The sequence below is a fragment of the Bombus fervidus genome, chromosome 12 (assembly GCF_041682495.2).
Source record: "Bombus fervidus isolate BK054 chromosome 12, iyBomFerv1, whole genome shotgun sequence".
Taxonomy (NCBI): Eukaryota; Metazoa; Arthropoda; class Insecta; order Hymenoptera; family Apidae; genus Bombus; species Bombus fervidus.
The window spans coordinates 4,011,460-4,499,046 of record NC_091528.1 but is presented as its reverse complement, the minus strand read 5'-3'; the positions used below and the strand labels follow the sequence as shown (position 1 = coordinate 4,499,046).

At 34.4% G+C, this 487,587-nt stretch overlaps 26 protein-coding genes and 2 long non-coding RNA genes across 70 annotated transcripts in view; 8 read left to right on the top strand and 20 right to left on the bottom strand.

The window, feature by feature from the left end:
• The first annotated feature begins 504 nt into the window (after positions 1–504).
• On the top strand, positions 505–101,153 carry LOC139992879 (thyrotroph embryonic factor). Of its 8 annotated transcripts, none has more exons than XM_072014166.1 (7): positions 505–1,079; positions 13,256–13,285; positions 91,949–92,082; positions 93,009–93,246; positions 94,412–94,560; positions 95,191–95,328; positions 96,008–101,153. In XM_072014166.1, exons 1-7 carry the CDS (start codon positions 701–703, stop codon positions 96,092–96,094), a joined length of 1,155 nt encoding a protein of 384 aa, XP_071870267.1. In that variant the 5' UTR covers positions 505–700; the 3' UTR covers positions 96,095–101,153. The 8 variants fall into 8 exon arrangements, with proteins under 8 accessions (XP_071870267.1, XP_071870266.1, XP_071870268.1 ...); XM_072014165.1 differs by having other exon boundaries at positions 506–1,079; positions 91,949–92,094; XM_072014169.1 differs by having other exon boundaries at positions 686–1,079; positions 94,457–94,560.
• LOC139992888 (uncharacterized) lies at positions 48,522–49,416 on the bottom strand. The gene is made up of 2 exons (XR_011801233.1): positions 49,274–49,416; positions 48,522–48,681 (listed from the first exon to the last, which is right to left on the bottom strand). It is a non-coding gene; the product is annotated as an uncharacterized lncRNA (long non-coding RNA).
• LOC139992887 (uncharacterized) lies at positions 94,949–101,913 on the bottom strand. The gene is made up of 2 exons (XR_011801232.1): positions 101,692–101,913; positions 94,949–95,346 (listed from the first exon to the last, which is right to left on the bottom strand). It is a non-coding gene; the product is annotated as an uncharacterized lncRNA (long non-coding RNA).
• Positions 101,914–103,439: 1,526 nt separating this feature from the next.
• LOC139992876 (uncharacterized) lies at positions 103,440–106,091 on the top strand. Its single transcript, XM_072014149.1, has 3 exons — positions 103,440–103,721; positions 103,796–104,546; positions 104,645–106,091. Exons 1-3 carry the CDS (start codon positions 103,698–103,700, stop codon positions 105,847–105,849), a joined length of 1,980 nt encoding a protein of 659 aa, XP_071870250.1. The 5' UTR covers positions 103,440–103,697; the 3' UTR covers positions 105,850–106,091.
• Positions 106,092–106,753: 662 nt separating this feature from the next.
• Liprin-gamma (liprin protein kazrin) lies at positions 106,754–245,651 on the bottom strand. 11 transcript variants are annotated; one of them, XM_072014145.1, is made up of 20 exons: positions 245,261–245,651; positions 238,137–238,278; positions 194,420–194,508; positions 161,098–161,210; positions 139,990–140,410; positions 138,131–138,499; positions 136,872–137,260; positions 131,390–131,596; positions 129,386–129,746; positions 126,073–126,162; positions 124,119–124,335; positions 123,209–123,476; positions 122,327–122,674; positions 121,711–121,834; positions 121,336–121,480; positions 117,559–117,748; positions 115,321–115,347; positions 113,072–113,092; positions 110,507–110,722; positions 106,754–110,407 (listed from the first exon to the last, which is right to left on the bottom strand). In XM_072014145.1, the coding sequence occupies exons 4-20, from the start codon at positions 161,122–161,124 to the stop codon at positions 110,180–110,182; spliced, it is 3,648 nt and encodes a 1,215-aa protein (XP_071870246.1). In that variant the 5' UTR covers positions 161,125–161,210; positions 194,420–194,508; positions 238,137–238,278; positions 245,261–245,651; the 3' UTR covers positions 106,754–110,179. The 11 variants fall into 11 exon arrangements, with proteins under 11 accessions (XP_071870246.1, XP_071870241.1, XP_071870245.1 ...); XM_072014140.1 differs by lacking the exon at positions 194,420–194,508 and adding an exon at positions 166,532–166,680; XM_072014144.1 differs by lacking the exon at positions 194,420–194,508.
• Positions 245,652–247,216: 1,565 nt separating this feature from the next.
• On the bottom strand, positions 247,217–250,449 carry Gata (glutamyl-tRNA(Gln) amidotransferase subunit A, mitochondrial). 2 transcript variants are annotated; one of them, XM_072015039.1, is made up of 3 exons: positions 250,362–250,449; positions 248,881–249,415; positions 247,217–248,828 (listed from the first exon to the last, which is right to left on the bottom strand). In XM_072015039.1, exons 2-3 carry the CDS (start codon positions 249,407–249,409, stop codon positions 247,801–247,803), a joined length of 1,557 nt encoding a protein of 518 aa, XP_071871140.1. In that variant the 5' UTR covers positions 249,410–249,415; positions 250,362–250,449; the 3' UTR covers positions 247,217–247,800. The 2 variants fall into 2 exon arrangements, with proteins under 2 accessions (XP_071871140.1, XP_071871139.1); XM_072015038.1 differs by lacking the exon at positions 250,362–250,449 and adding an exon at positions 249,749–249,871.
• On the top strand, positions 250,429–253,775 carry Eif3b (eukaryotic translation initiation factor 3 subunit B). The gene is made up of 11 exons (XM_072015037.1): positions 250,429–250,565; positions 250,775–250,970; positions 251,056–251,368; positions 251,438–251,794; positions 251,877–252,019; positions 252,100–252,235; positions 252,308–252,503; positions 252,582–252,762; positions 252,856–253,096; positions 253,172–253,280; positions 253,355–253,775. Exons 1-11 carry the CDS (start codon positions 250,430–250,432, stop codon positions 253,453–253,455), a joined length of 2,109 nt encoding a protein of 702 aa, XP_071871138.1. The 5' UTR covers position 250,429; the 3' UTR covers positions 253,456–253,775.
• Pgs1 (Phosphatidylglycerophosphate synthase 1) lies at positions 251,519–256,571 on the bottom strand. The gene is made up of 8 exons (XM_072015041.1): positions 256,417–256,571; positions 255,809–256,004; positions 255,618–255,740; positions 255,272–255,549; positions 254,929–255,200; positions 254,610–254,846; positions 254,327–254,536; positions 251,519–254,266 (listed from the first exon to the last, which is right to left on the bottom strand). Exons 1-8 carry the CDS (start codon positions 256,446–256,448, stop codon positions 254,064–254,066), a joined length of 1,551 nt encoding a protein of 516 aa, XP_071871142.1. The 5' UTR covers positions 256,449–256,571; the 3' UTR covers positions 251,519–254,063.
• Positions 256,572–257,282: 711 nt separating this feature from the next.
• Positions 257,283–262,570, top strand: Endob (SH3 domain containing GRB2 like, endophilin-B). Of its 7 annotated transcripts, none has more exons than XM_072013677.1 (9): positions 257,283–257,444; positions 258,081–258,222; positions 258,298–258,426; positions 258,497–258,659; positions 258,727–258,790; positions 258,878–258,913; positions 259,274–259,464; positions 260,873–261,008; positions 262,038–262,570. In XM_072013677.1, the coding sequence occupies exons 1-9, from the start codon at positions 257,382–257,384 to the stop codon at positions 262,164–262,166; spliced, it is 1,053 nt and encodes a 350-aa protein (XP_071869778.1). In that variant the 5' UTR covers positions 257,283–257,381; the 3' UTR covers positions 262,167–262,570. The 7 variants fall into 7 exon arrangements, with proteins under 7 accessions (XP_071869778.1, XP_071869782.1, XP_071869784.1 ...); XM_072013681.1 differs by lacking the exon at positions 262,038–262,570 and adding an exon at positions 259,539–259,562 and having other exon boundaries at positions 260,873–261,009; XM_072013683.1 differs by lacking the exons at positions 260,873–261,008; positions 262,038–262,570 and adding exons at positions 259,539–259,562; positions 259,889–259,961.
• Positions 262,571–262,600: 30 nt separating this feature from the next.
• On the bottom strand, positions 262,601–263,481 carry Rps18 (ribosomal protein S18). Its single transcript, XM_072013685.1, has 3 exons — positions 263,266–263,481; positions 263,082–263,183; positions 262,601–262,809 (listed from the first exon to the last, which is right to left on the bottom strand). Exons 1-3 carry the CDS (start codon positions 263,458–263,460, stop codon positions 262,642–262,644), a joined length of 465 nt encoding a protein of 154 aa, XP_071869786.1. The 5' UTR covers positions 263,461–263,481; the 3' UTR covers positions 262,601–262,641.
• Positions 263,482–285,654: 22,173 nt separating this feature from the next.
• Eve (segmentation protein even-skipped) lies at positions 285,655–289,580 on the bottom strand. The gene is made up of 3 exons (XM_072014179.1): positions 289,424–289,580; positions 287,817–288,001; positions 285,655–286,389 (listed from the first exon to the last, which is right to left on the bottom strand). The coding sequence occupies exons 1-3, from the start codon at positions 289,566–289,568 to the stop codon at positions 285,733–285,735; spliced, it is 987 nt and encodes a 328-aa protein (XP_071870280.1). The 5' UTR covers positions 289,569–289,580; the 3' UTR covers positions 285,655–285,732.
• A 40,646-nt stretch (positions 289,581–330,226) lies between these two features.
• On the bottom strand, positions 330,227–331,820 carry Zetacop (COPI coat complex subunit zeta). 2 transcript variants are annotated; one of them, XM_072013801.1, is made up of 5 exons: positions 331,669–331,820; positions 330,991–331,236; positions 330,778–330,911; positions 330,618–330,708; positions 330,227–330,385 (listed from the first exon to the last, which is right to left on the bottom strand). In XM_072013801.1, exons 1-5 carry the CDS (start codon positions 331,684–331,686, stop codon positions 330,338–330,340), a joined length of 537 nt encoding a protein of 178 aa, XP_071869902.1. In that variant the 5' UTR covers positions 331,687–331,820; the 3' UTR covers positions 330,227–330,337. The 2 variants fall into 2 exon arrangements, with proteins under 2 accessions (XP_071869902.1, XP_071869901.1); XM_072013800.1 differs by lacking the exon at positions 331,669–331,820 and adding an exon at positions 331,473–331,649.
• A 260-nt stretch (positions 331,821–332,080) lies between these two features.
• Positions 332,081–334,544, bottom strand: Sqor (Sulfide quinone oxidoreductase). Its single transcript, XM_072013799.1, has 9 exons — positions 334,336–334,544; positions 333,989–334,094; positions 333,792–333,894; positions 333,458–333,682; positions 333,177–333,377; positions 332,902–333,111; positions 332,634–332,820; positions 332,325–332,571; positions 332,081–332,242 (listed from the first exon to the last, which is right to left on the bottom strand). The coding sequence occupies exons 2-9, from the start codon at positions 334,090–334,092 to the stop codon at positions 332,167–332,169; spliced, it is 1,353 nt and encodes a 450-aa protein (XP_071869900.1). The 5' UTR covers positions 334,093–334,094; positions 334,336–334,544; the 3' UTR covers positions 332,081–332,166.
• Positions 334,545–337,145: 2,601 nt separating this feature from the next.
• On the bottom strand, positions 337,146–355,581 carry LOC139993030 (uncharacterized). 3 transcript variants are annotated; one of them, XM_072014410.1, is made up of 8 exons: positions 354,098–355,382; positions 351,869–352,079; positions 351,662–351,785; positions 351,429–351,474; positions 349,832–349,922; positions 349,565–349,762; positions 346,505–349,432; positions 337,146–338,966 (listed from the first exon to the last, which is right to left on the bottom strand). In XM_072014410.1, the coding sequence occupies exons 1-8, from the start codon at positions 354,241–354,243 to the stop codon at positions 338,895–338,897; spliced, it is 3,816 nt and encodes a 1,271-aa protein (XP_071870511.1). In that variant the 5' UTR covers positions 354,244–355,382; the 3' UTR covers positions 337,146–338,894. The 3 variants fall into 3 exon arrangements, with proteins under 3 accessions (XP_071870511.1, XP_071870510.1, XP_071870512.1); XM_072014409.1 differs by lacking the exon at positions 337,146–338,966 and adding an exon at positions 355,442–355,581 and having other exon boundaries at positions 341,783–349,432; positions 354,098–355,374; XM_072014411.1 differs by lacking the exons at positions 337,146–338,966; positions 351,429–351,474; positions 351,662–351,785; positions 351,869–352,079; positions 354,098–355,382 and adding an exon at positions 350,959–351,422 and having other exon boundaries at positions 341,783–349,432.
• Positions 355,582–355,666: 85 nt separating this feature from the next.
• Positions 355,667–358,685, top strand: Dgt1 (KAT8 regulatory NSL complex subunit dim gamma-tubulin 1). 3 transcript variants are annotated; one of them, XM_072014416.1, is made up of 8 exons: positions 355,667–355,800; positions 356,309–356,560; positions 356,651–356,832; positions 356,923–357,091; positions 357,285–357,600; positions 357,693–357,815; positions 357,899–358,039; positions 358,119–358,685. In XM_072014416.1, exons 2-8 carry the CDS (start codon positions 356,316–356,318, stop codon positions 358,365–358,367), a joined length of 1,425 nt encoding a protein of 474 aa, XP_071870517.1. In that variant the 5' UTR covers positions 355,667–355,800; positions 356,309–356,315; the 3' UTR covers positions 358,368–358,685. The 3 variants fall into 3 exon arrangements, with proteins under 3 accessions (XP_071870517.1, XP_071870518.1, XP_071870516.1); XM_072014417.1 differs by having other exon boundaries at positions 355,677–355,813; positions 357,300–357,600; XM_072014415.1 differs by having other exon boundaries at positions 355,677–355,813.
• A 1,036-nt stretch (positions 358,686–359,721) lies between these two features.
• Positions 359,722–367,034, bottom strand: LOC139993031 (zinc transporter foi). 2 transcript variants are annotated; one of them, XM_072014413.1, is made up of 12 exons: positions 366,805–367,034; positions 365,258–365,372; positions 364,453–365,174; positions 363,545–363,609; positions 363,194–363,431; positions 362,943–363,112; positions 362,666–362,854; positions 362,418–362,544; positions 362,043–362,312; positions 361,795–361,971; positions 361,522–361,709; positions 359,722–361,456 (listed from the first exon to the last, which is right to left on the bottom strand). In XM_072014413.1, the coding sequence occupies exons 3-12, from the start codon at positions 365,162–365,164 to the stop codon at positions 361,310–361,312; spliced, it is 2,283 nt and encodes a 760-aa protein (XP_071870514.1). In that variant the 5' UTR covers positions 365,165–365,174; positions 365,258–365,372; positions 366,805–367,034; the 3' UTR covers positions 359,722–361,309. The 2 variants fall into 2 exon arrangements, with proteins under 2 accessions (XP_071870514.1, XP_071870513.1); XM_072014412.1 differs by lacking the exon at positions 365,258–365,372.
• A 654-nt stretch (positions 367,035–367,688) lies between these two features.
• Rps9 (ribosomal protein S9) lies at positions 367,689–369,486 on the bottom strand. The gene is made up of 4 exons (XM_072014421.1): positions 369,352–369,486; positions 368,826–369,064; positions 368,449–368,635; positions 367,689–367,916 (listed from the first exon to the last, which is right to left on the bottom strand). Exons 2-4 carry the CDS (start codon positions 369,046–369,048, stop codon positions 367,745–367,747), a joined length of 582 nt encoding a protein of 193 aa, XP_071870522.1. The 5' UTR covers positions 369,049–369,064; positions 369,352–369,486; the 3' UTR covers positions 367,689–367,744.
• Positions 369,487–370,414: 928 nt separating this feature from the next.
• Positions 370,415–373,648, top strand: LOC139993034 (mitochondrial glycine transporter). The gene is made up of 8 exons (XM_072014420.1): positions 370,415–370,563; positions 370,644–370,737; positions 372,041–372,159; positions 372,236–372,320; positions 372,389–372,568; positions 372,748–372,919; positions 372,996–373,255; positions 373,332–373,648. Exons 2-8 carry the CDS (start codon positions 370,684–370,686, stop codon positions 373,356–373,358), a joined length of 897 nt encoding a protein of 298 aa, XP_071870521.1. The 5' UTR covers positions 370,415–370,563; positions 370,644–370,683; the 3' UTR covers positions 373,359–373,648.
• On the bottom strand, positions 371,197–378,334 carry LOC139993033 (luc7-like protein 3). 5 transcript variants are annotated; one of them, XR_011801273.1, is made up of 9 exons: positions 377,682–378,333; positions 377,329–377,577; positions 377,042–377,248; positions 376,804–376,965; positions 376,538–376,719; positions 376,370–376,458; positions 375,633–376,309; positions 374,038–374,108; positions 371,197–371,451 (listed from the first exon to the last, which is right to left on the bottom strand). XR_011801273.1 is itself a non-coding variant. In XM_072014419.1 (8 exons), exons 1-7 carry the CDS (start codon positions 377,784–377,786, stop codon positions 376,236–376,238), a joined length of 1,068 nt encoding a protein of 355 aa, XP_071870520.1. In that variant the 5' UTR covers positions 377,787–378,334; the 3' UTR covers positions 373,723–376,153; positions 376,223–376,235. The 5 variants fall into 5 exon arrangements, 2 of the variants coding, with proteins under 2 accessions (XP_071870520.1, XP_071870519.1); XR_011801275.1 differs by having other exon boundaries at positions 376,199–376,309; XR_011801274.1 differs by lacking the exon at positions 371,197–371,451 and having other exon boundaries at positions 373,723–375,792; positions 375,888–376,309.
• Positions 378,335–378,436: 102 nt separating this feature from the next.
• Positions 378,437–385,160, bottom strand: LOC139993029 (uncharacterized). The gene is made up of 6 exons (XM_072014408.1): positions 385,001–385,160; positions 381,433–381,661; positions 380,682–380,786; positions 380,025–380,216; positions 379,314–379,550; positions 378,437–379,237 (listed from the first exon to the last, which is right to left on the bottom strand). The coding sequence occupies exons 1-6, from the start codon at positions 385,153–385,155 to the stop codon at positions 379,025–379,027; spliced, it is 1,131 nt and encodes a 376-aa protein (XP_071870509.1). The 5' UTR covers positions 385,156–385,160; the 3' UTR covers positions 378,437–379,024.
• A 3,747-nt stretch (positions 385,161–388,907) lies between these two features.
• Positions 388,908–392,340, bottom strand: Polr3e (RNA polymerase III subunit E). The gene is made up of 8 exons (XM_072015060.1): positions 392,134–392,340; positions 391,537–391,793; positions 391,263–391,456; positions 391,007–391,179; positions 390,733–390,931; positions 390,458–390,660; positions 390,218–390,381; positions 388,908–390,137 (listed from the first exon to the last, which is right to left on the bottom strand). Exons 1-8 carry the CDS (start codon positions 392,182–392,184, stop codon positions 389,870–389,872), a joined length of 1,509 nt encoding a protein of 502 aa, XP_071871161.1. The 5' UTR covers positions 392,185–392,340; the 3' UTR covers positions 388,908–389,869.
• Positions 392,341–392,636: 296 nt separating this feature from the next.
• Dor (vacuolar protein sorting-associated protein 18 dor) lies at positions 392,637–398,182 on the top strand. Of its 3 annotated transcripts, none has more exons than XM_072015057.1 (19): positions 392,637–392,789; positions 393,158–393,270; positions 393,532–393,715; positions 393,780–393,943; positions 394,076–394,252; positions 394,360–394,407; positions 394,651–394,840; positions 394,905–395,026; positions 395,102–395,317; positions 395,405–395,521; positions 395,590–395,814; positions 395,885–396,067; positions 396,142–396,459; positions 396,532–396,667; positions 396,746–396,967; positions 397,032–397,183; positions 397,439–397,536; positions 397,606–397,917; positions 398,004–398,182. In XM_072015057.1, the coding sequence occupies exons 2-19, from the start codon at positions 393,190–393,192 to the stop codon at positions 398,065–398,067; spliced, it is 3,009 nt and encodes a 1,002-aa protein (XP_071871158.1). In that variant the 5' UTR covers positions 392,637–392,789; positions 393,158–393,189; the 3' UTR covers positions 398,068–398,182. The 3 variants fall into 3 exon arrangements, with proteins under 3 accessions (XP_071871158.1, XP_071871160.1, XP_071871159.1); XM_072015058.1 differs by lacking the exon at positions 392,637–392,789 and adding an exon at positions 392,803–393,018; XM_072015059.1 differs by lacking the exon at positions 394,360–394,407.
• A 70-nt stretch (positions 398,183–398,252) lies between these two features.
• LOC139993382 (putative 3-methyladenine DNA glycosylase) lies at positions 398,253–400,516 on the bottom strand. 2 transcript variants are annotated; one of them, XM_072015062.1, is made up of 5 exons: positions 400,231–400,516; positions 399,900–400,050; positions 399,621–399,830; positions 399,319–399,528; positions 398,253–398,788 (listed from the first exon to the last, which is right to left on the bottom strand). In XM_072015062.1, the coding sequence occupies exons 1-5, from the start codon at positions 400,402–400,404 to the stop codon at positions 398,400–398,402; spliced, it is 1,134 nt and encodes a 377-aa protein (XP_071871163.1). In that variant the 5' UTR covers positions 400,405–400,516; the 3' UTR covers positions 398,253–398,399. The 2 variants fall into 2 exon arrangements, with proteins under 2 accessions (XP_071871163.1, XP_071871162.1); XM_072015061.1 differs by lacking the exon at positions 398,253–398,788 and adding an exon at positions 398,803–399,243.
• A 1,067-nt stretch (positions 400,517–401,583) lies between these two features.
• LOC139993384 (uncharacterized) lies at positions 401,584–402,894 on the bottom strand. The gene is made up of 3 exons (XM_072015063.1): positions 402,473–402,894; positions 402,072–402,378; positions 401,584–401,892 (listed from the first exon to the last, which is right to left on the bottom strand). The coding sequence occupies exons 1-3, from the start codon at positions 402,690–402,692 to the stop codon at positions 401,628–401,630; spliced, it is 792 nt and encodes a 263-aa protein (XP_071871164.1). The 5' UTR covers positions 402,693–402,894; the 3' UTR covers positions 401,584–401,627.
• A 1,685-nt stretch (positions 402,895–404,579) lies between these two features.
• On the bottom strand, positions 404,580–407,646 carry LOC139992808 (odorant receptor 13a-like). Its single transcript, XM_072014012.1, has 5 exons — positions 406,863–407,646; positions 406,462–406,768; positions 406,019–406,279; positions 405,514–405,877; positions 404,580–405,424 (listed from the first exon to the last, which is right to left on the bottom strand). The coding sequence occupies exons 1-5, from the start codon at positions 407,080–407,082 to the stop codon at positions 405,368–405,370; spliced, it is 1,209 nt and encodes a 402-aa protein (XP_071870113.1). The 5' UTR covers positions 407,083–407,646; the 3' UTR covers positions 404,580–405,367.
• Positions 407,647–407,794: 148 nt separating this feature from the next.
• Positions 407,795–410,006, bottom strand: LOC139992809 (odorant receptor 82a-like). Its single transcript, XM_072014013.1, has 5 exons — positions 409,459–410,006; positions 409,072–409,378; positions 408,635–408,895; positions 408,143–408,506; positions 407,795–407,993 (listed from the first exon to the last, which is right to left on the bottom strand). The coding sequence occupies exons 1-5, from the start codon at positions 409,673–409,675 to the stop codon at positions 407,937–407,939; spliced, it is 1,206 nt and encodes a 401-aa protein (XP_071870114.1). The 5' UTR covers positions 409,676–410,006; the 3' UTR covers positions 407,795–407,936.
• Positions 410,007–410,270: 264 nt separating this feature from the next.
• On the bottom strand, positions 410,271–413,399 carry LOC139992807 (facilitated trehalose transporter Tret1). The gene is made up of 5 exons (XM_072014011.1): positions 413,181–413,399; positions 412,736–412,915; positions 411,967–412,163; positions 411,413–411,719; positions 410,271–411,025 (listed from the first exon to the last, which is right to left on the bottom strand). Exons 1-5 carry the CDS (start codon positions 413,254–413,256, stop codon positions 410,400–410,402), a joined length of 1,386 nt encoding a protein of 461 aa, XP_071870112.1. The 5' UTR covers positions 413,257–413,399; the 3' UTR covers positions 410,271–410,399.
• A 2,558-nt stretch (positions 413,400–415,957) lies between these two features.
• Rho-5 (rhomboid-5) overlaps positions 415,958–487,587 on the top strand; it is a 290,319-nt gene continuing 218,689 nt past the window's right edge. For all 6 annotated transcript variants that reach the window (XM_072014674.1, XM_072014675.1, XM_072014673.1 and 3 more), the window contains exons 1-3: positions 415,958–417,470; positions 418,116–418,417; positions 445,706–445,942. The gene's annotated coding sequence lies outside the window, so the exon portion shown is untranslated. The remainder of the gene's footprint in view (positions 417,471–418,115; positions 418,418–445,705; positions 445,943–487,587) is intronic.

The following is a 487,587-nucleotide window of genomic DNA, read 5'->3' as shown; positions in this document are numbered from 1 at the left end:
TTTTATAACATTGGTTGATAAGAATAAAAATATTGTGATTCGTAGTGCAACGAATATCGTAGCCCGATAAATTAGTAAGAAGAGATAGTATATTATTTGAATTAGAGAAACTGAGAAACAACAAGTTAGCTCTGAAAAATAACTGTCTACGTACTGAACGTCGACGAGCATTAATGTCTCAGAACGTCGGCGAAAATTAAGCAAACAACATGCTTTCAAAATATGTTACGTAGAACCGTATTATTCGTTCGTATTAATCACTCGTTTACTGGTAGGAACGAGAACTAGCTTTTGATACTGTGCACCTTTCCCCATACATTGAACCCTTGTGCTCCGTTACACGGTTAATAATTCTTCCATAAAACACAGGAATACCATCGCCTCGGTATCCTCAACAAATTTCAGTGTCCTCCTCAAGCTGCAAATACCGAACACATAAAAATTTCATAGTGTATCTGCAAGTGTAAACATAAACCAGAGAAGGCGACCTCCTCGAGGACGAACCGTCTACGAACTATCGATAGACAGTTCTGAAGAATCCAACGAGAAATTGAGAGTTTGTCGAAACGCGTAAACAAAAGAGCAACAGAGAAAGAGGGGAACGCGTGTATTTAGTGAAAAATCGTGCGAGTGGAAAGAGAGATAGATGATCGGAGTGTTTTAAACTGGCATCGAGGAGAGATCGTTGGCCGTGGTCCGAATGGGAAGCGAAGAAGGCGATGGGATGGCGAGCGTGGATGCCGCCGCTTCCTGGCAGCAATATTACACCTGGTGTGGCCCTTACTCTCACCCGCATTCTCATTCACACCCTCACAGTCCAGCTACGGGCCAGCCACACACGCATTCCCATCCCCACTATCATCATCCTAATCATCTTAATCAGTATCAGACGCCAGGCCAGTATCAGCAACAATCGTTGGCAGCATCCACGGCGAACGCATCCGCCCACTATTCCACTCCTCAGCAGTATCATATGCAGTTACAACCCGCCCAGACGCCACCCTTACACCAACAGCATCAGTTTCACCCTGTTAAGGGACAAACCGCGCCGAGGAGAGCCGCTCCTTACGACCGAACAGGTATCCAATACTATTTCTTTATGGCTTCTCGTTACGGACCGTGCATTGTTAGGTATTTGCGTAGTTACTTACGTATGACAAGGATATTTATAGAGATACAGGTACTCACAAAAGTATTTCAACACCTGTTACGTCGCGTGAAGTATTTTTGTGAGCCGGTGCGTATGGGTATGAGTGTGAAGCTGTGGGTTGCTGGAAAGAAAATTAGCGTGCTATTACGCGTAGTTTCAGCGCACACTCATTCCTCAATTTATGCGGCCTAATCGCTCCACGTGGACTCGTTTTGAATGAAAATGTGAATGAAAATCGCTAGAATAAAGGCTGTCAGTAGGAAAGAGAAAAATATGTACACATACGATGACTACCGCAATGTAGTGTGCTTTTATTCTTATTTCGTATAGCACCGACGCGTTTTAACATCGCCGAATAAGCTACTGTATGCACTTGTTACTTTGAAAACTTGTAGCAAAATGTATTTTCTGGCCGCGTGAACTAAAAACCGCGCGTAAAGACCACCGCGTAAAATGTGTTGTAATTTAGCGCGTAAAAGAGAGACTCGCGTAAAAATAGTGGCGCGCAAATTTGAGGGACGGGTGTATATTTTATACGATTGATTATTTCGTATAGACTCGACACAGTCGTAAACGTAAGGAGGCGTATTGGCCGAACGAAACGCGCAAAGAAACGATACCGAAATAAAATCTGCTTTCCAGCAACGCACGGTACGTAGATTTGAGTAATTTTCGGATAATTGTTTCAACGAAGGTAATAGACGTGTGTATTTGGAAATAAGGGCGTGTATGAACAGGCGATTCTCAATGCACGGTCGTAAGGTTGTACGCAGAGTAGCGGACACACGACGTGGTCCGTGAAATGGCTGCGTAATGCGCGGATTTTTACCTGGGAAGCATCTGATTATTTAAATAGAGGTGTATACGTGCAAATAATTTTCATAACATTATTTTTCCACAAAGATTCTGTTTTTCGCAAAAATTTCACGTCGTTCATTTGCCAAGCGTGTGATTGTTTTTAATGATAATGGGAAGCCAGGAATAAGTATGTGAGAAATGTACGGTGTATCGATGCAAACCATACGCTTGCAGAAATTTGTATGTAGAATTGTTTTTTGTGTAACTTATTATCTTAAAGCTAATACCTTTTCAGTTTCTTATATTAATTTACATTATTATTTCTAACCAGAAGGTTTGAACATCGAAATCTCTTAATCGTGTGCTTTTATCGCAAATTTTCTTTACATTTTCTGGTCGATATTTTTGATTCAAATAGTAAACGAACCTCTGCAACTGATATTTTCTATGAAAATTTACCGATTGTTAAGAATTATTATTGAAAGATTTATTTTATCCTGAAAATTATCAAGAAATATTCGAAAGAAAAATTCGGCGAATTTTTTTCGCGATTCTTCGGATTCTACCGAATTTCGTCCTTGGCTTCCGTATAGTTATTATCTTGCTCGCAACCCTGGAGGATTCGCCGCGAAATTACATAAGCGACGGCGTGGTTGAACGTCACGCGACGTCAATCACCAAATGGCTCGATCTTTCTCAAGGAATTAATAACGTCGGACAGTTTAGCTTCTCTTTCGTGTATATCGTCCTGATTAAAATCCCATTCTCTGTTCCTGTACATTTTGGCCTGGTTATACCCCGGAGGATCGCGTTTCTTACAGGCTAAATCTCTTGGTAGCGTCGAATGAATGCGAACGAAGAACCGAACAGATCCATCGATTACAATAATCGATATCTAATATGTTCCTTATAAACATGGAGTGAACTATATCGCATAATTGGCGAGTTGTCTTGTTATACAGATTAAATCGAATTTTCTTTCTTTTTTTATTTTCATTCTTCCAAAGGACGAAACGTTATTCTCACATTAAATTTAAACGTTATATCTACATTGGTAAATTTATAACGAAATGTCTTTTTGAGTTCTCATAATCGGACTCTTCTTTGCTCATAATAAAAGGCTGTAATTTTTCTTGTAATCTTTTCTGTAATCTTTCTTTCTAACGTTACGTCGAATTTAGCTACTTTTAGCGACGGATATTTCAGGATAAAATGTACAAATAAAGAATAATTTCATTAAATACAAACATCAATTATTCTTACATGTAATAAATATTATATATTGTGTATTGGTATATTAAAAGTAATTTTTCGAGTTCTCGAATGTCTCCAAGAAGCTCCCGACAAAGTTTCCCTTTAAAAAATTCCAATCATTTATCAAATTTTATTACTTATCATTTACTTGTAATATTAATAGGTCGAAGGTCAAAGATCGCGTCAAAGAAATTCTCAACAGAATATTTCCCTAAAACCTGCTTATCAAAATATACTATTATTTATTTTTAACAACAACGATAGTCCCTCGAGTTCTGTAAAGTTCAAAGTCTACTGTACGAATCTTTCAGAATTTCCCCCTAATAACTTCAGTGAAACTTATCAAATTTTCCAGTCAACTCAGCATAATAGTGTCTACGTATGTGTAATAAAATTCCATCGCCAACCCTCTAATCAACGTTACACGCACGATTTTCATCGAAGCAAACCGTTTCTATCGGTTTTCCCTAAATAAATTCAAAGTACAAACGACAACGCAGGGGTGTCGAATAAAAGCAACAGATTTCCCATGAATAATTCAGCGTTCGTTTTCAGCGACGGTTGCGTCGAAACTTCTTCTTCTTCTTCTTCGTTCCTCGTGTTCATCCCTTCGTGACAGTCTACCAGACAGGGTGGATTTACTCGAGTCGATCGAGTCGTTTTCGTCGACATTTTTGTTTCTCGGCCCGTTGGATACGTAAGAGCCTGTAACCTCCATAGATTATGTGTATGTGCGTCGGTGGCTCTCGGTTACGCAAACGTTCCTCTCAGAAAACTCGCGTCTTTCGTGTCGCATCTCCGTCATGCTGACGCCTCCATGTGTCTAGCTCTGTCAAAATTGTTTCTTCGCTTCCTTTTCTTCCATTCTTTTCTTTTCTTTTCTCTCTCTCTTTTTTGATTTTGAATGTCGGTGTTCTTATTGTTATTTAGAGTCGCATCAACTGCAAGATTATTAGCGACTACTTTAGGTTAGATAACGCACATGTGTTATTAGGTGCTACTCTAAGGGTGCCCTTAGACTATCGATATATGTATATCGTCAATATTTCAAGCTTATTAAATAAAAGCATTGATGTATATTATAGAGGCAATATTATCGATAGAAGCTGCTATAAATATTTATTGCAAATACTTGTTGACGATATTGACGAAATTTGGTATAAATGTTTATTATAAGTATTTATTGATAACATTGTATTGATAATACATATTAATCCTTCTAGTTTAGAACTTTGAAATATCGACAATATACGATATATTGATAGTCTGAGGATATCATACTCTAAGGAGTGTAGGAAATACAAAGATCGAAAAAATCATGCTTATCGCTCTAAATCGCATTTATTCTGTTAATAAGTACATATACACAGTTAGGAACGTAAGTATTGGCGCGCTTTTTAAAACAGAATGACTTCTTTAATATTGGACCAATCAATTTGAATTCTTTCGACAAGTTAGAGAATTAGTTTACTAAATGATATGTAAAATAATGTTGGAAAAATTGCAGTTGATCGTAATCGCCAAGTAAACGTCATTAAACTTCATAAAACATACGCGACCGAAGGGTTAAAGAGTATCTTCAGGTTGAACAAAAGGTGCAAAAAGCCTTATCGATATGCATGATTTCGTATCTTAATCCTTTAAAATTAAACATCTTTCTAAAATGTTAGAAATCTTTTCTATCTGCTAAAGTAAGAAAAACAAGGTTGAACTATAAAAATTCGAGGATCGTGGTAGGGTTAAACTGTGTAACCCGCTTGCTTAACTTGGCTACTATGACCGAAGGAAGTGGCTCATTACAGGTTACGATGGTCATTTTCTGCAAGATTGCCTTCGATCATAATGATTATCGCGTGGCCGCCGGTGGGCTCGATTCTTTGATCTTATATCGATTTAATGCAATAGAGCTGCTAATTCGTTGTCGATTCTTTGCTAGATTTTATAGTTTCCATTAGAGATTGCAAATATCGAAGGTGATTTATTTATTAGTATTTACTATAATACTGTTGTATCTTTTGCATAAGTTTGTTTAATAAATTTATTTAACCCTCGTGTGTCAAATTGACGCGATGATAAAACATTAATAAAATATGAAGATAAACAATTAATTTTGTTCTTTGTCGTTCCTGTGCATTCACGTTAATTCTTCTTCAGAAGTATCGAATCTGCTTGGCACGCCAAACTCGACAAGTTGCAGAGAAATTGTTCTACAAAAGGCCGATTAATATAATCTCTCACCGAAAAATAGTGTGAAATTGAAATACAAAGAGGGACGAAGGTTCAGATGTTGGTGTAATAATAAATGAAGACATTGAGAACGTTGTATGGCGATGCTTTCGCTCCGCGAGACACGAAGGATGAAATTAAACGAATAACTACTAGCTACTTTTTAATGTTTTTAATTAATAATTCCAGCAACCTACCAACTTCCAAACCTTACCTTTTGCTCGTTCTTCCACTATCATCGTACGAACTTTTCTACATTTAAATGAACAACCATATGCGTAATGAGTGTAACGAGACACGATTGTCACGGTTATATTGGTAAAATTCAAAACCAATTAAAAAGTGCATATAGAAGATGCTTAAACGTTAGGTGCTTTATAAAATGTTAGTATAAAAATACGAATACTCATTGTGAATATATTTATGCTGAAGATGGCCCAACTAAGTATCAAGATAATTAATATGTTGTAAAAATTTCATTATACTAATACTATCTATGGTTAAAGCATGAATCTTGAAGAAAAATGAAACTTGAAAAAAAAAAAAAGAAATACATACAAAATTATATAACGCAAGAGAGAGAGAGAGAGAGAGAGAGAGAGAGAGAGAGAGAGAGAGAGAGAGAGAGAGAGAGACGAGGTCCTGCCTTCATATGTAGTTTACAAAAAGTTAATCAAGTTTCCAAGAAATGGGTCGTTGTAAAGCCACATAGACTCGTCTGCCAGTCCACATATAAAGCTATCGTTATTTTTCTGCATCTTCTCGTTCCACATTCTGGAATTATTCAGATCCGTGTACATTTTTCGACAGCGTCGTCGAAATAAACCGAAAGAACGAGTGTTTTCATAGCAGGAGACCGTTACGAATAACGTGGCAATGCATGCACGCGGTTATTTTTCTTCCATGGAAATTCACGATAATCCCGTCGGTGAAATAAACAGCAACGTCCATCATCCGGAGTGGCGGTACATGAAAACCGTATCTAATCGTTCGCCATTTCCATCAGCTGTACTGTCTTCTACTGGCCTGTCCTGTACTTTTATGCTATTCTTTTATTCAAATCGTATGGCCAGTATCCTCTAAGTGTACGCGAAAGTCCATCGATCTTTTTCTTTTATCTCTTTCCACGATCCAGGAATTTTTCTTGGAACTTTTCTCAAACTTTTCTCGTTTCTTAATTATATAATAGCATCTTGGGTCTGATATCTATTTCCTTGTGTTCGATAACAAACACGGTAGAATCTCGATTATTCGACCGTAATGTGGACACGAACCTAGGAATAATACGGAAGGGTGCATGGTTGTTATTAATTCGTGCAATAAAGTTATAAAAAAAAATATTGTACATGTATTTAGGTTCCATTACTCATTGGTCGAATTGACTACATTTAATTGATTGGAAATTTGATCAAGTGCTTTAAGGCTACATTGACTATTTACATATTCGTATTCTTTTATCGTACTCGTTTTAAACTTGCGAAAGAAGTGAAATGTATTATGGTAAAGTTCAAAGTGCTTCGAATAATACGGAATTTTGGTTAAACCGGACTTGAATAACCAAAGACTTCACTGTATATTCTTTCTTAGTATTCGTGATGATATATATTACATTTCTTATATAATACAATAGAAAATGTAAAATAAGTAGTAAACGAAAAGAATTTGTTTCGCTAAATATCAGAAATATAATTCTCAATTAGTATAGAAATCTTGTGGCTACACATAATTAAAAAGTTATAATGAAAACATGAAATCTGAAAGATGTGATAATAATAATTGTAGTGATTATAATAAGTAACAGTAATAATACAGTAATCAACAATAATTAATCTCCTGTGGGTTCGGGGGTGGAATAGGTCCAACGTAAATTCCTACGTGCCGTAAAATTACCATTTATTTAATCGTTATTTAATTATTCACTTTGCACTGGAATAAATATCAATATAAATCTCATAACATTGGAGAATTGACGAGTTACAGATTGTAAGTTGCTATTCACTCGATCGTTAATTTATTCACTTTGTACTGCGATAAATATCAGCAGCTCTGTTGCACAATAATTCATCAACTAATGATATTAAAGAATTAACGAGTTACAGATTGTAGGTTACAGAATACATTTTAATAATTGTCGAAGTCTGCGTCGAATAGAATAATAAGATAATTTGTAATTTGTATTATTTGATGCCGTGGAACAACATTTATTATCATTGGTAATTTTGTTTCGTGACTCGTAAAAATGTCACTAATGACATTAGTTCAGTTGCGCAGTTCTAACATTTATGACCGATACATATGTATATACCGATATATGGTTATTATCACTAAAACCAGCAATGACTAAAGCATAATACTCGAAGAAGAATAAAATAGTAAAAAGATCAGAATGAAAGACACTTACAAAATTACAAAAATCAAAGAGAAAGACAAGACTCGACTCTTATTATATTAGGTTGTCTCAAAAGTTTCTGTCGCTTCATAAGGAAACAATAGATTTTGTTTTATATTATTTACTTACATTATTATAATATAATTACACATTATTATATTATTAATATTATTCGTTCCAATAGAACAGAATGGACCATACATAATTCAATAAAATAATATAAAACAAAAAATATCGTGCATCTATTATTTCCTTATAAAACGAAAGGAACTTTGTGACAACCTAATACGTTACAGAAGAATTAATCAAGTTTCCAATTCGCGATATACGTATCGATAGATACGTGCATTTGCACAAAACTATCTCCGACTGGAAGGGTTAGACAGGGCTAAGATCAACCAAGATATCCGAGTGTAAATATCAAACTGGATACCGTCCCTGCTTGCAACCGTTCGAAAGTGAATACGAAGCTCGCTTTCCAACGAATCCTTGATCGCCAAGTAGGCGTTACACGAGGAAAAAAAATCGCGTCGTAGCTTAGAAAAGAGGTGGAAACGAATCGCGGAACGAATCGAATCGGGACAGAAAGAGACTCACTCGGTTTACCTCGTGTTAATCCGGCGGCGGGAAAGATTCACGATTGACAAAGTGGGAGAAACAGGAGGTGGAAATCGATTATTCGCGTATCCTGCGATTTCCCGCTTAGAAATCAACATCATCGAGACCGCGGAGTTATCCTGGAACGTTGCATTATCCTCGGCAACGAGACGGAACGCGCGCGTCCTTGATTACACAGTCCATTCGATTACACACGATGCACACCGAAGTAAAAGATCTGCAAAGGATCTACGAAAGATCTACGAAAGATTGTTCGCTGGATCTTCTTGTCCATTGAATAACCAAGGTGGAACTAATTGTCGCGACGTTCTCTGTAATCGTGTTGACATTCGGTAATTTCTACATACCTACACGCGCGGATTTGTCCTGTTGCTTGCGAAGTCCCCGAGGAGCAAATGACTTCCGCTGTTTATGGGGATTTTCCATTTTTTTTCCTTCCTCCGGATTGTTCAAGGCTTCGATACTACGCGACGCACGGCTCTTCTGTCTTCTTCTTTGGGTTTCAGATTTTCGTCGCTTCGCATCGAACACGATTGAACGTTAATCGCACTTATGTAACAGGGACATTAATTGCACAGTAGAACTCGGTTTATACGAACTTGTTGGGGGATAAGTTGATTCATGTAACCAGGTCGTTCATATAATAGAAGTCCATCTGTTTCTCTCCGCCATTTGTGATTCTTGGTTCAATTAATAGGAGTTCGTGTTCAGAAGAGAAGATTCCACGAAACATTTGCTATTAAATTATATATATAATAATGTTGCAAATTTGTATCGGCCGCGAAGCACAAGAATGTGTCACATAACGTCTACTGCGTGCATTGTTAGATGTTCATATATGAATGGATCGACGCTCGGTGATAGTTGAGATAATAAGAGCTCAGCTAAAATTCAGTTAATTAGCCACTGCTAAAATTTCGTTCATATAAACCAAGTTTCACTGTACTTGTGTAGTGAAATTGAGAAATTGAGAAGTCGACAAAAAGTGGAGTTGATCAGTTTGGCTTCATAGAATCTCACAGGGCGGCGAATATTTTGTAGCAAACATTTCTTACTATACTGGCAACAATCGTTTATTCTGTGGTACATATTATATTCATTCGTTGCTCCTATTAAATATAAATGCACTCTTTGAAATTATCCTGCCTTCTTCGACCTCTTATTTTATAAACTTCCTCCTGTTCCAGTTGTTCACCGTGTGCCATGAGCAGTCGGGATCTTTCTATGTAGGTAATTTCTTGAAGTATTATCAGTAACAAACATAAAAAGTAAAATAATATGAATAATATTAATACAAACTTGGATATAATGGAACTGACTTAGGAACATCTTCAAATTGTTAACTACCCTAGAAGTTGTAGTTAACAAGTATTTCGTCGGTTTCTAGAAAAATATAAGTTCTGGAGGAATGAACGCAACTAGGAAAGATAGATTTTTAGGACAGTAGATTCGAATCATGGGTCGTCGTTCGTGGAAAATCGCGGCTGTGATCCCCTGGCCGGGCTATGGCCCACGAAGCTGCATCAGTGCGTGCATCTGCTTGCAAATGCGAGCCATGAGCAGCGCGTGTGGGCCGATCTGATCTTCCGGTGGATTTCGCGCGATGACTCAGCCCGCGACTCGTTCCTTGAATCGTGTGACACTACGAAATATCGTGAAAGTCAAAGGAAACCTTCGATCGATTACAATCGTAAATCACAAATTATGTCATATCGTAGGGATGATGGGTCGAATCCAGATTTTCGCATATTAGTAATATATTTAACAACAAAATAGAAATAAAAGAATTTTTAACTTGAGCGTAAAGTGAATTTGATTGAATACAAGCTGAGTTTTTGTATTGAACTCTGATCCTGTCTCGTGTTCTCGAGGATTCACGTAGGAATCCCAATCACATTGTAGCAACGTTCGATTGATTTCAGGTTCTCACACATTAATATAAAATATTAATTATTTACAAAAGAATAATTATTTAATTTTGAAATGAATCTTATTGGATACGATTTTATTCTCTTAACTCTAATCCTTTCTCGAATCTTCAAGGATTTACTCAGGAATTTCAATCATATTGTAGGAACGTTCGGTTGAGTTCAGGTTTTCATTTATTAATATAAAGTGTTAATTATCCACAAATGAATAATAATTGAACTTTAAATTAGATTTCGGATACGATCCTATTCTCCAAATTACGATTCTTTCTCGACTCTTCGAGGGATTCGCTCAGGAATCTCTTGTTTATTTATGTTTTGTGTTTTATTACGTTGAGAGTGATATATTTACTGATCGTACGGAGTAAATTTAGTTGGCCAGATAATTCACTCAATTATATCACCTTCTCAAAGACCTCATGCGCGTAGCACACGTTTTTGTCACGTGCGAGCTTGGCTGCACGTGGCACCGAGCATCCTGAAATGTGTTTCATTTACCAAATTACAACGGCACGGAAGGCAGTAGACAGCACGCAAGATTTTATTTCACAATTCGCTATTTTATTTCCAATGGAAACGCGCCGATTATTCTCGAAAACGAAGGAACAAGAAAGGGATAATTGTTAAGGTAATTGTGAAATCTCGTGCGTTGACTACATTTACCATATCTTTCTCGCGTATCCAAGCATTGAAAGGAACAAGCACGGTCGTTTATTGGAACCTGGGTTCCAAGGGGGAAAACATACGATAACTCATATTCGCGATTAAAGCGAAACCTCGGCTAGTTAGCGTTGCTAGGCACCGGTGTAATTGCATCCTGACAGTGAATAGATTTACACTTCTACTCGCGGCTTCCAGCTTCTGCCAATATCATTCTCTCTAATCAAGCGTTTGCATACGTTATTCATTCATGGTGGCTGATGTCTGCTCACCGGTAGCTGTTTTCTTCTCCTTTTTTATTCTTATCGTGGCTAATACGCCGACTTTCCCGATAAATAATAATTTTCGTAGTTGGAAGATGAGAGGTTTTTAACGCGCTGAATATTTAACATTATTTTCAGGCAAATTGAGGCTTTCGGTTGGAACGAGAGGAAGGTATAATTTGCACCCGGTAATGATCGGTTGGCAAGAGTGATGACAAGCGCACGTTTTTGGAGGTTTATTTAACTCGGTTTGTAACAGGCGTCAGGATCGCTGCAGATTATTTTCCATTATGAATCATTACTTACGGACCGTGCGAGCTCTTATTCATAGAGCGAATTGTATTTTTAATTTGCAAATCTTTCAAACTTTTCAATTTCTCCAAACGTTTGAATCTTCGGGTCCAAACGCTTCTCCTAGCAATTTACTTTACCAATACCCTTGTCGCAATCCTGATCGATCTCACCTAGCCTTCTATACACTACGTTATCCTCGAACTTGCAAATTACTAAAATTCCCTTTTCTCCGAAATATCCCCTAACTTTGGTCAACTTTCTCTTAACCTTGGGAATTCCAAAACTAAGCTAAAAGAAATTTGTGTGCAACTGCTACGATACTCCGAATGAAAAAGCCATCAACCGCAGCACCGAAAGGGACACATCGTCATTTCCTTCTCGTGTCACGATACGTCGCAACGAATGGAGATATTTTTTTACAGCGAAAGGGGACGAGATGAGACAAAGCCTAATAAAGGGAATGAGGACGTACGTAGAGAGTGAAACGTGAAGAATGAGGCTGAACAAAGAAAGAGAAGAAGAAGAGGGGTCTGCTTTGCGAAGGTTGCCGTCGCGAAGACAGTTTGCTAAGCGCGTTCGTATACGAATACTCCCACTTGCGTATTATGCGAGAACAGAGATAGGGTATCTCTCGCGAGAGGAACATTTTCCCGTTCTTTTCTGCGGCAAACGCTGATCTCTGACCCCGAGTCCTCCGAGATCTCGGCCCAGAGACCCTCCCTGCTTCGCCGTGCTGGGCCCACGCGTCTCACGACACGATCCTGTGCGAGTACTCTCCCTCTCTTTCATCTTTTCGCCAACTGAAATGATATTCCGTCACGAACGATGGACGTAAATGTAAGATACGGAGATGTCCAACAGATACGAAAAGATCATCTCCGTTGCTTCTTTAGTTTCAGGTATATACAGGTGAGACATTTCATTTAGCGCGCGTACAGTGGTGCTACTAGAGAGTATTTGCACGCAACCTTATTCTCCAACGAAGCTTTTGGTCCGAGCGTTGCACACATTTCACCCTTAGAGTATCAGATTTTTCTGGTCGTGTGAAGATCGAATAATGAAAGACTATTAGTGTGTATATATATATTACTATGTTACCAATGTTATGACATATTATTATATTACCATATATCGAATACTATTGAACGATACGAAATTTAATATACTTTGGTTCTACATGGCCAAGTATTGTATGTAAATAAATACAATATCTAAATACAATAGTGTGCATATACTATTTTGTAGTCTCTATACGATATAAGTATTCGTTCGCGGTTTTTGTATTCTATATACGTGGCACCGATCGTTAGATACATTCATACAAGGTGCGACACGTGTATTTTGCAAAATTATCTTTTTCAGCAAACCATAATAAAAACGTGGATCTCGTCGCAATCGCGATCACCGTAGACGCGAGAAATTTCAACGTTCTGTCAACGATTAGATGTATACAGTAAGCTAAACAAGAAACAGATTAGCCAAAAGACACGTCTTCATCTTCTCTATTTCTTTGATCACTGTCTCTGCTCTCGATATAACTCGTATCGAGATTTATATCAAAGATCTCTTTTCTCCTCTTTTTTCATCCTGTCGCTCTTTTTATAATCTGTCTATTTATCTTTCTCATTATCATACATTGACGTTCACGCAAATACTGTACTTGTATCATTTTCAGGTGACCCCATGATAACATCCTCTCTGAAGGGTAAGTGACAAACGACAGCTCATACATTTCTTCTTTTTTTTCTCTTTCTTTCTTTCTTTTCTTTATATTCTTTTTATTTTCTTACGCGTTTTTGCATCTACAACCCCGGACGAACGATCCACGCAATGATCGTCGTTTACCACCATGAATCTTCTCTCCTAACTTTTCTGGAATGAGGACAATAGTGGGACGTGTTCTCTCATTTGCATGAGTTTTCTTTCTTTCCTCAGTTTTCCATTCACGCTTTTACTCTCTTTCACACACGTAGGCATTAGAAACGTGCATCGAAGGGTATCGAGAACTTGACGCGACGTTTGTAAGAACGCGCAATAATCCGCGTGCAGATTTTTTTTCGCGTGACGCAATAATGACATGTCCAGGATCTTTCGTTCCTTGGACTTTGTTTCGAAATTCTGGTATTTGAAAATTTCCAAGCTTGAAAATCTGCAACTTCGAAATTTTTCACATTTAATTTGATGCTAGAAAAATTTAAAAGTTTGGAAATTAGGAGCTTTGGAACGTTGGATATTCAAAAACTTCAAGCGTTAAAGTTTCTAAGTGAAAAATTTGAAACATTGAAAATTTGCAATTCAAAGATGTGAGATATTGAAGAATCTGTGATTGAAAACATTTGGAACATTGAAAAATGTGTAATTCGGGACAAAACATTCGAGACATGAATGTTTGAGAATTTCTAATTGAAAGATTCGCCACATTGAAAGATCTGTGATTTAAATATTTGAAACATTTTGAGCTTTGATACCGCGAATATTTGAAAATTTGGAGCTCCGAATATCACAAAATTTGAAAGTTTTCAAGTATAATGTTAGTTGTCCTACGAGTCCAAACTTTTAATTTCTGAAATACGGTTCTCAGAACGATATCGATGCACTTGCAAGCGATTAGGAAGCGTAGGTAGAAGCAGCTTAAGCACCCGTTTATTTTATGATAGTGAACCGATTAGGTGTAGAGAGAGACAAACGTAGTGTAGTGAACACGACGAGTAATTTCTCCAAACACGAAACAGGAAACATTCTACTCTGCTACAAATTCAGAAAATGACACGATAACTAAACGAGATCGACAAGAGCAGATGAGAAATCGTTTCATTTTACTTAACACCTTTTTACTAAAAATCTTTTGTTATGAGGATTTCTGCAATCAAAAATTGAAAAAATGATCTCTTGACGATTAATTCATAGAAATACTATAATTATAAAAAGTAACAGCTGTTTGAATGAATTAACCTGCGTGTTGTAAGCGATGTGTGATAAATCACGAAAAAAGCTAGAACTCGAGGAACGATACAGCCATGAACTAAAAAAGGAAATAAATAAATAAGGAAAACGCAAGAGAAAAATTAGTAAGAAAATATGATAACTAAATTAGTAAGAAAATAATTTTCAGTTCGAATAAGACTAGAGTTTCAAGTTGTACAGTCGGATATAAATGGGATTGGCTCGTGAACAAAAGCTGTTTAATATGTACATTAATTCAACGTGTTTCATCGTCAATAATTTATAAGTCGCGAAGCTATTAATTACGCATCTCAAATGTACGCACAAGTATGCGGAGAAGCCGTGGCGATTGGTTATGTGCCATTATAGCAACAGGGATCTGCATGGACCTCTTTTCTCTTTTCTTCATACATATTAGCTATCGGCGATTTTCAATTATTTTCATTATGTAAATCATGATAACTATCGACCGGTTGCTACGAAAACTTGTTGTTTATCTTATTAACGCATTATTAATACATTGATCGTCGCGGTGGTCGTCAGTGACCCACATTTATCCAATTTTTCAGAATAATTAAGGCGATATTAAATAAATTAAGACTGAAAAATTTTCGACGACACGAATGGCTTGGATCAATATTGGTTAAGAGCTGGTTAAATAATATAATATTTTGCAAGAATATCACGTTGCAGTGTATTTGAATCTATCGCGGGGAAAATTTATATAATTCACGTGGCAGTCGACGTGTTGATACGGCAATTTTCAATAGGTGTGCCGCAAGAATTTTTAAATCGTGCAATACCTGACTATCTATTCAAGAGCATTGAGTCTTTTTCTCTAGTTTTAGTTTGTCAAATGAAAATAATATTAGCCATCCGCTTGTAAATGCCCTGTCGTTTAATAATTTTGTATAATTTTCAATTTTAATTTTAGTAACTAGCTTACGCGTGTCATAAGATGAAAAAGATTAGACAAATCGCTGTGTTAATCTATCGAAAAGCAAGTTCGATACATCGTACGTAGCGAAGGATTTGAAGAGCATCCGAAAATTATATCCTGAAATTAAGTAGCATAAACATATTATGAGAAGGAGGCAGCTAATGCTCGTCGGAGTTAGCTCGACTCGAATAGCGTGGATTACGCGTTAAAAACGTCCTCGCAGGTCGTCACGTGGAACGATCGTTTTACGTGTTTCTCGGCTGTCGATCTATGCAGCATGTCTGCCGACATTCGACGAACAGATATTCTTGTTTCACCGACAGCACAACATCGCCGTGCTCTTACATTTTATCTCGCAAGATGTGGCAATGCCGTGTTATGGCCTAGCCACGGCTGACGTTATGGAAGGATAATCCCATGCGGTCGACGCTTGGGTCTCAGATTTCGCGCTGAGACCATAATCTGGTGTGCAGGGGAAACGGGAGGAAACCTGGACGCCAACCGGCTCACCCCGTGTAAACTCGGCTGCTTCCACAAAAAATTTGTATAACACGTCAGAAATTAAGCCGACCCCGCGTTAACGTATCTTATTATAGCGAGAGATGTTCTTCGTTTTGCTTTGGCTTAGCCGTGGATTAGGTTTAACGCGGTTAATAGGTTGGTCATTGTTACTGTATTGAGTAAAATACGGCGCGCAAAGTAATCCGCCGTGTTCTCGTAAGATTTGCCCTTCGATCTACCTACAATGATGAAATCGCGGCCAGCGAGAACCTACGTATTCTGCTAGGCAGATCTCGCTATAAAAGGGTTCGAAGAGGGAATTGTAGCGCGAAGTGAGACAGAGAATCAATCTTTCGAAGGAGATTTATTATGGCGATAGTGCGGAGATAGTGCAAGAAGAGTAACACGGAGAGTTCTAATAATAAAGGGGAGCGAACAAAGGAAAAGAAAACGAATCGCAGCAATAAACCAGAGAACTTACGGCATATACTTGCACGTTATCGTATTTATTATGGTATTTATACTAATTAATTAGATACGGAATCCGGATGAATAGGACGCGTAAAAGCGAGCACGACTAGATTTCTTCTAGTAAAATATGAAAATACAATACCATTTTTGTCATTCTCGGCTTAGTTTTCGAAAGTTATCGAGTTTGAAAATTTATCAAGTACGCTTGAATATGGATAATTCCGGACTGGATAAGACTGAGTAATAAACAGAAGGTTATCCTACGTGTAAAAACTAGAGTGTAGAATCAAATTTTTCCGTCCAGAGCTTCATTTTCAAGAAAATAGAGTTCAGCCGCTAGTGCACGCTCATGGTAAATTTTCAAATTTATTTCCCTCGGAAGCAAAGCGTCTTGCGAAGAAATTTTATTTCGCAACTTTGATTTATTTTCACGCTGTCGATTATCTAGTCCTATCCAGTCTCCAAGTTGCGAATGAAAACATGTTATTCTATATTTGTTCTCTTACTTTTCCACAAGGAATCATACCGCGACCGCTCTTACACGTTTTATTCGGCCGGACACTGTATGAAACTTCATAGGCTCGTTTAATTTTAGTGATTTAGTAATCACGTTTCACGTGACTAGAAAAATTTAATGATGTGCGAGTGAAACGCAGAAGCTGATAAAAACGGCAAATGCTTTTTTGTAGCCATTGGGCATAATTTTCACTTTGGGAGAACAGCAGCTTTTAGATGAAGACGCAAATGTATTCTACATACGTATGTAAGAAATAGACGATACGATGCGTTTATTGGAATTTAACGAGCAGTTTAGTCGCTGAAAACACGTCTCTTCACGCTGGCATCGCTTTATTCATCTCGCTTCACCCTGTTATTCAAATAGTTTTCCATCATTACCACAGGGCGGCTCGTTATGGACATGTATAATTACACTCGGTAATAATAACAGCGTATTGATACGTCGTGCGTATTCTCGTTTCGTATTGCGCTTGATCGTTTCATCAATCCTGTTTATCGTTACGTTAATACGCGCCCAAGGATACGAGCGTGTCAAGCTGGTTAGTTTTTCCCATTATTTATTATACTGTTAAAACTTCTTTCCCTGCGTGATCGACGCGTTGACTCCTAGACATTTCGATGGAAAATCTTTGATAATAGTTGCGTGAAGTTTCCATTAAAAATCTGTCTTTCTTCGATCTTCCATCGCGTTCGTGTTTTTTAAACGTAGACAATTTAACTTCGTTAGGTTCCATGTGATTAGGTTAAAATTAGAATCGAAAATCGAGGTCAAGGTAGAATTATGATTGACATTAAAAGAAAGTCAGAAAGTCTGTGGTAAAATATTAGGTCATCCTGTGAGTGACGCAGTCGTTGATTTTCACATACTTTCATGTACGGATTCAAATAAAAAGTTACCCATTGACAATCGATTTTTGTAATTCATTACTTTTCCTATTAAATTTTGGAAGTTTCTCCAATTTTCTGTTACTCTGATAGTAACAACTCTTATTATTTTAAATTGTTCCCATAAAAGAAGCGCATCGTGGGATGACTCGATGCATGCGGTTACAGGAAGATAACGATAAAATGGCAATTTTGATCTACTTTTATCTCGGTTAGCTGAAAGAAAATTTTTCTTCTCATCCGTATCGTGACTTACCAGAGTTTCGCAGGATATAAAACGGTTTAAGAATCTTCTAATTTCGAGAAAAATTGTTTCCATCGTATCGCTTAGAGATTTTTGAATATTCGTTAACGTCCATAGAAAATTTTCCAATTTTCCTCTCCTGTTATCTTCGATAAGAATTTGATAAGTTTCGTATTTAACAAGAGTCTAATAAACGAGAACTAGAAGAATTTCTCGAGAGTAAAGACGTGGCGTATCGACGTTGGAAATATGATTTCGAAGATAGAGGAATCAGACGAAAAGGGAAAAGCGTGCTTCGGAAAGCGAAAGGCACAAGGACTGACAGAATCCTCTGTACAGCTATATACACGAGTTTAAATCTCCTTTGTCAGCCAGAAGTCAAAGGTTGATCTCCGGAGAAATTCAAGGAAGAGCTGACTTCGAATTTACACCGATCCTCGGTATTCCAAGATAACAGAAATTTATCGACGTACGGAATATATAGGAAAAAGTTCAGCAACATAGTCTTTCATGGTTCTTCAGCATTTGTATCGTACGACATCTACGAACTTGAAACTGTTGCACGTACTAGAAATATGATTATTCGGCTTAAGGATACGACAAGCGTATTGTGCATAGTTTACGAAAAATTAAACTGTAAGGATGATTAAAATTAACATTAATTAGTTTAGCTTCTGGGCACATCAGGTTAGAATAACGAATCGAATTTTGTGGCAAATTTGTTGAATTTTCTATATTAATATCCTTCTATTTTAAATTAAGAGTTATGGTCGCGTTAACTATTATTAAAGTCATGGATGACTTGGCACAATTATATTTATCTTCGTTATAGTACATGCAGATTGGAAAATATATTTACCTGTCTGATTTTGTGTAGTACATGTAATGAAATTATACACATAATAACAAGTTATTCTATTTTGAAGATCGTTCGAACACTTTTCTCCTATCTCGCTTTTATAGTCGAGCATAAATTTTGATTTTTCTGAAGGATGCAATTACATTGTGACGTTAATATTTTCACGTGATTTCTTTTATAATGAAATTCGTTACGTTAATGTTCGATTTAGTGCAAAGTTCTTATTGGAAAGCTCGTCGTATAAATCTTATAACGCACCTAAAACATCATACTTTTGTAGGAGGTGCGAATGTGAATAGAATAGTAGGATTAACGAAACATTTGGTTTGGCTTTAATTCAAACGGGCGACTGGTACTATCTTAATTTCATTCATTAAACGAAAGACGTCACATCGGTTGCCAAGTGTTCGTCCCTGAGAAATGAACAGCCAATTCGGATAATGTGATTTATTCTTGGCAGAGTTTGGAGAATATTGAAATTAATCTTGATCTTGAATCGTTTGGTAAAGCGAAGAGGCACGTTAAGGACAAAATTTCTTTCTGACTATTGAAGATCCTTTCATGAACTGTATTAGATTCGGAAAGTTTAAGGTTTGTACAAACTACGAACCGCTACTACAAACTATGAAAGGTCAATTCTCAAGCATTTGTTTTATAATAACAATTTTTCCATTTTTATCATCAATTTTTCTACGCTTTCGATCTTCTGTGATTCAGGACCCGCGACTTTTGAAAATCCATTAATAAAATTAATGGGAAACATCTGGTAACCTCGACATAGATATCGTCACGTTACAAAATTCGATGGGTTGGATTTTCAAATTATTTCACAAGCGCCCTAATCTTTACTCTTAACTTTCCCGAACTTTCCGCTTACAACATTCCAACCCGAAGCACCTAAATTTCTTAGCATGACAAACCATGGAATTTCAAAGATTTCTCGACAAACTTCATCAAAGCGATCACCGAAAAACAACGTCAATTACCGAAATCTAAGTTTTCCAAGCTTTTCACTCCCAATATGTATGCATTCCAATTTAAAAAAAAAAAAAAAAAAAAAAAAAATGAAAAAGAGCGGAACAAGTAGAAAGGGTTGGAACGCACAACTTTACGTAACATCGGAGATTACGACGCGTCGCAATGGACACGACCGACTTTCGATAATTGATCCCCTCGATCCATCTGAATAATCACGATTGTACAAAGGAAAACCGCGTTATCATCTGCTCGAATCGCGTTCCCTTCTAACAAATCCCTCCCCCACTTTTCTCGATATCTCTAGCAATTACCATTTCTCGCTACTCTAACCGATTATATAATCGATCAAGGAGAACAGAACTATTTTCACGACAACCGGGGTTGAAACGCTTATATAATAAAATTACTATTCATCTTTGTCGTTCACACGATTTTTCCATTCTTTGCATTTGTTTCTCCTTTCCTTTTTTTTTCCCCATTCGTTGAACGGTGATTGATTATAATTATAAGCCTCTGTCTATGTACTCGAACGAGCTAACGAGCTTACCTCGGCAGTGCATAACGAGCCAGTCCCATCGCCATTATCGCGATTTACTCGGAAAAATTCATCGATTGTCCCGAACGCGTGTGTTTCGTTTAACGAACCGTTCTCGTTTTCTCGACCTTTGACCAGAACAGAAAAATCACGTTTCTCGCCTTCAACGGTTCTCCTTCTTCTGTCCTTCCGTTCGTTAGCTCTGATTAGGTTAAATATATAGAACGACAAGTATGCCAATTATACCACTAATGGACGATTCTTCCTTGTGGCTCTTCGTTATGCAGATGAGTCGGAGAGATTCGTTGGACGGGTGGATAGATGAAAATTTCAAGAATGGATAAGGGTCGAGGGATGCTGGACGACGAAGATCTGGTTGAGGATTGACAAGAAAATGGAATTAATCGGGTCCTGATGTGTAACATAGTTTCGATTTTTCAAATTGATAGCTTGGAAGATTTAAGGCAGGCGACGTATTTCTAACTATAATTTATTTTCATAGGAATAGATTTTTAATCACAGTATAGTTGAGATTTTCCGTAGTTGTAGAATCTATATGGGATAATAGCATAGAAGAAAACTCATGACGATTATTAACGCGCTGTACGAGGATCTGTTTTCGCTAATTACTCGCACGAGCCTCGCCAATTTGATGTAACACCTGAGGGTGTTCACGCTATTACTTATTATTATAGCGTTCTTCCTGTAAACGATAATTATGAGGAGAAAATGAAAGAGGAGAAAGACGAATGGTTCAGAGTGATTTTTTTTTAATGGAAACCTTCCTTTCTTCTTTGCATACATCGAATTCTCTCGTTGTTCTACGAGAAAAAACGTATTAGGATAATAGGGTTGAAAACTGATTACTAGTTTCAAAGATATTGTAACTTGAATTTTGCAAAATAATAAATTAATAAAAATTAAACTAATTACTTTTCGACCATGTTACTTTAATACTGTGGTATTATTTTTCGTAGAATGATGAGAGAATTCGATGCATGGGACAGGAAGGTTTCCATTAAAAAAAAAAGTGAAACTGCAAGAGATGATGTTATTCTATCATTTGTAGAAAGATCGATCCGAGACTTTGTGACTTTTATCTTTTCTGACATGGAACATATACATTTAGTATAGTTTAATGGCAAAACATGCGACAGAAAGGTAGGACAATGTTTGTTACATAAACGGCCAATTTAACATTATTCTTATCGAGTCTATTGATAGCTAGTATATCGCTTTGTAATTACGCCTGCACGATAATTATACATTCATTGTACTACTTCTTGAGAATGCAGCTAGACGTGTATAGCTTCGAGTATCAACATTTGGTGTGAATATGAAGAAGGGAGGAAGAGACGTTTGTGCCTTTTCTTCGTGCTTCTTCTCGCTGCGAGACAAAGCTGAGATCATCAAGATGGAAGCAATGCGAGGTCGAAAACGTGTGAATGAAATCCGTGAAGGAGAACTAACGCGAATGCGTGTGAACGACGAAGAGGAAAATGAATTATTTATCTCTTCATTTGTTCATATCGATCTTCTCATTGTGTCAATTCAATGCGCGAGAGACACGTTAAGTTGCGAAAATGAGCGACTGAGAATTAAAATACCTACACACGCGAACCAAATAAACATTCTGCGTTGTCATCCAATTTCGACTCACAACTGCCTTCCTTGTCAGTTCGCTTCTCTTGCGAATATTCGTAAGCTGTCTCTGTCTTTGATCAAGTATCGTTGAATTGATCGAAGTTGAATTAATCGAAGAACAATTTATTGATGATGATGGACGGTAATAGAATTAGTCGATGATGCTAAGACTCCAAACTAATAAAGAAACTGACCGAATAATTTACTTTTAATGTCACGCAAATCTTCTTCGTAAATGAATATAAAAAGTCACTACGAGAAAAGAACACGCTTAACGGCACATTACTGAAACGATCGTATTCACGCAAATGATAATTGCTCGCGGACGACGTTGTAATTAGTAGTTTAAAACTTCACCGCAGCATTACGGCACTTCTTTGCAAACATACGATCACGTTCCATACTAAGCACATGTTTCATATACTACCTTCATTCCTTCATCTTAAATGCAAAATATTAAACTTTGCTACTCGCTAGACCATAGTCTTCGAGAGAAAAATAGTCGAGACAACGTGTGGTTCCATTTATTATATATCATTCAAAGTGATTTCCCTATAAAGACAGTATATTTTCGAAATCTTTTTTCTACCTCTACCACATTTTTTGTAAATTCCACACGATTAAAATACGGTTATTCGAAACGTTCTTTGTCACATAGCCGCAAACGGCAGAAAACTAACGAGTCGAGTTACGTGGGACACTCTGTATACGCGATATGACCTTATTTTCGAGTTATAGCTTATTTTGTGTTGCAGCAATCTTTTGCATAGATAAGACCAAGAATTGGAATGTTGGTGTATACTGCTTTTGCTGCGTGGTTTGAGTGTCGTGCAAGCGCCGCGTTATGAATGGAGCAGTCAGTATAAGGCTGCGTGCACACAGGCGACCGTCCTTCTTTCTTTCTTTTCCTATCAAGAAGAAACAAAAACAGACATACAGATCACGGCGATATCGCACGGTAAAACGTCGCCCGTCGAGTACCCGTGTAAAAGACTCGCACGTCCGGTGCAGCAAGATTATTCCGAATTTATGGTAGTGGTGTCGTGAAAATGAGTTATTCCCAGAAATTGCGAAACGACTGACATGCGTCTTACGTATGGATTTGCTGAGCGTATTGCCGTAAGAACTAGGCATCGGTATAATATACGGTGAACGGTTTCTGAAATGCCATTTGCCCGAGAGGGGAATGTTTCGAAGAAACAACGCGAAAGAAGCTGCAATTCGAAAACCAAGTCGTATCTGTTGTACATTTATGCGAGTTTTTATCAACCCCGTACCTTCGATCCGCATAGTCTGAAACAGCCTGTATAATATATATCAGAAATTCTATAGATTTCAACAAAACTCGTAGCGAATGGAAAAAGCTTGCTCTGGCCGGTCATTTAAATGGAAGAAAAATTCATTTGAAAGATCGTGCGTGCAAGTAGATGATTCGTTTTCAAGGATACAAAGTAATTCCGAAGCTCCGCGATTTCTACCGCTTTTTACATCAGAAACGTGTGTAATTATCGGAGACGAGGAAAGAGTAATTACGCTCAACGTTCGCATTTAATTGGTTGACTTTGCGTTGGCGAAATAAGAGGCACGAACTTTGCCAACAAAAAGAAAAACGTGTCACTTTCAGAAACTAATTGGACCGAGGAAAGAAGTTTGCTGCTTTCTGAGAAAACTTGCGATATCTTTCAATATTAACTTGTAATTATCGCCAAGCTTCTGATTAGTAATAGGCTAAACAGGGGGAGATCATCTGTTCTTCTTCCATGTTATATTTAAAACAGTAGCATAGTTTGTGTCTTTAGCGACCGTTTTTAAGGCTAGATTTAAATAGAGCATTCTTAATAGAAATAATAAAGAAAAGGAACTCTGATATTTCTAATGTTACGTAATTAATTAACATAGATAATTAATATATAAAGCAATGACGTAAATTAAAATCATTTCAAGTTTCTCGCCTTGAGATGTATATAACAATCTTGAAATTTCGTAATTTTCTTCGAAATTTGTTTTCTCAATCCTCGAAAATCGAGGCTTCACGCACAGTGAAATACATTTTCATCCTGGTTCGATTCTTGGACACGATCTCAGCTCGCTGCTTCGTTAACGTGCATTCCGTGATCACAGCATATGCTCTGTACACGTCGTTTCTTTAATTGTCAGGTGTCGGTAAAACATACAGGCTCCACCGCGCAATTTATAACATAAACGCTTTATGACGGTAGCAACATCTGCTCGTCAGCTGTGAAGTTATCAATTCTCGAGTCTCTATGGTGAAGAAAAGTCGTAACCCCTTTGTCCATAGGATATAACGACTATAAGGAAAGAACACGATAAGTCACATTTGCTGTCTTTTTTCCGCAGAAACACCTTTGAAATTCAGTTTACTGTCAGTCGGCAATAAAAATGTTACCAAAATTGTTCTTTAATTTTAGAGATAAATATGTATGTATTTTTTCACCTTTCAAAGTGTTCAAAATTTTGCTGTTTAGTTTTCACGTTGCTTGCCTTAAATTATACATTTGGTTTTTACAAAAGTATACGTATTTTCACACTGTATGTATTTTTCCATTCCATTCTAAATTGTCAGTATATCCTAACAATTTATACGTTTCATTTAATTTGAATTCTAATTTAATACTGGTAATTATGTAAAACAGCGCGTTTTTCATTTCCTTTAAAATTGTCACCGTATTACTCTGTATTAATAATTATACACATGATATTTTCTCATTGCTTTAAAATATTGCTTAATAATTATATTTTCAGTTTCTACAAAACTTGTTCAATTTACCTCGTCATGTTCTTATCATGCGATCTTCTCAATAGATCTCATCTTCTCAAGCGTCGTTCTCAATAGATTTCGTTGATCAGCAGGCTTCGATAAGGTCAGTAAAGTGGCGTTAATGTATTTTAAAAGAAAAATAGAAACAAACAAGGGGAAATCTCGTTGGACGTTGCGAATATCGTTTAGTCACGAGCATTGTGATACTATTTTTAAGCGCATATCGAATGTTCCACTTTCGGACGAGCACATAATAAATTGCTTTCTCTTTTGTCCGCCACGATATTTTTGGACCTTGTCAATGCAATAGTGGGTTTTACCGATTAAATAAGTCGCGAAATGTCACTTTTCAAAACGAAATATAATTGCTCGATTCAATTCTTCGTTTTTCCCTTACTTCCTGTGTATGGCTCGATTATAAAAATTATTTATGATCGATCATTGTGCGTATAAAAATTGCAGATAATAAGGATTTTACGAGTTGATAATTTCTCTTCTTATTAAGTCATTAGCGTTTGGATTTTATATTTCTACGTTATCATGACTTTGCTATTTATCATTCTTACGTTAATATAATTATTGTAATAGCAATTTTCCGTATCTAAGACACGAATATTTAACGTTCTTGTTTCTATATGACTCGTATCGTAATTCTCTGTTTCTAACATACAACTTCGAGTATTTTAATTTTCTATACGCAGCCCCATATTTGTAAGCTACCAAAGCTTCCACTTTTAATTCTTAAATCCCTGGTATATAACAAATGAACAAAAAGAATATGAAATTGAATATATTGAAATATTAGATCAACTTTCATTATATAAATCATTTTTTAATATTAATAGCAACAAATATTATTCAATATTAATAGCAACGTTAGATCCATAATCAATTCAAATGTTACAAATGAATAAAAAAAAGACATTCACAACTTTGAAAAATTGGTTAAATTAACTTCAGTTATATGAATTATTTTTTAATATCAATAATAATAAACATTATTTAATAACATATTTAATAAACACCAAAATTAAATCCATAGACTGTTACAAACGAATAGGGAATGCATGGACAACTTTAAAAAAAATTATATAGTTCAATTTCAGCTATATGAATCATTTTTTAATATTAACAGCAATAAACAGTGATTCATATGAAACCTAAAGCTATTCAATTATTTTTACCATTGATTCAATTATATTCAACATATCTGACTGAAGCAAAACAAAAAACAAAAAAAAAAAAAAAAAGAAAAAGAAAAAGAGGAAACAAAAAAGGAATCAGAATCAAAGATTTTTACCTTAATTGTCCACGATTTCACGGGAGTAGAATTTCACATTTGTCAGAGTAGAGTTAACCTTGGAAGATCCAGGGGCCAGACATGTGAAAACGAGAACTTTCGGCAATGGACTTTCTCCTCCTAGTGAAATGTGCCTTGGCCGTTTCTCCTACCGCGGCTCCGGAATCGGTTCGCCACTCCATTCGCCCTCTTTCTTGTTTTTCTCACTTGGGAAGGGCCGTTCCCAAAATTTTGTCAGTAACTCGGCCACGAAAAGCAGCACGCTTGGCCGAAATGGGACCGCTTTCTTCCGAACACCCGTTAGACGAGTTCCACATTCTTATATTTTTTTTTTTGCGCTCACGTTAGCCACTCCCGGTGAGCAAATCTCGATTGAATAAAATCTGCTCGCATACTTTCTTCCCTATTATTTTAATCCTCTTTTTCGGATTCTTTCTCCCCTCTGATTTCTGTAAGAAACTTTTAAGGTGGTGCTTGTTTGAAAAACATGTGTCGATCAAATGTCGAATTTTGGAATTGTAGAGGATTGGATAAGATGTTGGGAGCTTTTAATTAATAAAGGATTTTTTGTAAGATGTAGTAACATAGTTTTAAAAAATTTTCTTTTGAAATTTTTGTTAGAAACTTATTGATAATCAAGGTGACTAGCTGGAAAATTTTTATAAATTGCTTGGTTTGTTATTGAAAGATAATTTTTAGAAATCGATTGTAAAATATTTACTCTGATTACTCTGATTTTTATGTAGTTTATCATATTAATTTCGACACTTTGCTGCAAAAAATTTTCTGAAATTACATAATCTACAAATTAAATATAATATCTAATACACACTAACATAAAACATCTCCATTTGCTTTAAATCTACTTTGAATTCTCCAACAAAGATCAAGGAAAGTGTTTAATACCTAGTTTCAAAGAATTATAGTAAATAAAGATCATAACAACGAAATTCCATCGGAAACCGAGAAATATCTCTAAAATCACGAAGCGTGACCAAAAATTCTAACAACACAATTTCTCTATCCATGATTTACAATCACAACAAGTGTTTGATCCATCGGTATAAATTGTTCTATTATCGCGGAATTGAAAAAAAGCTGGCCTAATTCACGAAGCATCCCTGATTGCCGGGTTGCTTACGAAATATAAAGAACGTGTTGCGGTAAATCAGTCGGAACGTCTCGCCTCTTTTCTCCTTCGCTCGTGATACACCAGGAGTGAAAGGAAGCGGCAGGATCAACAGGTTGTCTCGATTCCCATTTCGTGTAGCATCGTTAGACCGTAGCAACAGTTTAACCTTTAGCCGGGAAACGAAAGCGTCTTTGCCCGCATCGAGATCTCCGGCCTCGTTCGAAAAAACCAAACATCTTGTTATACTAGTTTTCATCGTTTCTGACGTCGTAGTATTGGCACAAAGTAGAGTACGAATTGATACAATAATGCTTAAAAGATTCATGTAGATACGTTTATATATTTCTTTTGATAAGAATAGAATCATAATTGAGATTATGATTGACGGAAGAAATATAGAGAGATTTTTTGAGTAAACTATTGTGAGTTAATATAACTAATACAGGTTTAACATAATAATAGCAAAAATGTATTAAGATTCAATATATTTGATATAAATTCAATATACTTGCTTCAGATAGATAGAGATAGAAACCATAGTTGATTTTTATAATTAATAGAAAAAATATAGGGAGATTTCTGGCTAAAGTGTTAATATTCAATGTGCTAGATATAAATTTAATATAATAATAGTGAAGTATTAAGATTCATTATAGTAATGGTAAAGTACTGAGATTCAATATATGTACTTTGATAGGGATAGAATTTTAAAATAAAGTATGGCATTGATATTAACTTATGCAATGCAATTTTATAATTTCATATTTTATAATATAGTCTAAACAAAATACCAAAACTGTGGTATACAGTTCGTCAATCCTAAATTAATGATTAGACTGTGGATTCTTCTGCAAATTTATATTTTTATAAATATAATTAGCATACTTGAATCTAAGTAGAAAATTGTTTTACCTACTAAATATTATAGAAAATACTATACTTTCGGTATTTTATATATTTTTGCATGTTACCTGCATCTTGCTCATTTTTGCAACTTTAAATTTCACATGAATGCACAAAAATCTGCAGTCTACACAAATAATACTTAGACTTGACATACACCGCATTTTTCTTTCTCTCTCTTTTAAAGCTCTTCGCTATCAATTCTCTATTGAGAATTCTAAGTAGGCTTGATAACGTCAATTAGCAGCGCTTAGACGCTTATTAGACTAGACTATTATCATAGTATATAGCTATTGTAGTATACATACATACACATGTACATATAATGTATGTAAATAATAGGCAAAATATAAGTAGTTATATCTGATAAACAGATTTCGGTAATTCGACTGGAATAGGCCTAAGGCTAGTACTTTAAACCTGATAAGATTTCTAATAAAAATTTCTACAAAAAATATTGAATAAAATTTGCGAATATCCTCGCAAATCTCCCTACTTATCTCCGACCTCCACGAGTAAACAAGGAAAGAAGACTAATATTTTCGGGATCCATTCATTGTGAAACACGTTACCTCACCTCGACACTCGCTCGTTCTCCCATTATCGTAATCCAATTAGGTCGATGACACAGCAGAAGTCGATTCATCGTGGCAAAACAAGCATTCCAACTAAAAAAGGTATATCATCTGTTGGCTGACAAAAGGGAGGATGTACAAAGAACAGGGAGGAGGATATACTTTTGTTGGTCGGAGAACACGAAGGCGACGGCGATGAAAATAAAAAAGGGGGAAGGAGAAGGATGAGTAGAAAGGATGAAAGAAGGAAGAATGGGCGAATATAAGGAGGAAGAGACGACAACGAAACGGAGGAGGAGAAAGGAATCCTTCCGTGACCCGTGCGAGGACTGCTGGCTCCTCGTGGTTTCCGCGTTCGCACAACAGGCATCGCGTTTTACGGGTACGGGACCGGTTCACCGGTGATTCAGAGCTTTATGCCGGTTCCAGCAGAATTAACGTCGGCATCTTCCCTCCACCGTTGCTTTTTTTCCCTTTCTCCAGCGAGGGAGCGACGAAGAGAAAGGTCGTCGATGCGAACGAAAACGAAATGGGAACTCTTCCAAGTTGTCCGGTGAAGTAAGAGCCATCGTTTTCTTCCAGCCGTATTCGACAACACCAAGATATTGCTCGTTTTCTTTGATTTTCTCATTTTTCTGTCGCAATGATGAAGCGTTTAATGGATAGTAGGCGTGGTAATAGCTTGTTTTAGGAATAGTTTACGATTTGATCGGTATCTACGTTCTTTTTTTCAAACTTGGATATACCGAAAAGGGTTATTTAGGAAGGTAAAATATTGTTTTAAAAAGTATTGCGAAAAATTCGAAGTATTTTTAATATCTACGGTAAAACTAAACTTGAAGGTAATCCACAGATAATGAAGCGACAGAAAGTAAATGGTAAACAGTTGAAAAAGAAGTTTAATTCAATGTCTATTGATAAGATATTCAAATAAGGAAAAAGGTTACGAAACTAGTAACTTTAAAAAAATTCAACTTGTGGTTTGGCTTTGGGTTACATTAAACTGTAGTAGACAAATCAGGAAATAAAAGCGACGAAATTTAATACGGTTTATGCCAGATTGAGGTTCGGATAATTTCTAAATTGAAATAAACGTATTTATCATTGTTTGAAAAAAGTCGAAGATATCGACTAAATTGTAAACTATTGCAGGTGTTGAATAATTGAAAGATCTTTTAGTCATTCATGCTCTATATTTGTTTTAGATACTCGAAGATTTTTCATACAAGGTATGTGTAATATATGCATAAATATCTTTTAAAATCAGCGTAGCATAAATACTTCGAGAACACCCGCTGTTTCGTTGGTTTTCTTTGATTTTTCTTGTTGAGATGGTAAATGGTGTATTCATTAGGAATAACAAAACACAGGAGTAACACATGTGTTGCGCATAAATATTTTGTATAATCAGTGTAGCATAATTGCACGTATAAAAGGTAAGAAGGAGTAGTAATACTTAGTAATATTAAAAAACTGAGCACCATCAGAATTCGAGGACATTTAAATATACCTGATTTGTGATTCTAATTCGTGATTCTGATTCGTGATCGTATCACTTAGACAGAAGTGATATTTTAAAGAATTCTCACATGTTCGTGGAAGATTCATTTGTAGATACGTGTAAATTCTTCTAATCAATGTGAGGGAATTCTACATTACGAGGATGAATGAAAAGATGCGATTTGCTAAGATAAGGGGGAATTCCCAAGTGACGTGATAAATTACAGAATTAGCTCCACATTAAATACGTTAATTGCATTGAATTATAATATATATGAATTATTATAATGTTCAGTTGGAAAATTCATAGACAGGAAAACGCAATTTTGAAAGTTTTTGAATCGATCATAAATCTTTTTTATCGGTCATAAATTCGGAAAATCGGAAATTATAAATCGAAATTAGGAATTGAGACTAAATATCGGAATTGGAAATTCAGAGTAGAAATTGAAATTAAACATTGCAATTAGAAATCGAAAATAGTTGCCGGTACTTGAGACGATCTAAGGAACATACGAATAGAAGGAGGCGACAGTGTTGTGCGTGGCCGTTAGAATCTTTCTTCGGCGAGGAAACTCTCTCTGTTCCCCACCTTGGAACCACCATGAAACGGGCCTGTCCCCTCTCGAACGCCACGGCGTCGTGGTATTTCGCCACTTTCGATTTTACACGGCGAGTACGGCCGCTCCGTTACTGTTAATTTCATGGATCGGTCACGATCGAAACCACGCACCAGGAAGTGGGTCGGGCCCGACATAGAAAACGGGGACAGCATCAACTATCCTCTTCGTCCGAAGCGTCGTTTGTTCCAGTTTTCCCTTTTTTTTTTTCTAACTCGTCACGCCATCGAAACGGAAAGTCATCTGTGGTGGCCTTCCGATAATTCTATGAGCCACGAATCTTGAAAAAAGCATTTACAATAGCTGAAGGAACGTTTATCATTTGAACGTTTATCAAAAAACTCTTTGATGCATATATCGTGTATGTATTATATTTAAAATATTTTGAAATTTCATTAGCGCCATGTCATGATTATATTGGTGAATTTTAAAAGCGTCTTAAAAATGTACAAAAATATATACACAGAAGTGTATTTGATAAAGAATTAAAGAATTAAGAATTATTAAACATATAATCAGCGCTAAATACGATATTTAGCCTGAATATCGAGTCTTATTAATTGTAGCTTTTATGTACATTTTTAGATTTGTTTTGAACTTCACCAATATAACGATGGCAATTGAATTTCAAAATCTGGAGGTATAATATGTTCATGGAAGGTTTATACAGGTGCTGGAATACTTTCTTGACTTATTACGTGTTGTAATCCTGATTTTCAAGCACGGATCTTGTTTGATCCTACCGCTGCGAGTTCTTACCAGTAGAAAGTTCCGAACTGTGGTCAGACACCTTCGGTAAGAAGCTAGGGGAATCAATCTGCAATTTTTTTTTCGATTGCAATGATTTTTGCGCTAGAATCAGCAGAACGACGAGTCTGAGATTTCTCATTGCTATTATTTCTGTTTTATAAATTTAACTTTATCCACTTTTACAATTATTTATATGCTGCGATTTTAACGTTTAAGATTTCTAGGTTTAGTAATATCCGCAACTGCTCAGCGATATTGCTTGGTAATATAACGAAATGTACATGGTTTAATCGAATAATTTTCGCGAAGAAATATCCGAAAATAATCGGATCCCGAAAAATAAACAAATCCATCTCTAACCTACCATTGTCGCAACATCAGAAACAGAAAAGTAGGAAACACAAAAGACTTCATCAACGTCATAACGGAATTCTGCTGGAAGACTTAGAAACTCCGAACCAACTCAACGTCGCTGTGCTCGCCACTCTAAAACACCCAGAGAGACCACCGCGGCCCGGGGTTTCGCCTCAGAACACGGAAGCCCCGTTTGCTTGGAAGCCCATTGGCTGTCGTTATTCTGCGAGAAAAACCGAGAAAACCACTGGCGGAGAACGCTCAAAGAAACAACCAGTCGTAGAACCTCCCTCGAAAGACCGCGACCTAACCTGCACCGTGCAAGAAACTACCCTTACAGGCTCTCTTATTCGCTTCACAAAACAATTCTCCTATAACCTAGCAAACTCTGCACGTATAAGAAAGAACAACGACGAAGAGGGACAAAGATGGATAGAGTAGGAAGTGGCAGAATCTTGCGCGTAACACTCGAGTAGGGAGAGAGAGAGAGAGTGAGAGAGAGAGAGAGAGTGTGGAGAGGGTGTATGGTGGGAGGTGAGGGCGGGTAAAAGCGGATGTTTGGTGAACGCGAAGAAGACGACGGGTACGAACGGGTTGTGGAGGAGGGTATGGACGTACGCGCGTGTGTGCTCGCGAGAGAGAAACGTCGCGTGGACTCTTGGTAGGGAAGCTTGTATGTATCGAGAGAGGGAGTGACACGGAGAGAAGGGAGAGAGAGAGAGAAAGAGAGAGATAAAGAGAGAAAGGAACACAGATAGCGCGGTGGAACGTAGGAACGTTGGCGAGTGGCAGTGTCTTTCCGGACGCCGCAGCTTCGAGTCACGCACGCACGGTTTCTCCCTCTCTTTCTCCCTCTCTTTTTCTCCTTTTCTCTCTCTTTCTTTTTTTTTATTCGTCCCTGTCTACCTGTCCGTCTATCTATCCACCTATCTGTCCCTCCCTGCCCCGTTCAACATTTTACCCCCTCTCCACCCCCTTTTGTATACATACATGCGCGTATCCTCTTTCTCCCTCTTGGTTAACGTTACCCTCTCCCTTCTTCCTGAGAAACTCTGTCCATCCCTCTTCACGGTCTCAGCGAGTCTGTCTTGCTCTCTCTGATTTCCCTTGATGGCTCCACTCTGCCCTTCCTCGTACTGTCTCTCCCGGTCGGAACTTCGCTTCTCAGGACGACGTCGAGGCGCGTGATCGTCTCTCCCCCACTGTTAGGAACGCGGCCAGCGAGCCAATCGGAGCTACGCTTCCGGCTACGGTGACGGCCCAATGGGCGAACACCGGCCACGGATAGACGCTGACGATCGCTGATTTTGACAGTCGACACACGACGACGATAGTAGTACACCGTGCCCGTGGCTGGCCGCTGCCTTCTCTCCTTCCCGGCCGAGAACCGAATCTGCTCTTGCTCCGGGAGGTCCTTTCGCGGCCCAACGGATCAGCGGTACGTTTCAGTTCTCCGACGAGGTTCCGTGTGTTCGAGGCGCGTACCTCGGGACTCGCGCGCTCTGCGTCTCGAATACCGGATCATCGGCGAGCGACAGAAATCCTCCCATCGGTGTGTTGATTTTGAACCAACGAACTGTTGATGTTGATCTTGGACGATGATCTTCCGCACATGAATTCGGTGAACGGTCGAGGACACCGTTGCAAGAGGGGAGAGATAGGAAGAAGGAAGAGTGTGGTCGAATCGAGATCACGTGGCCGAAGTTGAGATCCAAAGATCCCTGGGAAGTTGCAAGATTTCTGATAGCGAAAGATCGTTGTGGCCCTTTGACATCACCGGAGTTGCGATTTTTTTCGTAGTTCTCCTCGGTTCGTCCTCTCTCCGATTCTCTCCCTCTCTTGTCGACGATTCTCGGCCTGGTGACAAGTGTCCGTCCAGTGGCAGCGCAAAAAGACTGCGCGGATGACAGCGAGCGGATAAAATTACGCGCAGATGCTGAGACAAACAGAGACAGTGGCAACCGCGAAGCCTCGGTAGTGTGTCCCTAAGACGATCCTCGTCAAATCTGATAAGTGCTCTCTGCTTATTTTAAACGAATATTACTCTAAATCGAATCGAGCTAGCCGATAGAGGCGAGAAAATCAAATTGTCAAACTTTCTGCTTCGATCGTCAGATCGACCGAAGGAATCGAACTCTGTGAGTGAATTCGGTTGTCGTATAGTAAGAGGAAAAGACTAACTGAGTGACAAGGAAGAAAAAGTAAGGGATGATTTAAATGCTCGCGTGAAAGCAACCGAATGAGCTGCGTTATGGAGTACCAGCAATTGCCGCCACCGCCGGTACCAGGCGTGCTGCACCAGGCGCATCATCAGCAGCATCAGCAACAACCGGTGCAACCGCCCCATCCTCACATCGTGGTCGCGCCTGCGCACCAACAGCAACCCCAACAACCACCACCGCCACCGTTACCGCCCACCTCGCACGGCCATCAGGTGCACGCGCCACTTCCGCCCATCCACGAGGACAGCACCAGCTCGCGTTGGAGCCAGTACCAGCATTTATGGAGGCAACATCATGTATACGTAAATGGTACGAGGATTCTGTGTTTCGAGGGATTTGAACAGGTTTTGTTAGGTTTCAGGTTTGGTAGGAGGACGATTGCTACGATTGTTAGGATTACGAGGTTTCCAGTTTCAGCATTTGAACAGCACTTTTATGGTTACATGACGCGAATTTCTTGGTTTATGGACTTTCCGGATTTGTAAATTTTGATTTCCAGGATTGTAGAATCTTAGAATTACATGATGTTAGTGTCGTAAGCTTTCAGATTAGATATCCTCGAAAGTTGCTCTTTAAGATCGTTGAGTCTTACGAGGAGACAACGAGAACTGTGTAATGTGGAACGAGACGGCCGTTTCTGCACATTCGATATTTTATATTGAAGTTGATAGAACAACCTGAAATGAATTTGAGCGCGTGACTTTTGTTCTCCAGAAATTAATCGACGAATTATGTCTTTGATGAGGTAATTCCGTATTTGTTAACTGTTCTTATTGCGATTGCCAGATACAAAATTGAAAAATATGCGGGAGCACTATAATAAATAAAAATAATCGAGAATTTTTCAAATTAAATTACAAACATTTCAAAGAATATATAGTAAGAAGATAACAAAGTGCATAAGAAGATACAAAAAAATTTTATTAGTTTCTCAAAGTCGCGCACTTAAATCATTTTAGGACTGTTTTGCCATTAATTTAAATCATCGAATGCGCCTGCAGCCAACACATTCGAGAGTAATTCCTGCTAACTCCTTCTGGTTAGCTTTTCCTACTATATCAGAATTACAAGATTGTTGACAGGGTGATACAATTTCGAAATTTGTGTATTTAATCTTTCAAATTGTAAATATTTTTAGCGTTCGATTTTTAATATCGTGCAATCTTAGTTTGTTAGTTGTTGGAATTGTAAAACCGTCGATTTTTTAAATGTTTTTAGTGTAGCAGGATCTTACATTTTGACTTATAGGGTTGTAGGTCTTTCAATTCTCCGTATTTTAGTAATCTTGGTTCGTAGAGTCGTATGTTAGCAGAATCATAGATTCGCGATCTTTTCATCTATAGAATCGCCAGTGTAGCGGTTCTTAGAGTCGCAAAATCTTAATTTTCCACCTCGTACATTTATCTATCTTCCCGCGCAGTAGTTCCTAGTTAAACTCCCGTTAAGCAGTATATAAGATCAAGAATCTTCATAAATCTCTCTATAAACTCCTATAACAAGTCGTAAATCCATATCTTAAAAAATACTCCGCTGCAACGTGCTGATTCTACTGCTTTCCAACCAGTCGTATTTTTCTATCGTTAAGAGCATCACACCATCGATATATCGAATCAGTCTGATTTCCAATTCAGAAGAAACTTCGAAATACGAAATTATCCAGCAACGAGAATAATCTTTTTGTTCTTACATTTTAACTGATAATTTTTGGATCCTCTCGTAAAATATCGCTCATACGTTTAATATTAAAAACAGGACTAAAATAGTCCTTCTTAAACCATGAGATTATTCCATGAAATGGTAGGACGATTTTAGGCAATTTCCGTGATACGTCACATTTTTAACAAACCCATATCGATTCTTATTCTCGATTAAAGGCACATTTCTTTGTTTTTCGTTCTGGTGCACGTTTACGATGGAAATAACTTTATTTATATCGATAATAACTAGTTGATTAGATGTAGACTGTCTGGAACTGACATGTGCGGCTGCAGATCGCATTGTCGCTGTACGTGTGCGTTGAAAATGGCGATGCTCTGAACACCAGCTGAAAGAAAAGCAATAAAAAAGAAAAGGAAAAAAACAGACGCGAAGATGTAGAGATCGAGAGAGTCACGTAGGTTTCGACACGTGACAAACGTGGAACAGGTTTTCGTCGTTTTTCTCGGCCAACTCTGTTGCAGGAAGAGTCCGAGCGTCGCCTGTCGAATCACCTTTTGTAGCAAAAATTACTGCATCGTGTGTCTGTATTCGCGTTATTTCGCCATTAAACATGTAACTTAATAAGGTATGAATATTAAAAAGCCACGGTCGCCTTGTTCACGTATAAGAGTTGGCAACTTGTCTAAAAAAAGAAAAAAAAAGAAAGAAGAAAAAAAAAAGAAAAATTGCTATAAATCACAGACAAGGATTGACGACGTTCTATAAAAAAAAAAAAAAAAAAAAATGGCAAGGTTTTTTGAAACTAGAAAGAACTTGATTTCTCAACCTTTTATTCACATCACAGTTTCTTCCTGCTTTTTTTAAAATCTTTCTGTGACAGACAAAGCCGCGTTAAATTAGAACGTGAAAGATCACAGGATAATGATAAATGCAAAATGAAGTTTAATTTTGTTTAGTAGGCAAAACAAATCTATATTCAACCTCCATTTGTTGATTCACCAGGAATACGCGTAAACATATAATCGATTTGTACACGTGTTAAAATTATTCAACTTGTTTTACAACTGGTTTCGATATCGTAATAAAAGTTGGAAGGAGAGATCGATACACAACGATAGATTCGCCTAGAGGAGGCAGAGTGGACCATTTGGTTAATTCGAAAACATGAAGTTGATTAGAAAGTCGGAGAAGGATAACGCAAGTCCGTGATAAAAGGAGAGAGTAATCGCGGAATAGAAACGCCCACCTGTTGCTTACACCAGGTTGCCTACATTTTATTCACAATTATCACGACGTGATCTATCAGCTTATTTAGCTTAGATCATTCCTGTAGAGACTTTCTCCTTTACTCTTTTTCCTCAACTTCTTCATATCGCGAATCACGATCTCGCAATATAAATAATTCCGATGTTTTCTCCTCGACTGATATTTTTATCGACTTATCGTCCGAAAAACTACGTTTCCTACCGATCGAGATTGATAGCGTGATATGCGATGTTTAAAATCTTGGAATTTATTTCATTTTTAGTTTCGAAATTCGGTTGAGTTATATCGGCGTTTGGCATTGATAGCGGCGCAACTCATAAAACTTCAAATTTGCTTTTATCGAATAGAGGGTCTTACATTATGTTTCTATATTTATCATGTGAAACGGTATATTCATAATTCCATCAGTTTTGCGTCAGAGGGCAAAATTATTACTTGTGCCGCAATCAACCTGGCCTTAGCTTTGCAACAACACTGGCTCGTTTTCAGTTGTTTTGTGACGCTGCAAGTGGCGTATCTCGTGTCAACTCAGCCTTATTATGTCGTTCAAATGACTCACGAAGATTTCTTCGTACATTTTAAAAAGCCTCTCCTATAAAACGAACGTTTTTTTAAATTGTGTCACGAACGTTTTTTTAGCGTTGAAAGGCTGGAAGGAAACGCGATCACAAGGCTATCTAATTCTCATTTTCATAATTCCATAAAAACTGGGAAAATCAGAAGATTCCTTATTTTATCACACAGATATTTATAAAATTATATCAAAGTGTATTTCTGAGTGAGAGCTATTTCTGCAATCGAGATTAAAAACACGTCACGTACGTAAAGAACACGAGAAGGCGATAAAGAGTGTAATTTCGGACAACTTGTTGAATCTAGAATTGAAGAATCTAGAAATATAGAAGAAGAATACATATTTATTTCTACAAAGGATTAAAAGAACAATCTCGATATTGACTATCGGAATTTTAATTGCTTGCTGTGTGTTTGCCCGTGATCTTCATACGTAATATTGCACAGATGAATCTTTGTTGGATTCATTTTAAAAAGAGAAGATGCACTCGTAGCATTCTTTTTCAAAACCTTTTGCTTCATGAAATTCTCACGAGTAATAATGATTTGTCATGTTGCAGGTAGGAATTTGATCTCAGCCTTTTATTTTTTTCTCATACATGGTATTCTCGTATTTGTAGTTTGCACTTTGAGTTTGCGATGAATCTATTAGTACTGCGAAAGTTAGTTATTAACCAAGCGGAGGTCCGAGTTAACGGGTTCGAAGATGGAGCGTGAATGAATCATACGTGTCCACATGCGAACGTGTGAATTCACCTATGCACCTATCCTACTTGCGACGGAATCGACTCAAGGCTATTAACATTTGCATCCTCCCACGTTTCCCACTTGAGCCTCTCTGTTTTCTGCGCTCGTCTGTTTCCTCTTGGCGTTCGCTTGCTCGTACAAGCATGTAGAAACACGCTGGGAATTAAAGATCCTTTCATGTACCTTGGAAACTTAAAAGCTTCTGAAGCTTGCTTTTAAAAGTGGCGAAAATATCGAATATATCGAAATATTGAAATCTGTTCCTTCGTAGAAATTAGAGAATTATTCTTAAAAACAAAACTATTCGTTAATAAGGATTTATTTAAATTTACGTTTTAAATATCAGATAAATTTTATGAATAATTTCATAAACAATCTTATATCCATATTGGATTATTCGGGAAGATTTGTAGATTATAAGACATAGAAAAATCTGGAGGAATTAGCATTTCGTTGAACGACGCGTGTTTCTTTTCACAATTTTTTCCTATTTCCCGAATACCACCGTGACAACTTTGAAATTCTATTCGACCGTCTATAAGGAAAATTGCAATTATGACGAGCAACTGGCTGTTTTTCTTGGATTCGAAGTAGATTCAGCGACTAAGGTTGGAAGCTTTACGAGAATCTGGGAAATGAGTCGGAAAATCCAACCGCGTGAAAGGCGATGGACGCTGTGAAATGGCAATCGTGCAATTGGCAGCAACAGGCTGGAAGAACTTTTAGACCTCTGTTATTTTTAACACGTTAACTGCTTCAAGAAGCTAACGTGCGCATCTCGCTTGGCCGCGTTTAATAGGCCTCGAAATATGTCGTATTATCGCATGTTGGCAAGTTCAATACGATCTTCCTTTTGCTATTTTCCTCTATTGAAAAATATTACGCAAATGATCACAATTTTTCTTTTTGCTCTTAATAAGTTATTATTACGATGCAACATATGTTTATATTCTTCGTTTAATAATCAACGTAAGAACAGAACGAATTTATGTTACAACGCGATATATCTTCTCGAACTTTGTATTACAATTTTCAAAATACATTGAAATTTTCTAATCATATTATTATGACTTAGTAAAATATTGTAATTTATATGAAACAGTTTCTCGTAGATCGAAAATTCCGAATCACCGAATAGAAAGCTATGAAGAAACTATTTGCTGACATTATAAGTAAAATGTAAAATAAAATATATGGATGTTACTTGGAAAACATATGTGGTGTTGTAAATAATAGTAATTTTGATATCTTTTATCAAACATACCTTATCCATAGGGAATCCATCGTTTGAATAGCAAAATATTCATGTCTCTATCTAAAAACAGACAAATTATAATTCTAATTGCAATCCTCTTCGCAAGTACCACCTCTCCGAAATAACATCAAATCGCTTTATTAGTTTATTTGACTTAAAATTCTAACACTTTCGGATAGAATTAACGGCATAATCCATAATTAATAACCTGATAATTCACCAATCTCGATAATTTCTAAATTAATATATTTCCCACTAATTTCCTCAATTAATATTAATCTCCATCGCTGGAATGGTAAATATCCTTATCTCCATCTAAAAGCAGATAAAGATTAAAAACTGCAATTCTTTTCACCTCTAGTTCTTAAAGATCACAAATCATTGCATTACCTTATTCGATTAAAAATTCTGAAACTCTCACGACAAGAATCACACGCACGATCTCTAACCAATAAATGTTGATTTACTAATCTTAATAATCTATAAATTAACACCCCAAAAACAGTAAGAGATAACAATCGTAACCGCGATGCTCTTGGCAAATAAAAATTACAAATTCGTTGTTAAAGATTACAAATTACCGCGTTACCCTGTTAAACTTCAAATTAAAAAAAAACTCTCAAAGGTATGATCAAACACACGATCTGCGGCTTTTGACTTCATCGATCTTAATAATCTTATCTCCGTCTAACAACAAAGAAAGATTACAATTAGACCTGCGATCCTCTTAAAAATCACAAATCAGCCCGTTACCCTGTCTGACTTAAAATTCTAAAACTCTGAGACAGAATCAATCTAGACATGATCTATATCTAATAACTTGTTCGTCGATCGATCGAAGGGAGAGGAAAGAAAAAGGAAAGCGGTCTGGATTTGAATGTGAAGCGGCAGAAAAAGGAAACTTTGGTAGACGAACGCGTTGATCGATCGTTATTCGACGTCGTTTAACCGCTCGTTTAGACAGTACATGGTTGCGTCCATGGCGTGTGTGCAACACGCTCTTCTAAACACTAAACGACCTCGTGAGCTCATTGCAACGGCAGTGTGCCGGCGTTGTTGTCGGGTGTGTGCACGTCGAATTGTCGCCGGACACAATGGATCCCGAATGGGACTGCTTTCAGGGGCACAATGCCTAGGGATGGGCGGACCAGCCCGTCCTGCACTTTGACGTTCGTTCCAACATGACAATGACGAATCCGGGGATCGTGTCATTCCTCGAAATACACACTTTTTAATCTATTACAACATTAAACTGTCCTTACGTAATGCTTGTTCTATGCTATGTTTAATTAGAAATGTTTTTTTTTGGTCTAACGTCCAATAGATGAGGAACATTCATAAGAGAAAGTAAGGGAATATAATGGTTTATGTGAAAATTTGCCAGTTAGCAGCGAGTTATCGTTGTGTATCATCTTTGTATATTTTGTGTCTTTGGATTTTTTGTTTTCAGATTCTACAATTTATTTTGAATGATACTATTTCGACAGACTAACGAGGAATTTAGGTGAACTTCATAGTATGAACTAGAGTTTCCAAATACGAATTTCTGTTCGTCTTTTTCCTTTTGTTTAATTCATTGAAAAACTGATTAAAAGCAAAAGCATAGATTTAAACTAACGTTAAAAATTAATTGAAATAATTGTTAAACCGCGGATTTTTACGTATTTGTGAAAAATTTGAAGATGCGGAAATACACAGAATGCAATTAATTATACAACAATATATAAAAATATGCAAACTATAGTACCTGTTACAATGTATAGTAGGTAAAATAATTTTTTACTCATGTCCCAGTCTTTCCAATTATATTCGCAGAAATACGAATTCGTTTAAATATCCACTGTTTGATTATCATCAACGTGCGAGAATTTCATCAACATCAAAATCTATAGAATTACTTATATAAAAATTTTCCAGGCTGAGGTTGGAAATTTAAGAAAAAGGAGATTTCATTTCTGAGAAATATGTTCCTTTTTTTTTTAACATTAGCACTATCTCTACGAAGAACCAATTGATATTAAATAGAGGAACTTGGTATTCCAGTCTGGTGTGACTATTACAAATTCGATTGCATCATATTGCAAGTAAAGTAACGCTCAAGAAGCATAGCATACTAACAATAAGTCTCGCAGCGATGAGTTTTTAAGGAAACGTTCGCTCTGGCTTCTTTACTGATGGAATAGTATAGCGGTCTCACTTGTTTACTTAGATTTCTTTGTCTGCTCACATGCTGACATTGAACCATCTTTTCTTTCTGTAGTAAAGTGGAATTCTGTACTGCGTTTCAATTTTTTTCTAACGTGTTTTTTGAAATTCAAGATCACGAACTCTATTTTATTTATAATAAATTAGAATTTCATATTTCTCTTCAGTTTCTGCTGTGATCATCGTAGAATTCAGAATAACAAAACTTTGCTTCGTCTACGATATTATCGGCTTGCTTGGTAAAAAACGATCTAAGTATAAGAGTTATAACGTAATATAAGTGTCTCCGCGTCATAATCCTTGACTAATTAAAACGACTATAAAATTCTGCCAGTAAATGAAACGGTCAGTCAACATACGAGACAAGGCTCTAATATAATCGATAGTGCAAGTCGATAGAAATTAATATCGGGAACGTAGGCAGTTTCTCTGACGCAAAGTGTAGGCCGACCTGCGACCTCGATTTATGTAGCCGTTTACGTCGCTGATTTGACGACGAACTTTCCTAAAATCGTTTCTTAAATTAAATCCCCGTTGACGAGTCTTTGCGAAACGAAAATTATACTTTGCATACGTTCTAAAATTCAATTCTGTTCTCGTATGATTGATACGATTCCTAAGAAACCCCGTAAAAGGTATATAATGTATATAAAAAATATTGGTGATTGGTTTTAAGTATGAAAACTCGGTATAAGTCGCATTAAAGTATTTATTAAAATCTTCATTTGATTTTTCATATTATTCGTTCGAACATATATCATGTTCTGTAAATTTAAAAACCAAAATAATTATATATTTATTTGTAAAATGAATTATCACCTGTGAAGAAAATAAATAATATATCACTGATTGAAAAATACGAAGAAAAAAACAGACATGTGTGCTTATTAATTATGTTTTATTTCTTATTACTCTCTGACAGTAGATTTGGTCGTTCGCGCCAGACACTAGAACTACACTATGACTTGAAGCATAAAATAGAAATGCGAAAGGAAGCTTCTGAACGTAACAGAATATATTCTATACATTCCAAAAAAATCGTTCAAATATCAAAAATGCTTCCATAGAAAAAATTATTCAAATACCAAAAGTGTGTTTGTGAGAAATGACGAAATGGTGATTTTGACTATTATCGTAGGTGTAGCATTAAACGAGCGCGATCGATCGGCGAAGGGCCTGCTTTTCTAGAGCAAGTGTGTCCCACAACGAGTATGTCACAACGAGTTAGCTTTTTCCTGAAGACCGTGGCACATTGGCCGTCACCTGACCTTCCCGAAGGCCGCGCTTTAATCCTCGGCCTAAACGAAGCCGTAAGAAATCGCTTCGTATCTCTCTCGACCACGTCCACTCGCGTTACGTGCGTTCGTTTTCATGCACGTGTTACTCGTGTGCCTTCAGCAACGCGCGTGCACGCGTTGCTTTAAACTTTACACACTACGTTTCCCGATTTCACGTTTTAGGATCTTCACAATTTTTAGCCAAAATTAGCATATTTTATGCAATTTTTATTCTTTGTGTATGAATTGTTGACTATAGCTTATTAATTTGACGTGGAGAGAAGGAAGGGTTTGAAAATGCTATTTCCTGATAAATTGGTATAGTTTTGGTAATTGTTGAATTGGTAAAATTTGTTATTTAGCGATTTATGTATTGATAAATTTTGATGTTTAATAATTGATTGTATTTGATATCACTTTCGGTATTTGATAATTGGCTGGAAAATATTGTTTGATAAATTGGTATATCTTCGATAATTGTTAAATTGATAAAATTTGATAATTGGTAATACATGAATTGATAAGTGTTGGTATTTGATAATTTGGTAATATAATATTCAAGAAGCCATCCTCTAGGATAACGATCGATATTACATATTGAATTTGAGATTATTAAATTCCTTCTTTTCGATAAAATTGGCTCTGAAATATCTAGTTACATCATAAAAATGCAGCGTTTAAAGAGACACCCGAGAAGTGCGATTAGAATTTACATCCTCGCGCTGACTCTGCTGTTTACTGAATAGTCTATTAAATTTCTGAAAGCAGCAAACATTTTCAAAAGCTGTTCAATTTTCCGCTTAATTCCAATGAATGTTCTTCGAGACAAATTTGGAGATTGTAAGAATATATTGATAATAATAATCAAGCAAAGATCTTAATTGAGTCTGATAGTACTATAATACTACATATATATTACTTCAAAGTTTACGAAAGATAACAGAAGCTATGACGACTAGAGATTTGGACTCGTCTTGTGATACGGACTCAAGATCCATTTTATGCATAGCATGCAACTCGTGATGATAAGAGTAGGAGATTATGACGCCAGCATATGTTTGGAAAAGTTTATAAATCGAAATCGTAACAAAAAATTGCTTTGAAAAAGCTTCGTACGTAACTTCGCACAGTGTCTTTTTCTTCTAAATAAAAGTGTAGATAATTTTGTTTCATAGTCAGAGTGTATGGAATTTTACTTCAATCAACGATGAAAGATATTAAAGTTCATTGTCTAATAAATCATTTAATTAAAATTATTATAGAGACATTTTGACACAAGATAAAAGTATTATACTAAAAGAAAATATATATATATATATATATATATATATATATATTTATAAATTGTATTTTCTAATGAAATGTTCTTTATAATGATTTTCCTTTATAATAATTTCTAGTATCTGTATATACCATATATAAATATATATTATTGTACATATATGTAAAAATATATATTATATTCATATAGATACTGAAAATTCTTGTAAAAGGAAATCATTATAAAGAATGGCATTCCTTTAAAACGCAATTGAAATTCCCATACGTCTTAATAAATATTAATTTTCATGAAATCATTATCGTTGAAATCTCTCGTTAAGTACGAATTACCGAGTATTAAGTACGAATCGTTTGATCTACGATTAACAATGCTATATACATATTAACACGATTAGATCCATAAAAGGCAGTGGAACGAGAACTGTTCGCAGTCCGTGCATTTCGATTATTATCTGTGTTTCCTCTTACGTTCATTACGTCGGATTATTGAGTTTTACTGCATAACAAAGTCATGAACGTATGAGCAGAACCAATGACAATCATTTAGCTGTGCGTATGTGTCTGGACACGTGTAACATAAACCAACAATTATTGTAGAAAGGCAGGGAAAGGAGAGGGGATCAGGAAACAAACACACAACGATTTATTCTCCTGGTTTCATATAAACATCCGTACGCGGTTTTTTAGAAGCTCGGATGCGATGAACTTCATTAACGTCCTGCTATTTGCAGTTTAATATATTTCTTACTTTTTTTTAAATTTATATATATATACATATAGATTCAACATCGCATCAACTGCAAGGTTATCAGCGAACGAGAGGGATTTCATATAATTTTCTCTTCTATGTTGCAATATTTTAAGATCTTATGCAAGTTGATTATTCTCGTTTAGTTTGGCTGGTTGATAACGCAATTGTTAAAATTGCTATGCTTCTTCTTTCTTATTTGCATTTGAGTAGGAGAAACGAAATTTTTATGGAGAATATAGAAGGAAACAGAATTGTTGGATATAATTAGAAATTTTTCTTCTTTCAGCGCAACTTTTAATTTTTCCAAAGCTGGAACGGTTTTAGGAGAAAATACAAAACATTGGTCTTTCCGTGTTTTGGAACTTTATTGCGTTTAACGTCTCCAAATGAGGAAAAGTGAAAAATTTTGCACTGCTACGTTTACAAAATTAAAAATTCTTCGAAAGGATGTACCGATTCAAAAATTAATACCAGGAGAAATCCTTAAACATTTCCATGAACATTTGCGCTTCTATTGTATCTACTAAATTTCTAAACGTATAAACGGCAAACTTCTCAAACCAATCGCGCTCTTGATTTATAAAAAAAAAAAAATAAGAGCAGGAAGAAAAGGATGTATAACTACGAGAAAGTTTCTAAAATCCTCTGAAAAATTCAGATTTTCTCAAGTAAAGAAGGAATTACAGGATTACTTGCAAAATTCAGAAATGGCTTATGGCTAGGATTACGAAGAATCACGAATCTTCCTTACAGATCTATTCATAGAAAAGTCGTTAGACACGGTATTAGTAGAACTTTTGATTAACAATATGTTATTCCTCGAGTTGACGTTCGAAGAGAGAAAGAGAGAGAAAGAGAGAGGCGAAGAGAGAAAGAGAGGACTCTGTATATACACATAAACAACGTGCAGCACGCGTGCATCCACGTGCTCGCCCGTCCACGGAATCCGATCCGCGAAATTGGATTTTGCTTGAGAGCATCGATCGCTAGAAAACGATTACTCAGGAGATTTTGCGCTTTTTTTCGCGCTTCTCGCTTCTTTCATGGACGCTGTCTTAACGCTTCGCGTACGGATCTCGCCATCCGATCGTTTTCAAACTGGTGGATAATTACATTCTATCGAAATTAAAACGGAATTGAGCGTTATACGAATAGAACGCTGTTAAAAGATTTAGCGTTAGATCTTATTTTTAGGAAATTTTCGATATTATCTTCCTAAAATTATTATGCTTCTCGATACGGAAATTTATTCGTCGGAATATTTCGATTTGCTTAGGAATTAATGAAATGATTTTTCTTTCGAGATTTTATCTCTCTGGACGTTATATCTCTTTCCTTTTTCATGGATATTTTTTTGCTACTTAATATCGTTTATTGTATTTTGATTTTGTTAAATATTATATTTTCCCTGAGATATTATATTTTTACTTGGTAGATTTTTCTAATAATCAGAGCATAGTTCATGCTCTCAAGACATCACGATACGCGCGCGATATCAGTTTTTATAATAATACTTTATAATGTTTACACAGCAATGAACTTTATGTACAACTTTATGTTCTATAACATACGGATAGATTGTGCAGTAATACGTACAGTAGAAATTCGGTCAGCAGTGGACGCGTTAATAATCTCGTACAGCTTGTTTAAATATCTGCAATATACAATAGATAGATGAATATGAATAATCAAAGGATACAGGAAACATCAAATGGCAGAGGTATTTAGGTCAAAATTTTATCAATCATCTGCGTGGAATTGTAATTAACAAATCTTCTACGTAAAAGTGATTCTAATCTCAAACCGTAATTATCATTGTCCATTTCTGTCTTACAACCAGTCGGCTTTCTGCGATATTAATGAAGCAACGTATTATTTTTAATTCGATAAGGTACCTTAGAAAGAATAAAATAAACTGTACACGAGCACGATCGACGTAGAAGAAAAACTTCTGTCGGTTAACATCATACGATGGAATTACTATTAACAAGCTGTTATTAACTGCTCAAGCAGAAGGAAAATAAGAAAAAAGAAGATGCGTATTGATCGAATGCAAAAACAACGGAAAATAACGTTTCGCGAAGATAAACGGATAAATAAAAGTTAAACAATCGTTCTGATGCATACACAGGATGAGCCAATAAGAGGTACTATTTAAAATAACTAGCTACATATTGGTTTTATCGAAAAACGTCTTAAATGAATTACGTTGCATTTCAAGGTACTCGACGACTGGATGCAATTTTATTTTCTGATATTTTATATTTTCCGATATATCGAGGTGATCTTGGATTTCTTAAATGGCATCGTATATTTATTATAACATTAGTCGATCCAGTTGTGCATTCTCTACAAGAAAGTATTATCTTATTTATACCGAAGAATCATTCGTCTGGCGGATATTTTAACTTATATTTGTTAAATTTAACGTACAAAAGATAAAGACAACGTAATCATAAGAACACCGCCTGGCGTCGTTCTTTGACAAAAATAATGTTAAAATATCTGCCAAACTATTGGTTTTTCGGCACAAATAGAATATTCAGAATATTCAGTTGGATCGATTGATGTTATAAAAAATATACGGTACCGCTTAAAAATCTCAGGGTTATCTTGATATCTCAGAAAAAGCAAGATATTAGAAAATAAAATTGCACCCATCCGACGAATCGCTTGAAGTGCAAATTAATTTATTCTAATGCGTGTTTTGATAGAACCAATAGATAATGTGTTATTTTAGATAGTATTTCTTGTTGACTTACACTGTGTCGTATATGTTAATTAATCGGTAAAAAAATTCATTTCACTTGTGAATTCTCAGCTAAGCATTTTCAATAACGTCATTATAGGAACGTATTTTTTCCGCTAATAAATCTTTTTCTTCTTCGTACACCTTTCCTCTCCATGAATTATTCACGTGCTATTTTTTTTGTCTGTTTCTTTTTCAGGTAAGCTGCACACATAATGAAATAACCCCAGTCTTACTTACATGTAGAATCCTTCTGGTGTGCGTATGTAAGTAGATCTTTGCATTCTTTTCGGCCGCGGATTTTCCAACACTCTATTCTCTTCCATATCTTATTCTCTATTTCACGTTGAATTTTTATCGAATTGATTTTCTTCGAATTTACCTTTTTTATTCGCTTCGATATTTGTTGTTGTCCTGTGACGTTTATATTTCTTCCTTAAGAGAGCCGAAGATAGTTGTGCAAATTTTAGAGTCTAAGTGTGGTAAAACTTCATTTTGAATCTTACTCGGTGTTTTTTAATTAATGCATTTCCTATGAGAAGTCTGTAACGTTTGTTAATTGATATTTTACTCTTGTGGAAATTTGGATCCTATGTCCCTTCATATCGCTAATATTCGTTTCTTAAGATTAATTACTTTATTTATGTTAGAAGAACTATGGATAGATAGATAGATGCACATAATCTAAATGTGAAACAGTAATCGAATCTCACTCGAATCTTCGTACATTCTTAATCATGTTATTCATATAAAAGTCAAGGAATTTCTAGTAATAGCCTTTGCGTAATTGTTCGATTCAACTTGACGTGAGACATCTTCAATTCTAATAATTTGATCGTCAGCATTAATGAAATGTGTAATAATGAAAAGATGTGATCGCTACATCCTCAAATAAAAGAGCTAGAGGGAGAGTATACTTTAGCGATTATCGTGTCAGCTATCTCGTACAATATAAAACAAATATCCTCCCGATATCGTAAACTTAAGCAAGTTTTCTAAATTATTAAAGCAAACTTGGTAAAATAACTAACTTACTAAACTTACTTACTAAAATAAAGTTACTTAAGTAGACTTAGTAAAGTAACTAATTTACCAAACTTACTTATTAAAGTGAAGTTACTTAGGCAGACTTACTAAAGTAACTAACTTACTAAACTGACTTACTAAAATAAAATTACTTAAGTAGACTTAGTAAAGTAACTAACTTACTAAACTTACTTACTAAAGTGAAGTTACTTAGGCAAACTTAGTAAAGTAACTAATTAAATTTACTTACTAATATAAAGTTACTTAAGTGAACCAAAAATTTCGATTCTTTTGTATTCGCAACCTACGATACTTGAAATTGTTTGACACACACACACACACACATACACATATTTGGCATTGCAAAGAAAATGGGCGACGATGCACGTGGAATTGAACGTGTTAGAGGGCCAGTGTTTATAGATATACCGCGACTACATAAATAGGCAGTCAGTGTTATCGAACGAGACCCGGCTTTCACGATAACGTCGGCCTCCTCGTGAACCTCGACGATAAACTTTTCATTCGTTCACTACTGGTGGATGTGATCACTTCTACCCGAAGCTAATTAAAATTACACGTCGGAAGCAAACGGTTTCGTGGTCGTGTCCAACTTTCTTTATTCCTACGTCCCACGTTCGTTCTTTCAATGAAATTCGATGAATGAAAACGTACATTACTATCATCAAATCAGAGAAGATTTTCGTGTTAAGGATCGTGTCGAAGTGGATTTTCTGATCCAAGAAACCATCTCGTTTCGTTTCATTGACTTATCGATCGTCGAACGAGATTATGGCTTTCATTATTGAGGATGGTTTCTGCGTTCTTTGTTATTTTTCTTCTGGAAGGGATATCAAGGAAAAGACTCTCTTAAATATCTTTGGCTTTTATCTATTGTTCATGATAAAATTCATCTGCCAGAGGTTAATTATCTACCAACAAAAGTAAAATACTAATGGAGAATCTGTTAAATTTTGTTTTAGTTAAATCGGTATGAAGAAGGAGCCGGTTAATTAATATTAATTCGTTATGTCTTCCTTTGACAGATTATATTTAATGGAGAAATTTTGCTAAGAATATTTATCTGAAGAATTTCAAAAATTTTATGAATAAAGATTTCACTGAAAATTTATTATAATATAATTTCTTTATAATTATATATTTATATGTATATTATTTTTATATTAATTATATTAATATTAATATTAATATTTATATTAATTATATTATATTTATATTAATACGTTTAAATATTTTTGGTTTAATTTACTATATATTTCTCGTCATGAGAAAACTCTCTGGATTATTCAGAAATCTTCCCTATTTATCAATAAAATTGGAAATAATTATTCCTTTGAGGTTGGTCTAACAATGATTACTCTATGTCGTCACCCTGTCACGAAAGTTTAGGTTAAATTAATGTCAAGGTCACACTTATTACATAACCGTGTAACCCCTTGAACGCTGTAACGTCGATGATAAGGGCGTTCTTTTTTCGGAATTATCGGTACCAGCTAATAACTTCTAATCTCATATTTCTTCAAATGATTAAGCCGGTCATTCAAGCTAATATATAAACATTTCCTTTCTTTTATATCTATTAAAATTGGAAACAAAACTCGTCAGTTGGTCGAACGTTTGGAAAAATTCGAGGAAAGAAGCAACGTAGCTCAAGCGTTTTTGCAACGTTTAAGCTTATCAAACCAAAAAGGAAGGTTTATCGAAGACAATTGGCTCATTTTAACAACGATGACCCATTTCAATAACGTTATTAAAAAAATAGCGTGACTGACCATGAACGAAACATCATATATGTCACGAAAATATTTCAACATTTACTGAGAAAACTTTTTACAAATATATTACGTGTATTACACAGAATATTTTAAATTATAGAGTTTCACTAACACTGCAGTGACTTGTAAGAAATGTGACACCAGTGCAAGTCGTGTAAAAACTAGTAGATTGATGCTAGATTAAACTTCGATAGTTAGATACTTAGATAGTTTAAAATAAATTGGATTACGAGATAAATAATTTAGAAAAATTATAGGAATTCTATAATCGAAAATCCACTCTTCTAAGTTGTCTTGTTTTGTGACAATTTATTTGAAAAAAAGTTTGAAAAATAGTTATGCACGATCTTAATGATTGTTATTTACTTATTTAATTGTCTCAAATTTATGAAAATCATGGATCTTAGAATTAGAGAATTCTTCGAACGATATTTTTACAGTTTTTCTATTTCTCGATAAACGATCTTAACGACTATTATTTACTTATTTCATTGTCTTAAATTTATAAAAATCATGGATCTTAGAATTAGAGAATTTCTTCGAACGACATTTGTATAGTTTTCCTATTTCTCGGTACTCGTTATTCTCCATGTTCGTTAAGAGGATTGTATAAATCGTTTAACACACGCGGAACTCATTTGCCCATTTTCTTTACTTTTCCTGTTAGCAGATAGAATAACTTACTTTCATTCGAAACGCTGTTTCTCCAGCTGTTTGTCATGGATTGGCTTCAGTAATATTTCTTAAAACATTATTATCGATGGCATTTCCAGGTCTTTCTTTTGATTTCTTTTCTAATGTAAAATTACCAGAACCGACCAATGTATTTCACAAACCGATAATACACGTTTACGTAAGCTACTTCACGACACTAAATTGCAATTTTCAGCAACTTTTTGTCACACTTTTCCCGAGTTTACATTTACGTAAGAGATTGAAATATTTTATATTTTGAAAATCTTGTTACGTATGTATGTTACACGAAATTTTGTTTCTTCTACAATATGACGAATAGAACGAAGGTCAGGTGTTCTGGAATTATCATAAAAATATTGAAATACCAAATGCCAAAATATTTATCTGACAAATTCCCATATTATGCATATAATATCATCTTTATAAGAATAATTAGACTGCAGATGTTTATGTACATGTGAATTTTAAACATGCAAAAAATGCACACAACGCATGTAATAGCGAAAACATATAAAATCTCGAAACATACATGTTATAAATTAAAAAAATATACTCGTGACGTTTTGTTTGTTCGCTAAACGTAATTTTCATACGTCTCTATACAACCAACATACTCACATACACTCGTATGTGATCAAACAAACCTTCATCGAGGTTTTAAAAATTCTTTAAAAGCAATAAATAAAAGAATATGAGATTTTCGAGGTATAGCTATAATATATAGCTATAATATACCTTATTCTTCGCAATTGTCTTTTAAAAACGTTCTAAAAATATCTCTTCAGTGATCATTATTAGATATTATTGCAAATGTTAATATTTGCGTAAGTTGCTATTTTTACGAACACGTGTAAAGAAATTGAAAGCAATATGATATTTATTTAATTATTTCATTATTTCATTAATTAATATGATACTTATTTCAATTTCTTTAGCAGAGTTCATAAAAATAGAAATTTGCAGAAATACAAACATCCGCGATGATATTTAATAATAATCATTATAAAAAAATTGTTAGGACGTATTTTTGAGAAATAATTTACAAAGAATGGGCAAATGAATGAATGGCAGAAATGTTCGCGAACGAGGCTAGCTTTCGATAGCGGTTTTCCCGGGGATACCGTAACGCGAGTTACGTGTAAAAGTAAATTCCGAGTGCAATGTCCTCGGACAATTTCACTTTCCACGGGACGAAAGGAAAGAAACTGTACTTCTCATGCGCTCTCTCGCACGAACCGCAGTCCCAGTTGGCTGATCGTAAAAAACCTGAGCGCAACTAATGCGTGCGCCGTTCTGCATTCGCAATAGACGCTATTATTTTGCATTTTTAACGTTGCACCGTGATTTACATACGTTACTCGACGATATTTCATCGGCATTACGACCAACCACGTACGTGTAAGGAAATTTTTATCCACTGGAAGAAAGTTCGATCTTATCTTCTTCTCGCTAAAGAATGATTCTCAATTTTTTCACAATTTATTTGCCTCTTTCCTCTTTCTTATTCGAGATATTTTACGAAGCGATTATAGGAAGTTTGTGTGAAGTTGGCTGCAGATCTTCTGAATTTTGCATTTTTTGTTGCTATCAAAATCGATCATTTAAAAATCATTTTGGATCGTTTTAATCGTCGTAAACGTTGCTCGAAAATATTGCTTCATATTTAGTTCAGGAAACTCTTCATTTTGAATACGACAATATAGACAGTAAAAGATTCTTCTTTTGGAGCAATGTAGAACGAATGTAGGACAACTTGGAACAACAACATAAAATTCGAGATTTAAAAAATGAGGGTTCACTTCATACAGATTTATAGGAAGCGAGGACCAAGTCAAGTGTGAATTAGATTTTGTCTAATTAATAATAATATTTTATAAAGTGGAAGCTCGATCGTATCTTTTTTGTTGAAAAGAATAATCCTCAATTTTTTCATAATTTCTGCTTCCTTTCTTTCTTCTTTGCTAGTAATATTTCTACGAAGAAATAACAGCAAACAAAGCATAAATTAAGTTTGAATTAGATTAGGTTTAGGTCAGGTTCTTCTTTAATTAATAATATTTTATAGCAAGATTATAGGGAATATACTTAGCACCATTTGTATATTTTTTGCCACTTTTTATCTGCCCTCGTTTACTTTCATTAATTTACTTTCCGGAAAATTTCTTCATGTAGGAAAATTCCCCTATTGGTCAATTTCCTTGGCATACCTTCAGAAACTTTCTCTCGACAATTACTCATCTCTGGCAACGTAATTTCCAGAGCTGTCTATTAACGTTTCCTTATCTTTATTATTATACAATAATTGAGGCTCGATTCACTTATCGATTCCCTTATGTTTAACCGCTCGTATACACCTACAACTACCTTTTATCTATAATATAAGCAAATTGATTGCTTATAAGTGCTAATGCATTCTGACGACAAGCTAAGTGGCCGTTTTAATATATATATAAATTTCTCATAAGTACTATCAACGCAGAAACTCGGCTTCTGTTCACTTTTAATTATTTTCAACGGCTCCTTTTTTTGGGGGGGGGGCGAACTTGTTTTTGCTTGTTTAGATTTATCGTTATAATGCCGTGAAAGACGTGAATATAAATCATGTCCTGAACTTACAATGTTATATAATTTCTAATATATTCGCGCGGCATTCCATGATATTTTCCTCGTATTTCAATGTTCTATGAAAACTGGAAACTAGCGAAATACCTCGAATCGTATCGTAATATGAGTAGTTCAAGAGCTAACTTCGATTCACTTGAATTGAATCTATAATCGTAACGTTCGATTACCATAGGTACGCGAAAGAGATCGGGAGATCGTTTCATGATTCATCGGTGTAAAAGCTACGCGCTACGCGGCTTTCATATAAAACCACACGCGTTTCTCGATGGCGTTTCGATAAGCAGGAGGATATTACGAACGTTGTTATTAAGGAACAAAGATACCTCATTAACGTGGCATCGACGTAAGGAAAAATACGATCGTTTTCGAGGAATATCTAATTACTCGCTCGACCGCGACATTACGTGACGTTTTCATCCTTTTTGTATACGTATACAGGGTGTTACATACGCGTTAGTCATTGCATTGTCTTTTCAAGAGTGTTGAAAAATGCCAAACGTTTCTCGATTAATAATTATTAAAACCCTGAAATCAAATTTTTGACGAAAGCAGTCAGATATCTGTCTTTCTTCTTAGAAATACGTTAAACGTTCCAGCGTTCGCTAAGAAGAGCAAAGAATGTCTTGCTTTTGCCACTTAATGGTCAACCAAGTTGCTAAAAATTCAATGAAAAATAATGGATAAGACATTTTTTCCCATCGTGAACCTAAAGTAAGATTGCGTGCCACGTTAGCTTTTGTTTTCCTCGAGCTTTGTAACTGTGCAACCGTTTATGAGAACGTTAGTGTAATATCTTGGAATTTTCCTTGTATCGGATTCTTTTTCTTCTAACACCCTGTATAAAGAATTCACGTTGCCGATCGCGACACTAAGTAGAAGTTCTCTCATCGCAATGCCACGCATTCACGTTTCATGATCTAAATCCTAGCATTATTATGATTGTTAGCAGTAGATTGTTCGATAATTAAAGATTCCTTTTGCGATAATTGCGTGTATCCGTCGCGTGCATTTTTACTTCTGGACAATTAGCCTACATCGGCTGCTTTTGTTTTATCTCACGATGACTATCGAAATTTCGCGTTCATATTTTTCAGCGAATAGATATTTTTCACCGCGAATAGAATTTCACTACCAGACGACGGTCAGAAGAATAATGAAATTTCTTCCTTCATACACATATTTTTATCTCTATGTTCTGGACTAAGATGACAAGATCTTCTTCAATTTGAATTAATTTTCTCCAACATGGACTATTAATCGGAATAAAGAATCTACAAGTGAGAAAAATGTCTTTTTGTTAGGTTTCTGAATGTAAAGTTTCTTTTGTTAAGACGTGGATTTTTGAGGAGTAACACTAAACTTATGTTCGAATAAATGTGATGATTAATAATAATGTTAATCGTAGCATTAATATTAACAATAGGTACTAATAATAAATATACTTAGTCTGTTGAAATCTAATGAAAGGATTAAGACGCGTATTAGAGTAACAAATACATAAACTGCGTTGTCTATATTAATGTCGTATTTGGATTAAAATATGGATAGGATGTAATTAACGTAAATAACGGTGATTATTGCTGTATCAAGGTTACATATTGCACGCTAGTTAGGTCAACAAGGCCGCAACTTGGAAGACCCACTGACCCAATTTATATTTATTTTAAACGTTAGAACAACTGGTTCAAACTTGGAGTCAATCGATTTCAAATTCGAAACTAAAATCATAAATTTTAGACTTAAAATCAAACTTGTCCACACCATTCAAAACTCTAGTACATTTTGAATTCAGAATCAATCGATTCAAAACTCAAAATCATTAATCTCAGTCTTACAATCAAAGACATTTTCTTATAAATACACACGTTCAAACTCAGATTTAATTAATTAAGAAATTCAAACTAATGAAATCCCAAGCTTTAAATCGAAAAATATCAAACTGAGAAGCAATCGATGCTTTCTGAGTTTCCTCTCGATTGCAACGTGTACCAGTTCGATCGCGATCTCCGATTCCAGGAGGCCTCAGCTTCTGTACAATCTTTTTTCTCCTCTTCGTCGTCGTTATAATCACTTACGTATACACACACGCTTCAACGTGTCTGCCACGGTAAAACCGGTTACTGTTTCTTACGTTACAGGAAGTTTTGCCTGGCGCAATTTTTCCGATGCCCTGTTTCTTCTCCTTTTTTTCTCCCTCTCTCGCTGCCTCCCTCCACTTCCTCCTTCATTCTTTCTTTTTTGCCCGATTTCTTTTTTGCCCGATCTATTTCGCCCCGCGCTTTGTCGTTATTCGTTCCGCCAGGATCTGCGTCGTTTTCTGGAAAGCGAAGCGCACGATCGTGCGGCAAAACTGCTCGCTGATCGGAACTTTCTCGCGACACTCTCTTACATAAGCGACGCACAAGCCATCGAACATCGTAATTTGTAACGTTGCACGGTTCGTATGGCGATAAAAAAGTAGTTCTCTCGATAGAGATTATTTATTGGATAATTTAATATTGCATGGGAAATATCTGACCAATTGTCCAGATTACATATTTTATTATTATATGCTTAGAAATATATGTTTAGAAATATTCATTTACGATAACCGATCGTTTTATTGAGAATTATTCGTCGAATAATCTTATGGTAAATGTAAAGCGAAGAATCTTATGAATTGTCCAGATTCGAGATTTTACTATTACATGTTTTAAATGTTTAGACATATTCGCTTTATGATGGTCGATTGTTTTAATAGCAATTATTCATTGAATTATTCATATTTAAATGTAAAGTGAAGCAGCTTATGAATTTTCCAGATTCAAGACTTTATGGTTATATATTTTAAATGCTTAAAAATATTCATTTCTGATCTTATGATATGTCTACATTCGAGATTTCATAATTATACGTATGTACCTACATATTAAACGCTTGGAAATATTCGTGCGAAGGAAAGAAATGACAAAAACTGTTTTAGAAAATTGTAGAAATTACGCTATATTTTCTTGCGATATGAACGATAATTCTTAGTCCTGTAGTCTATAAATGTTTATAAACTTGCTAGTCTAAAAATCGTTTAAAAATGACGCTTTCATATTACGTATTCCTTTAACTATGCTTTTATTATGCTCTAACAAAAGTTTGCCATTATTTTAAACAATACACCGAGCTCGTTATTTTGCCCTTCAAAAATTAAAAAGAAAACTTGCGAGTAATTATACTTCCTAGAGGGAATAATAACTTTGTTAATTTTTGGATTAAAATATTAATCTCGTGACTGGAAGAAAAATTCATCCAGATTATTACGAGATTTTTTATCAGGAAAACTCGTTAGTTATTAAAGCAATAATGTTACTTTTAATGGCAATGATGAACCTGTATCATGACATTTAATCATGCAAGAGCCGTGTCTCATCTCGATCGGTATCGCTATCGTAAATAAAAATCCAGGTATTCGAGTCGCCTAATCAGAAACTAGTTTCCACGAGTCGGGCCATAAATCAACGATACATATTCTCGACGCGGCTAGTAATATTCGCACGCCAGGTTTAATGAGACGCACATACGTCGTTCATCATCGAAACCAACAATTTTCATTGTCATTGTCGTCGAAAACTGCCATCTTGTGCATTTACATTCGAAACTTAATATTTTATTCGTGACATAGGATACAAAAAAATTTTCTGGAACAAGAAGGGAATGAAAATCATTGGGTGTTATTCATGTTGATTCTTATTGCAAATCATTAGTCCTCCGCAGACGATATGGTTTTTCATTAACGTGGTCAGCGGTATGGGTATTTCAGTCCCTGACCTGATTCTGTTATTGTTTTGGGTTTAAAAAAAGTCTGAAAAATTCCGAGCTACTTATTACAGTCCCTAATTTATTACACAAGCGATACTAGAACTACCACACCAGCCAAATTGACTGGTCTTACAATTTTATAAATGTGTCAACCCTCGTTTAGGGATTCCAGATGGATCAATAATATCAAAAATGTACTACATAACATGAAATTTCTTCTGTGAGAAAGTAATAAAGCAATAAATATAAAAATATTCTATTATTAGGTATTTTTTAAAGACCAACCATTTTGACTGGTTTTGGTAGAAATAGCTTCGTGTTAATTATCGGTAGTTCTAGTGTTAAACCTTCTTGCAATAAAAATAAAAATTTGATGGAAAGTTACGAAAAGATTTGTTTGAAGGTACACACTTTTGTATAAAACAAATATTCAGAAGTATTATTGTGGGGTTTCACCCATAAGACTATGATTTTTCGAAAAAATACAAGGTGGAGCGGTAATCGTGGTACAATCGGGCAGGGGATGATCCTATGTGAAAAAATAAGAAAAAATTTTAATAGGATATTTTTCTCATCGTTTTCGAGAAAATCGACGTTGAAGATTTGACAAGTACAGTTAAATTTGGCGAATCCCTGACTGAACAAAAGGAATTAATTAACAGGAATATAAACTACATTTGAAAATAAGTCGAAAATGAAGAATACATTTTTTTTCTAAGATATTTTATTTTCAAGAAAAATAAATTTGAAAATGTATCATGCGCACATTCGTAAGCAACTCGTTTTTAATTAAACATGCTAAAACGTTACTTGTTTGAAAATGCAGCCTTACGCGGAAAGATTTTATTTTACATTTTTTATATATTTTTTTGCAATGAAAATAATTATGTATGTAACATAAATATAATTATGTAAAAAACTCATTTACTTAGCAAAAAACTAACGTAGACGGCAATATGTGTCGTTGAAAGCACAGTTCTCGTTTCACCTTCATGGTATTCAGAACTTAATTTAACGAAGTAAACAGTATTTGGACAGTCAAAGTTTTGTAGGTTTCTAAAATTTCTAAGTTCTTTTAGATGCGAGAACCACGATCTGATATCTTCGTTTCGAAAAAATGAAACAATGAAAAATTTCGTCTGGATCTCAACGACTCACATCATCTGTGAAGCGTCAAGATCGTTTTTGTCGACTCCTTGAGTTTTTTCTTTTCTACATCAGGTTGATTGACTTTTTGAAAATTTAACATGATTGTACTATATTCATACGTTAGATATCTTTTTTGAGATTGTATTATCTCGTTGTACTATATTGTACTACTTCATACGCGGTAGATATTGTGTATGCTTTAAATTATATTTTTATTACGAAGGATACGATGCTGATAATAATCATTGTAATAAATAATAATAATCTCCTGTGGTCTCGGAGGTAGAATAGGCTCAACGTAATCCCAGCGTGTCGTAAAAGACGACTAAAAGGGAAAACCCATGGAAATGGTGAAAAATGTCTAATGATTATCACGACGCTAAAAAAAATTCATATATATGTATTTATATGTTATATGTATATAATATATAAATATATAAGTATAATAATATGTATATATTATATGTATACGTATTTATTTAATATTCATGAAATACGAGTGCGGCGGAGTCTCCCTTATCCCAACAAATAGGGAAATGGTTTCATTGCGATAAAGTGCATGCGTGTTCGGATAGTGAAATTTTCAGGTAATAGAACAATCACTTTTTTCATATGAAATTTCATTTGTTCAAATACAGATTAATGATTAGTATTTTCTTCAAATATTTATGAGTGCCATACATTTCTGGCTGGCAAGTCACAGAATTTTTTCGACGTAAATAACCGCATAGAGTTGCATTCTTTTCGCGCTTCGAACCATCGAAGCCCTTTTTCGAATGCTACGAATACTTCAGCATGAGAAGCCACCTCATCACCACTTCTTTTTGTTGTTTTCATTTGTACAAAATCGTCACTTGTACTTGTACTATCATATTATCACAATGAAACATTATCACACTTCGTTGCATCAGTATAAGGCTTGCCTACCGTTGCCAGCATCCTGGCAATCTACGTGCTTTAGATTCTCTAAATTTATTGAAAATTATTTCGATATCATGTTTTTATCTTCTAATGTCTGCAGTCCCCGGCTTTCTCATCACTTACGTTTGCTAATTCTGTTGCACATACGTCATTTCCGAATATTTTCAACATATCATATTTTCTTTCGACAGTTGGAACGCCATTGGTTTCATACTAAATTCCTATAATCGAACGAAATAAAGAATATTATATAAAAGCATAAAAAATTATATTATAGAAAATTACAAATATTATATTATACAATTATACAAAAATTTCAAAACAAGCATAAACTCTGTTATCTTTCCATTATATCGGCTATCGTATATTTTACTGTATATTATACGCTATTTTATATTAACATTCTGCAAAAGTCACAGATAAATTTTAGAGAGCGTAGCGCTGTAAATTCGGCCAATTATCAAACCTTGTATTTTATCTGCGTACTCATAAAGAATTTATTAATGAACGAATATCACGCCATTCTTATGTACATCCAGAGTGTTTTAAGGTTTCGTGAGCGGCTCGAATAATTCGGGTCGCAGACGAATTTCTCTCGCCGAAAAAAAGTAAGAAAAAAAGAAAAACGAAGAATGGTGAGAGGAGAAGAAAGAAAAAGGGCCCCGAAAAAAGAAAGGGGGTCCAAGGGAAACGTGTTCGCGTACACCGACGAACATATACAAGCTTGGGAAGGATCATTTTTATATTTATCCCCGTGTAAAGGCGTATAAACGAACACGTACCTAAGGAATCGTCGTATGTGCGTCCTCGTTATTTCGGTGAAAGTGAAAGTTGCGTGGCGTGCAACTTCCCAGTATGATCGTGTATCTTTGTCGAAAGGGAAACGTACACATGTATAAAGCCCACAAATAATTCCGTTAAAAGCTTCTTCGAATTTATTTTCCGGTCCTCCAGATGAATTCACAATTTTTTCAATTTTATCATTTTTATTGCTATAAATATGATAACACACAGTAATAATTACGATCGAGTTTCGCAAAACGTAAGTGAAAATGATTCGTACGGACATTGTTTATATTGCAAATGTTACGAACAAAATGATACGCAGCGATTCCATTGCAATGTCACATTCTTTCTAGATATTTTTATTATCGTGTTATCCCGATACGATAATAAATACGAAGATTGTTTCATAATATTTAAAATAATATTTGAAATAATAAAAAATAACGTGAACAAGTCGATGATGAGCTTAAAAGTTTATTTCGGAAATGACCCTTTGATTTCGTTTGTCCAAAAATTTAAAAAGAACAGAATTTTGTGTAGTCTACTGTCCAAGTAGATAGATAACGAATCAAATATTTCATAACGTTTAATAAAGTAGATAATTAAAACGTTTACTGACACAGTGGTCATCGGTGACTCACGTAATCTTCTTGGAGCGATTAGAATGAAATAAAAAGTTCCATAAATACGATATATTTTGCAAATATTAAATATTCTAGTGTAGTATATTTTAATTTATTTCGTTGTTCACGGCGAAATACACAAAATTCGTGTGGCAGTGTGTGTGTTAAAAATAAAAAGGAGTCGTTTCAGAAAAAGTCCTTCGAAACTCTTTTATCGAAATATTTAGAAAGAACAAAATTCTTAAAGGAAACAATAGAAATGTTTATCGAAGCTTAAAAATTTGTTTGTCTAAAAATTAGCCAAGGTTTTATCTAGTCTGCGGATAGAAGAACGCTCGTCTTACGTAGCTTAATTCTACGTTTCGACCAGAAAACGATTCATTGTAGCCATTTGTCGAGCGCTATATTTAACGAGGATTTAACGCTCGTGCTATCTCGATTAAATGCACTCAATCACCGGACATGATAGCTCGTAAAAAGTCGATCAACAGAGCACAGGAAAGCAGAGTCCTCGAATAAAGGCGACGAAAAGAGAAGAAACGAAAACCCGGTCTCGCGTTCCGCGAAACAAAACCAGGTTTGATTTATTACCTGGCAGCGGAGGAATAAAACGAACACCGACTTCCTCAACGCAATTGGACTTCCTGCATAATATCAAGATCGAGTTTCTATTTTTTTATTACGATTCTTTTTCATTTCTTTTTCTTTTTCTTTTGGTTTTCGTACACTTGCTGTCTCTCGATATTTTCTTGACGTCGATTTATATACATATGTAGCTATAAACAGTTTTCGAGGTATTTAATTCTGTTTTATTTCATTTCTGATTATATCGTTTCGAGTTTCGAGTGTGAATTGCTTCAGATGCCGACAGAATTTTTCTGACGATGTTTCATTATAGAATATAAAATATGCTATTTTTCTCTATGAAAGAGTATATCCGATTATTTTTGGAACAGTCAGTTTTTAAACTTTCGTTTTCAATTTCTATTTGTAAAATCTTCTTAATTCTATAGAAATAAATCTCGAAAAAGAGTATTTAACACTTATAGCTTTTGTAAACTATGAATTATTCAACAGACGAATATTATTTTTCCAGGATAAATTTATAGAGCTACGAATGCATCAAGAATTAGAAAATTGCTCTCTTTGTTTCAGAATACCCTTCTAATCTCGTTATTTTTAATTAATTTTCAAATATTCTATTTACAATATTTCTTTCTCAGTTTTTATTCATAAAACCTTCTTAACCTAACGTAAAGACATTTTTCCTAAAAAGATTCGCTTTTTCCTCTCAAAGTTTATACGCTCTATTTAGCGTAAATTTTCACCCTCTTTTCTCTTAAATAATTGATAAAGTATGCAAAATGTAAACGTTACTGAATGATATCGATGGAACGAAGTATTTTCGTGAATGGCCGAAGGCGTATCGTGCGAGAAGCAGTTACCGATAATTATCTTTCAGCGACGATTCGACTCTTATCTGGCCTCGAGTTCAATCGGGTATATAATTTACTTGGACGGTAATTGACAATTACCGACACTTCCTTTCTACGTTCGCCGGACCAGCTTCCGAACAGCAGGCGATTTTAATTGATACGCTTCACTCTTCACGGGACACTTTTAATTGGACACGTCTTAGGGACGATAACGAAGATATGGCTATTATTTCTCGGTGTAGTCACGTCATTCGACTTGCCTCTCTTTTCTTTTCCTACAATAGTATTTTTTTCTTTAGCTCAATGTTTTTCCAATTTTTTTCTTTTTTTAGATCGAATTACAAGCGCAATAATTTCTTTTATTCACTTGGCCGTGTTTCGATTGTTTACACTTTCTAGTTGTCAAAACGTTCGGATGTTTATCATGGATGTTAATATTTTTTTCGTGAGAATTCTTAATAAAAAATTAAATAGGTGAATTTATAAGTTAGAATTAGAACGCTCTTATTAATTAAAAATTTTCGTTATTAATACTTACTCTGTTGGTCAAAGATTAGGAATTCGGCATGTGTTTTCTGGGAGCCAGAAATGAAAAATAAATAAACTTAAAAATCTGTGATTTCAGAAAGTTCTCCGGTAATCTTAAATTTATTGCGATCCGAAATTTTCGAAAACTACTAAGAGAATTCATCACTAGGGATATCACAGAACTCTAAATAATCACTAGAGAACTCTAGTAACTCTAAAAATTGCCTACAAAATTTACTTTCTATCGTCTTACATAAACTACACAGAAGCTGGGCAGATTCTTGTGATTGTTGACGCTCATTATCCTAACTTATTACTTTGACTCATATTACTCGGATACCTGTTTTTCAAGTCCATAAAATAACAAGCTTATCGTGGCTATTAATCGTTTTAATATCCTCGAAACTGCCTGGTATTTAATGTATTGACAAACAGCGAATTCTGCGCATTATACAGTACGGTCTCTGTTTACGTATATCAATTCCACATATTTTGACAACATTGTAATTAGTGGTGAATTAAATGAACTTTGAATCTACACGTGTATCTGAACGCGAAGATTTATTACGCATGATCGAAGGCTTTTATTATATGAATTTTAATTATACAAATGATTTGTCCTCTCACAAGTTCATATAAATGGAGTTCTACTCCTGTAGCTGCAGCGTACATGTGGTTAGGCGAGATGTGTCAGAACATCGCCATGCAGAACTGACATTTGGATGGCCTCCTTTCTCCGCGTGGCACGTGGGCACAGACTTTTCGGCGTGCAACGAGAAAGTTGTTAGATATACAGGGTGATCCTGAAGCAGCGAAATCGCTTGCACCATTTAAGTGCTGGCCAGACTTTATTTACAAGTGAAACGGGTTTCTCCCACTCAAGCGTCGTCGTCGTCTTGCTTTGAAATTTGTTTTGAAATCGAGATAAAAAGGAAAAGCGGGAAGCAATGTTAGATCTGTCGTAGACCTCCTTCTGAGCTCTGCTTTTCCTTTTTAATACCGATACCTTGGGTTAGGATGTTTCGCAACTTCATATTTTTGTAGAGAAATAGAACCTAAATAAATAGATATACAGTAACGTGAGTAATTGTAAATTCAACCCCGTTTTCTGATTTTTCACGTGAATGTTAAAAAGACGAAATTGACAAAATCCTTTGTATAATTATTATAATATAGAACAAATTGGGAGACACAGCAAACAGAGGTTTTCTTATTCTGAAGCGTGGAAGAAGTTAAATTTTATCTTAAAATTGTGTTTTGGCTGTGAAAAAATATAAACTCAATGTTAATTGTTACCTTTCCATTCAATATTTAGTATATTTTCATTCATTTTTGATTACTTCTGTTAATCCGTTAGCTACACTATCCTCTAATTTATTTAAAGTTTCGTTTTGATTATTTGCCCACGCAGATTTTGTTGCTTTTTCCTTTTTTTTTTTCTTTTTGTAATTTAATGATAATTTCCTCTGATTTCTCCTGATCGTAAACCTTTTTTGCTACAATTCCCCATAGATTCTCGATCAAATTCAGATCAGGACTCAATGCTGGTAATGGTAATACATGGTAGCGTGATAATCTATGACAATAATTCTATTCCGAAATCTTGAAATGTTTGTAACATCGGCTACATGAATAGAAACATTGTCTTGTTGAAAAATTGTTTTCTTGTCTCCTTTTTCAGTTGTGAAAGGCAATAATTTGCCATGTAACATCTTCTGATATCCTGTAGCGTTCAATTTAATCTTTACGAAAACAATTTCACCTAATGTTCCATAATCTCCAGACATGACCAGTGGTTTCATGGAAATATTCAGGAAATAATGCAAAAAATATGCTTGAGTCTGTAATTATTTACACCACTGTAATATGGTTTCATTCATTTTTTCACAAATTTGTAATTAATATATATATATTTATACAAATTCATATCTTCTTGTAAATAATTACAAAGAGTAAATTCTCGGTAAAGATTTGTTTCAGTTGTTAAATATTACAACAAATACTATGTATAGTATCTACTTTTGATGTTTTATATATTTTCGCCTATTACGATGCGTTTCACTAATTTTTCTATATTTCAATTTTTCATAAACAACCCCAATCTAATTATCACGAATACCATACTTTGAAACGCAGTCTAATTATATATAATGAATACTATACTTTGAACCGTGGTCTAACTACATATAGTGAATATTATACTTTGAACCGTATTCTAATTATAATGTATAATATTATATACATTATCTATTCATTTATAATGTATATAATGCATAATTTAGCATATTATTTGCATTATGTGCACTTCTATATATTCCACTTTCCTACGAGTGCATAAACATTATTCAACAAATTACACGTATAAACTTCTCCTAATTTACACGATTGCTAAGAAATTTGAAGAACCTTTGGTAGTTGATAAGAGAAGTAGAATTTAAAAAAATCCAAAAAATAACAAACAAATGAAATGAAACAAATGAAAGTTGTAAACAAATGAAATTTAATTTACAACTTTATTTGTTAGATCAGCATTGCGGATCGCTGAAATTTAAAATTTTTCAACTTTTTGTCCAATTATATGGTCAAAGGGTAGTTCTAGTGGAAAAATTTAATTCTATACTTGCGATTTATTTTTATGCGTAGAGCAACCTTCAATCGATTATTAGTCCAATCTGAAATTCAAGTATACTTAATAAATTTTCAAACTCGATTTTCTCGAAAACTCAGCTGAAAACGAAACAATTTCTTTGTATACCTTTTTCTTATTTTTAAGCAAGCAATCACGTCCCGCTTTTATGTGCCTTACTGGGTCGGACTCTGTATATGGTTGCTTGAGATAAGATCAGAGGCGAAAATTAGATTAAAGAACTTTGTTTCAAGTATATTCCACACATTTGCCATAATTTTCAAGTATCCAAACATTTATAAACGCTAGTGTACGTCTAAGATGGATGAAAGGGCGAGGAGAAAAACGAACCGGTCCCTAATCGTCGGGACTGGCAGAAAATGACGGCGGCCATCGCGGCGCTCATTGACTCGAATGAAGTTGACCTAGTGAGGCACCCACTGGTTGTTTAATCTAAAATTAATTCCTAACAGCTGCAGCCCGTTAGGCGACACGCTCGCCGCCGCTTCGTCCACACGCTTCTTCTTCTCCCTGTCTTTTATTATTCTTATGTCGTGTCAAGGCCGCATTCCAGTTTCATTTGAACTTTCAGAGGAATCGTATTGTCGTGATGCGGCTTGTGGGAGAGACGATGTGTCTCGAAAGGATCGCGAAAGTAAGCGAAAGGAGGAAGCCAGTCTTGGACCAGGTGTTAATCGATGCTATCGACGCCGTGATTATGTTAGTTATCGACGATAGCGTGGTAGTCTTTTTTACATAGATTTTTTTAAATATTTTACCGAGGAGTTTTTAGATCGATTGCAAATATTTCTTCTCCGAAGGATTTCGAAAAGTAGTATAGGAAGTTTTTGAATTTATATACTACGTGGAAACTTTGAGATAACAATACGTGCATGGAAATTTACGTATTTACACTCCCGTCCATTGGTATCCGGACAGTAGATATTTACAGATTTCGCTGATTCGATCATTATTTCGATAATTATCTTCCTTCAGTTTGTTTTATGAATTTATTATATAATCTAGATATTATTTTTTGACAATATTAAGCGATATTTGTTAACAAATGATATTGACAAAATTATTATAAGGGCCTCTCTTTTTTTTAACTGTGTAATCTATTTTATATGTTTATTTTTTGTAAAGTTTAAGCACCAACCATTCTAGATTGGTAAACATAAGAGAAGAGCCATGCAGATATTCAGATGATTTTTGATGATTTTCTGTCTATGCACGTTTTCACTTACCTATCTTTATGTAACCTATTTATATAACTTTATCAACATTATTTGTTAATAGATATTGGTAATTAATATCGAATTATTTCTGTATGTATTGTAGTATTGCATTATAAATATTAATTAATGATGTTATTATTAATTGACATTGTTCAAAAATAACATCAAGATCGAAGAGAACATAATAAATCAATAAAAAAAAAAACTGACATAAGGTAATTATGCGAAATTCGCAAATATGTAAGTTTATACTAAAGTTAAACTTATAGACTGGGGTGTAGGCGTGAGAAAATTTAAGTCTATAGGTCTTTTGGTATTCTTTTTATTGTCGAAACACATTGAGGATTTTTTCTGCTCGAAGAGAACTTAAAGAGTTGTGTAAACATTAAAGTGCGGAATTGTTTTGATTTAAGCACAATTGAAGATTTACGATACGTGTACATAGAAACTTAGAGATTAAAATGTGAGATGTCTTTGGATACACTGGCGCCATAAGGTATTTACGCACCATTGTATTTATTGTAGCGTTTTACATATTAATTAAATAACTTCAAGTATATTAAGTTTCAAGTATATTAAGTAAGTTACAGTAATATTTTCATATAACTATAAAAATTTGATACCATGAAAATGGTACGTAGAAGCTGATAAACAGAAGCTTTATTAAAAAACAATGGTACTTCTGTTAGCCACCCTATGAAAATTTTGGAATAGGAAAGTACTTCTATTATATCGCCTTCAAAGTGTGTCTGACAATGAACTACTCGTTCTACTTAACACTGTTCCTCCATGTATCCGCACGTTCCAACGAATTAATATAATTCCAAACAGTTATTTAGTTTTCTAATCAAAGTAATTTATGTGCAGTATCTTCTTTAATGTTGACGTTATTATTGTTATTACTTATCGGTTACACTCTTAATGATGTAACAGCTAATGATGACGCGTGCAGTTTTCCCGGGAGCAGATTAGTGTACCATTCAACGTTAACATAATGTAATACTCTGCTACCAATACCACGCCTGTTTACGGCACTCTACCGAATTACACAACTAACAAGACAATGAACGACTTGTTGATTGCAAAGTTGCAAGCATCGTTACAGAAATACCAGATCCTTTTCTAAGACAATTGGACATGAAATAAAGTTCGATTTAGTATTCGCTAAGAATGCTAATATAATATTTTTTTACAATAAACTGTCAATTAGCAATCAGAATTATTTTAGAAATTGCCCATTCTTAAAAAAATACTAAAATAAGAAGCTAAGTTCCAACGTCATGTTAATAATAACGACAGAACAGAAGGTATAGAGAGTACATCTTGCATCCACGTTACCCAATAAAAACATACGAAAATGTTAAAAATAGTACAAAAATACTTCACGAATATTTCCTGCAGAACAAACCAAAGTTTTCACTGTATTTTTATACGACGATTAAAACGTAAAGAAATACCAATGGTAAAACAAATATACATACGGGTATCTCCTATAGAACGATGCAAATAATTTCACTATCCTAGAACACGAAGAAATGTTTGCAAATATTTTTCAAATATTTTCTATATAACAATTTAAAAATTGTATGTACGTACCATATTTTTACTAGGTTTTCATGTATCCGATGAAAACGCCCAGAAATATCAAGTATAAGGCAAACATATTTCGTGAATATTTCTCAGAAAACTGTCAAAGAGGCAGTCAGTATATTTTTAAAACAGATTTTAAAAGAAATGTCAAAGATATTTCTCAGATATTTCCTACGAAACAATCCAAAAGTACTTTACTGCATTTTTACACGGACTTCGCGTGCAGGTTACCGAATAGGAACGAACAGTAAAGAAGCCACAGGTTGTCGCCGCCACGATAACGGTGACGATTGTACATAGTGAAAAGAGGGAGAGAGAAGAGTATAGGAAGACGATAAAAAGCATGAGAGAGATAGAGAGAAAGGCGAGGAGAAAAGGCCCGGGGAAAAGGCTTGGAATCGTCGTCGACACTTCCGCGATCTATGGCGATCTTAGGCGTTTCCCATTCGCGTGACCGATCTTTTCCACTCGTGTGGCCAACCAACTCGTTCTTCCCGTATCGCGTCTTACGTCATTGGTTTACTTTTGCGTCGCCGTCGATCGGTTTCGCCGAGAAAGTTCCCTGACTGCTTTCGCATCGTTTCCTTTGACATCGCCGCCATCCCGATTTCGTTTTCAAATTGCAAGCGGGTTTTCCGCAAACTTCACCTTCGTGTCACATTTCTTCCTTTCTCTCTTCCCTTTTCATTCCTTCTTCTTTGTTTTCGAAAAGTACTAACCAAAGAGCACTTGTAGAAAACACTGTAAGTTCGAAAATTGAAAAATTTTGACTTTTTATTGGAAAATATTCTACGTGCCAATGAGAATACCATAGCACAGAATTGAAGTAGGATTTCCCTTTCTAAACAGTTATTAATAATGCTAGAGGATGACGTCACAGCATCGCCTCTATAGCGAAAAATATAAGCACGAATAAACAATAGTTAATTGTTTCTTGGCTTTTGTCTATGCCATATATCTAAATGAATAGAACGTTGAGTTTTATCTACAACCAAGAGCTGCCACACGCATACATTCCTCTTTTTTGTGAATTTGAACTACATCAATGCACAAAATTTCCTTTCCTCCTGAAAAACTTGCCTCTTAGCACTTACAGCGTTTTCCACAGACATCTTTCGGTTGTAATAGAAAGTGGTTTATACGAAACATGTGATCATTGGTTCAGTTACTTACGCACGCTGTAAACATCACATTCCACTGGAAACAACAAAAGCACGGACAGAGTTTGCTATAACATCGCGATTGGTCGGTAGTAACAGGTTTCGAAAGGCACGTGTGTCCTTCGATATTCCCGTCTCGTCCTTGGCAATGGAACGTAGACGAGCTACGTCGGATCTACGTAATCACGGCAGTCCTTTTAGTTTTAAATCCTTAATCGTTACATTCTACGCGACTTCGATCATTCGCGCAATTATTTCCTGACATTCAGCCCTTTACGTAACAACACCGTGCAACATTTGCATGGTAACCCATCCTCTTCGTTGCTCCGTCTTCGTCCTTGAAATCCTAGATCCAATGGCATACCGATCAAATTGGCCAAATTGCTTACGAACTAGACGCTTCCTTGTTGCAAAACGGAGTGTTTATTGCGGTTAGAACAGGCTTTTCTTGAGTCTCAGTCAACTTTTGCCTGATCACAGAATTTTGATCTCGATTGCAAAATTTCTTCGCGTATACAGTTTGCTGATGCAACGTTCCTAACTTTTTTTTAACTATCAATTCTTCGTAGGAGAAGATTTCTTTCTCACTGCTTTTAGGCAAACTGCGTCGTTTAGGTTTGAGACTTAACTCTTTTAATACTCTAGATTTTACTGCTTTAAACTTGGCAAAATTCCGAAACAGTTGTTAAAATTTCTTTAGTGTGCGATTGTTCATTAAATCGAAGTTTAAATTGGAAACTTCTTTCTGATAAAAAGAAGAAATCCGTTTGAAGAGATTCGGGAACGAAATGTTGTTTATAGATGCTTTGTAAGATGTTCAGAGTGGTACGAAAGATTAGGAAATTGCAGAATTGATATAAAAATACCAGATTATCGATGAATACTTCATTGAAACTAACGAAATTAAGGAAACTTCCAAATAAAATTACGTCAAAGGTCATTGTGAAATATGATAAAGACTTGTGGCCAATAGCATATGTGAAAACAGCGGAGGTACTTTAGATTCTATTTTAACGTACACTATTTTTAACTTGTATGTTTAGTATGAAAGTGTTCGTACATCGACCGCACAGCAAGTTAAGGTAACAGCAATTTCCTTTCTGTTTCAGGTAAGTGACCATGAACGACAGCAGAAGCTACACCAGTACTTGTATAACTTCTTGTGGGTAATATTTACGAATTAATCTTTAACTCTCGAAGTTGTACTACTTTCGATAAATATTAATAATCCAACGAATGCTATTTATAACTATTCTTGCTATTTCTTTAGCAATTGGATATTATTGACTTCTTAAACTTTTCGGTTATTATTTTACCTCGCGGGTTATTCTATCGCGAATTTTTAACCATTCGAGCTATTATTGGCATTTGTTCTTTACGATTATTAAAATTAGCTTTGGAAACGTACCATCTAGAAAAAATTTGACGATTTTTCTGAAAACAAACTTAATTCGTGAATTTCAGTAGTACAACAATCAAACGTTCTTTTGTATATCTCGAAAATTGAAACAGGAAGAAATATTTCACTTAGAACAACACGAAATTTTTTAAAATATATCTACAAAATAACTAAGATGCAAGGAAGTATAACAAAGTGAAGTAAAGGTATTTCATAAATATTTCACATAAAACAGTCCAACAATTTTTATCAACTTTTTGTGAAGGTTAGTAGAGTGTAAAGAAATATGAAAATTAGTATAAGAATATTTTAAAAGTATTTCCTGCTAAAATAATTCGTCTACGAGCTTCGTAATAACACGCTAGCAACAACGGAAGTTACCCACGGAACAGTTGTTCGGCCAACGATAATTCGCAGTTTATCGTGTTTGTCGAAGCAATTACGCAAATCGATACGCGAAAGAGAAAGTGCACAGGGAGTCGCGTAAGTCAATCAAAAAGCAATCTAATCGCGACCACCACACACGGCTCGGTTAATTCTTTCGTACCTAGAATATTGTTATAAGATTATTAATCTCAGAAAAAGATTGTAATTAATTACTATTTGCCATTCTAAATTCTAAAGTTTGAAAAATATAAGAGCAAATTACAAATGGTGTTTAGGTGTGTAAAGAGCTGAAAGGGTAAATAATCTTTCGTGTCGTAGAATTATTTGTATTATATTAAACGTGGAATACATGACTTTATAATCAGTGCAAAATATATCAAAAAGAAGTCATCTCTACATCTAATGTATGCAGATAAGATGGAATGTATGTATTGTTATATTTGATATAAAAATAATATTAAGGACACGAATGCATAATTAATTGTGTTATACGTCTAGAAGAAAATTAAGAAGATACTTCCACAGTTACAGTGAATAAATAATATGTAAGAGTGCAACAATGTTGATTCCAATGAATAAGTAGCATAAGACACACAGAGTGTTGGTTGCATTAGATGAATAATATTCAATCTACACACACATATTGTTATCTACGATATATATGTACGATATATATTATGCAATAAAAAAAAAAGTGTGCACCACATGAGTTACATTAAATAAGTAATAGAAGAAAGTACACCAAATCAGTTACATTAAATAAATAATATAAAAGAATATACCATATAAATTACATTAGATAAATTATACGAAAAAGTGCAGTACGTCAGTTACATTAAATAAATCACACAAAAGGCTACACCACATCAGTTACACTAAATAACTAATGCAAAAAGGTATATCACTTCAGTTACATTAAATAAATAGTATAAAAGCATGTGATATTGGTTACATTAGAAATATGCACGATATAAGATGCATTAGGATACATCATTAATTTTTAATAAGTTAAAAGGACGACCCATGGAAAGAGCAACAATGTTCACGATTTACATAGGTCGTTTCATATACGCACGCGCAATTTCCCTGATTACAAAGTCTTGGTCGCGTCGAACTTTTCCGGTGGCGCATCGCGTGTACAGACGTTGAAATCCCTTCCGGTTCAGCGGGCCTCCTCTAAGATCACGCTCGAATTCCGCGTCAGAGATTTCTAGTTTTGATTTCCGTGTGCAAATTTCGCGAATGCACACCGTAATTACGGACTATACATTTGGTCAGACTTAATTCGATTCCTTGCTAATTCATAGCTATGATAATTACTCGTAGTTTTAGCAATTAAGTTCTACTTTCCAGGAAGTATTAAACTATCGAGTCCCCGGGTGTCTGAGATCACTTATATTTCCGAGATCATTGTTTTTCTTATTTTTCATGAAAGTTTCCTGCGAGGTTACAAACTTGTCAATTTTACTTTATAATCTGTAGTAGTAATTAGATTAGCGATAGTAAAGTAATTTGATCCATAATCTAATACAATGCTAACAATTCCACTGTCTTTTAATTAAGTTTCATTTCTCCGTAATTTAATAATTTACTTACCAGACAGATTTACTTATCTAGAACTTCATAAATTTTACTATTCATAACTTAATTTCACCATATAAAATTAAAAAAACCTCCTAATTAAAAATACGTAGCTGCTTATCTACAGTAAAATCTGGAATTTCCTGTGTCCAATCGATAAGGAAAAGAGTTGATCGGAAATAAATATTCAGTAATTTTCGAAAGTGAAGGATCCGGTAGTCCGAAAATTTCTAAACATTTTTCCATTTAAAAGGAATTTGGAAGAGGAAGAAGAAAATATACGTATATTGGGACACGCGATATAATGGCTCGAGAAAGTGCGATCTGTCGAGCGAACATGCGCGTAGAATTTATTGGTACGGGGGCAAGGTTTCGCGGAACGAAGATTTTTCGAGTAGATCGATTGATTCGGGGCGGTGGATCTCTGGCATTTGTGGCTGGATCGGAGCCCGGAAGTCGGCGGAGCGTTCGCTCGTTCGCCCGAGGGGAAAGTGGTTTGAGCAACTTTCACTTGCTGCCAGGCCAAGCCACGTCCTCTTCTCCTCGAGTCCTACTCGAGGCCTCGACGGTGTATTGTGCCTTGTTTCTTCGAGGAAACACCGTTATCGTCATTATGTCCTCTTAATTTCTTATTTGACACGTGAACAATCTTAGAAGAAAGGATTATTCTTTTTCGCACATAAACTTCGCAATTTTACCATGGTCTGGTAATCGTTACTTCTTTGTTTATCAAGAAAAACGTATTATCTTGTATCTTAAAAATATATTATTTTATATCTTAAATGTTATAAGAAGGGAATTGCTCGAAGTTGTGCTCTCACGATTTACTAATTTCTACCTTCACTTTTCTCGAAGAAAATGTATTATTTTTAGAAACGTTCTAGGAGGTTAAGGGAGTTCTGGATTTTACAATGGTTTATTAATTTTCGATCTTTATCAAAGAAGAAGAAATTATTTTAGCAACGTTAGTATTGGAATAGCGTAAAAGAATCTCGACATCTTTGCTTCTACGTGGAAATTGATAGCTGCACATTAATTTATTGTGTTAGTATCACTTTCTTCGCGTTTTGCAATAAGTATTACAAGAAGAAAATAAGGAGTTATTCATTATTTGTATTTTTCGTACGTGAGATTGCAAATGTTACATTGAGTTGGACAGGCAATTCGAATAATAATTGACCTAGCAGGATTTCTTGTTCGCCAGTAATTAGATTGATTCGTTAATCATTCTGTGTATTAATCAGTCGCTTTCTAATCGCTGTTGGTAATCACATATTTTAAACGACTGTTTTATGACTTTCTAGCTTTACTATATTTATTTAATAGTCATCCTTCCGATTTAATACGCAGTGTCGTTAAACATTATGCTATCATTGTCATCAATCTACCGTTAAAAGATAAAATTAACTTAAAAAATCGATAAACCATTCGGATTATCTCGAGATTCAACGTAAATTCTCTGTATTGCTTAATCCGTGTCGATCGCTGCTTAATTTATCTAGAAGTATCTAGATAATATATTAATATTAATTATAATTATTATCCACTCCTTTCTTTCATCCTCTATGAAGCTGTCTTCGAAAATTAGATATAATACCTAATTTATGGTAGAAAGAACTTATATTATCATATTTATAGGAACTTTCAGATGTTCAAGCGATTAAATCATTTTTTATGATGAAAAAATAATTCTACAATGGTAGAAACAGATTAAGTACTTGCATGAGTTATTTCACCTGCTATGCGCGTTTTATGTATTTTTACAGTTTTAAATATCCTACAAGAAACTTAACGTTAGCAATTTTATTCGATGAATAATCGATTTTATAGTTATTAAAGAAATCCTATAATAAGTTATTGAACAAATAGACTGCGGATTTTTATACATTTACGGAAAATTTAAAATTTTAATTTACAGAGACGCACAGAATTAGTATGGGAGTCAAAGAAAACGCGAAAACAAGGAAATATTACGTTATATTTCCTTGTCCTTCGTACGATAAATTTTACAATATTAAATTTTATAAATTATATAATAAAATAAATTTTTTAAATATCTTTCAAACGAATCACTCTTCGATTCAAATATCTTAATACCTTGAAAAAGAAACGCATCGAATGGTGCACAAAAAAATGTACTGTTCCGTTTGAAAAGTAGCAGTGGCCTTGATTTTTCATCAAGATAAAATCTTTTCTCAAGTTCTTAATATTTATTGCAATTTGTAGGCGATTAGAAGTCTAGTTAACTCATTAAAGCCTCTTTAACTCATTAAGCAACAACATTGCGCTAACGTAACATTCCATTTGCATGTTTCGATCAATTCACATCATCGAATTCTGTTATTTAACATCGTGGGAGTTTAAGAATTCGCTTAATACTATGAAATTTAAAGAAACTATCATTATTTATAATATTATGACGAATCATTGTTCTTTAATGGGTTAAAACTGATTGAAACATTCTATTATCATTATGACTGATCTTTAAACCATCCAGTATATAACATAAATTATAATGTGCAAGTATATAAAATATGCAGAGTTTTGCACCTACTATGATATTTATCAAGTAAAATCTCTGCTTATTTTCTATCCCTTCATTCGCCTATATAAAAATACGAATTTGCATAAATATCCGCAGCCTAATCGATTAATCAAATCATCCCTTAGTCTACGTGTTCCAACTCAGTATGTCCAGACCAAATCTAAATTCTATTTCCACCAAACATCGCTATCAAAATCATCCAACGTAATCCAACATTCTCATCATCCTCGTCATCGTGTCGAAGTAACAAACGAGTGCAATTCAAATACAGGAAGAACCGCGACTCGGTCGATCAACCGAGAGTGCAAATTAACTCGACGCAGTTCGCCAAGAAATCAGATTGCGAATGAAAGAGAAATCCGTGTCTGGAACGTGGTGGGGACTCGTGCACATGCTCCGTTATAATCGAAACAGGGGGTAAAAGCGGGGGAAGGGAGAGAAAAAGAAAGAAAGAAGGAAGCGGAGGTCCGTGGCAGGAAGAGAAGAAACGCGGCGGCGACCTTTCTTCTTTCCTCTTTTTCCACTTTCCTCCGCCTTCGTTTCTTCCATCCCCACTCCGTGCAACCCCTTTCCCTCCTTCCTCTTCTCACGGAAATGACTTCGTTATTGCGTGCCTGGAACCTATGCGCGTAACGCGTAAAATGCTTGTTCCAGCTTATCAGGAAGCGTGGAAAGCGACCGCCGACCAGTCGACACCCAATAAAAAGCCCAAAAGAATGAAATTTCTCTGCCGGTATATGTGTATACAGGGTGTGCTACAAATTCCATTTTGTTAATACCAGCAGTTTTGTCGGCAGTTTAATTCCATTTAAATTCCAATATTTGAAGTAATTTTGATAAGTACGTTGATTCAATTTTGATAAGTACTTACGTTATTTCCATTTCGTTAATATCAACAATTTAATTTCATTAAAATTTCGAAACTTGGAATCCATTTGTTAATTTCATGTTGTTAATGTTACCAATTTAATTCCATTTAAATTTCGAAATTTGAAATACCTTTGGTAATCTCATTTTGTCAATGCCACCACTTTTGACACCAATTTATTTTCATAAAAGTTGTTATAAGGGTTGAAATGTGATCAGGGGTTTGTATACGAGGGATTAAAAAAAGACGCGATTTATTGTTCTACAATGTTTGGACTTTAGAATGGTGAGTACTAAATTCTGATTGTAAAAGTACTACGATATATTGGTAACAGATTTACTTCATACTTATTCGAAAAGGAAAGTAAAAATTGATTGATCTCTTCTACGCGTATCTCGACTTGTGAAGAAATGTCGGCACTTTATTATGTATTTTTTTCAACTCTACACCATTCCATACTAACTTATCTTACTACTACTTATCTTACTTGCTGTATTTTTAGAAGAATTTCTGTGAAACAGTAAGACAGAAGTGAAACGTAATTTTTCGTCGAATCATAGCTACGGAAAACATTGTACTATAGTACTAAATATACTTCCCATTCTATCCTGTTCTAAATTATTTTATTTTGTCTATTCTGCTTTCTATTTTAAAAGAATCTGAAGTTAGAACAAAATGAAGAAACCAATCTAATTTACTAAAATCTAGTGTAACTTACACATAGCGTCTGTGAAATGAGAGCAAAGAAAATGAAGAGAGATTGGAAGGTAGTAAACAGTATAACTAATAGTGTTGTTTCAGAAAGCAACGATCTGGTATTTATCGTAGAAACAAATATAAAAGTATCTCCTGAACCGTTTCTTAAAACTCGCTGTGTGTCCAAGGAGAAACGTATCTTGTTTCTTTCGATTATCTTTATCAAAGAGAAATTGTTATCGATAAGGGAGCAGATGGGGAAAGCGCGTATATTGCAGACTAATTATCGAGGAAATTAATCATGTTTTTATTTCGAGAAAGTCGATTTTTCATCGGCGTTAGAAATTCTGGAAATATCGTTTCGTTCTCGCTTTCGTTATCCCAACTTTTGGCTTGCCGGCAATCGAGTTTTATCGCTTTCTATTTAAATATTCAGCGAAACACGCTTTCTTCTCCTCCTGTCGTTTCAAAATTTATTGAGGAAATTTCGTTTTGTACAGTAGTTAAGAAGCTTCGCGCAAAAATACAAAATCTTGCCTTCGTATGCTTTTGTCGGACCGGTCGATTCCTTCGCTAAATTAACTCCATGTTAACATCCATTGCTCGCTTTTATTTGTTAAATGTTTATACTGCCCCCTGGTATTTTGACGTAAATCGAAAAGAAAAAAATATCTCTGATATGGAGTTAAATTAAAATGTAAAGAAATATATAATGAAAAGATATGTATCTCCTATGCAGATCTAATAAAAAATACATATCTTTATTAAACTATTAAGTTAGCATTAGTAATAGATCACATCTAAATTACATCTGAATATTCAAAATATCGCGCACATTGTAGATTTAAATCAAGAACGCTATATGAAAAAGTATGTATACAAACAATTATACAATAAAATATACACTGCAGTAAAAACATCTTTCTAAATTAAAACTTCTATGAAAAATAAAATATTAGCAATTCTGATTACACTAATAACAAAATATGAATAATGTGATGTTAATATCATTTATAATTTGTACTTTTCTAGTATTGATACCAGTAACAAGCAACCGATCGATTATGAGAAAGTCACGAACATTTTGCTCGTTCTCAGTCACGAATAATACACGTATTCTCAATCGTACTTGAACAACTCGGTTCTGTTTCATTCGTACCGCTATTTGTTCTCGTTTCCGCGTGGATCGTGAACGTGTACTCTTTCGGTGTATCAGGAAATGCGTGTCCCCTTCTCCGCGCTCGCAAGGGAAAGTTTTCGTTCTTACCAAATTCTTTCTCCTCCTCTGTCCTGTTCCCCTTCTTGTTTTTATCCCTTCCCATATTCGAGACACTGAGAGAAACTCGAATCGCCCGGTTTTATAGCGCGTTTATTATTTCTGTCTAACCGGGTGGTTTTCGAAAAGAAACGGAAATTAAAATTCCAAAGAACCGGAGACGGTAATTCAGCGAATCAAGTATGATCATTCTATGGAAGATTGAAAAGATTTTAGGGAGAGAGTTATTTTGATCCGAGACATTGAAAGCTCAAACTGACCTATTCTACTTTTTAAAGAATTCGCAATTTTAGTACTGTGATAGACGATTAATGTTGAGTTTGTGTTAAAAGTCGAGTTGATCAGTTTCACGTGTGATACGATGTGATGAATTTTGATCTTTAGATCCTTGGAACTTTGAGTCTGAATTTTGTGATCTCGCAGTCTTTATATCTTTAGATCTTCGAATCTTTGGATCTTTCAATCTTTGAGTGTTTTGTTCTTAGAACTTTCAGATTTTTGAATCTCTGAATACTTAAATATTTAATTATGGGATACGTAATATTATAGAAAATAAATGTTTTATATATTTAAATAAATAACCACCATAAATAAGCAAATCGTTCTATGAACATTATCACTTGTCACACGAGTATTCCTCGAAGTATTACTAATGCAACGTGACGAGACGCCAAGTATCAAAAGAACGTTCACAAATTACAAAACTACGATGAAAATTCTATCTAATTAACAATTTCGAATCTTATTTCTTTTTTATCATCTTTTATGAAATGTCGAGTATACGATGTATACTATGTGTATACTATATAAGAGTGCATTGGCTGCGGTCGTTTCTTCGCGAATAATTTCTAGTCGACCGCGAGCGAGCGCTGTACAAGATAACGAAAGGGAAAGATAACCGTGGACAGGCGCGACCAGGCGTGAATTATTTCACGTAGACAGGTTTACGGTGCGAGAGACTCGGCTAAAAAAAAACCATCCTCGAAGAACAGGCCGCTTCTCCTTGACAGTCTCCTTCCGCAAGTGATTGACGAGCTACCGAGTCACTTTTCTGCATTCAACCTGTTAGTACCTTTGACGATCTTGAACCGATTTTATCTGTGGTTTAGAAAGCACTCGTGTTCCACTAATCACGAATTATTTAGTATTTATCAGTAATTCCAAATACTTTCTACGTTTCCTTCTAGTCAAGTAAGATGTTAAAGGGAAAAGACGGCGGTTCTTGCTGTGTTCAAAACTGGTAATCTTGTTTGAACTTTTAATGGTTTCCGTATGAAGAATATTTGTTTCTTCTGACGCATTTCCTAGTGAATGACTTGTAGTAAATTTTGCATGGGACTAATTTCTAAAAAGCATAGAAGTATTTCTTCTGGCATTTTTCATTTGTAAAGATCACCATTTTATATTGACACTTTTCTGGTGGTCGATTTTTTTTTTTTAAGTATCCATTTCCTTTGGTATATAACGTCTATACTTACCGTACTTCCTGTTATATTTTTTGATAGCGTTTGCAATTATGTTTGTATCAGAAAGATCGTAAAAGTGATACAAAGTTGCACTGCTACCAGTTATGGCATTTCTAAATACTGATTATTTATTCTTACACGTGGTATCAAAGTACAGAAGTAATAAAATAAAACTACGTTTGAAATCCTAACATTACATTTATTCTTAACCTGAGCCAAAAAAAATTTCGACATCAAGCAATCAACATTTATCAACAATCATTCTAGCTTTCAAATTGCACTAATAGGGACTTCAATCAATCATAATGGTAAACGAAACTGCAATTGTTAAACACTGAAAAGGAAACGGTCGTAGTTATGCCTTTCAATTCGTAATTTTCCAAAGTAATTCTATGCTTCCACCGAATAGAGTTCCAGGATCAACCAATCTATAGCATTTATCAATTCTTAATTTCCAAATTACATTAAAAGAAGCTACGATCAATCATGGTCTTCGAAAAAATTCCGATTATAGAACTTTAAAGAAAAAAAACGCTGTTTTTCCTTCCTATCCCTAAATTCTCGAAGTAACTATAGTTCCTGCGCAAAAGGATTCTGATATCAATCAATCTATAACAGTTGTCAGTTTCTAGCTTTCGAATTGCACTAGAGGAAACGACAATTAATCACCGTCTTGAACAAAATTCCAATTATAAGATGTTAAAAAGAGAAACCGATGCTCTTCACTTTCTATCCCTGAGGTTTCAAAGTGACTCTATGGTTCCCGCGGGATAGGGTCTCGGGAACGTTTCTATGTGGTTCGCTGCATAGTCGTGTGCATCGAGGCGATAGGAAACGATTCCCAGGAGGTCTGGAGGCTATCAGAGGAGCGGCCAAGGACGTCTTCGTGGCTCGTTGCGTTTCAACCCGTTATGCACGAGCTCGTAACTTACAATCGCTGTATTCCAGACAAGGCAGACACGGATTTCCCTATGTTTATTGTTCTCGCTTTACCCTATTTCTTTTAATGTCGACCCTCACAGTTTCGCTTACTAACATTAGTTTATCGTAAAATTAACGATTGTTGTTCATTAGCGTAGAAAGTAAAGGAAAAACTATTATTAGGAGGTTTATAAGAAAGTAATGCCATAGTTTTGTAACGTGAAGTATTTATTTATTTTCGTTGTAAATAGGGAGTAGATTTCGCTGAGCAGTTTTCATTGGAAGACGAAAAAGGTAGCGATTCTTCTAAACCGGAAACATTGATTGATCAAGAAAAATAGTCTTTCGCGAGGTTTCACCATGGATAGATGCATATCAAAGAATTGTACAGTTTGTATAATAGAGCATTTGTGGTTCCGTTGTTAAACGCTATCTTATTCCCGATTATTAATTATGTTCTGTTCTATGTTATTTGTTATTACTTGTCTAAGAATATTCTGTTTTTTAATGCTCCCTTCTATCAAAAGTAAATTATATCCTAGTTACATTTAGTGTAATTGAAACAAATCCAAGAAAAGTCGATATTTGTCTTTTTCTTCTATTATTTTTAAATTATAAATTATAATGTATATTCCAATTAAAATTAACAATTAAATAGAACATAAAATCTAGTATTTCATTTTCGATTTCTATTTGTTTGTTGTTATAGATCGTAGATTTGAAGATACTTTAAATCTAAATAGAAATCCATAAAAATGGTAGCAATAAGCAGAAATTAGGCAAGAAAGAATTTTTTATCTTTTCTAGTCACCAAACATTATTGTATTAACTAACACACGTTCGCGATATACCTAAACTAAACTGAACTCAAACCTAGCCTAATCTAAACGATATTAGCAATAAGGTCACTAAAAAGCAGAGATAGCATTCGCGTCAAAAACTCGTTGAAATATATAACATGCTAGAATTGTTTCTTGCTTCTCGCTGACATAGTTTCACGATAAATATGTACGTGAAAATATACGAGGCGACATTATTACCAATAAAACTTTGACTAATTCCTCTTGTACAATTTTTTAATTTAGCATAAAAAATATTTGCGAACAGTCTTCCTCATTTCAGTTATTTAAATATTGATTAAGTCGAAGCTTATCAGATTGTTATTCAGGAACATACTAATTTAACTTCCAGTTATACAAGAAAGATTAAGAAATAGGAAATTCTATGATTCGGTAATATCTCAAATAATATCCATTTAAATCACCAAACTAGGCTAACGATAAAAAGATAGATTAATAACTATTACTCTCGATAAAATAATTTCATCATTTATTTTCGAAAGTTCTTATTTTATACCTTCATTAAATTTTTCATTGAATTTTCACTTAATAAATCACTTCCTCTTAATAGATATTATTTTCGATAAAATCTTGAACGTCAAAAATCTCGTTAATAATTCGACAATTTCACGGGTTTCAGTATTAATTTAACATTTATTATTTCGAAAGTTCTCATTCATTTCTACATACAATTCTACTTTTCGTTTCTTGTAGCTTTCATCGAATTTCCACGTGGTTTCCTCTTAACATACGTAACATCGACGCGTAAATATAACTCCAAACAGGCGGTCTCGACTTGGTAATCGGTTTCCTCTTTCCCGTGTGCAATCACTTCGAGCAGTAAGCAGTGTCAGTAATTAGAGAAGACTGCACTAATTAGAGCGTACTCGAAAAGAGAAAGCATTTTAAGGAACACACACGCAGTCGTGCGCCTACTTCCGGCACTTTGAGAATCATGAAAGATCCTTGTTTTTCCCTCCTCGTCTTCGCGAGCTTTTTCATCAATATTACGTAAATCGTTATCGTATGCTATATCTCGCGAATTTTCGAATAGTAAAATTTTTTTACGTCGATTTTTCTATTTTCCGACCGTTAACCGCACAACCAACGAAAGCTTTTTTCATTATCATCTTTTCTTATTTTTTTTCTTTTCCTATTTATAGCTGTGGTTTTTCTGTCCGACTTGCTTTCCTAGTTTCCACAAATTTATGTTTAGTAACGTATGCTAATCTTAAATCCTTTTAATTAAGATTAAATTAAACTCTTAATTAAAAGCGTAAGTAATAAAGTTAGCGTGAAATATCGCGCTGCGTTTTAGTGAGTTTTTAAAGGTTTGAAGCAGAATTTGAGTGCTAGCGGAATATGAAAAAGATTTTTCAACTTAATAATTTTTCTGACTTTTCCGAATTTCAAATATCTGAATTTTTGAATCTTCGAAGCTTTGAAGAACTGAATCTTTGAAGCGCAGAATCTTTAAAGCTCTGAGGTTTTGAATCATTGATTTGAAGCATTAAATTTGTGAAGCATTGAATCTTTGAGGCACTGAATCTGTAAAGCATTAAATCCTTGAAGCATCAAATCTTTGAAACATTGAATCGTTGAAGCACTAAATTTTTGAAGCATCAAATCTCTGCAGTATTAAATCTTTGAAGCGTTGAAACTTTAAAGCACTGAATCTTTGTAGCGTTGAATCTTTGAAACATCGGATCTTTAAACCTTTGAATCTGTGATTTTTCGACTCTCCGCACCTTTGAATCTTTGAATTTCCGAAGTTTGAATCTGTCATGTTTTTGAATCCTTGAATTTTGAGGTTTACGAGTCATAATTTAAATAAAGAAAAATTTTAAATAAGGAAATCTCAGAGATAAACAACGATAAGAGGTACAACAAAACGTTGTAGAAAGTAAATTTATCCCACAAATGTTTAAATTGAATGGAAGTCCCGTATTTATGGTAATGTATTACGTAAACGCTGAACGGTTCACCGCAAGTGTCTAATATATTTAATGGAAATAGGTGTTTGTAGAATTTCGATTGTAAAACTGTATCCACTCGCCGGGCAGCCAGTGCAAATGCAATTATCGAGCGGCGAGGTTAATAGATTTTTAAGATAACGTGGTTTGCAGATAGTTTGTCAAGGAGGAAGACAGCGGCTTACCGCAAACATAAATTATCGGCACACGGACAACTGCGCGAGATTTACAGATCATAAGTCAGAGATTCTTTCTTCGCTCAGATTCAGTCGATTTCCTTCTTGGTCTTCAATTTTACATACAGTCGAACAAAAAAGGTAATAGTCATCTGAGTGTAGAGTTTGTATTAACATTGGCACCTGAGAATATTTCTATTATCAGCAACATACGATAACATTTTGGAAAAAAAATAAATTCATCACAGGATGATTTAGAAAAAATAATTGTGTGAAAATTCTGGTCTGTGAGAATTAGAAACTTTCTTATAGTGAAAAATTTGCACAGAATGTTACTGTAAAAATTAATATTTTACAATTTGGTCAGTATTTCCGGTCTTTTTCAAACTTCAATATGAAAAGGGCTATTTAAATAAGTAAGATATCACGAAAAAAGTGTCACAAATAATTATATTTATTAATTCTACTTTAAAACTACCTAAACCTAATTTCAATTTAAAGCGCATTTAAATTCTGTCAGTTTCATTTTGAAATTCGTCCATTAAAACTAAATCTAATCCTAAACCAAACCACATGTTGAATCTTTTTATTGTTATGTTATACTTTTTTATTTTTTTGCTATCTCACCATTTTATTAATGAACATTAAGTGGTGCTTATCTTTTAACTGTTTACTTTCTGCCACGTAATTTGCATTTATATAGTTAATTTTACGTTAGGTTTAGTTTTAGTTTTGATATAAAATTAAAATTACTTTGAGTTTTTAGAATGGTATGTTACTTTTTTAAAAAGCCCTTTTCGATATATTGAAATTAGCAAAAAATGGGAGATACCGATCATGTTATAAGGCATTATCCTATAAAATGTAAAGAATGTTGCTATAAATTTAGTCTGTGAATATTCTTTATATCGAAATTATTCTACATTGGTTTATTTTTCATGTCTAATTTAATTTCAACAATCATATTTGTTTCTTCGTACCATATCTTAGATCGTTTAAGTTTAGTATAGTTTAGATCTTCTAAGCCGATATAAAATCAATTATTTCTGTCGCTCTAGTTGCTTTAGATCTTGTACTAAATTGATAGAATTTAATATACATAGCATATCATAGCCATCTAGAATCGAACTAGGATTCAGTTGTTCTACAAGCGGCTCGGGGTTGAATTTATAAACTTGATCACGAGCTAGGCCTTGATCACGGATTTTAGTTTCACTTCGTATTCGATCTATCGTCCGAAATAGCCGAGTATCGGTGTACCAAGGCCACAGGAAATCATTTCCAAACAAATACGGTTGTTTATTCACTTGCCAACAGTGGCACGCCATCATTGTTGTCAATTATTCCTATTCCATATTTTTTTCAACATATTTTCATAAAAAGTAATAGTACGATTAGATTAGCAGAAATACGATTACTGTTATATGCATACATATTTGAATAATTTTACGACATTAATGGATATAAAAATTAAATTACTTTTATTAGAAAAATTCCTACAACGACCCGAACAAAGGAACTTACTAATAGGATTATGTTAGAATATTTCAGAATATGTCTGACAACGTACTGTCCGTTTTTCCTTATCCTCTCCATTTTCGTTCTCCATTATATGCACGTCATACATGTATAATACATATAGACAACAAGTTACAATTATTTTGTACGCTACAAAGATATAAAAACTATATAAAATACTGTAAATTGTAATTATTATCCTTCTATTTATTCCAATGTTATTTATTCTATAATTTCTAGTATCTTAATTTACATTTTATGTAAAATGTAAGATCTTAACTTAACTATATGTACGTAAATTATGTTCTATGGTCTCGTGGCTGAAAAGTGCAATTTTCATTGAAACACGCGAGTGACATGGCAAATTGAATCAAAGTATCAAGATTATGAAAGTGTAACGTTGTTGGGCCGTCTATGCCGTGAATGTAATTAAGTTATAACAAGAAACCGTGGCGGTTAATTGATATGTAACAAAGATAAGCCGCTAAAAGAGCGGAAATCATCGTTGTTCGTTAATAAAAGTGTTTTCAATTCCCTTTCACCGGCGTTTATCTGGAATCTCGCTAGATTTTCCATGGACGGACAATGGTTGGCTATACGCGAACGCAACTGCGTGAGACTTAATGGATATTTTATTCGGTTTCGCGAGTTATTGCCTATCAAGTTAATTTCACCGCCTGCTACCGCGTTCAATTAGAAACGGTGCTCGCGATTTCACGCAAATTTCTGTAAAATATTATTGCGAAAATAGAAAGAAATGACGCGAGTTGTTTTTGCAGTTTCAAGATTAAAATGACACTGATTAATGTAGAGTGGAAATTTTTAGAATTTTCGGCTACAAGATTAATTCTATTTTTTTTTTTTTTTTGTGCGCGAGGAAGAATCATTAATCTTGGTGCACAACCCGTTGACTATTTACATTTCGAATTTGACGTTTGTATTGTATTTTTATTAAATAAGAGTAAATGTCGCGAAATTTTGAAAAGGAATTTTCATAACAATTCATGTAAATTTCACATCGATGTAATGGTATGTTTCATATACAAAAATTAATATACATACAAAAATTCTTCTACGCTTAACACATTTAGTTTTCCTGTATGTTCTGTTTTCTGTATTAATATTCCATTAATAATCTTTATTATATAAAAAGTAAATAAAAAATATGAAATTAAATATCCTAAAATAAAGTAACCAACCTCTAAACCCAATAATAAATTTTCGATCGTTTATTATTACTGTTAATCGATTAATTCATAAAGAAACCTTTCTTTCAACATGGTCAGGCTTCATTCTACGTGTCTCGACGTTTCTACCGATCTTTACTATCTCAAAGACAACGAAGAATCGTTTCAATCTCTTCTTCTTTTTTTCTTATTTTTTACCGCCTCCCGAGACTTTTAAATCCAATAACAAAATTGTCAGTTGTTTATTATTACTACTAACCAAGGAATTAATAAAGAAAGCATTCTTTTTTTTTAATATGGCCTGACTTCATTCTGCGCGTCACCACGTTTCTACCGATCTTTATTACCTCAAAGACAACGAAGAATCGTTTCAATCTCTTCTTCTTCTTTTTATTATTTTTTGCCGCCTTCCAAGACCTTTAAATCCGATAACAAAATTGTCAGTCATTTATTATTACTACTAACCAAGGAATTAATAAAGAAAGCATTCTTTTTTTTTAACATGGCCTGACTTCATTCTACGCGTCACCACGTTTGTACCGATCTTTATTACCTCAAAGACAACGACGAATCGTTTCAATCTCCTCTCCTTTTTTTTCTTCTTCATTTTTTACCGCCTCCTGGGGCGTATACACATGACTCATTCCGTACTTGAGTCAGGTAAAACGCTCGCGTGTTGTCGATTACGTAAAGGAGTATCTTGCAGAGGAATCGGGATGACGGAGAACCGTGGAGGAGAGGAGACGAGAGGAGAGAAGACAGGGAACATAGTAATTAGAGGCACGCTCTTGGTATAACGAAGGAGCAGAGCGGAGAACTGGTTCTACCGTTAACAGAAATCGTTTCTGGTCAGATTCAGAGCCAGCTTCTTTCTCTGTCTCCGTGACAATTGGCCTTTACGGTATTTCCGCTTTTGTTACGTAGCCGCCCCGAACAGGAACTCGGTCAACTCGATTCGACAAACGCGTTCATTTTGCATTCCCGATCGCGAATTCCCTTTCAGGATCAGCGTAAACGTTCCCAGTTTCTACATCAATGTTTAGTTCATTATATTATATTTATATTTTGCTATTTGGTCACTGATCTTCGAACTGCCTTCGGGAAGGGTTTTCTGATATCTCGGACTTTTCTACAATCTGGGAAATTGGAATTCGAAATTTCTAATTTTTGGCTCGAAGACCATTGAAACTTATTTCTTATAGATTTATACGAATTATGGTACTTTGTTGTTCAAGAATTTATAGCTATACTCGATTATTGATTTTTAAATTGTCTTCGAAAAAGAATCTCGATACCTTATACTTTTTCCAAACTAAACATTTCAATTCTAAATTTCTTATTCTTAATTCTAAATTCGAAAACTTTTATATGTCGTAGGTCAGCAGGAATTGTTATGTGGTATTTTATCTTCGAAAGATTTATATCAATATTTATTTCATTAATTTACTACTTCATTTGTTTCGAATTATATCCATTTCCTAGGATTATTGGTGACTAGAGTTGTATACGATTATGATATCTCATTAGCTTATACAATATTATATTAGGCTATCACGCTATTGTTTGGTCATAAGTATGCACGATATTTACATTCGCATTAGTGGGAATATTATAGTAATATTTAATTACTGTTTCCGTTTGAAGCATTCGATATTCCATACAAAATTTCTTTTTTGATAGTTCCTAAATGAATAATTAATAGTCAAATCAAATACAACTTGTTCTCCTATCTTCTTTAAATGCTTTTAACCTCGTTTTCATCAGGATAATTAGATTCTCTTGGATCTCTCAGCTTACCTCGTAGCCATCACTCTCTGCCATTCTTCCATTTGGTTTCTTCTCGTGTTTCGCCGTCTCGTTGCTCTTCTTCACCTTCGTTCGTCACGACTCTCCCTCTCTTCTTCCCGTTTAGCCGGCTGTTGCTCGTGTTCTAGCCGCCACGCAACGCGAGATTAGTTCCGCAGAACTGGCGACGACCGACAGCCTTGAACCAAATTGCGAGCTGTCGTTGTTTAGTTGTTTAGCTCGCGTGCACGGAGAAACTCGGTGCACTTCGTACAGTTATTAGGCGTTTAACGCTGGAGCATTAGAATCATCGTAATGACCAGCTGATCATTTTTCATAGTAACTTTACGGATGTGTAATGCTACAAATTTTGAAAATTTGGTGGACTTTTAGCGTCACATTATAGTTCACTATCACTATAATCCACTGATTATAGCGACAGTGCAAAGAATATCGTAAAATGAAAAATATAAAGTAGATTTTAAAGAAAACATAAGCATAAACTTAATTTAAATAAAGATATTTGGTATTTTTATGTTAAATATTGAAAATAACCATGATCAAAGTCACTGATGTAAAATTTTTATTACAGGTAGCAATAATCTTCTGTCGTTTGTACATATGAGCTTATTTTCGAAGACCGAAACTTATGCTTATGCATCGTCTGATATAAGTTGAGTTTAAGGTGGTAGGAGATCGTCAATGCAAAAAAGAATTTGGTAAAATGAGGCATTATGTAAGGTTGTTAATCTGTTCCTATTCTAAGCTTCCTTAGGAATATACAATGATTCTAAACTTGTAACCATAATCTATCTTACACAAATGATAAACAATATAGAAATTCGAATTTTCTCCTGACAATTGATCCACTAGAAATTTTAACCAACTTTGACTTAAACTTAGTAAACTTTGATCGACTCTATCTTTTACAATTTTCCAAATTTCTATAACTAGATCATAGTGTCAGTGCATGACTTCTCATTCGAATATTATTGCATCTAAAAGGATCACTTTAAATCTTAAAAGTCTTAAAGCAACACTGACGAAGCAGTCTTTCTGTGTTTTGAAAAATCCTTCGATATTTTTCCACTCCGCGAATTCGTTAGAACGCTGCGATTATACTTTATAGATAATCGCCGGGTAATTCACAGTCATTGGAATTACAATCTGCGACAATCACAGACATAATTCAAAGATCGTTGATACTAGCGGGAGGGAACGACAGCTGAATATGAATATTAAAATCTTCGTTCGTTGAAATCTATCAGACTGTGGTGGCGGCACGACCTCGTCGACAGTCGGTGTACCATGATAATAATCATTGAATGCGGTTTTGTCGCGTTTGAACCGTACGCTCAGCCATTGGAAAAAAGAGAAGAAAAATAGAAAAACCGTTCTGTTCGTTGGTTTTGCCTGCATGGGGCCTCTAACCATGTCAATACAAATATTAACGATCTACGACGAATCTAGCGTTCATTTCTATCATTACCGTGTATATTTCGCCTTTGGAGAAAAATACAAAAATTGTTTCTACTAGAAAAATTAAGAATTTGATTATTTTATATCTTTTATGTGTTTTCATATTTGGAATATCGGAAGAATTGCAGTATTTGATCTGTAAATTTAGATCAGAAATGTAGAATCAAGATAAAATTCTTTATTTTATGCCAGGTTGTTCTCTTCTGAGAGAAACGTTGACTTCTTGTGGAATTTCTGGCATGCCGCTGATCGACCATTGTTACTTCAACCTCGCCGATCCAAGGCTACATTCACAATTGCGTAAAAATAATCTTTTAACCCTTTATAAAGCCGTGAAATTTGGAAATCTCCTCTTAAACTTTAATTCATTTATTCATTATTGTGTGTTCATCGTATTTTATCGACACATTTACACATGGAACTCGCGTATTTCTATTTATTTTGTAGAAGCTTCTGCGAAACTAATATTATATAAATTAAATTTTCAACCATGCATATGACAAAAATTCCTTAAAAATCAATTTTAAGTTTAATTTGCATCGTAGATAATTTAAAATTAATCTGAAAATTAAACTCGGCGAATAATTGTAAAACAATTGGAAATTCAAATTTTCGAATTTGACGATTTACGTCTTTGATAAAAGATATAAAAATATGACAAAGACGAAAAATGCGAAGAACGTGGCATATGAGAAACAATTAACACAGTCTTCGAAGGGGATAAGAAGAAACGCGGAAGAAACGCGGCGAACCGAGAAGAAGAAACAGACGAGAGAAGCTGTTTGGCCGGCTCACTATTTTTGGAGGAGCATCTCCAAGGCCGCCGACTGATTCGCATGCTCCTCTTTTTCTTTTCTTCTACGAAATAATTTCTGATGGCCGCGGCTTCCGACACCGTGCTGTTGCCGGGAAAAAAAGGTGCAAAGAGGACCGGTGGAACGGGGAGGATGTATGCCATCGCTTATTCTAAAAGGCCTGGCTTCTCTATCATACTCGAAAAAACGAAGGTGAAAGAGCTACCTGAATGGACGGAAACGAGAATTCTTTTTTAAGAAATATCAACTGAATAATGGAACTTCTTAATAGCTTGAGAGTTGGACACTTTGCGGATGTCGTGTTTGATAGAGGAATAGAATGATCTATCTTTATCCGATCACTGAGGAAATCCTTTGTCGTAAATTCTTCCTTTCTTCACGTGGACTTTCATTACATCGTCTTTTTTATCCATTCTACGATGTAGTCCGAGCTATAACATTCACATCTTAGATGTCATCGTACATAATACAAATATTAATGCCCATTTCTTACGAAAAGTTGAATGTATGTATCTTTTTGTATCTGCTGCTAGTAATGCAAGAAATTTTGTTAAATGCTAATTATTTCTTAAATCATTCAAAACCTGTCCTTTTCATAGCACCTCTCCTCTGTATGATAATTCAAGAATTCTTGTAAAAAACACTGTTAAGTGCCAAAATTAAAAATTTTTTACTTCTTTATTGAAAATCAATATATCAATAAGAATACTGTAGTATAGAATTTCAATGTAATTACCCTTTCTAAATAGTTATCAATAATGCCAGAATCTGGCGTCATAACGTTGCCTTTATAAAGAAAGAAATTGCGAATAAACATTAGTTAATTGTTTCTTGGTTTCTGTCTATGCCATCTATCTGAACAAATGGAAAAGAATGAAAGAGAAGCTTATTTCTTACTTTTCAATCTTTTATTGGAGAAAGTGAAAGAAACCAAGTTCAGATGATACAAGATACGAGATATTATGGAAAATACGTATAAGTAAAATTTAATTGTCTTTGATGAAGTGGCAGAGTTTGTAGTGAATAACGAAATGAAATTGGTGTCCTGTAGGAAAACAAGGCAAAGATGGACCGGAAGAGAAGAAGGACGCCGATGGAGAACTATGGGGCAACGTGGAAGCGCAGGCCGCCTTCCTCGGCCCAAACCTCTGGGACAAAACTCTGCCCTACGATGCCGACCTGAAGGTATTGAACCATGTATGTACAAAAACGCGATACGGTAAGCTCACAACTCGGCTGAATACGGATCCTCAATGTTTGGATCTGGAATTATTTTAAACAATCTGGATTTTTGCATTTCTTCTTTTTCCTTTTTTCTTACATCTTCCTTCCTCGTACTAATTGTGAATGGCAATTAATTGGACTTCATTCTTTCCCAGCGGTAGGAAAAATTATCCTTTGTAGTATCGTTTTGTGGAGTTTTACACAATTGTTACTAATACATGTAGCATTATAATAATGATAGATTAGTGGTAGGGGTTTGGATGAAATTCTATAATGCATGGTTCCCTAAAAAACATGTACGACTTAATCCCTATTTCCTCTTACTGATAGTTAAGAACATTATAAATTCGCCTTGTGTTTTATAGCTACCATTTTTGATAAGAAATAACACCGATATAGAGGCACACCACGATACAAAATCAATCTTGTTTTATTCTTTCTTTAACAGAAAAGCCAATTAACTAAAAATATCTTAATTAACCCATTAAGGATTATTCTTCAGTTAAACATGTTCATATTCTAACGACAATTTAACAGATCCCAGTAATATGAATTAATCGAAGAACAAGAAATGCAATGTTGGTCCTTAATGGATTAATTTTATTCCACGTAATAATCGACGTGTTAACCAATGATCTTTCAAAGAATGTAAGGCGAAAGTCAAAAAATCCACCGAGTTCACTAAAATCTTGCTTCTTAACAATTCAACAAAAAAGGCTTGCAATAGCTCGTTTATTTGTTTTTTCTTTTTCTCTTTTTCATCTTGATACCCATGGAATGCTCGTATTAAGTAAGAACGATTGCTCGTCTCGGCAACCGATGTACGGGCTCTATTTTTGTAGCCAAAACGAAACCAAAAAGATGATGGTCTTTACTTCGTGTTACAGTACGTCGATCTTGACGAGTTTCTCTCCGAGAACGGCATTCCTGTGGACGGCGTGGCCGGCGGCGGACAGGGCACGATGCAGAGCGGGCAACTGCACAAGATCAACAACACCGAAACGCCAGGACACCAAGGACCGGCCGGTCTTCACTTAGAACCGGTCACCAAACGCGAGAGATCACCCTCGCCGAGCGAATGTTGCTCCCCTGATACTATGAACCCACCCTCACCCGCGGACTCCAGTGAGTGAATTTCATCCCCTAATTCCTATCTTTTGCGACACACTTCACACGTCGATCTCGGTGTCGATCCTGAGCAATATTAGGATTTTATCGGTTTTATGCGACTTGACTTTCTCTCGTCGAAGGATAGCTGTCGTTTGGTAGAAGCGGATGAAGTATAACGATCTATTATTTTAGTTTCTGATTTCATTATTTTTAGAAATTTCTTACTTTTTAGTAGAAAACATTAATATAGAATTTTGTCAACATAGAATGTCAGGAACTTGGTCCTTAACATTTAATTCAGTTTTTTTAGCTTCATTATTTCTAGAAATGTCTTTTATGGTATAGAATTGTATTCTCAATTATATTTTTTTAACATAGAATTATTTGTATCTGCCTTTTGTATAGAATGTTAGAAACTTAATTTAGTTCGTGAGTTCCAATATTTGTTGGAATTTTATACCTTTCAATACAGAAAACTAGTGACTTTTGGGGGGAATATGCCACTGTGACGTGATTTTTAACACAATGTAATATCAGGTCACTCGTTACTCGTCCTAAATTTCCTATATTCCTTTCCCAGAATTAATTGTTCGATGCTTTAAATTGTTAATATCATACAACATAGCGTTTACTATACCGTCCGTCTCTTTTTATTCGAGTGCTGCTTTTACAAAATCTGATCCTTTAAAACGTCTTATAAGATACTCTTATATGTTTGATAATACTGTGCAATTGTTCGAACCGTATAGATACTTAAAGAATTGGAAATCAATGAAATCACTATATAGAATGAAACATGTTCATGAGTAATAAAACTCTCTGTCCTGTCCCTAATATTCATAATATTGAATCAAATCTTTGCTGTCAGATGGCACCTTAAGTTCTAAAAATCATTTTTCTCAGAACCACTTTTTGACCCGATACGTCTATTTGAATTAATACAGCAATATCCAGGATCAATAGAATTCGAGGTTTGAGGGAAGTTTGTAAAAGCTGACACGTAATTGTTCTTGTACGATTTATGGAAAGTAAGGCAACAATAGAATTACTACAGGATAATATATTTTAACGAAGTCTCAGGATCGACTCTTGCAACAGCGACGATATATCCGAGTTTCCGGACAGCGTATGAAACTAGACTAACGTCGACATTGTCGATTATTCCTTCTCCGCGCGACAGATTCCGAGGACTCATCACGAATACAATATGGCTTGTCTCTTGTAGCGCTCTCGATGGCCTCATCGGGGCGAGACTTCGATCCACGTACCCGGGCCTTCTCCGACGAGGAGCTCAAACCGCAGCCGATGATCAAGAAATCACGGAAGCAGGTCAGTTGATTGTCATATTCGAATTGAATATTTTTCATTCATTATTCGATAAATCTCCTTGTTCGAAGCATTGAATCAATAGGAAGAGCGATCCTTTATAACATCTTTTAGTTTTATTTTTGTTACCACTACTCTTTGTCTTTTCATTGTATTTTCTATCTCGTTTTCTATCCTTTTATTATTATTTTTTTTTTCTTCTCTATCAAATATGTCCTTATTCGATGCCGAACTTCTCATATTTAATTGAATTATTATTTGAGACATATAATTATTATTTGAAATATTTCTTACTTTAAAGCCAAAGTAATGGAATTTAGAGAACAGAAAAAGAAAGTATTTCATTAAGTATGGTTATTATAATATTCCTAAAATATAAAATAAACAGAGGTTCTACTGTACAACTAATTCTTTTATTTTTATCTCTTAGAACCATATAAATAATTTATTGAAATTCAATTTGTAAGATTTAACAGTCACTCTATGATCTTTAATAGGATTTTCAATATCCATTAAGAAATCAGAGTGGGTTTTAGTTTTTCTTTACAATTTCTCATTATAGTTTTAAAATACATCAATTTCTACGTTCGTTCTAATTTCCTGCTCTTTTCCATGCCCCGCTACCGGCTACAGTTCGTTCCGGATGACCTGAAGGATGACAAATACTGGGCGCGTCGTAGGAAGAATAATATGGCAGCGAAACGATCGCGGGATGCACGTCGCATGAAGGAGAACCAGATCGCTCTCAGGGCCGGCTTCCTCGAGAAAGAAGTAAATCTTCCCACGCCTCTAAAATTAAAGAATACACATTTAAACTAGGCTCTCAGTCTTTGCGTCGTATTGATGGAATTACGCCAATGTAATGGAAATCATGTCCTATGTAAAACAGAATCGTTTTTGTTATGGGACACATATGGGAACAGCAACATTCCTTTTCAAACATGCAGAAATATGTATCATAAAATGAAAGTCGTTTAATTGTTTTACAAATTTATCTTTGTTTCTATAAAAGAGAACCCTTTACTTTGCTGTACAAATACATTGAAACTATGTTTTATGTCAAACAAAATCTAATATCAAGCATGGAACAGTATGATTCTATCTCAACGAAAAGGAATATGTACAATGCACAGTCACTTATATGTTCTATAAATTTATCTTTGCTTCTATAAAAAAATCCCTTCACCTTGAAGTACAAGTACATTTTCAGTGATAAATATAGATTAACATTCGCCTATCTTAAAAACCAAGATGAATTTTTCTGTACAAATAAAACTTCTACTATACTGTATCAGTCTCCAATGGAAGAATCATCCTGTTCTGAGTTAAAACATCATTTACATGAAATGTTTTGTCCCTTGGGATAATATTTGTATTATCACAGTCGATAACTTACACTCTATTTTTAATTGAAAGAATAATTTCACAAAACAAAAATGCAAAATTTCAGAACATGGGCCTGCGGCAGGAACTGGACCGGTTAAAGAACGAAAACATGCTGCTGCGTGACAAGCTGAGCAAATACACGGACGTCTAACAGTACGCCGGGCAAGCAACAGCTCGTCGTGGTATTAAAAAAGATACAGACACGAGCGTTTGTTGTGCCAGCTCCTCCCACACACTATAGTCGCAGCACTTAGGTTTTTCGCCAGTTCGGATGAAAGAAGAATAATAGAAAAAAAGAAAAAAAAAACGAAAAAAAAGAAGAAGATGAAGAAGGAAAAGGAAGAAGCGCGCCGAATCGCAAGTCCATCTTCGATAAATTCGAACCAGCCCACCCTTAATCCCGAAGATATCCTTCGATGAGAATTTCTGCTAATTCATCTTTCTTCTCCTCTTTCCTTCGCTCTTCACATGCTCATATACATACACAAAATGTGTACACATACACACACATACACATGTAATTTCTTTTAACCCATTCCCTTTTGGTCCTTCCTGAACTCCTTTCTCCCTTACTCAGCCCCTGGAAGCCACCCTCTCAAAAAAAAGTGTACATAGTTATATGTATAGTTAGATTATATATGTATACATGCATACATACACGGCCGTGTGTATGTTTTGTCTGTAAGCGTGACTCTGTGCGCGCGTGTACACGCGCAACCGCATGCACACGTGTATGTATTTATACGCGTACATGTATATACCATGCAGGTGTATTAACCAGTCGGGTATATCAATTCGCTGCAACGCATTATCGAGCATTATATGTATACACATATATACAAGGAACGCGTACGTATATATCTATATACATAAAGAGACATACGCATACACGTATACACGCGGAACCGCAGACCGTGGAATCGGTAGTGTGCGTGCCAGATGCGAATGATGCATAAACGGCAGGACACTTTGAAACTTTTCCTTTTACGTCGGGCACGTTGATCAATCAATTAAACGCTTTCTATTGACTGTGTTGTAGGAAGATTCAATAGAATTTAATCTCAATTAATTCGTTCAGTAGAAGGCCCGTAGTATTTTTTGAAGCCTTAATTTTTTAAACATAATAATTTGTATACTTGGATATCTCTTCCATTTCAATGCACAGTAATATTTCAATTTCAATCAAAATGATTTTACAATTATTTTTAAATAAGATTTACGTTTGTAAACACTAAAGAAACTGATCCATCTGAAATTAATTCTGATCTAAGATACTTTTTCATTAATTACTTGATTAGAAAGTTCCTATTAATGATATAGTTGGAAGATTTGAATTTACTGAAGTAAAATTAAAGGAAAAGCGATCTATTGGAAGAATTATCTTAACTGTATTTACTAAACATCTGACACGCACACGGTAATCGCCACATAAACAGGGCTGGAGCTGATTAGAGTAATAAGTGAAAGATGTACGAATGTGTTAAACACAGATAGGCGCGCGTAGAAATGATCGATAGTTGGAAAATACGGCCGCAAGCGATCCTTAAGCGTCTATTTAATCACGCGCTGACTCTCGAGCTTCTGTTTGGTTCTTATACAATGCAGCCCCCAAATCTGATTATTGCGGATACATTCTTGATCTAACGTTTTTCTCGGTAGTCTAACTTCAAACGAGCCATGAAGCAGTGATTTTAAGGTTCTTGAATGACGTCTAAATTGACCAAATACAATAACTAACATTATTGTATTTCGATGTGGTTTTGTAACCTATCTGCATTATATTTTAAAAAACTATCCAGTGAATTTTATATTGGTTGTAACATTTTCTAATGGAACTTTTAATATTAGAGAAGAACGAGAAGCGAAAGAATATCCGTAATTGGTGATTTGTTAAGAAAAAGGAAAAAATGAGAAACAAAGAAAGGAAAAAGAGTTAATTACGAACGAAGGATACTTGGGAGAACGACGCTTTTCTGCGCACGGACTAGGTCCTAGTTCTCTAAGAAACGTTAATTACTGTAGCGTATCCCACAAGTGGTGATGGTACACACACAAGTGATTCTAGTTGTTTTTATCGTAAGATAGAGATCAAGTGCTTCTTTTTTTCATACATAACGTTTTAATCTCTCTTCTCTCTGTAGCGTTTCGTTTTTTCGGCGCTCGGTTGTATGCCAGTTGGATGAGTCGCTCGAAGAGCAACATACACTCTCTCGAGTGCGGGGAAAGCGTCGCGACGCATCTTTTATTATCGTTTTATCATGCTTCGACATAGTCGATGGCTGTCCGACAATGGATTCTCATTAGATGTTGTCTATGGTGCTCCTCCCTTTTATCTTTTACTTTTCTACTTCATCCTTCAATTTTATCAATATTCAGTATATATTTTATATACAGAGTTTAGGAAAGCAGTGGTCTAATAATTTGGAACTCCTTCCATCTTTCCTTTCTTATGCAATGGATATATTATTGGCAAATAATTTCTTCTTTCTAGCCTTTTTTTTTCTTTTTTTTTTTTTATCAATTCTACTACTCTTTCATTCGTTTGACCTGTTCTGTTATTTCTTCTATTAAATCTAGCTCTTCATTTCTTCATTCCTGTTTCTTTTCCTTTCAGTTTTTCATTATTTTATTGTTATTCTTCTGTTTCTATACTTATCTGTCTGCTGCTAATAATATATTTCTGTTATCTATCTATTTATCTCTTGATATCTATCTTCTTTATATTTCATTTGCCCATTGTTTCAATATGTTTCCACACAAGCACCATACAACTTGGATCTTTTTTAAATGTTTATTGTTATCTGTAAATATTTTTTACTAAGTACCACCGTACTATTAGTTTTTTCTTATGGCAAGATATAATTGCATAAATCAAAATTCTAGAGAATCGTATAATGATCATTCTTAAAAAGGAGATGAAGAGTACTTTTTTATTGAAAGAAAAAGCAATTGCATGTTCCATTGTTAATGACGCCACGGCAAGAGTTATACACATGATCATAGAAATAAATCGTGTATTAAAAGGGCTACCCTTCGGACAAGAATAAATAACGTATATCTCTGTTCGTAGTTGCTTCCTCTTGTCTGACAAAGAAAAGCAAAGAAATTCAAATGCGAAAAAGAAGAGTAATCATGAGCTAAGCCCACTCATGCGCCTTTCACGAATAATACACATGCGACTAATATTTTATGTACTGTTGATGCGCTAAATGATAAGGGATTCTGCTCGTTGCAACGCTCAGTGACAATAATCGAGTATAATTATTATATACACATGTTTTTTAGCACCTTCTGCGACGTGAAATCGGCATTAAGAGTATGTTCCCGGTGGAACTTTTTTTATATTGCGCCTGTTATTCATTTGTTACATTATTGATTTGTTATTTTATCATTTTTTATCTGTTCCTTTTGATCCTACACTACACGAATTCTCAAAGAGCTTATAACGTATAATGATATATATATGATACATCATAGATACTATCATATATACGTGTATATTTGTAGACATATACAAGATGAATTAATTTTATAGAAGGCTTTGCCAATGACAGATTCGCTTCGAAACCGCCAGTTTTTTATATGGCAATTACATTTTCTAGTTAATTAAAGTATACGTACTCTGTACATTTGTTTCTTTACTTTTGCGATCACGCGTTAAAACTTCATAGAATCGACTCTATTTTATAATTGTAAATTTTAGTTGGATACAGAGTCCATGTATAATTAATCGCGTCGACGATATGGAAAATTGTTTTACGTCTTGTTATCATATATATATATATATTTTTTTTTTCTTTTTTTCGCCGAGATTTTATGCACGTTGTATAGTATGAAATTTTTGTGTAGTTTATAGTATATACGCGGGTGAATCTCGTAACTACAAAAACGAAATTACACGCGAATTGCTTTTTCAGTTTAGACTCGTGATTCGGCTCCTAGTAAAATACGATTGGAAAAATTCGTTTAGACGTATCCCTTTACTTGAATGTGAAGAAGAAATGAAAGGCAAAAGTTAGACAACAAAAAAGCGATTTACGAATGTAACATTTAACATTTACAAATGCATTGCAAACTCCATGCGTGAGGAACGTGATAGAATGAGGTAATACAGATACCATTAGATTAAGAACATACAATGCAAGGAGCATCTCCGCACTCATTGTTCAATCAGATCACACATAAAACACGTCGCTTTTTTGGCATGCAGCCTGATTACCTGAAAGATAAACAGAACTCATTAGATTGTAACATCTGATGCATCGAAAGCTATTTAAATATGAATAATGAGAAAAATTGTCACACAATGCCTAACAAAACGTACTTTTTGTATCTTGTAACTGCGATTAGTAGCGTCTAGCAGCAAATTACAACAAAGTCAGGCATTTTTTGTTTCTTTTCCGATTGTTATAAATAGACTGTGGACTCTGTAAATTATATTCATAAAGATATGAATTTCCATGTATATCCGCGGTCTAATTATAAATAATCCCTGCGTCGACAGTCGCCCTGAAGATGTAAAAAAAGGAAGAAAAAAAAAGAAAGCAAAGAAAGTCAAGAATGAAAAAGAGACGCTCGTTCACGTTTCTCGAAGATCGATATTTGTATAAGTACCTTCTAGTACAAGTTGCTAATTAATTAAACTACTTCGTAGCTTTCTAAGTGACCGGTCTTGGATCTCGGCACAGTTTTCAAACAATGACAAAACGATGAAGCGCAATAGTGTTTGTTGGTTATGTAAAATGAAAACAAAGGAAATAGAAAAGGTAAACAATGTGACCACGTGCGTGCGCACGTGGCGTATGCGCGCGCGCTGAATACTGCAGTCAGAGGATAGCGAAGCAAAAAGAAAAAAAAATCTATAAAGAGAAAAAATGTCGTAAAGGAGAAATCGTAGAAAAAAAAATTAGAGAAAAACACGGTAGATGCAACTGACAGCTTTGCTCCAATTAGAATTTAACGACGACAGAACGGAAGAAAAAGTGAAAAAGCAAAAAAAAAAGCAGAAAAGAAAAGAGCAGAAATAAATGCAACATAATGGAAAGAGTTTTAGGTGACGTCGCCGCGTCCATTTAAATGACACGCCATCCGATCCATTTGAAACGAAAAAAGATGAGAAAACAGTACACGCGAGAATTAAAATACGACCACCAACGTCAAAGTGTATCACATTTCGAGAAATATATGTATTTGTTATTGTTTTCATTGAATTATATTGTTATACCTAATCCCGTATCCATTTGTTCGTTTAAACTTAATACTACGCTGGTAATATACGCTGAAATGCTTTAAATAGCCTGGAATATTTAATAATTCTGTCACTATTGATATGATCAAATTGTAAATAACGATAAGCGTTCGAGTAATCAGTTGCAGAAAGTAGTGGGAATAATCTATGATTATTTAAAGGACATTAGTATATTATTTCATGTGTGCTGTGTCTATATTTAATTGAAAGAATATATAGCGATCTTAATTTTAAAATAGCTGACAAAAGAAACGAGCAATGATTCATTACTTGCTTGCGAAACTATAGTGGCCTCGATATAGTACAAATATAAAGTGTGTTTCATGGTGGGTTTCTGAAAATTAATCACGCTGATATAATAGATTTCATAACCACGAAGTGGACTGGCTAGTACCAGTCGTACGATGATTCTTGAATGAAAACGGTACAAACGTTTCTTTACATTCAAAATAATGTTTGAGTGAACAAAATAATTGTAAGGAGAGTACGCACAAATGCACCGAAAGAATGTTGATTTATTTCTCTTACGATTCTTTGGACAATATCAGCAGCGTAAGGAACAGTTCACTAACAAATGTGCACAGTTTTGTACGTGCATCTCTGTCTCTGTCTCTGTTGAATACCGTGAATTCGCCATCGAATTGTTTGTCCTTAGAATTGTGTGTCGCACAATATTGCTCTCTCCTGCTGGCATTCGTATACTCTGTCCTTGTCACACACTATCGCCCTTTCTTTCTTTCTGGTGTTCGTATACTCTATCCTTGTCGCACAGTGTCGCCATCTCTTTCTACCATTGCTCATGTCTAACAATATTGTATCCTTAGTATTTTGATAAGCCCTGTGCTGCTATCTACTGCAAATAGAAAGAACAGTAAGTTCGGACATTTAAGGACAGGTGGCAGAACATGACTTATCCCAGTAATAAAATTTTCGTTTACGGATAAGTGATGTACTGCCATCTATCCTGAAATGCCTCAACCGGCTGTTTCTTCCATGTTTGACAGATGGCAGCACATGACTTATCGCAGTAATAAAGTTTTGTCTACGGATAGTACATGACTTATCCATAGACAAAATTTTATTACTGCGATAAGTCATGTGCTGCCATCTGTTAAACATGGAAAGAACAATAGGTTAGGACAGTTAAGGAAAGATGGCAGTACATGACTCGTCCGTAGAGTAGAATCGCAATATTGTGCGACAAGGACAGATAATCATGCGGCGATAGAAAGAGACGGCGATACTGTGCGACAAGGATAGACGATACAAGAATTGGTAGAAAGAGATGGCGTTACTATGCGACGAGGACAAACGACACGGACGGTGTTAAACAAAGAAAGCGATACAACCGTGATAAGAACAGATATATATATATTTTGTGCTAAACGAAGAGGGCGATAATATGCGAGAAGTGTAAACGATATGAAGAATGTTAGGGGGTAAGCGTCTGTGTGCAAATCGGCTAGTTCTCAATGTATATTTTCAAGTTAGTTTTTTTATTTACTTCATAAGAGGAATAACATAAAATATTGATATTATTAAATGGAAAAAAGTAATTAAAATTATTACTGAGGCGCCAAAATTATTTATTATACATATACGTAATGTAGGCGTAATATATCTAATTCCCATTAGTTAAAGGAAATTACAAAAACTGACAAAACAGTTCGAGAAAATTGGTAAATATTGGTAAGTATTAAAAAGATCGCCGTGGATACGTATATTCCTTCCACTAAATACTTCAGAGGACGAAACGCGAGTATAGTTCTGCCGTTGGCCGTTAGAAGTCCTTGTTCTTATCGCGCATCATTTTACTGACTTTGTTAATATTGCATGGATGATCTCCCTATTCACCCTGATATACTTACATACAAATGTATGTTGGTCACCTGGTTTCAACTATTTCTTCGGTTATGTTCTAGTGACAAAATAATGAAAATGACACTATTATTCATCTTTAATAATTACATTCTATTTTCAATGCAAAAAGGATATTCGCAATATTTTTCTATATAATGAAATAATCGTAAAATGTAGTGTTATATAGGGAGGTAAAACATATGTTACTAGAAAGGGGATTCCTCGTTGTACACAAAATTTCTGTTCTCCTTCATCTGTCTTTAATTTATTTATAGTTCTAATAAAAAATTTATTCGTCTTTTGAGAATATCCTGTTTGAATACTAACGTTTATACGAATAGAAATTTGCATACACGCTTAAGGTTATATATTATATATTAAGGTTATATATTGTGTTATACTTCTCTACAGCAAGCTGTTTCAAAGTAATATTTAACCATCGCTTATACGAGCAATAACTAAAATTATATTTGTTTGCAGTTAAACATAATTACGATCGTTAGATAATTGTGGGAAATCATATGTGTTAATCATATTATCTTATATTCAGTTATAAATACCCTTTTTGGTGTAATTATTCGAACTGGTGTATTTTAAGAAAGCTTAAAAAGTATTTTAAAAATTCTTATTATATTTAAAAACCGATATGGCTTGTTTAAACGACGAAAAAGTAAATTTATATGTCTTTATCATTAATTTTCAGCTATTTATTTAATGCTATACTTATAATTTGATGTATTTTAGACAGAAGCAATAAAACTTGCCAAAGAATATCAGCAATATTATTATGAACTGCTTCCTGATTGGTTTTTATATGATTCTGAAAATTATGAACTTATAAGACATAAGATCGGATATGCCTTGTTTGGTCTTCCTAAAGTTGATAAAGAGATAGAAATATCAGTTACCTGTGAAAGTAAAACATTAGGAAATAATCAGAAGAATGATATATTTAGTAAAATAGTGTACGATAAGAGGATGTGTAAAGCTATAGATACAATATATCAACAGATAATGAAGTTTGGAAGAGATAAAGTGGATAGTACTATTTATATTGGAATTATATTTAATGTAATACTTTTACAAGCAGATATAAAGCAATCCAATAAAAAAAATGATAAATCAGACAAGGAATCTAATAACATATGTAGCGTACCAATATTTAAGCTAAAAACAGAAACATATGGTATATCTTATATTGACAATGAAGGTAGAATGTATAAAACTTGGAATGATTATGTAACAAATAATACATTGCCTCAGTGTACTATGATTTTACCAAAGGGTGGTTTGTATCAGTATAATCCAAATTATAAAGTTACAGAATATATTTCAACTGCATGGGTTCAGATATTAGACTCACCTGCTTGTGCTGTTAAAACTAAAGTTCTTAAAGGTATCGATATAACTGCAAATACATTGTCTGTAGCTACTACTATAGGATTTGGAGCTGCTAGCTTGTTAACACCTATTGCACCTATTGTTTTTGCTGCAGGTATGATTGTATAATTGTTTCATTTATAGGGATACAAAAGTGATTCAATTTCCATTTCCCTTTCATCTCAATTAATTGAGTAAAATTATTATCATTAGGTCTTATTCAGAGTGGCGTGTGTGGAACATGGATTATTGCAAGAAATTCTCATAAATTAGTAGATCTTGCCAAGCACAAACAATCCATTATTCCTACAAATAAGAAAGCATTTTCTGCCTGGCTTGGAATAGGTAGTACAGCCTTATCGTTAGGAGCAAATGGAGGAACTATGCTCCTCTCTAAAGCTTTTGAAAAAAGCAGCACTGTGGGTGTTACAGCTAAAGCAGCTTACAATTCTCTGATATTAAGTAATTTATCAATGAATGCTGTTGGTATAGTTTATCAAGGATATTGTTTAATTGACAAATACAAAACAGAAAGAGATGTTGATTTTTTGGATATAGTTATATTCACTTCGCATGTTCTGTTCTTTAGCAATGCTCTATTAAGTACCAGACTGGCTGGTGAACTCATAGAGTCATCTAAAGGTACCATCTTTGAAAAATTTAAGGCTGCTTTGAGAATCAATCGTCTAAAGGAAGAGTTTGATAGAATGAATGCATACACTGGTAAAGGTACACAAAGTAGATCTGAAGGCATTGTGTACAAAATAAAGCAATTTACCAACAAAGAAGATTTCTTATATGGTTTGAATAAATTAAGTTGGGGAGAGAAATTTCCAATAAAATATCAGAATAATAACATTGTGATAAATAATAGAATATTCATAGATCCTGTTCAGTTCACAGGACATTTACTGACAATTGGCACATTCGCATTTAATTTAATAAATTCAGATTCGTCAATAGCGTCCAAAGAAAGGAATGATGTGATGATTAAGCTAAAACTTTTACTTAGACAATTATTAAAAGATTTTTACGTAGAATCGAACGATGAACAAATGCCTGATATTAATTATTTTAATGATATTTTGCAAGAAATGAAATACTTGGATAACGCGATGGATGGACTGACTAAGTGTTTTAAAATCGCTATGGTTATTGTAGAACATTGTAATGATCCCAAACAGTTTTTATGCGAAGCTATTTATTTCTCCTGGACGTATTGCAAAGCAAATTTAAAAGAATATGTTATAAATCTTAGCTCCGCTCCGAGAAATAGGATATTCCATGCATTAACGAAGATTGTTACATTTTTGTACGAATGTATCGAGGCGATAGGGAATGAATTATTCTCAGCTTTTTACGCGTACATGATGAATATAAAGCTAGCTATTGATAATCAGTATCACTCATCGCTGTAGTGCTGCCTTTAGTAAAATATCTTATTCCTATTTCATTATTTAGAATAACGGAATATTCAATTATTACTTTATATTGCTTTATTGATGATATTATTTTAAGTTAGAGAGAAGAATCTGATTGATAGAGTTAGTTATTTATTATATCGTTAATATTTGTACGTTTATAGGAACTAGATGTAACAACTTTAAAGTGGATAAATAAACGAGAAGGACGAGATGGAAATCTTACTTCTTCCACAGAAGTGAAGGCATTCGTTTATTTCGTTTCTCCCAAATATTTAGATACAATTCACACAAATATATACAGACGATACTGAGCACATTTACAATTGTTTCATCTGATCATTGGTCGCGTTATCGTTTAAGAGACATTTATAAAGCAAATGTTACAATTGTCGTCGATCTCGATTGATCGTGATTATTGTATGGGTGCGCGCATAATAAATTAAAAACCTAAGCTATAATTTATTCGAATAAATTACTTAGGTATACGACGACGAGTGAATAGATCACTCTTGGATTAGTATTGACCCATCGTTTATCGATCACTAAACGATGTTAATACTCGTCCGCGTATTAAATGAATTTACGGATATAAAATTTTCCAATTTAATCGTATAACTTAACACCGAGCATAAATACAATGAGAAATGCTAAGAATAAATATTAATTATTGAGATTTCTTTATCTACAAAATATATCGTCTTGTTACGCAAGCGTAATTAAGAATAATGGATTTTAACGTGCGATTCGATTTAATTCTGGCGGTTCTTTGGAACATGATCCAGAATATCCGACGTTTTCTCCTTTAATATTAATTATTATAAAGCGTGTTATAATAATTAATATCGTATACAGACGACTGTATAAATACATCGTGGACTATATTCGGTACATGCACGCGTTTTCATTTTTTTTTTTTTTTTGTTTAACAGTTATACAATTAATTACATCATAACACGTACTTTTTAAACGATGACCACCATTCGAACTCTGGTGTTTTAAACGTTTCCGTAAATGATATTATTTAATTCGCTTATTTAATCATTTGCAAACATCGTTTTCCTTATGTGCGTTGGAAGAAACAAAAAAAGGAAAAAGGATATTTTATTTCTCACATATCTGCACCACTTTTCGACTTCGTATCGTTTTATGTATGTATTTATATACAGTTATTACCAACGTAGAAAACGATAACGAAAGTGCAGAAAAAATAGGTTTCTTGGATATCGAGCAAGATTACGCACGATATGCAAAAATGCAGAATATATAATATCGTTCTGTCCATTTCTATCTTTCTCTTTATCTTTCTTCCTTTCTCTTTTCTTTAATTTTAGAACTGACTGTAGTTTGGTCGTCGATTTCTTCTTTTTCAGCTAACTATTCTACATCCGTTCTTCGATAAATAAAATAGGTTTTTACCTATCCTGTTTTGTGATTTTTGTTGAGAAACAGCCATTGGAATGTGTATATGGGTGTATAGTTTTACTGAACGTTTATTGAATGTGTTCGAATAGTTATGTAAAATTCGATGGAAGCCCCTGTACGCTTCTGCTTCTGCTTCTTCGATTCGGTATCTTTAAGTAGATACAGGCAAAAGATAATACATTCTGCTTGCAATTATTCTCAAGTTATTATTATCAATATTATCAATATTAAATAATATCAATATAAATATTTTATATTAATTTTATATTAATGTAAATATATTCTATAATTATTTATATCAGTAATATTAATAACATTGATAATATCGATAATCAAATTATTAACTACGATACACTTAGTATCCATTACTTAAAGAACTCTTCGTAATATTCTGTTCTCTCCACACGAGTTTGAAGGATAAGATTCCTTCCTTTTTTCTCAGAAGATCTTGAGCTTCCAAATTCGAACAGTCTTATAATTAATTCCAGAATTAAACGACGGCTAAGTAAATTCTTAAAATTACGTGAAACGATGATCGATATTGTGTGCATGAACGCGGCTGCTGATTATACGTACAAATGAAAATTTCGGACAACGACGAGTAACTCGGACTCGAAAAATCGCACGATCGATGTCCAAAATACGTATTCTTTTTCCTAATTGGTCGTATTCTTTCGTTGCGATTCCTGGATACGATAGAGTGAAGATGAGTCGTTTCGAAACCTCGCGTTTGGCAGCGCACTGCGGCTAATTATTGCTAGACTGCTGATATTTATGCATTTATAGGATATTTAAATGTGTAAAATATATGTTATATGTAAAGATACACAAATATCCAAAACAAAGTACTCGTTTTAATTTGTAGAATGTGAAACAAGTTCCTATTTAGTTGTTAAAAAAAAAAATATTAATTTGCATAAACATTCGCAGTCTAATTATAACGATTCATATAAATTGGTAACAGGATCCAATTTCTAGTCTGTACATTCGAACGATTAATTATCCACTGCACGGATAATTGCTAGAAGTTTCCATCTAGGTAACTTTAAACGCCCATATTTAAATACTGTTCGTCGTTTTCTTTCGTTAACTTGGGACGATTTGCTTCGGTTCAATAGTATGCTCAGCAAAGTCAATCGCGTTAGTATTAGTCGTAATTTAATTTACGGATAATACAATGTAACACATCCCTTGCCTACACATAATTACACGGTTGATGAAAATAAAATATTTATTATGCGAGGAAAAATGGTATTCAAAATTAATGTACCAAGTATTCGGAGCAAGTACCATTTTCTTTTTTATTAAAATATCTATAAGTATGCCTAAGCTCGATCTGTAAAAAATTAAAATTACACAGTGATTCGTAAATTATTTTGATAAATTTCATTATCATTTCCTTCTGCTGCTCATACTACTGATGCAAATTGCACCGATGACTTATTATTATTATATCCGTAATGTCCATTAACCTGTTAACTGGGTAGTTCCTTAACCAGAAGCTTTTTTTGGCACAGAATTAAAAATTGAAGAAGGTCTCGTATTAATTTTAAGTGATATAAAAATGCAACGTTGTATTAGAAATAGGAATATTCGAATAAATAAATTGCTAAATTCATGACACTTGCAAATTGAAGGACGAGTTAACTCGTCTTTCCCGGTTAACAGGTTATGCGCTATAAAACTGGTCCTGGATGTATCTGACTGCTGCATTGTTGCACTTCGGAGATGCATTCGATTACTGTACAGAATGGCTTGTCTTCGTGGGATTAAAACTGATCAATCGTTGTGGTAATCTTTCAAATCCTTTGAGAGTTTTAATACTAATACGACCAGACTAAGTTCAGGACTTGTTGTTAGAGTCTCTTTCGTACGATAGATCAAGCTCCTTTCTGACTATATCACATTTGCGAACGCTGAAATACGTGCTTTTCATTCTTATGTCCCCATATAGGCACATCAGGTTCTCTCATCCAAGTTTGTCGATCGCTACAGTATTATTTCGACCATATAATCTTCGATACCACTGAAATTCTTTAACCCTTTCACTCTTGTTTCTGTTAATTTTGATTATACTAATGGGTTATAGCAGCTGCATGTCATTTCATAAGTACTGCCCAATTATGGAAAGAAGTATAAAAACAAGCTTCTTTGTGTCTTCTTATTTTGATATCTTTCAATAATAGTGATCATTTTATATCTTCATTTAGTGGAAGATCGTACTAAAATATAATAGTGTACTAGAAAATAAATAATAAATTTAATATCTTTAGACAAAATGCAATAAACGTAGCGAGCTTTAAAAGTTTATGTCAGTTTGCTATAAACTGGCTATTCAACAGATATTACCTTCTTACATATTTGTGCAGTATAGCTGAGTAAAGATGATCCGGATAAATATTTTAGATAAGCGGAATGCTTGGTAAGGTTTTAATATGTTATTAAGTTGCGTGCAGTAACAGTAATTAAATGGTAGAGGGAATTTACGGACAATAATGTATATCATATATCCATGAAATAGTTCATAAGGTAAATAAATTAACATACCTTACCAATATCAAATTCCATAAATAAACAATTCTGTAACTTCACAATAATCCTGCGTTCTAAAAAAAACTCTCCGAGGTATATCATTTCAAGCACTCCTTCCAGAGGATACTTCAAATCCGACTCAAGCCATACTTCCTTATCTCTGCAGCGAAGCGCCAATTCATCAGTGAAAGGGTTAATAATCATTAATCCAACTCCGGCAAGCCCAGCTCTTCCACGTTAAATCACAGCTCTGTCCCCTTTGGCGACACTTTGGTTACCAAGCCTAATTAAAATAGTCATAACCAAACGAGGTGATTCGATTCGTCACAAATCGTCACCGTGATATCACCGTGGATATTTTCGAGACCAGCTAAGCTAGGTAAGTCCTGGAGTTCGTTTTGGGATTGCCAGAGTCGTCTTTCGTGGTGCACGACCAGGCCTCTTCCGCTAAGCTTCCGTATCTCTGAACCCCTGGAAATGGCGGCCCGGTGCTCTGTGGTGAGTAATAACCGCCCTTCAGCTGATAATAATTACTAGTCTGTTGGTACTGGTACTGATCGCCGTGCAGAACGTTGCTGTAGCCGGAATACGAGCCGTACTGCGAAGAAGAGTACGATGAAGAGTATCCTCGCTCGCTCAAGCTTCGATAAGGCCCCGGATGTTGGGGCCTACCCTCCTGTCAAACGGGCGTGCTTACTGCTGCGCTTGTTATATAGTCGATGTCACCTATACTCTTCACTCGGCGATGCCTCTTGTTGCCTGTGATGGGTCTAGGTGGCAGTTGCGGGGGTGGAGGAGAATTGCTGCGAGCGCTGCTCATATACTGGCTAGCCAAGCTTCCGGTATCCGACGATGAAGATGGAGAGGCCTTCTCGCTTCTGGGTCGGAGTCCAAAAGCTCTGCTTAACGATCCCTGTTGAAAAAGGTGTAATATTGAATTAATTGGACATTTGGTTGAGATAGTTTTGAGACCCATTTGTAATATGAGAAATACGGTAGGTCTCGTTCTTAACGTTTCACGTGGGGCAAATATTGAAATGTTTCCCATGGTGTAACATTGCGGAGAAAATATTCGTTTCTCTCGATATTACGGAAAAAATATTGGAATACCTTTTCTAGCGCAATATTGCAGGGATATTGGAATATTTTCCTTTGAAATATCGTGAAATTGACTGCAGCTATGGTGTAACGGTGGTAACAAATATTTTAAAGAGAAGGGAGGTTCCATTCGCGCGCAAATTTTTCTACGGTTGGCACCGTATAAACGAATTCTGTATGCTTATTCATTCATTATTTAATTTCGTTTGAGAAGTACGAGGTTTTAATTACTGTAAATAAAAAAATTTATTTTTTATTATTACTATACTATTATTAATATAACACTACAATGATCCCAGGGCTGAAAAAGTAGCAATTTGCAATCTGAGTGAAAAAGTTAAATTAGAATATTTAATTAAAACATAGAAAATATAGCAAAAAATATTTCTGTTTCGCAATTACAATGCACTACCAATAATTCACACAATATAGAACGTATACCAACCGCAGAAAAATTCGTTTCCATGTATTAAAAGATATATCTACTTTGTCGTTCTATTAATTAGATATTAATAAAATTTGTCAAACACGTCAATACGGAGACCTACAATATTTCGAAGGATCTGTGGATCTCGACTTCCTCGAGGGGACGATGCTACGAGCAAACGAGCTATCGGGGTATCTAAGATGACGGGTCTTGTGAAATTGCGTTTCAAAATGTTCGAAGAGAGATGGTTCTCTGTGGTTGAATTGGTTGAGTCTGCAGTATCGAAATGTTTCGAAACCGAGACTTCTTTGATAACGTTTCTCTACTTTTGAGAAGGCATTCGAATTCTTGTTAAACGAATTTCGAAACAGTTTCGTTGGAACAACATAAAAGGGAGAAGGTGAGGGATAATTGGATACTACAAGCTGGGGATGCACGTGCAGCGACATAAAGGAAAAAAGATTTCTAGGATCTAGATTTCACGAAATTACCCAAGTCGTTTCTGAATAATATGAGACACGATCTTGCAGGTTTGGAAGACTAATAATTCATCGCACTAAAGATTCACCTCAACGATTGGTTAGTCATTAGCACAGTCAAGAAAACTGAAGAAACGGTTTATTTTCTAAGAAACAGGGGAAAAGAAAAGAAGAGAATGTTTGAAGCTATAGAAATTAAAATGTTTTACGGTCAAGTTGAGAATCAATCGAAGATTGGCTAATAAGGAAATGTAATTATTTGGAAATTTATATTTATAAATATTTATTAAATTTATTAAATAATATCTTCTAAGACATAAGTATCCTTTTATTTATTCATGCAAATAAAATATTTTTCTTTGGTAACTAATCTGAGATTTTTACACATATATATGCATACTGATAGAAATTGAATGAAATGGGAATTTAACCTTTTTCGTTACGATTAAGTACACCTGATACTCGTTTTACACGGCACTTTAACGCGATCTAGTTACAGTTAAGCGATCTTTAATACGTTTCATTATTCCACTGTAAATAATACTAATCTCAAACGCTTTACACGATTTTAAAGGGATTTGAGATCTTGTATGGCTTGTTATAAAGGATTATTAAAATAAAAACCAAAACATACGTCATTTAAACTGATACAGAACAGTCAGGTGAAGGATATTTCGAGCGACGAAAATGATTTCTTCACAGTAATAAAAAAATGTTTCGTTGTAACAAAGAATAACAATGAATAAAATATCAATTTTTGAAGGAAATACTATTTTGATTTTCCCTAACACAAGTTTTATACTTTGTTGCAGATCAATTATTTCCCGACTTTTTTAAAGGGTTTTTTACATGGTAAAACTCATCCACCGTGTAAAAACAACTGTATGTAACTTACATTACAAAAATTTGCATTTGAAATATCATGGATTTGATCGAATTGCTATATCCATAGTACACAGTAAAAAAATTTAACATGTATAATTACAGCTATCCATAATAGCGAAAGGGTCAATAGGATTTTGATGACTTGTATCGTATTTGTTAAATCCTGATTAGCCAATTTCGACGTAATTACATCCTTCATCTAATATATGAAAGGGGCCCAACATAAAATTAGTAATGACGACTACGAAATAGTTCATAAGGTATTGTAAGAAAAATGAATATTAAAAGAAAAATGAATATTAAAAGAAAAATGAATATTAAAAGAAAAATGATTATCTATCATGATATACGCAAATAAGTTATAGCCGCATACCTGTGAGCTCTTCCACGACAACTAGTAAAGGACGAAACAAGGCGGATTAAGAACCCACATTGTGAATTCCACATTGAAATCATCAGTTTATATTTACACAATGGCTCGTCATTGTTATAATCAGTGTTTTAGATAGCTAAAAATCGAACGTCCGCACTTTCTGCCTTTCGTATCCTGTTTTTGTATTCTTTTCTCTCTTTTTTATGCGATTGTTCATTACAACTATCGTATTCTTAAAAACAGGACACTCTGGTTAACATACATGAAAAAGGAGAACGTGATAATCGATCGTTACTTCTTTATGTACAGTGTTTACAGTATGACGGCGATACAATCAGCCTTTCAAAGGAAATCTTCTAATATTCGAGAATAATTAGGAATCACGATATTTTATATCGTAAGTCATCGAGCTCTTTATAAAAAAAAAGAGGAACAAAAGTTATTACCCCGAAACAGGAAAAGAGATTAGAGATTAAAATTCAGAAAAACATTGTTTTAATTAACACTGATATTTTCAATATTTAGATTAGTAGAAATTGAAGATTTCTATGGGATATTTTCTAAAGTATATTTTAGAATTTTAAATCATAACTGATATCGTTGGATCTTAAGTGATCAAAAATTTAAGTTTTTGAGTTAAATTACTTGCAATTTCAAGTTACGTGTGATAAATCCCTTCGACGAAACATAGAATATAAAATAGAATTCAATAACCATATAAATAACCTACGGTCCAATAATACTAATCGAAACTTATAATAAATCACTAAAATCGTACTACTAATTTCCTAAGAAATAAGTGATCTAACACAAAGAAACGAGAAGTCAAAGAGAATTGGAAAAAAGAACGTTCCACTAATAAAACAGTAAAAACACGCAATATACTCACAGTTCGATGAATTACGATGGTAAAATATATTTGATCGGGTAATCAGCTAAATTTAATTACGTTAAGCTCATCGTTTGCGAACGTCGCGAATTCTCACGATCCTTATGAAACGTGATAATAAGTAATTCGCTGCGATCATACGGAGAGAATCGTCAACGAGGGTTTACAAGTTTTACAAGTAAATAACTAAGTACAGGGAGAGGACTGTTTGCGTAATTCCTACAGTTACAGGCGATACGATTTGCGCTCGTACCCTGAATCTCAGTCTTTTTCTTTCTTTTTTCAGGTTTTTTTTCCTAAGACAATGATAAATTCCAGGCGAATAATAATATCGTATTGAATCGGAAAGAAGAAACGAATTTCTGTTTCTCGGGCTCGTCGGACCGACGACGAAAATTTTCCATGAATTTCATTTAAAATTAATTTAACGTATGAGAAAATTATTGTACCAATGATTCTCTGATTATCGTATCAATGATCAATTCGTACTCATTTACCCGTATTTTCGAAGTCCGTGCGGTCGAGGTCGAGATCCATGAGAATCGTCTACATTTTAGCGGAGTGTTCGATAGTTGCTAGCGAAATAGATTCTTTAACTTGGTAAATTATAGAGACGTTTGTGAAGCACTTCGCTAAGATCTAGACATTTGAAATAAATAATTCACGAGGAGACATCCCGGGGAGAGTCTGAGCACCGCGAAGGATGCCTCGTCGTTCTGAAGGATGCTCTAAGATAATAATGAAATATCTACTACGTTTTCTAGAAAATTTGGAACCGTGTAAGGTTGCGATTGATTGCGTTGGTTCGTTACCGTTTCCGTGACAAATCTCAGATGGAAATAGTTTCTAATTCTTATCACAGAAGGTCGTTCGATGTATAAATGCAACGAGACATTAAAAACGAACGAACTATTCGGTTTTGTATGGAAAATTGGAGTTGATCTTTTAGATTAAACTAACAGAGCAATCATCGTTTCCTTTATGCATTCCTTCATAGATCTATTCTTTCGAAGCTTCCTCAAGAATACTTTAGAGTTGCGAACTTGATATCTCCTTCAAAAAAAAAAAAAAAAAAAAAAAGGAGACGACAAAAGTTAGAATTAGAATTAAAAAAGAATTTGTCCAGTTTTCTAAAATTTCTATCTTTCCAATTTATCATGACTCATAAGCGATCTATAGAGGAAACTTGAAAGGAGTTTACTCTGTAATAAACACAACCTCTCGATCAGATTTGAAAACTCATCATTGGGGAGCCCTATGACAATAGATCGATGTATACAGACGTAGCGAAAGAAACGATGAATTAATACAGATCTAGATACATATACGTATATAATAAATATATACATATATACCGAACCTTTTTCAAGTAAAGAAGACTGCAGGTCTGCGACGATCCACAGGATGCAGGGAGAATGATTAACGTTAGGTTAAGCACATAGCTCACAGCTTTTAACCCTTATCGCGTGAAAAGTTCCGTCACACTTGTAGCTATAGAATAGAAGTCTCTACTTTCTGCTTCCTTCATTTCGAAATCGTTAATCCTTGGTTCACGTGGAAGAACGACTAGAAATTTAACATTATACAACGATGTTTCTTTTCCTCGAAATTTACTGATGTTACGAGTTTCGTGATGTTTCGACAATAGTCGATAAAATGACTAAAGCTTGATGTTTGCGTGATGTTTAGCCGTTAACGATGATGTTCAAACATTGTTGCGTAGCTTCTTTGAAGTAACTAGTTTGAGATATTTCTTTGTGTCTATATCTACAAAGTGTACGCTACTTTCGATAAGGATTAAACTTATTAAAGAGGGTATATCAAGACTTAAGGTATAAGGGGCTTATTATCTGGTGGAAATGCTGCGCGAGCGTCCTTACCTAAGCGATGCCATGCAATCGTGCCAATGAGAAATTAAATGAATAAAGAACTCGATATATATATATGTATATACAAATGAAACGATGAGAAATTAACGTGATTTTAGAAATTTGAGTGAAAATTTTTAACCAGCAGTGGCTCGAATTATATTCGATAATAAATGAAGAGTAAACTTTTGTTTTAAATGATAAATGTGGTTGATAAAGTTAATTCGAGAAACCGCTGTAAATGATCATTAAATGCGTAACTATATAACACGATGTTAGTCAGTGATGGCTTTCTATATATATACTGTTTTAAAATAATTTGTTATTTAGGTATTGTAGTCTTGTTAATATGATTGAATGTGGAGGAAAGTCATCCATGACTAATGATTGTGACTACGATATCTTTCAAAGCAGATCGCTGTTAATTAAATTTTGTTATTAATCGCGGTTCTTTGGAGCTTCGAGATAAAGATTTTTGCAATTAGTAGTATCTATTATCTCTGTCAAATATTCATAACAGTTAACAACATCGTCAATAATAATATTACTCTAAAATATAACCAAAAACATTTAGCATTTATCTAAAAACATCTTCAAAAACACCAACGCGTATTGAAATTCTAAAGAATTTGGACGTTAAACAATAAAATTACTTTGCGCTTGTTAAATAAAATCAATAGAGTAAGGAACTAAAAATTTTAGCTTTTAAAATATGAGTACTTTCTGTTTCATTCTGTTTAGGCTTTCTATTTCTGAGATAACATTGTACGAAGAGAACTGCCTTTTTTGTTGGTTCGCTATCGCTATTTCAATCACGCAATCGGATTTCTCTCTTACATATGACATTGAATATCCCAAGTTTTAGTAGAACGTGATGGTCAGTTACAGACAACACCGAGTCAGCGGTTTCTACTATTACTACTAGACGTAAGTATTTCTAGGAGAAAGTATAGGTCACTGTGCCATTCGTCAGTTTTTATGTTTTCAATCTGTCTTTTAAAATTATGTACCTTGAGAATATATTGAATTATTGACTGGAAATAATATTTGCTACAAAGAGTACATTTCTACCTGTGTTCTAAATGATTTAATAGTTCCTGTAGATTCATAAAACTTATACTTAGTACTAATTACACTTTAAAAAGCTCCTCTTTATTTGTAACATAATCTATCATGAAAATATATTTCTGAAAATACGAAAATCATAAATCATATCTCAAAATTATCTGAAATATCGGCTCTCTTCTAAGATTAGAAATTCTTTGAAAATACGAATTCTATCTCCCGAATTTACTCTGAAGCTCTCCTATGATTATTTATGAAAAGTTAAAATTACGAAAGAGAAAAGTGGATTATCAATAATAAGCAGAAGAGAAGTTACTTAATTACATTAGTATGAACTATGAAACTGATGAGTGAAATGAATAAAATGAACTCTATCATAGTTCCATATCGTATGAAAATCTATAAGATAACTTTTCCTGCCACGGTGCGTTAAATATTTCTCTTTTGCTCATCCAAAGACATAAACCTGAAGGAATTCACTAACTTTCAATAGTCGAAAGTGATACGTAATAAAACATCACGACAAGCGATCTGCAAAGAACGAATCGTGTTCTGCACCAGCTCGAGGAAGAATATAAGGGCAAAGAAATTAGAAATACCACCGAGTTCCCGGTGCAGTAGTGAATGGACCAGGTGTGTCTTTTTGAATCTATACGGTACGTTACCCTGAGGCTGGATCTGCGTCTATCGACAGTGCCCGAGTGATTGGTCGTCATGTGCAGGGCGGACAGGGAGCTCTGATGATGCTGAAGATGTAGCGCCCTGCTTCCACGACCGAGGCTACCGCCCGCGCTCACTGTGCTCATCGGACGACCCCCGCTGGTGCTGTTCCTCGGGACCACCTCCAGCTGACTTCTACACACACGCACACCACGCTACATGCACGCCTTTCTGCGTACACGCATTCTGACCGCTTATATGCACACACCTTTGGCGACACCGCGGACACACACACGTTCGGCACGTTTTGCAGCGAACCTCTCTCCTCATTTTTTAATTTTATCTTTACATCTGTATCTCTTTCTTATTCTTTTTCTCTTTTAGTTTGATCATGCGAGAAAAGAGTGTGAAGCAAATTTCAGGTTTTCTATGGGAACGGATGTGTTTATGTGGTAGTTTAACACGTTCCGCGATTGTGGATTGTTTGTGATCTTTGATATCGTAGATGTAAAAAGATAGAGAGTTTTGTTAATAAATGGCAGAAATATTTTTTGATTAGAAAATCGTCTTTGCAGAATTTGATAATAGGAATCTATGGTCATTCCAAACAATCTTATTTTATTTTTGTAGAATTTAATATTAGATATCTAGTAATGACGGATTGAAATACGATTATTCATTCAATTTCAAAGTTTTTTTTTGAGGTCATCTTCGAGATGTAAAACGCGTTGGTAGTGAGAAACCATTATAATATTTCAAAAATAGGAACATTACGCTTTTGAAAAATTTGATAATAGAATTTGATTTATTTAAGAAATTCGGAAGCAATTTTTGCAATTTAAATCCTAAATCTTTCGCCACGTGGAACGTGTTAATAGTGCTAATCTAGTTATAAAAGTATTATCATCATCTAAAATCTAACAGTAGATATCAATCAACGTAAGTATTTTAAACAACGTGGAGCATCGTCTCGAAGATTCAATGGAGGAAAAATAACAAGTTTTGATACGTGTGAAAAATTCGTAGAAAATGTTTACGTCTGTGAAAATACATCTGATTGTGAAAGGGGAAACTTGGTATTGAAGAAAGTTGCTATTGACTTAAAGTTTACCAGGTCCAAAGTGGTTCCTTTCAAAGTGAGAATTTTACTGTGTGTGAACGGTGCGATGGAATACGAGAAAGGAGTTTTATTCAGGGTACAGATGAAGTTACTGAAAAACTGGTCTTGGCACACAAAATATATCGTGATCAACGTGGTAGATACTTGGCAATTGAACAGTGGCTCGCTGCAAGTGCTCGACAATAGAGAACGAGATATGTATCATAATGAATATCTAGTTACAACATAAATATACATACACAAGCATTTTGTGCACCATCGATATAGAAGAATGTATATATGTTTAAATGGACGCAAGAATACGCAGGGTCGTTCACGTAGGATCGACCGAGGCGCATCGAGCGTTGCTGGTCAGTCGATTGGATTAAACACCGAACAGTCAAAAATGTAAATATCAAAGTTGGCAAATTAGAAAAAGATGAAAGGAACCATAATGCATACTGATGTAATCCGTGACAATTTCGATCTTTTCACCCCTTTAAGTCCCTTCCTAAAAAAGTTACAAACTGAACTGGTTCTTTCATGAAAATATATTTATCGGATATACTTCAAGAATTTGTAAAATTCAATTAAAATTCAATTAAATGTGACAATTAGATAGAGAAAATGTATATATTGATAGAAAATTAAAATAAGCTCGACGAAAACTCGATGCCTTTAGAAGGAGTTTTCTAATTTTGTGATAGAATACTTTGGCCAGGGATTACACCAGAATTACTAATATTAACGTGTGCTGTACATAGCGCAGTGCAGTGCAGGCAGCAGCTGTGGGCTACGGCTCAGCTATGAGAGACATTACCGATGGATCCGCGATCGAGTGGACTGCAGACCCAGCGAATCGCTGCGGTGCCGAGTACAATGTTATATCAATAAGAAGAAATTCCATCGAGTATACTGCATATGTTTGTATATGTACATTATGTCGAGATTGTACTGTACTGTATATACGTGTGTGTATTCCCGATATATCCAAGTATGGCGTGTGTATTACGGATGAGTACTTACATACTAGGCACCAGTCGTAAGCGATCTCGACTCTGTCCATTTCAATAGGACCATTCTGCGGATGGGTCGAGATTGCCCAGACTAGCATGCACATCTACCTCTTTATATAGCTCTTTCCTCTCTCTCTCTCTCTCTCTCTCTCTCCCCCTCTCTCTCTCTCTCTTTTATCTTATCGTGTGTTCTTAGCATCGTAATGTCAGTGCATCGTCACCTATTTGAATTTCCTAAGGTATTTATGATATGTATGGCGTCCAAATATGTCAAATCTGTCGGAATGAACAATTATCTTATTCTAGGTTGTACAGGGTGATTCTAAAAATTGGAACAAGCCCTGATTTATTTCTAAGAAGATAAGATATAATGCTAAATTTTTAACTCGTTTTTAAATAGAAATAGTTATAACTATAATGATCATTGAGTTGTGAAAGCTATATAAGATTTATAGCTTGACCTAATTTTTAGAATATCTCTGTATATTTTTTTTAAGAAATTGAATTTTGCTCTATAAATATTCCAAATTAATAAAGTCCAAATTAATAAAGTCTTATCTTAATCCTAATTTTCTTGTGCACACCGCTGCGTTACTGCTACTGATTTGTAAATAATTCTTTGCTCAAACACTCGACTATTTACAATATCTCAATAATAGTATTCCGTTCTATTAAAAAATGCTTCGATGGAAGCGGAAACCTTGATACCGATTCTAATAATATCAATGCAAGTTACTCCATTAAGCTCGGCCATTATTATGTACAATCCTCGAGATCGGGAATATTGTATTGGCTAAACTACAATATCCGTCCGAACGTGATCAACGAATAGATTAAATTGGTAGAAACCCTGAAAAATGTGAGGCCTATCGAGTTCGACTTTCGTATATAATAACAACGTTTCTTTAAAGCTAACGTTACTTTGTAAAACACATATCTATCGCGCGAATTTCAATGATCAACGAACGTGTTCTCTCAACCATTGTAAAATCTGTCAAGACTAGAGAAATAACATACTCGCGTTTTGATCGTCTCTATGCATATAAACGTGTACGATTTCGTGTAGATAATTGACAATATTTCAGCGATAATTCCTAAAGTACGATTTTTTTTTTGTTTTTTTTTTCTTTTTAACTAGATCACGGTAGAAAACGATCCACAAAATTCTCTACTCTATCGTTCATTTTTACCACAAGCGAAATTTTGTTTAATTGATGCGTTGTAATTATCGCTACGAAGCGACTTTTCTCCTAAAATATACCGACAAGCTGTGATATTAAATTGTCGAAGCTGTCTGCTCGAAACGTTAGCTCGATTCCGAAAGAGAATATAAAAGAGCACCGCAGCAGCATCTCAAGAATTTCTAAAATCTTACATCTTATGTTTCTTGTTTTTTGAAATTACTTGATTAATATTCATTCACTGGCAAAATCGTCAGATTATTTGAATGGTGTGAGTGACGACGTGGTGTAATCTTTTTTTATTGTTAGCGTGATACTAATTCTAGAATACCCCCGTCGAGGAAAGAGTTAGTAAAAATGAAAGCTCGAAGAACGAGAATGAATCGTGTTAGCAACGTCGATCTCGTTTGTTGAACGAGGAACGACGTTTATGTCGATTAGTGAGCGTTGTCCAATGTGGCCTCTGGATGATAGTAGACTGAGTACCTTGCTGGAACGACGAGGGCTTCGAGCTCGGCGGTGAGGTGTCGTCTGATCATCTGTTTAGCTGGTGGTATACCCAAAGCTGTAGCCATGGTGTCGCCGGTGAAGGATGGTTCTAGCACAACCAGAGCGCCATGCACACCTGAATCTGCATTACAAATGATAACATTGTATCTCACTATCATTTGACATGAATGATTATTACAAGTACTTGAATTTGCATCACAAATTGAATATTACTGTGTTTTTAAGAAGAATTTTTTAGTTTTATAAATGAAGACTTTGTATGGTTTGGAATAAAAATGCAAATTCGATAAAAATATTGGAAATTGATGATTCTTTTGAATGTTTGCTTAAAGAACTAAATTTTCTAATTACCTTTTAAGTTCTCAGCATATTCAGTCAGATCGATATTCCTTGCCCACCGAATGAACCTCTGGTTTGTCCAAACTAGAGGATCTGTGTCCATTTGTTCGCATTGGTGTCTTCTAACTGCGAGTGCCTATTGTAAGAATACAATTAAGGGTGCAGTGTCCTCCTTATAGTATTTATTTAAGTGGACATTCTTAAATTAACAATAACAAATTAATAATCCTAACTCAATGCTATTTCTAACTCAATTTTATTTCTAAAATTAATGCAATGGTTTGCTGAGAATCACAGTGGTTTAGACCAGCCTACTACTATTTTTCATAAGATTTTGCGTATTATTATAAATTATTACAGAAAATTGTATTCTATATATTTTTTAACGTCAAATTATAATATAATTAATTATGAAATTAAATAAATGATATTTTCAAAGGTTCAAATTTATTATTAAACTCCTAAGATCTTCTTGAATTCTTCAGATGTTAAGAATACACCAATTTTTCATAAAATTGGAAAAGGAAAAAACGAGTTCCTGAAGTATTTTATAAAGTATAAAATTTTTCATAAGCCACCAAATATAGAACATTTCATAAAATATTATATATTTTTTTTATGTCATTACCTGACGATCGTAGTTCAACATTCGGAGTAGATGAATTCCGTGCACGATGCTGGCCTGATGAAACTTCCTGGTCACTCCAAGCAGCTTCTCGAGTTCCTTTTTGCTCAGATGATCGAGCATCCGTGCGTCCACCATGTTAGTTGCGAAACTTTCAGAATACTGAGCGAGTCCAAGGTCAGGCAACCATTCTGAACTGACCCACGTGTGACCTAATTGAGCAATACACGGATATCGAACGAGACTCGGGTGTCGATGCTCTTCGATAGCTAAACGGAGCTTCTTTCTATGAAGAGGATGGGCCACTCCTAACCCTGCTTCCAATTCTGCGTCACTTAGTTCCAGTAAAACCTGAACAAGTATTACGATCAAATAAGATCTCATTATTTGTTATACTTGGGAAGACAAATATAAATAATTAAAAGGCAGTCAACATGTAATTAATTTCTAAGTGTCATTATATTAATTTTCAGTTTCAACAAAGAATGTTTCATAGCTGGATTAAGTATCATTTTTAGTACTGAAGATAAAATACCATTAATATATTATTTTGCATATTTTTTTTATAGAAAGATTAAAAAGAAATTATATGAACTATAGTTATTGATATAGAAGATGTACAATGATATCCAAGGAAATAATCCAATGACTTAGAGTTAGTTCCTCCGTATTGGATGATTAATACAAAATTATGCAGAACTACTTTCTTAATTTTACAAAATGCTGTATAAAATATCCTATTTCAGATGATTCAATAAAAATCTGTATGAAATCATACGATGATTTAATAACAGCAAATATTAATATTTATAATATTATGATTTTATGGATTTTGATATAAATTATCAGCTAATATACCATCATTAAGTAATCTAAATGATGTACCTTTCCCGATTTAACGTTTTCAGCGCATCGTGGACCATATTGTGGCATACCAAGAGCAACTTCTAACCACGCTAAGACTGTAGGTGCCCTCCATCTCTCCATAGGTACGGATGCGGCTTCTCTGAGTAAACGTAGCTTTTCAGCATAACCTTCCTCCGTGAGAGGCGACCATGATCTAAAAGGATCGAAACTGTCGGAACCCTCGTTACTTCCGCTTCCACCGCTTGAGTTGTTCGCTGCCTTTCGATGTCGCGTACGGGCAAACACTCTGAAAATCGAGACGAAGAAACTGTTTTTGAGCTAAGAAGATGCTATACACTTCTGTGGAGGTACTAAGGTTCCAAATTAACACTTTATTGTTCGTTTCTTAGCGAATCGAAAATGACACGCAATTAAAGAACGGAAGAACATAAAGCAACGAAAAACATAAGCGTAACATTAATTTATTTTACTATAAAAATTGTGCATTTTCAAATTATCAAAATTATTCTGTGTACTTGTAAATTCGAGAATTAGGGAAAATCTTCCTTTATCATATAATGATTAAAAGCATAGACGATCTGGTACGTATATCTGCGAATGGTAAGCAATTTTTTCCCTAATTGCATTGATTAGTAATATTTCTTTGCGGTCGTTATATCATTATATGTGTCTTATTATATCTTGTTATATCTTATTTTATAATAGGAATCTTTGTAATATTTGTTTGTTCTAACACACCTGACTGTATTATATTTGACAGAATAATTTCCATATTAAATATAATGGTAGCATTAATCAACAGAAATTGCCACCTTCTGCAAGTTATTATTATTTTATGGAAATGCAAGAGTGACCCAAATAAGGTCAACGTGGCCGTCGTAATGTTAATCCTGTCGAATGGATTACGTATAATAAATTCAGTTCTCACCTAGAAATAGAACCCCAAGTGCCTCCACGAGTCGCAGAGGAGCGTGAATGCGCGGCAGGTGCCGCGACAGGTGTGCTTTGCTTGTTTCTTCTTGGTTCTGATTCTAACGGACTCGACAACTGTTCCACCGATCGCGATAACGAGGAATTGTCCATGGACCTGGAGAAGGCATTCAGAGGCGACAATGTCGGGCTGCAATCTTTCGGCGTGGTCGCTGCTGAAAAATATAATATCAATGAGAACATAAGACAAACTTAAAAGCTATGATTCATACAAACTTTTTATCCATCAATTTTCCTTTCTCAAATTTTTCTGACATACTTAGATAAATATAGAATATATCGTATCTTTTGCTTTGACAAGCAAATTTATCGTTTCCCTTCGACAGATCTCTTTCGATAGACGCATGTGCTTCACAACAATGATTGCAACATAAAGAACACACAGCTTACAATTTTCTGCACGTAAGCAGAGTCAAAGTTTCGTAGGCACTTGCTTGGTTTCGATTTATATCGTCGAGGTAGAGATGCAGAGTGTTTCAGAGCTTAGATGTTCGTCGAAGCAGAACGAAGGTCTGACAAGATTACAACGAACTTCGTGTCACGAGAAGTTTATAGAACGAAGTTTATAGAACGAAGTTGAGAAATGAAACTAAACTATAATCGAATTAATGAAAAATAATATTACACATAAATAAAGAACACGTATACTGCTGATAGTATATTTGGCGATGTATTAATTAAGAATTCTTATTCGTGTACGTAGGGCATTCTAATCTGGATACTATGAAATAGATTCTGACTGCTCCAACATGTGCATGCGCATGCATCGGCCATACAACATACAATTAGCCGATTGTTAGGGCAAAACCACGACATAATGGACCTTTAATATTAATTACCGTTTGTGCTCGAATGAATGGATAAATAAACGAATAAACCGTGACAGAGATGCAATTTCTACGATCAATGACGACCGATTACTCTCAAAAGCAGCCACCTGAATAAGGGATTATGCACACAAATATACATACCACGTACTGCGAAATTATTATGAATAATTGGATAAAAGAATATTGTTGTATATGGAGTTACTTTTGTAGAAGTTTGGTAGTACAAGGTCTATAAAAAGAAATTGAATAATTGTTTTTAATTATAAGCGATTTGATTCTGTAGTCTTTGTGAGTGAAACAGTTTTTAACATTTTTACTTATTGTAGAAATTATTCCATTCCGTCCTTTGATACAAAGTTTATTTATTGTCAGAACTTTTCAAAAGGGAAATTTTTTATTATGATATTACAAACTTTAAATTACGAATTAATTAAATTCTCGTGACGTCAAAATTATCGTGTAAACAATTTAATTTTGTCCCTATTATCTATATCCAGAATCTTACTGCAATATTACTAATATTAATAAAGAAATTAAATCATTTCCCTTAATAACAATACTCACCGTTATATTATCTCATTCTATACCTCATCACAAGTTTTATTTACTATAAATTTTCTTACTACGATATTATCAATTTTAGTAAACAAATTCACTAATTTCTATTAATTTCTATTTCCACCTAAATTACGTAGTTCCATCCCCTAACACGAACTTCGCCTATCTCTCACACTCAAGAAAACTTCGCAAACGACAAGCAACGATCGATTTCGAAGAACCAGCGAGAAGCAGGCATTCAATCGTAAAACAGAGCCGAATAAATAATCGAAAATAGAAAGAAACACAGTTGGCAGAGTAGTAATAGTAGAAATAGTAGACAGAGAAAGAGAGAAAGTCAAAGAAATACACAGAAGAAGAGAAGCATAGGAATCCTCCAGTCGAAAATAAAATAAATAAAAAAAAAAAAAAAAAGAAAATGGAAAAAGAGAAGAAAAAATAAAACGAAGGACGACGTTGAAGATACGGGAGACGACGATCAACGATTTATGTTTGGACACTTACACTGGTACATGTGGGATGGTGCAATGGAGGAAACCACGGAGATGCTGTCCATGTCGAGACCGCTTCCCTCGACCGTAATTGTCGGCGTGCCTGCGCGGAAATATATAAAGTAAAAAAAAAATTCTTCGTTGCGTTTGATACACCGAGATCGACGTCACTTCTCCGTATGTATTTATTCTCCCGGAATAAAATCAACGAGAAAAATAGACAGGAACGTTGTACGATTGGATTTAGACTTTCAATTTATTTTCATAGTTTCCTTCGTTCTTTTCTTTTTTTTTTTTTTTTTTTTTTTTGTGGAGTCAGGATGGAGATCGATTTGTCAACCGAAATTGAAATTCCTTCTATAATGAGTTTCGTTAAGGCTCATTGTACTGACAGCGGGAGTCAGAATTTGTATGGCTGGAAATAGTTTGGATAAACAGGGAAGTCTGCTCGTTATTGACACTGGTAAATTCGATTTACCAATTCTATGTCCAGTCTATTGGTTCGGGAAACAGGTTACGAATATTCGTACACGTTTAGAGTTATATAAGTTTACTATAGGATTTTGGGAATCATAACAGTCTCTTCGCTGTCTGTTTGTTCTTTATGTTGCACATGTCAACTGCATTTCATACTTACATTGGCCAGGGTGTTATTTTAGCAGACCTGAAGTTAAAGATTTTGGTAAACATATTATATTACATGAAAATTGATTGTTCACCCTAGCACGTTCAATTCAATTCAATTTCATAAAAAGACCGAAGACATAATTAAACTAATCGATATTTTTGAAATGTTCAAGAAGATAATTTTACATGTTTAATTTCGAAATCATATAAAAGCACAATTTTAGTGATAGGAGATTGGTTGACGACATTTTATAGTACAAAATTAGAAATTAAAATTTCTTAGTCATCCTAAGTGGACTTTACATTGAAAATATGACATTGTATTTTTTCTTTTTATCCTTCGTATAATAGAATCATTTTATTCCGACAAATTAAAAAATACTATATTTTTGCTCTAATTTGCCTATGAACAAGGATTTGCTAAGGATTGAACGCGCTTGGATATTTTGTGTAACGTTTAATTCAGAATTCGTGCACATGCATCGTGATCACAGCACGTACGTGGTGTTTGTCCTAAACCAAATCGATCAATCGGCTTTAATGCGCAGCCACGAGGATTGGCTGAATAATATACGAAGGAAATTCGCTCGATTAGCCTGCCACCTCCGATTAGCATTCGCGGTTGATGAAGCTTATCGTACGTTTATTCTTCCTTTCATTTTTCTTTATTTTTCCTTTTCTTTTTTTTTTTTTTTTTCTCACCGACGACCCGACGGATGCGCCGTAATGCACCTTAACTAGACGATTAATCTCGCCGCTCGTTGTACCTAAGCGTAAGAATCATCGCGTTCCAACCACTCGACACTCTGATGAATAATAATGGCGATTGTATTATACGCGAGATAGCTTCGCGACTGGAAAGCTACTTCATTACCGGGGAGGTAGATCACAATGCAGAGAGTCTTCCACGATCGCAATGAATAATGCAGAAAGTACCAAAAGTTACTTTTGATACAAAAATTATATTTCTCGTATTGTCGAGTATGTTACATACCTATGATTTTAACGAAATATGCGAATTAAGAGAGACGATTAATTTACGGGTATTTTTGTTTTAAAAAAAGGATTGTATTTTGGTTTTTCGATGGACTTGCTATACTTTGGAATTTAATGAACAAATTCTGCAAAATTTTGAGAGACATTTCTAAATTGAAACGTATTTTTATATAAAGAGTGATTTTCTAAATTATCTTCTCCATGTCTTAGTGCTAAATTACCATCAAACTTCAGATGATGTTCTCAAATCAATTTCTTAATCAAAGTTTAAATAGAAAGGAAATCCTACATAATACTAAAATTATAACTTTCCAAAGCTATGTAGGATTTCTTACATAATCATTTACCTCCTTCCAATATGTTGACGTATAAAACTATGGTGAGATTGACGCATAACACTAGGAAATATTTCCAGTTTCCTATTCCTCATTCACAAGCTTTTAACAAGAACAAAACAAGAAGTAATAAATGAGAATGCTCCAAAGTTTTGAAGCTTCTTAATAAATTCACAAAGGATCTCTTTCCATGCCTTAATTAATTAACTACAAAACCTCCAATTTCCTGAATTTCTACTTCACAATTAAAGTTCAATTTCGAATGAACCCACTCAATTTAAAAGATACTATAACTCTTCCAGTAACCTTCTTCTCTAACTTGCAAGAAAACAATCATCTAAATATCGCTCATTTGCTGCAATAACAACATAACTAAAAATTTCTGTGCTTTTGAGTTATTGGGGTAGGAAAAAATAGTTGTTTCTTGTACTTTTTACTGGTAGAGTCCTATAAGTGAATTAAAAAAATTTATCATGTGGAGACAGTTGTGTTACTACTGCCTCATTAACAAACTATTCAGAATATTCAAACTCGTTTCTACTAAAATCGTGATTTTTGAGTTATGTCATGCTTGCAGTAAATGAGCAGTATACGGTGTATCCAATTTTGATCTATAAATGCGAAATAGACTACCTGCTGTATAAAAAGATATGTTCAGGTAGGAATTTAATGGTTTTAAGATGGACATAATATGGTACAATTAGTTTTCTAGTGGACGGATAAATTTTATATGAAGGAAACGTACGTTTTTTCAAATGGGATCATATAATTTTTAATACAAAACCGATCAGTCTTGACATTCTCTATAAAAAATTATTAACCTATTCGCGTTGAAAAGTCATTAGTTTAGCAGACAAAAATATCTATTTAACTTTTATTTCGTATAATCTATCATATGAAACATAAGGAAGACGCAAGTCACAACTTTTGTATATGTTTCTCTTGTCCTTTTATACGATAAGTTTTACAAAGTAAAAATTGAAATATCTACCAAAGTAATACTTTTTCAACGTGAATAAGGATAATAACTTTTTATATAAAATGTTAAGACGAATTGGCAATCGTCAATGTATTGAAACTTATATGATTCTATTTAAGAAAACGTATGTTACCTCCATGTGACCTCTACGCGTCCATCTGTAGAAAATCCAATTACGCCTAGTTGTGTCCCCTTCGAAACCATTCAATCCCTATCTGAACATCTTTTTCGCACGACACATAGTTTATCAATAACTCGCATTTATACATTAAAATCGGACAAAGTGCATACGCAAACAAACAACAATAATAATAAAATAATGATAAAATAATAATAATAAAATAATACAACAATAATAGTAAGAGATCTAAAATACACGTATCTCTTACCGTCTGTAGTAGAATCTGAAAGATTTCCGCCCACGCTGGTTGCGCCACCGCTTTCCCTGTCGCTAGATCCTCGAACACCGCTGTCCGCGCTGCAACTTCCGCGATCGCCCGCCTGTCCACCGGAAGAGCCAGCACCTGCCGCATTGCCGACGTTCCCAACGGTCACTCCTAGCTCTGTGCTGCCTAATGGCGGTTGAGAATTCATATGAGGGATGATACCACAACCACCGCCACCGCTGCTACTTCCGGCGCCCGGTGTCGCGGCTCCATTCACGCTGCCTCTCGGGAACGAGACCAAGGATTCCTGGTCGCTCAAGCAGATACCACCGCTGCCACCTCTTTCCGCCAATTGACGCTGTAGCTGTACATACCAACGTTTCTCATTGTATTCGGGGAATTTCAATTTGAAATGGGTTCTGCAAATATTATGGGTATACTGGGAATTTGCATGGAATCTATGGAAATTTTGGAAAATTTTGAGGAGATGGAAATTTTGAAGAATCTCGAGCAAATAGGAATTTCTGTGGAAACATTGTATTACGTCTGATACAAGATTTGATTTTTTTAGTGTAATTGTTAAACGGAATGAAGATAGAATTATTTTGTTATAGAAAATGGCAATTCAGGCACATAGAAGCCAAAGAAAATTATAAACTTTTAGAAACTTTACATTTTAGTGTTGGGGTAATACTTGGTATTAGACTATTGGAAAATTTTTTACGTAAGGAAACTTCTAATTTCTTCTCTCAGTTTAAAGTGTCTAGTTATTATTTTTAACAGCCGGTACTTTAATAAAACTTTATAAAATTTAATATTTAAAAGATAAAAACTCTGAGAAACTTCATATACTGCGACATATCTTGAGAAATGAGAAAGTGATAAATAAAGCATCTTACGAACGATTTATCTCGATAAAATCGATCGGTTTGGCTTCTGTGGAACTCTGGTTGAATTTTCGGAGATTGTTAAACAGAGACTAGAAACGAAAATTTTGGGACGTGCGTGATTCTCGGCTGACATACGTATACCGAGGCAGCCCTCGAGCCATCAGTTTTAAACTCGTTAGCCGTCGGCCCGTTTATGCACAGCGTGGAGGACAATTTTAGGGCTCAAAGCGGAATCACCCTCCGCGTAATTGCATGTGCACGCAAAGTGCCGCTTCTTACCTAACTGCTCGTACTAATATTACGTCGATCGATAGATCAATTTTTCGCAGACCTCAGAGCGGACCCTAAAAATCCGTATTTCTCGCGCGTTTTCGGTAAAAGTAGAATCGTTAACTAGAATTTTAGACAAAGAAAATTCTAATTAAGAGCTTCATTAGCGAAAATTCTACAAGTAGGAAAGAATAAATTATTATAAACACTTATATGTACAGTGAAATTACAAGATACAATTATTAAAGTTATAAAATAATGACACAATAAAAGAGATGAATATATAAGAAAAATATCTTTGTCCAGAAACAAGTCATCGTTGTTTGAATCTATGAAATGTAAAGATTCTGAGGAATCGAGAATTATTATCTAAAAAATATATCTTTTCTATACCACCGATATTTCATTACCTTCAAATGCCAACTTTTCCACAATTAAGGAAACAAATATCGACTTCCAAAAAATCACACAGACACACCACACCATATTATTCTGAAAGCAGCCTAGATATCAAACTTAAACGACTACAGAGAGTTCTCCCAAAAGCTAAGTCAATGTTTCCAGCAAATAATCCAGAAAGTTAAGCAACAGTCATAGCGTAAACAGGAGAAAAATGTTGCTGCTGACTCGAGGGAACCAGCATTTTTTCGGAGCGTACTCTCTTTGCAAAACACTTCAACCACAGCCAGGCAGAGAGATTAAATTCATCAAGCTGACTCCCCGTCGTGCGTAATAATGCACGCGTTGAGGACAACAGGTCAGAGAAAGAAAGAAAGAACGTGGAGAAAAAAGAAGAGAAAAGAAAAAAAGAATGAAGGGAAACGAGAGAGAAGAAAAAGGGGCTCACCTCTTTTATAGTCGCGTGTGCGTGCGAAAGGGCGGCTTCTTTGTCGGCCAAACTAGCCGCAAGGCTGAGACTTCGATCGGCCTCGTCCCTTGCAGCCCTTAACAGGCTCCAACGTTCCCTTTCCCTTTCGCGTTCGCGTTCCTCCGAAGGCATACCGACTCCTTGCTGTTGAAGGCGTCCTAAAGTCGCTTCGTTCTCTCGCATCCGCTGTAATCAACGGTCAAAGAGACCCATATCCGGGCAGTAATTCCACCCGAGAACCACCACCGTTTAACAATGCATGCAGCACAAGCACAAAGTGTCAAAGAGCCCCTTTGAACACCCCGGCCATGAAACAACAGTGGGTACGCGATGTATGATTAAAAGTTGAGCCACCGACCGTAATTATACCGAGGCCTCCTACGATGAGGAGAATCGTTCTGCAATGCGTCTCAATTAATTGGTGAAATTTCGAGTGGAGCTTCCGATACGATAGGAGTTCGATTATTTAATTTTGGAGTTTACCCTTTGTACAAAGTTGTTTGCATTGTTGTGATTGATTGATCTTTTAGTTATTTAATGTCAAAATTAATCCTATGTATAACTCTAAAGTTGCTCGCGTTGCTGCGATTAATCGGAGAAAATTTGGTAGGAAATTTTGAAACTGAAAAGTTTAGTTGGATTTTTGATTATTTAATCTCAAAACTCATCCTTTGTAACTTTAATGCTACTTACATTGGTTACCAGAACTGTATAATATAACATAATATAACTCTAAAGTTACAACGTTTCAAGTTGACAGAAATTTACAAAAAAAAAAAATATGTCACAGTTGTTTTTATCGATGATCAAGTCTTATTAAAAAAGAATCTAATCACGTTCACGAAGAAACCTGAGAAAAATTCTTTAAGGGGTTAATAAAGGATGTGGTGTAGGTTGCAACCAGAGATTTTTCCCAGGCGTTTCCATTAGCTCTTATTTTTTACTCTTCTGTTGAAGAACCCCGTGGTCATTCGATCGACAATGTCGTAACTCGATACAGGTGCAACTTATCGCTTATTTACAGGTGTCATGTACCTTCACCTATTAGCCGCTAGGATACCAGCTACGGAGAACTTAATCCACTTATCTCTCCCTCGGGCGTAAGGAACTTCAACGTACGTATAACAGGTGTTGCAGGCTGGTTTATCGGCTAAACTTTGGGACAACGCGATTACTAACACTCCAACGGGTCGGTCAGGTGTTGCCCGTTGGCAGGTCAACATTTTAAAGTTAAAAACTATCGTTATATCGCTAGCCATACAGCTTTGCCGGCTGTCACGCGGAAAATCGGACGCGTGCATGTGTGAAGATATGGAGCGTTTCATCGTGTTTCGTTTTTGTCCAAAATCTCGTATTTTGCTATACTACTATACGATAAATGGAATATTTGTTACTCTCGATAATTAATAATGTAAATATTTAATAAATATATTCTGTATTTTTCAAAAATAAAATAAAATTCCAAGGGGAGGTCTAGATCTTGAATAAAAGAGATAGAAATAGATTCGAATTCTTTCTTATGGTTACTTTTCAAAGTATTGTAATACATTTGAGAAAACTTTATACTTTACTGTATCGATCTATAATTCGCAAAATTTCCAAAAAGAAATCATCAGTTTATATTAAATCATTGTACATAAAAAGAATTTTCTAACTTATTACATTTGAGAATTCACAAAGCAAAAAAAAATAATTCAGCCAACAATCACACTGAATCATGTGAGTATTATGTTCACTGAAGAAACCGAGAAGAATTCCTAACTTAAATCAAACCATTATTCTACATCTAAAGAATTTTCTATCCTTATTACATTTGAATGTTCAAAGAACATTGAAGAACAAAGAACAATCGTTCTGCTCACAGGCAATCGCACTGAATCATGGAAAAATTATTATCTTTGAAGAAACCAAGCGTAATTGAAAAAAGGTTTAACGTTTTAACCTTTTTATTTGGGAACACGAGATTTCATCTAGCTTAATCGTATTTCCTCGCGATCGAGTTAAATATCATCGACAAGAGCCGTAAGACGTTTTCCAATGTGTGTCCGTGCTCCTGCATAATGACAGATGAAAGAAAATGTTCGTTGCCTCGAGGTCTTAGGACAGATTCCCACCTCCGGGTTCTTCAATTTTCTCTTGTTTTACCCTCTTCCGTGTCTTGTCGCATCGCGCATAATCCACTTCATCAGCAACGAGTGTCGACGTAACACGGCTCTCCATGGGAAATCCTCGCGTCTCTCTGTTCTTTTATCCGGCAGTGATTTAACGTCCGCTTGTTCTCTCCCTTGTTTAACCAGAAAGGTGAAACACACAGATTGATATTGCGGGCTCGCAACGGTGATAAATATCCAGGAATTTGCATAGTAAACAAGATACGTGTTTTAAAGTGCTACGAGCTATGGTGATTAACGTCAAACCCTTGTACTTTCATATTAGAATATATTAGAATATATTTACGAGGCGTGAATTAATTTTTGGATGGAATATAAAATTGCGAACCTTAAAAAATTTTGTTTATTTTAATAATGATAATATAATATAATAGCATACGATGTTTTAATACAGTCGAATTTCTAAAAAAAAAAAAAAAAAAAATAGATTCGATTTCATTTTCAAAGTGAGATACGTAGTTTAATTTAGTCGTAAAAATATCGTTAGAAATGTTGTGAGATAACAAGATAAAAAGCTAAGCGTTATAATGAATGCAGCTAGGTGCATCCGGAACAAACAAATAATAATTAAAGAAACTGGTATTCTCTCCGTAAAAGAAGAAATTTCTCGACACTTGAAGAAGAAATTGACCATATAGACCATAAGTGACCATATATGTCTATTAGACACCTCAGAAGAACGTGAAAGATCGAAGATCATTCTCATCATTTTCTGCAACTATCATTCAGATTTAGCGATATCAGGTAAACAATATGTCACTGTGGTACACCGTTGGGTGTAGATATTCATATACAGGTCAACCTAAACCGCCATAATTAGTATTCATTATCACTAAATGATAGATTGTACATATGCAGATATTTAAAAGAAGAAGTAGAAATAATGTTATACTTTTATAATATAAGTACTCCGTCTTCTAATTTTCACAGAAATTTACTTGACATTTCATTTACTCCTTCATAGAAATATCGAAATATCTTTGTATAAGAAAATGACTCTTTTAAATGTTTCACAGTCTAGTATAAAAATCGTCTACTGTAGCATTACGTGGAAGCTTACTTCAAAACTTCAATGAATTTTTCTCTAAACTGAACTCGCATAATACAAAAAATAAAGTTACGATTCAAGAAATTAATCATAGAGTTTCACACAAATAAGAAGATTAAGAGCTTTACACTGTGAAAAGTTCCGATCTTCGTAAGAAATTCCTCCGAGGAGATTTATCAAATTCACCGGTGTATCGTTGGCTTTCGCAGTTTGTTTCAGAAACGGTGCTGCTATGTTCTTTTAGCTTAAAGGATATTTACGATCGTTAATATAGAACGTGCTGTTACTGGATATTAAAGTTTGCCTTTCTCCTTGCAAAGGATCCTGCAATGATGCATCGTCATGTCCTTATGAAAATCCTTTTTCTCTCCATCTATCCAGGGCAGACGCGTCGTTTTTCGCTCGAGCGCATTGATACGCTTTCTGGAGCTTTTTCCGGGAAACATTAAAGGTCGACCTCGCGAAACGTGCCGTTATTAATCTTCTCTCTTCCTTTTTGTACATAAGAGCTTGTTCAGAAGAAAAAATGAAGAAGATGCAAGACCCGAGGCTTTCAATTTTCCTACCAAATACTTTAAGCGGTCTTTTGTAGCGTTTTTCATTTTTTTCTTTCGCTGCCTCATCGTTCATTCCCTAACTCAGGCACGTCGTATGATATAATATAGTATGAAAGTTAGGCAACTTCTTAAATTTTCGACTGTAGAATCTTGGCTTTGAAAACATCTGTGGAGCTAACGGCTGGTTTGAAATATGTGTCTGTGCTTTTTGTGTTTCTGTCTTTAGGTAACAAATTTCTAGCTAGAAGATTGCAACTATGTGTGTGTGTGAAATAATATGAAATTACAGAGAGGGTCGTTGTAAAAACATTTTTCATTGAATGTCATTGAATTTTTAGCGATCTCGAGTTTTTATGAAACAGAGATATAGAAATATTTAATGCTGAACGTTACAAAAAATTCCAAAAAACGTTGGCTATTTCTTTGCAGAAATATTTCACTTCAAAACATCACGAAAGCAGTGACGTTATTTGTGAAGGAGATTATATATAGAAATGAAATATTCTATTTCAAATTCCATAAAATTTGTAAACGACCTTAAATCTTAAAAAAAAAAAAGAAAAAACTATGAAAATATCTAAACTCGGATATTAATAAGTTTCATTGACACTAAATATTTTTTAGAGAATAGACATCGGCGCCAAATATTTTGTAAGAGGTTACAGAAATATTCCACTCTAAATCTCGCAAAATTCGCAATGGTCCGAAACTTTAATCGTGGCGATGATAACCTAGCATGTTCTTCAAATATTGATAAAAACATGAATACCGGAAACGATGGCTCCGTTCCAGGCGATCCGTGTTTATTTACGACGGGAAATCGACGTGGGTTGTTCATTTGCCGGAATTGGAATGACCGATGTTGCGTTGGGTCGTCGCACCGTCGCCGTTGCAGCGATAACGGTGTCGAGGAAAATGAGAAATTCCAGCAAGTTTAATGAAAGTATTTAACAAGCAAAATTGCTGCCCCGCGTACATCGTGTTTCCGGCCTGCGAACCAGAGCCGACGTGAGCCACGAGAATATTGAAATGCGTTTTCTGCGGAGTATTCGTTAAATAAATTTTTTACAGTCTTTACAGTTATATTTTTCCTTCTCGACTAATAACGTGACAGCTTGACGTTAAGGCATTTCGACAATTACTTCGACCGTTAAATATCTTATTAGTTATACATTTAATTATACTCTTTCGGCATAATTAAGGCACGGTGGCCGCTTGGTCTCGTTTTTAATTTGGAGAGACGCTATTTCATTCAAAGTGTAAGTGAATGGGTACTGTAGAAAATACATATTTTTTAGCTTGCGTGATTTATGAAACAGATATCTCTGATTCGATCAATTTTGTTGAATTATAAAACTGATATATGATATTGTTATTACAAACATTTTTAAAAGTATCCTGTTACTAATAGATATTTTAAATTACGAATGTTTGGTATTGATATTTCAGTATGAATAAATATTTGCATAATTATTCATAAATAAAATGTGAAATAATATGATACGTAAATATCATTAAAAATCACTCACGTCACAAGAAGAGATAAGAAGAATTCTATCAAAAATAAACAAGGAAAAATTCTCTATTATCTCATTGAAATTCTCGATTACTTTTCTAACCACGAAGAAACAAAAATTTCTATCATACGTGCAGCAGCATTGGTATTTAATAAAGAAGAGTATTACCTGTTCGTAGTTCCTGATAAAGTCCCGTAATTCCCGTTCCTTGTCCTCGAGGGTGCCATAAAGTGCCTTCATTTGATTAAGAAGATCGAACTTTTCGGCCTTGAGCCTCTTGCGATCGGCTTTAAGTGCCTGGAGAGCTTCTTTGGCGTGTTGCAGTTCCATTTCAAGAGCAACAAATCGTGCTTCCTCCTCGAGTGCCGCATCCTCGGAGCCAACTTCGCCGCGTGCCGCTCCACTGAATAGCAATCTTCTCAATCTTGCTACCTCAGCCACCAGACGTTCATTCTCCAATCGAAGTCGCCTCGTGCTGGCTAGTTCCACCGAACCGGTGCTACCACCACCGCCATGAATGTTTGATAACCTCGATGCTACCAATGGATCACCGATTCCTGCAGGAACATCAATATATATGTATAAATACACTTTCTTACTCGTGAAAAATCCGAATTTCTCTACTCGCGAACTTTTGAGATAGCTCTCTTGGGAATAGAAATTTAACATGAATTCTTGCGGCGAGTAATTGACTCGTGAAGTGAAAATGTGAAAACTAAATGGGAAGATGGAGCATAATAACAAATAATAAACACCCGCCATAAATCATTTTATAATTCAAACACTTCCTCCAAGACAACATTTCAAAACAGAACTTCCAACCGGGGAGAAGTGTTTGCGAAGTGGGCGAGGACGAAAGCAAGCAAATTCTTAGAAAGCACGGAAGCTGTTTAACCGGCAAGAATGTTAAAACTCCTAAAAACTTCCAAGAAGAAGAATCTGTAACACACCCAAGATAAAGCCAACACATGCTTCCAATAAAAGAAGCAGAAGTCTATTTATCTTCAAAGAGAACCAGCCCTTTCCATTAAGAACACCTTATCACAATTATTTCAAACAGGTTAAAAATTCCAAACAAACCAAGAATTTTATCAAGCATCCTTGAACGTTTAAAGAGCTCCTCGATCAAGCTTCTCAATCAACCAACCACGGTGTATTATTGTTAACAATGCAGCAAGAATCCAACGACTGAAAAGCACCCTTTCTCTCTCTGTCTCTCTCTTTCTCTCTGTTCTCAGTCAGCCGTCACTCGTTTCCGCATTGAAGAAAACTCAGGGTAGAGCATTTATCTCAAGTTCAGCTCCGTTTAATTCCGGGGAATCGTCGGAAACGTAGCGCAGCCGTTGGTGGAACAATCACGAACAGTGAATGTACGGAACGAAGGCTGAAAGGGAAGGGTCTCCATAATTAAATGCTGGGTTACCCACCCAGGGAATTAGCTGGCGACGAGGGTCTGCTGCCTGGGGCTGGTCCAGGTGGTTCATTGTCCTCTTCGGCCCTCACATCACCGTCCACCAGATCTTTGTCTATATCTTTCTCCTGGTCGTTCATCTCCTTCGATGATCGCAAGGAATCGCGGTTGCTGGCCGATATTCGAAGTCTCTCGGCGCTCGATCGATCGCTAGCGCCACGATGGAAGAAAGTTCTGTTGCTGGATCCTCGGTCCGGACTGGCGCTTCCGGAACGAGAGTCCACGCTTCCGCCAGAACCGCCAAGTCGCGTCTTCTCCAACGCTGGAGCGTACGGTCGACGTGCTTTTTCGCTTGGACTGCGACTTGGCGAGCCATTTCGTTTTTCTGGAAATTTGTGGTTGTGGTTTCGTTAGTGATTTGTGGCTTGGAATTGAGTGGTTTGGTCAAATGTGGATTTTCCGAGCGATTGGTAGTGGTTTTATTGGAAATATTTGGTTCTTTTAGAATTGAGTGCTTGGAGTAACTGCATAAATGAGTATTTTGAATTTGTTGAAAGTGCTTAGAATGATTAGCAATAAATATTTTGGAGATATTTATTTGTTGTTGGAAATAGATATTTTTTAGAAGACGTTTTGAACTTACTCAACTTATTTGGAACTGGACATTTCGGAGTTTTTAGAATTATTATTTGGATTTTCTAGTAACTGATATATGGAACGATTGATATTGTCATTTCGTGTCTTCAACCAGCTGTTTTATCAATTTATCAAAAAATGATATTCTCCAAAAGCTTATTGAAACATATTATTTAATTAAAAATACAAAATTCTGAACATTACTCTTTCTGATTGAATAATGAAATTTTCGATAATAAATAAAATATACTTTTCATATCTTTTAAAATTTGACGTTCCATTACTGAAAAATGTGATATAACGGAAAGGTATTCATATGCGATATCGAAGTTTTTTTATAAATGTTGGTAACGCAGGTAATTCTTCGTTGAAAGTTGAAACGTATAAAACAAAAGTAGTGCCCATGCACAGTTCATGGTTAAAAACTTTATCTCGATTTCCGGAACATGTTGTACTTTGTAGTATATCTCATAGTTAGTTGATGTCACTTTTACGACTGTTCATGAGTCACCATTTTCCCTACAGCTTATAAAAGACTCGGAGAGTCTATCTGGACCACTTGTCATTTGTGACTAACGGAAGATCAAACTTCCTCAATACGCACATAATTTTCCCCTTAAACTTTCTACAGAACAAATTATATAGCGTATTTATCATTAGGTGAAGTCTACAAATTTTTTAGAGGGGACAAGACTCTGAAAACATTTATAATAAAATCAAAAATGTTGACACAACTCATGAAGAATTAATTTACTAACGGTTCCAAAATATTTATCATTAAATATTCCAAAATCAATATCTAAAGAACCATAATGATTTCAAAATATTTATCACCGATTGCCCTAGATATTTACACTTCCAGAAAGGGAAAATAATTCCTAAGTATCCATTCATAAATATTTCAAACAGCCACCTTCACAGCCACCATAGATTAAAATTAAGTAATTTCAAAATATAATTCGATTTTCAATTATATAAATTGGTACGTTTACGATAACTAAAGAAATAGAACCCAGGTAGAAAATTACCTATGTAGTGGTAAATACTATAACGAATACTACACTTAACTATACTTAACTATCACCTTATATTAACGTTGTTCTTAAAAACTACAGTATAAGCCATTCTATCAAACTCTCTCCAGAATGATTAAATAAACCACAATGGCACAAACGCATTCCAAACTTTCAAAGCCTCAAACCAAAATGCATAGAAATCCATAGAAATTCCAAGACGCACCTATAGGACTGGTTCGTCGATCGATAGGACTGGTTCTCTCCTTCCTGTCTACAGGACTGGTTCTCTTATCGATAGGACTAGCTGACTTGTCGCTGGCGGAGCTCCTCTTCTCGACAGGGCTACTCGCGGCGCTGAGTCTTTTCCCGTCCTCTTGCGGCTGTTGCTGCGGCTCGCCGCCCTCTTGTCCAGGGCTACCGCCATTATTCCCCGCGCTGGTTGTTCCGTTGTTGTTGCCGGTGTTCCCAGCCACCCCGTTGTTGTTCCCAGCGCCGTTGTTATTGTTCAACACCACCGGCAAAGCGCCACGAACATCCCTCAGCTCTCCGCGAAGCGTGGCACACTCGCCCCTGGCTCGTTCCAGCTCCCCGTCAAGCCGGGCGCCAGTCGCTGCGTTCTCCTCCACCATCACGCGAAATTTTGCCTGCAAACCAGAGACAATGGATATATGGACGTTAGAGATTTTAAGAGAGAGAGAGAGAGAGAGAGAGAGAGAGAGAGAGAGGGTGGAGGGGAAGGTGAATGGTTGCTGAAAAGGGAGAATGTTAATCCTGCGGTAATGAGCAACGTACGAGAGGATCTTGTTACCCCGCGAAAGATTATCCACATTCGTGAAATTTAGTTCTATTGTACGGACGAGTGGAAGAGTGTTGTGAATCCCGGCGAATCTGCTTAGCTTCCTTTCGAGTCTGGTGAATGAATTTTGTTTGCAATTAGCGTGATTGAGTGAAGGAAATTATACTATAGATAGTATATTGAATGTAACATCTATATTGTCATTACATGTGTTGCTTGTCTACGTTATTATTGAATGCTTGCCTATTTTAGTAAAAATGATTGGAATGTAGATAGGATTTTCTGAATTAATTTTATTGTTTATCTATAAGTCGTTGGGCACTTAGCCAAATTAAGATATGGACAGTTTTATATTATGAAGTATTTCAAAATATTGCATTATACAATTATATATATTATTATTATATATTACAAAATATTATATTACAAAATAAAGATAGCATTTACCGATTATACGTAACGTTAAAAATATATTGTTCAAATTATAAATCGGTGACAAGGAGGGAACCCTTTACTCCTCAGAAACAAAGTCTCATCAGGTTCCGAGAATATTCATCGATCGAGTCCTCGATAAGCATCTTTCAGTCGAGCAACGCGAAGAATCGGTTCGGAGACCGATCAGCGAAATTACCGCGTAAATTTCACGGTACGTTAATCGAAAGTTCCCCGCGAATTTTTATCCCGATGAAATGATGTAATAGACGCAATCTCTTATTTGCTTAGCTACCTTTTTGTCGCGAGAAAGAGAAGGAAGAAACGGCGAGGACAGAAGAAGAAACGGAGAAGAGAGCGAGAGAATTCGAGAGAGGAGAAAGTATTGAAAGTTCCATGAAGTTCCAACGAGGTCTATAACGCGTCTTGATCCTCGGTAGGAACTACGTTATGCACCGACGTTTCGCCAAGTTACGAACGTTAATGCGGGTCCAAAGTAAAACGAACAAACACCGAGACCGGAGATAAAAGTTTGCTTCGGCGCGAGCCGTGCAATATTAATAAGCCTACCGCGGTAGCCGCGGAACATGAATCTCATTGTAAGCCCCTTCATTGTACCGGTCGTTCCAAAAGCTCTTTACGCTTGGTTATATTGACTATGGCTCGGCAGAAGTTCGTGCCTGGTTTCCCTCGACACGAGCGAGCAAGTCACGGAACAAAGGAACGCTCGGATATTTAACATGTGCTGTCTGTAAACCAAGGTTAATAGACGCAGACAGAAGATAGAGGGAAACAGGATGTTGAAACATCGGTTTTGTATTTTCTAAACTGTATCTTGTTATGTGAAGATTTTGTAGAGATTGTGGGGGAGTGGTAAACAACATTGTTATTAGCACATTGATTACAGCTCGCAATACCGTTTTACCCGTCTGTAACACATTTGCAGAGCTTCCGATTTTCATTCGCTAGATTACTGTATGCTACCAAATAATTTTCAAACAACTAGTAACTATCTGTCTCTATATCATGAAATTTTGCGTACGTGTGTGACATGAATTATCATGAAATACGTTTTTATAATTTCGGGATTTTTACTTCACGTGACACACTAAAATCGATGCCATACATAATTTAAAAGTATATGTTGACTGGAATGCGCGTTGCACGCAGCAAACGTGTTGAATAAAACAAGGTCGATAAGTGTACATGGAAGATAGAGAAAAACAAAATGTCGAAATATTGATTGTGTATTTTCTATAATATATCTCGTTTTGCGGAGATTATGGAGAAATGGCGACTAAAATTGTTGTTAAGATTAAAGTAGACTCATCGTAGTTGCGAAGATTAATCCTTTAATAGCGGTAGTTTGCTGCGCTATTTTGATGAAGCGAACGAGGAAGATTTATATACATAGATCAGTAAATGTGTTTAATGATTTAATGTGTGACAAACTGTCGACTTTAGTATGGCAAATTTAAGAACTAATTAATTATTCATTTGTTCTCGTACGTAATCGTTAATAGTTAACCTCGTATAGAATGATATATCTAAAATTCTAAGAATTATCAGTTGTTTTTCAAAACCATCCACGCTTTTTGAAATTCTAGGATTTTTGTAGATTTTCAATTAGCAAACATTTTACGTTTTTAATAAACTCAAAAATTGGGTCTGTTCTACTACTGTCTTCTACAATCTTCCATTTTCTAGATTTGAAAATCCAATTTTAGATTAACTGAAGATTTATTAATCAAATCAATCAAAGGGTACGCGGTCGTTGATTACTATAATAATTGGTAAGAACGAAGATTCGATTATAATCAAGGATAGTAGAACGAAGATGGTGGCCCTCTCTAGATAAAGCCAATTCTCAGGAATAATCGTGGAAACCCTCGAATGGAATAATAGATAGGGTTTCTCTTGTTCTGGCTAACTCAGCAGCCAGTCCATTGAGATAGGTCAATGACTACGGAATGTAGCTGTTGTGGTTAGATGGGAATATCGAAACGTCTGTAACAGGCCTGTCTAAAAGGCATGCTAACCGAGATCAATAGGCCTAGGTTACCGTTTGACCTTCGAATATCGATTATTTTCTTCTGTACAACCATTTACATTCTTGTACCATTTTTTCAAATATTTAATCTTGCTGATAAATCTAGAACTTCGAAACGCAGCCAATAAATTGGAAATATTAATCAGTAGATTGGAAAAGTGGAAAATTTTCAAGTTAAATTTTAATTACTAGAAGAACTACAACACATTATTAGATGATACGAAAAATCTAAAGTTCTTAAAAATATTGCGGTTAAATTTAAAATATTGATAAAAATTTATTGTTATTTTTATAACAGATTCCATTTATATAAAAAAACAAACAAAGAAAGAAATTTTCGATGTAAAAAGGATCAGAATGAAAAAGATCGTTAAAATTAATTACCAAAATTAACTAACACCAAAAAACAAATAAGATTACGAGATATAGAAAAATTCAAGGAAAAATCACATCCTTGACGAGGAAATAATTAACCCCAAAGAGGGGAAGAAGTAACAGATCTAATCTCGTTACACGGTCAACGACGTTTGATCATAGTCATCGTAACAGGCTGATCAGTTAACGAGATGTTTGATTGCATTTTCAGTCAGATAAGAACCTGAAGGGAAGATAGGGAATAAAGAGAAGAGAAGAAGAGAGAAAGAGAAAGAGATATTTGATGGGCAGTGGTGAACCAGCACCGTTGGCCAAGTTCCAGGGACACAAAAGGATAGCCAGTGAGGATAAAGGCATCGCGAACTTGTTGCGTTCCCAGAGGCGCCTTCCGTTTTCCTTTCGTCGCACTGAAGTCACCCCGGCTACCGTATTCACGCCCTTTTCACACCCATGAATCGTAGGATCGCCGATAAATTTCTGTTCAATGGCCTTGTGGAGAAAACGTGTTGTGTATCTGCGACAGGTTTTCACCATTACTCTTTTTGTAATTTAGCAATTTAACATGTTCAAGACTTACGTATTACAGTAGAATCTCGATTAAGCGAACATGGATTATTCCGATAAATATTGTGAATATGTATTCGTCTGTTAGACATTACAGTATATTGCCTGCATTATCAATATATTCATTTTACCACTTTCAATTGATTTTTATGCTGTAGCATGCCAATATGTCAAAATGTAATCTTATCGTTTCATCAGTTCAGGCGAGACGTGAAATACTACTATACATAAAAATAAGCAAATACTTGCAAGTGTTGAATATAACTAAAAGCAAATACTAAATCTCTTGTGCATAATCTTCTAATACTAGGTGATAAGTAAGTGGTGGGAAATCTTAAGTCAAAGAAATCTATTTCTAGTAAATACTTCAATCTGTATGCATATGGAACCGAGTATTTACTTGAAAAATCACTAGTAAAAGTTTTTACCTTTGTAAATGCTTTTGCCTTTGCGCATACTGTCCATTGACTTGATTAAGTAGTGATAAAACCATAATCGAAATCGCAGCATCTTACGGGATTGGTAAATCAACGATTTGCGACATTAAACGACGCACGAATGATATTTTGAAGAAGACGATATCTCCACTAATGATATTCCCACGCATTCTGAAGTATTCACAGTATCAGAGATAGTCATCAGATGATACGAAACACAGCAAGAAAGTACTCGTAACGAATTACTAACTTTACAAAAGATATACAAGTTAGCAGCTCAGAAGGAAGAACAAAGATAATTATAACATATATCCCCAATACTTTAATCTTTATGAGTTAAACCGATTATAATTGTCCGAAATTTGCGATAATGAGCTTGGGCTTGAGGCGACGCCAAACGTAACCGCGGTCACGGGATGAACGTTTTTACCTAATAGAGGTATAGAGTAATTATTGTATAGCTCTCCTTAAAAAGAATAGTTGTAGCGGCACTCGACAGTAAACATTCCAATGGTTTCTGCCCCGTGGCTCGCCACATACAGACCCTATTCTTTGAGCAAGATGATTACCAGTTGTCGACGCATCTCCACAGTACATGTTCAGCTAGCCTGAGGACCCGCTATAAATCTTAGGATTTAGTTAACTAAGGTCCTTCAAACGGATAAACAGTCTTTATCCTAACAGTCCCTAAATCTATTACCTACTACGGGAAGATACGGGAAATCTGCTTTTCTCACGAACGCTTCCCGTTAGCAACTTTCTCTCAAGAGTGGCTAGCATCTTTCTCTAACCACCAACATAGAAATTAACCAAGCAACGTTCATTTCCCTCACTTTCTGAACGAGGGTTATCCTCGACGAATCCGATGATCTCGTGCTCTGAGACACACCCCATCATAGTTTTCCTCTGCAGCATCACTGTGACGGAGAGGAACATTCTCGTGCGATCTCATCAGCGAGTAAAACGTCTTTACGATCAGTGGATATTTCACGTTTTAGCAAAGAGTTCGACTTAGACTTTGGAAGAAAGTATATTCGTTATCCCGTTGACCGCGGATTCGTTATTGAACCTAAGATCATTGTCATTAGTATCTCGAGTATCTAATCACCACGGTTACTTGTCAAATTCTGTAATAATCATATCTGTACTAGTAGATATCTTCTCTATTGCGTAATAACAATGTCTAATCCAAATGAAGATTCGTTACACGCCTCTAATTATAATGTTAACCCGACATATATATAATACATGTAATACGAAAATAATTATAATTTTCCCTGTAGGATGTAGTTAAATACGAGTCGTTCGGTTATCCGAAAAATTCGAATATCCCATCATCCTGAACGCAATTAGTTCGAATAATCGAAGCTCTACTGTATTAGAATGTATCATTACAGAGAATGATTATGTGCTTTTATAATTAGAATAAAAATGAGGGAAATTAATTCATTTCACGTTTAAATGAAGTACCCATTGTTTCTCACTTTGTTCTCGAAATTTCAAGCATTCGTTTAGATTATCTATTTTCCCTTTAATATGGAGTACAATTTTTATGTAAAAATGTGGAAGGTCCAATGCACCCTTAGGGTAATAATTATGATCGAAGGGTCTGAGTTACGTCTGGGACGACAACAGAGTTCAATCTGGCTTCTACGAGAGATTCTCATCTTGTGGTGCAACGCGGCATGAAATATGCATTACATCGGGGGCATCAGCGATTTTTCGCTCGTATTGAATTACGTTGGTGTTGACTTTGCTGCATATCCTTATCATGTATGCGAACACGTATTTATACGACGTACGTATCAAGCGTTCAAGTAGATGACTAACTTTTTATCAAATCTATTTATGAACTTTACTTCAATTTTCCTTTGACTAATTTTATTTTTAATATAATAATTTATGTGTTTACTGCACAATTGTTTATGCTACTCCTTTATAATATATGATTTGATGGTATCGTTATTTACTCAGTAGGAAAGGAGCACATAAGTATTTTATAACCCACTTCACTACTATATTCTAATTTTATCGCATCTCCGTGTATAGTCCTCCATTAGACTTTTTAGCGTTCCGGGATCCCTTTAGCGTAACCCGTATCTTCTCTCCTTCTCCTTCTTCGTTTAATAATTTTTTAGTACCTAGTAAACTAGTTTTTAAGATACAATGAAAGCACGCGTTAACCATTAAGGGATACCTTTACCCTAAAGAACCACAAAGTAGCAAAAGAAAAAAGAAATTGCTTGATACTTCTATCAAGGTTCCTAACAAGCTAACAAAGTTTAAAAACGATTGAAGTTTTCCAATTACCGAAGTTCCTTATACATCGATTTGACACTTTTCAATTCGCACTGTATAAGGAAAAGGAAACAAACGCGTCAAAAAGGTACACTGATTGGAAAACATTCTTGGCCGAGATCTCTGGCGGAGTTTACAAAGTTGACAAATTGCTAAAGTTTCTTACACACCAATTGAACAATTTGCAACTCTACTCGCACGAAAAAAGAAACGTTTGCGTAAAAAAAAGTACGACTCGAAGATCTGAAGATCCTAATACCTAAAAGGCGAATGAAGGTATTAAACGTAATTTTTTTTTAATCTTATATCAATCTTCAAAACGAAAGGGTGCGTCCTCTAAAAAAAAATAATAAACCAACTAAAGAAGACGCTGAAGGAGCGTCTAATAAGTGAGACCACACATTCACAAGAAAGTCAAAAGTGTAAAATTGCATAGAAAGCACATAATATGAAAAGATACATAAAATATTAAAAGTATAGTGCTTTGCATCAGGTATAATACTTGGTAGATAAAACAATTTTCCACCAAGTCTGTACTTTTTCAATTATATTCTCAAAAATATGAATTTGCATAGAAATTCGCTGTCTGCTAATAACACCAACTAAATAAGCCTTGGGTATCAAGCAATGTCGTATAGATACACGATGAAAACGGCAAGGTAAACGTGGTTATACCGCAGCTCTATCACGATGCCTCAGGATAGTTTACATGTTGAAAGAACTTGTGTATAGGTTGTAGCATGCCGAAGTAAAGTGCAATGGGGTTGCCAGCTATATTATCAGTAGTATGCTTCGATATATAGGTCAACGTTTCAGAGATTACATCTTTCATGGGAAATAAAACCTTGGTTGGACTGCTGCAAGGAAACCGATATGCGGTCGATGGTATCGACGTTATCGAGCCTCGCAGAGCCGAACCACGGATATTGTTCCGCTGTTCTTTCCTTCTGTTGATTATCGATAAACCATCCGCCAGATACGCGGACGTAATTATCGTTTCTGGTACGATTGTCGCTGTGACTCGAATGAAGCGAACCGTGAGATGAATTGATTAATTTCGTTCGACTTTTCTAATTTTTATGTTCGCCATGTTACTCTTGTTCTAATCAACAAACAGAATTTTAACATACACAGAAAAATTTTGGTATTGTAAAAAGGTAGAATTGCCTGAATCAACTAAGCTTCAAAGTCAACAGCTTCAAATTCGATCTTGAATTTTGCAAGCAATAATTAAGCTTGTCGTATATGAGGATTAAAGATGGCGTCTAACAGTGGTTTATCACGGTGATCGCAGAATCACGATCACGGTCGTGATCTAACTTCATTCACGCGTGTGACCGTGACTTTTCTATCTTGAGTGTATTCGTTCATTATGATCGTAATTCTCGATCTTGACTGAATTACTTCTTATAAGATACTCCGATATAGCTTACATAAAAGTATCTGCATGCAATGTAAAATTAAAATTTAAGATATAAAATTTTCTTCGTATAAGGTAAATTTACTTCATTTGGTATTAAAGACAGAAAATAATTCAATTTTCTTTGCTTTCTTTTATATCGGTATTTTAAAGAACAAAATATTGATTCTTCCTTCCTACTTCAAAATCGTGATATTCATTTGATATCGTTAATATAAAATATACAGGTTATATGATGCGCGCGAAGAACAGTTATGTTCTCCGCTAATCAGAAACAATCACAATAAATCACAGATCATTGTGGAAAAGCACGGAGGAAAGAGTTATGGAAAATTATATAGTTTTATTTTCTTTCATGAATTATATAAAATATTTAAATGTATTCTTGTGTATATTTTTTAGAAAGCCTTCAGCTTCTTCTGGTAGTGTTTTCAAGAGTAATCTCTTTGATAGAAATTCTGCTCACTCAGTATTCTTAAAACATCCAGAGATTTTTCTTCTACATTAAGTAATACAGGAAAATGTTTGGTGTCGTTAAACGAAATATGACTCTACAAAAGGAACGTCTAAAATTGATGAACTCCATTACTTCTTATTTCAAAGCTTTTTAAGAGGATCTTTTTTCGTAAATCAATTTTTGCATCCAGAAATTAGCTAACGCTAGCTGTTAGCAAGGGGAAAATTCATATTTAAAAAGCATTGGTGTAACAACAGTATAATAATAATACATTGTGGTAAACGATGCAGTAATTATCATGTTCGTCATTGCATACACCAGCCACGACGAAAATAAGGGTCGAACGAGCAAAAACGAAGAGGAACTAGAGGTTAACGAAGAAAGAGAAGGGAGAACGCAGAGAATGAACATTACTGGAGCCACTCGAATTTATGAAATTGCAATTTCAGCCACGGCTTTCATCGCACTCGGAGCAATTTATCTCGCTACCAGAGCAAGGAAACTACCTAATCCTTTTCCTTATTCCCTCGGATTTCCTTTCCACTGACAATCTTAAGAGTCCTCTACGAAATTTAATTAGTAAATGTATCTCAAAGAAAAAAAAAAAAAAAAAAGAAATGAAGAAGAAAGTATAGATGGACATATATAAATATTTTTATTTTTTTTTATTTATTCATATATATATAATGTAAAATATATATTAAACAATCTAAACATCTACAAGAAGAAATTTAACGCTGAGGAAAGGGCGAAAATACGGAAATTTTATAATAATCTACTATTTTTAAATTCTACCTTAATCTTGTTATTTTTAATTCATGAATTGAATTTTCCACGGGAAGAGATATATGAAATAAGGAAAGTTTTAATAATAATTTTCAGATGATTATTTAATAAATGTTACCATATAGCATTTAGAGTTTCTGCAAGAAATTACAAAATTAAGAAATTAGCGAAATATAGAGATGAGATCAATCTAAATGCCATTTAGGAAATGGTTTCAGTTTCACTTACGGTTGTTCGCAATGGCCAAACCGACAGTGTTCCGCGCACCGGTTATGTAATAAGTATTCATTTCACCGGTCTGGGGGGTTTGGGGCACATTTAATTCCGGAGCAGAATACACGAGGAACACTGTGTACGTATAAAGTACGGAAGAATTATGGCCATTCATAACCGCGAGAGCTTACAGAATTAACAGCAACGAGGCTGCGTGACACGAAACAACAGGAAACGTGGACCGCCATGCTATTTAAATCATACGTCCCTTGTCGAGCCTCTAATGTAGGTCAAACTCAAATTACATACGACAAAGTATTCTGTGATATGTTTTCTACAAACATTACGCAGCATCTCGGTATACTGTCAGAAAATTTCACAATTTCCAAGAAAACTCGACGTCGTTGGTGAGAATTCTTTAGAGACACGCGCGAAGATTTTATAGAAGTGCTCAGTGAAAACGTAGTACAAGGGTATTCTTGCCAGAAGTGGTATGTGTATATATGGAAATATATGGAATCTGTTTAATCTAAATCAGGATAGATTAGTGAGATCCATATTTACTTAAGGTAGAAATTTGAAATTTATTAAATTTTATTTTTATGGTAGATTAAAATTATATTATAATTTGAAAGATTTTTTTATTAAATTTTAATTGTTGCGTAGTCTTAGAGTATTCCAGATGTTCACATTCTTTTGTTCCTAAATAATATTTCTAAACACATTTTTATAATACTTCCTTACATTTTTTAAAATTAAGTTATGTCAATGCACTATACCACTCCATTTATTTGTCTAGATTTTTATGCTTAGCAGAGCACGAATAGCCTAAATACGTTTTATCGACCTTCATATAAAGAACTTCTACCGCACATTACTCCCCCAATTTCTCAACCTAATGCAACCTTTCGCAAAAAAGACCACATTGAAACCACAGAAGAGAAGCGAATAATTTAACACAGAGAAGGCAGAAGTAGAATGAAAGCAGCGGGAAAGAGGCACGCGTGAATAGGGGTTGAGAAGTAACCAAAGCTGAAGACAACCAAAGCAAAAGTACATCCTCATTCATAAGTTATTAAAACTTTTAAAAATCATTATCTCATCTAAAGCGTTTGGTTATAAAAATATCATGTGCAATATTATAATCTCATAAATTGATATTCAGATTATCGTTGCATTTATTGGTATTTAGTACCATACATGCTACAAACCATTTTAGATTTAGATTTTACGCAGACTTTTTGAAACTTTTTAAAATCTGATTCACTGATTTTCTCAACAGAATTTATAGAGGCAAACATATATTATAACTTATTATATTATTGCAACACTTGCGATTAGTTTCAACAAATTGTTGCTATACTAAATCGCAATATCCCACAAATACAAAATTCTGGTTGAACCATAGAGATGAACCAATCTGCCATAGACGTCGCATCTAAAATACACGAAATTTCCTCATTCTTTCGTTAGTATATCAAAGACTAATAGTGTCTCGTAATATGTCTACGAGACTAATTATTCTGCGCAACGCTCGAGGCTGAATTCTAAGGTGTTGAATCTTAGCTAACCCAAATAACGAAACCTCACCCTACTTATGAACGAGAATGTACACAGAACGGCGTTTCGTAATGATTACGACGTTCCGGTAATAAATGCAGCAGAACCAAGCTTCCCTTAAAACTCCAATTAGCAGCAGCCAGTGATTTAATTGTTTTCGAGAAGCGTGAATGTCATCGTACTCTCGCCGTGTCGAGTTTTTCCCTCGATTCAACGTTAAACACGTTCAGCACTAGGCGCGCCAGTTATACACGTTAATTTGGCGACCGTCTTCTAATTACACCGGTGGCGAATCGCGACGACGCTAGTCGGCCCACATGGAAAACGTAAATCCAGCCTGGAGACCAAAGGAGAAGTAATTTCTAGAATTACAAGAAACGCTGAACGTCGAAAAAACCTTTGACGAAGGTCTAAGCGAAGGATTGAGTCGGCACGAATTAATTGGATTGATCGCTACGGTTACTTTCCGTCTCTGTACTTCCGGTTCTTTGACTACCTTGAATGGCTACCTTGAATTTTGTGTATTTTCAGGACTTTTTAAATCTCCTAGAGTTTTGTTTGAGAAAGAGTAAGTGAAAGAAGGAGGTTGGTGTATTTGCTGTTGGATACTTTGTTATAATAATATTGAGGTTTATTGTAAATTGGCTTTGAATGGATTGAGAAAACACAAGACAATTCTTTAAATCATTAGCACGTTGACTGCAAATTTGGTACATTTTATCTTGGAAGCAATACGTTGAAATATAGTAAATCGTAATATTTAATTCCTGATAATATTTTCTGAATCATTTACATCGTTGAGAATGTTCTAGTCTATGAAATTTATCTTACTTCCATTATTCTGAAAAATATATTAACATAGATCGCCGTAGATGACCAATTTAGAGTTGTTAACAATTTTTAGTCATTACTTCCTAACGATCAATGTAATGTAACTTTACTTAAAAGTTAAATAACACGCAACTTCATATATTTCAACTCATCTTGAAAATTGAATAAATATTAGATGACACATTCCAACTAAGATGGACACCATACAAATAAAATCTCACACCCTTGCTGACCTCATTCTCCGAACAATCCTCCACTTATCTGGCGACTGTACTAATTTGAAGGGCCCACAAGCGGTTCTTGGAAGTTGCGTAAATAGGGACGCGCTACTTTTAAAGGAATGCAACGGATCCGAAACGAAATGTTCGAAGGAGAAACGGACGGTCGTCGTTAGCCAGGAGTTAATTATAGACAGGAGCGCGTAATTTTGGCCGCGTTAAGTTTATATTCATCTGTCACGCTCTGAAAAGGTTCACTGCACCCGGTTACACCGCGGCACCGACTGATACGACGCGCTTCGCGAATTCGAAATTAAATGTTTCACCCGTTGTAACCTCGCTTCCAGAGAATTATGCTACTACTACGCCTTTGCCAGGAAACCGGCACCCGTTCGCTTTGATCTCGTCTTCCTCGCTTAACCCTTTGGCCAGGCAAGTTATTGCGACAATAACGTGGATAGCCGAAATTTTCCCTATTATTTAATCGTATACAAAATCAGGAAATGCATTTTACAAACGAAATTTAATAACGGATAATGTACAAATGATTTTATACTTTTAGATTTATGTCTAATATTTGAGTAGTAGTGTTTCCAATTGGAATGTGGAATTTAATCGAATATGTACATGGTCCTCATTGGCAAATTGTAACAGAAATTTTATATTTTGTATAAGAAATTGTATAGAAACTTTAAATTTTCTAATTTACGAATGCACTCCTTTCTTTAAATCTTCTTCAAATACTATAATTATAAAATATTAGATAGTTACTAACATAATTACACAAAAAACACTTGATTCAGTAGCAACAACAATAATTGCGCCTGCTATATAGTTACATCTGTAATAAGTAAAGTAACAATAATTGAAATGCATAGAACGATCATAACATACAAAAGTATATAAAACAGTACACAGTAAAAACAGTATACAATATAAAACAGTAAAGAAGTATACAGATCTATTTGTTATAAAATTTAGTAGGTGAAACAAATTTCTTCCAATTTTACGATCGTGTTTACAACAGTATGAATTCACATAATCGTGTAACCCATTTACAGCACCAACATCAATAAAAATAACTACCTAATCACGCGACTTTCTCCACTATACCATCAAGGATCACCAGGAAAAAAACACAGACAGATATCATGAAAACGTCGAGGAAAACGTTATCGTTTAGTAAGACAATCGCCGCTCTAAACCTGGAGACAATGATTCCTCGTGTTCCCTCCACACTCTCACACAACGACCAACGATGCGAGTGCCCAGCGGCTTCACCGAGTGCACGCTGCGCGAGTTCCTCCTGCATTCGATTCTCCTTTCAATGAGGCATCAGTAATGCGGCAGCGTGAAAAGGAGAGAAAGAGAAAAAATTGTCGAGTTCGGTGAAAGATGCACGTACTAACATACATCTAGAACGATGTATATATGGGCCATATGAAATGCATTATACCCGAACGATCGATTCCGTTGCATATTCAACGGGGCTCGAGAGGGAACAGGAGAAAGCTAAAGGTGCATTGTTAACGCGCGCACAAAGTGCCGTGCTCGGTAAACATATCGGGGAAAGACTACTGGGTCACGATGTCTACTACCTTTTTAATCAAGCTGCAAGTATATTATTCCCATCGTAATTTCAGAGGGCGAAGCAAGTACGTTTTAATGTATTAGCAGCGACGATATTCTCGCCACCAGAAATCCTCCTGGGAAGTAGCCTCCTCGAATTCAAACGCGCGAAAGATGTAAGAAAGAATTTTGTAAGCCGGCAAATCGAGAAATTTTCTCCATTTCTACCTCAGGTTCTACGAGGCAAAGTAAGATAAAGAGGAAATAGAGGATAAATTTTTGGCGGAATGAAAAGTTGCGTTCGGAGAAGGAGATTTTTGGAGATTATTCTTGTCGTGGTTAGTCTTAATGTGGGAATATTTTGTTGGGAATAATTTTAAGAGCTTTGCAATTTGAATAAATATTAAGGTTAGAAGATAAATGTTATGTATGTATATTAATTTTGATAATACATTAGCGATTCTGTTATCATCATTGTATTATCTATCTATACAGGCTCAAGAAAACGTTCCAACACTTATCACAGAAAATTCTTATGTATATGCACATGTATGTTCTCACGTTAGTTTCGAACTTTTCCACGGAATCATCATAGTCGAGTTTCATTAGAGTGCTAATAAAATTTTAACGTGGAAGTGTAACACGCGTAATATATTCGTAAAAAGTTTCTACAAGTGCTCGAATGTAATGTATGCCTATCTTTAACGATCCCACTAAAACTGCCAAAAGAAAAATAAAGGAAATAAAGTAGAAACAAAAAATAAGGAAGGACAGAGAATTTTCATCAATGCAATTGCCCAAGGCAATTAGAAAATTCAGGCTTAACCGCATGACTTGAGGCTAATTCGAAGCTTACAAGTTCGACCACAATTTCCCGCTAACTTGTAAAGTATGAAATTCGGTTTCACGTATAATTTGTAGCTTGTCTTTCGAGAACCAGGTTCGCATTATATTCCTTTCTGTTTGCGAGACGCCGTTGCGACTCGCCAAATTGCTTTTCCACTCTTTATCGAACGCGAAACTTCTCTCTGAACCTCTGAAAACTGCTCTCACGAGCAAGGCGTGTTTCTATTTGCATTTGAAACGTGGACCCTCTTTTCTGGGTTCCTCTCGTTCTTCGACCAGAGCGAACCAGAGAATTGCTCATTTAATGGTGTGCATGATCCGCGAGAAAATTGAAGTTTCCAACCTGTTCGTGCGGAACGTTGTTTACCGGCGATGTTTTTTCCTCGATTTCTTTTTCGTTCGCTCTCCTGAGATGATATCTCCGCTCATATTGCTCCTCTCGGCGATTCGTTTAATAGTGACTAGCTTCTGCTGTGCTGTTTGCAAGAATCGCAATCGATGCAGTTGCAGTTTCTAACTGTATTTTCGATATATTAATCCACGTTTAACTATCGCAATTTTACCATTTTTATGTGACTCTTATAATTTAATTCGTAGAGTGGTATTTTATAATTATTATTGGGTAATCTTCATTCTTAAATTGTCAATTTATTAACAAGGTCGTCATGGAATAATAACACCATGTTATGTTAAAAGATTAGCTTTTAAAAGATAGTTTTAATATTGAAATTCTATTATTGTTATGCCAGTTTTATAATTTAATTCATAGAGTAATTCCATAATTATTACTCGATAATCTTGATTCTTAAATTGCTAATTTATTAACACGATCGTTATGGAATGATGACATCTTCTTATGCTAAAGGATTCATTTTTTAAAACATATTTTTCATATTGAAATTTCATTATTTTTATGATTTCACGCATGAGGTAATTTTCTATCGTTAATATCGAATGATCCCAGCTCTATAAAATTGCAGATTTATTAGGAACGACTCGCAGCCGACAATCGAGATACAATTAGCGAGTTGGAGGATATACAGCGCAGGGCTGCTTCGCTTCAGATTCCCTGTAGCGATCCGCGTGAGTCACAGAGAAAGCTAGAGAGAGGAAGAAATATATATGAAGAGAGAAGAGTTTTGAGTGGTCTTTTTCCTCTGTGGCCTGATTCAGCTCGCTTCGCGGTGGTAAAAATAAAGGAATGCAAATTTAATTACCGAAGTACTCGGCACGTCGACGAACCGCGGGGAGCTACATACATTTCACAAGTACAGACCCATGACATTTCGTAAAAATTTTAGTTCCAATTAATCTTGTCACCATATTTCCCCGCGTTCTCTCTCCTTCTGCAAAATATCTAACGGTTGGCCCGCGTGTAACGTTATTATATATGATCGAACAAAAATGACAATGTCATTCGCGTTAATTGACACGACAGATCCCTACCATAAGTGGATAAATAATCTCCATTTAGTACGATGCAGTTCTTTTTTCCGTCCCTCTGAACAACGATTTAATTATTCATCCATTCAAAAGCTGATATGTAATTGAATGAATTATGTCGTTGTTAAATAAAGTAGCAAGAAATTGTGCGACAATGTTTGACTGATTTTTTGCATTATTTGGTTATGTTTCGGTATTCATTAATGTATAAAATATTAGATAATGTTTTAATAATTCCTCTGTGCGATAAATTTTGTAGTACGGCATATAATGATTCATGGCATGTGCTGTCGATACGGTGTCCATCACTGCCTCCATTAAACTGTCATTCTGAATCGCTCATTTTTCAAATGAAATTCGTTTTATTCAATTTTTCACATAAAATCCATTTTTTCTTTTTTTCGAGTTAAATTGTAGTAAAAAGTATTTTTAAAGAATCTGTGCCTTATACATATAGATAATATCTATGTATTCCCTATTTTATATACATATATATTTATAGTATATAATAACATAATGTATGGAGAATATATATTTATTCTCTATGTCATATATCATAGAGAATATTTTTCATATTTTTCATAAAGAGCAAACTAGAACCAAACTAGAACTTTGATACAGTATCACCTGAATGATATTACTAAACCATATTTCGATGCACATCGACTGATTAAAGCACTGCACAATATAAAATAACAATGTGTGATTAAGGTAAATCCTATCCTTTAGCGCCATAAATCGCTATTATTCACGTTCGAATAATCGCACGAATGGATGAAAAAGAAAAATCAGTCAAATAGGTTGCGAGCTTTCACGCGCGTGAACTCACGCGTCACGCGGGCATTATGCGTGCCTTAACACCAACCGTAATGGATTAATCCCCTTTTTGCTGTGCCTTCCATACAGAATCGTATTCCCAGCGCGATTCACTGTCACACCGAAGGAAATGTCATCTATCACTCGGGCTGTCTCGAAACTGTGTGCTCGAAAAAAGGCTTGACAGACGAACAGACGGATATGTGTTCAACATAAGCCGATTTGATAGGGAAAAGGTGAGTCTGTATCCGTTTTGAGGTATATATATACACCTATCTACAGTTGCAAGGAATAAAGGTGAGTTGCTATAGCGTAGAATTTACACGTACTCCGTTCGAAGCTAGGGATAAGTAGTATTAGACAGTCACTGAACGGACAAGTCGATTCTACTGGGAATATGCACGAAACACGCTGCGCGCGTCTGTTATACACGTGCAAATAGCTTCAGTAGCAGCTAATTTTAATGAAATATTTTATCGTATTAACGTTGGACGAAGAATCGTGGCTTTTAAAAATAAGATTTGAATTACGGTGAGTTCTGTGTCGGCTTATAATACTGATAAATCTTTTAGTATCTTGAAATTTTATTCCAAAGGTTTTTCTTTTGATATTGTGGGCATAGAAATTGAAGTCAAGCTGTTGGAAACCAAACAGCTTCTACTTTTTATAAATCTCAATTTCATTATAGAGATACCGAAATAATGTTCAGCTTCCAGGTAATGGATAATTCGGATTGATTCGGTCTAATAACTCAAAGAATAAAATGTAAATGGTAAATGTAGTCCATTGCTAAAGATCTCTTCGTCCATTGAAATTTTATTTCAAAGTTCTTGCTCATATTCTGACCACAGCAATATTAATTGTAGCAGATGAATAATGTTTGAGAATTAAAATTCAAGTACAGAATTGGGTCCACTGTTAATTTCTTTAATCCTCCGAAATTTTATTCCACAATTTTTACCAATATTACGGTAACAGGAATGTATTAATTACTGAGAGTGAATAATGACGCAAAAAATAAAATTTAAATAGCGGTTCATTGCTGAGTTCTCTTATTCTTTGAAACCTTATTCCAAAGCTTCTATTTATATTCATATTTCAAAAATATTTTCCCAATTACATCAGAGATCAAATCTTCTGTTTTCTGTAAATTTCTCCTTTCCCTTAAATTATTGCTAATAAAATTCTCACTGGTATGAACCGTAAAAGTCAATTCTCGGGATTTTCCAAGAACTTCCCGATGAGAAGGAGCAACCTTTATGCCACGAACTTCATAAAAATCGAGAATATATGTGAACGAAAAGGGGGAAGCCGCGAGGAAAAGAAAGAAAAGAGACGATTCACTGGAAAGCATAGCAGGGTACTATTCAGTAGCTTGATAAACACACCGCACGGAGAAAAAGGCTGAAAAAGAGTGGAACAAGAGTGGAAAAAATGCGGAAGAGCGTCTCCTGATCTGCATTTTTCATTTAGTCCCTGTTCCCTTCGGATAAAATGCATTAGCGAGTGCTTGCGTGAATCATACTGCACCCCATACGAACCACTGGTTACCATGGACGAGTAGCAATTCGGAATAATAGTGCAAACAGCAATAGTGCAAATATTTAATTTTGTATACACCATTTGCATATTGAGCCCGCTTTGCATCATATTGAGACTTCAGAAACGCTGATTTTCAAATCAGCAAATTTTCAGATTAATCAATCACTTTCTTTGCTTTTTACAAGGTCTCTGAACATCGTACTGCAAGTAGGAGAGTTTAAATTCGTTACCCTCTTACTTTGGAATTTATATTCGAATTAATACTTATGTTAGAATAGGCTATGGAAATTGTGTTCGTTTATACGATGGAATATAAAATTCTTTTGGAATCTTCTTTAAGCGTATTATTATTTGTAAAAAGTAAAATAAAACAAAGTATTCATTTGTGTTTAAATTCCCAAATGGACGAATTTCCGGAGCTGATGGTCGATTAATACTTTAACGAAAAAATATACCAGTTATCGGTTCACTTAAAAATTTCATTAACCATAGCAGATGATTTATAAACCTAAAATATAAATATTTGAAATAATACGTAACTCGAAAAACGTTGAAGAAATTATATAGGAATATTAATAGAAGCCTCTCTAATGTAGATGTAAATTTTCATATTAATATCTCAAGCCAAAATGCAACGATTTGAAGAAAAATTGATGAATTTTTTGTCTTATTTTCTGAACGTGTTCCGGAAGGATAAAAATAAAACTAAGTACGTCGACATCGGTGAAGCGTTAACCTCCTAGATATCACAGAAGTTGTACAGTTCTCTGAGGCGGGAATTACTTGAAACGGAGAGGAACCAATTTCTCTAGCTTCCTCGATACTTTCAGCGATAATTTCGTTAGAAATACGTCGAAGGAACGATCGAAATCTGAACATTACTGGCTTCACGCTCGATTTCAACTTCGAGATATGTCTCGTACAGAATTCTCTCGCGTGCACCCTCATCCCTTTTCTCCTCAGGTATTTTTCACCGCTACTATTGATCATTCTCATCGACAAGGTGTGAGATTGAAAACGTGTCTGTTCATACCGGCGCGGCGCCGCGGACAATTTCCGCTGCGTCCTCGTTTTCGGCTGGAGGACCTCTTTCTGTTAATTTTAGAAAGGACTGTCGGTTCTACTAGGAATCGTGACTAGAAAATGAGGAAAACCCTCATGGCAAGATGCAGATAATTCATTTTGTTTACGCTCGTTGTGTTTGTATAACTTTTTTACATTATTTTACTGTTTGGTCTTCGTTGGATTAAAGACCACGCGTGGCTGGGCGTGTCTGACTAGTTACTGACTAATACTACTTCTCGCTTGTTATAATAGGAAATCAGACAATAAATCTTCATTCCAAGAAAATTTCAACCAATATAAGAAATTATTTCTTGATTTCGCTGCTCTACGTTTACGTAGAGTTTAATTTATCCTTTTGGGAAAACTCGAAAGTGTTTTATGGACTTAAAAGCTTTCCATGATAAATGTTCAAATATTCTCGCGAGCCAGTGTATATTTTGATAATGTCTATTGAAAACATATAGCATCCATTTCGAGTTATACAGACCCGAACGCAGCAGGATTAACCGTTTCCTCGACTCAACAGGAATATTCAATATCATTAACTCACTCGACGATGGAACGAAGAGGCGAAAGCCGATTCTCAAACAAAGAACACAACACAGTGGATTATCCTTCCCGATCTAGCAGCAACAGCCACTATCCACAATCGTCGTGCAATTAATTACGTGCTGGCCGTTTAATTACGTTAATTTCAGGAATACCGCAACGATCACCGGCACGAGACTCGTTCGACAAACGTGTTTACGCGGTATGTGATTCCCTACGTTCGATAATTGCACGCCCCTGTTTCCTATATTTCCTTTAAATTTTATTATTTTTTTTTTTTTCCCCAGAAAGATAGCTGCAATTCCCGGCGAATGCCTATGAGTAGCGAGATACGCGAGGGGTAAAAACGAATGGAGAAAGAAGTCGAAAAAGAACAACAAAGGAAGATATGGAAAAAGAGAGAAAAGGGGTGAGAGAGAGAGAGAGTGAGAGGGAGAGGGAGAGGACGGGAGAGGAGTAAAAAAAGAACCAGTAAAATGAAAATTCATGAGGGTGTGCGTGAGACGTTGCTTCGTTTCATTTCCGTGGAAAATTTATTGGATATATCGACGGGTAGGGTGAGTGGCAGCGGCCGTTTAATTAAATCAATAATAAAGGGATAAATAAACTGCGCGATTCCGTATGGATGAGTTTTCATCCCGTGATTTTCGTTCGATGAAACTCGTTACACGAGTCGATGATATTTATACGGAAACGGCGTCGCAGTGAACCCGATATAAATTTTTGATGATATAACTTTCAGCTTCGGAATTGTTGATTCGATGATTGCCCGGGTGTTTATTAAGAGCGTGGTAAAAATATCGACCATTTGCACGAGCCTCCGTACATTAATGTTTGTTAATCACAGTTCCTACTCAAAGCTCGATTTATTAATATTTGTAATTTATTGGAAAATTGGAAAGATTTGAATTAATATGCACCGTTTAATTATACGTAAAGGTGTGTTTGTTCCTCTGCCAGGCGGAAGGCTGTTCGTGAATGTAATTATAAAAATTTTGCTATCGGGCAAGCCTCACTCGCAGCGTGTAATTTTATGGAATACGAAATGTAGTCGGTGAACTCACCTGTGCATCTGCGAGGATGCGCCGCATCAAAGCCAAGGTGGGGTGCGTTGTGAGGTCATCTTCGAGGGCAAGTGCTTCACCTTCTTTGTTTAAGCGATTTAAGGTATTGAGGGCTGCAACACAATATAAATAACCTTGTAATATGAATGTTGTAACATCAACTAAACCATAAGGAAATAGAAGAAATGAGAATAAAGTAGAAAGAAAAAGCAAGCAAGCCAAAGTTCGTCTGCAGATTGTATCATTTTTAGTTTAATTAGTTAGGTTACCCAGAATTTCATAAATCATGGATTCAATTAATTTTATTGTAATAATTACAATAATAAATAAAAACTGTCATTAAATCTTACGATAGTCGAACTTATAATAACTTCCATTTGAAATATTTTTTGGTAAAATAGAAATTCTAAGATTAACTCTTTAAATCATTTTATCATAAAAAAATTCCATAAATTCGAGGAAAATAAAAAAATCTTTGTTAAAACACTTTGACGACTGGTGTCGCGTAGACGTGACTTCGTTCTGCCATCTGTTGTCGACTGCCGTCACGTTTACGTGACTTCGGCCTTTCTTTTAATTTAATCGCCACTTGAGCGTGAGACAAACGATTCCCCTGTTTGAAAGTGTTCTACTAAAGTAAAACGATTTACGAATGCGCTGAAAAGACCGGCAATTTGTGAGCCTAATGATCCAGCGAAAGTGAACGGTCAGAAAATGATTATAATCCCAATTTCTGTAACTGTATGGGACAATCAGAAAATAAAAAAACGAAATTCATACAACGTTTATGCGTGTAGAAAATAAATAAAGATAATATGATAAAGATTCGATAATGATGATGGATTCGATGCAATTTATTCAAAAGATATATCATAATTATAACAACAGACAATATAAGATGTAAGTCAAAATGCGCAACCGACAAAACGTTAACGTAGAATTTTAATTCCTTAAAACAAAGTTCTTTGACTCGAAAAAAAGGCCAAGATTATAACGTGAAAATTCAAAGGCCGGGTTAAAGACAAAAGACCAGGAACCATGGGATTTGTGCTGACAAGATGGCCGTCGTTTCCTGACTCGTTCATCTCGCATTACCTTCGCCGAAGTCGTTGCTGCGACGGGATAATTGAATTCTCAGAGCTTGGTGCTCGTGGCGCGAAGGTGGAAAAGCCCGAGGGGTGCCAAACTGTTATCGACAAGCTCGTTTCGATCATAGGTCAGAGACGATGAGCTGCGCCATCCCTATGTCTCGTCCTTTTCTTCCTCCTCCTGATACATCGCGTTTGACTTTCTCGAGTGCGCTTTAATGTACAACTCGCACGAGAAACTTTCGTTTGAATTGTTTCGACATCGATTCACTGAATTCAAATCGATGTTCGATGGGTTACCGATCGACTGTTTTCGATTTTCTATCGATGCTTTCTGTCGATCCGCAACACGTTCGTGGTCGAAAGTTTTGAAACGATCGATGTATGGAATGGTAAACGAAACATATTTGATTTTCTCTCCACAAAAATTCGAATAATACCGAATATCCAAATTACTTTTTTTCTAAACTTTACATACACTTAACGTTTCTATCTTTGAGTTCTACTAAACTTCATCGATTACATCTTTAAATTTAACAAGTTCTCTTAACTATTTTATATTAAAATGTTTCCTTTTAGTCGTAAAAGTCCATTAATATTATATCATGTCTTTTTCTTGTGACTTTCAATTATATTCACAGGTAATATAATATTACAAATATAATATTATTAAAATGAATAACACGAACAAACGTAATATCATCGATACGTGATAAGACATTTTCAGCAAATACTAATGAACATACCCAGAAGTTTCATAATAAAAAAGTTTCCTATCGATTACCTCGATATTACGAATATTTCTGAAAGTTTTATCTTCTAGAGAGGATTCCGAGTCGATGAACATTCTCGGTAATTTCATTTTATTCCTCATCCGGGCGATACAAATAATTCATGGGGTAATTGCGTTAAGTTTATTCTGCTCACACCTTCGACCAAGTGTTACATCCTTTCATCAAGAAGTTGTACGCAGCGAGTAATTAAGCGACGAGATAAGAAATCCGTTTCGTTGCGCCCCACGTAACGAACCTTTAAACATTCTCGCTTAATTAGTTTTCAAATTCGAGCAATTACACCATGGCCGAAAGCGAACACCGGCAATTACCCGACTAACGAAGTTACCAACAATCTTTGCCGTGTAAATAAGTTGCTCCGGCCAGTTAACAGATGAAAATCAACCGTTTATTAATTCCTCGTGAATCTTTTATTTCGGTATTTAATCGTAATTTATTCGATCATTGACTTGATCATAAATGTCACGGTGGACTGAGCGTTGTAATACGATTTGTAAAGAATTCTATGGAGAATTTCCCCGTATAGAGAACCACGGATCTAATTCTATGATTTGCAGAAAGATTTCTAGAAAATTTCATGTTGTAAATATTACTAATATTGTCGTCGCCTGAACGTGAAGATATTAAGGGAAAAGCGTTAGGAATGAAAACCTCGCGTGAAAAATTCAGAATTTGCAGCAAGATATTCGCAGAAAATTCTACGTTTCAAACATTAATATTGTCGTCACGTCGTCCAGATTTAAGGATATATAGGAACAAATTTCGTACAGAGAATTCAAAATGTGCAATAAATTGTACATAAAATTTATTACGTTAGAAAATTTTAAGAATAAAATTTCTTATAGAAAATTGTTTAAAATCCAACGAAACTTTTTAGAGTTTGTGCTTTAAAAATATCATTATTCGATGGATCTGATATTGGGAAATAAAATGTCATATTGTATGAAATTTTCTTCACATTATTCAGCTATTATCCAGAATATTCATTGCGCGTTATACTACGTAATACAGTGGGAGATTATCAGGAACGATTGGGGTAATGTGCAATTGACGGAAAACATCGAAATTCGATGACATTTTCCACAATTCGGAGCACTGTACTGTTTTGGTGGATATCGATGCATTAGTACACCTATCGAACTCTCATAAACGTCAATGTAGCAAGCTCTCGAAACTCCTCTCTCTCTCTCTCTCTCTCTCTCTCTCTCTCTCTCTCTCTCTCTCTCTTCCAATCCCTCGTTCAATTCGATACTCGATTTATATCCCATCAAATTCTCATTTATTAGAAAGTATCGAGATAAAATTTGAAGTACGTAGACGGTTCGTTACGGACGTGAAGTTTTGTAGATAAAGCTAACATATGATCGACGTTATATTATTGAAAATAAAAAAGCGGTGAGTTCAAAAGTTCCAGTATTTTTCAACATGGCTCTATCGAATAAAAGTGGTTTCTGAGAGTTGAGGTAAAAATGGCAGATAGAAAAATGTCTAAAATATCTTGAACGTTTAATTGGTCAGTTTAAATATGATTTTAGTAGACTTTTTAATAAGTAAGAACTTTCATTGAGAGTGATCAAACAGATACGTTGAAAAATACTATGAAAACGAATATTATCGTGATCAAAAATACTACATATAATCATAGAATAGTTAACATAGGATTTATCAACGATTGAGGTATAAGACCTGTACGAAAGAAAAATTGTAAATTTAAAAAATTTCTGAAAAAGTACCAATTAGTCGTTCCGATTCGTTTTAGTAATAAATCGCTCATTTCCCTTCTATTCCGCCGGATATTCACATTAAATTCTGCGCTTTCGTTCGTTAGAGAGTGAAAGATGTTTAAAAATCGCGGTATCCGTTTGATTGTCCGCCTTAATATCTTTTCGTGTTCCTTTGGAGGAGATGGTTTTACGTTTGCAGAGAGTTAAGACAGGCAAGTACACGCATCGGGTTACGGTCAGGTATGTGCATTAAGGCACATAAAGGGCTTACGTAGACGTAGGCGACCCTCCCAGCTGGTATATAGGTCTACGTGCAAACACGCAAGCACGTTAAGTGCGCTTCCAGCACGAGGTCGCTATGAGACCAGCAGGGAACCGCGAAGGGGTTAGCCTGATATATGGGATAGCTTGATATTATGCGCCTCCGCACAGACCGGAGGAATATTCTTTACGATCTTTCCTCGAAAATGAAACCTATTCGATACGTCGAGATATACTCGACAAAATAGCCAGCTTTTATTTAACTTCGCGTGCAGATTCGTACTATTTTTGTAGACAGAAGATTAACCCTTTTATTGCTATTCGGTTGTCCTAAAAGTGTCTTTCTTTTACAGACACATCTTTTACAACGACGCATCTTTATATAAACATGAAACCTAATCTGTTGAACGTTGTGATCTTTATTTTGATAGAACAAAATGGATCATACGTAATTCGATAAAATAATATAAAACGAAAAATGTTGTGCATCCATTATTTCCCTATAAAACGAAAGAAACTTTTCGGACGACGTAATATAAATGGTATCATAAATATTGTAATTTCGCTGAAAGTTTCACTAATCTTCAATTAGTAATAATTGAGTAGCTTTTTATTAGTAATAATTTTATAGTTCTATTTGTATAGAAATCAAGAATGTTTCGAAATATAAAATACCATAGCGCGTATTTAAAAAAAAAAAAATAAAGTTAGTCTATTGTAATAAAAATAAACTTGTCTGAGCTAGTATAACGAAAATAAACTTCACTGAAAGAATATGATAAAAAGTTAAAGGTAATTTTATAAATAGCACTTTTATTGGCAATATATAATTACTATCGACTAGATCAGCGTTGTTATATCTCATCAAAAACTTTTTACCAAGGTTTAAGGAATAAAAAGTGGCACTATCCGTAAAAAACATAGATAAAAAAAAAAACACTAAATACAGATTACATGGAAACATCTATACAACTTTAATTTATTTTCAGAGTTCTAAGATCTCTGAAACTGCGCTGTAATACCTTCAATACGATTTACAGCTGTGAGATCTAGCATTAACCTCGCTGTAGTACTCGAATTTTTTAGTCCGACTCACGCTCAACAAACAAGAACAAGCAAGAGGAATTTTTGTTAAACATTTTAACAAAAATTAGTTAGTTTTAGATAAGGTTAAGATTTAGTTTTAATACAAAATAAAAAGTGTTTCTCATTTTCTGCAACACTTCTCAAAATGATATTTTACCTGTTTAAGAAGCACTTTTCAATATATTGAAGTTTGAAACAGATCGGAGATACCGATCAAATTGTAAAGTATTACCGTATATTAAAGCATCTTTCTATTAAAAATGCTATTTACGACGATTTTTCTTAAACCTTTCACCCGCTCCAGCTACTCACTCCTTTTCTAAAAGCAATTTATTAGAAGATTAGAGACTTCTTTCAAAGTCAGTTTCAGCTGCATCCTCTACGATATTGTGCTTTATGAAATAGCAACGACCAATCACCAAGAAAGCCCCATGTGCACCATGGTAATCCATATACCACTTTTTTTTCCTGCAAGACTCACCTTCCTCGAAGGGCTGCGCCCGTTTAGCGAATGCCCTCGAGAAAACGCCGCGCGGTTTCGAGGTCTCCACGCCGTTTTCTACGGCTGCGCTCATTTTTCTGAGTGGTCCTTCACGGAGCTTGTGTTCCCAGGATGAATAAAAGGACCATCTGAAATTCACGTGACACTCAACATCTTTGTTTAAAGAATCCGCGGTCATGGTGCGAGAGCTTTGATACGAATCTCCGTTTGACGTTCCTGCAATCACTTCTCACTCCCTAATTAAACGATTGAAACGATTTTCTACCGTAAAATAATTCTCCCTTGTTATTAGGTTTCAATTGTATAGACGATCTTCTTTTCTGTTATTAAATTTAGATTTGAGAAAATAAAAGATACTTCATGAGCATGGATTTTGAGATATTAGAAGTACTTCTTATGCTTAAAATTGCTATAAGTTTAGTAATTAAAAATTTAATATACTATAATATTTGTTATATTAAATATTTGCTATATATTTCTTATCTTTATTTCATTTTATTTTTTACTGTTTATATATTTATCATATATATTTTGCTATATAGTTGCTATAAATTTATACTTAATAAAATATGTATATATAAAGATAATAATAGATACGAATAAATCGTCAATTTAATTGGTACTGATGTGTTTAATGATACACTATTGAAATATTGTACCACAATGGTAAGTAAAATGTAAAACATATATCTAGATACAGAAGCACGTAGAAACTGCAAGTCCCGTAACACGGTGTTACAGAAAATTAACGGAATTTATGTCACTGCTCATTATTACAAAAAAATATTACATCATGTACTCCATTTCACCATCTTGATTCGTTTCATAACGATGAGAATACAATGTTCCCTACGATTTCACCATTTCCACTTATCACCAAGATTCCAACAGATAATAGGAAAGAAAACTGTGGACGATCTACATATCTGGTTTTCACACATTTTCCCCAACGTACACTATTATTTTCGCTGCAGTAATGTTTTGCAATTTTCCTATTGCCCAGAATATATCACCTTCGCTACGTAACAATGCGTCATATTACATCACTATAGATATTCGCACAATGTCCCTAGTTAATTGCTGTTCTTCAATCAAGAGTTTCCCTTTAATTAAATGTAGATTATCTGATTACGGAGTAGAGATTACAACGAAGAACTGCCGGTGGTACGTCAAAGATTAAAAGCAACAAAGGGTGAAATCCCGTACAACATTGCATTCAAGCTTCTCTCTTTACGAGGCCTGGATAACATAGCATTAAGTCTACTCTGTTTAATTACTAAACCTTTAAAATCTTCGCGAGCATTTTAATGTTGTGTCCAATGGAAGACTGTTCTGGGAGATCTAACGATGACGTTAACGATTGTTCAAACACGATCAAATTGCGAGCACCGATTTTAGGAAGGAAAAAGGTAGAACGGTGCTAAAAATCTTGATACTAAATTCTTTTAATGATAAAAATATGAGTGGAGGTTGCAGAAAATGGCAAGCTGAAAATCGTAGTGATGTAAATCGAGATTTTGAAGTTTTGGATTTATAATTACCTATTTTAATCTTAAACGTTAAAATTCCTTTATTTTCATAATTAATTAAGTTGTAATTTTACTCTGCGTTTGACACGTGTTATTTGCAAAAATATAATATAGTAATAATAATATTTATCATACGCTATACTAAATGTCTACTGTACGTTTATGTTTAAACTTACAGATCTATATCGTTAGTTATTTATCTAAAACTTATTTTACACTTTCAATACTTTTTACTTAATTCTGCTCTAATCCTAAACCATATTATACTAGCAAATTTCCTTAGATATACGTCAGTGTAACTTTAGCCTTTGTTCTTATTCACACTCTATTGAACTCTATCGTCTTCTTTGCTTCCTGTATAAATGATTTGGAAAAATATAATGGTTTTTTTGTAACAATAAACACAGACCACTATTTCACGAAGAATAGGAGTGGACTTACATCACTATGATTCTCACTCCTGCTATTGAGGATAGTTGATTTTCTCTTTCGAGGTGAATCTGATTCAAGAAAATGAAAGACGATTTATGGAGCGTGAATCTCTGTGATATAAAACATTTCTATGGAAAAATAAACAAGTGAAAACTGTAGTTATATTTCTCATGGAGAGAACAAAGATTTATAGAGTGTCTGCAAGTGGTATATTTTCTTGAAACGATCCTAGAAAGCAAAAACTTCTGCAATTATTTTTGCAAAGACTACACGAATTAAATTTTATATAGATTTCATTTAAAATACTTTATAAATTGTACACTCCCATTCGCAAATATTATATCACTCTTTTGGTATTGTATTAATATTGTAATTACTATTCTATTAATATGTAATTATTCATATAAAATTCTCTACTGTTATATATTTTGAATCATACAGAAACCATGTGAATTATTAACACGCAAGACTTATTAATATTTAGAGTTACGTTGAAAGGTTGATAAACTCTTGCTTTAAGCTTCACAACTCTAGTTTATCGTCCAGGCGTAACCCTTAGAGCGCGAGCTTTGACAACGGATATCTACAGCGATGGCAGGATAAACATCCCCTAAAAATTCGAGGCTTACGGTCCCTCGTATTATTAAGGGTACTGTGAATGTACATACACATCGTTCCCCCTCGATAGAACTCGATATTCGATCGTCATAATTTATCATTACACAGGGAAAAGGACGCGTTCGATAAATCCTCGTTGCGTTCGACCAAGTTTGCTTGTTGATTTATGCGCTTTACTGTTAGTGACTTTAGTCATAAGGGAGACACGGTATCTATGGACCTATGGTGGCTTGTTGCCAATACAAAGCAAAATAGCAAATAAATAAATAAATAAATAAATGCTTTTGATCATAAGAGAGACACGGTATCTATAGACCTGTAATGGATTTGTAATATACGAAGGAGTATGGAAAATAAATAAATAATAAATAAAGAAAATAAATGAAGTGAAAATTTTCTATTTAAAGACAAATGAATTAATGATTTGGTCGTTCAAAATATTGATAATCCAAGTGATACGAATATATTTTTGTAATTTTCTAAATAATCTATTTCGTTCAATTTTTGTTTGGAAATAAACATATCAATAATTTAAACGCTTAAAATATTTATAATGTAGGAGGCACAAGTTAATTTGCCAATTAATTCTTTAACTACGGTGGATTTGGCTGACATTATTACAATGCCACGAATTTACATTTTGCTGGAAATAGAATATAAAAAAGGTGAGTACTAATTTTTAGTCGAAATTATTTCAAATTGACACACGAGTTATAAAGTGTCAAATTTGGAAAATAACTGTTTATTACTACGAATATAATAATTCCTTATTGTAAGATACACATTAAAACAATTGAATGAGAAGTTTTCAAGTTAGGCTATGTTCAACTAGAATCTTTAGTTACTACAAAAGTTTCATACTACGAAACTGCTGCAATTGCACATTGCGTTTAAAAGAAAATAATTACACACACAGGTTGGAAGATCAAAATGAATCAAATAAACAAATTAAAAGACGTAAACGAGAAGAGTTTAAGAACAATTCTGCGAAGCTAGAGATAAGCCAGAGTTAGAATAAATTATGGAACAAACATTAGATCAAACAGATTGGATGCAAAATGAGCGAGTGATTTCGTTTATTATAGAGAAACAGCTGGAGTTGTCACGTTTATTCCGAGCCGTGGCAATTTCTAACGTACGACCCCCTGGAGTTCAATTCCGAAATAGATATATACTGGTTTGTCGATCCCTTTTGTCAAATGGAGGGAGCGTTCGGCAGATGACAGTTTCATTTACAGGATCGCAACTAAAGTCACAGCAAAACAGCGATTTTCTTTCCTTTCCAAATTGCATACAAACATTAAAATAAAATAAACATTTATTTTCGCCAATAAAAGAAAACAAGCAATTTCATTTTATAAAAGAGTAATTGTGTTTTAAAAAAAGCGTTCAAAAAATTTCAAAAAAGCGTTTATATATCTCAAAGGCCGAAAACTTCCTAATTAAAATTTTCATTATTAAATACATTTTAAAGATCCAAAATTCTTCAAACGAAACTAGTCTATAAATGTTATGAATTCGAAATGCTACTGTATAGATTGGAAGTTTTCAAGTTAAATTCTTCTTCTTTTAACTCTGTTTCCTTCTTTTTCCTTTTTTTAAGGTATACAAAGTTCTAAATAACGCAACTAATTTAATTTATATAAATTTCTGGAGTTCGTAAGTTCCCAATTAGATCCACAAAATGAAATCCGTTGAAATCGAATTAAAACCATCTTCGCAGATTACTCATAAAGTGACTCTGTTTTTCAAATTTCTAGAAGCTTCTCCTAATGATTCATTCCGTATTTCACTGTTAAACTGGATTTTCCACGACTGTTTCGACTAATAGAAATTAACGGACGAAATTTTCTGCACTTGTTTAATTCAAAGTTCGAGGTAAATGTAGATTCGATTCGCGAGGACGATATAAATGATGCTGAGAACTGGAGGAAGAAAAATCTCATTAGGAAATTCCATTTTTACGCGAACAGCGGAAAGCTGACGCGTATATTCTGGCAAGCTTGTTCTTCCACCATTTCCTTTTTCACCGTTGGAATGCAAGTTGCTATAGTGAATCCTTCTTCTGTCAGAAGTTTCAGAATGGATGATAATTCTTGAAACAGAAGCGCGTCCTCGCGAAACGTAAATTTCGTGGTTTGGCTTCACCAGTCCGCGTGTACCTCGTTGCCAAGGGATTCCAAGTGTAAACTTGCTACACTGTCAATTTACAGGGATATTCGTGCGGAGAGTAGATTATCCAGGGAAAATTAACGAGGTTTCTGATCTCACATTTGGTTGCCAGTAAAGATGAAAAATCGACGATTAATTATATTTTGTAAATTATAAATTAATGTTGCTTAAGAAAATAAGTTTCAAACGATCAATAGTAAATCAACGTTGAAGGAAAGAATTGAACAAAATCAACAAATTAAACAAATAAAGTTATATTAATATCTATAAAAATCTACGCGGACAAGTATCGAATTTTATTTCTCTTTCAGTATCTCTTCGCTATCTATGATAAAGTTGGCCAAGAAATGTTATCTTTCATATATTTTACATGTACTTATACTTTGCATATTGTATGCATATTTGCATATTCCATATTTTTACATATTTTATGTACCGAATATTTTATACGCGTATCTTTTCTTACAAAAATATAGATAAAAAATATAGAATGAAATTTTTTGGCCACGTTCCTAATTTTCTCAGATAACATTCTACGCTCCACAAACGACACTCTGAACTAACCAAATCCAGCTTTACATTCAAAATTCCTGCAAAACGCAGCTTCACTATATTATCATTTCTGCATACGCAGATTTATCACTGTACTTAAGGGAACGCGAATATTTTCCTGAAGGTTCTGAAGTATTAGGATAAGGACAGATTGCAGATGTTACTGGCACATTAATTCCGAAATCTATGCGGCAATATCTCAGTGCAGATTCCTGCTATCTTAGAATAGGGTGGATAATGCCCATGTAATTTGTATTTACGAGCCTCCGCAGAGCCATTGCACGGCATTGCTCAATGGAGCACACATCCTCTTAGAAAAGAAGCATCGATCGGCGAATAAAGCTAAAGGAAAGAGCGTTCCAGAATTTCTAGTGACACGAAAGATTTCTAGCTAGAAAAATATCTTCGCTAACCGAACCCATCGATACGTTCGGGTTTTTTATTCACGCGAATCTCATTAATGGAAATAGGTTCTTTTTTTCTAATAGAGATCGACTAGAGCATGATTTACACTAAGGTTTCGCAATGAAGGTGATATCTAGGTCGGTGAAACCTTGAGGAAAGTTAAATTAGAATTAATACGATCAAGGAGTTGTCAACGCCATATAAATTTTATTCTCTTCGAAAATAATTACTCTACTTGAGAAAGTTAAATTATAATTGATAGATACGATCAGACATCTATCGTGTTTTTATAGATACTACGCAAGCTTGTAGCAGATGGAAGTTAAAAATTATTATTCATGACGCCTCGGAAACGTTGATCTTTTATGCGTACAGGAGTATCCAGATTTTCCAGCTTTCAAATTAGTTCTTTACAGCTCTCGAGCAGAGTTGAATTAAAAATTAAAATTAATAGATACGATTCAAAACTTGTAGACTATCGTGTTTCTCTCGTGCATCATGTAAATTTTCACGTGTTCTCGCTTCTATCAATTCTGATACTTCATATAAGTTGTTCATCGGTATTAATACACGCAATTAAGGACTTGCAAACTATTTTATCGCGCAAATTTTCCTCTTCCTTTAAAAAAGCGGCACCATTTGTGGTATCTTCGCAGATAGAAATATTATTAATGAATGATCATTGATTTAGAGATCTGAGAATGAAATGTTTCAACTCTTTTGAACATCTAGGTTAATTATTTTCATGTTGTAGAATTGCATCTGTTCCACAGAGAAACTCAATGCAAAAAAATAAAACTCTTCGAAACTTAGGAAAAGCCTGAATTCTCAGATTTAATCCTAGCACACCATTAACAATTAATTAACGACCTATATATTCTCTTCTAAGTTCTTGGAAATAGGTCGTGCTTCTACAAATAAAGCTCTCCGTACAATCTTTTTACTACGCTTTCCGGAGAAGCCCTTTCTATTATTCAACTTATTCCCGTCGCAACACATGAGTTTGAGTTTGGCCTGAATTACAAGTCCGTATACTCGTAAAGGGTTACTGAAAATTCAATTGCATCGACATAATATCAAATATCAAAGTAAATCCTTTAATTTAAAAGGTTTCCAATATCAGGCTTTGTAATAAATAACGATAAATCTACAGACGAACTAGTAATGAAATAAAAGTTTCTGTTAAATTTTCCAATTAAAAATAGTAAACTTTAAAAAACTGTAGAAAAAAGATACTTCTAATTTAACTGAGAATTTTTTTGCTACAAAAGTGATGGCACGTTTCACTATTTGTTTTACAAATTTTATTCATTCGATTCAGTGACCCTCCTCCGATGCGCTACACAATTTTCATATCTCGTTTTTTAAAAAATGCGGTGAAATGCAATATGTACAATATGCAGGGATGCGTGATCGTTACTCTTGGAATATTTTCACAGTTAATTTATGCAAAGGAAAATACGAGTTTTACAGGCAGCAGTAAGTTTGATAAGCAATAACTTGAGATAAAAGTTGGTTAATTGAAAACTTTGCTCCTTGTCTCTGTTCAATGAATATCGTCGCCTATTCCATACATAGTAAGTGCACATGCGTACGCTGTCTCTTTAATATTCATGAGATTCTGCTTAATTATCACAGCTGCAGACCGTTCATGTAATCTCGCGGGCGTGAAGTTTCATTTAAATAAACAGAAAGAAGCTTCTTACTCCCGTAACACATTTCTCGTTCTTCGCGGTTTCACGTGTAGTTGCTTACTTTAATAGTTAAACGTCATACTAAGAATCATGGTAATTTTATTAGTCATTTAAGTATCGCAGGTTTTGCAGAGAAAGAAATTGTATCCTGAAATTCTCTTATTATATAAAAAAACAATTACATAAAAAAAGAAAATGTGATTTCAATAATACTTTTCGACGATTTGACTATAAGAATGAAATATCTTTGACGAACAAAGCGAAACGAAGTAGCTATTTTAATTAAAAATCATGACAACGCGATACTTTCCTTCCGCAATAAATCGCAAGATTAATGAACTGTTAATAAAAATGGAAAATGAGGAACATTTTTTTAAATTATTGTATGATTACGTAAATCTAATAATAAATGGTAACGCGGAGTTTTTGAATGGTTCTTCATCATCGTTGCTAATACATTGTGAAATTTTAATAAATCCATAGAGATAAAATTGAATTTTTCACTGAATTGAATTTTTCAACAATAAATCTTGATAAAAGATACACCGTAAATCATTTTCTCCAGAGAACGTAATTATTATTTTAATACAACTATTATTAATCTCTATTGCAATTGCAATATTCCACCATTATTTTTCTGCCTTTACCGATTATGCTAAATAAGTCCTCAAATCGTTTTTAGCTAATAAATATTTTACAACATCTTCAATTTTATACTTCAAATTTATATTGTCTAACCCTTTATACCAACGATGTGTCGTAAAAAACAAGAACTACAGCGATCCTTTCAAAGGGTTTTCTTTGCGTTTTGAACAACTTTTCGTCTTTGTGCCTCCGCTTTTATTTTTGTCAAAGCGGAAGCACGATGAAAAAGAGAAGAAAATTTGGTAAAAAGAAAGAAGAGGAAGTAAAGGGCGAATTTGGATGAAACGTGTAAGAGAGTCAGGTCGTGGATGCCGCCTAATGCAAACGTAACGTAATAATTAGCGGCTGGGTAGCTCGCTAATTAAGGAGAAAGCAGAAGAAATAAAAGAGCTTCTCGTTTACCGGCGATGGTTAAAACGGCGCTTTCGTTCTCGCTTATTTTCTCAACTTTTCCTACGTTTGTCTTTTCCACGCCTATTCGGATGCATCCGACACCTGTTTCTTTGACAACTCGACGCTATTGAATCATCATAATTGGCATGCAAAAGAAAAAATATTTGCTTCGAGAAATACCAAGGAAACGTTGTTAAGACGACAGTAGGAATACAAATTTTTTATTACAATGGAAGAATACTTATACAATTTTATTGATTACTTAGTTTATTCGCGTATAGGAAAACCAGGAAGAACAATTTTAGATCTTCGACTTTGAATTTGTAATTTCTAGATTTACAAATTTGCAAATATAAGAATATCAGATTTGTGTTTTTTTTATGTTAACATCTCTAAAATTGTCTGACTTTTCGATTTGAGATTTTTCGGATTATCATCCTAACATCCTCTATAGTTAAAAATCAAACGTCGAAAATGTTCAAACGTTTATATAAATGATTTATGAAAGATCAATCTCTTTAACCGCGCATGGAACAAGCGTTTGATCGTGAATTCCTTTTGAACAGTTGAACAGATTGAACGTATTGCTACTGCAACGAATACCAATTTCCTACGGAATAATTCCATTTCACATCCTATTCGTCATTTGGTTGGCATTTTGAACCAAAGGTAAATTAAAGTTTGATAAATTTTGTTCGATTTAACGTTTAATAATACCAATACAATGTAACTTCATCGAAGCGATGATATCTTTGACTGCGAGGGAAGAAATAATTGGTGAGGAAATTAGGATTGGTATAAAACAGCAAGAGAAAAACAAAGATGTCTGTCCAAAGAAGCCAGTGCACTTAAGTTCGAAGAAAGAATTCACGATCAGAAGTAGTGTTCTCGATCAACCTGCTTGATTTATGTCGCACGAGAACAATAAGCGTTGGAACAATCTGTCTCGCTCGAAAGAGCATTCAGGATGAGCCTTAACGGTGAAAGCCGGACCGGAAGGATCGACGATCCGTGACCACTGACACGACAATGCAAACGGTATCTAAACCTTTTCCTTACAGAAAATTCACGACCATCTTCTCTCAATGTAACGCTATCATTCCTAAGAAGGAAAAGCTGCCGTTTTAATGTTACGACTAATAATAGTTGATATTAGAAAATTGCTGGAATTTCTGAGAATTCAAAGTTCGTAATTATTAGATTCGCAACTTTTGCATTCCTCAATTTTTATTGCTATAACTAAGAAATCTTGAAAAGCATTGATGGACAAGATCGTGAATTAATAAAAATTGTTACCAGTTGACACTAGAAAATTTCTGTTATTGTAGAAAAATTTTAAGGTCGTGGTCATTAAGTTTGGAATTCTTAGATGTACAATCTTTGTATTCCTGATTCTTTTATTTACGATTTCCCGATCCGCAATCCTCAAAACTCTCTTTGTTCCATCCCATTGTTTCTCTGCTTGCAGTTATTAGCCTTGCAAATTTGAAATGTACGAATTCCAAGTATTCAGAAGCAGAGAACGTTTGTTGCTTTCGACCAAATTTCCCTTATCTAGTCCTACAGAGTTACCCCAAAAAGAAGCTATTACAATATACAGCAAAGCCGAAATAAAATACACGAGTACGATGACTGATTCCGTGAGCCAATTACCACAAACCATTCCTCGGGGAACCCTTGGCAGCTGTGTATAAAGGGTGCTGGTGTGACACGAGATGAGTAGAAAGACGGAAAAAAAGGGGGAAAAAGAAAGAAATGGAAAGGCGGAGGGAAACGGGTTCGCGTTTAACGGGTGAGAGGAAAATGACATGGACGTGAAACAGAGATGACTGAGGGGGAGCAGAGCCACGAAATTCATGAATATTTATACCGTGGTTATATCGTAGAAGTAGCATGCGCTGGAAAAAGAGAAAAAGGGAGAACGCCGGCGCCGTGAACGAATTGAACGAAGCGCAAACGCAGAACTACTACGTACCGCGAATGCAATAGAAGAAGACATAACGCAATCGTGTACCATTTTGCTTATGAAGATGGAAAGAGGCAATATTGCAGTTGAATCGATATAACTTAATTTATTATCTGGATATATTACGCGAATCGTACGATCACCTCTCTCTGTAATTGTACCTATTATTATCTCTCGTTAACGTAGTGTGTTACTAACGATAGTTATTGGTACTTGTTATCGTTGCTTTCGCTCTTGTTAATCCGTTGCTGCGATTGAATTAGTAGCTGATTATAATCGCGCCATTAATAGGTCGTTGTCATGCTAACGACGGAAATTTTTTTCTAAGTGAATGATTAACGTGACGATGAAGTCTACGTATATACCTACAGATTATTTTTCGACCGTTTTACTCTAATGTAATACTATTTCACGTAGGATAAGAGGAACTGATATAAAAGAAATATAAGTTTCCAGTTTAAAAAATTATGCCAGCTACTTTGTTATAATTATATTCATCGAAAATTCGAATTATATATATATATTTCTTTGGAAAATTTCAATTAAATTTGTAGACAATTCGATCGCGATATAATTTGTAGAGAATAACGATAAATCGCATCCTGGAAGTCAGAAAGTCATTAATACGCGATAATACGCAGCGGAAGTACGGCTCGTGGCTTCATTAATAAACATATGAGTCTAATTATAGGGAACACAAATTAAACGACTGCAATCTATATACTCACGATAAGTTCACAGATATAAGAAATCTAAAAATATACTAAAATGGCTTTGATTGTTATTTCTACGTCATTTATTTAAAACTATTCGAATCTCTTGAGATTACTCGAGTTCCATACGTATCCGTTGCAACGTAATTAACTCACACAAAACACCCATTCGCGTGCTTCGAATACTGAAATGTCAATTAACATGTTGTAGAATAAATAATATCAAACACTGTGAAAGCAAGATTGTTCCTGAAACCTGATTCTCAAACGATCAATCTCGGTATTAACTAAGCGAAATCTAGTCCATAGACCGGGTTTCTAGGATAACGCCAGTTTCATCAGGGAAATGAACAATATAATCAGAACAGCGTATCAGATTGGATCCAGCCCTGACGTCGTAATTGCTTTGTCTCCCACGCCTTTGAAGCGACCAATCACGATCACATAAGCACAATCAAACTTCGTATACGCCGATGCTCGCACGTCGTGCGCCAAAGGATGCAGCAGATTTGCATACGCGTTTCTTCTTTCTCTTTCTAACCTTCTATTCAGCCCTTGTCTCGGATTCTCCTTTTTTCTGTCTCTCATTTTTTCTTTTGTTTCTTTCTCGGTGTCCCTCTTGCTCGTTTATTCACTTATGTAAGTATAGACGTGCACATACGTGGCCGATACACATAGGAGGAACAAACACGTGTATACACGTTAAAGCAAGTTCGTGGCGCGCAATTAAGAAGCAATTTAGTGCACCTCCTCGTGAACGAGCTTTCGCAACACATCGTGTACCACGATAAAGCCTCATCCGTGTACCCGGAAGCCCAACTATGTTAGTATTAAAACTATCCTTATGGGAGAGAGGATGATAATGTTTATGGCGCTTCCGATGCAAACATGTGTTGGATATCAAACATTTTTGAGAATCGATGATTCTTGATTAGAGTAGAGCGATAGGTTAGAGACAATCGGAGCGACGTGTGAGTTTGACTCCGTAGGATTTAATTATCACTGATAAAGGATTGTCTTAATTGTTATATGTACGCAATATTATATACTTGAAATTATTTTTATAAGAAAAATGACAATGTACCTATACTGTGCTTCTATTCTAAAGATGTGCCGCGTACGTATAAAACATTTTGACATTTAAAATTATAGGATTTGAATATTATCTAATATAATGATATATAATATTATCAATCATATATAATAATTTAAAATTTCTACGTACATTTAAATTTAAACGAACATTCAATTCCTTTCATTTTAATAATCGATCGATTTCTATACCAGTGAAAGAAAAAAGGATCTCTATACGCCGATTAATCTTTCGATCCATTTATAAAATCCCTAATTCCTATCCCAAAAGAGCCATTTCCAAATTCCATAAAAAAAAGAGAAAAATGGTATGTGCGATATCCAGTCGACAAATCCTTCCTTTTATACCACAGAACTATCCCCTTCCGGTTTCATCCCAAACTACAATATTATAATATGGTCATATCGCGAAATATGATATCTATACACGACATTAAATGTTGGCAGTAGTTCAGTGAATGTACAATGCGACACGAACGATTTCCGGTCCCCGTAAACCCAAAACGGAAGATTACTGTCCATCTGGGGATGTTAAACAGCAGAAACGTGCAGCATGATTGCAGGAAGCAACGCACGTGACGCACTATGCGATATAGTTCACGTTGTACACTGCTACCTTCGCTGAATGTGAATATTGTATGAATCTGTTGTACGGAGTTCATAATTCTGTTATAATGTTCCGCGTTTCGATCTTTTTCGCGACTCGGTGGTGTCCTGTCCGTGTCAAAAAAAACTTCTTGACTCCCTCTTGTAAAGTTCTTGATGTTTCAGGTATACGACCTAATACTTTGTTCGTGAAGCTTCGACTTGTTCGGAAACTGTAGAACCTATGCTTCGTGTCTTTTATATAGAAATAAAGTTAGCGTTTGAGGTCAGAGTTTGAGGTCAAGTATTATTTTAAGTAATATTGTTATAAGCGTTTCTTAAGTAAGTATTCGCTAATACGGTATAGCAATATTCTTTAAAGAATTGAAATTAGATAGATTCATATTTGACTCTCTGAAATTTAAATTACGTCGATGATGATCACCAATTTTCCTAAGAGAAAATAAATTGTGAGCCTAATGATGGTGCCATAGAAAATGATCACTAGATTGTGGATATTTGTACAAATTCATAGCTTTATCGATATATACTAGTTAAAGAAAAAGAATCTAGTTGGATAATTATTATTTTACTGAAATTTTCCAACTTTTAATTAATTTTCCTTTCACTCCTTAGATGTTTCATATTTATTCCTACGTTGGTAACTATATCGATATAATTAAGCAACTTTTCGTCTTCTTGTTCCATACAATTAAGTGGAAGCAGGCAATTTCTGTCTTGTCTTCGTGGTCTCGCTTTTTCATGAAGAAAATACGGAAGAAAAAAGAGAGAATCCACATTTCGTCGGGTTCCCCGGGAGATCTTAAAATTTAACATGTTCAATCATGTCGCGTACGTTTGTTCACCTGAAGAACCTTCTAGCCGGAATGTTGCGAGAGAGCAACCTTTACGGTAAAACGGGAACGCAACGAGACAAGTACCTTAAATGGCCCGCGGTACTTTTGCTCGTTTTCAATGCCGCGACGAGAATGTGACGCAACCGGCCGTGTTATCCATTCCCCTGGCATCCTTCAATTTCCACGGAGCTTGTAACACCATGTGGCTTTTACTCCGCTCTCACCAATGTGCCTTACTTCTCCGCATTTGCATATTTTCCATCTAAAACACTCGATTTTCGTTAAATATTTGTGCAATTTTAAAAACGGTGGAACAATGATTCACTTAGAAAACTGATGTGCGTAGATAATCGTTATTTCGTTGATAGCTGAATTTAATAATATTAAGGATCCGAATTTTTAGAATTTATGTTTCTTCCAAATTATAAAATATTTTTAGATTATGGATTGTTATACATTTACTGTGAGCCTTATGTCCATGTTAGGACCGAGCAGTATTTTTTAAATTACAAAGTGAATAGAGAAATACACGTTCAATATGAAAATCAGATAAAAGGAGAATTTTGATAACGTAGGATTAATCGGCAACGCATGGAATTTTAAAACCAGTTGTCCTGTAAAAAATGGATAATACGACTTGACTTGTTCTTCGCATAAAATATAGTATTTCGAATCAACGACATATCAAAATTACACTTTATCTATGCTGTCATATACAACCGTTACCTTAGCCGTATCATCCAAAGTTGCTGACTTCCTGGCAAGAGTCGCGGGGCGTCTCAGCTTTAATTTATACCGATGACAAAATTCAGACAGCTCTATTTCTCGAAAGATCGCGAGACACATCGTCGAATAAGTAATGGATGTAAATATACATTGGGAAATCCCTACGGGTAGCAACCGAATGTCCCGAGGGATCGATATGCAGATAGCCGATTCTCATAAATATTAATCAGTCGCGATAGCTTCTGCAACAGCCGCGTAGCTTCGGTCATTTCTTTATTATTATTACCGTTATTGTTATAGTCACTCTTCCAGTAATATTGAGATACGAATAAATGGGACGAAAAGGGAGAGAAAAAAGAAGAAGAAAAATCGAGCAATGAGTGAATCTTACTGCGCAGGAAATGTCGACTGAGATTCCACTTTGGAACGTATCGATTTTTCCGTGACACGTTCCAGGGAATACGTATTCCAGGCAGCGTAAATTCTAATAAATATTTATTGCCCCTGTAAAACGACATGCAAATACGTGGACACGAGGTGGAATCTCGATTATCGAAATGCGTGTTAACTTCCGGTTATCTGAACATTCGACAACGTGTCTCGCTGGGCCTGCCAACGCTTTTCTCGTTTCGATTAGGTCGTGCTCCAGGAAAATGAAGTGTTGATTAAGGTATGTATTAAATGATAATTAATAAGTTAAATAAAGTTATTTGTTTGGAATAAATCGGATTGAAATCATAAATAACCAAAATGCAAATCTCTTTCAGGTAATACACATGAGCACAATTCATGCATACAAACAACAGAGAAGGTAAAAAGAAAAGATGGTGAACTGTAGTTTTTGTTCTGATATATTTTAAATCAAGAAAAGATTATCTTGAAATGACGAGCATGTTGAGATTAATTTAATCAAAAACTACTAATATTAAATTTGAACTTAATGTACCATAGCTTTCTTGATAAATGACACAAATTTAAAATTTAGTGATTTCATAAGAGGGTACTAAACGTTACTCTAATATGATGACATTATTTCATCATTCACTACTAGTAACATCGCTTTTAACATTGATTTAATACAAAATTGACGTACCAGATTATCGACAAACGCTATTAACCACCGTTATTTCATTAATACTAACGTATCCCACCACAAATCGACCAGAATGTTCAAAGCACTTAACCTCCGATCCCACAAAATCGCGAAAGAACCTGATCCAACGCCAACGATATTTCGCTCTCCATTTTCTTATTAAAGTAACGAAATAATCCCAACTAAATGATCTAAACTAAAATAGAAGGAACATCGAGAAGATCGAAACCACAGATAAGAACGTACCTGGAAGATAACAAGTAAAAAGTGACATGAAAATTGACGCAAAGTGTTACGCTAAAGAGCAAGAAAGATGTCAAGAGAACATTGAACGAGACAAACGCACGACAAGAGGACGTTTCGCAACGTTTATCAGTTGAAACTCGACGACGAGATAAAACCAGGAGACCCATCGGTACGAAAGAAGGAGGAGCGAGAGAGAGAGAGAGAGAGAGAGAGGAAGAGAGGGTGAAGAAGGAAGAAGTTGCCGGTGAACATTCCACGGCTCCCGGAGTCAACGAAGGCTCGGCTCATCCAGAGCGGAATCGTTCCCACGCTGCGCGAATCCGCTTGAAACACACCGAGCTATCGCGCCGCTCCTCCAATCGCGTTTCCACTTCCGTTCATTCGTTCCTTAGTAATTATTCATTGAAATAGGACTGCCGATGCGGAAACACAATTTAAAAGCGCGACACTTTCCTCCCTGGGATTCGGTACCAAGGGAGAATGGATTAGGTTGTAAATCGTTTAGTCGATGAATAGAGACACTATGTCTGCTACGTGATTGCTGTTTATTAATTCACGTGTCACTATTTCGGTTAATGGTACTACGGGATTAGCCGTGATTGACGTATTCTTTTGTGGATTATTTTGTGAATCATAATCGGCAGACGGCTGAGATTTCTATTGCAAATTATACATATATATATTTTTCAAATTCATATTTTCGACAGCATGACTGAAAAAAGTTATTGTTTTATCTACCAAGTATTATAGAAAGCTTTATACTTTGAATGTTTTATGTATTTTAAAATACGTCTTCACACTGTGTGTATTCTGTGCAATTTTGCACCTCCCCTATAAATGCATACAAATCTGCAATCTATTGATCAGTAAAATGTTTATGCAATAGATGTTCATGCTTTGTATTATAGTTTCATAAGCACACATAGAGAACCTACGTATAGAAATTTGTTTTACGTATTAAATAGCATAATATATATTGTGCTTTGTGCTATATTTTATATATATTTTTATTTATATACATTCTATACATTTTTACGATTGCAAATATTAATTACTGGGGATGATGATGTAATTATCCAGATGAATTAGGATGAAAAAGTGAGGATAAAACTTTAGTATGGGAGTTAATTTTGGAGGAAATAAGAATAGAAAGTACAGAAGTTAAAGTTAAGTAAAATAAGGCAACTCTGTATACTATAAATCGAGCAAATAAAATCTAGAAAATCTAGATCGGAAATGTACAATAAAATGTCTTCGTGACAGGTTACTTCCGGAGAATACACAATTAGAAAATCAGAGAATCAGCATGTCCAATTATAGAAAATCATCTGTCGTAACTAATCCCACATTTCCAATTTGGTTTACTCAAATAATGAGAATTCGTACGTTCCGTTGCATAATGAAAATCTCGCTAATGGCACCTAAGATTATCTCACAACTTAATAACATTTTCTAAAAAAAAAAAAGATAGAAGAAGACAAAAGAAAAAATGTTTAGTCCATAAAAATGAACTGCAATGAAGATGATCTCACAGAATCCCGTGATAGAACTAAATCTTGTATCAACAAGTTCCATCAGTCTGTAGTTAAGCTTTTACCATTATTCACGTCTTCTAGAAAACATCCTACAAATTACTCTACTTTTTCTTCGGTAAAATGAACCAACACAGAATAAATTATAATTGTAAATGAAACAATCAGGGTATAAAGTTGTTCTGTCTGATATCTCAATTAGGTGAACACGAATCGCGTTTGTTTCGCGAATATGTGCTTGATATGGCCAGAGATCTGAATTACACGTTCCATATCGTAGATTCTCGTATGATGTAGCAAAAATTAATAATTCCTACGTGAAGCGACCTTTAATCTGAAAATCTATTAGATTTCACATTTTTAATTATCTTCGTATTTCCATTCCATTCCCATCCATTTCCACAAATGGAATAGAATATTAGAGTATAATGAAATCAGTATATACTGTGTATACATCCCACTTTTAATCTTCCCACGCAATTATTTCCCAAAGTACCCATTGTTGTAACGGATGTTTTAAGTAAAATTTCTTCTGTTTCAGGGTGGGCGTCTTATGATGACCATCAAATTTGTCCAGGCAAGGCGTCTTCGAGATCTCAAGATGACTTTTTTTTAGATAGAACTATAAATTTTTTTATAGACCATTCGATAGAGTTTTTATTCTCTACAAAAAATTATTAAGGTATTTGTATCTGAAAATGCTTAGTTTCAGAGATATTTCAATGTTAATTTCATCAAACTGAGTGTATGAAATACCAGGAAAACATGAACATAGAAGCACGTTATCTTTCCTGGTCTTTCATACGGCGGGTTTTACAAGAATGAAGTTAACATATTTTCTAAACTAATTATTTTTCGACTCAATTGACTATACACCCTTTTATAGATAATTGAAAAATGTATTGGATGGTGCATAAGAAACGTATAGTTCCATTTAAAAAACAATGGTCACCTTAATATCTCGAAGACGCGTGCATCTAGATAAGGTCTTTGGCCATCACAAGACGCCTCCCTTGAAACAAAAGTAGTTTTATCGAAACACTTTTTCGACTAATGTATAGTTTAGAAGTTATTTACCAATTAAAATGAGACAATCTGTATAGTAGAATATTACGTCGTTACTCTTCGAATAATTTTTATACAATTTTTATATTATATTGCAATGGCAAAGAGTTATCGATAATTCCATTGTTTTCGATTGCATTTACGAGTTCCATCGAGGAGAATGCAATTTAAGGGCACACTTTCTCGTAATCCACGGACAAAGATGCACTATGCCGGACAAATAGAAAGTGGAAAAAGTAGGCGAACGAATCGTAATACATTTATCAGTCGAGTCGCATTTACGATGCCCAAGAGTCTGTGGCTGATACTCGATCGACGAGAAATAAAGCGCAGCCGATTCTTATATCTGCCTTTTCTCTTTTCACACGTTTCGTTTCCCCTTACACGCGTTTTCTCCTATCTTCACCTTTTCCTTTTTATTGATCCTCTTGCAATTTCATTCCATTCCATTCTCACCTCACTTTTTGCACATTTTTAATACTTTCTTTTAGCTTCCTTCATATTCTTCCATTTTTAGTTTTCTAGTTCTTTCTATATTCGACGTAATCTTTCTACGAAACGTTGTATCTGTGTCGTTTTCCTTAAGCTTCTCCTCTACGAAAACAAGATCTCTCGTATCTTCGTCTGTTCCTTCTCATTGTCCCGTTTTGTTATTTCTTATGTCTGTATATTTCATAATTTCTTGCAATATCTCTTGAAGAGATTTGTCTCTCTTATAATCTTGTTTCTTAGTCGGCTTTGTCTTGCCATTTTCTCGTGTTTCATCTTTATTTTTCATCTTTTCGTTACAAATAGATTCCTATTTTAATATTGTTATTTAATTTCTTCTCCCTTCTTGTTATTCCTTTCTTTCTAGATAATTGGTGTCTACAGATTTTCTTCGCTATTGAATCAGCATATAATTTGCTTCCTTTTAACTTTCACTTTCTCGTTGTTTCTAATTCTTTTACATCATTTTCCATTCCCCTTTAATTTCATCTTATTCTTCCAGTAGATTCTTTATCTATGATCATTTAGATCTTTCCTTGTTCTGCCTTTCCTTTCTGTAAGATTTCCCATTTCTTCACTTTCTCTCTTCGGGGTTTTTAAATACTTTCATCGCTCCGTTAATTTACTTTCGTTATTCACTTCCATTTCTATCCTTCTTCTATCTCATCTCTCCAATCAATTTCCTATATTCGGCTTCTATATCAGCTTCTTCCTTTACGAATTACATTCTTGGGCAATTCCACATTCACACGTTGTACAATGTCATAAATACTTTTCTCAGTTCTCTTTTCTTTTACATTAATTCTGTTTTTATCTTTGCGCAGAATATTCTGCGAACCCTTTTGCTTTAATTTCATTCTCTCTTTTTTTCTTGGCTCTCTCAATTCGATTCGACGCTGTAATATTGTTTGTTCGCTTCCGTTCCCCGAACCCACTTGTAACCCATTGAAACACCACGATACAGCGCCGATAGAGCGGAGTAGCATATAGTGACACAAGTTAAACCGAATCTTTCCCTACGGATGTGCAGCATAGATACGTACATGGTATCGATTGCAGAGCAGAAAACGATAGCATCGAGACAAATAACACACAGGGAAATACGTGTATTAAAATTCTGTTCGCCTCGAATCGAACGTCGATATTGCTGAAGCAAGGTGTACCATCTGATAAAGGAAGCTGTAATATTATTAAGAGAATGAAGACAGAAAAATTTAAACAAACAACATTTTTCAAATTCCAAATTTCTTTTTCACTTTCCCTTTGCCTTTCTGCTGCTGTTACTGTTTTGCCGCCTTTTTGGTTTTAGAATTCGACGTACCTACATAAATTTGACTACTATTAAAGCAGCAGAGTTAATAGAGCACAACATTGATAACGTATGACGTATGTGTATATTTAATTCAACGACTCCCCAAAAACTCGCGCTAGAAGAAACATCGCTAATCCTCCGAGGATTATCTGACCTAACCTACAGTCACTGGTAATCCCACCTCCCTCTCAGGAAGTAAAAATATAGCTAAAATAAAACGAAGTTTACTTTGTCGCAGTCATACGAGGAATATAATCCAATAATCTCGCGGCGTGTAATTTTCAACTAGTTAAAAATTACGGAGAAGATCTGCATGGAAAATGAAGGGATTTCGCTACGGATATATCGCTGCGCACAGGGAATATTAAATGAAAAAAATGTCCCACTACCATTAACTCGCTTCCGTTTCGTGAATCCACTTGTGTGCCCCCATTGGAGCGAACTACATACATCGCAAAGAGGGAGAGAGAGAGAGAGAGAGAGGATCGAGTAGGTTACGGTGTTGCAGCGAATTTCTCGTCAAACGAATCGAGGGAGACGCGAATCCTGTCACGAAGCGATAGCCGTAAACGACAACTAGACCGCGAATATTTATGCAGATTTATATTTTTAAGACTATAATCTACAAAATGGAACATAACGAATAAAATTCTCTGATTATCACGCAAACAAAATTAACATAGTTGATCTTTCCATAAATATAGGGGGTACATGATAGATCAGGTGATGATTCTACATGCAAAAATAAGTCGGAAAGGAGGAATGACATTTTTTCGTTTAAGGTTTCGTTTTTGAAAAAAAATGAGTTTAGAAACTCATCAGGTACATGTGCATTAACTGAAAGTTTCGAATTATAAAACTTCTGTTTGTAATCACGTATACTTCTTAATATTGCTCTACTGAAAGAAAACTAAACATTTAGGAAAATATTTTTACCTAAATAATTTCGAATTAGAATGACACTTCCATTACTCTTCTCTTTTTTATTAAATAATTATTAAATTAATTAGAATATCTTAATCTAAAAAATGTATATTGATGTATATCTAATATTCTAGATTAATTTCAATTTTGCCATCTTCATATCTCTCATCCAGTATAATAAGAATATCTTCACTAGAAAAGATTTCTCAATATTGTGCAATATTTCAGAATAAATTTCTTTCTTTTATTATGTGGAATAATAAAAACATTTTAACCTAAAGATCCCTGTATATCATTTCAAACGATTCTGTCGTCTTAATGTTTCCATTATCCGCGATAATTGGAATATGCCGACTGACTAAGTTTCCTTACTATTGCACAATACCGCCAGTTAACCTAAAAATTCTGGTATCTCTTCCTTTGTCATCGCAGGGACTCAGCTGTTCCGAAAAGAAGATTTCTAGGTTGAAGTGGACCGTAAATAATAACGTTTCACAAGCGAGCACGATTCATGTCATGGTGTTAAAACGTATCGGGGCGTAACCAAATCCTCGAGAGCCAGTTTCGACGAGATTGCAGTGGTACCGTTCGGTTTTCATTGATTAAAAAAAATCTCATTGTTAATCCTGGTAACAAGATTGAAATCGATCGAAATAAAGTAAACATTCGAGTAACTCCATCCCATGCATCTGCTCAAAAAGAAGAAAATACCAATATGTATTTATCGGTTAATAAATTCACTTATTAAGTAATTCCATAAATATTTCTATATTTAAGTTTAAAAGATAGAAATTTTTATTGACAAATATTACATTATTATATTATATTCATCGATGAATAGTTTATTATTTAAAGTTGTTTGGTTTCCCTCTTGAAAAATTAATAAAGTTATGACGTAAAATATTTGGTTACTGCTTGGAAATTTTCTGTTTGTATCCCTTTTTAAAGAATTTTAGCGTAACGATCGAAGTAAATGCAAATTTGTTCTTTTATCAATTATCAATTTATTCTTTCATTCTAATTTGGCAATTTATTGGTCATTTCTCTATCAATGCTATAAGTTATTTCTTTAAATTTGCTACCTATGGTCCTCGCTATCATTTGATTTTATCTCAGAGATTCAAAACGCAATATAAGAGACGAAATTGTTTACGGAATGAAGTTGCTATAGTTTCGAGATTCCGCAATTTCTACATCAATTTGTACTTGTTTCCGTGCAGTAAATTTCCTCAAACTAGCATCGGATGGAACGATGGCAAATATTCGAGCTGAGATTTGTTTCGACGTATCACGATAAATATTATGAAATTAAACAGGAATTACACGACATCTCGTAAAACGCGTCCAACTCTGAAACAAATCCGCCTGAGTTTGTCCCAATGCATGAGACTGCAAACATTCTCATATTCGACTAATATTTGCCCGGGGCAAATATAAAACTCAGCATTTCCGATACGTCTTCTGTGTAACCAGAGTGGATAAGCAAGGTTGTGTATATGGTGCATCGATTTATCGTACAACAGCAAAACAATCGAAAAATGTATCTTTTGCTATAAACTCATAGTTAGAAAATTTGAATCGATAGTTAGAAATTTGATTTAAGAATTCAGAGAAAAAATTGTACGAGTACATTTTTTTTTCTAAAAATGATAGTATGTAACTGGGAACTTGTTAGATATTTTAAAACTTTTATAAATATTATTATTATTAGAGTTAACTATAAGTAATTAAAATAAGTTTAATTTTATACAGAGATTTCTCGAATTAAACTCTTGAATAATACTGGGACATTGTGTGTACATTTAAGTTTTGTTTAGCTGAAATATGATTCCATATGATACAGAGATACCAATGATTACATATGTGCACACTATTGTCGCTAGTTATTTCAAAATATTTATTAATATCTGCGTTGTTTAACAGACACAGTATGTGAATATTTAGGTTCCGTTTAATTCAAACATTGCTCCAAAAGATGCAATTTCCAATGCGTTGCAAAATATTTTTTGGTATTTTGTTAATATTTGTAAATTTTGTTCTGTCTTCCTTTCTTAAAAAATTCGTCCCTGAACAAGTTAAAGATTTCGTCACTTTTTCACCGAATCCATCAATTATTTATACTTCGAAACTCACGAAATTACTTCGCTTGCAACAAATTACTAATAAAACATCCCATATTTTACAAACACAGAATGATTGCACATCATTATCTTTAAAAGCTTTCGATTAAGGTTATTCCAGAGGCTGACTTTAAAGAACCATTTCGCCGAAGATTCTCGTTCACGATACACAATTCGAAACGAGTTTAAGACACACGAGTAGAACGCCTACGTTTGCACTTGGATTACACGTATACACAGAGAAGGGAAACTCAACGACACAGCTTATTCACGAAATTTTCACCTTCCTGAAATACCACTGTGCCATTTGTAAAAACAAAGATACGCAGAACATTTCTACGTCAAATATTTCACTTGTACTTGAGAAGAGAAAAAAGACTTTTATCCTCGCAAATAGATTTACTTTTCTTGAAACATTCTTTAAGATAAATCCCTCTCATAAAAAATGATTCCAAAAATTCCTTCTACATGCGGACACTCGTCACCTTACCACCTTCTATTAAATTTGCTGATAACACGAATATTCCAATGAAATTAACTTTAATTACTACTGTTTGCTAATAGAAAACACATAAAAGCTTTCTGCAATATTGACTGAGCTCAATCAAGCATAAACCACGTTTATCAATATTGCCAATAATACGCTTTGCACGTGAATAACGTTGAAAGTTCGGTTCCCAAAAATTGTGTAATTTCTACTACCATCCATTATTTACTTCTGATAAAAGAGAGAAACATGATGACACTGCTCATAATTCTAATACGATAGCTTTTCGTATAAAGCTTCAAATAGGAAGAGATTACATCTTAGAAAGGAGTATCTGATGTTTATATGAAAATTCCTACGAAAAATCGAATACGATATCAATGAAACACCGTGTACAATAAATCTACTAAAATTAAACACGTCACACAAATCTTACGCGCAATGTTATGATCACCTCTAATCCAGTTCGATACTAGTTACCGATTAACAGAAAAAGAAAGAGAGAGAAAGAGAACAAAAACAGAAAGGACACAAATCGAAACTCTATCAAAACTTTCACGCTTCGTGGAATTCAGTCACTTCAATTCGAGCAATATTTTATTACACACCGATACACTCAACGTACGCGTGCTATCATCACCCATAATCCAATGACACCAGTTGAAGATAGCCGAAAAAAAGAAGAAAAGAGCGAAAGAAGGAAATAAAATCGGAGAACGAAAATGTAAACTCTATGAAAACTCTCACGCATCGTGAGAGATTCACTCGCTTCGGTTTGAGCAATATTTTATTATCCGGTAACGCGCGCAGCGTACGCGTAGGACGGTAATTTCAGGCGAAGAATTCGAGCAAACGAACCATGGAAAAATCCTGTCCGGGCAACGATACAACGCCGTTGCTCCGAGCCAAATTCCGTTAGGAAGATTAATTGGAATCCCCTCTATATGCCCCTCTCTTTCTCTCCGTTAAAATACGCGCTTTACATCGCGCCACGGAGACCTTTTTCAAAGCTCTCGAACCTTCATCGCTTCCTATACGTATATGTTTTATTTCTATTTTCGCAGCGCGTACATACATACCTTTTTCATACGAAAAACGATCGAATCGGGAAAAGTAAATCGATTCCACTAGCAAACAGCGTGCAGACACACCAATAAATCGCCCAACTCACTGATAAAAGAAAAAAAATCTTCGAGAAGATAACAAAATATATCGAAACAACAGATACACATTCGCACGCGTGTAAAACGTTTCAACGTGTGGAACACACGATAACGCGGTTCGAACACCGGTTCGTCGAGAACTGAGGATAGCGAAGGCGAGACTCGAACGGTGTCGGTCGACCTGGCTGGGCCCTGCGTCGGGCCTTCATATGGTGGGGGGAAGTCCCCTCGTTTCACGAGCCCCCGAGCTACGGCTCGATCGTGCCGGGGTTACCACCGCCTGCTGTCAGATAGTAAGCAACGACTTCGCCGCACCGAGCTATTATTACAGCCGTTATTATCGTTATTATTCGCCCCGGTTTTTATTCCAGCCGTGTACGAGAGCAGGGTATAGGGATTTCAATGAATGTATTTCGATGAATGATACGAGTGCATATATTATCAGAGGATTACTATAGAGTAACTGCGACTAATATACAACACTTGATTTTAAAAGCTTGCCAAATAGAGAAACAGCCTTTTTTTTCAGTAAAACTGACCTTAAAACACGACAAAGATAATAGATATTTGTGTGTTAGTAGCTAGCTATACAAAAGGTTTAAATGGCTTAAAGTCATGGTAAACAAATATAAAAAAGAATTAAATCCAGCGATGGACAGAAACACCTAGGGATATGTATATAGGAATATTTATTTAAATAAAAAAGACACATAGGGATATCATTTTTCTAACTGATATTATATTATGTTAAGTTTCTGTCTTTTTCATACTGAACGCGCGAATGACGCACCTGACACACATTCTTCGTGATCCCAATGAAAACAGCAAATACATCGCACTCATTTCTCACAATTATTGTCTCTTTCGTAATTGCAGCCATAAAATAAGTGTAGTTCCGTATCATCAACATCAGTAACAGTATCACCGACATGTCCCATATTACGTACACTCAACCTGTTACGTATTCGGTACGTAGGTATTTTGTCAGAAAAATAATGATTATACTAAGAAAAAAAATGTAACGATAAATTTCTTTTAGATATTCAAACACGAACATGTTTGATGATGAACCATATAAGAGTAATATTTTTGAACTTGTCCACTGAAAATTTTTGTTATTTAACTCGCCTCTCAGAAACTTTTATACGCTTTCAAACACAATAATCGACTACATTTGACGACAGATTTCCAAATGAAGCTAAAATGTGAATACGCTTGTCTTCTGTTTTTAACGAAATATTTAAACTTCAAATATAAAAAATGATAGAACTAAGTATAATATGACTACAATACACATGAATAATCAATACCAGGTCAATGGATGAACTGGTTGTCAAAGGATTTTAGCGGCCTGATGGAGACTTTGATGAGTGCATTTGGTTTTAGAAAGGTTTCAATAAATATTTCTTGAGGGCAGCATTTATGGTAATTGGGGAATTATTGGGGAATTAAAATTAGGATTTATGGTAATTGGGAATTATTGTTGCGGCAGAAATGAAAACCTGGGGATGATGAGGTGATAGAGGGATTTATTGCATCGTGGGATTAGTGTTAGGATGACAATAAAATATTGGGGATCACCATAAAAGTAAAAGTGAAAGGATGATACATAAATTACTTAATACGCAGGTTGAGAATGTGACTTCACTGCGACTGTCACTTATATGGTATTGCATTTTCATTTTCCACTAAGAAGTACGAACGAAAGACTTGGTAAATACAGAAAACGTCTCTATTAACCCGCTATTTTCCCAAGAACGTACCACTTATCCAAAATCGTCGCTCTACATATAATGACTCTGGGAAGTACATATTTTCGCAGCTCCAAGTAACTTTTCCACCGTAACTAAAAAAATACACAACAAGAAACTATTCACATAGAAAACAGTAGCTGCCGCGTTAACGACCGTACCAGCGAGCACAGTATTTGATTAACGACGTTGGCGTGCAATTAGGGAAGCTAGAAAGTATCTTTAATATAAAAGCCACGATGAATCCTCGCGGATTTTAATTAAACTGAGTCGTACTCGTTTCCCTCTTTGAGGCGCAGATGTTCCGGTTTTAAAAACCGACCGAAGGTGAATATTTCGTAACAAAACAGAAAAGTGGAGAAAAAGGAGAAGGGAAAAGTAAAGTATGTGCGTATCTATGTGTGAGCGAAAGAAAAAGAAATTGATAGAAAAGAGAAGAGGAGCGGAATAACATTGCAGAACACCAAACACCTGAGCCGAGACCGGTTCACGATATCCACTACCTGACGCCAAACAATACATTATTGTGGGTGCACACCCGTGTCAGCTTGCATTCACGAATGTACATACGGAACATTTCATTCGCGCCTCTGCTATACATTTTTTTTTTTTTTTTTTCTCTCTCTAGTGTTAATGTAACGACGATACCGCGGATCGAATGGCGGCCATTGTTTCCCCTGATCATTCTCTTCATACGACATGCATTATGTTTCTACGCGTTGCAACTTGCATGTTATACCATCGCGAGAATTCACGTACAAGTATGTAGGTACATATGTATACATACGATTCTTTTATTTCATTTTCCTTTGCTTCCTTCAATCTGCTAACTGGGTCATTCCTTGGCCGAGAACACTTTTAAACATTGGAGTCATGAAAGATGTATTCAGATAAAAAATTTGTAAAAACGTATTCACGTCGCGTAGGTCAATTCTAATTTTAGCGAGCGTATAAGCTTAACATTTTATAAAAACGTATTCACTTCGGATATGCTGGTTTTAATTTTAATAAATGCGGGTTTCATGTGGCATGTTTTTAACGAAGGCGAACAATTTTGGAGAAAATTTTATCGAAAATATAGATGTTACGTGTTTTTATGAGTTACCTTGTTTTTTTAATTACTAAATAGGTTAATCTGCTTAACTAGGCTACTTTTTCTTCTAGAAGAGAGTTTGCTGTGATTTAGTACAATTCGTTCTACGTATATTACACTTTTCAATCTCGTATGTTGGAGGATGGGAGGAAAAACTGAATTTTTTTTTCTTTTTTTCATTGAAATGAAACTTCGTGAATAGATCACACTCACCGTGTGCGTATTTAGAGCGTGCTGTCAGCTTCTTGGAACTTAAACTCTGTACATATAGCTTTCTTTAAAGAGATACTGCAAATACGTACCTGAAACAGAAAGAAAGAATAAAGTTAACTTTGTGTTACTTTATTTTCAAACGTTTAGTAATCTGTTTATCCAAAATTGCTTGACACATACTATTTCAATGCGACACTTTTTTTTATCAGAGAACAAATATTTTCATCGAAATAAGAGTCGGAACTCGGGAAAAACGTAAAATATGAAGCATGATAAGATGAATAAAAAATAGCATCCGCTCATGTTTCACCGTTATCAAAAATTGATGCTGTTGTTTCTCTGTGGCATACTTCCCTCCCAATTTATCAATTTTTCCCATTAATCTCTGTTTTGAGAGGAGACTTTTTTTGCAACGCTTGTGAAGAGAATTTCAAAGATTTGCTTACAAACTCGATAACTCGTATATAAGTCTCTCTAAAGCCAAACTTAATTTCATTATACAATTACACAATTAATCTTCTTTTTCTTTCTTGTTATTTATAGTCGCATCAACTATAAGGTTATTAGCGAGTACCACACAATTAACGTTCACCTCTCGAGACACAAATGAGTTACTTCCATAAATTCATTTACCTTCAGAGGATGACATAAATGATAGTAAATTTTGAAGTAAGTTTAAATTAAAGGATACAGGAAAGTGATGATATTAGAAATGCCGTTTTTTAAAGAGTTGAGCTTAATTTATAGCTCCTAAAAACAACTCATTACGACTCGTAAATCCAATAATGTAAATATGATATTAATATAGGAATAAAAAAAGGCCTTCTGATATTAATGTAAGGATAAAAAGTATTTGAAAGAAACGTAAGGTCACTTGAAAATATAACAATTCGTAGCAAACAGATTGGTAGGCATCAAACGTTCCATGGTGCAACTAATTCCTTCGTCAATACGATTTGCGTTATCAGTACCGCAAGACCCTCCGCTAATTCTCAAGCTGCTCGAGCCTTCTCGACCTCCATGGCCTTCTCCCCAACCCTTATCTCGAGTGGAAAGTGGCAAGGAGGCGCGATGCCAGCTCGGAGCCAATGCTTTTCCAATAAGCTGCTGAAATTCTGTACGAAAGAGAACTTCAAAAACGGAGAATTCGCCAAGAGAAGGATCGGACCAAGACTTTAAGGGGTGGTAGGAGAAAAAAAAATAGAAGAGAAAGAAAAGGGTGGCTCGGACTTGAATAATGCACTGCGCGTATATCCTTCGTCCGACTGTTCGTGTCTTTGGACTTTCGACAACAGCGGGAATCAGCTTTCGCGAATTTCTTATCCCCTTTGTGTCTGTTCTAACCCCCGTGACTGTCGACTGCTGTCAGACGATCGATCCGCCACGGTCTTTAATGAAATTTCTTGCATGTTATACCTGCATTTCTTTTTATTATTTGCGTACATACTGTATAAATGTATTGCTACTTTTTCTTTAGCTTCGGTGTAACGCTATAAATGCGTTGGAATCAGACAACGAATTTTTGTGCATAGTATAGTTTCATGAATATAAATATACAGTCAGCGTAAAAAATATTCGTATAGTAATTAATTTCAATTTTGCTAACGGCATTTTAACAAATAAAAATGCATTGTATGCAAAAAATATGCAGAATAATTTTCATAAAAAATAAAGATGAGCTACATGTATTCTTTGCGCAAGTATTAACAAATATCTAAAAAATGACAAACATATATGCGTAATACGTATTCGTTAGTTACAATTTAATGAAGAAAGCTAATAAGACCTATCTATTATCTTATTTTAATTTTATTTTGATTTTATTATCGCTGGAAGCCGTCGTGGCATGGGATTTATCAACTTAATGAATATTCTACTTGCGATATTTATCCATTCTTTTAAAAGAGTGCTCTTTAAATCATTGTTTGATGAAATATGGTGACTCCATTTATTTTGTTTCGGATTTGTGCTCCTACATATTTTCAATAATGTTTATATCTGGAGACTGTGGAAGTGTTTTTAAGCGTTTCCGAACATTTTACAGGATCCACGCTCGCGTATTAATAGCATAATGCTTTCGATCGTTATCTTGCATCAGCATGAAAGTGTCTTTCATACCCATTTTTTCTGCTCTTTCATGTAGATTATTTTTTGAAATATCTATGTACATTTTATTCTATGAAGCAGTAGCTGTAGAATATATTTTATGTAATATATTATTACATCTATAAGTTTACCACGTGCCAGATATTCATTAATATTTTCACAACAAAAACAGGTATCGCATAGATATCGCACTTTGTTTGAAAATTATTCTGGAGATTTGTTAGAATGTGTATATATCTTTTATTTGTTAAAACTTTGTTACTGAACGTTATTCCACAGTAATTTTGTTAAAGTACTGTACGCATATATTCTATGCTGATTGTATAGACGGACAAAAGACAATATACAGTATAAGAAGTATAAAAATACACTATGATTTAAAAAATTGTATTCATATTTAATAAAATTAATGAATAAACATGATACATGCCATATATAGACTAGATGAATGCTACCAATATGGTAAAATATATCTGATACAGAAGTTGCTAAAATTCATAGCGTGTCAATTTGAAACTTCATAATTTTAAGAACAATTTAACACTAAGTAATCCTTCTGAATGTTTCATTTGTTAATTTGTGTTAATCGGAATAAATGATTCAGAAATGATCAAGTTAACACATTAAAAGAACAATAATATAGGAACGTCTGTTCTGACATTTATCGGGGAATTTTCGTGCATCTTTAACCAGTAATAGCGGACGACACAAGACAAGAGGCAATAAAGTTTATGAGAAACGTTTAGTGGGACAGTAAATATCGGCATAGGAGAAGAGAACACGGTATCGATGGCTTTGTGAATTTAAGTGCTTTCGTATTTATGTACCTACAAATTATACAGAACACTGTGAAATGTTCGAAACCACCCATACATAAATCGATATGCTCGTTCTCCCGAGAGAAGCTGTAAATTCAAAATACATTATCGACTGATCTTACTACTAGAATCATAGTTAAGCTATCTCATTATGCTAATAGAACATTAATTTCACTGCAATTCAGTTTTCCAGGATATTCGGAGGATGTATATTGCTTAAATAAAAAATATTGCTACTAAAGGTGTTTTCCTAATCATAAATCCTATTTTCCTAATCTCGTTCTCGTTTCAATAAACAAAAAAGACTTTGAATATTTTGGGGAAAATCCTTGGTATAAGATCGAAACGAATGCATTGATTATTTTCCGAAAAGAAAACTGGGAGGACAGATACGTATGCTTATGCATTATAAGTAGTTTAAAATGTGACATCCAGAGAAAAACTAAATTTCAAAAATAAATCCAGGGCTGAAAAAACTAACTTACTGAAACTGAAACAGGAGCTTCCAAGACTCTTTTCTCCAAAAAGGAGAAATCAGGAATCGATATGAGACTCTAAAACGGTACTTCCGGATTTAAAAACTAAGTAATCCCAATCGAACACAGCGATGAATTTTCATTTATCGACTGTAAAATAGAAGCTTCTAAGATTCTACTCCAAAAAGGAAAAGACCAGGAATCGATAAACCGATATACCGTACATAGGAATGTATATCCTAAAAAGCCATCAATATCCTGAAGTGATATTTCAAAATTTCAGAATTATATTATTAATCACAATTTATTGACACTAAAACAGAAGCTTCCAAGATCTTGGCATGCCTCTTTTTCTCCAAAAGGAAGGAAACTAGGAATCGATGCGTATCCTTAAAGGCTATCAGTGGCGTGGAACGTGGCTTCCTCCCTCTCTGTTTCTCTTTAAACGAGAAGGAGACTGCGATCTCCAGATGGGCTTGTTAAGCGTTGCCCACAGAAAACAAGCCCAGGACCCTTCGCCTCCCGTAGCAAATGGTACAAGGCTTCGAGGAGCAGCTGTCGTTTCACAGTAAAAACCGGGAGGCAGCCAAGACGAGAAGGTCCGTGTGCTCGCGAGCATCTGCATAGTCCCGAGATACAGCTTGTATCCGGAGGACGATATGCACGCGTCGTATTGCCATGATGGTAGGTATGAAAGCAACTTTGCCACCTATGAATAACATCAAGGTGTACTACGAGGCCTGACACGTTTCACGCACTTGCGAACCACCCACGCTCGATTTCCTCGTCACCATCAGAGATAACAGTCTGCAGTCTGTATGCATGGAACGTCTTAGAAATACTGGTTGGTCGCTCGTGAATCGTGCCTAAGTACGAGGAAATGTATTATGGAGAGTTTCCAAATCGATGTTATATGTACGTACAGTAAGATGGAATGAAATATGGGGACAACATTTTGCTGCATTACTCGTGATACTTTGTTCTAACAGCGAACAAAAGTGATATTTTATATTGGTGATATTTAAGCTGTTAAAATTGAAATTTGATCAATAAATTTGACGAGCTGCAGCAATTAATATTTGAATATACTATAACAAAAAGCTATATCTTATACTGTTCATTCTTTACTATAGACGTAAAGTATTGATAAAAGTCCGATGTTATAAATCTGAACAGCGATATATGTACACTTTGTACCGATATCTGTTAGACCAACTGTCATGTCATTGTACGTATACATTCGAGTTATTTCTTCACGTAAATTTCTTTTGTTTTAACATCTTTAGCATCGACTTAGAAACACTCTGTATATTAAGTGGAAGTTAAATAAATGGTTTCTCCTCCACACGCGGTAATGTGCAATAATTCTAAATTGAAACCAAGCAACACATCAAACGGAAAAGAAATCCTCGTTGACGATCGAAAGAAAGTTTCGTGAAGAAAGTGCATACCTACGCATAATCTAAAAAGCAACATTTTCACCATGATTAAGACACTTTGGAAAGCGAAAGACAAGTAAACGAAAGTTTCCGCAGACTCTATACGTAAATGGAAATCGTTAGAGAAGTAAAAAAAAAGAAATTTCTCTTTCCCGGTAATTGGCTATTTGTCCAGAAGTTTGTCCCATATTGCGAACAAAACACCGAGAAATAAGAAACGTTCGATTCCTATTTCGTTAAATCCTCCTAGAACGGATTAAACGAAGAACCGTGAGATTCAATTTGAAACGAGGAAGAAAAAAGCAGGTTTGGTTTCCCGTGGGAAACAAACGGAAAAGTAACAATATCCTAGCACAGACGAAAGTAACTTCGCGTGTCGTTAATTCACATTGCGCTCATTTCGGGGATTAACTAGTTCGATAAATTCCAGGTCGGAGGTATGGCAAATGGTTTAATACCGATACGTTTCACATGGGGAATCTCATGGAAATGGTTGTTCGTATAGAAGTGAGCCATTGAAGGGAGGGGGGAGGGAGAGATTGGTTATTTATGAACTCGGAAACGCCTAAAATCTGAAAGGTCCAGGTGAACCTACGAGGCACCACCTGCTGCCTTCAGGGCCACCATGAGCCCGATACGTAGGCCACGTGGGTCTCTCTTGTCCAAGATTCGTGAAAAACTGCCCTGAACCCTCGTTTCGGGCGTCGAACACCTGCACGTCGAAAATTACTTGGCAAATATCGCAACTGTCCTCGGAAGGGAACGTTTCGTTCCTTGTGAGGGAATTTTGCCTTTTATGAGGAAATATGCGAGCAATCATTCTATGGTTCGGTACCCGAACGATTTTACCGTGGATTGTATCGTTGATTATATTAAATTAATGGAAGTGACAAGTTCTTCAGAAAGTTTTCAGGATTTTTGTCGTTGATTGTTATAATTTTTTAGTCGACTTTAGTACTATATAGATTTTTACATATTTAAGGTGTAATATCAACCGATATATAAAATGTATATCGTATGTATAAGAAATTGATACATGCGATTTCTCCTTTCTACGCCTAAGTGATATCTAAAACATTTTTCCTCTGGCTATCTCTATTTGAAATTTAAATTTTCTGTAAAATTAACGTGTTATAGCGAACATTATGGAAATTATTTTCAATTAAAACGTTCAACTTCGAAGAAATTATAATACCATTAGCGATTCGGAATTTTTTCAATAAGGATTACAGTCTTTATAAGAGCATACTTTCTATAGAGAAGTATTTTATTTGCATTTTGTACTTTTCTCATATTCTCTGAAGATAATGCGTTCCGCAGGAAGAAGATGAGATGAAGCACATAAGGCAGAATCAAGTGGATCTGCGATTTTTCTCGATTTCTATAAGAATCGTAAATAATTACTCGAGAAAAAATAATAAAAAAAGAAAGATACGACAAAATGAAATAAAACTTTCTAATTGTGCAAAAGCTCAGATTGCCGAGACTGAACAGCTTCGAATGCTTCGACGGCTTAACGACAAATTTAATCGTTCGATAGTGAATTAATTTATCGCGAGACAGAAGCAAAATAAAGCCCTTGCAGCGAGCTAAGCTCGATCGTAATGAAGATATCGATCGTTCGGTGATCGTCTTTTCTCTCTTATCGTCAATTCGAATCCCTCCTCCGCTTTAATTGTCTATGCGCGATTTATTTCTGCAATTATGAGCTTCTGTTCCTGCGAAAATATCGATGCAGTAAACACCTTTCAAATGATATCCTCGATTTCCACTCTGAGAAGACTATTGTTTTGCTGTGATTTAAGTTACTAGATATTATAGAGATAATATCTTAGATATTGCATGATTCTAACGGTCTTATGTCATACTACATTCTACATATTATTTTGTTCAATTTTTCTCAGTTCTAGTCTATAAACCATATTTTAAATTTTTAAAAACATAGCAACATACAGTGGTTATAAAAATTACTTTAGTTTCTTTTATTCTACATTTCGCTTGTATGGTATGAAATTTTTGTAGTCATACGAGATTTAATATATCTGAATAATTTCAATTAATTAGTACATAAATGTTACGATAAATACTATAAAGCGATGTGCCAATAGCTTTTTGAAACTACTGTGGATTAAGTTAACAATTAGCAAAATCTAAAAATTCGTTCAAATAATGTATTTTCGAATTCTGAAACGAGTTTATATCAAACATAAATCAATTACGATAAAATGTCAAATGCTCCTCGAACTGTAAAGGGACAATAGTAACCGATTTGTTTCCAAAGGAAGAAATTCCAAGCTCATTTACAAAACCCCATCAGTCGTTGAATAATTAAAACTACTCAATGGTCGATACCAATTAGATCGTCCATCGATCACCGATTAATTCGAAGCGAAAGCAATAAACGTACGACATTTGTACAACAACGAAAGCATTTGAGTTCGTACGTTCGTCACGTTTATTACTTTTCTCGTCAGACGCAATATCCTCTGTTCTATCACTTTGCGTAACTCTAGCGAGACGCTGGCGAAAGCCTGACGTAACTCTTGAACGAAATGAAACGAAGGAAAAGCAGCCCCAGGAAGAAAGGAAAATGGAAGAGAAAGAGAGAGAACACCGGGGAATCCACCGGATATCGTATTTTCTCGCAATGCATTACACCAGACACCGACTCTCCTCTACTTTCTCTCCTTTCTCTCTGGTACTTCTCTGTTTCACCAGGATAGCCGCCCTTTCGTTTGGTCCTATACCTTTGGAGTAGAAACGAGGTTAGGGGAGAATGACTAAGTGCGCCGAGGGTGGGTCATACGAGGGGCGAGATCAGTGCTTTCCTGAAATTTCCCTAAGACTTGTTTAACCTCCTTCTAAGGCAGTCTCCGAACGACGAATTTTCTGAATAAAAAAAGGAAGGACAGAAATTTGCCCCAGAAAGAAAGAGTGACGATTCTAGGGGTGTATCAGGTTTCTAAAATTTTTTTGTGGGGGGGGGGGGGGGGAAATTGAAACTTCGCTCAAGCATTAGGTGAAGAGGATTTTACGTCTTATTTTGGGAAACATGATATGCTAATTCTATAAAGACACCATATCCTGAAGTCTTCCCTGAATTTCGATACGTTTCAAGCAACCCAACGGAGATATCGGCTTTTATCAAAACGATCGCCCTAGATTTATAGTGTGTTAAAAGAGCGTTGACGATTGATTTGTAAATTACAAGCAGACAGAATCGTTTTTCGATTTTTTCGTCTCATTTCCAATCGTGCTGCAATCACCATCGAATTTCCGGCGGAGCCAGTCTACTTTTCCGACTTGACGTTCGTTTCGTTCGTGTTTTCGAGTCACCCTATATTCGATGGCGAGGGTGGTTGGAAAATCGAGGGTGGAACAGGGTGACTAACTGCACGAGCATGAGGAGGGTGGCTAAGAGTACTTGCTGCGAATACCAAGTATCTCTAATACAGGGTGTCCCCACGAAATATTTGCGGCATACAGCTCCACTATTGGCCAAACCTTCCCCTTTTCGCTTATGTTTTTAATGCGCCCGTGTTTCGGCTTTCCTTACAACCTCGATGAAATGAACTGTCATAAATTATACTTCATACAATTAACATTTCTGGAAATTCATCTTCAAGTTTATAGAACTTAATTTCTAAACATAACATTGCTTTATTGCAATGAAAGATAAACTGATCTCCTTTTTCCATTTAGTCGAGCCTCTGTAATAGCAAATGACTTGATTACTGGGTAGTCTGTATTTTTCATGTTACTTTAACATTGCTTTCTCATCGAGCAACTCATTAATAATAGTCATTAGAATCTGTTTCTAATATCAGATTAATAAACTGTAATCGATCATAATTTCCGATCTCATGAACAGAGAAAAATCAGGTTATGGAAGATTAATATATATTAAATTTTGTATTAGTTAATGTTATTCAACTTTCGAATACTTTCGAATTGTAAGAAAATTATCTTCTCACCAGGAAATAAAATTCTCTTATAAATAGTTAATCATAGAGACAGAAGTAACGTTGAAATTTTAAGAAGGCAACAATACATTTATTTCTTGTTTAAGAATTTAGATCCGACAATATGGTTGTCAGGCACAATCCGTCAGGGACGTATGTATCAGAGGCGTTGAATGGAGCCATGCAACACTCAACACGTGACTAACACACGACCCTTACACCACCATTCTTTCCCTCTGTCGATGATTCCCTACTTGTTCGTCCCTTTGCTTAGGAACTTATCAGTTTCCTCTCAAGGTCCGGGGATCTTTCTGTTATTCTATTAGCGTTATAAAGCTATGTTTGCGTTAACATAGACGATACAATGCTTTAATAACACTGATGAAAGTATGTGACACGTCATAAGCTACGTGTCGAGACTATTTCTCAAAATTTCTTTTGTTAACATTTCGTTTTACGCAACTAATGAAAAACAGTAGTGAAGCATAACATCTTCATTCGAGCAACTATTGCTTTATTGAAAGATCGATCGATTTTCAATCGGAAGAATTGAAGCTGAAGGTCGAATCGACAATAATCTTCTTTGTCAAATCGCAATCTACTTTTGCTGAATCGAATAAATACAATTTATGTCACGAGAATGACATGATATTTAAATAGACGAAGGTTTGATAATCAGAATGTTAAGTATCATAATCTTTGTAATATTATGTTTTTCAATTTAGTAGAAGATTCGATAATTTCCAATTTTCAAGTAAATTTAATATCAACGAGAGGAAGAGAAATTACCAATCAACACAACGAATAATTCATAATTTCGCATTATGGAATATATTCGATTAACGTGTTAATGTGTTTCTCTCTCATTAAAAAGTAATAAAGGTATTTAGAGTTGTCGGCTATCAATTAATATCCAGGAAGATTCATCATCTGCCACGCGTCATTTACATTCGTTCTTTGTGAATAAACGCATAATATAAACGCGCGAAATTGATTTATTAGATAGAACTGATCAACGAAATTCATTCTCCGCATTACTTTGCAGAAACTAGTCCACGTGTCGTTAACAATGAGACGCGAGGGACAATTTCGTGACTCACCCTATCCTCCCCCATTTTCCCATAGAAATGTGACTTTCGAAAACATTGGCAGTTTCAAAGTTATTAGATGTACCAATATAAATGTATACACACGGTAACGAACTAAAGTTTGAATTCATACTCCAAATCATATTATAAGTATACCGAATATCTGGCTCATTTTATTATTAACCCTCCACATATATCATATGCATGTATTGTATATCGAAACTATTTCCAAAGGTTCATTAATATCTTGCTTTACAAATTTCCTAACAACTTTATAGATAATAATTAATTATTAGGATATTGAAATTCTATAAATAATTTGTATAAGCTGATTGTATTGCTCTGTTTTGAAGAATTAAATATTAATCATGCACATTGACACCATATGCCGACATTTAGCAGAGAAGTTACATACTTTTAGGTTTATTTCCGTCTAATTTTATTTTATTTTCTTATCGTTTTATTATTTCATTTATTATTTATAAACCATTTTTACACTACTTAGCCGTTTATTTTTCGTATTACGATCATCCATAAAGAACTTTTTGCGCAATAAATAAAAGAATTAATACATCGATACGCTCGATATTTAATACATCTAGGCCTTTAATAATTTTTCTTCCGATTTTTAGTTATGTACATATGTTTATATTATTATACCAAGTATTTTTGCTCTTCGATCTTTTGTTCGTAATAGAACGTTGTCAATTGTTGCTCGATACGTGACACGTTGCTTGCTTTCGAAACACCCTATAGACCAAGCTACCCCACCGCCAGATATTGATTTAGTATTACGAGAGAGAGAAAGAGAGTCCTCCAGTGTACAACAGAGCCATTCTGTCGGTCCCGTTTCTCGCATTCAACCGTGCGCGTTCTCTGCTTTTTCGAAAACGAATTCGACAGAACGTGAACCGATCACAATGCCACGTGTTTGTAGGCTTACTTCCGGGTAACCACTTTCCTCTACTCTACTCTCTCTATCTCTTTCACCTTCTCTATCCACCGTGCATACGATTTGTCTGCGTTTACTTTGTCCCCGGTTTTCACTTTACCTCCATCTTCGCTTAATATTCCTCTAGAATCTCTAATGGGAACGTTTCGAACGATTTTTGTTTAGTCTCCCTAAAAAGTTTCAAACTCTTAGAAATATTACCATGTCATTGCAGGCACGAACAGTTTTTAGTGAAATATTTTTTTAACTTTCGATTATTAAGGGAATGGACTTACTATTTTTTACCTTAGTGGAATTTTTATGAGAACTGTTACCGTATCGAAAAGTGGATTTTTCAAATACCGAAGTATGTGATTAGACTTTTATAAAATTTTTGTAAATAATTGTAAGTAATTTTTGTAAAATCTGTAATTGCTATCTCTTTGGCGGAAATTGAAATAAATTTTGTTTACAAAAGTCCTGGAATAAAATTGTGGCGTCTATAATGCTGGGCTATATCGTAAAAATTGGGCAATTTTATTACCAATTTATTAGTTTATTGTCTATTGTCTAAAAAATTTCATAGACAATATTTTGTTATTTATTTATCTAAAATTACATTCTCTCTGTATTTTACACCCACACACACACAACTGGAGGCTTTCAATATACTGCAAATTTAATTCAATTCTAGCATAAAACCGTGAGCTTTGCCAAATGGAATAAATTTTAGTGCAATCTAACAGAATCACAATAAAGTTTCAATAAGCATTTCCCTCGATTACTAGGGATAAATTGCAAAAAATTGACTAGCACCACATCCTCGTCTACCATAGAACTACCATAACACTATAGTCTCTTGGAGGAAGAGATCCTCAATGCATCGTAAAATTTAATTCAATTTCTATTCTGCTACACAGCAGAATCGGGGTTATACGTGTAATCCAAAGGAAGAACGTGGCAATAACGATAAAAATAATCGACAATGTGCGGCCAACGCGAAGCTTGCTAGCAATGGTCACGTATCTGTTCGGTCACGAAAACGACAGCTCGCACCATATCGTGAACGGATTCCACCTTTTCGAAACGATGGACTTTTACCACGAAGCAACAAAAAGCAAATCACGAAGAGAGTTCACGGCGGAAACCGTGGAAAAGATAACTTTCCCAATCATGCTGGAGATTCAATTTATGAAAGAACTAACAAAATCAATTTTTTATTCAATTACGTTTAAGATTTTAATGACATTCTCTGTTCTTTATAATGTAACACATTTACAGACTTTCTCAAATATCTGCCATATTAATAGGTAGAAAGAAAAATCAGAAAGTGAAGAGACCTTTTAATTTCCTAATTAACCAAATGAAAGAGCTAATTACACTGCCATTAATTAGAGCCTCCAAAAAACAGCTGTTGCTTGCTCGAAGATTTTCCGCATTTTTTTATTTAACCTACGTTCTTTATAATTTACTATTTGGCCCAAAGGACTGCTTCCCTGTTTTCATTGTTACTTTAACACTAATCTACGGCTAAAAACATATAATTTGTGCCAAAGAAACTAAAATGAGGATTATATGAAAATGTATGTAACGCAAGAAGAGGAACAAACTTTTACAAAAAAAACAGTGAAATCCCTAAAAATTCACCCTTTTAAAGAAAAATTATAAATTAATTATTTCAACAATTCTGTTAATCTCCATTGTGAGGATTAAGAAACAAAAGAAAACCGAATATTGAAAGAATACTAGATATTTCAAAAAAAGACAGGAATCGATTTTATTTTCTCGGTTGCATATCTCGCACTAAATGCAGGGATGTTTGTCGTGAAAGAACAACGCTTCGTCTTTTTCTGAATCGGCTGTGGAATATCAGGATAATCCGCGTAGCAGAAAGGCATGCGAAATTGGAAAGATTCTCTCCGTTTTTTCTCGGTTACATTCCGTGTGTGCAGGACACGGGGAATTTGAGGATTTTCAATCCTCTTCGGGATGCACGGTTTCACCTGACGAAGCGGAACGATTACCCTTACTCCGGAGAAAATGTATGTCGAGGGAAAGGAGAGGAGAGTCAAACTTATCCTTGTATTCGAATCAGTGGCAGAACAATTTTCTCTGCAACTAGCTTTCTTCTAACATTTTTAATTCTTTTTTTTTCTTTTTTAGGATGTGTACCTAGTTAAAACATTGAATAAAAGAGTATTGTACGAAAGTGTAACAATTTTAATATAATAATTTCTTTCCAACTGAATTTTTTCTTACTACCTTAAATAGAACAAATATTAAAATATTGTAAATCACGTATTTATATATATTATGCCATTGGCTTTTTCACAAAACTTCATGAATTTGTTATCTATAGTTGGAAGACTGTTTAAAATAATTATATATATTATAATAATACATATATTACAATAGTTACATGAAACTAATATATTAAAAAAGATATAATAAAAAACCCTTTAGCCACTAAATAACATCAAAATCAAAAAATCAACAAAATTGTGATAATAATATTTTCGATGGTCACATAGATAATTAATAATTGAATATTAAAAGTCCGGGATTATTCTTCTTCGTGAATTTTCATTGATATCTATGAAAGGATGATCATGGGCGGTCATGTGATGTTACTTATTTTCGATCACGAAATCACTTAAAATTTTAATCGTGATATTGGACCAAGACACTGAAGTGGAACGTCGGAACGACGTTCTGTCACGGCGAGATGCTATTTCAGAAACCCAATTTGTATTCGAGGCCGTATTTTGCCGGTTTATCGCAAAAATATCTCGTTTTTTGTTTGGTTTTTCAACGCGGAGAGCTTTACGACATGGATTTCCGCGCACGGACGCATTTTCATTTCAGCTAGTAATAGTGTCCGCGAATTTCATCATACTACTGTTTACTCAACACTGTTGTTTCCCTGGGCGATCTTTGCCTCGTATCCGATGATTCTCATCGACTAAAAAAAAAAAAAAAAAATAAATCTATGAGCTCGTAAATGCAGTTTTTCATTTTTATTTTCTATCAGGAAAAGCAATTAAATTGTTTTTAGATATATAGGTATATGTATAGTGTCTGACATTCAGTAAATCTAAATTTTTGAAATCTGAAATTCTCGTGGCTATAAAGCGCATTGTTTCGAGGACAAGGAGATTTAAAATTTAGATGCGAAAGCTGGTATGAAATTAATCGCAGGCGTTGTTTTTGGACCATTTAGAGCTGTTAATAATTTTAAGAGCTCGTACCAATTTAATTTTCGTTGCCATTAAAAGCTTTCCGTAGTTAATTTAAGAGATGAGTATGAAAAAAATCTGAATTTATATGTGTCTAAAAAGATATTAACATTTCATAGTATTAATACTAATATAGAAAATTTTGGGAACCTGACATTATAAATATTGGATAAAATCAAGTAAAATATGTACTTGTTTTCGTGCACATTTTACCAGGGAAAGTAATTGGACTGTTTGTTCAACACGAAAGAAGAGTTATATTCGAAATATCTGATTTTCGCAGTACAAACTATTCCAAGAAAAGAGACATAAAAAATTGAAGTTTATATATTTAGAAGCTATTTTAAAGTTAGTATAAGCTACTGTTTTCGTTCAAAGCTAGTTAACAATTTTGAAAGCCCGTGCTAATTCAATTCCCATAGCTACCATATAATAATTTCAAACAAATCCGAAAAAATCTAAATTTGTATCCAAAGGTTGTTAATATGTTAAACAAGTCACAGTAACAGGATTTAAAACGTCATTATACAATAAAATCCAGAAACAAGGTAGAAACAAATATCCAGATTTATCTCTCCGCTTTTCTATCGTATTTCCCGAAATACAGAAAGTACATTTTCATAGAAGCGTCATATGGAACTAATTTAGATGTAAAGGAAGAGATGGTGTTGCACAGGCAAGTCAATTTCCTTGCTGCAACCTCACGCAAAGAAGAATGAGGAAGAAAAGGAAAAGGACGAAGAAAATAGGAGAAAGAGGAGAAAATACGTAACGGATTCGCGTAAGGATGAAAATCCTCGTGAATTTACGAGCTCTGTGGAACAACGGAATTTACAGTCGTGAAGTGGAAGAAGACGAGACGATTCGAATAGCAATCGCGTTTATTCCTTGAGAAGAAAGAACAGGAACAGATGGGGAAAGGAAGGTAATCCTTGGATAATCCTAATCGACGGATTACCACCTCTCCGGCGCGAATCCTTCATTCAACTTTCCATAACGTTTTAATGACAGTCTACTTCGATCGTTTATGTTTCTTTAAATATTTTCCAAAGTGCATTTAATTAATCGATTCTCCAGAAGTTCAACATTTTTATTCCCTTTCCTCTTTCCACAAATTCCAATCCTACTATCTGAAGTTTAATTCTAATGTTTAAATGGTAATATTCTCTCGTGATTTGGTAATCGTAGGAAATTGAGAATTAAACTATCGATTCGGATGAAAGACGACGCAATTGGATTAAAATTCGAAGAAAACCTCGACTTCGTGCTTAGAATCCACGTATTTACATTGAATTCATTTATTCATAAATACATGGAATATATACAATACGATTCTCAACAATGTAATATATATATTCTATATCGTATATATAATAAATATAAATATGTATAATAAATATGTATGTCGGAGATGAAAGGACATCGGGACCTTTCTTTTGGAACGTTTGGGAAGGTCCCCAATACTTTAATCCAGACTTTTTATTATAACTGTATTTAAATAATAAAAACTAAGAAATAGTTGTTTATGATTTAATCCGAGTACGACTGCCCGAGATTTATGACAATGGGATTGGGCTCGAAGTGACATAACGGGTCGCTGAACGTAGCCACGGTCACGGGAGGGGCATGTACCTAACAGAGGTATGGAGTAATTAAATAGTTCTCCTTAAAAACAAAGATTGACCCGAGGGGTACAGAGAGGTACGGAGAGAAGTATATAAGGGCAGTTCCACTTGGACTGAGGTTCAGTCAATACGTTGAGTCACACCCGAATCGTGGATCAGTAATTTGAGTTCGACTTAGACTGTGGAAGAAATCGCATTCGTCATCCCGTTGACCGTGGATTCGTTATCGAACCTAAATTCATTGTTATCGACATCTCGATTATTCAATCGCCGCTATTACTTGTTTAAACTCTGTAATAATCATATTTGTATCATATAACTATCATCGATGGTACATACCAACGATGGCCAATTCCCGTGAAAATTCATTATACGCCCCTAACTCAAATGATAACCCGACATATATAATGAAATTATATACAGAGTACATATTCGTACTTTATGAGACTCTGAATATAGTTCTTAATTATTATTATAAAATTCTCTAATGTAAGATTACGAGGGCCGGCTGATAAGTAATGCGCATATCTCGAGAATGAGAAGAGTTAAACATTTCTGCGTGAGTAGCCGTTTTATAGCTACATCCCTCCTTTATAAACATACTAAGTTTTAATACATTTGCTTGACGCAATCACGAACAGTGTCGTTTAAAGCGAGTTTGAATATGAATGCGACGTCAACGAGGTTCAAACAACAGTGATCGGGTTTTTAACCCTGGAAAACATTATGCCTATGGAAATTCATCGCCATTTACTGGCAATGTATGCCATGACATTAAGAAGCATTTGCGGAGACGTGAATGTCGGGTTTAGAATTCAACCGAGACGATAATGTTACAGCATGATAACACTCGACCACGCACCGCATGCACGGCACATATTGTTGTTGCAAGTTTGAAATTTGAAATTGTTTCGAGACCGCCTTATAGTCCAGATCTGACTCCATCCTATTTCTTGCCAGAATTAGGGAGAACCTTGAAGGCTATTCATTTCGATTCAGACGATGAAGTGAAGACAACAATGAAGTCTTCCATCGAAAGTAAGTCGGGAGAATTCCTCATTTGCGGAATGAAAAAACTCGTTACGCGTCAGCGAAACTGTATTTAACTTTATGTTAACGGCGATTATATTATATTAAATACGATATTCTTCACCTAATGAATTACAGTTTTATTTTCTTTACGTTTCATTTCGATAACTGTTCTCGTTTTCAAAATACATGCAGGTAAGCACTGTGCATATTTTATAAGACAAGAAAATCCAAAGAATTACACTCTTATCTTCGTTCACTATCTTCGATTTCGCCTGTTTTATCACTTCAGATTACTTGTCTCCCCAAATTATGCGATTCTACGTTTATCAGGTGCCCAATGTATTTTCAGTATCAGATTAGATACTCGTCAGGGCGCATTTAAGGAACCCTCTTTTAATCGCTCACGGTGAGAAAACAGGCGAGGCTTCAACCAAGTGGAAATCCAATAAGAAATCCTGCGACGGCAATAAATGCTAGCAATATAGTTCCTTGGTAAGATATGAACTCATCCAAAAAAATTATAGCAACCACCTAGAATCTTCTCAATATTCTTTCTCATGATTAAAGTATTATAAAAATTTCAGTATTATAATAATTTAATGAATATTCAGTAAGTCTATACGTAATTATCGGATATTATTTAAAATTCCATTGATAGCGAACTAATATCGAATTACGAAGACTTAATAAGATATTATATAAAACATGAATTTTTATAACCATTCACGCACACTCCAATTCATACATAATCGTACCATAATATTTTAAAGAATACCGATACGATCAAAAAATTTTGTATGGACAATATTTGGACAGTTATTATAAACACTTATCGAGTACGAAATCCTGCTTGTGAAAAACCGATTCTGAAATCGCAAAAATTCACGAGTCCCATGAAAATAAAAAAGAATTCCAATTTCCAATATTCGTTATCAATGGCCTCATATCAGTCTCTCTAATAAATACGTGTATAAACATGAAACTCATAATTCTCTACACATCTACGCTCATCGATATCTACAAGAAACTAATTCCAAGAAGAAATCCCAAAACTTCGAAAGCAGAAAAATTTCTTGAAAATAAGGAAAACATCCTGCTTCTTATGATTGACATTTATATTGTACGAGAGACTATAGAGTCCACAAGAAATATATACAGAGACACGAAGCTTACACCCATCAATCGATATACGAGCAAATACGTCAATGCATCGCGTTATAGGTTAAGTCAGCGAGCTTTATTATTCGAAGCTAATCGCGTACACGATTGCTCGTCACGAAGGTGATCGACGTCGCGTCGTCTGGTTGAACCAGTTCCGCCAGTATGTCGGTGGATCGAAGGAAAAGCTAAGTGTTCAGCCGGAGATAAAACGAATTCGCCGTGGTGATCGAACTGTAGTCCGGTTTCGATCGATAGCTTCTGAGAGTAAAATCGGAACGACGGATAACGGACGTTCGGCCTGATTTCACCGCAGACAGGGAATAACGGGTGTACTGTCGCTAATAAATCGTTTTCTCGTCTTCGACGCTTCTCACATTGCCAACTACCCCTCCATGTACATACGAGGCGTTTATTTGTCAAATCGATCGAGTCCACAAAAGAAAAAGGAGAGAACATCGGTGAAATTATTATACGACAAACATCAATCAAATAGCACTAAAATTTTAAAAAGTGTAGTTGACCACTTTGGTCTGTGAACAACGCGTATAAAGGAAAATTTTCCAAGTCGATTCCGCAATGTTTCAGCGAAAATGATGCGTCTCAATTTCATATATTTTACGCTCAGAGTATAGTGCATCGTAACATGGAATTTTTGCAAAATACAAGTGGCCAATATTTAGCTGACTGTATTTCAAAGTCCTGCCATTCTGGGACGATGCATCGTCTTTTGTTCTGCTGCAGCAATTGTTTTATGAACACATAACGAAGTAATCATGGAACGTTATACAGTCTAGAAGTAAATAAAGATTGTTGAAACATTTTGGGAAAATAATTCGCCGATGACAGTGACTTTACGCAAGTTACGTTGCCGATATCATCTGGCCATTTAGATCGTTTGATCTATCTGCACCGAATCTCTTGTTATGAGGTTTTCGCAAAGGTAAAATGTATGTCAATAAACCAAAAACAATTGAACAGCTAAAAGCAGCGATAACGAATATACTTCTCGAAACATGTGAAACTGTAATGAAAAATACAATCGAGGGATCTAAAACTGTGGTCTCTTATTTTGTTTAAAAGTTATTGACAATGGAAATCAATCAGTTATATATTGTTCACCCTATATTATATCGTATTTACGAACTTCTTTCTGACAACGTTGCCTAAGTCATTCATATTGTTGAAAACTTTCTAGCGTTTTTCTTATCTTATTTTAACCATTCTAAAAGATTTAGCAACGTGCATCACCGATGGTCATCTTGGTAATCTAGGTGTTAAACTAATATTACCCTGCCATATTCTTTTGCTAAAAAATGCAAAAGGATCTCTTTCCTGTCGCGAGTATTTTCGTGTTCCACTGTCACGCGCGACCTGGAAATATTTTCGTACACGTGCCGCAGCTAAGACTGTTAGAATAATTTAAAGAGTCTTGTGTACACATATAACAGATTAAAAATCACGATGGTGTAAATTCTGAATAATACGTGGACATTGGTAATAAATATTAAAAGTTGGATATCTTTTTATACCGACCACGAAAAGGAAAAAAGTATCTCCACGTGTATATTTTCTGTTTTTCTACTTTTATAGAAGATGTAAATTTTTAGGATTTCCCAATTGGTTTTTCATGAAATTGATAATGAGCGTTGAATTTAATGGGAAGTTGGATATCCATCTTATTTTAGTTTTATCGAATTGATGGAATTTCAGAATTGGTTTTTCATAATTCATTGGTTGATAGCGAGTATCGAATATTGAACGGGATATGTAGATGTGTATGTAGATATGTATAACTAAGTGCTCGGAAATCTTTTATTTTTGGAATTCAAAATATTTGAGGCTTTTTAAAATATCATACTGAGTCATACCAAGTCAAACGGAAGAACTCCAAGTAATTGTATAATATTAAACAATTATAAATGGTAAAAATAATAAAGGAGAATGTGTTGCTCAAAATATTTTACTGTTAATGAGACCTGTTAACTGATAATAAACAATAAGCGCAATTTTGCGTGATGTAATAAAAAAAGGAAAAGGCAGTAATAAAGTAAAGGAGAAACGATTAAAAAACAGATAAAGTGACAAAAGTAGATAATAAAGAAAAAGAAATAAAGTGAAGAAGAATAAAAAGATAAAGAACAGAAAATGATAAAGAAGATAAAGAAGAAAAAGTAGAGGTTGACAAGCTTTCAACTGTTCTTACGTACAAACTCTAGCCACTAGGACGTCTAGAAGCTCTAGCTGGTGCTTTCTAGGATGGCTAAACGGTTGCCCTTAGTGCCTGATAAAAATTACCACCTAAGCTGTCACGCGAAAGAAATAACCGCAATACCTTGGGAACGAACAACGAACAACAAACGTGTTCCATTTCTCGAGACCACTTTTCAGTAAACCACGTCTCCAAGCTCTGTATCAGAACACCGAGAAAATAATTGGCTTCACAGCTACAGCAACGTGTTCGTTGCAACCTACTCACATAATTCTAACACGTAGGTAGCACACGTTGTCATTATCGGTCCAATGGTGGCTCCTAGGGTAAGGTAAGGTTATTTAAATCGGAAAACTATTTATTAGATATTCAAGTGAAGCTAAGCAATATTCCTCGTCAATTCGCCAAATTTGGTTACAGACAATTTTTAAGCTATCTAAATTCATAAACAGATTATTTAATTCGTTATTAGTCGTGTGATAAACAGCGAAACATATCGTGTACATTGGCAGCTCAATCGTTACGGTTCTCTACGAGAATATAATAAAAAACAAAAATTCACATATTATTGATATTCTGAATAGCGTGTCATGATGTAGACCTAATAGGTTATCTTCATTCTCGATGATGCACGTCATATCAAAATACTCATGTTTAATCATAAAATGACATTAAGATCAAACAATCAACAAAAATATATTTATCGTGTTTTTCCTCTACATACACGTAAAACAAGTTTGATTACTCGTTTTATTCGATGCTGAAGCTTAGACGACTCAAATAACCCTACGTTACTACAATGTATCCTACATGAGCACTATGTCACATCGTTGTTCATCGAGAAGAGCGAGAAAATGAGGGACGATGAGAAAAATCGAGAGGAAGAAAACGTTGGAAAAGAGGATGGAAAGGGCTCGAGTATCCTTTGGTATGCGTTTAACCTCCGAAAAAAAAGGAAGAAATTCATCGTGAATCCACTTTTAGAGGAACGCGCGGCACTCCGCTCGGGGAAAAAGGGAGGAAAGGGACGTACAAAAGGCTCAAGTATTGTTTACTCTGACGTGGGGTAGTGCCGAAGAGAGGAACAGAGAAGGAGAGTCGCGGAGAATTCGACCGTACGATAAAGGGATGACAAGGAAGCCCTGCTCGAGTGCCACCGACTGACTTCTACCCCCATCTCGTTCCATTCCGCGAATGAAAGGCGTATAAACGAATGAAAATGAGAGAAGAAGTTGATAGAATCGGTATTGGACTGTTTCTCGCGTTTCTTAACCGTTTCACCCGTAGGCGATATGGATAGAATCTAGTGACGTTAAGCGAAAGATCGATTGCTATTCGATCTATCGATGCAGTATCCTCTTTCGCTTTTTGTAAATTGGTAACGTAAAAGTGTTGGGTTCGAACAGTTCAATCTATTTTTTATGGTAACTTTGTTTCCTGAACACGACAAAATCTTCAATCCTCTTTCTTTGGATCCATATAAGTACGCAAACTCAAATAAATGTAGGACAATCTCGGTAATTTTCCAAATTCGTTATTTAAGTTTCATTTTAACGATAAGCCACAAAAAAAACAGAGATGTTTTCCGAGATATCAGCGATATTTCAAAATATATTCCTAGCTACAACAAATAACAGAATACTATGAAAATAACATGAATGACAATATACATAAAATGTAAAAATTTCCAGTTGAAAAATTTTCCCTCTGGGAGACACAAATCGAAAATTACACAACCAGACAGTGCATCGAATCGAAAATGCCAATCCTACGTCACCTTACGTTACGAATTTGCAATCTATGGACGATCAGAAGCTACAGGTACAGCTACAAGCGACCAAGCCAAATGCTCGAATTAAACCACCAAGCAGAGTTAAAAGCGGAGTCGAAGCAACCATAAGGGCCTGTCTGGCAAACTATCGAAACCTCCCTGGCATTCCTGACTGAAAGAACCCAACATCCTAAACAACATCGTATGCTAACGAAATTTACAAACTAGTTTCGTGAAATACGTAATAGAGGCGAGCCTGACCCAAACCATAATAATCTGTGTAGTAAACTATCGACACACCTCTGCATCATGTTTTATCAAACCTGCAAACTAGCTGCGTCAAATACGTAACACGTTAAACTACTAACCAAAGGCAGAGGCAAATTCAAAGCAACCATAAGCATCCAAGTGTACTTGGAAAACTATCAAAACTACTCTATTCAAAGGAACCAAGCATTCCAAACAATATCATACTATATCAAACTCGCGAATAAGCTTAGCTCAGGCACATGATATATCAAATCACCATCCAAAATTATCGGAGCAACCATAAGTAGTTGAAAGTACCTTAAATATTATCAAAACCTTCCTAAATCACATGTTATATCAAATCATCGAATATATAATACGTTACACCGCCAACCAAAGCTGAAAGGGTCTAAATTTGAAGTGAGTAAGGGATCTATCCAAAAACCTATTAAAACCTCCCTGTCCTATCTAAAAGAACCAACCACCCAAAACAACGCCATACTTTATCAAACTCACAAACAATCCTCCTCAAACACGTACTGCGTATCAATTACCAAGCTCCTCGAAACATCCAATTCCCCGTTTATCATTCCAAACACAATTTCACCCTTCAACGAACTACATACAGTCGAAAGTTAGGGACAGTGTAGCAAAGAGGACTCTAATGCTTTCAGATAGCGCGTGGACACACGCAGAAAGCACATACAGAACTATTCACATCTACCCAGTGACCAGAACCACTACAGCCACGTACTACCTCCGCGTGCCTACTTCTGCATATTACATACAAGCAAACACGGCACGGCCACGCATCGTTCACATCGAGCAGAAACGCGTGTCCATAAAGCGGCTCCCACGTAAACGTTTTTCTACGTCTGTACGCGTGGGTGTGCACGGATGAACGGTGGAGGAGAACAGCGGCGGGAGGAATGAGGCGAAACGGTGGTGGTTGAATACAGAGACGAAGGGGGCTGGTAGGCCGGTTCACGAGAAACCTGGGTAGGGGTAGTTCGGTTTAGTTTGGGGAGGCTCTCTCCGCGTTTGGGTTCGAGTCCCTCCAGCTGCACCACCACCGTATCAACCGGCACACCACCGTTCCTACCATCGCCACAATCCTACTCCCGCAGGGGCGGAACTCGATAGACCTAAGGGGATGGGGGCTGCCTCCGCTCGTGGATCAATACCATGGCGGGTTGCAGGGCATACAGGGGGTTGCTACGTGGTGTGGCACGCGCATACGCTGCTATCCCCCCGGAGGAAGAAGGACACCGATCAACCCCGTTGCCACGTTCTATAGAAAGGGACGAGAAGATATGACTGAAGAGTAGAGAAGAGGATGGAAGATACGAACCAGAGTGGAACTGTTGATTCGCGTTTGAAATACTGTTCGGTTTTAAAGCGATTTCGCTAGTTTATTAAGGATCGAACGAACCCACCGAGGGATGATATCCTCGCGTGTCGAAGCAACTTCGAAAATCGCCAGTGCCTGGCACTGCCATAATGCTATCGAGAGCAGATTAGAAGGGCTTTGCTCCGATCGTGCTGACGTATGCTCGTTTTCGTGACACTTTGTCTGTGCTGGATTTCTCCCGTTTTTTTTTTTTAGAAGAAGGATCTTGATTCTCGAATGCATTGTGTTCCTCGTTTGGGAATATATCTATCTTTATTTGCAGAAATCTGAGGCACGCTTTCACGACGCTTTGACTATGGCGAAAGATTACTTTGATTTGTAAACATGAAGAAGGAGTGAGATGCAGTGCAAGGTTAAATCATTGAGCTAAGAAAATTAATTTAGTTTATTCAATAATATATAGAGTTTAGAGATTATTTGCACACCATTGTATTTATTATAGAATTTATATACTAATTAATTAGGTAAGTATATTAAATTTTGTACTGTTTTGTAGCATTTTCCTATTACTACAAAAATTTAATATTACGAAAACAAATTATAGAATCTGATAGAAAAATGCTTCGTAGAGAACTAAGGATATGTGCAAATATTTTTATTAATCGCTATATGTATTATATGCATTTATTTATGTATTTCTATCAACTAGTGAGAATAGAAAGAATACCGAAATCTGCTAGAGAATTATTAAAATTATTTTCGAACTTCCTATATGCAATTATTGTGAGGGACTTTCCTTAAGTCCATGAAAATTTCTGTCTGTTTCAGAATCAGAATCGATTTTGAGATTAAAGTGACTATTTCCAGGACGAGCTGCAGTACAATTACGTATTACGTATTACGTACAATTACGACTCGATAAGCATCAGGCGAATAGTTGTTATTACGATTTGTTTAATGTACTTCGAAGTTGAAATGAAGTTAAGCTAGACTATACACAGGTTTGTTATTACGTCTGCACCGCTATGCCTATTGTCCTCGGGACATTGTACTACGTAGAGTTGCACTTGTAACAAGTTCATTCACGCTAGATTTAAATCTAATAACGGGGAAATACTACGCTATATTCTATGTATATAATATGTTATTCCTTGCTAACCAATGAATTGCGTCTGCGAAATTTTATTACGAACTTTGTCCAGAGAGGCGATAATAAGAAAATAAAATTTAAATTTTATAACCTTAATATTATTATATTATTCCTTATCAAGAAACGAATGTCGTGTAAGAGATTTCGTTATAAACTCAGTTTGAAGAATGGATAATAGAAAAATAGAATTTTTAAGTTTATGACCTTTCAAGTTTGTATAAAAATTCTATAAAGGGCAATATAGTGGGCAGAGGAAAACTGAGGTAAAAGGAGGAACACTGTGTCTCTGTTAAAGGGAAAACGTGTGTATTGATACTGACAGGGTGTGCTGCACTTCTATACGCTGCACGGCTAAAGGGCACATGTCTCATTACACACGAACGTTCTTTTGAATATGTAGCCTAACAAGGATACACCTCGCTGTTTTAGAAATCGATGTCGATAGAAATTATTATTATCATTAGAAGCAAACTAAGCATTATTGACTAAGTAACAGACCATCTTTTAACCAATCGATAATTCGATCACGAAAAAGCCCCCGTTAAACAAACGAAATAAATGAGAGAAAAAAGGCGGAGACAAAATATAAATACATCTTCCAAAATCTTTGATCTTTCAAAACCAAGTAGAGTTCCTCCTAAACTTTCATTTTGTCCACATTTCCTAAAATTTTTACGCAAGACTTGAAATAACAGATCATTCCTCGGCCAATCGACAATTCGTCGCCTAAAAGGTTGCACAAACGAGAGCAGAGAAGACAATAATACAAGGATAAAATATAAATACATTTTTAATAAATACTACACATCCTTAGAACCAAATACGAAGGCGGAAATATTAAAGCGGGCGTCCGGTCGGACAGACCACGAGCACAGTTCAGGTAACCATAAAATCGTAGCCATACGATTACGGCTGCAGCTTCTTTCTACCTCGTCGGCTGATCCACGGGGTATTAGCCCTAAGCCGCTTTACGGGCCGCACGGCGAAGAAAGAACAGGAACGGAAGGAGTCAGCATGCGTGGAACGAGGAACGAGCACGTTTCGACACTAACGGCGGAAGCAAAAAAGGGAACACGACGAACAGAAGAGAACAGAAAGAAGCGGAGGGTGAGCTCTGAAACGACCTGTAGGGTGATGGCAGAATGGGGATCGCGCGGTCCTCGGATACCTGTGGCTCCACGCGACTATCGCAACGATGCCTTTTTTTCTTCTCTCCCCTTTGTCCGCCCTTTTTCCTTTCTCTCTTTTTTTGCTTTCTCCTATTCCACCCTTTCTATCGCAGCATTCTTTTTACCTTTTTCACCGCGTCATACCAGTCGACGCGAGCATTATCGCGAATATCGACCACAGATTCGGCTACTGATAACGAGTTTTCGTCGGTCTACTACGCACACACGCGTCCAAATTCTTTTGTGACAGCTTTTTGGGGTCTTTTGACTGTGCGTGATTTCATTCTTCTTCCTGGAGCAGGTGGAGTGAGAAGTTTTTTTGACGAAGATACAGAATATCTCGAAATATCAATATGACAAAAAGATGAATCAGTATACAGAAATTTGCTTTTCTCTTACGAATTTCGACGCTGTCAAAAACATCTTGAATTAGTTAATAGAATGAACATTCTGCAGCATTTTTTACTCTCACTTTCTAAGGCAATATAAAAATACTTTTCCTGGTTTCTTTCTTAAATAAATTATTAAAAAGATTAAAAATTGTACAAATTGTGTAGGAAATTTCCTTACTTTTAAGTTCTTACTTAAATTTCAAAATATTTCATATAACAGGTATATTATATTTAAGATGACTGCAAGCGTTCGAGTACTTTTGTAACCCACTGTATATGAAATTAATATAAGATTTAAGTATCTAATAGGAAGTCATTACTTCCTTGTGAAGGGTAGACATAATAGACAGTGTACGCTATAGAATTTGTACAAAGCCCGCGTGATTCGTACATTCACCTACGAATAACGCAAAAATAGAGCTGCGTTCTCTTTTGTAATGGAGCCTAATTTTTTTTCTTGGTATTGACCATTTCAAAAGGAAGGCTTCTCAAAGCGTCGCTTGCAAAACACCGTTTTGTAACGCAATCAAAGGCTAGTAGTTGGTCAATCGCACTTAACGAGCGATAAAATGGACGGTGATCGAATTTCTGACGCGACCACGAAATTCCAGTCGCGTTTCGCAAATATGTACTTCAATTTCCATTAACAAATCGACTTCGATGTACCTAGTTTTCCGTGTTCGGAATTTTCAGAATTTTAATCAAAGAGGAAAAGAAGATATTTCATCATTTTCTCTTGATCATCTCAATATTCACTTCATTCTCCAAAATATGAATATTACGAATTTCCTGTAATTTTTTTATCTTTGAACTAAAATTATATTATACGAGCTGTTATAAAATGATGACTGGATATTTTAAATTGAATGAACGGAAACAAAGATAGCACGAAAAAACTGATAAAGCTTGATAAAACTGGTGGAATGAATGTTTTAATCAAAGACAGCTTTAATATGGACCAGCTATTGGAAACTTAAAATATTTCAGACAGAATTTTTGCAAATTTCTGCCTTCTCCAGCGTATAATTTATTTTGTGAAATAGAAGAAGAGTAGATTTGATTAGTTTTAAAATAATGATACGGAAGGAAAGTATGAAAGACGAGTTTTGTACATAGAGAAGCAATAGGAGCGAAATCGAACTCAATATTTCAGAAGAACAAAGGCGTATCGAGTGCAACGACGACCCCGATATCGCCATAAATGGAGGTAGTTTCCAATCAGGTCGTCTTACGTCGAATGTCCAAGTTTTAATCAGACTAGATTCTGTTTTTCCCAATCTGGCGATTCTTCATGAGGAAATCGTTACGAAAAGTTGTATAAAAATTTCATTAAGATCGTGTTTCGTCGAGAAACGAAGCATTATAATTAACGATTGTTTTATCAAATATCCGTGGAAGTAAAAATTATTTAAGCTTCTACTACTTCATAACAAAATTGAAAATTTGTTGTTAAGTGTACTGCTAAAAATATAATAAATAAATTGGATGTTATTACAATATTACAATCTCATTCGTTAAATCAAAATCACCATTAACTGTATAATATAACAATACAAAGAGAAAAAATAAAATAAAATTAAAATTCATTTATTTTATTATTTTATTATTTTATTATATCTTAATTAATTTATTTTATTACCTTCGGTTTATAGAAAATAAAACTCTACGCTTTCTCGAAAGTAAGTTTATTATATAAATTATTATATCTATCTACCTTTTGTTTGTTTAAAAATACTCTGAAAGTAAACTTTAAAAACGAAATGATAATTTCATAAAATTTCTTTACACTTCGTATGTTTCAACGTCTCCATAGGAAACTTTTACGCGGGAAAACAACTACGATATATAACAAGATAGTCGAAGTTAATGGGAAGCCAAGTCATTAATATGTTTTTTTATTAAGAATCTTAGAGCAACGAGGGAAACAAAAATTCCCAACATGGTTGAATTATTAATATTAATAAATTTCTGCAACAGGAACGAAAAAAGTTTTACCGCGTTATGTGTTCGTTATTCTTCTTCCCCGACTTATGAAGTTTTAACGATGTCATAGCTGCATTCTTCATGCAAATCCAACATCTCACTATGAACAAGTTCGATCGAAGTCTTAATATTAGACCGACAATAAGACGAAATATTTTACGACATGGGAAGAAACACGTTGCATGTAGTTTGCAATATTGATAACATGATTTTATTATATTATGAGAGATGAAAAATCAAATTATAGCAGGATATCAATTACTTCAACTTTCATGATAAGGAGCATGTTTTTTAATATCGTTGAATTTCTATGCATTTGCACATTGCACAAAATTATATAAGAATTTAACTGCTTATTTATAATTTATAGATGTGTAAGAAATTTTCATTTTTTGTGACAGAGGATACATTTACCAATATTTCCAGCTTTTTTACGTGTTTTCATTTCACGATACGAAAACTAAATTTATCACCCCGAATTCTTCGACATACGTATAGCAAAAAATGATTGCATCAGTATTACTATTTTCTCTTTTCCGGAATTGAATTTCCCATCTCCGATTCTTTGACATTTACACGCAAAAATGTTCATCCTTTAAAATAAAAAATGTAACATCATATTGTATGACCATTGATATTTCTCACGTTTTCTCGCTGCACATAAAAATTTGACTTCTCGTCTGTGATTTCTAGGCATTTAAACAAAAAAAAAAAAATTGTTGTTCCTCTGCAATAAAAAATTCACTTGTCAATATTACCACTGTTTCGCGTATATATACATTGCGACGCGAAAACTGAACTTGCCATTTCCAATTTTTGAATACAGATAACATAGAAATAACAGTAAAAGTTTTTATTTGTTATTACAGAAAATATACACATCAGTATTGCTTCTTTTATCATGTTTCAATCCACGAACTGTATTTTTCGTGCTCAATTTTCTATACGTAACAATCTTCGTTTTTAATGTAGTTGCCTATCTGTATTTAAATGAAAGTACATGTATATCCTTCTAAGAATTATTTTTCATATAAATTCCGTAATGACTGACGTCTATTAATTCAACCTGTGTCCTATAGAAATCCGAAGTTTTCTGATTACGATCATAAGATGCAATATCTGTACTCGATATCTTAAAACCGACAGAGTCAATTATCGTGCAATTTATAATATCCTTTGAGAGCCAGCATCAATGCATAGCACTGTGAATCGAAGCTTATGCTTGCGGAAAGCCTTCGAATAACATCACGGATATGCATATGTGCATAGAGAAAGAGAGAGAGGAGAGAGATCGCGAGTGAATGCGCTGTTGAGTACATCTTTCGGTTCCTCGCCCCGAATGAACCAACGCCCGCAGCTAGAGACACGTTTTCCCGATCAAGATTTCCGCAAGTTATCCACGGTCTTAAATATTTGCACACCTTCGAATATGAACGTTTCGAGAGCTCCTTTCGTTCCTCGGTCGCTCAAAAATATTCTTGTTCTTGTATCTATTTCGTTTGCTGCGGCTTTTTTACGTTATGGAAAAGACTAGATTCCTTTTATGTAGAATTGTAGGAACGTTGTTATTTTTATATATTTTTCAAAGATGTATCTTATCTTAAATTTGTAATCAATTCTTTAAAACGATTTTCTAGTCCATTTTTATGTATCATTCTACGAGAAGAATTTTTCTATTTATTATTTAAATATTTAATTCCTACATTTTTACAAAGATCATCTTCCCTACGTCTATTACGTACAACCAATATCTTTCTCGTCAAAGAAGGCTATTAGTGTAGCGTCTAATAATCAAATATTAAAATTTATAAAGTACACATGTCAATTTCAAACTGTAAGAAAACATCTCGACACTAAGAAATATAAATATCGAAGGAATTGGAGAAAGAATATAAATCCATAGCAAATTTCAAAAAGAGCAGCTATTATAAAATTAGGTTAAGGAGCCATTACGACAAAGACAGAAACCTTCAATAAATTAATATCGAATAATTAGTTTGAAACTTGTAATTAATAACTTAAACCACGGCTGATCGGAACTGGGTCGCCTCGTTGATCCAATTACATTTAATTTCGTTACAACTTCACCGAAACATTAACGCTTCAGCAACTGTGCACTCGAGAGAGAGACAGGGATATAGAGAGAGAGAAAGAGAGAGCAACGAGCAGCATTCGTAATCGTTGTCGACTGAACATAACTGGCAACCTTTGAGTATTTTCTGCGTAAAATCTTGCTCGTACTTAATCATTAATCGATGCTCTGATATGCCAAACCGTTTGTTCGCAATTGTTTAATAAACTCAATATCGTTGTAGATCACGAATGACCAGAGAAACTTTTAATAAGAAGAACAAATTAAAACATACTATTCATACAAATTCATCATAAATATAAGTCTTATGTACCTTTGTCTGTATCGACTCAATTTTTGGAAGAAAGTACTTGTGCTACTTTCCAATTATTAGCTTTCAGTTTTCAGATCATAAATCTCTTTTCTCTGCATTTCTTGGATTATAAACTTTTTCTCACTGCGCTAAAGAAAATTAAAAAATGAAACACATCTCTGAATGACCATTTGACCTCAACTATGTAATTATCATGTGCGTTGATAATTATTCTAATTATTAGCTTCTATTTTTCAAATCATAGATCTTTCCCTCTCATAACTAAACAACTCTAAACAATGTACACGCATAAAGGAAAATTAAACTGTTAGACACACTATGATTATTTTACTGTAACCATATATTTTTCATACGTGTATTTCAATACTGTTTTTTAAATTTTTATTTCCAGAAAGATATTACCAAAATTCTCGTTTCTGCAGAAAATATTTCCCTCGGTTTTCCACTTTTTCAAATAATCAGAATTCCCTTTCGCCAGTTATTCGTGTACCAAATACCATGAATAAATAAAGCAAACACTGAAATTTCGTTGCGTTTCGACGAGAAATTATCCATACGCAAATGTGCACCCACACATCTTGCATGCACCGTCCGAGAACGGATGAACGGGCAAGAAATTAATTACTTTTTGCCGGCGAGCATAGATCCGCTCGCGTGTCATTTTACAGTCGACGATCAAAAACCAGCGAAAGAAAACACGTATAACGTCCGTCTCTTTGGACGCTCGAAATTACACTGTACCGTTCTATCCACGCACAAAAATTCAACGTATCTATCTTTTACCGCGATTAAGTCAGCCTCCAGGTTGATGTGTTTTGACGGTCGAACACACTGCCAATAAACTTTATCCCCCGTCAATACACTGCCCGTTTTACAGCCATTTTACGATTTTTCCCGGGACAATATTCCGAAACTTTTGCCAGGATTAATCAATACGGCCGATCCGTGTAATTTTCTAGAATCGATTTTATGTCAACGTTTTACGTCAATTTTCTATTGGCTTTGTGTAAAACACTTTTCTCTTTTTTTGTACGTGGGTATTAACGTCACGTCAATTACATATAAAATATACAATTATGGATAAAAGGAAGCTTAAAATTATATTCGTGAGCACACACTAATATTAGTAACTTTCGTAATAAAAATTTTTTACCGCGTTGGTAAAAAACGAACAATTATCTCTTTCGGTATATGTACTTTATTTATTTATTGCTCTTGTCAATCGTAATTTCGTTTTGTAAAATTCCTTCCTGCGTCGCTGTAATTAAAGTTCCTTTAATTTGGAATTTAGAATGGCATTCATTTAGACGTGAAATACAAACCTACTCTACGAACATTACAATTAACTTAAAATATGACGAAGGTATAATATTAAATTCTTGGATTAAAATTTGTACAAAATTTACAATAGTAAAATCGTAATAGTCCAATCTACATTAATTGGAAATATCCGATAACGACTCGAATTCAAATAATTCTCCTAGTCTACTAATTACGTTTCCATTTCGTAACAAAAGAAAGCCGGAAAAGCAGTTTTTCATGAAAAAGCGATAATTGTTCGTTTCGTACAAAATTACCTCTGCTTGGTGAAAGATTTACGTAAAAGTAAAACGTTTTTTAGGTAAAAACAGCTGCCGTGATGCCCGGTAATATCGTGCGAACCAATTTATCCAACTGTAAGGTCGGTGATCATCTTGGCTCGCGTGCATCACCGGTTCATGGTGCACATACACACAGGGAAAGCGAATAACGGAGCCAAGAGGGTGCAGGATGACTGCGTCCCGCACGGAACGTAAACGAAACTTAAATGAATACCTAAATTCCACCAGTCACGCGAACACTAAGCCGCTTGCTACTGAACATCGACTTTTACCTACGTTTCCCACCTTAGAAATAACTTTGCACTTCGTTAACGACGATTTCGGCTAATTGCTAGAATGCGGGAGAATTTTATAATTTAAATGGCGGTAATACTGTTAAAAATATTCTTGGAAATTTTGTAATTTGGAGATATACGAAATAATTTTTAAATTGTTCAGTTCTTATCGATTAAGGAAAATTTGCTCTGTTTTGGTCGCTTCTGAGAAATTTTTTATAGAAACTTTATCTATGAGGTACATTGGAAATGGTTTTGATTTGTAATTGGAAGATTTGTATTTTGGATTATTGGTTTTCTGTCTATTAAAAAAAATTTTGTTATTCTTGAGATTGTAATAGAAATTTTATTCGTAGGATACATTAAAAGTACTTCTGAAAGCTTTACAATTAAGGGGATTCAGATCATTGACTAGATCTGGGTCATTAAAAGAAATTTTAGACGAAGAAGATGGATCAAAAGCAGTACAAAAGATATGGCATGTACTAAACGTGATATATACAAATATAATTTGAAAAATTTGAAATTTACTTAATAAGAAGTATCCTTAAAACACGAAAACTGTTAAAAAATTTCCATACAAATCGAAATAAGGAAACGTCGAATATAAAAAGCTACCGATTTGAATATAGCTGTCATCAAGCAATGCCCTTTGATCTAAGGCTGTCATGTAGATATTAATTTATCAGCTGCATCGAGGCTAATTGCCGATTCACGCTACCGTATCTCATAATTTAGATACAAAATGCCATTGTCTCGCGTATGACGTAATCGTTATCTTTTAAGAACGGAAGGGTTAAGGGCGGTGATTACGCCTGGCAGGAACAACGCTGATAGATCGTATGTCCCAAGGGTGTAAAACACTCCCTTCTCAAGAGGAGTGCAAGTACCTTCAACGGGTGAACAAGCATGATGCTGCAGCAAGTCTAAAGCGCTATCTAGATTCACCATCCCTTTAATTACACCCTTCACGAAAGCCGGTTCAAGGTGGCCTTTTTATTCTTCCTTCGAAAAAAAAGGGGAAATATTATAGCCTAAAGTCTTAAATCATATTCACACGATTCTATAATTATTTTACGGTTTTGATACTTAAATTGAAGTTGAATGTGTGAAATAAAGCGAAATTGAAAAATAGGACGAAGCGTCGAATGAACACATAAATCCTTCAACTTTTATCCTTTCCTTCTGAATTAAACTTTATACGAAATGTACTATGGTAGACAAATCAGAAAAAGCAGTTTGATAACTCTAATACTAATAAATTAGCAGAATCTGGAGTATGCCGGAAAATTTAAATTCCACTGTATTTCAATACTTTTTTAAATCTTCATAAACGTGGTTTATTCATCATCTCAGTCAATTTACTTATCATAATATCCATTCTGAAGATGTTCCATGAAATATCGACAATATCTTGAAACGTTCTTCTACGAAGGAGTTTTTCGCCGTATTTATATCTCATTTCCCATTGTAAACCCCTATAATGGAGACGATGATATAATACAAGGATTAATATACAAATTGCAAAGCAGGCAGCAATGCTCCTGTCACCGACAGGACCGGAGTGGATGCAATTGAGAAAATTGCCGGGATATCGGTTTCACCCTCGCATCACCGGGGGAGGGGATGCTGGATACGAAATGCGGGGTTAACGTGGAGGAATCTTCCGGTCTAACGCTGGCTGACGCAGCTGCATGCCGCCAAAATAAATTTTCACGATATCTACCAGACAGCGACGGTATTGGAAATTTTAAAAGAAACACGTACTTTATTAAAATCGTGCTGTGCAACAATCCTTCCCTTTCCTATTTCTTTTATTTCTTTGCATTCTTTAATCACTTTACAGTTTACTTTGGAATATTTTATTTGGAAGTACTTGTTCAGTTTTGAAGTACGTCGGTACATTTGGAATAAGAGTAAATTCATATTGTACTTGTAACATGACGTTGGTAATCATGTACAGTGGTAAAAAAATATTTAATCATCAAATGTGCCAGCCGATAAACAAAGGATGTAAAAACGCTTGTAGACTTTCCAACGTTTCATAAAAAGAGTAGAAGGATGCTTAATTACTATAGAATCTAAAATCAATAATTACTTAATAAAATTTAATTTAGTATATAAATAAAAAAACATTTCAAGATACTAAACGTAATTTTTCTGCAAATTAAGGCACGATATTCTTCAAATTTGATATTAAAATATTTCTTTGGATTTCCTTCATGAATTATGTTTTACGTAGATACCCAGTTCAGAACTATGTATCAGTGATGCAATATGTTAAAAGCAACCGAGCATCGTTCAGATTCCCTCGAAACTTTCTTCCACTCCGTTATCAGAGCAATTCTATCGGAAAACTTTAGCAATTCGCTGGATTTATCATCGAATCCCTGCTTAGTCTTACTCCGAGTGACTTTAAAATTTACTATTACGACCGTTCGCCTTAAAATGGTCCGCCAAGCTGTTTCGTCTTGATTTCGTTTGAAGATCGATCTTTCTCTCGTCAGATTTATCAACCAACTAAAACTTGATAAGAAGATAATGCTCCTCTGTCACTGTCAATTATTTTGTAAACTGTTAACTCCCTGACAACTCCTATCGATAATTCAAGCCTTGACACCGCCTTAACGAATCTTCTTAAACATCTGCAACTTCATATATCACAGTCATCCTTTTTACCTTACCTTCTTCAAAGTATTTTCCAATTTTTCGATGCTTTATCTTAATAAAATACTTTATATATCGTTCGCCATTTCACGAACAATTTCACAAATAAACGATAACTGACATGTTCGTTCCAACGAACATCGTGTTCGAACTTGTTTATTGTGATTCAGAAAACACGCGTATTGTGTAAAGAAAAATTCATGAAACAAATAGGATATTCTATCTGAAAGAAATCCAAAATAATATTCCAACATTAAAACACCAGTGATCTAAATTTATAAAACAATTAATACCCAACGTATTGTATTTAGGAATACAGAAGTCATTCAATCGAACAATTTTAAACTTTCTCAAACTTTTTTCTCCTACATACTCCAAACGAAATCCAAATTTCCAAAAAAAATATTCGATATTGTAATTGATACAATGTAAAAGAAACTCAAGAAGAAAATCCAGAAAAGCAATCTATCGTGGAAACAACGAACACTGAGATTAAGTTTGTGAAAATTCATCGCTTCAATTAACGCTTGACATAAGTATCTTTCTTTTTCTGTATAAGTTTAGTATCGCGACAACTGCCCAAAGAAAAATTCACGAAGCAATTCCAATAATAAGACTATCGAACACACCGTGTCCTAATTTGTAACAAATCACTCGACACCGTAATTATCCCACTCCCGAAACTCGGCATTACAAATGAGCAGGATATTCGAGGAACAAATGGGACCAGCACGGTCCGATGCGCTTCTGATTTACAGTGGCGCTTAACGCACGATTAGCGGCTAGCATGAAACACCGAGAGAATACTCGTTAACAATGATAGGAAAACAATTGGGCACAATTCGAAGACTACTCGAGCGGGTGGAATCGAGATCATTCGTCAATAGAAGCCGCGAAAATCCCTTAGTCAAGAGCATCGGGGGTTCAACAGCGTGTTGTCCGATCGACCGAGGTCACCGACAGCGTAGGGTGGTTATTTTGGACGCACAGTGGTGTAGACTCGATTTCAGGGGTTCATTGGCGAAATGAACGCGATCCGTGTAAACGCGGCTTAAGGGGCGAGGAAACTGTTCAATCTGTCGACAACCCTGTAATTATCGCAACGTCTAACCGTCTAAGGGTTCTCTCTGTTGCGTTTAAGGGTGAGATAGTATCGATATACTGCAATAACAGGAGCAAAAAAGTTGATATTAAAGTCGAGAAGCAAATTTTTCTGTACATTTTAATCGATGCGTATCATGGTGTGAGATGGTTGAGAATATCGATGAAAGTTTAAAAGAAAAGAATTTGAAATATTTAGTCGTGGGAAGTTATTAAAATTAATTATAAATATCTTTCTTTATGCAGTAAAAATTTGTTTCGTGGCATTATAACACAGTGTTCTATTTTTGTAAGAAACTAATTAATTTTTGCTTGGTTGCGACTGTTGATGAAAAGATTCCTACTTTACAGAGAACGACACTAGTGATTGCAAATATACTGGAAATATGACGTGTGCAAATTCTTTTCTTATACAGTGCACACGTCGAAACTGTGTAACAGACTTTAAGTACATTTGATATAAAAGACTTTCTCCTCGTGACTTGAACTGATTGCAAGTTTGCTTGCAATTGCATCGACTACGTTTGATTACTCTGTTCAATTTCTCTTCGACACACATTCGGCTTAGGTTCATAGCAGCCTATAGCTTTACTTCACTCTCACGTGTCACCAACCTTTATACCATTTTGCTCTCTATACTTTTTTCTTTCGTAGTGAAAATGTCATGACAATATATAGTTCATCGATAATTTGTTAACTTATCATCTGAATTATCAATATGTTAGAGTTGAAGATCTATATATTTTGCCATCCTACATTTTTCTTATTCGTTGCTATCTTTTTCATACATTATTACATTTTTATTAAAAGCATATCGTTGTATTTCCATGTACAAAAATTACAGCAAACTAATTCTTTTTTATTCGTATTTTAATTCACAGTGTTTCGGATAGCGATGACTTTGGACTTTTATCGTGAACGAAAAATCTGGCAAATCACAAAGAGGACCTAAAGTTAACGAAACAACTAATTTAACGATAGAAACAACTAAAAATTCCACTACAACTTCTGAAAATACACAATCACAAAAATTAACTCAGATGCAGGAAACAAACTTAGAATTAGCTTCTGAATACAAGCACGCTAATGAATCTCCCAATCGATGGCCAAGAAACCAGCTCACTTTTCCACGACATCGAGCCAATTCAGTAACAATCTCGTAAATTCACCTCTGGCCAGGTTTAAAAGGGATTCTGCGCCACTGGCGCGACGCTCAATGAGAAAAGCTGCGTTTCCCGGAATGATCGGTCCACGAATCGTTAATTGGATAGACCGGAATGGCTCGAGAGGACTCTCGATCCGACTTTCGAGAGGTCGCTCGACAGGAAAAAGCAGCCTGGTTTTACGATCCGATATCGAGCAAGGAACAAGGCCGAAACTGTCCAAAGAATATTATCAAACATTTGTCTGCGATAAATATCTAACGCGATAAAATAGGATCAATCAATTCACTGTTTCTCTCGGAAAATATCTAAAGAATTGTAAAAAAATTATAGATTTTTATTTGCAATTAACAAAATCGATAAGAATAATAATCAAAATTATGGAATTTTTATATTGACAGTCAAGATGGTAAATTTTAAATCAGATATTAATTGAAAAATGATGAATGGATTTATAACAAGTGCCAGAAGCGAAGATTTTCAAATAGAAGAAAAAATTCATGTGTTTGTTAATTTTTATCTTTTATGTGGTACGAGTTAGTTCTATTTTATAGTGTTCGTTAATATGTCCAACAGAGAATTTACATATCTTTCACTATCTTACTTTAAATAGTATAATACAATACTAATTTCCTATCTTTTCTAATATTCACGTTGTTTAAACTCTCCTCTTCCCAAAACTAAAAAATTCCAACCTTCATTATCATATTATTTTTCTACGATACGAAACTAATTTCCCATCCTTTTTAACGTTAACTGCACCCCCCTCTCCGCGAAACTAAAAAATTCCAGTCCTCGTTATCATTTTATTTTTCTAAGATGCAAAATTAATTTCCTATCTTTTTTAACGTTCGCATCATTAACCATTTGCACCCCCTCCGCGAGACTAAAAAATTCCAGTCCTCGTTATCATTTTATTTTTCTACCTTCCTCCTCAATCTCTTATTACGCAATCCTGTTCCTCATTAAGGGGTTGAAGAAGGAAAAAATTCCAACTTTCTGAACCCGTGAAACGGAGAGCACCCCCGAGCCTCCGACTGAAACCCCTGTGACGAGAAAATATTTTCTCTGGCCGGTCTGTAAACACGACGCTTCGTACCGACCAAGATTACACCCCTCTCTGGTTCGAGGGTAACTTTCGGAGGATTGTTGGCACGGTTGAGAGAGACTACGGGACGAAAGTGAATCAATGGAGGTTGATTGGCCTGGCCGGCCTTCGACGAGAGTTCGGGGGGTTGGTCGATTACATGGTCCATCGTATAACTACAAACCACAATGACACCCGTGATTTTCGACTTGAACGCGACGGAGTGCACGTGCGTGGGCATGTCCGTTGGTTTTCAGGGGCCGTGTGCCTCTTTGTAGCTCGCGAATCTCTCCGTGTGTGACGGTATCGCGATAAAATCGCTCGACAACCCCTCGTTCAAGGGAATGCCTAATTCGTTTTGCAACAAGAATTCGGTTCAGGTGTGCGAGCAGCTCATTCGATTACAGTTCGTTGCTATCATGGGATTTGTGGGGATTCAATCTTCGAGTCTTCGCACCACATATGGATTCCTGATTCACCTGTTTCCAATTCCGCTCTTTTTCTCCATCGATTCGAAGTGTGATCATTTATTTTTACTGCTATTATGGAATTAGAATTATGAAACCTTCATTATTATGGTTTTATCGTAGAACTGTTGTAGTATTAATGGAGTTATTATAACCCGATTAATCTCCGAGTGACTCATGTTAAATCGAATCACGCTTTTCGACAAATTGTCGTATGTAAAGTTCTCATGGCGAAATTTTATTGGAATATTCAGAGAATTTTACTAAAAGTGTTATCTCTCTTATCGTATAAGACCAATGCCCTATTTTCTGATCTAGTTACATGAACATGCACGATGTTTTCGCTGAAACTACCTTAACGCTCGTTACCACATGCTTCGTGGTAATAGATGACCGCTCGTTTTGTGGTAACCCATTAAACTCTGCACGATAACGAAATCACTTACCAGCGCTTTGTATCGTAGCAAACGAAAGGACATGAATTTCGTATCTTAAACAGATAATCTATTCACAGAAATTCGAAACAAATTCTATTTATTATATATTCTTGAAAACCAATGTATTCCCTTCATATAAACACGTATTGCAATATAATAATTCATGATAGCGATCTAATTTTGATACGATATATTGATTTTCGATATAGGTCCGCTCTTCGAGCTATAAGTAACTTTTGTAATTCAATAGTGTTCTCGCTCGTAATACTTTATTAGAAATTTTATATTTGTCCCGAATTGGCATCGTACGACTCGGCTTGGTTACAGGAGAATACTAATTAATATATTACAGAACTCCATAGAAAAGAGACCACAGTTTACAGCAGTGAATGATTTAATATTTTCATTGAAGCATCGTAACAGAAAGTACTCGGAACAAACTACACGGATCTATAAAATTTTATAGCAGAAAATTTCACGTTTAGAATTACAGAATACTACCATTCTTGCCGGTGGAATTACGCGGAAGAGTGAAAGCGGTGTTAGATGGTAGATTTCAAGACGTGTAACGTAAAACCGTGAAAAATTCGTCTGAGTGGCCAGTGGCCAGTGCCGGAAACCTTTCATTGCTGACAATTCAGACAATTCGTCGCTGACAGGTCGGATTTGCAACGAGCGCCTGTAATTCCTGGTGTTAACGTATCTACACTTTGGTGACGTAATTGAATTTTCATATTATCATGCGTCACATAACGCTCGCCTTCCGATTTAGATGACCCAAAAATTTACGCTACGCGATCTCCTGTACCGCTCTACAACGAAACTTCGCTATAACATACTGTAACCTACATTTTAAATAAATTACGCTGCAATGCAATTGCGTTGCAATTTCAAGAATCTTACAAGATTATTTCCAGAATATTTCAAATGCTTCAAATCAAGGAGTGAAATCAAAAATATAAACCATGAATTTGAGTCACTGAATTTCTCAGGAAATTTGTCCTGTCCCTCTAACACTTTTCTAAAATTAACAAAGTTACAACAAATATGATATACGTCTAAACACGTACTCGGCATCAAGATTCCTCTTGTGTATGCAACAAGACAGCTGCAATAAAGAGACCGTTCCACTTCTCAATCATTTGACTCAAAGATTAAGCGACTCAAGATCAACCAGAATCAAATCACTTTCTCAAACGTGCTATGAATTCATAGTCACTAATATTCATAATAGTAAACCTTTGCGCTTTCGAATATACGAGCGCTATACCTTTCTTCCTCTTTGAATAAACATAATTCCAATGTTACGATGTTAAATGTAATTGAAACGTCAAGCATTAAAACTCTTCAATTACTATCCGTCATTCGCCCTAACGATTTTCGATCTCCATTCTCCATCAAACAAAAACCTGAGTACACGCGGAAATAACCCATAAAGTGGCAAGTACCCGGGATGGTCGTAAAAGACGGAACAAACGAATGTTCACTCACCGAAGCCGAGCAGATTGTAGCAAAGGTAATACAATAGCCATCGACACCAGAGGAAAAGCCTTGGCCGTGCGCGTTTCAACGCGACCAACATCGCCACCATTTCGCGCACGCGGAACTTTTGTATTCGATAACTCGGGCTTCACCTTAAAGAATCGACGTGTGATCCACGCATAGAGGAACCACGCACTGAAATGGCCCACATATTAAACAGCGGCATATCGGCCTGACCGCTGCATAATGTGAACCACTGGGAGAGAGCGGCAAACAGAAAAAGAGGAAGAGTATGTAATGATCGGAATGGAGGAACAGGGATGGAAGATCGAAAGAACGAGCCCGTATGATTCCCCTACTTGCGGACGAATGAATGACGCCATTCGTTAAATTGCGACTAAGATCCGGATGTGTCGAATCTCAAGTGTTTGTCGCGACTTAGGGAAATGCTGGAATGCTTAACATCTTTCGGGTTATTCTTACGCGCAGAGGAGAAGAGGATGATACTTCGCGTAAAAGAGTGAGACAGTTTCTCATACTTGTAATAGGAGAAAATCATGATAAATCGTATTTTGTCTTTTACGGAAAGGTGATGTTAAAATTTAAGATATAAACAAAATGAAGCTTAAAATAAGAGGAGGAAATGTTCGTTTTAATGATCTTATATTACAACTGTATAAATAGATGTATCCATTTAATACATTACCAAGCAATATATTTTGACTATTGTGATTATTATCGTGCAAAATTAATTGTCTACTGTTGTTTTGGTCAATTATTACTGATTAGATCTATATTGTGATTAGTATATTTGAACTACTGTGTGAAGAGAATCGATCGACTCTATATTAAGTGATTCGATCATTTCAAATACACGAATTGTCCGTCTAACGGTTTCATATTTCCAAATAAATTCTTCTCCGCACTTTGTTAATTAACATTATGTTACGTGTGAAACTAAACCAAACTATAAACTAATTTACTATATGGTCAATTAATTGTACAAGGGAATAATAACATTGTCATAGAGTGAAATTGTTACAAAGTGACAACCAGATTTGAAACGTTATTTAATTACAAAGAATAATAAATCTATGTAAAACGGTTTCGATGGGGAAAATACGTGAAACGAATGAAAATGTTACGAACAGACTCTACGAATTTTCTTTCGTCTCAAATTTTCCAAAAATTATAACAGGCAAGTTTTGACGTAAAACTAGTAGCGCAGGTAAAAAGTTCCACGCCGATAGGAAGTGGCATAAGAAACACGCGAATGAAAAAAACGAGAACAGAGAGCAAACATCGCGTGACTTGTCATTGTAAGTTCATGTCGCAGTTACCATTTCGCTCTAGATGCACGCACTTTATAGAGCGTACCTATTATCGTTTTAATACCCCCGCAGAGCTGTCTCGCAGAAAATGCTCATAGACTCATCGAGAATCCTCTCCACGTTCAGAAGAACCAGCAAAAATTCGTTCGAAGAAACAAAAAGCAACCCTATCCCGCTTACGATCGTTTTTATTTGCTCCAGATAGACAAAGATCCTGATACTGTAGAAATATTCTCAGCTTTATAGGTCGCTCTCCTTATTTCCTTCGGGATTAACATTGTTCCGAGAAAAATGTTTATTATACAATAACAAGAATCGTCATTTTTATCTTCACGGTTGATGGTGCGCGTGCCTGTTTACGATAATTGAAAGTGCACCATTCGAACCGCAGGGGAAAAGTATAATAAGTTATTGTTGAAAAGGGGAACGTACTATAGGATGTCGTTCAAAAGGGGAATAACCTGTTAGGTTAAAAAAAAAATTGCATATTAAATAGCGGATAAATTTCTAAAGCTTTCAAAAACTTTTCCGAAAGGGTTTCAAAATGTTCAAACTGTTATTGAGGATTTCTTGCAAAAATAAATTTTATGGCGTGTATAAAATTACAAATATCGTCTATAAAAATAGAAAAAGATTTCTTCAACGAATCATATTTGATACAATTTTATAATTAAAAGAAATTTAAATTGCCATTTAGTAAACTCTTAAGAGATTATCAATTATTATGTTTATCATGAGAGACAGGAAATGTGACTTATGATATTTTTCATCTGCTATTTGAAAGGGATATTTGGTTGAAACGACGTTTAGTAAATTTCATTTGAACTTGCACGAGAAAATCAATACCGAGACTGTTTTTTAATAATAAATTCAATGTTATTGCGGATACTAACAGATTATAACTAGATGGCAATGGGTGTTTGAAACGCGATATTGCCGGAAGAAATTTTATGCCAGATCGAACAGGTAACACTAGCCTTGTGGTCTCACCGCGAATCTTTGAAAAAATTCTAAGCCGAAGATTGATTAGTCCTTTGGTTTTCACTAATCTAGAGTCGCCTATCGTCAAGCGAAAACATCAAACAGCTCCTTTGACGATCCTTTTCATTAAAACATATTTCCTCTTTTAATAAAAGCTTCCTATAATTAATTTCCCTTGTATAATTAAATTAAATATTATCAATGAGATGAGATATTTCCTACATCTAATTTTTATTCGATTTCTAAAAATTATCTCGCTCTGTTTTTTTGTAAAAAGGAATTTTCCGACAAATTGATATTAGTGAAATTTCCTTCTGATAAATTTTTTGTATACTGACAAAACGATACGTAAATTATTATTTACGCTTTCCAATAATAACAATTTAATTGTAAAATTGATACTTTTGTGATTCTGATTTTCATAACAAACTTTTTGAAATTATTTGAAAATACCGGGCATTATTATGACATCTTTCCGGTTCCAATTGCTATCATAATATCACAGTGAAATATCAAGACATTCGGACATCGTTAAAATGATGTCGGAGATATGGTATCGTTAAGATGCTTACCTAGTTACGGTTTTGCAGAGTACAAAACGAGGTGATTACTTCGGATGATTTCTGCACGTTGCGATGAGTTCACGACCGCGAAACAAGACACTGCGATACACAACTACACGACCCATCGACTTCAAAAGTGGTTTCTTCCTTCCTGGAAACAGATGCATCGTTAGTGTAAAGTATATCAGAATTCATCTTCAATAGCTACTCTACAGAGAAATGTTAGACCACCCAACTAATGAAAATGTTTTCCCTTTACAAATAAATATAACAATATGTAATAACAGTCACTTTGCAATTTTTCCTTTTTCGTTATAAATAATAGTTATTAGCGGTAGTAAAAATAATAATGATTTGACATTGTCTGCGATCTACAAATGACCACATAGTGATCACATTTAAAAAGAATCCATCATACAGTGAATCCACTAAAGAAACCGAAGAAACAGGAAGGCCGCCGGAAAAACAGTTTAGTCGAGTGTCTTTTTCCAGGTGAAACGATTTTAGTTGCACACATTGCCGGTCAGACCGGGTAGGGTCGTTGCACTATTAACTCAGTACGTCTTAGTTTTGTCTAGATACTCGGCTCCTTGACCCTACTTTGCATCACGTGCCACGGCGTGTGGGATCAGGTACCATTTATCCACTCGAACCGGTTGGCGATACTGTAATTCAAACCGCTTCGAGGGTTGCCATTGTTAACGAACAGAGATATCAGTGTTGGCCCCAACTTAATGTAAATAATAAGCGTTGCCGCGCTGCCAGAGAATTGGCAAAAATACCCTCGGGGTTGGGAACCTGACCTGTTGGTTTGTTACTGGATCCTCTATGACTTATTCTCTATACGGATGCTTCCAAAGATTGAAAATTATCGTACAACTTATATGCCTTGAGGTAATTATACAGTCATCTGTTTATGGTTTGTGGAAGAAATATAGCCAGGTCTTGGATTCAAATGTCAATTAGCAGCAATGATTGATTTACTGATACCTACGTAGGGGTCGTATGAGGTGGTTTAAGTATGTTTCTTGTTAGCCATTGAAGTCTGTTTCAGGTTTTGAATCTTCTGTAAATTGCTATATGTTGTTTCATTCGTTAGTATATTTCTTTCTCCTTCTGAGAATTATATGTATTCTTGTATGTATGTTTTATTATTAGAACTCCTTTTCTGGTTCGCTTTCCTTATATTTTTTCCTATTAATTTTTTCTAACTCAGTTTAGTCTTTTTTAACTAATCTCTGTATTGTTTCATTTTATTGCTAGAGCTCTTTTTCTTCTATTGTGATGCAAAACTAAATCCGCACATTCATCGATATATATTATTCTTACTTTCCTAAGTTTAATCGTCGTTTCCTCTTCCTTCCACGATCATTACACACAGCATCCACAGTATAGATTCCACTCGGCACTCGGTTCATAGTTACCGAGTAACTTTCATCAGCATTTTTTTCGCTTTAATGCTTCACGTACTCCAGAGAATTTATCAGAAAATATGTTCCATCTAACACGCGATGATACACATATAACGGTCTAATGCACCTGAAGATGAGTATCACCTTACACATTTTCCCGCATTCGCGACCTTTTTCAGCAAGGCACGCGAGAAAAGGGGGTCGAAAGATCGGGTGGCATTTATTCGGTCTATCCATTCGCAACGTCGTAATTCAGGCTGCAGAGCGGAGGGTACCTATTGTCAGTGGAGAAAGATATCAGTGACAGTGAGTTTAGGTACTTAGTCGCGAGGTTGATATCAAAAGGGCGAAGCTATCCCGTGCCACAGCGATGCGTATTGTTCGTAAACGTGCCTTTTGTATTCCAATTGAAGCACGAATGGATCATCTGCGTCACGGGAAAGGTACGATGCATTCCGGACCTTCCTTTTGTTTACAACGATAAGGACAAATAGGAAGAACCGAGGATACGCCAATGGAAGCAAATTCTCAACTTTTACGTTATGCCTTTGCCCCGTCCTCTTTCTATCCACGTTGTACACATACAGATAAAGAACAACGATGCTGGCCTTTGTCCTTAAATTTCTCTTTTCTTCTTTTTTCCACTTCCTTCGGTTAAATATGCAAACCTCCGTTTCGAATAACGTGGGATGAATGCTACGCGCGCTACGGAAATTGTAGAAAAATTGAAAATATTCCGTTTGTTATGATTTTCTTCGCTTTAGTATGCAACTTGAAAGCATGTTACTCTTGTTTCTTTTATTTCAAAGATGAAACGAGTCAGTGATATTTTGCAAATTACTGGAAATATAAGAAATATTCTTCATAGCGAGCTGTTTTAATATGCTACATGAGCTGTCGAAATTGCAACACAATTAAAAATATTTTTTGTAGCAGATTAAATCTTGAAATTTGAGATTTCGAACCTAAATTTTTAGAATGTTTGAATAACATTCTTCCTGCTGCTCTCATATAAATAATATAGGACGAATGATTGACATCTTTCAACTATTGAAAGATTAAAAACCTTTCTCATATCGATATAATATTGTATGAAAAATACATTAGAGAAGAATTAAATGTTAATATCACCGACACATTTATTTCGATTTTATGCTCGACGCAACGAAAGCGTAAAGGAATCTCCTGGCCAAGTGGCTTGGAAAAAAATAGCTCTTAATTTCTGATTTCTCAAAAAGATGAGAGGATAGCTGTATCGATGAAAGTTATAATCCTGAGTGGAACTTAATGCTCAGCCGTAGTAGACACGAGTCTACTCTGGTAGAACGTATAAAAATACACATGATACGAAATCGTGCGTTTTCAGGCCGCACGTTCTGACCTCTCTAAATATAATTCTCATCGATAAAACTGAATTTCAAGTCGGTTGAAATTAATCCCGACCAATAATATAATCCAACCGTATAAAGCTTGAAGTCGAATAAAATACAAAAGCACTGCGCGATTCTCAAGGGAATATCAAAAAATGCATGAACCTTTCAAAATATCACGAACCAATCCAATCATAAGATATCAACCGAAAGTGTCGATGATATTTTCTCAAATAACAAATCGAAATGAAACGGGATGGAAAATAAACTGAAAAATCAGAAGAATTATCGAAACAGCTTAATCAAAGGAGATACAAAATATGAATAAACTATCCTTTTTTTAACTCGTTGAATTTAGTTTTCAGTGAGTATTAAAACTATATATAGTACTATAACTTTGTAATAAAAATGTAACTGTATAAAGGAAAATTAGACAGAGGATTGGGAAAATGGACAAAAAATTGGAAGCCTAGTCGTTGGAGGCTACAATGTTGCAGAAAATAAAAATCTATCGAACCCATCGGTCCGCGATAACGAAATTAGTCAATTACCAGCCGTTTGGAGGCCTGTTATCGTTAACTCTTTACCTTTATTTCTTCGCCGTGTGCAAGGGTATGGCTTAGACTCACGTAACGCGAGCTTTACAGTCGTAATGCATGTTTTTTGTCACGACACATAGACGGAGATTAGATTTAGCCTCTGTCTTTGCTCGAAACAAGGTCCATGCATGAACAAAAGTCGTGGTCGGAACATAATGACGGAATGATTTCATCCAATATTCTGCGTATTCAGAATAAAATTTCAAGAATTCTACATATTCTGTATTGTGTATCTTTTTTCTATTTTCACTGTTCTACATTCTATATTTTGTTTTCTACATTCTGTATTCTATAATGTATGCATGTTGTATGTTCTATATTCTGTATTTCGTGTTCTACAGAATTGATTGTGTTGTATTGCGACTTTAGAATAAAAAGAAAATTTGTAATTTATTTAAAATTTATTTGGAATTAGGAAAACAAGAATTTTTATTATTTAGATCCCCTTGCACAATAATTTATTAATTTACCTACGAATATTAAAAATTGGTGAATATGTCGATGACTTCAATTCTAACAGTTCTAACATATAATATTATAAAAACATTGTGTAACAAAATTCTATTGTATAACTTACAACTTGTGACCTACCGATTCATTAATATTGCAAACATGCTCAAATGATAAAGACTTTGACCCTCTCCTTTTCTCTAATTAAACTCTTTTTCTTTTAATTCATAATACAACATTTTCTGTTCTACAGAATATAAAATATAAGTAAGATACATAAAATATACGAAATATAGAATAATATTTCAAAGAATGGCCCAGAAAAGAAATTAAAGGAAAATAGACTTAAATTTTTATGAAATATCAAGAGACCAGCATCTCTAGAAAAGTAACACATGATTTTTCTCATACATCGAAGGAAACTTCTCAAACGGTCGGTGTAGAACAGAGGACTATGATCGTAGACACGGCGATGCACGAGCAGGCGAGATGAGGACGCAGATTCTTGGGAAAGTTTATAGTGATCATGGTTAAAGATATTAAGGTCGAGCGTAAGGCAACGATGTAACTTTCCCTCGAAACCTTATATTCTCATATGGCATGAAAGCCGATCAATATCCTCAAAATAGAACGAATGAGTACACGCTTCATGTCGCACAAACGGAAAGAGCAAGAGAGAGAGAGAGAGAGAGAGAGAGAGAATGAGAAAGGGAGTGGAAAAGCAAAATTTTCCGAACCTCTGTTCACCCTAATACTGACGGAGCCCCATTATGAACAGCGACAGTCACGAATATATGAATGGAAACAAGGGGCGCATGGCAAATTATCGACACATCGCTCGAAGATATTCTAACTTACAGTGAAATGTACCAGCCTTTTTCAGGAAGCAATGATACATCTTTTGATGATTCCATTTTATCATTTCTTATTTTTAGTTGCATTAATCACTTGCTAAATTATTGTGAATAATAAGGAATGTAAAAGAATGAAAAATAAATTGTACGAATTCAGACATTTAATATGCTTATAATTATTATAATTTGGAATTAAAAATATGGATAGTAGTATATGATCTTTTTTTCAAGATGCAATAACGGCCGCTTGTATAAACAATTAGCAATGCAGAAAAATGAAGAAAAATTTATATGTATTATATCAAAGATTGAGAGAAAAAGTAGAACAAGTGAGAAAAACTTTAATCTTAAAAACTATGACTAAAGTTAAACCTTAATATAAAAGTTCGTATTCTAGTAAACGTTAAAACACGTTACTAAACATACTCATAAAAGTTGGAACTTCAGTAAATAAATACAGACGTTATATATCATCTTTTATTAGGTTGTCCCAAAAGTTTCTTTCGTTTTACAAGAAAATAATAGATGCACAACGTTTCCTGTTCTATAATATTTTATTAAAGTGTCTATAATCCATTTTGTTCTTTTGTTTCATAACTACACATAATTCAACAAAATAATACAAAACAAGAAGTACTGTACATCTATTACTTCCCTATAAAACGAAAGAAATCTTTGGGACAACCTAATACATTTAATTCATTTGTGAAAATAAATTTCATTTGTACCATTTTGTACTGTAACTCTCATATGAGCTCAAAAATTTCATACATTTAACCTTAGTGTATGAAAGATTCTAAAAATCGAAATTAGTTCAAGCAATTAATTTATACATTGTATTCCAATACATTTTTCTTGAATGATAAATGCGATAAGACATTTCATGTACTACATATATGTATAATATAAGTATACTAATGTAGTCATTAGTATACTAATAACAAATATTAATAAAATTCATATATGTAGTTGTTATCAAAATGAATAGAAAAAGTATGATCTTAGTTAAGAAAGCAATACATAAAAATTAAAAAACAAATAACTTTGATACGAAGTTTATCCGTGCCCACCTACGTGAATTATATTTTAATTAATTTCGCTAAACATATCGTTTATACGGTCATTAATATCCCACATACTATTCATTTCGTTCATTAGCATTAACAACCTTATCTGCTTATCCTAATACTCGGCGCCTCTGTATCAGAAATATCACAGTAAAACTAATTATTCCGTGGAATAAATTCGGAAAATTGTAACACGAAACTTGTATTTCAGAATTATCCATTATTCATACATCACTCCGGTCATTTGAATTAAATAAAGATAAAAGACAGAAACAAAATTGAAATGAAATTTATATAATGCTAGAATAAATCGTTGTTTATCAAAATCCCGATTATTCAATCGTTGTATTAAATTAATCAAATGAAATAATTATATTCCATTTCACCATTGTTTGGTGTTGTTTTTATGTATCAATTTCATTTTTCAACGCTAGATGGATTGATAATTAAATTGAATTTGTATCAGAGAAATCAAAATAACTACGTGAAAAGATATAGAATCGAAACTTTTTCGAGATATTCTACAAAAAATCATTTATATCTCTAAAAGGACGCATGTAAATTTATACATAACACATATTGTATAATGATTGATAAATGATGATAAGGTTGATGTATAATTGATAAATAAATTTACATTGCGAATCTAGAATATATATATACGAAAGCGTTTATTTCAAGCATTCTAGTATTTCTAGTATTATTAAGTATTATAAATTAATTCACCGAAATATAAATATAGATAGAAATATAGATACAAATTTCCATATAAATATAAGTAAATAATTATTGAATATGAATGAACAATGTTATTTAGTTTGTCCACCGTTAATCTTTGATACATTATATGAAAACCTTAATACCAAAAATTTATGGATTGAATTATCATAAAATTCAACTCTTGATTTTCCATACGTTAGCCATAACTTGTGAAAATTACTATATATGTAACATTCATCTGAGAATTACCACTTTCTTTTACAAAATTGCACATTACGTATTAAAATGGCTATTTCCAGTTTTTTCAGTTATCGCAATCCAAACTACTCAAAGCAACGCCATCCAACAATAGTTGCATATATGTATATTAATTCATTAAGGACCTACGTTGCATCAACGTAACATTTCATTCATAATTTTTCTCAGATCTATAGCACTACAATAAATCATTTTCTAGTTAAACTATGGAAACCTTTCTTAATAGGCTTCTATAAGATATTTACTATTCTACTACGACTTTTGGAAATCTCAACCAAACGATATGTAAGTCACTTTATTTACTTACTTTCAATGACATTGCGTCAGAACTTTTACGTATTATTTCATTGTTCGAACCCGATCAAAACAACTAAATTACTTTGTTTATTCACAAAATATCTACCTTTGTATTTTACACGTTTGATTCAAGTAGCCTTGCCCTGGCACACACCTGTTTAAATTCCCAATCGTCCGTGTTCTGCGTAACAGAAACGCGCCTACACTACTTCGCGAGAATCGCAATAATTTCGAGATCTCGATCTTCGACACTAACGACACAGCGATACCGCTTTTATCTTCAAACTACGACACTGCCGATCGCGGCGCGAATTCGACCGCGATTTAAATTGCGCCACTTCGACATCGTTCAACACCAGTCGAATAATCAGCTGAACGGGAACAAGAATAAAAGGGATAGTAGTAGTAGTAAACGAAAGAAAACGAAAATGAACGAGATGAACCGATTTCCCACCAAAAACCACGACTCGCGACACTGACGGTTCGAGGTCGTCACGACGACTGATGGAATTGTCGACAGAGAGCGACACGACAGCCCTCGGCCGGGTCAACGCATGCGCCCTTTACACCCTGTGCCCAACCCTGTTTTTATAAAGACCACCCTTACGCTACGAATCTCCTTTCGAATACCTGCTTTCCTATTTTTTCATTCCTTTAATCCTTCCGCATTCAAGAATAAGATTTATATTAAACCTAATATAAAATATATTTCAATATAAAATGGAATGTATATTCTATATTATATTCCAATGACAATCCTCATGATACGAATTTTCTTTCGAATACTCACCAGCCTACGTTTTCATTCCTTTAGTCCTCCCGTGTACGCAACAGAAGTCTTTGTTAATTATATAAAATATATTTCAACATAAAATGAAGTGTGTATTCCATATACATGTGTACATTGCAGTGACAACCTTTACTCTACGACTCTTCTTTCGAATACCGGCCTTCCTTTTCTCTTATTGCCTTAGTCCTTCCCTAAAGACTACAATTATTATAAAAATGTAAAATTTCGATACACATTATATTAAATATAATGTATATTTATTTTAGCAAAATGGACTTATTTGACATTTTAATTATATTTTACAACTATCCACATCGACCATAACCATTCCCATCACCCATATTGGGTATATTTTATTAAATTAACATTAAATAATATGTAATCTTTTGTTTCATACTCACGTGTGTATGTATGTATACGGTAATATTGTCTGTGAATGAAAATATTTGCTTTTGTGTAATTGGTGATTTTAATTGATGGAAAAAATAATTCCCATTGTTTGTTATAATATCGTGGAACATTATGTAACAGAAAAATAATTTCTCTAATAGTTTTATTTCTAGTGACGTTGTTGCTTCGCACGATGACACATATCGTCCGTGGATAGCGTCACGATCGATTTAATTCGTGAGAAGCAATATCGAGTAATGGAAACTTAATTCTTTATTTCGAGATTCCGTAAACCTAATTAAAGAATTTATACATTCAAATTATTCTATATGTCCCTGAAACGTTTTAAAATCTATCTAATTCTTGAAAACTATCGTGAAAGGAAATCATTTTACATTAACCATTAGTAAAGTCAACCAAATGCAATTAAATACTTTATTGTTATAATGTTAGATGAAAAGTACAAAAGTTACTATTTGTAATGATTATATAATGAAATATTGCGATGGTATAAAATTTCTTGGTAACTTTTAGGAATGAAATATTCATAGGAAATATTGTTAAGTAATAATTTAAACCACATAACATAAAGATTAAAGAATCGAATTAAATCATCCATATTTCTAAGCACTTTTAGAAATTAGTTCTAATAAATAGATTACGAGTCTGCATACAAATTCATATTTTTAGAAGTACAGATAAAAAATTTTAACGAATGAAAATTTTCTAAATGTAATACATATTCCTTATTTTTGATATTTTATATAATTTTGTATTTGTGAACGTTTTTGTATATTTTTACATACTCACATTTGTTACAAATGCACAAATATCCGCAGTTTACTAATAAATCATTAATAAAGTAATAAAAAAGAGAAAGAATTACTGTTATTCATAATATAACAAATAATAAAATCACAAACAAGGATTTACATAGTCAATGACAAAATTTAATTCATAATTCAGATACAGTTTGTATAAGTATTTTTCCAACCGCCACATATACCTATATCGACACGATACTCTGCCGTACCGACGGTCGATCTTACCGCAGTTCAACTTAGAACTAATGCTAGTATAACTCCTAGCATTCGTTTCTAAAGCACGGTACATTGCAATGCAATAACAGAAAGGTCCTCTAACGTAGGAATTAAATGCGACCTGATTACCCAAGAATGAAATTTCAAATATGGTCAATGCCTTTTAAGAGTATAATAAATTGTATCTTATGTCACAATAATTTTTCGAGAATATATTATATTTGTTTAAAAGACCAGTCAACCATAATTAAAAATATTATATAAAATATAAATACCTTCATTTAGATATACAATATATGAGGTATTGTGCATTTTAAATTTTGATATGCTTGATTTTAATGCTGTTAATAACTTACAGTCAAGTAAATGTAGTAAGAAGGAGAAAAGATGTAAGAAATCAAACAAGATTCACAGAAAAATACTTTATTATAACAGAGATAGATCCTTCAATTCAGGTTTAGGAAACTGCACTCTCTGTTCAATCCATTTTGCTACAGTAAGAAGTTCCTTCTCTTTCAAAGGAGGTCCCATAAGTTGTAGGGATAATGGTAAACCACTCTTAGATAGTTTAATTGGCACATTAAGTGCTGGTATACCTGCCATATTAGCAGGTTGAGTACAATAATCTTGAATCAAACACTGTGCCTGGTTATCCATTGAAATAAAATCATTATAGGTAGGAGCTCCTGTTAAAGTGGTAGGAGTGAGTAGGAGATCAATATTATTATTCCATACTGCATCAAAATCTTCTGAGATTAATCTTCTTATTTTCATTGCTTTTACATAATATTCTTCGTAATTTTCATTTAATAAAAAATAATTCCCGACTAGAATACGTTCTTTAACTATTTTACCAAACCCTTCAGACCTTGTCTTTTTATACATATTATGCACAGAACTCCATTCATCTGATCTGTAACCATACTCCATACCATCATAACAAGCAAGATTACTAGCAACATCACAACGATTTAAAATTGTATAACACATTATAGAATAGTTAGTATGTGGCAATGATACTGTGGAAAGTGATGCTCCATCTTCGCTTAAGTATCGAGAAATTTCATCCCAACATTCTTGTACCTCTCGGCTTAGATTTTTCTCTTTATACTCCTTTGGTATTCCAATTCTAATATTATTAATATTTATTTTATCTGGTATGTCAAATGGTACATATTCTTTTCGTAAACAAGTAGAATCAAACTCATCTGGACCAGCTATAATATTTAAAACTAACACAGCATCATCAACATTTCTTGCAAGAATACCAGGTACATCCATTGAATTTACAAGAGGAATAAGTCCATAGCGCGACACCAAACCATAAGTAGGTTTTAATCCAATTAAGCCACAGTAAGATGCTGGGTTTCGAGTTGAACCTCCAGTATCTGAACCAATTGCAGCATAACAACTTCCAGTTAGAACAGCCACTGCAGAACCACCACTGCTACCACCTAAAATAAAATTCTTATAAAATATTTGATAAAAGACTTTAACCATATATACCTGCTATATGCCAGGAATCTGCATTTTTATTCTGTTCTGTATGTTCTTTCATTTGATTATTGCAAGAATAAAATTTTGAAAACAAATCTGAGTTCCATAAGTTTTTTGTAGGTCCATAATATGAGTCAATAGTTCCAGAACCCATAGCAAATTCATCGAGATTAGTTTTACCAATTAACACTGCTCCAGCATCTTTTAAACGTTGATATACAGTGGCATTGTAGGTGGGAATAAAATTTGACAGCATCTTTGATGCACAAGTTGTTAGATGACCTTTCGTACAATAATTATCTTTAATCGCAATGGGAATTCCATCGAGTTTTCCCAATAAGCTACAATCTTTTTGCCGTGAATCTGAATTTTCGGCATGTTTCTTTGCTGTCTTATCGGTAATAGTAATATAAGCATTTAAAGGTTTAATAGCCGATGCAACTTTAATAGCTGCTTTTGTAACATCAGAAGGTCCCACATCACCAGCATTTATCTTTTGACTTACTTCTCTTATTGATGTAGTCAGTAATTTATTCATATTTTCCTAATGTAACCAAACAATGATATACATATATATATATATATAACCTCAATTTATTTGCCAGTAAGAAATAATTTTAAATAAATTGCTATAGAAAAGATGATATTGATGCTTAAGAAATTAGTTAAAATAGGGGATAAATTAATTAGGCTAATAATGCAATAATATTAATTAAAAGTCACGTGATAAATATATGAACTGTTTAGAACGTGTGTTACGTGATATGTACATATATTCAATACAATAAATAATTTATAACATAACTTTGAACTTAAATTTATTGTTGTATATATTAATTGTTAGTAGTTTCTTTAACAATTGTGCAATAATAATTACAATTTTCTTGCAATAATGAGAGAAAAAGTCACCAACTAAAACAAGATGGATATATTATTACGCTATTTTCTCATTTGAAAATATTGCACATAATTTAAATATGTAAATCAAGTTGTCAAATCAAGTGATATAGATTCATTTATATTCTGGTATTATTTTATAAATTGTATTTACTACATTCGAAAATAAAGAAACTATAGGACGTTTTTAAATATCTTCAAAAAGTAAAAGAATATGACTTTTTTATTGATAGATTTATTTATTGATTTGATATACTAAATCCGTTTATGTATATGATTATGGCTTATGAAGATAGTTACAATCATAATCATGTCAGAACAACTTCCACTTTCAAAATATCTATATACGTATCTCTAAATATTTTATCTTTTAAATTAAATTAAAATATCTTATTTCCCTTTTATTATAAATTTTTTGCATTATTCAATGATTTATCCAATTGCCTAATTAATATATTTCTGCTAATATGTATGTAGAGCAATTTGTGTAAATAAAATTAGTACTTCAAATAAATGCAACAGATATAAAAATAAAAAAAGATTGGTCAATTTTATCCACTAAGAAATGGGTGCACATATTTGACCACTTCCACCTTTCAAAAGTTGCATTGAACTCGCTGCCATTTCCACTTGATTCTCTGTACGTTCAGAGGTTTCCAAGATGGCGAAGAAAACGTTAGCAGATAAAACACTTCAAAACGAAGATAATGTTAAAAATAATGATGATATATTTAACGACGATGAAGAGCCAAATTTCAGCGATCCTGAAGGATTTGTGGACGATATTACCGACGAAGGTAAACAAAACTTTTCCTCAATGAATTTTCATCAATAGAAACTATGCCAGGACGTCTGAAAGCATGGCTACGTATAATCGCAAATGTGGAATGTATACCTAACCTAAAAAGCCACGAGTGTTTCATACTTTGCATTAAATATTACTTCGTAAGTTATATTGAATGTAATTTTATTTAGCTTCTTTTCAGTTTAATATTTTTATTTGCAGAACTCCTTGGTGATATCTTGAAGCAAAAACCATCAGAGACAGATGGAGTGGAATCCGTAATCGTCGTTGATGGAGTTCCCCAGGTTGAACCAGAAAGATTGGAAAAACTTCAATCTGTCATTAGCAAAGTCTTAGGAAAATTTGGCACAATAGTGAATCAATATTATCCCAAAAATGAAAATGGATATACAAAAGGGTGTGTACTAATGACCTATATATTATCCTTATACTTAAGAAATTATTCAAATGTTATTGTATTAACTATATATTTTGCATTTCAGGTATATATTTCTAGAATATAATAATCCTCTTAATGCTTTAGCAGCTGCCCAATCTGTAAATAATTACAAAATTGACAAGCAACACACATTCAAAGTAAATTTGTTTACCGATTTTAAAAAATTTGAAGAGATTGCAGATGAATGGGAACCTCCAAAACCACAAGAATTTAAAGCTGCAGCAGATTTACATTATTATCTTTTAGAACCAGATGCTTATGACCAATTTTGTGTACTTTGTGGTAATGGACCTTCTGTTACTGTTCAAGTCTGGCAGAATTCTGCTCCTGAACCAACATTGCTTGAAGAACGTTCTGTAAGTTATTATATTTTATTCATTTTAATTGATCACTTATTGGGTACTAAATTTTTATATTTTCTGTAGCGCTGGACTGAGACGTATGTTAAATGGTCTCCATTGGGCACATATTTAGCAACATTCCACAAATTGGGTGTTGCATTATGGGGTGGTCCTCAATTTTTACAACAGGCCAGATTCAGTCAGAAGGGTGTTGAATGTATTGACTTTTCTCCTTGTGAACGTTATTTAGTAACATACACTCCACGAACTGATCTTGGTTCAGACCAGAAACGGCTAGTAATTTGGGACATTCTTACTGGACAAGAAAAACGTGCGTTTTTCGCAGATGGTTCTTCAGTATGGCCTATTTTCCGCTGGTCGCATGATGATAAATATCTTGCTCGTATGGGGGAAGATGTTTTGAGTGTGTATGAAACACCAGTATGTTCCTTTCTTTAATGTTATAAATAGCATTATGTTTCAGCATGTTTGAGTTTTAGTAACCTTATTATAAATATTGCAGTCATTTGGATTATTGGATAAGAAGAGTATAAAAATTCCCGGTATCAGAGATTTTAGTTGGTCTCCCACAGATAACGTTCTTGCTTACTGGGTACCAGAAGATAAAGATGTTCCAGCTAGAGTCACTCTTCTCGAAATTCCAAAGTAATACATTTTTAATATTTTTTACTATATTCCATATTTCATAAATTATTTAAATTATAATTTGTAATACATATTTCTAGCCGAAATGAAATTCGTAACAAGAACTTGTTTAATGTAGCTGATTGTAAAATTTTTTGGCAAAAGTCAGGGGATTATCTCTGTGTGAAAGTCGACCGTTTTGCCAAACGCAAAGAGAAAACAGAACAGAAATATACGGTATTTGTTAAATTAGTTATTGAATGCATTAAAATGTATGTAGCATGAGTATAACTTTATGTTTATTAACAGGGTATGTCTTATAACTTTGAAATCTTTCATATGAGGGAAAAGCAAATTCCAGTCGATAGTGTAGAAATAAAAGAACCAATCCACGCATTTGCTTGGGAACCTGTTGGAAGCAAATTTGCTATTATTCACGGAGAGATTCCAAGCGTAAACGTTAGCTTTTATGAAGTACGATACGGTCATCAACCAGCCCTCCTTAGTAAGTTTGTAACAATTATCCCATAAATTTCAATATCACTATGGTATTATGTACATAAATATTCATTTTACTCAACAGAAAAATTAGAGAAGAAGGCTTGTAATCATCTATTTTGGTCGCCATCTGGACAATTTATTGTTCTTGCTGGATTGACAACCATGGCAGGGGCTTTGGAATTCATTGATACTAATGATTTTACTATCATGAACTCAACTGACCATTATCAAACTTCAGATGTCGAATGGGATCCTACTGGACGGTGAGAATTTATTCTTATATATTTATATATAAAATATTTCATAATTATATATTTTTTAATATAACAATTATATAAATATATATTTCATTATAGGTATGTAGTAACAGCAGTTTCGAGTTGGAAAACTAGCGTAGATAATGGATACTGGATATGGACATTCCAAGGACGTATCTTAAAAAGAGTTAATCTTAATCAGTTCAATCAACTATTATGGAGACCGAGACCACCAACGTTATTAACACCAGAACAAATTAAAGAAATTAAGAAAAATTTAAAGAAATATTCCGCACAATTTGAAAGCAAAGATCGTATGCGACTGACGCGCGCCTCGAAGGTACTTATATCATATTGTATCGATATATATTTAATATAAGTTATGCATTTACTATACATAAGTTATTATTTTTAGGAATTAATCGAAAAACGCTGCGCAGCGATGAAAGCATTTGAAGAATATCGTTCAAAACGTATACAAGAATGGAATAACCAGAAGAAACGACGTTTAGAATTACGTAATGGTTTGTATTGTAATAAATTTCTTTTTTGGAATTTAAAAGTAAGGTATCTTATACAATAATAAACTCTTTTTCAGCTATCGACACCGACGAATTAGATTCTGATTCAAAGAATGTAGAAGAAGAAGTAATAGAATTTTTCGTCAAAGAAGAAACATTCATCATCGACGAGAAATAAAACTGTGTGGAAGAAGTTTTCATCTCTGCCATTTTTGGAAATCTCTAGTGCAAAACCAATTCAGTCATTTGTGAAAAGTGTCATCGAAGTAATTATCTTCCAGAGCCACATAAATTGTGGCTCACAATAGTAGACTGAAATGACTATTTTAAGTGGTTATGAACAGTTTTTCTTATACTATTTCTGCACCTTAATTGGAATTTCTTCTACTTTCCCGACGTTGCGTATGAAACGTCGTAAACGTAGTACCATAAAGTTTTATCATGTTCCATACAGGATAGTATGTCATTCAACAAATAATTATTATCAATACAAACATATATGACGTACTTTTTTATTTATCAAACCCATATAGCTCGATTTATTCAGTTTCATATATTTATAAATAGAAAGAGATTTTTTAATTTATATATTTCTCATAATTTAAACACGATGTAAATGATAAATGAAAAAAATTTTGTAAATTAATAACATAAATTATAATATTCTTTTTTATAATTTTAATTCATATGATTATTTGTATTAGAAAACGATTAGCATATATAAATGCCACCGGTCTACGAATTATGACTTAGATTATAAATGGTAAACATTAAACAGACATAATACTAAAAATAATATCGAAAGAGAACAACGATAGCACATACCCAACTCGGAGGAATTCTATCCCGTTCAAAAAATGTTTTATTTGTTACACGTTTTGCGCATGAAAACAAACGTTCATGCTCTCTTTGTAATTCATTTTGTAAGTTTCTATTCTTGGTTACAATAGTAATTTGAGTTTCCAAGTCTTTATTGACAGATCTGTAACCTAGGATTAATTCTTTTCTATTATTTTAAAATCAATTTCTTTTTAAATTTTAGATCTTACCAAAATTAGGGGATCCAATAAGCGTGAGACAAGGCTTTTCTTGTTCTGGTAGAGAATACCAAAGTCCTTTAGCATGATACGTCCATCCTGGCCTAATAAATTCCCACAAAATTACTCTATTTTGTTGTCCTAACTTGTTACAGTATTTAACAAATGCCTCCTCTATTTTTGTGTATGCTGCTGGAATGCAACCAGCAACGCCTTTTGCAGCTAAATATGACATGTGACATTAGTTTAAAAAGTAAATAATTTTCACTCAGTTGTGTTTACAACATAAACTTACTAAAAAAACCATTAGCAGTTGGATGTGCTGTCAACAAATGACATGTTCCTTGACAGTGTTTAAGCAATGCTTCACTGTACTCTGAAGTTAAGTTAAAGTAACCAGTTGCTAATTTGAGTGTTGTACCTGGCGGAGCTGTCTGTAAAAGTTTCAATGTTATCTGGCTATCATGATAAATGTTTAATTGACCCATCTGTACCGAAGGAAAAATCCAAGTATCTACATCTAAATCTTTTGCTACAAAAACAACCGTACTTATGCTTCAATCTTGTTGAGTTATGTTTTTATAAATATATATAGATAAAGAGTACATATGTACCTATTTTTTCAGGATCAGAATATTCTTCTAATTCTCTCTGGAACAAAGCTTTCACACTATGTGCAGCTTTTTCAATGAATGTAATAGGATCCTTAAGAGGATTGACTTTCATAACAGGATTTAATACTGTATTGCCATCAGGTTTAAGTACAAAACTAAATTCTCCCACTCTTCGGACTAGCTCATCATAAAAATCACAAAGTTCTTCACAATCTTCAATCACAAAATAACGATCTTGTCTATTTGTAAAATAGTCATTGCTAAGGTTAGCACTAAAAATTATATTTAATTATAACTATTTGCTTAAATGACTTCACATAAAATTAAATATTTAACTATTTACCCACTAATTATTATGTCATTGTCTATCATGTACAATTTCATATGTTGTAATCCTATCAATTCATTGAAACGATCTGGTGTAATCATTTTTAAGAACCCACGAAGTTTTGGAGTATGATACAAGAAAATCTGACAACAATGACCATGTTTTCCATTAAGTAATGGTTCCAACATTTTACGAGAATTTAATTTACCTCTAGATCCCCTCATAAAATCTATCAAAATTTTAACTTCAACATTACCATTACTTGTAATTAAAGCTTCATTTACAGCATTTACCTAATAATAAAAATATTATTATTTATCATGTTAAAGCTTTAAATGCTTAGATCTTAGAATATGCTTACTAAATTAGATTCTAATTTTCCTGTGCCTAAATATAATGATGCAAATGTTATCCTTTTCCTTGCATTTTTACACTTTTGTACAAGAGTGGAATAAAATACACTTGGTTCATGAATTATTTTAATCTGAAAATACAAAACTATGGTAAAGTACATTCTGAATTCTTTCTAAACTAAATACTTTTTACATCTACCTTAGATCCATTTATGGCAAAACAAGGAGCATTTTTATATAACCATGTTAATGTATAAAATTCAGATTGAATTGTTTCAAATTCTATATCTTTCTCTTCAGCAGTCATAGTAATTGATGTAATATCTTTTACTACAGGTGAAGAAGAAAATTTTAATTCTGATTGACCAGAAATAAATAGTTTCCTTGTATGAAACCTAAAATTTTATATTAAAAGATATCATGTATAAATACATATTAATAATCATAGATGTAGAAATAAATATAACAATAAAATATTGGTAAGAAAACCATGAAAACTGCGTTAGTTTCATTCATTAAAATTCAAGCCCAAAGTCAAATAACCCAAATGATATTTTTTCATTATACATACATATAACACGATTTACGTATCGAAAAATGATTAAATTAATTTCCCAATGCAACTTTTATTTCGAATTTTTATTTTTTGTAAATATGGAAAAATCAAATTCATCGTATGTCAAATTATATGTGACGAATGTCTTGTGTCAAATCAACAAACATAGGTTAATCTACCTTTATTTGCTTTGAAAAGAATGAAATTTGATAGGACATCCATATTGGTTGGATTTTTTATATTCTACTCACCGCTTTACAGCTTTTAAAATTACGTTATGCATGGGTAAATTCTTAAATAACAAGGCATTAACAATAACAGACTTCAAATTATAAATAACACTTCCCTCCAGGGTACAAATTGCAGCGCACGCAATCTTTTGGCCCCTTTACACATTATATAAACATATTTACATATATATATACTTACATATATTTCTACGCTGTATTCAAATACAAACAATTTTAAGATAGATTAAAATAAAAATACTCAATTTATCTTATACTCTAGTTTTATTAACATATTAAATATTTATAAAAAGATGTCATCTCATTTGGGTTAATAAATTCTTGGAGAAATACACAAAAGATTTTAAAACTATATATTTGTAAAACTAAACTAACATTCTATTAAATAATATACATATATACCATTTCTGTAGATAACTTGTGGCAATTTATTGAATTTATGATCATTTCCTCGAAAACATTGCTTTTCTTGCCACTGAATCTTTTGTAGTTTTCCCAGACTATTGAAATATTCGGTTTCTTATTACAAGAAACATTTTGTAATAATCAGAATAAATAATAATCGAAGAATAAGGAAAGTTCCTGGCGAATGTTGAACATTTGATCTAAACCCAATATTTTTTACTTATTTCTCATTGAAATATAAGTTCCATCGTTTTTGTTAAAAGTGATACTTTTTCTATTGATTAGTATTCGATTTTTCGCTTTAATCGGTGTATTTGATCTCCAACTGAAAACAACATTTATTTGAACAGTGTTTCGGAGAAGTTTATAATAATTTTATTTAAATTTCATAAAGTGTAGAATATATGTACAGAGAATAGGCATAGAAATCTAATACTTATATAAATTGCAATCGAAGCGCCTCTTCGCGGGGACACTTGGAATCAATGGTCGATGGAAAATACATGCAAAGAGTAGCAAAGGATTGATGTAGGTAGAGGATTCATATCAGAACAGGCGCAAAAATGGATTTAAACGTTAAAAAATTAGTGAAAGATGCTGGTGCTGCGCTTAGTAGAGTCGTACAGGTAAGAAGTGTTTAATATAATAATTCAACGAATTCATGTTAATAAGAAAATGTACTAGTTAAGATACTTGTGGCTGAACGCTGTCATTTCTGACATTTTGTACCTTTTTTCAGTGAAGAAACATTTCGATGAAATAATTATTACTTGACAATTACTATTTCATTTAATCTCTGTGAAATTATATATTTTGTAATAATTTTTATATGTGGTACGTTATGTGTATGCTTTTATTTGTAATTTTTTTTCTAGAGATTAAATTTAATTATTATTGAAATGTAAGGTTAGTAAATATATAGCACATTTCAATGATTGTTTCTATACTGTGCTATTTGTTAATTTCCTTGTTTGTAGCAGTATCATTCTAGAGCGATATTGCTTATCTTAATAAAATTCCTTAATGTATAAGACTCCAGAATTGTTTAAGAGTTGTTGAAGAGTTTAAGTAATTAATCATTTGATGACTCAGAATATATCAAATAAATTAGGATGACTAACACTTGTCATTTTTAATATTTATGCCAATGTCATCAAAATTTAGTCAAGATATATTTTATTGTTAAGAAAAATAGAAAAAATGATAAAGAATTAAAAATTTATTTGCCTTAATTTACTATAATGTTTAAAATTTGGCTGTAGTTGACAGAAGAAACATTGGGAACATCAGAGAAAACTGAATTAGATGCTCATTTAGAGCACCTTGCAGATAGAGCAAATGCAACTAAAACATGGACTGAAAAGATTCTTAGGAATATGGAGGCAGTACTTACTCCAAATCCAGGTATTATAAGAATATTATATAATACATTTAAATCATAAAGCTTTACACATATTTATGCAATGTATTTTTTTACAGGCAATAGAATTGAAGACTTTTTTTATGAAAAGATTGATAAAAAGAAACCTAACAGATTGAGCAATCTAGAATATGTAGGCATGGATATGATAGAGGCAGGAAATGATTTTGGTCCAGGAATTGCTTATGGTATACAAAATTAATTTATTTATTACCATCGCTCTGTAATTTTATATAAGTTTTAAAACTTCTGCTTTAGGTAGTGCATTAAATAAGGTTGGACAATGCCAGCAAAAGTTAGGACAAATTCAGAGGAATTTCATTAAAGATTCTGCTAATTGTTATATACAACCTTTAAGAAAATTTTTGGAAGGTGAAATGAAAACTGTTACCAAAGAAATGTCAATATTGGAAAATAAACGGTATGCATTTCATTTTTTTCTGTACATTTAAATATATATTGTTAATATTACTAATTCTTATTCTCAGATTGGACCTAGATTCATGTAAAAACCGAGTAAGAAAAGCAAGAAGTATGCTGGGTCAGCAGAGTGTAAGTTTTACTATTTATCATTTTATTTAATTATATACACTATATATTTACTATGTGCTTTGTCCTATACATTGCTGCATCTCATAGGAGACTGGGGTATCACCCGAAGTATTACTTGATCAGGTATTAGTGGAGTTGATACCTTCAATGATTCAAAATTTGCGACTAGCTCTGTACTCTTTTAAATACATGTTTAATTTTTTTATAATTTTATATTTTTTATTTAGTTTTGTAAAAAATGGTAAAATTTGCAATTACAAATGGATAGGTTTAAAAGTTTCATAAAAAAACATTTTATGAAACTTTCATTTGTAATTGCAAATTTTACCATTTTTGTTATAACGATGTTTATGCTAACCATACATAACTTTCATTGTAAAGTTATGCTGTAAGTTATTTCCATTATCTGTCATTTTATGTTGCACAAACAATTTTTTATGCTAATCAGATGCAAGGAATAAAACTCTTTATTACTCTACTCAGGCAGAGAGGGAGTTGAGAATAGCACAATCGGAGTTCGATCGTCAAGCAGAGATAGTGAAATTATTGCTGGAAGGTGTTCAAAGCTCTCAGGCTGGGCACTTACGTTGTTTGCATGAATTTGTCGAGGCACAAGCGCGTTATTACGCTCAATGTCATGCAACAATGCAAGATCTTCAACGTGAACTTGCTGGGTAAGATGACAAACTTTTCTTTAAAAGTTTTTTCTTCAAACATTGTTTAATTATCCTGCACTGACCTTGTACAGCTATCCCACTCTTTGGTGATCCGAGTGAGTAATGTCTAATAATTATTGGATGCTGTGTCATATATGACACGTAAAAGTATTTAGGATAAGCTTATAGAATCATTACTCATTCGCAAAGATCATCATGTACAATATTCTACTGCTTAAAATTCTGCTCATTTTTATAAGCCCAATATATGTAATGTTTTTTTTGTTTGTTCTAAGTAGCAATTGTAATCTATTTTATTTATATGCTTCACAATAAAAATGGTATCTTTGTTTTTGCTCTAGTCCTATGCTTCTTATACTTATTCACTCCTCCGATGTATTCTTTCTATTCTTTATCTTTGCCTGCATGATTGGGATTGCAGGACGCGTCAGCCGAGTCCTTTGCTGCGAGTCAACAGCGAAGATGTGATCGAGCTAACACCCTCACCTTCACAATCACAAAATTCCTCTATAAATCCACCCCTTTCTGATTCTACTTATGTTACTGCTACCTTTGAGACGGATACTTCGAATGTTTAGCTTTACAAATTTATAATCGCGTTTAAAAAAAAGGCAATAACTACTTCATAATAATTGTGATCTAAAATAATAAACGGAAACTTACTGCATTTCTTCTTTGATATATATATAGGTATATACATTAACAAATACAATTTTAGAAGTATGTTAAATAATTGTTAGTCTATTATGCTGCTTTAAAACTTGTAACTATCAGAAATGAGTGAATAAATTATCTCTATGAAATGTTTATTTACCGTTAATGAATTTTGTATAGTAAAATAATAGCGATTCAGCTACGAAAATAATGGAACTAGGAGAAGAATTTTGTTATGTACATTTTTTTCTTTTTTTAAATATTTTCATACTTGAGTCAACATCCAAATATGCACTGTACAGCTGATTAATGTTTGTTCCTAATGCATGTTGCTAAATTTTCTTTAGTACTAACAATGTATCTGTTAAAAGGTATTGGGATATTCTTTCTCAAAATTTCGTTATCTTTCGTTTACTATTATCTATGTTTTCCTATTTGTCAAACCGCTTATGCTTTCATATGTGTATCAATATAATTTATCAATAATTTTAATTATTTTTATTCATATGTATGTAGCATGTAGATTATATAAAATCCTAATGGTAATCAAAATTCCTGCATATTTCTTACAAAATAAAGAAAATTTCAGTATTTGTAGTATTATCAAGTTTTTTATGTTGAATTATATAGTCTACGAATATAGTCCAAATTTTAAATGTTAAAAAAAGTTTCTCATGTTTGCACAAATAGCTGATTTACGTTAAAATGCATGTTCACCAAACTCAACCAAATTGTAATTTATCCTACCCAGCTTATCTGGGGGTCCTTATCTTCCGACTACCCAATCAACATCCAATGTATCAGGAAATGACGATGAGCAACTAGCAAGGGTATTATGTGATTTTTCTGCGACAAATTCTGAAGAATTAAGCGTCGTGCAAAATGAGGTAACAAAATTTGTGATTTAATTAAGAAGAAGCATGTTTGCAGCATAGCCGTACAAATGGCATGAAACGTTATTAAAAGTGAGTTGCATTTATTAGTTCAATTATATTTATAAAAATTTCGTGATATCGATTGGAAATATTTTATAATTTACTTACGTTAATTGTACGAACTTTTTATTCCCTTAAACTCAAACGTATAATAACGTATAATAAAAGTTAGCGCATTTCTTAGAATTATATTGTATGTATATGAATACATATAAAAAGTTGTGCATTTTAAAATCGTCAAATTTAGTGCAATATAAATGCGTTTTTGGCTTATATATAATAGGAAAGATGTAGTAGATAACACATAATGTTACTTATATAAGAATTTTCCATGATATATTGTCATATAGTTTAAAATTATTTTATATATAGTTTAGATCTTTTTGTTTTTATAATGTATAAAATAAAAGTAGAACATTTGAAATAGTGTAAATAAATTCTTATAGTTTTATGTATCATAGAAATGATACAAGGTATTACAAAATAAGAAGATATATACTTATATACATTGGGATTGCATATGATACTCAGTTACCTTAAGTCTCTCTGTTTAAAAATTAGCACTTTTATATACCTGACATTAAATCTCTAAGAAAAATTATGCATGATATATATATCTATATTTTTTAGTTATAAGTTTCACAAATGTATAATTTTCTTATTTTTGTTAAATTTGTTTTTGGTGTTTAATATGTCTGTTTGTTCTGATTTCATTTGTATATTTGTTTACGTATAAAGTATTGTTATGTGTATGCATATAGTAAAGCACATATAAAAAGACACATGTACATTTATTCAAATTTTGCATGTATAAAAAATAAATTGTCATTCATTCTGTTAAATGTATTTTATTTTTCATAGCCTTAAACATGTCTTAGCAGATTTTGACCTCTCAAGTCTTAGCTTTTTTGAAGTTTGGTAGATTTTTTTAAACGAATTTATTAATGTTATAAAATTTTATAAAATTCAATTATCTTGTAGGTAATTACAGTTATCGAGATACCCGGCAATGAGGAGTACGTAATTGGTATAAGTGGAATAAGACGAGGAAAAATACCCACAGCATATCTAGAATTAATTGATGTTGGTCAACGAAAATTCAGTCAATAACTTTAATGCACATTCCTTGCATTTAAATGCTTCATTCTACTTTCAACTTTAATTGCAATTGCATTATGCACTATAAAATGTTTCTTCCACTTCGTGCAATTAATGTAAAAAATAATTACCAAAGTGTGATCAATTGTGAAACTACATTTCTCGGAGTATATATTTCCTGCTCCTAAAATCTACATAAATAATGCAAAATATTCTAACAAATGCATATCAAAGGAGAGCAGTCAATTTTTAAAATACGAGAACACGATTATATAATACGATTAGTTAGAAAATGTTTCCATAATTGTAAATCAGTTGTTGTTTAAAGTGAAAACTGTATTCTATAAATATTAAAATCGCGATATATACTAATAAACGTTAATATTGTCTGTAATAAATATATTCTTCAAAATAGGTGCCACTTATTCTTAAAATGAAACCCTTAATATCGTTTTATTAATTTATTAATAATCAAGAAAATATAAAATTATTTCTTTTTCGATACACCAACTGTACGACCGCGACGACCCGTAGTCTTTGTGTGCTGACCACGTACACGCAAGCCCCAGTAATGACGTAAACCTCGATGAGCACGAATCTTCTTCATTCGTTCCAAGTCCTCACGAAGTTTTGAATCTAGATACGAACTGGTAAGCTATAAAATATAATATAATAATTGCTATTTTGTAACTTCTTTAAAGATTGAAATGAAAAGAGCAATGTAAGGAATGTAACAGTATTGAACTTTATATGTTGCATGGTAATTAATTATTCGACACACCATTCAACTTCAATGTTAAATAGCAACCTATCATGCAGTTTCTCTAGCACAAGCTACCATCTAATCCATACATAAAGTTCATATGGTTAGTCGTGAAACTGTGCATTACATAGTTAGGGATCTCTTATCTTTTTCGTCATACATACCTGTGAATATTTACCATCAACAATATCTTTTTGTCTATTCAAGAACCAATCTGGGATTTTGTACTGCCTAGGATTAGCCATAATTGTTACAATTTTTTCAACCTGATAACAAAAAAATATAATAAATATTATAAAAATATGATAAATCTTGTTTATATGACATTATTGTTAAATTAATTCTTACTTCTTCCTCTGAACATTCTCCAGCACGCTTATCTAGATCGATATCAGCCTTTTTCAAAACGATGTTGGCGTAACGACGACCAACACCTTTAATTGCTGTCATAGCAAACATAACTTTTCTATTACCATCAATGTTCGTGCCCATGACACGAAGAATGTGTTGGAATTTCTCTGGAATTACAAGCGACTGAAACATAAATTTGAAGTAATTAGAATAAAATCATTTTGTATGTAACTCGCACGCATTAAGATTATAACGTGAGATAACCTATAAACGTATACTGTCATCAGTTAATTGTTCCGAAATTTATTTTGATATATCATAGAAAATAATATGGGAACATGAAAAATATAGTAAAAGAAAAATCAATTAACTAAAGAATCTTATATTATATTATAATTCTTGGAAACAGAAGACATAACCAAAACATTGAACAGATAACAGAATATTATTTAACTATCTTTGAAAGTTAAAAAATATTTTCTTAACCGGATACACAAATAATCGTTCTGTAATTTTTTAGTTAAAAATTTATGAATTTTGCATAGGATTCTCTCTACAATTAAAGATTTAAACTTCTCATACACGAAACTTACCATCTTGCTACAGTGACTGCCACAGAAAGAACTAAAACCGGAACCGCATCCAAATCCTTTTTCCTAGAGGGCATTGGTAATCCATTATTAAAATTGAAAAGTATGACTAAAATGAAAATATATTTTAAATTATTGTAAATTAATATACTTAGTATTTTAAATAATTAAATTAAATGAGAACTTTTTATGTAACGAGTATAGAATGTACTTTTATCAGAACGTTATTTTATAAAATTGACAGTTCTGCATTAATATTGTTAAAAATTTATAATTTTAAAAATTTATGATTTTTGTTATTAATACATAGTTATACATAATATTAACTAATTCTTTTAAATTAAAATTATGTACCTGTTAATTTAATACGATTAGACTATACGTTGACATTGTGTGGCAGTAGATGGCACTCTTAGTATTACGTTTATAAAGGTTATATGCATGTAATGTAAGATGGAGTCATTATTGCAAATAAGTGCATGTATTCTCCAATTTTATAACACATAGATATAACACATACATAATTTCTGTTATACTAGATTATAAAACGTACTAATGAAAGGATAAATAATAAAGTGGGGAGTAAAAGTTATACAAAACATTAGACTATGCAATGAGTTTTTGAGTCACGAAAAGTTATTAAAATCCACCAGAAATATAGTACATACTTACTTAGAATACTATCCACATTGCGCCTGCGTGAACTTCGATTGGATTTAAATGAATATACTGAAAATGAATATTGTTAGGAAAGATTTCGAGCATAGTGCAATAAAATCGACCTCGCGGGTATAATTTCGATAACTCAATAAAAAACGAAGAACTGAAAAGTAATCGTGTATGTAGGAGGATTGCCGTTTTCCATGGGATACGATTTCCTGCTTGGTTTTGCAACGTTTGCCTCCTTTCATCCCCGGATCCAGGAGGGTGGAACAAAAACGAGCGTCCAGAGGGTAATAGGGAGAAGAAATTCCGAGGTATGATACTCCTCTGATTCGTTTTACGACGGTCGTTTCCTCGAATTAGGACGGAATAAGAAAGAATTCGTGAATCCGCTGATTTCGACCAACCCCTCTTTTATCCTGTTCTCTCGGATATACACGTACATCATATAAATATGCAAAAGTTCATGTATGTAAATGCACGACTATTTGCTGAAACGGAAGAGAGATTTTACAAGAGAAGTTGGTATACTGTTTGTTATCAAGATACCAATGCATGATACCAAATTAAATTGAGGTTATCTAACTTTTTATTTACAAAGTATATTTGCTCCCTAATAATTTATTCTTCTTTCTTATTCTTTTATTTTCAGATTATGTAATAATTATAAACATCTATCTATAACATTTTTATCTATAAGATGATAAATACACATAAGTCATTCATTTGAACAATTTAATAATTTGCAATTGTTGAAACAGAATTATTTGTAATTTTATGATTAACTGGTGAGAACAATTCATTTTAAATGATAAGACTACTACATGAGTCAGAACATAAGGTAGATCATGCTTTCTTTTACTATACATACGTGTAGAATGTGTATACGTATGTATAGAAATGTTTTTTAGAAAAGTTTATTTTATATTAAACACTTAATTGGCTGTAATATTTTTGAATATCTCCGAACTGATTTCTTTTTGATCCAAGAAGCAACATAATTTTAATTTCAATACGGGAATGAAAGTCAAGACCACAAAGGTCCGAAAGTGTTAAGCGTTAATTTTCCCGTGAAACGTGAGATCGTGATGTTTGTGACGAATAAACGGGAAACTAACCGTTCACCATTCCAATAGCATGAACATTGAACGATATAGAGCAACTATAGTTACCAGCACGTGCTGACATATGGGCTTTAGGGCTTTGTCGATATCCAGTGGTCTCTTTGCGGGGGTGGTAAATGGTATGTCATCGTGTTAAATGGCCCTGATGCCCACGAATCCATTCAAGGGCGTATCTTTACCAAGACTCAAAACCAATTCTTGTGGCTAATTTCCACCGTTTATACGTTTAATTGCCTTTTCAAGCCACCTGGACTACTAGCGCTCCATGAACCGATCTCGTTCAATGGAGTTTCAAATTGTAACGTTTACAATTTCCTAGAATCCATTGATTTCTATTGTTACTCGAAAATACAATATTATATGTCACACCATCATCCATATTGTATCTTCTCGACTAATCTGTCCATTACTTTATTAATTTTATTATTTTATTAATTCATTATATTCATTAATATGTCCATTAATACTCCATCTGTCTTTTATCTTTAGACCAAAGTTAGAATTATAATTCTATTAGAAGAATTATAATTTAATATAATTATTAAAATTTAAGGAGTGAAATATCTAATATACTAAATTGCTATATTTTTACTTTATCTCATATCTAAGGGATGAAACATCTAATATCCTAAATTGGTATAATTATTATCTTATTTCATTACAATCCTAAGTATTTTATGAATACGGTTCGCAATTACGTAGAGTCAAATATAAGTTATATTTTTATGGGCAAAGACCGGAAAAGTGGGATTGCTTCCACGGTACGAAAAAGGGAAATCTACAAAACTTTGTCAAATACGTTATAATGCGGTCTTATGACAAATGGATTAGTCATTTCTCCTGACGAGCAAGGCTTAGGTGCATATATCATCTTCCATACCTGGGTTCTATAGTCAAAGTTACTACCTTTTTCTCAAAAATACTCTTTCCCATTGATTATTGAACGTTCTAATATTTCTAGTGTTATTCCTCCTTCAGGAAATTGTGGAATATAAATCATGCTCGTCTTATTAACAACTATTATTTATCGCAAATTACTCCCAGGACTAATTACTCTTTACTTTAAAATTTTACTATTTTGTGCATTCTAGTATCTATTTATTTTCTATGCAAAAATAAATATAATTTGCAGTCATATGAAATAAGATTTTTAGAATTTCTTCATATTAATAATTATATAGAATTTTCGAAAATTTATTGTATGAAATTTATGTTTTTCCGAATTTTAAAAAATTACTTTATTTCATAAAATGTTTTTTTTTTCTTTTGGTTTTTAGAAAATTATTTTCCTTAGACGACGCGTCTTGTAATTAACATTGTTGATTTTATTCTTTATTTTTATTTTTATTTATTATCGATCTTACCGTTTAGAAGTTAATTATACATCTTAACGACGTGTTTTCGTAAAAGTACTTTTACCTTCTAACGGCAATGATAAATTCAAATAAATAAATCGGTTGAGAGAAAGCAGCTGCGAATTTACGGTCCAGCAACTTTCTACTCCTCATGGAGGTATGATCGACAATAATGCATAGTACAGTAGATTATCGTGTCCAAATTGTGACCGTGACGAAAGTCAATTACCTAGTACGGTACGATTTTCAGCAGCCTTGTGGGTTTTGTAAGAGCCACCCGCAATCTTTATCGGCAAACAGGAACTCGTAAATTACGGTAGGAACATCTCAATGTCAGCAGGACCCTTACTTCACATTGTCTACGAGGTACCGACGTGTTAGGCACGCACCCTGAATTTCAGTTAGTTTAAATAGCTCTTTCAGACTGTGAAAGAGTAGGGAGACCGACATAAGAGCTACTTTCCTTTATCAAATTTTCATCAAAAATATTATAATCAATCTTCAAATATCTATTCAAGAATTAAAATCAATATTTCACTTGTTTAACTGGAAATACTTCTATATTTCCGATAATTTCAATCTTCAAATTCTAAAACACAGCACTTGCTTGTTTGAAACTAAAATCCAAAATCATACAATTCCAGAAGCTTCTCTTTTCAATCTTCTAGTTCCAAACACGAGATAATCAAGATCTTGTTTGATCAAAGCCAGAATCCAAAATCACGTAACTCCAGCTATTTCTCCTTTCAGTTCGTAAATTGTAAAACACTACTCTTGTTTGGTGGAAACTAAAATCCAAAATCATACAATTCCAAAAACTTCTCTTTTCAATCTTCAAGTTCTAAAACACAGATGTTGTTTAATCTAAATCAAAGTATAAAATCATAGAGTTTTATATAGCAAGTATTTTCGCTTTCTTTATTTAGTTTTTAAAGCGACTGTTTGAGAGAATCACGTCTGTCTACACGTGATTTCATTCGGTTCCTTCATCCTTTCTTCTCGGATAGATACGTTTCCGCACACACAGTGATAACACTGATGTGTATACCCTGAACATAGAAGCACGTAAGGCTGTGGCGTCGGGACGCAGGTGGCGGCGTTCAAAGCCAATTATGCGAACGCGCCCCGACGTCGGCGTCGTTCTCGCAAATCCCTATCCTCGCGTTTAAACCTGCGGGAGGAGAGCTCCAAAGCTGGGAGCGACAGGGAGAGTGGGAGAGAAGTTTAACTTGTCTACGCTATAACGGATTAACGGCCGCGATTTATTCGCAAGTAATTGCTTCCGCCCTTTAATTAACTCGCATTTATTTCACGTAATGGCGACCGCTTGCCAGCCGAACACGAACTTTTCAACGGAAGTGCTTCATGAAAGAAGTCTACGCCCATGGAAACGCGTTTCGAGATTCTACATCTTTTACGGATCAGTCGATATCTGTAATTTCTTATGTTTAAAATTTTTTCAAAGAAACTTTGAAAAAAGTGAATCAAGTTTAATATAGAATAGGATTTTCAGGTAGATAGGGTTGATTTCTTGTTTTGGTTTTTAAGAAGGAATTTTATTATAATTTTCGTCGATATAATTTTTGTGTAATACAATAAAATATTCTTGATACACTCGATTTCTTGTAGTTGAGGTATTTTTAAAGGAATTTGACTCAAGTTTTAGATTAATATAGGATAAAATCTTCGAGAATATCTTCGTAACATTGTCATGATTTTGAATTTCATTGCAACAGATTGCACAGTTTAGAATAGAGTTTTTTAATTGGTCCATTTCCTTCTGATTGATTCTTAGTCTTTCGTTGTCCAGTGTCTTTTAAAACTAAAGCTATCAAATGCTACAGATAATTTTGCAATTATAATAAAAAACATATAGGTACTTTTAGCAAGATTAACGTTGACTTTTCCATTATCAATATATTATGAGCATAATAGTGATACTGCAGAGAGTAACACTACAAAGTCGAAAAAAGGATCTCATTGTAACCTGTCTTATAGTTACAGATTACGAACCATTTGTTCTCTCTATTCCAAACGACATTTCTGCCAATTCAGGGAACGTGTTTCATACATGATTCTATCAAACTGCTTGCATATCATGTTACAAAGATAAATTGCAGAAACGAAATTATCAATGAATGAGAAGTAGAATTCGATTGTGAATATGGTACCATTAGAATGCCAAAAAAAAAAAGGAAAAAAATAGGAACGAGATGGAATCTTGGGCGAACTGGGGACGGCCAGAGACTCACGGTCGCCATTTCTAGAGCGATAAAATTTCCTGGGGGTTGACTCTTATCTTTCCTATTATCGATAGTTGGCGAAGGACCAATATGGCCACAACACGGTTGCCATGGTTACATCGGATGTAGTTGCCTCAGGAACGGGGATCCCATCATCCGTGCCATTATCATGCTTTGCTATAAATAACAAAACAAGCTACTCTCTCATCTCGCTACGAAGACTTCTCTTTCATCTCTAACCAGTTCCTGCGAAGAATTATGTTTCACCGTGATCACCAGAGAATGAATTACGTCCTCGATTCAAAACTCCAGCAAATTTGTATAAATTAAGGAAGAATTATTATGCCTTTGATTCTGAAGAAAATGTCCTATATATGTATATATCATAACTTCGAAATGAAGGAAGTAGAAGAACATTTCGTTAGATAAAATTGAAAGGATTTCTCAAATGTCACAGTTAAATTTACTTAACAAAGTACAAACAATTTTGCACTATTAAAATTGAAATATCCATTAAATCAATTTTCCTCAGACCTAAGTAAATTCCAATACTATTTGTAAATATTACCTCTAAAGGTCATTACCCTGTGAAGGAACAGGGATGTCCCTTAAACCTTCAAGATACCCTTTGCTCTTTCTATTGTTTTCTATTCATTAGTCTATTCTACTTATATCTCTAAAGTTATCATTTGGATTAATTATATAGGAAACTTTTACATATATTTTTCTTCAGTCCAATTTGCCCATCTGCTATTACGCGTGTCGTATTTAAATAAAAAGAACGATATATTCTTAACCCCAAGATAACACGCGTGTCAAACGAATACAGTTTCTTCATGGTCCCTATCTAAGATGGTCGGTGATTAGAAACTGTGACCAAATGCCTGATGAAACGAAGTAAATAAAGTTCGAGCGGTGTTCACGCGCCTGGCAGACGATTCAGCCATCGCTGTAGTAGATCGATTGCGAGAATCTCTTCCGGGGGTGCTCTTTTAGAAAATGAAAAGGCCGAAGGGCGATGATATCGCTGACGAGAGCCGCCGTATTGGCTGCCACCCAATCCAATTGGGTTGGCATACTCCCTCTGAACGAGTGATAACAGTGCGTACCGCCATGTTGGCTATTATGTGCCCACCAACATACGAACCTTCGTTTCACCCTCTATGAGGGGTTCACCAGATAGATAAGGAAGCTGCAGTGCCGTAATCGACTGCCTCCGTAGCTCAGACTTCCTTCTACGAAACGCTTCACACGTTCAAAATTTTCGTTCGATTTAGTCAATTATTTCCTCTCTGGTAGTTATTTTTAATGGAAATTCTTAGCTACTGATATTTTCGTAAATTCCCGTAAATCTCGGATACCTTGGAATTAAATCTGTCAATGAATGCTTGATTAATGAATTTATTTTTCTATAACTCTCTCTCTATAACTATTTGCTTCTATGTGTCTAAGAAATTGTAAAATGTGAATCGTCAAACCGATTCATCTCGTTAACGCATGAGTTTTCGAAGAAAGTTTCTTTCAATTTTGAAACACTTTAAAGGTTCAAGCAATTCTACGTCACAGTGAAATGTGGAAGGTCCAGATAAACGAAGACACATAGCAATTGCGGCTCGATAAAGCCGATCCTGGTGGAATCGTGAATCACGAGGAGCAGGGTGGACGGTAGACGGTAAATTTATCGTTTTCTACGTTTTCTTTCCTTCCCTGGACCGAACACTTGATATCTGGCAATTGTTCTGTCCTCTGTCGTTCCTTTCAACGCGAAAAATAATCCTATCATTCAGCAGTTTGAACGACCACGATTAGGCACGATGTTTTAAGACAAGTTCCTTTGGATCTTGTTCCTATTCAATTTGTGCTTCACTTTGTTTTTCTGTTTCATACGCAAAATATTTTTTATGAATTGGTTTTCTGCAGAATCTGTTCAATTTAAGTTATTGTAGAACATCGTTTAGTAACAAAATTTTAACAAATAAAAAATATATATACATATTTTTACAAGTGTCCAGAATAATTTTCGACAAAAAAGAACTCAACAACAAAATACATTCCTTTTATGAAAATATTAATAAATATCTAACAAATGGTAGTAATATAAATATAAATAAATTCTTCATAGAAGATCGTCAGATAAGAATATTTCCAGCACTGTGAAAGCTTGTAATCGAAATTCTTTGTCGGAGGATAACGTTCGTGCATAATGTGTCTAAGTTAAAGCATAGTAAAGAATACAAAACGTTTAGTGGACAATGGTTCACATAACCTTGACACAATATTTTGACGCTTCGTCCTTGCAAGGATAACGAGTATCCTCGACCCGAAGGTGGATCCATAGATAATTCTCGAAAGGAGAAAATCTTGACTGCCCGACACTCGTACCTGTGGAAACTCTCCTAGGAATTCATCTTCGACTTCTTTCCGATGTTGCAGATTATTTCGCGTCTCCCGGGGAAGTTGTTGTGACTCTTTGAGATACTGTTTTGTCAACGAATATCTACTCACATTTAGAATAATCTGTTGGAGAAATTTTTCACTAATTTCATAGAAATTATTCCCATTAAGCGAATAATTAACAAGTATCATAAGACTATGATGTTGTATCATACCCCTTTACCTCGTCGATATTTGGAATCGTTGGTGTTTAAAACTCGTATCGTTAACATTATTTCGTCCATTTATTGATCGCTGAGTGTGATTGACAGAATTATTAAATGAGCATTTTGATAGAATATTTATTTTCATCGCAATACTTTAACTATAATCATAATATACAATAATGAACGTACAAGGAGCTTTAAAAAAAAGGGGATACACCTGACAAAATTTCAAATGTTCGAGGAGCGTGGGTAATGTTATTCTGTTATAGTTAGTTGGTATTTAAACTCCGCTTGCATAGTAGCACTTTACAATTTACTTTAGATTAAGTCCTCCGAACTTGTTGACTTTTATTATCCTCATTTTCTATTTTCACGCTTCTTTAGCGAAATTGCTTCTTCAAACAAAACTGTGAAATAGAACAATCAACAAATTTTCGACCTCGATTGTACATCTTTTCTAAAATTCTCAGAGTCAACGAATTTTGAATTGAAAGCTAACTTTCGAACTGGGATGGTCGTTACAAAAAGAGAAAGACAGTTGGCTTACAGAGTTCGTCCTTGGAATGATCTGAGTTTTCGAATGTCGTGAAAGAAGAGTCAAATAGGAAAACTGGGTTGGTGTGTCGAAAGCATAAATCTTCTTTCCAATCTAGAGGACTCGGTCAATATTTCCAAAATATTTAACAGCCTCCCTGTGGTGTTGGCACGCGCCACTTTTCGATTCAGCATGTAACCTTCTTTCTCTTTTCTCGTTCTCCGATGTTCCAGAGAACATTTTTTGACTTAAAAGGTTACTTTTGTGACGATAACGAATACTGGTCTTTAACCTAAAGATCCCGAAATCCTTGACGAAAGAAGAAAGTTTTATTAGGGTATAAATACGTCATTGACCAGTTCAAAAAACATTTATGTTGTTCTTTTATCTTGCAACTGCTTCCTATTTAACGTGCTTCCGAATTTTTAATAATCTTACAGCTACTGGTTGTTAGTCACATTTTTACGATTTTTCTTACTAATATTTAGATTTTATAGAATTTACAACATTTTGTATAGTGATTGATAATGGTCAATTATAGCAACGTTAGTTAATTAACTAACTAAAATTGAATTGACTCATGTTTTAAGAATTAAGAGGGTGAACCATCTTTAGGCGATTAAATGTAGGTAAAGTTTGGAATTTCTTCTCGTAAGTAATTACATGACGAATAGCTTAAATTTATTTGTATGGTATTAAATGGTATTCTCGATGATAACTAGGGCATTTAAAATAAAAAATTCTCCTTTACTTTTTCTGTCAAAAAAATCGTTTCTCGCTGTCCAAATATTTGTGCTATTCTAAGTTCTCAAAAAAAGTTACTTATCAAGGTCTCTAATATATCATAATCGTTCGTTAAATCGAATGTTAAAAATTTTCTTCAATATAGACATTTCTCTCAGACAGATTCAAATACGAAATTTATTTGGATACTTTTATGATTCATTGTACTATTTCGTACTGTGAAGTTTTACTAAATCTGCATTTTTCTCATGCATTGACATTTTATTTCAGTAAGAAAGTTTAATCAAACGAGAAAGAGGGATCGACTTAATTCTGGATAGAATTATCAATTCAAGCGTAACGAGAAAGGCAGCGAGTTTCACAAAATTGGAATTTCGGAGATTAATTCGCAAAACTAAGGGATAACTTTCACAGAACGGATATCTATAAAGCATGTTCAGATTTCGAGAGTATCAACTCGTAAATCTTCCAATTGCACTTTCGATTTTAATGCTGGTTCATTTACTTACTATCTCTACTACTTTCATTTCTCACTGTTGACCAGTGTCGATAAATTTTTGAAAACAGATAGCTGACGTTATAATACGAATTATATTGTATGTTTCTTTTATGAAAGATTGGGGCTTTCACATTCTTCATGAAATCTTTTCAATATAGAAAAGAAGTTTCTATGCTGATATTGAACTTTTGGTTATTCTATTTTATTCTCTTTATTAATAAAAAATTACCGTTAGAAATTGTGTCGAGAAATAAAACTACATATTTTCATAATTCATAATAGTAATTGCTAATTGAGGGCAGTTCTTTTTTTGAGCTGTCCACTGAATTTTCTTCAAAAACTAGTATATCCTTATTGAAGGTGTTGGCAATAGGTCATTCGGATTCCAAATCATACAATTTTACCATATAACTTGTAAAATGCCTCAAAATTATCGACATATGAATACTTTCTTATATCGTTTCTGTTCTTACTAATCAATTCACCAAATTTGTTTTCTGTATTAATTGCCCAAAAAATAAATTGTTCTTGATAGATAGCAATTATCTGCTGCGATCATTTAAACATTAACTGTTATGATAAAATAGAAATACGTTAACTTCTTGATGGTACCCTAAGGTGTATGTTTAGTACCTCAATTTGAACTTATAGGTTCTAATTATAAGGTTCAATTTAATTAAAGATTAGTGAGACACAGCTTCTCTGTTACTTGAGAGCAAAATAACGGCGTCCGCCATTCAAGACCACACAGCAGTAGTGAAGAAAGTTATTTTAAAATTTACAAATAGCAGCACATCTCAAATTAACTTTTTAAACCATCAGATTAACAAGTTAATAGATATCAAATATCTCAAATCAATATCAAATAGAAATCAAATCGGGTTACTTTTTTAAATCAATAAATATCATTGTGGTAAACATCAATAATCCTCAAATATTTCTCACAAACCAAAAACTTTGAAAGATCTTGCCGGTGTTACTACATTATGTGGAAAATTTTTCGAAGATTCTTCCTAATTTTCCAACCAATAAAAGTTTAACTTTCGGTCATCTAAATTAGTAGTCATAATACGATTAGTAATATAGGTAATATTACAAATTTTCAGAATTCCCGTTTATCTCAAGTATTTAATATGACTCTAAATCCTCAAAATCTTATTCATGGCTGTTAAACTACACAGCATATTTCTCAAAGTTCCTCCTGACTTTCAGATAAACAGGTAGTGGAAAAATTCACCTAAGCTGCAGCTTATCTTGTTACATAATATTGCACCTCTGATCTACTCCGAGTATCCGTATCGTTTCGTGTTAACTTTCAACAATTTCTTCAAGGTTGACTCGCCGAATACCGAAAGAGTCGGACAAGGCGCAGGACGAAAGATAAACGCTAAGGGAAGACAGCATCCCAAGGACATGGTTTGCGTGAGAGCTACTGTGTGTCGAACTTTTCGATGATTTACGGAAGCTCTGGCACAAAGCACAAGGTAGTCTCATAAAATAATAAACCATCTATTAGGCCGGTTGCTTCCCGGATGCACAGTTGAAAGCAGTGTACTCTTACGGTTATGTACATCGTACATTCCGCTCGGATGAGACCAACGACAGCTACACAGCTTCTTTTTATTTACAACGGTTGGAACTAATCTCTGGAAGAAGTCAAAAGCTTCGCAGTCATTACCAAACCTTCCCATTTTCCTATAACATATATATCATATATATATCAAATATATAGACGACAGATGAGCTATACGATAAATTACATTTGTTGTCTTTTACATAGAAGAGCGATTTGAAAATTTGATACGTCGTTAGCTAATTCCACCTCTAAACTATCTTCCCGTTTGATTTTCGGGATAAATATGTGATTTTGTCACTTTAAATGTGTGTTTTGTTATATTGTTCTTTTGTTTTTTTGACAAGATATCGCGAATTTATTCGTCTGTTTTTAAAAGGTTTATATTTTCAATTATGTCGTATTACAATGCTTCTTTTTAGCCACCATAAGATTTGAGAAAGAAATTTGCCAATTAATAGAAAAGAATTTGTCACATTTTTGCCATGAAATCTTCAAATAGTCCATTCAAATTTTGTGCCTGTATTCTATATCATTATCTACTTCAATCTGTCGCCTTTTGAACTGACTTAATTACGTTCTGTACATGATCAACAGGTGTCCTAATAGTCATTAACTAACCATGAATGATATAACAGTTGATGAAAGATATAACAATTTATGGAATTATTATTTAATCTAATAAATAAATAAATAGATTTGGCTAGTATAATGTCACTATTCGATAGATGACGGAAGATTGTTGAAAGGTATTGGAATCAAATTTATAATTCATACTAGGAAAGTCTTAAGACTTATTCAACGATCGTTAAAGACATCTGTACATGTATCTTTCTCTTTTGTTAATCATGGAGATCCAACGGAGGTAGGGCTTTGAAAGTATATCCACAGATGTCCAAATCTAAGAAAGTGAGGGAGGTTAGCGCGACGGTTTCAGGGCGATAATTTATTTGGCCTAGCCAGGATTTACGAGGTCCGATATTGGATAATGAATCAGGTCTCCCTTGATGGAATTAACTCACCTATAGCCCTGGGTGTTGCTGTCTCTCTTCTAACCTTTATTAGTTACCACGGGATGAACGCGCGACAAGCCCTTCTCCTCGTTTTACGATCGACCTATGTATGTCCTGATGAGATCTGCGGCTTTATGTAGCTTTACCTCTTTATACACCTCTGGAACGACGTACACATTCGTTCATAAAATATTAGGACGCCTACCGGTCTTGTTTGTTACGTGATAATTGATACAGATTATCAATGATACGATTAATCGGTGAATATTTTCTATTTACGTCAGGTAACGATTGAAAATAGTTAGAAAATGTTTATAACTGTTACTTTCAGGGATACAAGAAAATAATGAATTAACAGCTATATGGCGAGTGTAATATTGAAAATCACAGGGATAGCTATGTATATGGCAAGATTTGGATTATTTCAATTATTTCAATTCCTACAAGTGTCGTTGCTGTAATCTTATAGTGAAGTTATAATCTTATTCTCTGCTACAACGTGTTCTCATGACTTGGAAAAATACGTATGTACGTACATATTAATTCTTTCAAAAGAAATTCTATTTTTCATCAATTTCTTATGTTAATGAATTTCTTATTCGTAAAATTTAGAAATATTACTTTTGAATTTCTATTACATGAAAAAATATGGAGTGGCCACATTATGTGATAAAAATCGATTCAAATGGGTGGAATATAAACAAAATTCAACGGTTTGGTCTACCGCATTGACCAGAATGATGGACCCCTGTTCAACCTTGCGTTTCTACGGATTCTGACCAGAAATTATGAGAAAATGTAGCTCTACGTGAGGTCACAAAAGTTGCGGGCTAAAGGTACAATCGACGTCGTAAACTTTTTGGAAAAATGTTGAGGGGTTTCTGCGTTTATGAATTTATCCTTGTGTCGAACACAAACACAACTAATTTTTTTTAATTTTGTACCACCTAATCGGTCTTCAGAAGCGTATTTATCTATTTTGTCTTTTTTCGATTTTTCAGAATTTTCTAAAACTTTCAACCATTTTTGCTCTTTCATTTTTACTGCATTTCCAACAAAGTTTTTAGCTTGCCGTTGATGAATTCTTATCTTTCATCGTCTTCGTTCTTAGTGCAAAATTAATCTGAAAATTATCATTATCACATTTAATTCTTTTTTTAATTTTTCGAATTTTGGAAATAAATATTTTCGTCGAAGAACTCGAAAAAATCTCTGTCTACGACAATGTACGTCATAGGTGTAAATTTTTGTAGAATTACTTTAACGATTAACCAAAGATGGATAATGTTGATGACCGTAGAATGACGAAAAGTCCTTGTCGTTGTAAAGCTTTGGATATTTTATTTTGGTTTATTATCTGTCATACCTTTTCCGTTTCTCTCATTCCCCTTTTCTTGTATAACGACTTTCCTGATTTCCTGAGAACAGTGACACTGTAACATTCCTCCACTGTAATACCTCATAAGAGGTAACTGAAAACAAGGGAGGAAAAATCACAGTTGTTCCTTTAACTCGATCCTTCTAAGCGTTTTTCTTCTAACCTTCTAACTCTTTATGTGTTTATATAGGTAACTGGTCTCCCCACTTTCAATGTTTTGGTACAATTTCATTGTTTTATGATGTATCCCTCTTTTCTATGAATGATTCTTTCTCATAAATCTTGAAAGTTTTGTATTTCGAATATGAAGTAATTGAAAACCTGAAAGAAAAAGCGGTACATGTAACATGTAGATATTTTTATTATAAATATGTTGCAAAATTTTTAAATTTATAAGAAGATTTAATTTATAATAAATATTATATATAAAACATATTTAATTAATTAATAAGGAAGTTTAAATTTACTTAAAAGAGAAATAATCCTTGTGTAAAAATACTGATGATATTTATAAGAAATGCTTGGATCGTTTTTTCAGTGAATTCTCTAAATTATAACATTCGCCTGTTTTAACTTGGTAGAAAATTTGTATCAGAAAAATCTATTCGCAATCTAATATAATTTGAAAAGGAGATGAAAATATAAAAGATACTGTAAAAGGTATAGAACATAGAATATGGAGAGATGAAATATAAAAGATTAGTATTATTAATCTCATCTCATCCGAGGCATTAACTTCAGTTTCCCACAGTACACCAAGAGTACATGAATTAGTTTCTCGAATTAATTCCCACAGTCGTGGGTACCAGCGTCGATAATCGATCGACAAAAGTTGATCGAAAAGTCGTAACCGAATCGGCAGAAAGGAACTTGAAAAGATTGGTCACGGTTCGTATCGAAGATCAGCTCGAAACTAATATGACGTAGTTATTTATTGGCACCCGCCACGCATTAGGATTCGATATGCTTGCCGTTTATGAGGGAAATATTATGCTACGAGATATCGAACTGCCGATTAGAATCGCAGATCTTCCGCGTGAAATTGATTAGAAGAATCGGGTCCTATCATTATTTGTCGCTTTCTACCAATTCGATACAGATTCCATAATTTTCGTAGCGATGATACGATCGAGAACGCTTTGAATTTTGGAAACAGCTTGATCCATTTTCTGATATCAAAAAAACATGTGTTTTACATCATACGCAATGTCTGATACAAAATATTTGAATTCTTCGTGACTTCCCGTCAGTAAGATATACTAATTAAATGTACATTACTAATTATTATCTGCAATTCATCGATAATAAAATAATTGAAAGGTTTTCCCATTCGTTGTAGATTTTGTAAACCTAAAATTGAATAATAAGAATCGACGAAACTTCCTACGAAATTAATTGGAGAAATTGCTAAAGTCCTTTTAATTGTCATTATTCATCAGTTTCTCCGAGTTCGATTCTTACACGAATTATTCAGAATATTTGAACATACTACAATTTGTTCGAAAAATGCAATCCTTTCCTCAGCATCGATTATATAGAAACGTTTCTAAAGAGTCCTCCGTTTCTGTAAAATATTTCACATTTTTACGAATTTTTCCGCTAAACCATAGTGACCATATTTCTCCCTCTCTATAATTGTTTGTTATAATATTTACTCGAAACGACAGTCACAAAAACTAGACCATTTTCACAAGAAGCGAATTTTTTGCAAGGAGAAAGCTTAAACCGAACGAAACATATCGTAAAAATGAGCGAGTATTTTTGTAATCTTGCGAAAGCGGTGTGGACGGTCGAATAAGTTGTGTCGTTCTTCAAAATTCTCGCGACCAGCAGAGGTGCTACCTATTTTTTCTAGGTCAAAATACTGTTAGGCAAAAAACGGTACAAAAACTAGGGCAAAAACTGAACCTTACAGAGTTGAAGCTTCCGTGACTGAACTACGTGAAAAAAAATTCACGGCGGAAAGGGTTAACTTCTTCGAATGAACGCTAACTGGATGCTTCATGGTCCTCGTAAAAGCGCCCCATTTTTTCTTCGTTCGTTGCAGAAAAAGCCGACGCTGCAGCTAAATCGCTCCGTTTGTACCATTTATGGCTATAACCAGCTATAAACGACTCCTGTTGCCTAACAGACTTCTATATGGGTATTGGATCTTCATTCAGACCACTCTGCCAATTTTTATGCTTTTTCTTTGGTACATAGTATGAATTTTGTATTTTTATATATAGCTTTTATTTTATAAAATTGAGAAAATGTTCTCAGCGAAATATTAAAATTCGAATTTTTCAGAAGTTAAAGCGACAAATGCCAATTTGTATTTGTTTAGGAGGCAGAATATTTCATAAATTTTGGTGCTGAATCTTACAAATAGATTTAGGAAAAGCTAGGCTACTAGTCATGGTTCGATAACAGTAGGAAGCACAAACGTTCCCCTTTTTGTTCAAAACTCCACAGGAAGTCCTGTAGAACGCTATGTCTCCACGCTTTCACGATTAACCGGGAACTTCTTCCAACAGTTTTGACTTTTCAATTAGCCACAGGTTCGCCTTCACCCAAATATTGTGCCTAATATTCCTTCGTCACGGCACCTCCCCATAAATTTTTTAAAACTCTCCGCCTAAGTCAAACGAGTTTCAATGCCTGGAATCCATGATGCTCGTTCGTAACAGTGAAAGCGTAGGAGATGTTGCGAATTTCATGGAATCTATAAAAAAGAAAAAGAATATCATGAATATTCAGCCGAAAGTTAGGTTGGCGTTAGGTTGTGATTAGATTTATTTAGGTCAGTCATTATTCGTTACTTATTATCTTATTTCATATTCGTTATTTCATCTTATATTTATGAATTTTTATTAATCTTTAAATGAACCTAGAAATAAAAATTTCAATAAAGCAATACTGAGATTTCTTCGCTTGTTAAAAAAAGCATCTCTGACCTTGTTCTTGTTAAAAATTCGGTTTTTCATGGACACATTTTGCCAACACGCTCTGTTTGTTAAACAGATCCTAGTACATTTCATCCAAACTTTGACATTTTTTGGTATGTTCGACTGTGTCTAGGTCGCGTAAAATTCGAAATTCCATTTGCAAGGGATACGTATAGCTGAGGGGTTCCCGTGTTTCGGCTATAGTTCATGCGGACATGTAACTTCGTAGATCGGATCCACGGGTGGTCTATGGAGACATGACCAGAAGCTGTCAACATTTCTTTACGCCGACAAGATAAACTCGATCACGGTTTAAAATCGCTTCAGAAATCTCGCCTTTTTCTTTTCTTCCGACGGAACAGAAAAGATCTGGTTTGTGAAACGCTTTCTGCGGTTGAAACAAGACCCATCCAACCCACTTACAATTCTCGATAAGGGAAAGTGTAGATTTTTTCTTTAACATTTACGTTCAATGATCTTTTAAATCTATAGGAAACTATAATTTGGAAAGATTTATTCTTTGAAAGTATTAATAAAATTGAAAAAATTGACAAGGTATAGGCTTGGAAAATGGAAAAAAAAAATGAAAATAATTAGAAAATGGGAAAAAGTAGGAAAATTTGTAATTCACTTACTACCAATTAAATTGGGAAGAATTCTAAAAATTATGAAATTTATAGAAACCTATTTTATTAATAAATTTTGTCACGTAAGATACAAAGTCGCAACTAAAATAAAACGATTTAACCTAAACTCTTGCAAATCATCTATAATCCAACAATTCCAACGAGGTGTTACGATCAATGTTTTTAATATCCTTTATAAATATATAAAAAATACTTTTGTATAAATTATATTAAATATCCAGAAGCTAAATAAACGTACGTTCTCATAAATAACGTGTTATTATCTCTATCTGAAGCTCGAAGCAATCGTATGCTTATTATCTTGACGCAGGAAGACTATTCGCAATCTGCCCCTCCGACAATACTGCAAATAGATTGTTAAGAAACAGTCGTCTAAATGTTACCTAATGGATCGTCAGATAAGATAATACAATTCCGCCATTGATCGTGATTCCTTGAAGAGATGGCCACCATCTAAGTCAGGGAGTGACGACCTACTGAATCGAGGGTTCCCGACGTAATTTCGAAGGGACGAGCTTGTACATTGGGGGATGATCCTTGTATCGAAGGTATAAATTGGATATTAATATTTGATGAACTCTCTTTCCCTCTCCCTTCCTCGCTTAAATCCTGAGAGAGGAAGAAAATGATCGATCCTACGATAGGGGTTGATTTCTACTAACCAATCTTCCTTTTTTTTTAGATATCGTCTTTCTGAAAATTATGAGATTGAATGATATATAGACCGCGAATATTTATTTATACATTTATGGGTAATTTAAATTGAATTTTATTCGAAGAAAATAATATTTGATATAAATTATTTGATTTTCATTTTTATTCGATATTTTGCGTAATAAATGATGCATTTTACTATGTAAGATATAGAATATGAATTAAATATTCAAAGTGACTTACTTGTTATATTGTATTATTTTAATGAATTTGCTTCATATTATAATTCTCGTGCAAAAAACAAGAAATATTTGGAAAGTAAAGAAATTATTGTTCTCACAAAGTTAAGGAAAAAGGAGAAGTTAGGTGAGAAAATTTAACGCGTTAATAGTTATACCTCTCATTACTTGACCGTTAAAAATGGTTAAACGCTTTAGGACCATAGATTTTTTGAGGCGGATAGATAACATAACGCTTAAATATTTTATATTTTCTGAACGAATCCTCATATTTCGGCTCGACAGATAGCTTTTTTCTCAAACTTTTTCGATGATTTTTTTATGGGCCACCAACAAAACGGCTCTTTTTATATTTATGACGCTAGATCAGCGTGGCGATTTTTTTTACCCTCCATCCTCCACGGTATATAGAATTTTATGATTTTACGAGTACAGGTATCTCGTCTCCTCGTTGTAGCTGGCAATGCAGTATTCGATCTTGCATCCTTGCAATTACCAACTCGGAACATTGCCTGTTAATAAGATTTTTAAAAGCATTTTTATTTTTATACTTCCTACAAACATTCCCATGACCGTTCTAATCCTAATAAATTTCATAATTGCACAGTTAATTTAATTTAATTCACTGAGCTGCAATAATAAACCGAGAAACATTTTTTTTATTACTAGCTATTGAATCGGAATTAATTGGACATTTTTAAAATTGTCAAAATTATAGCCTTTTGTAGGACACTTATTAATTATATATTTTTGAAAAGCAGCAAAAATACACAACGAGGTTTACAGAGTAAGATATACGAAGCTGAAAAAATGTAGAGGAACGTCGTTAAAACATTATTTTTTAAAATGTACCTTGTAATCATTTACTTTTTTAAAAATAAAGTACTATAGGATCTATAAAATCTATATGGTATGTATGTATTAATGTAATTTTTGAATTATAACCGTTTTTTTTTTTAATCATAAAAGTAATAAGTTACGCTACAATTCGTCCTTAAGGAAACGATACCTTGGTTTAATTTGTAATTTAGTTTATTTAAATTTATTCAATACGCATATTACTACATGGTTTCATGTAAGCGATGATGCAAGCAGGAAAGGAATGAAATGATTCTAAAGAGTGAAAAAGAAAAAGAGAACTTTCCATACGAATCTTTAATTTCAAAGGAATTAATCTTAAATACTTATCTTTGCGTTTATTTTATTAGGCAATGTAGAATATGATAATCATGTACAAGAGCTTTCATTATTTTATAATAAAAGAACTTCAATTTTTCCGAAATTTGATAAAATCTAATTTGTCTAGTGATTAAAATCTGTTTCTTATGAATATCAACCATTACATTAATCAAGGAACACCTAAGTAATTATTCTACAGTACGATTCATTGAAACAATATAGAATTCACTTGTCAAGGAAATTCACATATCACTCAATTATCATTCACGTATTATTTCAAACCACATTTTTTTACTATAACTTACAATAGTCATAATACTGTTGAATGGAGTAATAGTATAGTTTATCCATAGATATTGTCTATAGAACATTCTCAAATATGGAATTGTGTAAAATAGGAATATATTAGATTAGAATTCATATATGGAGAACAAAAATATGATGGAGACATTTTTTTATTCATAAAATTCTTTGGTAAATAGGGGTTCTAGTTGAACAAGTTGATAAGTAGATACAAATAAATAGAATGATTACTTTGTCTAATTGATAAATGTAATGTTATAAAATTAATGTTATTACATAAATTTATCGAGGTTCTATAGGCTATATTTTTAGATAGTGTTGCTCATTAATAAATAATGTATATGTATATGTCGGAGTTGAGTTGTTTGAGTTTGGTAACTAGACGCTGATGGCAATGATCTTAGATTCGATATAGCGAATCCACGGTCCACGGGCTCACTCTTTATTTAACTCAGAATAGAATTTCTATGCACAAAAGTATCGCTCGCTATGACGCTCTTTATATTGCTCTCTAGACGATGTGTCACTCACCAAGGAGATCACAAGAATAACTGAGTAATGGAAACTTTCTTTTCCTTACGGTTGCGTTGGCTTTGTTTAACGTTGGCCTGGGATACCAACAAACTGTTATCGTTGCTAGGCAGACTCACATAACTGCGACATTGCTCTTGCCCAGGGTTTGATTGTTAATACAACGTGTGTCTCATAATATTGGTACTTTTCTGTTAGGTGGAACATTCATCCCGTGACCGCGGCTACGCTCGGCGACCGGTTGTCGCCTCGAGCCCGGTTGTCGCTCATTGTCTCAAGTTTCGAATGACTGTGTCTGGGTTATTTCGTGAATGCTATTGAGGCTTTTCCAAGCAATTCCAACGGGTGACCCCGTTGTCCTTTCATCTCCGACATATATATGTATAACAAAATAATAAATTTCTCGTCGGTTATTATTTAACCTATTATTACATTATGTAAATCAGTTTAATAATAATTTTTGTAAACATACAAACCTTTGTTATTATTAGAAATTGGAAATATATATTAAATAAAAGAAAAATCATTAAATCATTATTCATATATTGGTGAAAGTTGAAGCCAGATTATTTTAGCTTTGACACATACACCATATTTACACCTTCCTTCTTCAATATCTTCCTTTATCAATAATGTAAGGGAGCATTTTATATATAAAATATAAGTTACACATATTGAATAAATTTTATTCATTTTATTGCAAAGTTGTTACGAAATCATTATTGACATCGATGATTAGATACTGACTAGATAGAAATAATCAGAAAGAGGTTGTTATTCTACACGCGAAATTGGCTAAAAAATGTAGATAGTTAGTCCGTTTAAGTGAATTAAAAATTAGCCTCATTTACGTTTCTGTAAAAGAAACTACCTATGAAAAAATTATCTACATTTATCACCATTATACAGTTAATTATATAATTATATTATATACTGTTTCTAACGCGTGTAGAATAATCTTCTGCTGATTATAACTTGAGAATCTTCAAATTAAAAATTTGTAAGTATTACAAAAAAGAATTTTATTCTTGTGAAGATGGAACTCCCTTTGAAAAAATTCTATCCAAATTTCCTTTTAATACACAATTAATTATATATCTATTTAGGTATAAGTTCTTCTGAGGTGTGTAGAATAATTCCTATCGATTATAACTTGCAAACACTTCTTCAAACTCAATTTTTTCATAAGCATTATTTGAATAAATTTTGTTCCATATTTTCGATTTCACTTCCTGATTTATCGATTGGACATTCATGAAGTTACAGCTTTTTAGAGAGTAAGGCTATAAGTATACTGGATTCCCAAGTGTAGTGCAATGCTAAATGCTTAAATGTTCTTGCGTACTTATTCTTCAACGTTCTTGAAAATATCTCTGTAATAAAAAGGGTCAAATCCAAATCGAATAATTTGAATAATCTTTTAAATTAATTTTAATTTAAAAAATCTATATAATAATATATGTTAAGTCTCTAATCGACATTTAAACACTTATCTACGTATGTACAAAGATTATTTTACAGATGTTCGCACAATGTATCGTTCTTAGCAGGTACCACATCGTCGTCAAAACCGATATTTATTATATACATTATATACGTTACTAATTTTATTGAATTAATATCCTAAACGGAATCTACTTTATTTCACTCTTTGCAATGTTTTCGACTCACATTGTATATGGTTGAAATAATGGCGGCTTGGGAGGTAGTTGAATACTGGTAGATAAACTGATGGCTGTGGGTAGTCTGATCTGCTGTTGTGTGGAATGATCGCTAGTGGGAGGTGAGCTTTTCTCGTGTATTTGTTGTTGGTTATTGTTGTGATGAAGATGTTGTTGTTTTACCCCGACACAGTCGCAGTCACTGGAGGCGTCTGAGTGAACTGGACTTAAGGACTCTGGTAACAACGTCGGCCTGTAAGTGGTCGATGTGCTAGTGGGTGGGCTGCTCACCTGAAAGGCGGTATTTCCCATTGTAGAAACGCCCAAGTTCGGTAGATGCAGGGGTTGTAGAGAAGGGTGAGGCTGTAGGAGATGCGGATACGCAGCCGCGTTGCGAGGATGAGGCCGATGAAGCGAAGATGCGCCCGTAGGTGCTGCAGTGTACGGCGTATATCTTGTGGCGTAATAAGCTGCCGCTGCTGGGTAGCCGTGGCCCAGATGAGTAGGTGGTAGACCCGGAGATGCATGGTACGGAGGTGGCAAACTTGCTGTTGCTGCTGCCAAGAGGGTTGCCGCCAACGTTGGATCCGTGTACATCGCGTACGGCCACGCCATGGCCATCCTTTGGCGCTTGTCCTTCATGCGACGGTTTTGGAACCACACCTGCAATTAGAAATAATCTAAACATTAGATGTAAATGTATCGATGAGTGCATATGATAGAAGGCTAAAATTGGAATTATGAAATATAAATCGAATAATAAGATTAAAGTTAGATTTACGTGTTGCAAGTTTTCAGAGGTCGGAAGGTAAAAGGGAACAACTTTAGGCGAGAAAGTTTTAGAGTATTTTTGAGATATCTGCTGTATCAAATGTATTTCGATAGTTGATTTTTTTTTTGGATGGAATTTAGATGTTGAATTTTTACAGAGATGAAAGGTAGAAGGAGGATGTATGTGATGTAAGGATGTTCGTGTTTGCGCGCAAAGTTGCTTTATTATAGTGTTTTCGAGATTTGGTAAAAATCGCGCCCATTTCAATGTTATATCCTACGAATTGTAAAACTTAGATTTAGATGCTGAATGATTAAAGGGTGTAAAAGTAGAGGCCGAAGATGTTCCTTACGTTTAATATATTGAAGATTTCAAAATTAAGAGGCAGGATCGGAGATACACGAAGGTTGACCGGTGCCTAACGTTTCTACCATTTAACACCTTGATCATTTCCATCGGTAGACGGTTTTATAGCTATTGTGCGGTCCAGGCAGCGCAAGATGAGAAATTAAGGGATCCATTAAAGTCAAAGGTAACACGGGAAAACCGCTAATTAAAGTGTTTAACACCTCGAACCGGATCGACCGGTCGTGGTCCAAAGAAATTAAGAAGTCACGGAAAAAGGATCAAGGGAGATCCAGAAGCAAACCAAAGACCAAGAAGCTTTTGTTTGCTCTCCGTGATTGACTGTTTGCTTGGCCGTCGGAGTGAAATAAAAAAAAAAAAAAAAAAGAAGGAGGAGGAAAAAGAATCGGCAGCGGACTCTGGCGAGTCTCCCTCTCCTCTTTTCGAGCTATAATCGCCAATCAAACATGGCAGTCTATGTAAAAACGGTCCGACGTTCTTATTCATACTGTTACAGTAAAAACTCTTAATTACTATTTAATGTACTTCTTTATTTATGTAATTATTATTCAATTATTATAAAATACTCTTCATTTTGGTCTCTGATTCATAGAAAATAAACAATATAATAATCTTTCCATTTATTTTGTTGATGTTTTATTTAATAAATAACAGAGGTTTTAACGTCTCGAAGGAAAAGGTTTGTTCGACGGAATTGCGCAGGAAGAAACGAAACGATATTCAAGGTTTTTTCCTGAGTACTATCGTCAATGTCGATTACCGACATCAATTAAACACAGCGAGGTGTTAATAGAACGCTTTTCTACGCATAGACCGGAAGGTGAGCTCATTGTTTACTGAAATTTATTGCAATATGTTTGCTTATCTTCGATAAATATTCTGTCGTAATCGCATTCAGAGACGATGGTACGATTTATCTAGTTGGTCGTTTGATAATTACTATTTTTGTTACCTTGATTGTCGATTCCGGCAAATGTAATTCTGCCGCTAATTCGCATCTTCTAGGTCTGCTAACGTAGTTCTCTCTGTGAAATTCCTTTTCTAGTCTTGATAGTTGCTCTCGAGTAAATGCAGTCCTATATCTTCTAATATTCGGGTCCATCGACGATAACGGTTGCTGTTGAGATATTGTCGTATCTGAAGATTGATAATAAATTCTAAAATATTTTAAATATTTTTGAATACTTGTCGACAGTTTCGTAAGATCTCGTCACATTTAAAAAAATATCTCGAAACTCGAAATTCGGAGAAAATCGAAAAATCATTCGAAACGAAACACTGCACTTGCACGAAACACTTGTCCCGAAGAAAAATGGTAGTTATGCCCGTATTTTTGCACTGTGGTTACATACTAATATTCCTCGGCAGCAGCGGATGATCGTTTTCAGAATCGTATAAAGAGGAAGAGGATGAATGAGAGAAAGACAAAAACAATGTTGGGGGATAGCTAAGACGGAAAGAAAACGGTAGCTAGTCTTTATTTGAACTGCTTCTTGATGCGATTCTCTTCACAATCATCCTTTACTCTTTCTGTACTCTATTTTAGAGTAATTAACATGCAATAATTGATAGTATGTAATTAATATACTAATAATCGCTATAAGAATTTTTAATATGCAACACTTACATTCTATTGTTTAGTTTCTTTTACGTATAGTTGGTTTCAGTATCAAAATTTTTTTCATTTAAGCTATTGCTACTGTACAAATATTTAATGCGGAGTATTGTATTTTTATTATTATATATTATATGTATATATTATATATTATATATATTACATATATTATAATCTGGAAATTCCTAGAATTAACGATTCAAAGAAAGAAAGAAAAGATAAATACTCATATATTTCTACTTGGATGTTCAATAATAATACTTCTAATTGTAAAATAAATAAATGAGGTAATCAAGTAATTTGTATTTCTGAAGTACGAATGAGGGATAACAAGTATTAAAATTTTTCTAAAGAAAATTCGAAATCCTTAACAGTAAATTGATCCATTAGCATAATCTTTCCCTAAACAATAACCATAAAATAATTTCTATAAGGAAAGCGGTCTCTAAGGAACGGTCTGTAAAAGTCTTTGGAATTTATATTTTCAAAACCGACCCATGTCAAATGGATATCCATTAGTAAGAATTTCATATTTAATCGCGAACGGCAATAGAACCCAGCAACAATGATCAGTGACATGAACTTTGCGCACAGTTAGTTCTCTAAACACAGCATTATCCGTTTATTATTACTTGTAAACGCTAAAGAATGTATTCTCCTATCCTGTCGATGAATACCAACTTACGCATTTTCTATTGATGTAAACATAGTGTTTAGTTTTAATAATAATCTAACAATTTTGATAACGTTCAAATCTATCCCAAACAATCGACGAATAGTCTAAAGTCATAAAAGACTGATGCTTTTATTATTCTCAAAATTGGCAGTTTTTAGTAAAACCAATGGAACGCTGAACAAAGAAACGACAAGATTTTCAAAATTCAAATCATTCACACAAACTATTTACTAAAAGATATCCGATGGACATCTTATCTCATGTTAACCTTTTTCAGAAGTCTTTGATATATTCGGCGACGGGCTGCGTGGAGGGCTCACTCGATATGGTGGAGGCACAAGATCCACCACAATAGTCTCATCTTCTCTCTGATCCCGTTGTTGATCGTCGAAATTCCTTTGAAATCCTTGCATTTTGGTTTTTACTCGTAAAATGTTACGTTCACTTATTTGTATTATTTTACACAACACATTGTACTATCTTAAAATTTATCTCGTTACGAACTCCGTTGATTTTCACAAACCTTTATCAATGAAAATTCATTCCACGTTTCACATGAACAAACCTTCGCTGTTTACTATGAACTAAAACTAATCCGATCAACTGAACTCCAACAAGCGATACAACAGTGTGCCAGAAAGCGAGCTAGTACTGAACTAGCAGCTTATATGGCTTGCTTTTATCCCGAGAAACCATTGTTCCGCTGTGTGTGGTGGTTGGTAGGTTCTGAGTGCATTGGCGTTCCATTGGCCACTGCTGCTACTGGTCCCGCCTATTCTCCCATTCAAACCTGCCCTTTCTCTCGCTTTTCTCTCCCCAATAACGCATTTTTTTCCATCACATGAGGCAACACCTCAGGTTAGGAAATAATCTTTATTAATAATCGTTATTACCTGTCATTATTTCCCTAAACAAATTCGGTCGAATACAAGATTTGTAAACTATTGCACGCTATTAAATCTTAATTGACTATGACGTAATATTTGGACTTATATATATATATTATATATATATATTATATATGATATATATAATACATACATACATATATATATGATTCATATATGATTCATACAAATATAATATTAATAAATTATAACAATGAATGGGAAATGACAGTGATATTTCCAAGTATACATACATCAAATGGGTCCATGAATGAAAATGAATCATTTTATGAGAGAGGAAATAGTGTTTCCTCTTTTTTACAATTTTTTGATATTACTGACACTCTTTGGTTGTGGTGCAATATTTTCTCTCGTGTTCTACATTATTTCCTACATTTATATTTTGATATATTGGCTACAGATTTATCATACAAAATGAAATTTTGCTCTGAAATAGTTAATTTTCCATTCTATGATAATTTAAAAATTATTGTTTCACTTTTTCATTTTATTTCATTTACGGAAACTTTAATGTGAAGAATAATTCTATTCAGATTCTCTTTCATCAGTTGTGCGAAAATATGAATTTGCATATCCATAGTTCATTAATAACATCCGACAAAAATTTGACCAATTTTGATGCACAGGAAACCGAAACTGTTCGAAAAAACATCTAGCGACTGTAACCATTGTAGTAGGAAACATGCCTGAAGACGGAAGATTTTTGTCAAAGAGACCCAGCGCGCAATAATGTCATAAAAAGCAAAGAACTCTGGCTCCCTACCGCTATTACGGAGTTTCCTTCAAACGCGACTGTCCTCGTAAAAACTTTGCTCTATTTTAAATGACCGGACAATTGTGAAAGTTGCATCGTCTTCTCCTGTTGCCTTTCTCCCCTCCCTGCCGAACACGTGCAAACAACATTTCGTGAAGCGTTTATTTCGTCTACCAAAACTTCCCTAGAAATATCAACAGCGTTAAATGAAATGAAATAAAAAAGTTGTTTTTTGTACTATAAATAATAATTTCATAGTATAAATTACTATTTAAAGCTATCTTTCTCTTTAAAGAAAAATTGCTGTTTATTCAGTTGTTCGTAACTAAATGCCGTATTTAATAAAATCGTTATAATAATTAATAATTTCGTTACGTAACGTATGAAAAGAAATTACTGTTTGTCTATTTGTAACTAGAATGAGGTTGATCGATAGAGACGCACAAATGAAATTAAGCATTCGAGTATGAGTCAATATTAGGCAAAAAATAGAAAGTTATTTTTTGCAATAATTACAAATAACATAAAAGTGAAATGTCACCTTCGATAGCATTTAAAAGTTGAGAAAAATAGTAGAAGGCAAATATGACTATGTTATGAAATTATTTACTTAAAAGTAGAACATACAGCGACCTATCCATGAAGATCTTTAAGCGAGTGATGCGATATACCTTTTCCAATCATCTGACAATTATTATAATGTACGAGTTTTATTGTTTTAAATTCTAGAAGTTGAACCCTATTGTATCTTTTAGGTATCCTAAAGGTAAGGTACTGTACTATAGACTAAAATTAATTTTAAATGGTTGTATTAATATACACTTCTTACACAGGAGTATACCAAGTATGTAAATATGAAACCGAAATTTTTGTATAGAAAATACACGTTTATTGTATGAAAAGGATTAAAAATATTTTATTCGAAGTATTGCCCATCGCTAGCTATACATTTTTTCCCACCTGTCTGGCAATTGGTGGATGCCACGCCAAAAAAACTATCGCTCTTTTGAGGCAAACCAGTCATCGAGCCATTTTCGTACATTTTCGTAAGAAGTGAAGTGCTGGTCAGAAAGTGCGTGTCCCATCGATGCAAATAAATAATAATCGGACGGAGCGAAGTCTGGTGAGTAAGCCACGTGCGAAAGTATTTCCCAACTGAACGCTTCAATCGTTTCCTTGACCGGTTTTGCTGTATGTGATGGTGCATTATCATGTAGCAAAATTACTTTGTGTTGCCTTTTTTGATATTCTGATCGTTTCTCACGCAAAGTGAAACTTGTATTGTTCTGAGTCGAAAATGTTTGTGAGATGTCAACAAAGACTTTTGGCATCAATGACGCAGTTTAGTGATAACTACATTATCAGCTAGGGCCATCTATAGGCAAATTCCTGTTTCATACTTACATACCTGATAATACAGTATTTACCTTTAGGATTGTATTTTTGTTTTCATAGGTATATCCAACCACGGAACAGATTAAATTTTATTATTTCTTTGATTAGTTGTTCAATAGCTTAGTTTAACTTCGATCTGCGTAGACAATACTAATGACATTTGTTCAAAATTCCATTGAATTCACGTATAGAGAATGGCAATATCTAGGAAAACGAGCGCAATGTTGAAAATTGGACCAGAGATTGCTAATAATTCTTGCACGACCGGGGCCGTTCGACGTTTACGACGACACCGAAATCTCTAGTTCTTGTTAATCTTTAATCAGTCTCTCTCACCGACGAACAAACTCCGAAACACGCTTTGATTCGGCTTTAATTTATCTGCAATAGCAGAAAAAAGCAAAATGATATATTATGACATGTGGAAACAAATTGGATATATCGTGAACTTACTTTTCAAAACCTTGATGACGATTTACAGTCATTAAAAAGCATAAAGCTTGATGACTATGTGCATTGATAAATCGAAGAAATATTTTTGCAACAAAAAGTTATAGAGTATTTAAATTACAATGTATTTTGGCATTAGCACAAACTTATGTAATTTTACAAATTGCTTGATTATTTTCTTTACTAAATTATTTATTAAATGTTTTAAGACTTAACTTGTTTCGTGTAATGATAGATGATATTTATCTAAGATTATTAAAATTTGATTATTTAAAGTTTATTAAGCTATTTAACTTAAAAGATAACTCACTTAAGTAGATTAAGGACTATGTTTATTTAGACCAAGTGTTTACTTCTGTAATTTACATGGTACTGTTCATCATAATAAGAATTCTATAACTAACATTAGTCGCTCTTGACTTATTCCTGATTCAAAGTTGTTTTCAGCTATTTCGTGATAGCTTCCATTCTTCATAATTTACTCATGTTCTTCTTCAAATATTGTAAAATAATTACCATCCACATGTTATGTTTTTATCTTATTCGACGAAACATTTGACACCTAAAAACATTCACTTATTGTCCATTCGTTATTCGAATTCATCTGTGTTTCATTCATGATCGGTTTCCATTTTTTAACGGTGCGTACTTGCTTATCGTTTATTATTTATTCAAATTTTTTCAAAATATTTCGAAATATTCACTATCCTACGCGCTAGATTTTTATTTTACTGTACTGTACTTGAAAATATTTAGTTGTACGTGTTATGTCTACATCTGTATATTTACATTTCTATTCCATCTTACGACATAGTTACCATTCAACATTAAGTGTGTCAACGTATTTATTCCTTAAATGTCCACAAAATTAAGAAAAGTTCCAGATAGAAACCTGTTGAAGATTTGGATACCTGATGAAGTATTTAGTAGGTATATATAAGTGTAGGTATAGAGTAGGTATAAACCAAACTACATTAACGGTGAAACTGGGTGCTATAAATCATATTTTGGGTACGTACTTATAACTTATCGGTTGTTATTAGCAACGTATTATTATGATAGGGAAAACGGAAACGGTCTTTCTTACAAACATCCTACTTTTTCCGTGTAAACATCTTTGTTTTTACGTAACTTATTGTAGATACGGTAACTAGGCTTTTTCGTTGAAATACAACTAGCAGTTAAATCTGGAGCATTTTTTTGTTGGTTTGGGGTTCTGCAAACATTCGAAAGAAATGAACTTAAAAAGGGCAGACACGACGCTTGTTACAATACGACCGTGAAGCCCAATATAGAACGACTTTTCAAGAAATCGCGAATTGCACCACATATTTTACCAAATTTTCACGTCATTTTTGCAGCGAACCATTGATCTATTAGGTCATTGTAAATTGAAAAGACAAGTACTTAATAAAATCTTCAACGTCTGTGTCCTTATTAAAAATGTTCATATATAATATCAACAAAGTATTAAAATGGGCAATCACAGTTTTAATATACATAGTTTGGCTATTATAAAATTCATTCTTTTATTTACATAGAAAATCCTACTGAGATCATAAAAAATGTGAATATCAATGTAATTAATGTATTTAATTTAATAACGATTAATGTATTTAATCAAAAGTCATTGTTATAATTTGTGGTTTTATGTTATAATGTGTATTCGCATAAGCTTTGGCAGCCTTCCCAATTAAACTTTACATATTTATATTCAGTTAAATATTCATATTTATATTTTCATTCGCTTTTCTAAAAAAAATTTCAAAATATCTTTTCTACGAGTGTAGAAATTAAAGACGAAATTAAATTAGGGTATTTATTAAGCGATAATGGTACAGTAACAATTTTTAGAACGTAATAATGCAATTAATTGCGACAATATCCTTGAGATGCAAAAAGTACAAGTCTAGATTCGCAGGTAGTACTGAGGCAGATTGTTAATTAAAACAGTTTTTCAGTTCCTAAAAAAGCATTAAACTCCTTAATCTGGCAAATTGCTTACCTGCAGAACAAATTAGGTGTTTTTTTCTCAGCGAAAGGTGCTCAAGGGGTTAATTCGAAAACTTTAAAGCTAAACGCTGGCGGAAACCTATGCAAATAGATTTCAGACGATATAAAAATTGATTACACCGTAAAAACTTGATTCTTTCGCCGAAGCCCTTTTTGATTTTTTCCAACTCATAATTCGCTCACCAGAGAACTTGTACAAATAGTTAGCTTGGAAAATTTCTTTATAGCTAGGAAGAAAACTGTGTAAACTTTCATCATCGTTGCAGGATTTGTTTTCATATTTCTTTGTAATTAAGATTATTTAAAAAAAAAAAACCGTTAAGCTTAAAAATTTATTTTCCTTTCCACGTGGAAATACGATACTACCTTTTTTAAAAATAACAACGCTGGAATAAAAGAACTAAATATTGGAATAAAATTCTAAAATATTATTTAGAAGGAAAATTAACACGACTATGCCACAGTGATTGATAAAGTAAACAATCGCAATGTAGACAATTTTTACAAAATACGATACTGATTTTGGTTGTTGTCTTTCTCCCAATTTTTTGGAAAACATTTAGTTCGCAACAGGTGAAAATGTGGAACAGTCGATTTGGGAAATTTGTGAAGCCAGTAGTACCGATTCCAGTACGTTTTATGTGATAGGCAGTTCGTAAATGAAGCTCTTTTATAAATGTCACAGTCTTTTGAAATCGATGATAAATTGTGCATTTTAGGCAGAAGATTAACAGAGTGCAACGTGTGGAAAGTCAGAACTGTTTTCACGTTTTTATTAGAGATATTACCGAGTGTAAATTATTATCTCATTTGCCAAAAATTGAACTGGTATATTTGATTTCCTAGCCAGAAAATCTGCTATGTAACCCTTTTCTGATTAATTTATAATTAGATCTTAACACGTTAACTACTGGGCGGAACTCGTTGAAAATTTTCCTTCTCAAAACTTATCAACCTTTCAAATACCATTTGATTTTATTTCAAATATCATTTGCGCGTGGCACCTACGTAACACACTTCTCCTTTCCCTTTCCGTCCTTAATTTCCTTATTTCTCTCCTTCAATTACACAATACCACGATGTTAAATATGTGACGGCACTCGATAATAACTACTGCCACTAGACATTAACTAGAACCGGATGACGATAGCGCAGTGGTTAGCGCCTTTGGTTACGAACGTTCGGGACCCGGATTTCGAATCCCGGCGCCCGTAGTTTTCCGACACTTTCTTCCACGATACAGTTAGACCCCCCGCAGCGACACCTACAGCCAACTACATACAACACAACTATCACGGGCCTACTCCGCCACAAATAATATATTGAACAGAAAATAAACGCTCGTATCACAAAAAACTAAGAATAGTATTCACGCTTTCCTAATCAAAAAAGTTATTTCTCCATAGAAAAAACGTTTCTCTTTCTAAATGCTATTCAGTCAAGAATAAAAACGTTTTATAGGATTTTTTTGGGTCGAATCAGGAGCATCGAGTACTCTATTATCTAAAAAATTTATCCTCGCAAATAACCCCATTTATACCAGTTTATGTTAGATACGCAAATTCAGAAAATCGGCGCATAAAATGATACCGTGTACACGGAATATTTGTTTTTATGAGAAAATATAACGTCTTTCACCGATGCTATATAGGGAAGTTATAGAGAACGTATGGTGATCAGGATAGATCGGGGAACAAGGTAGATAACATTATTCGGTAGAACGTAAAACACGTGGAACGAGCTCATCACATCGGTCGATAGCCGTTGGTCTCTCTCTCGTGGACGTAATTTTCACGCACACGAGAGGGTGGACCGAGGCAGTTTATAGATTTCGCATAAACCAACGTTACACCGTACACGCAAGTAAATTAGGCGCTTAATCAAACCGTTTAATCAGCGGCATGATTGCGACCGCATCTGCACCGGCTGTTCGCGCCAATTATCTCCTCTCGATTCGCGAACCTACAGTCGCTTCCAAATTTCAAGGATTTCCATCGATTCGACACTTTCGACTATATGTTATTAGGTGTAGAAAAAAATATTGCACTTTTAGTTTTATACTTTGGTATGGCTTTATAGGTACCATATGAACTAGTAATGTTTAAGCGATATTATTTTAATAAACTATACATTTTATCGATGACAATGGTTAATCTTTTACAATGTTATATAACTTGAAAGCTATTAAATAAATATAAAAAGTATATATAAGATACAAAATATTTAAAAAATTCTATACTTTTAGTTTTACGCTCTAGTATGGCGTAAGTACTGCACTCCTTTCTTATTTGTTGTTAGGAATTTGTTGTTATTTGTTTAACGAGAGAATTTGGTCTGTCAAACTTTTTAGTTATAGACATCGTACCACGTTGTCTAAAAATAATATTTTGTGGGTAATATTATTTATTATTATATATAAATTATACACTAATAGAGTGGGTGAAGTAGCACATCCCAATCAAGCTCCGATAGCTCTTGTCGAGTAGTTAAGACACAGGAGGCTGAGCATTGTCCTGATGAAACATGACGCCCTTCCCATTTGCTAGTTCTGGATGGTTTTGTTCAATTGCTGTCTTTAATTCATCTAATTGCAAGTAATACTTTTCGAATTTATTGTTTAGTTGTTTAGTAAAAGCTCATAATACAAGATTTCTTTCCAGTTCCACTAGACTCAGAGCATAATTTTGTTAGGATAAAGACCGGCTTTTGAAGTGGCAAAATAATTCATTCCGCCTTCCCCAAGATCTTTTCCGTTCAACGTTATGATAAATAATCTATCTTATCGAATCCATCGGATTTGTTTCCGTTAAATCGTGGGGATTTAATCCATCAAAACGTTTTGTGTAACTAAGCTGCACAAAATGCTCGTGGATAGTGGCTTTTGATATATACGTATAACGTGGATTATACTCAATTAGTGTTTTCATCTGTTTTTTATCAGTGGTGTAGAGTAATCTTCAAGGCTGGAATCACCAGCTTTAAACCTAGCAAATCGCTTCCGCACAGTTCTTTCAGCTATAGGACCATCATCATAAACAGCACATATCTTGTTTGCTACTTATGTCGAATTTTGTCTTTTTGGTAAAAGAAAAGCATCAAATCATACTTTATTTTTAAGGGCGTACAAATCTGACAAAAATTAATGTATCTTAACCAAACTCTTTCCTAACGATGTCTGAAATATCACCTTTTACTGTATGTACACGTATCACTTCTTCTCAATCATTCTGATATATTCAGATCTATATCTACTGAGAGTTGGCACGAACTATATATATTTATATATATCCCGTAAACTAAGTTTACGGTCAAAAATATACTAATTGTAATAGACCAATAGGTCCAATAAAATAGCTTTTAGTTGTACCTTTGTCCCGCAATTCGAATAATCTAGTTTTCGATTTATAAATATTACATTGGAGTTGAGGTAGGTGAAAATTTTAAGTATACACTACTTTAAGAATTTTTTAGTGTTTAAGAAGATTAACTTAGCGATGATTACTGATCAAAATTGACTTATTCTTTTTCTTGGAGACATTCGCATATAGTAGCAGAGCTACATATGCATTATACACATACATAAACAAATATTGTATATATGATATCAAAGGCTTGTCTGACTAAAACACAACGCACGAAACAAATGAAATTTAAATGGAACGAGAGGCAATTAGAAATGTTTAAATCTTAGAATCGAATGTCTTTTTAGGTTCTAAGAAAAAATTCCTTTCTTTTTATCAACTAATGGTAACAGATACATATCTTTTTATTCATAAGAAACAAATGAAAACTGCAGAAAAACATAAGTACGATAAATTGCACTGTCATATTTGAATACATGAAGATTTTAGTAAGTTGTTTCTATTTTGCTCACAATTTTTTATCTTCTGAGACTTTAATGTATCTTGTTTAATGAATGAATTTAATCGCATTGTTCTTTAATTCCAAGTCTAATAATACTTTTTCTAGTACTTCCAAGCGGAGGTATATTTATCATTTAGTTAATTAATAACTTATTAAACGTGAATATTATTTATACAAATTTATCGTAGAAGAGTTACGTAATCGCGTGAATACACAGATAAGCCATTAGATACGCGGAAAGAAATTTTTGGCCAAATGTGTAAAGCTTGTTAATTCGAGCGTTTACCATGGAAACAGCTGACCCGAATCCGATGTATTCCGCGTATTCGACAGTTACAAAGCTATTAGCACGCTCATAAAGCCGCATTTTGTTGGTCCAATAAACATTTCCCTGCTACGTGATACACTAATTTCTGGATATTCGCCGATAATTGGCTTAATTCAACTCTACACCGCGTACCCCGCCAATAATCTGGAACAACTGATGCACTGTGCAACGCTTCACTCGATATCCGTATATCAAGCGTCGTTCTCTGGCTAATTCGAAAACTGTTCCCTGTGAATGTTATCGGCCTTTTTTCATTCTGTTCAAATTGTTCCGTCCTTTTCCCAATGTCTGCGTATTTTTTCCCTTTTTTTTTTTTTTTTTTTTTCGTTTCAAGAATAACGCACACGGAGTTTTAATCAAACGTTGATTAAAACGTTTCACGTTTTAGTTGGGTACACGTTTGGGTTTACAAAATATTTCGTTTCACGAATTAAAAAGTGCATACTATCTTTTCTCAAGCCTTGTCTCCATTGAAGTAACAACGATCAATCTTTTTTGTTGCTATTTTATGTTTTTTGAAAAAGTCGCCGATTCAGTACGAATAAAATGTTTCTTTAGGTTGCTAATTTCATATTTTACAACATCCTGTGCCAAAGACGCCAAATCAATGTTGTATTGTGAAGATAGACCCATGTTGTATATTTGTCGGCCAATTAGATCATTATGGCAGTCCTAATGTCCCGAAGAATCCTTGTTTGTAACGAACATTATGAACACGTGTTGAAAAATATTTCTTTGTCGCCCTAGCTATAATATTATATGGTACGATACAACACAATTGACATTTAATAGTTTTAAGCGTATGCTGCACTATTCCATTTCCGGTTGTAAATTCTTATTGTTATTGGATTCGAAATTAATTCAATATAATTTCTTCGTCATTCGTAAACAGTAAAATTCTTCTTTTTTTTTTAATACAGAGTATCCAAATAAACTATTGTTTCTTCGATTCTCTCAATTGTTCTGTCTAGAGGTTTTCCTGCGTTTATTTCTACTTTGGATTATTCATCAATGCATTTAACGGATGGTTGAACATATTATGTACTTGGTCCTAATATCCATTTCTGCTTAAACTGCTTTAAATACAAAGAAAAATCAAAATGTTAAAAATTTGACGCAAATGCTGCCATTTTGTGATGAAATATTCTAATATAATTGTTTCTCACGGCACAAGAAGACACTTTACTGACTTTAGTTCAAGAAATTAAAAAAGGAAGGGGCCATTTTAATCTTTGGGTAGACACTTATCGGACTATCGTGTCGATAAAAGGAAAAAATCGAAGGAAATACTCGCATATGGATATACTTGAAAGGAGTCGTGGGTTCTTCGTATTCTCGTTTCATCTTTTGTGCCTGTCTCTCACGGTTCACGACTACTCGAAACTCTCGAGTCAATCGTTGAGAAAAAAGCTAGAAGAAAGGGTGAAATGAAACGAAAACTTCTGTTTTATATGTGGTACTGTAGAAAAACACAATAATATATCCAATTACGCGGTTCTTTTCGAAATTACAAATTTTTTAACTTTACAAACTCTATACTGATACGCTATACCCTATACTGAGTAAAAGCTATATGCTGTACAATTCTCGACTGTAATTTATTTATTTATTTAGTCGGGAAATAAAATAAACTTTCTGGTATATAAGACAATAAGGTGAAGATCGCAAGTAACGTATATATATATTTTTTTTTATATCTATATCTTTAACATACAAAACTTTAAAAATATAGATATAAAAATTAATTAACGTATATATTTCATATACGAGTGTTTTAAGGAAACTAAGATTTGCCCAAATAGATCTACTTTCGTATGAAAGGAGTTGGTATGATTTAGCACACGATTAAAATCATTAATAATAATTGTGTGACATCTTGAAGAAACATTAAGAGAGAACTGCCGGATAATATTATGATGACTGAGAATAATAGATTTTACTTAAAAATTATACCGCGGATTTTGACGCATTTATAAGAAATTTGAAAGCGCAAAATTTCACAAAAATATAATGATATGAAGAGATATATAAAATATCCAAAATATCATGTTTTCTATAATATCTTTAACTAGTTCAAAAGATTCCACTTTTTTATATGTATTTGGAAAGACGTTCATATTTTCTAAAGAGCATGGTTTTTGCGATATATTCTGATAATTTGATTCCACAGAAATCATAAATCTTTGACTTCACTAATACTTCTAGTATACAATTAACGATTACAACAACTTAATAATAACATTATTCACACTTCAATAATCTATTTTCATAATAATATACTTTACATTTCTCAATATCAAAAATCCTCCCATCAAAGATTCATACCGTCATAAACCAAAAGTGCATTGTAAAAGCTTTAAATTTAGTAAATTTGGGGAAAAAAGTTGTTAGAAAGGTACAAAAAAAGCGAGCAGTCTCTCATGAACGTAAGATATACTTATTCTCGAGGAAATATTGGGGAAGGTGGCAGAGAGTAAGCGGCAAGATGAAAGGAACCACTCGTTCTGCGTTTTTCAGCCGCACGCTTACGAGATCTCATCTGTGACGTATTCGTTTACTACCACACATTCATACATATACATATGTTACGTCCACGCGAAGGTTGAACGTATTTAGTGCATCGGCGCTAATTGGAAGACGCCACAAGAGCCTGAAACTGGAGAACACCCGGTAGCAAGTAGTAGATGTTCGAATCTCTCTTCATCGAAGTCGAGAATCCGGATGTCCGTTTTTCACTTCACGCTATACCTGAATCCCTTTATACATTGATCTTTCTAGCAATCTTTTAGACCAACTAAATGAATTAATCTAATTGGAGGAAAGAAAGATAACACATGTTTGTTATCATTAGATTTTCTAGATGTGAGGACTAATATCCTAAAACTGTAACAAATGATATTCTAAATAATACCTTGCAGTGATATGCTAATAATATATTGAATAATACATTATTTAATTGCAAAATTATCGAATAATTTTCTGAAAAATAATTAACACGACTATTGAATTTTGCTTTTAAATTATATTTTTATTGGTAAAACATGCTAATAAATAAATAACATAATATTTTACAAATTAAAACGTTTCTTTTATAACAAATTAAGAAAAAAGCTGTACCACTTTGGTATAGTAAGTAATATAACTATACTACCAACTTTCTACAAGCACATGAGACGTCTTCTTATCAAAGAGTATCCAAACTGCAAATTTAAGTTCTATAACCATGGAATTACACTTACATTTTTTATTATAATCAGAGATTTTTCAATAAGCCGAATGAGAGCAATTTGGTGAGATGACACAGGAAGAGAAAGGAGACAAAATTAGAACGAAATTAGGCAAAGCACTTAAGCCACTTAATCGGAAAGCACTTCTAGATCAAGGTGTTCCTTTTCTTAAGGACCGAATATCCTGCTTCCTGCTCTTCCCTTTTTTTCTCTTCGAGTGTGTCAACTCGAAAAAAAATTTGTTCTCATCTAGCCTTCGATGCGCTAGTCGAGTTGCTGTCGTGGTGTGAGCAATCTCTGTCTCGCTTATCGTGGCAGGCAGATGCATCAAAGTGCATCCGCGACGTCCATCATGAAGGAAACGATCCTCTAAGCTTACACGAAATCTCGCTTTCGGGACACGAACTACGTTTAATTTTTCCATATGAGAAAAATATCTTCGTCTATTTCTATTTCTATTATTATTTTCGTTCACATATTTTTCGCCGTAAATTGTATATATCTAATTAAGGCTGTATCAGTCTAATTTGGCTACTCGCAATTTTACAATATACTAGATTTTGTTTTCTCCAAATTTTTAATCGAAATCTATCGTAACTATATCTGCAACTGTAATTACTCCATTATACGTCAATTCAAAATGCAAATACGTCATTTGCAGTTAATTTCTTAAAAAATCTTCAAAATATAGCAAAATTAATAATTTAACAATATCCAAGGATTATCTCAAAATTTACCCAATCTCAAACTATCCTTATCACAAAGATCACTCAGCCTTCCTAAAATTGTTAAAGTTTCAAATTTTTAAATCTTCAATGCTGAATTTTCCAAATCTTGGCTAGAATTAAGCTTCAGATACCGGGATTCCTTTCACAGAATTTCGGCAACTATAACCCCCTGGCTAACGGAATATCTCCTCATGGCAGCCATCATAACCAGCTATGGAGAGGCGCGATCGTGGGCGGAGGCACTGGAAAAGGGGGAATTTATTCTCGGGTATAATACCGAGTTTATAACCGAGTTAGTGAAATCGGTTTTGCGCCCCGCTTATTCCACAGCCGGAAATAACGACGGTACAAAGACCGTGGGTTGGGAAGGCAAGCGGTGAACGGTACCTTGATTAAATTAGGGGATGATCGCGCGAAATTAGAGACATTAAATTCTATACCGGCACAGTCGCGAACGAACACTTTGCTTCTGTAGACTTTCCCTGATTTTCCTCCAGTATATAACTGATATTCGACTCGCTGGTAAAATTTTCGTTTCCAAAGGTGCGTGCTGGCTATATGAATTTTAATTGAATTAAATTCGAAAAATTGACTTAAAAATTTCGAAATAACGATTCTTTTCTGTCTGTTTCATTGAGTTTAATCGAATTAGTCGAAAGAAAACAAGTTTTAACTAAAAAAGAAATGTCTTTCGAATCTAAAGGGAGGCAAAGCAACGAGAGGTTTTACATAGCGCACACGACGGATATGTAAATAAATCCCACTCTAAAAATCTCAACTAAGAAGCTCATGGTTTAAAGTAGATTTTGGAATCAATAGATATAGAATAGAATTACTTCAAAAGAAAATCGGTAGAAATATTATTAAAGAAGAGATGTCTTCCGAATTTTAAGAGAGGCTAAACGATGAGAGGTTTCACACAGTTGACGCGACGATTATGGAAATAAATCGTATCGAAGTAAAAAACTGGGAGCTGCATCTGGTCGAGTGGGATAATGCGAATCTCGAGGCTTGAGATACTCGTCAAATTGTCGACGTATAAAACGGGTGAAGAGGTTACGATTGGCTACTGAAATTGTGAAAGCTTTACGACCTACCAACAGGGAGATTGACAGACTGTTTACTGTCAGCCGGACCTATGACATCGCCATATAGGCTCGTTAATGGTACTTCGTCGCTTATTGCGCGTTTGCCTTTCCACTCGTATGCCTCGGATCGCTGATAATGTTATCCGATCGCTCTGGGAACTATACTCCACCATGTGACCATTTTCCAATGAGAAATATTTACGTCTTCAGCTAAATTAATTTATATTCTATCGATAATATATCAATCAATAACGTATTAGTACACTGATAAGTTATTGTCTTAGATTAAATAAAAAATGTGATAAAGTAAAATTGAAAACGGAGATAATAACAGTACTATAGAAATTGCTATACAATTCAAACTTTGTATTTCTTTGTATTTCATGAAACTTTAGAAACTTTAAAAAGAAACCTATTAAATCTATTAAACCAAGATCGGTTGGAAAAATCTATAAAACTAAAAACATATTAACCACACATAACATCGAAAACGATGAAGAATCTACGATTAGGCGGCTAGTTCTGTTCGATTTTAAAGCTTTTTTGACTTTTACGAGTCTTAGAATATTTTTATATAATTGGAAAAGAGAAAGAAATGAAAAAAGAGATAAGAATGAACAAAGGAAAGGAAAGCTATAAAGATTGCGGGAATCCGCAGTAGGAAGTTGGGCTGTGGATTAAGTTACCCTTGCAGCTTTGGGAATATAGGTAACAGATCGTTAAAGCGAAAGATCGAGGAGGTCTGGTGGTGAAATTACATTTTTTAATTATGCCCGGAGCAAGTTCATAATTGGTGCTCACTACGCGGGGGATGAAACTTATTAGTCGGCAAGGCCTTACCATCCTAAGGGATGTAACACGACCCGGCTTGTGGAAGGATAATACCTTGCCACTTCCAGGGACGCATTAGGATACTCCAAGAACTAAAAATATGCACCAGGTTAATTAATTTCTTTCGTTCGTTCTTTACCTTCTTACTTTCCTCTTCTTGATAAAATTTCTAACACATGAAAATCTTTTCTACTATTTCTTCATAATATCAGTTAAGATAATATATCGTAATAATATATGTTGGAATACAACGATATTTCACGCATAGGCATAAGTACCGTTACACAGACGTTTGAACAGAACAATTACACAGGTCATACTCATTACTGTATAAAGAGTGGAATTAAAAGTATTTAAGGGATCATGGACCACTACCTAAGTCTAGTCTGAGAATAACTGGCCAACAATCAACAATCTCCATACGTTGTCAATTATATCATTCGCTTATATACATTTAGTTCTGTAGTTCTGTTTAATAAACATCACTGAATATTATTTCAACATAAACATTGTGTCTTCTACAGATTATTAATCTTAACTTCAAGATTAAATTCTAACAATATATCTATAATTTTATATTTTTATTTTTGTAATTATATTTATTTATATAATTTTAAACTCATTCTATAATTCTATATGTACTATTCTACTGATAACAATTATTATCAATTGTTATGTTTCAAATTAGAACAAGAGACTGTTACCAAATAAAATCTTCTTTTCCTTCAATAAAAACAATTTTTATGGATTACAAGGTATCAAACACTCTAACCAATATCAATTAAAATTATATGATAATAAATGCATGATTCTCTCAATAATAAAATACGAATTAAAACATTCAGTAAATATGAAACATCACGAACTTCCTAAATTTCCAAGTCATCTTCCTGTAGCTAACAAAGATTTCTAGGATACTTTGAAAAATGATAACAGACAGATGGAAGGAGGGAAAGTGTAGCAGCCAGCCCTGACACTAATCTAGAGTTAGGTGGTAGCATTTGCTCGTAGACGAAGAATATACGAAGCTGGCATGTCTTCGTATAGTATATCTACATACGCGCATGAATGCCTTTATATACATTTTTAAATATATACAAGTCATAAACACACGTTAGGTAAGGCGTAAGATAAGCTTCCTGAAAACACATTTCATTTCTACATTTTCGTTTTCACTCCTTTCCAAATAAAACGAGGTTATACCTATCTATACGAAGAATAGAATGAACGAGAAACGAAGATGAAATTCTCGAATCAGCGACAAAGTATCCGCGAGCGACACGTATTTGTTCAGTCGAAGAAACTGGTTTTCAAATTAAATCGTTGCTTTCCATTTTAAATATTAAACGCAGCAAAGGTGTTAATTTCGCTCATTAACGCTAGCTGACTTATTGTTAGTAGCATAGAAAAGTTCTTTGTGCGCTTCGGGAAGCCACGAGGCTCGTGCAGACAATCATTCCTACGTTAATGCTGTAAAATATTTCGACGAAGTACGAAAATTTGTTATTAATTGAAAAATATTTTCTAGCCTTCGGAGATAGAAGGTGGATCAAAAATCTGATCGCCCTATTCATTTGTGTGTTAAGTCTCGTTCAGATAACTCAAGTCTCTTCAATTCGAGTGTTATAATTAGACCGTGTGTTACGCCAGTATAGTATAGATCGTATTTCTAACCGTCGCTCGCGATCCTACAGCGTGGCAGACGGATCGCCTTATCTGTCCGACGAAAAATATACAATGTATCGACGAGCGCATAGTTGTCACCAAGCAGCGAGTTTTAAAAACGTCGATTTCGGTCCGTTATTTTATTCTAACAAAGTGATCATCGGCACGAGCGGTGGCGTGATCCGAGCGTAGTGGGGATCGTCTCCCCGAGAAGACAAAGAATTGATCTAAGGGAAATCAGTCTCATTTGAAGATTCAAACGACATACATCGAGAGGTCTGACGATTAATATTAAAGTCGTTTAGTCTAACGAATTCATTGAGAGATATCGTAAAGTCGGGTCGAATTTCTGTAATGCATTAACTGTATTCATCGCTAAATAATTTGTGACGCTTTTATTATTATACAATTTATTGTTGAATATACACAATATATTAACCTGTTAACACAGTGTTAAATTCATTGAAACATCTCTGTTATCCCAACTGAAACATGGGAACGACTAATTCGTGGCGTCGATTATACGAATTGTAGCGAGAATTTACGCCTCTCGCTGACGCGTTTTCCTTGCGACCGCGTCTCTCCGCGAACGGTCGTAACATTTTGGTCCTTCGAGCCGGATTCAGTGGCAAGTGAAAAGTGTTGACACGTAACCGGTCGAATCATTTGGTCTTCTAAACCGTATCACGTGTCATGTGAAAAGAGCACGCCAGTGACACCCACTACCATACAGTGCCACGTGAATCTAACATAACCAGCAGCGGAAGCGTTACCACTCCAGCGAAGCCAGTAACGTCAAGGGCCGCCACCTTTGAAGAGGTATAATTCGATGGTTGAAGAACGCAACCACGCAGCCTCCCGCCGCAACTGGACAATCGTCAACATAACGATATTCAATAACTTCGATCTCACGACAAGACGCGTCACTTTCGGGAAGGACACCTTCCTGACGAAACGTACGTCAACGACATTCCGCTGTACAGTGACAAGCGACAACCTGCAGTCAGAACAACTTCAGTTTTACGACAACACGAGTGATCTTCGGGAAGAACACCTTCGTCGCGAACATCACAATATTCCGCTGCACAGTGACGAGCGACAACTGCAGCCGAAACAACTCCGCATCGGCAATCACCGATCGCACATCATAAGTATCACCTTCGTTAACAAAGTATCTTCATCACAAACAATGGCAAACGAAACAGAAATCACCTTCTTCCGTCGGGAGTGAAACAATCTAAGCGACCAATTCCAGTGCGTATCGAGACTACTCGACAAATACGAACAGTCCGATCAGCACAACGAGGCCACCTTAATAACTTATCAAAAGATGGTCCCTGCGACGTCCCTCACGGTCAGGCCGCCGAGGCCTACCCATCGTCACACTGATCCGCAATAGACCCAAGGAACCGCCATAAACTACATCTGTTAGTTATTAAACTATATGCACATAAACATCTTCGCTTTATGGATGGTCCCTTAAACAGTCCTTCAGTTTCTTGCACGCTAATTACGGATTACGGATTACTGATTACGGGAAAAGCAAATATGCCCAGTGAAATAGCTCGTTATTCCCCAGGAACAAGGATACCCATAAGTCATATCTACAGGAGACTTTCTCCTTCTATTTTGTTTCTTAACATTGGCTAGAACCAATGGGCATCACGGATCGTTACCCCCACTTTTCTACCGAAAAGTGTGAACAACGAATCCGCGTTCTTAGTTCAAAAAGGGTACATCCACATCGAGCTTTCTTCCTAAATAGTACGAGACGGGTCTACTACTGTTCTAACTCTTCTCGAGCAGTCAAGTTCACTGTTCTAACACCCCTCGGGCAGTCAAGTCTACTGTTCCATCATAACTCGGACAGTCAAGTTCTCGGTGCTATATCCATCAAATCGATCAACCTTCGGGTCTATCACTGTGCTTTCCGACACGACGAAGTCAAACACTATCTGTCGACCCAACAAGTATTATAGGCTGGTTAAATAAATAGATATAGATTATATAACTGTAGATTCCAGTTATATTCAAAACCAAACACCCCTATTATCCTACAAGAAATAAGGGGATCGCCCTGCTCGTGATGTCGATTCGTTTAATCGTAACGGGAATTTACAACTCCCGTTGACGCGCTTCAACGCTACCGCGTCTCCCCACGACTGAACGAAAAAACATAGTCCTTCAAGCCGGTTTACAAACCAGTGAACACCGGATCACGTGCCAGTGAAAAGTGTACCTAACAGTGACCACACAGTATCACGTGAAAACGCCGCCATTCAATAACACGCGTGGACGTCGGAAAGCAGCAAAAGTAAGTAACTTCAGCATCGTCATTATAAAACAGATATAACTCGTTGGTCGCGGAACGCAACCAGAAAGCGTCCGGACATAACAATCAATTGAAAGTTCAAATAACTTGAATATCAACTACGTCGCTAATCATGCCGACCACGGCAAAGAGCAATCTCATAAGAAAAAACGCGATAAAATATTCGAAAAAACCCTCAAATACCTAAGGGAGAGCATTGACGAATATGAGCAGTCCACCGCACCACAAACCGTGTTTTTGAGCGTATATCAATCCCAGCTTCAGAATGCGTGGAAACGATTTAAACACTTCCAACGCGATTTAGGTGATCTCGACGACGAGGACCTCGCGCAGGAAAAGGAGGCCCTGAAGGAGTACTTTTCCCTGGACTCGCGAGTCCTGATGCTCATGGATGAAAATCGTTCATCAACCACGCCGATACCGTCGCATGATACACGCGGCTCATTGCGTGACACTCGCAACGTGTCACCTAAATGTAACCTGACGACAACCATGCTCGCATCGTCAGTGCCTCGGCAACCGAATTCAAGGGTACCAAACGCCTTGAATCAGACAACCTCTCACGTTCGCTGCTCATCGCCAACACGCGACCTGACGGCAACCAAGTTCGCCGCATCAGTATCTGAACAATCTGATTCAATGCCACCAAACGCCTTGAATCAGATAACCTCTAGCACTCGCAACTCATCGCCAACACGCGACTTGACGACAACCAAGTTCGCGTCATCATTATCTGAACAATCTGTTTCAACGCCACCAAACGCCTTGAATCAAACAGCCTCTAACACTCGCACCTCATCGCCTACACGCGACTTGACGACAACCTCTCACGATCCTCTGGACCGAAAGAAACTGAATCCCGTTCAAGACAATAGAGTCAATTTCGAATCAAAACCTACAGCAAACATTTCAAAATCCACGATGATCGGATTATCTAGGGGCATTTCCTCCCCAATCAGCAATCCAACGTTCAATCTGTCTTATACCACGCCGCCTGTATTACCTGAAAGCAGGAGTATCATATCGAAGAGTCATTTTCCTGGACATAACGCGAAGATGCCACCTTCGCCATTGCCGGAAGGGGCCACACATGCGAGTTAACCAAATTGGAATAATCTTCACGTTATCACCACCGTGACGAATTCCTCAAATGAGATCGATAGTTGTCAGAACACCCCATCAGCTCTCAACACTTGTCCACTGAGCCCACAGATTGCTGCATCGGACAAGTCTCGGACCACAAACATCTCACTGGAGTCACCCTCAGCTCCAACAACGCCGACACACCCACTAATACCAAGGCAAGTCACAGTCACGACGTCCAACGCTCATTCTCCAACAAGGATCATCACTAAGAGAACGCGTTTTGGACGGGTCATCGGGTGAAGCTCAGCCTCCCAATCAACTGCAAAACTCCGCGACGTGTTGGATGAATCAGCATCAAGCAACACCGGAGTTCCGTTCCACGATGCCTCTTGGACCGAGCTGGTCCACTACTTTTCCAGGACCCTGACGGTCCACGACCTTTCAAGGACTGGGACATTCAACAACACTTCCTGGCACGATGTGTTCCATGACGCTTCATGGGCAGAGGCGTTCCATGACAATTCATGAGCAGAAGAGTTCCAAGACACTTCCTAAGCCGACGTGTTCCACGACACTTCATGGGAAGAGATGTTCCATGACACTTCCTGGGCCGAGGAGCTGCACAACAGCTCCAGGATCGAGGCATTCAACGACACTTTATGGGCAGAGATGTCCAATGACAACACTTTCTGGGCCGAGGTGCTGCACAACACCTCCAGGATTGAGGCATTCAACGACACTTCATTGGCACAGATGATCCACGACACTTCCTGGGCCGAGGTGCTGCACGACACCTGCAGTATCAAAGCATACAACGACACTTCCTGGGACGAGATGTCCCATGACAACACTTTCTGTGCCGAGGTGCTGCACAACACCTCCAGGATCGAGGCATTCAACGACACATCATGGCCACAGATGTTCCACGACATTCCCTGGGCCGAGGTGCTGTACGACAGCTCTGGGATCGTGGCATACAACGACACTTCATGGGCAGAGATGTCCCATGACAACACTTTCTGGGCCGAGGTGCTGCACAACACCTCCAGGATCGAGGCATTCAACGACACTTCATGGGCAGAGATGTCCCATGACAACACTTCCTGGGCCGAGGTGCTGCACAACACCTCCAGGATCGGGGCACTCAACGACACTTCATGGGCACAGGTGTTCCACGACACTTCCTGGGCCGAGGTGTTGCACGACACCTCCGGGATCAAAGCATACAACGACACTTCCTGGGACGAGATGTCCCATGACAACACTTTCTAAGCCGAGGTGCTGCACAACACCTCCAGGATCGAGGCATTCAACGACACTTCATGGCCACAGATGTTCCACGACATTTCCTGGGCAGTGGTGCTGCACGACACCTCCGGGATCGAGGCATTCAACGACACTTCATGGGCAGAGATGTCCCATGACAACACTTCCTGGGCCGAGGTGCTGCACAACACCTCCAGGATCGGGGCACTCAACGACACTTCATGGGCACAGGTGTTCCACCACACTTCCTGGGCCGAGGTGTTGCACGACACCTCCGGGATCAAAGCATACAACGACACTTCCTGGGACGAGATGTCCCATGACAACACTTTCTAAGCCGAGGTGCTGCACAACACCTCCAGGATCGAGGCATTCAACGACACTTCATGGCCACAGATGTTCCACGACATTTCCTGGGCAGTGGTGCTGCACGACACCTCCGGGATCGAGGCATTCAACGACACTTCATGGGCAGAGATGTCCCATGACAACACTTCCTGGGCCGAGGTGCTGCACAACACCTCCAGGATCGGGGCACTCAACGACACTTCATGGGCACAGGTGTTCCACGACACTTCCTGGGCCGAGGTGCTGCACGACACCTCCGGGATCAAAGCATACAACGACACTTCCTGGGACGAGATGTCCCATGACAACACTTTCTGAGCGGAGGTGCTGCACAACACCTCCAGGATCGAGGCATTCAACGACACTTCATGGCCACAGATGTTCCACGACACTTCCTGGGCCGAGGAGCTGCACAACAGCTCCAGGATCGAGGCATTCAACGACACTTCATGGCCACAGATGTTCCACGACACTTCCTGGGCCGAGGAGCTGCACAACAGCTCCAGGATCGAGGCATTCAACGACACTTCATGGGCAGAGATGTCCAATGACAACACTTTCTGGGCCGAGGTGCTACACAACACCTCCAGGATTGAGGCATTCAACGACACTTCATGGGCACAGATGATCCACGACACTTCCTGGGCCGAGGTGCTGCACGACACCTGCGGTATCAAAGCATACAACGACACTTCCTGGGACGAGATGTCCCATGACAACTCTTTCTGGGCCGAGGTGCTGCACAACACCTCCAGGATTGAGGCATTCAACGACACTTCATGGGCACAGATGATCCACGACACTTCCTGGGCCGAGGTGCTGCACGACACCTGCGGTATCAAAGCATACAACGACACTTCCTGGGACGAGATGTCCCATGACAACACTTTCTGTGCCGAGGTGCTGCACGACATCTCCGGGATCAAAGCATACAACGACACTTCCTGGGACGAGATGTCCCATGACAACACTTTCTAAGCCGAGGTGCTGCACAACACCTCCAGGATCGAGGCATTCAACGACACTTCATGGCCACAGATGTTCCACGACATTTCCTGGGCAGTGGTGCTGCACGACACCTCCGGGATCGAGGCATTCAACGACACTTCATGGGCAGAGATGTCCCATGACAACACTTCCTGGGCCGAGGTGCTGCACAACACCTCCAGGATCGAGGCATTCAACGACACTTCATGGCCACAGATGTTCCACGACATTTCCTGGGCAGTGGTGCTGCACGACACCTCCGGGATCGAGGCATTCAACGACACTTCATGGGCAGAGTTGTCCCATGACAACACTTTCTGGGCCGAGGTGCTGCACAACACCTCCAGGATCGAGGCATTCAACGACACTTCATGGGCAGAGATGTCCCATGACAACACTTCCTGGGCCGAGGTGCTGCACAACACCTCCAGGATCGGGGCACTCAACGACACTTCATGGGCACAGGTGTTCCACGACACTTCCTGGGCCGAGGTGCTGCACGACACCTCCGGGATCAAAGCATACAACGACACTTCCTGGGACGAGATGTCCCATGACAACACTTTCTGAGCCGAGGTGCTGCACAACACCTCCAGGATCGAGGCATTCAACGACACTTCATGGCCACAGATGTTCCACGACACTTCCTGGGCCGAGGAGCTGCACAACAGCTCCAGGATCGAGGCATTCAACGACACTTCATGGCCACAGATGTTCCACGACACTTCCTGGGCCGAGGAGCTGCACAACAGCTCCAGGATCGAGGCATTCAACGACACTTCATGGCCACAGATGTTCCACGACACTTCCTGGGCCGAGGAGCTGCACAACAGCTCCAGGATCGAGGCATTCAACGACACTTCATGGGCAGAGATGTCCAATGACAACACTTTCTGTGCCGAGGTGCTACACAACACCTCCAGGATTGAGGCATTCAACGACACTTCATGGGCACAGATGATCCACGACACTTCCTGGGCCGAGGTGCTGCACGACACCTGCGGTATCAAAGCATACAACGACACTTCCTGGGACGAGATGTCCCATGACAACTCTTTCTGGGCCGAGGTGCTGCACAACACCTCCAGGATTGAGGCATTCAACGACACTTCATGGGCACAGATGATCCACGACACTTCCTGGGCCGAGGTGCTGCACGACACCTGCGGTATCAAAGCATACAACGACACTTCCTGGGACGAGATGTCCCATGACAACACTTTCTGTGCCGAGGTGCTGCACGACACCTCCGGGATCAAAGCATACAACGACACTTCCTGGGACGAGATGTCCCATGACAACACTTTCTAAGCCGAGGTGCTGCACAACACCTCCAGGATCGAGGCATTCAACGACACTTCATGGCCACAGATGTTCCACGACATTTCCTGGGCAGTGGTGCTGCACGACACCTCCGGGATCGAGGCATTCAACGACACTTCATGGGCAGAGATGTCCCATGACAACACTTCCTGGGCCGAGGTGCTGCACAACACCTCCAGGATCGAGGCATTCAACGACACTTCATGGCCACAGATGTTCCACGACATTTCCTGGGCAGTGGTGCTGCACGACACCTCCGGGATCGAGGCATTCAACGACACTTCATGGGCAGAGTTGTCCCATGACAACACTTTCTGGGCCGAGGTGCTGCACAACACCTCCAGGATCGAGGCATTCAACGACACTTCATGGGCAGAGATGTCCCATGACAACACTTCCTGGGCCGAGGTGCTGCACAACACCTCCAGGATCGGGGCACTCAACGACACTTCATGGGCACAGGTGTTCCACGACACTTCCTGGGCCGAGGTGCTGCACGACACCTCCGGGATCAAAGCATACAACAACACTTCCTGGGACGAGATGTCCCATGACAACACTTTCTGAGCCGAGGTGCTGCACAACACCTCCAGGATCGAGGCATTCAACGACACTTCATGGCCACAGATGTTCCACGACACTTCCTGGGCCGAGGAGCTGCACAACAGCTCCAGGATCGAGGCATTCAACGACACTTCATGGCCACAGATGTTCCACGACACTTCCTGGGCCGAGGAGCTGCACAACAGCTCCAGGATCGAGGCATTCAACGACACTTCATGGGCAGAGATGTCCAATGACAACACTTTCTGGGCCGAGGTGCTACACAACACCTCCAGGATTGAGGCATTCAACGACACTTCATGGGCACAGATGATCCACGACACTTCCTGGGCCGAGGTGCTGCACGACACCTGCGGTATCAAAGCATACAACGACACTTCCTGGGACGAGATGTCCCATGACAACTCTTTCTGGGCCGAGGTGCTGCACAACACCTCCAGGATTGAGGCATTCAACGACACTTCATGGGCACAGATGATCCACGACACTTCCTGGGCCGAGGTGCTGCACGACACCTCCGGGATCGAGGCATTCAACGACACTTCATGGGCAGAGTTGTCCCATGACAACACTTTCTGGGCCGAGGTGCTGCACAACACCTCCAGGATCGAGGCATTCAACGACACTTCATGGGCAGAGATGTCCCATGACAACACTTCCTGGGCCGAGGTGCTGCACAACACCTCCAGGATCGGGGCACTCAACGACACTTCATGGGCACAGGTGTTCCACGACACTTCCTGGGCCGAGGTGTTGCACGACACCTCCGGGATCAAAGCATACAACGACACTTCCTGGGACGAGATGTCCCATGACAACACTTTCTGAGCCGAGGTGCTGCACAACACCTCCAGGATCGAGGCATTCAACGACACTTCATGGCCACGGATGTTCCACGACATTTCCTGGGCAGTGGTGCTGCACGACACCTCCGGGATCGAGGCATTCAACGACACTTCATGGGCAGAGATGTCCCATGACAACACTTCCTGGGCCGAGGTGCTGCACAACACCTCCAGGATCGGGGCACTCAACGACACTTCATGGGCACAGGTGTTCCACGACACTTCCTGGGCCGAGGTGCTGCACGACACCTCCGGGATCAAAGCATACAACGACACTTCCTGGGACGAGATGTCCCATGACAACACTTTCTGTGCCGAGGTGCTGCACAACACCTCCAGGATCGAGGCATTCAACGACACTTCATGGCCACAGATGTTCCACGACACTTCCTGGGCCGAGGTGCTGCACAACAGCTCCAGGATCGAGGCATTCAACGACACTTCATGGCCACAGATGTTCCACGACACTTCCTGGGCCGAGGAGCTGCACAACAGCTCCAGGATCGAGGCATTCAACGACATTTCATGGGCAGAGATGTCCAATGACAACACTTTCTGGGCCGAGGTGCTACACAACACCTCCAGGATTGAGGCATTCAACGACACTTCATGGGCACAGATGATCCACGACACTTCCTGGGCCGAGGTGCTGCACGACACCTGCGGTATCAAAGCATACAACGACACTTCCTGGGACGAGATGTCCCATGACAACTCTTTCTGGGCCGAGGTGCTGCACAACACCTCCAGGATTGAGGCATTCAACGACACTTCATGGGCACAGATGATCCACGACACTTCCTGGGCCGAGGTGCTGCACGACACCTGCGGTATCAAAGCATACAACGACACTTCCTGGGACGAGATGTCCCATGACAACACTTTCTGTGCCGAGGTGCTGCACGACACCTCCGGGATCAAAGCATACAACGACACTTCCTGGGACGAGATGTCCCATGACAACACTTTCTAAGCCGAGGTGCTGCACAACACCTCCAGGATCGAGGCATTCAACGACACTTCATGGCCACAGATGTTCCACGACATTTCCTGGGCAGTGGTGCTGCACGACACCTCCGGGATCGAAGCATTCAACGACACTTCATGGGCAGAGATGTCCCATGACAACACTTCCTGGGCCGAGGAGCTGCACAACAGCTCCAGGATTGAGGCATTCAACGACACTTCATGGGCAGAGATGTCCAATGACAACACTTTCTGAGCCGAGGTGCTGCACAACACCTCCAGGATCGAGGCATTCAACGACACTTCATGGCCACAGATGTTCCACGACATTTCCTGGGCCGAGGTGCTGTACGACAGCTCTGGGATCGTGGCATACAACGACACTTCATGGGCAGAGATGTCCCATGACAACACTTTCTGGGCTGAGGTGCTGCACAACACCTCCAGGATCGAGGCATTCAACGACACTTCATGGGCAGAGATGTCCCATGACAACACTTCCTGAGCCGAGGTGCTGCACAACACCTCCAGGATAGGGGCACTCAACGACACTTCATGGGCACAGGTGTTCCACGACACTTCCTGGGCCAAGGTGCTGCACGACACCTCCGGGATCAAAGCATACAACGACACTTTTCCTGGGACGAGAACTACAACCGCAAATTTCTAAACACGATGAGGACCACAGCGATCGAAACTACAAAGAGTTTTCGAACAGGACATAGACAACAATTTTCGTCAAGTCGCGTGTAGGCGATGAGGTGCGGGTGTCTGATTCAAGGCGTTTGGTGGCGTTGACTCAGATTGTTCAGATACTGATGCGGTGAACTTGGTTGCCGTCAGGTCGCGTGTTGGCGATCAGCAGCGAACGTGAGAGGTTGTCTGATTCAAGGCGTTTGGTACCCTTGAATTCGGTTGCCGAGGCACTGACGATGCGAGCATGGTTGTCGTCAGGTTACATTTAGGTGACACGTTGCGAGTGTCACGCAATGAGCCGCGTGTATCATGCGACGGTATCGGCGTGGTTGATGAACGATTTTCATCCATGAGCATCAGGACTCGCGAGTCCAGGGAAAAGTACTCCTTCAGGGCCTCCTTTTCCTGCGCGAGGTCCTCGTCGTCGAGATCACCTAAATCGCGTTGGAAGTGTTTAAATCGTTTCCACGCATTCTGAAGCTGGGATTGATATACGCTCAAAAACACGGTTTGTGGTGCGGTGGACTGCTCATATTCGTCAATGCTCTCCCTTAGGTATTTGAGGGTTTTTTCGAATATTTTATCGCGTTTTTTCTTATGAGATTGCTCTTTGCCGTGGTCGGCATGATTAGCGACGTAGTTGATATTCAAGTTATTTGAACTTTCAATTGATTGTTATGTCCGGACGCTTTCTGGTTGCGTTCCGCGACCAACGAGTTATATCTGTTTTATAATGACGATGCTGAAGTTACTTACTTTTGCTGCTTCGTGGGGAGACGCGGTAGCGTTGAAGCGCGTCAACGGGACTTGTAAATTCCCGTTACGATTAAACGAATCGACACCACGAGCAGGGCGATCCCCTTATTTCTTTTGGGATAATAGGGGTGTTTGGTTTTGAATATAACTGGAATATACAATTATATAATCTATATCTATTTATTTAACCAGCCTACAATACTTGTTGCGTCGACAGATAGTGTTTGACTTCATCGTGTCGGAAAGTACAATAATTGATTAATCCGAAGGTTGATCGATTTGATGGATAGAGCATCGAGAACTTGTACTTTTGATATTTTTCGATATTCTAAGCGACTTTGTTCGTCAGGGCTTATGATGTGTGCGGTATGATTTCTGAAAAAAGACTAACTGCCCTAGGATAAATTCCTTGTCCTCTCGGGTAGACGACCCCCACCGCGCTCGGATCACGCCACCGCTCGCGCCGATGATCACGTATGCCGACTTCTTTGTGAAATTAAAGAACGGACCGAAATCGATGTTTCTGGAACTCGCAGGCGGGCGGCAACCATGCGCTCGTCGATACATTATATGTTTCGTCGGGAAGATGAGACGATTTGTATATTTGTATATGATAAGTTATTAAGGTGGCCTCGTTGTGCTGATCGGACTGTTCGTATTTGTCGAGTAGTCTCGATACGCACTAGAATTGGTCGCTTAGATTGTTTCACTCCCGACGGAAGAAGGTGATTTCTGTTTCGTTTGCCATTGTTTGTGATGAAGATACTTTGTTAACGAAGGTGATACTTATGATGTGCGATCGGTGATTGCCGATGCGGAGTTGTTTCGGCTGCAGTTGTCGCTCGTCACTGTGCAGCGGAATATTGTGATGTTCGCGACGAAGGTGTTCTTCCCGAAGATCACTCGTGTTGTCGTAAAACTGAAGTTGTTCTGACTGCAGGTTGTCGCTTGTCACTGTACAGCGGAATGTCGTTGACGTACGTTTCGTCAGGAAGGTGTCCTTCCCGAAAGTGACGCGTCTTGTCGTGAGATCGAAGTTATTGAATATCGTTATGTTGACGATTGTCCAGTTGCGGCGGGAGGCTGCGTGGTTGCGTTCTTCAACCATCGAATTATGCCTCTTCAAAGGTGACGGCCCTTGACGTTACTGACTTCGCTGGAGTGGTAACGCTTCCGCTGTTGGTTATGTTAGATTCACGTGGCACTGTATGGTAGTGGGTGTCACTGGCGTGCTCTTTTCACATGACACGTGATACGGCTTAGAAAAATAATTTACGATAGTCATATAAATTTGTTGAAACTTCATAAAACTGTAAAATCTGAAAGCAGAAATAATTTATGAAAAGTACATCAACCAAACCCTTAGCATTCCCTTTATAATCACAAAATTAAATTAAATTAGATTCCAATCATCTATCCATTACATTATCTTTGTAAACTGTATAAACTCGGGTGAACTAGAATCTCTAAATCGTTATCTATTAAATTGCAATATCTAAATTATCTACGAGAGAAAATGTAAAAGAAACGTTGCAGCAATTAACGCAACTCACCCTTTAACGACTAAAATATGTAAAAAGAAAAACGTGACATTTCATCTTGCTTCCATCGTTATTTCCTTTCTCTATAGTATTTTCTTTTCCTCCATTTCTTTCTCAATCTCCCTTTCTCTCGCACGTTCACGACAACCAGGGGGTAAGATGGGGTTGAGTCTCGTTACTGCAGCGTCTCACTTGTGTTAGTGGAAGTTTACATGAAGAAGTAAATAGACAAGTGTGCACACAGTACGTACACAGGGGTATCGTTGGTGAAAGGTCGATGGCGCAGTGAGAGATTCAAGGGGGTTGAAGGGGATGAGATGGTAGCAAGGTGGTAGGTAGCAATAAGGTGCTGGGCACCGCGCTGTTACGACCCCTGATCTAGTGATGTCATGTATGAGGGAACAGCTTCGTGTACTTCCACCTTGAAAATTATACGAAACACTTGCCACGCGTTTCATCCGACTCACTCACTCTCTATCTTAATACTTTAACACTTTGATGAAATACGCTATGTATACATATATACCATCTTTCTTCTTCTTCTTCTTCTTCTTGTATTATCTTGAAAGTTAAATGAAAGCAAATGTCGATATTATTAATTTATTCTCAGAAATACAGTTCTTTATTTATTTACTCGAACCTTAAAATATCCCGAAATTCTCTAAAATTTTCTATGTATTATTTGTATATATAAATTATTTATATATTGTACTTTGAAATAGTACGTTTAAAATAGTAATAATAGAACTTTGATAAATAATTAAGTTAAATGTATAATTTACAAGTTTAGGGAGTAATACTTAAGAGTAATACTTAAGTAAATGTTAGAATGATTAATTTACTAGTTTCGAACACAAATTTCTATTTATTTTCTTGAAGTTAAAATATAAAAATAACAAGTTGAAATAGAATAAAAAGATATATTAGGATAATAAGTATGCAATAGAAAGAAATTTAGAAGATACATGGTTAGATTATATTTGTAATTTATAAATTTCTGACCGGAATATTAATTTTCTGTTCGAACAAATTAAAGTAATATTTTTGCAACAAGGTTATTTCAAATTTGTAATTTGCAAATTTATGACTGAAAATTTAATATTCTATTTAAGCATCGAATGGACAAAAATAAAAATGAAATAGAAGTAATACTTTTCGAAAGAAATTACTTTTAGTTCGTGCATATTCCATACGAATTAAAAAGTTTCGGCGTGGATAATTCTTGGAATGGAACAAGCGTTAAGAGATGCATAAGATATTGTTATAGTGTTTGAGGTGAAAACACGGTTTATGTAAACTGCGTTTATGCAGATTCTGAATTTAATTATATACGCGGCGGACGAAACTATCGCGCAACCCTGGTCCTAATTGCCAAAATGCTTACTAATTAACTAGCTCGCACAACCCAGATCATTATATCGGTTACTAAGCTCTAAATACTATGCTTCTCCATCAACAGAATATTCTGTACCCAACTAATCTTTATCTTACATCTTCATTTTAAAATGATAAAATATAGCATAATATAATAGAAAATTAGTCCTTTTAGTGTTGTGGACGCATATATGCGTCCAGCGAAAGCTATCTGTATGGATTAAGGACGCATACATACGTTTATTAATTTTTTCGACCTTTCTCACGCTTCAGATTCTTTCATTAGTGTATGAGATGGTACATGTGCATTTCTTAACAACGACAATAAACACAAAAATGAAAATCCGTTTATCTTCTGTATGCTTCACAGAGAGTTGTAATTCTTATTGCATCGCAAGAATTGTACGAATAATATCCTTTTGTACTCCGTTATCGCCGTTTGGCGATATTGTAAGTGGATCTAACACGTACATTGTAGCCGCTGTGGCAACATTCTAAGGGAAACTAACAGCTCAATTATCACCACTGTGACAGCATTATAAATACGATTGTAAATAATCTCGGAGTAACTAGTAGTCTATAGTAAAAACGATTAGGAGTTCCTGGTAGATTATCGGAGTGCAAAAGAATATTATAGTAGTGTCGTATATAAATCATTATATTATTTTTTATTAGAACAAGTATTTTGTTCCTAACGCAGATTGCTTCCGCCGAAAATATTCAGCACTCAAAAGGTTAATATTGATACTAAAATACATAAAAATTTCAAAAATTTATCTATATCATCTAAGATTACAAGAAGAAGAAGTCTTTAATATTTAGACTAACTTTAGAAACATACAGAAAGTATGTACATAATTCTAAAAGCATACTTTTTAAAGCTTTCTAAATACTTTGAAGCATAATGGTAGTCAATCAAAGTCGAAAAAATGTCATAAACGAATGATTAATCGGCAAAATACACGGAATATTTTAAACGATCACAGAGATGGAGGATATAAAAATTCTAAGTACGTGAAATTATTACAGAAGCGGAGAAAATGTTGAAAAATTCACGATATTGCAACTAACTGAATTACATCCATTCAAAAGAGAAACAGACTCAAGAAGAGTCAACAAAGATGTGGAAAATTCGCGAGAAGATACAGAAAAATTGGAATGATAGGTTGTACAACTTCCAAGTAAATATTTGAAACGTATTAAGCATAGAAATTTGTAAGAAAATTTGTAAATCAACAATTAATCAGCTTTGACAGGAGCGAAGAGGGTAGTCGACAAAACAGGCTGTTTTCACAGAATGATTTCCAAGGCGTAAAATCTTGAAAGAAGCGTCAGGTAAAAAGGAAGAGCCGCCGGGGGCCATGATGGCTCTGACCTTTCTCGCTTATCTGCGGGGCCAGAGAGAGAGATATCCCGGGTCAATACTTCTCGGGAGGGTTTCCACGAGCAAAGAGGGGATCGCTTCGCCACCCCTCGTTTCTCTGCTCGCCGACGATTGGCGGTGGCAGGAGGCGGGATGCTAGTTCTACAGGGGTGGAAACAACAGATAGATATTTGATTGTACGAAACAACTTTACCGAACCATCCACACTGCCACGCTTACGTTTACATTCGATAAACTGCTAAATAATACAAGAATATATCATTCGTCGAACATCAACGTTTTCAACATAGTCGTTTCTTTAACATTATCCTGTTCTTAGATGAAATTATGTAGAATCTTGAGTAGAGTTTAATAGTAATTAATTGGTGTTTCATAATTATTGTGTAATGTATAGGTTTACAATGGAAGCGAGATTCACTTCTAGTCCCAATTCAATCAATCCTTATTTATCTTCCTATTAAAGTTGGAATCTTGGTTTAGACAATCTAGCAAAGGATTGTTTTATTAAGAATATGAAAGATATGTGTTATTAACTTGCAGTGTGTTTATTACAAGATATTGTAAGGTAAAATGTCTCGATCGAGTCAACCAATCCTTGATTGGTTGAGATTTTTGCTGAATGTAAAATATCTTGGTTCAGGCAATCTAACGAAGGGTTGCTTTATTAACAATCTAAAAAATACATATATATTATCAATTTACAGTTCGTCTATAGTATGAAAACGTTCAAATTTTATTACCTCGAATCTTGATTGGGTCAATTCCGTCAATCCTTAACTGCTTCAGAGAAAAGGAAGCTTCTCACAGATCGATTTCAAATTCTGAAAAATAGCAATACACAGTTTAATAACAATTTGAAAAAGGTCAATATAAATAAGTCAACTGACGGCTTGACTTTGGTGAAACATCTCACAGAAAATTTAGTGAATTACTTTCATTTGGTATGCTTTTTCTACAGGAGACACTTGTCATATAACTTGTTATTCTGTTTAAACAATGAAAAATAATTAAAATTAACAAAGGAAACAATACGATTCCATGTCGGCGGATATTAAATTTAATTTCAATAATCGTGATTTATCTTTTCTCGGTTAAGCTTGGCAAAGCGAAGGGAGAGCGGAGAACGACTTACCACACCTCGTTTCAGTCCTCGACGACGATTGGTTCTGGCAGATCCCGGAGGATGGAGATAGAGAAGGTAGCGTGGAAACGAAAGCGGTAGAAAATGTTGTGGGGTGCCTTCAAGGAACGAGAGGAGACGACGACGAAGGAGTGACAAGGACAATCATTCGCCCTTGAGATGCAAGGGGGATGAGACGACTCGTGAAACACCATCATCAAGCATTCATAAGGTGTAGCAGCCTGTTTATCAGAAAAATGCTTCCCTGTCTCCAGTGAATTCCTTAAGAATAACTGACGCTTGTCAACTTTAACAATTTTTGGAAAAGGAACCCTTTAGAAAATTCTTTGCGGAATCGTTAACTATTTCGTACTTTTTTTTTATTATTATTATCAAATTGGAGGATTTATAGCAATCAAAACGTAGCTGCAATATTTAAATTGTATTTATTGAAAGAGAAAAAGATATTAGTCAATCAAGATTGCATCTTGAATTGCCTTATTTTTTTACGCATTTGAATTACTGATCATAAGGTATATTGTTTTATATTACATTCCCAATATAAATTAGATTTTTTTATGGGGAGCTCCATTCAGCTGTTCCTGTCTATAAAATTGATGGTTCTACGAGATGACTCTTTTATCCTCTCCTTCAGAAACTAATGATGTGGGCTGAACGGTGCTCCATCCTGCAGACACGAGAAAATAATCGTCATCCATCAACATCGAATCGATATCGTGACACCTTTCGATTTTTCTTATCCAGAAAATAATCCCTGCTCGATTAAGAAAAAATGCTCAAATAGGTACTCTTCAATTATGTTCAACAATTACTAAATACAAAAATTTGCTTCTTAACACTTACTTAAACGATGGAAGAAATATGACTATTTTTAAATCAAATCTATTTACTCAGTGATATTATCATTCGTTAGTACTTACAAAGAATATCGGTAAAGTTTAACTTTAATTACAAATCTTTGCTCATAGCCAGTTACGAATCTCCAAAATTAGAAGATATAAGAAATACGACTAATTTTAAATCAAACCTCTTACTCGACGATTGCTTCATTAACATTTACATAAACTATCAAAAAAATTCACCTTTCTGCTCGTTGCCAATTCCAAACTACTTTCATCTTCAAAAATCATGCAGTGCACCAAAAATTTTATCAGTGTATCAAAATTGTACCAACGAGAGCTCCAATATCGTTCGTTTGGACGATCACCGAAACCAAGCAACGAGAACATATCGAAGCGTTCGCGAAATGATTAAATCCCATAGACGAACGATGATTTCGATCGGATTTAATCGCGTTTCACTTACAGCCACGCCGTTTCTACTTGTCACCTATGGGCTACGGCAATTTGGGATCCCTGGCACGCATAAAGCTCACGAATGGTGTAACATATGTGGATATAACACCCCACGATGCTTCGTAGGGGTTGTTGTCACCATCGGTGGCTATGTCCGTTTTGTCATTGGAATTTGATGATCCACCACCCCGTTGGGGCTAGCTACATAAATATTTGCCTGGTAATCCCTTCATGGATCCACTTGCCTCCTCGACAGTGTAATTCCCTTCGTTCTATCTTCTATATCACACCCTTTCATTTTATCGCCAGCCTCGTCAACGATGCTTTACGATTTGCGTTTTCAAATAAAAGTCCCCATCCTGGTGGCTTCACTGTAATAAAGACACGATTCCACGATTACGATTTTGGTCTGTATACAGCTTTTATCTGTATTTTCTATATTTGCTTAATACTAGTGCCATGCAAGCGTTAATTATCAGTGCGCTGTATATATATATTTATTTATTTATTTATTTATTTATTTATTTATTTATTTATTTATAGTTTTCAGATATTTGGAGGATATTTGATTTTGCTATAGACTACAATTATTGCTGTTACAAATTGATCCAGTAGTTCGTTCAATTTGGGAAACCAAATATCTATCTTGAGGAATTAATTACTTTTGTTGGATGAACGTCATCTTTATCTTTTTTCTAACTTGTTATAAGTATTAACCGCGACGTGGTGATTTTATAAGTAATGTTACATTCAGGTACTTAGAATACTTTAGTTTTTAATATTTGGTACCTAATACTCGATATTACAGCACAGGCTTCCTGTAAATGTTGTTTCATTGGAATGATTTTCTACAAAAACCAAAAATTTCTATAAGCACCACAGACAATAAATCAAGAGAATAATTCTCTTATGGGAGTATGTAGCGACAGTGGAGAGAAACATGAAAGCTATTAATCATGTCTCGATGACTTTGTGTCGCAACAGACGAAGTCACTGCATTATACATGATCATCGTTTTAAATGGGATTAGATGGGGATTTATAGAATTTACTGACATATGCTACCCTCTAATAATATATTATATCATACTACTAGTGCTGACAAATGTCTATACACTGTTATAAAGTGTCCAAATGTTATAAAACTATGAAGTAAAACAGAAAAATATTAGTTCATTTTACATCCTAGTAAAATAATATTTTCCTGTTTTATTTAATATTTTTATTTATTTCTTTCTTTAAATATCTGAACAGTAGATGCTAACAGATAGACATCAAATCGATCGACATAAGTTGCTAGTAGGGGTACGTTCTTCTTTACATATGGTAACAATCTTGTTTATTATTTCCCGGAGGTTCACTGCACTTATCGAAAGGGTAATCCGTACCTGCTGTCATCCGGAAAACAAGGGTGTAGATAGGGTTCAGTCTTGTTAATGAAATTAATGCACTATGAAATCGTTGAATCGGTGATTCCAGTTTTATTACCCATGACGACTTTTGTTGGCGCATTAGAAGAACTACTACTATTGTTAATTTCAACGTATAGAAACTTCACCTACGATATTTTAAAAAGGTAATAATCGTATAGTTGTTCATTTTATTGGATCCCTGCGACCCAAGACATACGATACTAACATAAAAATTGCATTAATTGAATGCAGGTATTTTTTAAATGATTACTATGATAGCTAATAGTAATTAATTATATTCAGGTACTTAATATAATATATATAATATATATAATAATTATATAATATATAATAATTATACATAATTATATATATAATAATTGTACTTTTATATACATTTCTAGGTGTTATATAGACGATGTAACAAAATAATAATTAAACTGCGGATGTTTATACAAATTGATATTTTTATAACGCGATTAGAAAAGTGGCACCTATTATGCTATTTTATATATTTTATATATTTTTGTGTGTCATATGCATTCTGTACATTTCTGTACCTTCAAATTTTCCATGAACACATCCACAATCTACTAATTATGATATCTAAAAATAATAATAAGATGTCTAAAAATTCTTATTGAAATGAGGTCCGAACGCATTGTTCTAAATCCACTGGTCCTGTTATTGCTTCAACCAAAGAAGACTATCGCTATCATCGAATGAAAGGGGCAACGTCAGTCACCAGAAGCATGGATGAATATTTTCTTGCTCGAGAACAAATCCAAAAGTTGTGGAATTAATTTAGCCGCGAGACCAGTGCACGACGATCCTCCACGTCAAAGTGTCGTCGTTATCAACGTCCTGCTCACCTCTCAGCTGACATATCGTAAATCGTGGATCGACGTGTTGCCGCAAAAAAATCGTTCCAGTGCAAGAGAGATCGTAGCTGTTTTCTCCTGCAATCTCCAGGAAAATGAACGCCATAAATAAGCACGGTCGGCCAATAATTCCGTCGCGATCGAGCAACAAGAGTTTTTCATCGGTGCAGGCAGAACGGGGTGGCAGACGCGGCTAAAAGTAGCGATAGGACCGACTCTGTTCGTTCTTTGTTCGATTTTATTACATTTTTATAGCAACTAGTCAACTAATAGTATTAGTAAATTGACAAATTACAAATTATACATTATTCAAGATTATATAGGATTATTATTATATACAGAAGTCCTATATATAATCCTGTAACTTGACTTGTACAATTTCATGAATAATGTTAGTATAATTTTGCAAACGAGAAATAAAGTTAATGAAATGATCTTATTCTAGCTTTATGCTATTTTCTACTTGCATCGAATAATTGTCACACAAAAAAGTGTATAACCTTAGTACAAGTTAATGTAAACGTTAATGGTAAGTCTGGTCCATTTCGGATCTAAAAGAAATTGTAATAATTCCTCACAATAAGCTCCGTGTGCCAATCTGTAACAATTTTCCTTTACGATTAATATTCTTTAAATATTTACAATATATATAAAGACTATTATTATATAATACTATATTATATAACAACATACTATATAATGTTATTATATAATATTAACATCAATAGAGTAATTACATGCGATTTCCTCTAATCGTTGATAGAGCAATCAAACCATTGGGTCAGCCAAAAAGTTCATTGCGATTTTTAAGGAATTTGGTCGACATGAAAGATCATGTTGAAAAATTTTTCGCCGAAAGACCTGAGAGGTCCTGGAAGGATGAAATTTTCAAGTTGCGTGAAAGATGGAACAAGGTTATGGAACAAAATAGCACTAGCGTAATTTAATGAACGTATATCGAATCGAAATGTATATCATTTAACGATCGTGTAATCTTAATTGAATTTAATTACTAAAATCAAGAGACGTATGTGACTACTATCTTATTTTATATAAATATTATCCGATTACATCGTCCTTTTATAAAGCGACATGATACTTTCATTTCGTAAAATATAGCAAGGTGGGGGAACGAGTAAAAAGTAAAAAGTGAAAGCTCAACACGCGGACGTGTTGATCCCATCGCTAGCGGCAAGGGTAAAAGCACGATTGTAGGGGAGGTGGAGGAGACGATGTCGATGGTAGGAGGATAGTACGACGCGTTTTGTAATCAAATCTAAAATTCCCAGCGCGGAGGAACCCGATGAAAGAGTAACCAACGAACACAATCGAATCGGGCTACGAGCTTGTCACTCGACTTCGAATAAGCGACCACTGTCCTACGCTCTCTACGTATAGTTATCTGCACACCTTTAGCCTTCCTTCCGCTACAGCTCAACCTCAGATTTCCCTTGGGGCTGGAAAAAGACAAAAAAACAAGAAAGAAAGAACTATCGCACCCCTTTTACCCTTCAAATGAGTTAAAACAACGCGCAAACCCCTAAACTTTGGAATTATCAGAAAAATTGATTTTCCTAATTATAAGGAGAATTATATTTCTTTTAAATTGACTGGACATTTGTTTCGTTCGATTTCTATAACTGTATTTTTTTGTATTTCTAATTGTTTGCGTGCGATTCGAAAGATTCATAGGAATTAACGCGTTTGTGTAACTGGCATAGGTATACGAACAATAACATCCGTTGTCACTCATTTTTCTTAACCTAAAACACGATTTCGTATTAGGATCATAAAACGAACAAGGAGGTTGACGTCTGATAACTATATGTACGTGCCTATATGTACTGTGTATATATATATATATGCGAACATACATATTACATGTACGCATTGATTTCAACTCTAACGTATAAATTATTTTCGCCACTATGGAAGGTAAGGTTTGAGAAGAATTATAATTCAAACGATCTCAAGATGGCGGTAATAAAAAAAGAAAGAAGAGGAGTCTGGTAAAAGTCATCTTGATAACTTCTTCAAGGACATCGAAATTGCATTGCATACAAACGCATGTATTTCCAAATTATTATATCTTATACGTAGGTCCAAATACGATCTAGACTCAAGTTTCAGGCTTGGTTTACGATGAATTAAATATTGTTTCAGTTAATGCTTTCCTCTATTGAATAGAACTTATAAATATGCATTTCATAAATTAAAGGAAATGTAGAAAGAAGCTTGAGGATCAAATTTAAAAAATGTAAGCATGAAACTTCGCAAATTAATCCTCTTCATTAGTTTTTTTTGTTAATGACAATTTGTTCGATTTGTAGGATATGAAACACTATTACCAGTAGCTATGAAAAATTGAACTAATCGCTATGGATGTCTGTCACAAACTATTGCTCTACTTGTTTAACGCTAAACATATGTCTTTATCGTACACTATCGCCCCTTTTTGACTACGGATAAATCACATGCTGCCATCTATCTATACATACGCTAAATTGCAGTTCCTTTGATCTTAGATAGATAGTAGCACATGACTCATCCAAAGACAAAAGTCATGCTTCTTGCTCTGGAACGAATATCGGACGAGCCATATGCTGCTATCTATCCGATATTGGAGGAACTGCAACTTCGAGTATGTAAAGATAGATGACAGTATATAACTTGTCCGTAGACGAAGAGGGGCGATAGTGTGCGAAAAAGACATGTCTAGTATTAAACAAAGAGGGCAATAATGTGTTAGAACGATAGCAATAGTGATTAGTTCCACTTTTCATCGCTGCATTGCGATAGTGTTTCACTATTCATAAATTGAACAAATTTTCATTAATAAAAAACAGAAATTAAGAAGATTAATTTGCAAACTTTTATGATTGCGTATTTTGAATTAGCTCCTTAGCTTTCTTTCTATATTCCTTTTAACGTACGAAATGTGTGTATAAAGATTTACAAATTTTAGTTAATCGACGGAAACACTGTTATAACCAATTATGTATGACTAAGACCAGGAAGAATTGTTAAACAAATTATTCTAATTACATATTATATTAATCTCGAATTATTCCTTAGGTCCTAGGTTTTCCTTTAAACTCTTAAATGTTAAAATTTTGCTTACGAGCTGAGAGATTTAAATTTTTAATCTTCGCCATCTGCTAATTGAACATTATTAAACATTACTTAATGATTTATAAAAGTAATTATTTTATATATGTTATAAATCGTTGCTTCTATTACAACTACTAATGAAACTGTATGTCGATATTCGTTTATTCCAGAACAAAGTTAAACGAATGTATTAGGAGTGTAGAATGAAGAAGAAGGCTTCTAATATTACGCTCATATGCGATGTGTGTAACACATAACATTTCAAAGGAATGCATGCTCTTAAAAAACAGTAATTTAAAAACTATTCTTTTTTTTAATATGCATCAGGATGCAACATACAAAATAAGTACTAAATGAAGAATATAATGATAATACTGAACATATTGATATTAATACATAGTTTCTATTATAAATCGTATAAATAAATACTATAATTTATGAATTTAATACAAAATATTTAATTGTTTCTCTAAACAAATGGTAATATAACTTAAATACGGAATTTACAAAATATCTAATAAAGAATTTGTTGTTCTTTAATATTTAAACATTACAGGTTCATACAATTTTTATATTTTAAAGTAACAACTTTAGGTATTTAATATAATTTTCTGTATATAAATCTTATTTTAATAAAGACCACTTGAGTTGTTCTTTCGCAGATTGTAAAACCTAGAACAAAAACAAAATATTTAATGACACAAATGAAAATCCTATGAAAGATTGTTGATAATTCTGCATTTCAGAATCACAAAAACTTACAATCAGAGACTATGCGAAGAATGTAGAATGATGCATGAACACAAAATAAAAAAATCGAAAATGTTTCTATGTGGTAAATGGACATAAACTTTGTTATGCCATTAAATCAATTAAATATTTTATACCTAATATTAAATATTACCTGTGCGACTGTTTGTTCCCCAAGTGGGATATCATCTGTTCTTAATGCCACCCTTTGAACCACACTCGAGGCATCAGCATCAAGAATAATTCTGAAAAGTTTCGAATTTTTATTTCTCTTTTTATTAATGTTAGCATATTGTTTAAACACTTTTATTTACCCTCCATCACAAATTTCATCCATTGCTAACATGACTATGTCTAAGCTATCTAGAACAGCTTTTCTTTCAACATTTTTTCTTAAAATTTGACTCACTGAATCATATAAACAATTTAATACACTCATTAAGATCAGCTAAAATAAAATTCAAGAATTAAAATATAACAATATCTTCTATTGCTAATATAACTGAATGTTTAAGGTTTACGCATACCTCATTTTCATGAGAACTTCCCATAACATAAAAGAATAAATCTACGTTACTTCTATAAACACATGTTAAACCATCCAGCATTATAATTTCTGCATTTGCTCTGTGCGTTTTGTTGAAAAGATTTTTTTCAAATGTCTTTTGTTCCTTCGATGTGGGAAATATATTTTTATCATAATATTTAGCTAATATTCTGTTACCATCATTGTCCAGAATGGCCATACCCTTGACAGTATAAAGTGTTGGTTCCTATAAATATACAATATATATATGTGTGTAAAAATATCTTGCTAAATCATAACTTATTAAAAAATCTTTCTCATGTATGCACCCATATAGGATTCAAATACAATTTCGTTTAATAATTGCACATGTTACGCAGTGTTACATTGCACTAAAAGAGGTTAGAAAACACTCTAATTTAATCATCTTTAATAAATGGGGACAGATACGGAAAGCAAACTTAAAATCAGTAGAAGTCATACGCGTTGCTGAAATTCGCGATCCTGGTCACTCCGAAGCATTGGAGAGAGGTTATGTTGTACAACTTTCGATGATCCAGCACGATTCATGATTACGATTGCACGAGACGATACTTATATCAAGAATATATTAACAAGAAGCGCACTTTGCTACCAAATCTATATAAAAAAAATGTAGAATACGCATTAAGAAACCTACCGATAGCTGACCATCCATGTTTACGTCAAGCTTGACGTGTCACTGCCTACTACTACTACTACTACGTAAATCGTGCTGTTTTCCAGCCAATTAATTCAATCGCCGAATAGGTTAAACTAATTGTAAAATTTTTCGTTTCTAGGGAAGTATCCTTACTATATGTTACAACTCTTTAACTTTAGTTCCTACCTACCTACATCGCATTTGCTTATAATCTGGTTGCAAACTAATAAAGGAATTGGTTGTAAATAACTTAGTAGATATAAAAAAAAAAATTCATTTATATGGAAATTAAAATTAACCAAAATTAATATACAGAAACCAATTAAATTGCACATATATGTAAATTCATTATCTACAATCTTTACATAATTTTATAAAATGATTATGTTGCAAAAATATATGATATATCTTCATTATATATATTATAATTTATTATTATGTATAGATATTTTTAACTATTATACATTAAGATTTAAATATTTATCGAAATACTATTTAAATTTTAGCTACTTCCTTCTTTTTTATCACATTTGAATATTTCCTGAAAAATTCAGGTCCATCCCATTTTCCGCTGTAAATTAAATAATTTATGAAGGTCTATACTTTTTCCATGCAGAAATCGTAAACTTATTCCAAATTTACAACAAATTTACCGAATCATTAAGGTCCAATATAAAAGCGGGAATACGTAGGCTTTTAGTATAAACGTGAAATAATATTCTCGACCTTGATTTACGGGGAATGTTTCCAATGGCTGCAAATTATAATCAAATTCTGCCAAAATACACTTGTTATAACCAGTAACTAAAGGACAGGATGAATAACCATTGTAGGCCATAATCATTGGTTTACCAGCCAAGTCATCCATAATGTTTTTATACAATACTTTTCCCTGAGCAGCTGTGAAAATAAAAATCTGAAATAAACTATAGTTCAACAATTATTAAAGAATGATACAGTACCTATTGCTGCCATAGTTTTAGAATTTGGTGCGCTAATACAATCTCCGATTCCGTATATGTTCGAGTACTTTGTGTGACGTAGAGTTTTAGGATCAACTGACAAAAATCCTACTTCGTTTGTTAATGAAGGATGTTTTTTCAAAATATCAGGTGGGCCCATTGGTGGACATACATGAAGTAATGAATACTAAATGGAAAGATATTGTAAATTGTAATTATATATTACACACATATATAAGCTCACTTTATATAAAAAATAAAGGTATACTTTTTCAACAAACGTTTCATTTGATCCATCTAATTTTTGAAATACAGCTTCTTCTGTAGCTGGATCTATCTTTATCAGATTAGTTTGAACATTTACAGTAATATTCCTTCTTTTGCAAACATCCCAAAGAGCATCAGCATATTTTTTAACTCCAAATATAACTGGTAAAGCAGTGTTATACACAACCTTTACATTATCGCGTACTTTTTGCTTTGGAAAAAAAATAAATATGAACATATGCACACTGAGATTTAAAAGATATTATAATTATTTACATTTCGAAAATACTCTTCTGCGATATATGCAATCTTTTGAGGTGCTCCAGGACACTTAACAGGACTGTTTGGAAAAGTAAATATTGCAGTACCACCCTTGGTTCTTGTAATTTTTGGAAATACATTTATAACAGTCTCAGGTCCATAAATTGAGCAAACACCTGACATATTATTTTTAAGACTTTCTATTAAACCTGGTATCTATATATATATATATAAAACAAAAAATTAACTTTTTTATTTATTAGTTAAAAAGTGTAAAATATTTTGTCCAACCTCACTTTTTCCCAATATAATTGCAAACCCATTGCAATGATCATGATTTCATATTGGACAGTATCTCCATTGCTCATAGTCACTTGATTATGTGGTGGTTCAAAACTCATTACATTTTCTTGAAACCACTTTGCATTCTTTGGTAGAATATCTTTCATTAACTTTTTTGAATGTTCAAAAGATCTTATGCCACCGCCGATCAAAGTAAACATTGGTTGATAATAATGTATCTAGAAAATATTACTCTGCATTATTTATATATCATAAAATACTTTATTTAATTATAAAAATATTGAATATTTTTATTATTGAAATAAAAATTTGACAAAAATGTTTTACTTCATTTGGTTCTATTATGACAACTTGGTCTTTAAATGTATCAGCGAATTTTGCAGCCATGCTGCAACCTCCAGTACCACCACCCACTACCAATACTTTACACCTGAAGCATTTTTCATTAACATTAATATTGACATGGTTGTGAAATTTTTAACATACCTAAACTAGATCTTGCTTTTATAAATAACAATACTGACGAATGATGAATATCTCTATATCCATTCTTGATTAATATCTGTCTTTTCAATTTCCAAATATTTAAACAAGACATAGTATGACGTAGGCTCCTAATATGACTCATTTCTAAAATCAACAAAGATGGTTTGATTAAATTATGAAAACATTTATAAAACGAATATACTTAACTATGAAAGAGATGTGAACTTGTAAATTATGAATCACTGTATTATCTTAATTAATTGATCAGATTAATAATGCAGTTAATAATACAAAAGACTTTTATAGTAAATCATAAAAAATGATCATAATCTCTATTACGTTGAAGAATGTTAAAGATATATTTTTGTATATTGGGGCAACATACCTGTGTCGTTATAACAGAAATGTCAATTAAAGGTGATGTATTCTCGTTGAAATTTGTAGAGTAACTGTAGTTTGAATTAAATATACTTTTTCAACCATAAATGAATAATATACAGATAAAATCTACTTTTTAAAGTCAGAAATTTATAAAGTGAAAGTACATAGTAGTAATCAGACTGATACTGATATTGCATTGATACGACATCGATAGCTATTTATACCGCTGTACGAGTTTTAATCCATTATCGAATTGTATCGAAATGTCAGAAATCGATCTCTTCGTATCGATATGGATCTCGTACTAAAAAGAATCGATTTCTTCGTACGAATATAGATCTCATTTCAAAAAGAAATACTTTTACAGAAATCTAAGTACCGATTTGAAACTTATTATTTAATATTACTAAAGAATTAATATAAAATTGAAAAGCTTCTTTTAATCCTGAACAAAAATATTTTAATTTTTTTTCGGTCCTTTAGAATATATACTATATATATTAATACATACTTTTCATGAACTGTACACATATGGAAATTAATTCTGAATGAAATAACAAAGTTCCAATTTTCATTGGTCACGCATAAAAGGGGGAAATAATAAAGACCACGAAGATAGTTGTTTTAATCATTCTTTTGCTTCTCTCTTTATTAAGGATAACTTTTTAACGCCGCCTGAAACTAGGCAAGCTTAACTCGGGTCGCGAAAATCATCAGTCATGAGAGAGAAAATAATGATTTTTCTTATTTTTCTTTGAAAGCATTGTTCTTAAAAAAGAAAAATAAAAAAATATACACACACATATATATATATGTATATTTATACATATATATATATGTGTATATATATACATATATATATGTATATATATATTTGTCCAATATATATATATATACATATATATATATATATTTGTCCAATATATATGAGTAGTTCTTAGTATGAAATAATAATTGCACTCGTAATTTGAAAAAATATAAACACCCACCATAATCAAAAGGTAAATTCATTTGAAAAAGAAGGTATATCTAATAATTTATAAATTTCTTTTTTTGTCTTCTTTTTTAAGTGTGAAATTATTTCTAATTTTAAGAAGGAACTTTCTCACGACTAAAGATTCCCGGATCGAGCGTGTATCCACGATACGCAAGCTCCTCGGCATACGCATGAAATACAAATGCACGACTTGCAAACGATGATAATAATAATAATAATAAGTATACACTCTCCACGAATCGTCGCTTCTGTTCAAGTCCTTAAGAATAAATTTATTTACATCGCGGACACGGTATTTTATTCTTCGGTTATCTCCCGTTCGTCCTTTTAAAAAAATTCTCCATCATTTACATCGATCGAACTTATATATGTTCTCTTTTCCATTTTATTTACTCTCGTTCTTCGAAGAAAGAAACGGAAGCAACCTGTTCTCTAAAGAAACGTATTATTTTTCGTCCTAATCGAGGATTTATAGCTAAATTTAATCTAACAATTTTCAAACGAGCCCGTTTCACTCTTCGAAAAAATTCGATCGACAAACAAATTATTTAGTCGATAAAACAATGCCGTGCGTTCCGACGTTATTTCATTTGAAATTCTACATGATCAATTGTTTTCTTTTTCTCTCTCACTTGTTCTCTGTTTCGCTCTGTAATTCAATCTTGGTAAATAGCGAAACAGTTGCGTTACAATTATTACGCGTTATTCGCTGAACTGGAAACAATTAGCAATAAACGTCGTTTTTGTACCACACAGCCAAGAGAATACTAAAAATTTGATCTATTCTTCTCTTAAGGATTAGAAGGAGAAACGTGCTACAAATGAGAAGAAAATGATCTCGGTGCGAACGCTCTCTTTAAGAGGCAATAACGTATACGTAAACTGTGTATAATTGTAATACTCTATAAGTAGAACTTTGAATTACTCTCGGCTATGGATTAAAGTCGACACGATAAAATAGGCTCGTCATTCTTACCTATCGTGTAATAAGAATGAAAAATATTCTTACAATATTATTCGACGAACGACGAAGCGGGTGATATTTTATCGCGCCGAAAATCGTCTTGGAACATTTATTGCTAACATACAATTTTGTTTTTTTTCTCTCTCTTGTGTCTCGTTGACCAAACGTGTCAAAGGCATATTTGACAATAGTTGAAATACGATTCACGAATCTAAGTTTACATCTGATCGGCTTATCATTTATAATCAATAAATACATGTTTTTCTCCGTACACGTTTTCGAACTCGGAGTGCAATCTTCGATATGCACAATAAAAGAAGAACGATGAAGAAATGGTTATGCGTGAATTGTTTCAAAAATTCACAAACGACAGAGGTGGATCACCGTTTTGCGTTCTTATTGTTTACAATTATCAATGTGTCGTATTATTATAATTACCATTATTTTAATGTTAATTGATATTAATATTATTATTACTATAGCTGCTCGTTTTTAAGATAACGCAACAAATGCTCGGGTATGAAATACGCGTGAAAATTAGTGATAACATTTTTCTTTTTTTTTTTAAATCGATACAGTACGCACGGCCGTTCGCAAATATATTTGATAATATAATTCTATTATCGATTTCTCTTAAAAAATAATACCTACAGAGAATAGAGTCGAGTATTAACTGTGTGTTCGCTAAATATACGCATGGTTCCTTTATCTTTTGAACGAATGAAGATAATTAATGGAATCTTTCGTGTATTACCATTGCGCGTACTGCAACTTGTACCATTACTCTGTATTTTTTTTCATTTTAATATTTCTTACATTGTGTGGTGTAACGCGATTGTATAACCGTAGTGTGTCGAGTCATTCATTTGGTTTATTTTGGCATACAAAATAATTTTATTTACAGTCTGACAATAATATTAATCGTTTATCTATAGTCCTTTATGCTAAGTGGCGATAGTATAATTCGAATTACTTACTATATTATGCGGTTTTTTCGGCTATGTACATAACAAAACGGCACGAATAAATATCATTGGACATGGACCAAGTTTTTCTTTCAGTGTGCATGCTCACCGCTTCGCACAAACGATTCGTTTCTTAGGGACATTCGAACCTGTAGAAAATTCATCTTTAAAGAACAATCGATGGAGGTGGGATACTAAAAATATGTACAATTTGTACCATTAACATCTATGGAGCTACGGCGTTCTACGTTTTGATCATTGAAACGGAACATTTACTCTAAGATCTTGATTGATTCAAGGAAAAGAAAGAAATAAATAGTATGAAGATGCGGTAAGAAACGAAACTTTGTTAAATGCATCGTGAACGTAACAAAACTGAAATGATCAACTGAAACAATGATAATGAAAGTGTACTATTGAATAATAAAGTCCTTTCGCTACATCGATAAGAACGTCGCACAAAGCATTCGTGATCCGAAATTCACTGAACAGCAAAGAAAAACTTGTTACCTAAAATGTAAAACGTACAAAGATTATTCTATATCCGGCTTATTCGAACTTCAAATCTGTTTAATCACGTCCTCCCCCCCTGTCTAACGAATCGATCGACGATTAATTTAATAGTTGTGAAATTTACGATGCATTGTCTCGCGTTCTTCGATGCAAATAAAAACATGGCAGTTGAATGGAATAACAAATGGAAAGTTGGGAAAAGGTATTATTTAGCCCTCGAAACGAAATCACAAGTTCGACTTACATTGTATAGGCTCATGATTCAAAATATCATATCATTCAACAGTTCTAATGAACGATATATGTTTCTATGAAAAAATAAAGACGATCGTAGCAACTAACGATTAAATTTAAATATCGTGAACGATATATTACTCGTTTTCGTATGATAGATGCAAAATATCGGTACGATATTTGTTATAAAAAATTGGGAATCTGAGATCGATCCTGAGGGCTATGTTATCATAAGACGTATTCTTTCGATTATTTGCACATCGAGAATTAAAAGAATTCGTCTTATATTTCTACAAGATAGTAGAAAAAAGAAGGGAAAAAGGAAAGAATAAAAGGCGATGTTGTACAGATCGTAAGTAAAGTGAAAATCGCGTAATCCAATGATCAAGGACGAAGTGAAATTCCCTTTCTCCTTAACTTACTGCATATTTAATTTGACCTGAGTAAGATTAATTATTTCTCTTTCTTTTTAGTTTTTCGTTCTTTTCTCTAGTCGAAAGCATAAATCGCTGATCGATTTACGTTAAACTTTGGCTAACGTTAAGGCGTCGAGCTTGCGTCTTTTTGTGAATTCTCATCTTCGATGCAGCCATATATGAAGAACTGTTATAAGAATTATTCCCTTCTTATCGTAAACTTTGGATAGAATGCTGCAACGGATGAAGCAGACAGCTAACGAAGATCTATTCTCCTCTTGATCATCTGGGACGACTGTGAGAAACGAGGACGACGATGAAAGCTGCATTGCTTTGGAATCTCAACGCAGTTTCAAGGACGAAGAAGCAAAACGAGGTGAATTTTCCCCTTTCAGGATGGATATCAATCAGGTCACTTCGGAGCACTTCCTGAAGAGACTTTTACCGACATCCTCTTCTACTGATGTCCGGATACTACGACGTGTGAGACTGCTGAGATTGTGATAGCTTGTTGGAACTTTTGTGATGGCTAGATGTGTGTTTCTCCTGAAAATACAAAGAGAACTGTGGTACTCCAATCCTTTTATAATACCTCAAAAGAAATTTTTTAAAAAACTAATAATACATTGGTCGGTATTTCCTTGGTAGAATGTTTCAGAATTATTTGATGTTGTTGGTTTACTCCCTATTTGATCATTAAACGCTGAAATTCCTTCCCGTTATTTTTTCTTCTTTTCTTGACGATCATAAAAGAAACAGATGAGGAATACGTTAATTTACGTCAGCCTATTATAGAAATTGAATTAAAAGAAATTAACATTAATAAGATATGCTGATTAAACGTTATCGATTGCGATTACATTTTTCGTGGCGACGCATAATTTAGGAATTAATGAATGAACACGTATTCCTCAATGCATGTTTCAGACACGTGATAAGTGTTCGCATAGCTATATGGATGAGTTACAGGTATTCAGTTAAAATAATTATGAATCCTAATTAGTGTTTTTAAAAAAAGACGCAAATGAATTCCAATTTTATGGATGCGACTAACTGAGAATTAAATCGAGAAACATCAAGTGACTTCATGAACGAATGATATTAAAGCTTCTATACGGAATGCGGATGAATATTATATATATTCAAAAAGAGCAAATAAAAAAGTGTAATAAAGCCAAGTAAACGTCATAGTATTGCTAATAGATCGCACCCAATTTTATCACCCCCCCCCCACAAATTTAACTTGCTATCTGTGAGAATTAAATGAAATGCAAATTAGAGCATAATCTCGAAAGAAAAAAAAAACTGAATACATGCATACAACATAAGAAGCTTGGTACGGCGTGCATGCTCATGCAAAATTACACGCACACACAATACACTCAAATATAAACTACAACGATAACAATAGCATCGATGTTTCGACGATAATTTGTAGGCAAACATTACAAGTACCCTCCACCAAGCGAGATAAAAATCAAATAACATGTTTTGTGTATCGAGATATTTTTGACGTGTCTCTTATATACTAGAAATACTACTAATTTACACGTATGATAGCGTATAAAAATGAAGAACTTTTACGCATGATAATAATCTTATTACATACTGATAGCTGTGATATAATGTTAGTACACAAAAAAGATGCGGCGATATATGGTGTGCGATTATTATATCTAAAATATATTCATATATGCAAGTATATACATGCGCAGAATCATGTATCATAGTATATGTGTACATATACTAATATGTTTTTTTTATATGGTGTGTTAAGAAAGAGACAAAATAATCACTAAGGTACTTTTCGTTTCCACAGAACGTTTATTTCCGATGATTATTTCTTTTCTTGGTCGAACACATGATGCGTACGATTCCTGCCGTAATAATACGTAATTAGTCGCGACGGGCTTGAACAGTTTAATTTTATAAAATTATATATAATATTATCCTTCTTTTTCTTCCTTTTTTTTGACAAATCGATAGCTTTGGACGATCCAAATAAGGAAATTTCAATTCTACTTGTGAATATCCACAGTATGTATATATATATGTAGACAGGTAACATCGAATGAGTGGTACATTTTACAAAAATAATAACATGGGTATGTGTAATTTCTAATGAATGAAGGCCCCAAAATTTTTAAGCGTATAATTAGAAATGTAGTATCGCAAGATTCTATATTAAAATACACATCCGTGAACGCCTAGAGTCTATTATAATAAGAATATGGCAGGGAACGTACGCGACAAGTGATAGAGATATACATTGTGTACAGTACTGATGCAGTGTTCGCAAAATTTTACACGTCTGGTGTTCCTCTTCTACGAGTTGAATAGTTCATAAATTTTATATCACTCGTGTCGATCGCTGGTCACATGCGTGGGCTCGTATATCGTTATTACTATTATATTAATATAGATAACTCTCTTTCAACTTCTTACTATCGGAGAGTACAAAACCTATATAATTTACCTTAGCAATTATTTTGTCTTTATACGACTTGTACAATTTTTTAGGTAGGCCGATCCTGTTGATTTTCTCGCAGTTTCTCACTAGTAATCTCTTTTTTCTTCTTTGATTCTTTCAGTTTTTTTGTTTAGACATCACACATAGATCCTGCGAATTCTGCGCAACACTCCTTTTTCATTTTTTTTTTCTTTTTTCGTTTACAGTGTTGTTTTGGATTACATTTATTATCGTTGGATTAAAGGCTAGGTCTAAGAGGTTCTTGTTCTTTCCATTTGATGCTTTAAAACATATTCAGGAAGAACAAAGCATCAATGTGATTGTTCAAATAAGACACTAAATTTTCATAATCAAAGTAAAAATATATTTAATATTCGTACAATCATAGTCGTTACCGATAAAGTACTAAATTGCACGGTGAAATTCATGCGTTGATTACGATTAATAATAATCGAAGGAGAAAATTTTGGAAAATAAAATGTTTACATATAATATCAGTATTTAAAGTATAATAAAATTCAAATCTTTGCGCACATTCTTCCTGAATGTTTCTTGTCTTCCTTTTACTTTTCTTCTTTTTTATCTTTTTTCCCCTAAATTAAATTATATATATATATATATATAATATAAATATATATATATATATATATCATTCTACAATACGACCTGACAAAATTCAGTGATTCGTACTGACTCGAATTCATCCGTGATATTTGTTCGTAACATATTCTACGAAAGGCCCACGATAAAGTTTAAAAGTATACACGTGCCTTTGAAAAATAATTTCTTCTGCTGTGCAAATTTCTATACACTGTATTCATCTCTTTACACACAAGTCATTCGATTTACACGCGAAATATTTACTCGCTAAGAAAAAAACTTCACAGTTTCCTTTTCTTTTTAAATTCTTTTCCTCTATTTTAAACTACAACTAAACATTCTTTTTCTTTTATTTTTTAAATACAAGACATTCTGGTCTCGCTAAAGAAGTAAGATATAAAACAAACTACAGAATTTTGCACTGAGAAGTCCAGAAACAGGCAACGATCATAATAATCACACAGTATACATGTAATAATCTAAATTCAAAATACTAGGTTCCTAATTGTGACAATAATTATAACAATAACAACAAGGACATCGATTGGTGCCACAACGCTTAGTGGCCCGATAAATTTTTGTTTGTCACAATGGCTGCACGATACGCGCGTGTATATTTTATGTAAATACAAACGCATTCTTAATAGATAATATATATCTCTTTAAATATATTAATCACACTATCTCTCGTTTTTTTGTTATACATTCCTGAGATAATATTCATTCTATATTTACTTTGTTGCTTATATATATATATATAATATATATATATATTTATACTATACACATATGATATATATGATATATATTATACACATATATAATATACATATATAATATATATATTATACATACATATAATATATATATATTGTCCAACATGCCATTCATATATTGTTAAGAATTGAATAGGAGAGAAAAAATGAGAAAAAAGGTCTACGCGCGCCTACAATTATTACAAATAAATATAAAAACAATCTACATATACACTTAAAGACGCTTAGTGATCAAAGCTGAAATTATTGTACAAGAGAACGTAAAAAATAAAATCTTAGGTAGGAAAGTTCTTAAGTAGTCGCACAAATAGATGGACCATTTTGTTTTGTAATGCTTAAACTCTGAATGAAGAATTCTCTCTTCAGATTCAGAGAACTTAACATGAACAAATCTGATCGTCTCTTCATCGACATCTAAAAAATTGAAAAGCTAAATAATATCTTTATCCCGTCGCATGTTTCCATCTCGTTAACCCTCATAAGCATGCCATCCTCTTAACTCTATAAATGTTAGTAAAAACACTCTCTTTATACATTCGTGTTTATCTGATTGGAAATACTATTGATGTGTAAGAAACGAGTAAACAACGTAAGGATGTGCTCATCGGTTTTTAATAGGAAACTACGTACGGGTAAAGACATACGTACAGTTGTTCTGATTTTTTAAGGTTCGATATAGATGAATTGTGATTTTGCGTCAGTAACGCTGAGTAATTCGACAGAATAGGTAACATGTAACATGATCAAATTAAGAAGTCGTCCTACATGCAAAAATGAGTCAAAGATATAGAAATTGTAAAATTTCTCAAGCAAAAAATAATAAGAAAAAACATAGCAGGATTTAATTTTCTGTAATCTACAAAAAAATGATTCTACAATCTGCATCAAAGATAAATATAGATTAAGAAATGATTCTAAAGAACACAGACAATATAGCGTCCAAATTTCCTTAAAAATTGTGAGAAAACTTTCTAGCCTTAGAAATGACATTTCAAATAGCGATATTATGATCTAATCAACACTCTATCATCAAAAATATAAAAGTTGTCGAATAGCAGCTCTTCTCAGCAAAGTATCAATAATAATGCACAACTCGTCTAAATCAGACCTTAACCAAATTATCAATCGCGATTTTCTGACCAGACTTCAATGGCCGCGTATTCTAATTCGGATACGAGAGATAAATGAAAAAAAAATCGCGATATTAATAAATCTATAATTATCCTGTACTAACAATGAGAGCAAATTCTACGAAGTCCATTACTTCATATCGCATCTATTATAATCGTAATTATATTTCACAATTTTTGCTTAACATTCTACGCCGCACATTAACAAACGGCAGTCATATACAGAAGTCGCATCTTTTTTGAATTGTTGTTCCAACTTTCGTAATTATAGAATTATTTTTCTTTTCATACTATCAGAATTAATGCAACTTCCTATTGCACGCAGAACAACACGATAATAACCCTTTGCGTTCCTTTCGAATCCTACGATAATCTAACAATAAATGTGCTATAATAATTACAATATCGTGGTGCATTGTATTCGTTCTTCTAGATATGTTTTAAATCATATACATATAAAATGTTCGATGGAGAGTTCAGTTCAATGCTAGAATAAGAAAGGGATAGTATTGAAAGTATCGCACAGAAAGCTTAGCAAATATTAGCTTCAGCTGACACGAAACGACAAAAAGATAAATCGGACTGCAAAGGGTTAGTCGGAAAGAATCTTTGTTAATATTATTCTACCCGCGCATAAAAACAACGACGATGTAATACACATGTTAGTTTCAACAAAATTATATGTACCTTTACAAATACATACACTTTTAAATTCGTATTAATAATACATTTATGTTTTTCTGATCACTCTCAATCACTTCACTGCATACGATTATACATTAATTCTTTTTTCCTTTTCGTATTTCTTCTTTGTAATTTTTTTTTTATTTTTATTTGTAATTTATTAAATTTTTTATAGTTTTTAAGTAACCTCGTAAGTTGTTCTAGCCATATTACCCGTTTATGCAAAGATTTGATTTCATATGAACGCAACACTCTGCACACCACCCTTTCTCCGAAATCCTTTGCTAACAAAGGAATTGTTTTTTTTTCAACTAACTCGTACTTTATTCGATCGAGCAGTTTCGCAACAAATTTACTAATTAGTTATAATTAATATGATACATACACAATAAGAAAAAGAAATAAGGTTGAAAGAAGTTACTCCCCTTTTTTCTAGATTTTTTTTTAGCATTCTCTATCTATCGACATTTGACCATTAGCGCAAAACATAATTACTTTCTGAATTCTGATCTGGCAGTGTTTCGTACATTAATATTCACGACAACCTTTTCGACAATATCGAAGTACTCTACTCGCAAGTTCTATGTGTATCATACTAGCCTGTGATCGCTAACATAAATACTATAGTGCACCTATGTTTTCTTTTTCCCCTTGTCTCTACCTTCTTTTTTCGACAAAAAAAGACATTTTAACGTGAAACAAAAAATGACTAATAGTTCTGAGAATTGTATCTTCCATAATATATAATTACTATATATAATTTAGAATATATACAATAAAGAAAATGATTGTCGTGAAATATTCTCCTTTTTTCTTAGATTCAAGGACCTACCTTCAAAATATCTCATAATCAAATAATTCTTAATTGATTTGACAAAAAAGTAATTGAAGAACTTCTACAGTGTTCTTGAGTAAAATAAAATGATCTGATATTTTCATTTCCTTACTACATATAGCAAGTCAATTCGCGACATCGTCGTCTTCGTGATGCAGTTACTTTATCTTCCCTAGGTCGCGTGGATCTCACAAGACTTTTGACTTTTCGTTTTTGCTCCTCAATGAAGGCTCACACTCATTTAACTACTCTAAGGAGCTGCGCTACAGGTACAAAGGTAGAAAGATCGAAATGATAAATTTTAACACTAGGGGAATAGAGATCGTTCGACATGCTGCTACTTCTACCATTCACAAACTGGAAGGGAGCAGAGAGGATAGAGGTAAAGGTGTATTCCTTCAAGATCGAAAATTCATTCTACGGGAATCTCCAGCCACTTCTTTTCCTCGTTTTCCATTATATTATTCAGCCCCTAAAACTCCAAACTGTCTTCTCTTATAAAACAAACAACATTTATTATTTTTTCTTTCAAAACCTTTTTATGACTTACGATATTACTGTATCTTTCATACAAAGATACTTCAATTAATATTCTATATCACTTACACAAAGATATTCAATGATTATACACAATCAATGGAATATTCAATGAATGCTGAGTATAGCAAAATGAATTCTAAAATATCGCATGAGAAAATTGAACGTATTTAAAAAATCAACTAACATAATGAATAGGAAGAAAACAATTAGAGGACTGAGAATCGTAGTGATATAAATCAGTTCACTAGTATTTTTCATAAAATATCGTTCTGTGTTTATTAATATAAAAAGACTTAATGAATTATGAAATTTTTATGATGCGTGATAGGATAATGCTTTTCGGAGTTGAAGCGCCTATGACTAAATCTAAATTTTCAAAATTTGAACTTATACTACCACGATTCCCAGTCCGTCAATCATTTGATATAAAAGAAAATGGAGCAAGAAGTGGCTGCAGTTACTACCGCTACTTTGGAAGCTACCTCTGAAGTCCACTACAAGACAGGATTTCTGTACGAATGTTATTCCGGTGGTGGAGGTGGTGGTGGTGAGGAACTGGGAGGTGGTCCGCTCGGTAACGGTGGTGGTGTCTTGGGTTCCTGCCGAGCAGACGGAACTGAGATCATGCTTTGATTTTGTCGTATATTCATTGATAAGGATGGTGGCGGTACAGACGTATCGATAGCACCGTCTGGTGTCATAATGACGTTACCCGCCGGATACATCGGGTACTGTTGCTGATATTGTGAATAGTACATGACAGGATCGTAAATGTATCCGGCAGGGTTGAACATCGAGGGTGGCGGGTAATTAGCAAAGAAATAAGAATCTGGTTGGGTCTGATTTACGTGACCAGCCCTCGAGTAGCCTGGATCACCACGAGCCGAGGATGGATGAGGATGATGCGGATTGCGGACATTGTTACTATTGTAGGTGTCTTGCTGATAGTAGCCGTCGCGCTGGCCGGGAGCACTGTAATGGCCCGCCGATCCTGCTGGTGGTGGACCACGCCCGATATATTGGCGGCCGCCTCTACCGCCTCCACGTACCTTGTTATTGCTGCCTGAACTATAGTGTCTGCCGTTCTGCCGTTCGCCTAGTCGGTGTTGCCCGTAACCCGCCGAGGAGACCTGCGATTGCTTCTTCGTTGGCGGAACACTAGTCGTTGGACTCTCCTTCATTTCAGAACGATCGCGCTTCCGACTTTCGTTCGTGAACTCTGGAACGATGCTGCTCGAACTGCTCGTCGTCGAGGGCGCGCCGGAACTCCTCGAGATTCCATCCGTTCTGATTTTTATCTTTAGTGGAGCCTGAACCACGGATTGACCCGGTGAACTAGATACACTGTCCGTACCCTTCAGCCTTTCCTTAGGAATAATGATTTTGATACTAGTGTTTTGAGGCGACTTGTTCTTGTCAGTTGGCACTGTAGTCGCACCGGTGCTTCCTGTCGATTCTGTGCTCAGATTCAATTTGTCTTTAGGAATTGTGATTTTGATAGGTACAGCAGGCACAATCTCTTCTCCCTTTTCTTTATCCTTCTCTCGATGCTTTTCTTTATCCTTGTCTTTATGTTTGTGCTTGTGCTTCTCTTTACTCTTCTCCTTGTCTTTATGTTTATGTTTCTCCTTCTTTTTCTTCTTTTCGCTCTTGTGATGCTCCGATCTCTTTTCTTCTACAGGGGGTGCGACGATTATGGTTGTCGATGTTGGTACAGAGAGAATGGATTCTGTATTTGTTTGTACGGGGCCAGAGAGAGCACTTATATCTACGGTCGAAGCTATCATTGGTTCGGTAACCGATGATAGAGGCATACACTGACTTTGAACGGGTTCCTGCTGTGCGAGCAACATCGAATGAGATATCGATGGTTGATGTTGAGGTTGTGGTGGTTGTTCATGTTGAAGTTGCTGCTGCTGCTGTTGCAACTGTTGTTGTTGAAATTGTTCCTGATGAACTTGCTGTTGAGGTGGTATTTGACTAAATTGTTGCATATTTTGTAATAACGATGGCATGGGTGCTAAAGGTTCCTGAAGCAAAGCACTTATACTTTGAGCAGATTTCATGGGAGATAAATATTCTCCTTTAATCTGATGTTCAGCCTTTATTGGTATATCTGTTTTATACGTTTCTTTTTTAATTTGGAATTCTTGAGACTCCTGCTTCACTAGGTTAGTATCCAGTCCATTCGTCAAACCCTGCTGATTCGACGATATCTGTTGCTGTGTAGGTATTGTGCTAAAACGTGATATCGTTGGTTCAGAATCAAAAGGTTTAATGAGCTCCGGTGGTTTCATATCATTTGCGATTTGAGTCGCTCTACCATTCGCCGATGGATTGTCTCTAATAGGTTGTATCAGTTCTGGTACTCTACCGAGCATCTTAACTGCCTCGAAACTGGACGTATCATCCACTTTTATTTTCACTTGCTGTCCACTTTCGCTAGTGCTACACGTACGATGCCTTTTATGCGACGTTGCAGAAACATCGTTAGCCGATCGTTTAACCGATTGCGTTTCTTGTTGCTGCAAACCTGGTGGACTTGCGAAAGGTGATACTAAATTAAAGCCTATCGATGTGTCTGGTACGCGTTCTTGCTTAGGAACTTTTGCAGCCGAAGGCGGCGTCTTTTGTTTAGTCTTAAGCCTCTGTGAATGAGATTCCCGAGGCGTTGGTCCTTTCTCTGGACTGAATAGCGATTTTGGCTTATTAGGGGGGGTTTGTAACACACTCTGTTGGATATCGGACGAACTTTTGTCTGTGTCATCATGCCGTGGTCGTTTTTCAGTTTTTGGGTCATCAAGATTATTCAACGATGATAAACTCGACGACTGAGAATTACTATTTTTAATCGTGTCCTTTAATATCTGTGATACACCATGAGCTGTATGTTGACTGGATATTGTCTTCGAAGATAATGTTTTTTGACTAAGCAATGAAACGGAGCTACTCGGAGACTTTTCTTGTGAAAATGAACTCTGGCTAGTAGTAAGCTTCACATCGGTCGGCACTGCACCAGAACTAACTTGTAACTTTTCTGACTGATTGTATTTTATATGATGTGACGATGGCTTCTGTGTATTTGAACTATATGGTACGTCAAGCGTCGGTTTAGGTGGAAGTATTGACTTCTCAATGAGCTTTCTAACCTCTTCACACCTCTGTTCCAACGTATCAGACTTTCTTTGCCGATCGACTCTAGTTGGATCTGGATATTTATATGGCTTTTGTTCACTATCTTTCCTATGCTCTACTGGTTTATGCCTTGGATCATACATTCTTTTATCATGACCCTGATGTTTACTTTCTACTCCACTTAATCTGTGCAGACTATGATTATTATTACTAAGTTTCTCCTGTATATTCCCATGGGGCGTTGGCTCTTGTAATGATCCAACATCCGATCTGTGAGTAACGGAATCAGTTATAGAATTATCCAAAGTTGGTTCCTTCGGTACGGCATGACTGTGAGAATGGAGGGCACTACCACTACTACTACTACTGCTACTTATACCAGTGTTCGAATTGTACTCTCTTTGTAACCTCTGTCTATTGGGATCACGATTTGGTTCCCTAGCTTGAGTACTACTCGAATGCCTCTGGGGTACTGGTTGTCCAACTTTCATATCTGGTCTATGATGATGATTATGATGAAGTGTTTTCTGTCCAAGAGGCAACGGATGTTTGTTCAGCACATTTGTACTAGATACAGGTTTATGGTGATGAGAATGATGCTTATTAATATCCGACACATGACTTTGCGCAACTGATGCCGGAACTGATGCCTTCTCTCTTTCCAAACGCTCGCGTTCTTTCTTTTCTCGATATTCCCGATAATCTACAGGAGGTCTCGCAGGTGCGGCGGCGTTTTGTTTCTTTTCTTCTTGTTTCTCCACGAGATGAGGTCGATTTGCGTGGAATGTAGGTCCACCATCGGCCGTCGTTGCAGGAGATTGTACCCTGCGAGGTTCCGCATCCTACACAAAATATTAAGTAAAATTATCCAATAAATTGAACTTATTATATTAACTTTAATGTAGGATAACAATTCTTCTGTAGTAGTATTTAATATGATATTATGATATAATATATTTAATAAAAGTGCTTACAAAGGGTGAGTTCGGTAAACTGGGATGATTAATGCTTGGACTTTGATTAGCAGATATGCTCATTATTTTTCTTTTCAATCTTGACGGGCACTTATCAAATATATGGAGGAATTCTGCTGTAAGCTCTTGTAATAGTTCGGATGTCACAGTTCTGTCGACGTACCAGAACCAGTGCTTCCCTTCCGTACTTTGTGGTATCTGTAAGCAAATAATCATCATATTATAATTAGCCAAATACTTTTCCTAAATCATATTAATAATACTTACCTCCCAATTAGACCATTTACATGCAAGATGAATGCAAAAGCAGGCAACTACCGTTGGCTTGTACTGCAGACACATGGTTGTTAAATGTAAACTAAAAAGAAAAAATTATCTTATAAATTTCTTTTATGAACAGTGAACAGTGAGGACGAATTCTTCGTCAACGTCTTTTTTCTTCTTTTTTCTTTTTCTTTTTGACGAAATATAACCCAGGGTATAAAAAGAACTGTACTATAAAATCAAAGTACTAGTTCCATTAAACATGGGTAATATCGGGATAAAACCAGGACGAATTTCTTACGATTCGTTGAAAATAATTAATAATATTTCCAATTATATCTTCCGTAAACGGAATTTAATTCCAAAGAGTACGTTTCCAAAACAGTTAAAAAAACAGCATATGTGAATGTGATACTTTTTCGTAATGAGCTACACAAAAATTTGCGTACAAATGTTATTAGCTAAAGCAATATGCGATGTTTTTCTACATAATAATTATAAATGTAAGCCCTATAACACTCTGTTGTATCGTAACAAATTTACCGAAGTTTGCCCCAACATAATCCCATGATAGAGAGAATTTTAATTTAGTTATCTTATGCTATATATAGACTTGAAATTGAACACTAAAGTTATCAGAATTTCTGAAACTTTTTTGTTTGAGAACGCATTATTTCAGGAAATAAAATATCTTATAAATTTGCGCTAAAAATTATTTCTTAGTAAAGAAAAATATATATATCTTCAAAAATGATTTCTTTGTAACAACAGAGATAGATTAAGGCTTAATCTACATTGATTATTTAGTCGTAATTACAATCTGTTCAAATATTGATTAAATAATATTTGAATGGATTATAATAAGACTATGCCCGTACCATAATTTTACTATTTGATTACTATTGTAAAATATAATTTAATGGTATAGCTAATTATCATTCTTTTATCATTAAATGTTTTTGGACATTCACTCGTCATTACATTAATTCCACATTCATTTCACTCATGCTTAATTTATTTTGTGCATCTACTGCTTAAAAATAAGTGTATGTAAATATAAAAATAAAAACTGGACAATATATACCGTAATGTAAGAGAAAACGATCAGTCCTTAAGAATATTTCATTTACCTTCAATTAAGCAATCCTCATCGTGAACTTAGTTTACGAAATAAACTTCGTTTCGCTTTGGCATACGTTCTCTTTAGAATCAGACATTACCGCGACTGCAACGCAACATTCCTCCCCAAAAGTTACTGTTGACATTTAAACATTCACATTAGAACTGAAGAAAAAAGTAAATGAAGTCAAAGTAAACTTTTCTATACTAGATTTCTATTTCATTTTCATGCTTTGATGTAATATTTCAAATTCATTCATTCAAAAATGTTCCCTTTGAAGCAAAGAATTGTATTATTTATCAAAGATATTTGCACAATTTTATTCCACGTTTACTTTGCTTTCTAAGAAAGATATAGGTCAGAATGTTGCGCCAGTGGCTATTGCCTGACAGTCTTAGCTTGGAAATATAACCCAGCTGGCATCTATTTGACCAGAAGACTGCTAAGAGTAAGTGATACTAGGAAATAATGTGTAGCCACCTGTTAGATGCCATGAAGTATGAAGTCTGGGCTAAGTCCTTGCTCGCTGCAAAAAAAATGCAAACATTTAACTAAAATATTTTATAAACAATATCTAAAGTTGTAAGATTTTTTAGTTTACAATGTCATCTAAGCTTATCATTACAAAATCAATATCTTCACAAAAAATATAGAAAAAATGTAAATGTAGTAAATTAATATTATACAATCCTTTTTAAACATAACTTATATACCTTTAACCAGTTGACAACATCTAACAACATGTGTGTGGGGATGGTCAATGGCGACATCAAACCCCAATGTTTGTAGTAGAACATTTTCATTGAACACCAGATCTTGAGCTTGCTCAAGGTATTGCTATAAATCAAAATACATTGCAATAATTAAATTTATCATTAACTACATACATGTTACTATTGATATTAATCTCTTTTATTTACCTCAGATCTGACATCAGGTGGGGGCTGATCTCTGTGGAGACACATGTGTGCCATTTTGATAACATGTTCTAACTTGCGTGGTTGTTCTTCTACTTTTGCTGCTAAAAATAGTGCTGCTGCTGCAATTGCATTCCTGTGGAAATGTGACAGCGAGTGGAATACATAAAATCTGTGCATATACACTATTGCTGTGTTGATACATAATTGTGACCTATATTTATCTAATTCAGGAAAATACTAAATAAATAATGTATTATTAACATATATATAGTATTTATAATTAATTATTTACTACATTTATTAAAGTTATATTAAAGTTATATATGTATTGTACAAATTTCAGGAATATTTGTGCTATACAACATAAATCATGGACAACAACCTTTCTTATTACAATCCATTAAAAAAAAAATTTTCTGACTTATCTTATTATATCTTATTATAAAGATATTGTTATATAATTACTTCAAATAACTACAAAAACAGTATTTAAATTGTTTAGGAATTAATATGTAAACAAATAAAATAATAAAAATAATATATTACACTAAATATTTTTCATTGGAATATTAACCACATATTTATATAATCTCTTAATATCTAAAAAATATCTCAACTTCCCATAATAACAAATATAAATAAAAATTACTAAAACAATAAACATAATTGAAACACAGTTCTTAATGATTATTTTTAGATTATTAAATTATATGGTAAGATTAAAAAATGGAGGGCACAACAGATTATATGTAAAAATTTTTATTTAATCTCTATATTACATTAATATGAAAAACTTGGTCAAATAAATCACATAATTTTGATGCATATTCTTGATTTTCATCTGTAATTTACTTATGTTAAGATCTTCATTTATGCTTTCTATTATATTATTAATTTTCATATCTTAATTATTTGTTATTTTACTAAAAGGAAAATATACAAATGAAGAATTTAGAACAAGTTACAATACAAAAAACATAGAATAATACGAAAAACAAATATTACACTATATATTAGACATCATTAATGTATTTTGCCTACAATAAGTATTATTATACATGCACTACAGAAAAGTAAAACTACAATTTACTAATATGACTGTCTTTAAAAGAGTTCGACATTTGTAAACTTTTAATTTCAAATAATATGAAGACTATGTTGAAGTTCTCACAATTGGAAAGATAATTAATATGTTTATGATCTTTATAAATATATATCTGAAACATAAAAATATTATAGGAAATAGAAATAGAATTTCTACATACTACATTGGGAAAATATAGCTAAAATATTTCTGAAATAGAAAGTATTATTAAATATCTAGTATTATTAGTACAAGTTTAATGCAAAACTAGTTTAAATTTCATAGCTAGTTAATAAGTTAGTACGTGTTAAATTTACTATATTACTTTTTATGTAAGCAAAATAGCATCTGATCTGTTTGCAATGGAATCGTTCACATTTAATTGTTTTGGTACAGCATGATTTTGAGAATGAAGAATACTACTTGTACAAAATTTCTATTGTGCCCTCTTTTTAACCTTTATCAATTACTTCTATTACTTCTTGTACTGATATAAAGAAACGTCAACAATGCATTATGGTGTAGCATTGACGAACCACCTCCAATCCCGATTTGATTTTAAGCACGCACACATATATATACACATGTGCATTTATATACATATATGTACATACATATATAAATGGAAAATATAAGAAATAATATAATTGCGTAAAAAATATAAGCAAAAATTGTATTTCTGGTTGGTACTACTGTCAAACATAGCTTGGCAAACAATGCTACCTTTCCATGACCCTATTCTCTGTCCTCCTTTTGAATACTAAAATTCTAATAAGCACGTTTATTGACTAGCATTATTCTATTATCAATATGAATATACCGAATAGCACAAAAATTCCGAAATCCAGCGTATACCAAAGGTAACGTAGTAAAGTTCAATATGGAGAATCGTAATCATGACGCGTGACCTCTTCTTTCGCACGTCACTCATGTTTACAACAAGATAGGAATTTCACGTGAATACCGAAATTTCAAGTATTAAAAGATAAATGTGTACAGAGAAACTACTCACGTAATCGTATATGATAGTTTGGGCGTGATTTTGAATTGATAGAAAGAATAAAGGAAACGTAAAACGACAATGGGGATAGGGGGAAAGGGAACTTGAGAAACACGCAACTAAACATGCATTCGTTAAAGGATACACCACAAGCCGCTGTCCCATATCCTGAATGAAATTCGCTGCCTGCTGCCTGTAGCTCAGTTCCTTATCCGCATCGATGCCGGATCTTCTGCTCGGCGTATTTGTTAGCTGTTCTTTTGTAAAGTACCATTTTTCGTCAGCCGCCATTTATATGTACACACAATTCGGTACTAACGATGCGCACTTCACAGTGGTCAACTTAACTGGCGGCGAGCACACAATGCACTAACAGCAACACGGTGAAAACTTACCATCACTACGCTAATCGAATACCGCCCCCAGTTCATACCAACTTTGTTACAGTGAAACATAACCACACATAGCGAATAAATATTTCTCTTTGTAATATGAAGTTACTTTTTCATAAATACTTCAAATTGCCTTCTCTATTATTTTTCTCTATTATTTTCCTCGTTTATTTTATACAATATGCACTTTATATTGGAAAGGTTCCATTTTGAATATTGGAAATGGCGTACTTTTTTTTTTTTTTTTTTTTTGTTGTTTGGTACGTATGCAACTTCACGACACTGCTTTGGAATCGTGCAGCAAATGAAATACTACCAACTTGAGAAATTTTTTTGTAGGCGTTTGTACACACGAAACTTGGAGATATTGTTAAAATTAGTTTATGGACGTTTTATTTGTTTAATAGTTTACAAAACTAGTCTTTTTTCCGTATAATAGTCGTAACAAATTAATAGAATCAATTTTTCGATAATGCATCACAGTTACGAGATTTATTTTTTAAGATTCGTCATGAAAACTGCTGCATTTTTACGTAAAGTTCTGTAGATTTGTTATTTATAATTAAGATAAAGTTTAGAGCTCGATATACGTTAAACATTCAGGATAATCAATTATATACGACATTATTTACTGTACGGAAATATCTTTCGAATTTTCTATTCTTATATTATCGTACACCACATGAAAAAACTTGATTTTTATTTTTTGGCAGGCCATGAGGTTGGTTATGGTAATAATACTATTACTCTTTCGAATAGTTTTAATTGCAATAACAAAAATAAAAATTCTGTAATATCTTATCTTGCTTGAGGTACTAAGGTTATTTAACCTTGTCACAACATTTGTGCACTTATAAAATTTATCCCATTTCATTAAAAATAAAAATTGTAAAACGTTACTCTTGTCGATGTGTTGCACAACAAGTTGTAATATCTTCTGAACACCGACGAATGTAATAAATGTATACTTGAATTAATTTAAACTAAATATCAATACAATTCTGTATAGCAAACACGTTGTAGTGGTTAACTGTAAACACACGTGTGTATCGTAAATTCAACTTGGCTAATATTTTATGACCAACGTCATAACCTACCTGAATTTTTTCTCAATCTACGATAGATATGAATCACGTAGTTTATCAATTAGAAATTTTAGAGCTTTAAACTCCCGGAAGTGACGTCATGATCGTTGAGCTAGTAGTTGTGTTCGCAGCCAATGTTACCCCCGTAGTAGCGTCCCGTTATCTTGGTTCTATTGAAGGATCCAGTGTGTTGTCTTTCGAGTTATTTATCATTTATTTGTATATAACTTCAGACTTGCTGCACAATCGTCAATAATTTACATTTCACGATATCTTGATCTTTTCTTCATTCTCTTGATATATCCAGAAATACGCTGACGGTGACAAGCGTGATTCAATTGGCACTGTCTTTCCTTTACGGAAGAATTAATGTAAGAGATCACAGTAAGTTTCTAATAGAATAATGCTTCGCGGCTTTTTAAAGTCCCGCTCAGTTTCGTTTTATTCGAATTTTCACAAAAACCGATCACATGTCCGTCTCATTCTTTCGAAATCCGTACATACAATAATGAGACTTCATTCAACATCTCACGTATAAAATGGCGGCGACTACCACTTGTTACAAATACGTTTTATATTACAATTTTATTTTATAAAATGGATATAAATTCGAACATTTGTAATAAGTTACGTATACTATAATTTTTTATATTTAAAATATCGTTCGTTATGGAAATTATTTTCAACAAATAAAATTAATAAAATTTTGTTTTCAGCTGTAAATTCTCGCGCCAAATTTGAAATTAGAATATGAGAAAATCACACTATTTTGAATTTTATTTTCAGAAATAATTCATAAAATGCAGTTATCTTGCGATTTTATCTTATGCGTTATGAAGAGCTTATAATAAAATTTTATAATTTTTATTTATTTCATAGGTAAGTTATGTTCCGCATCCCAAAAACAACAATGCCTGTGACTATTGTAGCCACAAAAAAGCCTAAGCAAATGCAAACATGCTTATATTCATCTTATGAATGCTCACAACCTTGTCTTGAAGGATATACTTATTGCACCAAGCATATTCTTGAGGATCCAAATGCACCTTTCAAGCAATGTGGCTTTGTATATAATAGTAATGGCAGAAAATGTCAAAATCCTGCACCAAAATTGGATAGAAGAGATATTTTGTATGTATCAAATGTAAATTTAATGAATATTCTGTTTATTATGTATTTTAAATTACATATGAAAAATCTATCTTTAATATATACATACAGATATTGTACCGAGCATGCTAGAAAAGCCCAAATAGCACGTATAAAATCTACAGCAAGACATTCTTTACCACAGACGCCTGAAATGCTCTTACTTAATTTAAGTCACTATGTTAAGAAAACAGATTCAAGTACTGAAGATACCGAAGATGAAGAAGGAAAAATCAAAGCATTAGACCCTTTTAGTAAGTTTTGATCTAGTAGTCTGTTAATAAAGGAAAAATTAAAGCTGATTTTAAATTAAATGAGAATATCATATTAAAATCGTTTTTTAGCTGAAGTTGATGCATACAGAGTAAATGCAAGTGGAAGTGATATTTTGGATTATGCAAGTTCCTCTGATAGCGATATTGAACCTACAACAGTGACTGATACCTTAAGAGGAAGTTATCTTGATGATAGTGATAATGAAAGTTTATATAGTGCACAAGAAGATCCTTTAAAGTAAGAATATACTTATATATAATTACTTATACTAATTTATTATTTTATTCTGTTCTGTAGAACATCAGCTAGCTTGCTTTGGCTTGAGCAAATCTTAAAAATGGGATTATATCAATTGTCTTTATCTTTACTTACTTTCCTTTCGTAGTTGCTTTTTGCAAAAATTAAACAGTAATTTCTATGGAATCATTAGTATTAATTTTTTAAGGCATGCTGGAATTTTTACTGCTGAGGAGGTGATCTACATTGCGCGAGAAAAACTAATTAGACTGCAATCACTTTACATAGATCAGTATAGAAGACTGCAGTATATATTAAGAGAGAAAAGACGAAAGTATCTACATGCCCTTAAAAAGGAAAAGGAAACATTATGTAGTATACATGACCAACCAAAAGAAACTGCAAAAGAAAAGAAACTTTATGAAAAATTAAAAGCTTTAAATCGTTATCATAGACGAAGTGGAGCTGAAGCTATATTATATAGAAAATCTTTAGAACGTAGAGCGCAGGTTAAATGCAATTTTATTATTTTGTATAATATATAGTTATATTAATATAATATACGATGATAATGAAAATTATAATTATGTATTCTTTATAGGCAACTGAAGGACCTGCACAAAAAATACCAAGTATATCAAAATGTATCTTTACTGAAGGTGGAGTAAAATGTGGAGAGAGAACTCTTCCTGCTGCGAAACATTGCCGTAAACATATCCTTAAAGTAAAATAATTTTATTTAATTACATAATCACAACCAACATAAAAAATATATAAAATATTGAACAAATTCTATTACATTAATAGGATCAACATCAAGTTTTATTCAAAGCATGTGGAGCAATTCGAGCAGATATAGAGTGTCATGAACCAGTACCTGTAATTTTTGATACAAATTGCGTGTTTCATATGAACTTACCATCTGAATGTAAATTGGAAACTATGAAGGTAAATATTTAAACAGATATTTTCATTGATAAATGTGATATAACAATATTAATTTTATTTATTATTACACAATATTCAGTTTAAAGAATCAAAACCTGAGGCACAGGAAATATCAGCAACAGATAATCAATCTGTGGAAATTGATGTAGTAGGAGAAATTCAAGAAATTGATCCAGATGATGATATGGCAGGATTAATGAGAGAGATGAGTGATGCTGCACATATGAAACCAGTATTTAACGAAAGTTTAAATAGTGAAGCTAGCACAGATACAGCTTTTAGTTTATCAGCACAGATGAGTGATAGAGATGACCTTGTTTCTGTGTGACAAACTTGAAATTATAAAATATTAATGTTTGTTGTTATATAATTATGCAAATTTTATTTGTTAATTTTATTCAACTTAACTATATTCTTACCTGTATATTAAGTGCCTAAAATTAAAAGTGATATGAACTCAAACATAAATATTGTGTGACAAAGGATATGTGTGTCATTCAGAATAATAGTGGTGTATCTCCAATTTTATTAAAAATAAAACTATACTACATACATGTTCAAGACGATTTTGAAATACTAGTATAACAATGAAGTTTCTCCATATGTACTACATTTACCATATTAAAATATTGATAACATTTTGTTACTTGTATTTGATTGATCCAAGAACATTTCACAAAAGCTTGTTTTTCTTGAAAAATCAATAATGGGAGTTACACTATTCTAAACTATTCATATGTATTAATATAATTTATATGTTCATGTATTTGTGTACATATATAGTTACTAACTATCATTTTCATTTGTAAATATTGTGACAGCCACTGTCACCTTTTCATTGTACAGCTTTAAAAATAAAATACAAATGCTTCTTAAATGATTATTTTATTTCCTCTATTATGACATTTTTCCAATAAATTATTATTTCAATATTATTTATTTTTTGATATTGTGTTTCGTTTGATACTAAAGTTAACTGAGGAGAATATAATGTTCATTACAAATAAAGGATTAAATATAGCATCTTAGAATAACTATTAATAAAGTAGTTATCAAAATGTATTACAGCAAATAAGAACAAATTTGCTTAAAAAAAGCAATGAACTCAAAGCAATGAAATATTCCTTTTTTAGTATAAAGCAACAAATTTACTATTTCCACTTATATGTAAAAGAAATTAAAATCTTCCATAGGATAGAGTAATATATGATCATTTTTCCAAAAACTAATGTTTATGCTTTCCATTTAAATTTTTACAAAAAGCGCAAATCAGTTAGTTAAATACACTAGTATTAATATAAGATATAATGTAAGAAAGTATTTTGCTTACAAGAATATAACGCTTTTTTTCAATTTTTACATTTTCTGTAAAAAAATACATAGTTATTGATCATGGTATTAATCATTAACATACAAACAAAATAAATGTAACTTACAATAAGTAGATGAGGTTTTACCATAATTTGGTTTTTTAAATAGTAAATTTTTTAAGTAATCAAAAAGTGCACAATATATGTTTTGAAAATGAATGTTCCACTTCATTACAACAATAAATGCACTGTATAGAAATAATTGCAAACAAATTTTGTTTAAAACGCAGTTTTAGAAAATTGAAGATATTTCAGTTTTTTTACAATCGTAAATAATGGTTGTATTTTCTTATGTAAGTACAGCTAAAAATATTTAGATCAGAAATTTTAATTGTGTATTATCTTAAGACATGCAGATATGTACATATAATTTTAATTACCAATTCAATAATTGATAATTACTGTGGCAGTATGAGTATTTAAAATTTTTAATATACCCAATTATGTATAGTGATTTACCGCCTCAGTTTATCCGTGTCCATACTTGATGAATTTACTTTGTGCACAAGTGTATCTATAGTTACATAAAACTAGAATATGTACTCTGTGACATTATCAGTAATCATCTTATTTGGTAGTTAGTTACTGAAACACAAACTTATATATATGCACTTTCTTGATAGTATTGTGTGATATTTAGAACTTTGTGCAAATGCAGAATAATTACAACAAAACAATTTGAAAGAAATAAGCACCAAAGATTAAAAAAATAAACATTTTCATACTAGTTTAAAATGCATTTATGATTAAGGTGTCTAATTTTCCATAATTTAATAATAAATGACTTGATAAGACCGCTTTTTCTTTCTGATCTTATAATTCAACTAATATATATCTATTTCAGCTTAAAATTATCATAAAGCATATAGAGCACTTTGTTAACTTTTATAATAATACATTCATGATAGAATTACGTATAACATTGATTCAATTACAAAGTATTTATCTGAAACTGTATTTATCTAAATTATTATATCAAAATAAAGAATGCAATTATTAAATATATCACAATTAAACTTGGGTACTGATACAATGATAATTGTAAAACACATACATATCATGTAAATGCTAGGTGTCTGATAACTAAGGAGATAATATAGATTTTAATTATAATTGTTACAACAGTCAATACATATTCATACTGACACGTATCTCACCTAAATATAGAATGAAAATGTTCTTATTGTTTATAGAGAATCGGGTACATTAAACTAAAAATATTTTAACTAAAATAAATGTCAATCAAGTAATAGCTATTCAATTTTTGTACATAATTTTTCTCATATTAACTAGAACATTACATCTCTCATTTTTTACGATGTAAGCCAATCATCATTTACAATTAATAGACAAAATAAAGAATTGCATAGCATTTTCACAAATTTACGTGATTTTAGTAATAAAATATCAAAAACTATCTGGTAAAAATCGATTACGATTACCTATCTTTATAATAATTTATCAAATAAATTGCAAAATGTTCAACTTTTAGCTTGAATCTTCACTGTTTTTATTCTTTTCAAAGAACGCAATATCTCAAATATAATTTTTAATAAGCATACTTCAAATATTGTTGTTGCATTTGAATTATCTAACTTTCTTCAAATTGTTTAGCTCATTTGTTCTTGTGCACAGAATAGTCTTAATATTGTAAAACATTTATTCCATTATAGTACCTTCTTAAGTTTTTAATAACAAACTATGTTGCTATCAATAAGAAATCTTATGCTAAATGTGAGAAGAAGAAAAAGTAAATTGTTTATATTATAGTAACAGTAAATATTGTTTCGGTAAGAATGGGCAGTCAAAGCTTTATTGACTTAATTGTTGACTGTAAATATAGTTCTAGGAAGTACTGCAAGCTTACCATTGTTCAAAAAACTTGTCAGTCTTTGTAAATTTAATCACTGAATATATTTTTAAGATCGTGTTCATAGAGCGCTATAATTAACATTATTCCAAGGCCACACGATAGCCCTAATGCTTGTAAAATACATTGCCACTGAGAACTACGCTCCACAGAGTGACTTGAAGATAATTCTGGAATCTATATAAAACATTTGATGCTTAATTATAATTACGATTAATTAAATGAATTAAAATTATACTCACCATATCTACTAATGCTATATATATAAACATTCCTGCAGCAGCTGCAAATATCCAACTACTTATAGCAGGAGTGCTCCCTAATAATACTCCAAATATCATACCAAACAAACAAAGTACGGAAGATAACACATTATAAAAAACAGCCTGTTTAGCACTCATACCAGCTTTCAACAAAACTGCAAAATCTCCTGTTATAAAGGAATAAAAAATTCTGAATATTTTATAAGATTTAATAAGTTATTATCTACTATAAGTTATGTTTGTATAATGTACCTATTTCATGAGGTAATTCGTGGCAAAATACAGCTATTGCTGTGGAGAAGCCACCCGCTATATTTGCTGAAAAAGCAGCGCCTATAGCCATACCATCTGTGAAGTTATGCAAACCATCACCCATTACTACCATCCAAGCAACACTAGACATAGATTCAGGTGCAGAATGAACGTGGCCTAAACAAATTTTTAAATTATATTTTTTAACAAATATTATATTAGAGATAAGATAATATATTTAATAGTACCATGTGAATGAGTATGACCATGATGTTTCATTTCATGTTCGCGTATAATAACAGTATAACTTTCTGATTCATTTAAAGGTATATCTGCACCATCCGTATTTTTCTTAGTATTTACAATTGAATCGTCTAATCTCCAATCTTCGGTTGGTTTCTTCTCTACATCATTCGTCATAATTTTTGAAACTGAATTGCAGTTAGACGTCAATGGTTTTTCCTCCTCAATCACAGGAGGTCTCTCATGGTTATTATGTTGACGGTTATGATGATTATCTGAATAATAAATATCCCTCTTTACCATAAATAACATTCTTTAAAACATAGAATTAAAAGCATTAAATATTTCATTAAAACCTTGACTAAATCATGGCATTATACCTTGATCCGTGCTAATTTCACCATAACAATATGGATACGACGAATATTTGTGTTTGCAAAGTTTCTCTCCAACAACATTGCTGTTTGGTCCATCAGTTTCTCTCATTACTCGAACACGTGATGGAAGCTAAAATTACAAACAGTTTTTATTTAAAAGTTTATGTATTCTACAAACGTGTTTATGTATTCTATTAGAAAAATTTATGTTTTTATTTATCCTAATATTTTTTTAGACCTAATATATTTACCTTATTGCGACGTTGTCGAAGTTTCCTCCATTCTGCTAACATCGTTAAAGCTTTCTCCGTAAAAAAGAATAATGCAAGACCCATCATTGCAACTAGCCCTTTCCACATATTCATGTTGTGTTCCTCTTTAGAATCTAATTCAACATGGTCATTATGAATATGTTCGTGATTATGATGTGACATCATTGCCTAAGAGAAGAATAATTCTTTCTTATGTAGTAATATAATTTATTTTCTTTATGTTAAAAAATTATAATTATATAATATAACATCTTACATGTGGTAAAAGATGAATAAGAGCATCGCCACACAATGTTCCTACAGCAAGTGCAACTAAAAATTGCAATAACTGATGATAATAAACTTTACCCATGAAAGGTATAACAGCTACACCAAGTAAACCACAGAGACTGATTATTAAAATACTGATTGTTGAATAGGCCCACACTAAATAGGAGAGTCATGTATTTAGAATTCTATAATACTTAAAAATATAAATTTCTAATTGATATTATATTGATTATATACCTTGAACCATATTTCGAGTAACGTCTTCTCCGTCATATTTATTAATTATTGGCTTATAATTCTCTGGTACACGAATACATCCATTTCTCTCTGAGCTTGATTCACCTGCTAGTTGGTAAACAAGAGCTGGACACACGCGTTCAAAAAGCCAACTTGGTAATGTTGAATTATTATTAGTGATCAAATTGTATGGCATATCTCTTGCAACAGTACTTAATAATTCTTTACTATTTAAGCACTGAAATAGCGAGATTGTCATTTATGAGAAATATTTAATTATTTAAGAAAAAAATTAATTTATTTGATTTCTGTATGATAGATTGTAATCTTAATTGTTACAATTTATCTCACCCGTTCCTTTTTAGCTCCATTTTCATATTCTGGTAGGCCATTATTTTGTAAATTCTTTGACTTGTCTATACAAAGAAAAAATTATATATTTATTCATAGTACTGAAAAAAAACTTATACTGGAAAGTTCTGCATAATATTATTTAATCTAAAAACATAAGTAATTCATATAATAAATGAGTTTAAAAAAGACAAATTGGAAAAATATTATAATACGATATAATATAATACAAAATATAATAAAAATATTATAAAATATGTGTCTTGATAATAACAACATTTTTATAATAGGATGTGACTGATAATAGAAAATTGTCAGTTATCTACATAGAGGATGACATTACACATGATATGATTATTTAACCACTGATACCTTGTACAGACAATGGAAGTATTATCAAATTTTGTTTATTCATTCATAACTGCAAAATGATTGTTACAGGTTCTTTTTAATATTTAACTATATTTTTCTAGCTTTATTTTATGCATTAAATACGTTTATTTCATAAGATATCATGAATACATTTTAATATAATTGTAAATAAGCATCCAATGAAATCAATAACTAACTCTATGAATTAATGAATCAAGGTCAATTGAAAAGGAGTTTGAACTCTTAAGTTAAGCTAAATTATTATGATCAAGATGATTCTCATATTGAATAAAGATAAAATATTATCAGCTCATATATACATAAGAGCAGATGTAGCTTTATTTCTTATTATGATTGATAGGTTGGTAATTGGTAATTAAAAGTAGTATACCATGTATGTATAATATAGACTGATCTTCAAATAAATTCTTAAATATAAATTCCTTTTTAATTATTATTAAATTAATTCAAGTTCTTCAATTCAATAAAGAGATATGTTTCTAATAATGATTTAATCAATAAATTAAAACACTTACCCAGTGGATTTTCATTTTGACTAGTAACAGTATTATGATTTTCTAAGCTTGATATATCTGTTAATAATCTCAGTAGTCCTAACTTTTTTAACAATTTTTCAAAGCCTTCCATTGTTATGCTTGTACCATCTCCATAAGCTTCAAAAATCTTTTCAATGAAATATTTTTCATCTATAATATCTACATTTCTTTTTGTCCTAATCCTGTTAAGAGGATTTTGATCTTCATTAAATTGTGCTGCATTTAATTCATCATTGTGCATAATTTCAATTTGGCCTAGCCTTCCTAATATTTCTATATCTTCTAAGCTTTTTGGATCTTCCCCTATTATTGGGATTTCAACATTTTCATTAACTTTCACAATTTCTGTGTTTTTGTTTTTAGTATAGATTTCATTTGTGGCAATTGGTACCAATAATATAGTTTTGCTTCTGATCTTGTTATCTAACATATTCGAAAATTCAACAGCACCATTGTTATAAGCGCCTAGATTATTTAAATTTAATTTTCTCACATCCCTCTGCTGTGTTTCTTTGGATTTTATTAATAACCAGGATGGTTGTAATTGTTCATTAGGTCCTAACTGCTTCTCAGAGTTAACAAAATTATGAGTTGTTTGTCCCGCTGTTGAGAATTCAGTATGTGCTGAACATGGAGTGTGTGCAGCACATAAAACACAAACTACACAAACTGTGACAAAATGATGTGACATGTTGTATATTCTGTAAAATGAAATAAGAGATTTTGATTTAAATATAGTTAATTTATATGTATTATAGATATGTGAAACCTTATATTTACCAACCTTTATTACCAAATAATGTTAAAGTATATTCAAACTATTATACAGCATTATGGTCTATTCAAAAAATCATTACATTAGATTATAGGCAATAAGATATCAAATAGGAAGTAGCTATCTATGCAACAATCACAGTGATAATGAATCCAATTACAGCTAACAATGTTACTGATTATGTATCATATATTTGTTTAAAGAAGAAAATCATACATTACATTTATAATTTCAGAATATATTATAAAATGTAACTAGTTGACTAGTTAAGTTAATAGATTTTATTATGAAGAATAAATAACAACATTGTGAATAACAATAAAAATAATTATTCAATATTTAATTTTTCTATATGCAAATGATAAATATGATTTATAATTTTTTATAGTATTAATATTTAATAAAACAAATTTATTATTGCCTTATGAAATCATAAATATAAATTATATATTTTTTACACTGAAATGTAATTTGCAAATGTTATAATAATAATTTAGTACTTTTTCAATGTTCCTTGCATTACAACTTCCAAAAGTGAATACTACAAATATATTATTATTTCTATTTATAAAAAATACAGATTAAATTTTGGTCAGTACATTATTCTGTATATTACAGATATCAATACTGTAGATAAGATTGACAAAATGAATATGTTCTACAATAATAGCAATTGATCTAAGCTTAAGTAGTGATTAATTTCATTTTAAAGAATGAATATATTTTCATAACAATAGATATAACAAAGACTAAAATTAAGCTTTAATATCATCTCCTCAATAAAATTTTAATAATTATTACGATATATCAAATAGAAAACGAGTATTTTACTTAATTATCGTTATACATATACTTTTTTACAAATATATAATTATAATTTTTATTACATAAATTAAAATTGTAAATAAAAAAGAAAAAGATTTTAATCGCGTACAAAACACATAATTTAGCTATCTTGTCAACTGATTCTATTGAAGGCGGTATGTAACGAATGACAAATTCAAAGCACACAATTTTCATTTATAAGTCGTGTATTAACCCATCGTAAATTACACACTTTTATTTAAATGTTAAGTAAAAAAATTACGAATGCACAACAACAACTCGATAGCTCCCACTCGATATGGAAATGTTAACCAACCAATACAAATATAACTAATCGCAGTTTGTAGAGTAGAAAAATACATAATACAGTAAAAGATGAAAAAGCGCGCATTTTATGAGACAAACTAAGTGAACGAGTCAGGATGCGTGCGCGACGTATCGTATCCGAAATAGTCAAGGTGCTCGATGTTGCAGTCGCTCCTTCAAAAAACCGTATTTTTAGCTGTCAAAAAGAGAAGGAGATTCATGGTTATCGCCCTCCTCACCCTACCCCGCATTCTGTCCATGACAGAATTTAGAATTTAGGTTAGAAAGGCGGTCTCCCGCTTTAATACAAAAAAAAAAAAGAAGTGTCAAGTTTTGGCTCGAGACCCGACTGTTTTTTGTCAGTATACGATATCAGATGAACGGTCGCCGGATTACACTATAATAGCACACTGTCATCTAATTACCTTTATTCAATCAGTGAAACAAAATTCCCGCTAGGAAGTGGCATATGCTAATTGATCGAGACGCGCTCACCAGCTTGCGGAAAGCTCGCGAAGTCCCACGTTAACGTAAAAAGAATCTTCTACTTCTACTCTTGTCTCTGTCCCCTTTCTTCCCTCCTCGACCAACCGCCGATCCAACTCCACCGCGTGCAACAAGTATACTCTGAACATAGTAGACTGGCGAACTTCGAGCCAGGACCGACAAACTTCGAAAAATTCTTCGATATTACGCGATCGTTGGTTCAAGGTGGTACTGCCGCGACCCATACGTTTCAACTGGTTTCAAATTTCAACGGGTCATATTGCCGGCACTGTTCCTATGCGGCGCTATCTTCCAACCTATTGTAATGAAAATTCTTGATCAAGGACTTGTCTTATTTCAGATTCAACTTATTTTCTCCTCGCGGCATACATTGAAAACATTTTTTGCGGGATTGTTTTATTTTAATATGTTTATTTAAAAATAAATTTAAATGAAAATAAATGAAATATTTTTCCTTCAATTAAACTTGATATAAGATTATTCATTTTTGTAGTCATAGGAAAAATTATACATGTACATCGTTTAGTTCATTTATAAAATTATAGAAATGTACTAATTGTAAATTATTAACAAAACATGAATATTTAGCTGATTTTCATTATTGAAATGATATATTAGACGATATTAATACATAAAGTTATTTCTTCATCCATATTATATAGGAATTTAATAATTTCCTCATTAATTCTGTATTTTCCTATTAATATCTTACAATTTTCAACCGATAATATTGTTCTTTTAAACACTAAGCTTATATTACTCAAAGAAGTAGGAGCTTAAATAAAAATTAGAACTTGAGAAATTATTGAACATTTAAGGCATACTTTTATTAAATAAAAGTATTATAAAATAAACGATTTAATCTTCTTCTTCCTCTGGAGCAGCTCCTCCGCTTCCCTTACGCAAGTTCTTCCTCTTGACACGACCAGGTCTACCACCACCAAATGGAGATTTTAGTGAGAAGTCAATGTGCTTCTGTGAATCCAATCTCACAATAAAAGATGGAATGTTCACCACTTGTTTGCGCACTCTGGAATAGGAATACATGTTATGTTTCATATTTCTACTTCCCAATAATTTGTATCTTTAACACTTTAAGATATTAATTTATGGCTTTATTTAACATATAAAGAATATACCAATTATATATTTTTAACGTGAATACGTATCCATAAGTACGCGACAGACGTTAAGTGTTAGTTTCCTAACACTCAAGTGGCCTGCCTGAAAGAAAATATTAATATACAGTGCTGCATGTTCTTGAGTATCATAGCTACTCAGCCAATATTTAAAATCACATTTTTTTCTATTGTTTTCATTGGACAATCAATCAGGAATGTTTGAATACCTGCAGTAGCCAAAAGACTATTACTCTCACGTTTTATTATTAGAAGAAACTAAAAATTGTCTCCAGCTATGAAACCAAACAAGTATTTACTCCTTATTTGGTGATTAATCTGGAATTTACTATTGCCTTAAAGATTAGAAAGAATCTGTGTATAATCAGATATTTCTTGCCCATTTTTTAAGGCATATGAAGTATTATATTTAATGAAATTTACCTAATGTGACGTTGACGAATAAGCACACGGGCATGATGAATAGATTTAGCAAGTCCCAATTTGAATACTTGAGTTTGAAGTCGTCTTTCTAAGAAATCTTCAATTTTTAAGCCAAGAACATAATCAAGTTTCATACGGCTTTCATCTAGCACTCCAATTCTTACCAAGCGACGCAAAAGAGCATTTCCTGATAATTACATACTTTAATAAATAAAAATTAAAGTATACAAAGAAAACATTAAATGTATGATTTCATCAGTAGAAATAAAGAAATAACATCAAAATGATCAGACAAGAGGTGTCAGAAAGTAATTCATCATGTACATCTAATAAAAAGTTTATTGAATGAAAGATATCAGTAAGAATTTATGTAATACCTTCGAACAAACGTTTAGGATCCTTTTCTTCTAAAGTAAGAAGCTCACGAGCAGCTTTTCGAATATTTGCTAGTGTGTATTTAACTCTCCATACTTCACGCTTGTTACGAAGACCATATTCTCCAATAATTCGTAATTCTTGGTCTAAACGAGCCTTCTCATAAGGTCTCCTTGGAGTAACATAAGTTTTTGAAAAAACTGAGGGTATCCGTCCGTTAACCATTTTGTATAGTCGTTACCTAATATATATTTAATAAAAAATATTTTCTTTTATTTCATAAATATATGTAATATTTAAATGAATAAATTTACTGCAATATTGTGAAATTATGCATCTATATTAGATAACGAAAATAAAATTTATTCGAACCACGTGTGTAAAGAACGTTAAGAAACAATCGATTCGAAGATATATTTAAACTCAACCAAATATAGTTTAAAATATATTAGATGTTGATAATATTAGAAATTGTTATTGTTACTGAAATAAATTAAATTTTAAATGACTTCTAAGTAAATAACATACCTTACTCCACTGCGTAAGAATAACGACCACACCACGGTGTATACGAAGTAGAAATGGCCGATATTCACAAATTATAATTCTGTAGCGAACACAGCGCACAAAAAGGAAATCCGGTTCTTTCAAGTAGCGGGCTTTCTAAGAAATATTTTATTATACAATACATAATAATATTGTATGTACTATTAAGATTTAATATAAATTAAAAGAATTTATAATTCTAATAATAATACACTAGTCTATATTATTCATACTGTCATATCTAGAATAAAAAATACTTTGTTCATTTTAGAAAGATTAATTTTTATTTAAAAAAAAGTATTAATAAAAAATACGCTTTAATGCTGAATATTTCTAAATATTTTTTAATTATAATTTAATAGTTTTTTTAATATAATAAATTTGATATATTAATTATATTTGCATAACTTGTCTTAATGTTTAACATGATAAACACGTATCCCATCCCATTGTAAATCTGAAACATACAACTTACAAAATATTTATCAATAAACTGTTTTCGTTATTTTTTAGTTGTGAAATATAAGTTTTAAACAAACAATACATACGTCATTGACCACATGCAATTATGAACAAATCCACGACATTATCACAAACAAATTTATTTCGAAATAACAAGTCCTTTGATAAGGATGAATTTTATATCAGTTTCACGATCTTTTATGGAACTTTACATTCTACATTACTGCTGATCTATATGTTTTCAAATGTGCAGTTATTACGAAGTACATTCAGTAGTAATGATATAATTATATTTACAGTATATAGTAACGATAAATGTACGGTATATTTTTAAAATGAATAAAATTAAGTGCTTCATTTAATTTTATAAAATATCATTGTTTCATCTTCAAATTTTTTAATTCTAACCTAAACAAATTCTTTTTTTTATACCTAAATCTTTACTTAATACTTATAAGTTCTTTAATCAGCTACAAATACATACATATGTCATTATTTTTATCATGAAATATTATGGTACACGAACAATAAATTATTTATGTTAATTATAGATAGTCGTTTTAATTTTGTAAAGTCATTGCACTAGAATATATATTTTTAAATCATTCTTTTTATCTTTTTTTTTTTAAATTATCTTGAAATTTCATAATAATAATTAAATAGTTTTTCTTATGTAAAGAGTGTGAAATTATATGATATTAAAATCAATGTATATAACAAATAACATATTTTGTAATTCCTATATCGTTAGATTAAATACATATTGAAATAAGTCACGTTTCATATTAAGTCACGTTTAAATCACGTTTTAGTTTGATATTCTTGAATTTTTTTGCTGGAGTATGCGTCGATATGCAGGGTTATTCTATTGACCCAGAACATGATGAGACAAAGATAAAAGAAGATGTAAGTAAGAGTCACGTTTTCAACATACTCAGTACCTTTGTAACATTAAAGGAAGCATTAAGAAAACATTTTTGTTCAGTTTTGTCTTATATCAAGAACTAGTTCACTTTATTGCAATTTAAAATCTTTTCATTTTTAAACTTCTAATAGATTTTGTATCATGGAAGCTTTTGGAACTGTAAGTATTGGAATCTTATCATTTTACAATAACTTCCTTTTTAAATAATTTCTAAGAAATTTATTTAATAAAATTTTTATTGACTGTAGTGATAAAAATTCCAAAAATTGATAAGGGAAAATATTGTTATACTTGAAGCTACTGTTGGGTTTAAAAAGTTTTATTTAGTATCTTTGTTTGTATATATATGAACAGTTATCTTTTAATAAAATTAGATATAATATTTTATGCTTAATATTATGTAAATATAAAAGAATATTGGAATGATTAGTGTTTAAATATATTAAATAAAATTTATTTATTTAATTATTAATATATTATATTATATATTATACCTTTTTTGATAAAGATTATTCTATACATTGAATAAAAAAAGAAAGTACTAATATATTTGAATAAAAAATACCTCTAATTAGAAAAAGAGGTGTACTGGATGGGAGATGATTTATGTGGAGCAGTATCCACCATTTAGTATCTCATGTGTTCATTTGCATTATGAATTTGCGAGTTTGATGTCCCAAATTTACAAGTATAAGCTGAAAAAGAAAATAAAAAATTATCTATTCTACGACTATCATAAAAATGTAACTGTTATACAATTATAAAAAATAGATTTATAATTTTGATAATATTCAAAGATATTCAAAATAAAATTTTAATATTTAGTTAGACATAAAAGCAGGCCATGTATTAATCATCATTTAGAAATGTTATATCTGTACCAAACATTGTATGAATTAAATATTATAAATTCTTTTTATAGGAAGTATTTTTTCATAGTCTACAGATCTAGACTGCAGCATATTATTTTTAGATATAGTTTACAATTAAAACAAATAATTAAGAAATATGTATAGATAATAATTATATTGACCTTTTAAAAGAAATTTATAACTCACGTGAGTAAACTCATGCAAGATAACATGGCATATGTGTATTACAATCACAGTTATCATATGAGATGTATTAATATCTACTATTCTATTGTATCGCATCTCCAATATAATCTTTCTAAATTATATAAATAGAGATAGATTTGCACAGTATCTCAAATGTTTAATTAGAAATATATCATTTATTCCAATGCATTTTCAAAATTAAAATTTTTATATATATTTTTTTTAGTATCCTGTTTTGAAGTCTTTTCTTGTGGGATCACTATCTGGTACATTTTCAACAATTTTATTTCAACCACTGGATCTTGTTAAAACCAGACTCCAAAGCAAAGTAAATATGCATCTTGAGTAAGTGTAAAATAATATGTTTCATTTTTTAAATTAATTTATACAAAATTATTTAATTTGCTTATTCTTGCACTAGTACTCCAAAAAGTGGTACTTTAGGCATAGCAATTCATATAATCAAAAATGAAAATGTGTTTGGACTCTGGAAGGGTATGACTCCAGTAAGAATTTTTGCAATTATTAGATTTAAGAAACTTAAGAAATGTTACTGATTAAACAAAATTTTCAGACCATTACTAGAGTTGTACCTGGTGTTGGATTGTATTTTTCAACATTACATTGGTTAAAGCACACATTGCATCTAAAAGATCCACTCACATCTACAGAAGCTTTGTTATTAGGTATTACTGCAAGGTCTATGTCTGGAGTTTTATTAATTCCAATAACAGTAGTAAAAACACGTTTTGAAGTAGGTGTAATTATTATAAATATATTTATATTTTAATATATACACTATAGAAAGAAAAATATGCAGAAAGTAAAATTTAATGATTAGACATAAAAATATTGATATTAATAATCTAGAATATTCCAGTTAATACCGGTTACATGAAATCATAAAATTTAATATTGATATTGTTTTCATAGAGTGATGTTTATAAATACAATAGTGTAGCAGAAGCATTAAGATTAATTTACAAGCAGGAAGGAGTAAGAGGTCTTTCAAGAGGGTTAATACCAACATTATTAAGAGATGCTCCTTATAGTGGCATTTATCTCACGTTTTATACTCAATTAAAAAGTATTTTTACGGAAGCAGGTAAATTTTTATCAAAATAAAATTAGAAACTAATTTATTCATGATATGATTATATCTTTTTAATATTTCTTTTTAGATTTGCCCTACGCCAAATCGTCAGCTCCGATTCATTTTAGTTGTGGAATATTAGCAGGAATATTTGCTTCCATTGTAACACAACCTGCTGATGTAATCAAGACAAAAATGCAATTATATCCCAACGAATTTAGAGACGTTCGTAATGCAGCTTTTAGGATTTATAAAAAATATGGTATATTAGGATATTTTAAAGGCATTGTTCCACGAATGTTGAGAAGGACATTAGTGACTGCAATGGCTTGGACCGTATACGAAGAGGTAGCAAAATTTTTAAATCTTTCACCTTTTTATTATCAAGACAAATCATACGAATTAGATAATATATTATTTTTAGGTTACAAAATTTATAGGGCTTAAATAAAATTGTTTCTATTTAATAATATAATTTTTTGGTGTTTGTTGACATAAAATTTAAAGAAAGTCAATAATTTACGCATGATGGAACCAAAGTCATTCAGCCAATACAAATATTTACACTTGATATACAGTATTTTAGTTTTGTACAAAGATAATTTGATTCTAGCGGACAATTGTATTATAGCAAATATCACTACTATGTACAGTATTCAGGTAGAATATCCTATCGCTCAATAACGTGTTATTCCTGTATATATTTTTATTTAATAAATTTTATAATTTAATGTTAGAAATTGTACAGTGTCTGTTACTTTGCTTATATTCCTGCCTATTTTAATGTTTGCATGTTTTCCAAAAGAACCTGATACTTTCATTGTAGTACTGTTTTATTAAATTTAATTAACAATCTTAAAAGTATTACAATGTAAACTATAGACAATTTACCTTGATATCTTTTTTTATATGTAGCCTAAAGTAACATTTGCATCAGATACGAATAAGTTACTAATAAATCTGTTTTTAATTTTTAAATTATAATGTTGACAATATTAATTAGATACTAAATTTTTAGAATTTTGATTTTTCGTAATTAGCTTGAAGAGTACGCGATGCGACAAATATCAACTTAAACGCAAGTGTATAAAATTCATTATTGGAATTTTTAGATTATGCAAAATCTTTACCTTAATATTATATTAAGCAGTGTGCAAGTGAGCCTGTTGTAATGGTTATATCCCCATGGCATGTCTCCTGTCTGAAAATAGACAATACAGCTTTTAGAAATTATGATCCTATTATCTTTTTCTCTCATATTAATTTCGGTCGTTACCAAATAGCACAGGATAACGTATTTATATATTATTTGTTAACCTTGTCCTAATACATGACATTTAAAAAATTATCATACTTCTGTCGGCTACATGTGTGAGGAAGCAGATTACATAATCAAAACTGATCATCTTTGCTTGTGACATTGGAAATAAACAGAATGAGTTTTTAAATACATTATACAAAATTTAAATAAAAATAATTGATGTATTAATAAACTTATAGACGAAAAAGTGACATTAATTATCATTACAAAAGTTACATAACAAATGTTATTAACCTTTTTAGAAGATACTTATTAACATAAAAATTTAATACTATTTAATAAATTTACTGCTTTTTCATGTGAGTAGGTCTTTTCATGTGCTGAAATAATGTTTTAATAAATTTATTTTTAGTAATTCTCCTTCAATATAAAATTATTTATCAGATGTATGACAATATAAAAATGAAATGAGAGTGGAATGAAAACCTATCATGATGGATAACAAATTTTAATTAGAAACAATTGGGATCTTTTATCATGTAAAACTCCTTTCATCCCAATGTAACAATACAAGACGATCCTTTATTTAGAGCCATTATTTTGATACTTTGTTTCTTCCATTTCTATCTTTTTTTCTTTCTATTTCTTTTTTTTTTTTTTTTAATATATGTGGTTCAGGAAGTATATTATTAAATGTGTGAATGGTTTATCATGAGTCAATATGAATTACATATGAATTACACAAATGTAGTACGCGCACAAAGTATGAGTTTTCTATAAGCCGAAATGAAGGACGCGTTAAAAGAATAAGACAAGATATGATTAAAGGGGATGTCCTCGGAGCACCATAAGATACATTCCACATGACCTGTCATCAACCTTCAAATCGCTGTACCATGATACTATAAGAATTACGACTTTCTGCTAAGAAAATTTGACTGAGCTTCGCCATGTCCTGTCTCTCAGAACTAAAAATAATGGAGAAAAAATGCATGCAAAGGGAAGAATATGCATCATATATGATACATATTTTTTGAACTTTTACAAGTAGAGTTCAAAAGACGACGATACAACTATATACCAAGTTATAATCTGGACTTATTTATCGATTAATCAATTATAGCCACATGGCTATTAAATATGCGTATTTTATATTTTTGGACTATACATATGAATCTTGTATTATTTCAAAGAATTATGGCTTTATTATCTTAAACGTAATAATTAAACTTGTTCCTTTGGGTACATAGCAGAAATTTTCCCTGACTAATTAATAATTGTTTGATTTCAAATTGAATATGCTCCAATAAATTACAATCAGGGAATAAGGAAAGTAAGAGCAGGAGTTTGTTATCATAACTTTAAGCACTCAAATATTGCTCCAAAATAAAGATCACCATTTTGAAAACGTCTAATTTTCCTAATAAAAGGACATGTTTGGTATTATCATTCCGATATAAATACCTCAGAAATGCGTAGTAGAAGCTAGGATTGTATAGTCACAGTCACACAGGGCACTGTTGTGGCAGGTCTACGGAAGTAGGCACTGTTTCCTCCACTAAACCACTAATTTCTTTTCGACAAAAAAGCTATGCAGTCGTTGAAGTTATATAATTGATTTACCCTATGAAGACATTATACCGATCAAAGCAAGCATAGGTATACCTTCTCCTATCTTGCTCTGTAGACAATATCTATAGTACTACATGATAAAAATACCTTTCATATGGGAACAACTTTTACTATTCCTTGCTCGACATTACCTCGATGCACCGTTTTTCAGTAATACGTTACATAGAGCGAGCTCGTCACTTTGAAAATTAAACGCTGTACAAACAGGTCCATATGAAATTTAGTACAAGTGTTTCTCCGATTAATAGGCAGGACCAGAGACTGGCTCGCTGTGACTATGTCATTCTTCAAAATTACAGATAATTATCATGTATATATTATGTGCATCTAATGAAACTCACCTGGTAAAGAACCTGTACAGTAATTGAGACGAATATGATATATTGTTTAGTGCATACCTGGCTTACTTCTCACTCACTAACCAATCAAGAGTAGTTACTTGTGACTTCGACTTCTAGATCGATGGCGACGTCGGTTGTGATGACTCGAGCTTCGATGATCACGACTTCCTGAAAGTTAAATGGATTTTTGAATTGTTCAAATTTTGCAATGGTGCATTCTTTATTTACCTTTATCTCGAGCATGACGTCGGTGATCATCATCTCGATGTCTGTCATGTTTGTCTCTTGATCTGCTTCTACTTCTGTGTCCTGAATTTCTGCACATAATTAGCAATATGAAATTATCATATCTTAATAATTTAATGTAATAAATTAACGTGTGAGTAGCTATGATACCTGTGACTGCTTGAGTCATGTCTGCCTTTATCATCATCACGCCTACGACGTTTATCTCTTTCTCTATCCCTATCCCTATCATCTCTTCTTCGCCTATCAAGTTCTTCATTTGCACGCGCTCTTTGTTTTCTATCCTCTTCCCTCCTTTGCTCCTTTTCATCTCTGGCTTTTTCACGTTTACTCTATAAAGTTATTTTTATAGTAATTATCATTTCAAGCTATCAGAGAATGTATACAAAATATATTTCTTAAAAATTATGAATTACCATAATTTCTTGAAGAGCACTCTTTAACCTAGCATAGCCAACATGTTGTTTACCCATTAGGTGATCATCAATTCGTTGTTGAGCATCACCAACAATAAGAAATGCACCACATACATCACATACCTCCATCTGTTTTTCTTGTGCAGCAGCTAATTCAGCAGTCTAAAATAAACGAAATTTTTAGCTTTTACTGTTCTTTATTATGATACTTCATACAACAATACAATATAATATTTACCTGATTGTAATGACTATTATCATTAGACTTTCGTAACGTTTCTCGTTCTTCTTTTAATTGATCGCATAGTCTCATTAGGCCTTGAGCCTGTTCCACATTGCCTTGTATTCCACTTTGCTCTGCTTCTTCTACTAGTTTATTGATTTTTTCAGTTAAAAGTGCAATTTGTTCTTCATTTCTTTGAGTTTGCGCTGGTGTCAAGGTAGGCTAAATAAATAACAATTTATAGATTTTTATCATTACAAACACAGGGCACTCTACAAAATGAATCTTTAAATTTAATTTACCGCTTCTGTTCTTCCAATAAGGGCTAATCGTTGTTTTCCCTTTATTATTTTTCTCTCAACTTCATTCAACATGCTTTGACAAAATCTAATAAATTCATCCTCGTATTGTTGTTTTCGATACGAGTAGGGAGCTTTTTCGAATAATTCTCTAGCTTCGTCATCATGCACTCGAGAACACGCACCCAAATCAGCTCTTGTATTAACGAATAAATCATGAGGGCAAAATTTAACTAAATACAATTTACAAAACTGTAATGAAAAATAAGAGTGAAAATTATAACGAAATATCAATACTTCAAAACTCCAACTTTTCAAATGATTATGTCGGAATATCAACATTTTCGAGTACTTACCTCAGGATCTTCCCAATTAAGTTCTTTGGGTTTTTCATTGGGAAGAACATTTCTATTCCTTCCCATAAGCTCATCGAGCAGAGCAGCAGCAGCAGCAGCAGCCATGTTCCAAAATTCTTGATTGAATGTCGGTTATTAGTGGTATACGAAAATGCACCAATAATTTTTATGTAAACACTATGAAACCTACGTAGTTTGTTCGCTCTTTATGAGTAGGACTTAATAAATGATGAAACTGTGTAAAGTCACTCGAATAAGAAAAACACACAGGGACATTAAGTGAGTCAAACGAAGTGTTAATACTTTGATTCTAACCCCGAACTCCCTTTTACTTTAGAAGGCGGTAGTGTAGCAAACAATATGGCGAAACTTATAGAAAGTATATACATATGTGGAAACGAACAAGAGAAAATCCAAATTTCCACTCGTTCAATTCAATAAACAATGTATATTAAACAAATCCTAACTTGTTTTATATTTCTTTCAGCTGTTTGTTCTTTATTTATTTATTGCAAATATCCTGAAAAATTAAAAAAGAAACTCTATATAGTAAAACGCAACATGAGTCGCGCTATGACGTTCTGACAATCTTCGTTACTACGTGATATAACATGAAACATCAATGTCTCTTTTTAACAGTGTATATATATTTATATATATATATATACACACACACATGTACATCTAAGTTTATTATCATTCCTTATAAGAATAAAAAATAATTTCATTATTCAATTATATGTGATACATATGCATGACTTAATTTTTCTATATATTTTATACCATACATAACTCGTTTAAATAGATAATTGACTATTTCTCCGCGCGCATAACCTTAAGCGCGTCTTATATAAATTTTGCTTCCTTGTTTTTGGGATTCTCAACACGCATTTCAAAAATATTCATAATAGCAACATTCTAAAGTAATAAGCGTTATTAAAGATAACGTAATAACAATTTATTGGTTATCACTGTTAAACTAATGTTGATTATACATATATTAGCATGTTTACAATATCCATAAATATAATTTCATATCTAATTCAGCATACCAATTATAAATCCAGGTATCAATCGTTCTTAATCTAAAAATAATTGTCAGATTTCTACAGAATAAGAGTAAGAAATGCAGAAACGATTTATATATTATACAATTAATTCATAGAACTATAACTATACTTTATTCGAATAAATATAATAATTACTCCAGAGTGTGTTTTTGTCTTTTCTTTGTAATTTCAACGAAAGATGTATGATGACACCAGATGTGATATAATTAACGACAGAAATATGACGATGATTGCGACGATGGATGATAATTATCAAAGGAATGCCGATTGAATTTATTCGTACTCTTCGTCATCGGGTCGTACTTGAGGGAATCTTCTCACAGGCTGGTGTTGAGGTTGCGGGCGTCTATGTTGAAGAGGAATGTTTACTTCCTCGGGACTGCGGAAAACTTGGTTCACGGGTAAACGAAATTGAGGAAGACCCGTTGGTTGTGGACGTGCTGACGGTGGAATACTATTCAACGTAGGTTGGGGACTCGCATACACCTATAGATACATATCTCACATTTTTATCTCCTTTTATTTTACATTTCAAGGTGGTAGCATGTAAATAAAATCTTACAGGTGGAGTAGGACGACGAATAGGTGCAGAAGGAGTAATCTGATAATCACCAGCCTCGCGCTCGTCCGGGTGAATGTCTGTTGGGAAGTATCTTTCGCTGTATCTCAAGGTTACGTTGGGTTTGTTCTCAGCTTCAGCCAAGTTCAATGGTTTGTAAAGGTACTCGTTGACGAAATGATACTGCGAACTCTTTTTGCAATTGATGTCTCCACTCGGAGGCATGCAAATTAGATGAACCTGTAACAGAGATCTGTAACTGTCTCGAGGTTTAAGGAGAGAAAGGAATTTCGTGGGATAGTTAACGCCGCATACATTTTTATTTGTATCTCTGGTACTGAGAAAAGGAACGCGAGTAGATTATCTCGGAAACGTATAACGGCGTACTGATATCGGGCGATTGAATGTGCGATTTATGATTGGCCTTATCCACCTGCTTGTCCGGGTTCAGAAAACCGGAAGAGGTATGGTGAAAACGCGTGCCAAAGCATGAGAGAAGTGAAATTTGCTTATCAGTGATATTCAAACCTGGCTGTTTGCACGATCACGGGAATTTTATATTCGTCAACGTTTTCACTTGCAGCAGCTCAGATTACGCATAAAAGGTCACTATTCGTGTAATTACGGAATAGAACAGGTGTGGAAAGTGTCTCGCATTCTTGCGTTGAATACGGAGAGTAGATCTATTTAAAGATTGTGTCTGCTGAAAATTACCTGATGGAATGTAAATCCTTCGGGACAGATCCAAGAGTGTTTCGCGTTGTCTTGACAATAGTGGAAGACTTCGCAATTAAGATCTTCATCGGCATAATAGCCCGTTTGCTTGTTCACACAATCGAATTTACTTTGTGGTAAAAGAAGAGTCAAACGATCGGGCTCTTCTTTCTCTTCCAATTCTTCAGCTTCCTTTAAGTTTAGAATACAATTTGAAGCATTATACATGTTGTAATGCGAACAAAGTAGCTACTAAACCATTTATGTAAGACATTTCATTTCTCTGTTGTATTCTTTGAAAGATAGTAACTAAAATCTTTCTTAAAATTAGCTCAACGATTTACTACAAAATTATTACTTAATTTCAATATTCGTTCTGGGATGGCAACGAAATACGTAATTATTGGAAATCACAGACAAAACAAAAATGCTTTACTTCTTCAAGAACATTTCTTTTTTTTCATCATAATGACTGACTATTACATAAGCTTATTGAATGGAACTGCAAACAATGGATGCAAGAATTTCTTAGTCTACTTTCACTTATTGTGAGATACAAAAGCGTAACAGTTTCACCTGTATATCGATATTCCTCAAAATTTTTCAAATGACAACTGTATAATTTGCTTTGAATGGATATTAAATAAATATAATTACCCGAGCATTTTGTGGTTGTCCACCACGAAGAATACCACCACGTGGTGGTCCATTCACTCTGATAGCTGTCTGATCGAGAGGTGGGCCCGATGGTTTACGGTATAGCTATAAAAGAATAATGCTCGCAAATGAAAAGTACCTGTATTTATATTCAAGAGCAATCAAACTCATCTTGTGCTTCTTGGATCATTCATGAAAGTATGCGTTTTTTTACGCGGTTATGCATGGTAATATATAAAGGTACGCGAGTCGATACGTTAAAGCAATTGAAAGTAACTTATTTTTACGTAAGTTGTTACGCAACATGTAGCGACAGGCGCAATATTATATGACGTAACTGTTTTCGTTGCAAGTAATAATTTTAATTTTATACATGTTTATAATTAGATAAAAGTAACAATCGTTGTCATAACATCAGAAATATCTAGTTTCTCTAAAAAAAAAAGAAAAAAAAAGAAAATATATACTTCCACCTTTTATTATTACTCACTACTGACAGAATGTTTCTAATACCATTTTCAAAAATTATTATTTCGGAATAGTCATCGCAGTTCTTTATCTTCAGGATTGGTATCTTTAAAAGTTTGACAATTCATAACAAAATTCTCAAATTTCTACATGTCCTCGTTTCATATGAAGATTCATTATGAAGATAAGTAAGAGCTATTTGTACTTATAATATTTTTCTCCTGTAATTTTCATATGTACAAAACCTAATGCATCGTGAATAAATTATAATTTTATTACTTACAGGTGGTTGACTGCTGGGATTTCTGAAGGCAGGCGTCGGAGAAGGAGTAGGTGTTACAATGTTATCCTCGTAGCTGTTATCGCGGAAACCTTGACCAGCGCTAAGGCCAGACGAATAGAGTGGCCCTAAACTGGATGATTTGCCGGGATAAGGCACTCTTGGTTCTAGATCGTAAGATCCCTGTGCTGCTGCAGTTGCAGCTAATGCCGCTAGACACAGCCAATACATTCTACAAATGGAAATCGTGAGAGTTCCGTTAAGTGATCCACGTCAATTTTTCACTCTTCAGGATGACGCGTGTGATATATTTTTCGATATGTAGTACAGAGAGAAAATTTATCCCATTTGCTGCGGACATATGCAAGGGAAAGCGACCTTGCTTCTTGATGCCCTCCATAAAGCGCCATAGCCGAGCCGAAGTGAAAAGCAGCGATATTTCATTAGATTTACGTAAAGCTGATGTTCATCTCACACGAAATTATTATCATCATTTATAAATTAATCGATCTCATTTATTACCTTGTAATCGCATCGCGTGCGACTGATTATTTTTCAACATCTTTTACGTAATTCTTTTTACATTTGAATTGATTAATAACGACATTAGTAGCGGCAGTCTTCCAGTGTTTAATAATCAAATATATCATTACAATTTCACCCGCAGGTATGGATGTATTAGAAATGAGAAATGGTTGAAGGAGAGATAGGAGAATAAATCATTGGTTAGAAAAGTGGTACATATCTGTTAACTTTTTAGCAGATTCATTCGCAGCTGACCGTCTGTAAATGTACTGAAATCATGCATGTCGATGACCTAAAATATTCGCGAGAAATGTAGTAAAATAACCTAATCGATAAATACATTTACATACATACATGTAAACGTATAAGTATACTTGTTCAAAGGAAACGAAACTAGTTACTTTCTACATAAATATACTTTAACGAAATTATCAATATTTATAGTATTTATCAAACGTAGGAAGAGTTCGTTAAACTTATCGATTTTTTGGTGACAGCCTATTGTTTGTCTTGAAAGAAATACATCCGTTTACACTTCTACCGATAATGGTCGTGGAAAGCACCTTACTTTCTAAGTGCGTAAAACATGGATAGTGGTTTCACGATTCGTTGGAAACATCTCATTCGTAACGGTGATGACGATGTATCGCGAGAGATCCGGGGCTTTCGATAAATTTGAAAGGCTCGACTTACGAGAGTGAATCTTCCGACATCTCAGTGGTAATAATCTGTCAGTTGTTAAGAGAAATCTCTTGTACAGATGTGATAGATGCGAAAAGATATCGAGATACGGAGATTGATAAATTGAGAAATCAAAGCGATCTTTATATTTAACATACCAAATAAATTGTAACTGAGAAACAAAAATTATAATAAATATCCCTTTACTCTTGCTTCTTACAAATACCCTCTTTCTTATAAAATAGGCTATTTCACAGGAAAGCATTTACAATACCAAAAGTTTCGAACCGTTATGTGTTTCATACTCATTACTCTTGAATTAAAAACGCAATCCAGTACAGATACAACCGGATAAGTGATATCAAATTGTATAATATCAGCGAAATAGTTACTTGCATAGATCACTGGTGAAAACCTTTAATTTTTTTTTTTTTTTTTTTTTTTTTTTTTTTTTTTTTTTTTTTTTTTTTTTTTTTGGAAAAGGTAAACCCGAATGAAACGAGTATTGGAAAAGGTTTCCTGAGCCTGTTACAAAGATCAAATGTAACCTGCTTTTTCCTCACTTAATACAACTTTTACGCAACCCGTTTCTCGTATGGGATCCCGGGTCATCGCGTAATTCCGTTGCGGTGATTTACTTGATTGACCAGTCCATTTAAAGAAACAAAGTGGTCAATAAGTAGCGACCGCGGGGAATGGAAAAAATGTCGCTCTTAATGAGAATCTTGTCTTTACTAGGCGTAAGTCCGCGAACCGGCCTATCGTTAAAGAGTTAGTCGCAAACTTGTTTCGATCGGTAGCCTCGAGTGAAAGTGAGAGGGTCTGCGTGTAAAAATGGTACTATCCGGAGAAAAATGGGAACGTATCTGTCTAAAGCGTTGCAAATTATGTTATGGTGTAAGTGTATATATGCAGATCGCGAAACAATATCGTTCAAGGTACGCAACTGGAAAGGACACCGATCGAGGATTCGATAGAACTTGATGTCAGGAATTCGATCGCCACCACTAATTTTTCTTGTTTCGTTTCTATTTCAGTTTCTCCGATATCGTTGATCAAGAAAAATCGTAGATACTTTCTCCGCATGCTGGTACATGATCAAACGTAATTAACATATCTTAATTATCTTAGAGCAATTTTCAGAGATTACTCAGAACGTAATTGTGCGAATTTAGTTTCTTTTTTACTTAGATGTATTTATGGCAACGATTAGTTTCATTCAATGAAATCTCCTGTAATAAATCGCAAAACTTTCTCAAGGTTGACTGCTTTGAATTAAAAATGTAGATTCAGCACAATGGATCATATGATTTTTAATAGATATTAACTGAGATTGATTTACTTTTATAAGTGTGACTAATTTGTAATAAATGTGAGAAAATGGGAACGATCCAAGTTATTGTCGAAATTAATTTTAGGATTTTTTAAAAGAAATATTTCTTGTTTTCAACGAAGTTATGCTTGAGACTGGAAGCTGATCCACGGGGGGTTCTCGAACCATATCAAAGAAAGCAATTGCATAATGAAAAAAGAGATAGTTGTCGGACAACTACAAACGAGAGGAACGCGACGGTATAATATAATCAGTAGAGGGCATACGTAACTGGTCAGCCAATTCTCAGACTTGGACGTGTTCTTACAGAAATCTGGAGCAGACTTTATTTTTGTGGCGACATTTTTTTCTGATTCAAAATAGATCAAAACTGCGGTCTTCAGAGTGCCAATTTTTTATTCTCGTATTCTATGCTCCAGAATTTTAAGATTACAAAAAGTCTTGAAAGAATAATTTTATTTTTAATAAATATTATATAATGTAATAAAATGATATTATATAAGCTTACAAATGTTTAAAATGAACTACCCTACTCTAGATTCTACGAATCACGAATAACTGATAAAATAGTTCGAAGTAATAACAGATCGATCAACTAATGCGACTAAAATCTTTCATAAATTCCTAACTTGCAGTTCCTGATCGCCCTCGCACAACCGGTTTCCTTTCCCGTTCCCAGGGCACGTGCCATAATCTTTGCTCCGCCATGCATAACGACGATAATTTCGCAAAATTTTTCATAATATTTCCATAGACCTATCTACTGCAATACACATTGGTATTCGAATCTACTACGTTGAATATTGTTAAATATCATCCGGATTATTTATTCGTCGTTAATCGTTCCAAATGATTATTCGCACGTTCAAAAAAGAAGAACATCAATGATACACAGATGAAAAGTCGAGAATAGATCATTGGATTTCCAATGGAAAACACTTGCACTGTTCTATTATTATTTGTCACTAATCCCACATTTTTGACTTCTTCCCTTTCTCAAATCTTTCGAAACGTACTTTTTACCCCACTTACCTGTCAACGACGGAGGTAGAGGAGTAACAGCACGATTGACAACACACGAGCTTTATCTTAGCCGGCCGGTTCCTCATCCTCTTATATAGCGTGTCTCGCTGAAAGTTACCTCCACCAAGTGATATCTGAGTTCGCTTTGGGGTAGTGGGAGACATTGGTCGATGTACATTGTAAATCGATGTGTTCTCCAAAATTTTTGGTCCACAAACGGTGATCTTAAACAGCGAAAAATGATGAATTTGATGTAATGGTATAAAAATATAACTGTGAATTACTCTAGCTTTATTTTGTCGGATTATATCGGATGATGCAGTGAAGCAGTCCTAATGATATAATTAAGTGTAATGTTCAGAATGGGACATTTATGGGTAAATGCAATTTACCTTAGATTTAGATGATTTGGAACTAAATTAAACGTAGTCTTCTGAAATTGTGATTAGTAGAAGAAGACGTGGATGTTTACAGTGAAAAAGTTTTCATGTGCTGCGAACGGTAAAATAATTTCTTTGGCTTACTTTGAAGCTGAAATCTTTTCTCTCTGACTTTCCATTTTCATTTCAAGCATTAATAAGTTGTTTCGCGTGGCTTTATTCGCGGAACGCTAAATAGTTTCTTTTATCCATTCGTTCCTTTCGCCCACGCATTTCGAAAATGAATCTTGTAAAATGGACGGGACGCACAGAGATCTTAATTAATGAAGTAGGATGCGAAATAGAATTTTGGATCATGTTTCATCGTCGAAAAGCTTTACAAACGTGCTCTACTATATCAAATTGTATTATATGATATATAGGATATAGATCGTAAAAATCGAATCGGAAATAATAGAAAGCTAATTACGTTAAACGTGGAATTTATATGTATATACGTAACGAAGCAGGTATTGTACTATGATATGTAATCGATTGCAGTTAAAGCACGATACCTATCTGGCAATTCAAGAAAGTGAAACAGAGCTGCGTCAAATCAGAAATTCTTAAGTGAAATTCCTTACGTTTTTTCCACACGAATGTCGAAAGCTATCAGTGGAATTAAGAAAGAATAGATAAAGGTGAACATAATTATTGGCAATATTTGTATACCAATGGATGTGTTTTCATGGTTAATGAGATTTTAACGAAGCACCTGGAGAAAAAGCGGTTGATTGCACGGTTGGATGCAATTCTTACGTCACCGATAGCTACGGCCTTTTGATACTTTTTATTTTTATACACGCGAGAATTCACATCCGGTCGTTTCCGCAAAGTATTTTCAATAGCAATAGGGTCCCAACGAAATCAGGTGAAGTGGCTTTCTACCACGCACCACATGAAAATTTTCTTCCGATAGTAGGTCGCCGTATTTCGACGACTCAAATTTTACGCCGTTGCTAAAACTTTATTTGCATTCAATAAACGTGACTTTAATCTTTATATGTATCAATGAACTGCTTATTTTGATTTTACAAACTGTTGGAGCACATCGACAGGCTATTCTATGTTCATTTATTAATTTTTTATTGTCATTTAAAAATCTTAAAGCAGCAAATGGTATAAGAATTTGAGACAAGAACTTGTGATAAATAACGATAAGCTGAAGTTGCTTTTTTGCGTATCATTGGCCTATTTGCATGCATCTTTGTATCTCTTCGTATGCACGACGTACAAATATACACTTTAATTGCTTTTCACCTAAATCGTAAGCTGTACACTGTGTTACTGAAATGTCGAAAGTAGGTTGCTTTATCCGTACTTAATTTAATTGCCTTTCACGCAGAATCCATATCTTGATTACATCCATAAAAAGGTCTTGTATTCTTTCCTTTCTTCTTATGCACTTATTCGCTTTTCAATTAGTTTCTCAATTTAATTTCTCGAGTACATTATATTCTAAGATATCAATTTTTAACTTAACGATTCTAAAACGTTAACGTTATATAATGATATGGATTTTGTAAATGCAGCCAGTGATTTTGACATGATCGTTGGATTGTACGTCAATCAATCGGTAAGTGCCTGGGTGAACCGAAGAGTAGAGAGAACAAGTCAAAATTCACGCCCACTGCGAAACTTTCGATCTCTTTCCTTCGATTTCTTGACTCTTCGGCAGCGTGAATCGCCTCTCCCCCTTGAATTCAACGCACTGTTTAGCGTGTAATTTATTGAAATCGTATGGAAACGGATCGCGTGGACTTTCTTTCTTGCAGAGACGCCTATCGAAGGTCATTGTTTTCACTTGACGGAAATCGAGGAATGATTCCTTTCGATTGATGTGATAGACGAGATCCCTCCAAGATTCGGCCGTCATTCACTTCTTTGCCTCTCCTTGTTTTTCATACTGTAACTTTTCCTTTTCTTGTTAACGAAGTGTGTAGTTTTCGGTATAGCTATACTTGTATACTTGCATGTGTGTACTTGGCACATTTCATGTTCATAGACTTGATCCAAACATTATCTTTGTCACAATTCATCAAAGTATACATGTTAACGAAACTTTTGATATTTTTCTTGCTTAAATTCTAGTTCAAATGTGTGTCGCAATAATTCGTTCGATCGAGCAATTAGTATTATGTTTGAAACTACTCTTCGGCTGAAACAAGTTTCACCCACACGTTTCGTATCTACTTTGTTCTTCATGGATAACATATCCAACAGTGAATTCTGTTCATTTCCAGTTACATATATGTATACTTCAAACCCTGGTGCGTTCGTTCCTTAGAAAATTGACCTCGTCAAAGAGAATTGACTTTTTTCAGATATCAAACCGGTTTCTACTAACTGCAACTGAATTTAGATCGCCAAGTTAAAGAATAAAATGCGTTTTCCGTATATGAATGTACCGCACACCGTTATAGTTAAACAATGTATTAACTCCTCATTGTTCTCGATGAATCGCTCCTTTAGCCTTTTCATTGTACATCATCGAACATTTGATCTCAAATCTTCAACTTTCACGTTGCTGTCAGTTTAACTACATTTTTTCATGACAGAAATGTCGAAAGAATATCGACATAAATACTATTAATTAATAATTAAACAATTAATACGTAATGTAAAAATTTCTTATTAAATCTTGATTGAAATATTCTAATTAATTTCAATGAGTAAATATAATATCGTTTATGACGATTGTATTATATCATAATCTTTCAATGAATTGCTTGAAAATGAATTTATCATTTATAGGGAGGCGTGGTACTGATAGAGTAACAGATATTTGGGTGCTCCGGCCGTATAAAAGCGTAAGAAATACTTTCACCAGCTGTCAGACCTGTAGGAGAAAGTGTGTTCGCCCTCCGTTCCGCCCCTGTAGTACGCAAATGGACCATTAAAGGGGAAAATGAGAAAAACGAGGAGAACGAGATGAAAATCGTAATTAGGCGGAAGGTGAACTTTAGTCTGCCAACTGCAGGCATTTATTCGTTCTGCTTGGTTCTGTCAGTTTCTTCTTTAGATATCTTACATTGCAATAATTGCTAGTAGTTCAGGTGAATGACCGTCACCTTTATGCATAGACGGCATTCTTTCTATTCACGAGAATAACTTATGTTAACGTTCTGCGATATGCAAATACGAGGAATTAAAATCCATAGCGTGCTACCTTGTTAATTTTGAAATTTATTCTTGAAGAGATATGTCTAAATTTTTTTCCTTTTTTTTTTTTTTGTTGTTGATTTCGAAAAGCATGATCTTTGTAAAGACTCCAGGAGTGAGTAAGACTTGAAATGTAGGTAAGACATCTGAAATCAAAACTGAATACGTAAATAAATTAAAAACTCTTTAAAATATAATTTTCTTCGAAAAAATGAAATAATGTTTTATGATAAATATGCTACATAGAAAGAAGGATACAAAAAGAGATAAAAATAGAAAGATTACATAATGTTTGTGATGTAATTAGATGCTTGCAGATTAATTAGATGTTTACATAGCTGCATTAACTTTTATTAGTGTTTCCTGTTTTTACACAAATACTACTTTTTACGTAATTGAGGAATAACTTTTAAAATATAATATCAATATAAAACCATATAACACTGTTTTTCTTCAGTATCTACTGGTTATCTGTACAAATATTTAAATATAGAAATTGAAACAAAGTAAAAATTAGTAGTTTATACAATACCGTCTAAACAATAAACTAGAATAGATGGAAGACGCAAAGAATTCATAATAATGTTTTTTCAGCTACAAATATGTACACATCGAACATTACAGTAATAAATAACGTACATATTTTATTTCACATTTTAATATTTTATACAAAGGTTCCTACTTAATATTATTTATGATTTCATATTATACTATTTTCATTCGTAAAAAATATTTTTAATAAAATAAAAAACATCAGTCATTTCTCAGTCAATGCTTTCAATGCCTCATCGATCAACGATGTGCTGGAACTATTGGAAATAATAAGTGAATATTTTCTACAATTCTGTTATATTACGCTATTCATTCATTGTCGATAGTGTAACATTTACAAACAAATTTTCCATGATCACCATGCAAATATTTGTTGTTTATCCATATCTTTCAATAAACAGTTAAACTGAACTAAATTTTATATTATGCACGACATACAGAAACCAAAGGCATACCTTTTAAATAAACAGATACGGCAATAAGGTGTAAAATTTCTTTACATTTCATTTCATGAAATTTTTGATTCATTTTTGGACTCTGTATTATCGTTTGTTAGACCAGTCAACTGAGACTAGAGAATATTTTACTTAAATAATTTAAAAATACAAATATATCGTAAAATTTTGGCAGTGAATCTAAACAAATATGTTGTAATAACATAATCCAGATGAATTTTTCACAATTTTCAATATATCAACAATGTATAGGAATATGTTAGTTAATGTTAATCACGCATCAACTTTGGTCACGTGGTTTCAGATGCTTTGCGGGATCGAATAGTTTTTTTATGTTTTACTGGTTCCATTACACTATCATTATCGGACATTGAAGAATCTCTTAACGTTTTCCGTCCACGTCCCACATTTCTTTCTTCATTTTCAGATCCAACAGATTCTCTGTTTGATTTCCGTCTTTGACGTTGTGGAATTTGATTGTGAACTTCCATAGCTTCGCGGAGATGTTTTCGTTTTGCTTCCCAAAACATTTCTTGTCTTTGTGCAATTTCAGGATACCTATCGAATGAATTAGATTTAGCAAATGAAGTAGAAAAATTTGATATTTCTTATTTCTAAGATAAAAATTATCTTAATACCTTTCAATAAATTCTTTAGTAGGTGGAATGACTAAATGCCATCCTTTCTTAGGTTCATGTACTGCTAAATTTGTAAATATTTCTTTAATTTCATCAGGAGGCAATTTAATAACAGATGAAATTGTTTTTCGGTTTAGGAATTCGTGTTCCGTAAATGACAATAACTGAAATTGCGCAGTCGCTAGTATAATATTCTATATAATCTGTTTTCATAAATTATTTAATAAACATAACACTTACAACATAATCCCTAGCTCTACACATAAGTTCAGCAGGAATACCATTGTGTGATGATATACTATCCTTTGGATACAGAAGTTCGCTACTTACGACCCAATTTCCCTGTACTAAAACTGCTACCTGTTGCAAATATTTTAAAATAGCTGTTGTTTCCTGATCTGGTGATAAAATTAACCTCAACTGTGCAAAGGATATTACTTTGGCTGTAAAACAAATTTTTATCATTACTACATAGTAACTTAAAATAAATACAGATAGATCTTGAAGATACTAACCATCTTTCATGAGTGTTTTAACTTGATCAAGAAGAGGTAAAGTTCTAATATAATTGAGAGATGTAGTTGGATTAGCAATATCTGATTTCGATTCATCTTTTATTCGTGGTGCTAACAGATCTATATATTGTTCAGTTGATATATTCAACGTATTTACAGTTTCATCAGTAGCAGAACAAAACATTTCTAATCGTGTAAGCTGAAAATATATATCTCTAATAAATGTCTAATATAATATTTCAGTAATAAATTCAACTAAAGATAAAATATTAACCTCTGCCTGAGCGCCATTTACTGGAACATAATTTGTATGAATCCATCTTTCTTCTAAACTTTTTTTGGTATGATGTTGAAAAGATTGCTCCTGCATCTTTTTCATAAACTCAGGCTTTTGTCTAGCAAAGGTTACATTGACTTGTTTTGGACCTTCTTCTTCCTCTTCATAATCTATATATATTAAAGATTACCATCATTAAGAAGATATTTCAATCAAATTAAATTAAACCAATAGAATCTTAATCAGATGTCACCTTCACCCATATTTTTGGCATCATCTCTTACACGTTTATCACCTTTATCTAGATAATTAAACTCTGGACGCAACTGAATAATTCCTTTTAATGGCGTTATATGTAATTCTCCATCTTGGAAAATACCAATTCCATAATTAGAACAGTTTGGTAATGCACGAGAAGATTGTAATACTGTTTTATCCATAAGATTACTGCAATATAAAATTTATAATATATAATACATCTAAGGTAGATAAATTATTTATTTATATATCTGGATTCTTTAAAATACTTGTCAAATGTCTTTTCATCATCTTCTTGATCAATGTTTGTATCTCCATCAGCATTTATTGCAATTTGTTCGCCTTTACTTTGATCATAATTGACACTATGTGTATCTATTGCTACTTCTATGCGCACTTCTTGATTCTCTGGCTTTATTGAAGTTTTTAAGAAAGTGGTATTGTCATAACCTTCCCCAGAAGGACGGACGGGATATTGAAAAATAAATAATTTATCTGCGAGTGTTTTTGAAAGAAACACTGGAATCTGGAAGAAATCCAAAAATGTTGTATTTCATCTTCAATTTTTCTTTTACCTCGAATAATTATTTAATTAAAAAAATGTAATTATTATTATTCATGCATTATTTTTAAGGATTTATTTAAAATAAAAATTTTTTATGCAGCAATAAAATATTTACGAGTGTGTAACACAAATTTACTTCAGTGTAATTAAAATATATACATTATCGTTATAAAATCACATTATTAAGTTATAAAATTAGTTTATATAAAATAAATATCATAACAATTTAAGCAAGGAACATAACCTAAACATAACCTAAAAATTAAATAACCGGAAAGAAAATAAAAATTCGCTTACAAACCTCTTTAACCACGGGGTCACTCTCATTTTCCATCTTACTAGTACTACACATTTAAACAACGATTATTTGGAACTTATTCCTTAATACTACCAGAGAGAAAATACTTTGATATCACCTAAACGACCTCTAATACAAACACTTGATTTCTGTTATTCTGTTACGTCTTTAAAGTAGATAATTGAGATAAAATATATGTAGATGAAATGTATATTTGGTAAAAAAGATATAATGAAGTTGCGTCATACACAATGCGTTAGAAGCACGTTGATTCTTAGAATGCAAAAATGATTTATGAATTGATATGACAAATTCCTTTAAACCAATATATGTAAAAATGTACACTGTGTGAAAAATAGCCAAGTGTATTTCTGAAATTTGTTTCCTAGATTATATGCTTAATAGATGTTTGCAAATTATTTATTTACCACTTACTACTCACTATATCCTTTCTTACCAACATTACCCTTTCTTACTTGTTGGATATTAACTCTGATACTAGAAAACGATATAATAAAATGCAAAATTTACATGAATTTTCTGCCATAGCTTATTGTCGCATAAAATTATATTACGATATTTATGCATAGTAAATAATGTATAATATCAAATCACCTAAGCTTTATATATATTTTTATCTAAGTTTTCTATCTATACAGGTTGTATTTTATCATTGTTACCAATGTAGCTGAATTTGTCAAGTTCCTGTCAGATACTAGTCTCTGTTGAAAAACATTGTAAATTTAATATTTGTAAATTTAAGTTTAATTTGATTTGTAACGATATATGTATTTAATTTAAAAATGAATTATAACCCAATATGCAGTAAATTATAAAACGACTAATTTAAAGTTGAATGAAACTTTTGTTGAAGCTATCATTGTAAAGGTACATTAGATATTCACATCAATACAAATATTTTATAACAAATATAATTAAAATACTTATATTTTAATATGTAACATAATGCAATAGAGTATTAGGCTTCAAATTGTGAAGCATAATTATAATGTGTATTTAATTGTAGTAGAGTGAACAGTTTTACATAGAGTGATAAAAATGACATCAATGTTTGATCAGTATGAACAAGCATCTCAAAGATCAAAACAAGTATATACACCACCAATTCGTCCAGATATTGTAAGTTTATATTACATATAATAATTTTTATAAAATATATATAACATATAAAATATATATATATATATAAAATATATATAACATATAAAAATATATATATATAATATATAACATATAAAATATATATAACATAAAATATATATATATATAATATATATATAACATATAAAAAATATATATAAAAAATATACAACATATATATTATATATATACTAATACTTTATAAATTTTCATTTAATATTTCTTTCTTTATGCTTTTAGAGTACTGCTGGATTTATCCAAATGAAATTTCTAGATGATGGCCCAATTTTTATTAAACAAAAAGTTAATTTTTTACCACCGGATAAAATTTTACATCTTGTTGTTAACAATAATATCATTGTTATTGCCATGGCTAATAATCTCCTCTTACGTATTGACATGAAACATCCAGATTCACCTGAAGGTACTTCTTCCTTAATGAATCATAATATAAAACATAAGATATAAGTAACATGTTTTTTTTCCAGAGATTGATATATCTAAATATGCAATGAATATGGAAATGTCAAGAATGTTTCTTGATCCTTTAGGTAATCACTTGTTGATATCTCTAGTTCCAAAATCTCAAGATCCTCCTAACTCTCCCCCTGAATTATTTTATTTACACAGAAAAACAACAAAATTAAAACAGGTAAATATGATGAATAAATATAACTAATATAATGAATTAAATATATGTAATATAACTTATATTAATTTATAGAAATATAAATATTGTTATAAAAGAAATATAAATATTGTTTTCAAGATTTGTTTATTTAAGGCAGGTAAATTCAAGGGACATGAGATCACTGCCATTGGATGGAACTTTTCAAATTCTTCCGAAACTACTACAGGTCCAATTCTCTTAGGAACTTCAAAAGGTCTCATTTTTGAAACAGAAATTGGTTTAGATGGTGATAAAATATTTAATACAAGCCTGGAACAATATTGGCGTCAGGTATAAATAAAATACATAAATGAAATTTTAATGTCATTGCCAATAAACATTATCATTTCATAATAATAAAAGTGTTACCCTTATATCATTATTCATTGTGTCCAAAGCTTCCTAACTATTTACCTCTTTATGGTGCTAAAGAGGTAGAAGGATTGGTGAGTTAGAAATTATATTTTTTGCATGTGCAAAACAACTGTATGCTAGAAATACAAAGATATTTTTGAGCTCCTGAAAATAATGTAATGGAGCATTATATTTATACAAAATTGTGGTCTCTTAATCATTTTAATCTGTGCTTATTATTTCTGCTATTTTCATATCATAATCATACTTTATCATGGTATACCATAGTATTGCATTATATTGATATATAATCAATATTTAATTGCTTATTTTAGGTATTTGATATAGGGAAAGATAGTAAACCACCAATTACTGGTTTGGAGTTTCATAAAATACCAAATACTGACAAATATGTGATTATTGTTACTACTCTTATGCGAATTTATCAATATATTGGAGCAGTACAAAATCCAGAAGAAAAACCTTTATTACAACAAATTTTTAACAAATATTTGAATGTACAAGGTAAATTTCTACTATATATACTTCATTAAATTTTACGATTATAATCAAACCAATATTTTTACAGAGAGCTTCAATGAAGTAATAAATAATTTGCCTTATTCTAAAATTCAATTTTATTATCCTTCACTTGGTATTTTACCAAAATCGTTTGGTTGGTTAACTGAACCTGGTATATTTTATGCTCAGGTAATAATTTCATTGTTATTTACTTTTAATATATATTTTCCTGTAAAACTTCTTTTATAACTTCCATTTATTTAGATTGATCCAAAAATAGATCCAAAAAGTGTGTTAACAAATCAACAAATGTTAATTTGTCCTGAGGCAAGTCTAATGGGGATCAATACCTCACAAACAAGTACTCCACCATTATCTTTTGTTTTAACAGAATTTCATGCCTTATTACTTTATACAGACCGTGTAAAAGGCATGTCGCTTTTAAATCAGGATTTGATATTCGAAGACATTTATAATGATGTATGTGGAGAATGAATTACGATTATAACAAGATCTGTAATTATTATGTTTGAATAGTATCATTAGAAAGAAAATTTCAATTTCTAGGCAGTGGGAGGATTACTTAATATTACTAAAGATTATGCAACACGTTCCATATGGGCTTATAGTGAAAGAGCAGTATTTAAATATAAAGTTAATAAAGAAGATAGAAATGTTTGGCAGGTAAAACTATTGTATGTAGTATCAATTAATGGTATACATTAATAGATACATATATTATTTTTAAGTAGATCTACGTTGATAAAGGTGAATTTGAACTTGCAAAACAATATTGTAAGGATAATCCAGCACATATAGATCAAGTGCTCGTAAAGCAAGCAGAAATGCTTTTTAAGAATAAGGAATATGAAAAAAGTGCTCTCATCTATGCAGATACTCATTCGTCATTTGAAGTAATTTCGTTAAAATTTCTACAGGAATGGCAAATAGACGCTTTAAAGACATTTCTTAAAAAGGTATTATATTCGTTACTTTAAGTTTTCTAAATTTAAGTACTTGAAATAATTTAATCTTATATGTACCTAGAAACTTGAAGGGTTAAAAACTCAAGATAAAACGCAAATAACCATGATTGTTGTATGGGTAATTGAACTATTTATGAATCAAATGGGTGTATTACGGAGTAACAATACATCATATTTACATGATCCACAATATCTAGAATTACAAAAACAATTTGATAGCTTTCTTGCAATACCAAAAGTTGAGGTATTAATAATATCATTAACAAGTATGGTATTATGCAAAAAAGTTTGGCATAAAAAAGTTTATTTTAATTTCAGGAATGTATTAAAAGAAATCGTAGCACTATATATGATTTAATGGCAAGTCATGGTGATAAAGACAATCTTATTCGTTTAACTATAATGCATTGCAACTATGAAGAAGTGATACGTCAGCATTTATATAAAAATAATTATTTAGATGCTCTTGAAGTTTTGAAAAGCCAAAATAATAAAGAGTTATTTTATCAGTTTGCTGGGATTCTTTTACAAGAATTACCACGCCCTACAATGACTGCTCTAATATCACAAGGATCTTTATTAAAGCCATCTAAGCTTCTACCAGCTTTAGTATCTTGTAATAGTGATGAAAAACATGTAAGATATTTACTCTTTTATTATATCTGGATTTTAGTGTTTATAACAATTAACTAATGTTTGCTATTATAGGCAAAAGAAGTAATCAGATACTTAGAATTTTGCGTTTATAAACAAAGTTGTCAAGAACAGGCAATTCATAATTTTCTATTATCTTTATATGCTCGTTATAAACGAGACGAAGTAATGCGTTATATTAGCTCTCAAGGTCATTTTTCAAACTATATTTTCATTAAAATTATAATTTAATAATATTTTTAATGGGATGTTTATAAATTTACTTTAGGTCAAGATATAAATATGGTACATTATGATGTGCATTATGCATTACGATTGTGTCAAGAGGTTGGCTTAACAGAAGCTTGTGTACAGTTGTCTGCTTTACTTGGGTTGTGGACAACAGCAGTTGATTTAGCTTTAACAATCAATGTTGATCTTGCTAAACAAATAGCTGCTATGCCCTCTGATCATGATGATGAATTAAGGAAAAAGTTATGGTTGAAAATTGGTAATCAGAAATATAAATTTTTAATTTTATACTTTATTCCAATTCTAACATACTGTGATTCTAGCTGAACATGTAGTTCGAGAAAAAGATGACATACAACAAGCAATGGAATTTTTGCAGCATTGCGATATAGTCAGAATAGAAGATATATTACCTTTCTTTTCAGATTTTGTTACTATAGATCACTTCAAGGATGCTATTTGCAATTCATTGCAGGTAAAATAATTTTTCAGATAGCATGTACAATAGTGTCATGTTAGTTGATGTTAGCTGACTAATAATAAGTATATTTAACAAGCTAAGAGTAGTAGAATTGTAGAGTTTTACAAAATTTCGAGTGTCTTTCTTTCCCACTGAATGTCAATGAACTACGTGAGACGAAATACCTAACTTGTCACCGAAGATTTAACATAGCTAACACAACATTACAAATATTGATCAGATAGTGTTTATTTTAATTGTATTTGACAGGAATATAATCAACATATTCAAGATTTAAAGGAAGAAATGCAAGAAGCAACAAAAGCAGCAGAACTTATTAGGAAAGATATACAAGAGTTTAGAACGAGGTAAATAATAATAGATTATTTAATGATATGATATCATTATATCATTATGACATTATTACATTTTTTTAGGTGCACATTTATAAATACTAAAGATACATGTAATACTTGTGGTGTTCAATTACTACTACGACCTTTTTACGTATTTCCATGTGGACACAGATTTCATAGTGATTGCCTCGTAGCTGCATTAACACCTATGTTGTCAATGGATCAGAGAACGAAGTTAGCTGATCTTCAAAGACAACTCACTGCTCTTTCAAATAAACCTGAAGATACTAGATCAGTCAGATCTGTATCTTTATCTACAAAAGACCAAATCAAGGCTGACATTGATGACTTAATAGCATCTGAATGTTTATATTGTGGAGAACTAATGATAGAGTGAGTTATATTTTTCTAGTTTATGTCGATATATATGTAACTATTTTAAAACACGGTAAACTAAAATAATGAAACTTATGTTACAGGTCTATAGATAAACCATTTATTGAAGAAGAGGACTATGAGAGAGTGATGAAAGAATGGATATGAGTTATGTGAAATATTGCAGATTTTGAAAATATTTTTAAATGCATACATATGTTATATATTACATTTATATATCAAGATGATCATTTGTGATAAATAGATTATGTATTATGCTTTATTAATTGTGAAAATTATTTATTTTATAAATGCATTAAAAATTGTAATCTAAAACATTACAAGTTCGAATATAATCTTAAAATAATATAGATTATGTATTTCACCATTTTGTATGTATCAGCTTATATGTATACAGAAATATAAATATCCGTAATGTGTTAAACTATATTGAAAAATACTAATTTTAAATATATTCGATACATTATATTAGCTGTAATTTAATTCAGCTCCAAATACTTCTCTGCTTCCTTATTCCGTTTACTCACGGCTCTATTCCCGTAAATATAATACCGTAATGGTTTATTTGTCCATTCTTCTCCATAGTTATCTATTCCTATTCTGCGACATTTAACAATATTGAATTTCTCTATTTCCCCATTTTCGATCCATAAACCTTTCCAAGAGCATAAGGAATATTTACTATGATTTTTATGCAGCTGGAAAGCCATACATAACTTTGATGGGCCATTACATAATTCATGTTCTTTTAAATCTTTTAATAACTTTTTAGGTGCACTCGATGATCTCTTTGAAGTTCGTTGATTAGTCATATACTCAATACCTTCTAAGGGTTCGACTGCCCTTATTAAAACAGCACACCCTTCACCTAAAATCTTACCAGGATATTTCTTTATTGAAGAATATGAAATACAAAGGATGGAAAGTGTTAAATAGTATATGCATGTTCTTCAGATTTAATATCTCTATGACTAACACTAGAACTTCCTAACACATAATATCTCCACACTTTCTCTTTATTATTGTTTGAATCATCAGAATTTGCTGCTACAATAGTAGTTGACTTTATATAAGGATCATATTCTATCCACAAATCACTACATTCATAAATCTTTTTCTGGTTGAAGATATCTTCATCAATAACAAAAGCTGTACAAATCTTGGTTGGATTGTTACAAAGTTCATACTTTTTAAAATTTTGAACATTTTTTACAATTTCCTTTTCTTTTTTATTTTCTTTTGTCTGCATATTTCTTAATAATTCCATATAATCAAGGCCAAGCATAGGTTCTACTGCTTTTATTAATACATGCGCTCCTGACTCTAAATATTTTGTGTAAAATACTACATTCTGTATCTAATTCTTTTACTTTTGATACTTTTCCATTTTTCACTCACCTTGACTAGATATGTTGAAACAATGATACATTCCATATGTCATATATATGTATATAGTACCAGGTGGCATATACATTGGTATATTACGAGGAGTAACTTTATTTTGATAAGTATGTGATGCTTTATCAATTACTCCTAAATATCCTTCTGTTTCAACAATTCTACCTTTTAAAATAGTACCATTTTCTAGGCAGCGAACTAGTACTTTCCCTGAATATATAAACATACATGAATACTGCATACTTATAATGTATATTGTATAAGTTGAATAGTTAAGAGAATTAGATAATTTGCAATATTACCTAATAAATTTTGTGCTAATTCTTCACAAGGACAATCGAAAAATGAATATGGCAATCTATTTGAACATATTTCTTTTTCCCATGCAGTCAATGGTGGATCTTCCAATTGTTTTAATTCTTCTTTCATCATTTTAAGGTCTACCACTGCTCTAGGTTTACTTTTTGGAGGAGGTATATTTGGTTGAAGTTCTTCGTCAACCCCTTTACTCCCTAGATGTATACATCATGTAAAAGTATGCATCAAATATAATATATAGCTATTGTTTTAAAGAAACCTACTATCTCTCAAACTTTTAAAGTTGAGTTTATTTGTTTGTTTCTGTTCCAGATTCTGAACATTTTCTACTGGTGGTTTCAATGTTTCTGCTGTGTTAGATAGTTCTTTATCTTTAAAATTTTTATTTTGCATCATTGAATCCTCTTTCATACCCTAATAAAAATGTTCATTTTATGTATGAGAATGTTACAAAAGAAAGTTACATTATTGTTATAGAATTTATATTGTTCTTAATAAAAGCAGTTATAAATAGATACAGAAGAAAAAAATCAGCAATTTATTTAAAAAAAAGTAATTATAATATTTTTTAAAAATCAGATATTAATAGTAAACCTTTGATTTGGTTTTCATTTCATCTGTGTCGATATCATCAATGTTTCTTTCTTCGACAGAATGTGTCTTTAAAGTTGATCGTGTTCTCTTCATTAGTGAAATACAAGTCGTGAAACGAACAGCTATAAAACTGTTAAACCTTTGTTGACTAATAGTCTCTACGAAAAATAACATAAATTACAACATATTTCTTAACATTACCAGATTAGGTTAGACCGGCTGATGAAAACTGTTAAAATTCAAAATTCAAATGCAATGAAGTTTTCCCGCAAAATATAAACGTCAAATATCAATGTTGCCACTATAAAAATATAGTGAGATCATTTTTATTCGTGCTATGTATTGGGTTTATTCTTTGAAAAGTGTTAAAAAAGAAGCACTACTTTTTCCTTTTGAAAAGAGGTACGATGAATTCTTTTATATTTCTGCATGCGAATATGTGCTTTCTATAACGAATTAATTAATACATACGATTGTTTAGTATTCCACGATTGACGAGGGTTTTTAGATTGGATATTATAGGCAACATCTACATTCGATTGAAGAATAATGTCAGGTATGATAAGAAATTAAAATTTACTCTTTTAATTAATTACAGGCTAATTGTACGAAGATGCTACGGATATTATTATGGATACACATTCGACTGTTTTTGATAGGAATTGTTTTTAATTCGAGTGAAATCATAGATTGCCTCTCTTATTTCTTTGAAGTTTACTTTTCTTGTATTTGTCGTAATAAAGTAAAATACGAGGCAGCTGTGTTGAATACCTGAAATTAAATTTTTCAAATCTTCACTTCTCTGCTTGATAATCTCGTAAGAATCAATTTTTGTCGACGTAAAAATATTATTTTTTAAATTCAACACAGTTCAATATTTCGATTAAATTACTCACAGTCGTTAATGTATGGATAGACAACGTTCGGAAAGTTAATGCTGAAATACTGCAATATTGTTGTGCCCTAACAATCATAAGGCAAAGGTGTTGCTGATACATTGACGGTAAATTGTACCACGGTATGTTGAAATAAGCAACCTGCCCAACTTCTTGATTTTCTTGGATAAGAATTTCACCGGGCCAGCACCATAAAAGTAGTTGTACCGTCACGGAAATAAAATAAGATGTGCATTTCAGTATATCAGTAATTTTTGCTTCGTTATCGAGCATTGCATATCCACTCAAACAAATTTCCATTCCGCTCGTAAGAATTTGCATGAAAATGATGGGTGTGAATAAATTATTCACATCATTTACCACACTGTGTAAAAGTAGTAGTATTGTCAAAGACACAAATTAGACAGGAATCGGTATGATTTAACGGTAATAAAAAATATTGATAGAAAAAAATTGATTAATAAAATTGCAAATACAACGGGGTTAGAAGTAGGAAAATATTTACTGTATCATTCGTTGATGATGGCGAATGCATCTCATTAGTTCTATCTTTATCTTTCGCGTGTAATTTGGATTGCAATTTATTTCAATTCCCATATTACTGATCCAGGTATTGATTAGTCTAAATTGAGCAGACACGTGCAAAATCGTGGTCATAAATGAAGCATCCAAGCCAGAGATTGTAGTAGCGCAAACCATGGATGATAGAATTTGACAAATGAAAGCGATTTCGAATTTAGGAGATGCTGAAATATCTGTACCATACCTAATAACGTGTTTAGGTATGATAAATTAGTAATACTGAATTTTATGTCTGAATAAAGTAAATAATCCATATCGGTAACAAATATCTTATGATTTTAATACTGCAGCAGATATATTTTTATTTATTTCACTTTGTGATCAACGACGAAGGAAATATAAATAGAAAAGGATGATATTTACCAGACAATAAAGGGTAAATGTCGGTTGTTATCTGTACTGCTTGCATTGTATTCGAATCTAAAATAATCAACAACTCCAGATATGGAGAAAGTGATCACGTTGCACATGCACGATAAATAAAAAGCTATCGTACAAATTCGTGCCCAATAAGCGAGCCGTATATAAGACTGCATTTCTTTCGAATCGTTAGTAGTGCCCCATAAACTTCGTATTTCATAGTAAAGTCTGTATGATCTTTCTCTTCTCACTATTAGGTAGATCATTTTGAACAACAATTGTGCGATCGTGGTTAAAACGCATCCTACTCCTAATTCGAGAAGGAATTTAATTTAATACGCTGCCACAAGGTAGTAGTTTGTTAGAAGAAATGTGAGATATAAGTCAATTTTACTAAGGCTTACCTGCTAGGATCGTTATGTCGCCCCAACTCGATACTATCATCATAATTTCGGGCACAAAAACGCTATTGATTGCTATTAGTGTCAATATCAGGCGGATATATGCGAATATTTTGCTACACGTCGAACTCTTCTCTTCGATAGGCCACATTCCAACCATACTACAGAAGATCTTATTCGGTAATATGTAATAATCGATCGATGTGTTAGGTAGTTCTTTCATGTTTTCTCTTGATACGAAATTGGATGCGTGTTTACGAATGAAACCGTGTCTCGTATGTCCTGACAAAGTTTTCCGGTAGGGAATTCTTTATGACAATATTATAGACCAGATGTTAAAATATAAGGTTTTATTTCCGTTTTCCCTTCGCTCGACGCATATTCAATATTAATGATATTCTGCAATATGTCTCCCTTTATTTTGTCTCTCTTACCTCTGATTTATAGTTTGATGAATAGTCTATGTTGTAAGTAGAGGGGACATTACCTAAATTGATATAATGGTTTCTTATGCAACATAATTGAATATTCAGTCATGTTTAATATATACAAAGTCAAAATACAGTATAGAAGGCTGTTGAAAGAAACAGTATAGAAGAATTTGTCTTCGTTTCTACTTCTTTTTGTTATCTTCAAAGACAGAATAAGGAACAGTTATTAGCAATAATAACATATTTAAATTAATTGTGTCCATTTTTAGTTCAATTTCACATAATAATAAAATGAGATATAACGTAACAAAAGTAATACAAGTGTTGTTAGAACTTACGTGTAGGAGAATCATGTTCATGATATTTGTAGTGAAAATTTCATCTAAAAGTGTGCTTGGTATCGGCATTTAGAAGACGTGGATAAATTAAAAGTTAATAAGTATTTCAATGAAAGAAGATAAAAATGTAACTGTAAAATTGGAAAGGATAACAATCTATGGGCAATATTCACATTCGATTATAGAATATCAGGTACAGTATGTGTTAGCAATTTACACTTTCTGTTACAGACTATTTTTTGAACTGTTGTACGAGGGTACTACGCTATAGATGCACATTTGACTGTTTACTTTGGAATTTAGTTTTGTTGCATTTTTTGTAACACAGTAAAGGACGAGGCAGTTGTGTTGAATATCTGAAATCAAATTTATATTTTGATCTTCATATTTTTATTTTAGTTTTGCAGAAATTGATTTTTTTTTATATTAACATAGAATTTTATATTTTGGCCATTTCTGGTCTGTTGCATGTTTCAAATGTTAACATTATCAAATTATTACTTACAATTATTACTTACAATTATTACTTACGTTAATGTTTGAATAGATAACACTTTGAAAGTTAATGCCGTGATGCTGCAATATTGTTGTGCCCTAATTATCATATCATGTTGCATATCTCATTCTTAAAATAAGTAAATGGTTACTCACTGCCGTTAATGTTTGAATAGATAACATTTTAAAAGGTAATGCTGTGATACTACAATATTGTTGTACCCTAAGCGGGCCATAGTATTGAAAGCAACAGGAGGTATGCCGGTTAAAGCCTATGCAAATGTTATTGTCAATATAATAGGATCCAAAACGCAGTTAGGTTCATCTTACGCATCTCAAATGCAAGGGCATGTCTCTACTTAGATTCTGCAAAGATAGCCACTGAATTAGCGACCAAATATAAAAGTATGAACATAAACAGCGCAAACATCGAACTAAAATCACTTATCTCTTTATCTCAACGAATCATCTTTTTAGATGTATCTCCGACAATTCCCAATTAGAATAGTCTAGTGAATGCCTCTAAAAGAAATAATATTTGAATCACTTCCAAAATATCATATATCACGAATCGGATTTCTCACACATTTTGAGCACCAGAAGAAAATTATACGTCAACCCAGGAACATCACAAAGATTCTATCACATACTATGGAATCTCTATAGAATATTCGCATTTACAGACAAACTGTAATCCCCTTCAGCTGTAACGAAGGACATATAGCCAAGCGATTGCCGAAGGGAGAGTACGCAATTGATAACATTCCAGGATCTACCAAGACTGAAGAAAAAAATAAGACTAACATTCCGTCACAGAATAGCAGCGTTCCCCAGCTATCCCAGATAATAGAGGAATTTTCCTTATCTCAAGTGCCAAATCATACCAAACAAGAGCACAGTCTACATCTACGTAAGCTTCAATCACATTATAAGTTCTTACGGATGACAATGATACCGGAATCAATAACACTCCCGTAGACAACAATGATTCAATCATACAGAATCTGGTCATTTTCAAGGAATCTAAACCGTTTCAAAAGAAAAGAAAATATGGAAGCAACAAAAGGAGAAAAATCAGTATCCTGAAGACAGCTAAAATTACAGAAATGTTGGAACTAGCTAAAGTCCCATTTGACAATAATCGGCACAGATATCCGCTAAATTTCACCCAACTCCTTAGTTTCCTGGGTAATTGTGTTGTTCCATAAGACCCAACAGCAGTAGCAATTGTTCTAACACACGGCATGCCACCTTTAACCCTGATGTTAAGCGAAATGTATCTTCATCTTGAGCATCGAAATAGAAGATAAAATCCGTAGTATCTTGGAGGGCTGTAATCTATCGATTTAAATCAATAAAATGGATATTATGCTGAAGTTCTACGTAAACATTATGTAATGTAAATAACGTAAATAATCTCGACAGAGACCGAATTGCTTGAATAAAAGAAAATCTACATTCGATTGAAAAATAATATCAGGTACGCTAGGAAATGAAAATTTACTCGTTTTGTTAATTACAAACTAATTGTACGAAGATGCTACGCGTTTATGGATGTACATCCAACTGTTTTATAAGGGAATTGTTTTTAATATGAGCGAAATCATAGATTGCCCTCCTTATCTCTTTGAAGTTTACTTTTCTTGTATTTGTCGTAATAAAGTAAAATATGAGGCAGCTGTATTGAATACCTGAAATCAAATTTTTTAAATCTTTTGTCAACGTAAAAATATTAATTTTTAAATTCAACACAGTTCAATATTTTGATTAAATTACTCACAGCTGTCAATGTATGGATAGACAATGTTTGGAAAGTTAATGCTGAAATACTGCAATATTGTTGCGCCCTAACAATCATAAGGCAAAGATGTTGCTGATAAATTGGTGGTAAATCGTACCACGGTACATTGAGATAAACCACATGTCCTATGTCTTGGCTTTCTCGAACGAGAATTTCACCAGGCCAACACCACAATAAGAGCTGTATCCCCATGGAAATGAAATAAGATATAAATTTCACTAGATCGGCTTTTGCTGTCCCGCTATCTAGCATTGCATATCCACTTAAACAAATTTCTATCCCGCTCGTAAGAATTTGCATGAAAATGATGGGTGTTAACAAATTATTCACTTCGTTCACCACACTGTATAAAAGTAGTAGTATTGTCAAAGACACAAATTAGACAGGAATCGGTATGATTTAACGGTAATAAAAAATATTGATAGAAAAAAATTGATTAATAAAATTGCAAATACAACGGGGTTAGAAGTAGGAAAATATTTACTGTATCATTCGTTGATGATGGCGAATGCATCTCATTAGTTCTATCTTTATCTTTCGCGTGTAATTTGGATTGCAATTTATTTCAATTCCCATATTACTGATCCAGGTATTGATTAGTCTAAATTGAGCAGACACGTGCAAAATCGTGGTCATAAATGAAGCATCCAAGCCAGAGATTGTAGTAGCGCAAACCATGGATGATAGAATTTGACAAATGAAAGCGATTTCGAATTTAGGAGATGCTGAAATATCTGTACCATACCTAATAATGAGATTAAGTATAATAAAAAGTAGAAATAATAAATTTTATACCTAAATAAAATAAGATAATCCTTATCGATAACAAATATTTTATGATTTAAATATTGCAGCAGCTATATTTCTATTCATTGTACTTTATGATCAACGACAAAGGAAATATAAGTAGAAAAGGATGATGTTTACCAAACAACAAAGGGTAAATGTCGGTTGTTATCTGTACTGCTTGCATTGTATTCGAATCTAAAATAATCAACAACTCCAGCAATGGAGAAAGTGATCACATTGCACATGCAGGACGAGTAAAAAACTATCGTACAAATTCGTGCCCAATAAACGAATTCTACGTAAGACTGCATTTCCTTCGAATCGTTAGCAGTGTCCCATAAACTTCGTATTTCATAGTAAAGTCTACATGATTTTTCTCTTCTCACTATTAGGTAAATCATTTTGAACAACAGTTGTCCGACAGTGGTTAAAACACATCCTACTCCTAATTCGAGAAGGAATTTAATTTAATACGCTGCCACAAGATAGAAGTTTGTTCGAAGAAATGTGAGATATAAGTCAATTTTACTGAGGCTTACCTGCTAGGATCGTTATGTCGCCCCAACTCGATACTATCATCATAATTTCGGGCACAAAAACGCTATTGATTGCTATTAGTGCAAATATCAAGCGGATATATGCGAATATTTTGCTACACGTCGAACTTTTCTCTTCGATAGGCCACATTCCAACCATACTACAGAAGATCCTATTCGGTAGTATGTAATAATCGATCGATGTATTAGATAGTTCTTTCATGTTTTCCCTTGATACGAAATTGGATGCGTGTCTACGAATGAAACCGTGTTTCGTATGTCCTGACAAAGTTTTCCGGTAGGGAATTCTTTATGACAATATTATAGACCAGACGTTAAAATATAAGGATTTATTTCCGTTTTCCCTTCGCTCGACGCATATTCAATATTAATGTTATTCTGCAATATGTCCCCCTTTATTTTGCCCCCCTTACTTCTAATTTGTAGTTTGATGAATAGTCTATATTGTAAGTAGAGGGGACATTACCTAAATGGATATAATGGTTTCTTATGTAACATAGTTGAATCTTCAATCATGTTTGGTACATACACGGTCGAAATACAGTACAGAAGACTGTTGAAAGAAATAGTATAGAAGAATTTGTCTTCGTTTCTACTTCTTTGTGATATTATCTTCAAAGGCAGAATAAGGAACAGTTCTTAGCAATAACAACATATTTAAATTAGTTTACTTTATTTTTAATTCAATTTTGCTAATAAAACGGGATATAACGTAATAAAAATAATGCAAGTGTTAGAATTCTCGAGCAGAAGGATTATGTTCATGAGATTTTTTAAATTAGTAAAAATTTTACCCAAATATGTGCTTGGAATCGCCAGCGTTCAGAAGAAGGATATGAATAAATTAAAAGTTTATAATTATTTCAATGAAAGAAGATGGAAATACATCTGTAGAATTCCAAAGGATAACAATCTATGAGCAATATCTACATTCGATTATGGAATATCAGATACAATATGACTTAGAAATTTACACTTTCTATTACAGACTACTTTGTGAACTGTCGTACGAGAGTACTACGCTATAGATGAACATTTGACTGTTTTCGTTGGAATTTAGTTTTGTTGCATTTGTTGTAACACAGTAAAATACGAGGTAGCTGTGTTGAATACCTGAAATCAAATTTATATTTTGATCTTCATATTTTTATTTTAGTTTTGCAGAAATTGATTTTTCTTGATTTTAACATAGAGTTTTATATTTTGACCATTTCTAGGCTGTTGCATGTCTCAAATGTTAACATTATCAAATTATTACTTACAACCGTTAATGTTTGAATAGATAACACTTTGAAAGTTAATGCCGTGATGCTGCAATATTGTTGTGCCCTAATTATCATAAGGCAAACGTGGTTTCGATAAATTGGAGGTAAATTATACCATGGTACGCTGAAATAGACCACCTGCCCAACTTCTTGACTTTCTTGGACTAGAATTTCACCGGGCCAGCACCATAAAAGTAGTTGTACCGTCACGGAAATAAAATAAGACGTAAATTTCAGTATGTCGGTAATTTTCGTTCCGTTATCGAGCATTACGTATCCACTTAAACAAATTTCTAGTCCGCTTGTAAGAAGTTGCATGAAAATGATGGGTGTTAACAAATTATTCACATCATTTACCACGCTGTATAAGTAGTAGCATCGTCAGAAGCATAAATGAAAAGAATTTGAAGAAATATATTAATAGGGGAGGAGAAAAGTTGATTAATGCAATTGCGGAAAGAAAGAGATTGGAAGTAGAAAAATGTTTACTGTATCATTCGTTGGTGATGACGAATACATTTAAATAGGTCCTCCTCAAACTTGTCCATGTAAATAGATTTACGATTCATTTCAAATCCAATTTTATTAATCCAGGTCTTGATAAGTATAAATTGTCCAGACACGTGTAGGATCATAGTCATAAACGTGCAGTCTATGGCTGTGATTGCTGAAAGTCCAATCATGGCTGTCATGACTTGACCAGCGAAAGCGATTTCGAATTTGGGAGATGCCGAGATGTCTGTGCCGTACCTAACAGTGACATTAGGTACAATAAGTTAAAAAAACAATTGTAATTAAGCTTCTTTAATATAACTTCTTTATATTTAGATTAACGATAATATTTTATTTAAATATTGTAATATCTTTTTCCGTCTTTTTCGTGGTTAGCGACGAGAGAAGTTTAAGTGGAGAAGGATGATCTTTACCAGGCAAGAAAAGGTAAATGTCGATTGTCGTTAGTGATGTTGCCGTTGTATGCAAATCTAAAATAATCGGCAATCGTAGCAATCGAGAAGGTGATTAGATTGCATAGGAAGCACGAAGAAAAAGTGATCGTAACAATCCGTGCTCGATAAGCGATTTGCTCGTAAGATTTCCTTTCGTTAGGATCATCGGTAGAATCCCATAGAATTCGTATTTCGTTGTAAAGTCTGTATACTCTTTCTCTTCTCGCTACTAAATAAATCATTTTAAAGAATAACTGCGTGGCTGACATTAAATTGCTTCCTATCCCTAATTTAAGAAGATATATTGATTGGTTACGCTGCCAGAAAATAAAATGACAAATTTGAGTCAATTCTATCAGAACTTACCTATTACGGTTTCCACATCGCCCCAGTAGAACGCTACGGCCATAATCTCGGGCACGAAGAAATTACTGATTGCAATTAATGATACTATTAAGCGGAAATACGCAAATATTTTGCTACATGTCGAACTTCTTTCTCCGATAGGCCATATTCCAACTATGCTGCAGAAAATCTTATTCGGTAGTATGTAGTAATCGAATGTAGTAGATAGCTCTTTCATCTTCTCCCCTCATGTGAAATTGGGTGCGTGTCCGCGAGTAAAACCCTTCCTCGTATATGTCTTAACAAAGTTTTGCGGCAGGGAATTCTTTATAACGATATTATAGAGTAGATACTTAAATATACGATTTTATTCGTTTTGCCTCTTCAATCGAAGTATTTTCAATATTGATGTCATCATTTTGTACGTATTCTTTTTTATTTCGTTTATTTTCGATTTATCACCTGATTAATAATTGATGCTGTAAGTAGTAGGAACGACATATAAACTGCTACAATATTCTTCTAACGTTGAAACTCTAACCATGCGTAGCATACATCGTATAGTAATAGATTGTTTAGGAGAGTCTGTATGAAGAAGTTAGTTTGCATTTGCGCGTTCCCTTGGTATCGTTATCGTGAAAAATAAAGTTTTGTTTTATGGAAATATGAAAGGTACAATAGTTAATACTTAATAATACATAACTTATTTGAACAAATTTAGTTCATTTATGGATATTGTTTATATATATATATATATTGTCAAAATATATGATGAAATAATAGAATGAAAAATTACAAAGGATGAATGTGTCTTAAAATAACTATACAATAGCTTACAATTAACTTGCATTTTATAAATAGTACAAGTTATAGTCTTATGATTTTTGTTCATCTTACAATGATCTATCCTTTTTAGGCAAGATAAAGCTGTTGTGAAATTGAAAGAAGTGTTTAATGCGCTATCACTTTTTTATCGATCGTTGGATTTCTATGAGACTCTTTCCCGACGTTTCCGGGATTAAAAAATAAACATACGGTGCGGAAAATAACACACAAATACTGTAAGTCCAATACACAAATTTGTCACCGACTAAATCTAGGAAAGGTTGATAAGATTTTGCACTCGCGAAAGAAAGCAAAGCGTTACTGGAGCTCACGAATAAGGAGGCCATGTTCTTCATATTTGCAGTGAACATTTCACCTAAGAGTGTGCTTGGAATCGGTAGTAATCCACAAGACATGGAGAGATTAAAAGTTAATAACGCGACTATTGGTAACCACGTCAAGCTGTTAGGATCGTATTCTAACGAAAGGAGATGAAAATGCAACCCTAAAAGTGCCAAGGATATCGATGTTCCTATACCAGACATTATCAAGAAACATTTTCTACCAAATTTGTCAACTAGAAACATAGATGCCAAGCCAGCTACGATTGTAGAGAATCCAAGGATCGTCACTACTAAGCTTGGTTTTACGGCAATTCTGCTTTTTATCAGGATTATTTCTGCGTAAGAGCTCAGTGCACTGTGTCCACTCACGTAGGAGAACACGTAGACACCAATTATGACGAGAGGTTTCTTTAAATTACCTGAAATAAAATAGAGAAAAATTCGGGATTGATCGTTTCGTTCGTTATTAGTTTCTTAAGTTGAGTACTTAAAATTTTCATTACGAAGAGAACAGAAAGGGGCACGAAGCTTACTAAAGTTGTTCGAGATTAGTTTCGAGAAAATCGTAAGAGGAAACTAAACTATCAGAAATACCATGTTTAATAGGTTTGACGAACGTATAACTTGACGATATTAATTTTCGCGGAAACAATCTCAAATATTTAATAACTATATCGGGACGAAGTGTTAGTAACGAAACACGGAATTTCTGGAACAAATTAAACTTGTTCTCTTGTAAACGATGAATTCTTCCGTCGTTAACTTTTCTGGGAATATTTGAAGTAAAAAAGAAAATCGTCGAGTACTTGGCATGAGAAACTCCTTCAACTTTAGGAAAATATTAGTTTCAGCTCCGTCGACGAATTCTTGAAGATCTCGCATCTCCGCTTTGACGTCAGATTCTCGCCTAAACCACTTCAAGGATGCCTCAGCCTTGTCGATATTTCCGTGGAGGAGGTAATGGTAGGGTGATTCGGGTATCAAACTGAAGAGGATCATGAAGAGGATACTCGGAACGAGGCTCACGTAGCCGAACATCTCCATGGACAGATAAGGACCCATTGCATTGCCCAAGAACATACCAACGGAAGATGCATTCACGTTCATGGATATCTGAAGACGTGACCACAGTTATAGCTTTATCGGATAAGAAATCTTATTCAAAATATTCATATAGATAAAAAGAAGGTTATTTTAAGATATTACTTTAGACCGGTTTAATTAATTTAATTGATATACGATATAGGAGTTTAGACAATACTTCTTGATAAAAATTATGAACAGTTGTTTCAATAATATAAAGTATTTTTCATTCATTTTGCTTATGTATTGTAAGATACAAGAGTTAATAAGAATTTACCAGTGACCCACGAATTTTCGGATTGGCGATTTCGCTTAGATACAAGGACAATGCAGCCCACATCATTCCCGATCCGATTCCCGAGCAGAATCTAGAGATGTAGAGCCACATGACTGATGTAGCACAAATGCTGAATATCCAGCTTGCGGTCAATGGTACCCCACCAAGCAGAAGTACCTTTTTTCGTCCAATATACTCTGAAGATGATGTTGTGATATGTTAAAGCTACATTTACCTGAGAACAAGATCACCACAACTCAGTCACATATCACTCAGTCATATATATAGCGGAGATTTTTAATCGAGTTGTTTTACATCTCCTCTAAATCTTTGATTAAAGATCGGAAATACATTTCTCAATGATTCTCTATCAACGGTTCTCTATCAATATTACAATTATTCTCCTGCGTTTACTTTTTTACGTACCACAATTTTGTATCATGTTTTTCTACGAGTGCTGAGTCGTGGCTGCCTTGTTCTTATTCAATTCTCGATTAACAATGTTGATCACCATTGTTTGCCTTGCTTGGTCACTTGGACGTGTGCTGCAAGAGAGTATCGATCGGGTCAACTACTAACTACATATGTGTTTATCAAAGTTATCGGACATATCTGGTATACTGAACAGTCTAAATGAAACAAGTATTTAGTATTAAATATATTAGATACAATTTTCAAGGTCATTTATGTTTGCGATGTGATTGGAGAGAATAAATTAGTAGATGTGGCCAGACGAATCTTCTTTCTGATAATGAAGAAACGGTCTTACCTTGACACAGTGCACTGAGCAAAGCCCCAGCCAGGCGACCAAGATTTAAAAGGGAGGCTACCCAGGACGCTTCGGTATCTGTCAGTTTCAAAGGTATGTTCGCTTCCGTTGATGTCACTTGAGCCAAGTACGGCGATGCCCAACCATTCGCGAGACCACTTCCGATAACAGCTAAGCTGACTGTCACAAACGGCCATGAAACAGTTGTGTCAACGGATGCGAGAGTAATTTCATTAGCTCATTCATAGACATAGCTTATATAGACACCTTGATGTACGGTATACGGCGTATTTTGATGTACACCAGAGATTGTATTAAATCGTCTTGATCAAGTTTAATGCAAACATCGCGTTTGTGAACTTTCAGACAACGATTTTCGCTTTCTAAATGCCAGGTTCTTCTCAAGTTTAAGCATCGACTAAAAATTAATTTTAGTAATACTTACGTGTACACGTGGCTAGCCACTGTGGCCAGATCGTGATCTTTTTATCCGCATCTTTCTTTGGATTTTCAATAGACATCTTGATTCTTGGTATCAGACGAGATGTGCAGGATGTAATGGTTGCGTTGCCAGGTTGGATGAAATTATCCGAACTGACTCATATAATTCATGAAACTTATAGCAGGAAGACACCAGTCGAGATCGTAAGATTTGCATCCCGATAAGATCCTTGATATATTTATGCCCCGTGTGTAAAAGTTTGATTCTTATGTATGCCACATGTGTTTGTCTTCTCAGCGTGGGCGCATGAAAAAGCTCTTATCTTGGAAATTTCTGTGGTTACATTTTTCTTATCTTTGATTATACTCATCTGGTTAGAATCGGAATACGGTATGAAATTTCTGAAAAACATCAGATCACGTAAACATTCATTAGCAGTGATTGACAGTTCTGCATCGTTATCGCAATATCACGTCACAAATAGCTAATAACAATATTAAGAACTACTGTTTCGAAATTTATTGCAGACGCATGGAAGACGATGTGTGAAGCTAGTATCGTCGTGGATACAGTGTATAATTTGAGAACACTGTAGTACGATTACAATCATTTGATATGCAAAAATTGACGTACGGGCGCGTTTCAAGTCAGTTTATCAATTGTAGACATTATGCAAGGTGTTATGAGATGTATTCTTAAGAATCAGAGAAGATAACAGTGGAAGTAACAAGAGTCTCTCCACTTCTAATTAATTTCTTTATAAAATGGATAGAATTCTCTTATAAAAAGAATATTTATGATAATTCTTGACAAAACTAATTATAACACTTTTATGTTAAGTTCACCTTATATATTTGTTAAATGAGATTGGTATTAAATTGGTTAAGCGAAAATTGCGATTCAACCTTGTTTCACTGCAAATTCAATGTATATACATGTAAATAATGTTCATAGTTGTAATTAAATTCGATAATTAATTATATTAAATCTTTTCTTATTTGATTGATTTTTAAAATATTTTATACATTTCAGAATAAAGATCGGCCAAAATGAAAAAAGGTCAGTCTCTGTCAAGCGATACAAGTATTCCAGATCCTTTAAACTCTTTTATGAAGAAAATTGAACAGAAAGTTTACATTCATAAGAACAAAAGGTAAAATGAACTCAATTTGGATAATTTTAACGTGGACAGACAGTGGTTTAATTGCTTACAATTAATTATATTAACATACACTGGAGGAAATCGCATATTTTATTTTCATTTTATCATAAAAAGTACAATTTAGCTGTGTATTATGTCACCAGTAGAGTAACGGCGAAAGAGATGTTGACAATACTGCATTCAAATCGTAGTCAATTAGGTTGTTTACCTCGAATTACAATCTCAGGAAAATGTGATGAAATGAATAATGAAATTAAGAAAACTTCTAAAGATTACGACGATAATGATAGAAAAGTTGATGAAACTCTTACAAAAGTCTGTAATAAATTAAATATCATACGTTCAGGTACATTTACGATGATTAATTTCACTATTAGTATATTATGAAGTATTGGAAAAGTAGATAACACTTAATATTATGATAAGATAATTACATTATATGATTACATTATATTATAAGATGATACTGAAGAAAAAATGCTAGAAGAAGAAAGTGAAACACTATGTTCTATAAGTTTAACAGATGAAGTAGAACTATCTTTTGATGGTAAATGGTTAAGAAAGTATTTTAAGTTGCCATTGAAGATGGGAATCAAGGAAATTGTAGCAAGAAAACCTTGCGACCCTGTCACTTATCTTGGATTTTGGTTATTGAATTATAGAAGATGTCAAGAGTGTAGGCAGTGGCAATTGGAGAAGGATAACGAGTTAAATTATCTCCGGTCTATGATCGAAGAACCTGTATGTGTTATTAATAGAGTTTTATGCCTCACCGGATTTAATTTTTTATTATTTTTTTCTTCATATGTCATATTTAAATGTTAACAAAATTCTGATGTGTAATAAATTGAACAAATATTACGTTTATTGGATTACAGATTTTTATGTATTTGTGGTTCAAAAATATACAGAACGCATATATTTAATTATAAATAGCTGTTCTCTAATTACTATTTTTCTCTTTTCAATAATAATAAACAAAAATATTTTTCGTTTTTTAGCAAGGAAAAGATCTTAAACGAATGTTTCAGGTATCTAAAGAAGAGGAATTTTCGGTATCCATCGGAGAAGAAGAAGAAGAAGAAGAAGGAATGCGTGACTGGAATTTTAAACGTTACGAGACTATGCATGCATAGTAATAGATTCGCTAAACAGGTCTCTTTCCTCTATTTATTATTTATAAATTATACATATACATTTACTTATTTAATCGAATTATGCACATAAAAGTAAATTTTCATTACGGGTACCGAACTCAATAACGCAGTTACTAAATAAATACTAAAATATTAATTGCAATTAAACGAAAAACTGCTGGGAAATTAAAATACTCGTTGAAAATTAAATTTTTATTTACTCTAATATTTATTTCATGATAGTGAGTGAATGTCCATTTATTTCATTCTATACTAACAGGTCACTGTCTGACCATATGATAGTGTCCACCCCTTCGATCGACGGCAGAGTCTGTTTGAATTTCGCAATATCACCCGCAGGTGTCTCGACGTTCGATAAGACTATTCAGGAAGCCGCGCTTCGTACGGTCTCGTGCATTTCCGCCGTGGGGTCGCGGTTCCCATGCGAAGTTGCGCTCAGTCCAAATCGCGCAGCTGCCCCCTACAGTTTGGTGCGCGGTTAATCGAAAACGTACGAAAATACGCGGAGTTTCAGATGCGGCGAAAATATTTCGATCTTGTTGGTTCGTTGTCGTTCTAGATATGATGAGAGCCAGCAGAAAAAAGGATCGCATTGGTATGCCACGATGCGAACGGTGGGACGAAAACACGCGTCATGTTCAATTGGATTGTTATTGACGCGAGGGTTGGTTGCGCGGCCATGCCAGTCGTCGGGTGAACGTTTTAGTTGGCAGATGGCGCGGTGTTCGTTTCGGTCCACCCTGCCTGCGCTGGAATGCCCTCAGCGAGGAGCCTGTCGACGCTGCCGTCTTTCGTGGAGCTTTTTTCCACGCCACGATCAGGTGACTGGGCCAAGGCCCTTTTTGGACCTTACGACTCGTTTCCTAACCACTAACGGACATTCGTGAGCGGACGTGTAATCGCGGAAACGGATACGAGAAGGCGCCAGCCGGGTGGTCCACTTTACATGTACGGAGGTGCTGTGTTGTGTTGTGCACCAGAAGGCGGTTCCAGTGCACTCTATACTTTGATCATATCTCATCGTTCCATCTCGCTGTTCGATAGTGTGATTCTATTCGACATCCTGTGTTACTAGGTTCTATCTAAGAGCTGTGTTTAAACGATCGACGATTATTAGCCGCAAGAAGAGGACGCGGCAGGCGACCGAGTTAAAGCAGAACACGGGAGTGTCGTCCACCATTTTGGCTGCGCGAGGTTATTCGATGTGTGCACCATTCTCATTACACGGTCCCTGTTTTCGTATTTCGCATCCAATTGTATCGTTCATGATGTTAATCGAATTATTGTTCGAATCGAGAGACGATCGTAAACAGTGTACGAAGAGATAATTCCTGGAAGATGATCTCTTAAAAGTTGACGTTAAATAGAGCAAGGCGAGGGCTGTTTTTCTGTTAATCCTCGATGCTGTCAGCTGGTCGTCTCGAAGTGTGACGGTGATAAAAATTGAGAAAATTCGTGGACGTGGAATTCGACCTCTGTGCCATCTTATACGTGTTACGAATGATCGTACGGGAAGTAAGAAATGTTTCGAAGAATATCGTGAATCTCTGAAGCAAATCATAATGGAATAGAACGATGTCGCTGGAAAGTGGGTTACTATAAGTGCCGTCCCTGCAGTTGGTGAAAATTGACGTTCACGGGGATATTCTGTGCCTCGTAATCGTTCATCCTACACACTCGTTTACCTTCTGCTGCTTATCGCGTGGATACTGACGAATTCGCGTAGATAATTTTAGTGCAGCTGATCAGGAACGACGTGTCTGAGGGAGTCAGCCTGTGTGAAGGATCTCGAGTGCTATTAACCTCGTTTCGTGGCCACCTCGCGGCGGAACGATTCTCGTTCCGCGATTTTTCTGGACTTACGTTCTCGAGGTGCGCGTTTTAACGTGATGGGAGATGGGCGGCGCGATTAACGACCAGGAACCTGCGGTGGGGCGAGTACAGGAATCGTGGCGTTCGGACACGATCTACATAGTAAGTCCCTTGTGTTGATACGCGGGAAACATTCTCCATCTTCAAATATATTATAAACGAAGGACGCGTGTGTTGTCGTCAGTTGTCGTATTTTTGTTGATGAATTTTTCTAATATCTTTCATTCCAATGTTTGTTTGTAATGATTCAACGCATAGATATATACTCGTGTAGTAAGTGTTTTGTTTTGAAATATATTGTTATGTTATTATTATGTTTTCGTGCGTATTATTATTGTAGACGATAAGCGATACGTGTCGTTTCTGTCGTATCGTTGTTGACAAATCTTTTTACTTGTACTCGTGCGAATGTACGAATGGTTCACGAAAGTATATCAACATTCACAAAAACTTTTCATAAATGTATTATACAAAACATTTTGAAATTTTAATAATACTGTAGTGAGAAAATGTATGGTTCTCTGTATTACACGCGGGAAACGATGAGGACATTGGCGTTGCTCGTTCTTTCGCGCGTATAATTATTGCAGACGCTATAAAAAAGACGTATGCGTCGCGACGGCGCATTATACTCTCTTTTCACGATTTTTCTTTTTCTTTCTTTTTAATGCTTATAATATTAATATATCTATAATGAACATATGTGATTGCTATGTTGTCTACTATACATGAAATATTGTTTTGTAGGCAGAGATAAACAGTGGCGGAGGGAATGGTGAAGAGAAAAGAAGGAGAGGATGAACTTATTATAAAGCTGGTGCGGACGAGACGAAACGACACGATGGAGACCAAGTGACTGTAATATTCTCTCGATCTCCTGAATGGGATCGTAGGGCGTAGTTTCTAGATGTATCGTGCGATTATTCGACTGAAGTGAACTGGTTTTTGGTGTGCTCTGCGATCAGTGCTCCGAGTGTGTGCAGGTTTTTGTCAACGTTTTGACGAGGATTACGTGTGCTACGCACATTACATCGGTCCATCAGAGACATGTGAGTAACCTTATCAGAATTTTTTTTGTCTCCATCTATTGATAACACGCTTTCTTAACGCAAACACGTTGCTAAATATAATCAGAAAATTAGTTATTCAAATACTTTTACCACTTGACAAAGATGTAACATGTGTCGTATGCGAATCAAATATCACGTAAAAATGAGTAAGAACGCAAATACAACTAAATCACGTTTATATTATGCTTTTTTTTGGTATTGGTTAATACTCTGCATTTGTTTGGGAACGTGATCCTCTGATTGTTTCGAGCAATGTATTTTTATATCGGATTGCTTCGTATCAGGCGTTTCTTTCAATTTATATCTATCTATTTCATTTTTCGATCTTCAGTTTGTATTATCGGATTATACGCGACTACAACAATTGAGGTTAGATTTGAGTTAGGTTACTTTGTTTTATTCGTATTCTATGCATTTCGTGACAAATTTTACTGATGATTTTTATTAACGTGAAAGTACTATAAAGTAACTCTGAAAGCTTAGTAACTTAATTCATATTAATATAAAGTTTAACGAAAATGTAATATTATAATACTACAAATACTATAATGGAAACTATAATAAAGCATTGCTGGATGTGATTGACTTATCCAAGTTGAAGTATACGAGAGAAAGGAGATATAAGATCTCAAGGGGAAACGCTCTGTCTAGATCAGACAAACCGTGAAGTATTAGGTCCTGCGGAAAGTTCTGTCGTTTTCTCTGGATATCTTCTTTCGTAATACTATATCTCTATTTTCTACGTCCTTATAACTATATTTCTCTTATGGATGAAAATAAGACGAAAATAACAATTTTTACATTATCCTTCGTAAAAGATATACAAACCGTTAATTAAAATAGTAAACATTAAACGATCGTTTCGTCGGTGTTCGTGTTTTGAAATATTCAGTAGGATAAAAAGGTTGTTTCTAAGGTTTTTCCGCCATTATTTTCAATCCTCGATCGCCAAACATTGAAATATGCACAACAAAAAAGTTCATAGGAGATTGTCCGTGTGGAAACAGCGCCTGTTGGAGCTCTTTATAAAATGTTTCTCTGTCGCGGGAGTCAAGGCAGTTGTTACTTCTTTATGAACGCGAATAGCTTTTATTGAACAACTTCCGCGTAGTGTCTTCTTCATAATGTAACGATGGAAATGTTCTCGTAGAATGGGTGTTTAATAAAATGCGCCGTTTATCGCTGCTTTGCTAAACCTTCGTTTGTCGTTACCCGCGACATCCGGCGACGCGGTTGTACATTGAAAGTTTAATGTGAAATCATCGAACATGGAAAGTTGGCGGTATTCCAGTTTCTCCTGCCGTCTCTCAAATCCGTTCTCCTACAACCCTTTATACAGTACCAGTTCACGTAACACGTGTTCAGCTGTGTACGTGACATACGTTGCGGGCATAGGTTGCTGCACAACTGCACATGGAACTGAATTATTGGAAATGTAAATTGAAAGTCAATATTATTTAGGGGCTGAGAATCTGCGAGTTACAGCGTACGGTATTGGTCAGGCGACAAGATTGGTGTAGAAAGTTTCTTATATCAGTTCTAATACTGAAGTTATTTTCTACGATATTGAAATATGAAGCATGTTTTCAGATAGTCACAGGAATTCTTCGTTATTTGTTCAGGGAAAGATCAGCGTGAGAACTCTTTTAAACTAATTATATCAATATAAAAAATTATTCTGTGTAATATTGGTATCATTATTAGTATTATTAGTATTATTATTATTATTATTAGTGAAAAATACCTCAACGTAGGCGTAGAAATTCCCTATTATTTAGTTAGGGGAAGATTAATGCAAAACACGTTTAAGCTAATTATATTAACGGAAAGTTTTATTTAAGTTTAAGAAATTATTTTATACAATATTAAAATTTGGAGAGAGATTCGATTGAGTTGTAGAAATATTTCATTGTTTCGTTTTCTTGGAAAACGACAATATGCTGTAGATATATAACGAATATACAGATAAAACAATAATCAAGTGCATGTTGGAGGAAATAGAAGGAAAAGTAAAATTTTCCATTAGAATGTAAGAGAAGTTGGAAAGTTATTTCCTCTTCCAGAAGTCCATTGAATCATTGTAAGTAGATTTACCTAGTTACTTGAGTTTGTTACTATTCACAATGAAAAATTCAGGATCGTTGCTTTCAAAGAGTAATTATCAGAGGAAAGAGCAGCGTATAACGAAATTTACATCTATGCTAAAAGATCTTTTGGCAAAGCGAAAGTCCTTTGAGAAATTCGCTTAAGATTGTTAAATTGCTATTATTCAAAAAGTATTAAGCATAAGAAGTATCGTGTATAGAAGTTTGCGACAGATTTGCATTACGTTTTAGCGATAGAAGCTTTGAAACAAATTATTGATGTTCCTGGTTCATACGTAAGGTATGGATAGATGTACATCGTATGTAAATTTGCTAGAAAAATACACTAAAAGTTTATAGACTCCGTAAACTCGTAGATAATTTCATTTGTTATATTTATTTCTCTATTGTATTTGTTTAAAGGAATTTATTCACATGGCAGCACCTTTTCCTAGTGTCTTACATTCTTTCTTCTCGTCAGAGTATTTTTCTAGGACGAACGTTTCTTTGATTAACAATGGAGTTAATCGCAGGAAATAATTACGTCCAATTTACAAAGTCTTTAGATTTCAATAATTTCAGTGTGATATATATATTAGCACCATTTCGTTGGATTCTTCGCGTCTTTGTGAATCTTTTTCACAAGTAGCCTTTGTAGAAAGAGGGTAATTCATGTCTACATCCAGATATAATTACGTTCCATAACATTGTTTAACTTCCTTTTTGAAGTATTTATTAGGAGAAAAATCTTTTAACCCGATTGGCTGACCCATTTTAGTGTAAGCTACTTTATCATTTACAGCGCTGCTCGTTCGTAGTTGTCGGTGGATTTTCGATTCGATTATTAATGACCGCAGATTGAATGATTAAAAAGCCCTGTACATAGTGATAAATTTTTATCAGAGCTTTTGTTCGTGTTTTTTTCCACGTGATTCACACGTGTACATACCAGAACGAGACTAATTCGAGATCGTTGATTTATTAGTTTTTCGATGATTTTTTGATTGATTAATCCTTTATTCGTATCAAAACACGTTTATCATTTTATATTTATTCTTCATGTTCTGTATGTTTTTTCTTTAAATCCTGTAGCGTGTAATCCAACATTGATGGTATCTTCTATGACTTTTTGATAGCTTTTTAATTTATTTAGTGATTTCATTGTTGAGCTACGTAGCTCTTTATTAAAAAATTGAGGAATATCTGCATTGTGAGAGCGACGAGACCTGACATCTTCGTGATCGTACCTTTGAGACTTGACATCTTTCTCGCAGTTGCCTTATCTTTATTGCCAGGAAAATACTAAAATTTCACTCGAAATATCAAACGTTCCCTCTCTGTTTTCACAATCCCACGGAAACAAATCACGTTAGAGAAGAAAAATGTAACATCGAGGGAAATAATAGCGCTTTTTTACATACATCTTATATTATACTTTACATTTTCTTCTTTAGTAGCACGTTTCATTAACCGGTGCAGTTTATTATAATCTGCAACGACAGGGAAATTAGCGGTTGTCAATGTACTTCACCACATATAATAACAATATAAAAATCAATGAGAACACAGCAGCGGTACGTTACTCGCATGTATATTGAGCGTTCACCATACTGAATAACTTAACATTACTGTATCGCGGATAATAATAATTCTTTGGTATCTAAATTCTTTACTGTATAGTTGCATTTTGCAATTAACTTTCACGTGCATCAAGAATGTAAACAAGGAAAGTAATAAAATTACTTTTAATATATTTCCTGGATCGACATCCAGGTTCAGGGGGCTATGAACCAATAAAGAATCGTAGAGACCATTCTGCGTGATTAATATAGCAGTGGTAAAGTTTTTTGAATAAATTAAAACGCTGGTAAATAATTAGTATTTGGTCTAGGGTGCCGAAAAACCAGTATTTGAAGCGAGTATTTGAAACTATGCCAATGAATGATGGATGCATGGTCATCCAAGGTTTGGTCTGAATATATCTGGTCATCTTCTACTTAAGAATAACCGAGAGTAAGAATAACCATAAACAAATAAATTATTATAATTTAGCTATTTTAATAAGTAACAAATTTTGGTGATGGTAAAAAATAATGGCATATGATTGCAGTTATACAGGAAAATTTGCACTTCTCTTAAGAATAATAATACCTAATTTTCCGGTACTGAGTTTTAGCTAGATTTGCCTTATATTTCTTTCGGAAAATCTTCCATTTCGTTTAGTTTTATAACTCAGATAACATAGTTCTCTCTCTGAGGGTAGTTTCTCCTTCTTTTCAATCGTGAAACAAGAGGTCGAACATTCCAATTTCGTTAGCAATTTGTCTTTTCGTTACGCGTTTCTCATCGATACCATCGTCGATCAAGTAACGACGAATCGTCCACCCACGTGTGGTCCTTCTCCACCATCGAATATTATGGTCGACCACGATTTATCAATGATTAAAGACAGACCAGGATAAATAGCGAGGGAAGAAAGTATTTTTCAAGAACAATTGCTCGTGAGTTTTCGCGTGACGTGGAAAAGCCAGTCGATAAAGCGATCGCGCCTTTTTACCGGTTGTTGAGCATTTAGTTAGTTTAATAGCGTTAGCATTCATTAAGAACAGCATAAACATGCGATGCTTTTCTGTGTACCACGTTTTGGGTATCACCTGACCCCTTTATAATTTTTGTCACATGCGACATTATCGATTCGATATAGTAGCGGTTTAAATAAAAACTAAGGTTTTCTATGAAATTACACATAAAATATAGAACAGGATATTCTGCAATCGTAAACGAAGCATAAAAGTTTAGTTTTCCATATACTTTTGCTTTGGAAACACAACGCAATTCACAAATAACTCAAGCAGCCAAATTTATGTTCAAATTAATAAATAATTAAATAAAAGGATAAATAATATAAAAGCTTGCTTCTATAGATAAATATATCGATCTACTACATTGATTTTCACAGCTATAGTAAAACTAATGCATAAGACTAAGGACGTGGTATAAAATTAAGGCTTAAGCTTCAGGTTTAAAAGCGAGACTTAAAACAAAGAATAAGTCCCTCGTTCGTTGGCTCTCGCCGTCCAACAATGAGGCTTAAAATTAACTTAATCTAGATCTAGGAACTAAAAGCTACTTAAAGGTGAAGTTAAACTAAACGTAGATACTATATAGATCGCAGCCCCATTTTCAGTCTCCCGTATCAGAAATTTTAAATTTCCCAGCGAAATTAAAAATGAGCCAAAATTATAAACACTCTGTTAAATGAACTGTTCTATATAATAATTTAATATTTAAAAGCATAAGATAAAGGAAAGATTTCAACTTCTCGCCTTAAGTTAAACGATGTATCTTTGTACAAAGGACGTGTACAATAGATTTAGCCTGGATATATGTACCTTAAAATTAATTAAAACTAAAATCCTACGGTGTCTCCGCGATATCTCACGGCATTGCCACGACGAGTGCTTATCTGTCTTTTGATTAATTAAAACTAACAATAACATACATGCATCCCAAGTTGGCTGTCTAGCTGAGAGTTAAAGCTAAGACCTGAAACTTGAAACTTAAAAGTAAGCATGCATCATGCAATATTTATCTCCTACGGGACGATTATATAGATCTTTACAAAGATTATACAATAAATTCTCAGTTATGGCATACGTTTATCTACTTTATAATTAATTAAAACTAAAATTTACGCCTTCCACGGCGTTCCACGACGAGTTATTGGTCCAATCTAGATCACCAAAAAACTCCAAAATGAACTTTTGATGATCTGTGCGTAGTTCCTGGTGTGGTATCGTTTTTCAAAAACTGATCGATTGATATAAAAATAATGTAAAGATTGGAACTTTGGAAAACGATGCCAATTACCAGACTTCATCACGAAGAGGTAACTACACATGAGCTCCGCCCACGAGCCACTCAACATTACACATAAATCTCGGCATTCAAGCTGTTAACAAGAATGTCCAGTTCTGACTCTACTCCATGGACCTGTATAAAGAGAGATAGATATTTCGTAGAACACGCTGCGAAGCATTCATCTCCCACCTAGCGCTTACACGAATCTTTATAAGCTTCAAGTAAAGCATACACCACGCACCATCACAAGCTTACCAGAAAGTACACAGTACGCAACGTACATATATCTTCCATACAATGTTTATATGAATCTTTACAAAGTTGAGAAAAGAAGTATACGTCACACATCTACCTGCCGCACAACAATTACATAGATCTTTACAAACATCTTTACAATAATTGGGCCTACAATTCTGCTGGCAGCATTCGGTATCAAAGATACGTTTGTTTAACTTGGAAGGAAAGAAAGAAAACGAAGATACTTGGTAATTTATTCGTTATTTCGTGTCTCGTAAAGGAAGATTCCGATATTCTACATTCGCGATACTAATATCCTTTAAGACACTGACAAATTTTCTGATCACTCAAGCACGACTTTTATTTAAACTCTCCTTGAAAATAGCAAAGCGAAAAAAAACGTGATCGATCAGGATAAAGTAAAAATCGCGGCACTCCGGGGACGAACGAGTTTGCGACCTTTCGAAAGATCCAACGAATTTACGTGATGCATTTCCGTGCACGTGATAACCGCAGGTTTGAGTAGTAGCTCCAAAGATTGTTCATCTCTCGATTTCTGTCTCGCCGTTCGAAACTTACACGAGCTACGGTCGAAGCTATCGACCGATGATCTCGCGGTGGCCCAGCTAAGGATCGAGCACGCGGGTCTGTAATCTGACACACTTCAAGTGAGCAAGTGGGGCTTCCGGTGGGAGGGACTACTGATCAGGATTACAAAGGCATGTCTCAAGGGAACTAGCGGGGTCCATTCCTGATGGGAGGAACCCACTGAACAGGATTACGAAGGACATCGAATTACAGATCCTAACCCAGTCCGAGCACCGAAGTGCCAATCGGACAGGGCCTCAGATCCCCGGTTGGACTCCGCAAGCATCATTGGCGCGATGACAACTCTCGCGACTCGACACAAACGGCGAGCAGTCATCAAGACAAAGGAATTCTTGGAGCTACTTACGAATTAAAGAAGCTATTGAATTCGAAATACGCGCGAACCTAGTACATTATGCCATAGTTGGAAGGAATTTTTTTTTGTGATAAAGAAGGGAAAGAGAAGAGATTTTTATGTTTCAAGTTAGATAAGCGTATCATTGCATGGAACGCGTTTGTAATATTTGTGTATGTATGTTATGATTAAATAAGCTAAATTGCATGCATGCTGCGATGTCCCACGGTGTCCCATGATATCCCATAGTGCCAACGGAGTTGCCCGTGAGGGCGAGGGGGAGCGTTAGTACAGTCTAGATTATCGAGATTATGAAAAGAATTTTGGATGATTTAGACTGGATTGTATAGAAGTAGTTCTCGGTTTGATATTATTTTTCAAATAGTAGTACTTGGAAATATTAATATGCGTACTGTACGCACACAAATAGCAATATATTTTTCGTATTAAAATTAATATTACTTATATTAGTTCTCTATTATTTACAATAGTGTTCAGAGATATTAATATTTGGAAAACGATACCAATTACCGGTACGTACCATAGGGAGCTAACTACGGTCCCATCATATATCATAAATTAGTAATTCTGTTTATCGATAAAATATCTATCCTACGTTATAGTAAATTTTGTTTCATTTGATTTAATGCTAATAATAATTTAACTAATTTAAAATAATGTTAAAATTGCGGACAGGGAATTGGATAGATCTCGTAAAAGATTCTTATATGTACTTATATCATATTTGATTCGTGAGTAATTGTTATTTATGTTATCAGGAGCAGAAGACTATTTGATAATGAAGAAGCAATGAACATTGAAATTTCTTAATTGCCATTTGCAGGTATTGAGAAGGTTTGCAATCCATACGATTTTAATATGATTTTATGTATATGGATGCGAGAATAAAGATTACTATTAAAATATAATATGTAAATTAATACTATCGTATATGATCGTTAGTATGTTCGTTGGTATTATTCGTATATGTATCCTTCATACGTAATAATATATTTCATTATTAATCATAATTAAATATTTAATTTGTTAAAGGGAACAGGGTACACTATTTGAAAAACACACTTACCCGTTATATTTGACTGTAAAATGTTATTAATTATGTTTTCAAAATACAGAACATTTACTATAGAACAGAATACTATAGGTCATGAACAATAAATTGAAACTCATTAAGACAAAAATGAAATTTTTAAATGACTCTGCCACGTTTATACGCGAGGGTAGAGATCTTTCTAAAAATATTAAAAATTGTTATTTATTGAAGTATACACGAGTGTGATAGAACTTGTAAGAGTGAAGCTCGCATGTGAATTCGAATAATCATGTTTGAACATTGGATTCATTACCAAAGGAACCAAATCATGCAACTTACCAATAGTAGTATGCATGATTGGATGACGAGCTCTCGTTACCTTTGATTTGAGTCCATTTGCTTTTTTGAATGTAAGAACATGCTGCGATTTCTTGACTTTGAGAGAACACGAGGAATTAAAATCCATTCATAGTCACCTAATAGCTCCACTTTGCATTAGAACCGATTTTATTTTATGTAATGAAATGAACATTTAAGTACTATATTTAAAATTAAAATATGAAATTTAATAGAAGTAACGCTTCGCATGAAAGATTTCAAAGATTTAGTTAATATATAATATATTAAACATATATTAAATTAATGGTAGAATTGTTTTCCATTCATGGGGTAATTGTTATAGATTAAGCGCATAATTATTTTAAAGTAGTGGTATAATTGTTTAAAATTAATAGTATAATCATTTTAGAATAATGGAGTACTGTTATAAATTAATGGTATAATTGTTTGAAATTAGTGATATGTATTTATAAATTAACAAAAGAATTCTTTTAAATTAGTAGTATAAGTGTTTTATATTAACGGTATATTTGAATTGTGTTAATTTATATTAAATGCCAGTTTATGACAAAAATAATAGCCAAAGATGAAGTTCATCAAGACCAGTTGTCAAGAATCATCACCCATACCAAGCGAACTTTCTCTTCTTGAACTTTTGAATTTTCTTTTGAATCTCGTCAAACTCTTTTGAATATATTTGTGGTATATTTGGAAAAACATATCATTTCTCTATTGAGCCTCTCAATCGTTCTGATTGGTAAATTCTGTTCAGGGGATGTGACAACAGATTATTAAACGTCGTGCCGATACAGCCAGAGGCGTTTGACCCCGGCTTTTGAGGTGACGAACTTTGGAGAGAGTTATAGATAAGTCAATTCAGTCAGTCGATGAATGAGAGGCACTTCGGTTCTCGAAGGCATGGATTTCAAAGTAACTCAAAGTTGAATCGGTTAGCTTCATATTTTATTCGTGATATTGTATTCCTTATAATTGTATCGATTGTCTAGTATGTACCAAACTTTGTTGCGCTTCTGATTCTGAGAGTATTGGATCGTTCGAAATATTCATACTGAAATTTAAGTAAATTTTGAGGCAATTTTTTTAGAATTATTATCATCAAATAACGTAACGAAAATAATTTCTTTTCAATCCCACCATATTCTTCCTTCCAACACAATCGAACTTAATATCCATCAGAGTGAAAGACTATAAATACTAAACCCTTCATGATCTTGTAACTACATAAATCTAAATTATAATAAACATGCTTCAACGTCAAACACAAAATCTCTCAATTTCCTGACGAATAATGTTCACATTCTGTTCAATTATGAAAAAAGAAAGAGGAAAAACGGTAGTTGGATTTCAATTTCATATAATCTCAGTGAATTTAATTAACAAATAGCCGGCTCTTTTTCATGTCTTTTTCGGTAGCCTTCGTTTTTGTTCGTTTCCACACTCGTGTGGAAGTACGAATACGATTGCAGCAAATTGAATGTTCTCCTCTACTCTTTCTCTTTCCTCCCCCGTTCTTCTTCATTTCCTTTCTTTTCTTCCTGGTCTTTCGTAACGCAAGCACTTCTCGTCTTTTCGTTCTTTCATTTTCTACGAAGCCCCGGCCCTTTCTTTTTAATTGAGCCTGCAAATCTGAACAGCCGTCTCATGGACTTTACGTGTACCTTTAATAATTCTATTTCTGTTTAAATACAATTTCAAACTCTTTGTTTATAACTTTCAAACTGCTTTATTTTTTGCTGTAGGTAGGCGACGTTATAATGTATAGTCGTCAATCTATTCCCGAGAATTTAATATTAAAGTTGGAAACTGTCAGTAGCAGCTTGGATATACAACACTAGCTCACAAGTATTAGGAAATTTGCTATAGCTTTGTATAAAATGCAATAGTGGTGACCCAGATTGGCTGGAATTTTTCGTACTTATAACCACTTTAAGTTGACGATACAGAATTTGGTTATTGCGATTTGATGATGGAAATATGTATATATTTAGTTAGTAACTACTATTTTTCATGAAATAGAGTTCTGCATTTATTAGTACAAGAAATTTTATCGAATCATGAATGTATCATATTTATTTTTATTTCGAATATTTTTGTATCCGATTTGTAGTGTAGTTTTATATAGATTTTGATAAACTTTATGTATGATATTAGTGAATTTCTATTATTGTAATGATCCCATAATAAAATCTTAGAAGCTAGTACGATTGTTCAAGAATGGGTTTAGAGGAAAAGGCAAAACGACAATAGGAATAACGAAGAGAACATAGCAGAAAGCTTTCTCCAATTTTAAAACGACAATTCCATTTGCTTGGAACTTAATTCTCTATGCTTGAAAATAGCATCACTCTGTTTCGTATTAAAATTAAATACGACAAAGATACCCGGCCTTTCTTTGTGTTCCTCTTACCGCATCATGAGATTTCATAAAAGTGATCTAGAACGAAACAAACGAAACCTGTCTGAAGAGCAACCATCTTTTTCACCTAGGTGATTCCCATTTACTATATTTAAGTATTTTTTTGATTCTTCTCGATTTTCCTCGAAATCTTTGCATAATATTGATTCAAGCTGGTCGACTTCACAACCTATAATAACGTGTTTCTTTTGTGGTAATGGAATGAACTTGCCCTTCCAATTTGAATTCGCAAGATCTACGTTCTTATTTATAAATATTAGGATATTCTAGCAAGCGAAGTAAACTTGAAAACTTGAGAAAACATGTCGTAGCAATTGGAGGCTTAATTTTAAAACTTTCCGTGTTAAAAACGTCTAGAAACAATTCACAATCATTTTGATTTGAACTATAACAGCGCATTACTATGAAGTAATTATTATGTTAGAATGCTAAAAATTTTGTACATTTCAAAAATAGTGTGATAACACGCGTCGATTCTACGATATCGATTATTTAACGAGACTGTCCCGACTTCGCTTGTTTCGTACATTTATGTACATAACCCGGCTCGTCTTTCGTTAGTAACGTTTGTCCAGAGATTAATAATCCCCGTTTCCTGGTGGAGTCTTTGTTAGAGTTGCATTAAAATGTTTACCGATTGTAAATATACCGATATGCAGCGGGCGAAATGGATTGTCCCTCTGTACTTCCTGCTATTCCAATGAATATTTCATACCATTTCGTTTTTTCTCTCCACCTATTGTTTTCGATACATTTATCTTATTCAGGATACAAAAAAGACAATACTGAAAAGCTTTGGAGATTTCATTGATAGCTGGATGTATAGTACCGAAATCCTGCTTCTGCTTCGAAAGCAGAGAATCGCTTCAATGGAAATACTGTATGTGTAGCAGTGTGTTTGGTTGAATGCAAATTTCGTTTTTAATTCACGAAGGATATAGATCGCGGATCAGGAATGAAATTAGCGAGACAAGGAAGAAGAGGAATGTTTTATGCTTCGTTCTGGTTCTTAAATATTAATGTTTGCTTTGTTGGAATGGATGATTTGCTTCGTTTCATAGCGAATATGTTATTCATGTTTGAATCGATCGGTTCACCTTTCAACTGTTCAAGTTTTCATTTCAGGAAACAAGTATTCGTTATATGAGAATACGTGTAGTAACGAATCTTTCGTTATCTTGATTCTTTTATAGAGACAGAAAGATCATCTCGAAAGAGTAGGTATAGATAGGTATCGTCTTCAAGTATTCTGCGTATCTGTAAGATTTTTGCATATCTCCAAGTATTGTTGAAGATTCAAAAAGAAGCTACTTTACTTACAAACTCGTCCAAATTGCAGAATGAAATATTACATATCACATTTAATGTTTTATTGCATCCTCTACCTGGAAGTAATTTATTCTTATAGACGAAAATTATACTTTTCCATCTAGAAAAAGAACGCAGCTACACTCTGCAAGACGGATAAAGATAAAATATGTGTAGTAACTTCAAAAGTATATTTCTAGTCGCTCGAAACGTTCTTTCCATACTTTTTAGATCTTCCAGAAAATCGTGTCTGGTAACATTCAGCAGAGAACGAGGATCCAGACTTCCTGAATGGAAAATATCAGGACTGCGAGCCCATATTATCCTAGAATTCCGTCGTAAGTCGGCATAATGGTAAATTGAGTGGGGCAGAAACGCGTTATCCAATTTTGAAAATAATCTCTTGCCGTAAAGAGGAGTAATGAAACAAGTTCGTCGGTAGTTGGCCAAGGAAGTTGGCTAGCGTCGTAAAACACGCGGAATTTTAATGAACAAGTTGGGAAATTTCAGTGAGGAATAAAGTACGCCCGAAAGAAAGTCTCTCGAGCGTTCGTAGATGCTCTCAAATTATAGTGGAAGTCCCGACGAATGGAACTTAGGAAAGTGATGCCAAATGGAAAGGGCCGTATTTTACTTTATTACAGAATACACGTACAGGACTCTCTCTAGAGTTCTAAACAACGCTCTCTTTTGCTTACATCTCTATTCTTTTCCTAATATTTTATTCAAACTGGTTACATCCAACTAAATCTTTTTCTTCTTTCGACTTCCTTCGACTTTGTGTTATTTGAGGAATTCCTATTGCAAAGTTGCTTTCATAGGAAATTTCCTTGTCTTGTTTCGTGAACATTTTATGTTGCCGCGTTAAGAGTGTATTCTATTGTAAGATGCATTCTGTAAATTCCTTTTTATATTTTTATAAAGGAACTATAGAACTATTTCTATGGTCATTTTGCATATATATTTAGTTATGTTTTAGTAGCGTTCACAATTTTATTTTATATAGAAACCATGAAAAAAGGCTGTTGTATAAATTCACGAATACTTATTAAAATAATTTTTTCTTGTATGGCGAGTATTAATCAACTTACAATCCTGGATCACTAGATTATTCTTTTCATCATTTTGTATAGTACTTGCTGAATCTATAAATTCCATAATATATCGGCTGTGGCAGAATATGTGGGATTCACTTTGGAAGCTTATTGTGTACCTAAAAACAGTGAAAGCAGTTCATATAAACATATGTTCTATCTGTCTTCGGTTATCAGATATAACGGATCTATTATGTACACAATACCACTTGAAAACATTGATGTACTAAAGTTATGAATACAACGAGCTTATCAACAAATTGGGCAAACACCAGGAAACATTCAGAGTGTAAGGGGATGTATGCCAAGACAGTCTTATCTTGAAGTGCAAGGTAGCCATTTCGAGCATCTTCTGCGAAAATAATTAGGTAACAGAAAATTCTTTATATTTCCTAAACGAAGACATATAGAACATACGTTTATCTGAGCTTTTTTCATTGTTTTTGGATGTATAAAATCAACTCTCGAGAACTCTTTATCACTTACGTATGAGGACAGAGCTATAGAAATGAAACGTTAATGAAAAAATGTTTCGTTGGAAAATAAAGGTATGTAAAGATACTTTTAGTAACTAGCGCAAGTTAGAGCATCGGAACGATTATCGCCAGAAAGAAAATGTAAGTTTTACACGGCGAATAGTTGACAAAATCGTTAAGAGACTCTGGTCCAAATATGTATCTCAAATAGCACCGTTATTAGATTCTTGAAGCGTTTCCTTGACCTGCTTGTACCACCGGCAGTTTAACAGTGGTACGAAGAATGCTCGTGGTGTTGTAGCTAGCTGCATGAAACTATTTTGCACAGTTATCGCGGGCTCGAGTGGTTTCTTCAACATCGTGGTACGAGTATACCGTGTCTCGTATCATCTTGCGCTTTTAAATTCGTTCCTAACTCGAGTCGAACTTTCTTTTCAAGCACCAATTGAATATCTTTTCTTTCTTTTTTCCAAACTGAAAACAGACTGGCGATACACCAGGATCATCCAATCCAACTGGAAAGCGTTGTTTACGCGAAATCCAGTTTCAAATAAAAATATGGAAAGTTTTCGGATGAAATGTAATTTTCAAGTCGATCTCTTCTTGTTTTTATCTCGTAATATTGGAAACGTTTCACGGATTTTGTTTCAGAATTTTTCTTTTACAGAATGCTTTCACATCGTTGTGCTGTATTTTATCACGGTTTTTTTGTCCGGCTCTTGGCGGATTTTGATGGTTTTAATATTTAGATTTATCGAACGTGTTTTGTGAAACAAAGATTGAAAGACTGGTTACACAAAGTGGTTTCCAAAGGCAAATTAATCGAAATATAACAGAGAACAGAGTATTCCTTGATTTATCGCGGTATGAAATTTCATCGCTTGTTTGGTCTGCGAATTTTGGTTTCTGTCGAATCGTTATCGAAGAATCTCGATATTCGATTTACAATTTTTTAAAAAATATAGCTAAAAAATAACAGTAAGAAACTACAAATGTTTGAAAGGATTGAAGCTACAACTATTATGTGAGATTTCGAATAATAAAAGTTGTGGTAAAATTTAGCGTCAGAATTTTCGAAAGGGTTAATAACCCCAATGACTACGTCTACTTGGATCATTTCCAATTCAAACATTTGCCTGCGCCTGATCCACGAGTTGATTGACACACGTCGAGTACGGAATATTGTACGGTTCGAATAGTATTATCGACCGAACCTAACGCATCGTTGCATCGGCGATATTCCGCATTGAGTGTCGTTTCTCCCTCGAGCGTGTCTCGGTCTCGTTAGCTTTATGTAATCATGTTCGTCCAGATTGCAGACCGACTGTAACCCACAGTTAGTCTGGCATTAGCGTATGCATCATTATCGTCAGATAATTGATAATTTGACAACAAAACCGGATTATCGCGATGCATTCAGAAGAACTTTCCTGTAAACGATTATTTCTGTGTTGCTGCTAAATTAATAGGAGCTTTAGCTTTTGATATTATTCCGTTAATATTATCTGCTTTTAATGTTATCGTTGGATTATTAGTACCATTAATAGTTTGAGTCGAGATTGGATTGGATTGTATTGTTTAATTTTATTCGTATTCCGTGTTTCACGTGATCGACGTCATTAAACTCTTCGTACCTTCTTCTAGGTTGTATCATTTTAAATATCTCTTATTTCGGAATACTTTATTCATAAAAAACGTGAAATACACAAAAGATAAGGATATTCTATCGAGTACTAAAACCATTTCGAGTAAGCAGGTTTAATTCTTAGAATTTAATCTTGAAGTTAAGATTAATAACCTTTGGAAGACAATGCTTGTATTGAAATAATATTCAGTGATGTTAATTAAACAGAAACTACAGAACCTGATGTATATAAGCGAGTGATATAATTAACAACGTATACAAGAATTGTTGATTGTTGGCCAGGTACTCTCAGACTTAGGTAGTAACCCATGATCCTTTAAATACTTTGAACCCCACTCTCTATACAGTAATGAGTATGACCTGTGTAAGTGTCCTGTTCAAATGCCTGTGTGGGTGTTGTGTAAGGGTACTTATGCCTATGCGTGAAATATCGTTGTATTCCAACATTAATGGTCTTCATTGCGTTAATATATTTCACATAAAATAAGATATTTAGATTTAAAATGAAATGAATACATTCATGCCACTTTTCATATTCTGAAGAAGAATAAATTATTCGTTTCGTTCATCATTGATATCAAAGAAGAACAGTAATTAAGAAAAATATAGACTTAAAAGATAGACTGGCCCTCAAGTACACAAATATTCGTTTCCTCACCACCTGAGAGTAACACGACTCACTGTTTCAATAAATCGTTCGCGGTAAACGCTCGATTTACGTTCTTAGGTACATATATATATATTTGAGGATTTGGAACGAGTTACTTCAGTGATCCAGGTCAAAAGTTCATGTTTGCTTCAATGAATATTGAAACTCCCCCCAAACAACGATGAAACTAATAATTTGACAAATTCTTCTTGACGAATCACTTTCCTTTCACTTCTCCCTGCATTTTACAAAATATCGCGGTGAATTTGTATAATTAGCGTAATTAATCGAGACATGTTTCTTGAACTAGTTGTCGTCGGCCGCAGTTTTAAACAGCAGCTTAACTGCATCTGCAAATATACATAGAAATCGCGTCAGATAGCACGGGGGTGGAGTGAAGTTTCGTTCGCAGTTAACTTGAAAATTTGGTTATAACTCGGTGAAAGCCTCGTTGCAAACTAAGCCGATTCGGGCTGGCTGCAAGATTTAACCATAATTAGAAAACTTTCTCGTAAGGGACTGTTTCCTCTGTTTATTGCCAATCTCCGAGAATCTCGCCATCTCTCTTCTTTTTTCCCTCCCTTTTTTTCGCAACTTCGAGCGTTGGCGAATTATGAAGCTTGCCTTCGAACATGAGCGAAGAAACCGAAGCTTCTTGATCTCAAAACTCGCGTAACGGTTCCTTCCTTCAGTCAACACTGCTTTTCTTGCAACTTTTATGTTTCAGCAGGCTAGTCAGACGGTGTAACTGCGAGAAGATAAACTTTGATCACCGCTATCGCTTGGCAAATTAGTGCGCTCCGTTTTCCATTGGCTATGGTTATTTCTTAGCTATCTCCTCCCTTGTAATTACACGTTAGTTTCCTTTTTTGTTTAGATCTGCATCGTAATATTTTAATTATGCGCCGTACTTGCAGTGCAATATCTTTTTTCGTAACGTGAGATAATTTGTTCCTTTTTTCACGGATGACTACCGTCGAAATATTTCAATATATATAGAAGCATATCTTGTTGCAACCTGACGCTTTTTTAGAATGTTGGAATATCGTTAATAATAAATACTTCTTTTGGAATATTAAAAGTCTCTGTAGCAAAATAAGAGCGAGATTCAACTATAAAAATCCGTGAACCGCAGCATGGCTAATTGAAGATAAAATATTGATTGCCTTTTAATTAATAGATCGTGGAGCCGGGATATCTTTAGTATGATCTTTTTTTGACACGGTTGCCACGAAAATTACCTGGCAATGCAGGTATCACGCCTTAAAATGACGTCATTCATAGGCATTCATACATGGAAGCAACAAACGGATGTAGGATGCATAGTTCGGTGAGAGCAGAGTTAGCATTCACACGATCCATGGATCCTGTTGGCTAGTAGGTTTTATCGAAGGGCTGGTAGAACTGTATAGGACATTAGGATATTGCGAACGAACGAGCTGCACACCCGTTATTCAACGGCAAATCGAACAACGTGGCCGTTCCATCTATGCGACCTTCCTTCATAGCGGTCGTTCCAATAATTCATCTCGCTAGCACGTAATAGCTGCATGTTGCCGAGATACCGTGAGCAAACCGACCAACTCTGTCTTCAATAGAACGACCATGTTCGATGGTTCTTGGATACAGATGCTGGGCGTTTCGCGAACTGTTAATAATTTGCGAGTGCAAGCCGGTAGTATCTTCTAAGTTTCTCGAAATTCGTTTATTTCATTTCTTCGTAATAAAGGATATTGTAGAAAGTCGGTGGTAAATTTTAGAAATACGAGAGATTTCAGGATGCAGGAAATGCACATGATGTATAATGGTACGTAAAATATGCAAACTAGAGCATCTACGATCGTTACAGTCTGCAATAGGCGTATTCGTTACAATTTTCAATAAGTGAAACAAATCTCTATTTTCTAGATATATATTTATTTTTTGAGTTCTATCTCTTTATTTGTATTTTAAATAGCATGAATCTGCATAGATATTCGTAGTCTATTAACGACATTTAGATCCCCGTTTATTGAGACATTTGTTCTGATGAGTATTTTAACTTTCGCAAACACATTATACAAATAGTTAGGGGGGCTTTGTTGAAGTTTGAACATCGCGTGAGAGTCGGTGATTTAGGATCGAAAAAACTGGTGGTTGGAAAAAAAGAGTCTGATATTGATCTTCTGATATTTAGCCTTTGGGAAGATATCTTGTTGCTGTGATTAATCGAGGCCTGTTATGTAGGCGTTATTAATTTCAGGGAATATTGTTGTAGAGAATTGAGCGTTTCTTTGATAATCTTAAATTATTATTGGTGTAATCGTGCAAGGAACGAGAATGAATTTTTATAAATTTGCATTTGAATACTGCGTTCGAGAAACTTATTGCTAGATTTTGTCGATTGTAAATGATTAAGTGTTTCTGTAATAATTTGTCGTGTAACTAGGGGAAGTTGATATTTTTTGTAGATTCACGATTTAATATTATGCGCGAATACTATACATTTTTGTTGACTTCTTGATCGTGGAAGTTTGAATGTTTCTTTCACATGGGTTTAAATATATTGTATAAAAGTGGTTGAAAAATTTTCCAAGCTTTTAGATATACTAAGAAGATAGCAAATGCACATGCTCTGCTCCAAATTTAAATAAAAAAGGCGGTATTGGTAGATTAAAATTCTTAAAATTGTTCTTCAATGGTCACCTCTCTATTTAAGACGTAAGGACGAGCTTTCTACGTGAAAGCACAGACTAGCTAGTCCATGGTGAAAGCTCGATAGCAAGTGAGATATTTGTCGGTCGATGAGATTGGCCGTTTTAATGGTTACCAGGAAACTTTTTCGCATATGCTGAGTGCTCGACAAACAGACGGTTTTTATTTTGGCTGATTTAGTGGCGACCACGAATTTATGCTATTTCCTTATGAGAATACTTTTTCACTCTGTGGTTCGCGCGAATAAATCTGAAAAATAAGGAATTGCACGGCAAAGCGAAACTTTTCGATGCTCTATTTCTCGACGTACGAGAAAGCTTTTCTCTCCTAGTTTCTCCGCTGGGCATGGCAAAGTATCGTGCTTTTCTTCCCCGGTACTTTTCCTCTTTGCCAAAGATCGATAATCGACACAAGAATTTCATATATTTTTGCACACTATGTGCATTCCGAACATTTTTATACTTTCAAATCTCGCATATAATTCGCATTGGAATTATGAAATATCTCGCGCAATTTCTTTTTTAATTCGCGTATATATTATAGCGTGTATTATCGCGCTTATTATGCATATATTAATTAAAAATTCACTTGATCAAGCACCTTTCTTTGAAGCGTGAAATTGATCGAAAAATTCTAAAGCGTTTCTTTTACGTTTTGCCATTTATATTGTCTGCTATTCCAATTTGTCAATTCGAAATACTTTCACTTGCACGAAGGATCTTCGATGAAGGTAGAATTCCAGCTTCTGCCGTATCGGTTAATTAAAGCAAAGAAAAGATTTTAACCACGGTCGAGCAAGTTGTGGTAGGTTAGTTCGTAACAATGCAGCAACGGTGGTTTTCGTGACACGAGCATTGCCATTGTTTGTCGCGTTTACGTTTCCCAGGGAGGATTTAATTGAATATTCCGACGGAAATTACGACTCCTCTCCCTTTTTTTTTTTTTTTTATAAAATGTTCAGTGGGTTCGTCGCTAATGAATTTCCTTATGGCTTTCGTCTAAACAATTTTTACGTGTAATTACAGGTTACATTCAGCTGGTAATAATGCGAGTGTAAGCTCGACGATAAATTCCTTTAATATAAACCAGTATTTTGGAAGTTTAAAGCGTGAAATTTTACGCCGTCGAATGCGCTAGCCAAAGCAGATTTAATTAAATTTTAGCAAACTTTATGTTACTCGTACGGTAATCGAGGAAGATGTTCACCTCGTAATTATATGCGTGTTAGTTATTTTCATACTAAACGGAAATAATATTAATTATCAAAATTACTAAATTAGACGATATTAAGTGTACAGAAAAATACGGATATAAGGAGCCAGCAAACAAAATAAAGATAGAAAATACTTCGCATTAGGTGATAAATCCACAACGTTTTGTAAGAAATTAAGGGCCTGACTGATGTTACGACAATCGATATTTTAAAAATATTCAGCAGGATAGGAGACGTTTATATTTAAGTTTCAGAGCAAATAAAAACGTTTCCTTGCGCGTCTTCCCAATGTCGATGGTACTTTCACTTAAAGATATATTTTTTTAATCTTGAAATTTGAGAGATCGGACGAGAATCGATCTCGTTTCGGTTTTCGTCTAGTCTTTCGGTAGAGTGGTTTCTTCCCACGTATGCACGTTTCATCAATGTTATGTAAGTATGTATGAGAATGCTCGAAGGGAGAATGGATTTGATGCGCGCTGCAAAGTGGTATCACTGCCCCCTTTCTCACGAAATCGATACACGTACCGTGGCACACGTGTATTTTACACAGGTGCTCTATGGGGCCTGTATGCTAAGAAAGATGGAGGGGATGCTTTACCTTTTCAACGGTGGCGTGCCATTTCGCTTTACCGCCTCCTATCATTTCTCTTCTCAATTTACGACTTTTTTTCCTGACAATATTACCAACCTTCAACTTCTGTATCTTTTTTTCTTCGAGTGAAATTATTCCTTAGCGTCAAACTTTTAATTATTCGAAATTGTCTGCTTCGTAAGAACATTCCCTCGAACAGTTTACTTTCGTCCCCTTTCTTCTTCGAGCTGAGGGAAAGCTATGCATACGAAGATTATAACAACGAGTTTATACTTTCTACAAATTATATCGAAGAATATTTTAAAAGATATCCGATGTTCGTTTCGCGAATAACATCGGAAGGGATTCTGTTAAGCTCCTGAATTTTGTATTAAAATAATCATTCAAGTTATTACGCAATTATATCGGTGGAGCATCGGCGTTGTTGCGACAAATGGAAGCAGTAACTTGATAACTCGCGTCGCAAATTTCCGATACGCTCCGGACTACTTAATGGCGCGAGGGTGCATTATATTGAAAGATGTGTGACGAGAGTTCTTTCTTGTTTTAATTTTAATATACGAGGACAACTGAGGAAGAATATGATAAGCCACTGCAGCTATCATTTACACGAAAACGATTTAAAGATTCCATGCATTGTTATCTATGTAGATCCATATTGCTAAAACCTTCTTATTCGATTTACAGATTAAGTATGTATCCTTAATAGCGGTGCTTAAAACAACGATAATCACCGCTTCCAAATTTCATCGATATTTCCTTACTTTAATCATATATCACGCGAAACCCATTTACCACTGGTACCAAAAATATTAGATTTATATCTCAATCTGTCTACTTGCGAATGTTACGCTATGGCTAGCATAATCAATATTACTTTAACGATTCCTTGGATGAACACGAAAATTTCATCGAACGGTATCTCTCCATCTATACTTCTCAGCCAAACATAGGAAGGTTCGTCTACCAATTAGCACATGGAAACAAATGGGGAAAATACCTGTCACGGCGTAGCCGTAATCCGAATAAAAGCCAGGAGAAAAGGGATGATGAATTATTAGCAGGCAGAACGGAAGCTTTGAAACGGCTGCGTCGACTATGCTTTACAGTCCGTCAGCCGTGGCTTCTCCCCTTCATCTAACATTCCAACTTCGTTGGTATCTGCTCATCCCCGTATTCGGGATGGGAATGACAAACTTCCCGTTTCCATCGATTGGAAATACCGAATCCACGGTATCAAACTTTTTAATGGAAAAGACGCCACAGCCGTGTGGAACGCACGGTTTGGGAATTATTTTTCGAAAAATGACATCCGGAGTTTTCCATCCACTTTACTTGCCTTACTGCTTTAAAGAGGAGGAGAGGGATCGGGGGAGGAGGGGCGAGGTGGAAAGAGGGGAGTGATTTACATCGTGGAAGGTGTCACGGGAAAACCAGGAATATTACCGGTTCTGCAGGATGTGGTCATGAATTATCCTGGCCTGCGTGAAATATCTCTAGACAGGTCTAGGACGTGCCTGTAAGACCTTAATGCCATTAGGAATTTCACTCCGCGAACACAGTCAGTTGAATTAAGCCGAAGAAATATTTTCGTCATCCGGCTACGTTTCTGGCACACCGTTTCGTGCTCAGTTTCAAATCAGGCATAATAATTTCCTAAAGGTTTGTCAAGTTTTATCTTATTCTTTATAAAAACTCTTTGGAGGTTGAATAACGATCGAATAATCTATTTGATGCTTTGGTCCTGATAATTATCGTATACCGTGGAATATCGGCCTGGAAAACTGTAAAGACGTTCTAGACGTGCTGTTGTTAATAACTGAATGATCGCATGATTTGATAATCCAGGGCAATGAAATTTCATAGCGAAGCCGGCCATTGTTCCGTCGTTTTCCAACCGAAGCTCGTAGAAAACTTGCAAGGGTCGAGAGTAACGATATGAGTTTTTAAGAGGAAACTGTGTACGTGATCGCGATCTACGCGTTCATGAATTTCCCCTAGAAAATTCAATCGACCGATATTGAAATATCCAGCGAAATTTGATTGAATCACATTGTAACATTGGTCACATGGATTCGTTGATTAAACCCAGATAACTCGTTGCACTCGATATCGATCACCATATCGATCCTATGGATATTGGTTACTATCTTTTCACGAACTAGAGAAGAACGATTAGCAGCGACAAATTGCATATTAATGGCAATGTAGAACACGAGGCTTACGGCCAACCTGATCCTATTTCCAATTCGAATCACGGATGTGCTCGATCACTGAAAGTGCGCGACTTTACGATCCACCGCTTCCCATTGATATTTCCGTCAGCTGAATTTTATCATAGCAAAAGATAGATTCGAGCGTGCATTCGTGCTGATATTTCACTAGCATCTCGTTATTCTCCGTATCGCATTAGCAATTATGAAATTAAGAACTGTCGGATGTGTGTCGTCGAATATCTTGAATAAAAAGAGAAAAATAAAATAAATTGGAGACCGATTAAAACAATAGAAATTCAGTATTTCTATATTAGGTTAATGTATCAGGTAGTTTCATAAATTTGTCGCTTTTTTGCCAAAACTTTGATATAGAATCAGTTATTTGAATCTTCAAGTAGATTAAGTATGGATTAATAACCTTGTCAGACAAGCCCTTTAGAGCCAAGATGGATATCTTTGACTTTGTGCTGGACGAAATATGTGACTTTGCATTCGTGTGTAGTGAAGTCTATTAATCTTTGGTTAAGTAGGACTAGTTTCTCAATCCTTTTATACGTCAAACTTTTGCAATTTTAATCGCTCAATTCAATCAATGGCCTTTTTAAACGTTCAGATTTAACAGAGCTTGAGATATATAATCCTAATTGACGAATTAGCAATCATGGTTTCTTTAAATGTTCAGATCTAACAGGGCTTTAACTACTGGATTCTAATTGATCAATTTACATAATCGTCGCTCATCATCATTTGCATATTCATAGTCCGTAATCATTAATCATTATTTCTTCGAATCCCCATACCTTTTAAATCCACCTTGTGTGCTTTAAACACACTGTGCCAAGATCCACTATGACACCTTCAGTTATCCTTAAAAGGGCAATTGCAGCGAGGGATGGCCGAGACATTTGTCTCGGATTATACTCGCCCCTATTTGCTTTGGCGCTTGAAGGTGTGTAAACGTGGCGCTGATGCGATGAATGTATCCCAAACCCTCCTAGCGATGTCGCTTTATTTTTGCCGGCGACGGTGCTTCGGGCAATTGGGGCGTAAGTGGTGCCCGGGCGTCAAACCCTCGTTGAAGTTTAAACGACTTCGAACCTCTTCCAACCTCTCGCGCCCATCAGGCGACGCGCCTGTCCTCCTCGTAACAACTCAGTTTGCAAAGTCGAGATGCTCGCCGATAAAAGTTACATCGTTTAACGAACACGTTCTTAGCCTTCTGCGAGAGGTTCGTGTGCCCGAGGATGAGGTAGTTGGGTTCGTTTTCAGCCAAACAACAATTTGGCTCTGCTTCACCGCATCGACGCGCAGGAATTGAGACAGATAGGGGTTTCTTTCATTCTGCTTCTTTCTCCTTTTTACACTTTGGAAATCTGCTGCCAACCAGATAAATTTTTATATCGTACCCTGCGGTTTTGTACCGATTTAGGGGGCGCAAGGGGATTTAAACGTAATGGGAAGTTATGTCGGGACGTTGGTCGATAAGAACGCCAACCGCTGTGTTAAGATTTCTGATGGAGGTGAATGTTCTTGACGATTATTCGCTATTCAGATACGCTTTGGACGTTCCCTGAAATGTTTGCTTATGTTGGGTTAATTTTGGTTGGCGCAAAGATATCGTAAGTTAAGTTTTAATTGGTGTTGTTAGGTCATAGGTAGGATATTCAGTAGTTAGGGTCAAATTTTGATAAGATTTAGTTTAGATTATTTAATGTTAATATATATGATCGTATCTTGTATTTTGTATTTTACGTGGTAAAAGCTTTTTTAAATAATTTATTCGATATTTTATCGCAGTTATCGTGATTTTTCGATACGAAGGCTCTTGCAAATGTAATTATGCATTTTCTGTGAATCCTAAAAAAATTAATCTAGATCCAGTTTAGATTAGATTTAGGTTAATATCGCAGATTCAGCAATTTATGTTAGGTTTGGATTGATTTATAATAGGATACCATTTGGATTAAATGAACTCTAATGGATTTCTGCGCCGATGCACGGTACGCTTGAAATCCCCTATTCCAGGTAAAATAATTTAAGGTGTCATAATTGCTCTTTAAAGAAGGAAATCGTAGAACAAGGATAGTTTTTACATACAACCGTAATGATACAGTTATTAATTTTTTGCCAGATTAGATTACACGCTTTTGGGAAAGGGAGAGAATCGTTGCTTGTGATTCGTGTGAGGAACATAGTGGAAGCTAATAAGAAACACGGTATCGCGTGATACCTGAGCAACATGCGAGGCCAGGTTTTTTACGTGAATTTATGTTAATCCCGATCCCCTGTCCCTGATACTTAAGACCGACGGTGAACCATGATTTTACCGAAATATTAATCTACCTGTGTATCAACCCCTTTCTAAAATGTAGCTTTAACGGGGTGTGTGGTTAGGCAACATGGCTGCTAGACTAATGAAACTGCTTGCACGATGATAAAATCGATTAAACATTCGGCTTTTCCCATGATTTACATTCGTGGCTATGGTGTAAAGAAGGTTGTATATATGCATATTTTAGCATCGTGAAATATCGTAATGGTTCGTATATTCTCGAGCGAAGTGTAACACTTTGCGAGAAGATAAAAATATTTCAAATATTGCATTGTTGGAATAGTCAGGAATTTTTATTTTGGCAGAATACGTTTTTTCTTTTAGTATAATATCGTATTATTTGCCACTATTCGCGCGATAGTTAAGATAGGTAGATGATTTCAGAATGAAAGGATCTATACAATCAAATAATTTTCTTTTATTCGATGGCTAAGGAGTCGTATCTACTTTTTGGTATTTGATGCTGGTGTATGTTAATATTTCCAAAGGTTCTTTTTTTGCCTCTTAGACAAATAAATTAGAAAAATGATCTACGCCTCCAGCTTCCGTTACGATCATCGAATAACTGCTTCGTTCGTCTCAATAAAAGCAGAATAACTAAGGAGACTTCCTACGCTTTGACATTTAAAGTTCTGTGGGCGTCGGTACAAAGAAGCTTCCACCCCCATGCAAACAAATTAGAAAATAATTCAACGCTTTAACTTTCATTGCAATTACCAAATAAATCCTTCCTGTTTACTCCCCTCATCCGAATAAAAATAGGATAATAAGTTATTCATTCTTGTGCTTTGACATTTGAAACGCTATGGGAGTCAGTGTCCAACAGTTTCCACTCCCTAAAAAAGAAAGTATTGGAGAAATAATTCAAATCTTTAGCATCCATCGTAATCGCCAAATAACTTTCATTTACTTGTTTTGTTACGATGGAAGTATAGTTCCACATTACGATATTTGAAATTCTGCGGCCGTTTCCGGACGTTTCAAGATTCCGTATGGTGTTCCAGCACACGGAATCCTCGCCGTTTCAGGCGTCACGATTCCCGACGCGGTGACAAAACAAATCTTCCTCTCGAAACTGGCGACCGGTGTTGCTTTCACAGGCTGCTGGTAATTACGTTCCCGCACCTGACAGTTATTACGGCCCTGTGCCGATGCTTCGTATGGTAGAGCCACGTGGAATTTGTGGATATTAACGAGAAGGACATTAACGGGATGATGAAATGGGCCACAAAGGAGGGGTTAATAATTGTTATTATGTGACAAGTTTCTTGTGGACGTATCATAGATAAGAGCAATAATGATGGCGGTCTTACAAATACGTTGAACGTCGACTGTTCAATCGTCTCGTGCAATATTAAGCTTCTTTGATATATCAAGAAAATGAGAATCGAGAAAATTGAATTTTAATACGAGGGCCACAGATGAAAATAATAAGTCACGTTTCCTCCCTTTTTATAGAAGAGCGATTTTTAAATTCTATATATCGTTAAACAATTCCATGTTAAAATTATTATTCCATCTGAGTTTCGAATTATTATTGATACTATAAAATCTACCTTCATATTATCGCGTGTATCACATATTAATTTGAGATTACACCACTGTAATATTGCGAAACAGGATTTTATACGTTTAATCTTTTATCATAAATAGAAAGGTAGAAATTTTCCGCGCCCTACAAAATTAATACAATTAAACAAACACTTACGTATTACAAATACTGAAGAGAATGATAACTGGAAAAAGAGATAAGTGAACAAAATCTACGAAAACAAAATTTTAACAGGAAATATTAATTAATAATTAATAATTTCGCATACCTTACTTCAAGAAACAAATGGAATTTAGAGCTTCGTTTTGACATATTTTCGTAAAATGTAGTCAGCTCTTAAGGGATTAATTGACAATGTAACGTCTATAGAAGCAGAAAGTCAAATAATCTGAGAAAAACAGAGTCCTAGTCCAAAGAATTCATTTTCACTTAAAAGAACGCTATTAATGTTATCTACGATTCGCCTGTAACAAATTTGTCGCATTTTCGGAGAAATTCATTGGTTTCAGGTATTTAGGTATGTCTGTGTTGATTTCAGAATTCTTGGCATGCGTAGGCCGAAGGAGGAAGCAGGGGGAGAATTGTACAGGACCGAGGAGCATGGCGTAGTGCTCGTTTTGGGGGTTGCTGGGAGATCAAAGGACGCGAAAGAGGGTCTGGCCGCTCTCGAGCGGTTCGAGAGCCGGTGAGCATCGCGACGGGGCGAGCAACCCCGTTGCCTCGGCCAACGTCTAACAACCCTCCCGTCTGTCACTGTCGACGAACAACAGAACAGGTAGGGATGTAGTTTCCTATTCGCTCAAAAGAATTTCCTCCCTCGTCCGTCGTATCGGTCTTTCGTAGACAAACGAAATCCGATGAAACGCCCGATCCGCGTGTCTAGACGATGAGCTTTTAAACTTTTAGTTCAATTTTGCCTACCCTGTTTTTTTTACATTGTTCATTTGACGAGTTACCACATAGTACGGAATTAAATCGTACCATTTTTCAAGAGTGGTGAATTAAATAGTAGCTTGTATTGTGTTTTAATAATTCTTTAATATAATTTAATAAAGTTGCAAACGAAACAATAATTCTTATAGATTTCTATAACTTCTTAGTGATTTACGTTTCATACATAATTCAATACTAAGTCTGGCACTGTTAATTTTTACTATTTGTATCATTTCACCTGCAAGTTTTAAGAATATTAAACTTTTTGTGTTGCTTCTTTTGCGCAACATGAGACGTGTAATTAAATATTTGTCCGGGTTAAAAAATTATGGCAAATCGAGAACACCATGGCGATGGTAAATCGTCAAGTACGGGGATCGCGGTTTAGAGAGTGAACTTCGTGGTTTAGTATGTCGACCTGACATACCGCCATGGAACGTTTGGCGACGTGGCAACCACAATTGCGGCTCTGTCGCTCTAACACCTTTGGTAAAAGCCACGTTATCTACGCGGTAATAAGGAATCCCGGAGTCGAGGGAAGGAAAAACACGCGGCTGCTTAACGAGTTTTCGCAAATCGAAGGATAATACCGAGGGAAAGCACAAGAGAACGAATGCTTTGGTTAAAGTCCGCGAATAGGGATAATGTAAAATGAAATTTCAGAGAATAGACGTCTCTCTCGGTTTCTTTATTACGTTTTCTTTTTATAGCCAAGATGAGGCTATAGTGAGCAGAGAATCTTTTTCAGAAATCGCATGAATTTACAACGGTACGCATAACAAATTCTTTTTCACATATTATAGGGTTTTTCCATTCATCCGTTCTTCAAAATTGAAAAATTTCTCGTAGTCGAAGAATATTTTAATTCAATCCTTTCATCCTGTATGTTGCAACATTGTGGTTTGGCAAGTTCCGTAGATGATATAGTAAATAATATGTGTAACGATAAATAATGCAAAAAATTTATTATAACGAACAACTTTGAAGCGACTGAAAAGATTTACGTGTTCGTTACGGCCACGTGCAGCAAAAGCAGAAGTTTTCGTGGAAAGTGTGATCGAACTGGGGCTGTCCATACAAGGGTAATCGCGGTTCAAGGCTAATGTAAAGTTCGTTCGTTTGCCAGGGCGCGTTCTCATGTTGTTTTGATTCCTCGTTAAATCACGATTGCGAAATACTTTGGCAAAGTTTTGTATTTAAAGAATGCTAAATTATTAGCGAACACGCGAGTGTGTCTCAGTAGTGTATATCGATCGATAACGCGACACGATGGCGTTCCATTTGTAACGTAGTAGTGGAGCCAGAGAATGTGAATGAAAGCAAATTAAATTTTCTTTCTTGCCAAGCTATCGATGCAGCTGTGTAGGACAACTAAAAATGAGTCGTTATTTGAAACAGGGAAACTTCTCCTTTTTAAGAAATTTTAGTGGATACAGATTGGATATAAGAACGAGGAATTAATTGAACCATTTTACGATGATTTTATGATCTTCAAAAAACTTTAAAGATATTATTCTCTGCTTATTATGAAACATTTATTCAATAACGAAAAATTTGCGATAGTAGTGAAAATCTAATGATATAATTTTTATTATATGTAGAATAATATTACTCCGTATTAGTTTTTGTATTTTAATGATAATTTTTTATTAATAACGTAGGTCTCGAAGCAGATTATTTTAAAAGGCTGTGTTTTATGAATATAGTTAAAACATGAATCTGAAATTTTTTTAGAGTTGTAATATGCCATTATAACAAAATTCGATCTCATTGTATGTGTACGATACTATACGTATATTCGGCTAACAATGTAGGCGATTCATTTGCATTTATAATGTGCACGGTACGGATTGTGCTCTGGAGAGCGATAAACATTACATAATAAATAGAGCAACATAATGGGTAGTCGTAATTGGTCGTTACATATGAGTAATTTGCTCCATAGCTATAAGATCAGCCCTTATATGAATATACAATTTTTTCCAATTTGCAACGAAACGGAACTATTTAAGAAACCTATAATTTTCTATAATTCTACAATATTCAACGATTAGATTTGGAATTTTCCTTACATAACATAATTCACGTATTTATATACCTCTTTGCATTAGATTTGATATCTTATTAAAATTGGGGAAAGAATATTAGGCATCTGAAAGGCAAATCTCTTTTGATACAATTTTGCAACTTTTTTTAAAGATAATCTTCGAATAATTTCAAATCATCGATTTAGGGGTGTCTCGTAAATTTTCGGAAAGTCACGTGAGATTGTCATAAATCTATTTTATCGAAATAAATTTTTCTTATATCGTAGCTCTCTAGATAAAGGCGTTAAAAGTAAAGTTGCAGTAAGCGAAACACCGCAGCGTTTCTTATCTCACTGCGATGCAAGCGAAAATACCCTTTGAGAAATATTCAGTATATTATACTTAATATCTGAAACTTCTCAGCAGATACTTTTTTTATGCAACTGGAAACCCTTCACATCGCGGTTTACGTTTCAAATGAGTTACCACTCGAGTTTATCGCGTAAGGAAGTTAAAATATGATAGATGAACAGTAACCCGAAGATGAAAGAGAGGGTCGAGTTTGTTGCTTTAGAGCCGAGGCTTTTTCTTTTCATGACATAGGATTAATCTCGGGGGATTAAATATTCATCATATTAAGGTTCGTCAACTTTTTGAATTGAGCTAATGAATAAAAGAGCTTACGAATAATGTCATTTATAATTAGCGTAATTTGCTCACGAATGTCGTGGCATCTTTCTCTCACAGTTTATGAGAGTACGTAATAGAAAATTAATTGCCGGAATCTATTACGAAGACTTCATTATTTATTTTCAAATATTATGCACGTTGTTTCCTTTTTCCTAAAGAATTAATCGAAGAATTTTATGGCGACGAGAATATTACACATCTACTCATCAATTTTTACGACGAGTTTTACTTACATAAAAATTGGTTGTAGGAACAGGTTGATAACAACGAAATGCCAATCAGGTAACGTAATCGATTCTTTAATATAGCACGAAAATAAACGAACTGGCAACCTTCGGCCTTAGTAAAATTCCATCGATAATTTATTCAACCGTGGTATTTAGTACACGCTTCTTGGATTATCGTCGTCGATTACCTGGAAACTTTTAAGCCGAATTAAAAGGTTCGACAGAAGAGAAGTATGTATTTAGGTTCGCCCCTGTTCTCAACCCCAGTTTTCTTTCGTTCGAGCCGACAATAGATCTCACAGGTCTGGTTTAAGCTAGGATTTTATTAAAACCATCTACCCATGATCCTTTGTTGCCCGACAACGAATAGGAGGGGGATGGAGAAATAAATCTCTTTTGATTGCATGGTCGTCGCATTAATGTCCGCCGGCTTCCTGCAGCCACTCGAAGAATACGAGGGGCTGGTGAGGGTGTTAGGCGAATGGTGACAATAAGCACACCCATTCAAATTACATCGCCGAGTTTTTGTTGCTGGAAAATGCGTCGGTTCGTATAATTTCCCTTAAATGAAATTAGTGCACTCAACGTGCGTGTGGTTTCATCTAAAACCGCCATTATATACAATTTAAAATTTAAGATTGTGCGTTTCAATTCTTTCACGTTTCATTGAGGTTCCGTATTTTTAATTGGAAATTTTTTGAAGTAATTTTTGGGGAATAATTTACGGACTTTTTGAAAAACGGGTGTGTTAGGGACAATGATGAATCGTGTAACTTGCTTCGAGAAGTTTATTTCTAATTTCGTAATCTGTCAATCGGATTATCTCTTAAGTAAAAGTCTCTGTGAAGAGAAGTTCCTCATTTATTGTAATAATTGACTCGAGAACTTCGCGAGAATCGAGAAGTTCGTAGATCGAGTGGAAGGAAAAAATAAACGAAGGGGCGTTTGTTTCATTTCCGCTTCGAATAACAGTGAAAATGAAAGTACTTCCGGTTTAGTCGTTTCTTCGATCGAAGTGTCGAAACTACGTGGGATGTCAGCCAGGAGAAGAAAATTCGCTGGGGTTCTCGTGAGTTGCAAGTCGTTCCATTAATCAATACGGAAAATGAACCGCGCCCAGTGAGTCAAAATGATTTGAATTCAAAGTCAGAGCGGATTCATCCTTTCACTGTGTTCTTCTGATGTTTTCTCAACATTCCAACGAAATTAGTTTGCACCTTGATGTTCTCAACTTTGAAACAGTAATTTGTAGAAAAATTTATCTAGACTTAGAAAATGTTTTTTACAATCTCATGCTATAGTTATTTGAATATTTAAAGTTAAAATTGAATACTATAGAAATATCTGTAGGATGGGATCATTTGAGAAGTATCGGAATCATTTCTTTAGGCTTTCGTGAAATTTTATCAGATGAGATAGATTTTCTGATAATTCGAAACGTGAATGTATCTTTTTAAAACTGGAACTACCGAGTTTCTCAAATTACCCAGTGCCAGGTCTTTTTATTTCTGCTACTACTAAAAGTGAGCAACCTTTTTCTTAATATTCATGTTGGCTTTTATTGCGATCATATCACTGCATTAACTCTAAACATATTTACATGTACATATATTAATCATTTATAGTTCTGGAGTTGAAAACAATTCTCAACTTCGCTTACACGCTACTAAAATTCTTCTATGAGAGAGTAGAGGGTATCATAAGACACAGATTCTGAAATACTTGTAACTCTCATGCAGTAAACTTCCGTTGCCAAAGTTCTTTTTCTCAAAAACATAATAAAACTACCCTTATACGAAAACTTCGTGAAGTACCGTGTTTTACGAACGATTCGCAAGGAATAAAATAATCTTACAGCCGGGTTTTACAGCAACTCTATCGTCGAAAGAACACAGATCTCGAGGGATGGAGGTTTCAAAGAGGTTCGGTAGCCGAGTAATTTAGAGAAGCGAGCTTTGTCAGATAGACGTGTCCAGGGGTTGGAAGCCATTGGTTGCAGGTTCGCTCATCAATCAGTGCGCTTAAAATGAACTGCGCTTCGGCAAGCGCATTTCACCCTCTCTCTCACCCTCGTTTTTTCTCTTTTTATGCTTTCTTCCTCCTCCTCCTTCTCTCTCTCTCTCTCTCTCCGCGCTTTTCTATCGTCGTTCGATATTGTAGCTCGGTTGGAATACCAGCAATGGAAAAAAAATCTCGATTTCTGCTAGTTGCTAGTCCACGAACGAGCCGTAAAATTCGCATTCGATGGTTAATTGCGCAGACTTGCAGCTCTCGTAGAAATTGATTCCTTCAGCCCCTCTCTCTCTTTTATCCTCCCGTCTCGTTGCTAAAGAACTTTGGAAAAACGAACCGCGCGCGTTTTCGAGGACATTTATTTCTTCCTGTTTTTCTCTTTAGAGATCCCCTCGTCAGGATTCACGGTGAATTTTTGCACATTAGGCGAGATGGTAACGCTACCTCGCTATTGAGCACCGGTATAATACCGCTGGCTAAATGAGTTTCGTTCGTATACGAGTTTTCTACTTCCTCATTGTAATTAGAGGGTTTCGCGTGTAAATAGGGAGTTTTGTTTCTGTTAGTCGGTTTACATCGCTGGGTTTCAAGTGGTTTGATAATGAACACTGGTGTAATAAATTACAATACACAGATGGTAATGTTGTTTGTTTTCAGGATGAGATTTTAGTTATTCGAATCGAGATATTTTTCATTTTAGTTCAAATTTCACAATTAAGCCTCAGTTTCCAATTGTTGTTCGGTGAAATGAGAAATAACGTTGCTGCGTTTGTAATAAATTATAATACGTTGACGATAATGTTGTTTGTTCTCGTAGTGAAAATTTTGTTATTCTAATCGATATAATTTTTCATCCCAATTTGAAGTCCTGAATGAATGTTCAGTTCCGAATTCTTGCGAGATGAAATGAGAAATTATGTGCACGGGTTGAGAGGGTGGAGTGTCTAGACACGATTAGGGACACTTGCCGTGGATAGAATAACAGAGTATAGGTTCGGAGCCTTTCAAAATGTCGTGAATATTATTTTTCAGAAATAAGCTCTTATAGAATTTCACCGTGGCGTCAATTGCATTTTAAAGGATAAAATATTCCTATTTCCTCTTCTCTGAGGAAACCATGCCTGGGGTCAAAGAAAGGGAAAGACAAAGGGTTCTCCTTTTTCCTCTGAGATTAGTTTCTAGAACGTTTCATACAAAATAAAGAGAAACCCGGGCCAGTGAAAATAAAAAAAGGAAGAAAATATACTTTAAAAGGAATATTTCCAAAACAATTACTGTTCGGATCCACAATTAAAGTTTCGAAGCTTCGTTATTTCCAGTCGCGCTATCTCCGTTTGCGTCCATCAATTGTCAAAAAACAACGAGTAACAATACCAAATAATTATCACGGCTACACAATATTCTACTTTTAAACCTGATGACGACAGCGATGAACACTCGACGAAAACAAAAACGCGATATTATCGAATTGCATCACAATCACATTACAATTAATGGGACGCAACGTATGCATCGGTAGCACCGAAAATGTCAAGCAAAATTAGAATGGTACACATTCTGTGTTGGACTTCGTATCAGTATTATTTGCTATCACTAGACAGCAGTTTTTTAATGCAAATTTATATTTTTGTAAACTAAAAAAAAAAAAGAGAAAAAAATAGAAAAATAGAACCTAGAGAAAAATTTATTTTACACAACAAACATTGTATTCAGCACAATCCTCTAGATATTATATATGATATTTTAGCGTATTTTAACGTATTTTGAATATCTTTACACATTTGAATTTTCTATATAAGTTCTAATTACCATATAATAGCGCCTTAGGCAATGAGAATGAGATGTTAGGTATTTACGAGTTATAAATGATGGGTTTAAACCCTCCGCTTTTTTAAATTCGAAGTAGTATACACGAATGTTTGAAGAAAGCGCTTGATATCGTCCGCGATTAATAGATAACAAGTAGGGAGACTTAATTCGTTGAAAGCTAAAACGAGGTTAAACGTCGACTATCGTGTGCATTTAAACTCCCTCGCAGGCGGGAGATTTTACATAATTTGTAAAGGGATCAACCCTCGCCGGAAAGTATGAAAGGAGAGGCTTGAAAGAGGATAAAGAACACGGGGAGCTGATACGAAGAAGGATTTTATTATCTGTTAAAATGCGTACTTACGCTTCGGCTCTCGTTTTTAGTTTACACGCCTATAAATATATCGAGCGGGCAGAACGCCGATATAATTTTAATCGAACATCAGCTCCTTTCATTATTGCGCATCCGATCTAAAAATAAAATACGTCATTTTATTACGGCAAGGATATTTCTATTTTGCAGAAAAAATCCAAACGAAAAACACGCGTTCCGTAGTGGATCTTAAAATATTGGAATTTTTAATTTTAATGCAAGTTATGGAAATGAAATAATTATTACGGAATCGTAGAGAAAGTTATGTGTATATTATAAAAGAGAAAGGGAATACAATTTTTTTTGATGGATACGAGTACGAGTTGATACAATTCGATGTGGGAATGGGAAGTATTCGAAATGTTAGCCTTGAAATTCTTTCAGCCGGTGCGTGAATGTTTAACCCTCGGTGAAAAAGAGGGTTCAGATGGAAGGTTTCAGGCAGAATGAATGCCCGAGAAAGTTGGAATACTTTCTAGAGGCAAAGTTTCGATGGTTAGCTTCTGTCGATGGATAAAAGGGGTTGCTTCAGCAACGGGAAAGTTCATTTTAATTGTCGGAATTTCTGGTCAATTATGCAGTCTTCTTCGAACATTTATCAACTTGTACGTGTCTCGATATGATTACTAAAATATTTAAATTAGCTCTTCCAGTAATTGGAACTGGCAGCGGTGTTCTCGTAAATTTGTTCAGGAGAATTTAATAACTAATAAAAACTGACGAGATATTAAATCATTATGAAAGTTTGCACAGTTTTAAGCTATACATTCTAAAACAATACAGTTTCATTGAAATATTTAAAATAATGTTCACAATATTCTATGAGAGGATTAATCCAACCATCTAATGGAAAGAAACTGCTGAAAAGTTTTTCGATATTCTCCAGTTTCCTAAATCCTTTTTGCGTAAAGAAATTGTCAAGTGAGCAGATACAGTGAAAAATGGATGGATATAAATCAGGAAGATAGGAGGGGGGGGATGAGGTGGAACTTCAATATCTACGGTAGAGCTTCGATAGATGCAATCTCGATAAATTGCAAGAAAACCTTTATTTTATTCTGCCAACGCGTAACACGAGAGATTACTTTGTTACGAATAAACAAATGAGAAGTGATAGTTAAATAACTGTACACGTTAGATCTCATACGATTGATTTGTTTTCGAAGTTTTCTCATTAGTTGCACAAATCGTGATTCGTTTCCAGTTCTAGTTTCACGAGGTTGTCGAATTTCTGCTTTTGTTTGTACAATATTTCTGCCTTTGTTTCCTATTCCTTTTTCATTCTTTTACGATCGGACTTTGAAAAGTGCTAAATAATAATTAACAATATTTGTTAGATCGAAGCATTTTAATCTTAAATTTAGAAAAAAAAAAACGACAAATTAAATCATAACGTTTTAAAAAATTTATAATCTCAAATTTTTTAAATCCTCGTTTAGAAGGATTTTAAATTAAAGGGACTTTTTTTTATATAAAAAGACTTGTTTTTAGAATACAGATTATAACGAACACGATGTGTTAAACGATATTTGTATAATATTTCAAATAATTTATTAGGATTAAAGAGAGATATATAAACCGCAAAGGATCAGAATGACTGAATATCGAGAGCTATATCCTAAACTACATTTTATAAGGGCCAAGTTCATTGATTAAATGCGATCGGTCTTGTGTAGATGAAATGATCGATCAGAGAAATTTAATAGCAACTCGTGTTGTCGGAATCGGTTCGATTGAATCGTATTTTTCGGGTCAAAGCGCATTATAGATACGTCGATACTCGATACGGAGTCGCCTTATAACTCTGGTAAATTGCATAGTGAAAGCCCCGTGAGTGAAGCGGCCCGATCCAACGTTAGAAATTACATTACGTCGCTGAAGAAAGGGGAGTTGTACGATTCCGTTTCTCAACTTCGACCGACTGATTCGTCGCGGCACCGTTTATCGCCGTTGATACGAGAATTTACATTTTTATTTCACGTTAGCTGGGCTTTCACGGTCTTAAGTGGGATATCCTTCGTGACATAGAATTTATTTCTGTGAATTTCCTTCCAGATAAACGGTATATAATTTTCTTTATCGAGAAGAGAATACAAATTATGAAATGTAAAGCGAATTAATCAATCGAATTAGTTCTCCACTGGTTTCGTTGGATCATTGACGAGCACGACAGTTTAGGTTGAGTTATTTGTAATTTTATTTTGTGATTTAATAATTCATATTCTATATTATATGTTTCACACGATAAAACTTATTATCTTTATGAAAAGCATACGCATGAAAAGCAAATAAACTCTATGAAGGTCGCTCGTTAATGTCTAATTTATCGACACGTTTACCACATGTGTAAATGATGAATCAAAACTCACGAAGTTTTGCAAAAAAATGTTCACAATTACTAATATAATTGTAACCGATTACAATTTGTCTCTTGTTATGAATCGCTAGTTATGATGATCATGTAGCTCGTTGAAATAATTTTTATTACGAAGAAGGAAGAATCACCGAGAGAGAACAATCGTACAAAGTAGCATTGTTGTCGCAGCTTGAGATAAGTAAGATAGAACGTTATCGAATCATCATTGAGAACTTTTAAACCGAGCGAAGACAATCGTTTCGCCATCAGGTTCTCATACTTTAGCTAAATATCTGAAAGTAAATCGAATTGTTGATCGAACGAGTGCACAAAAAGGGTGTTAAAGCGGTCCATACAGTTCAAGATTCGAGATGGATCGAATGGTATTCCTTCAGGATGGTGGAGCGTTACACGTCGATACCCACGAAGACTTATATTCCTGTTAAATTGCATCCTAAAGGTGGAGTCCGCGATTCACGATAGTAATTTACTGAGAAAGTAGGTCTCTGCGTCCCGACTTGGCCATAATGTTCTTTCATTCGCAGAAGACAATTTAAATTGTCTGAAATCCGTGGTGGAATTACAACGCCGGTGGTAAATTGCACGAACATTCTGCATGGGCCATTCGATCTTCCTCGAACCTACAATTCGTGACATTTTCATGTTTCAGCAGATCCTGGCTGGGTTTCGAGCAACGAACTCGTCACACGCGTTTTGAATAGCTAACTTGAACTACGCGTGTTTGTTTAGCTCTAGCTTCGTTAGATTTTGGAAGCAAGAGTCTGCATTGGTATTTCAGTGATTTAAAAGTCTTCTTCGCATTTTAATCTTTTGAATTTTCTATCCTTTTCAATTAATTTTGTTCATACAAAGAAGGTATATACCTATGTTTTCAGATATCAAATAATAATTTCCTAGATCTATCTAATAATAATTTTCCTAAATAATAATTTATTGCTACTCAAATAATTTTCACTGCAATCAATTTTAATAAGAATCAGCGTTCCATATAGCGAATAAAAATTATAGCTATCTATCTAAAAATATTCATAGTTTCATTACTGCATAACAACCATAATCAAAAGCATAACAATGACCATAATAAACTGACAGGATTTCTTCAGTCCACTGTAACGAATATAAAAAATACTTTACTCTTCTATCTCGTCTCATAAACCTCGCATTCACAAGAAACGCGCTGAGAACTAATAGCCTAACCACGTTCCATGGCCACAAGATGAAATCTCAAGACACAGAGTTAATTACCTATAAAACACCAGTGGTCCAAGAACTCCAACCTCCCATCACACTCTCACCTACTACTCACTTTCATCATTAGCCAACCGCATAATGTTACATCAACAAGCTTGACACCAGCAAGCTAGCAACGAAACGACTGTTTTCCCAGTACCCATCGTGTTAAATGGAAAAAGTACTGGCATCTCAGCCTTTACAATCGCGAAACGTGTATATCGACGGTTATAGCCGGACAAACATTGGCCCTCGATGTAGATATGCGCATACACGAGTATGCTTATGACCGGGTAGATACGCGAAGAGAGGAAAAGTTTTTCCCGTGGTGTGTGGATAGCCTCTCAAGATTTTCTCGTGGAGGGCTGCCGGATGTTTGTGCCTGGCATAGGGTGGAAACGGGATGTCGTTTTCGAGTATCGAAGACGTCGGTACCGAAGGCCAGTGAGCCTTATCTCCGGTCGAAGGGGATTTTCTTCCATTATGTACGTTTCTAGCCGTGGCTGCACAATCGCTGATGTTCGCAGCTCGGTTAGACCCATTGTAAACAGAGCCATTTGTCAGGCGGTGGCTAGCCGCACGCGCTACACGATCAACCCTTGCCTGATCTCACCCTTTTCGGACCAACCAAGTTCCGCTTATCGGGCAGGAGTTGGGACGAATCTCTCGAACAATACTCTGGATAGAATGTGTCTATTGTCCAGACGCCACGTGTGAGCCTTGGCTTAACGAGCAGCCTATTGTCGTTGCTTTGTGCCGGCCGCCTTAATAAATTTCCACATCGTCGATGCCTCTGCTCTTTTTACGCCTAGAAATATTGCGAGAAGGGATCGATTGCTGGGACACGCAAAGGAAAGGAGGTTCTTGCCGACCTATAGGCGAAAACTTCTCGGAAAACTTCCGGAGAATAGGACGGCAGAGGGTCATTATTTAGTGGATTATTTCGGCTACGAGAAAAATTCTGATCGAGTTATAATTTATCGTAGGGGCTGTTATTTAGAGTGTTTTTAGGAGAAGGAGGGAGCTGCGTGATTATGGTTAGTAGGACTGAAATAAGGAGGTGTATTGCGTTGTTCGTGATTTGACATATTGTTACGAGATGGTTATTAAAATGTGGCTATGTTTTTGTGGCTGTAATAAAAATTACGAGAATCAGAAGATAGGCTTTCTGACGAGAACCGATGATAATATTGTGCGATATATATTATGTTTTTACGTATCTCATTTTATAATTGGTTCTCGTAGTATGATTTCTGCTAATTGCTATCTGATAATTGATTAATAATACAAAATTGTAATCGATTGACCAATATGACTAATGAAAGATACGGATAGCATGTTAAGGGACTAACTTCCTTTGCTAGAACAAAAGACAAGGAGAGCAAAATCTGTGGGATTATTTCAACACATAAACCATAGATAAGGCTTTTTCAGTTCACAATTGCAGTTTCTGGCCTGTAAGCTCGTAAATTTTTAACGTCTGACTGATTTTATAGCCTCAATACTTCAATCGAGTATACATACGTTGTAAGTACACGTACAAAATGCAAGGATTTTTCTAGCTTTTCACTGACGTACGTCGATTAAAATTCATGATATGCATCGCCTCGTGATTATCAAACATAACGATATTCTTCACGAAGGACGAATATTTCTGCACGTCCTCTAAAACCCAAAATTGCAGCGTCATTAAAGAAAAATATAATGCATTTGCGATGAGAAGCGTAGAATGCTAGTACTCGTCGTTTTTTGGACCATTATCAATAGCAGTAGATGCTTTTATCGAATCGTTTATTTTATGCTCGATATCGTTTCTTCTCAATCGGTGAGATTAGGACACGATCAATAGTGTTGTCAATATTTGTCGATATTGTACGAAAAATTTCTATTTAGATGAAAGATTTACGAATATTTTGAGGCGTAAACGATCTTTTTCATAGAATGTTCATCTTTTGAGCTGTGTTTATCTCTTTCCTCCATTTAGTGAGTTCTAGCTGCCCTTAAAACTCTGAACCTTCTTTTTTACCATATAAAAGAATCTATTCTAACCTAATCTATTGTATATCAAGAATATTGATTGTAAAATGACCCACTCAGAAATCAGTGATCAACCTCATCAAGATAGTTTCAATCGTATAATTTCTGAGAAATTGTCTAAATAGTAATCATGTAAATCATAATGTAAATCATGTAATATTAATCAAATAATAATCATGCGCTTTGAAACAAAAGTTTAGAAGTTTTTAAAATGTGGATTTTTGATTTCTGTGTGACTCAAATATTATAAATATCATTAAATAATATTATCAAAGTAAAATCACTGATATTACGAATCATGCACAGATTTCTACGTATAAGCGAAATATATAACCGTTCAAGATTCTCTTGAAAAGTTTTCGCCGTTAGAGTATCTGGGATACAGGCCATTTCGCGGAAGAGTGCCTCCAAATTTTACCTTCGTTCTTATTTATTATCCTCCATCTTGCCCTCTTACAATACAAATCAAGTGAATGCGAATTGTCGGTGCTAAGCTTCCTGTTATCTGGAGCCAGTCGATTTAACAGCGATTCTTATCGATTCAGTTCGCTCTTTCAAATGAACAAAACGAAACTTTTCTTGTTTCTCCTTTTTCTTTACTCTTTCGTCGTCTTCGTTTCCTCGTTGCGAGGTACGAGGAATTTTTCGCGATCCGATACCCAGTTCACTTATCTTTCCAACCCTTAATTGCTATTGAAGTTTCGTATCGGATATCGATCGAGAAAGTACGCGATTCTTCCGTTCGACCGTATTCACGATCCCATTGCCATATTTAACCAATAATTTCTTAAATAGCATCTGTCGCAAATGATAAAAACCAAGAATAGGAATAGAATGTTTTATACTGAGAACGTGGTTCGAAGTATTTTTATCTCTGCTGTTCTCGTTTCTTTCTCACTCCTGTGTCTTCTCAGACCATAAGTAGATAGCGTATATTTATACAAATTTATATCTTTTATATTTTAAACACAATTATAGAAACAGATTCCAAATAGAGATTCGTTTTACTTATTAAAAATGATAACGAATAATTTACTGTGCATATTTTATACAGTTTTGTATATTGCACGAATTCTGTGCATTTTTGTATTTGCAATTTTCACATAAATGCGTAAAAATTTGTGGTCTAACCATAAGTGGTGATTAAACATTACGTTCGCTATATTTCTCTATAACGCTCTGATTTTATTGACGAGAAGCATCCATAGGCATTTGTTCGAAGTTAGTTTGTTCCACTGTACACGAATTAACCTTAAATGCGGCACACGAGTCAACGGGAGAGACTCATATTATTGTGCCTTGGAATACCAACGTTGTTTTGGTTTGCTATGTTCAAAGGTAAACGAACTCCAGAAAAAATATTATCACCATTATTTTTAATCGTTAACAGGAGTTACATTTGAACTTCTTGTAATATCGCCGGTCAATATAAATAGACGAACGTGCTCTCTAGAGCAGTCATTGTAGCGAGTCATACAGTCAAATCGTGAGCGTAGAGTTGAACGGTATCATTGAGCGAGCGACGATTACGACCAGCGTATACTTTCTCTGTACTTGTACTTAAAGTGATTTTAATATAATCGACTATTACAATTTTATCACTCGTCTCTTTGATAAACCAACCAACACGTATAATAAATCGCCTCAAATGAATCTGGATGAAAACGATATCTTTGCTTTCGATAAATAGAAGCATCGCCAATTCAAAGGCACCAGAAACGAATTTATTAAAAAATTTCGATCCTCGACGTTCGCGTCGAGACAACAGTCGGCGAAACTTTTTCATCTTCCGGTGCTTCAAACCGATTAGACGCAACGAAACATTTTTGTTCTTCTTCCTCGAAGAACTACTCTCCTCTTTAGGAACGAGAATCGAAAAGTTTCTGGAAACTGGATCAGCTGGTTGTTCACCAACGACTTGAAAAACTCGTCGAAGTGTTGAGGTCGAGCAAGCCGCCACTTCCGAGGACCGTTTTGTCGGGGTCACGAACTGTTTTCATCGAATTTGACGGTACTGGCCATACTGATCCTTATACGGTTTATCCATACTCGTGGAAAATTTTTTAAACTATTGTCCTTCGTTCGTACAAGCAGAGTTTTAATTTCATGGACTCAACCGATTTTAACGAAACTTTCACGTTATACGCTATTGTTCATAAGAATCTGAATATTTTGAACTTGTCATAATAGCGTGTGAATCTTATGAAATTTTACAAACTAATGATGAATTAATATTTGGAAAATCATTGTAATTCGATTTATTCGTAATTTTGTGATTTAACGGTATATTGTTAAATGTAAGCAAAATGTTTAAATATTTATGACTAATGGTTCTTCGGTTTCTATGAAGTAGAAGTAAGCTGGAAATGGACTAGACACGTTTATAAGGATCTGGTCTCTCTTCTTTCTTTTATATTCTTATATCATTTATTTTATTCCCTTCTTCGACATTTCTTCCTTTTCCTTCTGTCTTGGTTCTCTAACTACCAATCCACTCTATCATCCTGTCTATCTTCACTAGGTGTTTTAAAATGTCCAAACCCTGATGAAGTAAACTTCTTTGTCTTTACATATCACTAAGGAAAGGTACACGAAAGTTTTTGAGTTATTTCACTTCGAAACTTTTCATATGGCGACCTTTCGTGTTATAGCGCCGGAGAAACTTCCATGGTTTCCACCATGAAACTCAGAGTTCAAATATATCCCTTTCAACGATATTTTTGTTTCATTGTCTCGTGTCCAGAATATGAAAGAATTTCTTATAAGCAATAAACGCAGGAAAGTAAAAAGGGCAAGGAAAAAGAAATTGAGAAATGGCCGAGTGAAATTAATATCCAAGCCGAGATTCAAAAGCGAAATACGTCAAAAACAAATAATTTAAAGCTTTACTCTTGGCCTATATTTGGTTGATTTATATTGTAGATCCTAAAAGTTTTATTAAAATTGAAGTTTGAGCTGTTTTTTTGTTGGCAAAACAATCGAATATTAGAAAAATAAAAAGGGGGACAAAACATTAAAGCTTTCATTCGTTTTCCTTTTACGAATTTATTTTATTTATATTTTAATACAACGTACAGCAGCTACGAAAAATATCAGTATATCACTATATTTATTAGATACCAATTAATTAAGTGCAAATATAAATTTTGTATCATTTAATAGTAATTTCATATGTCAAGAAAAATTTGATAATATGAAAATTAATATGTATGTGGAATCTGATAAACAATTCTTTGTTGAAAAATAAGGATATATGTTAACGCGTTTTATATCAAGATTCACGTTCTCACATTCGTCGTATAAAGATAGATCAGTGGCGCTTATTTGGCAATTATTTTGACTTTTATTAACTTTGACTAACCTCGCTGATTCCATCTCGAAAAGAATGATTCATGTGGCATAGAAGAGATGAAATGATTAATCTATACCAATAGCAACCGCGTGATAAAACCCTGAGCGATTTCTTCTTCAGAGATAACTGCTTTTCACCGTTTCATATTTTCCACCCTTACGACGATACGGCTCCGCCGTTCAGTTTCATTCTCCAGGAAATGGTGGTCATCCGCACATCCGACGTAATACTTTGGCTGCATTGTTCTGAATCGCGTTCTCCAACCTTTTATTATTCTCTCCTTTTGTTTACGAATATTTCGTTAAAACACGGAAAGATAAAATGCCTTTTACATTCGCGTTTATACAAGCAGAATAACCATTCAATGACATTGCTTTAAATATTCACAAAATACTCGTTACTTGTACACTGTAGCTACCAGAATGGTCGACATTCGTGTTGCTATTCCGTAGCTTTCCATAGAAATTTTGTAGGTTTGCTGATTTCGACGATTCCCTCTTTCCAGTTTTACAAAACGTTTATGTCAATATACTCTTGATTAAGTTTTAACATCTTAATGTGAACGCGTTGAATACGTTACAAACAGCCGATTCAGATATCTCCGTTAACCACCTTGACTTTTCAGTCGTGATTTTAATTTATCAAGAAACAGACGCGCTTCTCCCGCTACTTCGCCGACGAGTTGAACGTCCTCACTCCTGAAACTCCTTCCACCAGCTTGTCAGAAACATTTTCGAATATTTACGACGTTCATTAAGATTCAAGAATATTCGCGACTTCCACCGTTAACCCCTTCGAATCACCCTTTCGCTCGTTATCAGTTATGCTCGACGGTTTTCAACAAATTCTCAAGCATGCTGGAAATTGCCTGCCTAAAAGTCGATCTCCACCGTGCAGAGGGGTAGAAAACGTAGGTAGGCGGGTCCTTCGGAGGGTGGACGAGGGTTGTTTAGTCGCCGTCGTTGTTAGATGCGATATTCCTTCCTCCATTAGGGAAATGAATTTCTCTCCCATCTCATCCGATCATCTCCCCGTGACAGACTTAAGAAAAACTCGCTTCCTGGACGCTTCTCATCCCCTTGAGCCGCCCACGGATGGAACTTCTCCCTTCTACCTCTTTGCCAATTGTCTCGAATCCTTATCTCGCTACCAGACAACCCTCTACCGTCTAATTTAGTCCGTTGGCCAATTATTTTCTGTAATTAACGAGCTTCCGCGAAACGGAGCGCTATCGTATCGAGATTGTCTTCCTCGTGTTTGAGAATTCGATGCGAGGGACCGATCGATAAGTTTCCGCTAACCTATCTGCTTACCTTCCAGTAGTTTGAGTAAACCGAGAAAAATTAGCTGACAGTCAGGTACTTTTTTCAAGCGTGCTATGAATAGTTAACCAATAATAATAGTAGATAACGATATACTAATACAAATTTACCAATACTAATATTAATAATAATAGTCAACTAAAAATAATGGTATTTCATAGCAATAAATTTTTTCATTTTTCAGAGTGAAATCTGTACCTTTCTTTCTCTTCCAATAAATGCGATTTAAATATTGGAGCTATCCACTTATTGTTGCAATCTCTTCAATTGTTTACCATCCTTATTCGAATGAATTTGAAGGGTTTGACGTATGAATATATGTAGATGAGAATATAGACGTGTAGGAGGATTGGAGAAGGGATGTGAGGAGGGTGGGTGAGTGTATTAGTAGGCCAGGGTAATTGTACGATGGGGTGAAGGTAAAAATCGGGCGAGAGAGTCGGTGGAAAGTGTACGTGACCGGACTGGGATATTCTAGATGGATAGATGGAAGGTTAGGGGGGAAGAGGGTGGAATTAATTTTGATCTCTCGTGGATGCATTAGTCGCCGAGGGATTTTTATTCGGGGAATGTAGTTTGAAAGATTGGAGATCTTATAAAGACCTTGTTTGGTTGGATGTTCGATATGAGAATTGATGTATAAAATATAAAGTTACAATTATTAGTTTCAGAGGGCTTTCACTCGTAGAATGTGGTTTGAAATATTGAATAATTTTTTTGAAATCCTATTTAGAAAAATGGCAGGTTCGAGATGTAGATAGAATTCATATGCCTGATGTTAAATAGGAAGATATTAATTATAAAGATTTTCGGATGGAAATAGAAACACATGGAAGTTATAATATACTAAATTAATATATCAACATTTACGAAAATTTAATTAAATTTCCATCGGGAATTATTCTAAAAATATGGGACACCTTGTACACAAACTATATTTCATTCACGCGTCTATTGTCCTGATCCAAACACTTTCAACTCAGCCAAGAAAGAAAAGGATCGAATCACCTTCAAAGTAGATTAGTGGGTCCGAAGAAGCATGGTTTCAGCGAAGTGATGCTTTTTAATACCGAGAATGTGCTTTTAATTGTAATAAAAAGCGCATGAAGAAGGTAGAGTGCCTTTTCTTGCTTTTGGTAACGAATTCTAGCGGAACACGAAACGGGGCTTAGTGTCCTAATTTGCTTAGGATTAAGATTTATAACCACTCGTTCGGTTTATTTATTAAGTGTCACTATAAATTATTTGATATCGCTTGTGATTCAATCTCGCGATACAGCTCACACATGGTGTATTGAATTTCTATAAAATAATTCACGGGTCGCCAGCAGCAGACCTTCTAACTGTACATTATAAACACACAGTTATAAAAGTTGAAGTTTAACATACGAACTATTAATTTTCGAAATTAATATCCGATATTCTATTTCGATTTTAACAGGCTATTTTATGACGAATATTGTCTTTTATTCCTATTTTTTCTAGCAATTAAATATTCTATTTCTAACAATTAAAAATATTACAAATGGCACTAACACTAATGAATACGTAATTGGAAATTATTTCAGCGGATTTCTCTTCGCTTCAATTATTAAAATGCCGTGGAAGATGAATATTTAAGACGGTAAAATTCTTAGAAGTAATCGAACCGCATCAAAATCTCAGTAATCTTTCAAAACAAAAATTTGAAAATTACTAAATTATTGAAACATATAGGTGTTTAATTCATCAAAGCGTATAATTTGAAACTATAATTCGGGAAATTATTTTACAAAATGTAAATTATAAAAGTAAATGAAAAGTTCAGATTCTTAACTTCAATCTTTAAAAAAAGCGGACTTATATTAGTTATAAAATGATGTAATAGAATTTGAAAGGTAATGATCGTGGCTTACGAATTACACTCTCTTTGCATGTAGGAAACGAGGCGTCATTTTCGAAGTGCAAACCGGAAGATCGATACGGAAGTTACAGCGAGACTAATTGGATGTCGTAAAGTTGGAATATCCAGATATCGAGAGGCTCGATACATTATAGGCTCTGACATGCAGCCATTTTTTCTTCCAAAGTTTCTCCCAAGCTGGTTGTTCTATTAGTTTCGAAGAAAGTTTTTATGGGTCGCAATTCCGGAACGCCTACTTCTTTCTTTTTTCCCTTCTTTTTATTTTCTTTTTCGCTGTAATCATAAGGGGATCCTGCAGATTGTTTAGTACGTTTATACAGGCTCGACTTCCAAGTCAGTCTTCTTTTTTACTTTCATTAAAAGTCGGCGAACGCAACTTTCATTTCTTCCATTATGAAACTGTAACGATTAAAATTAAGTTTCGGTAGTTTTAAATGAAATTGTGTCGCTTTAACATTGAATAGAAATTATTTATTTTAATATTTAGTACATGTAATGATTAATTATTTAATTCTTCGTAGACAAACAGGATTGTTGAAAATTCAAATGAAATTTCATCTTCAAATTTTTATCCTTAACGAGGAAGATTTAAATTTTTGACTTTTAATAAAAACAATTCTAACTTCGACAATTTTAATAAAATGCTAAAATAACATTTCTTCCTATGTCGTTCAGACCCTAATATAATTAACACATCGATGGTTCCTGCTTTCCACCCTTACCAACCCTTACTCGTCCTCATACAATCCCCTTTCTATAATAATCTCTTGAAACCACATAAATAATAAAACGCTTTTACGATACTACGGATATTTTTATTTTATTGAATACGAGTATCGAATACTACGTATACTTCAGTTAAGCTTTCAGACCAGCCACTAAATTATCGTTAAATCAACTATCAACAATGCGGTGTTGCAGGAAATTGGAACTTGTATACTTGCACAAAATTCAAGCCAAAAGCGATGTAAAATATATCCGTAAGTTGCAATAATACTTAAAATTGTTTCGCGAATTCCATTGGCGATTCTATATTTTTGATCGGATGAGACAAACAATCGTAACAAATGTTAATCAACGTATGAAATCCTTGTCCATAGAGCGTGCTGCTATACGAGCGTGTCGTTTATTCATTAAAAATTTCATCAACGAATAATTTTACTGGAAATAACGTTTTAATATTTGCCAGAATAAAAGCGTGGCATTTTGGATCTCACGAAGAGCTTTTTCCTTGGAATTTTTCATTAATATACGAGGATAAGTTACAACTTCTATCTTTCACAGGGAAACAGTTTTAAAAATCAGTACGTTGTCAATCTATTTTATATTATCAAAATTGTTTCTATATTTAGGTTTGGAACTAAACCCGTGATTTTTCATCCCTCCAAAAATTTTTAAAGTATTGCTCGTCGTAATATTATACGATATCGAAAATATTAAACTATTGTTTTCCTTAATACAATAATTATATTTCTGGCTCTTACAGAAGATTTCGTCGATTTATCAGTTATTTTTCAAAGGCTTTATCAGAACAAGAAAATCGACATAAATGCTTATATTTTTTTCCTGCGATTTTCATATTCTATCTATTTGCATTGCTTTTTGGTCTCTACCTGTTCTACCTGCCTGTTTGTCTGTCTCTCTCTCTCCCTCTCTTCCACTCACTAGAAGATCTTCCTGTTTCGAATCGTTTCCGTTCCATTATTTCGAGTTCGTCAAGTTTCCGAGTTTTGAGGTCAACTCATATCGAAGTTTCAAGTCTCGCTACTTCGGCAGGTTATCAGTTCCTCTGTGCTGGACTTTCGAATCCACCGTATTTTAGAATTCGCGCTGTGATCAAACTTGTATACGCGTAAACTCTGAGCTTGTTGTTAGTCAAATTAGTTAGGGGCACATATTATAAGACACTTAGGAGATTATCATACAGAAACGTGGTTTTCTGTTACACGATATTGTTACGATTTCTTCTGCAATCGTATTAACAACTATATACAATGAACACAAATAACAAACAAAATAAATCACATTTTCTATCTCCTATTAGAGGAATTTAAAACTTCAACGTGTTGTCTGCAAATTCCACATCAAAAGCATATTTTCGTTTAATTTTATCTATCAGCTAATTCCAGTGAGAAAATAAGGATTGTAGGAATGATAGTAAAAACGTCAAGAAAATACAACTTAATACTATCTGTCCATCATGTTCAACCCAATAATATTCTTTCTAACTAAATGTAATTAATTATTTTAATTAATTCTAATTAATTCTAACTAATTCAAAAATGTTCTCTAGTTTTGACAAGATATGCAAAGAGCCTTACTGATATGCATAATCTCTCGTTACAAACCTACATTAAATACCTTCTTAAAACGCTGCAAATTCTTTTTGTTCGCTACACTGATTGCAAGATTGAAATATAAAAATTCCTGAATTCTAACGACGTTAAAATATTCCTGTTTTAGCCGACATGGCTGATTAAGATGGTATATCCAAATAACAAACGCATTGCCACGAATAAACCGACCCTTCGTCTATATCCAGTCTCCTAACAGAAAGAAACGTTTTGTGTTTGGTTTTATTAGAGAAAGAATTTCTTAACAGCCACGACAGGATGTTCAAATTGATTATCCCGATCGTTCTATTATATCGTCGGTGGTCGCAACGTCGGCTGCGATAGCATTAATGAGTGCAATTAATCCATGAGAATTAATGCGAGCGACAGCCGTCACGTATTCGCGTTCAATGCACGAGCGAGAAGCATCGCCCGCCACCGTTCACCATCCGCCCACCCTTTTCCGTGATATTATTTATTACTGCGAACGGGTCGCGCTATATTTCGCGGGAGCCACCCGTTATATCGTGCCAACTAGCAGGAAGTGCCTTTTGCATTTCCCGGTTTGGACGTTGCATTTAATTGCATTCTCTCGTCAGGTATGTCGCCTATGAGGATCCTTATTTTACGGCGTTATTACGAGCGCCAGGTCTTCGTCCTCCCTCGACAACCAACAGGAATTTCTCGTTTTGACAACATAATAGTCGCCACACTCCTCTCTCTTTTTTCCATCCATCTCTCTCTCTCTCTTTCTCTTTTCTCTCTCTCGCTCTTTCCTTTCTTTTTTCTTTTTTTTTCTTTTCGACACGGAGAATTTCGCAGCGATTTATCGCCAAAATCGGTCGTTCTGTGTCGGAAATTGCGACGAAAATATCGTTGATTCATAGCACGAGCCGTGACGAGGACCAGGTCGTTGATATTGCTTGAAAAATTCAGAAAAGGGAGCGAGGAGGAACGAACGGTCCAGTCGACTCGTGTCGAGTTCAAGCGTTCAATTATCGGGTTTTAATTCGTGCGGAGCGTGACAGTACGAGACGCGGAAATTATTGTTAAACTGCAATGACTCTTTTCGTTCTTCTTTTTTTATCTACCTCCATTTCTTTTTTTCCACTTTTTAAATTCTGCTTTTGTTACTCGCGGCGATGATTTTTTATCGTACCTTTGGGGCCGATCGATCGATAGAGCGAGCAAATTCGGCAAACGCGACGATTTTACAGCCGCGATCGCGTTTATAGTCGAGTATGGAAATATCTATAAATTTGTGAGTGTATGTGTATGCGCACGTGCGTGTGTACGTAAGGCTCGTTTCGATGTTGCGTTAAAAGCATTTCTCTCTTTCTGCGTCCGTGTGACATGTGACTATGGCGCATCAAATGCAACCAGACGCAACGTCCGTGTTCTTGGTCGGCCTGCCAGGGCGTGGTTTACGCTCGCGATGAAACATCGAATCGAACCTGGCTTTTAAATAGTGGTTTGTCGCGGCAGATACACGAATGGTTAGGGAAAATCGAGGCAGAGCAGTGATTTGCCGTGGATTACTCCTATCCATCAAAATGTCAAATTCCCTGTCTGTCGCTATGTGCTGCGCGTATCTCTAACTTTCTGCCTCATATTTTTTATTTTTTTGTTAAAATATGTCCAGAAAAATCGATATATACATGTTGTTTTGTGAGCTTTGATCTAAATATTTGTAGCTTTATTATTCAAAACATTAGAAAGGGACAGACTATATCGAAGGGAGTCGTTCAAGGTTTAAGATCTAAAAGAGGAAGAAAAAAGATGTACTAGCAACAAAATTTGCTTTTTTCTTTGCCATTCGATATATCTTTAGTACTTCTGCAACATTGAGAATTTCATTAATCTCTTCGTCATGGTTTCGTATAACTTTATAATTGTAGAGTTTTCTAGAGTTTAGTAGTTTTTGTTCGATGGCAAATGAACAAAAGTTGTAACTATTGTGCAACTTCCTATTCTTATTTAATAGCAGAGTTATTCTGCGGAATAAAATAACGTGTAAAATCCAATAAAAAATAATGACGTAAATATGTAACCCGGAAGACGAGTGGGTCATAAATGATACGGGAATCGGCTGAATTACTTTGTAACCTGTTTTTATTAGCCGAATTAACTGGTTCTTTTGTCTCTACCAAGAAACGAGAAAATAATTATACGGAAGGGATGGAATAACCATGACCATTTGTTATGAAATATTGCGTTATTATGCCAGGGAAGGTTGCTTTAAATTGAACAGGAATTTGACAGAGACAGCGACAACCCCATTGTGCTGCGCACGCGTTACGCTTCCGGTTCCAACCAGAATAATACCGGAAACAAACGCAAGACAAAAGGACAGCCAGAAGGTCTTGGATGAAAGTGTTTCATAAATGTGCATTGCGTCGTGGCCTTCTGGCGGAAGTAGCGCAAGATGAGAATGCTTGTACCGTTGCGAAGCTATATCAATTATATTTCTCTTTACGTTTTTGTACAATTTTGAATCTTTTAATGCCTTTTAAAACGTTTCTCTTGAGGTCTACCTAGTTGTAAAATTGTTCGTCTCATAAATAAAACTTTTACCATTCTTTTGAAACGATGTGAATTCTGTAAGATTCTCGATGACGCGAATTGACGACAAATAAATTAATAATGAAAATTACAAACCTAAATATTGAATCAACGCAGCGCGCTTCCCAATGGATTGAAGTTTATCAAGCCTAAGTTGAAAAAAGGAAAAGTTCTAAATACAGAGGCAAGGGAAATTGTATCGAGTGGAGAACGAGATATTATTAAGAATACTTCGAAATGTCTGCCATTTTCCTCTCACGTTCATGTTGAAAGCAAAGCTTTTAAGGGCAAGGTTCTCGCAGCAGATGTAAGACGTCATTACGTTACCTTGACTAAAACTTCACCTTTTGTCCAGAAGTAGAACTTCGTCTGAGTACGCTGGTTAACTTTGCTATGTGAGCTTTTGTAAATGTAAGCGAGCTCGTGTATTGGAAGATTTTACACGAAATGCGACACGTTTGAAATATATGTAAGTATGCTGCGCTATGGACGAAGAATACCGTTACAAACAGATGTAATTTTGCAAAATCCAAATTGCGACTATGGAATACAAAGAACACGAAGTGCAGTTTCTTTTTCTATTAAACTCTTGTCCATGATCGCTTGGAGACTTTTATAGCTGGTTCCAAGTCCAAGTCATTGATGTAGCGACACCCAAAGTTAAATGCAGCCAGTTTGTTCTTTCTAAACGTGACTGAAATAAGGTATAAGGAATACTTTGTGTCACCTTAATCGAGGACCCTCGTTTCTTTAGGTTTCTGTCGATTTGCTGGTCGACAGATTTGAAGATGTAGACTTTGACGTTTCAATGCTATATTAATTATTGTGGTTTATTTTTATCTCTGTATGCTAAAATCAATTTGTGAAATTAAATGACGTATTATTTTGGATAATTTTTGAAATCTGATTCGACTTATGTTTTATGTACGACGTTTTATGTATTAACGTTAGGAAATTAGTGCGCGAATCGAGGCCTGACATCAATAAAAATTCCATTAATAGGTATTCGTCTTGAAATATTTTATTAAAAACAGTCGAATACTTGAAGCGTAAAAACTTCATAAAAGGAGATCCAATACTAAAAAAGGAGGAAATGCAAGAAAATAAAATGAGGAATTCCATAGGAAGCAGCGTTGGGTGCCAAGACAAAGAATATTAATAATAAAAAAGAGGAAACGCAGTAAAAAAAAAAAAAAAAATAGCGTAACGATATAACAGAAACTGTGGCAATGCAAGCACGCTTATTTTAGTACACTTTGAACAACTATCTGGTATAGACATCCACATTATGGTCCTTATATATCCATTTGCTTTCTCCGAAATGGTTCCGACCATCTGACCACTGCGGTCATTTCTGGTAGGTTCATTCCGGTTCCAACTATCCTTCGTGGACAGTGTCCATCCAAGATTAACGTTAGGAAATAATCCATCACTTCACAGGCGCTTCCTTCTGCAATATTTTCCAGCAGTTCTTTTGAGAAAATAGAAGAAAATGGATTCATAGTAATTTCAAATAGAGGAAGATATTTTACATAAGAAATAACAATAATAATGATTTTTATTATAATAATGGAGAAATTGGATCTGGATGCATATGTGTGAATTTACACGACGATCTTTACATAAAAAATTATAATAATTGCAACAATTTTACCTCGAGTATTAAACTCAACTTAGAAACTGACCATAAGTCCATATTAATTCGAATTAGAACTGAACTTTGTATATAAAATCACAATAACGATAATCTTGATCGTAATAATAAAATTAGATATGGTGTCATACCAAGTGAAATGAAAGTAAAGTCTTGCTCCATAGAAAATCAAACAGAGCTATAGTAACAAGATTTAATTGAAAAAAGTATATTCACAAAATTCTTGACTTAATGTTACATAAGCTATCTTTGTAACAAGACGCTCTATCTTACAAGGTGAACTAATAAGGTTGCTTTGTATTTTCTGAAACGCAACCATAATCGTGGTTCATTCAATCATAGTGGTGGATGTGGTACAGCGATGCTGGAAATTGGACGCTTCTCCGCTTCTCGTTCTTCTGATGCGTTACCTGATCCCTCGGTTGCCACGCTAAAAGCAAGTTATACCTTTCTGCGACACAATCCTCGGCCATATAGGGTGGCTGCAGCCTTTCGACAAGAAATAACGGTGTACATAATTTCAACGGTGGAGACCTCCGCATTTTCACCAGAGTTAGTCTTAAATTACTTCGCCTTACGCAACACTCGTGTAAATTTCAGTTTATTTTCAACTTTATTTTCTTCCTATCTTCTCATTTTCACAGATATTTCTTAACGCCAGAAAAATACAATTGTGTCGAAAATGACCGTAGCAGGTTATTCGTCGGTACACTGCGAGTCTTAATGCATTTATGAGAAATCTGAGGGTGGAAAAATTCACAGAATGCGCGTAACACGCAGAACTACATGAAATATTCAAAGTATAGTACCTGTTATGATATTCAGCAAATGTAGCAAATCCTCGACTAGGTCCTACTGTTTTAGTCGTGTTTGTAAAATTCTGCAATAATTTAGCAACTATAGCAATTATATAAAAATCATGTTTTTTTGCAAACACATATTTTAAAGAAAAAAAAAAAAACCACTTCACAATATATCCGTCGAAAAGAACAGCTAAAATTCCCAATTCGAAAAATTTCTTAGGCAAGCCAAAACCAATGAATTCAAGAGCAAAAGAAAAAAGAGTTGAACGCAAGTCGGAGATTTGTCGATGAAATAGAAATGGAAATAAATAATGATAAACGAGTATGAAAGAGAAGAGGCTGGACGTAAACTGGGAAGGAACAAAGACGTTGGTCGTTTAAAAGAGGGGTTGCATCGATGGCAGGGATCGAAGGGTGGCTCGGACAAAGAGCTGGCATCGACGAATGCTTCCATTCCCTCCCCTTCCAACCTCGTTTCTCTGTCTACGAAAACGCGTTTCACCAATCACCGACGAAATACATACACGGTGACCCGAAAATATCTACGAGCTGGTTCTGCCCTTCCGAAAGTTCCCTCTCAGCAGGATGGCCGTGGGGCTTTTCCATGAAATCGGGCACGGTTCTGGAAGACGAACGGTGCCAACTGTATGTCTCCGACACGAAGGAAACCCCCGCCAGCTTTTTCGATCGTAAATTTTCCTATCCGTATCTTATCCACGACGATATAGCTGCCGTTTAACTATTGTCAGACTCCATAAGGAAATCTGCTTTCCTTAGTCAGTGCTTGCCCCCTCCAAACGCCAATATGTAATGGTATAATGGTATATTTGGAGGATTTTGCTTTTTCCTAACTTTCCCCGCTTCTATCTATTTCACCCCTTATCTGTCGATTCCTCGACCCGTTTTATCAACGATAAAACGGAGGTCTTTGGACATCGAAGACCTTCGTGTCAGAGTTCGCTCGTGTTAACACGCTGTGGATCTTATATTTTATTGCTAATCGTGACTAGTGGCAAGATATCCTTTTGGCTGGAATTACTTGTGGTAGTTGGTGCTATTTGAAATCGTTGGCGCGTTCGATATTTACAGCTACATACGTTTCTGATTTCAGCTTCAATCATTGAAGATACATATTAATTCCTATGGTTTTTTTTATCTTCGAGATTTCGCAAATTTGATCGAATATCTGGTATCGGTTTTGTCATGAAGTTATCATCAATGCCACTTGAAAAATCGTCCATTCGAAGCTCCTGTTATTTTTTATTTGTTATTTGTCTGAATTTCGAGCGTTAAAATTGTTCCCATCGATATCCATATTTCCATCGTTACTTTCGAGCATAAAATTTGCGACGAGTTGCCAACGAATATATCGTTGATTTATCATATAACAAGTCGATCTGAAATTGCCATTTATTACTGACCTATGATCGTTAAGAGTAGACTTGACAAAAGTAAGATGTTTTGTCATTCGACTGTGTTGAAGTGGTCATCACTTCTAAGAAAACTCTGGTCTTTTAGTTTTCTCAAGCACCGAAGTCATCGACAGCGCATAGACAAAAGACTGCGTCGAAGGCAAACTATAAACAGTAGACAGGCGACGATGGCTTCAGGGTTTTCAGTCATAGGGTAACACTGCTAGCGTGCGGATCTGGATCAGCTCATATTATATTCCGAACTTTGTATTTACACTTCAGTATTTAAAATATATATTTTCTACCTTATAATTTATCCACGCGTTCCTTTGTATTCACATGCATCTAATAACCTAAACAGACTGCAATGTGTTAATAGGTAATATTTGTTTCATAGCTTCGATAGTTGAAGTTTGAATATCCGGCTAATAGGATGCGTAAATATCCGGAACCATAGGTCGCACCATTTCGGTATCCAGATATCCCACCGTTTGGATTACGTTTCAAAGGAAATGTTATCTCTGGATATATTCGACTACCCTAGCAGTATATTACTTTGAAAGTAAAATAGGAAATCCGATTATAACGGATACATTTGTAGAATCGAATTCTACTTATATCTAGCGGGCATTTTGAAATCGATTTTATGCAAATTTAGAATTCATCGTAACAGCATTATCATTGGCAACATGGTGTTTTATTTTACTAATTAATTATGTTAAATGAATACGAATTCTTCAATTACATGAAGAACAGTGACGCCAGAACTACGAAGTCGTACAGACTCTCTCATTATAATTGTCGATCGCGGACGTCATTAAGTTATCGATAATACCTGTCATTCCATTGGAAAGCCATTATCGACAGAAATTTTTACGTGGCGGCCACCGTATTTCACTGATCTTATTTTTGTCTTTCTCTTTCACTGATGAAACCGAGGAAGGACGAATACCGTGAGTTGGCTGTCGTTAAAAATTTTATCGTCCGATAAAAAATAGAATACACGGACTGGAATGTGATATACTTCGATGGTGGTGGTTCATACTTTGCCAGGAATACGTGTTATGGTTATGGAGAAAATTAACAATACGCGGAAAGAATGTGCCAGAGAGAAACGGTGAAAAAATATTGTGTCAACCTTTCATAGCTACCATCCATAGTAGTAATGATTTGCGATATCGCGATATGTATTGGCATTGAAAAATTTTGTGGGAAGGATAAGCGTGTCGTGAAAGAAGAGCGAAAGAGGAATACAATAACGTGTCGGGCTATTTTATGTGAGTGCGCACGAAGTTCGCGATTTTAAATAAACTTTCTAGTATTTGGCAGTCGGTTTTCTCCTCAAGATCAATACAGAACGCTTTGGTATTGGAAAGCCATCTTCCAGCGTCTCTTTGCTCTCAGTTTTTCGTTCCCAGTCGTTCGTACATATTCCAACTAGATTGTGCATAGTTGCTGGTTTGCATATGCCGTTCACATGCCATTTCTGCGATGTCATGGTGTTTACATTCTATTATACTTGACGCGACGTCTGTTCCTATTCTCAACACCGATACACGCTCGGTGAAACTTCCCATTAAGATACGTTTTTCCACGGACACAGAAAGAAGTTTAAACTCGGTATATTTTCTCTGGCCGTCTGTTGCTGTTTTATTTTCAACATTTTCATCGCGATACAGTCTTCTTTGTACGATGAAACGCGATATGAAAGCGTACAACTCGTTCCTTTCCATTAAAAGCAAAAATCAGATAGAAAAAGTCGAATCAATTTTGTATTTTGTTTTTGTTCCAGGTACGTGTTGATGTTCCACTGTTTACATATCGTACGGATGTGAGTAGAAAGAATCGATTTTATTGAATATGGATACTAGAATTACCAAACCTTATATCACATTAAGACAGAATTTATTTATTATTATCGTATAATTATTTGTTAATAATTACTAACATATTTTATATATTATTAAAATATATGTTAAAAATCGATAGTTCTAGTTAAAAAGAACTTAAATTAAAATCAATTTCTACAGTTAAAAAATTCGATTTTTATCTTCATTTGTGTAATTTAGAATACTTTAATTTTTATTCAATGTTTTAAAACTGAAAAGATCATTAAAAAAGGAATGCTATAGGATGGTTTACATTTCACATTTAAACTTATTACAAATTTCTCTAAATTTTTCCTAGTTCTAGAAATATCAATTAAACCCTTTAGAAGCTACATTGATCAACTCCATAAGTTGAAAGTAACAGAAACGCGATGATGTTAGACATCGCTACAAAAACAAATACTATTTTCTTAGACAAATACTATTCTTTCTTTTCTTACTTAGACAAATACTATTTTCTAAATGTAAGAATTATCTGTATATCTCTTCATTGTATAATAATCTCGTAAAATTTATTATTATTTGTGATATCATCTGACTATGAATGAACTTATAAAAGTACGTCATTTGTTTCTACAGAATTGAATATTAATCACGCACTTATGCGATGTAATTAGGAAATTAATAAAAAGCGGAGTTGATCAATTTAGTGATTTGGATTCGTGTATTTTATGGTGTATAAAATCTTTTCATAAAAATTGTTAAACGATCCAGAGGAATGAACTTGAGTTAGTCTGACCTCAAGAACAGAACTCCACTCAAGCATTGACGTTTCAACAACGTCTGGCCTGTACATCATTTTTTCTTTACCTTCATATTCGCCTTTATTATGTCTTCAATCGACGCTTATCCGCCTTTTAACTACGTAGGAATTTTTGGTAGAATGGTTACTTCCTCCCGTTATATTGTTATCCTCAAATTTATTTGAATCGACATCGTTACGATGAAAATGGCGAATCTAAACTACTCTGTTGACCAGAATCAGAAGGATAATTAATGTCGCCGAACGAATACACGCGATTAATTAGGATAGGTATCGTGACGGTTTCAGACAAATTGTTCCCGATTCGTGTTCCAGTCACCGTTGAACCACGTTTCTTTCGTCGTTCAATTTATGCGCAACGATTCGATTTCGTTGTTAATTGATTTCATTCGCGCGATAGCGATTTGATTAGCGGTTGCTGCGTGTTTAGCATCTTGCGACTCGATCTAGCGTGTAAACATAGATACTGTTCGTGGTTTCATTAATTTTGATCTACCTGTTAATATTACTTGTCTCTTAGATATTTCATTTTTTCGCCACATATATTCTTCTTGTTTTCTCAATACTTCGGATTAATTGTATTTTACGTTTATTGTTTATGGGATGTTTTGTACAAATCCAATTTTGCAATGTTTCCATTTCACTGGACGATATACAATACGTATACTGAATATACAATACAATTGTGAAAAAGAATATAATTATAAAAAAGTATCAAACGAGGTTCTTCGTATCGTTGATTAGACTTGAATATTTTGTTTTTATATTCAATGCGAAAACGTAGTAAAATATAATAATCCGTTAAAATGCTAATAATGAAACGCAGTGAACGTAGTAGGTTGGAAAAATTGATTCCACAAAGTGATAATTTAACAGATACTGCATTTTCTCGATAGTTGTACGGTTTACACTATGCAAGTGTCCGATTATACGCGTAATTATTCTACTTGCTGGATCGTGTACGGATCTCTTTGTTGTCCAACCATATACGCTCCTATTATACTTATCGCGTCTCCTGCATAATATACACTTTACTTTTCATCCTGTATATTTGCTGCTTCCATTTATGTGACATTTTATCAGCTTTTTATACACGTCCGTTTTCATTTGGAAATTTAATTCTTCCAATTTTAAATATTTTTGTTACAGAAGAAATCCATTTATCGGCCCTCCATTTACTGCAATGAAATATTAGTTACTGCACGATTAAACGATTATCCTTTCACGATTGAATCCAGTTATTTCAATGTTAACTCTCATTATTTGAACAAGAATCATATGTAGCATGGTGATTTATTTTTGTATAAAGGATCATTATCTATACTTTCAGTTGCGCACTTATAAACAGTAAATATACGTAAAAGATTGCACGATTGAAGCTTTCGTTTCATCTAATTGGCGACGTAACTTTTCACTTTTCTTATTCATGTTTGTAAAATCAGTTTTCAATCACTTGGCGAGTTGTCAAATAAACATCAGGCTGTGAAAGTTAAGTTGCCCCTCGTCCATTGTACGACTGGAAGCACCCTCGGCCGAATTAGCTCACTTCGAAATGGCAGATGCTTTTAGTGCACTTCACGTCAAAGACACGATTTACATCGAGCCGATGACGTTCGATATTTCAACCTTGGCTCACCAATCGGCCGTCTATTCACCATAATCTTTGTGGTATTCTAGCGACGCTCGGTTATTAAAAATTGTTGCCTCTTCTGAAAACTGTTTCGCCGAATGTTATATACTCGTAGTATATAAACTTCTCACCGGTGTCGATGAGTTTTCAGTCTCAAACATAGCAGGGTTTGTTTGACGTATGCTTTTTTTCATTTACTCGCGTAATTCAGCTACGCAGCAAATATTTGTCGTGCTAATAGATTTCAACAGAAAATTTCGCGTGCGTTTCCAGCAGACGCTTTGAAAGATTCATGAATCGTTTACCTCACGGTATAACCAATTTGTGGCTTTTGTTCCATAATTACACTTTAACCAAAGACCACTGTAATTCGGTATTATATCCTCCGTTCCTACAATTTCATGGCATAAATATCCTCATTCATTGGGAGACAAAGTAACGACGAGGAATACAACTTTTCGGATGTATGGTCTTTGAATAAGTTGATATTCGAAGTGTAGTTTCAGGCTGAGAAATATGCGAAGGTCAACGTACTCGTACAATTATTAGATATAATTTATTATATGCTAACTCTAGCAAACTCTTTTTTATTATATCCTAACTCTTGCAAACAGTTTTAACACATTCTTCCTACAAATATCAGATCGTAATCTTATACGAATGCAACATTCTGAATGACTAATCGTTTGCTTGATAATCTAAATTAATCGTCACGTTATGAGACTGGCGGGAGTCCTAATGTATATGAATGTTAGCAGATGTCTTCATATAATAATAATAGCTGTGCAATCTGTACATTATTGCACATTTAAAATTCCCACAAATCCATAAATGCCTATCACGATTAGCCCGGATAATCAATGTTGCATTATATCTCGAAGCTAATTAAACGCACAGTGGAACAGGGCCGTTGATTAAACGGAACGACAGGCGTAAGTGGCGTGAAAAACGGCCGGTTTAAAGGGACACGTCGTGAAACTAATTCTATTTGAAGGGGGCGAACCGCAATATCAACGCGGGACCGCAATAATCAGCGTAATTGCCAGTTCGCAGGCAACAGAAGCGGAACGATCCTCGAATATTCATAAACGGGGTAAGAAGGTCGGGAAGTTTGGTGAAAAGCGTTCACAACGACGAGTACACGGACGGCATCATCGGGAAAGTAATCCTCTGTTGGACGCAAAAAACCGCGTCCCTACGTCCACCAGGGAGACCATAATAGTCATTACGTCCTCGAGAATTCTCTTTCTCTCTCTTCCGCTGTACCGAGCATGACACGGTGAAATTTCCCGCATCTCTTCTATCCGTATGAACGCACAAAGATAAAGACGATTGGGAGACCGGAGGATTCGACGCGAGTTTTCATCAAACTTTTCTAACTTGTGTTTCCCTTGAAACGTTCCTCTACCGGCAACTTTGCTTGATTACACGAAATTAGAGGGAACCTCTTATCCGCGGTACTTCTTCTGTTGGAATCCATTCGTCTAAGATGTGTCGTTTTGACCGAGACGATATAGAAAGAGAGAGGGAAAGAGATCGAGAGAAAGATCGAGAGAGAGAGAGAGAGAGGGAGAGAGAGAGAGAGAGAAAGAGGGAGAGGAGATAGGGGTGGGAGAGGTGTGTAGGTGGAGAACGCTTAGCTTGATATTGATCGACCTTCTCCCTCCAGTTTCGCCTCACCCTTTTCCACCAGTTTCCTCGCTCTTTCTCTCTCCCGCTTTCCAGGCTGCACCTACAGGCTGCTCCGTTTCCGTCGATCAACGTGACTGTTTCTTTTCACGCCTATCCTCTTTGAAAACACCGACTTTTCCGGCGTTGTCCCGTAGATTGATAGCGTTCGTACTATACCTTTCCTTTTGCGGCCGAGAATATTGTTTATGGGTAATTTTTTTGATTTTAATTTTAGTATGATTTAAGCGTAGGCTATTATTCTCCGAGGTCCAAGATTTTGGAATATTTCTGGTAGGTTAACTTTATCGTTCAAGATTAATCATAAGACGTACAGTTATTTCCGAGAAATATGACGAGAAAATGGTAAAGGTGGTATGCAGATGTGAAGAAAAAAGAACCAGCGACTAACTGGAATTTGTTGACTTCCAATCATCTTAAGTTTGATTATATATGGAGAAATTATACGCACAGATATATGAACGATATATATATATCATATAAAGAAACTAAAAAATCCTCGGATTGAACGAAATCGTAAATAAATATATGGCTGTTGACTTATACATTTTCAAATAATTCCAAATAAATAAATCCATTTATCTGTAGCAAATGGTATTTGGTTTTATGATAAGTAGAGTATAGATCGTGAACCGACGATTTCCCGAGCAATTCTCGCGCGCTGTTCCTGTTTAAACTCGTCACAGTTGAAATTTCCTTATCCAAGGAATATAGCATTACGATGATACGGTTTTACGACGTGGCATTGTCTGGAGTTTTTCATGAAGGTGTATCGCTCTCGTCTACCCCTTCCAGATCTTTTCTCTTTATTCATGAAGTCACGGGACCCACCTTTATTCGACAGATAGCACGAATCGCTTCAATTTCCTTCCGCATGGTATGACGTACACCGCTCGCCTTTATCGGATTCCAACAAAGGAATCGACGGTAATAATTTAATGTCACCGTGTTCCTGGGACCGATATTGTGTTTCCCCGTCGGTTAGGGACGATCCCATATTTTATAGTATTTCACGTATCATCAGATAAATTATTACGCATCATTGACACGAAGAGGAATGATGAAGACGAAGTTTGATAAGATTGTTAACGCTTGAATATCGTTGGATCGTAAGTAATTGCTAGAAAGGATTTCCTTGTGCAAATTTATATTCTTGTTGATGTAATTAAAAAAATAAAAATGTAGATTTGTTTCAGCTACCAAATATTATAACAAATTGTACTTCGCTTTAGATATTTTATATATTTTTGCAATAATATATATATTTGCAGACTAATAACGATGACTACGCTTTTTAAAATAGAAGATACTAATAGGAAATGCATCCGAAGCCAATCGCCATTACGGTCTGTCCATAAACAGATGGCTTTTTATAAAAATACATAGTTACAGGTGTATTCCGTAGAAGCTAATCTCTGAAATTTCATATCGCAGTTCGGAGCATTTGGTTCTGGGAGGGTCGATTAATTCCGCGTATGCAACGGCAAATTCAATGCGATCGAACTAATTCCATTTCATTAATCTACTTACGTATCTATAACTTCGACGAATAAACCAACGTGTAAATTAGTAAATTATACACAGTGAAGCGAAAACAGTTCTCTTTGTTATTTTGTTATAAGCCACGTTTTTGTCCAACCCTATTTCGGTCACTGAAATTTATTGCTTCGAGGAATTATCGTTGCAAAATGGTTCGCCTGTTTTCCTAATCACGATTCCCGAACAAAGATAACGATAAGAAAACCGTCTGACAAAATACGTCTCAAGATATCTCCCATTTCAACTCTTTTCACGATATTGATAAATGCACACGGTGATTATGCAAAATTTCTCAAAGCAACGAAGAAGATGACACAGTGTAGCCTTAATTCCATCACTCGGTCAATGCATGCCCTCGGGCGGCGATGCATAAGAAACTTAATCAAGAGACTTTCATCCCTGTTTTAACGCGAATGCAAGTTTCCAAGGCCGGGAGTGGAAAGTTTCGATTCTCCTGGCAAGACTTTTAACGCGCTTCACGTCGAACCTACAATTACAGATCAGACTAAGAAACGAGGATCGCGACAGAAACCATTTTCAGACGATTCTCCGTCTTTTACCTTCATTTACTACAACCTTTTAGTATTATTTAACGAATCATGTCAGTTTTCTTAACGAATATATAGTACACGTAGGGATCTTCTCATTCCTTCGTTATTATATAAAAGATTAATGGTGTCTCGTAAAATACGACAAGTTTCAATATTCTGTGCAAAATTCAAGATTGAATTTCGAGTTATTGGAGCTTCGATGACTGAAATAATTATACTTCTCTGTTCTCGCCAAGCTAATTGAGGAGCATTAAGTATTCTCATCAATCTTAGGGAATTTCAATTTTCACATTGGTCATGTCGATTGCCCCCAAAAACACGTCGTTCGTCGAGTCGTAATGACCTTCACAATAAATGAAAAACAAAGTTCCTTGATCGTGGTTGAATCTAGAAATTACGCGATTCGTCATCGTTCGTGTTGTATGTAGGAAAAGTTTGAAACAGAAACGATTTCCTGGTTACGTTCGTGTTTAAGAATCGTGACTGTGGACGTACAATTTATTTTCCGCTTGCGTTTCCGCCGTTTTTCAAGCCTGTCCTTAATGTCCTATGAGAAATCGGTGGGGAACGTCCTGAAACGTGGCTCCTGGCGGATGAAAGGATCGTTTAACGACCATTTTTTCGCGGTCCATTAAATACATTGTTCGTGTCGCTACAGTCTGTCTTTGGGGAGCTTTTAAAGCGTGTTTACAACGCCGAATCAATCAAATCGTTGCTATTGCTACCATCATGTGCCACTCGTGTCACCAGAAAGCCAGTTTATTTTGGAAAAATTGTAAAGAGAAGAGACATTTATTTATTAACATATTCGTCGTGCTCGCTTGATATCAGAGTCGACGCATAAATTAGAAATTACAAAATTTTTAAGTTGAAGATCTGTCTAATGTAAAATCAATATGTAAGTGAATTTTATATGAGAATTATTATTCGTACGTAGCAGATTGTTATTAGCATAAAATCGTATACATAAAAATTACGAAATTTTTAAGTTGGAGATCTGCATAATGTAAAATCAATATGGAAATTGATTTTATATGAGAATTATTATTAGTATGTATTAGATTATTATTATCATAAAATCGTGCACATTAAAAATTACGAAATTTTTAACTTGAAGATCTGCATAATGTAAAATCAATATGAAAGTAGGTTTATATGAAAATTACTATTAGTATGTAGTAAATTATTACTGGTATATAGTAGAAGCAACGAATGAAAATCTGATTAGCAGAGACCGTATTAAACATTAAAGGGTGTTTGGTATCTTCTGGGAAGATCTAGAACAGAGAAGGGTCAGCTTCAAGATTCTTAATGGTAAATGGAGATTAGGTTTCGGGATTCCAGACCATGATGATCAAGTTAACCCTTATGAAAGATAAAACTATTGAATTGCTATCAGTTGAAAGTCATTTTGTGAAAGTTTATAAAAGTATCTGAAGTATATTCGATGCAAGATCTCTTTCACTTGCAATCAAAGCAGTTTAATATCAAGATATTATTTCTTTTAAAACAACATTTTACTTTTTAGGAAATACCTTCTTGTATCTGCTGTCCTGAGTTGAATTTATTTATCGTTCTAGTTCAATATGCGAATATACTTCATTAATTGTTTTCAATAATGTTAAAATTTTTTATTGCTTGATCGTTAATTGAGTCATAAAATCGATGGCCTTTTTGGATTAACGCGTCGCAAGCTTCACGAGGGCTATGAATTCATAGAAGCTGCAAGTTAAGTGCATTGCAAAGTGCACACAGCTTCCGTTTTATAGCAGACGGGTAAATTTAGCGTATGCGAAATTCAGGACACATCAGTTGTAGACTGGGTGATACTCATAGTCTCGAAACTTTGGCATACGTTGGATCTAGATTGCGTTGGATGTGGACTGTGTTAGATTCGGACTATGATAGTTCAGCATATCCTGAGTTTAAACTGTACCGAATAATGGCCATTGTACATTATTGGATGGTGTTTGCTAGGTGCAGTGTTCTCTATATATAATCATACTAATCTTGGACTTCAGTAAAAACACACAGAATCTTCTAATTGGATTATATCGCAAATTTACAGAAAGTTGTTATTCTATAATTAGTGGAAACTATTTGATTATTGTTATTCGTGACGGAAAATAAATCTTCATTAATGATAGTAATTATTTATTAAAATTTGGCGTAGTAAAAATTGTAATAACTATGACTAACCTATTTCAAAATGAAAATTTTTAACTAAACACCGACTAAAAAATTCCTTCTTTTAGTTTATCATATTATTAAACTTAAAGATTTAGAATCAGAAATTATTCGCTTAGACCAAGTCTTAGACGTAGTCTCCAATTTTTGTCAAGAAAAAGAAAAAGAAGAAAAGAAAGAAGAAAGATTAAATTATAAATCAAATGATTTTGCCAGTAGTGAAAGATATATTCTAACGAAAAATGGTAATTATTTAATAGTTACAAATTGGGTGATAGGATCGATTACCCGTTAATTTATCTATTAATTTATCTATGCCCCTGGACGAATGGAAAACACAGTGGAGTAACTACAAATCCAATCGAATTTAACTTTCCTTGTACTCGAAACTTTCTACCCTCTATTTGCACGCGATGTTGTGCACAATTATATGCGATGCAACTTTACCGAAACGATTCATAGACACGAACGAACTTCACCGAAAGGGAGAACCCAAAGGGAGAATCAATTGAACGAAGTTGGATCTCCTTGGTCATCGGAAGAACCAGAGTTTCGTAGATCTCGTATTCGCTTCTGTTTGTAGGACAATATATTAATTATTAACCATTATACAGTTATAATTACAATATTCTGGTCTATATTCTATAATGTTCTTGCTCCACTATTTCCTATAGTTTTTCCTGTATTTTCATATATTTACTATGGATATATAGACTTCGTAATGCAGATATGATAGTTCGAATTAATCTAAATAAAATTTCTTTCTTCAATTCAGGTACTTGTAGAAAATCCTTGGAATACCAATATCGTGGTTTTAATGAATTTCTTCGTTATTCACCTCTTTGTTTCCGCCGTTTCACAGTATCTTTATATTTTCAAAAATATCAAATCCGATCCAATAATAAATTTCTGATATGAATTTTTAATAATTGATATTAATCGAGATAACAAATCTTTTCTCAACTGCTGTCTAATTCATCGCGAGATGTTTTTAGAATATTGTTAGGAAATCGGTTGTGAAAGCTTGGAAGACTCTTCTGAAAGATCGGAAGATATTTCTCTTGGCATATTCGTTGAAGTATTCCTCAGGAGGGCGGATGCTAGGAAAGCAAGGGAAAATATTTAAGGATTTCCTCCATGCAGAGAGGATAAAAGTACCGTTCAGCTCGATAAATTTTAAATCATTTTATCTCCGCAATACAAAGCTGACATAGTCATTGTATTTATCTCTGGAGGTTGCTACTGGTCCCTAGGAAACTCCCCTGCATATTTAACGTTAGCTTCCAGACTGCTTAATAAAGCTGTATGAAAGGCTAACACTATTCTGCTTGACGAACAGACTGACACTATCGTCTATAATTAGAGGAAATTGTACCGAGTTTATTTATGTGAGTTGATCTTATTAAGTTGAATAGAAAATTTGCGCTTTTTTATTTTATTAGATACGATAAAGATTAGATGTAATTCTCGTTACTTTCTTTCAATGTATCATGAGTTTTTTAATTCTGTTTTTCTAGAATTTTTCTAATTTCGCTGATAAATAATCCTAACTTTTTCGGGCACGTTGTTACAATTTTCTTATTTCGAAATTATCTAAATTAAATTTTTTCCAAATTAAAATTTATCCGAAGATTGTACCACCGGCATAAATATTATGAACATAAATACATATTCTTAAATATTCATATTTTTAACTCAAATTTAAAAGATTCAAAGAGTATTTCTAACTTTATCGCTTCCCATGAAAATAATGAAAGATTAAAGATTTTAATAACTAAACTATTTGTTTCTGCTTATCTTGTAACAGATGGGAAATAAATTTCGTAGGAAAAATGATCGATTTAAGTTGGGAACGTGGCAAATGAACGTGTTAATGGCTGATATGAAAATTTCGATTACGTTCCCCTTTCGAACGTTTGCTCACATTTATTTACGATCTACGTGCGTGGTCACACACGCAATGCGTTCTATAAACACGCAATGTTTGCCAACGATAGGGTTCACAATTAGGTGCTGACAAATTATTGACTAATCAATTATGCCTACAAAATTGTTTGCAACATTAACCATTCCGCATCACGCAATTTAGCGAATGTATTGCAAGTCGTATGACCATGTATTTATGAATTATGCCAGATGTTTCAAGCCTGACATACGGTGTAGCCCAATAATCATAGTACGGTCAGGGAAAGAGTATCGAAAATAGAAAATAACATTTTCTTCTATTTGAAACTTTGTTTTCAAGGATTTCAAGATTTAAAGATACAAAATAAGTTAGAAAGTGCGTAACTATTTAACTTAAAGAGCTGGACAAAGCTTTGAACACTTTTTTTTATTACTAAAATAAATGTTGGAAATAATTTCAAATTATTGTTTTATTTTATTTCTCCGATTTGTGTTAGAATGTATCGCGATGAAGCTACTAGGTGTCTTGGTAATCTGAACTTTCTTTCGCATTTGAGATAGTCGAGGATCAAGGAACATGAAGTCGGAAGTCTAGTTCCTCTATGAATATTTAGCATTCTTTATAGTCTAATTCGGACTCGGAACTATACGTTTCTTATTTAAGGAACGTCTATTCGAGCTACTAGCGGAGCGCATTGAAAAATCATAGTTCTTACAATTTTGAAGAAAGCAGCATTGAAATTTTTAACGTAGAGCAAGGCTGCTAATTTAGTTTAAGGGTGAAATAGGTTTTCCTTTTTTTTTTTTGATGCACAGTAGCATGTGAAAGTATCAGGATATTGATTTTTTGTACTGTTACATTTTAAATATAAAATTACGATAGTAATCTCGTAGCGTTGTATTAAATTAAACGGGATTTTACATATGAATGATATTTTCCATTCAATTTCAATCTACGTGTATACCAGGATAAAAGAGAAAAATTGATATCATTTTATATTTAAAATGTATATTTCATTAATGTCAAAAGTTACTTAATTCTCTGATATCCAATGGCGTAATTGCATATTTTGGTCATAGGAAATGCATGATGTGCCAGATACGTCATTAGAAACGTCAAAGGGTAAACTATTCATGCAATGAGAACAATAAATTCCTGATCACATTGTAATAATTATTATCGATTAATTATTGCTGTTATTGAATATTA

What these genes read in the sequence shown, in the direction of transcription:
- Pgs1 (XM_072015041.1), bottom strand. Translation starts at nt 256,448, where the DNA reads ATGCATAACGTAATTTTAAAAGCTGTAAAGCG. An exon ending in TTGCCATAAATGGATCTAAG is followed by an intron (nt 255,741 to 255,808) that starts GTAGATGTAAAA and finishes TTGTATTTTCAG; the next exon opens with ATTAAAATAATTCATGAACC. An exon ending in AATGACATAATAATTAGTGG is followed by an intron (nt 255,201 to 255,271) that starts GTAAATAGTTAA and finishes TATAATTTTTAG; the next exon opens with TGCTAACCTTAGCAATGACT.
- Eif3b (XM_072015037.1), top strand. Translation starts at nt 250,430, where the DNA reads ATGGCGAAGAAAACGTTAGCAGATAAAACACTTCAAAACGAAGATAAT. An exon ending in TGAGTGTGTATGAAACACCA is followed by an intron (nt 251,795 to 251,876) that starts GTATGTTCCTTT and finishes TAAATATTGCAG; the next exon opens with TCATTTGGATTATTGGATAA. An exon ending in GAATGGGATCCTACTGGACG is followed by an intron (nt 252,763 to 252,855) that starts GTGAGAATTTAT and finishes ATTTCATTATAG; the next exon opens with GTATGTAGTAACAGCAGTTT.
- LOC139993382 (XM_072015061.1), bottom strand. Translation starts at nt 400,404, where the DNA reads ATGTTATTTTTCGTAGAGACTATTAGTCAACAAAGGTTTAACAGTTTT. An exon ending in ATTAGCACAAAATTTATTAG is followed by an intron (nt 399,529 to 399,620) that starts GTAATATTGCAA and finishes TTATATATTCAG; the next exon opens with GGAAAGTACTAGTTCGCTGC. An exon ending in TTTCAACATATCTAGTCAAG is followed by an intron (nt 399,244 to 399,318) that starts GTGAGTGAAAAA and finishes CAAAATATTTAG; the next exon opens with AGTCAGGAGCGCATGTATTA.
- LOC139992879 (XM_072014165.1), top strand. Translation starts at nt 701, where the DNA reads ATGGGAAGCGAAGAAGGCGATGGGATGGCGAGCGTGGATGCCGCCGCT. An exon ending in GATAACATCCTCTCTGAAGG is followed by an intron (nt 13,286 to 91,948) that starts GTAAGTGACAAA and finishes GGTGTCCTGTAG; the next exon opens with GAAAACAAGGCAAAGATGGA. An exon ending in CCGGCTTCCTCGAGAAAGAA is followed by an intron (nt 95,329 to 96,007) that starts GTAAATCTTCCC and finishes GCAAAATTTCAG; the next exon opens with AACATGGGCCTGCGGCAGGA.
- Rps18 (XM_072013685.1), bottom strand. Translation starts at nt 263,460, where the DNA reads ATGTTTCAGTCGCTTGTAATTCCAGAGAAATTCCAACACATTCTTCGT. An exon ending in GAGAATGTTCAGAGGAAGAA is followed by an intron (nt 263,184 to 263,265) that starts GTAAGAATTAAT and finishes TTTTGTTATCAG; the next exon opens with GTTGAAAAAATTGTAACAAT. An exon ending in TTGATGGTAAATATTCACAG is followed by an intron (nt 262,810 to 263,081) that starts GTATGTATGACG and finishes TATATTTTATAG; the next exon opens with CTTACCAGTTCGTATCTAGA.
- Endob (XM_072013677.1), top strand. Translation starts at nt 257,382, where the DNA reads ATGGATTTAAACGTTAAAAAATTAGTGAAAGATGCTGGTGCTGCGCTT. An exon ending in TCAATATTGGAAAATAAACG is followed by an intron (nt 258,660 to 258,726) that starts GTATGCATTTCA and finishes TCTTATTCTCAG; the next exon opens with ATTGGACCTAGATTCATGTA. An exon ending in GTATGCTGGGTCAGCAGAGT is followed by an intron (nt 258,791 to 258,877) that starts GTAAGTTTTACT and finishes TGCATCTCATAG; the next exon opens with GAGACTGGGGTATCACCCGA.
- Gata (XM_072015039.1), bottom strand. Translation starts at nt 249,409, where the DNA reads ATGAATAAATTACTGACTACATCAATAAGAGAAGTAAGTCAAAAGATA. An exon ending in AGATTCCTGGCATATAGCAG is followed by an intron (nt 248,829 to 248,880) that starts GTATATATGGTT and finishes ATTTTATTTTAG; the next exon opens with GTGGTAGCAGTGGTGGTTCT.
- LOC139992808 (XM_072014012.1), bottom strand. Translation starts at nt 407,082, where the DNA reads ATGAAAGAACTATCTAATACATCGATCGATTATTACATACTACCGAAT. An exon ending in CATCATCAACGAATGATACA is followed by an intron (nt 405,878 to 406,018) that starts GTAAATATTTTC and finishes ACTTTTATACAG; the next exon opens with TGTGGTGAACGAAGTGAATA. An exon ending in CTATCCATACATTGACAGCT is followed by an intron (nt 405,425 to 405,513) that starts GTGAGTAATTTA and finishes ATTTGATTTCAG; the next exon opens with GTATTCAATACAGCTGCCTC.
- LOC139993029 (XM_072014408.1), bottom strand. Translation starts at nt 385,155, where the DNA reads ATGTCTCCCACTACCCCAAAGCGAACTCAGATATCACTTGGTGGAGGT. An exon ending in GACAACCACAAAATGCTCGG is followed by an intron (nt 380,217 to 380,681) that starts GTAATTATATTT and finishes CTAAACTTAAAG; the next exon opens with GAAGCTGAAGAATTGGAAGA. An exon ending in TTCGTCGTCCTACTCCACCT is followed by an intron (nt 379,238 to 379,313) that starts GTAAGATTTTAT and finishes ATGTATCTATAG; the next exon opens with GTGTATGCGAGTCCCCAACC.
- Dgt1 (XM_072014416.1), top strand. Translation starts at nt 356,316, where the DNA reads ATGTTCCGCATCCCAAAAACAACAATGCCTGTGACTATTGTAGCCACA. An exon ending in TTGGATAGAAGAGATATTTT is followed by an intron (nt 356,561 to 356,650) that starts GTATGTATCAAA and finishes ATATACATACAG; the next exon opens with ATATTGTACCGAGCATGCTA. An exon ending in GTAAATTGGAAACTATGAAG is followed by an intron (nt 358,040 to 358,118) that starts GTAAATATTTAA and finishes CACAATATTCAG; the next exon opens with TTTAAAGAATCAAAACCTGA.
- Dor (XM_072015057.1), top strand. Translation starts at nt 393,190, where the DNA reads ATGACATCAATGTTTGATCAGTATGAACAAGCATCTCAAAGATCAAAA. An exon ending in TAAAGACATTTCTTAAAAAG is followed by an intron (nt 395,815 to 395,884) that starts GTATTATATTCG and finishes ATATGTACCTAG; the next exon opens with AAACTTGAAGGGTTAAAAAC. An exon ending in GCGTTATATTAGCTCTCAAG is followed by an intron (nt 396,668 to 396,745) that starts GTCATTTTTCAA and finishes AATTTACTTTAG; the next exon opens with GTCAAGATATAAATATGGTA.
- LOC139992809 (XM_072014013.1), bottom strand. Translation starts at nt 409,675, where the DNA reads ATGAAAGAGCTATCTACTACATTCGATTACTACATACTACCGAATAAG. An exon ending in CATTTACCTTTTCTTGCCTG is followed by an intron (nt 408,896 to 409,071) that starts GTAAAGATCATC and finishes TGTCACTGTTAG; the next exon opens with GTACGGCACAGACATCTCGG. An exon ending in CTATTCAAACATTAACGGTT is followed by an intron (nt 407,994 to 408,142) that starts GTAAGTAATAAT and finishes ATTTGATTTCAG; the next exon opens with GTATTCAACACAGCTACCTC.
- LOC139992807 (XM_072014011.1), bottom strand. Translation starts at nt 413,256, where the DNA reads ATGTCTATTGAAAATCCAAAGAAAGATGCGGATAAAAAGATCACGATC. An exon ending in CGAAAATTCGTGGGTCACTG is followed by an intron (nt 411,720 to 411,966) that starts GTAAATTCTTAT and finishes TCACGTCTTCAG; the next exon opens with ATATCCATGAACGTGAATGC. An exon ending in GAAGGAGTTTCTCATGCCAA is followed by an intron (nt 411,026 to 411,412) that starts GTACTCGACGAT and finishes ATTTTATTTCAG; the next exon opens with GTAATTTAAAGAAACCTCTC.
- Sqor (XM_072013799.1), bottom strand. Translation starts at nt 334,092, where the DNA reads ATGAGTCATATTAGGAGCCTACGTCATACTATGTCTTGTTTAAATATT. An exon ending in TATAGAGATATTCATCATTC is followed by an intron (nt 333,895 to 333,988) that starts GTCAGTATTGTT and finishes AAAATGCTTCAG; the next exon opens with GTGTAAAGTATTGGTAGTGG. An exon ending in CAGAAGAGTATTTTCGAAAT is followed by an intron (nt 333,112 to 333,176) that starts GTAAATAATTAT and finishes TTTTTTCCAAAG; the next exon opens with CAAAAAGTACGCGATAATGT.
- Liprin-gamma (XM_072014136.1), bottom strand. Translation starts at nt 235,302, where the DNA reads ATGGCTATTGTATTACCTTTGCTACAATCTGCTCGGCTTCG. An exon ending in CACACGCGACTATAAAAGAG is followed by an intron (nt 129,747 to 131,389) that starts GTGAGCCCCTTT and finishes TGGTATGTACAG; the next exon opens with CTACAGCGTCAATTGGCGGA. An exon ending in TTCAGATTCTACTACAGACG is followed by an intron (nt 126,163 to 129,385) that starts GTAAGAGATACG and finishes ATTTCCGCGCAG; the next exon opens with GCACGCCGACAATTACGGTC.
- Eve (XM_072014179.1), bottom strand. Translation starts at nt 289,568, where the DNA reads ATGCAAGGATTTCAAAGGAATTTCGACGATCAACAACGGGATCAGAGA. An exon ending in ATCAAAGACTTCTGAAAAAG is followed by an intron (nt 288,002 to 289,423) that starts GTTAACATGAGA and finishes ATCAATCTTCAG; the next exon opens with ATACGACAATATCTCAACAG. An exon ending in TGCCGGAATCGACAATCAAG is followed by an intron (nt 286,390 to 287,816) that starts GTAACAAAAATA and finishes TTCTAATTGCAG; the next exon opens with GTGTGGTTCCAAAACCGTCG.
- LOC139993384 (XM_072015063.1), bottom strand. Translation starts at nt 402,692, where the DNA reads ATGAAAGAACTACCTAACACATCGATCGATTATTACATATTACCGAAT. An exon ending in CGACATAACGATCCTAGCAG is followed by an intron (nt 402,379 to 402,472) that starts GTAAGCCTTAGT and finishes TTCTCGAATTAG; the next exon opens with GAGTAGGATGCGTTTTAACC. An exon ending in CATTTACCCTTTATTGTCTG is followed by an intron (nt 401,893 to 402,071) that starts GTAAATATCATC and finishes ACACGTTATTAG; the next exon opens with GTATGGTACAGATATTTCAG.
- Zetacop (XM_072013800.1), bottom strand. Translation starts at nt 331,559, where the DNA reads ATGAATCGTGCTGGATCATCGAAAGTTGTACAACATAACCTCTCTCCA. An exon ending in ATCGCGAATTTCAGCAACGC is followed by an intron (nt 331,237 to 331,472) that starts GTATGACTTCTA and finishes GTATATTTATAG; the next exon opens with GAACCAACACTTTATACTGT. An exon ending in GGGAACAAACAGTCGCACAG is followed by an intron (nt 330,386 to 330,617) that starts GTAATATTTAAT and finishes TTTTTGTTCTAG; the next exon opens with GTTTTACAATCTGCGAAAGA.
- Polr3e (XM_072015060.1), bottom strand. Translation starts at nt 392,184, where the DNA reads ATGTGTAGTACTAGTAAGATGGAAAATGAGAGTGACCCCGTGGTTAAA. An exon ending in GTAGAGCTAGGGATTATGTT is followed by an intron (nt 390,382 to 390,457) that starts GTAAGTGTTATG and finishes GCGCAATTTCAG; the next exon opens with TTATTGTCATTTACGGAACA. An exon ending in ACTAAAGAATTTATTGAAAG is followed by an intron (nt 390,138 to 390,217) that starts GTATTAAGATAA and finishes TTCATTCGATAG; the next exon opens with GTATCCTGAAATTGCACAAA.
- LOC139993033 (XM_072014419.1), bottom strand. Translation starts at nt 377,786, where the DNA reads ATGGCTGCTGCTGCTGCTGCTGCTCTGCTCGATGAGCTTATGGGAAGG. An exon ending in TTAATTGGGAAGATCCTGAG is followed by an intron (nt 377,578 to 377,681) that starts GTAAGTACTCGA and finishes TTTTCATTACAG; the next exon opens with TTTTGTAAATTGTATTTAGT. An exon ending in CATGACTCAAGCAGTCACAG is followed by an intron (nt 376,459 to 376,537) that starts GTATCATAGCTA and finishes AATTATGTGCAG; the next exon opens with AAATTCAGGACACAGAAGTA.
- LOC139993031 (XM_072014413.1), bottom strand. Translation starts at nt 365,164, where the DNA reads ATGTCACATCATTTTGTCACAGTTTGTGTAGTTTGTGTTTTATGTGCT. An exon ending in TTATTCATCTTTTACCACAT is followed by an intron (nt 362,855 to 362,942) that starts GTAAGATGTTAT and finishes TTCTTCTCTTAG; the next exon opens with GCAATGATGTCACATCATAA. An exon ending in CGAATTACCTCATGAAATAG is followed by an intron (nt 361,710 to 361,794) that starts GTACATTATACA and finishes CCTTTATAACAG; the next exon opens with GAGATTTTGCAGTTTTGTTG.
- Rps9 (XM_072014421.1), bottom strand. Translation starts at nt 369,048, where the DNA reads ATGGTTAACGGACGGATACCCTCAGTTTTTTCAAAAACTTATGTTACT. An exon ending in TCCTAAACGTTTGTTCGAAG is followed by an intron (nt 368,636 to 368,825) that starts GTATTACATAAA and finishes TGTAATTATCAG; the next exon opens with GAAATGCTCTTTTGCGTCGC. An exon ending in ATTCGTCAACGTCACATTAG is followed by an intron (nt 367,917 to 368,448) that starts GTAAATTTCATT and finishes TTCCTATTCCAG; the next exon opens with AGTGCGCAAACAAGTGGTGA.
- LOC139993030 (XM_072014409.1), bottom strand. Translation starts at nt 354,243, where the DNA reads ATGGCGGCTGACGAAAAATGGTACTTTACAAAAGAACAGCTAACAAAT. An exon ending in CACCTGATGTCAGATCTGAG is followed by an intron (nt 351,786 to 351,868) that starts GTAAATAAAAGA and finishes TTTGATTTATAG; the next exon opens with CAATACCTTGAGCAAGCTCA. An exon ending in GTAAATGGTCTAATTGGGAG is followed by an intron (nt 349,763 to 349,831) that starts GTAAGTATTATT and finishes ATTTGCTTACAG; the next exon opens with ATACCACAAAGTACGGAAGG.
- LOC139993034 (XM_072014420.1), top strand. Translation starts at nt 370,684, where the DNA reads ATGCAGGGTTATTCTATTGACCCAGAACATGATGAGACAAAGATAAAA. An exon ending in TAGTAAAAACACGTTTTGAA is followed by an intron (nt 372,569 to 372,747) that starts GTAGGTGTAATT and finishes TTGTTTTCATAG; the next exon opens with AGTGATGTTTATAAATACAA. An exon ending in AAGTATTTTTACGGAAGCAG is followed by an intron (nt 372,920 to 372,995) that starts GTAAATTTTTAT and finishes ATTTCTTTTTAG; the next exon opens with ATTTGCCCTACGCCAAATCG.
- LOC139992876 (XM_072014149.1), top strand. Translation starts at nt 103,698, where the DNA reads ATGGCTTGTTTAAACGACGAAAAA. An exon ending in CTTGTTTAAACGACGAAAAA is followed by an intron (nt 103,722 to 103,795) that starts GTAAATTTATAT and finishes GATGTATTTTAG; the next exon opens with ACAGAAGCAATAAAACTTGC. An exon ending in ACCTATTGTTTTTGCTGCAG is followed by an intron (nt 104,547 to 104,644) that starts GTATGATTGTAT and finishes TATTATCATTAG; the next exon opens with GTCTTATTCAGAGTGGCGTG.